This window comes from Dendropsophus ebraccatus, chromosome 14 (genome assembly GCF_027789765.1).
Source record: "Dendropsophus ebraccatus isolate aDenEbr1 chromosome 14, aDenEbr1.pat, whole genome shotgun sequence".
Lineage (NCBI taxonomy): Eukaryota > Metazoa > Chordata > Amphibia > Anura > Hylidae > Dendropsophus > Dendropsophus ebraccatus.
In genome coordinates this window covers 38,966,379-39,515,860 of record NC_091467.1, presented here as the reverse complement: position 1 = coordinate 39,515,860, position 549,482 = coordinate 38,966,379, and the positions used below count along the sequence as shown (strand labels likewise).

The 549,482-nt window shown below is 45.5% G+C and overlaps 4 protein-coding genes across 11 annotated transcripts; 3 read left to right on the top strand and 1 right to left on the bottom strand.

Annotated features, from left to right (window-relative positions):
- Positions 1 to 3,145: 3,145 nt before the first annotated feature.
- On the bottom strand, positions 3,146 to 107,954 carry ENGASE (endo-beta-N-acetylglucosaminidase). The gene is made up of 14 exons (XM_069951560.1): positions 107,808 to 107,954; positions 88,937 to 89,004; positions 88,622 to 88,823; positions 87,961 to 88,109; positions 78,301 to 78,458; positions 78,055 to 78,203; positions 71,514 to 71,673; positions 60,658 to 60,761; positions 57,381 to 57,489; positions 43,240 to 43,427; positions 39,939 to 40,087; positions 36,142 to 36,241; positions 25,163 to 25,277; positions 3,146 to 3,599 (listed from the first exon to the last, which is right to left on the bottom strand). The coding sequence occupies exons 2-14, from the start codon at positions 88,983 to 88,985 to the stop codon at positions 3,204 to 3,206; spliced, it is 2,028 nt and encodes a 675-aa protein (XP_069807661.1). The 5' UTR covers positions 88,986 to 89,004; positions 107,808 to 107,954; the 3' UTR covers positions 3,146 to 3,203.
- On the top strand, positions 64,861 to 113,207 carry LOC138771684 (uncharacterized). Of its 5 annotated transcripts, XM_069951565.1 has the most exons (5): positions 64,861 to 65,080; positions 102,240 to 102,547; positions 108,844 to 108,967; positions 112,015 to 112,153; positions 112,608 to 113,207. In XM_069951565.1, the coding sequence occupies exons 3-5, from the start codon at positions 108,930 to 108,932 to the stop codon at positions 113,112 to 113,114; spliced, it is 684 nt and encodes a 227-aa protein (XP_069807666.1). In that variant the 5' UTR covers positions 64,861 to 65,080; positions 102,240 to 102,547; positions 108,844 to 108,929; the 3' UTR covers positions 113,115 to 113,207. The 5 variants fall into 5 exon arrangements, with proteins under 5 accessions (XP_069807666.1, XP_069807665.1, XP_069807667.1 ...); XM_069951564.1 differs by lacking the exons at positions 64,861 to 65,080; positions 102,240 to 102,547 and adding an exon at positions 107,870 to 107,933 and having other exon boundaries at positions 108,888 to 108,967; XM_069951566.1 differs by lacking the exons at positions 64,861 to 65,080; positions 102,240 to 102,547 and adding an exon at positions 107,960 to 108,091 and having other exon boundaries at positions 108,888 to 108,967.
- Positions 113,208 to 132,387: 19,180 nt separating this feature from the next.
- Positions 132,388 to 145,909, top strand: CANT1 (calcium activated nucleotidase 1). The gene is made up of 4 exons (XM_069952331.1): positions 132,388 to 132,520; positions 139,656 to 140,314; positions 141,782 to 141,985; positions 144,705 to 145,909. The coding sequence occupies exons 2-4, from the start codon at positions 139,684 to 139,686 to the stop codon at positions 145,073 to 145,075; spliced, it is 1,206 nt and encodes a 401-aa protein (XP_069808432.1). The 5' UTR covers positions 132,388 to 132,520; positions 139,656 to 139,683; the 3' UTR covers positions 145,076 to 145,909.
- Positions 145,910 to 157,061: 11,152 nt separating this feature from the next.
- USP36 (ubiquitin specific peptidase 36) lies at positions 157,062 to 381,943 on the top strand. 4 transcript variants are annotated; one of them, XM_069951540.1, is made up of 19 exons: positions 157,062 to 157,182; positions 207,900 to 208,150; positions 232,184 to 232,402; positions 233,889 to 233,999; positions 248,273 to 248,375; positions 263,634 to 263,701; positions 263,806 to 263,876; positions 290,489 to 290,571; positions 293,920 to 294,031; positions 294,131 to 294,271; positions 301,815 to 301,915; positions 302,291 to 302,429; positions 303,287 to 303,868; positions 321,764 to 321,894; positions 337,550 to 338,134; positions 340,140 to 340,279; positions 362,976 to 363,140; positions 363,963 to 364,078; positions 381,717 to 381,943. In XM_069951540.1, exons 2-19 carry the CDS (start codon positions 207,907 to 207,909, stop codon positions 381,843 to 381,845), a joined length of 3,240 nt encoding a protein of 1,079 aa, XP_069807641.1. In that variant the 5' UTR covers positions 157,062 to 157,182; positions 207,900 to 207,906; the 3' UTR covers positions 381,846 to 381,943. The 4 variants fall into 4 exon arrangements, with proteins under 4 accessions (XP_069807641.1, XP_069807642.1, XP_069807639.1 ...); XM_069951538.1 differs by lacking the exon at positions 157,062 to 157,182 and adding an exon at positions 170,757 to 170,836; XM_069951539.1 differs by lacking the exon at positions 157,062 to 157,182 and adding an exon at positions 201,963 to 202,118.
- The last annotated feature ends 167,539 nt before the right edge of the window (positions 381,944 to 549,482 follow it).

The following is a 549,482-nucleotide window of genomic DNA, read 5'->3' as shown; positions in this document are numbered from 1 at the left end:
GTCCGTTAAAAAAAAGGATCCGTTTCCATCCGTTTTTCTTTTTTATAATGAAAGTCAATGGAAAAACGGATCAAATCGGATGCACACAAATGCATCCGTTTTTTAACCGTTAAAAAAACTGATTGCAAAAACGCAGTGTGAACCTAGCCTAAGGTATCAGGGTAAATGGAACCCATCAATGCTTGCAGATTACTGTTGGACAGTTATCAGAGACAATCCCATGTATGAATACAAAGGACATGTGTATATGCACCGAGAAGCCATTGAATAAGGACCTACATTCAAGAGTTCGATAAACATAATTAATTTGTAAAAATTCTTGGATCTGCCTGTAAATTGGAGTTGATTTCAGATGGAACTAAGCTTCCTATGAATATATTTCAAAAGTTTATGAACAGTAAACTTGCTTCCTTATGATTGCAGAAGTAATAAATATGTTGGCTATTATACTGTATTCTATACAATTCACAAAACAGTAACATGAGAACTCTGCGATATCATAGAAACTAGAGCCAATTAACATTTTTCCTTGTGATATTTGAATTCAGCACATAAAAATCATTAAGAAATGGATAATTTTATTTCTAAACCAAACAACTTTTGAAAATTTGTTGACCTAATTGGCCTGTGTACAAGTGACAGTGATCAGTCTAATGGTGTGTTTACACAGAGATTTTTCTGACAGATTTTTGAAGCCAAAGCCAGGAACAGACTATAAACAAGGAATAAGTCATAAAGGAAAGACTGAGATTTCTCATCTTTTTAAATCCATTCCTGGCTTTGGCTTTCAAAATCTGATAAATCTCTCTGTGTAAACACACCATAAGACCAGGCCCAATTATTGACTGACCTCATCTTTTGAGCCAGTTTAAAACATTTTTTTCATCAGCTGCACATCATCCTGTGTTAACAGGGACTTTTGCAGCCTTGAAAGATAAAGGGAAACTGACAGCATGAATATGTATATATTTGTTCTGTCAATTTCCAGATCACAGGCATCAGTCTATACCTACCAGTAGGGATGGTCCGAACCGAGTTCGGTTCGGGTTCGTACGAACCCTCGGTAATGATTCCCGCTGTCTGCCCGCTCCGTGGAGCGGGCGGATCAAGCGGGAGGACCGCCTGGAAAACTGGGATACAGCCATAGCCATAGGCTGTATCCCAGTTTTCAGGGCGTTACTCCCACTGGATCCACCCGCTCCACGGAGCGGGCAGACAGCGGGAATCTGCTGCCGAGCGTTCGGGTTCATACGAACCCGAACCTCGGCAGGTTCAGACCATCCCTACCTACCAGCCAGGCTGCTTGTGATCTGGCATCTGGTTCACTCCTGCTATAAATTCAGGCCCCGTCTCCCCCATAACCATTGACAACTGGAGGAGACAAGGCCTAAATATACAGCCCCCATAAGGACCCTAAAACCAGATACCGGATCACAAGCAGTGTGGCTGGTAGGTATAGACTGATGAAAACTGACAGCAAGGGTATATACATATCTGTGCTGTCAGTTTCAAGGGCTGCATGAGGGATACAAGGATCGTTCATGCAGCCTAAGCTGATGATCTTGCTGATTGGCGCTCGTTTGTGGCCCCCATGGCCAAGAAATCTGTGTGTGTAGAAGGACCCTAGGGGGATTCAAATATTATGAACCGACTTGTTGCAACAGTGGCACCCAATTAAAATGTCTCTATAATGCTGCCATAGTGAATGTGTGGTAAATACACAAAATAGGCATTTATTCCAAGATATGTACAAGACATGTTTTTGTGTCAAGGGAGCAGGTTAAAGGGGAACTCCACATGAGGAAAACATATAGATGTGTCTATATAATGTATTACCATATCTATGCGGTTCTGCCACACTGGTAGCTGTTTGAAATCCAGAAAGTGAAGAAAAATGGCCTCTGTGGCAATTCACATTGGCTGGATCCCCCAATCCCCTGAGTGATTCACCATCTCTGAACAGCCAGAAGCAGCTGCTTCAACTTCACTGATTGTGCTGCAGAAGTGTGCAGTGAAATTAGGGCTGTTTTCACACGTTAGAGTTTCATTGCAGTACTGCAGCATATTCACAAAAATGATGCAGTAACAAAAGTAAATTATGCTAAACGGCAGAGAGGATCAGAGCCGACACTGCCAATCCCACCTGGAGAAAAAACACGGCACAAACAGTATATCCCATGTAAGATAATATGAGATAAAGTCCTTATTGTGGGGCTCAACTTCAAAGATAAAAGATGCTTGATCATAATATATGAAAAAAAGAAAAAAAAGTAATTTAAAAAGTTTTTTACTTTATTCCAATATCGGTGTTACAGGTAGAGATATAGATATAGGTACAGATATAACGTGCTGTGTGGTGTTACAGGTAGAGAATACAGTGGGCTGTGTGGGTGGGAACACAGTGATAAATTACTGCAAATAATTCAGTAACACAATCAAACTGCAATGTGTGAACACAGCCTAGATGTTCTGCAACGGGGAATAGGCAGGGTGGGGGACTATGATGAACAGCTGAGGGAAAGCATTGCATTCTGGAACCAGTACTGCATTCTGGGAACTGATCAACCAGGATGTACAGAAACACGATATAGAACAAAACTCCCCAAAACAAATGTATTTTTGGTAGTTTCAAAACTGGGATAGATAGGTAAGTAATGCTATATGCTTCTGCAGACGTTTCCTTTTTTTAACCTCTACCTGGAGTTCCCCTTTAAGTCATCAATAAAACATGTAGGGTTCTTTTCAGTTAGAGCATGGGTCTCCAAACTGCGGCCCTTCAGCTGTTGCAAAACAACATTTCCCATCATGCCTGGACAGCCAAATCCAAAGCTTTAGCTGTCCAGGCATGATGGGAGTTGTAGTTTCGCAACAGCTGGAGGGCCGCAGTTTGGAGACCCATGAGTTAGAGCTATCAAATTATGGACTGCCCAACCCTGAGAGATAGTAATTGCAGATACTATAACAGCATTTAAAATGGGCAGGGGTCTATGTAATGATAAATTACCATAATGAATCAATAATCAATGTACAAAGTTAATTATTGATAACTGAGAAAGGTTTAACAACAATGAATATTTGCAAATTATAACAAGACAAATTTCTTGTCATTTCCTTGCAAAGCTAAATGTACTGGTACTACTGAGACTGTGACCAAAATTATCCCAGTTTATTTGTTAATGTATTGAAAAAACATACAATATTTGTTACACCTCAGTGTGTGTCTGCTCCACAAACTCCAAGACTAGTTGTCCCCATACAGGAGGTAAGAGTTCAACAGTATACTTGCTAACAGGCTGAACTGCAAACTCTAGCCTTCCAGGAGTTGGTGGACATGGATCTGGTACAGCTAGATCAACCACACGGTAAATGCAAGCATGCGCCAATGCAAGGAGATGAGGCTTGGATTCTGGAGCTTGATGACATGTAACACCACGGCAATACAGTCGAAAGTGACGAATGTTGTCCATAGGATGGCTCCAGTGAAGGGTGACGCTGACATACAACTGATTGCTTTGCTGGTCTCTTCGCCAATGTATATGAGATAATGTGAGGTCAGAAGGCTGGGCAGAATATTGCAGAGGTAGAGAAGCATCTAAAACCTACAATAGAATTGAGGAATAACAGTTAAATAGGTGGCACCACTGGCACCAATTAGCCCCCCCCCTTCCCTAAACCAATGCAGCGGCATCACATACTCAACTGACAGAGGTCAAGTAGGCGCAGTACTCCTTTGTTCAGATAGAAGCTCAAGAACCCCATTCTCACAATTGTGTGGAATCCTAGTGGTCAGACCCTTCCCCCTCCCAATACTTAAAGTGACTCTGTACCCACAATCTGACCCCCCCAAACCGCTTGTACCTTCGGATAGCTGCTTTTAATCCAAGATCTGTCCTGCAGTCCGTTTGGCAGATGATGCGGTTATTGTTCTAAAAAACAACTTTTAAACTGGCAGCCCATGCCCTACGGGAGTGGCCTAGATTGTGTATGCATTAGGCTGGCACAACCTCTCTGTCCCTCCTCCCCACCCTCCTCTTTATTAGGAATGCTTCAGGCAGATTGCCTACTATGCGTCAGCTGTTTCAGCCCGGCACATGGGCTGGATCGTTAAGACACCTGTGCAAATGTTCAGCACGGAGAAAATGTTCCAGTGGCATTCCTAAAGATGAAGAGGGTGGGGAGGAGGGACAGAGGAGTGGTGCAAAGTAAGGGCACAGATATTCTAAGCCACGCCCATAGGGCACGGGGCTGTACGTTTAAAAGTTGTTTTTGTAACACAATAACTGAATCACCTGCCGAACGGACCACAGGACAGATCTTGGATTAAAAGCAGCTATAACAAGGTACAAGTGGTTCGGGGGGGTCAGATTGTGGTTATAGAGTTGCTTTGACACCCATCATCTGGCAAAACAGCTTTAATGTCTTGTATTTCATTGTATTACTAATGTTTTACACCACAGCAGAATGTGCTTTTACTAAGGGTGCATTGATTCTGGTTCTTACACATAAAATCACATACTGTCAGTGCATACCATGGGAAACACTAATACAAAGAAAAGCATATTCTTCAGCAGTTTACTGCAAAGATGAGGCAGATGCATATACAGTGGTTTGCAATAAATTAGAATATCAGTCAAAAAATTTTTTTTCAGCTATTCAACTCAAAAAGTGACCTCATAAATTCTATAGAGTCCTTACATACAAAGTGAACTTTTTCAAGCATTTATTTCTGTTAAAGTTAATAATTATGGATTACAGCCAAGAAAAAAACAATCAGTACTTCAGAAAATTAGAATAATTAACACAAAACACCTTCAGTGGCTTCCTAAGTGTTATAAAAGGTCTGGTTCAGTATGCAACACAATCATGGGGAAGACTGCTGACTTGACAGATGTCCAGAAGGCAGTCATTCACACACTCCACAAGGAGGGTAAGCCACAAAACTTCATTGCTAAAGAAGCTGGCTGTTCTTAGAGTGCTGTATCAAAGCATATTAATGGAAAGTTGAGTGGAAGGAAAACGTTTGGTAGAAAAAGGTGCACAAGCAACCGGGAGAACCGCAGTCTTAACAGGATTGTAATGAAAATGGCATTCAAAAATTTGGGAGAGATTCACAAAGAGTGGACTGCTGCTGGAGTCAGTGCTTCAAAAGCCACCACATCCAGACGTCTGCAGGACATGGGCAAGTGTTGCATCCCATGTGTCAAGCCACTCCTGACCAATAAACAACGTCAGAAGCGTCTTATCTGGGCAAGGAAAAGAAGAACTGGACTGTTGATTAGTGGTCCAAGGTGCTGATTTCAGATGAAAGTAAATTTTGCATTTAATTTGGAAATCAAGGTCGCAGAGTCTGGAGGAAGAGTTGTTTGAGGTCTAGTGTGAAGTTTCCACAATCAGTGATTGTTTGGAGAGCCATGTCATCTGCTGGTGTAGGTTTACTGTGTTTCATCAACACCCAAAGTCAATGCTGCCGTCTAACAGGAAATAATAGAGCACTTCATGCTTCTCTGTGTTGAAAATTTTTTGGGAGATAGAATTTTCACCTTTCAGCAGGATTTGGCACCTGTCCACACTGCCAAAAGTACCAATACTTGGTTTACTAACCACAGCATCACTGTGCTTGATTGGCCAGCAAATTGGCCAGACCTTAACCCCATAGAGAATTTATGGGGTATTGTCAAGAGGAAGATGAAAGACACCAGAACCAACAATGTAGACAAGCTTAAGGCTGCTATCAAAGCAACCTGGGCTTCAATAACACCTCTGCAATGCCATCAGCTGATCGCCTCCATGCCATGCCGCATTGATACCATCATTCATGCAAAAGGTTCCCCGACCAAGTATTGAGGGCATTTACTGTACAGTCTTTTCATTTGATCGACATTTCTGTGTTAAAAACATTTTTTTTTAAAGTTGGTTTTATATAATATTCTAATTTTCTGAAATACTGACTTTATGGATTACAGCCAAAACAGAAAAACCCAAATCATTAACTTTAACAGAAATAAAAGCTTGAAAAAGTTCACTCTGTATATAATGACTCTATAGAATATATGAGGTCACTTTTTGAATTGAATTACTGGGGAAAAAAAATAAATATTGTTGATATTCTAATTTATTGCAAACCACTGGACATGCAAATAATCCTAAATGGCCCTGCACTCTGCAGTGACACAAGCAGCATAAGGTAAGGCTGGCCGAAATACTGTGGAAATACCGATAGCGCCCCTAGCGTCGGTTAACCGACCTCAACTTCGCCGGGATGGTATCTGCGGTATTTTCACCTGCCCCCTGCCCGAGGACACTGACAGGTCACGCTCCTCTCCCAGCCGCTCTCACACAGAATGGTGTCTATGGCAAGGGTGGAAAGGAAATGCGCGCGGCCGCCAGAGTCCGCGAGCGGGTGCGAGCTGCAGAATCCGTAACTGGTTTTCCATTGGGATTCCGTAGTGTGCACATACCCTACGCAGGATCTGGAGCTTTGTTTACATGGGATTGGAACAGAAGCCCTTGTGAACTGAATACTATATTGTACTTTTTTGATCATCTGACTCACTAAGGCTCTGATCCCACCTGTGTCCATGTTTTGAACACCACCTGTTGGGTTCCAAATTTTATTTCTGTAAGTGATAATGGAATGTGACACCAATGTGAACCTCAGTGTGTGTATATATGTGTGTATACCTGATCAAAGGATTTTAATGCAGTACATACGCTTCAATATAGTGCAGTTTGTGAGATACACCGACCTGTGACTTTCCAGTATAAAAACAGATGACACCTACAGGGGTTGTCCCAGCTTTTCTACTCTGCACTGCTCCTACAGCTGAAGTATGTACATGGCTGTATACCTGTTAATACACATCCTGTTGTGTGTGCATACTATGTACACACTACAGGACGTGTATATATAGGAATACAGCTATGTACACACTACAGGACTTGTATACACAGGTATACAGGCAATAAAGAACGTATGTATGCAGGCACTACAGAACGTGTTTATAGAGGTATACAGACACTACAGGATGTGCATATAGAGGCATACAGCTCTGTACACAATACAGGATGTGCATATAGAGGTATACAGCTATGTACTACATAGCTGTATACTTCTATATACACGTCCTGTATTGTGTATATAGCTGTATACCTGTATATGCACATCCTGTAGTGTGTACTTAGCTGTATACCTGGTTGTACACGTCCTTTAGTGTCTCTATAAACATGTTCTGTAGTGCCTGCATACATCCGTTCTGTAGTACCTGTATACCTGTATATACACGTCCTGTAGTGTGAACCAGGGCTGTGGAGTTGGAGTCGAAGTTGTGGAGTCGGAACTAGTTTTGGCTGGAGTCGGAAAAAATGTACCGTCCCCGACTCCAGCTTAAAAAAAATTCTGAGAACTATTTAAAATTGAGTTTTGATATCAAGTTTTGTTCATCAATATATATTATAAGCAACATTCTAATAGGACACAGGTCCTAGTAGATAAGGGTGGTCAAGGAAAAGTTGTGAGTCACTATTTGGCAGTTTGTTTCTGAGCTGGAAGAGTCTATTGTGTGGGGGGAGATCTGTGCTGTTCACTTCCTGGATGCTGGATGACTGTATATGAGCAGCAGTGTAACATGAAGATATCTTGTGCAATATAGAGAAGGAAAAGGAAAAGACATAAGTAGTTTAGCAGTAACCGCTGACCTCAATGTGGTGTTTTTCTTTAGTGTTCTATGGCTGCAGCTGTATGTGTGTGTGTATGCTGTAGCTGCAGCAGGCTGTGTGTGTGTGTGTGTGTGTGTGTGTGTGTATGCGCGCTATGACTGCAGCAGGCTGTTTGTGTGTGTGTTATGGCTGCAGCTGTGTGTGTGTGTGTGTAAGCTATGGCTGCAGCAGGCTGTGTGTGTTTGTGCTATGACTGCAGCAGGCTGTGTGTGTGCTATGGCGTGCCCCCACACCCACAGTGCCCCCTATATATCACTGTGTGACTTCTCTTTGTCACTATGTGTGACCCCCTCTATATCACTATGGCTGGCATCTATATTACAGGTATCGGGAATTGTTAGCAGTGTTTGTGTGTATGGTAAATATTAAGTTAGAAACATAGAAGATTGTCAGCAGGAAAAAAAACACCTGCTCCATCTAGTCTAGTTGTGAGTAGTTCAGGACATGAAGGCTGGAGACTGGCTGCATCCACTGCACACACAGGCGAATCCGCTTTATATATTTGCCTTATTCCCTCAAAGGTCGCCTCAGGATCATGTAGGACATTAGAGAGAAGCTGCTGAGCCAGTGTGATAAATAACTCCCCTGGTACATGACTGGCCATTTATGAAGGAGCAGGAGTCGGAGTCGGACCTGATAAAATTCAGGAGTCGGAGTTGGGGCTGCGGCTAACCGACTCCACAGCCCGGGTGTGAACATAGCTGTATACCTGTATATACACATCCTGTAGTGTGACCATAGCTGTATACCTGGTTATACACATCCAAGTCTCTGCTGAGACCTCCTAATAATGACAAATAATTATAATGACCTAAATGGCCCAGCCTTGTGTTGCTGCTCAGCGAGTTCCCTTAAAAAAAAACAAAAAAACTTTATAGAAAAAAAAATTGCCAGTTTGACACGGTGTGGCTTGCAATAAAGGAGATGTGACTGTGTGGATGTTGTCAGTCATTGAGTGAAGAACCTGTGAGTTTCTATTGGCTGCTACATTTTAGCTATTTGCATATGAGCTGTGATTGGCTGGTTGTCCCTGCTGAGGGCCTTGAAACACAGTTTCACGGAGTCTGTGTGTAAAGCGGTTTGCTGTATTAATTGCAGAAAATTAGCTGGAAAAAGAAGAACTAGATGTTAATTTCCAGGAGAAAATACACAGTGCTTGAAAAGAGTGCCCCTTTAACAGTGACTTCCCTTGAAGATAATGTTTAACCCTTGAAACCCTTCCTTTAAGAGTAACCTTGGTATCCTCCCTTTGGGTATGTGCACACTAAAGAATTTAGACGGAAAGTCCGTTGCGTAATCCGTCCCTCCCGTGTCATAGACTCCATTCTATGCACGGGCGGATTCCTTCCTCCGTCCAAAGAATGATCACGGATTTTCCGTCTAAATTCCTCAGTGTGCGCATACCCTTTATGAGCAACTGTGGTGCAGTCCCTTTAAACACAACTTTGGTGCAGTCTCTTTAGAGCAACTTGGGTGCGGTCGCTTTAAAAGTGACTTATGTACCGTCCTTTTGAGAGCAACTTATGTATCACTCTTTAAAAAGCGACTTTCGTGACGTCTCTTTAAGATTTACTTTGGTGCCCTTTTAGAGTGGGTTTGGTGCTGGCTCTATGAGAGCGACTATGATGCCATCCCATTAAGTGCAACTTTGGTAACGTTCTTTTAAAGGGAACCCATCACCAAGACAATGCTATCTGTATAAATTATGTTATAGAGCAGAAAGAACTGAGCAAATTAATATTTATCTTTGTGGGAAAAGATTCGGTATAACTTGTAACTTGTTGATTTGAAATCCTTGCTCAGTCTGTGTTAAAGAGTCCAGTGGACTGAACTCTTTAGCAAGAAAACAACAGAGGTTTTATATAGGGGTGGTCCGAACCTGCTGAGGTTCGGGTTCGTACAAACGAATGATCCCAGTTTTTCAGGCAGTCCTCCCGCTGTACCCACCCTCTCCACGGAGCGGGCAGACAGCGGGAATCATTGCCGATAGTTCAGGTTTGTACGAACCCGAACCCTGGCAGGTTCGGACCATCCCTAGTTTTAATCAATAAAATATGCTTAAATTTTTCCCACAAAACAATCTGTTCAGCTCCTTCTGCTTTATAACATGATGCCAATAGTTTAGGAAGCATTTTCATGGTGACAGGTTCCCTTTAAGAGCAACTTTGGTACTGTCATTTTAAGAGCGACTTTGGTGCCAGCCCTTTAAGCACATATTCAGTACCGGCCCTTTAAGAGTGATTTCGATAACGACTACTTAACAGTGACATCCACAGAAGCCTTATAATGGTAAAGAAAATTGCTTGGTTACCATGACAATCTTGTGGAAATCTCTATGTAGAACTTGCTTAAATAGAGCACCCCTTTAACAGTAACTTTAAGCCTTGATACCCTCCCATTAAGAGCGACTTTGGTACCCTCCCTTTAGGAGTAACTGTGGTGCCATCCCATTAAGAGTTATTAATGTACTGTCCCTTTAAAAGTGACTTAGCTGTTAAAGGGCCAGTAGCAAATTAGGTACTTGCCCTTTAAAAGCGAATTTGGTACTGGCCACTTGACCGTGAGAGGAGAAAGAAGAAGACGCCTTTAAGAGAATCTTTAACCCTTGATACCTTCCTTTTGAGAGCGACTTTGGTACCGGCCCTTTAAAAGCAACTTTTGCACTGGCCCTTTGAGAGCGAATTTGGTACTGGCAACTTGAAAGTGACATCTACAACAGCCTTATAAAGAAAATTGCTTGAATTTTGGCAATCTGTATTTTTGTCAGTGAGGCTAAAAGATAAGCACCTGACATCTTCTATTGGCCAGTAGAGACATGTGACTTCAAGGATGTTGTCAAGCATTAAACAAATTTCTATTGGCTGCTACATTTCAGCTATTTGCATATGTGCTGTGATTGGCTGTTTCTGCTGGGCCACTATTTCCTATGGGAAATTATGGGTCTTTAAATGTAAATTTATTCAAAACCTCTAAAATACTTAGCACACCTCTCACCACTAAGGGCTTTGAAACGCAGTTTGAATAGAGTCTGTGCAAAGCTGTATTAATCACAGAAGAAAGATGGAAAAAGAAGAAAAGAAAGAAGAAGTAGAAAAGGAATTACGATGTAGTGCTTTTTCAAGCACTGTAACTAGCTTTCTAGGAGAAAACACATAGGGGGAGATTTATGAAAGGGTGTAATTATACACCTGGTGTAAACTGCTCACAGCAGCCAATCACAGCTCAGCTTTCAGCTCTGGTAGAATAAAAGAGGAGCTGTGGTTGGTTGCTGTGGACAATTTACAACAGGTGTATATTTACACCCTTTCATAAATATCCCCCATAGTGCTTGAAAAGAGCACCCCTTTAACAGTGACTTCCCTTTAAGAGAAAGTTTAACCCGTGATACTTACGGCTACTTATGGCAGTACAGGGAAGAAGTTTGTGGAATTTGTTTGGCGCAAACACCCCTTCTAAAACACCAGCCACGTTCCCCTGTGCTTGATCTATAGTGCTGGACATAGATCATTAACAATATCAACTACTTGAGTTCCCATGTCTAAATGGTCTAGTGGTAAGTATCTGGCCTACGACCAATGTGGATCCCCCAATATCATGGGTTCAGAGGATTTTTTTTTAATACTAATTATATGTTGAAATTCTGTTCGTTCTATACTATCAATTCTTTAGTGAGAATGAAGAAAAATTTCATATCAATATGGTAAATTTCTTTTTACATATATCCCTATATTGATACTATGGAATACAAGGTAGATCCACCCTACAACGAGTGGTTATGAATTTATACTGTATAATTAATTATGATCTTAAAACCTACATCAAATCTCTGCTAATCAGAAATCAATATAAGACAATAAAAAGGCAGCATTTGTTAAATAACACAATGACGTGTACTATATGTGATCACAGAAGCTTAAGGCCCTATTCCACGGAACTATTATCGTCCGTGAATAGCGGCGGCAGCGAGCGGGGAACGAGGAGCAAACGAGCACTGAGAGCGCTCGTTTGCTCCTCTTAACAACCAGTGTAATAGGCCCTTTACCCATAGGTATAAATATATGTGAATCTTCACCTCAGACATCATAGAGGCTGTGACTCCCCTCCCATCGCAACACAGTCACAATGCTACACTCCTAGGCTCGAATCCCCCATAGATCCATTAACTGCGAATGAATTAAACTTTTAACTTTTTTTTTATGAGGATGTGTTTTTTTTTATTTATTTTACTTAACCTACTGTATATAGAGTAGTTTAAAAGATGTACTTTGCATCTGTGTAATGTGGGATGATGATGTCAGAGGTCATCTGAGTGCAGGAAGCACTTCCGGGTCATCCATTACTCTTTTAATATAAAAGATTGTTGTTTGTTACCTATACCATGCATGATGAAGAGGGGATTGTGCCCTTGAAACGCGTCACATTGAATAAAAGCCTTAATTTGATTCTACACCAGTCTTGAGAGTTCTTTCCATTAAGATCAAGCACAGGGGAATGTGGCCGGTGTTCCAGAGGGGGTGTTTGTGCCAACTTCTTTCCAGTACTGCCTTTGTGATTGACACCGAGGATCCATCCTGGAGAATCAGAATGTGGTAGCCAGCATCCCCCTTTGATCCAGAGCACATATTAGAGTTGTGCCTAATTGGGTACGACCAACGTGCATTTGCACACACATTCATGTTCTTCCAGAGTGTGTTTTGACCTGCACATGCAGCGCCGTTTGTGATTTTTTTTTTTTCTCTTTGCATATACACTCTTAAGGAGTAGGTATTGGAGTCACTTTATTGAAGGGCAGGTACCGAATTTGCTCTTAAAGGGCCATCACAGAATTCACTCTGAAAGGGCCGGCACCCAAGGTGCTCTTAAAGGGGTTAAAAAGTAGTCTTATATGCAGGAAAATACAGTAAGTAAAAACATACTATACTTCCAGAAAACCACCCCCTCCTTGTTCTGGGATAGCACAAATAATGCACCGTTCTGGGAGATGCTGTAGCTGTGGATATGGCATAAGTATGGTAAGCAATAATCCTCTACTTTAAGGCTGGGTTCACACTACGTATATTTCAGTCAGTATTGTGGTCCTCAAATTGCAACCAAAACCAGGAGTGGATTGAAAACACAGAAAGGCTCTGTTCACACAATGTTGAAATTGAGTGGATGGCCGCCATTTAATGGCAAATATTTGCTGTTATTTTAAAACAATGGCGGTTGTATTGAAATAATGGCAGTTATTTACTGTTATATGGCGGCCATCCACTCAATTTCAACATTGTGTGGACAGAGCCTTTCTGTGTTTTTATTCCACTCCTGGTTTTGGTTGCAATATGAGGACCACAATACTGACTGAAATATACGTAGTGTGAACCCAGCCTTACTCTAGCATAGAAACATACTGCTGGAAAAAAAAGAAAAAAAAAGCTTACTGTCCTCCATAGTATTTTTTTTTTAATTGTCAATGTAGTCAATGTAGTAATTTTAGACAGATAGAAAATAACCATAAGGAAAGAATAATGTATTTTATAGTATTGGTTGTTACAAATGCAGTGATACCTATTAAAGGGGTTGGTCACCAAAATATTTTTTCTGTCAAATAAACTGGTGCCAGAAAGTGTCAGAGACTTGTAAATTACTTCAATTAAAAAATCCCAACACTTCCAGTACTTATCACTTGCTGTATGTAATGCAGGAAGTGGTGTTTTCTGAAACAGTACTCTCTGCTGCAATCTCTGTCTGTCAGGAGCTGTCCAGAGCAGTAACAAATCGCCAAAGACTCTTCTAATTTCTCTTTACTGAAAAGAATAACACTTCTTGCTGGACATACAGCAAGTACTGCAAAAGTTGAGATTTTATAGATGTAAGTTACAAATTTCTGGCACTTTCTGCTACCAGTTGATGTGAAAGATTTTTTTTTTTAAACTACCCCATTAAGTGTATTTTTCTTTTCAAATATATTTACACATTGCTGGGGGAGGTATAAAACAAAAACCAATAGGTGATACTTACATACCCTGGTCCCCTGTATCTTCCGATACAGCTGCTTCAGATCCCCTGCTGCTCATCACTGCCATCTGCTCCACAGCCTCCGATGGAAGTTGGAGTTGCCGCAGAAACACCTTAAAGTGACACTGTCACCCCCTTTTTGCATTTTGACTGCTCTCCACAGGTATAAAGGGTAAATGTTACAGCTTTCATTACTTATTTTATATCACACATCATGGTGCTTGTTCTGGTAAAAAGTCGTTTTTATCTGGATTGGTATATGTGGGCGGTCTTTGTGCCACATCGCTCCGCCCCTAGCGACACTTAGCCCCGCCCCATCCGTGACGTCATCACCGCATAGGCCCCGCCCCTTAGCAACCATTGGATGGGTCAGTCTAAAGCTCTAGGCCCCACCCGGACGGGGTGGGGCTAAGTGGTGCTAGGGGCGGAGCAATGAGGCACAAAGGCCGCAAGTCCCCGCCCACATATACCAATCTACAGGTGATAAAAACAACTTTTTACCAGAACAAGCACCATGAGGTGTGATATAAAATAAGTAATGAAACCTGTAACATTTACCCTTCACAACAAATGCAAATAGGGGGTGACAGTGTCACTTTAAGCATCTGTGACTTTCATACACAAGCCCTATTAAGAACAATAGGGCTGATGTACAGAAGTTACAGGACTCGGCTGCTGCATCTGCACATGGAAGTTTTAAGCATACGTGTCATGCTTCAGGCTCTCAATCACTTTGCAAGAGAATGTTATCAGTGGAAGAAAGGAAAGGGAAGGGAGAGAAGCTACAGGAACTGTAGCACAATTGCATGTGGATGAGACAGAAGATGACACGCAAGGGGGTGGGGCGGGGGTGTAGGTGTAAAAGGGTGAGGAGTCACTATACTGTATTTAAACTCTTGACAGCCTGAGCTGACATGAGGAGTTACAGAGAGATACAACCAATACTAATTAGCTGCTCTCTCAGCGACTCTGTACCCACAATCTGCCCTCCCCAAACTGCTTGGACATTCGGATAGCTGCTTTAATCCAAGATCTGACCTGGGGTCCATTCGGCAGGTGATGCAGTTATTGTCCTAAAAAACAACTTTTAAACTTGCAGCCCAGTGTCAAATTGGCGTGGCCTAGAGTGTTTGTGCATTAGGCTTGCACCGCCTCTACGTCCCTCTTCCCCGCTCTCCTCATCACTAGGAATGCTCCAGACATGCTCCTATTCATCGCCTGTTTGAGCAGTGCACAAGTGTTGGATTGTTAAAGGCACCTGTGCAGTTTTCAGACAAGTAAGGTATAGGAGAAATTCTACCAGGGCCATTCCTAATGATGAAGAGGGCGGGGAGGAGGGATGGGGAGGAGGGATGGAGAGGCGGTGAAAGCCTAGGGCATAGACACTCTAGGCCACGCTAATTTGACACAGGGGTGCAAGTTTAAAAGTAGTTTTTTTAGGACAATCTTGGATTAAGAGATCTTGGGTTAAAAGCAGCTATCTGAAGCGGTTTGGGGAGAGCAGACTGTGGGTACAGAGTTGCTTTAATCTGTCAGCTATAATTCATGTTTTAAACTGCTGAAGTACTGTACAAAGTACTGTGTGTAGAAAAAAGATTTCACCAAGCTCCTAAAGTGCAGCAAGCTGTAGCCTATTTACATGTCAGGAGAATTCTGTCCGTGCACATGCAGAATTCTGTCCCAACGACATAATCATGATGCTGGAAGCTCCGAGGTCCAGGTCTGCAGAACACTGTCTGTGCACGGACAGAATTATGTCAGTATAGTCTGGAGGAAAGAAGAGAAAGGGGCGACATGATTAACAAACTGAAAAGTTTCAAAAGAACTAAATAAGGTTGAGCAGGTAAGAGTTTTTAGAAAAAGAAATTAATTCAACAAGAGAACACAGCGAGGTTAGTTGTTGGAAAGATCAGAAGCAACATGAGAAAATATTACTTTACTGAAAGAGTAGTAGATGCTTGGAACAAACTTCCAGCAGATGTGGTCGCTAAATCTACAGTAACTGAAAGTAAACATTCCTGGGATAAAGATATATCTATCTTAAGATAATAAGAAGGGAAATACTAAAGGGGCAGACTAGATGAACCAAGCGGTCTTCTTCTGCCGCCAATCTTCTATGTTTCTAGAATTCTGCTGATGTGTGAATAACCCTAACACCTCCTTATCTGAACCTGCGTAGGACTCCAGCTTCCAGGTGTCAATAAAGCAGGGAGGAGAGAGAGCATTCCAGCTTTCAGCTTCTTCTTTGTACCAGAGAATAAAAACATTTTTCAAACTTCTGGAAGCAGAGACAGATACAGTAAGGTACCATCTGTCTCCTTGGCCTAATAGCTATAGCAGTGTCAGTTTGGTACGTGAATTGTAGCTGACGGATTCCTTTAGGGTACCTTCACACGTACCGAATCCGCAGCAGATATGCGACCCTGCCCATTAACCCCTGGGCGCCCACAGCCCCGGCCCATACATTACCTTCTCGGCGCCACAGCTGTGTGAAGCTCCCGGCTTCCCTCGCTCCTCATCAGCCAATCAGGGGAGCCGGGAGCTTCACACAGGAAATGTATGCTTCGGGCCAAGGCTGCGAGAGGCCGGGTCGCATATCTGCAGCGGAATGTATTTTCCTTCATTATACCAGGATCCGCAGCGGATTTTGCTGCAAACTCGCAGCGTGAAATCCGCCGCGGATCCGGTACGTGTGAAGGTACCCTTAAAGTGTAACTGTAATTTTTTTTTTCAGAAATCAGTAGTATAAGCGATTTTGATGAACTCTATAATAGGTTTTATAAGGCAAAAAAGCCTCTTTCTGTACTCGAAAAGCAATTTACCAGCCTCCCCCCTGACTTCTTTACCGGCTTCTCTGCAATGAAGACTGATTTGCCTGATAATGAACAGATAAGAAGGGTTCTGCTGTGTCCATTATATCCTATAGAGGGGGGGAGGGGCCGAGGAAGATGAGTGAGCAGGAAGAGGAGACATGAAGGTCAACTGTTTAAATCCTGCGTTTTAGGTGGCCAGACAGTCTACATAGGTCAGAAGGGTCAGTGTTTATCTAGGAACTTGCTGAGAAAAGATTGCAGGGTGTTGTGCTGTGCAGGACTGCTATTTCTCTCCTCCGTGTTTACTCACTCCTCTCAACCCCTCCTCTCTCTATAGAGCATAATTGACACAGAAATCCATCTTCTTCTCAAGTGAGGGGGGAGCTAGGAAAACAGCTTTTTCAGTACAGAAGGAAAGTCTTTTGCTAAATAAAACCAATTATGGTAGCTTCACACGTACAGTATCGCAGCTGATTTTCTGCTGCGCATCCGCAGCAGATTTGAATTAAGGAATGGGTAGGGGGGAGGAGTATGAGGCGGAGCTAAGACACGCCTCCCCGTAGCGTACCTCTCTGATCTGGAGCCATGCTGGGTCTCGTGGCTGACTGTGTTTGGCCGCTGGCTGAGGAGATGCCTGGCCGGGATTGAAGCTGAGCCCGGGCAGGTGCGATTTGGAGCAGCGCCAAGGGGCTCCACAGTGACAGTGTGGAGGGAAGACCGTTACCTCCTATAGCCAGGAATGGTGAGCGGACGAGGAGTGGCGGATGCGGAGATACAGTGACACGAGGAGGGTGAACGCCGCGAAAAAAACGGAGAAGATAGTCCACGCAAGCTGACGGTAGTGGGGCCGGGTGAGAGCAGGCTTCAAGCCGCGGCGGTGCGTGGATGGGTGTGGAGCTCGGTGACGGAGAGCGTATGGGCTTGTCCGCTAGGACAGTGGCATAGAAGTGAGAAGCCCTTGAGAATCCGGGCTGGAATAAGTGTCAGACCTGAGTACGGGGGCTGTGCGGAGGCTGGAGAGGGGCACGGTGGCAGTGTGTTCTGCGGGTCTCCAGAAGCCGGTGATACAGGTGGGGAAGAGGAAATTAACGCTGGGGCATGGTGGCAGCATGTCTCAGATAAGTGGCTGTGTAGCTGAACGCCGGGCTGCAGTGAGAGAGCAGTGTATCGGCGGATGGTAAAACTTCCCCAATGAAACTGGTTCTTTGCTTGCTGTGCTGGAGGAGAGCTGTCCTGTAAGCTAAAGGTTGACACTGTAAAGAGCTGCTCTTTGAAATCGGCATTAACACTGGCCACTGTGTGTGACTGTTGGATGGTGAACTAACACACTAATCAAAGAGAGGCTATTGCTGGCTCCTGCAAGTGGATCTCGATATTATCAAATAGAGAGTACTAAATGTGGAGGTGCTCGCTGGTGTATGTCGAGAGAATTACCTTAAAGCCGGCATATGCAGTAGTCATTGTGGCTGGTGTACAGATAGTGAACCTTTGGGCTGCTGAATAAGTGGATGAACTATTCCTGGCAAGACTAACATCCCTATTATTGAACTAACTTTCTTCCTCTTCAGGTGGATTCCCCAGTGCAGGATTTGGTTCGGTGGACTGATTTGATACAGGTGGGGAAGAGGAAAGTAACGCTGGGGCATGGTGGCAGCATGTCTCAGATAAGCGGCTGTGTAGCTGAACGCCGGGCTGCAGTGAGAGAGCAGTGTATCGGCGGATGGTAAAACTTCCCCAATGAAATTGGTTCTTTGCTTGCTGTGCTGAAGGAGAGCTGCCCTGTAAGATAAAGGTTGACATTGTAAAGGGCTGCTCCTTGAAGTCGGCATTAACACTGGCCACTGTGTGTGACTGTTGGATGTTGAACTAACACACTAATCAAAGAGAGGCTATTGCTGGCTCCTGCAAGTGGATCTCGATATTAACAAATAGAGGGTACTAAATGTGGAGGTGCTCGCTGGTGTATGTAGAGAGAAATACCTTAAAGCCGGCATATGCAGTAGTCATTGTGGCTGGTGTACAGATAGTGAACCTCTGGGCTGCCGAATAAGTGGATGAACTATTCCTGGCAAGACTAACATCCCTATTGATGAACTAACTTTTTTCCTTTTTAGGTGGATTCCCCAGTGCAGGATTTGGCTTAGTGGACTGATTTATTGATGCGGTACGGCTAAATTAATAGCTTGATGTCAGATCTCTAGTTGCGCACCCTGAGGTTTAATAATATTAATAACTTTGAACTGTTGGCTGGACAGGGTGTACAATAGCCCGGTAAACTGAGTGCCCTGGGGCTCTGTTCTAAGCTGTGGAGGAAATATCTAACATCTATCCCTGTTGATGAAACCATATTTGCGGACTTATTGCAGTAGTGAAGATATTTATGTGCAATTTAGACCTCACAGTTGAATGAATTGAATTTTTTTTTTTTTTTTTTTTTTTAGGTTGGTGGTGTTTTTTTTTTTTTTTTTTTTTGGCAAGTTAATCCTCCTGGTTTTACACTCCTGTAAGGGGTATAGTTTTGTGGGCTGCAGCCCGGGGTGAGGAGTGTACAACTGCTCTTTGAGCCCCTAATATTTACAACCTTTTCCATCCCCATCTGGTGCTAGTTAGCACAGAGGGGGAGGGGAAATGGCGACAAAGAAAAGTTTGAAAGGAGGGAGCCCCAAGCAGGATGCAAGGAAAAGTTCTGGGAAAATTGATAAATTGTTTAACTCCCCCACAATGGGTAAAGTGAAAGGGATGGAGAGAGGGGGGATAGATCCCCTGTTTGACAAAGAGGGAGAGGGTAATGTTGGGGGAGAAAAGGCACCTGCTTGGTTGGCGGAAGTACTGTCAGCAATTGGTAAATGTGACGTTTCTATTTCTACCCTGGCGCAGCAAGTGGGAGCAATTGGTACGGATATTGGTCTGCTTAGAGAGGATTTAAACAAAGTTAGGGAGAGGTTTGTAGAAGCAGAGGGGAGGATAAGTGTTCTAGAGGATGATATGGTAAAAGTTCAGGGGGTTGTTAAAAAACTGGTAGAGGAGAATGATCGCTTGAAAAGAAGGATGGTGGATCTGGAGGATTACTCCAGACGGAATAACTTGAGGATAATAGGGTTACCAGAGGGAGCTGAAGGAAAGGGAACTGTGGACTTTATGCAGAAATGGTTGGGGTCGGTGGTAGGGAATGAAGATGATACTGTTCAGATAAGATTGGAAAGGGCACATAGGATCCCTGCTAAACCCCCCCCACCAGGGGGACTACCGCGGCCCATGCTAGTGAAGTTTCTCTCCTATCAGGATAGAGAGTTAGTCCTGAGGAAAGCTAGGGATAGAGGAGAGATTAAATTGAATAACAACAAGGTGTTTTTATTCCCAGATTATGCGCATGAAACACAAAAAAAAAAGAGCAGAGTTTATAAATATTAAGAAGAGACTGCGGCTAAAGAAGATCCAATACTCTCTGATATTTCCGGCAAAGCTTAGGGTAGTATATCAGGAGAAGGTGTGGTTTTTTAGTTCAGCTGCTGAGGCCACTGCATGGCTTGATGAAAAAGGTGTATGAATATATAGTGTAAAGATCGGGAGGTACTTACGGGTTATACTCATGTTAAGGGACTCGGGTTATGTACGCGAGTCAACTTGAAAGGGGGGTGGGTTGCCATGGAGTGGGTTTTTTTTTTTTATTTTGTTTTTTTTGTTTTTTTTTTTTTTGGTTTTTTTTTTTGTTTTTTTTTTTTTTTTTTTTTTTTTGGTGTGTTTTTTTTTTTTTTTTTTTTTTTTTTCTTTTCTCTTTTTCTTTTCTCTCTTTTATCTTCTCTCTCTTCTATATCTCTCTCTCCCTGTCTTACTGAATGGGAACTAAGATTATAGCCTGGAATACCAGGGGATTGGGAGATAGAAGAAAGCGTGTAGCTGTAATGAGCTATTTGAGGAATGTCCTACCGGCTATAGTTTGTCTTAATGAGACACATTTGACTAAGGAAACAGAGTATAAATTGAGTAGGTTGTGGTGGTCGGAAAAATACTATTCTCACTTCTCGGGGTACTCCAGAGGGGTTGCTATCCTGGTGCATAAAAAGATAGGTTGGAGGTTGTTGAATCAAAAGAGGGATAGGGAAGGGCGTTACGTCTTCTTACATTGTGTGATAAATCAATTAGAATGCATTTTGGCTGCGGTGTATATTCCTCCTCCTTTTGGCATTCAGGTATTGGTAGATCTTTTTTTATTCACTAAGAATTATGTGGGTTGTCCGGTCATTGTGATCGGAGATTTTAATGGAGTGATGGATGAGGATTTAGATAGGATTAGGGTTCACAAAGGAGGTCTTCCCCCCATGAGATCCAAGTTGGCCGATGCTGTGAGAGAGCATGGGCTGCGGGATGTCTGGAGGGAAAGGAATCCTTATAAAAAAGAGTTCACTTGCTGGAATAAAACGAATAATGTTATGTCAAGGATAGATATGGGGTTAGTGAGTGGGGATTTGGTACAAAGAATTATGAGTATTAAACACTTAGTGAGAAGCTTGTCAGATCACGCACCTATTATGATTGAAATAGACACAGGGAAAAGTATGGTTACACGAAGTATAAGAATAAACGCACATTGGTTAAATTTACTTGAGAGGTTAGATCAAATGGAGGGTGAGATAAGAGATATTTGGGACATTAATGTAAGCACGGCGTCACATCAAGTAGTATGGGATACACTGAAGGCAGTTATAAGGGGGAAATATTACGGGGCAATTTGTAATTTAAAGAAAAAATTTAGGGAGAGAGAGGGGGTGTTGAGGGGTAGTGTGCGCGAAAAGGAGGAGGAATATGTAATAGACAGCTCTGGTAGTAATAGAGAGAAGTTGGATGTGGCTCAGCAAGAACTTAACCAATTTTTGTTGGAAAAGGCCGAAAATCAGATAGCATTCGTGGATAAAAAGAAATATTTGGGGTCTGGGTCACCAAATAAAGGGTTAATGGCTATAGTTAAAACGCAGAAAGATAAGAGGGATATACAGGCGATAAGATCTCCGCAAGGAACTATAATTAATCAAAAGAGTGAGATATTGAATCAGTTTATGGGTTACTATGAGGGAATTTATACGTCTGAATATGAACAATCTTCATGGGATCTAGCAAGTTTCTTGAATAGTTTGGATCTTCCCAGATTGACAGATGACCAGAGAGAGGAGCTAGAAGCAGATGTTACGCTGGATGAGCTCTCAAGGGCGTTGGATCAGTCCCCGAAGAGTTCAGCACCTGGTTTGGATGGCCTCCCATATGAGCTCTACATAAAACATCGTGAGTGTCTTCTCCCTATTCTTTTGGAGGTTATAAAGGTTTCAATGGCAGAGGGGTCTTTGCCTAGATCCATGGAAGAAGCACTCATCACTCTGATATTGAAACCAGGCAAAGAGGAATTAGATATAGAGGCGTACAGGCCTATTTCACTGATGAATGTGGATGCCAAAATATTGGCGAAAGTCCTGGCAAGTAGGCTGCAAAGAGTGGTGGGTGACCTGGTTCATGGAGATCAATGTGGATTTATACCGGGCCGTATGGCCAAGTTCAATATTAGAAGGTTGTTTGAAAATGTTCAGTTGGTGGGAGAGCCTGGGTCCCACTCCATCCTGTCGTTAGACGCCACTAAGGCGTTTGACAGGGTGGAGTGGGACTATATGTGGGGAGTACTGGATAGTTATGGGTTCGGTCCACGTTTTGTTTCATGGGTTAAGTTATTGTATAGAAATCCCAGGGCGGCGGTGGTAGTTAATGAGATGGTATCGGGTTTTTTTTCTTTGTCACGTGGTACTAGACAGGGGTGCCCCCTCTCCCCTCTCCTTTTCGCCCTTAGTATTGAACCCTTAGCTCATCTAGTGAGAGTGGATAGTGATATTGAGGGGTTTGGGGCGGGCGGGGGAGGGGACAGGGTGTCCCTTTATGCAGATGATGTTTTATTTTTCTTGAAGGACCCAATTATTGCTGTTCCAAAAATTATAGAGTTGGTTGGGAAGATAGGGAAATTCTCAGGCCTAAAAATAAACTGGGCAAAGACTATACTTATGCCCTTGGGAGTTAATCAGCACTTCTCTTTTCCCCAGTTGAAGGTGTTAGAGGAAGGGGCAAAATTCAACTATTTGGGAATAGCAATTTCTAGGAATATTAGAGAATATAATCGATTAAACTTAGAGGTGGTAATGGAGGAGGTGGAGAGGAAATGTAAGATATGGCAGAGGTTGTGTATCTCTAGAATGGATCGTATGACATTGTTTAGAACAATATGTCTTCCCAAATTCCTGTATGTGTTTGGCTCGGCACCGATTTGGATCCCAGAAAAGCACCTTAGAAGGATTAGAATTATGATCAATTCTTTGATATGGGGTAGAAAGAGGGCCCGATTAAAATTAGAGGTATTATGTCAACCCAAAAATATGGGGGGTCTTGCTTTCCCAGATCTAAAGTTATATTTTTTAGCCTCACAGTTGTATTGGTTGGTAAATAGAACACAAACTAATTTTTATAAGATAGTTGGGGAAGAGATGGGACAGAGGTCGGATATGGTGTTTGAGTTCCTAGAGGGGGGATATTGGAAAGTAGGGGGAAAAAAGGATTGGCCTATGATTCAAGCCCTAGGGAAAACATGGGAGACCATGAAAAAGGTGCTGGGATTGAAGTCGGTGTTTGAGTTCACTCCAATTTGGGGGAATACTAGGTTTGAGGAACTGAGGAAGTTGGGAGTGATAAGAAGTTTAGATAACAGAGGCATTAGAAAAATGGGGGAGGTCTTCTATAGAGGAAAGGTAAAAGAATGGGAGGTTATAAAAGGTGAATGTGATCTGCCTGAGAGTTTGTGGTTTGATTATTTCCGTTTAGGGACGGCGTTAAAAAAGCTAAATATATTGAAGAACGGGCTCTTTGATTGTGATTTTTTAGTTGATCGCATTATGAGACAAAATATTGAGAAAAAGGTGGTAGCATATATATATGGTCAACTGAAGGGTAGAGAGAGGATAGAAATAAGAAGCAGGGGGAAATGGGAGGAAGAGGTTGGGAAGCTAACAGATAATCAATGGCTCAGAATATTCTCTGGAGTCAATTTAGTATCTAAATCCGGTAATCACAGACTGGTACAATTTAACATAATACATAGGATTTATTTTACACCAGTATTATTAAAGAAAATAAAGAAATGGTCGGATAGTAATTGTCCTAGATGTGAGTTTCCGGAGGCAGATTTTATTCACATGATATGGTCGTGTAGGGAAATTCAGAAGTTCTGGAGGGAGGTATATGAAGAGATTAAGAAAATAGTAAAGATAGATATTCCCTATAGTCCTGCTTTGGCTATATTAGGGGATGATACAGGATTGAAAACAGGTAAAAAGGTACGTAGAAAGATCTTGAGATTACTATTCCTCGCCCGGTTGGTTATTTCTCGTAACTGGATTTGTTCTGTTCCCCTTAGTAAAGAGATGTGGGAGAGGTGTATTAAACGGTTTGAGCCCTTTTATTAGTGAGGGAATAATATGAGTAGGGCATATGTGATGTATACTCATGATGGCTAATCATTTAATAATTATTTTTTTTTTTTTTTTTTTTCTCACTCCATGGCAGGGGGGGAGGGAATGGGTGGGGGGGGGGGGGGTTGAAGTCTAATATTTATATACATGATGTTACTGAGATGTATATTGTTGTTCTATTTTTTATGGAAGCAAAAGAAAAATAAAAATTCTATAATTAAAAAAAAAAAAAAAAAAGATTTGAATTAAGGAATGAACACAGCATTAAATCCACACTGTAAAATCCGCTGTGGATCTGCTGCGGATCCGCAGCAGATCTTACAGTGCTGATTTAATGCAGTGTTCATTCATTTAGTCAAATCAGCAGAAAATCAGCTGCGATACGGTACGTCTGAAGCTACCCTTACAGAGTTTCTTAAAAATCGCTTGTACTATAGATATTTATTTTCAGAATTATCACTCCATGTAATAAATACAACGATCAGCCAATGACAACAATCATCAGCTGATCGTTGATATAGGTTTGGACCTATTTTCGTTGGCGCCGACCGCGCACCGCTACGTGTAATAGCGGTGCACGGCCGGCGGCTGACGATATACATTACCTATCCACGTTCCAGGGCTGCTGCTGCAGTCTTCTTCTCCCCGGGTCCTGCACGCTCTAGCTTCAGAGCGGCCTGTCAGCTGACAGGCCGCCCGGCCAATCACAGGCTGCGGCGGTACCGGCCTGTGATTGGCTGAGCGGCCTGTCAGCTGACAGGCCACTCTGAAGTTAGAGCGCGCGGGACCCGTGGAGAAGAAGACCGCAGCAGCAGCCCTGGAACGTGGATAGGTAATGTATATAGTTAAGCAAGGGCTGCAAGGACATTGGTAACGATGTCCCTGCAGCCCTTGTTTAACGATTATCGGGCCGCGTAATAGGTCCAGTAAACGAGCGATGATCTAGCAGATCGCTGCTCATTTACAGGTATTATACCGTGTAATACCACCTTAGGCATTAAACTCTGTGCTGTGCTCTTCTGTTACTATTCAATCCTTTTCTGGACCCTAGGCACAGCTGGGACTAAACTGATTTCTGAAAATCCATCCAAGGAAAACAAAGGAAAAGGCATAATGGTTTGAGGAAATAAGACTACATACCCTTATTTCTCCAAGGCGGCACACAAAGCTCTCATCTTCTTCACTGTGCTTTGTTTTTGAAAAATGTACCGATAAACTGGTCAGCAAACATCCACTAAGCTGCACCTCATAATGCCTAGAATTAAACAATGGCATCAGTGAACAAGCTGTCTTATTGGCTGCCTAAAATAATTCAGAGACAGCCGTAACATTGGTTGAATCACAGTAATTTCTTTTCATAGTACATTCTTCCTAGAGGATATGTGTTAAAAAAATATCATTTAATCCCTTAACACTGCAGCCACTTTTTAAAGTGTAATTACCATTTAAAAAAAAAAACATTTGACGTGTCATAGCAACATGTCAGGAGTTTGCATCGAACAGGGTCTCGGTGTTGAGACCCCTGCTCATCGCAAGAACGCAAAGGCAGACGTGCGCAAAAAGCAGCACACGCTCTGGCCCTTATCTCTGCAGTAACTGCTAATTCAAGCGGTCTATGGAATTATAAAGGGAGCCTATGGAACTTCCGGCAATTCCATAAATTGCTCGTTTTACAAGTTTATAGCAGAGAAGAAGGGGCAGAGTGCACGCTGCTTCGTTCTAGCGATTGGCAGCGGTCTCAGCACCCGGACCCCTGCCAATGACATATGTCAGAAGTTTAAAAAAAAAAAAAAAAAAAACACTTTAGTGATTAAAAAAAAAAAAAATAGTTACACTTTAAGCTGTCAGCTGTAACACACATTCCAAACTACTGACATTGGTAACATAGCAGTTAGGTCAAGGAGACACGTGGTACCTATATTTCCTTCCATTATATATGAAAATATGCTATTCCATGGTATAATAAGTCAGAGAGATTTTCCTGAAAAACAGCAAGCTGTAACATCTCATAACTGAACCTGCTAGGGACTCCTAAGGGTCCATTTACACAAAAAGATTATCTGACAAATTATCTGCCAAAGATTTGTAGCCAAAGCCAGGAATGGATTTGAAAAGAGGAAAAATCTCAGGCTTTCCTTTATGACCTGTTCCCTGTTTATAGTCTGTTTCTGGCTTTGGCTTCAAATCTTTGGCAGATAATCTGTCAGATAATCTTTCTGTGTAAATGGACCCTAATGCTGGGTTTACACGGAACGATATTTCGCCCGATCGTACGATTAACGATGTCGGAGTAACGTTTTTTTTTCATAACGATCAGCGTTTAGACGGTACGACATATCGTACGGAAAATTCGTTTTGCGATTGCTTACACATTGGTCAAATTGATGAACGACTGTTTACACGGAACGATCTGCAAATTTTTTGCGAAAGGTCAACGACAATTTGAGAACTTGTTCAAAGATGAAAATGAACGATTTATCAACCGTTCGCAGCGTTTAAACGCACGATTATCGTTCAAATTCGACAGTTATCGCGCAAATTCGCACGATAATCGTTCCGTGTAAACGCAGCTTAAGGCTAGGTTCACACTATGTAACTGTGCGGCTGTATTTTTTATGCGGCTGTAAATGTGCGGATGAAACTCCGGCCGTGGGAAAAAATAGACATGCGGCTCAAAACATACGGTCATTTACTTTGAAATCTGGTTGAACTAAAAATAACAAATAAAATCTTAAGAAAGTGATGCAAACATCTCTGGATGCATCTGGGAAAGCAGGGAACACAGTTTACATGAATTGCTATTACCGGGGTTTGCGATCCTCTGCAATTTTCCGATGTCTCTCATGGTTAATCTATTAAAATAATCAAACACATTTTCGTTGTAATAAAGTGCCTTTCGTTGGTCAATAATTTAATTCTAACGAATCCATTATTTTGCAATTAAATATACTGTTAAAATAAATAGATATATAAATAAATGTATATTTATATATATATTTATTTTTTGACAGTATATTTAATTGCACAATGATGGATTCGTTAGAATTAAATTATTGACCAACGCAACTGAATTTATTTCAACGAAATTGTGTTTTATTAATTAAATATTTAGTACAGGAAGCTCCATAAGGCGTTAATTCATATGCCGGCAATAGAGCTTTCTGTACTAATTATCACTTTACTTTAATGAAAACATCAAATGTTTCTTCTAATTATATTATCACAATAGCATTATTAGAAGAAACATTTAGAATTATATGTGCGCTCAGCTGATTGGCTGATCGGCTCAGCGCACATATAATGAGCCGGTCCGCAGCACAGTGACTTCATTGTGCTGCGGACCAGCAAAGAGGCAACATCGGGGTGAGTATACAGCTCTCCCCACCCCCTCCCCAGCACTGCACCCCTCCCAGCAAGGAAGGGGGGGTCAGTTAACCCCTTCCTTGCTGGGATGGGTGCAGTCTGACATCAGTCTGGCCCCCAAGGGGTTAAGGGGGATGCAATACATCCTCCCTTAACCCCTTGGGGGCCAGACTGTAAGCAGCGATCTGTAAAGATGCTGCATACTGTAAGGAGCACAACACCGCTCACAATGATGGGTGTTGTGCTCCTGTTTGTGTGTTTTTTGTGTGTTTCTCCCTTTTTGTTTTTCAGATATCGGTATCCTGGGGATTACGTCGGATTCCGTGGACTACGTCGATGACCAGCATTTTTTTAATGTTTTTTTTTAATAAAATGGTCAATGAGGGGTGTGGGGGTGTTTTTATTTGAATAAATTTTTTTTTTACTTGTGTCTTGTCTTTATTTCTTTACTTTATAGACTTAGTAGTGGAAGCCGTCTAATAGACGGAATCCATTACTAAGTCGGGGCCTAGTGTTAGCCGGTATAAAATGCCTAACACTAACCCCCCATTATTACCCCAGTACCCAATGCCACCAGGGGTACTGGGAAGAGCCGGGTGCCAGTGGTCCCGGAGCGTCAAAATTGGCGCTCCTGGACCGGGCGGCAGCAGGCTGGTAAGATTTAGGCTGGGGAGGGCCTAAAACAATGGCTCTTCCCACCCTGGTGTTACCAGGCTGCTGTTGTTTGGTTTTTAACCCGGCTGGTTATAAAAATAGGGGGAACCCTATGCATTTTTTTTAAATTATTTATTTATTTAAAAAAAAAAACCGCATAGGGTTCCCCCTATTTTTATAACCAGCCGGGTTAAAAACCAAACGACAGCAGCCTGGTAACACCAGGGTGGGAAGAGCCATTGTTTTAGGCCCTCCCCAGCCTAAATCTTACCAGCCTGCTGCCGCCCGGTCCAGGAGCGCCAATTTTGACGCTCCGGGACCACTGGCACCCGGCTCTTCCCAGTACCCCTGGTGGCATTGGGTACTGGGGTAATAATAGGGGGTTAGTGTTAGCCATTTTATACCGGCTAACACTAGGCCCCAACTTAGTAATGGATTCCGTCTATTAGACGGCTTCCACTACTAAGTCTATAAAGTAAAGAAATAAAGACAAGACAAGTAAAAAAAAAATTTTATTCAAATAAAAACACCCCCACACCCCTCATTGACCATTTTATTTAAAAAAAAAAACATTAAAAAAACGCTGGTCATCGACGTAGTCCACGGAATCCGATGTAATCCCCAGGATACCGATATCTGAAAAACAAAAAGGGAGAAACACACAAAAAAACACACAAACAGGAGCACAACACCCATCATTGTGAGCGGTGTTGTGCACCTTACAGTATGCAGCATCTTTACAGATCGCTGCTTACAGTCTGGCCCCCAAGGGGTTAAGGGAGGATGTATTGCATCCCCCTTAACCCCTTGGGGGCCAGACTGATGTCAGACTGCACCCATCCCAGCAAGGAAGGGGTTAACTGACCCCCCCTTCCTTGCTGGGAGGGGTGCAGTGCTGGGGAGGGGGTGGGGAGAGCTCTATACTCACCCCGATGTGTCCTCTTTGCTGGTCCGCAGCACAATGAAGTCACTGTGCTGCGGACCGGCTCATTATATGTGCGCTGAGCCGATCAGCCAATCAGCTGAGCGCACATATAATTCTAAATGTTTCTTCTAATAATGCTATTGTGATAAACATAATTAGAAGAAACATTTGATGTTTTCATTAAAGTAAAGTGATAATTAGTACAGAAAGCTCTATTGCCGGCATATGAATTAACGGCTTATGGAGCTTCCTGTACGAATTAATATTTAATTAATAAAACACAATTTCGTTGAAATAAATTCAGTTTCGTTGGTCAATAATTTAATTCTAACGAATCCATCATTGTGCAATTAAATATACTGTCAAAATATATATATATATATAAATATACATTTATTTATATATCTATTTATTTTAACAGTATATTTAATTGCAAAATGATGGATTCGTTGGAATTAAATTATTGATTAACGAAAGGGACTTTATTACAAAGAGAATGTGTATTATTAATTTAATATATTAACTATTAAAGGCATCGGCATTCGGCATCATTGCCGGCTATTTTTGAAGTACTCCGTACGGACCGCCTGTCAATCCTCGGCCGCATCTCCAGCCGCAAACAATGGTCTTGTTCATTTTTTACGGGTCCGTTTACGATAGGGCCGTAGATTCATACATAGTGTGCACTGTGCAGCCGTATATCCTATACTTTCCAGCGTACGCATGAACCACCAAAAATACCGCCGCACAATTACAGCCGTAAATACAGCCGCACAGTTACATAGTCTGAACCTGGCCTAAGGGTGCGTTTCCACAGAAAGATTTATCTGACAGATTTTGAAAGTCAAAGCCAGGAATGGATTTGAAAAGAGGATAGATCCCAGTCTTTCCTTTATGACCTGATCCCTGTTTATAGTCTGTTCCTGGCTTTAAAGATCTGTCAGATAAATCTGTCTGTGTAAACGCACCATAACAGATTCTAATCTAATCAGCAGATTGAAACATAAATTGCAGCTGACATATTTAATATAAAAACCAAGCCCAATTTTTAAAATCTGTCTGGTCTCGTCTTAGTTGCCAATCATCGGTAATTTTCCTTTTACACGGAGCGATTATCGTTCGAATTTTCGTGATAACGATCGCATTTAACCCCTTAACGACATCGGGCGTAAATTTACGCCCTGATGCCGGTAAGGGAGTTCAGAGCGGGGCCGCGCGGCGGCCCCGCTCTGAACCGCGCCGGTCCCGGGTGCCGCGTGTAGCCCGGGACCGTAGGTATTAGCGGGCACGGTCCGATCGCCGTGCCCGCTAATACAGTAATCGGATGCAGCTGTCAAAGTTGACAGCTGCATCCGATTACCGGACGCAGCGTCATCCCTGGTGTCTAGTGGGGAGATCGCTCCTCCGGGATGTTATCCCGGAGGAGCGATCTCCGCAAATGAAGCCGGCCGGGGACCGCTCCAAGATGGCGCCGTCCCCGGCTCGGCACTCGTTTACTTCCGGCTGCAGCAGCCGGAAGTAAACGAGTGCCTATCTCATGGATCTCTGCAGCATATCTATGCTGCAGAGATCTCAATGAGAGATCAAAGCACTTATACTAGAAGTCCCCCATGGGGGCTTCTAGTATAAGTGTAAAAGTAAAAAAAAAAGTGTTGTTAATAGTAAAAATCCCCCTCCCCTAATAAAGTCTGAATCACCCCCCTTTTCCCAGGTTATAAATAAAAGTAAATAAATAAATACATAAACAAACATGTTTGCTATCGCCGCGTGCGTAATCGCCCAAACTATTAATTAATCACATTCCTGATCTCGCACGGTAAATGGCGTCAGCGCAAAAAAATCCCAAAGTGCAAAATTGCGCATTTTTGGTCGCATCAAATCCAGAAAAATTGTAATAAAAAGCGATCAAAAAGTCGAATATGCGCAATCAAGGTACCGATAGAAAGAACACATCATGGCGCAAAAAATGACACCTCGCACAGCCCCATAGACCAAAGGATAAAAGCGCTATAAGCCTGGGAATGGAGCGATTTTAAGTGTTGTATATTTGTTGACAATGGTTTAAATTTTTTACAGGCCATCAGATACAATATAAGTTATACATGTTACATATCGTTTTAATCGTAACGACTTGAGGAACATATATAACAAGTCAGTTTTACCCCAGGGCGAATGGCGTAAAAACACATTTCCCCCAAATAAACAAAATGCGTTTTTTTTTTCAATTTCACCACACTTTAAATTTTTTTCTGGTTTCGCAGTGTACTTTATGGAAAAATTCAGCCTGTCATTGCAAAGTACAATTAGTGACGCAAAAAATAAGGGCTCATGTGGGTCTCTAGGTGGAAAAATGCAAGTGCTATGGCCTTTTATGCACAAGGAGGAAAAACCGAAAACGCAAAAATCGAAATTTGCTCTGTCCTTAAAGGGTTAAGCGATAATTGGCCTGTGTAAACACAGCGAAAGATTAAGCGATGAGTGAGAAATCGTTCATCTTAGTCTTTCAACATGTTCTCAAATCATCGTAGGTCGTTCGCTTAAAAATTTCCGGATTGCTTTGTGTAAACAGTCTTTCACAGATTCACAATATGTGTGAGCTGGGCTTAAAGGAGAATTTCAGGCAAAATGTATTTTTTAATATGTTATTACATAAAGAAAGTTGGACAAATTTGTAATATACACTAATATACACATAAAGTGCCATTTCCCTCAATTTAGTAGATAAGGCAGGCTTCAATTTTCCTACAAAACAGTGACGTCACAAATCAGAGCAGGGCTGGGTGTAATTCCTATGAATCATCCAGCAGGGGGCGCAATGTATGGAGAAATTACATAGGAAGAATATATCAGAAGTGCTAGCAGCCCCATCCACGACCCATAGGATTGGGCTGCTGGCACTTGCGGTGCAGCTGCCCCCATGCCAGCAGCCCCCCAGTGAACACCCCCACCCCCTAAAGACCCCCAAACTACCCCCATCACAAGTGCCAGCAGCCCTGTCCACGGCGTATAGGATGGGGCTGCTGGCACTTGTAGTGCGGCTGCCCCTCCACGACAGTAGACCCCAGACCAGCCACCCACCCCCCTTAAAAACCTCAAACTTCCCCCAGCAGAAGTGCCAGCAGCCCCGTCCACGGTGCATAGGACAGGGCTGCTGGCAGTTGTAGTGCCGCTGCTCCCGTCGTCCCACTGCGCCGAGAGAGAGAGAGCGGGGACACGCCACATCACAGGAGGATATGCACCTTCTCTCTGTGTGGAGCGGGGGGCACTGGTCTGTGGTCTGCTGATGCGGGGGGAGGGGCAGCCGAATTACAAGTGCCAGCAGCCCCCCCGCACGCGCGCGCGACAGCAGACCAGCGCCCCCCAACCCTGGACCAGAGAGCTTACTCCAGCACACCCCCTCCCCGCGATCCGCACCGAGAGGAGGTGCATATTTTCCTGTAATGTGGCATGTCCCCGCTCTCTCTCTCCTCTCCTGTAAAGCAGCGGGAGAAAAGAGAGAGCAGGGAGACGCCGCATCACAGGAGGTGATGCACCTCCTCGCAGAACGGATCGGGGGGCACCCGGGGGAAAGGAATGTGCTGGGGTAAACTATGGGGTCCTTGGGGGGGGAAGGGGGGGGGCACTGGTCTGGGGTCTCCTGTTTGGCGCAGGGGGCGGCTGAAGCAGCGGCAGTACTTCCCCCATCAGAAGTGCCAGCAGCCACGAAGCATAAGACAGGGCTGCTGGCACTTCTGATGAGGAAGTTTTTTTTTTTTTTTTTTGTTTTTTTTTGGGGGGGGGGGGGTGTTGGCTGGTCTGGGGTCTACTGTCACACGCGGCGTGGACGGAGCTGCTGGCACTTGTGATGGGGGTAGTTTGGGGGTCTTTAGGGCGTGAGGGTGTTCACTGGGGGGGGGGGGGAGGGGAGGGTCTGCTGGCATGGGGGCAGCTGCACCTATGTGCCGTAGATGGGGCTGCTAGCACTTGTGATATAGTTATTCTTCCTATGTATTTTCTCTATACACTGCGCCCCCTGCTGGACGCTTCATAGGAATTACACCCAACCCTGCTCTGATTCGTGACGTCACGGTTCTGTAGGAAAATTGAAGCCTGCCTGATCTACTAAATTAAGTAAAATAGCACTTTATTTGCATTTCCCATAATTAGTGTATATTAGAAATTTGTCTAACTTTCCTTATGTAATAACATATTAAAAAAAAATACATTTTGCCCGGAGCTGTCCTTTAAGAGATCTTAAAACGATCGCAATAACGATTTTTTCATACATCTAAGTGATTTTTTCTCTTTGTCTAAACGCCGATAGTTATAAAAACAAAATCATTGCTTTAAAATCGTTAAACGATTGATTGGGCGAATTACTGCTCCGTGTAAAAGGACCATAGGGCAGGTGGCTGGCTGGTTGGTTGCCAGGACCTGATACCCCTCTCTACTGTATCTCAGAGTAAGGGTATGTTTACACTAAGTAAAATCGGCGTAATTACCGCCTGCCCCAGTGTCCCACAGTATCTCTATAGGAATTGAGATTTTGAGCAGCAGGAACGGAGGCACACAAGCCCTCCCAAATACAGATGGAATTCCACGACAGAGCTCTGCTGTGAAATTCTGCCGATTTTACTCACTGTGAACAAACCCTTAAACTGTTGCCACATTCTACGCATACATGTACTTGGGGTTGTGCCAACGAGCAGCAACCCTGGTGTACATGCATGAACACAGCATATGGCCATTCACAAAAATCAGCTGAATATTTTATTTTTTTAAAGGAAAATGCTAAAAGGACAACAACCGTAGCCAAATGGTAGTTATTAAAGGGGTTGTCCGGCTTAAGCAAATTTGTCCTATATAGCTGCATTATATGGAAAATATTAACCCTTTTGTACGGTTCAGGGAAGAAAAAGAGTGCTGCACCTCACACCTATGGCTGATACCTCTCGGCTGCATAAAAAACATCAGAATTCTGTATGTGAATTGATCAAGCCACACTGCCCCATGTACCGCGTGCAGGTATCTGATACACATGGGTCCCTACACTAAGTCCACACTGTGCCAGTCAGCGACAACCACCCCCGCAGGCGTGCACAGTCAGGGAAGGGAGGCCATGGAACGGCCCTGCAACCTCCATGCCACAGGGCCAGACCCAAAAATGCCACACCAAAACCCAGCCAGCACCACCGGCGGAGGAAGCTGCCCCCAAACAGCACAAGTCTGGATAAGGTATTGCACTCACCATAGCTATCTAAGATAGAATGGGACAGACAGGAGGTATTAAAACCATGAGCACTCAGGTGTCTTCCCCATTCTGTGAGAGAAGCAATGGTAAGTGTAATACCATATCCATACTTGTGTCGTTTGGGGGCAGCCTTCCCGCCGGTGGTGCTGGCCGGGTTCTGGTGGGGCTTTTTGGGTCTGGTCCTGTTGCAGGGCCGTTCCATGGCCTCCCTTCCCTGCATGTGCACGCTTTGCGGGGTTGGCGGTCGCTGACCGACACGGTGTGGAGTTAGCGTAGGGACCCGTGTGGACCAGAGGACCTGCACGGTGGTACACGGGGCAATATGGCTTGCTCAATTCATATACAGACACTCTGGTGTTGATTTTTAATATAGGCCAAGCGGCATTAGTATCAGCCATAGATGGGATGTGCAGCCGTTCCATTCTCTCCAGTTCGTACTAACCCTTTTGTGCTGCAGCTAGTTTGGGCCTTATTGACCTGTCTCACTTTATACGGTTATAGTTTCCTGATGCTTTAACATATGCTAGCGATTCTGTGACTAAAATTTGTTCAATATTGTGTGTTTTTGTGAAAAACAAAATATAATAAAAAATTGGAAAAATTTATTTTGGAAAAAAACATGCTTTTCAACGTGCAGTAAAAATAACATAACATAATAAATGTATTCTATGGGTACAAACCCACTTGACGTATTTACTGCGTGAATCAGTCTTAAAAATAAGCAGGCAAAACGCAGGTTGGCTTTATACAATTGTTCTGCGTTAAAATACGCAATTGCGTATTTTTGAATGCGTTAAAATACGCAATTGCGTATTTTTGAAGCGTGAAGCTACATGCGTTTTTCGCACAGGTTGTTAACAACTGATGCTTTGCTAACAACAAGCTTCACGCATTCAAAAATACGCAATTGCGTATTTTAACGCATTCAAAAATACGCAATTGCGTATTTTAACGCAGAACAATTGTATAAAGCCAACCTGCGTTTTGCCTGCTTATTTTTAAGACTGATTCACGCAGCAAATACGTCAAGTGGGTTTGTACCCTATAAGTATATTCACTATGGTTACAGCGATACCAAATACTACCACTTTGGTACAATAGAAACCATCTTTTTGAAGAAAAAAAAAAAGTTTCACCACATTGCAAGATCTATAGCATTCTTATCTTTCGAGTGTGGGAGCTGGTTTTGGGCTAATGTTATGCGAGAAGATGTATAGTTCTTATTAATACCAAGTTTTAAATTGTGATATTTCTCAGTGTGCACATACCCATACAATAACCTGTACTGCAATGCATTGTATATGTCAGCATTATGCTGGCAGACAATCTGTATACAGCCATCCCTCGCGCATGGCTGTGTAGAGGCACATGATTGGCAAAAAAAGTGATAAGGGGTTAAACATCCTATGCATACCTGTCCACGCTTTCCCGTTGTACTGCTGGTGGGGTCTCTAATGCCCCCTGCAGGTGCTTCATTTCAAAGACTGCTCAGTCAATCACTGACTGAGGCGGGACAGCATCATGGCCTAGGATTGGCTGAGGGGGCTGTCACTCCTGAACAAGTCCGTCTCCAAAGTAAAGCAACTGCAGTCATCGGGGGACACCAGAAACACCGCTAGTAGGAGACCAGGGGAGTGCTGACAGGTAAGCATAGGATGTCTATTATTTTCTATATGACTGCAGATATATAGGAAATATTTACCAAAGCCGGATAACCCCTCACAGCTTTGACATTTGTGACAACCCACGCAGCATTTGTGGGAGCAGTCTGCAGTTACTTTATTTACATTGACTGCAAGCTGGTTCCCTACTTTCAAATGCTGTACTATTTATACAGAGTTCATAGGAACATGAATTACAAATTTACAAAATATTGCACAAGATCACAGAATTACAGAAAATTTCAAGTTTTGCCTTTCCAAAGAGGCATACCATATTCAACTTTACCTTTTTAACCATCCTGATGTTTTGTCCTGTTCAGGATTTGTAAGACGCAAGGGAGTTTCTGAAAAAGGTTCCAGATCATGTGTCTGACCTGTTGCCCCTGCTAGGCACAGGGGGAAAAAAAATGACAGTAACAATAACAGTGGTATATATCATACTAGAGGTTTACAATCTCATGCATCACACAAGAAAATGTAAGCATATGTATCTTGAAACATTACCAATGGAAACTGCAAGTTGTCCAAATTGAAGCGCAGCTTCATCATAAAACAAAAATGTTATGAATCTTTCAAATGCATAATCATGGCCCCCACATCCTGCCGCACATCCCACCGAATGCCTGAGGTCAACCCAGCGAAATGACACCTATGTGGTGCGCCCTGTGAGGGGAAGAGGCAGGCCGCCAGCATGACAACGTCTATGTGCCACTCTGTGAAGAGGACAGGCGTCGTCCCGGGAATGCACAGTGTGGGTGTTGGTAGCTACAGCCGTACCACTGTCTCCACCTAGAGGTCTGGCAGTCGCCGGCTTGTGCGACCACCGTTGTCTCACACTTGTCTCTGCACAACAATGCTGTTACTGGGACCTGACAGAGGTACATGGACCAGTTCTGAGGGGGACCAGACAGTGAGGGGAGAGTCAGGAGTGATGGGACAGTGAGAGGAGAGTCAGGACTGATGGGACAATAAAGGGACTATTGGGACAGACAGGACTGATGGGACAGTAAGAGGAGAGTAAGGACTGATGTGACAGTGAAGGGACTGATGGGACAGTAAGAGGAGAGTCAGGCGTGATGGGATAGTGAGGGGAGTGTCAGGACTGATGGGACAATAAAGGGACTATTGGGACAGACAGGACTGATGTGCCAGTGAGAGGAGAGTCAGGACTGATGTGCCAGTGAACTGACTGATGCGACAGTAAGGGGAGAGTCAGGAGTGATGGGACAGTGAGGGGAGTGTCAGGACTCATGGGACAATAAAGGGACTATTGGGACAGACAGGACTGATGTGCCAGTGAGAGGAGAGTCAGGACTGATGTGCCAGTGAACTGACTGATGCAACAGTAAGGGGAGAGTCAGGAGTGATGGGACAGTGAGGGGAGTGTCAGGAATGATGGGACAGTGAGGGGAGTGTCAGGACTGATGGGACAATAAAGGGACTATTGGGACAGACAGGACTGATGTGCCAGTGAGAGGAGAGTCAGGACTGATGTGCCAGTGAACTGACTGATGCGACAGTGAGGGGAGAGTCAGGAGTGATGAGACAGTGAGGGGAGAGTCAGGAGTGATGGGACAGTGAGGGGACTGATGGGACAGTGAGGGGAGAGTCAGGACTGATGTGACAGTGAATTAAGGAAGCAACATCACAAGGTAAATTAGCCAATTAGCGGATGAGGCGGAACATCGCTGTGGAACAGCGCTGGGACCAGATGTATGTCGTTAATTTTATTCTTCTTTTACCACCTCCTTATCGTAAAAAAATGTAAATAAATAAAGTGTTGCTGTCTAGATAACTCATTTAAGTATCAATCTAAAAACCGACAAAAAAGAACAAAATAAGGGGCTGACGCACTCTCACAATGCCTTAGAAATTTACAAATAGGAACAAAATGGGCCCCATAGGTGTTCATCGCAGAATATGAATCCTTTTATTGCTACTCATTTCAATACTGATCTGGCTTTTTCTTCAGGCACTAAATAGCTGAGATGAAATGCCTAATAATAAAGAAAGGATTCATAAGAAATGCTCTGTGCACCTGCACTTTTTTCTGATTCTGCACTACTAGGGGTTCCTGTTTGTATATTTAAAGTGAATGTACGGTCAGGTTCATTCACTTTAAGTATTACCTATTCATATAACGGCTCTGGCACAGGGGAAATGTTGCCGCAGTCCTTTTTTTGAACCGCGGCCCGCTTCCTGTGTAGGGTGCCCTTCTATTCACAGGTACCGATCCGGGGATGAAGCACTGGAGGCGGGCCGGCCCGCCCCTAGTGGAAAGAAACCCCTGCCCCTCTATGACACGCATCATAGAGGGGAGGGGTTTTCTCAAATTGGGGGCAGGCCCGGCCGGGCTGTCCCCAGTGCTTCGCCCCCAGCCTGGTACCCGTGAATAGACCGATGCAGTACACAGGAACCGAGCCAAGGTTCAAAAAAAAAGGACCACGGCACTGACTTCCCAGTGCCGTCGCCGTTCTATACATGGGTAAAACCTAAAGCGAATATACTATCAGGTTCATCTGCTTTAAAGGAGAAGTCTGGCCAAAATTATTTTTTGATATGTTATTACTTATGGAAAGTTAGACAAATTTTTAATGTACATTAATTATGGGAAATGCACATATACTGCTATTTCCCTTAATTTAGTAGATCATGGAGTGTTAGAATTCTCTCAGAAACAGTGACGTCACGACGAAGGGTGTAATTCCTATGGAGTGTCCAGCAGGGGGCGCTCTATATGTAGAAGTCTATGGGACTTCATTGTTTCTATGGATGTCTACGTAAACTAATGTAATGTACAGTGTGCTTTATTAAATGAATACATCTATGGAATACTATGGGGAACAAGTGTCCTTGCTCCCCAAAGTATTCCATATATGTATTCAATCAGTACATTTGGATATCCATTACAGTAAGCCTGCCGAACCGCCGCCGCTGCACTTGACTATATACACTGAACTACTACTCCCATCACCTGCTCATAGTATGAGCAGGTGATGGGAGTAGTAGCTGGCTCATGCCTGCCGCTGATGCCGCCGGGAGGAGGGGGAGCCGCTCTTCACACAGGGGCTTCTGTGCAGCCATCATGCCCCCTCCGCTCCCCCCTCCTTCTTCCACGATCCGGGAAAACTTCCCCCTATCCCGGCTGACTCCCTGCCTGGCCGCCACTCTCCCCCCACACATATCGGCTCCCGGTGTCCCCGGCTGGCACGTGTGGGAGAGGACGGTCAGTGCGGACACCGAGGAGAGCGGCGGCTAGGCGGGAAGTCAGGCTAGGCGGGCGGTGGTTCGGCGGGCTTACTGTGATGGATATCCAAATGTACTGATTGAATAAATATATGGAATACTTTGGGGAGCAAGGACACTTGTTCCCCATAGTATTCCATAGATGTATTCATTCAATAAAGCACACTGCACATTATATTACATTAGTTTACGTAGACATCAATAGAAACAATGAAGTCCCATAGACTTCTCCATATAGAGCGCCCCTGCTGGACACTCCATAGAAATTACACCCTTCGTCGTGAAGTCACTGTTTCTAAGAGAATTCTAACACTCCATGATCTACTAAATTAAGGGAAATAACAGTATATATGCATTTCCCATAATTAATGTACATTAGAAATTTGTCTACCTATCCATAAGTAATAACATATCAAAAAATAATTTTGGGCGGACTTCTCCTTTAAGTATCAAACTATAGTCTGGTTCTTAATGTGATCCTGTCACCCCCCCTAAGGGTATGTTCACACTGAGTAAAAGCGGCAGAATTCCACGACGGAGCTCCCGCTGCGGAATCCCGCCTGCCTCAATGTGCCAATGGGATGCTGCACGCGCCTCCACTCTCCTCGGCTCTATGATTAAAGAACTGATGTCAAGTGTAGTTTAATAGCAGTTCAAAGGAAAAGAAAAAGCAAGAGAGATGAAGCAGAGATGAAGCAGGTTTTTTAAGGATGCCCAGAGTTCCCCTTTAAGTTTTCCAGGTCCCCACAGAGCCACCACTAGCCCCAGGAGTATGTTACAAAGTTGTACAGTGCATTATCAAATAGATCTAAGATTCATATAAAGCTAACCTCTTACCAGGTATTTCGGTGACACTCTCCACACCACAAAGAGGAGCATCTTGTGTGGTGAGCTCTAGTGATACCGAAACATTGGGTGAATCCTCTAACTTGTATACAATAGACAGCATTAGTTTTTCTGGAGCTGAAACATGTAGACAGAACAACCTAACCAAAAAAAAAAAAAAAAATCAAAACCTTACAAATGTTTACATATGGCTCCACTAAATAAGTGACATAATCAGAAGTGAATGCAGATAGAAAACCTTAAACTATTTTTGGAAAACTGGAATTCATTTCATACATTACATGATTAGGCTGGGTTCACACTACGTATATTTCAGGCAGTATTGTGGTCCTCATATTGCAACCAAAACCAGGAGTGGATTAAAAACACAGAAAGGCTCTGTCCACACAATGTTGAAATTGAGTGAATGGCCGCCATATAACAGTAAATGACTTCCATTATTTCAATACAACAGCCGTTGTTCTAAAATTACAGCAAATATTTGCCATTAAATGGCGGCCATCCACTCAATTTCAACATTGTGTGAACAGATCCTTTCTGTGTTTTTAATCCACTCCTGGTTTTGGTTGCAATATGAGCACCACAATACTGACTGAAATATACGTAGTGTGAACCCAGTCTTAAAGTGTACTACAGTAGTCAATGCATAAAAACATGAACTTTAAAAATACACTTGGACTGTATAACATACAAACTTTTTGGGAGGGTTGTGATGCATGTAATGTACACACAAACCTTTAAAAATCAGTATGCCTCATGTGCATTTGAATAAAATTAATAAGGGCCTGTTCACCATATATTTGTCCATCCTAGAAAAATGTCCATTTATTTTTTTTTCTAACAGATCAGTTAAAGTGTAACTACTATTTTAAAAACTTCTGATATGTTATAGGGACATATCAGAAGTGCGTATCGGTTGGGGTCCGGAAGCTGTGAAAGCCGTTGATAGCTAGGACGCCCCTTCATCTCTGCTTCAGGGAGGTAATTTCCACAGACTGTTCGTATTAGCAGTGTACGGAATTCATCTCCCTGTTGACGAGATGAAGGGGCAGAGCGGGTGCTCCCGCACATGCCTGCCCTTTCATTCAAGCCATAGGTGAGGCGAGACTTAAAGAGGCTGTTTAGGCAAAATTAACTTGTCCCCTATCCACAGGATAAGGAACAAGTAAGAGATTTCAGAGGATCCAACCTACGTACCCCCTGACGACCTCATGATTGGTGCCCCGGCTTCTTTGTTATGAATGTAGTGTCCCACCACAGGTGGTTCTCCAAGTTTTATTACCACCGAGGTAAAGTATCTCTGTAGCTGTGTATTCCACTCCAGCCACTATGTGTCTCACACATCCTGTGCACAGCTGCAGTACAAACCAGGTTTAGCTATGTTTTATATGTAATGTATCTATATTTCGGTCTATTGGAGCAGACACTTTGTACCTCTTTATTCTCACCTACTTTTTGTCACACCACTCTATATATAAGGTAGGGGTGTCCTATCAGAAGTGAGTTTAGTTCAGTTCTTTCCAGTTAGTTTACAGTTCAGTGAAAAGCAACTAGCCAATATGCAGGGCTAAACCCAAGAGGTGGGGTCCCCGGACAATAGGATCACCCTGTCTACAATGTGAATTTCTAAAGTTAGATCACCCCCTAAGAAAAGGCAGAGGGACTGATCCTCACTAAGGCAAAGAAGCTAAAGAGCTGAAGCACCTTACTGACACACACTAGTACATTCTGGGGATAGTCTTTAGTGGGAGCTCAACCTAGAGACAAAGGCCTAAGACTCGTACTACCTCACAAGGCGGTGGTCGCCAATACTGTGTAGGCAGAAGGCAGTCAGATATAAGCTATATATCTAAACTTGAGTATGTTAAGTTTTTCTTCTGTTGTCTGCTGAAGTCTACCCTTTGAGTTCTCTTAAAAGGAGAACTCCAAGCAAAATCAATTTTTAATATGTTATTACATAAGCAAAGATAAATTCCTAATGGACACCAACTATGGGAAATTCACATATAGTGCTTTTTCCCTCAATTTAGTAGATCAAACTGGCTGCAATTTCTCTTAAAAAAATGTGACATAGATACCCTCCCCTTATGTCCCTAGTTTAAACACTCCTCCAGCTTCTTACTTATTTTCTCCCCCAGCACAGCTGCACCATCCCTTTTAAGGTACAGCCTGTCCCCACGATAGAGTCAGACCAGTTCTCCATGAACCCAAACCCCTCCTACCTACACTAGCTGGGGGAAACTGGGGCAGGATATATCCTCCTCCCACCCCGCTCAGCCCGGGCAGGAGCTGTAGGAGGGACTCGCTGGAGGAGGCCACAGGATTGGGTGATGACATCGCTGTGGGTGCTGGAGCTGTACAGCGGGATCTGAGGGCGCAGTGTAGACCCCCGATCCCACTATACAAATCCAGCGATGCCATCACCTGATCCCACGGTCTCTGTGGCCTCCTCCTCTAGAGGTGGGGGACCTCCTCCAGCCAGTAGTGAAGCATGTGTGCTCACAGTGCTCTCCTATCCAGGCATGTGGAGTGGGTGCAGGTGAGCTGCTCTCCAGGGTGGGGGGAGGTGATGCACTGCTGCGAGTTGTCATACTATTGAGGCAGGATATCTCCCATCCCCTGCCCTGTGCCAGTCTATGGGCTACCTGGCTGGGATCTGGAGGTGAACAGGAGGATCAAACTCTCCCGCCCCCCACCACACCCACCGGCAGCAGAATAGTTTAACACAGGCCAGGCAGGATAGGAGTGGCAACGCAAGGGAAATGTGATGAGGGGGAGGAGGATGCGGCCACGGGGTGAGGGGAGAAGAAATACTGCAAATACCATCCTGGCAAAGTTGAGGTCGGTTAACCGATGCCAGAGACGGTATCGGTATTTTCACGGTATATCATCCCGCCCTACCTAGCATTAACTTTGTCATTAATAATGGGTCTTCACCAGTTTCGATCAGTTTTTTTTTTTTTTTTTTTTGTAAAATGCCATATAATACAATACAATACTATTGCAACAGGATGCTGCAAAATGGGCACTATTCTATTTGGCAACAACATTTTTCTTAATATATTCTGCAACTGATTTGAAAAAGATAAAGAAAAATTATTTAAAAAAATGACAGCCTCTTATTCATTAATAAAATATATAAAACCTTGTTGTTTAATAGTGATTTAAAAATCACATAACAGAAGAGCATGAAGCAAAAATCCTGCTCTACTGCTGCTCCCCAAAGTCAGCTGTTGTCAATATAATTATAATATATTTTAACTTCTCAGTAAATCTACCTAAAGACACGTACTTCAAAGAAACCCCTTTAGTGTCTGATGACAGTGTTCCTTCAATGAGGATGGAATTGCCTCCAAGCCAGGCATCTTTTGGGCAAATCCGTGACCTGACATAACTGGCACTTTCATTAACAGCTACCTCAGAGAAGATGGGCTGTAACTCCTGAGCACTCAGGTTAAACCAAGGACCAATGTCTTCTGCCTAAAATGATTAAGAAAGTATTATTAAGGTTACATTCACATCACATTTGATGCTTCTCCTGAGGATACTGACAGAAGACCCAAACTATCCAATCATATAAGCATTCTGAGTGATACACTATAATGTTATTGTTAAAGAATACAAACAATTTTTTTTTTTTTTACTGTATACCTATGTATGGAATAGCATAGTGTATCACACTACTCCATACTGGGGAAAATTTTGGATTTTGTGAGTATTCATCATAAAATATTTTTCTCGTCGAAGTTCACTGTGGGACACAGAGACTGTGAGTATAGGCTGGTGCCACTAGTCGGCAACACTAAGCAAAGAAAAAAGTCTTAGCTCCTCCCAGCCAGGATATACCCCTCCTGCAGGCATGGAGCTTATCAGTTTGTACACAAGCAGTAGGAGCAACCAGAAGAAGCCAACAAGGTGTACACAGTAAATCTAGAAACAGAACTGCTGATGGATTGTAAAAGGGAAGGAAGTAAAACATCCAGTAGAACCAATAAACTCTCAAATACCAGAAAAAAAAAGGATAACAGGGTGGGATCTGTGTCCCCCAAGGAACATTGCTGAGAAAAGGATTTTACGCTGAGTACTCACAAAATCCAATTTTCTTGCTCATGTCATTGGGGGACACAGAGACTGTGGGATGTCCCACAGCAGTCCCCAGGGGTGGAAACAAAAACGTTGTATAACCAACCGTCTAAGAGCTTATTATTATTTTTTCCATATTACACAAAACCCACCGACAGGTAAGCAATGTACTGGAGTTTATCGCTGCCTGGTACCATGTATCAATATAATGCTAGGAGCAGGGAAAGTGTTTAACTCTTCGTGGCACTGTAATGAAACAGCTGCGCGACTGAATCTTCGCAGCACTGTAAGATGCCAGGGAACAACCAAGGGCTTAAGAAACGGCCACTGGACAAGCCAGAGGGCGTCCAGGACCAAAGAACCCTACTAGGGAGGCTGTTTATCCTAGAGATCCATACCCATCCTCAGTCCAGAGTGGACTTGCACTCAGTCCTGACTGGGTGTGGCAACACCAATGAGTTGGGAGCCTCGGTAACTGAGGTGGTGTAGTCAGGGTAAAGCGAACACCTGCATGACCTGGGAAGTTCAGGTAAAATTAAACAAAGTGCCCTGATAGAACATGTGAACTGTAGTAACTACCCTGAAATGCTAGCGGGGGCAGGAGTATTACATATTTACTGCAAAAAGGGAGGCCGATATGTGCTACGGCTGGTAAGGGGCGCATATGCTACTCCCAGCGTGTGCAGAAAATTTGACAGGGAGGTGCTGTGCCAACAGCGTGGAGCCAAAAGTATGAATTATGACTTACCGATAATTTGTTTTTCATGGAGTCCATCATGATAGCGCCTGGAGATTGACCTTTAATGCTTATAGGAACAGGAAGCACAAAGAGGTTAAAAAGGCCTCTCCCCAGTAATCCCTCAGTGTTTACAAATTACCAACAGTATAGCATTCATCAACACTATAAACCATGGGTCTCAAACTCGCGGCCCTCCAGCTGTTGCCAAACTACAATTCCCATCATGCCTGGACAGCCAAAGCTTTAGCTTTGGCTGTCCAGGCATGATGGGAATTGTAGTTTGGCAACAGCTGGAGGGCCGCGAGTTTGAGACCTCTGCTATAAACAATAATAAATTTAGGGAGGGACCAAAGAGTCCAATTACAAGGTCCTGGGATGATGCTACATCCAACTTGTAGTGTAAGGTATGGGGCATAGACGACGATGCCACTCTACATATCTGCTCCAGAGAAGCCGCAGCCTTTTCAGCTCAGAAGATCGACATAGCTTTGGTAGAGCAAACTTTAATAGTAGGAATTTCTTTCCCAGATAATTTGTATGATTCTTCAATGGTTAATCTCATCCTTCTGGCTAGAGAACTCTTTGAGGCTTTGAGTCCTCCTTACTTTTTAACAAGGAGTCTATGACCTTCTTGGACAGGCCCTTCGGGTTTGAGAAGGACCTCTCAACAGCCAGGCAGCTAGATGGAGCTTTTCCACCTCCTGATGTTTGAGAGGACCCTGTGTAAGAAGGTTGTCCCTCCAATGCAGGAGGACTTGTTCCTCTAGAGCCAAATGTTTTACCAGGCAAAACCAGCCTCTTATTGGCCACACAGAGGCAATAAAGATAACCCATGCATATTCTGAGTGGATTTTCTGCAACAACCTTTGAATCAGTGGAAGAGGGGGAAATGCATAGGCCAGACCAGTGCTTCTCAATTCCAGTCCTCATGGCCCACCAAGAGGTCATGTTTTGAGGATTTTCTTAGTATTTCACAGGTTATATAAATTATACTCTGAGCATCAGGTATTATCACAGTAGTACTTTTTTATGGGATATCCTCCAAACATGACCTGTTGGTGGGCCATGAGAACTGGAATTGAGAAGTACTGAACTAGACAGAAGTCCCACGGTTGTTGTAGTGTGACCAAGCCTTCCAGTTTGTCCCCTGGACTTAGAGAGAAAAAACAAGCCTTGGAGGACCCCTTGGTATAGACACCACCCTCCTGGATGAATCCCCTGCCACCGTGTTGTCCGTTCTCTTTACATGTACTGCTGAGAGGGATGGCTAAATTTTCTTCTGCCCAACAGAAAATCCTTATCAAAGGAGATTGTGTTTATCGTCGCCCTGGTGGTTTATATAGGAAACTGTTGTCTCATTGTCTGAAAATACCTTAAAATTTTCTTTTCAGTATCCATTTTGTTGCTTTTAAAGCTTTGAATATTGCCTTTAATTCCCTCAAACTGGAGGAGAACCGGTGGGATTTTTCTGACCACTGGCCCTGGAAGTAGTGAGTCTTAAGGTGAGCCCCATAAGCTGGCATCTGCGGTGTGGAAGATTAGTTGTGATGGGTAACACAGTACTCCTTCAAAGAATTTTTCCACACCCAGAATAGAGACATCTTGATGTGCAACGATAATTGGGAGCGGTTCCACACCTTTAGGATTCGTACCTGTAATAAGTGGGAGTGACTTTGACACCACGTAATTGCTGGTATGCAGGAGGTTATAGACCCCAACACAGACAATGCCTCCCTCATCATGGACAACTTTTTCTGGTAGAACATCCTGAATTTTTCTTGAAGAGCAGAAATCTTCTCCTGAGGGAGAAATGTCATCTTCTGATCCATGTCAAACAGCATGCCCAAGAATTTCTTATAAGATGGGGCCAAATCCAATTTTTTAACGTTGACTATCTAACCTAGACTCTAGAGAAAAGATATAGAATGGTTGATATGCCATTCTATCAGGTCTTTGGATTGTGACATGATGTGAAGACTGTCCCAGTATAACAGAGACTCTGTTTAGTTTTACATGAGCCACTAACTCTACCACCACATTGTTGAATATGCGTGAAGCTGATGCAATGCCGAATCGTAGAAATGTGAACTGGTAATGAACCCGATGGTTGTGGAAAATGGCAAACCTTAGGTATTTCTGATGTTCTTTGAGGACAGCAATACGGAAAAAGGAATCTTTGAGATAGAATGTAGCTAACCAGGCCCCTTTTGGTATCAGAGGGGTAGCAGATTTTATGGTTTCCATCTTGAATCTTTTGTATACTGTGGCTCGATTCAGTGGTTAAGTTTATGATGGTTCTGAACATGCCATCTGGTTTCTGAGCCAGGAATAGTCTGGAATATTGACCAAGTTCTTGTTCTTTTATAGGGACCTGGGTTATAGCTCTTGACAAAAGGAGTTATGAGATGCCTGCCTATAATTACTTGCTTGGAGTGTCTGAGCTGAGATTGGTGGTACAGAATTTCAAAGGAGGGAGAGTTGAAAATTTCCAAACATCCCATTGCCAGCAAAAAAAATGGGGTATTATTGCCCCTACGAGTGCGCGGGACGAAGGAATATTTGAATCAACAAAAATTTGCATAATCTCTGCAGGAATATATAGCTAGGCAAACTAGTTATAGAATTCTAGCCCATGGAGGATATACACCCTCCTCCTTATCTTTTGTGCATTTGTATTACTTTCTTTACAGATTTTCTGGATTGCGGAGTTTGCTGAAGCTATTTGCCGCTATATATACCTGTGCATGCTCTCCAGTAAATAATTAGCTTGTGGCCAGTGTGTTCTGAGTTCCTTGCAGCTCTCTGTGTGGTTCCTCAGTTCTGGCCTGTCCCAGTCTATAGGCGCCCCCTTTTTGTTGTAGTCTGGTACCCCTTGAGTACTGGAAGTTTGTGCTTGGCCTACTTTCAGTGTCCGTACTGTACTTGTAGATCATTTCACTGCACTCTTCTTAAACTGTAAATGTTTTGTTCAGCATAGCGATTTAAGACTGCTGACACCTCTGCCCACATCAGGAACTGTCCAAAGCAGTAGCAAATCCGCATAGAAAACCTCTCCTGCTCAGGACAGTTCCTGTCTCGGCCAGAGATGTCAGCAGAGAGCACTGTCTCAATGTAAATAAAACAACACTTCCTGCAGGACATATAGTAGCTTATAAGTATAGGAAGACTTGAGATTTTTAAATAGAAGTAAATTACAAATCTATATAACTTTCTGACACCAGTTGATTTTAAAGTAAATTGTTTCGCTGAACAATCCCTTTAAGAATGAGATTTTTAATGTTTGTGTGTACAGGGAAAACACGTTTCTTCTTAAGCTTAAGGCTGGGTTCACACTACGTATATTTCAGGCTGTATTTGGTCCTCAAGTCAGGTCCTCATAGCAACCAAAACCAGGAGTGGATTGAAAACACAGAAAGGCTCTGTTCACACAATGTTGAAATTGAGTGGATGGCCGTCATATAACGGTAAATAACTGCCATTATTTCAATATAACAGCCGTTGTTTTAAAATAACAGCAAAAATTTGCCATTAAATGGCGGCCATCCACTCAATTACAACATTATGTGAACAGAGCCTTTCTGTGTTTTCAATCCACTCCTGGTTTTGGTTGCTATACAGCCTCACAAATACAGCCTCAAATATACATAGTGTGAACCCAGCCTAAGCCCTACAAACATCCCATCTTGCTAATTTGTGGGTTCCTGAATGACCTGTACCAGGTTCAAAGCTGCAGACACAGGCAGATAGTGGGTAGGAAGATAAAAGTAATGCTTCTGTCTTTGCTGATTGGCCATTTGCAAAGTTATAAAATTGCATTTTTCCTCAGAAGCTGAAGAGCCAAATCTGTGTCTGCAGCTCTACCTGGTAGGGACCTGACAGACTTTAGCTGTAGAGGTTTTGGAATATTTCTCAGGCAGTTTGTCCGAACAGATGCTGCAGCTGTTAGACTTAAAGCGTACCTGTCATTTAAATGTCTGTTTTCAGAAATCAATAGGTATCATTTGTAGCGACTTTCTGTACTCAAAAAGTTGTTTCAGAAGAAGCTTTTCTGTGTCTATAATGCTCTATTGAGGGGGGGGGAGGGGCAGAGAAGAATAAGTCAGTATGGAGAGCAGAAAAGGCAGCCCTGCACAGCAAAACATCCTGAAACATTCTCTCATCAATTTTCCAGACCTTTCTGACCTGTGAATCCAGGGTTTTATGTGCGCAGACAGTCTCAAAACTACACAGCTGCTTGTTTCCTCTTCCTGCACACCCCCTCCCCCCTCCATAAGTTATAATAGGTACAGCAGAACCAATCTTCATATTGCTTCTCTGTAATGAAGATGATGTTGCCTAATAATGCACAGATAAGAAGTGTGTTTGGACTTTTTTTCTATAACTTTTTTTTTCTGGGATTCCTTGTCTCTCTGAAAGGAAAGGAGAACCCCTATCAGAACAAAGGAAAGTAAAACCCCTATCAGAACAAAGTAACAAACATTGCATGCTGCTGACATCCTGAACCTGAAGAGGCCAGGGGAAGCACACTTGTGGCGGCAGTGGTCTAATGGGATTTGGAGGCACAGCAAAGTCTCCATGAGATAGCGTTTACCACTTGTCTTCACCGTGCTAGGGGGGGGGGGGGGGGGGGGGTGGGGGGTTGGCAGCACACCTGCTAAGTTGGGAAAACAGGGAGATATGTCTGTCTATATTTCCCACTGGGAAGCTTACACTTTTTTCTTTGCTTAGTGTCACCTCCTAGTGGAACCAGCCTATACCCACAGTCTGTGTCCCCAATGACACAAGCAAGGGAAAAAAAAGTCTAAGGAAACTAGAGCCATTTAGTCAGTATGGTGAAGAGAAAGACAGCGCTCCATAACATGAATCAGACAACTAACAGGTTGAAGAAGGGAATATATTAACTCTCACCTGAACGTGTTGTACAAACAGAAAGCTCAACTCTCAGAATGATGTGTAAGTAGGGATTACAGCCACTTCCATGGATCCACTACGGAATCAAAAGCTACAGACAAAACTACTTCACTCCAACATTGGTGACAGGCGCTGATCCAGACATAGACAGTGTATGTTAAAATGAGCAAATTTATTGAAAACACTATGGAAGAGATTTATCAAACTGGTGTAAAGTAAAACTGGCTCAGTTGCCCCTAGCAACCAATCAGATTCCACCTTTCATTTCTCAAATAATCTGTGAGGAATGAAAAGTTCAATCTGATTGGTTGCTATGGGGAACTAAGACAGTTCTACTTTATGCCAGTTTTATAAATCTCCCTCAATGTGTTTCGAAGCTGTACTGGCTTCTATTTCAAGTGTCGTATAATAGTAACAAAACAGTACATATATAGGCCAACAAGTCTATGAACGTTAGCATGTCTACATCACCACGCAGTAACCAAATTACCCAATCAATGATAAAAGGGATATTCCCTCCAAAAGCTAAAAAAAAAAAAGAAATGCTCACAAAATACATCAAAAACAGGTGTGGTGAAATGTAACCATCCGAGATGTCTGTGTTGCAGTTCAATCTGGGCTAGATCTACCACCATTACAAGCTGGGCAACAGGGCAGAACTATACTATCAAGCAAAGTCTAAACTGCAGATTTTGCTATGTAATCTACATGTTGGAGTGGCCGTGGGGACTCCAATACGTGGGTCGCACCACACAACCTTTACATTACAGTCTCAACAGACAAAGACTCCATGTAAAAAAGGGCTTCCTAAAACATGGGGTCTCAGGCATTTCTACGACATGCATGACTCTGACCCCACAAATTTGACAGTTTTCCCTAAAGATCAGAATAATTCCAGCGCCAGCAATTAGTTTGACCAGCTGGTCACAAGAAAGGTATTACAGCCCTTAAAGAAGAAGTTACTACGGCATCAAAGCTTCACTTCCTGGATAAAATGGTGATGTCACGACTCGACTTCCAGAGCTGTGTGGGCTGTCTTTGCTGGAGAGGATGATGGCAGGGGGACACAGAGGGACACAGGGCACTGGAGGGACACTGAGCATCCCTTCTGCCAATATCCTTTTGTAGTATTTATTTTGTGTTTCAAGTTTTTTGTATGTATGTCATTTGTCCTACACTAGGAGAAGAGTAGGGATTCTCATCGTGGTTGGGGCCACCCTATTAACGAGGTGGGTGACCCCAAAGGCCGAGAAAGTATTGTATTATTAGGAGTGGACAGAATGCACAGTGTCCCTCTTGGTCCTGTGTTTACATTCTCACTCTCAAACTATTATATGGTCTCTAGTGCAGAAATCGTGGTTCATAATGGTGTTTTTTTTGTAATTGTTATTTTGTATCATTTTCCTTAATAAAAGTTACGTTTTAAGCCTCTAAGTGCTTCTTTCTTTATAAACTGATAAGTTGTTGTCCATAGTAGCACGGGACTGTGTGTATCTTAGTAGAGGACGTAACCACCTCTCTCATAGTATGAGCAGGTGATGGGAGCTGTAGCTGGGTATTGGATATCACTTGCCTGCGATGCCACTGCTTATTCCGCCGGGCGCAGGGGGGGGGGGGGTTTAGGCGCTCAGTACACAGGAGCGCTCCCCCCCTCATTCTCCTTCTTCCGGGATACCTTCTCCCTATCCCACTGCTGACTCCCCGCCTGGCCGCCGCTCTCCGCTCTCATATACCGGCTCCCGATGCATCAGCGCGGACACCAGAAAGCATCGGGAGCCGGTATATGAGAGCGGAGAGTGGCGGCCAGGCAGGGAGTCAGCAGTGCTATAGGGAGAAGGTATCCCAGAAGAAGGAGGAGGAGGGGGGAGCGCTCCTGTGTACTGAGCGGCTCCCCTCTGCGCCCGGCGGCATAAGCAGTGGCATCGCAGGCAAGTCATATCCATTACCCAGCTACAGCTCACATCACCTGTTCATACTAGAAGCAGATGATGGGAGCTGTAGTTCAGTGTATATGCGGCGGATCGGCGGGAATGCGGCGGATCAATACATTCATGCAATACTTTTGGGAGCAGGGACACTTGCTCCCCAAAGCATTCCATAGATGTATTCATTCAATAAAGCACTGTACACTACACTACATTACATAGAAATCCATAGAAACAATAAAGTCCCATAGACTTCTATATAGAGAGCGCCCCCTGCTGGACACTCCATAGGAATTACACCTTTTGTCTTGACGTCACTGGATCTGAGAGAATTCTAAAACTTCCTGATCTACTAAATTAAGGGAAATAGCCCTATATGTGCATTTCCCATAATTAATGTACATTAGAAATTTGTATAACTTTTCAAGTAACAACATATCAAAAATTAATTTTGGCCGGACTTCTCCTTCAAGTCTGCCATTGCAAACTGCAATTAGTGATGCAAAAAGTAAGGGCTCATGTGGGTTTCTAGGTAAAAAAAATACAAGTGCTATGGCCTTTTAAACACAAGGAGGAAAAAACTAAAACGCAAAAACGAAAATTGGCTCAGTCCTTAAGAGGTTAAATGACCCCCTTCTTAAATCTATCACTTCTTATTCCTAACATCATTTTCTACAAAACAAAGAACTTACGTGGCAAGCAAGTAAGCACTTCGGAAGTGTATTAAGTGTTTGCAGGGCAGTCTTGGATAAACAAACACAGGTCAAATATAAAGAAGGCATTTTGATCCCACAGTTTATTGCATCATTGTGATCTCACTTGCCATATACTTTTTTGGAACACATTCTGGTGGAAAGACAGAATAGATAAGGGTAGCTTATTAATCCAGAGCCATATTGGATTTTTTAGACTCTCAACTTTAACTCCACATAGATTGAATTGGACAACTGAGAATACTAGATATGTATTATATATTTTTAATCTGTATTCATTGTTTTTATATTGTAAATATTTTTTCACATTGTATAAACCTCTCTATATTTATCTACCGTATTTTCCGGCATATAAGACGACTTTTTAACCACGAAAAATCTTGTCAGAAGTCGGGGGTCGTCTTATACGCCGGGTATGGTCGCCCCATACGGTGGGGGGGGGCTCAAAAATGGCCCGCATTCCCCACCGTATGGGGCGGCCATTTAAAAAAAACTGTTAACTACCTGGGCCCTTTCCCGGCCTCCACGCATATTCTCCTCAGCTCCCGTGGCCGACGCAGCCAGTGTGACGTACACTGACTGCGCCCGGGGATGCCCGAAGCTCTCCCAAGCAGCCGAGCATCGGAGACGCTCGGCTGCTCGGGAGAGCTTCAGAAGAATGACAGAGGCTTCGGGAGGCTCCGGAAGTCCTCGAAGCCTCTGTCATTCTTCCGAAGCTCTCCCGAGGGGAGCGGTCAGGCAGGGGTTAACATTTTCCGGGGTTAACATAAGACGAATCCCTGACAATCTGATTAAAAGTCAGTGGTCGTCTTATACGCTTAGTCGCCTTATACGCCAGAAAATACGGTATATCTTTTTAATATTTTTTTTACATGTACTGCAAAGAGGCATTTTTTAATCTAATATTTTTCATGTTTGTCTGTGTTATAAGGGCCAGCCATTTTAGGGTTAATTATTGTTTGGGTTAATTAGTTACTGCATGGTGACATCAGGTGGCATAGGCACGCTAACATTCACAAGCTTGTTGGTCTATATATGTACAGCTTCGAAACATGTGTCTGGAATAAAATTGTTCATTTCAATATAAGCTGCCTATGTCTGAAACAGCGCCCACTACCTATGTTGGAGTGGAAGAGTTTTGTTTGTAGTTAGTGATATCATCAAAAGCTTTTCCAACTGCATACACTAAATGTAAGTTCCAAATGTTAAAGAGGTTATTCAGAGCTAAAAAAAAAAAAAACATGGCCACTTTTGCCCCACTCTTGTCTCCAGTTCAGAAGTGGTTTGCAATTAAGCCCCATTTACTTCAATGGAACTGAATTTTTAAACCCAACCCAATCTGGAGAAAATACTGGTGCAAAAGTGGCCATGTTTTTGTAGCACTGGATTATCAAGCGCTACAAAAACATGGCCACTTCCCCCGAACGGTTGTCTCCAGGTTGGGTGGGGTTTTGAAACTCAGTTCCATTGAAGTAAATGGAGCTTACTTGCACCTGAACTGGAGACAACAGTAGGGGGAAAAGTGGCCATGTTTTTGTAGCGCTGGAAAACCCCTTTAAGTGGATGTAACCTATATATGAGTAGACTGGAAACTAACAACAGGTTAGAAGACTCTAACCCTTTTTTTACTAGGATGGTTTATAATACTTATATAAGTACTTGTTGAGTAAAAAGCTACTGGCTCCAAGCCATACCAATTTCCATGGCTCACTAGGTAGATACACATTTGCTGCCTGTTAACATAAACAAATTTTTTTTTATATTGATATTACTATGCAATTGTATTAGCATTACCTATAAAAATCTTAATTTGCTGTAATAAGCCAAACGTTTTTAAGGACAACTCCGGTGGGACCCCTCCCCCCCAAAAAAAAAAAACACAGACACACACAGACACCATACTCACCATCCCTCCAGTGACGATCGCCACTCCATTCGCCCGCCGTCCGCCGTCCAGTGATGTCTCTGACTTCCGGGTCCTGGGGATGGAAAAGGCTGCCAGTGCGCCTGCGCACCGGCAGCCTTTTCATTGGCTGGAGCGCATCACATGGCTTCCAGCAACCTCAGCCAATCAGGGCTGAGCAAGCTGGAAGCCATGTGATGCGCTCCTACCAATGAAAAGGCTGCTAGTGCGCATGTGCACCAGCAGCCTTTTCCGTCCCATTCACTCTCTATGAAGACGCCGAGGAGGAAGAAGACCCGGACCACCCTCTGACGTCGTCACCAGATGCTGCCCGGGAGAAGAGGACCGTGACGATCATAATAGGTAATGTGTACATTACTGTCTTTAACTCCCGGGCGGGGGGTTCGGGGCTCCGAAAGTAGGGGAAGGGGGCCAGACCGGGTATTTAACCACATTACAAAGTTATATAACTTTGTAATGTGTGTTAAATAAGCTAAAAAAAAAATTTGTCGTAGTTGTCCTTTAATGCATGTAACGCCTGGAGTAGTGAATCCACTGGACCGTCACCAGCGATGGCACTAACCTTACCAGGGAGCGGAGTCTAAGGGGCCGCTGGTTTTCACCAGAGCCCGCCGCAAGGCGGGATGGACTTGCTGCGGCAGGCGACCCCCAGGTCGCTACCCCTGGCTTGGTTGCTAGCGACGGCAGGCGAGGCGTGGCAGGAGCAGTAGGCAGGAGATGGTGCTGGCAGAGGTCTGTAGGCGAAACCGCAGGTGACAGGCTGAACACAGGAGCAATGGAGTTAACAGGGGAGCAGGAACCAGGAACAAGGACTAGGGACCAGGTAGCGGATAGGAATCAGGAACAGGGACTAGGGACCAGGTAGCGGATAGGAATCAGGAACAACAGGGAGCTGGGCCAAACGCTATGGGAAGCATGTAGAGGCTCCCAACACCTGTAATGGGGAAGGGCTGGAACTTATAGGGGAGTGATTGACATGTGGACCAATTAGGAGCGCACTGCCCCTTTAAATCTGAGACAGCCGGCGCACGCGCGCCCTAGGAGGCGGGGACGCGCGCGCGCCGGCCGGCACAGTGGGAGACAGGAGCGGAGGAGAGGTGAGGCGCCCCCAGGGGCCGAACTAGCTGCAGCGCCGGGTCCCTGCACAAGGACCCCGGCGGCTGCATGGGGCAGATGGGGGTCGCGGCGGCGGCCCGGAACACGGGACGCCGCCGCGGCCGTGACAGTACCCCCCCCCCCTTTGGCCTCCCCCTCTTTCTTGCCTGCAGATGGAGGCATCAGGCAAGTCTTGGAATTCCGCCGGTAGGCCGGATAAAGGCTTGGCGGGCTCGGGTGACAACATAGAGTACTTGGGCTGAGGTGACCTCAGAGACTGGTTGGAACAGTCCTGACCCCAACTAAGAATCTTCTCGGTTCTCCAGTCCAGCTTAGGGGCATGTAATTGCAGCCAAGGGAGTCCCAGGAGGATGGTGGAAGAAGAATGGGGCAGGACGTAGAAGGAGATCTTTTCCAGATGTGAAGTGCCCACCTGGAGGACTAGAGGTGCGGTCTGGTAGTGCACATGGTCGGTAAGAATCTCGCCCGTGACCGAGGAGATAGTCAGGGGTCTGGCTAGTGGGGTCACGGGTAGGTAGGTCTCGGGCGGAAAGCACGTCTCTCACCCGACTGGACAGGCCCTTCTTGAAGGTGGCTATTAGAGCGGCCTCATTCCAGTCTAATTCTGCCGCCAGGGTGCGGAACTGGATGGCGTAGTCACCAACAGAGGAAGTTCCTTGGGATAGGTTGAGGAGAGCAGTCTCAGCCGAAGACGCACGGGCAGGTTCCTCAAAGACAGAGCGGAACTCGGCCAGGAAAATTCGGAGATTAGCAGCCACAGGATCATCACGGTCCCACAGTGGTGTGGCCCAGGCCAGAGCTCTACCTTCCAATAGGCTGATGATGAAAGCCACTTTAGAGCGCTCGGTGGCAAACTGACTGCTTAGAAGTTCGATATGCATGGTGCATTAGGTCAGGAATCCTCTGCACAACTTGGAGTCACCAGAGTATTTACTTGGGAGAGCCAGTCTAAGTGTAGAAAAAGCAGCAGGAGGTGGTGAGCGCTGGGCTGTAGTATGCTGCTGTAAGGCGGCAGTGAGTTGCTGGATCTGCTGCGACTGTTGCTGGATTTGTTGCGCCTGTTGGGCGACCACTCGGGCTATGTCACGGATATCAGGCACCTCGCCGGGATCCATGGTTGGAGCCTACTGTAACGCCTGGAGTAGTGAATCCACTGGACCGTCACCAGCGATGGCACTAACCTTACCAGGGAGCGGAGTCTAAGGGGCCGCTGGTTTTCACCAGAGCCCGCCGCAAGGCGGGATGGACTTGCTGCGGCAGGCGACCCCCAGGTCGCTACCCCTGGCTTGGTTGCTAGCGACGGCAGGCGAGGCGTGGCAGGAGCAGTAGGCAGGAGATGGTGCTGGCAGAGGTCTGTAGGTGAAACCGCAGGTGACAGGCTGAACACAGGAGCAATGGAGTAACAGGGGAGCAGGAACCAGGAACAAGGACTAGGGACCAGGTAGCGGATAGGAATCAGGAACAGGGACTAGGGACCAGGTAGCGGATAGGAATCAGGAACAACAGGGAGCTGGGCCAAACGCTATGGGAAGCATGTAGAGGCTCCAACACCTGTAGTGGGGCAGGGCTGGAACTTATAGGGGAGTGATTGACATGTGGACCAATTAGGAGCGCACTGCCCCTTTAAATCCGAGACAGCCGGCGCACGCGCCCTAGGAGGCGGGGACGCGCGCGCCGGCCGGCACAGTGAGAGACAGGAGCGGAGGAGAGGTGAGGCGCCCCCAGGGGCCGAACTAGCAGCAGCGCCGGGTCCCTGCACAAGGACCCCGGCGGCTGCATGGGGCAGGAGGAGGTCGCGGCGGCGGCCCGGAACACGGGACGCCGCCACGGCCGTGACAATGCAATTTCCAATAAACCAGGTTAAAAAATATATACAGTTTTCATTCACTGAAAGCAAACAAGCATACTAATGACAAAAAGGGATTAAATAAAGTAGCAGCTCATTTACAAATTTGGAAAAAAGCTGCTAATTACATAAGAATGTACATAATAAAATAATATCAATAAAAGGACATGTCTAACCTGCCCATACGAAAACCTATTTTTTCCACGGCCAAGACAGAAGGAGGAACATATAGGGAGGGTGCTGTGGCTGTGACTGTAGAGGTGACCTTCCAAAAGAGACCAAAACCTGCATCCAAAAAGGAAACAGGTATTTCAAAAAACATAATATTGAAAATAAAATCCATCTAGTTCAACCTATTATCTTACAATGTTTATCCAGGGGATGGCAAAACACACATTTCCATTAGGAAAGGTCTAAATAAGAGAATAATACAAAATGCAGACAATAATGACCCATTGACATATTCTGGGACTCCAAACATTGATTGTCTAAACCATGGGTCTCCAAACTGCGGCCCTCCAACTCCCATCATGCCGGGATAGCTAAAGCTTTGGATTTGGCTGTCCAGACAAGACAGTGATCGGAGCGGCAGCACGGGGGGGGGGGGGGGGGGGGGGGGGGGGGTAATCGGAGCGGCAGCGGGGGTGGCGATCGGAGCGACGGCGATTGGAGCGGCAGCGGGGGGCCATCGGAGTGGCAGTGGGGGGGGGGGGCATTGGAGCGGCAGCGGGGGGCCGGGCTGCGGGCACGTGATCGCAAAACGATTTTTCCGTACGATATATCGTACAGTCTAAACGATGATCGTTGTAAAAAAAAAAATTGTTACTTCAAAATCGTTAATTGTACGATCGGGCCAATAATCGCCTCGTGTAAACTTAGCATAAGGGTCCATTTACACAGAAAGATTATCTGACAGATTATCTGCCAAAGCCAGGAATGGACTATAAACAGAGATCTGGTCATAAAGAAAAGCCTGAAATTTCTCCTCTTTTCAAATCCATTTCTGGCTTTGGCTTCAAATCTTTGGCAGATAATCTGTCAGATAATCTTTTTGTGTAAGTGGACCCTTATACTAAGTTTACACAGAGAGATTTATCTGACAGATTTTGAAAGCCAAAGCCAGGAATGGAGTTAAAAAGAGGATAGATCCCAGTCTTTCCTTTACAACCAGATCCCTGTTTACAGTCTGTTCCTGGCTTTGGCTTCTAAGATCTGTCAGATAAATCTGTCTGTCTAAACGCACCATTAGTTTAGGCCATCTGACAGATTATCTCTAAAAGATTTGAAGCCAAAGTCAGGAATGGATTTGTAAAGAGGAGAAAACTCAAGCTTTCCTTTAAGACCTGATCTCTGTTTATAGTCTGTTTCTGGCTTTGGCAGATAGATTATCTGACAGATTATCTGCCAAAGATTTTCTGTGTAAATGGACCCTAATGCTACGTTTACACGAAACAATAATTCGCCCGATTGTACTATTAACGATGTCGGAGTAACGTTTTTTTTCTCATAACGATCAGCGTTTAGACGGTACGATATATCGTACGGAAAATTTGTTTTGCGATCGCTTAAGCCTATCTCACACATAGGGTAAATCGGTGAACGACTATTTACACGGAACGATCTGCAAATTTTTTTGCGAACGATCAACGACGATTTGACAACTTGTTCAAAGATCAAAATGAACGATTTATCAATTGTTTGCAGCGTTTACACAAACGATTATCGTTCGAATTCGAACGCTATCGTGCAAATTTGCACGATAATCGTTCCGTGTAAACGCAGTATAAGGCTATGTTCACACTGCGTATCTTTCCGTCCGTAGTGCGAACCGCGAATATACGCACGTAATTTTGAGGTTGCTGCGTTCGCTTGAAAGTATACGATATACGCCCGCACAATGCACACTACGTATGAGCTTACGGCCGGATCGTATACGGCGCCGTGAAAAAAGACCATTGTTTGAGGACGGAAATGTTCCAACTCACAGCCGTGGATTTACTTGCGGTTCCGTACAGAGTACTTATTTCAGCCAAATTGAACTTGCGGTTTGCAATTAAGCTCCATTCACTTCAACGGAACTGAGCCGCAAAACCCCGCCCAAGCTGGAGACAAGAGTGGGGCTGTCTCTGGAAGAAAGTGGCCATGTTTTTGTAGTTCTGGATAACACCTTTAACAAAGCATCAACTCTGCAGCTTCAAATTTGCTGTTGATCCTATACCTATGAAAGTATCCTTCAGGGTATAATTACATGTGTTTTTTTTTTACTTGGGTGGGTGGGTGGTTGGGGGGCAGGCTTTCCCAATGTAAAACCATATAGAAGGTTAAGTGTCAAAACTTTAGAAAAATGTGTTTTTCATGAGAAAACATCCCTCATTTTCCACACAGTTTCCGTAATTGTTAGGGAGCTTCTTTTAGGTCATTTCTTTTTCAAAAGTTTCAAAAATGTCCCAAATCTCCCACTTACAGGAGATAAATTATTAAATTCACACCACCTTTAAAGGAAAAATCTGCGTTTTCTAAAAGCAGACAGCCTGGAGGGGGAGGGGCTACATTAATTTCAAGTACGTGCCCACAGGCCCATGGTGAGTGGCAAGAGCGGCCGTTGGACCACCACGGGCTCCAGGATCTCCAAGATGTCCACATCACGACCTGGCTGATGGACTGGCTGCTCAGCCAGTCAGTGACTGGGGCGGGTCGACTCTCCAGTCACTGATTGACTTAGCGGCCAGTCCATCAGCCTGGTCGGCATCCCCCCCCCCAATTGTGACGTCATCACAACTCAGTGAAAAATAACTCAGCCGGTCCAGCCACTCACTGCTAGCACGGGGTAGAGGTAACTGCATACTTGAAATAAATTACCCCCTGCAGGCTGCCGGCTTTTAGAAAATACCAGACTTCCCCATTAAAGATAATCTGTGAGCTTAAATTGATGTTCCACACTGCAGACACTGCTAGATAGCCATTGGGTCAGGAAGACTCATGGTACCAGCTGTGCTTCCAGGATGTAGCGACATACTGTACTTTTATTCTTTGATTCAAAGAGGCGTTTCCAAGCTCCTGAATAGCTGCAAGCTAAATGTTTTGTCTCCCCTTTTGTCTCCCCTTCCTTCCTACTCGATTGACACCTGGAAGCCAAGCCCAATGCAGGTTCAGGTTTGGGAGAGGGAGGAGCTTTTACAGCTTGCTGCACTTCATGAGCTCGGGAAAGCATCTTTGACTCTTCTTACTATACAAAAAAACATTTTTCTACATCCAGGAATCACCAGGAATTTGGAACGTGAACTGCAGCTGACAGATTGCCCTTAAGTGTCAGACCCCTTTTTGCCCATTTAAGCTATTTATGTTCCGATTGGACAGCACAGCACTTTTTAAAGAAAAAAATAATACAACTCAAAAAACTTTGTGCATATAACATCCTACCAGATACGGCATACAGGCAGCCTATGTTTTCACCTTTGTTGGTTCTCTAGGAACTGTTCTTTGTTGAAGCACTCATATACCCATCCTGGAGCAAAAAGAGCAGCAGAGAAGCCATACTGCCGTATCATCTCTAATGACTGAAACAGAACACAGTTCAATCTATGTGAGAAATTAAGGTAGATTGACATAAACCAAATTTACAAAAGTGACATGCCATTATAGGAATTGTGTATGTTATATTACAAAGTTTAAACTGAACTTTTATTAGCAACTATATGATGTGTAAGTTAAAGGGGTACTCCAGCGGGGGGTCTTTTTTTCAATCTGGCCGGGAAGGAGGTGGCTGAGGGCAGTGACGTCCACTCACCTCCCCGGTTCCATCGGCAGGTCCCGTATCCCGCGCTCTGGTGTCAGCTGCCCGGCCGTTTCCTGGTCTCTGAGACGTGAAGTTTCTAGTCCACCCAGCCAGTCAGTTGACGGAGGTGGGATCCCGCCTTCGTCACTGACTGGCTGAGCGGACTTAAAACGTCACGTCTCAAGCCCGCGTCAGAGACCAGGAAGCGGGGACCAGAGCGCCGTGATACGGGACCCGCTGCTGGAACCGGGGAGGTGAACGGATGTCGCTGCCCTCAGCCACCTCCTCCCCAGCCAGTTCGAAAAAAAGCCCCCCCCCCCCCACCGGAGTACCCCTTTGATGTGTCTCAACGCATTAAGGCTGGGTTCACACTACGTATATTTCAGTCAGTATTGTGGTCCTCATATTTCAACCAAAACCAGGAGTGGATTAAAAACAAAGAAAGGCACAATGTTGAAATTGAGTGGATGGCCGCCATTTAATGGCAAATATTTGCCATTATTTCAATATAACAGCCGTTGTTTTAAAATAACAGCAGTTATTTACTGTTATATGGCGGCCATCCACTCAATTTCAACATTGTGTGGACAGAGCCTTTCTGTGTTTTTAATCCACTCCTAGTTTTGGTTGCAATATGAAGACCACAATACTGACTGAAATATACGTAGTGTGAACCCAGCCTAAAAAATAAAAAACATATACAGTAGATCAATCGAAAACATCAATGAAAATTGTATTAAATATGTAGCTCTAAAACTAATATTAGGGTTTTCCAGGACATCTCTTAAACGGACCAAGCTGTGGTACCAGACACAGCCACACATGCATTTAGAACATTTCTTTTGCTTTGTTGTTTCACTATTTATTTCATTACAAGTTTACAAGTGGACCAAATTATTATCTTGTCCTTTTTTCCTTAGGGTTCTTTTATCTAAGCCACATAACTGGTGACAAACACATTTGCACTAAGAAAAACAAAATAATGGTGCACCCACCAAAGTATTACAATAGAAAATCACTTATTTTATTTGAATCACTTACACAGAAAATGACATAGCAACTAGAACAAACATTTAAAAACACTAAAAACCCAAAGCAGGTAAACCATCACACAGGGGTTGGCATCAATACACCCAACCCCCCACAGGGGACCTGCTCCTCTCCTGAGATCTTTGTCGGAGCCCTAGGTCTAATATAGGAATAAAATTATATTATTGCTAACTGCTGAAATCAACCCCTATATATAAAGTGCTGGTGCTAAATAAATAAATAAATAAATAAATAAATAAATAAATAAATAGCAATTCATGTAATACAAAAAATATATATAACAATTGATGTATGTAACAAAAGTGCAAACATGCAATATAAATATCTTAGAACACCACTACCCAAAAACAGCCTGCAAAAGAATATATATATCTATATCATAAAAATGAAAGTCTGTCTGTCTGTCTGTCTGTCTGTCCCATATAGACTTCCAAACGTCTGAACCGTTTGACCCCAAATTTGGCCCACAGATACATTGGGTGCCCGGGAAGGTTTTAGCGAAGGTCCTGTCCCCGCCAGATGTACAGGAGAGGAGGGGGGGGGGGGGAAGAGCGGCGCCCCATAAAGATGAATGGGAAAATCTCTACACTGCACACACAGGTGATATAATTAGCTGCAGCTCTGCACAGAGGAAACGGCAGTTGGGAGCCTTAGCAACCAATAGGATTACTGCTTTCATTTTCACAGTGAGTTGTGGTTGCTAGGACAGCTGCCTCACAACATCCACAGTAATAACTGGTAGACCCCCTACTCCATCTGTACAGTACATGTATACAGGACCTCCTACTCCATCTATACAGGTATACAGGGCAGTATTACCAGCTGGTGCTGCCCTAAGCACTAAACCTGAAGATGCCCGATCCTCACTCACCAATTAGCATCAGGACTGGTAGGTAATAGCTCCACACGTCACATTTAACACTGCCACACCAGACTTGACCAAAACCACCACACCAGACCTGACCAATACCGCCATACTGTGACTGGATAACACTGCCATACCAGACCTGATACCACCATACTGTGATCGGATAACACTGTCATACCAGACCTGACCAATACCGCCATACTGTGACTGGTTAACAACTCCATACCAGACCTGACCAATACCGCCACACTGTGACTGGATAACACTGCCACACCAGACCTGACCAATACCGCCACACTGTGACTGGATAACATCTCCATACCAGACCTGACCAATACCGCCATATTGTGACTGGATAACACTGCCACACCAGACCTGACCAATACTGCCATACTGTGACTGGATAACACTGTCATATCAGACCTAACCAATACCACCATACTGTGACTGGATAACACCGCCACACCAGACCTGACCAATACCACCATACTGTGACTGAATAACACTGTCATACCATATCAAATAAGACCACCACACCAGACCTGACCAATACCGCCACATTGTGACTGGATAACACTGCCATACCAGACCTGACCAATACCGCCATACTGTGAATGGATAACACCGCCATACCAGACCTTACCAATACCGCCACACTGTGACTGGATGACACTGCCAAACCACACCTGACCAATACGGCCATACTGTGACTGGATAACACTACTATACCAGACCTGACCAATACCGCCATACTGTGACTTGATAACACCGCCATACCAGACCTGAACAATACTGCCATACTGTAACTGGATAACTCTGCCATACCAGACCTGACCAATACCGCCACACTGTGACTGGATGACACTGCCGTACCACACCTGACCAATACGGCCACACTGTGACTGGATAACACTGCCATACCAGACCTGACCAATACCGCCATACTGTGACTGAATAACACTGCTATACCAGACCTGACCAATACCGCCATACTGTGACTGGATAACACTGCTATACCAGACCTGACCAATACCGCCATACTGTGACTGGATAACACCACCACACCAGACCTGACCAATACAAAACTCACAAACAAAAGCATGCCAAATGTATCGGTGGCACATCCAAAATCAAATACCAACCAAGTAGGGCTGGGCGATATTGGCTTAAATCAATATCGCGGTTTATCGCACATGTAGCTGCGATAACGATAATTGAACGATAACTATGACACGCCACTTTGTAAGCCACACCCTCTTTTTGCAAGCCACACCCACTTGTATGTGCCAAATTGGGGATATTTTCTTTCTAAGGATACAAACACACACGGCATATATGCTGCGTATTTACTGCTGCGATACACCGCAAATACGCAGCAGATTAGATCTAAATAACTGAACACAGCATCAAATCTGCTGCATATCGTAGCAGTAAATACGCTGCGTATACGGTGTGGGTGTTTGTACCCTAAAAAGTATTTAAAAAAAACCAGTAACTTACTCAGCAGCAACTCAAGGCTGTGTATTTAGTCTATTGTGACTATTATTTGTCATTATTAGGGGTCTTAGCAGAGTTATACAGCTACATACACACAGGAAGGGACAAGTCTCTATATATACACACAGGAGGAAGGGAGACTGCCCCCCTTCCTCATGTGTGTGTATATACAGAGACTTGTCTCCCTTCCTTCCAGCCAGTTACATGTGGTGACTAGGAACTGAAGGGATAGCTAGAGCTAGATGAACTGAGACAACTCTGCTATTCCAGGGACATCCAGTGTTACATGTGTCCATGAACTGAGACAACTCGGCTATTCCAGGGACATCCAGTGTTACATGTGTCCATGAACTGAGACAACTTGGCTATTCCAGGGACATCCAGTGTTACATGTGTCCATGAACTGAGACAACTCGGCTATTCCAGGGAAAGCCAGAGCCTGAGTGTAGATGAAGAAACCGCTCTCTCCTTTCGCCTCTGGTGTCAGGTGTCAGTGATAAGAGACAGAGCACGTCAGGGAAACTAAACAAGAAAGCGGCTCCTCCGTGCACTAACATGCTGCTACACAGACACTGTCCCTTTCCCTGGACACAATGGGAGGATCTACAACCCGGCAGAGTGTGCCTCCTGAAGACCGGTGCCGGCTAGGAGTGACGGGGGAGGGCTGTGTGGACGGCAGCACACTAGTAAGTTTACCTCCTGAAGGCTGCTGCTCCTCAGTCACACGGATGGGGGATAGAAGGGGGGCCCCAAGCAATTTCCCTGTTTGATAGGACGGGTCCGGCAGTGACAGGAGGGGGATGGGGCAGCGCTGTCACCCGAGCAGCAGTCCGGTCCTCAGCCTGCAGACGTCTGCTCTGTGCCTCGTTCACTGCCCGGGGAGTGCAGGACACTAGACACTCCGAGGCTGCACTCGGCCGCGGGCTCCACCGGCTCAGTGTCCGCATCTTGGGGCCCGGGAGGGAGATAAGCCAGATCCCTGGGCTATAGTGTCAGTGCTCAGTGATCCCCCTCCTGTCTCGGGCCTCGGATAAGACTCCTCTCATTCGATCAGCTGTAGCCACATCCTGCCTGGCTCTGACACGCCGACATCCCTGCATCTGCACATACAGCGCACAAAACTGTGAAATACCGCAGATACCGTCCTGGCAGAGTTGAGGTCGGTTAACCGACGCCATGGACGGTATCGGTATTTTCACGGTATACCGCCCAGCCCTACAACCAAGTAAGTAAGTTAAAGTATGACAAAAATAAATTTTATTGGTACAAAACAACAAATGGGACACACAGGTTAAAAACACTTAAAATACCAAACCAATCGAACATTGTGCCGTGTATGATAAGCATGGCACAAGGACAAGCTGACAAACAAAGGTAAATAGGATCCTCACTGGTGCAAGTAATGTGTAATGCAATAGACACAAGTGCAAAAAAGATGCAAGGCAAATAGAAAAAGGGCCGAAGCCCAACGGATGTATATCACCAGACAAGAGGATCTGTATCAGCGTCCACAGAACCCCACGCGTTCCGTCCCCGCTTGGGACTTTCTCAAGGGTAATAGTACTGATAACAAACATCATATATATACCCACTTGTAATCAAATAGATAATAAACACAAGATGTGTATAGTAAACAGAATTAGCCAAACCTCGTACATGATGCCGGTAATTAATAATAAAAAATAATAAAAAATAAAAATAAAAGTTAGTAAACTATAAATAGAATATAAATAATAAAATAATAAATAACAACAAAAGTAACAAATAATAATAATAATAGATCAATAAATAATAACAATAAAAAATAAAAAATAAAAAAATAATAAAAAAATAAAAAAATATAAAAAAATAAAATAAACAAAATTTAAAAATAATTATCTTTTAACACCTAAGTATAACTTTCAAACACATAATGCACTAGGTTTATATCCTTTTATGGTTAAATTATTTAATATTATTTTGTAGGTTTATTTGGGGTTTTCATTCTCTCATGTTCTTTTTTTATCTGTTTATTTACATCTTTTTGTCTATTGTCTTTTGTTGATTAAGTTGCTTCATACAGTCTATTGAGCCAGTGTGATCATAGGGTTGTTATATTTGCGTGTTCACACGCGTCATCCGGCCTCAACCTGGATTCAATAAAGTTGTTGAAACGGACATTGCAGGTCACGTGGACGGAGGGCCCGGACATGTATTGTTTGCGCATGCGCAGTCTGTATACATGGACGCCGCGGCCATGACTGGGAGCGCGGACCGGCATCATGTACGAGGTTTGGCTAATTCTGTTTACTATACACATCTTGTGTTTATTATCTATTTGATTACAAGTGGGTATATATATGATGTTTGTTATCAGTACTATTACCCTTGAGAAAGTCCCAAGCGGGGACGGAACGCGTGGGATTCTGTGGACGCTGATACAGATCCTCTTGTCTGGTGATATACATCCGTTGGGCTTCGGCCCTTTTTCTATTTGCCTTGCATCTTTTTTGCACTTGTGTCTATTGCATTACACATTACTTGCACCAGTGAGGATCCTATTTACCTTTGTTTGTCAGCTTGTCCTTGTGCCGTGCTTATCATACACGGCACAATGTTCGATTGGTTTGGTATTTTAAGTGTTTTTAACCTGTGTGTCCCATTTGTTGTTTTGTACCAATAAAATTTATTTTTGTCATACTTTAACTTACTTACTTGGTTGGTATTTGATTTTGGATGTGCCACCGATACATTTGGCATGCTTTTGTTTGTGAGTTTTGAATTTAGTTGATTCATGCCAATTCGGTTCGAGCACCCTAGATAGCTTACAGTGTGCTTATTTATTGAATACATCACATTGTGTGGGGTAGTGCCTTGTCCGCTCTTGTAGTTATAAGACCTGACCAATACCACCATACTGTGACTGGATAACACCTCCATACCAGACCTGACCAATACCGCCATACAGTGACTGGATAACACCGCTATACCAGACCTGACCAATACCGCCAAACTGTGACTGTATAAATCTGCCATACCAGACCTGACCAATACCACCATACTGTGACTGGATAACACCGTCATACCAGACCTGACCAATACCGCCATACTGTGACTGGATAACACTGCCATACCAGACCTGACCAATACCGCCATGCTGTGACTGGATAACACTGTCACAGCACCTCCACCAACTCTGTACTACAGGTATAGAGAACCCCAAACTATACACTACAGGTATACAGGACCCCCAAATTATATACTTCAGGTATACAAGACCTCCACCAACTCTATACTACAGGTATACAGCACCTCCACCAACTCTATACTACAGGTATACAGGACCCTCTATACACACTGACACTTTATACCCGGGCAGCGCCGGGTACATTTTCTAGTATATATATATATTTATACACACATATACATACATACACACACACACACACACACACACACACACTGTATATATATACAAAAAATTATAACCACAATGAAATGTCACCCAGGGCTCTGTGAGTATACTCCAGACTGGAACCTAGGTGTGTCGTCACTGGCGGCACGAGCGAGCCCTCCCATTCAAACTGATAGAAGGCAGGATTTGGCGCTGATTCTTTAGGGTGAATGGGGCCTAGCCACACAAAAAGGGCTCTAGCTACACTAGTGGCAGCAATATTGGAGTAATAAAAAGCAGATGTGGTGACCCAAGCTTTTCTTAAAGGGGTACTCCAACATAAGATAGAGTGAACTTTCAATACCTATTTCTTTCACTCCTTGTCTGCTCAAATATAGGCTGGAGTGGCTGGTCAGAGAAAGAGAATCACTCAGGGGGTGGGAGACAAAATCCAGCCAAGTGACATCAGGAGGAGGATGATGCATTGTCACGGAAAAGAGGGAGAAGTTGGGACCAATACAAATTTTGTAGTCCTTCTATTTTGAATTGTCTGTCAGTGCTGAAGCACGGAAAAGCCACTGAAGAAAGTACTATTGGTAATAATATTATATTATAAAGTTATATACCTTGGGGTGATAGTTTAATTTAAATTCAATTTTCTGGAGTACTCCTTTAATAACTCATCCATTTTTCTATCCATGGGATCCCTTAACTGGGAGGCATCCTGAAAAGGGAGGTTTTCTTTACAACCTTGACGTCTATCTTAAGAGCTTCCGTTCAGAGCTTAGTGTCACACTCTTAAATGGAGTCTCGCTCCAATTTCCTAAACTCCTGCACATTTTCAATATCCATCGTGCTACTAACTGCACCAAACAAAATATCAACATTCTCAGAGGAACACTTCTTATTTTCCCTCGAAGGAGAGAACTTGTGACAGTTTCCTCCTCCACCTCAGAATCATTGTCCGATAATAATACATTTTACATCAGAATCTGAGTCAGAAATAACAGCCGATTTATAGACGCGTGAATGCAGCCTTATTCTTTAAAGCGACTCTGTACCCACAATTTGACCCCCCAAACCACTTGTACCTTTGGATAGCTGCTTTTAATCCAAGATCTGTCCTGCGGTCCGTTTGACAGGTGATGCAGTTATTGTCTTAAAAAACAACTTTTAAACCTACAGACCTGTGCCCTACGGGCGTGGCTTAGAATATCTGTGCCAACTTTGTACCACCCCTCCGTCCCTCCTCTGCACCCTCTTCATCATTAGGAATGCCACTGGAACATTTTCTCCATGCTGAACATTTGCACAGGTTTGCACGATCCAGTTCATGTGCGGGGCTGACATAGCTGACGAATAGTAGGCAATCTGCCTGGAGCATTCCTAATGAACAGTAGGGCAGGGAGGAGGGACAGAGAGGTTGTGCCAGCCTAATGCATACACAATCTAGGCCACTCCCGAAAGGCGTGGGCTGCCAGTTTAAAATTGTTTTTTATAACAATAACTGCATCACCTGCCAAACGGACCGCAGGACAGATCTTGGATTAAAAGCAGATATCCGAAGGTACAAGCGGGTTGGGGGGGGGGGGGGGGGGTGAGATTGTGGGTACAGAGTCACTTCAAGGAGGGGGTGTGAGACCTTTCCTTGGACAATACTGCAGACACTGAGGCTTGCACCTCTGGATTTGATTCCATTTGAGTAAAAACCAAAGGGTATCCCTTATTTAGGAATATCCTATTTTCTTTCCAGAGTTCACTATGCAAACACAACTATGACAAACTACTGCGGGGTATTTCATTAGAGGCCAAATCCCTTTCCAAACAGGATATCTCCTGAATTGTAAGGAATGCCACCCTCAAATATGTTCCTACTCTACCTGTTTAGGACCCTTCCAATCTCCCTTCCTACCTCTTTTTTTATTAAACTTCGCCACATTCTTCAAAAATTAATCTGGATGGATCAAAAACCTTGTATCACTTTTAACAATATATGCAAGCATAAAGCTACAGGAAGCTTGAGGTCCCAAATCTGAAAAACTATCACATTGTAGCTCTGACCTCCATGCTAAGAAAATGGTGGAAGAACTCAACCGAATTTCCGTTGGTGCAGATTAAAACACATAATGCACGCCCTCTCTCGCTCCAACATCTCCTTATTCTCCCATTTTGAGTTAAACCGCATAAAGGCAATGAACAAAACTGATCTTCCATTAGAGTTCCTACACACCATGTTGCCAGGAGTGAACTTTAGGGAGTGGAGGGAGAGAGGTGTAGCTACAGTGTCCGATATTTGTAGTAAAGGAGATTTGTTACCTTTTAATACACTCAGACATACATAAAAATGACTTCTCCAAACACTTACAAATTAGGAATGCTTTGTTGCGCCTAGCTGCTAAATCTCTGTATCTGGACCCCCACAGTTATCCCATTTCTTAGATGCGGTGGTTTGTGCAAATTGTACACTGAGATGGATGCGCACAACCAATTTGTCATAACTTACCCATTGAGAACATGGGAGCAAGATCTCGGAGGGAACTACTCTGGGGTGGCATGAACTACCAGACATAAGTATATATATATAAGTATCTGAGGTGCAGTTCTCATGTAAAATCCGCCCTTAAGACTATCTTAAGGTGGTATTAACCCCATCTTGCTTTGTAATACTTCACCCTTACTTCACGGACCATTGCTGAAGGCACTGTACCACCAAAGGTACTTTGTTCCACATCCTATGGTTGTGTATGCTTGTCCGCAGTAATTAAGACTCACACTAAAACATTTTTTTTTAAGCCTTGAACATGTCCCACTAGCGTGGTCCTCACAACTGGTCCTACTCTCTTTAGGGATGGACAAGATCCCTCTTAAATTCAGACCCTTCTGCTGTAAATTTTTTTTATAATATCCAAAATTGTTCTGACCAGACATTGGAAATCTCAGATCATTCCTGACCGACATGAAGTCTCTTCGCTGAATACCACTTATATGTATGAAAAAATTATAGCGCTTGGTTCACCTAATTTCTCCAAATTTTTGGCAGATTGGATGAGATCTAGCCAATGTTATCCTGCTTCCTTTTTAGAAAGCCCCCTTTCAGCCCTGATTTTTCTGGGCATCCCTTTCTAAAGCTGTTATCCAGAACCTTCTTAATACCCCCCTAACTTTTCTTTCATGACTCGGACATGTGTATAAAGCTGTTGGACACACAAGCCTTGGTAAATATGCTATTTATGTTTTTTCCCTGGTTCCACATTAATATTATGGACTGTAAAACAATGTGATCCAGCAGCCCTTAGTAATGGAGCACTCATACATATATACTGCATTAATCTCTATAAGCAATCATGGCAGTGCTCATGGCAGTCCTCTAGGGGGACTACAAATTATTAAAAGAAAAAAAAAAAGTTTTTTTAATAAGAAATCCTATCCCATAATAAAAGTTTAAATCACCCCCCTTCCCCATTATATAATTAAAAAAAAAAAGCAAAAAAACATTTGCCATCCCAACATGCGGACTCCCCGAACTATTAAACAATCACATTCCTGAAGAAATGCAAGTGCTATGGCTGCATATTATGTATGCGGTCTTACATCAGCAGTAAGCTGCAGCTCTCTTTTGCTATTACAGAAAAATAAACAGCTTTGAGTTTTTACTATAAATGCAAAATACTTCAAAAGCAAAACACTAGGTAAAATATTGCTGACTTTATAGTAAAAGTAGCTGAACTGTTAAATTTTTTAGTTACCTTGAAAGTTTCAAATTTCCCCCCTACAACATCTCCCCGAGCAAAGACATCCACACCAATGTAGATATCTTTCTTGCGTGGCTCTGCTGTCATGTGCTGTAAATGTTCTTCCTTCCAGTTGTAGTTTGTAAAAATTCCATCACATGCACTGAAAAACTGCCTGTTGTGACAGGAAAGAGATGACAACTGAAGTAATGTGACAAAAGCCATCTAAATCAACATTTCAATAAAGCAAGTCAATAGGGCAATAGCGTTACACACTAAACAAAGCACTTTTCAGGCAGTGGGCCAGTCAACATTCTTCACTGTCCAAAGCACTGCATACCCTAAAATCTGCTGGAGTCTTTACTGATGGCATCCGCATGGAGAAATTTATATGTATAGACCATGGATAATGCAGTCATGTCATTACATCAAGTGAATATTAAAGGGGTTGGCCAATTTATACTACTCATTGTATATACAGACAGCAGCTCCCTGTGCACCCTTATAGAACTAAAATCAGACTCCCCTCCTCCAGTGGGACTGTGGGAACTCTCTACCTAAGTTTAATCATTAGGTTCCCCGACCCAACTGCTAAGTCCCCTCCTCCAGGCTGTACTGTCCTGCTCTGTGGAGTTTCTGTCCATTAGATGGCCGACATGGAGGAGCATGTAATGATGCCTCGCCAGTGGCGGATTATAATGTGGGCGGTTTGGGCGGCCGCCCGGGGCCCAAGGCTCCGGGGGGGCCCGCGCCGCCCACATTAAGATCTTGCATAGCAGCGCCAGCAGCACATCACTTTCGGGGCCCAATGGGCCCCCGAGTGATGTTCTGCTGTGGCGCGCTGTCGTCGGAGTCCGCCGCGGCACCGCCCCCTCTCTCCTTGCCGTCTTTGCGGTGCCCGTACTTCTCTCCTGGCGGCGTGATGACGTCACATCCTGCGCGCCGCCAAGCAGAGAAGTTCGGGCACCGCGGGGCTGCACTGTGAGCTTCCGGCCTGCTCTCTCTGCCGGAAGCTCACCCTGGCTCCCTGCCGCCCGAATATACCCCCTGCCACCCGGCTGTACCCCTTGCCCCTTAGCTGCTCTCCATGCCGCCCCATCTTCTCCCCCTGCTGCTACCCCCATCATCTTCTCCCCCTGCTGCTACCCCCATCATCTTCTCCCCCTGCTGCTACCCCCATCATCTTCTCCCCCTGCTGATACCCCCATCATCTTCCCCCCCTGCTGCTACCCCATCATCTTCTCTCCCTGCTGATACCCCCATCATCTTCTCCCCCTGCTGCCACCCCCATCATCTTCTCCCCCTGCTGCTACCCCCATCATCTTCTCCCCCTGCTGCCACCCCCATCATCTTCTCCCCCTGCTGCTACCCCCATCATCTTCTCCCCCTTCTGCTACCCCCATCATCTTCTCCCCCTGCTGATACCCCCATCATCTTCTCCCCCTGCTGATACCCCCATCATCTTCTCCCCCTGCTGCTACCCCATCATCTTCTCCCCCTGCTGCTACCCCATCATCTTCTCCCCCTGCTGATACCCCCATCATCTTCTCCCCCTGCTGCCACCCCCATCATCTTCTCCCCCTGCTGATACCCCCATCATCTTCTCCCCCTGCTGCTACCCCCATCATCTTCTCCCCCTGCTGCTACCCCCATCATCTTCTCCCCCTGCTGATACCCCCATTATCTCCCCCTGCTGCCACCCCCATCATCTTCTCCCCCTGCTGCTACCCCCATCATCTCCCCCTGCTGCCACCCCCATCATCTTCTCCCCCTGCTGCTACCCCCATCATCTTCTCCCCCTGCTGCCACCCCCATCATATTCTCCCCCTGCTGCCACCCCCATCATCTTCTCCCCCTGCTGATACCCCCATCATCTTCTCCCCCTGCTGATACCCCCATCATCTTCTCCCCCTGCTGCTACCCCCATCATCTTCTCCCCCTGCTGCCACCCCCATCATCTTCTCCCCCTGCTGCTACCCCCATCATCTTCTCCCCCTGCTGCTACCCCCATCATCTTCTCCCCCTGCTGCTACCCCCATCATCTTCTCCCCCTGCTGCTACCCCCATCATCTTCTCCCCCTGCTGCTACCCCCATCATCTTTTCCCCCTGCTGCCACCCCCATCATCTTCTCTCCCTGCTGCTACCCCCATCATCTTCTCCCCCTGCTGCTACCCCCATCATCTTCTCCCCCTGCTGCTACCCCCATCATCTTCTCCCCCTGCTGCTACCCCCATCATCTTCTCCCCCTGCTGCCACCCCATCATCTTCTCCCCCTGCTGCCACCCACATCATCTTCTCCCCCTGCTGATACCCCCATTATCTCCCCCTGCTGCCACCCCCATCATCTTCTCCCCCTGCTGATACCCCCATCATCTTCTCCCCCTGCTGCTACCCCCATCATCTTCTCCCCCTGCTGCCACCCACATCATCTTCTCCCCCTGCTGATACCCCCATTATCACCCCCTGCTGCCACCCCCATCATCTTCTCCCCCTGCTGCTACCCCCATCATCTCCCCCTGCTGCCACCCCCATCATCTTCTCCCCCTGCTGCCACCCCCATCATCTTCTACTCCTGCTGCTACCCCCATCATCTCCCCCTGCTGCCACCCCCATCATCTTCTCCCCCTGCTGATACCCCCATCATCTTCTCCCCCTGCTGCCACCCCCATCATCTTCTCCCCCTGCTGCTACCCCCATCATCTTCTCCCCCTGCTGCTACCCCCATCATCTTCTCCCCCTGCTGCTACCCCCATCATCTTCTCCCCCTGCTGCTAACCCCATCATCTTCTCCCCCTGCTGCCACCCCCATCATCTTCTCCCCCTGCTGCCACCCCCATCATCTTCTCCCCCTGCTGCCACCCCCATCATCTTCTACTCCTGCTGCTACCCCCATCATCTTCTCCCCCTGCTGCCACCCCATCATCTTCTCCCCCTGCTGCCACCCCCATCATCTTCTCCCCCTGCTGCCACCCCCATCATCTTCTCCCCCTGCTGCTACCCTTCATCATCTGCTGCCACCCCCATCATCTTCTCCCCCTGCTGCTACCCTTCATCATCTTCTCCCCCTGCTGCTACCCTTCATCATCTTCTCCTCCTGCTGCTACCCTTCATCATCTTCTCCTCCCGCTGCCACCCCCATCATCTTTTCCCCCTGCTGCTACCCCCATCATCTTCTCCCCCTGCTGCTACCCCCATCATGTTCACCCCCTGCTGCTTCCCTGCCTTCCCAGCTTCCCCCCCCCCCCTCCCCGGCCTCATTTGCCCCAGCTTCTCCCCCTGTCGCCCCAGCTGCCTCCCTTCCCCAGTCACCCCCAGCTCCCCGCCTGCAGTTGAGTTGGGGCCGGAGAAGTCTTCATGATGCTGCGCCAAATAGAGAGGAAAGGAAAAAGTGAGCGACGGCAATCGGAGAAGACGTCACCTGTGAGTCATTAGTAACTGCACTGTAATCACTTATAGGCTGGGTTCACACACAGTATATTTCAGTCAGTATTGTGGTCCTCATAGCAACCAAAACCAGGAGTGGATAGAAAACACAGAAAGGCTCTGTTCACATAATGTTGTAATTGAGTGGATGGCCGCCATTTAATGGCAAATATTTGCTGTTATTTTAAAACAATGGCTGTTATATTGAAATAATGGCCGTTATTTACTGTTATATGACGGCCATCCACTCAATTACAACATTGTGTCAACAGATCCTTTCTGTGTTTTCCATCCACTCCTGGTTTTGGTTGCTATGAGGACCTGACATGAGGACCAAATACTGCCTGAAATATACATAGTGTGAACCCAGCCTTATAGTGTGCAGAGCCTGTGTACCATTGGGGTCTAAATGGGTCAGTGTTTTGTTTGCGGTAGTGTACTGACACAGCCCCGGGGTCACTACAGTACACTAGCGAAAACTTTTAAACTAGAACCCAACTACAACTGCAGGCACTACAACTCCCAGCATATTATGAGGGCTGCAGACTGTCAGTACATGCTGGGAGTTGTAGTGCATGTAGCTGTTTGGTCCTAGGTGCATTATACACTGGATTCTTTGTGGCATATAAGAATACAGAGGTCTGTGGGGGCTCAGTGCAGGGAAGTGACCCCAGAACATCACTAATAGGGGATAGAACAAAAACATCCCCCCTATCCCCTATTAGTGATGTTCTGGGGTCACTTCTATATACTGATCCCCCTCAGACCTCTGTATTCTTATATACCCCACACAGCCTGCTGGGGTGGCTGGGGGGGGGGGGGGCCCAGGTTGGGTGGACAGCCCGGGGCCCAGGGTACATTTAATCCGCCACTGTGCCTCGCCCACAGTGTCCTCCATAGACATATACAGGCTCAGTTGTGGACACAGGGGGCAGGGCATGGTCACATGCTCCTCCATGTCAGCCATCTTATGGACAGAAACACCCCAGAGCAGGACAGTACAGCTTGGAGGAGGGGAGTCTGATTTTAATTCTATGAGGTACACAGGGAGCTGCTGTCAGTTTATATAGTGAGTACACTTACTAATACTGTACACTGAAAAATTTTACTATAAAGTTGCCAACCCCTTTAATGAAATTCAATATCTAAGCAAACTCCCTCTTTTCATTTATTTCTGTGTATACTATTCTACCTCACTGAAAGTTAAAAATTCTAGTATAGAAATGCCATAACTTTCCAGTTCTTTATTCTGATCTCAGACTTTAAAATTGTAAATTCGTTTAAAAAAAAATTACACTCTGACCTGCAGGGGAGCAGTGGCGCTTTGGGCAAGCTTCTTCTCCAAAAGGTCAGAGCACACCCTGCTGGGCCGCCTGCCCACACCCAAGAGATCGCAACCACCACCCGACCCCATACACCCACCCACAAGATCGCCGCCTGGCTGCCAGCTTCCAGGAGATTGCTGTTGACCTCCCACCTGCACCTGCAGGGGGAGTAGTGGCACATCCGGCAAGCTGCTTTTCCTGCAGGTCAGAGCACCCAGTGCTAGGCCACACACATCCAGGAGATTGCAACCGCCGTGCACTTGCAGGAGGACAGACCCAGAGCAGAAGAGACCCACTACTATTGCTACTACTACTCTCACTCCTGATACTACTACTCCCACTATTATGCTACTACTACACCAACTCCTGATACTACTACTCCTAAAACTGCTACTATAACTCCCACTACTATTGCTGGTGCTACTACTCCCACTCCTGATACTACTACTCCCATTACTATTGCTAATATTACTCCTGATACTAGAACTACTCCTACTACTACTTCCACTCTTGATACTACTACTCCTAAAACTGCTACTATTACTGCTGCTACTACTACTGCCACTCCTAATACTACTACTCCCACTACTGTTGCTATTCCTACTTCTACTCCCATTCTTATGGCTACTACTGCTACTCCCCTTATCTACTCCTCATCTTCTATACCTCTAATATTACTACACCCCTCATCCACGATGCCTCTACTACTACGACACCCCTCATCAACTATGCCTCTACTACTACACCCATCATAATTAGCAAAAAAAAAGTGCTTTATTACTGATATATGGAGGAAACTAATGTGGAGATTTATCAACAGACAGAGGAATTTTCTGTGTGTAGTCTATATCTGCTATGGCAAGAAAAGACTGGTCTATTGAAAGTGGAATTTACCATCAGGGATAAGCCTAGTCTATTTTATGTGGTGCTGATTTGTTTGTCTCAGAATTGTCTCAATGACATCCATTATCAAATCGAGACTTAGGGCCCTATTCCACCAAACGATTATCGTTTGCATATCATTAACGATTAACGATCTCAAACGACCACTATTGCGAAAGACCTGAAAACGTTCACTCATTTCCATTGAACGATAATCGTTACTTATGATCGTAATTGCGATCGTTTTTTCTTCGCTATTTATTCGCTATTGCATTCGTATCTATTGCGAACGACCGAACGATGTCTTATTCAACGCGAACGATTTGCGAACGAGCAACGATAAAAATAGGTCCAGGTCTTTTAAAGCGATCAACGATTTCTCGTTCGGTCGTTAATCGTTAACTGCATTTCAACCGAACGATTATCGTTTAGATTCGAACGATTTAACGATAATCTGAACGATAATCGTCCAGTGGAATAGGGCCCTTAGTGTTGGCCTATAAAATGGCTAAAACAAACCCCCACATTTTTTCCCCAGTACCCGCCACCATAGGGGTACTTGGAAAAGCCAGGTACCAGTAGTTCCAGAGCATCAAAGAATGGCGCTCCTGCAATGGGCAGCAGCAGGCTGGTATTATTAGGATGGGGACAGCTAAAATAAATGGTCCTTTGCACACAGGTATTACTAGGCTGCTGCTGTTTGGTTTTTACCTAGCTGGTTATGGAAAAGGGGGGATCCTCCACGCTTTTTTTCCTTTTTCAACTTATTAGTGATTACCTGATAACACCTTTAAGGTTCTACCTCAGAGTCCAGGAACTTCAAGTTATGGCATATATACAACAGTTGCCATTGGCTAAACAGTAAGTGAAATGAAATCTTAATAAAATGCAGAAAAGACAAAAATAAATAAATAAAAAGATTTACCTGTTTTGATCATTCAGTTCATTCTGCCACTTCAGTTGTCCGCTGTGGATCACACTGTCATACCAAAGAACCAGACCACCTGGAATTTGTGAGTGCAGCTTTTCTGTTAAATAGGAGAGGAACGAGGGCAGCTGGGACACTGCAAGTGGCTACACAGAATAAAAATACAATACTTTATGTCCATGCAATATTTTCTCTTGTTATAGGAGGAAATAACTGTGGTTCATGGAAATATGCATTACTTACACTCAGAACATTCTCGATATTTATCAACCATCCATCAAACCTGTAGAAACGTGCAAGAGAAACCATCTGGTCTGCAACTGCTTTATATGTAGACTCGGCACCAGCCAGAAACGATTCACACACTTTGGCACCATCTTCCCATTCTGTGATAAATGTACCTGAGTAAATGTGTAAAGCAAACAAAAATTAATCTGTCAAATAAAAGCTAACAGAGCAAGCATCAACAGTGTCAGTCCACTGTTGACAAAAGGTACAAGCTACACGGTTCCCAGGGCCGATTCTGGGGTTTCTGCCGCCTGAGGCAAACCTCAGGCGGCCGCCCCCTGACAACCCCCCCCCCCCGCCGTAACCGAATCACCCGCGCCTGCACCCCCCGCACCCCCCCCCCCCCCCGGGCCGGCCCTGCAGCCACTCACCTGTCCTGCAGCAGCCGTCCCGTCCCGCTCACCGCTGTCTCCCGACCCTGCAGCCGCTCACCTGTCCTGCCGCAGCCGTCCCGTCCCACCGCTGTTCCTTTCCGCCCTCCAGTGCCGTCAGTCAGCAGCTGTCATCGCCCTCCAGAGAGTCGTGAGTGCCTGGGGTCAGCGGGGGCATCGCGGCCCCCGCTGACCACGGGCACTCACGACTCGCTGGAGGGCGATGACAGCTGCTGACTGACGGCGCGGGACAGCGGTAAGCGTTGGCGGCGGGACCGGACGGCTGCGGCAGGACAGGTGAGCGGCTGCAGGCGCAGGGCTGCTGTCTGCCGCCCCCTGCAGGGGCGCAGAATCTGCCGCCTGAGGCGGAATACTCATTCCGCCTCATGGCAGAAACGGCCCTGACGGTTCCACAAAATGTTTTTGGCGACCAACTACTTTATAATGGCCCTGTTACTATAATATGCTACTGTGTAAATCAAAAGGATACAATGACAAATAGCCCTAACATATATTTTACTATTTGTCTAAATACCCCAGCACCCTTATTTTCATAAGACTGATATATTCAAAGGATAAGTGCTGCCTCAGTCCTCCTCAGTCCTGTGGAGTGATGGCAGTCACAGCGTCAGGAGACATACATACATTTTTCACCAGGCACTCAAAACAAAATGAGGGAGCTAGAGGCCTTGGTTCTTCAGGAACGCATTGAAGGAAAACTCCGGCAAAAAATACTTTTTAATATGTTATTACTTGAGGAAAGTTAGACAAATTCCTAATGTACATTAATTATGGGAAATGCATGTATTTTGCTATTTCCTTTAATTTAGTAGATCAGGGAGGCTTCAAATTCCCTAAAAAACAGTGACGTCACGAATCAGTTGTAATTCCTACGGAGTGTCCAGCAGGGGGTGCACTATATGTAGAAGTCTGGCACTGTATTGCCTGTGGAAGTCTATGTCATGTAATGTAGTGTAATGTAAACTACCCATTATTGATGGACTATGTTTATGGAATAATTTAGGGAGCAAGGACACCAAGCAGGGAGGGAGAGAGGTGCCTGTGCATGTAACTACCTCCCCCCTCTCCCTGCTCGGTGCAGTAGGACAGATACACACTACTCCTCCTCCCATCACCTGCTCATAATGATGGGGGAGTATTATCAGGGAGATCCCCATCACCAAGCCCCCCCCCATCAGACATCACCCCCTGCCCCCGCTGCCATTACCCTCCCCGCATAGTGACATGTCAGGGCCCCACCCTCACCTCAGCAAGGCCATTCACTTCCCTGCCGTCCCGGACTGCCTCACTTCCGCTTCCGCGTCCTGCCGACTTGGTTCGGATGATGAGGGCTGTTGGGGGTGACAACAGGGACGGAGTCAGCAGGACGCAGGGGCGGCACTGAGCTGGAAGTCCGGGACAGCAGGGAAGTGAATGGGTGTGCAGTGGTGGTGGTGGTGGGGGCTGGGGTGTTGGTAATGGGGACCGGACCTCTTACTATACGGGAAGGTGAATGGCAGTGCGGCAGCGGAGGAGGGGGATGTCGGCATCTGACTCCCGCTGTCTGCCGGCTCCGTGCAGCGGGTGGATACAGCCTAAGGAACGCCTGGAAAACTGTGCCATGGCCGTAGGCTATATCCCAGTTTTCTAGGCGTTCCTTATGCTGTATCCACCCGCTGCACGGAGTCAGCAGACAGCGAACCAGAAATCCGGCAGGTTCGCTCATCTCTAACTATGAGATGCAATAGAATCTAACAGTCTCAACTTGTGATTATCAACACTATCCAGATACTGATACAATGGCTGCAGCCATCACCTGTCAACCAGTGCCATTATCACTGACACAGCTCTGCTGCACTAGTCATTATCATTAATGCAATTCTGCTCTTCCAAATAGCCTGATCACTAATGGTGCACGGAACGATTTATCGTTCGAATTTGCACGATAACGATCGAATTCGAACGATAATCGTACATGTAAACGCAGCGAACGATCAAGTGACGAGCGAGAAATCGTTCATTTTGATCTTTCAACATGTTCTCAAATCGTCGTTGATCGTTCCCAAAAAATTCGCAGATATTTCCGTGTAAACATTCTTTCAACTATTTCACCTATGTGTGAGATAGGCTTAAGCGATCGCAAAACGATTTTTCCGTACGTTGTATCGTTCCGTCTAAACGCTGATTGTTATAAAAAAAACATTGTTCATTCAAAATTGTTAATCGTGCGAATTATCGCTCCGTGTAAAACCACCATAAAACAGCTCTGCCATACCAAGTAAAGTGATCACTTAGACAGCTCTGTTATAGCAAGTGATCACTTTGCTCTGCTATAGCAAGTGATCACTTAGCTCTGATATAGCAAGTGATCACTTAGCTCTGCTATAGGAAGAGATCAGACAGCTCTGCTACAGCAAGTGATCAGACAGCTCTGCTACAGCAAGTGATTAGACAGCTCTGCTAGAGCAAATGATCTGACAGCTCTGCTATAGCAAGTAAACAGACAGCTCTGCTGCACCAGATATCACTAACACAGCTCTGCTGCACCAGATATCACTAACACAGCTCTGCTGCACCAGTTACCATGATTGCGGAGGAAGAGAAGAGGAGATTACACAGGATCCCACACACACTATAGCCAGAGCAAGGCCGATCTCCCCCCCCCCCCCCCTGTTCACCGCCGCATCATTGATGTCTGCTCCTCACGGCCCCGGCCCACCTCCCCCACCTGCCAGCCGGCTGGATTCTCACGTGTGCTGCACATCCACTCTGACCTCTCTCTCTGGGACTTCCCGCTCTCAGTCTTCTCTCACAAGCCGCCCATACCTCTGTGCACCTCCAGCTCCATTGCATAAATCATTTCTCTGATAACAGAGTCTGGCCGAGCCATACTTTGTTATCAGAGAGACACCAGCAGCAGGGGTCTGGTACACTTAGTAGCTGACTCCCGCTGCATATGGAGCGGTTCGGAGGGGTTAGATGCCGTTGTCAGTTGTGAACGGCATCTACACAGTTAAACAGCTGGCACAAGCGATAGCTAAGTGCTGGCTATTTGAAATTGGCGCCGATGGGAGTGGAGCAGAGGAGGTGATCGCAGGGGCACAAAGAGAACACAGCCGGCACTCAGCTAGCCACCGGCCGTGTTCTCTGCACTGTACTTTATGTTAAGCTGCGCTATTATGCAGTGTAACAAAGTATAGATACCAGGAAATTCTGGTACCAAACCATTTTTTTTTGCCCGAAATATCGATAGTAGTATCGATATTTCGTTGCAACGTGCATTCCTATAAGGCACTATAAACAGGAATATATAGGGTAATATTATACATGATAACCAGCATGCTTTTACAAAGTCAAAAAGGTGACTAAAAGCCTGGATAGCGGGGAGGCTGTGGATATAGTGTACCTGGATTTTGCAAAAGCATTTGAGACAGTCCCTCATGGTGGTCTGAAGGGTAAATTAAGGTCTATGGGTTTAGAAAGTTTAGTTTGTTACTGGACTAAGAGCTGACTTAATAATTGTACCCAGAGAGTGGTGGTCAATGATTCCTACTCTGAGTGGTCCTCGGTTATAAGTGGTGTACCCCAAGGGTCAGTACTGGTCCCTCTTCTGTTTTAACTTGTTTGTTAATCTTATTGAGGATGAAATTAACAGCAATGTTTCTATCTTTGCAGATGAAAAAAAAACAACAACTCATGGGAGCCAACAATGACATCTTTGGCTGGTCACCCTGAGATCAGTGATTGGTTTCCCGTATGGCCCTACTAGGCAATGTCTAGTAGAGCCATGCAGGAAACCAATGACTGATCTCAGGGCAACCAGCCAAAGATAACACTGTTGGCTGCCGGCTAAAGCGCTCAATACAGTGAAATCCTAGAGGCATTGCTCCCTCCTAGCCAAAATCCTACTCCACACTGATAAGGGGTAACACCCCGAAACAGCTGTCTATTGATGGATACCTGGCCTTGTTTTTTCCCTTGTCATTACATTGACTTAATATAGTGGCTTTTCTACAGGTGCCACCCCTTGGCTGGGCCCTTCCCGAAAGGATATATGGCTCGTCCTGTGTTTTCAAACTCCTAAATGAGGCTCCACTGTTTCTTTTGTGCATATTTCTATATTCCAGGGAGCAATGCACCTAGGATTGGAGCGCTTTAGCCGGCAGCTGATCAGTGATCAGTGTTCTGTTTCCTGTATGTCTTTGCAGATGACACCAAGCTTTGTAGTACAAGCTTTGAGTATAAATGTAAAGTTATGCACCTGTGTACTAATAACCCACATGCATATGTCATATGGGGAGTTACTCTGGGAGAGTCGCTGGTAGAGAAGGATCTGGGTTTACGTGTAACGAATAGACTACAGAACAGCACACAATGCTTCTAAGGCCAGCAGGATATTGTCATGTGTTAAAACAGGTATGGACTCTCAGGACAGGGATATACTACCGCTTTATAAAGCTTTGGTGCGGTCACATCTGGAGTATGCTGTTCAGATTTGGAACCAGATTCATAGAAAGAATGTCGTAGAGCTGGAAAAGGTACAAAGACGGGCAACTAAACTAATAAGGGGAATGGAGCATCTTAGTTATGAGGATAGATTAAAAGAATTAAATTTGTTTAGTCTTGAAAAGAGATGTTTAAGGGGAGATATGATTGACTTTTGTGAGTATATAAATGACCCTTACAAATTATATGGGAAAGAGATGTTCCAGGTAAAACCCCCTCAAAAGTCAATGGGGCACTGTCTCTGCCTGGAGAAAAAAAAAGGTTCAATCTCTGGAGGTGACAAGCCTCTACCCATCACCGACCCCCAACCCCTACTTGGTTGAACTTGATAGAGGTGTCTTTTTTCAACTTTACTAACTATGTAAAGACCAGTCTAATAGCAAAGATCAATTTGTTGTAAAGTAGTGTATGAAGAGTATGTACTAATATAGACAATTTATTAAAAGCCTGCTGATCAGAGAGGCTGTTGATGTGTATGCCTGAAAATGTTCAATGCTTTAAAGATCAGGTAACTAATTTTAGTTAAGGCACCATACACATTAAACAAAAGTCGGTCAAACCAGACATCTTTAGTGGGACCAGCTGACTGTAACATTTAGGTTTGCTTCCTGACAGATGATGTTGGGGGAAAGAGGGGTCAGGTAGGTTTGATTTCAACTATCTGACGCTTTTGTTCTCAGGGGAATAAGCCACCATCAGAGGAGTCTGGCAGCCACTTGCACCTTCATGTCTATGTGGGGAATGGGAGAGATAGCTGAAGTGCATGACCATCTTAATTTCTCGTTTTATAGACAGCCAGTGCAGCCTGCCTGAAGGATTAGTGTCACTGTTGTAATTGCTTTGTCTGTCAGGCCTATAGTATGTTTAGGGCATTACAGTAGTTCAGTTCTGAGGTTATGTTCTGGTAAAAGAATGTGTTTAACCCTTTAAAGTGACTCTGTACCCACAATCTGCCCTCCCCAATCCGCTTGTACCTTAAGATAGCTGCTTTTAATCCAAGATCTGTCCTGGGGTCCTTTTGGCAGGTGATGCAGTTATTGTCCTAAAACAAATCTTTTAAACTTGCAGCCCTGTGTCAATTTGCTGAAGCCTAGAGTGTCTGTGCCCTAACATTGCACCGCCTCTCCGTCCCTCCTCCCCGCCCTCTTCACCAGGAGTGGCCCTGGCAGAATTTCTTCTATTCCTCACCTGTCTGAACAGTGCACGATCCTTAACGATCCAACTCATGTGAAGTGTTCACAGGTGATGAATAGTAGAATACCTGAATGGAGCATTCCTAATGATGAAGAGGGTGGGGAGGAGGGATGAAGAGGTGGTGGCAACCTAATGCATAGGCACTCTAGGCCACGCCAATTTGACACAGGACTGCAAGTTTAAAAGTTGTTTTTTTAGGACAATAACTGCATCACCTGCCGAACGGACCCCAGGACAGATTTTGGATTAATAGCAGCTATCCAAAAGGTACAAAAGGTTCGGGAGGGGGTAAGATTGTGGGTACAGAGTCGCTTTAAGGCACAATCTCTAGTTTTTATTAGTATCATACTTTTATTAATTTGTTTATGATAAATAATGAGACAAGACTCTTAATTCAGTCGAATGGACCCACATCAATCCAGGAGGTGCTTTGCTATATATGCAGGCAACGAGGAGAGAACTTTAAAAAATGCACCTTGTTTCCCTGGTGGTTATATACAGGATAAAACTTAAAGTGTAACTCTAATTTAAGCAGCCAAAAATTAAATTGCTTAAATAAAAAGCCCACATGTTACTCTTTAAAAAGAGCCCTAAACTGTGCTCATATCTTGTGCGCTTGCTGAGATATCTCCAGTTTTTTGGCTCAGAGTAATAAAAGAATTTTGTGTCTCCTGCTTACCACACAGCCTGGTAACAGTGACCGAGGTCCAGCAGGGGCAGCCGTGATCACACAGGAGAGGAATGATGCCACTGGAGTTTGGAGGGGGGGTCCAGTCAGGTTCTGTCTGGTCCAATCCTATCTAGTCAGGCATTCACCACAGAATGGCTTCCTGCTATGTGCCCCAGTGTCTGACTCATCACCGGAGCATATAGCAGGCACCTTCTGCCTACTGCCTGACACCTCCTCACTGTCTGTCATCTCTGCCTTGCTGACAATCCGTACCTAACTGCTACTTAGGCAGTGTACGGATTTTCAGGAGGGCGGGACAGTTTTGCACAAGTAGTAGAGAGGCAAACACACAGCTAAGGGGACATTCAGCTGCATATATTTAAAGTGTCACTGTCATGAAATTTTTTTTTTGCAGAAATCAATAGTACAGGCGATTTTAAGAAACTTTGTAATTGGGTTTATTAGCCAAAAAATGAATTTTTATCATGAAAAAGCAGTTTGAAGCTCTCCCCCCTGTTTTCATTGTTCTCCTATGGAAAGAGGGAAATGAGACACCAAAACAGGACAACAAAGAGTTAATTTACAACTACATGACCCGGCTATCTCCTCTGACAGTCAGCACTGACCTCTTTGACCTCTGAATACAGCTGTCACCCAGCTCTGTGCCTGTAATCCTTTGTTCTCCGCTCTCATGTCCCTCCCCCCTTCTCTATAGAACAGACAGGATTGTGTCTGATGCAACAAGTCACAATTTCCTGATATTTTGCAGTAAACAATTATTCACAGAATAACACACATTACAAAGTTGTGCAACTTTGTAATGTATGTTATGTCTGTGAATCGCCCCCTTCCCGTGTCCCACCACCCCTGCACGTGTACTCGGAAGTGTGGTGCATTATACATACCTGATCCGTGTCGCGCATGTCCGCCATCTTGTGCCGAATCACTGCCGCCGTCCCTGATGCCGGCCCCCCTCTGCCGTGTCATAACTGTGCTCAGCCGCGATTGGCTGAGCACAGTTATGCTCAGCCAATCGCAGCTGAGCAGCTAATGATGCTGCAGAAGGCGGCCGGCACTAGGGACGGTCGGAGCGGTTCGGCCGTCCGTCCGAAGATGACGTCTTGGCACAAGATGGCGGACATGCGCGACACGGATCAGGTATATATAATGCACCACACTTCCGGGTACACGTGCGGGAGTGGTGGGACACGGAAGGGGGCAATTCACAGACATAACATACATTACAAAGTTGCACAACTTTGTAATGTGTGTTATTCTGTGAATAATTTCTTAGCCCCGCACTACCCCTTTAATCTAAATTGCAAAAATTCTTATAATGGCCTAAACTAAATTGTAAAAATATTTTGTAGTTGCGCTTTAACATTTGTTAATAATGCTTACAAAAGAGGATGAAGTGCACGTTAGAACTTTAAAATCAATTCCACCTTATTCAATGTGTAGAGGGGCGGACTTAGGGCCCTATTACACGGGATGATTATTGTGCAAAAAAAAAAAAAAAAAAAAAAAAAATCGCTATATCGTTTGAATTTAAATGATAATCATTCTGTGTAATTGCAGGCAACGATCGAAACATCGTCCGTTTGTCGTTGATTTAGATCTGAGCCTAAAATTATCGTTAATTGTTCACTGTAATTCCACATTTTTTCACTAATCGTTCAGTGTAATTGCACATTGTTCATTGTTTTTCTGGGATCAGAAGGAATAAACGATTATAGTAATGATTACAATAACGATTTTTAGTAACGATCGAATCTAACGATTATCACTCTGTGTAATACGGTGAACGATTTCAGGTTAACGATAAACAATCTCATTTGCGATCGTTTATAGTTAGTGGTTAAAAATCGCTCCATGTAATAGGACCCTTAGTTCAGATAAGCTCACTTGCTAAGATAAAAGCACCATCTATAGGTGATTGTGTTTACTGAAGGGAGATCAGGCTTCCCTGGTAATTGCTTTCTTTCGAAAGTGATCTGTTAGTAGTTATATCAGCACTTCCTAGGGAAAAATGTAAAAGCCCTATTACAACCAGCTATGATCGGCCGTATGTGGCTGATTATTGGCCATTAGGGCCGATAAGCTCTTGGTGTAATAGCACCTGTTAAAAGGCAACAATCAGCTGACATGCAGGATGTTGGCTGATCCTTGTCTTTCAACATGTTCAAAAAGCTAGTACAATAGCTCTGTGTAAAAGGCCTGCACACCGCCACTACCATCTATGGGCTCCCCTCCCACATCTCCCAGTAGCCCCCTCCCCACTCTTACACACTCGCTGCCGGTGTGTGTAATAGTGCAGGCAGCGAGCGGGGAACGAGGAGCAAGCGAGCGCTGATCTAACAGGTCAGCGTTTGCTTGCTTCTCCAGATCGGCCTGTGTAACAGGACCTTAAAGGTGCTATGTGTTAATTTATCAGCCTGTACAGTTAGATAAACGCTTCCCTAGTAATTGCTTATTTTAGTGATTCCTTAGGCTAGGTTCACACTACGTTTTTGCAATCAGTTTTTTTTCACACTATTTTCAAATAATTTGTAGGTCCCCCTAAGTAACCATTACATACAATTATTAGATTGCATACATTGTTCAACGAAATGCCATTGCAAAGCATTGATCAGTGAGTGTTAATGGCGATCTGCACCGAGTCTGCCTGAGGGAGATTCTATGACCAGACTGCATGGCGTTAAGCATTAGACCTCAGGCAGTCGGGGAAAACAAGTGTGTGGGGACCCAATTGGACAGTGACAGGAGCTCAGCTCAAATAAAATAAAAATATATATATAAATGTTATAGTTGTAAATCTGAACCTGAATCAAGACATTGTTTTCTTTGGCATGCCAACTACCCTTCAAACCTTACCCAAGACAGAAACACCATGTTTGTGAGCAGCATTTGTCCAGCAAACAGGAGGTAAAGTAAACATCCGATGACTGAAGTACACAAAAATATCTATGTACTGCCAATGGTAGAATACATAAGCATCCTCGGACTCAGCACCTTGGATAAACCTGCAAATAAACCAAGATTAAAATCAGGTTACATGTATTCTTACTTCCTAATAACCTATCACATACCATTATGATTGAATTCACATGAAAACTGATATTCATTTAAAGGGAACCTGTCACCCCCCGTGCCGGGGTGACAGGCTCCCGACCCCCCGTTAGAGACCCCTATACTTACCTCATCCCGCCGGGTCCCGCTTCTGGATTCGGTCGGGTCCCGGAGATCTCAGCCGCTGCAGCCCGGCGCGCGCGCTGACAGATGAGTCCAACGCTCATAGAGAATGACGGAGCGCTGGACTCTCCCGTCATTCTCTATGGGTGTTGGACTCATCTCTCAGCGCGCGCGCCGGGCTGCAGCGGCTGAGATCTCCGGGACCCGACCGAATCCAGAAGCGGGACCCGGCGGGATGAGGTAAGTATAGGGGTCTCTAACGGGGGGTCGGGAACCTGTCACCCCGGTACAGGGGGTGACAGGTTCCCTTTAAGACAAGGTGGGGCAAACACCCCCATTATACCTGTCTTCCAGATATCCTCCCATCATATCATGGCAAACAAGTGTCTTTGGTCTCTGGCCATCAATAGGTGGATATCGTTTTGCAAGAGATGTCACAGCAATATTAAACATGTCCTGGCTGGTTGGTTTCCATGAAAGCACTTCTTCCATATTTGAGAAGAAAAAGCTGATTGGTTCGGTTGTTCTTCTGTCATGATGCCTAGCTAAAATGATAAGAAATAATTATGAGTGGAGTTAAACCTGCCTGAAGTACAGAAGGTATGGAATCTGCATCAGTTAATGTCACTATGGAAATTAGATAAGATTTTGTTCTTACCAGACAATGGAGCAGACTCATATCTAATGATTTCTTTATAAACTTTCATGTTTGGATTAAGAGGTTTCCTAAATAAAAAGAAAGAGAACTAAAGTTATGTATGAACACTCAGACAATATGCTAACAAATAAAAAAAAAAAAATGACTGGCGTATATAAAATACACAGAACTTCCTGTTTTCTGGCTGTTTCCTGTTTTTTGAGAAAAAAAAAAAAGTCAGAAAACAGGAAGTGCCATGTTTTCCATGATAACTAAAAAATAAATAATGAATGTAATTTGCAAATTTGTTTTATATCAGATCTACTGTTGATTTAGATTTTGAAAGTTATAACCACAGTGACACTTTAAATGACCACTGTCTTTATAACTTTCAAAATTGAAATCATTGGGGGATTTAAAACAAAGCTATACTTACTTGAAACCCAAGTCCAGTCTCCTAAAGGCAGCTTTTTAGTTTTGTGGTTATTAAGAAAACGAGACTAAAACACATGCAGAGAAGGTATTTATCCCAGGCCATCTGAGCGCTCACTCTCTGTACTGTCTGGAATTCCTGTGTTTGTTTGTTTGTTTTCTTTAACCAGTGCAAGTCAGAAAATCTGCCTTCAGGAGACTGGAACTGGATTTCTGGTAAGTTTAGCTTTGTTTTACAGCATGATAACAACAAAAAAAATAACGAATGTATATTGCAAACGTGCTTCATTTCACATCTACTGTTGATTTAAATTTCGAAAGTTATAACGACAGTGACACTTCAACTCCTCAAGAGCACAGCCAATTTTAGCCTTTTTAGGACAAAACCCTCAATTATCAAATCTGACCTATCCTAACGGTGCGTTTACACGGAATGATTATCGTTTGAATTTTCACAATTAAAGGGAACCAATCACCCAGAAAATCAATGTAAAGACAAGGATATGTGCTGATAGATCACCCAGCACACTTCCCAAATATGCCCCTGTAACCTCTGTGCCCCCCTCAATTAGACAGTAATCTTACTTTGTTCAGGTCACGCGCTGTATGTAAATTTTTGCTAACTAGTCCTGGTGGGCGTATGTAGTCCTGGTGGGCGTATGTAGTCACGGTCCGGGGGCGTATCTAGTCACGGTCCGGGGGCGTATGTAGTCACGGTCTGGGGCTGTAATCACGCCCAGAGGGGCGTGATTCGGAGGCTTGCGGTCCAGTGACGTCATCCGGCGGCTTGCGTTCCGCGTCGCGGCCGCGCTGACGTGTTCGGGAACCCTCGCATGCGCAGTACGTCAGCGTCGTCTCCCGCCGTACTGCGCATGCGCGGGTTCCCGAACACGTCAGCGCGGCCGCGACGCGGAACGCAAGCCGCCGGATGACGTCACTGGACCGCAAGCCTCTGAATCACGCCCCTCTGGGCGTGATTACAGCCCCGGACCGTGACTAGATACGCCCCCGGACCGTGACTAGATACGCCCCCGGACCGTGACTACATACGCCCACCAGGACTACTTAGCAAAAATTTACATACAGCGCGTGACCTGAACAAAGTAAGATTACTGTCTAATTGAGGGGGGCACAGAGGTTACAGGGGCATATTTGGGAAGTGTGCTGGGTGATCTATCAGCACATATCCTTGTCTTTACATTGATTTTCTGGGTGATTGGTTCCCTTTAACAATCGCATTTAATCGATATTTGGCTCGTTACCACAGCGATCGATCAAGCAACGAGCAAGAAATTGTCCATTGTGATCTTTCAACATGTTCTCAAATCGTTGCTGGTCAGTCGCTAAAAATTCACAGATCGCTTCGTATAAACAGTCTTTTAAAGATTCACCCTGTGTGTGAGATGGGCTTAAGCGATCTTAAAAACGATCGCAATATCGATTTTTCTAACAATTTATTCGTCTAAACACTGATCGTTCTAAAAACCAAATTGTTGCTTCAAAATCGGTAAAAGATCAATTGGGCGAATTATTGCTTCGTGAAAACTGACCATTACTGTATGTAATTATAACCTGCTTTATTGATGTGATAGAAAGGCATTTATTGTTTCAATGTCTTATAAAGTCAATAAAAGTAAAAATACATACATAAGTCCTTTCCCAGTAAATATACATTAGGTATCACCACATTCGTAATGACCCATACTATAGAATTATAATGTTCTTTACCCCACACTGTGAATACTATAAAATAATTTTTTTAAAAGCCAACCTAAGCTGTTTTTAGTCACCTTGTGTCCAAAGCAGAATAAAAATAATCAAAATTTTGCATGGACCAATAAAAAGAACTCATCTTGCAACAAACAGGTTTCATGATTGCAAAAAAAAAAACACAACACCACTATATAAATCATGTGCAGCTGTTATTGCTTAATAAAAAAAATATAAAACATGCCATTTTACCCTCCCTCCCCCACCCCTTACTGAACGGACAGAAGAGATGCAAAGAGGGGAATTAAAATAAATAAAGTCCTCCCTAATTCTATATAACCTTCATATAATTTGATCACGTTTCCATTCAAATATCGTTGAAGATACTGCCAACATCCATTTCTTAATCATTTGTAATCTTGACGCAAAAAAACATTTCTGTCCTCTTTTTTCCCCTATATAGTGCATATCTTCTGCTAACAAACATGACACAGACAAAAAGGGTGCTTTTATCTGCTCCTTTACCTCCTTCATTACGTTCCCCTAAAATTTCTGTAACTGGGAACATGACCACATCAGGTGTAACCATCCAGGCAGCTCCCTTCCACACTCCGACGCATCCTTTTTCTTTATCTTAAACTGAAATTTTGGGGTGTAATATACTCTAACAATGTTAAATTGTACTATACGGTGATTGATATTCATTGAGATCTTTCTGATATTTCCTAATATTCTATTGCATTTACCTTCTTCTAGTTTCCATACAGCATCTTCCCATTTTTTTTCCTTCTACTTATATCCTCTTTTTTGTGTACATATTCTCTTAGGGTACAAACCCACTTGACGTATTTGCTGCGTGAATCAGTCTTAAAAATAAGCAGGCAAAACGCAGGTTGGCTTTATACAATTGTTCTGCATTAAAATACGCAATTGCGTATTTTTGAAGCGTAAAGCTTGTTGTTAGCAAAGCATCAGTTGTTAACAACCTGTGCGAAAAACGCATGTAGCTTCACGCTTCAAAAATACGCAATTGCGTATTTTAATGCAGAACAATCGTATAAACCCAACCTGCGTTTTGCCTGCTTATTTTTAAGACTGATTCACGCAGCAAATACGTCAAGTGGGTTTGTACCCTTAAAGGGGTTATCCAGTGCTACAAAAACATGGCCACTTTCTTCCAGAGACAGCCCCAATTTTGTCTCTAGCTTGGGCAGGGTTTTGCTGCTCAGTTCCATTGAAGTGAATGGAGCTTAATTGCAAACCGCACCTGAACTGGAGACAAGAGTCGTGTTGTCCCTGAAAAAAAGTGGCCATGTTTTTGTAGCACTGGATAACCCCTTTAATTCACTGTTTATTCTTGCTAAACCTTTCTTCTGCTGTGTGGCAACTCTTAACTCTCAAGCGATCCCAAGATTTCAGCCAACCCTGCTGACGTATATCTTTTACTTTTTGTATTCCTGCTTTAACACACCTAAAGGCCCTATTCCACCAACAGATCTGACGACAGATTATCTGCCAAAGATTTGAAGCCAAAACCAAAAGCCTCCTTTGAGAAAGCCAGAGGTTTCTGGCGAAACTAGTTAGGTCTGTAAAGGCAGCATATTTTAGACAGTGGTTCGTTGAATAGGTAGCCGATCTCCAATAGTACAGCAAATTAACTGACTTAGGAAAACACGCAGGTTAGCCGCGATAAGGAGAGCGTTCTGCCACAGCGGCCGCGGGGCATGGTGCCCGCGAGCACATAGCAAGACGCCTCTCCTACTGACTGAGGCTTGTTTCTACGCAACTTTAGCAGGCTATAATCGCCGCTAGCGTTCAGCCACTAACCCTCACAGTCAGAAAGGAACACGTAATATGATTGAGCGATCAGGTCTGCTGCTAGTAAAAGTAACCCACAGTGAGGCAACGTATCATCAGTAACTTATACATTAATCACACATGCAAACATTGATACAAGTGTGCCACTACGCAATACCTAATCACAAATGAGTAGTGCTTGATTAGCCGGCAATCAAGCATAACCGTATTATGACTAAGTATACTGATGAATGAATACAAGTGCATTGTAAATTGATCGCAAGTTTTTCAACACGGCATACCTGCAAGCTATATACCGAGCAAAACCATTCAATGAACTACTTTTTACTATAGCACTGTACAGGGCCGCCGTCAGGAATTTTTGGGCCCCATACAGCCAAAATGTCTGGGCCCCCCTACCAAAATGGGGGACACATTATTGTTTTTTTACAGCCCAAAATATTTGCTGATTTACAAGCCAAAATATAGTGTACAGTACCTTTTCTGCAATCTCTGATATGTCATAGTAACAGTTATCAGTATTGCAGCGTGTAGTTGTACAGGTAGTCAGTACATGCTGGGAGTTGTAGTGTAGTCGCAGGTTAGCTGCCAGTACATGCTGGGAGTTGTAGTGTTGTCACAGGCTGACAGCTAACGTGTGACAACACTACAACTCCCAGCATGCACTGACAGCCTATGACAACATTACAACTCCCAGCATGCACTGACTGCCTATGACTACACTACAACTCCCAGCATGTACTGACAACCTGTGACAACACTACAAATCCTAGCATGTACTGACAACCTGTGACAACACTACAAATCCCAGCATGTACTGACTGCCTGTGACGACACTACAACTCCCAGCATGTACTAACTGCCTGTGACAACACTACAACTCCCAGAATGTACTGACTGCCTGTGACAACACTACAAATCCCAGCATGTACTGACAACCTGTGACAACACTACAAATCCTAGCATGTAGTGACTGCCTGTGAGGCTGTGACAACACTTCAACTCCCAGCATGCACTGTCAGTACATGCTGGGAGTTGTAGTGTTGTCACAGGCAGTCAGTACATGCTGGGAGTTGTAGTGTTGTCACAGGCTAGCTGTCAGTACATGCTGGGAGTTGTAGTGTTGTCACAGGCTAGCTGTCAGTGCATGCTGTAAGTTGTAGTGTTGCACCAGCTGGATACACACAGAATGGGAGAACCCTCTCTGACACCACATGACAGTCCTCCAGCTCCCAGCATGTCTACTAACTCAGCTCTGCTACACCGGCCCAGCACATGTTCCTCTCAGGTGTCTCTAACTTCTGACCTCTTCAGTGTACAGGAGTCGGGGAGGAGACATCACCATTGGGGGAGCATGATCCCAGCATGTGCGATGGCACGGGATACACTGCCTGCTGGACTCACAGGACACGCTCACCTGGCCACCATGTTTGAATTAGGCAGCACCAACAGCTGCAGCAGCATCTCTGTCAGCGAACAAGCGTCCTGTCATGAACTCTTCATCACATGACACTGAGGATCCTACCCATAAATAACTCTGTGGGATGAGGTGATGGGGGCGCGCAGCGGTTCTGGTCTCCTGGGGGCGGGCAGGCGAGCGGCCCAGCAGTGGGTGCCCTGACCTGCAGGAAGAGCAGTTTGCCCGGAGTGCTACAGCTCCCTCTCCAGGTCAGAGCGCACTTTTCATATACACACACTCTCTCACACACACATTCACTCTCACACATACATACATACATACACTCTCACACATACATACATACATTCACTCTCACACATACATACATACATTCACTCTCACACATACATACACACATACATACATATATACATACACTCTCACACATACATACATTCACTCTCACACACACATACATACATACATATATTCACTCTCATACATACATACACTCTCATACATACATATATACATACACTCTCACACATACATACATATATACATACACTCTCACACATACATACATATATACATACACTCTCACACATACATACATATATACATACACTCTCACACATACATACATATATACATACACTCTCACACATACATACATATATACATACACTCTCACACATACATACATATATACATACACTCTCACACATACATACATATATACATACACTCTCACACATACATACATACATACATACATACACTCTCACATACATACATACATACATACACTCTCACACATACATACATACACTCTCATACATACATACATACATACACTCTCACACATACATACATACACTCTCATACATACATACACTCTCATACATACATACATACACTCACACATACATACATACACTCACACATACATACATACACTCACACATACATACTCTCACACATACATACATTCACTCTCACACATACATACATACACTCTCACACATACATACATACACTCTCATACATACATACATACATACACTCTCACACATACATACACTCTCACACATACATACATACACTCACACATACATACATACACTCTCACACATACATACACTCTCATACATACATACATACACTCTGATACATACATATATACATACACTCTCACACATACATACATACATACATACATTCACTCTCACACATACATACATTCACTCATACATTCACTCTCACACATACATACATTCACTCACACAAACACACACACACACACACACACTCACTCCCAAACATACAAACAGACACTTACATTTCATTAGGAAGCTCCTTACATCTTCCCAGCACCTGCAGATCCTCTGTCCTCCTCCTTCTCACCGGCACCAGCTCTCCCGCCCCTCCCCCTCCTCATCTGCACGGGGCAGGAAGGTCTGTGAAAGCCAGGAGGGTGAGGGCCCCGGTAACATCTCCACACAGCACAGGGGAGGGAGCAGGATCCCCAGACTGTAGCTTAGTGAGAAGAACAGGTCTGTAAAGGTCCGTTCTTGTCACTAAGCATTGCAGTGTCCTGACAGCAGCACCGGGCCCCTCTCTGTGAGTCACCTGGCCCGGGCCCCTTACAGCACTACCGGCAATACTGCCCTGATGACGGCCCTGGCCCTGTAAATACACAAGCACACCTTTACTGTTTAATTAAATCTAATAAAAGTTTAGTTTTAAATCCCTATGGGGAAAGAAGGTAACAGTCTGCCACGGCAGATTTAATTTCTCGGACCAAGTCATTACCTCCCATAAGGTGACGGATCAACTACCCTCAAAGATTTGAAGCCAAACCCAGGAACAGACTATAAACAGAGAACAGGTCATAAAGGAAAGACTGGATTTCTCCTCTTTTCAAATCCACTCCTGGGTTTGGCTTCAAATCTTTCACAGATAATCTGTCGTCAGATCTGTTGGTGGAATAGGGCCTTTAGTCCCTTGAGCTTGTCAATTTTCGGCAAATTCCTATTATACTACAAGGATGACCTTAGTCCTCTATTATGGCTTTTAGTTCGTTCCATACTCAATAGTCAATTGTAACAGTGTGTGTGTGTGGGGGGGGGGGGAATCTCCCGATCCTCGGCTGTTTACATAACTATCCAAAGCCCAGAGAAGGGAATAATAAGGGTCGGAGGGTCTCCACCCCCCGGAAAGGGTGCACAGAAAAGAAAAGGTAAAGGACTATTAATAAGGAATCCTATCTAAAGTAAATAATGGATCAATTTTCGTGGTAGACTGATCAGGATCTAAGGAGAAGAGTTTTAATGGTCTTAAAGGGAACCAATCACCTAAGATACTGCTTTATGGTGCGTTCACACCTACAGGTTCTGCAGCTGATTTTCTGCAGCAGATTTCATTTAAAGGACAATTCCGGCGAAAAAATTTTTTGGCTTATTTAACACACATTACAAAGTTATATAGCTTTGTAATGTGGTTAAATACCCGGTCTGGCCCCCTTCCCCCACTTTCCGACCCCCCACCCCGGAAGTTAAAGAATGTATACATTACCTATTACGGTCGTCACGGTCCTCTTCTCCCGGGCGGCATCTGGCGACGGGTGACGTCAGAGCTGGGGGGCGGTCCGGGTCTTCTTCCTCTTCGGCGTCTTCATTGAGAGTGAATGGGAGAGAAAAGGCTGCTGGTGCACATGCGCACCAGCAGCCTTTTCATTGGCTGGAGCGCATCACATGGCTTCCAGCTTGCTCAGCCCTGATTGGCTGAGCTTGCTGGAAGCCATGTGATGCGCTCCAGCCAATGAAAAGGCTGCCGGTGCGCAAGAGACATCGCTGGACGGCGGACGCAGGTGACTGTGAGGCAGACGGCGGGCGAATGGAGTGGCAATGGTCACCGGAGGGATGGTGAGTATGGTGTCTGTGTGTGTCTGTGTTTTTTTTTTTTTTTTTGGGGGGGGGGGGGGGCCCGCCGGAGTTTTCCTTTAAATAACTGAACACAGCACTGCAGATCCTGTAGATGTGAACACACCCTTAATGCTATTGAAATGTGCTGCAGCAGCGCCCAGCACACTTCCCAGACATGCTTTTTTAAACTTTCCTCCCTGCAATGTATATTTCCCTAGTCGGCATCTAGTCACAGTCCCCTCTGCCTTCCTCCACGCCCAGGGGTGTGATTCAAACATAATAATTAGCCTGACGTCATTCAAGGGCGTGCCGTGCATCACGTAGAAGCGCCCACGTTCTTAGTACGCCGCGCATGCGCAGTACAGCGGTCCCGATGCGCTCTGTACTGCGCAGGTGCAGAATAGCCTTGAACATACTGCTGGATCTCCGGCAATGAGTTAGAGGCTTTACAGCGCATGCGCGGCGTAGTAGGAATGTGGGTGCGCAGACGTGATGCACAGCGCCCCCCTAAATGAGGTCCGGCTAATTATTCCATTTGAATCACACCCCTAAGCGTGATGGACGTGGAGAAAGGCCCAGGGGATCGTGACTAGATGCCAGTGGCTCACCGCCCAGATGACTAATTGCGGCGGATTTGCATACAGGGCACCAAGAATATAAAGTAAGTTTGGGGAATATACTTTGCAGGGATAAAAATTTAAAAATCATGTCTGGGAAGTGTGCTGGGCGCTGCTGCAACACCTTTTTAATAGCGTTATAGCGGTGTTTTAGGTGATTGGTTCCCTTTATGGTGCGTTCACACCTACAGGATCTGCAGCTGATTTCCTGCAGCAGATTTCATTTAAATAACTGAACACAGCATCAAATCTGCTGCAGATCCTGTAGGTGTGAACGCACCCTTAAAGTAGGATAAATAGTACTGTAGTTGTATTACTCCCCCGGGAAACATCAAATTACTGTATGTGAAAAAAAAATATTTTTTTACTAATAAAAAAATCCCCTTCCCTAATAAACATTTAGATCCCCCCCATTTTCCCATTTTATAAATTTAAAAAAACCTATTTGGAATCGCTGCATGCGTAATCGCTCAAACTGTTAACAGCGTAAGCGCCAAAACCCACCAAAATGCAAAATTGCACATTTTTGTTTACATCAAATCCAGAAAAATCAAAGAGCCACTTATATGCCAGCAAGGTAGCGGTAAAAAGAATAGATCAAGACGCAAAAATGATACCTCCCACAGCCCCATAAACTAAAAAATAAAAGCGTAAAATTTTTTAAAAGCCATCAAATAAAATAAAAGTTATACATATTATTGTAATCGTACCGCCTTAAGGAACATGGATAACTTGCCAGTTTTACCACAGGGTGAACGGTATAAACACGAAACCTCTGAAAATAAAAAGAATTGCACTTTTTTTTCAATTTCACTGCACAAATAATTTTTCTTCAGTTTTGCAGCATATTTTACGGAAAAATTAAGTGTGTAGTTGCAAAGTATGATTGGCGTTTCAAAAAAATAAGGGCTCATGTTGCTCTATAGGTGAAAATAAGAAAGAGATATGGCCTTTAACCCCTTAACGACCGCAGGCGTATATTTACGCCCTGCGGCCGCCACATGTAGCCCGGGGCCGCGGCAATTAGCGGGCACTGTCAGACGTTGTCCTGGAGAAGCAATCCACACATCCTGCTCGGGCCAGGGTCTGCGCCGTAATGGCCCTGATCCTGGATCGGCACTTGATTGCTTCCGGCTGCAGCTCATCTCATTGATCTATGCTGTATAACTAAACAGCATAGATCTCAATGAGGGATCAGTGTGCTTATACTAGAAGTCCCCTAGGGGGCGCTTCTAGTATATGTGTAAAATAAATAAATAAAGTTTTGTTACTAAAGGGGTAGCAGGGCTCCAGATGGCGACCAAAATGGTCGCCAATGCGACTAACATCTTGCAAATGGCGCCCAGATTTATTAATCTGGGCGCCATTTGCGACTGGCCCCGGCGGCGGCTGTCTCTTTAAGGACTTCCGCCTTCCGCATGCTGCACAGAAGCACGTGGCGCCTCTGCGGCCGTCCGTCCAATGAATGACGGACGTGCTGGATGACGTGTGCGGGGACACGCTTCTCCAGTGACGTCATCCAGCACGTCCGTCATTCACTGGACGGACGGCCGCAGAGGCGCCACACTCCAGCGCCTCTCACCAGCACCGTCTCCTGAATCCTGCCTGCCCAGCCGACCAGATAACCTGAACGTATGTGTTGCCGTCACCAACTTGTGGGTTTACATAACTACAGCTCCCATTAAGCCCTAGCAGTCTTCAAGAGCCTTGCGGGAGCTGTAATGGAGGACCGATGACCCTGCTTTCCGGTAGCTCAGTGAAGCATAACCCATGTAGATTGTATCCATATGCCACTCATGACCCTGGAAAAGCTGGGTGAAGTCAGCAAGGAGCCTGTGTAGGTTATCTGTCGTTCAGGGCTCTAGGAAAGCTGGATGACAGCCCTTGTGGGAGCTGTAATGGAGGACGTAGGGCCCTATTAAACGGGACAATTATCGTGCAAATTATCGTTATATTGTTCGAATTTAAGCGATCATCATTTTGTGTAAATGCAGCAACAATCAGACGACCAATAAGAAATCATTCATCGTTCTTTTGGTGCTGACGGCAAAATCATTGTTAAACTTCACTGTAAGAGTCATATGCGATGAAGCGATTTTTAACGATTGCAAATGAGACGGTGAACGATTTCAGGTTAACGATAAATGATCTTGTTTGCCATTGTTTAAAAAAAAATCACTTTGTCTAATATGTCCCTTACTGGTGTTCATCCAGCTTTCCAAGCGTTCAGAGCAGCTTATCCCAATGCGATGTGTCTACCTGCATGTAGAGCTGCCATTCAGGACTCCCGGAAAGCTGTGGGGACATGTAGAGCAGTGAACCCACTATCATCAGTGTCTGTATATATAGACTGCACAGTACCACTTCCCTCAGTGTCTGTATATATAGCGGTTCAGGGAAGAAACAGAGTGCTGCACCTCACACCTATGGCTGATACTAGTGCCCCTAGGCTAAATAAAAAACACATCAGAATTTTGTGTATGAATTGATCAGGCCATACTGCCCCATGTACCTCGTGCCGGTATCTGATACACATGGGTCCCTACACTAAGTCTACACCGTGCCAGTCAGTGGCCACCAACCCCGCAGGCGTGCACAGCCAGGGAACGGGGGCCATGGGACGGCCCTGCGACCCCCATGCCACAGGACCAGACCCAAAAACACCACACCAGAACCCGGCCAGCACCGCCGGCGGAGAAGGTCGCCCCCAAGCAGCACAAGTCTGGATAAGGTCTGTATATATAGACTGCACAGTACCACTTTCCTCAGTGTCTGTATATATAGACTGCACAGTACCACTTCCCTCAGTGTCTGTATATATAGGACTGCACAGTACCACTTCCTTCAGTGTCTGTATATATAGACTGCACAGTACCACTTCCCTCAGTGTCTGTATATATAGACTGCACAGTACCACTTCCCTCAGTGTCTGTATGTATATACACTGCACAGTACCACTTCCCTCAGTGTGTGTGTATATGTATACACTGCAAGTTGTAAGTTTCCATGTTGAACGTTTTCAAACTAAGAAAAGAAAGGATTTAAAGGAGGAGGATGCTGCCGTGGCCTCTGCACACAGTAAGTCCCATTTAACATAACATTAATTTTACATGTTTTAAAATGTTGGCGACCAAATATTCTATTTGGCGCCTAAATTTTTCAGGTTAGGAGCCAATGGCTCCTAGGTAAATTTTTTAGTCTGGAGCCCTGGGTAGTGCGGTGTTTCAAACTTATTCAGTAAATAACACACATTACAAAGTTATACAACTTTGTAATGTATGTTATGTTAGTGAATGGCCCCCTTCCCCGTCGCGGCTGAGCAGCCAATGACGCGACAAAGGGGGGCCGGCATGAGGGACAGATGGAGCGGTTCGGCCGGCCTCCCGAAGATGACATCATTGTCCCAAGACGGCGGACGGGGGTCGACACGAATCAGGTTTGAATAAAAGTTTGAATCACCCCCCCTTTTCCCATGTTATTAATAAAAATAAATAAACATGTTTGTTATCGTCGCGTGCGTAATCGGCCGAATTATTAAATTTATTTCATTCATGATCTCGCACAGTAAACAGCGTAAGCGTAAAAAAATCCCAAAGTGGAAAATTGTGCATTTTTGGTCGCATCAATCCAAGAAAAATTGTAATAAAAAGCGATCAAAAAGTTGCATATGCTCAAACAAGGTATCGATAGAAAGAACACATGGCGCAAAAAATTATATCCCCATAGACCAAAGGATAAAATCGCTATAAGCCTGGGAATGGAGCGATTTTAAGGAACATATATATGTTAACAATGGTTTGAATTTTTTACAAGCCATCTCATAATATAAAAGTTACACAAGTTAAATATCATTGTAATCGTAACGACTTGAGGAACATATATAACAAGTCAGTTTTACTGCAGGGCGAACGGTGTAAAAACAAATAACCCCCAAATAAACAGAATGGTGTTTTTTTTTCAATTTCACTACACATTTATTTTTTTTCTGGTTTTGCAGTGTACTTTATGAAAAAAATTTAGCCAATCATTGCAAAGTACAATTAGTGGCGCAAAAAAATAAGGGCTCATGTGGGTTTCTAGGTGAAAAAAATGCAACTGCTATGGCCTTTTAAGCACAAGGAGGAAAAAAACAGAAGTGCAAAAATCGAAATTGGCCCTGTCTTTAAGGGGTTAACCCCTTCAAATCCGGGACCATATTATTTTGTCTAACGATATGTAGAACAATTCTAAAACGTTAATTTACACCTCGAGAAAATAAATGTTTTTAGCTTCATTCATGCACTTTTAACACCTTTAGGACAGGGACAATTATTTTTTTTTTGCCTTTTACTTATAAAATTACTAACTCTTTCATCTTCTGGTCACTATAGCGATAGGAGAGCTCTTTATTTACCTGATTAGTTGCGCTTTCTTGTAACCAGGGCTGTGGAGTGGGAGCTAGTTTTGGCTGGAGTCGGAGCTAGTTTTGGCTGGATGTGACGTCACACTGAACTTCTGAGACTTTCAGTTTCTGAGAGACTTACCTGCTCTACAAAAGTACCGGATAACAGAGCCAACACCGGTCGGGACGTGCTCCTCCGGACGCAAAAAACAGAGGATCAAGAACTGCTAGCCATCACAGAAGATTAGAGCAGCAAACCAAGTATCGTTTTAAATATTGGAACAACAGACAAAAACTGCTGTACTACTGGAGCACATGAGGACTCTGCTATGCAATCACAGTGAGAGGGTGAGTGCGTTTATCTTAGTATACAAACTGACCTTGGAGAGTATACTGCTGTGATTAGGGGAACGCTACTATCTATACTAAACTTAATATCATTTAATACAGTGCTTCTCAAACTTTTTCTACTCGAGCCTCACCCAACAGACCAAGGCAATGCCTGGGCCTCACCAGACTGACCAGGAGGGTTCCTGGGCCTCACCAAAGTCCAAATAAAAGCTGAAAATAATGCTAGGGCTACCTGTCACCCATCTCCCAAGCTCTAGATACTAATAAAGCAAATACAAAATAAATTAATAATGTTGCTAAAATGGAGATTTTTGCAAACAGCAAAAGGACTGAGCAGATCATAGTCACTTTTGTGAAAACTGGCTCCCCAGCTGGGCCTCACCAACAACTAGGGGGCGCCTCACTGAGAAGCACTGATTTAATATATACTATTAGTGTCTCTATATATATTTATCTTCCACACTCCATTGTAGTGAGAGGATTAACCAAAGTGTGCATATAGCCAGAGAATAAATAGGCACTACTTCAAGCCAACGCCCTGAGGACTTAGCAATTAAGAGGAGCGCAATCAGATAACTTGTTTTATATTGTTACCATTGTGAGCTACATGCAGGTAGTACCTCTACACTGATACGCAGACCCCAAACATAGAGTGGACAGCGCTATATAGTGCACCATATTGCACTCTAGTTTTGGCTGGAGTACCAACTCTGACTCCAGCTTTAAAAAAATCTTTAAAAAATGAATTGAATTTTGATATGAATTTTAAAAGTTTTGCTCATGAATATATATTATGAGCAACATTCTAATAGGACACTGGCCCTATTACATAAGGGTGGTCATGGAAAAGTTGTCGGTCACTATTTGGCAGTTTGTTTCTGAGCTGGAAGAGTCCATTGTGTGTGGGGAGATCTGTGCTGTTCTCTTCCTGGATGCTGGCTGACTGTATATGAGCAGCAGTGTAATATGAAGATATCCTGTGTAATATGAAGGAGGAGGAGGAGAAGACATAAGTAGTAGCAGTAACCTCTGTCCTCAGTGTGGTGTTTTCTCTCTGGGAGAAGATTGTGTGTTTTTCTTCAGTGTTCTATGGCTGCAGCTGTGTGTGTGTGCGCGTGCTATGGCTGCAGTAGGTTGTGCGCGTGCTATGACTGCAGCAAGCTGTGTGTGTATGCTATGGCTGCAGGAGGTTGTGTGTATGTGCGCTATGGCTGCAGCAGGCTATGTGTATGTGTGCTATGGCTGCAGCAAGCTGTGTGTGTGCACTATGACTGCAGCAGGCTGTGTGTATGTGTGCTATGGAGGCAGCAAGCCGAGTGTGTGTGTGGTGTGCGCTATGGCTGCAGCACGCCATGTGTGTGTGTGCTATAGCTGCAGCAGACTGTGTGGGTGTGTGTGTGTGTGTGCGTGCTATTGCGTGCCCCCACAGTGGCCTTCTATATCACTGTGTGACCTCTATATCACTATGTGTGACCCCTCTCTCTATCACTATGTGTGACCTCTCTCTCTATCACTATGTGTGATCCCTCTCTCTATCACTATGGCTGACCTCTAGATTACAGGTATCTGGTATTGTTAGCAGTGTTTCTTTAAGTATGGTGAATATTTAGTTAGAAACATGGAAGACTGTCAGCAGGAAAATACCACCTGCTTCATCTAGTCTAGTTGTGAATAGTTCAGGACATGGAGGCTGGAGACTGGCTGCATCCACACAAAGGAGAAGCTGCTTTATATCTTTCCTTATTCCCTCAGAAATCGCCCCAGGATCATGTAGGACATTAGGGAGAAGATGCTGAGCTAGTGTGATAAATGACTCCCCTGGTATATGACTGGCCATTTATGAAGGAGCAGGAGTCTGAGTTGGAGTCGGAGCTGCGGCTTACCGACTCCACAGCCCTGCTTGTAACATAATAAATTTCAACACATAATTTGTAACGCCTGAAAACCCGGCTCATTTTATTTTTTTTTTCTAGAAGATCTAAAAAAAGACTGGATATTAATACCTCAAAGGAAACAGGACAAGCCTGAAAAAATTGATCCTCTCAGAGGGAGTCAGGGGAGATAAGAACAATGTTATTAGCACCTTTGGCTCCCGGATTTAGCCGCAGCACGAGGAAATCCCGGCAGAGGCACGACAGCCAATCACTGACTGGGGCACTTTCCAGCACCGGCACCCTGTCAATGATTGGCTGTCATGCATGGTGACTTGAATGACATTTTAGCACGGCGCCTAAAATGAAAGAGCCTTGGATGGGATTTCTCCATGCCACGGTTAAATCCGGGAGCCAAAGGTAAGAATCACATTGTTCTTACCTCCTCACTGAAAGTATTAATTATTTTAAGGCATGTGCTTTAATTCATGCACTGTCAATCTAAAAAATCTAAATGTTATCCAATCACGCTACCATATTCTAGAAGAGCGCTTACTCTTGTACGGATTCTATAATTTTCAGACATTTTTACTGTACGGATTTGGAGCAATGTGATGGTAAAATGTCCATCCCAAACAGATCGTTTGGCATTTGATTAGCGGTGGCTGCTAAAGTTGGATAAAGCCCCAAGGCTATGTGGAAAACATGGATATAGTCATTGGCTGTATCCATGTTTTCCAGACAACCTTGGAGCTTTATCCAACTTCAGCAGCCACCGCTAATCAAATGCTGAACAATCGTGTTGGGATGAACTCAAGCATGCTCGAGGTTCGCTCATCTCTAGTTATCATCCATCAGCCATGAAACTGGTCTCTCCTGTGATTGTAAGTATCCCAGAATTTTATTGGGCTTCAAATTGTGAAGAGTATAGCCCCAAATAGACATTTTACCAACCCACTACTCCAAATGCCTACAGTATCTCTGTATCTCTGATTGGCTAACAATTTGATTTTGTGATTTTATCAGACTTCAAATTGTGCGACATATAGCCCCAATTGATATTTTACCATCCCATTACTCCAAATCCGTACAGTAGAAATGCCTGAAAATCATGGAATTCGTACAAGAGTAAGCGTTCTTCAAGGATATGGTAATGTGATTGGATAACAATTTGATTTCATGATTTTATTGGGCTTTAAATTGTGCAACATATAGCCCCAGACATTTTCCCATCACATTACTCCAAATCCCTACAGTAAAATTGTCTGAAAATCACAGAATTCATACAAAAGTAAGCGCTCTTCGAGAATATAATAGCAAGATTGGATAACAATTTGATTTTCTGATTTCATAAGGTTTCAAATTGTGCGACATATAGCCCCAAACAGACATTTTCCCAAAAGATTACTCCAAATCCATACAGTAAAAATGTCTGAAAATCACAGAATCCATACAACAGTAATCGCTCTTCTAGGATATGGTAGCGAGATTGGATAACAATTTGATTTTGTGATTTTATTGAACTTCAAATTGTGCGACATATAGTCCCAAATAGACATTTTACCATCAAATTACTCCAAATGTCTACAGTAAAAATGTCTGAAAATCATAGAATCTGTACAAGAGTAAGCGCTCTTCTAGAATATGGTAGCGTGACTGGATAACATTTAGATTTTTTAGATTGACAGTGCATGAATTAAAGCACATGCCTTAAAGGACAACTCCGGCGGGACCCCCCCCCAAAAAAAAAAAAAAACACAGACACACACAGACACCATACTCACCATCCCTCCGGTGACGATCGCCACTCCATTCGCCCACCGTCCGCCTCACCGTCACCTGCGTCCGCCGTCCAGCGATGTCTCTTGCTTCCGGGTCCATGAGAGAGAAAAGGCTGCCAGTGCGCTTGCGCACCGGCAGCCTTTTCATTGGCTGGAGCGCATCACATGGCTTCCAGCAAGCTCAGCCAATCAGGGCTGAGCAAGCTGGAAGCCATGTGATGCGCTCCAGCCAATGAAAAGGCTGCTGGTGCGCATGTGCACCAGCAGCCTTTTCTCTCCCATTCACTCTCAATGAAGACGCCGAAGAGGAAGAAGACCCGGACCGCCCCCCAGCTCTGACGTCACCCGACACCAGAGAAGAGGACCGTGACTACCGTAATAGGTAATGTATACATTCTTTAACTTCCGGGGTGGGGGGTCGGGGGTCGGAAAGTGGGGGAAGGGGGCCAGACCGGGTATTTAACCACATTACAAAGTTATATAACTTTGTAATGTGTGTTAAATAAGCCAAAAAATTTTTTAGCCGGAGTTGTCCTTTAAAATAATTAATACTTTCAGTAAGGAGGTAAGAACATAAGAACAATGTGATTCTTACCTCTGGCTCCCGGATTTAGCCGCGGCACGAAGGGAATCCCACCCAAGGCTTTTTCATTTTAGGCGCCGTGCTAAAACGTCATTCGAGTCACCATACATGCCAGCCAATCACTGACAGGGTGCCGATGCTGGAAAGCGCCCTGGTCAGTGATTGGCTGTCGGGCGTGATGACGCATTTGACGAATGACATCAATTTATTATGTCACAAGAAAGAGCAACTAATCAGGTAAATAAAGAGCCCTCCCATCGCCATAGTGACCAGAACATGAAAGAGCTAGGAAGATTAGAAGTAAAAGGCGATAAAAAACAAAACAAAGATACAAAAATAAAAAAATTGTTCCTGTCCTAAAGGGGTTAAAAGTGCATGAATGAAGCTAAAAACATAAATTTTCTTATAGGTGTAAATTTAAATTTTTGAATTGTTCTACATGAAGTTAGAAAAAATAATATGGTCCCAGATCTGAAGGGGTTAACAGTGTATTAAACTGTGGTGGGTGTTAAGAGGTTAAAAGTGCATGAATTAAAGAGCTGTGGATCTGAAGGTGTTAAAAGTTGACATTTTTAGTTAATTTTACGTGTAGGTGTCACCCTATGGTCTTCCTGGCACATTCTGAAGCCTGGAACTAACTAGTCCTGGTTATTACCGTAGTACATGGTATATACTGTAAGAGCAATGCAATTCTAGTGCTGAGGGGCATCCAAGCCTCAATCAGGCAGATCTGCCCCGCTGGCATAAATGAGAACCTACACAATACTAGCTATACATATACATACATACATCAGCACACAGGTCGTTATTGCACACAGATGCAGAATATGCACATATGCAGTAATATGTGAATACGGCTGGGTGATCCCACAGATGTTGCCAATATGAACACTGTACATATTCTGCATGGATTTTGCTGCAGCCCTCATGGCACTGGCACACACGACACTCTTCTTTTCTGATGTATTGCACACATCGTGCGCCCTAGTGCCATATTAATACAAGGACAATGCATGACATACCGACCGGTCAGGGGAGGCGACTGCTCAGAACCTGCACAATACGGCAGCCTCCTTGCTGGCTTGATATAAGCTGGAATGTAGGTGGATGGTAAAATGTAGGTGGAAGCTGGAATGTAGATGCCAGAGGTAGGTGTAAAGGACCTTTGATGAAGTCATGCCCATGTGACCAGACTCGTGTGGGAGGAGCTATCTTCCGTCAGCTGAGCTTTCTATGAGGCAGCTGGTTCCCACAGCTTTTTATAAGGCAGCAGTATTGCGAGTGCAGTGTATACAATCAGCAGGAGGTAAGCCGCATTGAGGGTGCTGTTCTGCAGGGTGTATGGGTGCAATGGTTTGCAGGGTGAAGGTTCTGTGGGTGCATTGTTATGAAATATTCTGCAAGGTGAGAGTTTGCGGTTGCATTGTTCTGCAGGATCAGGGGGCTGTGGGAGCACTTATATGTTGTAGGTTTGGGGACCTGTGGGTGCACTGTAATGCAATGTTCTGCAGGGTCAAGGGTGTGTGGGTGCACTCATATGAGATGTTCTGCGGGGTTAGGGTGTGTTGCACTCTTATGTGATGTTCTGCGGGGTTAGGGTGTGTTGCACTCTTATGCGATGTTCTGCAGGGTCAGGGGTCTGTGGGTGCACTGTTGTGATGTTCTGCAGGGTCAGGGGTCTGTGGGTGCACTGTTGTGATGTTCTGCAGGGTCAGGGGTCTGTGGGTGCACTGTTGTGATGTTCTGCAGGGTCAGGGGTCTGTGGGTGCACTGTTGTGATGTTCTGCAGGGTCAGGGGTCTGTGGGTGCACTGTTGTGATGTTCTGCAGGGTCAGGGGTCTGTGGGTGTTGTGGAGTATGCCAGACATTGGTCTGACGTCACATGTGGCTACACAATATTTTTAGTAACTATTGGGGGTCTCTGCACCAGAGCCCACAACTGTGAGAGGAGGGAAGGGTTGATGCTAGGTGAATGTTGATGCTATATGTTTGTCGGCCATCAGTGGTCGGTGGTGCCTTGTACAACATGGACTTAAAATGTAACTGACATGTAAACAGTTTTCCTAGTGGATCGGTTTGTCAACAATTTTCCTTGGTGGCAGTTTAAGAGAAGCAGCGAGGAGAAGTATGCAGCCAGGAGAAGTATGCAGCTCAGTTTCCTCATCGATGTGGCACCCCCCAGGTAAGTAGGTTACCATCATGGCTAAGGCTGTAGAGTCGGTAAGCTGCAGCTACGAGTCCTGAATTTTATCAGGGACTGACTCCGACTCCGAGTTCCAACTCTAGCCCCTTCGAAAATGGCCAATCAAGCACCTCTGTAGTTGTTTTCACACTGGCTCAACAGCTTCTTCCTAATGTCCTACCTACAGTACATGATCCTGGGGTGACTCCTGTGTGTATGTGCGTGCAGTGGATGCAGCTAGTCTCCAGTCACCATGTTCTGAAGAACTTGTAACTAGACTAGATGAACCAGGTGGTCTTTTCTGCTGACAGTCTTCTTCTGACCCAGCCTGCTGCATCCATAGCGTGCACACACACAGCCTGCTTTAACTGTAGCCCACACACAGCCTGCTGCAGCCATAGCGTGCACACGCGTAGCCTGCTTAGGGTGCCTTCACACCTACCGGAACCGCTGCGGATCCAGTCCCATTCATTTCTATAGAAAACATACTCGCAGTGGGATTGACATCCCGCTGTTAGTATGTGCTTTAATCCCCTGCCGCCTGTAGCCCCGCCGCCTTCAGCCCCGCCGCTGAGAGCATACATTACCTGCTCTGGCGACGCGGCTGCATGTCAAGCTCCCGGCTCCGGCTGCACACTGTGCACTGATTGGCTGAGTGTGACCGGACCTGGGAGCCTGACATGCAGCTGCGTTGCCAGAGCAGGTAATGTATGCGGTCGGCGGCGGGGCTGTGGGTGACGGGGTTAAAGCACATACAGCAGGATGTCAATCCCGCTGCGAGTATGTGCTCTATATAAATGAATGGGATCCGTAGCGGATCTCGCTGCGAATGCGCAGCAGGAAATCCGCTGTGGATCCGTTAGGTGTGAAGGCGCCCTAAGGGTGGGTACATACTACGGAATTCTCGCGGACAATGTCCATGGAATTCCGCAGTATGTCCGTATGCACGGCCGCATGCCTTTCTGTCTGCTCCATAGACCCCATTCGATGGGCCGGTGTATTCCACCATCCGCCGAAAGAAGTGACATGTCATTTCTTTCGGCGAATAGCGGAATACGCCGGCCCATAGAATGGTGTCTTTGGAGCCGGCGGAAAGGCGCGTGGCCGTGCACGCGTACATACTGCGGAATGTTTATCCGCAAGAATTCCTTAGTATGAACCCACCCTTAAGCTGTAGCCCACACACACACAGCCTGCTGCAGCCATAGCTCACACACTGAGCCTGCTGCAGCCATAGTGCACACATACACACACAAACTGCTGCAGCCATAGCGCGCACACACAAACTGCTGTAGACTTAGGGGGAGATTTATGAAAGGGTGTAAATATACACCTGGTGTAAACTGCCCACAGCAACCAATCACAGCTCAACTTTCAGCTCTGGGAAAATATAAAAGGAGCTGTGATTGGTTGCTGTGGGCAGTTTACACCAGGTGTATATTTACACTGTTTCATAAATCTCCCCCATAGTGTACACACACACACGGCCTGCTGCAGCCATAGTGCACTCACACACACACAGCCTGCTGCAGCCATAGGCTATGTTCACACTGCGTAAAAGTACGGCCGCTGTTGCCATCGGCAACAACGGACGTACTTTGTACGGGTGAACAATACCTATTGTTCTATGGGATCCCGGCCAGAGCGTATACACATTGTATGCGCTCCGGCCGGGATCCTGCACTGGCCGCAAACCCAGTCAGTTCACACAGTGAAGCGAGCGGATCCGACTGCTCGCTTCACTGTGTGCTATGGGAGGTTCTGGTGCGGGCGCGCGCTAATGTGCCCGCATCAGAACCCTGCGGCCGAAAGATCATCCGGCCGATACTTAAATACCGTCCGGGATGATCCGGGCAGAGATCGGGTCACGGAACGGCCGGTCTCTATACGTTGTGTGAACATAGCCATAGTGCACATACACACACAAAGCCTGCTGTAGCCATAGTGCACACACAGCCTGCTGCATCCATAGCGCACACAGCCTGCTGCAGCCATAGCGCGCACACACAGCCTGCTTCAGCCGTAGCCCACACACACACAGCCTGCTGCAGCCATAGTGTACTCACACGCCGCCTGCCGCAGCCATAGCGCACACACACAGCCTGCTGCAGCCTCAGTGCACACACAGCCTCCTGCAGCCATAGCCTGCTTTAGCCGTAGCCCACACACAAACACAGCCTGCTGCAGCCGTAGTGCACACACACAGCCTGATGGAATCATAGAAAACACACACAGCCTGCTGTAGCCATAGCGCACACAAACACACAGCCTGCTGTAGCCATAGCGCACACAAACACACAGCCTGCTGTAGCCATAGCGCACACATACACATAGCCTGCTGTAGCCATAGCGCACACATACACATAGCCTGCTGTAGCCATAGTGCGCGCACACACATCCTGCTGCATCCATAGCACACACAGCCTGCTGCAGCCATAGTGTACTCACACGCAGCCTACTGCAGCCATAGCGCACTCACACAGCCTGCTTTAGCCGTAGCCCACACACATATCCTGCTGCAGCCATAGTGTACTCACACGCAGCCTGCTGTAGCCATAGTTCACACACACGGAGCTTGCTGCAGCCATATTGCTCACACACACACACAGCCTGCTGTTGCGCGCGTACACACACACTGCCTGCTGTAGCCATAGCGCGCGCGCGCACACACACACACAGCCTGCTGTAGCCATAGCGCGCGCGCACACACACACACACACACACACAGCCGATTCCTGGATCCTGAAGTGGAAACACCAAGGTATGCGGGGAGGGGGGGCGTGACAGGCAGGAGAGGCGGGGAAGGCCGTAAGCATCAGGGACACAGGGCGGGTACGGTGCTACGTCATTGCATCAGCGCCAGGGGGTCAGGAGGTGGCGCAGGTGCAATTACAAAAAGAATTGTGCGGCGGACAGAGGGCAGTACGGGAGGCAGAGGGAGACTGAAAACACCACCACCAAGGCGGCGCTGGCCTTGGGCACGAGCGCTCTAGGCCACGCCCTAGGGCACCGCTGCACCTCAACTAAAGTCTTATTTTTGCCCTCAGGAAAGAACAACAAGCGTGGTTAAAGATACCATCTGAAAGAACTGCTCTGCAGCTGCAAGAAGGTATACTGACTAAAAGATACTGGGGAAGTCATACTAACTTCAAGATGCTGGATGACTTCCATCATACTGAATACAAGGTACTAAGAAAGCTGGGTGACCCTTATCATATTGAGAACAAGAAACTTGGAAAGCTGGGTTACCCCATCATACTGAGAACAAGATGCTGGGAAAGCTGGGTGACCCCCATCATACTTAGTATAAAATGCTTGGAAAGCTGGATGACCTCCGTCAAACTGAGTACAAGATACTGGGAAAGCTGGATAACCACATCATACTAAGATTAAGATCCAGGAGAAGTCTTATGTGGTGGTTAGAACCGGACAACATACGGTGCGGTAGAGATCTCTCCAGTACTCCCCAGTTCATTCTAACCACCGATGCATCCAGGTCAGGCTGGTGTGCGCATGTGGAGAACCAGTGGGTTCAGGGCACATGGTCAGTGCAGGAGGGTCAGAGTTCGTCAAATCTGCGGGAGATGAGGGCGGTTCATTTAGCCCTATGGCACTTTGGTCATCTAGTTCTTTATTGCAGAGTACTGGGCAATCTGACAACCTGGCCACCATCTACTATGTGAACAAGCAGGGAGGCACGAGCTCATCTGATGAAATAGTGCGAACTGCTGATGACCTGGGCAGAATCCCATCTTATGGATTTGAAGGCGGTACACATTCTGGGCAAACTGAATTCCAAAGCAGACTGGTTGAGCAGACACCATCTTGCTTCAGAAGAGTAGAGTCTTCATCCAGAATCCTTCGCTTGGATTGTGAGCCAATTCGGTCAGCCAGACATCGACATCATGGCAACCAGACAGAACAAGAATTTGCCCAGATTTTGCTCCATATGCAGATGGAACAACCCAGAAGCGATAGATGGCCTATCTCTACCTTGGACCTTCTTCCATACATTTTTCCCCCGTTGCCTCTAATTCCAAGGGTTCTCGGGAAGATACAGGAGGAGCAAACCACAGCGATTGTAGTGGTGCCATATTGGCCACGAAGGGCTTGGTTCCCTCTCATATTAAAGGGGAACTCCGGATAAGAAATTCTATTAAAAGTACACTAAAAGTTAAATATATGTGTCTATACAATGTATAACCGTACAAAGATAACAGATGCTTGATCATAATATGTGTGTGGAAATAAAAAGAAAAAAAAATTCTAAAAGTTCTTTACTTTATTCCAATATCAGCATTACAGGTAGAGAATACAGTGTGCTTTGTGGTGTTACAGGTAGAGAATACAGTGCTGTGTGGTGTTACAGGTAGAGAATATAGCGTGCTGTGTGGTGTTACAGGTAGAGAATACAGCGTGCTGTGTGTGTGGGTGGGACCACAATGAAATCATAAATTACTGCAAATAATTCAGTAACACAATGAAACTGCAACAGCCTAGATGTTCTGCAACAGCTTTGGGTGGGGAATATGCATGGTGGAGGACTGTGATGAACAGCTGAGGGAAAGCATTGCATTCTGGAACCTGTAGTACTGTGTACAACTGATAAACCAGGAAGTGCAGAAACACAAAACCCCCCCAAAACAAATGGATTTTAGGTAGTTTCAAAAATGAAATAGATAGGTAAGTAATGCTTTATGCTTCTGCAGAAGTTTTATTTTTTTTTAACTTCTACCTGGAGTTCCCTTTTAAGACTTTCGATAAGCTGTTACAAGCAAATTCCAGTCTGTCCAGACTTGCTGAGCCAGAAGGGCCTGTACCAACCCTGCCCAGAAATATTTCATCTTACAGCCTGGAAGCTAACAGGCAGGGGCTAAGAGAAGCCGGTCTGTCTGAAGAAGTGGTGGACATTCTGAAGGGTTCCAGAAGACCAGCTACTACTAAAGTTTACAATAGAGTAGACCAAGGGCCACATGTATCATCCGGCGGACGGATGATTTTTGGCGGAAAGTGCCGATTTGCGTATTATTTTATACGCAAATGGCCGATTTGCGAATAAAATAATCGCAAATCGGCACTTTCCGCCGAGTACGCCAGGGGGCGGAAAGGGGGCGGAAAGTAGGCGGGAAGTGGGCGGAACGGAGGGCGCGGACTCAGAGTCCGCGCGATTTATCATCCGTTCCGCCCAATTCTACGCCGAAAACCTACTCCAGTACTCAGCTGGCGTAGGTTTTCGGCGGTGCGCACCGGCGCGCACAGGATTTATGTACAGGCAGTCCGCCTCTACATAAATCTCCGTACCGCCGGAGCTGCGGGGGCATTTTTAAGTCCGGCGTAAAAAACGCCGGACTTAATAAATGCCTCCCCAAGTGTTCAGCTCCTGGTGCTCTAGTCATGAAGTTTCTTTACCATCACTTTCTGATGTATTGAAATTTTTACAGGAGGGATTTGCAAAGGATCTGAAACTGAATACGCTTAAAGTTAAAGGAGAAGTCCGGCCAAAATTAATTTTTGATATGTTGTTACTTATGAAAAGTTATACAAATTTCTAATGTACATTAATTATGGGAAATGCACATATACTGCTATTTCCCTTAATTTAGTAGATCAGGAATTGTTAGAAATATCTCTGAAGAAGTGACGTCACGACCCAGGGTGTAATTCCTATGGAGTGTCCAGCAGGGGGCGCTCTCTATATAGAAGTCTATGGGACTTTATTGTTTCTATGGGTTTCTATGTAATGTAATGTAATGTAATGTAGTGTACAGTGCTTTATTGAATGAATACATCTATGGAATACTTTGGGGAGCAAGTGTCCTTGCTCCCCAAAGTATTGCATAAATGTATTCATTCAATACATTCAATACACAGTAAGCCCGCCGATCCGCCGCATTTCCGCCGATCCGCCACACGCTGATCCGCCGCATTCCCGCCGATCCGGACCATATACATTGAACTACAGCTCCCATCATCTGCTTCTAGTATGAACAGGTGATGGGAGCTGTAGTTGGGTAATGGATATGACATGCCGCCGGGCGCAGGGGGGAGCCGCTCAGTACACAGGAGCGCTCCCCCCTCCTCCTCCTCCTTCCGTGATAACTTCCGCCTATACCAATGCTGACTCCCTGCCTGGCCGCTGCTCTCCGCTCACATATACCGGCTCCCGGCATCAGCGCGGACACCAGGATGCATCGGGAGCCGGTATGTATGGGGGGGAGAGTGGAGAGCGGCGGCCAGGCAGGGACTCAGCATTGGTATAGGCGGAAGTTATCACGGAAGGAGGAGGAGGGGGGAGAGCTGCTGTGTACTGAGCGGCTCCCCCCTGCGCCCGGCGGCATGTGATATCCATTACCCAGCTACAGCTCCCATCACCTGTTCATACTAGAAGCAGATGATGGGAGCTGTAGTTCAATGTATATGGTCCGGATCGGCGGGAATGTGGCGGATCAGCGTGTGGCGGATCGGCGGGAATGCGGCGGAAATGCGGCGGATCAGCGGGCTTACTGTGTATTGAATGTATTGAATGAATACATTTATGCAATACTTTGGGGAGCAAGGACACTTGCTCCCCAAAGTATTCCATAGATGTATTCATTCAATAAAGCACTGTACACTACATTACATTACATTACATAGAAACCCATAGAAACAATAAAGTCCCATAGACTTCTATATAGAGAGCGCCCCCTGCTGGACACTCCATAGGAATTACACCCTGGGTCGTGACGTCACTTCTTCAGAGATATTTCTAACACTTCCTGATCTACTAAATTAAGGGAAATAGCTCTATATGTGCATTTCCCATAATTAATGTACATTAGAAATTTGTATAACTTTTCATAAGTAACAACATATCAAAAATTAATTTTGGCCGGACTTCTCCTTTAACTTCTTAGCCATAAACTGTTTTTGAGGGCAAATTTTCTAACCAGCCTCTGATTAAAAGATTTTTTTAAGGCTATAAAGAGTCTTTGTCCTCCTGTGAAGACGCCAGTAGCCTCTTGGGACTTACCTTTGGTTCTTGAAGCATTATCTTCCTCTCCCTTTGAACCACTAAAAGAATCCTCTATCAAGTTTGTCAACTGGAAAATGTTGTTCCTAGTGGCCATTGTATCGGAAAAGAGAGTGGGGGAATTATAAGCCCTTTCTTGTAAGGAGCCCTACTTGTCCTACAATCAAGAGGGACTTGTGTTGAGAATGGTCCCGTGTTTTTTACCAAAGGTTGCTTCTTCAGATAATATTAATCAAGAGATTGTATTACCCACTCTATGTGAGCATCCCCAAGGGGGAGGAGGAAAAGGAGCTACATTCACTGGATGTTAATTGAACAGTTCTGGCCTATATTAATCAAACCAAATTCTTCACTGTTTATCCAGTTTATCCACATTGAGGTAGAGCGGCTTTGAAAGCCTCATTATCCAGATGGCTGTAGGAGATATTGAAGTTAACTCTATTATTCACTATGCTGCCTACGGACTCGTGAAAAGAACACATTTTAAATGTCTTGATAAGTGAAATTATTAAATAATTCATAATTCTTTTTCTTAGTCTCACAGCCACAAGACTTAGGGGGAGATTTATCAAACATGGTGTAAAGTGAAACTGGCTCAGTTGCCCCTAGCAACCAATCAGATTCCACCTTTCATTTTCCAAAGAGTCTGTGAGGAATGAAAGGTGGAATCTGATTGGTTGCTAGGAGCAACTGAGCCAGTTTCACTTTACACCATGTTTGATAAATCTCCCCCTAAGTCTGTGACTATGCAGGTCAGATCAAGTTCTGGGAACACATACTGTTATTGATGTGTTTATTTGCAGTGCATATTAGTGATATTGATTCTAATATTGATTCAAAATATTGGTGCGGCACCAGGATTTCCTCGTAGTCAATACTTTATGTTAATAGCATGGCTTAACATGGAGAGAATACTGCAGAGAACATGGAAGCCTACTAGCTGAGTGCCTGCCATGTTCTCTGTGTTGTCCCCCCCCCCCCTCACATTGTTAACACAATGGGGGAGATTTATGAAACTGATGAAAAGTAGAATTGTACCAATCAGATTCCACCTTAATTTTTCAAAAAATCTGTAAGGAATGAAAGGTGGCTAGGAGCAACTAAGATTCTACATTACACCAGTTGGACAAATCTCCCCCAATGTGTTAACAATATCTGGTGCATCAGAGCTGTCTAATTGATCAAGTTACTTGGTATAGCAGAGCTGTCTAAGTGATCATGTGATATACAGAGCTGTTTGTGATCACTTGGTATAGCTGAGCTTTCTAAGTGATCCCTTTACTTGGTATAGCAGGGCTGTCTAAGTGATCACTTTGTATGCCATAGCATTTTTTGTGACCACTTTACTTGGTATAGTAGAGCTGTCTTAGTGATCCCTTGGTATAGCTTTACTTGGTATAGCAGAGCTGTCTAATTGATCACTTTACTTGATATAGCCGAGCTGTGTAAGCAGGGGCGGTCTTGGCATTTCTGGGGCCCCAAGCAAAGTTATGTCTGGGCCCCCCCCTCGACACGCGTTCCAAAACAATAGACCGCTGTGTGTTGCCCCCAGTAGTATATACCCCCTGTGCGCTACCGCCAGTAATATATACTCCTTGTGTGCTGCCCCCAATAATTTATACCCCTTGTGTCCTGCCCTCAGTAGTGTATACCCCTTGTTTGCTTCCCCCAGTAGTATATAGACCCCTGTGTGTTCCCCCAGTTATATATAGCCCCCCGTGTGCTCCCCCAATAGTATATAGACCTCCTGTGTGCTGCCCCAGTTGTATATAGACCCCCTGTGTGCTGCCCCAGTTGTATATACCCCGTGTGCTCCCCCACAAGTATATTGGCCCCCTGTGTGCTCCCTCAGGGGTATTTAGCCCCCCTGTGTGCTCCCCCACTTGGATATAGACCTCCTATGTGCTCCCCCACTTGGATATAGACCCCTGTGTGCTCCTCCAGTAGTATATAAACCCCCTGTGTGGTTCCCCCAGTAGTATATAGAACCCGTGTGCCCCACCAGTATTATATAGACCCTTTGTGTGCTGCCCCAGTAGTATACAGACCCGTGTGCTCCCCCAGTTATATATAGACCACCTGTGTGCCTCACAAGTAGTATATAGACCCCCTGTATGTTCCCCCAGTAGTAAATAGACCCCCTGTGTGCCCCACCAGTAGTATATAGACCCCTGTGGGCTCCCCCAGTAGTATATAGCCCCCCTGTGTGCTCCCCCACTTGGATATAGACCTCCTGTGTGCTCTCCAAGTTGTATATAGACCCCATTCTGCTGCCCCAAGTAGTATATAGACCCCCTGTGTGCTGCCCCCAGTAGTATATAGATCCCTCTGTGAAGCCCCAGTAGTCTATAGCCCCCTGTGTGCTCCCCCTGTTATATAGCCCCCCTGTGTTCCCTCCATTTATATAGACCACCGATGTGCGCTCCCCCAGTTAAACAGACCCCTGTGTGCTCCCCCTCCCATATAGTATATAACACAATAAAACAAACACTTATACTCACCTGGGTCCGGGCGTCTCCTCTTAATTTCATTCTTGTGGCCGCAGGAAGGGTTTTCCTGCGATCACAACAGGCCGCGCTCCCCTTGTCCTGGCGCCGATGCTCCAGTGATGTCACTGGAGCGCCAGCACCACAAGGACAAAGCTGCCACTTGTAACCGCAGGGAAAACCCTTCCTGTGGCCACAAGAGTGATTGACAGGAAGGGGGCCAATGTCTCCCGCCCTGTCAGTGCTGCTGCTGCATGTAACTATGAGCGCTCATTACGAGTGCTCATAGTTACAGTTCAGATGGCAGCAGCGAGCGGGGCAGCGGCCCTGTCTAGCGGTCTTGAGCACAAGAGCGGGGCGTGGGGGCCCCCCTGGATGTTGGGGGCCCCAAGCGATCGCTTGGGGTGCTTGGTGCCAAAGACCGCCACTGTGTGTAAGTGATCACTTGGTATAGCAGAGCTGTCTGATCACTTTACTTAGTATAGCAGAGCTGTTTTAATGATCACTTGGTATAGCAGAATTGTCTAAGTGATAATTTTACCTGGTATAGCAGAGCTGTTTTAGTAATCTGGCTATTTGGAAGAGCAGAATTGGATTAATGATAATGACAACTAGACAACTACTGCAGCAGAGCTGTATTAGTGATCATGGCACCTGGTTTAGCAAAGCTGTGCTAGTGGAAACAATAGAATCTGTCCCTGGTGATGGTGACAGGTGATGGATGCAGCCATTGTATCAGACTCTGTGGGTAGTCGTGATAATCACAAGTACAGACTGTTAGATTCTATTGTATCTTGAAGCATTGACAACCTGTGGCTGCCAGTGAACTAAAAGCCCCAGCATACCCTGATAGCGGAAATATTACAAGACTGCAACCCCCAACATAGTATGATAGCTGAAATATTACAAGACTGACAACCCCAGCATACTATGATAGCTGAAATATTACAAGACTGCAACACCCAGCACACCCTGATAGCTGAAATAGAATAGGGCAATTTTAACAACAATTATTTAAAAGATATAAACTTTATTTTCAACGTAATAAAATAAAAAAAAAAGTCCATACATTGGTATCACTGTAATAGTGCGGGCCTGTACAGATAACATTTCTGATTTACTATATTTGCTGTCTAGGGGGAACAAAATCACAGGGGCGTATCACACTTCTAAAAGATCACATTTAAATTCAACATTCAAATTCACTATTAACTGATATTCAAAATAATTTTAGTTAACGTGACAGTCACAAATCATAAAGTTAACTGATGTTACAAAACATAAATAACCCGACCCGTTTCCACGTGGTGATTTATGTTTTGTAACGTCAGTTAACTTTATGATTTGTGACTGTCACGTTAATTTAAAATTATTTTGAATATCAGTTAATAGTGAATTTGGGTGTTGTTGCCCTACAATCAGGATCGGATGATCTGGACGACCTATATCTTAGCCTGCACCTCATATTTATGGTTGCAAAAGGTGTAGATTTGGAGAATCTGTTTTTGTGGCGTTTTTAACATTTTAGCCTAACGAATAAATGTGATGTTTTAGAAGTGTGATACGCCCCTGTGATTTTGTTTTTGATTTGTACATATCTAAGGCTTTTGGTTGGTAACAACTTACTGACGTTTTCTGTGATAGTCTTGCTGTCTAGGAGGTATTCTATTTTTACCGTTGTTTTAAGAATCCCTATAGAAAACCTTTCCTGCTCTGGATAGTTCTTGTCTCTGCCAGACATGTTAGCAGAGAGCACTGTGTCTGAATGAAAATAAAACAACATTTCCTGCAGGACATACAGCAGCTAATAATTATGGGAAGACTTGAGATTTTTAATAGAAATAAATTACAAATCTATATAACTTTTTGACAGCAGTTGATCTGAAAGAAAAAGATTTTTTGCTGGACAACTCCTTTAATGGAAAAGAAAAATCCAAAATGGTGGGTGCAGCTCACAACTTACTCTGATCTTACTTGAAAATAGGCAACGATTACCCTAAATCACTAGTATCACAAAAGGAAATAGTACAAAAATAGGGCAATAAGCAATTGGTGTGTGTGTGAATACAGTGGTGCCTTAGATTACGAGCATAATTTGTTCCAGGGCCATGCTTGTAATCCAAATCCACTCTTAAGCCAAAGCAAGACTTCCCATAAGAAATCCCTGAAATGCAGACAATTGGTTCCACACCCCAAAATAATAACTTATTATTCTGAATAGCATGTAAAACAAATGAAACAAAGATTTAGAAACGGCTGAATATGTCATATTATCAGTTACAGTACAGTATAGCAATCAGCATGTGGTGTATAATGCATAGTAAGTGCATAAACCTGAAAAACAGCTGCTGTTTGTGGATACAGGATGGAACTGCAGATCCCCATAATGGAGAGGATGGTAAACACAAGGGCTGACAGAGACTGCAGGGAGTATGAAGGAATGAGGAGGGTGTAGAGTGAGCACAGTTTAGCAGCACTCTGTCTAGGGGGCTATGAAGAGATTACCTCCACAGTCCTGTCCCCTGATGTAAGCCCCAGTCTGAAGTGGATCTGCTATGATTTGGAAGATGAGGGAGACTTCCTGGGTCAGAGGACAGTGCTGTAGACCCCGCTATGCAGACCCTGCTCCTCCCCCACTCCCCCTCCCACCCAGTACAGGGAGCTCCTTAACCAAAGCAATGCTCTTAAGCCAAGTCACAATTTTGAAAAACTGTGAGCTCTTAAACCAAAACGCTCTTAATCCAAGTTACTCTTAAACCAAGGTACCACTTTATATTAGTGAGAATGATATTGTTAATGTAAAAGTTTATTTTAGTGTTAAATAAAATAATTAATGAATAAAACTGCAAAATTCACAGTTGCACATAAAACTTAAAACATACACTATTTATAGACAATTGTTTGTTGTTATAAGATAAAAGTTATAAAATGATAGTTGTCATAAAGTCAGTTTCATATCATCTTGTAATAGTTCTAAACCGTCATATGAAAGTTCTGTGAGAGATGCTCTATGTGCTATGCTCTCTGTAAGAAGGAGCCGTGAAATAATATGACTGGTGCTGAGCGCAATCTAGCACTTATTATAATGTCCCGGTGTTGCCTCAGTCCTGCTGCAGCAGCGGTCTGGGATAGAGTATGCCGCCTCTGGTGGACTAGAAGTCAAGGCGGGTCTTTAGAGATAGGTATTGTGATGTACGTATATATGCTCGTTATGCTAGGGGAGATGCAGAGGTCATGAGCACATAGACCAATTTAGACCAATATAACACCAATATAACATAGCAATAGACCAATACAACAATTAGACAAGTTCGAGTTATGAACAGCAAAATATTGATTTTGAGAAATTAAAGTTCATAAAACAAAACATTGATTTGGATGACGTTGAGGTGAGCCCCACATTATATTTTTAGGCCCTGGGAGTGTGCCAACCAAAAATAAAAATTTTAGGCCCTGGGAGTGTGCCCCACAAAAATAAAATTTTTAGTCCTTGGGAGTGTGCGCCCCCAAATAAATTTATAGGCCCTGGTAGTGAGACCCACAAAAATTCAATTTTTTTGGCCCTTGCAGTGAGCCCCATAAAAATTACATTTTTAGGCCCTGGAAGTGAGCCCCACAAAAATTAGCAGGGGTTGTCCGAGCTGTCAAAGTTGTGGCAACCCTGACAGATCCAGAAACCGCAATTTTGGGCGGAGGGGGAAGGTAGGTCGTCCCAGGGTGTAACCCAGTCCCTCTCTTCACAACGTCAACCCAGTGTGCCATCTGGGAGGTGTAGCATCCCTGTCCACAAGCACTTTTCCACATGTCAATGGTCGAGCTGTATTTTGCGCTAACCGCATGACCCAGAACCCGCCTGATGTTATGTGACACGTGAGGGTGCAAAGCAGGGACGGCACACTGGGAAAAGTTACAACTAGGGACAGAATAGCGCGATGTGGCAGCCGCTATTAGGTCGCGGAAGGCATACTTCCGGCGGTGATCGAATGCCTGTGGACAACTGCTAGGACAAGGCGGATGATGGTGCAGGCGAAGGGGAAACTGAAGGCGAAGACACAGAGAAACACAAAGGGGGTGCTGCAGAGGCAGATGTGCAGGTCTCCTGGACTGCAGTGGCAGCACACAAAAGGGAAGAAGAGGCAGTGGTTTCACCAACTCGCGCAATTTGTGGCTATTGACTCCCAGTCCAATGCTTGGCTTCCAAGTGCCACCACATGCTGCTGGTGGTCAAGTTGCTCTTTCCAGAACCTAGAATGGCCTAGAACGACGCAGTGCGCAGACAGTGCTCAATTTATCGTCCGCGCACACGTTAAAATATTTCCACACCAAGGAGGAACCAGCCCTCGATGGGGGAGCTTGGCAAGAGGGTGTGCTACAGGGAAGAGCTGCGGCCCTGCTGGCTTTGGCTACATGGACTGTCCTCTGCCTCTGGCCACCCTACTGTCTTCTTCCTGCCTTTTGCTGAGTTGCACATGCCTCCACCTCTGCATTTCTTTCCTCGCTAGACATGACACCTGGCCAGGTTGTGCCACTCACTTTGTCATCTGCCACCTCCTCTTCCACTTCCTTACTCTGCACCTCCTCCTGCCCACTGAATATACCAACAGCTTTACTTGCTGTCAACTGTATCTCGTCATAATCACAAATAATTTCAGACGAAAGTTGCCAGGCCACGGCACCAACATCACCAAGAGATGGAGGATGCTCCAGTGTTTGGGCATCAGTAAACACAAACTCCTCTGATAACTCCTGCAATTCTAGCAGTATATGAGAAGTACTCAATGTCAGGAAATGGATCTGAGAATATCTCCTGGGAGTGGGCAAGGGTGGGATAACTCTGTTGGTAACATTGGGCAGGTTGGGAATAATTTCCCCGGTCACGTCCTCGTCCCTTTGCGCTAGCCTTCTGCATTAGAAAAGTTTGTATTTTTAAGAACAGAGATATATGTAAAGCGCAAAACAAGCAGTAGCGTATACAGTATAGGTAGAAAAGTGGACATATGCAGATATGTCACTGAATCCTTTGCTCTCTTTTTCTAATCTGCGCAGAGCGCTATTAACTGCACTGTGACAATTTTTAGCTAACAGCAGTTAAAGGGGTACTCCAGCGGGGGAGCACTTTTTTGCTGGGACCGGGGAGGAGGTGGCCGAGGGAAAAGACGTCCACTCACCTCGCCGGTTCAAGCGGCGGGTCCCGCATTGCAGCACTCGGTTCCAGGCCGCTTCCGGGTGTCTGACGCGGGCCCGAGACGTGGCGGGATCCGTTTCAAGTCCGCTCAGATCCCGCCTCTGTCACTGAGTGACTGAGCGGACCTGAGACGTATCGTCTCAGGCCCGCGTCAGACACCTGGAAGCGGTCGGAAACCGGGCACCGGAGTGATGCGGAACCCGCCACTGGAACCATGGAGGTGAGTGGATGTCTTTTCCCTCGGCCACCCAGCAAAAAAGTGCCCCCCCCCCCCCGCTGGAGTAACCCTTTAAACAAGCAGTGGCATATAGGTAGAAAAGTGATGTATAACAGATGCTGATGTCACTGAGTCACTTTACTCAGCGCAGAGCACTATGAATTGCACTGCGACAATTTTTAGCTAACAGCAGCTAAACAAGCAATAGCATATACAGTATTGGTAGAAAAGTGGACGTGTAACGAATGCCGATAAGTCCTTTGTTCTCTTTTTTTAATCTGCGCAGAACACTATGAACTGCGACAATTTTTAGCTAACAGTAGCTAAGCAGACACTGGCGTATACAGTATAGATAGAAAAAGGACGTATGGCGCCAGCAAATACGTAGCCTTTTTTGTCATTCTTAAATATGCGCAAAGCGCAATGAACTGAACTTTCACAATTTGGATGATACACATGATAGGCCAACACAGGTGTATACAGGAAAATTATTTGCTACTTGCCTGTCTAAGTAGTTGATGCCTAGTAGTCTGTTCACTGCATGAATTTAGATACAGTGGTGCCTTGGATTACGGAGCATAATTCGTTCTGGGACCATGCTTGTAATCCAAATCCACTCTTAAACCAAAGCAAATGTTCCCATGAGAAATCATTGAAATGCAGACAGTTGGTTCCAAATCCCAAAAATATTAATTTTTTATTCTGAATAACATGTAAAACAAATGAAAAAAACATTTAGAAAGAGCTGAATGTCATATTATAAGTTACTGTACAGTATAACAATCAGCATGTAGAGTATAATGTATATTAAGTGCATAAACCTGAAAAAACAGCAGTAGTTTGTAGATACCAGGAAGAAAGAATCACAGAGCTGTGCAGGAGGACAGTGACAGAAACTTTTCTATACAGCAGTGTGAGTGTAAGTGCAGGCACATTATAGCAGGAATGGAAAGGATGGAAAACACAAGGGCTGACAGACAGCAGGTAGTATGAAGGAATGAGTAGGGTATATGTGGGAACATAAATGCAGCACTCTGTCCGGGGAGAGAGGGGTTACAGCTATGAATAGATTACATCCACAGGTCTGGCCTCTGATGAAAGCCCCAGCCTGAAGTGGATCTTAAACCAAGGTACCACTTGTATATGCTTTAGCCCTAACAAAGAGTTTTCGGGTCTTGCCTGTCTAAAATGTCTGACAATCCTCACTGTCCCAATTAGACAGTGCAACAGTTAGACTGTAGGAGCAACTAAACCCAGTGTAGCACACTCAGAATACACACCAGCTGCCTGTTTGTCTGAATGAAGCAGCTGCTGTGCAGGTAGCTGGCCAATTCTATGTATATAGGAATGGAATGTAGTGCCCTGTGTCTTCTAGTAGCCCTAGCTAGGGCTTTTGTGGTCTTTCCTGCCTAAAATCCTCGAAAGCCTAGATCTCCGTTACACACTCTTCCTCTCTAGGTCCAAGATGGCATATGATGACAAGCAGGAAGTCACACGTTTTTTTTATACTCTGGAGGTCACATGAGTAAGCCAGCCAATGAATGTAGATGCTGTTCTCGCGATGCTACCGTGCTCCTAGGGCCTCTCACATTCCCCTTGCATAGTTATTGGTCCAAAAAAAGGAGCCAGGGAAGGTGGGAGGAACATCAAATTTTTACTGAGTATTTGTTCGGATGCTCTTTCGAAAAGGAGTATTTTGAATAGTGTAGCATCAATCGAATACCTATTTCATAGAGTACTACTCGTTCAACTCTAATCATTACATAAGTGAATCTGTCACAACAAACCAACATGTGAACGTGTCCATATATACAATACATATAGTAGGTGAATGTGCATATTCATATTGCGCATCATGCACCTAATCGTGCAAATAGTGTCCATAATATAAAAAGTTAGTTCATTAATCACAAATAGGAATCCCTGGGGCTCCACACCAAAATGACTGACGGACTGGCAAGGTAAGTAATGAACGTGTACGATGGTGGCTTCTTGTATACAAACTTAGCATGATAAGAAGTGATACTGCGCATGCTTCTAGAGTAGACCAACGATCGCCGGGCCATAAGGTGTCACAGACCGTGCTTCTACTAGGCTAGAGAGCACTCAAGCCCACGTGGTCTCCTCAACTTCACAAATCGCAACTAAGTATGAACAACGTTTAAGTCCAGGAAAGGTCCCGTAACACTGCAGAATCTGAAACCTGCATGGTGCATATGCTCTGGCATCAGTATGTATCACTTATGTTTTATTCAACATGTTGTTCTTTGTCATTCTGTTGCTCCTATAGCAAGAGGTGCAGGTTGACCTCTCGCATCTGCATCCCCACTGATACGCACTCCGTTACGTTCATTATGGGATTTGCGTTCCATCTGAGATTTACATCCAAGTATCTGTTCCATCGTGTCTACCTCCTGGTATCCATTGATTGGTGAGCTGTTTTCATCATGTGTTCATAATGTTTATAATTATCCAATTATATTTTCTTTTCACTTGTGTACGATTTACGCTATATTTCACATTCACCATTTATGATATATGGTGATTCGCTCCTCATATTACTATTCACATTGTTTTATTGATTTTCACTATGTATATACACAATTTTATTGTATAATGATTCAATTATTCACATGTGTGCTGTGCTGTGTATAAGGGTCCATTTACACAGATTATCTAACAGATTATCTGCCAAAGATTTGAAGCCAAAGCCACGAACAGACTATAAACAGAGATCAGTTAATAAAGGAAAGCCTGAGATTTCTACTCTTTTCAAATCCATTCCTGGCTTTGGCTTTAAATCTTTGGCAGATAATCTGTCAGATAACACAGGTCAACAGCATTTTTGGGGCCAAAGATATTTCAACGAATTTAGGGTAACTTTGGGGTGCTGATTCTGAATATGTCATCAGTTTTGCCAGATTGGCTCAAGTTTTTGAGAATTTTCGTGAAATGTGTAAAAAAAAAAAAAAGACGTAATTTGCTACACGTGCATTAACTTTATTGCTATTGTCATGAATACAATAAATTTTACAAAGTAAATGTTGATTTTAGTTTATTTTAACTAGTTTTAGAAAGTTATCTTCAAAAATGAACAAGACATGAAAAAAAACTTGAGCCAATCTGGCAAAACTGATAGCATATTCAGAATCAGCACCCCAAAAATACCCCAAAATCATTAAAATATTTTGGACACCAGTTAATTTTTTTTTTTTTTGTTGACCTGTGTAATCTTTCTGTGTAAATGGACCCTAATGCTAAGTTTACACGAGGCGACTATTGGGCCGATCGTACGATTAATGATTTTGAAGTTACCATTTTTTTTTTTTTTATAACGATCAGCGTTTAGACAGTATGATATATCGTATGGAAAAATCGTTTTGCATTCGCGCGCCCGCAGCCCGCCCCCCCCCCCGCTCAACCGCAGCCCCCGGCGCCGCTCCGATCGCCACCCCCGCCGCTCCGATCCGATCGCCCCCCCCGCTCCGATCGCCACCTACCGCCGCAGCCAAGAGCATACGTTACCTGCTCCGCGCAGCAGGTCTTCGAGATCCCCGTCTCCCCTCTTCAGCGCATTGATTGGCTGAAGAGATGAGCCGGGAATATCAAACGGCTCCTCTTCAGCCAATCAGTGCTCCTCTTCAGCACTGATTGGCTGAAGGGGAGCCGTTTAAAATTCCTGGCTCCCCTCTTCAGCCAATCAATGCAAGGCAGCACTGATTGGCTGAAGAGGGGAGTCGGGAGTTTCAAACGGCTCCCCTTCAGCCAATCAGTGCTGCCTTGCATTTATTGGCTTAAGAGGGGAGCCGGGAATTTCAAACGGCTCCCCTTTAGCCAATCAGTGCTGCCTTGCATTGGTTGGCTTAAGAGGGGAGCCGGGAATTTCAAATGGCTCCCCTTCAGCCAATCAGTGCTGAAGAGGAGCACTGATTGGCTGAAAAGGGACCGTTTGAAATTCCCGTTTCATCTCTTCAGCCAATCAATGCGCTGAAGAGGGGAGCCGGGGATCTTGAAGACCTGCTGCGCGGAGCAGGTAACGTATGCTCTTGGCCACGGCGGTGGGGGCGATCGGAGTGACGACGGCGGCAGGTGGGGGGGAGCGGCGGGGGTGGGGCGATCGGAGCGGCGGTGCGATCGGAGCGGGGGCAGCGGCGGGTGGGGGTGGCGATTGGTGCGGCGGGGGTGGCGATTGGAGCGGCGGCAGTGGTGGGGGTGGCGATCAGAGCGGCGGCGGGGGTGGCGATCGAGCCGGCGCAGGGGGCTGCGAGCGTGGGGGGGCGGGCGGCCGGCCGGACTGACTATCGCGCGACAACTGTTTACACGGAACTATCGGCAAATTTTTGGCGAACTACGAACGACGATTTATGAATATGTTAAAAGATCATAATGAACGATTTTTCAATCGTTCGCCGCATTTACACGTACGATTATCATTCCAATTTGATCGTTATCGCGAAAATTCGCCGGATAATCGCTCCGTGTAAACTTACCATAAGAAACAAAGTTCTCTGAGTAGTGTTCACTGGCTTGAAAAAAGTTCACATTGACTGAACAGAAACGTCGCTGCTGTATCCTATGAGCTAAAATAAATCACGTTTGACTTCACTTTGGAAGTGCTACCATCTTATTTAGACACTATCTCTCTCTCTATCATCTCTCTATCTATCTCCTATGTACCCTGTTTCCCCGAAAATAAATAAGACATCCTCCGAAAATAAGGCATAGTGGAGGATTTACAGGATAGCTTAAAATAAGGCATACCCCTGAAAATAAGGCATCCCCCAAAAATAAGACCCCCGCCGGAGGGGGTGGGGGTGGGGGGCTGTAGGGGTGAATGAGGTGGTGGGTTGTCTGGTTATTCTGGTTTGGGATGACAACTACTGTACAGTATATAATATATGTTAATTTTTTTTGTTCAACAAGAAGTGTGAATTCTCCTTCATGGAAAAATAGGACATCCCCTGAAAATAAGACATAGAGCTTCTTTGGAAGCACAAATTAAAGAGGATGTCCCACCAAATAGCTTATAATGAAATATACATACCACCCTGTAGGAGCTGTAATGTAGAACCCAGTGATGATGCAGAGCTTTTCTAAATCCGTTGCCCGGTTGCCGTTAAAACCGCTGATAAAGTAATATGCTAATGACCTGCGCTCAAGCACTGGAGGTCGGCCCTGCTCCGGATTTTGAAATTTCTTTCCTCCCCTCTCCGCGACGTGCCAGCACACCTCCTATTCTAACGTGGATAAGCCTCTTATGCTAATCTTAGAACATCGCAGCATAGAGCGGGGTACTCATTACTCAGTAGTACTCATACCCCGCTCTGCTGACAGCACTCGTGATCCCAGAGTGATGACGGCGCAGCGGCCGGGCAGAAGAGAGGGGGTGGGGCTGTGGAGCTGGTGGTCCGGAAATAGCATAAGAGGCTTGTCCACATTAGAATAGGAGGCGTGCTGGCACAAGCAGAAGCTGGCACGTCACAGAGGGGGGAGGAGAGGAATTTCAATAACCGGAGCACAGGTCAATAGCATATTACTTTATCGGCGGTTTTAATGGCAACCGGGCAACAGATTAAAAAAAGCTCTGCATTACAACGCCTACAGGGTGGTATGTATATTTCATTTTAAACAGGTGGTTTTGTTGAGGAATTTATATTTTATTGGTGAAAACGTTTCATTTTATATAAATTGTGGTCATTTTGCAGAGTTTTTTTTATTTCTTCCCCCCACTGTTTTTGTGAGGTATGTGTTGGAGAAGTAAAGAGATGCTACTGAGTGGTATTATATAACAACCAAAGAAAAAGGAAAGTACTGAGCCAGCACACCCAAAATAATGTATCAAAAAATATAATTTTATTTGAGCACAAACATAAGACATAAAAACATTTAAAAACATACAAACATAGTGCTAGCCACAATAAGCTGCACTAAAATCTCTGTCCACAAGATGGCAGTAGTATACTGCCCATATCTCACAATAAGGAAAAATAATGTAAAGATTCCTGCATATAGAGGTGAAGTGCAGGTAATACCCTACCTTGTATCAATAATGCATAATATCCTGCCACTTCCCTCTACATGCAGAAAGAAAGCCTCAGTGCAAACAATACAAATGCCATAAGGCTATCCTATACAACCTGCACCGCGGCCAATATTAAGGGGACAGATGGAGAAGAACCGCCCAACGCGTTGTGTCGCACAGTGCGACTTCGTCAGGGGCAACCTTTGCCCCTGACGAAGTCGCACTGTGCGACGCAACGCGTTGGGCGGTTCTTCTCCATCTGTCCCCTTAATATTGGCCCGCGGTGCAGGTTGTATAGGATAGCCTTATGGCATTTGTATTGTTTGCACTGAGGCTTTCTTTCTGCATGTAGAGGGAAGTGGCAGGATATTATGCATTATTGATACCCTACCTTATATTACCTGCACTTCTCCTCTATATGCAGGAATCTTTACATTGTTTTTCCTTATTGTGGGATATGGGCAGTATACTACTGCAATCTTGTGGACAGGTTTTAGTGCAGCTTATTGTGGCTAGCACTATGTTTGTATGTTTTTACATGTTTTTATGTCTTATGTTTGTGCTCAAATAAAATTATATTTTTTTATACCTTATTTTGGGTGTGCTGGCTCAGTACTTTCCTTTTTCTTTGGTTGTTATATTGTTCAATGTTATAGTACTGTAGCACCCTGCTATTCTTATTTTGTGGTGCCCTCCCCCCCATTATATTATAACTGAGTGGTATTTGTCCAATAGGCTCCTATTGTATTGTACTGTTTACTGTGTTGTGTACTGCATGACTGTATGCACGCTGCCACTTCTTATCTTCCGGGAACAATGGGGGTCTTATAGCCCTATTTCACGGAACGATTATCGTTCATAGACTCGCTCCAACGACCGCTCGTTAACAAGCACTTAACGATTTTTTTAAGCGAACGATAACACATAATACATGTGGGAACGTGAACGATATCTGTAGTGTAACGATTTTTTGGCGGTCGTTACATGGTCGTTTAAAACGTTCGCCGGGCTGAGCATGTAGGTGGGGAAATGTAGGTAGACATTTCAAGAAAGACTGAAAGATTTTTTTATTCAACGAAAAGATTAGCGAATTATTGTTGAAAGACCAACGATTTTTTTTCGACATGTTGAAAAAAAATTGTGAACGACTCAACGACGATTTCGTAGTTGTCGTTCGCTCGTTTACAGCTATACCACAGAACGAATATCGTTAATGAGTGGTTGTTTGAGCGATTTTATGAACTATAATCGTTCAAAAACATTCCGTGGAATAGGGCCTTTAGCAAGCTGAACCCCGCCATTCAGCTATCTATCCCGAGATATTTAGTCCACGAATCTGCACCTGTTTTTCTCAGTGTGCACGGACCTTTAGGGTGCCTTCACACTAGGGATGGTACGAACCCGAACCCTCGGTAATGTTTCCCGCTCCGTGCGGTGGGCGAATCCAGCGGGAGGACCGCCTGGAAAACTGGGATACAGCCATAGCCATAGGCTGTATCCCAGTTTTCCAGGCGTTCCTCCCGCTTTATCCACCCGCTCCACGGAGCGGGCAGACAGTGGGAATCTGATGCCGAGCTTTCGGGTTCATACAAACCCGAACCTCGGCAGGATCGGACCATCCCTACTTCACACCTACCAGATCCGCAGCTAAATCCGCTGCGGAGCCAGTGCCACTCATCCCTATGATAGCACATACTCACAGCGGGATTGACATCCCGCTGTGAGTATGTGAGTTAACCCCCTGCCGCCAAGAGCATACATTACCTGCTCGGGGACTCCATGTGAGGCTCCCGGCTCCAGTCACGCTCAACCAATCAGTGTGCGGCAGCCGCCTCGCCGAGCTGGTAATGTATGCTCTCGGCTGTGGGCGGTTAACTCACATACAGCGGGATGTCAATTCCGCTGCGAGTATATGCTATCATAGGGATAAGGGGCACTGGATCCGCAGCGGATTTGGTAGCTGTGAGGCTATTTTCTCACACAGACTTTTGGGCATTGTTTAAAAATAACAATCATTATTTGCCATTAAATGACGGACATCGACTAAATTTTAACAGTGTGTGAACACAGCCCTTGTGTTTTCAATCCGCTCCTGGATTTGGTAGCAAAATACTGTGTGGGAACATAGCCTAACACTGTATGCGCAAATATCCATACTTTGTCACTATATGTCTGCACAACCTTCACAAATGTCTGCCTCCCAGTTGTCATTTCCTATACAGCCTGCAATTATTACTTAAAGGGGAACTTCCCAACCTCTAACACTTACATGCTAAAGCGGTATCTTCGGATGGCACCTTGTGTTAGGCGACGACATCCATTAGGTCATTTGTGGTTCTCAAGTTGTTCATAATTTATCTGTGGGCCGAACCTAGCGCTTACACGGCGCCGGCTCATCTGTACAATGTTAACTTAGTAACGCTGCGAACAAGCTCGGTCACTTCCTGCGACGGAACTCATTTAACAGCGTTGGACCGCGATGCATGCTGGGGAGGGTGGAGACTGTCTGCGAGGCGTGCCGGGTATTGTAGTTTGCAAGAGGAAGACGGAAGTGCAGTGCATTCGCTGGATTCTACCAACAGTGATCTACAGTTGACTTGGTTACACCGGCAACCCAGGACCAGAACATCGGTGAGTTGTGACGACCATTCGGTCCCTGCGGCAGACAACCCATTGTAATACGTGTTCTTATTATGATCAGATCAGAGGAGAGTAGAGTTGGCAGCCTGGGCTCTGGGCTGAGCGATGTATGAGTTCTCCTTTCATCCAGCATTGCTCCCCATACATGTTTATGGTGTCTGAGGTAATGTAATCGCTCCAGAGAGAGCTAAGTTTTGTTGCGTTGTATTTTTGGAATCCATTACACATATTCAGGACAAAATTGTGTTTCACTGATGACTGTCCACCTACTGGTACCACCAATTGGGAAGATTTCATCTACTTTTAAGAGGCACCAAGGGCACTGTCACGATTTAAAAAAATAATAATAATAATTAAATAGGGGTTGTGCCTGCAAGTAACTTTGTAATATGCATTTAAATTTTTTTTTATTTTTTGCATTTTGTATGTTTAACCATTTGATGACGAGGCCCATTTTTCCTTATTGTGCTTAAAAGGTCATAGTGCTTGCAATTTCTCACCTACAGACCCACATGAACCCATATATATAATATATATATATATATATATATATATATATATATATATATATATATATATATATGTTATGCAACACCAATCCAATTGTACTTTGACCTAATTTTTCCATAAAATATGCTGTGAAGCCAGTCAAAGATTTTTATGCCATTGAAAATAAAAAAGCTATTTTTCTTTTTCATTTGCATGTTCCCCTAGCTAGTATCATTACAATGATAGACAACTTATATAACTTTTACTTTATTTGACTCCTTTTTAAAAAATTAAAACCTTTTTAAGGGTGCGTTCACACCTACAGGATCTGCAGCAGATCTGCAGCAGATTTTATGCTGTGTTCAGTTATTTAAATGAAATCTGCTGCAGAAAATCTGCTGCAGATCCTGTAGGTGTGAACGCACCATAAAAAGACTTAAATTGCTCTATCCTTATAACGCTTTTTTTTTTGGTCTATGGGGGCTGTGTGAGGTGTCATTTTTTGCACCATAATCTGTATTTTCTGTCAGTACTTTTCTTGAATTGCAGTCCATGCAGGTCTTGGGTTCACATCCCAGGTACTCTAGTTTTGACAGAGACAAGTTACAAAATTTCTATTTTATTACAGTGATGACTGGACATGTTACTTCTATGCAAGCATATATTTTTTTCCCATAATGCCACAACAGCTGTAGAGTAGTACCGTGTATCTCTAAAAATAAGACCTAGCTTTGTTTTGCAGGCTTTTCGAAGATAGCTTTAATTATATGCTTATAAAAAGTGTGGAGATCCCAGTGGCACGATCCATTTTTCAAAACACCCGAATCCTGCAATTGGCGCCATTTCCTTCATGTGCACTTTTGCCCACTCTCTTCACTGGAGGTGGGCCCAGCACCCCCAGGGTAATGATATCCCTCACCTCGATGACGTAGCCAGACTTGATTCTAATAGAGGCGCATCACTTAGGGGAGGGGATATTGTTACACTTGGGGTGGTTCGGCCCACATCCACTACATAGAACAGACCGAATGATGTTCTGATCATAGGAACTGGGTGGCACAACAGGGATCTCTGTGACGGCGCTGGCCTGGTATTTAAAAATAAATAAATAAATCAGTAAGCAAATTGGTACATTCGTTTTTAATAAAAATAAAAAGCATTTAGGAAGGATCACAGACACTGCCCAAGCAAGTCTGCGTGTATTTTTTACACACTTGATGACAGGTACGCTTTAAAGCCACCTTCAATAGGTGGTACTAGAAAGCTAGCAGCTTGCCCCCTTTGTGTATCATTTTTGCTTATATCTTTTCTGTGGGGCTCAACCTATGCCAAGAAACGTCTGCAATGTATGCCCCATTGCTTTTAAAGAGAATATGTCCCGTCCCCCCCCCCGCAGCTCCCCCCGGGCCTCCCCAGACTCACCTGCTGCTGCTGCGTGGAATAGTGGCGGCAGTGAGCGGGATACGAGGAGCAAACGAGCGCTGAGAGCGCTCGTTTGCTCCTCAAGTCGGCCCATAGAATAGGTCCTTTAGTGAAATTGTGTCACAAATCCAGAATGCACAGTCTAAAACTATTTATTTACTTTCCCATTTTCCCCTGTAGGCAGTGGCGGATTATAATGTGGGCGGTTTGGGCGGCCGCCCGGGGCCCAAGGCTCCGGGGGGGCCCGCGCCGCCCACATTAAGATCTTGCATAGCAGCGCCAGCAGCACATCACTTTCGGGGCCCAATGGGCCCCCGAGTGATGTTCTGCTGTGGCGCGCTGTCGTCGGAGTCCGCCGCGGCACCGCCCCCTCTCTCCTTGCCGTCTTTGCGGTGCCCGTACTTCTCTCCTGGCGGCGTGATGACGTCACATCCTGCGCGCCGCCAAGCAGAGAAGTTCGGGCACCGCGGGGCTGCACTGTGAGCTTCCGGCCTGCTCTCTCTGCCGGAAGCTCACCCTGGCTCCCTGCCGCCCGAATATACCCCCTGCCACCCGGCTGTACCCCTTGCCCCTTAGCTGCTCTCCATGCCGCCCCATCTTCTCCCCCTGCTGCTACCCCCATCATCTTCTCCCCCTGCTGCTACCCCCATCATCTTCTCCCCCTGCTGCTACCCCCATCATCTTCTCCCCCTGCTGATACCCCCATCATCTTCTCCCCCTGCTGCTACCCCATCATCTTCTCTCCCTGCTGATACCCCCATCATCTTCTCCCCCTGCTGCCACCCCCATCATCTTCTCCCCCTGCTGCTACCCCCATCATCTTCTCCCCCTGCTGCCACCCCCATCATATTCTCCCCCTGCTGCCACCCCCATCATCTTCTCCCCCTGCTGATACCCCCATCATCTTCTCCCCCTGCTGATACCCCCATCATCTTCTCCCCCTGCTGATACCCCCATCATCTTCTCCCCCTGCTGCTACCCCCATCATCTTCTCCCCCTGCTGCCACCCCCATCATCTTCTCCCCCTGCTGCTACCCCCATCATCTTCTCCCCCTGCTGCTACCCCCATCATCTTCTCCCCCTGCTGCTACCCCCATCATCTTCTCCCCCTGCTGCTACCCCCATCATCTTCTCCCCCTGCTGCTACCCCCATCATCTTTTCCCCCTGCTGCCACCCCCATCATCTTCTCTCCCTGCTGCTACCCCCATCATCTTCTCCCCCTGCTGCTACCCCCATCATCTTCTCCCCCTGCTGCCACCCCATCATCTTCTCCCCCTGCTGCCACCCACATCATCTTCTCCCCCTGCTGATACCCCCATTATCTCCCCCTGCTGCCACCCCCATCATCTTCTCCCCCTGCTGATACCCCCATCATCTTCTCCCCCTGCTGCTACCCCCATCATCTTCTCCCCCTGCTGCCACCCACATCATCTTCTCCCCCTGCTGATACCCCCATTATCACCCCCTGCTGCCACCCCCATCATCTTCTCCCCCTGCTGCTACCCCCATCATCTCCCCCTGCTGCCACCCCCATCATCTTCTCCCCCTGCTGCCACCCCCATCATCTTCTACTCCTGCTGCTACCCCCATCATCTCCCCCTGCTGCCACCCCCATCATCTTCTCCCCCTGCTGATACCCCCATCATCTTCTCCCCCTGCTGCCACCCCCATCATCTTCTCCCCCTGCTGCTACCCCCATCATCTTCTCCCCCTGCTGCTACCCCCATCATCTTCTCCCCCTGCTGCTACCCCCATCATCTTCTCCCCCTGCTGCTAACCCCATCATCTTCTCCCCCTGCTGCCACCCCCATCATCTTCTCCCCCTGCTGCCACCCCCATCATCTTCTCCCCCTGCTGCCACCCCCATCATCTTCTCCCCCTGCTGCCACCCCCATCATCTTCTACTCCTGCTGCTACCCCCATCATCTTCTCCCCCTGCTGCCACCCCATCATCTTCTCCCCCTGCTGCCACCCCCATCATCTTCTCCCCCTGCTGCCACCCCCATCATCTTCTCCCCCTGCTGCTACCCTTCATCATCTGCTGCCACCCCCATCATCTTCTCCCCCTGCTGCTACCCTTCATCATCTTCTCCCCCTGCTGCTACCCTTCATCATCTTCTCCTCCTGCTGCTACCCTTCATCATCTTCTCCTCCCGCTGCCACCCCCATCATCTTTTCCCCCTGCTGCTACCCCCATCATCTTCTCCCCCTGCTGCTACCCCCATCATGTTCACCCCCTGCTGCTTCCCTGCCTTCCCAGCTTCCCCCCCCCCCCCTCCCCGGCCTCATTTGCCCCAGCTTCTCCCCCTGTCGCCCCAGCTGCCTCCCTTCCCCAGTCACCCCCAGCTCCCCGCCTGCAGTTGAGTTGGGGCCGGAGAAGTCTTCATGATGCTGCGCCAAATAGAGAGGAAAGGAAAAAGTGAGCGACGGCAATCGGAGAAGACGTCACCTGTGAGTCATTAGTAACTGCACTGTAATCACTTATAGGCTGGGTTCACACACAGTATATTTCAGTCAGTATTGTGGTCCTCATAGCAACCAAAACCAGGAGTGGATAGAAAACACAGAAAGGCTCTGTTCACATAATGTTGTAATTGAGTGGATGGCCGCCATTTAATGGCAAATATTTGCTGTTATTTTAAAACAATGGCTGTTATATTGAAATAATGGCCGTTATTTACTGTTATATGACGGCCATCCACTCAATTACAACATTGTGTCAACAGATCCTTTCTGTGTTTTCCATCCACTCCTGGTTTTGGTTGCTATGAGGACCTGACATGAGGACCAAATACTGCCTGAAATATACATAGTGTGAACCCAGCCTTATAGTGTGCAGAGCCTGTGTACCATTGGGGTCTAAATGGGTCAGTGTTTTGTTTGCGGTAGTGTACTGACACAGCCCCGGGGTCACTACAGTACACTAGCGAAAACTTTTAAACTAGAACCCAACTACAACTGCAGGCACTACAACTCCCAGCATATTATGAGGGCTGCAGACTGTCAGTACATGCTGGGAGTTGTAGTGCATGTAGCTGTTTGGTCCTAGGTGCATTATACACTGGATTCTTTGTGGCATATAAGAATACATAGATCTGTGGGGGCTCAGTGCAGGGAAGTGACCCCAGAACATCACTAATAGGGGATAGAACAAAAACATCCCCCCTATCCCCTATTAGTGATGTTCTGGGGTCACTTCTATATACTGATCCCCCTCAGACCTCTGTATTCTTATATACCCCACACAGCCTGCTGGGGTGGCTGGGGGGGGGGGGGCCCAGGTTGGGTGGACAGCCCGGGGCCCAGGGTACATTTAATCCGCCACTGCCTGTAGGGCTCGTCAACCTCTGTAGTAACACTCCTGTAGTAAACACTCCTGTAGTTCACCTCCTTTGTCCCCCTGCAGGTAAGCTCCCATCATTTGTAGCTAATCCCCCTGTACATAATTCCCCCTTTGGGCAACTCTTCTCTGATGTGATAAGCCCCCTCCCCTCTAGGCAGCCACTCCTGCACCTAGACCCTTTGTAAGTTTTTCCCCCAGGCAATTTCTCCTGCAGGTCTTCAATGCAGGATGATAAAGCATTTAGTTTTGAAGGCTGCTGGCAAGTAGGAAAAATGTGTGGGACTTCGGTGTCCGGTGTGGGAGTCGGCGGTCATCACAGCAGGAGCCAATGCGGTGAAGCATAGAGTTTTCTTCCGTTAACCCTCTTTGTGCTGCAGCAAGAGATATGCAGAGCTTATTTACTTTGCAACTTACAGGCTGCAGTAAAGAAAGGGTTAAAGAACAGGATTTTTTGCTTCTGCTCTGCATTGTCTGCACAGTCCTGTCCCTCACATTTTGTTTTCAAAAAATAGGTGGCAAAAATCTAACCCTGAGGGTGAATTGAGTATTAATTTGATAAAAGGGGTTATCCAGCGCTACAAAAACATGGCCACTTTTTCCCTACTGTTGTCTCCAGTTCAGGTGCAGTATGCAATTAAGCTCCATTTACTTCAGTGGAACTGAGTTTCAAAACCCCACCCAATCTGGAGACAACAGTAGGGGGAAAGTGGCCATGTTTTTGTAGCGCTGGATAACCCCTTTAATTGCCCTGCTCTACTACCCTGTAAGTGTCATTGAAGGGACAGGCGTAATGCAGCCACAGCTTTAATATATGCAGCAGTGTATTCTGAGATCATACATCGGCAGTGTTCAGAAACCCTGTAGGCAATAAATAGTGTGCTGTGTTCTTAGAAATATTTTATCTCCATTCTACAGATTGGTGGGGCCACATTGGTCAGACCCCATCGATTAACATATTATTATGTTGTAACATGCTAAGATGGAAATATTCCTTTATTGCAGAAATGGGGAACCATCGACCCATAGTTTTGCAACAACTGTAGGGCTGGAGGTTCCCTATCCCTGCTTTAATGGCATGCTAGTCTGAAGAATAGGTGCATAGTACAGTTTATGGACGATTTCAGGTTGTACCACCACCAGCTTAGAAAAATCAGTCGCCATAAACATTAGCTTGATGCCAACCAGACCTTTTGTCTCCAGCAAAGCTAAGTAAGGAGACAGTCTGGCAGCTACTTGGTGGCATATAATGGGGGAGAGAGAGCGAGCAGTTTGGAATTTCTGGGAAGTGTGTACCTAGTTGTTAGGCTCATAGTGATTCCTGCAGGAAATTTGCATTGTTTTCTATAGCATTGTCCTCTACTGTTTATGGCAGATATATTGTTATATAAACACCATTGTCCTGAATCCACTAAAACTATGGTAATTTGTTATGTTAATGTAAAAGAAGACTGGAATCAGTCACAGTATCCCCTTATCTCTGTATTTGTTCAGGTGACAGACGTAGGTAGGTGCAGCTAACTTCAAAGGGTGTCACACCCTGGACTACGTGGTATGTAGATTGCTGTTTACTTGATAATCAGGTTTTTCCTACTCTACAACTTGTCGCACACTTTTAAAAAAAAATTTAATTACAAATAATAATTTAAAAAAGCCTCTACCCTCTAGAGGTTTACCAGAGCTGTGCTGTTCACTACAAAAGGGAGCCCAATAAATTGAAGTGTAGTCTGCAAACATCATATTATATAAAGCAAGAGGAAAACAGATTGATGTAGAGTGTTGGGAGAAACCCTCCTTATAATGCCAGATTCACATGTTCTCTTTTTAGTGATTTTGATTGACCTTGGCTGTTTTTTTTTTTTTTTTCCTGTCAGGGTCCTGACTTGCAACCCTGATGCCTTTATGAATACCTACAAACAACTGGAATGTAAAGAGTCTATGAACCCCCTGCGGATCAGCGTGGGTGGCCTCCCTGTTCTAACGTCCATGACAAAGACTGCAGATCCCCGTTTCCAGCCACGCTGGCGTGCTATTGTTGTTTCCTTATTGGGCTTAGCATTATTGTTGTTGCTGCTCTGCTTTCATCGATCTTCAAGCCCAAAGACTGTATTACCTAATGTTCACAATTGGAAGATAGTTCAGCCCCTAGCTAGTGAACTGTATAATGACACCTACCCACTCTCTCCAGCCCAGAAAACACTGGATGGAATTCGCTACCAAATTGGAGTTATTGCAGACTTAGACACTGACTCTCGCAGCTCCAAAGACAACACTTGGTTCAGCTATCTAAAGAAAGGTCACCTAACGCTTTTCAATAGTGGCGACCGAGTTACCGTACAGTGGGAGAAAGAGGACATTGTCTTAGAAACACACTTGGCAGAAAAAGGGAGAGGAATGGAACTGTCTGAGCTAATAGTATTTAACGGAAAGTTGTATTCAGTGGATGATCGTACAGGTGTTATTTACAGGTTGGATGGAAACAAAGCTATACCATGGGTTATACTGACAGATGGAGATGGCTCAGTGGATAAAGGTGAGTGATGGCTTGGGGTGTAAATATTTAAAGCATCTAATTTAATTTATCAGCTTTGTTTTTATTGAGTCAAAGCAGTATGCATGATTCCTTTCCGTTTTGCTTAAAGGAACTAAAGTGTCAACATTACAAGAAAGGGAAGGATTTGACAAATGTGTAAACACTATCATAATTATATAAGCAGCTCATGCTCTTAAAATTAGTGTTTGACACTCCTAGATATTACAGACATATACATATACATACACACACACACGCAAAATTAGGGATGGTCCGAACCTGGTTCGTACAAACCCAAACTCTCGGAAATAGGCTGTATCCCAGTTTTCCAGTCGGTCCTCCCGCTGTATCCACCCGCTGCACGAAGCTGGCAGACAGCGGAAATCTGATGCCAAGAGTTCAGGTTCATACGAACCCGAACCTCGGCAGGTTCGGACCATCCCTACACAAAATGTAATATTAATATATAATACCAATTGATTAGATAGCATTTTCACAGTGACACAAAGTCAAAATGGATACATTTCTCACTGTATTATCTTTGCATCATCTTTTATTAAGAGTGCCTTGTTAAGAGGGTTGTCCAGAGAAAAATGTTTTTCTTCCAAATCAACTGGTGTCAGAAAGTTATATAGATTTGTAATTTTCTTCTATTTAAAAATCTCATGTCTTCCCATATTTATCATCTGCTGTATGTACTGCAGGAAGTGGTGTTTTATTTACATTCAGACACAGTGCTCTCCGCTGACATCTTTAGCCGAGTCAGGAACTGTCCTGAGCAGGAGAGGTTTTCTATGGGAATTTGCTACTGTTTTGGACAGTTCCTAACATAGAAAAAAGTGTCAGCAGAGAGCACTGTGTCTGATGTCTGAATGTTAATAAAACAACATTTCCTGCAGGACATATAGTAGCTTAAAGGTATGAGAAGACTTGAGATATTTAAATAGAAGTAAATTATAAATCTGTATTACTTTCTGACACCAGTTGATCTGAATTGAATTTTTTTTCGCTGGACAACCCCTTTAAGTTCTCAAAACAGGATTTTGCAAGAGATTTGCGGCGCTGACTCCAGTCTTGGCCATGTACCCATCTCAAAGAGTGGATCTGTGTACCATCCTGGATTTCCTATGGGATTTATGTATTTTTATACGTGTGCAGAACAAGTGGCATTCTAGGATTGTTCCTTAATAAATAAATAAATATATATATAATATATATATATTTTTTTCATCTAAACCTGGTACATTGGCAGCATTGTCCCCAATATGCAAGTTCCAGGTAAAAAGCTACTTCATGGTCTTAGGTCCTGTTCACACTATGGATTCGGCCGAATCTGTAGTGTGAACGGGCCCATACTAAGTGGTGTTGAGTAAGAATTACTTCATAATAAGTGCCCCAACTAATATTTTGTCATTCATTGTGAATAGAAAATAGACATTCATAGTCTGTGTCTTCTTATCTTTGTAGGATTTAAGGCTGAGTGGCTTGCGGTAAAGGATGAACTCTTGTACGTTGGTGGGCTTGGAAAGGAATGGACAACCACTACTGGCAGGGTGCTGAATGAAAACCCTGAATGGATTAAGTTAGTAGGGCCCAGTGGGGATGTACAGCACAGAAACTGGATTCCCAACTACAATTTGTTACGAGAAGCTGCTGGAATAAAATCCCCAGGTAAATGAATAAATGCACAACTAAGGCCACATTCACATGTTCCATGTTCGCTCTGTGAAACATGGACAGTGAACGTCTGTTTCCCCGCACAGCATGATGTATCAGTATGCTGTGAGCGGCATTCACCGTCCGTGTCATCCGTGTTTCATGTAGTGAACACAGAACGTGTGTATGCAGCGTAACTGTGTTACTAGCTTTAACCCCTTCAGGACCAGGCTAATTTTAGTTTTTTTGCACTTTCATATTTTCCTCTTCATGTTAAAAAGACCATAGCGCTTGCATTTTTTTTACCTACAGACCCACATGTTAAAATAAAAGTCATATAAACTACATATTGTTGTAATCGTACCGAACTGAGGAACATACATAACATGTCAGTTTTTTTATAGGACGAATGGCATAAACACAAAACCCCCAAAATGAAAACAAATTCCTTTTTTCTTTTTTTTTCAATTTCACTGCAAAAATAATTTTTTTTCTGGTTTCACTGTCATTGCAAAGTACAATTGGTGTCACAAAAAAATAAGGACTTATGTGGGTCTGTAGGTGAAAAAATGCATGCACTATGGTCTTTTAAACACAAAGAGAGAAATTGAAAATGCACAAAGGAAAATTAGCCAGGTCCTGAAGGGGTTAAGGACCAGGCCAATTTTTGTTCTTGCACCTTTGTTTTTAATTCCTAGTGTTAAAAAGGCCAAATCGCTTGCATTGTTATACCTACAGACCCATATGAGCTTTTATTTTTTGCAACACTTAGCAATGACAGTCAATCTTTTTTAGAAAATATGCTGTGAAACTGAATTGTGCTAATTGGTTCCCTTTAATAGTTCGGCAATTCCACATGCGGCAATGGCAAATATGTATTATTATTAGTAGTAGTAGTAGTAGTAGTAGTAGTAGTAGTAGTAGTAGTAGTAGTAGTAGTAGTATTTAGAAAATAAGAAAAGGGTGATTAAAACATTTAATATAGAAAGATTTATTTTACAATAATTTTTAGTTCACCCAGGGGACTCCTATAAGCAGTTCACTGATTGCTTATAGGCATCATTGCACTACATATGTACTGCATTGATCTATGTAATCCACGCTCAATTACTAGGCAGCCTCTACTGATTGCCAAGCCTGGATCAGTGCCAAAACGTCACTAAGGCGCATGCCAAATAGATATGACAGATCAGCTTCTCACAATCACATTGTGGAAAGCTAATCTCACCACTATACCACAAACTAAACCTTTTTACCAGCATTTAAATACCATTGTCAGTTTTGACACCTGCAATGGTTAATAGCCACGGTCCCGGTCTGAAGAAGGTTTGCATCATGAGAGATATCCTGCTTTTAAGTGATATAAGCAAATTAGCCTATAAAGCCCACAGGGTGTTCCCCTGGGTTGCAAAAGCCCAGCAAAGGTCATCTCTTTTAATCGATAATTGGTAAAAGTGTCTCAGTGATCAGCTGAGGAGCAGGAAACCGCCTACTCATCTTTTGATCACATCTTTTGTGCAGCCCTAAAAATCATCATTTATCGGCCGCACATCTCCCTATATGAACAGGGTGTGTGCGGCCTATAGCAATGTATCTAAATGGCTGCACAAATGATACAGTGATTCTTATTGCCTTGTAGAAAAGTCCTATTGATCAGCTGAGGGACAAGCACTTATTTGTTAGCCGATAGATGGGATAGTGTGGCCCAGCAATAGTCTACTGCACATCCCCCTGTGAAATATGATCATATACAAGAAGGGCTTCACAAAAAATCCTCACAAGCAATCAAGTACTGACAATAATTGAGCAGTGTAAAGGATCTTATATTGGTCAGCATTCCACCCATCTAAAAGGACCCTTACACTTCCAACTTCAATGGCTGAAAACATAGGGTGTAATGGTAGGCAACACACACCACCAAGGCTAGGTTCACATTTGCATCAGAGGCTCCGTTCAGGACCTCCATCACAGATTCAGTTTAAATAAAAGGACAAAAAAAGTCTAGTTGTGGAATATTTTGTCCATTTAAAATCCAGCAGAATTACGGACACCAGCTGGAAACCTGATAGGACTCCCATTGAAGTGAATGGGTTCTGTAGGGCCCTGTTGTCTGTTGTGCAGCAGATCGGCCAGCTTAGTCTGCTACTTCTAAACACAATCTGGCATATAATGCATCTCATCCCTAACCAATAACTGTTCTGTACCAAATTGCACAGTAGGCACTATAATATACATTTTGGTAAGTATTGTTCTCTGCTCATGTGCTAAACTAATGGTGCGTTTACACAGGCAGATTTATCTGACAGATCTTTGAAGCCAAAACCCAGAACAGACTATAAACTGGGAACAGGTCATAAAGGAAAGACTGAGATTTCTTCTCTTTTAAATCCATTCCTGGCTTTGGCTTCCAAAATCTGTCAGATAAATCTGCCTGTGTAAACGCACCATCAGAATGGTCAATCAGACTGCGAGAGGTGATTAATCACTCAAGCTGTTTACATTGCTTCCAATACCAGTGACAGTGTGCTTTACACCACTTGAGCCAATGCTTGACCTCACGAGCAGTGATCTTAGAAACATAGAAGATTGTCAGCAGTAATAGTGGGGTTTACCATTTTGTGTTTGACTTGCAGTTTGCGTTTTAGAAAAGGCGATATTTTTTCACAGGTTATATGTTGCTTTGCTGTAATTTTTAGGATGTCTCACATATTTCTACTCTTTCCCCACAATCCAGGTTACTTGATTCATGAATCTGCTGCATGGAGTGAATCTCTACATAGCTGGTTTTTCTTGCCACGTCGTGCCAGTAAGGATAGGTACAGTGAAAAGGAGGATGAACGGCGTGGTGCAAACATCCTTCTGCGTGCTTCTGCTGATTTCTCCAAAATAACACTATCTCATGTGGGAACACAGATTCCCACCCATGGATTCTCCTCATTTAAATTCATCCCAAACACAGACGATCAAATCATTGTTGCTCTTAAATCAGAAGAGAACAATGGCAAAGTGGCTACATACATCACAGTCTTTACAGTGGATGGTCAAGTCCTATTACCCGAGACCAAGATTGGAGACGTTAAATATGAAGGAATTGAGTTTATCTGATCATTTGTTTCTTTGGTATTAAATAAAGTCAGCCGGGACCACCTACCAAGCTGGCAGTATCACTGGATAGATATCAATAGTTACATTCAGAATTAGGGATGGTCCGAACCTGCCGAGGTTCGGGTTTGTATGAACCCGAACGCTCGGCAGCAGATTCCCGCTGTCTGCCCGCTCCGTGGAGCGGGCGGATCCAGCGGGAGTAACGCCCTGAAAACTGGGATACAGCCTATGGCTATGGCTGTATCCCAGTTTTCCAGGCGGTCCTCCCGCTGGATCCACCCGCTCCGGGAATGATTACCGAGGGTTCGGGTTCGTACAAACCCGAACCGAACTCTGTTCGGACCATCGCTATTCAGAATCTTACCGTTGTTTGTGTTTTCAATTTCATGAAAGAAAATGCCTTTATTTGTGCCATCAATAGTGCCAAGGAGGCAAGGCTGATCATACCGAGGGCCCTAGCATCACTGTGCCTCACTGTGCTGTATGCTGTTCGTTTGCATGATCAATAACCTGCAATGTGCATACAGTCCTGCCTTTTTGACACTCTTTATGGCCTGATGAAGGCATATTTTATGAAGACACAGGCAGCTTAAGTATTTTCTATCTAGGTATCTATGCATCACTGCCACCAGCTCAGTATGCAGTCAGGCGGTGACAGATTCAGTTTAATAAAAATAAAATCTGTCAAAAACCATTTTGCAATTACTAATAATAATCTTGAATAAGAGGACTGAATTGCTGGAGGTGAAAGATTAATATTATTGTGTAGAATGTCTCTGAAATCCCAACTGGTGTCTCTTTTCTGGTCTTTTTAATAAATAATATTTTTAACAATTTTTTTTTTCTTTTTTTGCTTAGAAATTTTGCATTGCATTTTTGCCATCTAATACCTTAACCCTTTAAGGACAGAGCAAATTTCGATTTTTGCGTTTTCGGTTTTTCCTCCTTGTGCATAAAAGGCCATAGCACTTGCATTTTTCCACCTAGAGACCCACATGAGCCCATATTTTTTGCGTCACTTATTGTACTTTGTAATGACAGGCTGAATTTTTGCATAAAGTACACTGCGAAACCAGAAAAAAATTCAAAGTGTGGTGAAATTGAAAAAAAAAAAAACGCATTTTGTTTATCTGGGGGAAATGTGTTTTTACGCCATTCGCCCTGGGGTAAAACTGACTTGTTATATATGTTCCTCAAGTCGTTACGATTAAAACGATATGTAACATGTATAACTTATATTGTATCTGATGGCCTGTAAAAAATTTAAACCATTGTCAACAAATATACGACACTTAAAACCGCTCCATTCCCAGGCTTATAGCGCTTTTATCCTTTGGTCTATGGGGCTGTGTCAGGTGTCATTTTTTGCGCCATGATGTGTTCTTTCTATCGGTACCTTGATTGCGCATATACGACTTTTTGATCGCTTTTTATTACAATTTTTCTGGATTTGATCCGACCAAAAATGCGCAATTTTGCACTTTGGGATTTTTTTGCGCTGACGCCATTTACCGTGCGAGACCAAGAATGTGATTAATTAATAGTTCGGGCGATTACGCACGCGGCGATAGCAAACATGTTTATTTATTTATTTATTTACTTTTATTTATAACCTGGGAAAAGGGGGGTGATTCAGACTTTTATTAGGGGAGGGGGCTTTTTACTAATAATGACATTTTTTTTTTAACTTTTACACTTATACTAGAAGCCCCCCTGGGGGACTTCTAGTATAAGTGCTTTGATCTCTCATAGAGATCTCTGCAGCATAGATATGCTGCAGAGATCCATGAGATAGGCACTCGTTTACTTCCGGCTGCCGCAGCCGGAAGTAAACGAGTGCCGAGCCGGGGACGGCGCCATCTTGGAGCGGTCCCTGGCCGGCTTCATTTACGGAGATCGCTCCTCCGGGATAACATCCCGGAGGAGCGATCTCCCCACTAGACACCAGGGATGACGCTGCGTCCGGTAATCGGATGCAGCTGTCATGTTTGACAGCTGCATCTGATTACTGTATTAGCGGGCACGGCGATCGGACCGTGCCCGCTAATACCTACGGTCCCGGGCTACACGCGGCACCCGGGACCGGCGCGGTTCAGAGCGGGGCCGCCGGGCGGCCCCGCTCTGAACTCCCTTACCGGCATCAGGGCGTAAATTTATGCCCGATGTCGTTAAGGGGTTAAAGGGACACACTCACCTTCAAAACACTTTCTAAACTTTACTCAAGTTAAGCTATCAGTCAATAGAATAAACAAAGTTCTGAATCTGCAATTTTTATCTTTCTACATACTTGCATTCCTTTGCTATAAGCCCACAAACAAAGGAGTCAAAAGCCACTATTACACGGGGTGAGTGAGAGGAGCTGTCAGCTCGAGACAGCAGCAAGCGGGTGAGAGCTGGGGGGGGTGCGCGGAGAGGTGTGAGGGGGCTGCCCGGGTGATCGCTGATCAGGCAGCCCATAGCATATAGCAGCGATCTGCCGCTGCTCCCATTACATGGGGCGATGGCAGCAGATTACTGCTATATGAGTCGTTTGTCTTTCAACATGTTGTGTTCTATTACACAGGACTTTATCGTCCGTAACGGCCGATAATCATTCCGTGTAATAGGGCCTTAAGTTGTCGTCTCCACTATACTCTTGAGCTAAGTAGCCCTCTCTATACATTAACATGCCCAGTTTGCAGGCTTAGGCCATGTTCACATGGCATATGACACCGGCCGTTCTGTGACCTGGCCGGGTCACAGAACAGCTGGTATCAGTGAAGATCATCCCGGCCGGAGCCACACTCTCCATTGTGAGACCTGTCAGCAATGTGCGGCTGCACAAAACTGACATGTCAGGTTTTTGTACGGCCGCTAGCGATCCCGGCTAGAGTGATTACTATGTGTATACACTCCAGCCGGGATTCCCTGTAACTGCAGTGCATGTAAGTTGTCTATTTATCATGGTCGTTGTTGCAGATCGGCAGCAACGGCCGTGATTAATACACAACTTACATTGTGTGAACATGGCCTTACAGCGGCGAAATAGGAAAGAGTAGAAAGATAGAAATTACAGATTTGAAATCAGCATTCTTTATCCTTTTTACAAATTATTTTAGTTTAGGGGATGAGGCAATACAGCCCCTCACGATGAGCAAGGCACTTAGTAAGACTTATACTCCGGGGTTTCCATAAAGGTCACCCAAGGCAGCCACAAAATAGTTGTAGGTTTCACCCTGTTGTGCAGTTCTGCACGCATTTCCTTCATCCTATGCAAATAAAGTACCTCTGCAAACCAATTAGAAACTGAAGGGAAGGCATCTGTTTTCCATCTACGAGGTATAACTGAACGGGCTGCTAGGAGTAGGAACTTAATAAGGCTTTTCCTCAGTTTTGAGAGTGGGCCAGATAACATAGAAAGTAGCAGGGAGGAGGGATCGTTAGGTACTGCTACTCCCGGGATTTTACATGTTACATGGACCACAGCTAACCAAAAACCTTGTAAGTGAGTACAACTCCACCAAATATGGGTCATGGAGCCTCATGCCAGCCCACATCTCCAGCAGGTATCAGGGACGTTAGAATAAAGTGTGTGGAGTAGAGCAGGAACCCTATACCATTTAGACATTATTTTATAGTTTGTTTCCTGAGCTCTGCTGGAGACGGAGGACTTGTGACAAAGCAAAAATGCCTTATCCCAGTCCTCTTCTGTAAAAGTGCGGTTGAGTTCCCTCTCCCATCCCAACTAGAAGGGTACTCTGTGTGATCTCTTCGGGGAGTTTAACAGCATATAAAGTAAAAATTTACTTACCGAAATTTCTTAGCACAAAGACATAAGGGTTAACTTAGTTTCCTCATCCTGCCAGGCAGAAGGAACAACATGATTAATTAAATTAAACATAATTAACTAATTGACTGCACCTCATAAAAGAGACCCAGAGTGTACAAGCCGTGTACGTTTGCAGCAATAACACACAATTTATTAGGGCGGGATGTTGTGCTGCCTATGGACTTATAAAAAGAATAAATTTTGACTTTTTTTATATCATCCTACGGCAGCACAAGGAGAAAAGGGAAAGCAAAGCAGTAAACTCAAAGGGGGGGGGGGTATTTAACTTGAAGATGCCATTTGCAGCACTTTTCTGCCAAAGGACACTCTGCTATTGGAGATGACATCCAAGTGATAATGCTTCACAAAGGTAGATGAAGAAGCCCATGTTGCAGCATGACAGATTTGATCCAATGAGACCTGGGGCAGTTCGGCCCAGGATGCTGAAGTAGATTGTGTAAAGTGCCCCTTAATGCCCACTGGCAGAGGAAGACCTTGTTTGGTGTAACACTACGCGATGGCATCTTTGGTCCAACAGGACAAGGAGGCCTTGGATGCAGCTTTTTCTTTATTGGGCCCTTGAAACTGAAGAAACAAGGAATCTAAAGAACAGAAGCTGCTTGAACGATTAATGTAGGTAAGTACCGCTTGCTTTGACATCTAGGAGTTGGAGCTTTTCCTGCTCTGCTCCTTTTGGGTTTTCAAACAGGGAAGGAAGGAAGATTTACTGGTTCACATTAGCTGATGAAGAGATCTTGGAAGAAACCCTGGTCTGGTTCTTAGCAGCAGACCCTCCTGGTTGACAACAAGGGAAGGTTCCTTATAAAAGAGCGCCTGGATCTCGCCAACCCTTTCAGCTGAGACAATGGTTACAAGAAATAAAGTCTTTAATTAAAGGAATTTCAGGGATGCTTCCTGCAATAGTTCAAAGGGACTGGTGGATATGGCACCCGAGCTAGATCCCAAGACGCTATCGGACTCTTTACTGGAGGTCTGAGGTTCTTGACAGCTTTGAAGAATCTACAGGTAAGCGTCTGGTTCGAGAATTTACCCTCGAAGAGGAAATTGACTGCAGAGAAATGCACCTTGAGATTGTTGAACTTTAATTAATCCTCTCGCATAACCTTTCTGCAGGAATTTAAGCACGTCTGTAAGTAACAGCTTGGCAAACACACCATGACTTGAAAACTTTAAGGATTTTGTCATAGACCTTGATCATAGCTGGTTTTCTGGATGATTCCCGCAGATCGATAACATCTTCGGCAAAGCCTCTTTGACTTAAGGCAAGACGGTCAAACTCCAAGCTGTGAGATGTAGGTGTTATAGAGCCGGATGGAATAGGCCTCTCTGTGAAAGAAGGTCCGGGCGGAGAGGGATCTCTGCATAGGTCCCCCTCGATAGCTCTAATACGAGCGGAAACCAAGCCCTCCTGGGCCAAAAGGGGATTACCGAAATGGCTCTGACATCCTCCTCCTGAATGTTCTTGAGCACCCTGGGTATATGAGGCAAAGGATGAAAGACATAAATCAGCTGATTGCTCCAGTCGCAGGACAGGCCATCTAAAACATCAGGGGCATCTGCCCGATAGATGGAACAGAACTTGACAACTTTCCTGTTGTCTCGTCGCCATGACATCTACATCTGGCATCCCACACCTTCAGGTGACCCAGTCGAAAGGATTCTGTATGAAGGCTCCATTCCACCTGTTGTACTTGGTGTCGGCTGTGACATTGAGGTCTCCCTTGATGTGAATGACCTTAAGATCCATTAAGTGTTCTTCCGCCCAAGACATGAGTTGGTGACATTATTCCGTCAGAGGGACTGATCTGGTCCCCTCCTGCTTGTTTAAGTAGAACACAGTTGTCAGATAGTTGGATTGGATCAGGACTAGTGATGAGCGAGTACTAAACTGCTCGGGTGCTCATTACTTGAGACGAATATCTCCCGATACTCGAGTAATCGTTTCGAGTAACGAACCCCATTGAAGTCAATGGGACACTCAAGCATTTTTGCAGGGGACCCAAGTTCGGTAGAGGGAAGGTCGTGTGAAAACCTGTCAACCTCAGAAATTGATGGAAACACAACGGAAATGGACAGTAAACAGCAGGGGCAGCATGTTTGCATGCCTTTGAGGCTGCCTAATGGCACATTATGCCTAATTCTGTGCAACAGCCTGGTTAAAACAGAGGTAGGCATATGGACCACCCAAAAACTCAGCCTGATACAGCATGGCAGTGAGAACACAGGAAACCATTAAAACAGAGGTAGCATATCATGAAACAGCCAAAAATTTAGCCTGACACAGCATGGCGGTGAGGACAGAGTGAACAAGGTAGAAGCGGTAGCCAGTCAGCCTTCCAAAAATTATACCAGACCTAGCATGGCAGTGAGCACACAGAGAACCATTGAAAGTGAGTGAGGAAGCAAGTGAGCCTCCCAGAAATTAGGCCAGACACTGCATGGCATTGAGCACACAGAGAACCATTAAGAGTGAGTGAGGAAGCAAGTGAGCCCACCCAATAATTGGAGTGAGTCCAGGGGCTGGGATATTTAGTGGACATGAACCCGGGTGCTGACAGCTAACTGGCTAGGCCAGCTGGTCAGGCCCCGGCCACGGCCAAACCAAAAGAAATAATATAAAACAGCTGGCGGGGGCGCGATCGGCGGGCCCCCGGCAACCAGTCCCGCTCCTCCGCAGACGTAGTGAGACGTCAGAGCATGGCAATGAGGACACAGAGAACCATTAGAAGTGAGTGAGGAAGCAATTGAGCCTCCCAATAATTAGGCCAGACCCTGCATGGCGGAAGAAGACTTGGCAGTTGGCTGAGAATTGAAGGAAGAGGAGGAGGAGAGGAGATACCAAGAATCTTCATGTTGAGCTGCTTTCCCCATGGTGGGTTGAATTCAGGAGAAATCCAGGCTTTGTTCATTTTTATAAACGTCAACCTGTCAGCGCTGTCAGTTGACAGGTGGGTGCGCTTATCGGTGATGATGGCACCAGCTGCACTGAAGACCCGCTCTAACAACACACTAACGGCAGGGCAAGCCAGCACCTCCAAGGCGTAAAGTGCCAGTTCGGGCCACGTATCCAGCTTTGAAACGCAGTAGTTGTAGGAAGCAGAGTGATGGGTAAGGACGTTGGTATGGTCATCAAGGTACTCTCACAACATCTTCCTGAAGGCTTCCCCCCTACTCTGTCTAGACTGGGGACGGTTGACATAGTCTTGCTGGGGTGCCATGAAACTATCAAAGGCCTTGGAGAGTGTTCCCCAGCCCCTTGACAAGCTGCGTGCTCTACTGCTCCTCGGCCCACAGAACTACGTCCTCTGGCGCTAGTGGTGTCAGATGGGAAATACATTTTCAGCTTTTGCACCAGGGCCTGGTCAATCCTGCCTTCGAAAAGGCTACAACATTCAAGGAAGGTAGACGGTACCGGTGAAAGGCCTGGTCAATCCTGCCTTCAAAAAGGCTACAACAACATCCAAGGAAGGATAGAAACTACTGTTGAAAGGCTCGGTCAATCCTGTCTTCAAAAAGGCTACTACAACATCCAAGGAAGGATAGAAGCTACTGGTGAAAGGCCTGGTCAATCCCGCCTTCCAAACGGCTACAACATTGAAAAAAGGTAGAAGGTACTGGTGAAAGGATGGCAGAGGACACCTCTAAGATAAGATGTCATCCACAGATAATATGGTTCAAAATGGAAAAGACAAGGAAGGTAAATTGAATTTGACTATGAATTTGACTCTAGCAGTTGGGGTTACATTCCCTGCATCATGTGACTCCCCACTTCTCCCCCCACCATTGTTTTGAGTTTGAATTTGACTTTGAATTTGACTGTAGCAGTTGGGGTTAGTTTAACTGGTTGACTTGTGGAAATGCACACAGATGCGGTGCACCTTGGCAGGGCTGGCTCCAGGTTTTTGTGGGCCCTTGGGCGACAGAGCCTCAGTGGGCCCCTTTGAGGAACAAATCATGGAGATACAGGCGAGGAAAGATTTGCGGCTGCTGCATATCTTTCTCCTCCTGTATCTCCTGATCTCTGCGGGTGTCACATTACAGAAGCTATATACTGGAGAAAACTAGAAGCCCCAGCATGTCCATGTTGTATATATCACAGACAGGAGTTGTATACAGGAGAACTAGAAGATCCAGCATGTCCATGTTAAATACACATAGCATTAGCTGTATACAGGAGAACTAGAAGCTTTAGTTCTCCTGTATACAGCTCCTGCAGTGATATATACAATACATGGACATGCTGAGACCTATAGTTCTCCTATATACAGCTCCTGTCTGTGATATATATAACACATAGACATACTAAGATCTATAGTTCTCCTATATACAGCTCTTGCAGTGATAGATAGAAATATCTATCGATCTATCAATCAATCAATCACTGCAGGAGCTGTATATAGGAGAACTAGAAGCACCAGCATGTCTATGTGTTATATATATATCACTGCAGGAGCTGTATACAGAGCTGTATATAGAGCCTCTAGTTCTCCTATATACAGCTCATGCAGTGATATAAATAACACAGGGACATGCTGGTGCTTCTATTTCTTCTATATACAACTCCTGCAGTGATGTATATAACACATGGTCATGCTGAGCCCTCTAGTCTAGACCTCTGTGCAAAGCTTTAACACTCTCTTCTCTGTCAGGAATAGTCTCATTGCTGACGAGTCAATCCAGAAACCGACAAGTCTTCGAGGAAACCAGATACGACTTCTGAAGATTCAGGATGAAACCGTGGAATTCCAACATCCGTATGGTCATCTGGATGTATTGAAGCAGCTTTTCTCATGATGACGCCTTGATGAACCAGTCGTGGAGGTAGGGGACTATAAAGACTCCCTGGAGTCTGAAGGCTGCTGATAATACTACAATCATCTTGGTGAATACCCTTGGGGAGGTGTAAAGGCCGAAGGGAAGGCATGTGAACTGCAGATATAGTATTTTCTTCCCCTGAGAAATTGCCACTTTCAGAAACCTGCGGTGAGAATGCAGGATTGGTATATGCAAGTACGCGTCCTTTAGGTCCAGCGTGGCACCGAAGTCGTCTTGCTGAAGAAAAGTTGTCACAGATTTAATGTTCTCCATTTTGAAGTGAATTTGTTGAGGAAAGATGAATTTGTTGAGGAAAAACAGATCTTTGACCAGTCTCCAGGACCCCTCTTTTTTGGGCACCGTGGTGGTGGCAAACCATGCAGCAGCAAAATGGGAAAGCCTGCCTCCTACCGGAGGGTTAGAAAGCCTGGCAATCATGCCTTTTGGTCTTTATTGTCGGAAAATTGCTTCTTTCTGAAGGAAAAGGTATTGGACTCTCCCTTAACCTTAAAATTACCCTGGTTTCTCTGTGGCCAGGTTCTCCAGCTTGCTGGCGACCTATGGGTCTGTCTACGAAAGGGCCTAAACCTCTTTGGTTTAGAAGATTGCGGAAAAGCTGAACCCTTAATTTTGCTTATAGAGTCCCAAATTTTATCCAGCTGGGGTCCAAACACACTCTCTGTCTGGAAGGGTAGGGAGCAAAAGTAATTTTTGGAAGAGAGATCACCTGCCCATTTTTAATCCATACCGCTCTTCTTGCTGTAGCTGACATCGCCATTGTTTTGGAACTCAGCTTGAGAGTATCTAAAGGAAATTACGCCAGGAAATCAGAGGCCTTTTTGATCTCAGGAATATCTTTCAAGAGGTCTTCCCTTGGCACCCTAGAGGAGATATCCCTGGCCAGCTGGCTAATCCATACTCTTAAAGCAACAGGGACTGTAGCCATAGCCGCTTTAGTTCTTCCATGGGGATGGCAGATTTTTTAGATAGGCGGGTTACCGCCAAGTCCACCACACTTAGGGAGAAATTTATCAAAGGGTGTAAATATATATCTGGTGTAAACTGCCCAGAGCAACCAATCACAGATCCTCTTATATTCTGCCAGAGCTGAAAGCTGAGCTGTGATTTGTTGCTGTGGGCATTTTACACCAGGTGTATATTTTCACCCTTTCATAAACAGGGCCGGCCTTTGGAGTGTGCGACCTGTGCAATTGCACAAGGCGCATCACTCCTGGCCATCTGGAGGGCGCTCTGGCAGACAGAGAGCTGCACATATAACTTAGACAAAGGAATCTCTAAGTTACATGTGCTTTGTGTCTTCCGGAGCGCCCCCCAGCTGGCCGCCTCCCCTCCTCCCAGGCTGGGTGCTTTGGGGCGCTCCTGCAGAAACACAGCACATCTAGCTTAGAGATTTCTATTTCTAAGCTTGATGTGCAGCCAGTAGGAAGGCGCTCCCCAGGCCAGTGACTCGGCAAATGAATGTTCCGGGTATATGCCGGTAAGCTCCGCCCCCTGTCGACAAGCCCCCAGTATAATGGAGGTCACCCAGCTTTCCAGCATCTTGTATATTAGTCAGTACAATGGAGGTCACCCAGATAGATAGATAGATAGATAGATAGATAGATAGATAGATAGATAGGTAGATACATAGAAGATAGATAGATAGATAGATAGATAGATAGATAGATATTGTAACCTGCTTATGTTCCCTATGGGTAACATAATCATTTAGGGGCCCACACAGACTCGCTCACCCCTCCCCTAGGCTGAACCCCTAGCTAAGCCCCTGTGTACAATTGTCTGCAGGAGCGCTAATCAGGAAGGTCACGGCCAGCCGCGGAGACACCTGTCCCCCTGTGTGCTGGTAAGCACCTTTATCGGGAGTCGGGTGGTTTAGGGTGTTTAGGGGTTAGGGGTAGTGCTCGTTGTAGTAGGATTTACAGTAGTCTATCATATCTAAATCCTTCAACCTCAGCCTGGTTTGATTGTGGGGGTTGTCTGGAGGGGTGGGAGGCTGTGGGATTTAGTCTATGTCACTATTAGGAGGCATCAAGGGGGGGGGGGGGCACCGAAAGAAAGTTTCGCACAGGGCGCCATCTACCCTAAGGCCGGCCCTGTTCATAAATCTCCCCCTTAGGGTCTAATTTGTAGACCGCTTATAACCTGGGACTGGCTTCAGGCTTTTTCTCTGGTTTGGACCAGTCCATCTCCATGAGTTCTTTAAGGAGATCATGAGAAGGCAAAACTTGGTGTGGAGTGACTGAAAAATAAAAAAGGCATAGGCGTTTTTCATGCCATGGAGAGGCCATAGTACAGTGTAGGACTGCCCCGTGTATGAGGCCACCGTAATGTGGTGAGGTAGTTTACACCATTTTCAAATGGTAACCAGGAGCCTCATTATTTTTGTGGAAGGTTTTTTTGGCAGTTGTGGGGGGCTGCTTTTAACTATTTTCATGTCTGTAGTGGGTCTGTATCTTGCCGTTGCGGTGAGCTGTTGCATTTTTTTTTTTTTTGGGGGTGTTTTCTTTTTTATGCAACCCACTAGAAGAGGGTTCCACTTCCAAGGTTCACTTGACAGATTTTATTAAAGTGCTAGCTGCTTCTTTCTTAAAAAGAAAAATTTTTTCTGGAGCACCAGTATCTGATTCGTCTGAGGATGACACCACCTCTCCTTCAGATAAGACGACATGCTCAGCTTCAGATGAAGAGGCATGAACTTTCTCCCCTTTATGCTTTTGTACAGATTTGCGTGCAGAGGCTTCATTAAAGACATCAGAAATTTTGGATCTGAATCATCCAAAGAGGTCCTGACCTTCAGACTGGAAACTGCAGCCCTCTTTAGGCAGAGCACAGTCATCACAAATATTAGCTGAAGTCTCATCAGGTAAGGGCTGGTTGCATCTGGCACAAAGCCTGTGTTTAGATGTGCATCTTCGTTTCCCTGAGCCATTAGGAGAAGCCATCTGCAAGTATATAAATAAGGGAGAACAGATGCAGCAACAGTAACAACAAGGGCAACATACATAAGCTGTACAATGCAGCAGACTGTATCTTGTTACCCAATACAGAGCATTCCTGGCAGAGTGCTGGGTAGGTCTGACCGCTAGCATGCCAGGAGATATACTGCAAAAAACCCGGGAATGCTCTGACGCAGGTGCAGACCGGAATACCGACTGTGCCTGCGCGGTACCTGATGACAACTTCTGCCCAATGACACACTCCGCCAGGACGTGCAGGTCCTGGGAATCGGTGCTCCTAACTTCCGTCCCAACCAACATAGCGGCCGCGCATGCAGAAGAGCGCTTGATTCCTGAAGTAGACAGGTCGCACGGGAGCTGCCTTGCATAAAAAACTCCCACCAGCGGACAGCCCAACGGAAGTCATACGGAAGCCATAGATAGAGCCAATGAGCCAATGACCTTCCCGGTCACCAGGCCGTGGCCAGGACAACTCAACTAATCAGGTAATCTGACAGGAGATCGGGGAAATAACAGGCCGTACAGAAACACTGCCAGCACTGCCACTGCTTTAGATGATAGGACGAGGGACGAGCTTGATTCCTCCTGCCTACAGAAGAAACAAAACACAGCTTGTGTGGTCTCTGGGTCTCTTTTTTAGATGCAGTCAATTAGTTAATTATGTTTAATTGATTAATCATGTTGTTCCTTCTGCCTGGCAGGATGAGGAAAATACCATTGTGTCTTTGTGCTGCCGTAGGACGATAAGAGATACCGTGTGCCTCGGGGGGATTGCACACATAGCTCCTCAAAGGGAAAGAGATCCTTGTGCAAGAGCAGGCTAGTTATAGTAGAGAGGTAGAAATGTCTCAGTTGTAGGTAATGTTAGTTAGCTCTTAGCTAGAGTCAAGGTGGATCTATCCAAGCGCGGGCGCAATCTCATCCAGATGTATTTAGAGAATAGTCTCTGCACTGTCTGGAAGAAAGAGCATGGCAGGATGACAGGAATCGCTTGAAAAAGGTAAAGCAGCCTAGGCAGGAAGTTCATTTTAAGCACGGTGGCTCAGTGGTTTAGCACTGTAGTCTTGCAGAGCTGGGGTCCTGGGTTCAAATCCCACCAAAGGCAACCAAAGAGTTTGTATGTTCTCTCCATGTTTGTGTGGGTTGCCTCGGGTACTTCAGTTTCCTCCCGCACCCAAAAAACATACAGATAGGTAAAATGCTGCGGAAACTGTGTGCGCTATATAAATAAAGCATTATTAAAATGTCGATCCTGCCAATCCACGAAAAGTCTTTACGGTCCCACTTGGCCAGATCCACCCCAAAAGCAGCCAGTAACGGAGTAAAGTTCAGGTCAATTGTTTTGGACAAATCAGAAGGAATATTCACCCCCAGGTATTTGAAAGAGAACAAGGGAAGCGCGCCTTAAGGGAGGCGAGTGTGCTCTGAGGTAAGGTGACATTCATAGCAACACTCTTAGACAAATTTATTTTGTGATTGCTGACATTGCTAAAGTCCGCCAACACCTCCAGGAGTGCAGTAATATACAAATGTAAATCGTCCGCTGGGAACACTTCAGGTGCAAATCTCCAGCCAATCAGTGCACGGCCCTGCTGCAGTCATTGATTGGCTGCACGGGATCTCTGGGAGCCTCAGATGTGGCCAGATCATGGGACAGGTAATGTATCATCCCGGGGACAGGGGGTTAATGGGGCCGGGACTTACATGTAATCACATTGGAAGTGACAGGGGAGGTATCCGCTGCGGATACGTCCAGTGTGAATTTGGCCTCACACTGCTCAGTGCACAGAAAAATACAACATTTACAGGACTCAGAGAATTGGGATGCAAGGTGATTTCTTCTTCCAGAAAAAGTTGTGCCTTTGTTTTAGGCTGCTGCCACACACTGTTCTGTCAGACTCTGCAGTTTTGAAGGGGGGGGGGGGGGGCAAAAAGTTTAATTTGCCCCACAGTAAAGTAGCCCCCATATAACAAAAAATTGTGATGAAAGACAGAAATTACTCTGATGGGAAGGGATTACTGTAATGGTACTGGTGAGGGTCCTCAGCCCTACAGACTGAGGCTGGAGCAACCTGGCAGAGTATCAGACATACCGGGGGCGGGAACCTCAGATCCCCACCTGGCTCCAGCGCTTTCTGTGTAGCAGCAGTATGTATCCATAGGTCTGTGTGGCAAGAGGCAAGCTGCTACACAAAGTTAGTAAGGTAAGGAAGTGGCAGGGGGCCAGCCAGGCCCCTCTGATTGGCGGGCCGGGTTGCAACTGCTACCCCTGCGACCACTGTAGCTACGCCACTGCCATTATGTGTAGTGAGGGGGTCACTGAGAGATCAATTAATTCTACTATATGCTTGTGGGGCCTGATACAACGCCCTTATGCGGTCACACATATAATTAGCCAATCCTATGCCTCTCAGCACTTCCTCCAAGAAACCCCAGTCCACCCAATCAAATGCTTTCTCAGCATCCAGGGAAAGCAACATACAAGGTATGTGGGAAGACCGAGCATAATGTATCCCTTCACTGAGCCCCCACAGAACTCTGTATAGTGATCTTCCATAAAACATCCAGTGTATGATACACCTAGGACTCAACTACAACAGCTGCAGGCACTACAACTCCCAGCATTTACTGACAGTCTGCAGCCCTCAAGATATGCTGAGAGTTGTAGTACAGTGTAGACAGATGTATTGCTGGAACCTCAAGGCTGATGGTTGTCACCCACAGATTGCAGCCACCAGGAGCCTCTGTACACAGGGTTGTGCTCTCAGAAACTGCAACTCCCAGCATACCCTGAGAGCTGTGTAAATGTAGGGTGTTCTGAGAGATTTAGTTTGACTGAAAAGGCATTTGTCACAGATACAGATGATTCCAGGAAAGGACCGGGTCATCATTTCGTGTCTCACTTGTTCTATATTGGTAGATCAGTAAGACGATAGATAGATAGATAGATAGATAGATAGATAGATAGATAGATAGATAGGAGAGTGATAATTCGCTGCAGCTGACATTTACATTATCCCTTGTCATGTCGTCTGTTAAGGGATTTTCCTCACTGAATACAGTAGAGAAGAATGTATTTAGTAGATTGGCCTTTTCCTCATCCTCCTCCACCATTACACCCAGATTATTTTTGAGGGGATCAATATTTTCAGCTTTAAAGGGGTTGTCCAGCGGAAAAAAAATTTCTTTCAAATCAGCTGGTATCAGAAAGTTAAATAGATTTGTAATTTACTTCTATTTAAAAATCTCAAGTCTTCCCATACTTATAAGCTACTATATATCCTGCAGGAAGTGTTGTTTGTTTACATTCAGAAACAGTGCTCTCTACTGACATCTCTGGCGGAGTCAGGAACTGTCCTGAGCAGGAGAGGTTTTCTATTGGGACTTGCTGCTGCGCTGGACAGTTCCTGACTCCGCCAGAGATGTCAGTAGAGAGCACTGTTTCTGAATGTAAACAAACAACACTTCCTGCAGGATATATAGTAGCTTATAAGTATGGAAAGACTTGAGATTTTTAAATAGAAGTAAATTACAAATCTATTTAACTTTCTGAAACCAGTTGATTTGAAAGAAAAAAAAATTTCACTGGACAACCCCTTTAAGTCTTTTATTATTTATATTGGTGAAGAACATTTTGGGATTTGTTTTAATTTCTGTTGCAATCCTTCTTTCTGTTGAAATTTTTGCTTCTTTTATTTGTTTTTTTTACACATTTTATTCTTCTGTCTATAGTTGCTCAATGCTTCCCTACTACCTTCTTGTTTTAGAAGTCTGAATGCTTGTTTCGTATCATTTATTGCACTCTTAACAGATGTAGTTAGCCACATTGGTTTTCTCGTATTTCTACTACTTTTATTCCCATATGGTATGTGTCGTTCACACGATCTACCCAGGATGCTCTTAAATATGTCCCATTTCTCTTGTGTGCTTTTATTTCTGATGGCAATATCTGAGTCTATGTCCCCAAGGTTCTCTCTTAGTTTTTTTAAATTAGCCTTCCTGAAATTTAATGTTTTTGTAGCCCCTCTACTGTGCATTTTATTGAAGGATAATTGAAAACTTATTATGTTGTAGTCACTATTACCTAGGTGACCACTCACTTCTATTTTTGATATTCTGTCTGGCCTATTGGTTAAAATCAGGTCCAGAAGTGCCCCCCCCCCCTTGTTGGTTCCTGTATTAGTTGGGAAAGGTAATTATCTTTTACTATTTCCAAAAACCCACAGTCTTTGCTGGAGCTGCAGGTTACTGCTTTCCAGTTTATATTTGGGTAATTAAAGTCCCCGAAAAAAATTACTTCACTTTGCTTCGATGCCGCATCTATTTGTCTTATAAGGAGATTTTCTATTCTTCCACTATACTTGGAGATTTATAATTTACTTCTTTATAAATTTTATTATTCTTTGTCCCTCCCCTTATTTCTATCCAAAGAAACACATTATCATCACTTATATCCTCCCGCAGAATCGGCTTAAGGCAGGATTTAACATATAAACAGACCTCTTTCTTATTTTTATGGTCATTTCTGAATAGACTATAACCCTGGATATTAACGGCCCAGTCATAGCTCTCATCCAGCCATGTCTCGCTTATCCCCACTATATCATATTTCTCTTCCACCATTATGAGTTCTAATTCCTCAGCTTTATTAGTGAGGCTTCTAGCATTTGTATACATACATTTAATATGTTTGTCCATATTTCCTTTCCTCTTATCAATAGTGACTGTTATATCCCTTCCTGCCGCTCCATTCCCAGTTCCATAATCTAGCCCCAGCTCTCCATCTACTCTGTTCCTTTAAGATCGGCTTTGGTACAGTCCCTTAAGGAGCAACTTTGGTGCCAACTCTTTAAGAGTGACCTATGTACTTTCCCTTTAAGACCACTCATGTACTGTCCCTTTCAAAGCGACTTAGGTACCACCCTTTGAAGAGCAACTTTAGTGCTGTGCCTTTAAGAGTGACTTTGGCCCTGGCCGTTTAAAAACAACTTTAATACTGTCCCTTTAAAAAAGAGACTTTAGTACTGTCTCTTTAAGAGTGTACCGTCCCTTAAAGAGTTACTTTGGTACTGTCTCTTTATAAGAGAATGTGGCCTAGGCCCTTTAAGACAGAGTTTGATACTGGCACTTTAAGAACGACTTTGGTACCGCCCCTTTAAAAGCGAGTTTAGTACCATAACTTTAAGAGCTAATTTGACTCACCTCTGGTTCATCACTTACTCACCTCTGCTACATCACTAACTCAGCTCTGCTCTATTATTTGGGTATCAGCTCTGCTGTATCATGCGGGTGTCAGCTCTGCTACATCACTGCCTGACCTCTGCTACATCACTGACTGACCTCTGCTACTTCATTGACTTACTGCCATATAATGGTAAAGAACATTGTTTGGTTACCATGACAATCTTGCTTACGTCAGTGAGAAATAATTGTTAAGGACCTTCCATCTTCTACATTTTCTATACGCCAATATTGGACATTTGACTGTGTGGATGTTGTCAGGCATTGACTGACAAGATCTTAGAATATTATAATATATTTCAGCTATTTCCATATGTGCTGTGATTGACTGTTAAAGCAACTCTGTACCCACAATCTGACTCCCCCCAAACCGCTTGTATTTTCGGATAGCTGTTTTTAATCCAAGATCTGTCCTGTGGTCCGTTCGGCAAGTGATGCAGTTATTGTCCTAAAAAAATACTTTTAAATTTGAAGCCCGTGCAACACGGGAGTGTCTGTGCCCTAACTTTGCACCACTCCTCTGTCCCTCCTCCCCACCCTCTTCATCATTAGGAATGCCACTGGAACATTTTCTACATGCTGAACATTGCACAGTTCCTTAACGATCCAGACCATGTGCCAGCTAAGCAGGTGGGGAATAAGAGGTAATCTGCCTGGAGCATTCCTAATGATGAAGAGGGTAGGGAGGAGGGACTAAGAGGTTGTGCAAAGTTAGGGCACAGATATTCCCGTATGGCACGGGGCTTCAAGTTTAGGGCTGCGTTCACACTGCGTATATTTCAGTCAGTATATTTCAGTCAATATTGCAACCAAAACCAGGAGTGGATTAAAAACACAGAAAGGCTCTGTCCACACAATGTTGAAATTGAGTGGATGGCCGCCATTTAACAGTAAATAACTGCCATTATTTCAATACAACAGCCATTGTTTTAAAATAACAGCAAATATTTGCCATTAAATGGCGGCCATCCACTCAATTTCAACATTGTGTGAACAGAGCCTTTCTGTGTTTTCAATCCACTCCTGGTTTTGGTTGCAATATGAGGACCACAATACTGACTGAAATATACGTAGTGTGAACGCAGCCTTACTGTGTGGCCATTATTTCCTATGGGCCTATATTTCTTTAGGGAAATTAGGGGTCTTTAAACGTAAATTTCTTAAAAACGACAAATATGATTGAAACCAAAAATACTTAGCAAATCTGTCACCGCAGAGGGCTTTGAAACGCATTTTGAAAGTAGTCTGTGCGCAAAGCGCTTCGGGCTGTATTAATCGCAGAAGAATAGCTGGAAGAAGAAGTGGAAAAAGAAGAAAACGGATTACAATATAGTGCTTTTTCAACCACTATAAATATTGGTACGGCGAACTACAAGTGCACTTACATGAAGTGCAATAATATAATAGGCTATGTTCACACTACGTATGAGCCCGGCCGTAGTTCGTACGCAGCCATACATGTGCGGCTGAAAGTACGGCTGTGGGAAAAATAGACATGCGGCCGGATTGCGAACATGCGGGCGAACCGCGAACATACGCCTCTAGTAGAGTTATGCTTCCCTAGCTTGTTTCGAAGTGATCTGAAACAGGTCATTTACTTGGAAATCTACGCCCAGCCCAATAAAACACACAGAACCTTTTGGATCTAAAAATCAAGTTCAATTTGGCTGAAATAAGTACTCCGTACGGGACCGCATGGATATCCACGGCCGTGAGTTGGAACATTTCCGTCCTCAAACAATGGTCTTGTTCATTTTTCACGGCACCGTATGCGATCCGGCCGTAAGCTCATACGTAGTGTGCATTGTGCATATATCGTATACTTTCCAGCGAACGCATCAACCTCAAAACTATGTGTGTATATTCGCGATTCGCACTACGGCCGGAAAGATACGTAGTGTAAACATAGCCATAAAGCGTGAGTGCTAAAGCAAAAACAACAATACAGAAGTAGGAACCCTAATTAATAAAGCCACCACTCAGATAATCTAAGACCTAGATCATATACTAAAACAGAAAAGCAATTGCCTATGAGCTGGAGCAACAAAAATATAGGTCATTATTATATCATGGCTGATATTATATTATATGCAATAAGCCGCCACATAGTGCCTGATGGAAATGGTGTACTGAACTGTCATGTGGATAAACTGTAACTGTAGCAATCTGCAAGTGCACCCAAATTACGTTCAATTGCATGTTTGTCAATAAGCTTCTAGTTCCAGACAGGTAATGTGTATAAAAATACCAAAATATACAGCTGAAATACAATCACCTAATGACAAACCAATCTTAAAGCCCGGTCGTGCACTTATATAGAGGTCTATTATCAATAAAATAAAAAAGGTATAATAAAAGTCATCATCACACCATGTCTGAAAATGTGCCCATGTTATAGAATTTTACTTTATTTTATTTGATTCTGTTGTTGGTTTCTTTGAGATCAGGCGAGAGATCTGACATATTATCGTCATCAGGATTACTCTCAGGGATATGACATCATTTGCACATTGATACCGATTGAATCCTTTATTGCAATGGGTGGATAATTTACATCCTTTAGATCAGCGGCATTAAATATAGGCTACGTTTGTAATAAGCTGAAGGGATGTATAGATACAAGTATATAATATTTATAGCTGATTTATTCTATGTCGTAACTCATATTTCTTGCTTTGGACGCTATTATTACCTATTAATGATGAATATTTATTTTATGTGCTCTTATAATATCGACCACTAGATGGCAGCAGCACCCTACTATTAGGACTATGGGTTAGACCATAGTGATATTATACATACATCTCCCACTAGATGGTAGCAGTGTATAACTATTGATACTGTGTGCGTGATGGAATGAGAGTCATCTTATCTCTTATTCTATTACATGGGCACATTGTCAGACATGGTCTGATGAAGACTTTTGTTTTATTTTATTCCTAAGATTAGTTTGTCATTAGGTGGCTGTATTTCAGGTCTATTATTTTGGTATTTTTATACACATTACCTGCCTGGTACTAGCAGCTCATTGACAAACATGCAATTGCACGTTATTTGGGTGCACTTGCAGATTGCTACAGCTACTTATCATCCATACGACATTTCAGTACACCATTAATTGGCTTATTGCCAATAATTTTTTTTTTATGCATATATGTTCCACTAGATATCACTACCATTCATATGGTTACTTATGAGTTCATGATTTATATTGTCATAATTGTTTAAACCTCTTGGGTAGGCTGCTGAGCAATAATGTGCAAAGGACGTGAAATACATCTTGTTTCCATCAGATGGCAGTAGCACTCCACTTCTGGGTTTTTGTGCTGTACTATCATGATGTTATTCACCTAGTTTCCACTAGATGGCAACAGTGCTCCATTATTGCGATGTAGCATATACTTCTGATGTGAGCTGGTACGTCATCCACCAATCACTATGATTTGGTGTCAGCCATGATATAATTATGGTCTATTTGTTATTGACAAATTCTTTATTTATGTTTATGTTGCCCTAGCTCATGGGCAATAGCTTTTATCAGTTTGGTGGTTTTAATTAGGGTTTATACTTATGTATTGTTATGTTTTAGCACTCGCACTTTATTATATGATACACTGCACTTTATGTAAGTTCACTTGTAGTTTGCTGTACCAATATTTATATATTGTTGTGTATATCTTGTCATTTAAGAAACATTAGCACATTAATTTGTATTATTGTAGCATGTGCACTTTATTACCAAATTTGATATGTGTACTACTTTAAGGCTTATTCAATAAGCATACTGATTTATTTAGTTCATTTGTTTGGGGCAGCATTCATTGATTCCAACTAGGTACAACAAATAGGTAAAATGCAAATATTGGCCAAGCAGTATGTACCAGTTTTCACTAGATGGCAGCAGCGTTTCACCATTGGGTCTATGATCGTATTGGCTTATGATTTTAGCCTCTATATTTACCTATTTCACTCTATGTCAGACTATGGGTCACCTGACCTGACATGTCACAGGTCCGCAAGCGCATGCGCATTTGAACATGTGTATTATTAGGAGCACATGTGCTTTTTCTTCCACGTGTAAGTTATTTCAATATAAATACTGGCTTATTGTGTATATCATTTTACTCCTTGATGAAGCTACTGTGTGTACAGTAACGTGTGGGGTCAGGCACTCAATGTACTTTGTACATTTCAGCATTAATGCTGTCTTTATGTCTGTAATCCATATGCACGTGATTTGGGCATTACTGAGATCTATGCTTTTATTTATGTATATCTTTTCTGTGTATATGTTGCAGGGAAATTATAGAACCGTTACATCATCTCCCTGAAGAAAGTCAGGGATTTGATCAAATCCCTGACCCCTTTCAGGGAAATGATGAAATGAATGAGTCTGGAGTCACCCGGCTCTATGTTTATTTATTAAATAATATGACAATAGTCATTGAATCGCGAATTATTTATTTGAAACTAATTAAAACAAAGGAAATAAGTAGTTAAGCTGGTATTTTTACCGAATGTAATTAATAAATCATCATTTTTATTATTATTATATTTATTATTTTTTAATTAAAACACGTTGATTTGTGGCATCTGATTTGTGGCATCTCAAGTTGCAGAGTACCTCACTTTTTTTTTTTTTTTTACTGACTTTTTTTTTTTTTTCGTTTTACATTGCATTTTGGACTGTTCACAGGAACACTTTTTTAAATCTTTGACCTCCAAATATGGATAATTTTCCTGCAATCTCAAGCAGACTGGGGAACTGTTTTGGTAAATGTTGTAGTAGCAACTTGAAGAGCGTTTCTAGGTAGCCAATCTTTTATAATTCCGACCAAGGTACCGATCTGGTGTGTGTGTGTATATTTACATATACACTACCGTTCAAAAGTTTGGGGTCACCCAAACAATTTTGTGTTTTCCATGAAAAGTTACACTTCTTCACCACCATACTTTGTGAAATGAATAGAAAATAGAGTCAAGACATTGACAAGGTTAGAAATAATGATTTGTATTTGAAATAACATTGTTTTTACATCAAACTTTGCTTTCGTCAAAGAATCCTCCTTTTGCAGCAATTACAGCATTGCACACCTTTGGCATTCTAGCTGTTAATCTGTTGAGGTAAGCTGGAGAAATTGCACCCCACACTTCTAGAAGCAGCTCCCACAAGTTTGATTGGTTGGATGGGCACTTCTGGCGTACCATACGGTAAAGCTGCTCCCACAACAGCTCAATGGGGTTCAGATCTGGTGACTGCGCTGGCCACTCCATTACCGATAGAATACCAGCTGCCTGCTTCTGCTGTAAATAGTTCTTGCACAATTTGGAGGTGTGTTTAGGGTCATTGTCCTGTTGTAGGATGAAATTGGCTCCAATCAAGCGCTGTCCACTGGGTATGGCATGGCGTTGCAAAATTGAGTGATAGCCTTCCTTATTCAGAATCCCTTTTACCCTGTACAAATCTCCCACCTTACCAGCACCAAAGCAACCCCAGACCATCACATTACCTCCACCATGCTTAACAGATGGCGTCAGGCATTCTTCCAGCATCTTTTAATTTGTTCTGTGTCTCACAAACGTTCTTCTTTGTAATCCAAACACCTCAAACTTGGATTCATCCGTCCACAACACTTTTTCCAGTCTTCCTCTGTCCAATACCACATATGTAAAGTCTGTAGAACTCCACCATACAAGACACTACCAGTAGTCTTCTAATGTATGGGGGATAGGTATTAAGTTACGAATTGCGGGTTCTAGTAGCAAGCTAAATACCAATAAAAGAACAACTGAACCTCTAATATATTACAACATACAAATTTTATTGTTTAAAAATACACTATGATGACAAAATAATCAATAAATACACAATGAACCATGGCTGACAATATGTTAAAAAACGACAAACATACAATGAGGGGGCTGCTGCAGATGGACATTAGTGAATAAATAAATAAATCAATAAATCAAATAGTGGACTAAAGTGCTGAGTATGATACAGAGAGAATAATAAGATAATAGTAAATAAACTGAAAAGTCCTATAAAGAATTCATAAATCTCAAACTGGTATAGAGTCATAGAAGTATCATACCACAAATAATGGAGTCAAAGTGTCCACCGGCGGCCCCCACCCCAACGCACGTTTCGGCATAGCCTTTTTCAAGGGGTACCTATCTGCTGGAGGGTCACGCTATAAATACCCAAAGTGCTGCTATGTAGCCCAATCAACCACCCGCTCCGCACATGTTTACAATTACCTGCTGGATCAGAGCAATACTTCCGGTAGCGACTCACGTCAGCGCAAATGGCGCGACGTGATGACGTTCATCTGACTAGTCACATGGTACACCACGTATCATGTGATACCTGTATGACGCGGACGCGCGCCGGTCACGTGGTGCGCACGAATACGCGCCGGTCACGTGGTGCGCACGAACAACGCAACCGCGCGCATGCGCGTCACCCAGGTAAAGAGATGAAAGAAAAAACAAAGTCTGCTGCCATCTACTGGCAAAGCGGACACAAAGCCAGTTTAAAAGAACGTAATGTGATACCATATGACCAGTATAGTATCCCTGAGGGCCATGTACGAATACCAACAATGTATAATTGTCCATTGTCCATTATACATTGTTGGTATTCGTACATGGCCCTCAGGGATACTATACTGGTCATATGGTATCACATTACGTTCTTTTAAACTGGCTTTGTGTCCGCTTTGCCAGTAGATGGCAGCAGACTTTGTTTTTTCTTTCATCTCTTTACCTGGGTGACGCGCATGCGCGCGGTTGCGTTGTTCGTGCGCACCACGTGACCGGCGCGCGTCCGCGTCATACAGGTATCACATGATACTTGGTGTACCATGTGACTAGTCAGATGAACGTCATCACGTCGCGCCATTTGCGCTGACGTGAGTCGCTACCGGAAGTATTGCTCTGATCCAGCAGGTAATTGTAAACATGTGCGGAGCGGGTGGATGATTGGGCTACATAGCAGCACTTTGGGTATTTATAGCGTGACCCTCCAGCAGATAGGTACCCCTTGAAAAAGGCTACGCCGAAACGTGCGTTGGGGTGGGGGCCGCCGGTGGACACTTTGACTCCATTATTTGTGGTATGATACTTCTATGACTCTATACCAGTTTGAGATTTATGAATTCTTTATAGGACTTTTCAGTTTATTTACTATTATCTTATTATTCTCTCTGTATCATACTCAGCACTTTAGTCCACTATTTGATTTATTGATTTATTTATTTATTCACTTATGTCCATCTGCAGCAGCCCCCTCATTGTATGTTTGTCGTTTTTTAACATATTGTCAGCCATGGTTCATTGTGTATTTATTGATCATTTTGTCATCATAGTGTATTTTTAAACAATAAAATTTGTATGTTGTAATATATTAGAGGTTTAGTTGTTCTTTTATTGGTATTTTCCTCTGTCCAATGTCTGTGTTCTTTTGCCCATCTTAATCTTTTTCTTTTATTGGCCAGTCTCAGATATGGCTTTTTCTTTGCCACTCTGCCCTGAAGCCCAAAATCCCGCAGTCGCCTCTTCACTGTAGATGTTGACACTGGGGTTTTGCGGGTACTATTTAATGGAGATGCCAGTTGGGGACCTGTGAGGCGTCTGTTTCTCAAACTAGAGACTTTAATGTGCTTATCTTCTTGCTTCTTGCGGCCTCCCACTTCTTTTTCTACTCTGGTTAGAGCCTGAAATCTTCAATTTCTTAGCAATTTCTCGCATGGAATAGCCTTAATTTCTAAGAACAAGAATAGACTGTCGAGTTTCAGATGAAAGTTCTCTTTTTCTGGCCATTTTGAGCGTTTAATTGACCCCACAAATGTGATACTACAGAAACTCAATCTGCTCAAAGGAAGGTCAGTTTTGTAGCTTCTGTAACGAGCTAGACTGTTTTCAGATGTGTGAACATGATTGCACAAGGGTTTTCTAATCATCAATTAGCCTTCTGAGCCAATGAGCAAACACATTGTATCATTAGAACACTGGTGTGATAGTTGCTGGAAATGGGCCTCTATACACCTATGTAGATATTGCACCAAAAACCAGACATTTGCAGCTAGAATAGTCATTTACCACATTAGCAATGTATAGAGTGTATTTCTTTAAAGTTAGGACTAGTTTAAAGTTATCTTCATTGAAAAGTACAGTGCTTTTCCTTCAAAAATAAGGACATTTCAATGTGACCCCAAAATTTGGAACGGTAGTGTATATGTGTGAAGTGGTAGGCTCTCTAGTAATCACCCTTTGTGTAAAAGAACTACATTAAGTATGATTAATTCAACATTTATATCTTTTACTAGTGTAGAAAAAATGAATAAAACAAAGTTAAAAATAGATTATATGCCCATTGCACATCCACAAGGAGTATATAGCAATAAACTTAATGTTATAAATTGTTAAAAACATGAAAATTAAGAAAATTATGAAAAATATATTATATTAACATGAAAAGTCTTGTGGTGAATACTTTATATATAAATATATATAGCTATGATTATTGTCCGTTGGCGGCTTTGCAGGGCCCTTGCAAGCCGCCAATTGTTTAAATACTGTGCTGGCAGCAGGGTATTTAGCATCTACTGCGTATTAGATGGGATGTTGGATAGTTGATCATTTACTGAAAATTCATTAAAAATTCATTAAATAATTCTCCGTTATTTGTGCTGCTTGTAATACATTAAGAGGAGAAAAAGTATGTTGGCGGAAGTCCACCTCTCACCAGTCCTTTGTTGTTCTTAAAATCTACGGCCGTAGATGCAGAGGATACGTGGGATAGGCTGTGGATTCCCCGCTTGTGTGTGAACACTGATGGATGCTTCTTCCTGCAGTTTGTACAGCGAAGCTTGAGCAGTGGAGGCTCACTGCAGCCAGGTAATTCCCATAGATGAGATGTTGGGAGTGTTGGTAAATGCTTCAAAAGCCAGGGATTGAGGCTAGGATATATGCTGAGAGTTTAGCATAGTATAGTAGTGTACAGTAATGTATTGACCACTAGTTGCAACTGTAATAGACGCGTTTCTGAATAATCCTCTATTCTTTCCTCAGTATTAGGTTGCAAAACCTAATATATAAATGTTGAATTAATCATACTTAGTAGTGTAGTTCTTTTACACAAAGGGTGATTACTAGAGAGCCTACCACTTCACACGAATTTATCCGCTACACAGGTGCTAACCAAGTAGTGCACTCGTAATATACCCTCAATCCCATCTGCATTATCAGGTTGAGTTCTTACCACACCAAAACCATTCATATATATATATATATATATATATATATATATATATATATATATATATATATTGTGATATAAGTCACTGGGATCGCCTTTGCTGGGGTCAAAGGACACGTATCTGGTTCATCCAAATCAGGCCAACAGCATACATAGGTGCAATCTGACACGTAGTCAGGTTTATTTAAAAGGTTGCAAGCAGAAAATAAAACAAAACAGCAACGAAAGGAAATCCTTGCCTGTCCGGCACTTACTATACATTCAGGTATCCTGACTATCAGCTGGAGAGCTGCTCCCTGCCAGCTTACCAAACACTTAAGCAACCTTTACTACTCACATCAATCTCTCACACAGACAGGCTTTCTGTGTCCCTAGCCAGAGAGAGCTATCTGCCCTCCTGGCTTCTCTTATATACCCGCCCTCTGAGCAGCTTCATTAATTACCCTGCAGGTGAGAGGCCTGGGCTGTTAGCTGACATAGGAGAGGAACCTAGGAGAAATATACCTCCGTTCCACAACCATTCCTGCATAGGTGTCACAATATATACACACACACACACACACACACACACACATATATATGTGATATGTGCCTGAATGTATAAGTGTGTGTGTCTGTGTGTCTGTGTGTATATATATATGTATATATATATATATATATATGCCTCTGTTAATACGTGTCTGTAATGAGACATATATATATATATATATATATATATATATATATATATATACACACACACATGCACATATTGTATAAACACCCAGGCACATATAGTCACATACTACATATGGTCAGCCACATAAATACCCATTCAGAGACAAATATGCTGTACACTCAAGCACATACAGTCACACAGATGCACATGCATACATAGAGACACATACAGTCACATATACACACAGAGTCAGGCACATATACAGAGACACACACATGCTCTGCACACAAGCACATACAGTCATGGCCAAAAGTTTTGAGAATGATACAAATATTAAATTTCTACAAAGTCTACTGCTTCAGTTTTTAAAATGGCAATTTGCATGTACTCCAGAATGTTATAAAGAGTGATCAGCTTAACAGCAATTACTTGCAAAGTCAATATTTGCCTAACATTGTTTCAGTGATTGCTCCATTAACACAGGTGTGGGTGTTGATGAAGACAGGGCTGGAGATCAATCTGTCATGATTAAGTAAGAATGACACCACTGGACACTTTGAAAGGAGGCTGGTGCTTTGCATCATTGTTTCTCTTCTGTAAACCATTGTTATCTCTAAAGAAACACGTGCAGTCAGCATTGCACTGCACAAAAATGGCCTAACAGGGAAGAGTATCGCAGCTATCAGTCAACAATCTATCACATCAAGAACTTAAAGGAGAGAGGTTTCATTGTTGCCAAAAAAGGCTCCAGGGTGCCCAAGAAAGAAAAGCAAGTGCCAGGACCGCCTCTTAAAAGTGTTTCAGCTGCGGGATCGGGCTACCAGCAGGGCAGAGCTTGCTCAGGAATGGCAGCAGGCAGGTGTGAGTGCATCTGCACGCACTGTGAGGCGGAGACTCACACATATAGACAGATATATATACCCATACAGAGAGACACACACCCACACACGCTGTACACAGAGGCACATATCATGTACAGTACATATACAGTCAGGCACATATCCCATACAGAAAAAACACACATACACATACACAGAAGCACTAACATAGTCCTCTTCTCCTCTATTCTCCTGCCGGGCAGTCTGTGGGTGTAGCTTCCTCATGCAGGGGGACATGTTGTCCCCTCTCACTGATCAGCATCCTGGGACCAGTGCAGCAGACTTCATGTTCCTCCTCTTCCTAGAGCCATGTAAGGGCGTCCGGCTCTCAGCAGATGCTTAGATAGCTCCGGGAGGAGGAGAGGGGGCCTTGGGAAGGAAGTAAGGGCTGTCCCCTGCACTGCCTGTTACTGTTTCTTTTTTTGTATGCAGCATTTAATTTTACATCAGGCGGCCTCACAGGAACTGGCAATCTGGTTAGCACACTGGTCTGCCAGATTGTCAGTCCGGGCAGGGAGGGCTTAGTGCACTTCTCCCGAACTGGCTGTCATTTTCACAGCCAGTTCGGGAGAACTGCAGAGTGACAGGAAGTGGTGAGGGTGGACAGCAGGCCCCCCTAGAGTAGGGACCCGGTCGCCATGGTGACCGCTGTGACCCCTATAGCTACGCCACTGCATTCTAGCATGTTTAGTTCTGAAAGGTCTGGAGTGTATACTCTCCATCAGGTGTATCCTCTCCTCTGAAAGGGCATACATTCTAGCAAGTGCAGTTTTGAAAGGTCTAGAGCAGTGCTTCTCAATTCCAGTCCTCAGGCCTCACCAACAGGTCATGTTTTTAGGATTTCCTTAGTACTTAACAGGTGATATAATTATACTCAGGTACATCAGGTATTCTCACAGGTGTCCTTTGTATGGGAAATTCTTAAAACATGACATGTTGGTGAGGCCTGAGGACTGGAATTGAGAAGCACTGGTCTAGAGCACAGGTAGACTTCAGCCCTCAGCTGATATAAACTACATTTCCTTTTATGCCTTACCTGTCCAGGCATGATGGGAATTGTAGTTTTGCAACTGCTGGAGGTCCTAAGTCTAACATCTTTGGTGTAAAATGTTCTCTTTTCTAACTGCAGGGTACACAGTTTAGCATGTTCACTATTGAAATGTCTACTATGTATCCTCTCCTCTTAGGGTATCCTCTCCTGAGCTTCTCACTGAGCGGGCTGTATTACACGGCATAATTAGGAGGTGAAAGAGAGCAGTAACGTGTTAGGTCAGTGCTCGCTTCCCCCTTGTTCCCCGCTAGCTGTCTGTGTTATTACACGCACAGACAGTGAGCAGGGGAACCACGGAGAGCTGGGGGAGGGGAAGCCCGGACAATCGTTAGATCGTTCAGGCTGCCCATTGTAGACAGCAGCACTATTGGGATCTGGATTTCTCAACCGGTTTGAAGACTACAATCAGCCGATAACATGGATTATTACACCAAATGATTATCAGTCAGAAAGTCCAGGAATTATCAGAATACGGCCAATAATCCTTTGGTGTAATAGGACCCTTAGCTGTACAAGGAACAGGACTGGCGTGTGTGTGGTTTGTATACAGGGGGAGAGGACTGCTGTGTGGGGTCTGTGTACAGGCGGAGAGGACTGGTGTGTGTGGGGTCTGTATACAGGGGGAGAGGACTGGTGTGTGAGGTATGTGTACAGGGGGAGAAGACTGGTGTGTGTGGGATCTGTATACAGGGGTAGAGGACTGCTGTGTGGGGTCTGTGTACAGGGGGAGAGGACTGGTAGGTGGGGGGTCTGTATACAGGGGAAGAGGACTGCTGTGTGGGGTATGTATACAGGGGGAGAGGACTGGTGTGTGTGGGTCTGTATACAGAGGGAGAGGACTGGAGTGTACGGGGGTCTGTATACAGGGGAAGAGGACTGGTGTGTGTGGGGTCTGCATACAGGGGGAGAAGACTGGTGTGTGTGGCGTCTGTATAAAGGGGGAGAAGACTGGTGTGTGGGGTCTGAATACAGGGGGAGAGGACTGGTGTGTGTGGGGTCTGTATACAGGGGGAAAGGACTGGTGTTTGTGGTCTGTATACAGGGGGAAAGGACTGGTGTGTGGGGTCTGTATACAGGGGGAGAGGACTGGTGTGTGTGTGGTCTGTATACAGGGGGAGAAGACTGGTGTGTGTGGGATCTGTATACAGGGGGAGAGGACTGGTGTTGGGGGGGGGTCTGTATTCAGGGGGAAAGGACTGGTGTTGGGGGTGGTCTGTATTTAGGAGGAGAGGACTGGTGTGTGGGGTCTGTATACAGGAAAAATGATTAGGGATGAGCGAACTTTTGAAAAGTTCGGTTCGGTTCGATCCGGCAAACTTTCGTGAAGATTATTGTTTTATCACAATGTATTGACACGAACAATATATACTACATGTAGACTTATCCAGACCACACCAATATGGCCGCCAGCTATATTCTGCGCATGCGCTGAAAGTTAGATAGTCTTGCTATGTGTTTTATACTTATATTATATATATTATTATATTATATATATTATATACTATACTTTTATTTTTATGCTATACGTCACTTCCGAGTCATAGGGCACTTCCGGTCAGCGCGGCCGTGGCGGGATGCTGGTACCAGTTGGCATGTGTTGTAAGTAATCCTGAACATATAAAAGACCGTATAGAGCACAGATCCTTTGTCCCTGACAAAGTCACATTGAGCGACGCAATGCGTTGGGCGTGTCTTTGCCATCTGTCCGGTTACAGACCTCGGTGCAGGTTGTATATCTTTAGCGCTTAGGCGCTCTACATTTTCATGCACTGGGGCACTTTGTGCATATAGGATGAGGGAGCAGTTTATCATGCATACCTAATACTATACCTTGTATTTACCTATACCTATATGTACTAGTTTCTCATCTGTTTCCCCTACCTAGGGATATAGGCAGTATACCACTGCTACCCTCTGGACAGAGGCTTTAGTCCAGCTTATTTTGGCTTGTACTATGATTGTATGTTTTTAAATGTTTTTATGTTTTTCTGGTCTTCAATAAAATGAATTATTTTTGTGACAATATATAGGTGTGCTGTTATAGTGCTTTCTTTTTCTGTATATCTTGATTGTTTAGCACTATAGCACGCCCTCTATTTGGTGGTGCCCTCCTCACAATTATTACTAACGATGTTACCTGCCACACTAAACACTCTGAACTCCTGACGCCACACTACTGGCTGGGCAGGACAGCAGAGCCAAAGAAAACTCTGCCAGTTGAGGCCAAATCTTCAGTTTCTCTGCCCAGTACTGCACGGGGTCGGTGACACTTTGGGGCAGGGTACTCTCCAGGTAGGCAGTGACCTGGTGGGTGAGCTAATGCTGGTCCACGCCATGAGTCTGGTGTTGTGTCCTCTCTTCAGCAGCTGGCTGCATGAAATCGCTCATCAGGGATTGTAAGCTGTAGCGACTTCTCACACCTCCACTAGTGGTGGTGGGAGTGGAGCGTGCTGATTCCCCCCAAGAGGATGTTGTCGGGGAACCTAGCTGGTCTCGCAGGTAAGTTGAGACCAACTGACTGGTGAGTATGTCCCGGAAGTACACCAGTTTAGCCTCCCTCTGTGATGGCGGGAAAAATTCAGCCATTTTGCGGCGGAAGCCAGGGTCCACCAGGGTGGAAAGCCAGTATTGGTCCCTCTGGTGGATGTCCACAATTCGGCTGTCATTCCGGAGACACTCCCACAGACACCTTGCCATCTCCACCAAGGACAATGAGCGTCTCTCCTCTCCACTGTCCTCGGTATAGTTCCAGGGTCTTCTGGGGTCTTCCTCCTCTTCCTCCACCACCTCATCCTCCATCTCCTCCTGTGATGGAAAGGCAGAGAAGCCAGGTGGCGGTGTGTGGAATGGCTGGGCGTAGATATCTCCCTCCTCCTCAACCTCCATCTGCACTTCATCCAGCTCTGGGCTCAAGGCGATGTTTAACCTTGGAGTTGTGGCCTGGGAATCCTCGCTGATGATGTTGGTCAGCGCACTTTCCAGAACATGGAGGAGTGGGATGATGTCATTGATCCCATAGTCCTGCCTGTTCACAAAGAGAGTCACGTCCTCAAAAGGGATCAACAATTGGCAGACTTCCTGCATTAACTGCCAGTGTGTGACTTGGAAGTCGCAGTGTGGTGTGAAGCTGCCTGATTGCCCCATGAAGTAGTCTGTAACGGCTGACCTTTGTTCGTACAGGCGGTCGAGCATATGGAGGGTATAATTCCAGCGTGTTGGCACGTCGCCGAATAGCCGATGTTGGGGCACACTGCCCTGTCTTTGGGTTTTGAGCAGGGTGTTCCTTGCAGCGTAGGAGTGGCTGAAATGTTTGCACACTCTGTGTTAAAAATAGAAAAGAAAGAAAAAAAAAAAAACTTTGGGAGCGGTAAAGTCTTCTGTGTGAACTAGTCCTTAGAAATGGTGAACTTACACTTGGTGAGTGGTGAGGATTTCACCACTCCTAAAAGTAACACGCCCAAAGATAATTATGCAAGGCTCGCTGCGATCCTCCTGGTGTGAACTCCCAGTTCCCCGGTCTCCGAAATACCAAACAAAAAATATAAAAAATAGGAGAGCGAACTTTACATCTGATAAAATCATAAATATGTATCGTTAAAAAGGGAGCACAGATGTTACTCACGCTGAGGAGGGGAGTTTTGGAACGCTCCCCTCCACCTCCAGGTTCTCCTTCAGAAAGATCTCAGCAGGCATCCAGATCAGTCTTTGTTTCTTGTAGCTACCTTTCAGCATCTGGAGAGAAACACTGGGATTCCTGTATCGATTTCTCAAGTAAATTAGGGTTCTGTATACACTTTACTAGGTTTTATTCATAGCCCAACGCGTATCGAGATTTCAAATCTCTTTCTCAGGATTGTCCTGGAGAAAGAGATTTGATATCTTGATACGCGTTGGGCTATGAATAAAACCTAGTAAAGTGTATACAGAACCCTAATTTACTTGATAAATCGATACAGGAATCCCAGTGTTTCTCTCCAGATGCTGAAAGGTAGCTACAAGAAATAAAGACTGATCTGGATGCCTGCTGAGATCTTTCTGAAGGAGAACCTGGAGGTGGAGGGGAGCGTTCCAAAACTCCCCTCCTCAGCGTGAGTAACATCTGTGCTCCCTTTTTAACGATACATATTTATGATTTTATCAGATGTAAAGTTCGCTCTCCTATTTTTTTTATTTTTTTGTTTGGTATTGCACACTCTGTGTGACATCCTCATAAGGTCTTGTAGTGAAGGAAATGATCAGAGAAACCAGTGCACTATGAGGTTTATAACATGTGCCATACAAGGTGTATGAGTCAGCCCTCCCCGCTGCACTGCAGAGACAATGTTCCTCCCATTGTCTGCTACGACACTTCCCACCGTTAGTCATCGTGGGTTCAGCCATTCAGGTATCTCCTCCCTGATGGTCCGGAGGAGCTCCTGCCCACTGTGGCTCCGTTCACCTAGGCTGACTAAATGGAGGACAGCCTGAGAGTGCCGGGCCTGACATCGGTGGTAAGAGACCGGGGCAGGTTGGACTGCAGTGGTGGTAGAGGCAGAATTTGTGCTTCCCGTTTCTGGACCCTTAAAGCACCGTGGAGGTGACAGTGGCAAGAATGGGTCAACTTCCTGATGGTCTCCTGGGAGGTTGTTGACCCAATGGGCAGTAAGGGACATGTACTGGCCTTGCCCATAAGAGGACCAGACATCAGCACTCAGGTGCACAGTCTTGGACACCGAGAGTCCCAATGAGTCGCCAACCTTTCTCTTCACATAACTGTGCAGTGATGGGACAGCTTTGCCAGAGATATAGTAGCGGCTGGGGACTCGCCATCTGGGGTGTGCACACGCCATGAAATGCCTGAAAGGCTGGGAGTCCACAAGGTTGAACAGCAGGGACTGAAGCACTGAAGCACCAGCAGCTTAACCAGGTGTCCAGTCAGTTTCTGGGCCATGGGATAGCTGCTGGAGTACACCTGACGTTTAGCCATGGATTCGGTCAGGGATTGCTGCCTCAATAGGTGTGTAGATGGCAGTGACACTGTGCTGCTGCTGGCACCTGAGGTTGACAAGGCCTGAGTTCCACTGAGAGGATGCTGCATGATGGAATCTGCATGTGTATGGTGCATCCTGACAGGAGGTGGTATTGGGGTTACGGTTCTTTCAGGCCTGTTGGTGTTGCCTTTCCATATGCTTTTGCATTAACGTTGTGCCAAGATTATCACCCCTACCACGACTAACCCTCTCATTGCACAGCAGGCACAGAGCGATGTGCTTATCTGTCCCCAGGCGGAAAAACTGCTTGACAACAGAGGACCGTGGTTTGCTGACAGCCACGGGGGGTCTTGCGGCCTATTCACTGTCACTGCCCCCTCAGGACCAAGGCTTACAGGTAAGGAACTCTGCCTGGTAGGTTGTCTCCTACCCCTCACTCTTGTGTCTCGGTTCCTTGCAACAGTCAGATGTTGCTGCGTCGGTTGCACCTCTAAGGGCAGCTCAAGGTTTGCCAAGAGTTCCCCAAAGGTGTGTGGGATAGTAATAAGAGGGGAGGGGGCAGAGGACTCTCGCTGACCGTCTCATGTTAGGGTGGTGTCGGATGTTCCAGCCAATGGTTGACTCCTCGTTTGGGAGCTTTGGGCGGTGGAAGTTGAGGATTGGGTAAGCCAATCTAGAAACGCTGGCTGTGTGGTTCTTACATGACCAGTGGGCGTCTGGGGTAGCTGCACCCTGCTGCCACGCCTGTTACCACGGCTGCTACAGGGCCTGGTGCTGCCACTTCTCCTACCGTCACCACCTGCTGCGGCAGTCCTTGCCTGTGAAGTGCTGGAAGTAGCATGCTTGGACATAATGATTTGGTTGGTGGAAAATGAAATGAGAATTATAAAAAAATATATATTAACAAGTGAGTTATTGGACCGAAGGCACAAAGTTTCAATCAGTGATGCTTTGTGGCTTGACGGCACCCAGCAAAGCAGAAACGGACAGGTTTTGTGGCCCACTGACTTCGCCTTACACCCTATGGAGGGCTTCAATGACTTTTGCTGCTATACGTTAGTTCACCTAAAAAACAGCTTATGAGAAACAATTTTTTTTTTTTTCCGTTTTTTTTTTTAAATAAATATTTTTTATTACTTTTTTAACCGCTTAAGGACAGAGCCTGAAATGGCCTTAATGACAGAGACAAATTTTATGAATATGACCAGTGTCACTTTATTCATTAATAACTTCGGGATGCTTTAACCTATCCGGCTGATTCTGAGATTGTTTTCTCGTGACATATTGTACTTTACATTTCTGGTAAATTGGAGTCGATACTCATAACAAATCTTTATGAAAAAAACCCAAATAATGTGAAAAAATTTGAAAAAATGCATTTTTCCAACTTTGAAACTTTTTTGCGTATACAGAAAGTGGTTATACCACATAAATTATATATTAAATAGCATTAGCAACATGTCTACTTTATGTTGGCGGCATTTATAAAACTATCTTTCATTTTTTTAGATGATAGGAAGCTTAAAACATTAGCAGCAAATTTCCAAATTTTCAGTAAAATTTCAAAATCAGATATTTTTAGGGACCTGTTCAGGTTTAAAGTGTATTTGAGGGGCCTGTATGTTAGAAAGCCCCACAAAGCACCCCATTTCAGAAACTGCACCCCCCAAACTTTGCAAAAGCATATCCAGAAAGTGTTTTAACCCTTTAGGGGAGTCACAGAAATAAAAGCTAAGTGTGTAAGGAATTTGAAAATTTTAATTTTCTGTGCAGAGATTTTATTGTAATCCAATATTTTTCATAATTATAAACCTATTACCAGAGAAATGCACCCCAATAATTATTGTCCCGTTTCTGCAGTTTATAGAAATACCCCATATGTGACCCTATTGTGCTATTTGACGCAACCACAAGCCTCAGATATAAAGGAGCGCCTAGTGAATTTCAACGCCTCCGTTATATTTGGTCATTTTTGACTGTACCACTTCAGGTTGGCAGAGGCTCTGGGGTGCCCTAAAAAACACCCCTAAAGGGACACCATTTAGAAAACTACACCCCTCAAGGAATGTAACAAGGGGAGCGGTGAGCATCTGGACCCCACAGGTGCTTCACAGATTTTCCGAACAATATGGCGTGAAAAAATAAATTTTTTTTTTTTACACTAAAACGTTGTTCTAGCCTTCAATTTTTCATTTTCTTAAAGGGATAAGAGGCAAAAAAAGACACAAAATGTGTAGCGCAGTTTCTCCCGAGTACGGAAATACCCCACATGTGGCGATAAAGTGCCAAGGGGGCGCAGGACGAGCCTCCAAAGGGAAGGAGCGCCAATTGGCTTTTGGAAGCTGAATTTCACTGAAAAGGATTTCAAGGGCCATGTCGTATTTACAGAGCCCTCGTGCTGCCAAGACACTGGAAACCCCCCACAAGTGACCCCATTCTGGAAACTACACCCCTCAAGGAATCTAACAAGGGGTTCAGTGAGCATATGGACCCCACTGGTGACGGGCACAAATGTGGAACAATGTGACGTGAAAGGGAAAAATTTCATTTGTTCACTTTCATGGCACAAATGTGCCCGTCATCAAGGGGTCCATATCCTCACTGCACCCCTTGTTAGATTCCCTGAGGGGTTCAGTTTCCAGAATGGGGTCACTGTGGGGGGTTTCCAGTGTTTTGGCAGCACGAGGGCTCTGTAAATGCGACATGGCGTTCATCATCCATTCTAGCCAAATCCAACCTCCAAAATCCAAATGGCGCTCCTTCCCTTCGGAGGCTTACCCTGCGCCCACATGGCGCTTTATGTCCACATGTGGGGTATTTACGGACTCGGGGGAAATTGCTATACACATTTTGTTTTTTTTTCCTCTTTTAACCCCTTGTGAAAATGATAAATTCAAGGCTAAACCAACATTATAGTGTAAAAAATGTAATATTTCATTTTCACGCCACATTGTTCCACATTTGTGCCCGTCACCAGTGGGGTCCATATGCTCACTACACCCCTTGTTACATTCCTTGAGGGGTGCAGTTTCCATAATGGGGTCACTTGTGGGGGGTTTCAACTGTCTTGGCAACACAGGGGCCTTTTGAATGCAACATGGCCCCTCGAAATCCATTCCATCCAAATCCAGCCTTCAAAAACCAAATGGCGCTCCGTCCCTTCGGAGGCTTACCCTGCACCCGCATGGCGCTTTATGTACACATGTGGGGTATTTCCGTACTCAGGGGAAATTGCGCTACACATTAAATGTTTTTTTTTATCTTTTAACCCCTTGTGAAAATGAAAAAATCATGACAAGATTAATGATTTAGAGTAAAAATTTTACAAAAATTACACTAAATGTTGGTCTAGCATTGATTTTTTTCCATTTCCACAAGGGGTTAAAAAAGAAAATGAACACAAAACGTGTAGGGTAGTTTCCCCTGAGTACGAAAATAGCCCACATGTGGGCATAATGTGCCATATGGGCACAGGGCAAGTCACCAAAGGGACAGAGCACCATTTAGACGCTGAAATGGAGGATGGAGGCCATGTGGCAATTACAAAGCTCCTGTGCTGCCAGGACAGTAGAAACCCCCGACAAGTGACCCCATTCTGGAAACTACACCCCATAAGGAATCTAACAAGGGGTGCAGTGAGCATATGGACCCCACTGGTGACGGGCACTTACGTAGAACATGTGCCGAGAAAATAAAAAATACAATTTTTTTCATTTTCACGTCCCAAATGTGGCCGTCACCAGGGGGCCATATCCCCACTGCCCCCCTTGTTAGATTCCTTATCGGGTGTAGTTTCCAGAATGGGGTCACTTGTGGGGGGTTTCTACTGTCCTGGCAGCACAGAGGCTTTGTAATTGCATCATGGCCTCCTCTAATGGGAATGGCGGCCATACCTACTTAGCTGGGGAAAAGGGACAATTCTAATTTATTTGGGGGTATTAGGCCAATTATTAGTTTATAAGGTTAAAAATGACAGATGTCCATCAAACTCAACCTGTGTTGATCCAGAGGAAGGCAAAAACCCCTCGTAAGGCAGACGACAGTAGCCTCATCACTGGGAAAAATTTCTTCCCGACTCCATATTGGCAATCAGAATAATCCCTGGATCAACGTGACCCCTGAAATAGGAACAAGGGACAGAATTTAGATAATGTAGAACCCCAATGACGTGTGGTGCGCCTTGGAGCGATCCAGTATGCAGAGGCCGGGGGGATCAGGACAGGCGTCACACTGGAAAATGGTGTCCTTCCTGATCCCCCCGTTACACCACACTCTGCACTTCTTCTGGGGTCTCCCGTTCTCCTGTGTGCGGGACGTCACCTGGAAAATGTTGTCCTGGTGCGATACGGGGTCCTTCATATCCAGAAGCGCTGGGTCCGCTCCATGGCTGCTAAATATTAGGGCTTTATTACTGCTTCTGATATGTTCGGATCGTGCCGCAAGCTACGGTAGCTCGGGCAGCGAGGGACCAGAAGAGGGGTGCTGGTATAAAAGTTATCCCCGTACAGGTGGTAACCTTTATCCAGCAGTGGGAAGATCAGTTTCCGAACGATCTTCCCACTTGTTCCGAGGATGGGGGGGGAGGGGGCATCTGGGGGCTGCATTCGGGTGTCCCTTCCTACATACACTCTAAGGGTACGTGCACACTGCGGAATCGCGACAGATAACCCTTCGTGCATTCCGCAGTTGGCACCCGCCGGCGGAGTGATGCAGGCGCACGTCTCCACACGTGTCATAGACTTCATTCTATGCACGGGCAGATTCCGCTCTCCGTCCAACGTATTCATTCTTTGGACGGACGATGGAATCCGCCCATGCATAGGATGGAGTCTATGACACGGGTAGAGACATGCGCCCGCATCAGTCCGCCGGTGGGTGCCAGCTGCGGAATGCACGAAGGGTTATCCTTCTCCATTCCGCAGTGTGCACGTACCCTAAATCTGTAAGAGTACCCAGAGGTACGCTCACACAGTTTGTAGAATTTCACACCATACCGTCATCTCTTATTGGGACAGTACTGGCGGAAAAGACGTGTCTGGGGGGCATCGTACGCTACGCTACCCCCAGACACATCACTGGATGATGAGGATGATGAGGATGAATGGAGGAAAGAAGGATCCCTCCCATTCATCCTTACTGGCTGTTTCGGTGTCGGAGGCAATAATAACGTATCCCTCTGACACCGAAAACACCCTGGGGGTCATCTTTATACGGGGATTGGTTTATGGGGTATGTAGTGGTGTAGTGTCAAACTTTATTCAATGTAGTGTGGTGTAATGTAGTGTTTTTTACGTGTTGTTTTACAGTAAGTATGAAAAAAAAACCTACGCCAACAAAGGAGTTGCTGATAAATGCCGCACTTATGTGCGGCACTTATAAGCAGACCGTGGCAGTAGAATATAGAAAAAAAACACCCTACGCCAAAAAGGAGGAGTTGCTGATTAGCAGCGCACTTTCGTGCGATGCTGATCAACACTCAGCGGCGATAGGGTGTGGAAAATAGAAAAAAAAAAATTAAAAATTTTCTACATTCTGAACATCCCTGTAGCTGCTGATAAGTGTATTACACATATCAGCCGCTAGAGGGCAGCAGAGCGCAAAATACGGAAAAAGCCGACGCTGGAGCCGAAAATAGCCGAGAGAAGCCGAACGTGACGTCACGGAGGAAGCCGAAGACCCGAACGAACACGAGGACGCCGTGAACCCGGAAGACGCCGATCAGGAGCCCGGGACAGGTGAGTAATGTACAAATACCTGCTCTGGACCCCTCGGCTACCTAGCCGAGGGGTAGCCGAGGCAAGGGCACTCCGTTCTCAGCGATCTAAGACATATGTCCCCCATATCATGACGCCCGCTCAGACCAGGGAGCATCTCCCAGCGGGCATTGCAAGGACGTTCAGGGACTTCTATGCCACCCTCTATAATGCGGACATCTCCAACCCCCTCACCCAATCCCCCACTTTCCGTACCCGGGTCCGAAACTATATTGCGGATTCAGGCCTTCCCAGTTTTACGGAGGAAATCATAGCCTCCCTAGAAGCCCCGATATCTGAACAAGAATTCAGAGCTGCCGTCAAGGACTCTAAGACGGGCAAAGCCCCGGGCCCTGATGGCCTCACTCTGCCATACTACAAACAGTTGGAACAGATCCTCACTCCTCACTTCCTCTTGGCCTACAACTCCTTGGCACAGGGATTGTCTCCTCCTAGAGATAGTACTCGGGCCACGGTAGTTGTCATACCCAAGGAAGGTAAAGACCAATCCCAATGCGCCAGCTACCGCCCGATCTCGCTCCTGAATGTGGATCTGAAGCTCTTTGCGAAAATTTTGGCGACCCGACTGGTGGTGCACTTAGACACTATCATTCACCCGGACCAATCAGGCTTCATGCCCGGCCGCGAGGCCCGCGATAACACCCTGCGCACAGTTGACCTGGTCCATAGAGCTCTAGTCTCCCGCACTCCGCTGATGTTGCTATCCACCGACACGGAAAAGGCTTTTGACCGGGTCAACTGGGCGTTCATGGAGGAAACATTAAGAGCTCTGGGCCTAGGCTCAAATTTCCTATCCTGGGTCTTGTCATTGTACTCCAACCCTTCAGCCAGGGTCCGGGTGAATGGTATCCTTTCCGAGAGCTTCACGATCCACAACGGGACCAGACAGGGCTGTCCCCTATCCCCATTAATTTTTGTACTCACCCTTGAGCCCCTCATGCGTAACATCCGGGCCAATGGGGATATTGAGGGGATCCGCGTGGGGGGCACCACTCATAAGGTGGCCGCCTACGCGGATGACCTACTCTTTTTTATCTCCTCCCTGAGAATTACATTACCAGTCTTGATGAGAGAATTGGAGGTTTACTCCTCCTTGTCTAACTTCAAGATAAACTATTCCAAATCGGAGGCACTTAACATCTCCCTCCCAACGGAGGTGGTGTCCTCCATCCAACCTTCCTTTGGCTTTCGCTGGGCCACAAGGTCCATCAAATACCTGGGTATTGTACTATCTGCCTCTTTCCAGGACCTATACACTCTCAACTACCCACCTCTCTTAGCCCAGATTCAATCCTGCTGTTCCGAATGGAGCAAGGGGACGTTCACATGGTTCGGTAGATGCGCCATATTTAAGATGACGCTCCTGCCAAAGTTGCTGTATGTTTTCCAATGCCTGCCAATCGGGGTCCCTAAATCCTTCTTTAAAGCAATAACATCCATTCAGCTGAAATTCATCTGGGGCGCAAAACCAGCCCGCATAAAAAGGACAATCTTGTGTAGACGGAAGGAGTGTGGAGGAGTGTCCTTGCCAGACATCTACATGTACTACCTGGCTTCCCTCCTGACCAGAGTGATTGATTGGACTAGGCACGCCAAGACAAAACCCTGGGTCGCCATAGAACAGGCCTCGACGGACATTCCCCTAAGTTGTGTACCATGGCTCCCTAGAGAGGCATGTAGCGCTCTCTACCCGCACCCCACGATTGGCCCGACGGTTAAGGCATGTGGACACCCCACGGTCCAAGACAGGTTCATACCAAGGAGCTCCTTGATGACGCCAGTCCTTGGTAACCCGGATTTTGTGCCGAGCCTTTCAGACCCAGTCTTTCGGAGGTGGATATCCCTAAGGGTCTTTAGGGTGAAACATCTCTCCTCGGGTGCCTCTTGGCTTACCGCGGAGGCTCTGAGGTCCAACCCAGACATCCCGCCCCTGGGAATGTGGAGGACTTTACAGCTTACCCACTATTTTAGGTCCCTCCCGCCGCCGTCCCAATTCTCTACCACAATGACCTACTTCGAGACCCTCTGTGATGGCTCTGACACATTACGACACTCTCTCTCCCTGATTTACTCCGATTTGGTGTCCCCACCTGACCAGGACCCCCCCCCATATCTGGTAAAATGGGAGGTGGATTTGAATCTGAACCTGACCTCGACCCAAAGGACCAATATCCTGACGCTCGCACATAAGAGCTCGGTGAGCTCGCGTCTCCAAGAGGCGGGGTACAAGATCCTGACGCGATGGTACCAGGTTCCGGTGAAATTACACGCGATCTGGCCTGAGTCTGACCCGCTCTGTTGGAGGTGCCGAGACTCTCAGGGTACGTTCCTGCACATCTTCTGGTCCTGCCCCTTACTATCCAATTTCTGGAACCGGGTGATTGAGACCTCGAGACGTGTAACGGGAGCCTCCGTGGAATTCATCCCTGCTCTCTTCCTCCTACATCACAGCGGGATGGCAATACAGACATACAGGCGGTCTCTGCTGCGCTTTCTGGTCATGGCTGCCAGGGCGTGTGTGCCTCTGTTCTGGAAACGCTCGATTTCTCCCCCTGTGTCGCTGTGGGTAACCAAAGTTAATGAATTGATGAGGATGGAGGATCTGACGTCCTCCCTGCACAACTCCAACTCCCGCTTCACGAAGACATGGTTCGCCTGGATGGAGTTTCAGACCACTCCCGAATATGCTACCCTCCTGGCTGGGGACACTGTCCCTTCGCCAATGTAGAGGTAGCCGTGGGTTGCTCTGGAAGTTGCCATCTGGGTCCTGACCCCCTCCCCCCCCCCCCTCCCCCTCCTCTAATACCCCTTGCCCCTCTCACCTGGTCCTCTTTTCCCTCCCTCCTGCATTCTCTCCTACCTAACCCCTTTCTCTGTACTCGATGTCTCGTGGGCACCTTACCCATGGGACCCCTTTTTCTTCTTTCTCTGGGAAAGCAGCGGAGCCGGGTGTGGGCCCACCCTTGGGATGGCCTTCCCGCCTGCCCTCTCATGTGTACCACCGACTATGGCCATAGTTTTGTGCAGCATCCCGATACACTCCCCGTTGCACCGTGAGTACACGATATACAGCGCTCACACTGGTACGTACGCCACGTTTGTGGGGTTATCCCTATGCCATCCCTGGGGGATGCGGCCCCACTTCTGGCTCTTATCTGCAAGAAAATTGTGTTTTGCTTTCTTTATTGTTGTGTATTTTATTTTATTGTCTTGGTTTGTATCTCTATGGTGTTTGTTTTCTTTTTTTTCTTCCTTTGTATTAAATAAAGAATTTATAAAAAAAAAGAAAATAGGGCCTGGCTGCTTTGGAGTAGGGGAGAGATGGGTTGGCTCCTACTCCACTTGGCCACTCCAGGTATTGGGAGTGACTCTGGTTACTCAGGTGCAAGCCTGTGTGTGCTATAACAGGGCAGACAGCTCACAAGATGATGGCTCTCTCTGCTCCTGGGTAAAACTTCATTGTGAGTACACTGTGCTGCATGTTTTGTTTGAGAGCTGTGCAGTAGGCTCAGCTCTGGTTAGTGAGTTGATAACTGTTTAGTTAGTCGCCAGACGGCGTAGGTTTCCTTTTGTATTATTGTTTCTTTTATCTGCTGCAAAGAAAAATAAAACTGGTTGCGGCCAGTTGCACCTTACTTGCTGGTGTGGACTGTGTTTTGTGCCACAAAGCGCCCATCTAACCCAGGAGATGGTGATCCCATGAGCTAATCCCCTCACAAATGGTGGAGGCTGCGCTGGCACAAAAATTCAGCAAGTTGCATGTCGTGGGTTAAGTCTGCTGCTGTAGCAAAACCAAAGACTGCAGATATGGATGAAGTGGTGAAGCAGCTGATCCAGGCTAACATTCAGCTGCAGAAAGCCAATGCTAACCAGCAAGAAACCAATCGCTTGCTAATAGAGTCTACGCAAACTGCCTTCAGAGAGCAAAAAGCGATTAATGCTAATCTGGTGGAGCAAATAAAACTGCTGGCGGAAAGGCCTCATGTTAAGGCCGAGTCTGTATCTGCTGCAAGGAGAGTGCAAGCCTCTCTGCAGAAAATGACTACAGAAGACGATGTGGAGGCGTTCCTGGTCATCTTTGAAAGAGCTGCTGAAAGAGAGAAACTTCCAGTGGACCAATGGGCGGACGCAGTGGCTCCTTTTCTGAGTGGAGAACCTCAGAAAGCCTACTTTGATTTGGGTGAGCCAGATGCAAGACTTTATCATAAACTGAAAGCAGAAATTCTTTCTCGCTTAGGTGTTACACCTGCTGTCAGAGCCCAGCGTGTACATACCTGGACTTTCCAGCTGGATAAACCCGTGAGGTCACAAATGTATGACCTAATCCACCTGGCTAAAAAGTGGCTGCAACCCGAGGTCTCCACGGCAGCCCAGGTGCTTGAAAGAGTGGTCCTGGATCGATTTGTCCGAGCCCTGCCGGTCCGTATACAGCGCTGTGTGGGACAAGCAGAGTCCAGTGATGCGGATCACCTGGTCGCACTTGTGGAGCGGTACCTGAACACAGAGGAACATCTCCAGAGCCCCTCACCTACACGGCCGACCCCAAGGAACCAGAAGACCTCTGAACCTGGTAAGACTGTTCCTAATTATAAGGGGGTAAAGGAGGCCCATAAAGGAGGGGTGGGGACAGACTTTGTGGCCAGACATCTTAGGCCAGTTAACCCTAAACATCCTCAGACTGTCAAGAACATTGTTTGCTGGCGTTGTCAAGGGCTGGGACATGTAGCTGCCAATTGTCCTCTTGTGGATGAGCCTATGGAGTGTGATAGTGGGCGGAGAAAGTCACTGTTTGCAAGACCTGCCTACTCTGCCTTGCTCTCACAAAATACAGAGCGACAATCTTGTAGCCTGGTCGTGGAAGGACATTCCGTGGAAGCTCTATTGGACTCCGGCAGCCTGGTGACCCTTGTCCACGCCAGTTTGGTTGACACCAGAAAGTGGCAAAGCAAACATATGGGGGTCATCTGCATACATGGGGACACAAAAGACTATCCCACTGCTGTTGTTTCCTTTGAAACTCCATGTGGAAACATCACCCATGAGGTTGGGGTTGTAAAGACTTTAATGCACAAGGTCATTGTGGGATGTGATTTTCCATTATTTTGGCAGTTGTGGGAAATGCTTGATAAATGTTTATCTGTGTCTGCTATAGACCCTGTCCCACTAGCTGATGCTAACAATGTGCAAACAGTAGGGGTGACCCTGAGTGAGACCAATAATTTCCCTTTAGAGGTTTTTGCAGGAGATGTCGAAGTAGATGCTCCTGAAATTGGTCTCCCTGACTTGCCGGTCTCCAGTGATAATTTCGGGACCGCTCAACTCAGGGGCCCTACGTTATCCCATGCATGGGAAAGTGCAAAAGTTATTAATGGGGTGCCCCAAGAACCTGGGGCTGAGAAAAGGTTCCCACATTTTGCTGTAGAAAATGATCTCCTCTACAGAGTAAATGAGGTGTCTGGACAAGCTCTGGAACAACTAGTAGTCCCTAAATCGCATCGCCAGAAAGTGATGGATTTAGCCCACACACATGTACTAGGGGGACACTTGGCCTATGATAAAACAAAAGACAGGGTGTTGCAAAGGTTTTATTGGCCAGGGGTACATAAAGAGGTAAAAGAATACTGTGAGTCGTGCCCAAAGTGCCAGTTACATAACCCTGTACCATCCTTTAGAAGTCCCTTGGTGCCTCTCCCCATTATTGAGACCCCCTTTGAGAGAATTGCAATGGATCTGGTGGGACCTCTTGTTAAGTCCGCTAGAGGTCACCAGCATATCTTGGTTATCCTCGATTACGCCACCCGCTATCCAGAAGCAATCCCTCTAAGGAAACCCACAGCTAAAGCCATCGCAAGGGAGTTATTCCATATGTTTACCAGGGTCGGGATACCAAAGGAGATACTTACTGATCAGGGGACGCCATTCATGTCCAAAGTCACAAAGGAGTTGTGCAAACTGTTGAAAATAACTCACTTGCGTACTTCAGTTTACCATCCACAGACAGATGGCTTAGTGGAGAGGTTCAATAAAACTCTCAAGGGGATGCTTAGAAAAGTGGTGGCACAGGATGGGAGGGACTGGGATTGCCTCTTGCCTTATCTCATGTTTGCGGTACGGGAGGTACCCCAAGCATCCACAGGTTTCTCCCCTTTTGAGTTAGTGTATGGTCGACACCCCCGAGGTCTCCTGGATATAGCGAGAGAAACCTGGGAACAAGAGGCTACACCATACACAAGTGTTATTGAGCACATCACACAAATGAAGGATAGAATTGAGAAAGTTATGCCCATTGTTAAAGATCACTTACAGCAGGCCCAAGAGAGTCAGTCCAGGGTTTACAATAGGTCTGCAAAGCCAAGAAACTTCAACCCAGGTGACAGAGTACTGGTCCTTGTCCCTACCGTGGAAAGTAAGTTCTTGGCTAAATGGCAGGGCCCATATGAAGTAGTGGAAAAGGTTGGAGCGGTCAACTACCGAGTTCATCAGCCAGGTAAACGTAAACCGTTCCAGATTTACCACGTAAATTTAATTAAACCATGGAAAGATCGGGAGGTATTGTTAGCAGACAGTACATGTAAAATAGATTGTGTGGCGGGGATACCAGAGGTAAATATTGCAGAAACGTTGTCAGTCTCCCAAATTCAGGAAGTAAAGGAATTTGTACAGGAAAATAGGGATGTGTTCTGTGATCTACCAGGGCGGACCAATGTGATCAAACATGATGTCATTACAGAACCAGGGGTCAGAGTAAACCAAAAGCCATACAGAGTACCTGAGGCCAAGCGTGAGGCAATTGCAAAGGAGGTGCAGATGATGCTAAAGTTGGGGGTCATAGAGGAGTCTCATAGTGACTGGTCTAGTCCTATAGTCCTAATCCCAAAACCTGATGGCACGTTGAGATTTTGTAACGACTTTAGAAAGTTGAATGCCGTGTCAAAGTTTGATGCTTATCCAATGCCTCGAGTGGATGAGCTAATTGATAGACTTGGTAACTCTAGGTACTTCACTACATTAGACCTTACAAAGGGTTACTGGCAGGTGCCACTGACAGAGGAGGCAAAAGAAAAGACAGCCTTTAGTGTTCCTGATGGCCATTATCAGTATGTGGTCCTTCCATTTGGTTTACATGGAGCCCCAGCCACATTCCAAAGGTTGATGGACAGAATTTTAAGATCACATCGCAAATATGCAGCAGCCTATCTGGATGATGTGATCATACATAGTCCTGACTGGGAGAGTCATTTAGCCAAGGTTCAAGTGGTTCTGAACTCCATTAGGGAAGCAGGTTTGACAGCAAACCCAAAAAAGTGTGCCATAGGACAGGAAGAGGCCAAATACCTTGGGTACACAATTGGGCGAGGTACTATCAAGCCTCAAATAAATAAAATTGAGGCTATTCAGAATTGGCCCAAGCCTTTAAACAAAAAACAAGTCAGGGCATTCCTTGGTTTAACTGGGTACTACAGGCGTTTTATTGAAAATTTTGCCAGCATTGCAGCCCCTTTAACTGACCTCACGAAGGGTAAGGATTCAGTTATGGTTAAATGGTCCCCAGAGGCTGAGCAGGCCTTCCAGAGACTAAAACAGGCTCTATGTGCTCAGCCAGTGTTAATAACCCCTGATTTCAGGGCAGAGTTCATTGTGCAAACAGACGCCTCTGATGTTGGTGTAGGAGCGGTGTTGTCCCAAATGAGGGGTGGAGAAGAGCATCCTGTGGTTTACCTGAGTAAAAAGTTGAACGACCATGAGAAAAGGTACTCCATTGTCGAAAAAGAGTGCCTGGCAATAAAGTGGGCATTAGAAGCCCTCAGGTATTATCTGCTTGGGAGAACATTTAAACTTGTCACTGACCACGCCCCTCTGAAATGGATGTGTGTAAACCGGGAGAAAAACAGGCGAGTAACCCGCTGGTTTATGTCATTGCAGGACTACAGCTTTACAGTGGAGCATAGACCCGGGCGCCAGTTGGGTAATGCCGATGCCCTATCTAGGGTGTACTGTTTAAGGGCACAGAGTGTTCCGTCCCCAAGGTCGAAACAGGGGGGGAGGATATGTGACAGGACCAGGGGCAAAGTAGTGTATGTTTCACCTAGGTTCCTGTCATATGTGTGTTAAATAGGCAGGCAGGGAGTTAGGATAGCAAGGAGAATATGTTTCCTTGCTATAGGTTTTGGCAAAGACTAGAAAATAGGGCCTGGCTGCTTTGGAGTAGGGGTGAGATGGGTTGGCTCCTACTCCACTTGGCCACTCCAGGTATTGGGAGTGACTCTGGTTACTCAGGTGCAAGCCTGTGTGTGCTATAACAGGGCAGACAGCTCACAAGATGATGGCTCTCTCTGCTCCTGGGTAAAACTTCATTGTGAGTACACTGTGCTGCATGTTTTGTTTGAGAGTTGTGCAGTAGGCTCAGCTCTGGTTAGTGAGTTGATAACTGTTTAGTTAGTCGCCAGACGGCGTAGGTTTTCTTTTGTATTATTGTTTCTTTTATCTGCTGCAAAGAAAAATAAAACTGGTTGCGGCCAGTTGCACCTTACTTGCTGGTGTGGACTGTGTTTTGTGCCAAAAAGCGCCCATCTAACCCAGGAGATGGTGATCCCATGAGCTAATCCCCTCACATGGTGTATTCTGTGAAAAAAGTACAATTTTGCGTCGCCGTTGTTTTTTTAACAGATTCGTAAGGAACTTTCTCAAAGTTCGGTTCAGTACAGAACCAAACGTTTGGTAAAGTTCTTAACCAATCTGGTTTGTTACGGTTCAGTTCGCTCATCCCTAAAAATGACTGGTGTGTGGGGTCTGTATACAGGGTGACAGGACTGGTGTGTGTATGGGGGGGTCTGTATACAGGGGGAGATGACTGGTATGTGGGGTCGGTATACAGATGGAGAGGACTGCTGTGTGTGGGGTCTGTATACAGTCATGGCCAAAAGTTTTGAGAATAACACAAATTTTATATTTTCGCATGATCTGCTGTCCTTTGGTTTTTATGTGTGTTTGTCAGATGTTTTTATCACATACAGAAATATAATTGCAATCATATCATGAGTAACAAAAGCTTATATTGACAGTTAGAATGAGTTAATGCAGCAAGTCAATATTTGCAGTGTTGACCCTTCTTCTTCAGGACCTCTGCAATCCTCTCTGGCATGCTCTCAATAAACTTCTGGACCACATCCTGACTGAGAGCAGTCCATTCTTGCACAATCAATGCTTGCATTTTGTCAAAATTTGTTGTTTTTTTGTTTGTCCACCCGTCTCTTGATGATTGAACACAAGTTCTCAATGGGATTAAGATCTGGGGAGTTTACAGGCCATGGACCCAAAATCTCTATGTTTTGTTCCCTGAGCCATTTAGTTATCACCTTTGCTTTATGGCAAGGTGCTCCATCATGCTAGAAAAGGCATTGTTGATCGCCAAACTGCTCTTGGATGGTTGGGAGAAGTTGCCCTTGGAGAACATTCTGGTACCATTCTTTATTCATGGCTGTTTTTTTTAGGTAAGACTGTGAGAGAGCTGATTCCCTTGGCTGAGAAACAACCCCACACATGAATGGTTTCAGGATGCTTTACAGTTGGCATGAGACAAGACTGGTGGTAGCGCTCACCTCGTCTTCTCCGAATAAGCTGTTTTCCAGATGTCCCAAACAATCGGAAAGGGGATTCATCAGAGAAAATGACTTTACCCCAGTCCTCAGCAGTCCACTACCTTTTGTAGATTATCATATACTGAAAAAACACTGAGGCTAGTTCCCATAAAAACCATATACTTTATTCATAAAATTATACACAAACACTAAAAAACAACAAAGAAACAGACCAGGATGAAAAGTGGCAGTGGGCAGAAATGGCATGTATTACAAAAGATGACAAAAAAGTAATTTATGGGGAGATAAATTCATAAATCTCACAGTATTGTGTATGGTTAGCTACCTATCTCACTGTAACCCCTACAAGGAGTATTCGTACCGGTCTCCCAATACACATACAAGATCTCAAGTGAACATCATTAAAACTCACCCATTGTGATGTAAACTAATGCCACCGCCACCAGATCCCCCTAACGCACGTTTTCGCGTCTATCGCTTCCTCAGGAGGGCGTGGCTTAACTAATGTCTCGGCCTGCTATTTTTATGGTGCCCATGGATGACGTCGGCGCCGGTCACTGGGTCATGTGGGTATTGCGTCACTTCAGCTTCTGGCTACTCAATGCTGGAACGCATATCCGCCGTGTGACCCGCACACGGACATGCGCACAGCGTACCTGAGGCCGTTTTGGAAGGACGCCCACACTCCAATCCCAGAGGCCGGCGCACCATCCTAGGTATATATAAAAATGAAATAATCTAACTATTGAATACCTGTATTCGGCCGTGAAGGGAGCAAGAAGGGAAACTTTCAACTAAAAAATGTCATTATAAGAATATAAACGGGATGGCTATTTGCATATCTGTTTACCTACATATACTACCACCTAGTGGTAAACAAGTGAAATATATGTATATGTGCAATAATATCAGATATAAAGTGCAATGGGCATAAGTGTATATGTAAACAATCAAGTAAAGTGTCATTTAGTGCAGTATAAAGGTGCTTCAATATATGACTATAGACTATGTACTAATGTGCAAAATATACTCATATTCTATACAATCCAAATTCATCGTGAAATAAAAAGCAATAAAAAATTCATACAGTTATCATGTGAATGTGTAATTTTCAATCACAAATACAATACGTGAAAAAATAAAAAATACTTAATAATAAATAACATTTACCCTGACATTAAAGACAAAGACAACACAACACACACAACCCCTACCACATATATCCAACACCTTCGCCCCTACCTACACACATGCAACACTGTGTCACCCCACATAAACCACATACATACATACACACATTCATACTAACAACACTATTAGGTTACAGAAAATGCAAATTACAGATATCAAGGGTATTATTCGTAGTCCATCTCTCATATTATACCATCCATTCATCCAATGACATTTTCTTCGTCTTTATCTTCTCTCTACTTCTTATTCTCTTCTCTCTACTTCTTATTCTCTTTTTACTTTTTCTTCCCCTCCCCCGGCGTATCATGTCAATCATCGATATGCAGAGAATCCCCTCACAACTGACACGGAATCCCCACAGATAACTATGGCACCATATACCACTAAAATAAACATACAAAAGACAATAGTTAAAACACAAAATAATAAAAACTGACATTTAGGACTTAAAGGTAAGATACAAAGCTTCTTTGTTCATTTAAGCCTATAGGATACAGCGTACCCAGAGTTGTTATCCACCTGCATTCTTTTTGAGCCAAAATCCTTCTCATATTCCCCCCTCTGATGCCACCGTTGATCTTCTCAATACCCTTTACTTTGAATGTCCTTGGGTCACTATTGTGAAAGGTTTTAAAGTGTCTTGGTAGTCTTTTGTAGAATATCAGTCTGTCCCTGATGCTTCTTTTCTGCCCTCCTTGAGACCAGGCCTTTCTCCAAGAGACTCTGCCTGCAGATGCACTCACACCTGCCTGTTGCCATTCCTGAGCAAGCTCTGCACTCCTGGTAGCCCGATCCCACAGCTGAAACACTTAAGAGACGGTCTTGGCACTTGCTCGTCTTTCATGGGCGCCCTGGAGCCTTTTTTGGCAACAATGGAAACTCTCTCCTTGAAGTTCTTGATGATGGGATAGATTGTTGACTGAGGTGCAATCTTTCTAGCTGCGATACTCTTCCCTGTTAGGCCATTTTTGTGCAGTGCAATAATGACTACACGTATTTCTTTAGAGATAACCATGGTAAACAGAAGAGAAACAATGATGCCAAGAACCAGCCTCCTTTTAAAGTGTCCAGTGGTGTCATTCATAGGGTGGGTTCATACTGAGGAATTCTCGCGGATAATGTGCGCGGAATTCCGCTGTCTGTCCACACGCACTGCTGCATGCCTTTACGCCGGCTCCATAGACCCCATTCTATGGGACGGCGTATTCCGCTATCCGGCGAAAGAAGTGACATACGCTGGCCCATAAAATGTGTCTATGGAGCCAGCGGAAAGGCGCGCGGCCAGCCGACAAAATTCCGCGGAGTTTATCCGTAGTGTGAACCCACCCATACTTAATCATGACATAATGATCTCCAGCCCTGTCCTCATCAACACCAACACCTGTGTTAATGGAGCAATCACTGAAACAATGTTAGCTGGTCCTTTTAAGGCAGGGCTGCAATGATGATGAAATGTATTTTGCGGGATAAAGTTCATTTTCTAGGCAAATATTGACTTTGCAAGTAATTGCTGTTAAGCTGATAACTCTTTATAACATTCTGGAGTATATGCAAATTGCCATTTTAAAAACTGAAGCAGTAGACTTTGTACAAATTAATATTTGTATCATTCTCAAAACTTTTGGCCATGACTGTACAGGGGGAGAGGACTGGTGTGTGTGGCGTCTGTATACAGGAAAAAGGACTGGTGTGTGGGGTCTGTATACAGGGGGAGAGGACTGGTGTGTGTGGCGTCTGTATAAAGGAAAAAGGACTGGTGTGTGGGGTATGTATTCAGGGGGAGAAGACTGGTGTGTGGGGTCTGTATACAGGGGGAGAGGACTGGTGTGTGGGGTCTGTATAAAGGGGAAGAGGACTGGTGTGTGGGGTCTGTATCCAGGGGAAGAGGACTGGTGTGTGTGGGGTCTGTATAGAGGGGAAGAAGACTGGTGTGTGGTGTCTGTATACAGGGGGAGAAGACTGGTGTGTGGGGTCTGTATACAGGGGGAGAGGACTGGTGTGTGTGGCGTCTGTATAAAGGAAAAAGGACTGGTGTGTGGGGTCTGTATAAAGGGGGAGATGACTGGTGTGTGGGGTCCGTATACAGGGGGAGAGGACTGGTGTGTGTGTGTGGGCTCTGTATACAGGAGGAGAGGACTGATGTGTGGGGTCTGTATACAAGGGGAAAGGACTGGTGTGTGTGTGTGGGGGGGCTTTGTATACAGGGGGAGAGGACTGATGTGTGGGGTCTGTATACAGGGGGAGAGGACTGGTGTGTGTGTGGGGGGGCTTTGTATACAGGGGGAGAGGACTGATGTGTGGGGTCTGTATACAGGGGGAGAGGACTGATGTGTGGGGTCTGTATACAGGGGGAGAGGACTGGTGTGTGTGGGGTCTGTATACAGGGGAAGAGGACTGGTGTGTGTGGGGTCTGTATACAGGGGGAGAGGAATTTTGTGTGTGTGTGAGATCTGTATACAGGGGGAGAGGACTGGTGTGTGGGGTCTGTATACAGGGGGAGAGGACTGGTGTGTGTGTGTGGGGGGGCTTTGTATACAGGGGGAGAGGACTGATGTGTGGGGTCTGTATACAGGGGGAGAGGACTGATGTGTGGGGTCTGTATACAGGGGGAGAGGACTGGTGTGTGGGGTCTGTATACAGGGGAAGAGGACTGGTGTGTGTGGGGTCTGTATACAGGGGGAGAAAACTGGTGTGCGGTGTCTGTATACAGAGGAAGAAGACTGGTGTGTGGTGTCTGTATACAGGGGGAGAAGACTGGTGTGTGGGGTCTGTATACAGGGGGAGAGGACTGGTGTGTGGGGTCTGTATACAGGGGAAGAGGACTGGTGTGTGTGGGGTCTGTATACAGGGGGAGAAAACTGGTGTGCGGTGTCTGTATACAGGGGAAGAAGACTGGTGTGTGTGGTGTCTGTATACAGGGGGAGAAGACTGGTGTGTGGGGTCTGTATACAGGGGGAAAGGACTGGTGTGTGGGGTCTGTATACAGGGGGAGAGGACTGGTGTGTGTGTGGGGTCTGTATACAGGGGAAGAGGACTGGTGTGTGTGTGTGGGGTCTGTATACAGGGGAAGAGGACTGGTGTGTGTGTGGGGTCTGTATACAGGGGAAGAGGACTGGTGTGTGGGGTCTGTATACAGGGGGAGAGGACTGGTGTGTGTAGGGGCTCTGTATACAGGGGGAGAGGACTGATGTGTGGGGTCTGTATACAAGGGGAAAGGACTGATGTGTGGGTTCTGTATACAGGGAGAGAGGAATTTTGTGTGTGTGAGATCTGTATACAGGGGGAGAGGACTGATGTGTGGGGTCTGTATACAGGGGGAGAGGACTGGTGTGTGGGGTCTGTATACAGGGGAAGAGGACTGGTGTGTGTGGGGTCTGTATACAGGGGGAGAAAACTGGTGTGCGGTGTCTGTATACAGGGGAAGAAGACTGGTGTGTGGTGTCTGTATACAGGGGGAGAAGACTGGTGTGTGGGGTCTGTATACAAGGGGAAAGGACTGGTGTGTGGGGTCTGTATACAGGGGGAGAGGACTGGTGTGTGTGTGGGGTCTGTATACAGGGGAAGAGGACTGGTGTGTGTGTGGGGTCTGTATACAGGGGAAGAGGACTGGTGTGTGGGGTCTGTATACAGGGGGAGAGGACTGGTGTGTGTAGGGGCTCTGTATACAGGGGGAGAGGACTGATGTGTGGGGTCTGTATACAAGGGGAAAGGACTGATGTGTGGGTTCTGTATACAGGGAGAGAGGAATTTTGTGTGTGTGAGATCTGTATACAGGGGGAGAGGACTGATGTGTGGGGTCTGTATACAGGGGGAGAGGACTGGTGTGTGGGGTCTGTATACAGGGGAAGAGGACTGGTGTGTGTGGGGTCTGTATACAGGGGGAGAAAACTGGTGTGCGGTGTCTGTATACAGGGGAAGAAGACTGGTGTGTGGTGTCTGTATACAGGGGGAGAAGACTGGTGTGTGGGGTCTGTATACAAGGGGAAAGGACTGGTGTGTGGGGTCTGTATACAGGGGGAGAGGACTGGTGTGTGTGTGGGGTCTGTATACAGGGGAAGAGGACTGGTGTGTGTGTGGGGTCTGTATACAGGGGAAGAGGACTGGTGTGTGGGGTCTGTATACAGGGGGAAAGGACTGGTGTGTGTAGGGGCTCTGTATACAGGGGGAGAGGACTGATGTGTGGGGTCTGTATACAGGGGGAAAGGACTGGTGTGTGGGCTTTGTATACAAGGGGAGAGAACTGATGTGTGGGGTCTGTATAAAGGGGGTGAGGACTGATGTGTGGGGTCTGTATACAGGCGGGGAGGACTGGTGTGTGTGGGGTCTGTATACAGGGGGAGAAGACTTATGTGGGGTCTGTATACAGGGGGAAAGGACTGGTGTGTGTGTGGGGTCTGTATACAGGGGGAGAGGACTGATGTGTGGGGTCTGTATACAGGGTGAGAGGACTGGAGTGTGGCGTCTGTATACTGGAGAGAGGACTGACGTGTGGGGTCTGTATTCAGTGGGAGAGGACTGATGTGTGTGTTTAAGGGCTGTATACAGGGGGAGAGGACTGATGTGTGGGGTCTGTATACAGGGGGAGAGGACTGGTGTGTGTGGTCTGTACAGAGGGGGAGAGGACTGGTGTGTGTGCGTGGAGTCTATATACAGGGGGAGAGGACTGGTGTGTTGGGTCTGTATACAGGGGAGCGGACTGGTGTGTGGGGTCCGTATACAGGGAGAGCAGACGGGTGTGTGGGGTCTGTATACAGGGAGAGCGGACTGGTGTGTGGGTTCTGTATACAGGGAAGAGGACTGGTGTGTGGGGTCTGTATACCGGGGGAGAACGATTGGAGTCTTTTGGGGTCTGTATACAGGGGGAGAGGACTGGGGTGTGTGGGGTCTGTATACAGGGGGAGAGGACTGGGGTGTGTGGGGTCTGTATACAGGGGGGGAGGACTGATGTGTGGGGTCTGTATACAGGGGGAGAGGACTGGTGTGTGTGGTCTGTACAGAGGGGGGGAGGACTGGTGTGTGTGTGCGTGGAGTCTGTATACAGGGGGAGAGGACTGGTGTGTGGGGTCTGTATACAGGGGAGCGGACTGGTGTGTGGGGTCTGTAAACAGGGGGAGAGGACTGGGGTCTGTATACAGGGAGAGCAGACGGTGTGTGGAGTCTGTATACAGGGAGAGCGGACTGGTGTGTGGGTTCTGTATACAGGGAAGAGGACTGGTGTGTGGGGTCTGTATACCGGGGGAGAAGGATTGGAGTGTTTTGGGGTCTGTATACCGGGGGAGAAGGACTGGAGTGTGTGTGTGTGTGGGGGGGTCTGTATACAGGGGGAGAGGACTGGGGTGTGTGGGGTCTGTATACAGGGAGAGAGGACTGGGGTGTGTGGGGTCTGTATACAGGGGGAGAGGACTGGGGTGTGTGGGGTCTGTATACAGGGGGAGAGGACTGGGGTGTGTGGGGTCTGTATACAGGGGGAGTGGACTGGGGTGTGTGGGGTCTGTATACAGGAGGAGAGGACTGGGGTATGTGGGGTCTGTATATAGGGGAAGAGGACTGGGGTGTGTGGGGTCTGTATACAGGGGGAGAGGACTGGGGTGTGTGGGGTCTGTATCCACGGGGAGAGGACTGAAGTGTGTGGGGGTCTGTATCCACGGGGAGAGGACTGGGGTGTGTGGGGGTCTGTATCCACGGGGAGAGGACTGGGGTGTGTGGGGGTCTGTATCCACGGGGAGAGGACTGGGGCGTGTGGGGGTCTGTATCCACGGGGAGAGGACTGGGGCGTGTGGGGGTCTGTATCCACGGGGAGAGGACTGGGGTGTGTGAGGGTCTGTATCCACGGGGAGAGGACTGGGGTGTGTGGGGGTCTGCATCCACGGGGAGAGGACTGGGGTGTGTGGGGGTCTGAATCCACGGGGAGAGGACTAGGGTGTGTGGGGGTCTATATCCACGGGGAGAGGACTGGGGTGTGTGGGGGTCTGTATACATGGGGAGAGGACTGGGCTGTGTGGGGTCTGTATACACCAGTCCTCTCCCCCTGTATACAGACCCCCCCCACACAAACTAGTCCTCCCCCTGTATACAAACCCCCACACATCAAGCCTCTCCCTCTGTATACATACCTACTGCATCTACGGGGAGAGGACTGGGGTGTGTGGGGGTCTGTATCCACGGGGAGAGGACTGGGGTGTGTGGGGGTCTGTATCCACGGGGAGAGGACTGGGGTGTGTGGGGGTCTGTATCCACGGGGAGAGGACTGGGGTGTGTGGGGGTCTGTATCCACGGGGAGAGGACTGGGGTGTGTGGGGGTCTGTATCCACGGGGAGAGGACTGGGGTGTGTGGGGGTCTGTATCCACGGGGAGAGGACGGGTGTGTGGGGCTCTGTATACACGGGGAGAGGACTGAGTTGTGTGGGGTCTGTATACACCAGTCCTCTCCCCCTGTATACAGCCCCCCCCCCCCCCACACACAAACTAGTCCTTTCCCCTGTATACAAACCCCCTCCCCTGTATCCCCCCCATATTACTGTGGACACTGGCGCTTCCTTCCCTCTGTTTATGCAGGAATGAATGGTGCAGCAGCTTCCTGCTTCCTGCTTGTAAGGTCATTACAACTCCGCCCCTTCTGGTCGAGGCCCCGCCCCTCCTGTTGACATCACACTCTAGGATACACTCTAGCATCTACCTTCCGATTTGCTGCGTTCTATACACAGGCCCTCTGGCCATGCGATAGTCACCGGTTCTAGAAACGGATATTACTGGGGCGGAACAGGAAGTGAGAAAGTCTTGAGAGGAGACAGTGTGGCCGGGTAAGTGCTAGATCCAGAGATGTAATGTATCGCTGTGTTTTCTGTGTATAGCGCTCAACTGCTCGCGAGGTCAGCACCTTTTTGCCAGGCTTGTGTAGGCACCGAGGGTGGTACACGACGTGTACTGGTACATGTGCATACAGGCGCTCACCTGGCGCATATCTGCCGTCTAGATTTGCTTCATGTAAGAGCTTGGCCAACTGAGATCAGATCGATAAGTGTGATGTGTCGTCCATTAGTGATTGCCTGCTGTAAGCTGTGTACATACCCAACACTGTTCAATCGCATGCAGTGAGGATTGTGCGTGTATGCCCCATCACCCCATACATTCTGTGGAACATCGAGCTCAGTGTGCATGCCATTCGTTGTGGGGACAATTTAGTGCGGCAGCCATAACGCACTGAAGAAAAACACACGAGGAGATTTATGAAAGAGTGTAGATATACACCTGGTGTAAACTGCCCACAGCAACCAATCACAGCTCAGCTTTCAACTCTGGTAAAATAAAAGCTGAGCTGTGATTGGTAGCTGTGGGCAGTTTACACCAGGTGTATATTTACACCCTTTTATAAATATCCCTGACAGAAAACGCCACATTGAGGACAGAGGTTATTGCTGCATTACTTATGGCCTATCCAACTCCTCTATATTAGGCTGGGTTCACACTGCGTTTTTGCAATCTGTTTTTTGAAGAAAAAAAAAACGGATGAAAAACGTTTGCATTTGTGTGCATCCGTTTTGATCCGGTTTTCCATTGACTTCCATTATAAAAAAACGGATCAAAACGGATCCGTTTTTTTTTTTGACGGACGCAAAAACGTTGTTGACACTATTTTTTTTTCTTTGTCCATTTCTTTGTCACCTATAATAGCGCACAGTGCCCGGAGACACGTGGCACTCTGACAGTGAGTAGGGGGGTGGCTTATGGAGACATGAGTGCTGCAGTGTGGTGTTAGGTTGCTGCAGGTGAAGCAGTATCTTGTTTGGTTAAAGGAGAAGTCCGGCCAAAATTAATTTTTGATATGTTGTTACTTATGAAAAGTTATACAAATTTCTAATGTACATTAATTATGGGAAATGCACATATAGAGCTATTTCCCTTAATTTAGTAGATCAGGAAGTGTTAGAAATATCTCTGAAGAAGTGACGTCACGACCCAGGGTGTAATTCCTATGGAGTGTCCAGCAGGGGGCGCTCTCTATATAGAAGTCTATGGGACTTTATTGTTTCTATGGGTTTCTATGTAATGTAATGTAATGTAGTGTACAGTGCTTTATTGAATGAATACATCTATGGAAGTGTCCTTGCTCCCCAAAGTATTGCATAAATGTATTCATTCAATACACAGTAAGCCCGCCGATCCGCCGCATTCCCGCCGATCCACCACACGCTGATCCGCCGCATTCCCGCCGATCCGGACCATATACATTGAACTACAGCTCCCATCATCTGCTTCTAGTATGAACAGGTGATGGGAGCTGTAGTTGGGTAAGGGATATGACATGCCGCCGGGCGCAGGGGGGAGCCGCTCAGTACACAGGAGCGCTCCCCCCTCCTCCTCCTCCTTCCGTGATAACTTCCGCCTATACCAATGCTGAGTCCCTGCCTGGCCGCCGCTCTCCGCTCTCCCCCCCATACATACCGGCTCCCGATGCATCCTGGTGTCCGCGCTGATGCCGGGAGCCGGTATATGTGAGCGGAGAGCGGCGGCCAGGCAGGGACTCAGCATTGGTATAGGCGGAAGTTATCCCGGAAGGAGGAGGAGGAGGGGGGAACGCTCCTGTGTACTGAGCGGCTCCCCCCTGCGCCCGGCGGCATGTCATATCCCTTACCCAGCTACAGCTCCCATCACCTGTTCATACTAGAAGCAGATGATGGGAGCTGTAGTTCAATGTATATGGTCCGGATCGGCGGGAATGCGGCGGATCAGCGTGTGGCGGATCGGCGGGAATGCGGCGGATCGGCGGGCTTACTGTGTATTGAATGAATACATTTATGCAATACTTTGGGGAGCAAGGACACTTGCTCCCCAAAGTATTCCATAGATGTATTCATTCAATAAAGCACTGTACACTACATTACATTACATTACATAGAAACCCATAGAAACAATAAAGTCCCATAGACTTCTATATAGAGAGCGCCCCCTGCTGGACACTCCATAGGAATTACACCCTGGGTCGTGACGTCACTTCTTCAGAGATATTTCTAACACTTCCTGATCTACTAAATTAAGGGAAATAGCAGTATATGTGCATTTCCCATAATTAATGTACATTAGAAATTTGTATAACTTTTCATAAGTAACAACATATCAAAAATTAATTTTGGCCGGACTTCTCCTTTAATGCAGGTGGAGCAGTACATGTGTTAGCTTATTAAAGGTGGAACAACATTTATTTCTGCAATGTGGTATTGGGTAACTACAGGGGACAGTATTTATTACTTCAGTATGGTTTTGGGTTACTACAGGTGAAGTAGTTCTGCACTTTGGTGCTGATTTGGCACTGCTCTGGAATATTATGTGCACAGCATGGCACTTCTTGGCGCTGCGCAGTAGTATGTCTTTGTTGGTGAGGCCCCAGCATCAACAGAGATTGCGAGGTGAGGCCCGACAACAAAAAGTTTGAGAAGCACTGCTCTAATGTATATTTTTTTTATGAAATCCTTTTTTTGTTTACAATTATTAATAAAATGGTCCTATTGTGACTCTTATAACTGTTTTAGTTTTTCACCTACGGGGCTGTATGGGGCGTCATTCTTTGCGCCATTATCTCTAGTTTTTATTAATACCATATTTGAGTAGATCGGACGTTTTGATCACTTTTTATTATTTTTTTTTTTATATAAATAATGCAACAAAAAAAATCTGCAATCCTGGCACTTTTTCCACTCTTTCCATTTATGCCGTTTGCAGTGACGATTGTTAAATTATATAAGATCGGACAATTACGCACGCTACGGTATATAATTATGTTAATTTTTATATGTTTTACTTTTATAATTGGAAAGGGGGTTGATTTTACCTTTTTATTGGGGGAGCAGCTTTGGAGTATTTTTAAAAACCTTTTCACTTTTTTTTTTTTTTTTTAACACACACTTTAAAGGGGTACTCCCCCCAAGAGCTAAAAAAATGAAATGCTCCCAAACCTAGCTGGCCTTACTCACCATGTCCCCCTGAGTATTTTAAGCCGTCTCCCATCTTTCTAGCTGCTGCAGTTCCTGAGTTACAAGTTTTTCTAAAAGCCAATCTATATCCAAGATAGGAAACTACATTTCCCATCATGCAATGCTTATGCCTGATGATGGTGAAGTAGCAGAGCTGAGACAATGAAGGAGATGATGACGGTGTAGCAGAGCTGAGATGGCGGTGTCGGTGTAGCAAAGCTGAGTTGGAAGAGACGTTGTAGCAGAGCTGAGTTGGGGGGACGGCGCGGCAGAGCTGAGTTGGGGGGACGGCGCGGCAGAGCTGAGTTGGCGGCGACGGCGCGGCAGAGCTGAGTTGGCGGCGACGGCGCGGCAGAGCTGAGTTGGCGGCGACGGCGCGGCAGAGCTGAGTTGGCGGCGACGGCGCGGCAGAGCTGAGTTGGCGGCGACGGCGCGGCAGAGCTGAGTTGGCGGCGACGGCGCGGCAGAGCTGAGTTGGCGGCGACGGCGCGGCAGAGCTGAGTTGGCGGCGACGGCGCGGCAGAGCTGAGTTGGCGGCGACGGCGCGGCAGAGCTGAGTTGGCGGCGACGGCGCGGCAGAGCTGAGTTGGCGGCGACGGCGCGGCAGAGCTGAGTTGGCGGCGACGGCGCGGCAGAGCTGAGTTGGCGGCGACGGCGCGGCAGAGCTGAGTTGGCGGCGACGGCGCGGCAGAGCTGAGTTGGCGGCGACGGCGCGGCTGAGTTGAGTTGGCGGCGACGGCGCGGCTGAGTTGGCGGCGACGGCGCGGCTGAGTTGGCGGCGACGGCGCGGCTGAGTTGGCGGCGACGGCGCGGCAGAGCTGAGTTGACGGCGCGGCTTGCGTGGGGGGGTGCCGCGGCTGAGTGCAGCGGCTATGCCTCGGGTAAGTGAGGGATGCCACGGGTGATGGTGGGGCGGGGGGCTGTGTGCTGCGGGTGAGTGCTGCCGGGAGGCTCTGGACACGGGGTGAGCGCTGGGCTGGGGGTGACCGGGTGGCTGCTGTTCGAGAGGGATGCAGTCACAGCTGCGCTGATCACTGTCTCCCTCTGTAACAGCAGCCACCCCATCAGTGTTCTCAGTCACTTCACTGTGCTGGGACTGAGGACACGTGATGCCGACACGGAGGGTGGGGGCCAGGAGCAGGGAGCGTGTCGGTGTGGACTGAGGTCTGATGATTCTCTGCAATCCGTGGGGGTGAATGCAGCTGGATAACAGCAAAACTGTGCAGAATTCATAATAACTTTATATTGGAAAGATGGAAAGCTACGGGTGGGCAACGTATTAATGCAAAAATAATTTTGGGGGGAATACCCCTTTAAGTCTTTTACATGCAGTCATTAGATTTCACACACTGTACAATGCTATGCCATAGGCATAGCATTGATCAGTATAATAGGCGCTCTGCTCATTGAGCGTGCCTGTGGCAGACTCAATGAGCAGATCGCACTGATCACACTGCACGGAGGAAAATAAGAGACCTCCCACGGTCCGTTAAAACGATTGGGTCCCCTGAAGTTACACTGCGGGGGTCCCGATCGGTAAGTGACAGAAGCTGCTTCTGTCACTTACACTTAAACGGCGCAATTGCGACGTTTAAGGGGTTAATGACAGGCTGCAGCATAATCGCTGGAGTCTGTCATTAATGGTGAGGGCCTGGCTGTACGTCATGGGTTGTCTAGGGGTTAAAGTGTCACTGTCATGGTGTGTGTGTGTGTCGTGTCCCCCCCCCCCCCCCCCCCCCCCCCCCAGAAATCAATAGTAAAGGCGATTTTAAGAAACTTTGTAATTGGGTTTATTAGGCAAATATGCCATTATCTGCATTCAAAAAGACGTTCCCAAGGCCCCCCCCTCCTCCCTCCTATCTCTCCTTCACTGCTCATTATCAGGAAATCACGTCTTGTTTACATCAGACGTGCCCTGTCTAATCTATGGAGAGGGGAGGAGGGAGATTAGTCACCAGCGGAGAGCAGAGAACAAATGATTACACAGTGGGAGCTGTGTGAAAGCTGGTATTCATAGGTCAGTGCTGACTTCAGAGGAGAGAGCCCGGTGATGTAGCTGTAAATTAACGCTTTCTTGGGGTATGTGCACACTGCTTAAAACAGACGGAAACTCTGTTGCATAATCCACAGCTTTTTCGTGATAAAAATTAATTTTTCGGCAAATAAACCCAATTACAAACTTTCTTAAAATCGCCTGTGCACAAAGATAAAATAGAACAAATGGCGCTGCATGTGCAGATCAATATGACAGAGCATTCAGGTCTTTACAAACACAAGTGCACGCCCACCTGTTGTGGTCATACGTGCTCGGGTACGACTCTAATGTGCGCACATTGTATTAAATCAGGGTTTGCTGCCGTCCACCTCCTGAGGGTCCTTTCTGGTTCCAGTAGATGTAGAAATCAGAGTTTTGTAGAATAATGGTTGATCACACGTAGGCGCCAAAACCCCTTTTTGAAAGCCAGATCTCACAATTGAGAAAAAGACGCTTTCAGGCTCTTTGCCTATGAGTAATTCTTCTGTGTCTCTGTCTCTGTGTGATATTTTCTAAATGTGTTCATAAGGTGTTGTAAAATGTAAGTTTTGTGTTAGTTTCTCTTTCTTTCATTGTAGAGCAAAGATGCCAATTGTGGAGAAACTAAAAGATGCCTTGAAGCCAGGCCGCAAGTACTCTGATGATGTAGAACTTGTGAAGTTGCTGACTTCCTCTGCTAAAAAGATTCTTTTACAAAAAATAGAGTTTAAACCTGCAAGCAAAAGTTTCTACTACCAGTTGGAGACATTGAAGAGCAAGTATATCCTGTTGAGTCCCACTCTTCAACCTACCATTTCACAGATGTTCTTGGAAGGGGCCCAGAAGCAGAGTATGTTACGAATGTTTGGCTTTTTTATTTTTATTTATAAAATGCATGGGTTTTTTGTTTGAACCATAGGACCTTGGCCGATACAATAGCTATCTGAAGTGTATAGCCACCTTAAAAGGGATATTTCCATTTCAAGAGGTTATCACCTGCCCACAGAATAGGGCATAACACACCGTAAGTGTGTGGCCTTCACCCATTTCTCATTCTGGTTCATTTTTTGTGGGGCTTCCAAACATTGCCTAGTGCTGTCCCGGTTGTTGAACACACACCAATCCGCTTGTTATCCCTTTGAGCTGTTGAGTATTTTTAAAGCGTTACTGTCATTTGAAGGAATTTCTGATGTGATAAATGTAAAAAATTATTTGATCTTACTCCTGGCAAGCTGGCTGCCCCCATCAAAAAGAAGAAAAAGTTCCTTTTCATTACGTCCAGTCATGACCGCATCACCTGGATATTGACCCCATTAGTCCTAATAGGAACAGAAGCACAGAGATTTTAAAATAGCGCCCCCCCCCCCCCCCCCCAGGACTGGCCTCAGTGGTTTTTTCCTGTTCCTATCAGGGCTAGCACGAAGTTGTTACTCTCCTGGTACAGGGGGCTGGCAGGCTGGATCAGCGCACTTGGCAGGCCGGATAGGTCCGTCCGCTCCCACTCCTGCACCGGATCGCAGGGTTCGCCTCTGCCTTCTGGTCCCTCTTGTCTCTCGCTGCCATGCTCCAGGAGTTCACGCTGCGGCGAGGTGGCGTTCCCATGCCGCTAGCCAGGTTTCAGGTGCATGTGTGTGTTCCCCCTGGTCTCTTCCAGTTCGGATTTCGATGGCTCCCCCCCCCAAGATTTCCTGTCTTTCCTGTTCATGGAAGTATTAAAAACATGATGTTAGATGACTGGAAGGAACCTGAGAAACGCTTACACATTTCTAAAGAGTTCAGAGCTAGATTCTCCTTTGAGTCCCCAAAAATAGATGTTCAAGTTGCCAAAGTTGTTAAAAAAAAGTCTTTACCTTTTGAGGATACTTCTCAACTTAAAGTCACAACTCTAGCTGTGCGGGCTGTAACTGCTGGAGAGGATAATGGCTGGGGGACACTGAGGGACACAGGGCACTGAAGGGACACTGACCATCCCTCTAGTCCAACAATAAACCACCATGCTGAATAACCAATTTCCTTATGCAAACTTTTTTACTTTTTCTTTTTAGCAGTTTTTCACAAAGATGTAAAATCCATACAAAAATACATATCACCTGGTGCTCAGTTGGAGGACTTCCTATAGCTGGGGATAGCTGTGCAAATGGAGGATCATGATCTTCTGGAGGAGTAAATAGTGATCCTCATCTATAGGGTGTCTGCCAACTGAGCACCTCGGGTGATATGTATTTTTTGTATGGATTTTACATCTATGAAATACTTTTTGTGAAAAACTGCTAAAGGAAAAAGTGAAGTTTGCATAAGAAAATTTGTTATTCAGCATGGGGGTTTATTGTTGAACAGCAGTGTTGGAGAGTGGAGCTTCCATTTACACCCACTAATCTACCCAGGTGCACTCAGCTAATGTTGTGTTTAAAAGTGGACTGAGCATCCCTCTGCCATCATCCTCTCCTGCAGCCAGAGCCTGCACAGCTTTCGGAGTCAGGTCGTGACATCACCATTTTATCCAGGAAGTGAAGCCTTGATGCAGTAGTAAGTGCAGAAAAAAAAGCACTTCATAAGCATTTCCTGTAATAAGTGTATACTGGTGATTATTATAACTTTTGGGGGGCAAAAATAATACTTTAATAAAAATTTTCGCCAGACTTCTCCTTAAACCTTTGAGGACCAGGCCCAAAATCACCCAGTGGACTGCGCAAATTTTCATTTTTGTGTTTTGGTTTTTTCCTCCTCCCCTTCTAAAATCTCTAGCTTTTTCAGTTTACTATCTATAGGGCCATGTAAGGGCTTGTTTTTTTACAGGAGTAGTTGTACTTTGTAATGGCATTTTTCATTCTAGCATAACATGTTTGATGGAACCCCAGAATTATTATTTATGAAGATATAAATTGGTGAAATCGTAAAAAAGAATGCAATATGGTAACTTTTGGGGGGTTCCTGTGTCTACGTAATGCACTATACGGTAAAAGTGACATGATACCATTACTGTATAGGTCAGTCCGAACACAACCTTATGCAGGTTTACACATTGTGACGCTTATAACGGTTTTATTTTTTCACCTACGGGGCTGTATCGGGGGTAATTTTTTTTCCACCATGATCTCTAGTTTTTATTAATACTATATTTGTGGAGATCAGACATTTTGATCACTATTTATTTATTTTTATATACTGTAACAAAAAAATCTGTAATCCTGACACACTTTTCCCTCTTTTGGTCAACGGCGTTCGCCGTTAGTGATGACGCTTGTTATATTTTAATAGATCGGACAATTGCGCAAGCTACGGCATATTATATTATAGTTTATTTATTTGTTTTATTTATATAATGGGAAAGGGGGGGGTGATTTAAATTTTTATTGGGGGAGGGGCTTTGGGGTATTTATAAAGTAATTTTTTTTTTTCTTTTTACACATTTTAAGTCCCCTTGGGGGACTTTTACATACAATTGTTAGATTATGCACACTGATCATTGCTATACCATAGGCATAGCATTGATAAGTGTGATAGACGTTATGCTGATTAAGCCTGCCTGTGGCAGACTTAACCAGCAGAGCGTCGATCGGACCGCAGAGAGGAAGGTGAGACACCTCAGACGGTCTGTTAAAACGATCGGGACCCCCGCAGTCACACTGCGGGGGTCCCGATTAGTAAGTGACAAGGGACTGACCCTGTCACTTACACTTGAACGCCGCGGCTGTGCCACGATTGCAGCGTTTAAGGGGTTAATGACACGCTGCAGCCTGTCATTAACGGTGAGGGCCGGACTGCTCGCTACAACCGACCCCCACCTCCTATGAAGCGCGCTCCGCTCCGTGCTTCATAGGAAAGGATGTACTGATATGCCCAGGGTCGTCTGGGGACAGACTTCCAGGGCGTACCGGTACGTCCTTGGTCGTCTAGGGCTAAATGTTTCCCTCCATGAAGAGTTAACAGCTGGGAGCCTGGGATGGCCCGACATAGGTTTTGTTGAGAATCTGTCACTAGGTTTATGCTGCCTTAAATTAGGGTAGTATAAACCAATGCCAAAAATGCTGAACAGAACAATGTACAACACCTGGCAAGAATTATGGAATCACTGGCCTCAAAGGTTGTTCATTCAGTTGTTTTAATGTTGTAGAAAAAAAGCAGATCACAGATATGACACCTAACTAAAGTCATGTCAAATGGCAGCTTTCTGGCTTTAAGAAACACTAACAGTAATTAAAAATGTGGTAGTCAGTAACGTTTAATTTTTTAGACCAAGCAGAGGGTAAAAATGATATCACGAAAAACAAACAAACAAAAGAACACTCTAAAACATCACTAGTGTTTTGTTGCACCACCTCTAGCTTTTATAACAGCTTGCAGTCTCTGAGGCATGGACTTAATGAGATGCTGACTAACAAGCAGATCTAATTTGATGCAGGTTTTAGTTGTGGGAATGAAAAATTACAGGGTGATTCCATAATATTATTATTACTTTTCTCTGCACCCCTCAGCTAGGTAGCTGAGAGGTGCAGAGAAGGTGTGTGTGGTATGTGAGAACCTTACTCACCGGAACCCGGCGTCCGGACGGAAGATCTGTGGTCACGCGGCGTCCTCTTGGTTCTCGGTCGTGGTTCTCGGCTCCGCTCGGCTCCCGTCGGCTTTTTCGTCGATCTTCGGCCAGGTATCTTGGCTGATTAGTGTATATAATACACTATTCCGTGGCTTTGGGGTGAAAAGGTTTTTTTTTTGTTTTTTTTTTAGCGCCCTTCCACCGCTAAGTGCTGATCAGCATCGCACGTAAGTGCGCCGCTGATCAGCAACTCCTCTTTTTTGGCGTAGTTTTTTTTTTGCCCCTTTCCCCCCCTTTTTTTTCTATATCCTACACTGTCTGCTGATAAGTACCGCACATCAGTGCGGCATTTATCAGCAACTCTTTTTTTGGCGTAGGTTTTTTTTCCTCCCTTACTGTGAAAAACACGTATAAAACACTACATTACACTACACTACCCCACATTACACTACTTGAAATAAAGTTTTACACTACACCACTACACTACATCACATTTACATACCCCCCATACACCAATTCCCGTATAATAATGTCCCAGAGTGTTTTCGGTGGAGGCATACGCGCTTATTGCCTCCGACACCGAAACGGCCAGTGAGGATGAATGGGGGGATCCTTCTTTCCTCCATCCTCATCCTCATCATCATTATTATCATCATCATCATCATCCAGTGATGATGACTATCGACCTAAGCGTCCATGGAGGACGCCTTGGGCTGCCCGCCAGACACGTCGTCCCATCCCACCCCCCAGACAGGTGACCCCATCCTGCCCCCCACCCCCCAGACAGGGAAAATCATCAGCCCCGGATTCCTGGCTTTATGGCAACGGCGGGAATCCAAATTAACCCCACAGGTCTCAGAGAAATAGACTTTTTCAAGCTCTATTTCTCTGATGAACTTGTAAATTTGATGGTGGCGCAAACAAACTTGTACGCGCACCAATTTATCTCCCAGAACCCCTCCTCTTCTTAAAAAAAAAAAAACACAATTTGGCTGGAGTGGGGATATTATATATAATACCCCACTTTACAGTATGGCCATGGCACAATGACAATGCAAGGTGCCCCCCGCGAGATGATCCCTCATATGACCGACTGTACAAAGTACGGCCGGTCATAGAGCACTTCTCAGCCAAATTTACTGAGATGTATATACCAGAGAAATACTCAGTAGATGAGTCCCTCCTGAGCTTCAAAGGAAGACACCATTTCCGCCAGTACCTTCCCAATAAAAGATCACGGTATGGCGTGAAACTATACAAACTCTGTGAGAGTACCTCAGGGTACACTTACAGATTTGGAGTATATGAGGGTAGGGACACCCAAATCCAGCCCCCAGAATGCCCCCCCATCCTCAAAGTTAGTGGGAAGATCGTTTGGGAACTGATCTTCCCACTGCTGGATAAAAGGTTATCACCTGTACGATGATAACTTTTATACCAGCAATCCCCCTGTTTCGGTCCCTCGCTGCCCGAGCTACTGTAGCTTGCGGCACGATCCGAAAAAATCAAAGGGGCCTCCCAAGTCACCCTGTTAGACAACTGATGCAAAGGGGGGAGAGCAAGGCCTATGCCTGTGAAAATATGTTGTTGGTCAAATATAAGGACAAGCGCGATGTCCTTATTTTGACCACAATTCACAGGAATAGCACCACCCCTGTCACTGTACGTGGTACCACAAACGTGGTGAACAAACCTGATTGTGGCCACCATTCCCATTAGAGACTTGCCATGTTGCATTTTCAAAGCTTCTGTGCTTCCAGGACAGTAGAAACCCCCCACAAGTGACCCCATTCTGTAAACTACACCCCATAAGGAATCTAACAAGGGGGGGCAGCGGGGATATGGCCCCCTGGTGATGGGCACATTAGTGCTGTGAAAGTGATTTTTTTTTTTTTTTTTTTTCATCTTCACAGCACATGTTCAACATATGTGCGGGGTCCATATGCTCACTACACCCCTTGTTAGATTCCTTATGGGGTGTAGTTTCCAGAATGGGGTCACCTATGGGGGGTTTCTACTGTCCTGGCAGCACAGGAGCTTTGTTAATGTGACATGGCCTCCATCCTCCATTCCAGCCTCCAAATGGCGCTCTGTCCCTTTGGTGGCTTGCCCTGTGCCCATATGGCACATTATATCCACATGTGGGGTATTTTCGTACTCGGGGGGGGGGGGGGGGGGGGGGGAAGTACCCTACACGGTTTGTGTTTGTTTTCTCTTTTAACCCCTTGTGGAAATGAAAAAAAATCAAGACTAGACCAACATTAAGTGTAAAAAAATTTAAAATTTTTACACTAAATCATTGATCTAGTCTTTATTTTTTCATTTTCACAAGGGGTTAAAAGATAAAAAAAGACACGAATTGTGTATCGCAATTTCCCGCAAGCACGGAAATAACCTACATGTGGACATAAAGCGCCATGCGGGTGCAGGGTAAGCCTCCGAAGGGAAGGAGCGCCATTTGGCTAGAATGGATGGTGAATGCCATGTCACATTTACAAAGGCCCTGTGTTGCCAAAACACTGTAAATCCCCCACAAGTGACCCCATTCTGGAAACTGCACCTCTCAAGAAATCTAACAAGGGGTGCAGTGAGGATATGGACCCCTTAATGACGGGCACATTTGTGCTGTGAAAATGAAAAAACGAAATTTTCCACTTTCACGTCACATTGTTCCACATTTGTGCCCATCACCAGTGGGGTCCATATGCTCACTGCACCCCTTGTTAGATTCCTTGAGGGGTGTAGTTTCCAGAATGGGGTCACTTGTGGGGTTTTTCCACTGTACTGGCAGCATAGGGTCCTTGTAAATACAACATGGCCCTCAAAATCCATTCCAGCCAAATCCAGCCTCCAAAAGCCAAATACCAGCACCTTTCCTTCAGAGGCCCGTCTTGCGGCCGCATAGCGCTTTATGTCCACGTGTGGGGTATTTCAGTACTCGGGACAAACTGCTCTACACGTTTTGTGTTTTTGTTTGTCTTTTAAATCCTTGTGAAAATGAAAAATTCACGGCTAGGCCAATGTTTAAGTGTCAAAAATGTAATTTTTACACAACATAATTGATCTAGTCTTGACATTTCTCATTTGCAAAAGGGGTTAAAAGAGAAGAAACAAAACAAAACATGTAGAGAAATTTCCCCTGAGTACGGAAATACCCCACATGTGGACTTAAGGCGCTATACGGCCGCAAGACGAGCCTCCAATGGGAAGGAGCGCCATTTAGCTTTTTGGGGATGGATTTTGGTAGAATGGATTTCGAGGGCCATGTTGCATTTACAAACTCCCTGTGCTGCCAAGCCAGTGAAAACCCCCCACAAGTGACCCCATTATGGAAACTACACCCCTCAAGGAATGTAACAAGGGGTGTAGTGAGCATATGGACCCCACTGGTGACAAGCACAAATGTGGAACAATGTGGCGTGAAAATGAAATATTACATTTTTAACACTATAATGTTGGTCTAGCCTTGATTTTTTTTCATTTTCACAAGGGGTTAAAAGAGAAAACACACAATGTGTAGAGTAATTTCCCCTGAGTCCGTAAATACCCCACATGTGGACATAAAGCGCCATGTGGGTGCAGGGCAAGCCTCCGAAGGTAAGGAGCGCCATTTGGATTTTGGAGGCTGGATTTGGCCAGAATGGATGATGAACGCCATGTCGCATTTACAGAGCCCTCGTGCTGCCAACACACTGGAAACCCCCCACAAGTGACCCCATTCTGGAAACTACACCCCTCAAGGAACCTAACAAGGGGTGCAGTGAGCATATGGACCCCTTGATGGCGGGCACATTTGTGCCTTGAAAGTGAAAAAATGGAAATTTTCCCTTTTACGTCACATTGTTCCATATTTGTGCCCGTCACCAGTGGGGTCCATATGCTCACTGCACCCCTTGTTAGATTCCTTGAGGGGTTTAGTTTCCAGAATGGGGTCTCTTGTGGGGGGTTTCCAGTGTTTTGGCAGCACGAGGGCTCTGTAAATGCGACGTGGCCCTTGAAATCCATTCCAGTGAAATCCAGCTTCCAAAAGCCAATTGGCGCTCCTTCCCTTTGGAGGCTTGTCCTGCGCCCGCTTGGCACTTAATGTCCACATGTTGGGTATTTCCGTACACGGGAGAAACTGCGCTACACGTTTTACGGTTGTTATTCCTTTTATCCCTTTGTGAAAATGAAAAATTGAAGGCTAGAACAACATTTTAGTGTAAAAAACATTTTTTTCTTTTTTCACGCCATATTGCTCTGAAAATCTGTGAAGCACCTGTGGGGTCCAGATCCTCACCGCACCCCTTGTTACATTCCTCAAGGGGTGTAGTTTTGTAAATGGTGTCCCTTTAGAGCCTCTGCCAACCTGAAGTGCTACAGTCAAAAATGACCAAATACAATGGAGGCATTGAAATTCACTAGGCGCTCCTTTATATCTGAGGCTTGTGGTTGCGTCAAATAGCGCAATAGGGCCACATATGGGGTATTTCTATAAACTGCAGAAATGGGGAAATCAATATTGGGGTGCATTTCTCTGGTAATAGGTTTACAATTATGAAAAATATTGGATTACAATAAAATCTGCACAGAAAATTTAAATTTTTAAATTTCTTACGTACTTGGCTTTTATTTCTGTGACTCCCCTAAAGGGTTAAAAAACTTTCTGGATGTGCTTTTGCAGAGTTTGGGGGGTGCAGTTTCAGAAATGGGGCGCTTTGTGGGGCTTTCTAACATACAGTCCCCTCAAATACACTTCAAACCTGAACAGGTTCTTAAAAATATCTGATTTTGAAATTTTACTGAAAATTTGGAAATTTGCTGCTAATGTATTAAGCTTTCTATTGTCTAAAAAAAAAAAAAAGAAAGATAGTTTAATAAATGCTGCCAACATAAAGAAGACATGTTGCTAATGCTATTTAACATATAATTTATGTGGCATAACCATTTTCTGTATAAGCAGAATAGTTTTAAAGTTGGAAAAATGCATTTTTCACAATTTTTCATGTTGTTTTTTTTTTTTTTTCATAAAGATTCATTATAAGTATCGACTCCAATTTACCAGAAATGTGAAGTACAATATGTCATGAGAAAACAATCTCAGAATCAGCGGGATAAGTAAAAGCATCCCGAAGTTATTAATGAATAAAGTGACACAGTTCATATTCATAAAATTTGGCTCGGTCCTTAAGGCCATTTTAGGCCCGGTCCTTAAGGGGTTAAACAACTGAACGAACATCTTCCGAGGCCACTGATTCAATAATTTTTGCCAGGAGTTGTTAACATTCTGTTCAGCCGTTGTCCTAATATACAGGAGAATGAGCTTTTTACTGTGCCACTCTCCCTGCTCTCCAGCTGCTTATTGACAGTTAGCTGCCTATACACGGCATGGATAGATAACTGCCAATCAGAAGCGGGTGGGAGAATTTTGCTGCTACTTATTAAGGTCTACTGAGCTAACCCATGGAGAGCACTTATTATAGTGCTTGAAAAGCACTATACTGTAATCTGTATTCTCCGTCTTCCAGCTATATTTCTGTGATTAATACAGCCCGAACCGCTTTGCGCACAGACTTCGTTCAAACTGCGTTTCGAAGCCCTCGGCGCTGTGAGGTGTGCAATCTATTTTTCGTTTCGATCGTATTAGTCGTTTTTAAAGGGAACCTGTCACCCCCGTGCCAGGGTGACAGGCTACCGGACCCCCCACCCCCCCCCCCCCCCCACGGCCCCCTATACTCACCTGATCCCGCCGGGTCCCGCTTCTGGATCCGGTCGCGTCACGGAGATATCAGCCGCTGCAGCCCGGCGTGCGCGCTGAGAGATGAGTCCAACGCTCATAGAGAATGACGGAGCGCTGGACTCGCCTGTCATTCTCTATGAGCATTGGACTCATCTCTCAGCGCGCACGCCGGGCTGCAGCGGCTGATATCTCCGTGACGCGACCGGATCCAGAAGCGGGACCCGGCGGGATCAGGTGAGTATAGGGGACTGTAGGGGGGAGGTCGGGAGCCTGTCACCCCGGCACGGAGGGTGACAGGTTCCCTTTAAAAAATTTACGTTTAAAGACCCCTAATTTCCCATAAAAAATAATGGCCACACTCTGAGCGCTAACAGCCAATCACAGCACATATGCAAATAGATGAAATGTAGCAGCCAATAGGAACTCTAAGGTCTTGTCAGGCAATGTATCACAACATTCACACAGTCACATGTCCACTATTGGCCAATAGAAGATGGAAGGTCCTTATAGAGATGAGCAAACCTCGAGCATGCTCGAGTCGATCCGAACCCGAACTTTCGGCATTTGATTAGCGGTAGCTGCTGAACTTAGATAAAGCCCTAAGGCTATGTGGAAAATATGGATATAGTCATTGATTGTATCCATGTTTTCCAGACAACCTTAGAGCTTTATCCAAGTTCAGCAGCCCCCGCTAATCAAATGCCGATCGTTCGGGTTCGGATCGACTCTAACCCGAACCTGGTTCGCTCATCTCTAGTCCTTAAAGGACAACTCCCGCGGGACCCCCCCCAAAAAAAAAAACACAGACACACACAGACACCATACTCACCATCCCTCCGGTGACTATCGCCACTCCATTCGTCCGCCTCACCGTCACCGCCGTCCAGCGATGTCTCTGTCTTCCGGGTCCTGGGGATGGAAAAGGCTGCCAGTGCGCTTGCGCATCGGCAGCCTTTTCATTGGCTGGAGCGCATCACATGGCTTCCAGCAACCTCAGCCAATCAGGGCTGAGCAAGCTGGAAGCCATGTGATGCGCTCCAGCCAATGAAAAGGCTGCTGGTGCGCATGTGCACCAGCAGCCTTTTCCGTCCCATTCACTCTCTATGAAGACGCCGAGGAGGAAGAAGACCCGGACCGCCCCCCGGCTCTGACGTCGTCGTCACCAGATGCCGCCCGGGAGAAGAGGACCGTGACGATTGTAATAGGTAATGTATATATTCTTTAACTTCTGGGCGGGGGGGTCGGGGGTCCGAAAGTGGGGGAAGGGGGCCAGACCGGGTATTTAACCACATTACAAAGTTATATAACTTTGTAATGTGTGTTAAATAAGCTAAAAAATTTTTGGGTGGGAGTTGTCCTTTAACGATTTGTCTCCTTGACATGAGTAAGATTGTCATGGTAACCGAGCAATGATTTTTACCATTTTATAAGTAGCAGAGCCGCTCTTAAAGGGGCGGGACCCAGGTCGCTCTTAAAGGAGCGGGCTGAATCAAAAGATCACAGATAACACTGATCCCTGCAATGCTATGGCATAGCAGGGATCAGTGAATGTAATGTAATACATGCATGTGAACGTTCCCTAAGGGAACTATAAAAGTGTAAAAAATAAATCAATAAAAGTTTTACAAAGTGCCCCAAAGCCCCTCCCCCAATAAAAGTGAAAATCACCCCCCCTTCCTATTTCATACATAAAACACATAAAAAGTAATAAAGTTAATTAACATAGAAAACCTAGTAAACATGCATATCGCCGTGTTCAGACAGACCTATAGAATCATTCATATTATGGCAGATTAAAAGTTGCCATTACGAAGTACAGCTGTTCCTGAAAAAAACAAGCCCTCACATGGCCCTGTAGGTGGAAATATGAAAGAGTTATGGGTCTTAGAAGGCGAGGAGGAAAAAACGAAAACACAAGTGACAATTGGCCCTGTCCTTAAAGGAGACCTGTCACCCCCCCCCCCCCCGTGCCGGGGTGACAGGCTCCTGACCCCCAGTTAGATCCCCTTATATGTAGCTCATCCTGCCGAGTCCCGGAGCCGGTCCTGGGACGGAGATATCCCGGTCAGAAGCCGGCGCACGCGCTCTAGAGAGAGGTCCGGCGTCCATAGAGAATAAATGGAGCCTTGAGCCTGACCGGGATATCTTCGCCCCGGGACCGACTCCGGCAGCGGGACTCTGCTAAATGAGGTACGTATAAGGGAATCTAACTGGGGGTCAAGAGCCTATCACCCCGGCACGGGGGGGTGACAGGTCCTCTTTAAGGCCATTTCAGGCTCTGTCCTTAAGGGGTTAAAGGGACAGGACCCAAGTCGCTCTTAAAGGTATGTGACCCATGTCGCTTATAAAGGATGCAAATAGTCAGATCCTCCACTCCAAACCCTGGGTATAATCGGGTGCAGGTCCAAGATAGGCAATATAGATATAAGTAAGATATATCTTGGACCTGCGCCCGATTATACCCAGGGTTTGGAGTGGAGGATCTGACTATTTGCATACCGGTTTGGTCTGGGAGTGGCTGCGGTTCACATACATACGTATACTGAGTGTTGTGCCTTGTATTTGCACAACCACAACAGGTGAGAGTCTCCATTCACTCTCCTGTCTTTTCTACCTGCTATCAGACTTTACACTATGGAACGCTGTCCACATTTTTCTTTTCGCTTATAAAGGGATGGCACCCAGGGTTAAAGTTTCTCTTAAAGGGAAGTCACTGGTAAAGGGGCGTTCTTTTCAAGCACTATGTATTTCCCTGGAAATGCAAATCTAGTCATCAATGTTGTTCAGAAAGATATCTCCCAGTAAGGCTGGGTTCACACTGTGTTTTTGCAATCCATTTAATGTATACGTTTTATGGAAAAAACGGTTGCAATTGTGTCATCTGTTTTTCCATTAATTCCATTATAAAACAAAAGGAATCGAAACAGATGCGTTTTTTTTTTAACGGACACAAAAGTATTGGTAACTAAGTTTTTCTGTCCATAAAAGTAACCAATTTAAAAAACGCATACGTTGAACTGATTGCAAAAATGCGTGAACCCAGCCAGAGCTGCACATACCAATGTCAGTGATCATTCTGTTCAGCTTCTGTCACTAGTTTGTTACCCTTACATAGGGCAGCTTCAACCTACTGACAGTCTCTTTAATGATCAGAATGCGCTTAATATATTTCTGTAGTAAACCTAAGGCAAGAGGACTGTATATCACTAGCTGAACTAGGGCTGGGCGATTAATCGAATTAATTCGATTAATCGTCCAGAACGTTGAAATCGATTTGATTTTTTGTGAAAATCGTAAATTCGATTTTCACAAAAAATCATTTCGGGCTGCGGTGCCGGGGAGGAGCTGAGAGAAGGGGGGTTGCGGTGCAGGCCGGCGGGAGAGCCGTAGAGGGGCGGTGTGGGTGAGCGGGGAGAAGATGCTGGGTGGCCAGGCTGGAGAGGGGCGGTGCAGTGTCGGCGGCCTCCAGCCATTGACAGCGCCGCCGCTGATCTGCCCCCGCCCCCTCCACTGAGCGTCCCACTCCCCTCCCGGCCAGATATGGAGGTCCCGGGTCTGTGGAGGAGGAGGCCGCAGGGACTACAGTAGGTGGTGATCGCGGCGCTGCTCGTCCTGGAGCTATACAGCGGGATCGGGGGGCTCGCTGCAGACCCCCGTTCCCGCTGTATAGCACCGTGACCCGCAGCTATGCGATCACCACCTACTGTAGTCCCTGCGGCCTCCTCCTCCACAGACCCGGGACCTCCATATCTGGCCGGGAGGGGAGCGTGTGTGTGGAGGTGAGAGGAGGAGGAGATGTATGTGCCCTCCTGCTCCAATCACCTCCAGCTGCACCAGTCACCCCCCAGTCCCCTCAGTGTCCCGCCAATCCCCTCATTGTTCCCTCAGTGTCCCCCCCCCAGTCCCCTTCAGTGTCCCCCCCCCCCAGTCCCCTTCAGTGTCCCCCCCGTCCCCTCATTGTTCCCTCAGTGCCCCCCCCCCCCAGTCCCCTTCAGTGTCCCCCCCCCCCAGTCCCCTTCAGTGTCCCCCCCCCCCCCCAGTCCCCTTCAGTGTCCCCCCCCCCCCAGTCCCCTTCAGTGTCCCCCCCCCCCAGTCCCCTTCAGTGTCCCCCCCCCCGTCCCCTTCAGTGTGTCAACCCCCAGTCCCCTTCAGTGTCCCCCCCCAGTCCCCTTCAGTGTGTCCCCCTCAGTCCCCTCATTGTTCCCTCAGTGTCCCCCCCCAATCCGCTCAGTGTTCCCTCAGTGTCCCCCCCAGTCCCCTCAGTGTCCCCCCAGTCCCCTTTAGTGTCCCCCATTGTCCCTCCAGTCCCCCATTGTCCCTCCAGTCCCCCATTGTCCCTCCAGTCCCCCATTGTCCCTCCAGTCCCCCAGTGTCACCCCAGTCCCCTTTAGTGTCACCCCAGTCCCCTTTAGTGTCCCCTTTAGTGTCACCCCAGTCCCCTTTAGTGTCACCCCAGTCCCCTTTAGTGTCACCCCAGTCCCCTTTAGTGTCACCCCAGTCCCCTTTAGTGTCACCCCAGTCCCCTTTAGTGTCACCCCAGTCCCCTTTAGTGTCACCCCAGTCCCCTTTAGTGTCACCCCAGTCCCCTTTAGTGTCACCCCAGTCCCCTTTAGTGTCCCCCAGTGTCACCCCAGTCCCCTTTAGTGTCCCCCATTGTCCCTCCAGTCCCCCAGGGTCACCCCAGTCCCCTTTAGTGTCCCCCATTGTCCCTCCAGTCCCCCAGGGTCACCCCAGTCCCCTTTAGTGTCCCCCAGTCCCCTTTAGTGTCCCCCAGTGTCACCCCAGTCCCCTTTAGTGTCCCCCATTGTCCCTCCAGTCCCCCAGGGTCACCCCAGTCCCCTTTAGTGTCCCCCATTGTCCCTCCAGTCCCCCAGGGTCACCCCAGTCCCCTTTAGTGTCCCCCAGTCCCCTTTAGTGTCCCCCAGTGTCACCCCAGTCCCCTTTAGTGTCCCCCAGTCCCCTTTAGTGTCACCCCAGTCCCCTTTAGTGTCACCCCAGTCACCCCTCATCTATACCTGTACTACTACACCCCTTATCCACTATACCTCCACTCCTACACCCCCTATCCACTATACCTCCACTACTACACCCTACGTAGATGGAGGCACAAACATGATTTCCTATACTATATGGGGCCTCTGTTACACTGGAAATCAATACAGTTGTTGTCTAAAATATTAAAATAGTATCTGATGCTGCAGGGAGAAAATGTTCTGTTTATTTAGCAAAAAAGGAAAAAAATCGAGATTTAAATCGAGAATCGTCAAAGAATTTTAAAAAATCGAGATTTTATTTTTTGCCCATATCGCCCAGCCCTAAGCTGAACTATTGACATTTTTTGAAACTCTCAGCATTGTGATTAATTACAATGCAGAGAGCTCCAAAACAGCTTAACAACTTTGCTGCTGAACTGACACTGCTGCATCAACTAGGGATGCACGATGCACCGAAATATCGATACTACTATCGATATTTTGGGCAAAAATATGGTTCGGTACCAGGATTTCCTGGTATCGGTACTTTATATTAAGCTGTGTTATTAGGCAGCTTAATATAAAGTATAGAGCAGAGAACACGGCGGGCGGCTAGCTGAGCGCCGGCCGTGTTCTCTGTGTGCCGCCCCCTGCTCCCTGCAGTCACCTTCTCTGCTCTCCCGGCGGCGGCAAATTCAAATAGCCGGCACACAGCGATCGCTAGTGCCGGCTATTTTACAGTGTACGTGCCGCTGTCACACCTGACAGCGGCATTTAACCCCTTCCCGAGCCGCTTCATAGGCAGCACGAGTCTCCTGCATATGGAGCGGCCCCGCTGAGGAGGAGGAGATGCGGCCACTATATATGTAGCTGAGCTGTGAGGTGGGGGAGGCCGGGGCTGTCAGGATCAGTGTGGACATCAGTGGAGGTGATCGGCTCTGGCTATAGGGGGATGTAACCTACAGATTACCCTGTCACACGGTGCCGGCTGTGCAGCCTTTATTTTATTAAGAACGGCATTGCAGTGCAGACAGCGTCCAGGGGAAATCACATGTCATCACACTGACCGGGATGCAGGGGGCCTGAAGAGAACGCTGCAGCCGCCCGATAGCCCGGACAGGTCGTCAGGACATCAATCACTGCTCTGTATGTAAGGCAGCTGCACAGCGGTCTCCATAGCACAGGCCGTGCTTCCTGGGCAGTGTGGTGACCTCTGCCCGGCCTGTGTGTCTACTCCCTCCTCCACAGCCTCCCCGTGCAGTGTCCAGGACCCTCTCCCTGTGCTGTAAGCCGGTGGAGGCTTATCTCCACTCTTCTTGTGTCCATCAGTCAGTGTGAGTGCCCTGTATCTCCTATCTATCTATCTCATATCAATCAAGCTATCTACAGTATCTATCTATTTCCTCTTTCTCTCTGTCTCCTATCTCTCTCTTTTCTCTCTCTGCGCCCTCTATCTATCTATCTATCTCATATCAATCAATCAATCTATCTATAGTATCTATCTATTTCCGCTTTCTCTCTGTCTCCTATCTATCTCTCTCTTTTCTCTCTCTGCCCTCTCTATCTATGGCATTGTAGTGTCTGAATATTCTGTGGCGGTCTCCCCCCATGTACATTGTGCCAACCCTGGTGCTGTGCATAGACCCGCTGCAATGCCACAATATATACAGACACTTACAATATATATAACAATCCTATAAATATCCAGATCATTTGCTATAATTCTTATGACACAAGTTACTGGCCAATTGCGGCTGTGTTCACATGCTGCGGTATGGTTACTTGTTGCAGGTTTTTACATATTTAAAGAGTCACTGTCGTATTTTTTTTTTTTTTTTGCAGAAATCAATAGTCCAGGCGATTTTAAGAAACTTTGTAATTGGGTTTATTAGCCAAATCTGCCATTATCTGCATGTAAAAAGCCTTTTCCCAGGTCCCCCCCCTCCTTCCTCTTTTTCATCCACTCTGAAAAATCTGAAAATTGTGACTTGTTGCAGGAGACGTACCTTGTCTGCTCTAGGGAGAGGGGAGGGGGGAGGAGGAAGGAGGGAGTTAGCCGGCAGCAGAAAGCAGATAACAGCTGTAATCCGAGCTCAGACAGGTCACTGGTGACTGTCACAAGAGATATCCCTGAGGGATTTGTAGATTAACTCTTTGTTGTCCTGTTTTGGTCTTTTCTTTAGCTCTCCATAGGAGAACAATGAAGACAGGGGGGAGAGCTTCAAACTGCTTTTTCATGATAAAAATGCATTTTTCGGATAATAAACCCAATTACAAAGTTTCTTAAAATCGCCTGGACTATTGATTTCTGCAAAAAAAAAAATTCTTGACAGTGACACTTTAAATACTTTGTGGGCAATAACTGCATTGCAGCCTCCACAAACTCAGTGGTCTCCCAAAATATAGGAAACGGAATAACTAGCTGATTGGTGGGAGTTGTAGTGCACAAAGAGATATGTTGGGAGCTGCAGTTGTACAGCAGCAGCCTCCTGACACAACTCCCAGCATACCTCCTTGTACACAACAACTCCCAGCATACCTCCTTGTACACAACAACTCCCAGCATACCTCCTTGTACACAACAACTCCCAGCATACCTCCTTGTACACAACAACTCCCAGCATACCTCCTTGTACACAACAACCCCCAGCATACCTCCTTGTACACAACAACTCCCAGCGTACCTCCTTCTGCAAAACAACAACTCCCAGCATACCTCCTGCAAAACAACAACTCCCAGCATACCTCCTTCTGCAAAACAACAACTCCCAGCATACCTCCTTGTACACAACAACTCCCAGCATACCTCCTTGTACACAACAACTCCCAGCATACCTCCTTGTACACAACAACTCCCAGCATACCTCCTTGTACACAACAACTCCCAGCATACCTCCTTGTACACAACAACTCCCAGCATACCTCCTTGTACACAACAACTCCCAGCATACCTCCTTGTACACAACAACTCCCAGCATACCTCCTTGTACACAACAACTCCCAGCATACCTCCTTGTACACAACAACTCCCAGCATACCTCCTTGTACACAACAACTCCCAGCATACCTCCTTGTACACAACAACTCCCAGCATACCTCCTTGTACACAACAACTCCCAGCATACCTCCTTGTACACAACAACTCCCAGCATACCTCCTTGTACACAACAACTCCCAGCATACCTCCTTCTGCACAACTCCCAGCTAGGGATGTCACAATACCAAAATTTTGAGTTCGATACCGATACCAGCTTTCGGATTTCGATACTCAATACCAATTCGATACTAAATAAAAAGTTTGAGAAAAAAAACAAGTAAAAATACAAATATAATTTCCCTCCTCCCTGACTACAGATATGTTCCCCCCATGCACAACATTTTTATTTATGTGACTTCTTGATCACTTTGTTACATTTTATAGTTCGGACAATTCCCATGTAATGGATGCCAAATACATGTATGTGTTTTTTTTTTTTTTTTTTTAAAGGGAAAAGGGGGGATTATTAGAACCTTTATTATTTTATTTTTTTTTGTTTTATTTTAAAAACTTTTTTTTACATTTTTTAATTCCCCTCTAACCTCAAACATACCTCCCTGTGCACAACAACTCATGCTAGGAGTTGTAGTGCATAAGAAGGTATGCTGGGATGTTTTGAAAGGCTGCTGCCGCGCAACTGCAACTCCCAGCATACCTCCTTGTGCACTACACCTCCCAGCATACCTCCTGGTGCACTACACCTTCCACAACAACAACTTCCAGCATAATTCCTTGTGCTTTGCAACTCCCCACAAGAAGGTATGCTGGGAGTTGTAGTGCACAAGGAGGTATGCAGGGAATTGCAGTTGTGCAGCTCCTGACACAACCACTCCGTGCAGCATACATTCTTGTGCACTACAACTCCCAGCATGCCTCCTCGTGCACAAAGAGATATGCTGGGGGATGTAGTGCACAAGGAGGTATGCTGCTGGGAGTTGTAATGCATTAGCAGCCTCCTGGCACAACAACTCTCAGCATGCCTCCTTGTGAACAACAACTCCCCACAAGAAGGTATTCTGGAAGTTGTTGTGCCACTGTATCGGTGGGCCCCGCGGAAAGGGGGGGGGGGGCGACAGGATTGTGGACCCGGAGGTTGGGGAACTGGCTGGTGTAAGGGACCGCTGCCGCAGCACCGGCGGGTCCCGTATTTGGAATGGTTGAATGACTGCCGCCCGCGGGATTGCGGGCCGCAGTCATTAGCAGTGAGGGTCCGATCCATATGCAGCAGACTCGTGCTGCATATGGATTGGCTCTGCGGGGGTTAAATGCCGCTGTCGGTTATGACAGCGGCATCTACCCTTAAGGGTATATTCACACGAACGGGCTCGCAGCGAGATTCTCGCTGCGAGCCCGGCAGGTCCTGGCAGTTCCCATACACTACATACTTGCTGCGGTCTAAACGACCACAGCGAGTATGTAATTCTGCCGCCCTTAACCCCTTCTGCTCCCGGCCGGCTCCCCCGCTGTAAGCATACTTTACCTGTCCTTGCTGCACGGGGTCCCGGCGTCCTGCTCTCCCGTCCGGCCAATTAGTGTGTTGCCCAGCTACAGCCACTGATTGGCCGGACGGGAGAGCAGGACGCCGGGACCCCGTGCAGCAAGGACAGGTAAAGTATGCTTACAGCGGGGGAGCCGGCCGGGAGCAGAAGGGGTTAAGGGCGGCAGAATTACATACTCGCTGCGGTCGTTTAGACCGCAGCAAGTATGTAGTGTATGGGAACTGCCAGGACCTGCCGGGCTCGCAGCGAGACCGTTCGTGTGAATATACCCTTAAAATAGCCGGTACTAGCGATCGCTATGTGCCGGCTATTTAAATTTGGCGCCGCGGAGAGCGTGCGGGCGGAGGAGGGGACGACAGGGGGCGGCACACAGAGCACACGGCCGGCGCTCAGGTAGCTGCCGGCCGTGTTCTCTGCACCATACTTCATGTTAATCTGCACTATTATGCAGATTAACATGAAGTATCGATACCAGGAAATCCTGGTATCGAACCGTTTTTCTGCCCGAAATATCGATAGTAGTATCGATATTTCGGTGCATCGTGCATCACTACTCCCAGCATACCTCCTTGTACAAACAACTCCCAGCATACCTCCTTGTACACAACAACTCCCAGCATACCTCCTTGTACACAACAACTCCCAGCATACCTCCTTGTACACAACAACTCCCAGCATACCTCCTTGTACACAACAACTCCCAGCATACCTCCTTCTGCACAACAACTCCCAGCATACCTCCTTCTGCACAACAACTCCCAGCATACCTCTTTGTACACAACAACTCCCAGCATACCTCCTTCTGCACATAGAGGCATGCTGGGAGGTGTTGTGCACATATCTGCAGTCTGGGGGGGGCATTATATTTGTATTTTTACAGTTTTTTTTTTTTAAACTTTAGTGTTGAAATGGTATCGAGTATCAAAATAAAACAGCTGGTATCGGTATCGAACTCAAAATTCTGGTATCGTGACATCACTAGCGTCAACACAGTAGCACGAAGTCTTAACTGTTTTGGAGCTCCTGGCATCATAATAAATCATGATGCCAGAGTTCCAAAAGTGGTCAATAGTTCAGTCTGTGATACACAGTCCACTTGCGGACCGTACATCAGAAATGTTTGCATGCAGCCTTACCTTTTTAGCCATTCATTCATAAATGCCTGTAGATGTCTGGCACCAGTGAACTAATTGTTACACCATTCACAAGTGGATATGACAATTAGGTGAGGTCAGCTAACAAAGTTCATGGTAAGGTGCTTAGAACCAAAGAACCAATATGAAGAGAAAGAGAGTAAAATTTGGCACTTACCACCAGTTCGATTAACCCCTCCCGCAAAATGACGTTTGGGAAATATCATGTAATGCAGGTAGTTTCTGCAACATGACGTTTCCCAAACGTCATGCTGTCCCTAACTACGATCGGGCAGCGGGAGGAGGCTGTGTCACACAGCCTCCTCCCTCTGCCACTGCCCGGAGGGGAGCTGCGCCCCCCTCTCGGGCAGTTAACCCCATAGGCGCCACGGTCCATATGGAATCTGGAGGGAGATCTTCTCCCTCCGACCACCCCCCCTTCACGGCTCCAGGGGGTTACCATGGCAACCCAGATGATGCTGAATGCGTCTGGGCTGCTATGGTATATACTGATCAGGCCCTTGTACTGAGGCAGGGGTCTGATCGTTTATTCATATCACCTCATAAAAAATTATTAGAGTGTCACATGTTCCCCAGAATGGTACACATGGAAACGGCAACTTGTCTTACACAAATATTACGTTGCAATATTATATTACACTGCAAGGCCTCTGTGACATAGTATAATGGCTAAAAAAAAATGAAATTAAAAAAGGGCCCCCAAAATTCACCAGGTCTCTGTCATGTCTGTTGCCTGTGGTTGAGTCACGTGACGCACTGTGGTCATGTATAGGGGGATTTCTAGACACCTTGGAATAAGGGGAATCAATAGTGAGTGGAATTTCTCTGTATTTGCTGTGTTAGAGGAAAAAATTAATTAAAATAGAATATCTGCCAAAAAAAATTGTTAAATTTCCCCAACTTGCTTAAATTTCTGCGAACCGCTCAAAGGGTTAATAAAGTTATGAAATGTTCTTTATATTTCAAAATTTTTGCCCAAATTGTTTTTTTTTTTTTTTTTTACAAAATTTTACAAAAAGCAACTGAGTGTATCACCCAACGTATACCACAAACATGAAGAGGAATATGTCACGAAAAAACAGTCTCAGAATAACTGCAATAGTTGAAAGCACCGCAGAGTTATAACTTCTTAACCCCTTAGTGACCGCCGCAGGTATTTTAACGGCGGCCACTAATGGGCTTTATTCCGATGCGTACGTCTTTTAATGGCGGGCACATCGGAATAAATTACTGCTGAATACTGTCTCCCTGTCTTGTATTGTTTCTTATGAATTGAATAAACAATGTTATGGACTGTGGCACCGGCTTCCCCGTGACGGCCCCGTTCAGTCCGTCGGTTCAGATTAAAGAGGATGTACCTGGTGGTACATCCTCTTTAAAGGGGTATTGCGGCACTAAACAATTATTCACTAAATAACACACATTACAAAGTTATACAACTTTGTAATGTATGTTATGTTAGTGAATGGCCCCCTTCCCCGTGTTTCCCCCAACCCACGCCACCCCCGGAAGTGTAGTGCTCTATACTCACCTGATGCGTGTCGACCCCCGTCTGCCATCTTGCGACAATGATGTAATCTTCGGGCGGCTGGCCGTCCAAACCGCTCAGACGTCCCTCGTGCCAGCCGCTCTCTGCCGCGTCATCCGCTGCTCAGCCGCGATTGGCTGAGCATAACTGTGCGGCAGAGGGCGGCCGGCACGAGGGACGGTCGGAGCGGTTCGGCCGCCTACCCGAAGATTACATCATTGTCGCAAGATGACGGACGGGGGTTGACATACGTCAGGTGAGTATGGAGCACTACACTTCCGGGGGTGGCGTGGATGAAGGGAAACGTGGGGAAGGGGGCCATTCACTAACATAACATACATTATAAAGTTGTTTAACATTGTAATGTGTGTTATTTAGTGAATAATTGTTTAGTGCCGCACTACCCCTTTAGGCTGCGTTCACACAATGTAGATTTCAGTCAGTATATTTCAGTCAGTATTGCAACCAAAACCAGGAGTGGATTAAAAACACAAAGGATCTGTTCACACAATGTTGAAATTGAGTGGATGGCTGCCATTTAATGGCAAATATTTGCTGTTATTTTAGAACAACGGCTGTTATATTGAAATAATGGCAGTTATCTACTGTTATATGGCGGCCATCCACTCAATTTCAACATTGTGTGAACAGATCCTTTCTGTGTTTTTAATCCACACCTGGTTTTGGTTGCAATACTGACTGAAATATACTGACTGAAATATATGTAGTGTGAACGCAGCCTTAAAGAGGATGTACCACCAGGTACATCCTCTTTAATCTGAACCGACGGACTGAACGGGGCCGTCACGGGGAAGCCGGTGCCACAGTCCGTTTTTCGGACCGCGGTCCGGTTCCCGTGCACTGCGCCGTTCTATGCACCGGAACCGTCCAGTGCTCAAGCACTGGAGGTAGGCCGGCCCGTCCCCAGTGGGAGGGAATTCCCTCCCCTGTATGACGCGGCTCCATTAGAATGATTGTAGCTGCGTCATAGAGGGGAGGGAATTCCCTCCCACTGGGGACGGGCCAGCTTTCCTCCAGTGCTTGAGCACCGGCCCGAAAAAACGGACCGCAGCACCGCCTTCCCCATGACGGCGCCGTTCGATCCGCCGGTTCAGATTAAAGAGGATGTACCTGGTGGTACATCCTAGTTAAGTGTCAGGATCACATTCAAATTACTAATAGGTTTCAGCTGGTGTCATGATGTTTCATAACTTTTTGTACCTTTTTTCTTTCACGCAACTTTCTTTATGGACATCTAGGGTTTAGAGATGAGCGAACCGGGTTCGAGTTAAGGTGCGTTTACACGGAACAATAATTCGGCCGATCGTACGATTAACGATGTAGGAGTAACTATTTTTTTTCATTACTATCAGCGTTTAGACAGTACGATATATAGTACGGAAAAATCGTTTTGCGATTGTTTTAAGATTGCGCGCCCGCAGCCCGGCCCCGCGGTCAACCGCAGCCCCCTTCACCGGCTTGATCGCCACCGCCGCCGACCCGATCGCCCCCGATCGCATACCTTACCTGCTCGGCGTAGCGGGTGTTCGAAATTCCCGGCTCCCCTCTTCAGAGCACTGATTGGCTGGCTGAAGAGGAGCTGTTTGAAATTCCTGACTCCCCTCTTCAGCCAATCAATGCACTGAAGAGGGGAGCCGGGAATTTCGAACACCCGCTACGCCGAGCAGGTAAGGTATGCTCGTGGTGGGGGTGATTGGGGTTTTGGGGATGGCGATCTGGGCAGCGGGGGTGGCGATCGAGTCGGCGCGGGGGGCCGGGCTGCGAGCTGGGGGGCCGGACTTTCGCAACGACTGTTTACACGGAACGATCTGCAAATTTTTTGCGAATGACGAACGACTATTTTAGAACATGTTGTAAGATCAAAATGAACGATTTCTTGTTCGTCGTTTGATCGTTTGCTGCGTTTATACGGAACGATTATCGTTTGAATTCGGTCGTTATTGTGCGAATTCGCACGATAATCGTTCCGTGTAAACGCAGCATTAGAGTCCATCCAAACCTGATCGTTCGGCATTTGATTAGCGGTGGCTGCTGAACTTGGATAAAGCTCTAAGGTTGTCTGGAAAACATGGATACAGCCAATGACTATATCCATGTTTTCCACATAGCCCTAGGGCTTTATCCAATTTCAGCAGCCACCGTTAATCAAATGCCAAAAGTTCGGGTTCGGATGGACTCGAGCATGCTCGAGGTTCGCTCATCTCTACTAGGGTTTGATTACTTTTCCTGTGTGGATTGGATGGGTTGTTACTTATCTACTGAGCATTTCACATCAATAGCTTGTTTAGAAAATTGGTGATGTGTTCAATACTTATTTCACCTGCTGTATAAGTAGAGGCACATTAAGGTTTTTTTTTATATTAGTTTCTTTAGTGTTAGATTGTGACTAATGTTTTGTTTTTGTTTGTTTTGTTCCAGGTAGTGAGCTCCCATCTAGTAGCTCAGATGGCATTCCACATCCTCAGAAGGTTCTCTTTCCAGTGGAGAAGCTATCTATGAAATGGGAGCGCATTTCCAGGGTGGGAGCCGGCCTTCAAAATCTGGGGAACACTTGCTTTCTGAATTCTACTGTGCAGTGTCTGACATACACTCCTCCTCTAGCTAACTACCTATTGTCTAAGGAGCATAGCCGCAACTGTAAGTATATTTGCAATAGGGTTGATATTCCTGGAGGTGTCAGTGATATGGTAAAGGATTTAGCTTACTAGATAAGAGTTCACCAGTATCGGCCACCAGCATCCCCTCCCCCCGCTTCTCACTAGGATTATTTGCCAGCCTCCATCTCCCATGCACCTCACCAGTACCATCTGCCAGTATCCAGCCTCCCCCCTCACCAGTACCAACCGCCAACATCCAGCCTCGCCCACCACCACATCTGCAGCCACTGGCCACCGGCATCGGCTCTGCTATATCATCGGTTCATCAGGGAGAAGCAATGCATGATGGGAAATAGTTTCCCAGTAGGGGCAGACACTGCAGTCTACCGGTCAGCAAGAGCGGCAGACAAGGCTCAGCGTGTCGCGGGGCTCCAGAGCTGTTAGCGCTGCTCACAGGCCACCTCCGGACACTGCATATTCCTGATTGCAGCGCCACAGCTTGGCATCCCCCCTAGACGGATAAGCTAGGTGTGATGCTCTGCTCCTCCTGGGAGCTGGAGAAGGGAGCGGTGTGGAGGGGTGGTCGCTGCTGGGCTCTGTGGGTCAGCTCCGGGGACTGTGCTCCCCCCATACACTGTCAGTCCAGTGTATGACCTTCTTTACCCTGCTGCGCTATCTACAGCAATGTCACTACTATTAGAACTGCCAGTCCCAGCGCACCCGATGGCCATACACATGTCAGTCCAGTGTATGGCCATCAGGTGCGCTGGGACTTGCAGTTCTAATAGTAGTGGAATTACTGTAGATAGAGGCTAACCAATAGCAGAGCTTAAAAGGCGTGCCAAGGCAGGGAGGCAGTGCCCGGAAGCCCCAGGAACGCCCCGGATCATGACGTATGGGCCCTATGCCCCGACCCAAGATGGCCCCCGTGGCTGCAAGATGGTGTGTGTATATATATATATATATATATATATATATATATATATATATATAGATATATAGATATAGATATAGATATAGATATAGATATAGATATAGATATAGATAGATAGATAGATAGATAGATAGATAGATAGATATATATATATAGATATATATATATAGATATATATATATAGATATATATAGATATATATATATAGATATATATATATATATATATATATATATATATATATATATATATCTATCTAATATATATTAATATATATATAGATATAGATATAGATATAGATATAGATATAGATATAGATATATAGATATATATAGATATAGATATAGAGATATATATATATATATATATATATATATATATATATATATATATAGATATATATATATATAGATATATATAGATATATATATATAGATATATATATATATATATATATATATAGATATATATAGATATAGTTTTAATGTGGGGAGGGAATGGGGGAAAACCTTTTTGGTTGCACTACCCCTTTAACCATAATGATTGGCTATTTGTGAATAGAATAGTCATTATGCTTTCCTCTCATTTTCAGGTCCACAGTGTGGATTTTGTATGCTGTGCATTATGCAGAACCATCTGATTCAAGCCTTTGCAAACAGTGGAAATTCTATCAAGCCAGTTTCTTTTATTCGTGACCTGAAGAGTAAGAGCTTATAAAATGTTATGATTTTAAAACCAATAATAGTGAATGGATTGTGTGGTGGTTGGGATCACCATTCTGTGTGTGGCATGTTGCTAAGAGGAAGGGGGAAAATCAGTGAGGGTCAGTGTCCAACATTGTGGCCATTTTAAAAATATTGGTATGGTATTTTTAAATAGAAAGTGGAGCATGTGACATGTACCTGAGAATTTGATGAGGATTTCAAATTATAATAAGAGACAACACAGCCCATCTGCTACCTCCAATGTGTGTGGCGTGAACTGCAGGCCTTCTCAAGCCCTGGTCCTGGCACAACTACATATCACTAATGCCACTGCATGCAGTGTTAGTAATACTAAGACTACCTTAAAGTTGTGGCACAGTGAAGCAAAACAAGCTGAGATTGATAGTCATCCCTGCTTACTCTGCTTGACTGCATGCTGCGATATATAGCTTTTTTTAGGATCATGGCTTATGCAGCCCTGCAGACCCCAACACAGTCACTGAGGGAAGCAGAGGGGCTATGTTAACCCCAGTTAATGTACAAATAAAAAAAGTTTTACATTTTCCTTAAAGTTATATAACTTTACATAAAATGTAAAATAAAGGATAATACCTCTTTAATTTTTATTGTATGACATTAACACAGAACGATCCACTACAGAATAAGCTTGAAGTACTCCTCAGTTTGTATCCAGGGCTGTCAGAGTTATCTAGAGTAGATCTAGTTTTGGCTGGAGTTGGAAAAAATGGGGGTGCTTTACTTTCGGTTGGTGCCCCACTGTACAGTCATGGCCAAAAGTTTTGAGAATGATACAAATATTAATTTTTACAAAGTCTACTGCTTCAGTTTTTAAAATGGCAATTTGCATATACTCCAGAATGTTATAAAGGGTGATCAACTTAACAGCAATTACTTGCAAAGTCAATATTTGCATAGAAAATGAACTTTATTCCCCAAAACACATTTCAACGTCATTTCAGCCCTGCCTTAAAAGGACCAGCTAACATTGTTTCAGTGATTACTCCATTAACACAGGTGTGGGTGTTGATAAGGACAGGGCTGGAGATCAATCTGTCATGATTAAAAGAATGACACCACTGGACACTTTAAAAGGAGGCTGGTGCTTGGCATCATTGTTTCTCTTCTGTTAACCACGGTTATCTCTAAAGAAACACGTGCAGTCATCATTGCACTGCACAAAAATGGCCTAACAGGGAAGAGTATTGCATCTAGAAAAATTGCACCTCAGTCAACAATCTATCGCATCATCAAGAACTTCAAGAAGAGAGGTTCCATTGTTGCCAAAAAGGCTCCAGGGCGCCTAAGAAAGACCAACAAGTGCCAGGACGTCTCTTAAAAGTGTTTCAGCTGCGGGATCGGGCTACCTGCAGTGCAGAGCTTGCTCAGGAAGGGCAGTAGTCAGGTGTGAGTGCATCTGCACGCACTGTGAGGCGGAGACTCTTGGAGCAAGGCCTGGTCTCAAGGAGGGCAGCAAAAAAGCCACTTCTCTCCCGGAAAAACATCAGTGACAGACTGATATTCTGCAAAAGGTACAGGGAGTGGACTGCTGAGGACTGGGGTAAAGTCATTTTCTGTGATGAATCCCCTTTCCGATAGTTTGGGACAGCTGGAAAACAGCTTATTCGGAGAAGACTAGGTGAGCGCTACCACCAGTCTTGTCTCATGCCAACTGTAAAGCATTCTGAAACAATTCATGTGTGGGGTTGCTTCTCAGCCAAGGGAATCGGCTCTCACAGTCTTGACTAAAAACACAGCCATGAATAAAGAATGTTACCAGAATGTCCTTCAAGAGCAACTTCTCCCAACCGTCCAAGAGCAGTTTGGCATCAACAATGCCTTTTCCAGCATGATGGAGCACCTTGCCATAAAGCAAAGGAGATAACTAAATGGCTCAGGGAACAAACTGGAAACTCCCCAGATCTTAATCCCATTGAGAATTTGTCGTCAATCATCGAGACGGGTGGATAAACAAAAACCATCAAATTCTTACAAAATGCAAGAATTGATTGTGCAGGAATGGACTGCTATCAGTCAGGATGTGGTCCAGAAGTTGATTGAGAGCATGCCAGGGAGAATTGCAGAGGTCCTGAAGAAGGGTCAACACTGCAAATATTGACTTGCTGCATTAACTCATTCTAACTGTCAATATAAGCTTTTGTTTCTCATAATATAATATGATTGCAATTATATTTCTGTATGTGATAAAAACATCTTACAAACACATAAAAACCAGAGGGCAGCATATAATGTTAAAACATTATATTTGTCATTCTCAAAACTTTCGGCCATGACTGTAGAGTAGGAAAAGTTGTCAATTTACTATATGGCAGTTTGTTTCTGAGCTGGAATTGTCCATTGTTTGGGGGGAGATCTGTGCTGTTCTCTTCCTGGATTCTGAATGATTGTTTATGAACAGCAGTGTAATATGTAGATATCCTATGTATTATAGAGAAGGAGAAGCCATAAGTAGTGGAGCAGTAACATCTGTCCTCAGTGTGATAGTTCCAATAGGGCTCCTATGATTCAGGGGCGCAGACGCTGACAGAGAGCTGATAAATCTGGGCCCATATTTGACCTCTATATCGCTATGGTTGACCCCTCTACCACAGTTATCTGGCATTGTTGGCAGTTTTTTTTTTAATATGCTGAATATGGTTCCATCTAGTCTAGTTTTGAGTTGTTCAGGATGTGGTGGCTGGAGACTAGCTGCATCCACTGCACACTCAGGAGAATCTGCTTCTTATCTTTCCAAATTCAGTCAAGTCACCCCTGAGCCAGTTATAATTAAGATCAGTGTGATAAATAACTCCTCTGGTGTCTGACTGGACATTTATAAAGGAGCTTGAGTCTAAGGGTACTATTACACAGGCCGATGGGGGCCTGATAATAACTGTAAACTAGTGCCGATCTGCTAAATCGGCGCTCGTTTACTGGGCCTATTACACGGCTCGATAATTATTTAACAAGGGCTGCATGGTCCTCATGCAGTCTGCTTCTCATCGGGTCCCGTGCACGGGACCCGGGGAGAAATGGAGCACAAGAGGAGCCCTGCAGCCCTGGATAGGTAATATATATAGAGTTTTGAAATCGCCGGCTGCGCATGGCTATTACACGTAGCGATGCGAGGTCGGCGCTCGACAATTATAGGTGCAATCCTATATCAACAATCCATTGACTAATCATTGGGTTTATTACACATTTCGTGTAATAGGGCCCTTAGTCGAGAGTTGGAGTCAGTCCCTGATAAAATCAGGAGTCTGAGTTGGAGGCGTGGCTTACAGACTCCACAGCCCTGCGTGTCTCCCATTTACAAGGTGCTGATATTAACAACCCAGCATAAATGCTTGCATTGGTGGCCAGAATCCACTATTGCTTGTATTCCACACTGTGGATTTTCACTCGGTAAGCTCTGGGCTTCACAGGTGGATGTCCAAGGGGGTGAGATTTAGCGATCACTGTGGCCATTCCACTATGACACCCACTCGACCTCCCAAAAAAATTTGCTGACTCATTTTTACGATGTTCACCATGTCGTAAAACTGACATGATATATGTTGTTCAGTTTACAACTACAATTACAACAGATTACAACGTTACCCAGTTTATGTACCTATTTATTTATTTTTTACCACTTTCCATTTTTACCATTTCCCGTTGGTGGATTGTCCGCTCAGTGACTACAGCTGGGTTCAGCGCCAGTCACTGATGGCAAATGGCCAATCCAAATGCTGCTAGAGGCCGTGGCTTAAAGATATTGTGAAGGATGCATGGGGATAGCACTGTTAAGAGCTTGTCGTGTGTGTGTGTGTGTGTGTGTGTATATATATATATATATATATATAATATATATATAATATAATTTTTTTTTTTTTTTTTTATTATATATTATTATATATTTATTATTTTTTTTATTATATATTTATTTATTTTTATTATTATATTTATTATTATATATTAATTATTATTATTTATTATATATTATTTATTATTTATTTTTATATATTATTATAATTATTATTTTTTTTTTTAAATTGAAGCCTGCCTGATCTAGTAAATTGACTGAAATAGCACTATATTGGCATTTTCCATAATTAGTGTATGTTAGGAATTTGTCTAACTTTGCTTATGAAAGAACAACATATTAATTAGTTTTTGGTGGGACTTTTCCTTTAACCAACACAATGGAAGTAGAAGAAAACAGTGCCCGGCGCACATAGTGTATTATTGTAGCATATTGTGTCCAATTAATGCAGATATGGTGTTGTTCTCCTCTGGTGGTCGCGCTACAAGCCCGACACCACCTGAAGCTTTAGCTGAACCAACTTAACGCCCGCTGTCCATCCGGGGGTCTGTAAATTCGGTAAGAAGATCCAAGAAAGTTTCACTCTTCTGAGGTACGATGGGTGGAGTCCCTGGAAGCCTGGCGCAGAGCGAATCAGCCACAGATAGTGGTCCAATAGATGATGGGAGTAGTGTTGTAGGATTTTTAAACACCTTTATTATGATGTAAAAACCATGTTTCGAGGATGGCCTTCTTCATCAGATTATTACAAACATAGATACTTCTCAGGGCTTTATAATCGGGACCCACAGATGCTTCAAAATTCAAATTTCCCGGCTCAAGCAGTCATTGGATACATTGTTAATACTGCCTATTACCGCTAAACCCCCTTAAACTAACTTAAACACATGCATTGATAAGCTAAAATAGAATTATATCAAAATTACAACAATATAATAAACTCCTAAACCCCTAGACGACCCTGGGTGTACAGGCACGTCCAGTGCCGCCTACGGGTTTTCAGAGCGTGGTCCCGGGTGCCACATGTAGCCTAGGACCACGGCTATTAGCGGGCACGGTCTGATCGCCGTGCCAGCTAATTAAGTATGCAACTTTGACAGCTGCATCCGATTACATTATGCAGCCCTTCCCTGGTGTCTAGTGGGGTGGATCGTCCCGGAGGAGTGATCCGCACGTCCGGCTCGGGGCGGGGCCTGCGCCGTAATGGAAGCCGGAAGCAATCGAGTGCCTATCTTATTGATCTATGCTGTATAACGCTACAGCATAGATCTCAATGAGAGATCAGTGTGCTTTATACTAGAAGTCCCCCAGGGGGGCTTCTAGTATAAGTGTAAAAGAAAAATAAAAGTGTTGTTAATAAAAGCCCCCTCCCTAATAAAAGTTTGAAATACCCTCCTTTTTCCATGTTCTAAATAAAAATAAATAAATAAACATGTTTTGCATTGCCGCGCGCGTAATCGGCCAAACTATTAATTTATCACATTCTTGATCTTGCACGGTAAATGGCGCAAGCGCAAAAAAAAAAAACAAAGTGCAAAATTGCACCTTAGACAAAAGGATAAAAGCGCTATAAGCCTGGGAATGGAGCGATTTTAAGGAACATATTTTTGTTAACAATGGTTTGAATTTTTTACAAGCCATCACATGATATAAAAGTTATACATCTTACATATCATTGTAATCGTAACAACTTGAGGAACATATACAATAAGTCAGTTTTACCCCAGGGCGAATGGCGTAAAAAAAATACCCTCCAAATAAAAGAAATGTGTTTTTTTTTTTTTTTTTTTTTCAATTTCACCACACATTGTTTATGAAAAAATTCAGCTTGTTATTACAAAGTACAATCAGTGGGGCAAAAAATAAGGGCTCATGTGGGTTTCTAGGTAAAAGAATGCAAGTGCTATGGCCTTTTAAGCACGGAGGAAGCAAGGAGGAAAAAACGAAAACGCAAAAATTTAAATTGGCCTGGTCCTCTAAGGGTTAAAAGTATCTTTTTTATTTTATTTCATTACTTACATTTTTGATCTATTTGATGAACTAATCCACCCCTGTTTGAACAGCATCTACCTGTAGTGCAATGGTAAGTGTTGGGTTTGCTATGCTCTCAGACCTGGGTTCAAGTCCCATCAGGGCCGGGACTACATACTGGCAGCATGTAGTCACATTGGAAGTCACGGAGACTGTATCCGCTGCAAATATGCGGCGTTAAATCTGCTGCAGATCCGCCCGTGTGAATTTACCCTCAAACAAAAAATAAAGATACTTTTAAAGAGTTTATTATATTTTTATAGTTGTAATTTTGATATTCTTTTTTTGCTTATCAATGCATGTGTTTTAGTTAGTTTGAGGTTTAGAGATAATAGGCACTGTTAACAATGTATCCAATGACTGATTGAGCTGGGAAATTTTAATTTTGAAGCACCTGTGGGTCCTGATTATAAAGCCCTAAGAATTATCTATGTTTGTAAAAATCTGATGAAGAGGGCCACCCTTGAAACCTATGGTTTTTACGTCATATTAATTAAGGTCTCTATCAATCCTACACCATGACTCCCATCAACTATCGGACTACTATCGTGGCTGATTCGCTCTGCACCAGGCTTCCAGGGACTCCACGCATCGTAACTCACATGAGTGAAATTTTCTTGGATCTTTTTAAACAACACAATGTAACTCCAAGTAATTAAAACTTCTGAGAAATCAAATTGTCCACTTAGGGTCCATTTACACAAAGATTATCTTCCAAAGATTTGAAGCCAAAGCCAGGAATGGATTTGAAAAGTGGAGACCTCTCAGGCTTTTCTTTGACCTGATCTCTGTTTATAGTCTGTTTCTGGCTTTAGCTTCAAATCTTTGGCAGATAATCTGTCAGATAATCTTTCTGTGTAAATGGACCCTTATGCTACGTTTACACGGAACGATTATGTGGCAAATTTTCGTGATAACGATCGAATTTGATTGATAATCGTACGTGTAAATGCGGCGAACGATCGATAAATCGTTCATTTTAATCTTTTAACATGTTCTTAAATCGTCGTTCGCAAAAAATTTGCCGATCGTTCCGTGTAAACAGTCGTCGCCCGCAGCAACGCCCGCTCATCCGCAGAACCCTGCGCCGTCTCTATCGCCACCCCCGCCGCCTCGTAGCAGGTCTTCGAAATCCCTGACTCCCATCTTCAGTGCATTGATTGGCTGAAGAGGGGAGCCAGGAATTTCAAACGCCTCTTCAGCCAATCAGTGCTTCTCTTTAGCACTGATTGGCTGGAGAGGAGCTGTTTGATATTCCCGACTCCCCTCTTCAGCCAATCAATGCATGGCAGCACTGATTGGCTGAAGAGGAGCCGTTTGAAATTCCCAGCTTCCCTCTTCAGCCAATCAATGCGCTGAAGAGGGGAGCCGGGGATTTCGAAGACCTGCTACGCGGAGCAGGTAACGTATGCTCGCGGCGGGGGCGATCGGAGCGGTGGCTGTCAGCGTAGTGTGCAGAGACTGGAGGCACTACCAGGAGACAGGCCAGTACACCATGGAGGAGGCCATAGGAGGGTAACAGCCCAGCAGCAGCACCTGCTACCTCTGCCTTTGTGCAAGGAGGAACTGGAGAAGCACTATGAGAGCCCTGCAAAATGACCTCCAGTTTGTCTGCACAAACGTTTAAAAACCGACTCCATAAGGATGGTATGAGGGCCTGATGTCCACAGATGAGGGTTGTGCTAACAGCCCATCTCCGTGCAGGACGCTTGTCATTTGCCAGAGAACGCAAGGATTGGCATATTTGCCACTGGCGCCCTGTGCTCTTCACAGATTAAAGCATGTTAACAATGAGTGCATGTGACAGATGTGACAGTCTGGAGACGCCTGGAGAGTGATCTGCTGCCTGCAACATCCTTCAGTATCACCGGTTTGGCAGTGGGTCATTAATGGTGTGGGGTGGCATTTGCTCACCAGAGGTAGCCTGACTTGACATTAGGTACCGAGTTGAGATCTTCAGACCCCTTGTGAGACCATATGCTGGTGTGGTTCGCCCTGGTTTCCTCCTAATGCAGGACAGTGCTAAACCTCATGTGGCTGGAGTGTGTCAGCAGTTCCTGCAAGATGAAGACATTGAGGCTATGGACTGGTCCGCCTTTTCCCCAGACCTTAATCCGATTGAGCACATTTGGGACTTAATGTCTCGCTCCATCCACCAACATCACATTGCACCACAGTCTGTCCCGGAGTTCCACGTCTAGAAGGAGATCCCTCAGGAGACCATCTGCCACCTCATCAGGAGCATGCCCAGGCGTTGTAGGGAGTTCATACAGGCACGTGGAGGCCACATACAATACGGAGCCTCATTTTGACATGTTTTAAGGACATTAAATCAAAGATTGATCAGCCTGTAGTATGTTTTTCCACTTTTAAAATTAATTTTGTGTGTGACTCCAAATCCAGGCCTCCATTGGTTAATAAATTTGATTTCCATTTGTGATTTTGTTAGAACAAAGTATTCAATAAGAATATTTTATTCATTCAAATCTAGTATGGTTGAGTGTTCTCTTCATTTTTTTGAGCAGTGTGCAGTATATTTGGTTTTGTGTATCCTGCCCATATATATGAACATGTATAATTTTTGGGCTTGAAAGTTGGTGACAATTTCTTCCAGTGGCAATATGAGAATATTTCTTATTTGGGGTGGTTTTGTGTTTACACCATGCGCCCTATGGTAAAACTGACTTGTTATCTATGTTCCTCAAGTTGATAATAATTATAACGCAATGTAGCTTGCATAACTTTTACTTTGGTAGCTTTTAAAAACTTAAAATCTTTAAAAAAAAAACAACCAAATTTTCCTTAAAATTGCTCTATTCCCATCCTTATAACGCTTTTATACTTTGGTCTATGGGGCTGTTTGAGGTGTAATTTTTTTTGCGCCATGATTTGTACTTTCTATCGGTACCTTACTTGCGTATATATGCAATTTTTTTAATCGCTTTTTATTACAATTTTTGGGGACTTGATGCAACCAAAAATGTGCAATTTTGCACTTTGGAATTTTTTTCGCACTTATACCATTTACCGTGCGAGATCAGAAATGTGAAAATTCAATAGTTCGGGCGATTTATGCATGCGATGATACCAAATATGTATGTTTATTTATAAAATGGGAAAAGGGGGGTATTTCTGACTTTTATTAGGGGAGGGGATTTTTTATTAATAAAAACACTTTCTTTTTTTTTTTTCCCTTCTTTTACATTAATTAGAAGCCCCCTGGGGGACTTCTATATACACAGCACTGATCTCCTATTGAGATCAATGCTGTCTATAAAATAGAGCACTGATCTATCAGATTGGTGCTCTTTTATTCTGGTCTGCAGCAGACCAGACGTATGGATTGCCGAGTCGGGATCAGCTCCATTCCGATCCTGAGCCCGGGCCCTGTCAGTATACTGGATCTCCCATCCGCAATTGCATCGCGGGGGGGGGGGGGGGGGGGGGGAGAACTGGCCACTAGACACCAGGGAAGGGGCTGCAAATGACTTTTAAATGTTTGACAGCTGTTTTTAACTGTCCTTATTAGCGGGTGTGGCGATCGGCCATACCTGCTAATAGCCACGGTCCTGGGCTGCAGAAAGCAGCCGGGATTGTGGCGGTTCAGACCAGGGTCACTCTCTGAACCTCCCAGCCTGCCGCAGGAAAATAATTCCTTCAGCAATCTTAAGTCCACACACCACATCAAGGTTCCTGATAACGTGTGGGTCACTTAATGTCTCAGACCCATGCGACTACCACCACCACAGCAAACAGCGCCACAAGAGGGAGAAGGTCAGTTGCTCAGCAGCCCCAATGCTGCCAGACATAGCCCTCTTGGGATCTGGGCCACACCACCAGCAGACAAAGTGCCGCCACAGCAATGGCCACCACAATAGAGACTGCACCACACAAGGAGAAGCAGATGGAAAGAAAAAAAACCCTCTTACCCTGTACTCTCAGCCAGTAAGACTGAGTAAAGCCAGGCTCTGCTCTGACCCTATATGTATACTTGGACGTGTATATACTGGTACCGGGATTTTTACATGAATAGACTGTCGTGGGTGTGCTGTTGCTGCAGCGACTGTCTATTCTAGGCACTGGCCTGAAACACTGGAGGCAGGCACGCCGGCCCTCAGTGTGACGAATGGAGTAGACTGGCACCGTGCACAGGCTTATTCATGTAAAAATCTTAAAGCGATGTACCTAATGGTACATTCTCTTTAAAGGTGCTGATTACAGTCTGCAGGTGCGCTTAAGAGATTTTATTCACAGCTTCCCTATCATATCTGCGGTATCTTCATTGGTAACCATGACTGTGGAGTCAGAAGGCTGCAACTCTGACTCCTACTCCTGAATTTTATCAGGGACTGACTCAGACTCCAGCTCCTTTATAAATGGACAGTCAGACAGCAGAGGAGTTCTCAAACTAGTGTAAAGTAGGACTGGCTCAGAAGCACTTCCTCCTGATTGGCTGAATAGGCAGTTCTAAGTAGGGACATCACAGGATTGGGAGCCCAGCGATGCACACTGCACTGCAGGGGCACAGGGACGGTTAAATAGGAGCACTCAAATACAATCATCCAGCATCCAGGAAGAGAAAATCTCAAGGATGCATCCACACATACATGATCTGCTGCAGATTGATGCATGCATTTAGTTACATTGATATCTCCAAATCTGCAGCAGATCCTGTATGTGTGAATGCATCCTTAGGTCCCATTCACACATCAGTAACCCTATCTGTAACTAAGGACAGGATTACGAATATATTTCAGTAACTGTCCGCTTTTGCATGGACCAACTTTTAAATAGATGACATGGACCACACAGTGGAAAGGGGCCATAATGTCACATGACTGTTCTGTCCTCTCCTGGCGCTCATAACTTAGCTCCAGTTCCCATCTACCGTCTTCACCATCTATATCAGGGGTGGGGAACCTTTTCCTGCTCGAGGGCCATTTGAGCATTTATAAAATCATTTGAGGGCCATACACTACATGGCCATCGCACTTAATGTTATACTGTGCTAGGCAAGATGATGCCCAGTTAGCTGTAGTTAACCCTCTAGTGGTGCCCTTAGTAGTTGTAGTTAACCCCCAAGTGGTACCTTTGGTAGCTGTAGTGATCCCCGAACCCCTCCTCTCCCCCCCCCCCTCCTAAAGTGGCCAAAGTGGTGCCCTGATTACTGTAGTTAACCCCCCTTCCCATGTGATGCCCTGATAGCTGTAGTAACCTCTTCCTGTGATGCCCTGTTAGCTATAGTTGCCAACAGTCCCGCTTTCGCCGGGACTGTCCTGGATTTGACAGCCAAGTCCCGGCTAAGTAATGTTTTGGGTTTGTCCCTTTAAGCCCCACCCCCTGTGACGTCATGCCCCACCCCCGTGACGGCCCCCAATGCATTGAAGCCTAAGCATGGGCTTTTTGGCTGGAGGCTGTATATTCTGCCTCTAGCCACCAGAGGCCGCTCTCTCCTCCCAGCTACAGGACCTGACAGTGAGGTCACTCACTCCTGCCTCTGGGATAGAAGAGCAAGATGGCCATATGCAGCAGGGAGCCAGGTAATAAGGTGACCACATGAGGGGGATTATGCTGATAGACTGGTATACAATGTAAACCAGTGACTGGTATACACCGTATACCAGTCACAGCTCTGACTACCAGTCTTCCAGTATACTAGCCTCTCACACCAATGTATAGTTTATAATCCCCCTTATGAGGGCTCCTCATTATACCACCAGTATTATAAGTGCTGTGAGACTGGTGGTATACTGAGGTGCCCACATGAGTGGGATAATGCTGAAGGAGATAAAGCTATATACACTAGTTTGAGAGGTTAATATACTGGTAATCAGCGCTTTGACTGATATACAGTGTCCTAGCCTCTCACATGATTGTATATAGCTTTACCTCCTTCAGCATCATCCCCTCATGTGGGCACCTCAGTATACCACCAGTCTCGCAGTACTCACTGAATTATACTGGTGGTATAATGAGGGACCCACATGAGTGGATGATGCTGAAGTCTTCCCCAGTCCGCCTCAGCTACCCCAAGTAGCCCCCAGTCTGCCCCAGTCTTCTCCACCCACCCCCAGTCTGCCCCTAGTCTCCCTTCAATCTTCTCCAGTCACCCCCCAGTCTGCTCCAGCCACCCCCCAGTCTGCCTCAGTCTCCCCCAGTCACCCACAGCCACCCTGTCTGCCCCAGCTACACCCAGTCTGCTCCAGTCACCCCCATCTACCAAGGTTTCATGGGGCCCCATGACTCCTAGCTGCACCCCTGCCCCTCATCTGTTCCTGTACTACTACTACTACACCCCTCATCCTTTTGTATTGTTCTGACTGTAAAGTTCTAACTGAAAAATTCTGGAAACACCCCCCCCCCCCCAAAAAAAAAAAAAAAAAAAAAAAACTCTGGTGACAAGCCACACCCTGTAAACCACACCTACTATAAGCTACACCCCTTGTTGACAACGCTAAAGTGTCCCTGGAAAGAAATGTCAAATGTTGGCAACTATGCTGTATTTACCCCCTCCTGTGATGCCCTGATAGCTGTAGTTACCTCCTCCTGTCATGCCCTGGTAGCTGCAGTTACCTCCTCCTGTCATGCCCTGGTAGCTGTAGTTACCCACTCCTGTCATGCCCTGGTAGCTGTAGTTACCCACTCCTGTCATGCCCTGGTAGCTGTAGTTACCCACTCCTGTCATGCCCTTGTATTCAGTGCCAAATAAAAACAATAAACATTCCACTCAGTTATAATGTGCATGACTCTGACACAGAAGGATGCTGATCTATATTATAGTTGCCCACCACCATTCTCTTGTTTAAACACTTTTTCAGCCTCTCAATCTCTTAACCATCAGTACAGATGTGATGTGGTTTCTCCTCCCCCCATGCATCTGATTATTTTCTAGCACACCAGAAAGCTGCCAGGAAGTTTTGCAGCCCTCCACTGTTTTTGCTGGGATTAGATCCTGGGGTAGACTAGGCTTGTGGCCAACGAAGATTGAACTTTTTTCTTTCTCCAGGCAGAGGCATTGTCTCAGAGGAGTTTCACCTGGAACATTTTTTTTCCCTTGTAGGGGCCATTTATATATTTAAATTAATCATTTATCACCTTTTTAAAGCACGTATGTCACCTAAATTTTCTTTGCATTATTAGTGTCCAGTATTAAAAGTATTTTTATTCTAATCGGTTTCTATTTTCTGAGTTAACATTTTTTAGTTTCACTTTTTGTAAACTGTTATGGGGGCTGCTATATTGCCTGGGCTGCTGTTAATTGCATTTAGGGACATTCTTTCACAGGGAGCTGCTATTGACTTGTATCAATGCTATTTATCTACTGGTTTCACATGTTGCTGTAATACTGTATAGATCACTTTACAGCAGCCTCCTTTTTATCACTACAAACACAACATGAATTATTATAAATTATTTTATAATTTATTTATAGATTGAAAATGGAAAATTGGAAAAAAGTCACGAATTCTTAAATATGTTTAACATAAAAACATTATTTAAACAAGAAGTAATTTTCTGATTGCACATTCCCTTTAAATGTCTCTTCCCAAAAATAAACAAATTGAATTTGTTTAATCTGTTCTCATAACTAAGATGGTCCATTCCCCTCATGAGTTTAGGTGCCTGCCTTTGTACCTTTTTAATGTATATCTGGTGAAGAAGAGGTGAACCAGAATTGTGATCCAAGAAGGAAGCAGCGTACCTAGGCTTACAAGGCACACTGTGTGAACATAGCCCAATGCGTAAAGAGTGTAATTTATCTGCTTTTAGTTGTTATTGCCTCCATATTAAAGGATTGGAGTTTTCTAGGCTTCATACGAGCTGAAATAGGGGAAAGGAATGGGAGCACAAAAAAAAGCAAGAATCCTCCTTTGACTTCAAAATCTTTGACAGAAGTAGTGTAATGACAACCTTGTTGGTTGAGCACAGGATGCAGCAGCCCATCGCAGGCTTCAATAGTTATAAGCACTTGCATTGCTTTGTGTACAGGGATCTCATTGTAGCACTTGCAACGTACTGCTCTACAGCAACCTTTGTCTTTCTAGTTATTGCAAAACCACAGCTCCCGTCATGTCATGACAACTGAAGGCTGTGATGCTAATTAGGGATGGTCTAAACCTGCCGAGGTTTGGGTTTGTTTCTCGGCAGGTTCGGACCATCCCTAATGTTAATGTTTTCAACAACTAGAAACCCACAGGTTGGGAAATAGTGCTGTATAGAATTGGAAGCGTCTTCAGCGTCTTGAGCATATAAACAATCCAGTGGTTCTCACGCTGTATGTGGTCTCCCTACTCCTTCCATGTACAGTATATAGGATATCTATTGCACAGAAAAGGCATGTTATTTCTACATTGCTTAAATATGTATCATGTAGTTCTGTGCTAATCTTTGCTTCTATTTTCATTATGTCCAATTTAGAAATTGCCCGTCATTTCCGCTTTGGGAGCCAAGAAGATGCGCATGAGTTTCTGCGGTACACAATTGATGCCATGCAAAAAGCTTGTTTAAATGGATATGCCAAGTAAGGATCCAAATAACTTTATCTTTTAAACCTATTTTCCTGTCTTATACGATTGTTGGCCTGTTCTCAGGATCCCTAATTAGCAAAGCGCTAGTACTAGGCACCCACACAGATCAGCTGTTTGAACCACACTGCACAGGAAATAGGGCCAGAAGCAGTTTGCTGTTTGTTTTGTAATGGTGGCACACAGTTACTGTAGCTCAAATTTTGGAAGCTTCAGTGGGTGTCTGAATCTTGTCCATTCTGAGAATAGAGTATAAGCTATCAATCATATTAGCATAAAAAACTCCTTAACTCCACAGCCACTTTTGGGGTTAAGGGCCGAACACTAGTCTCATTTTTTGTGCTAATAACATTGGGAAACTTATCCAAGCGATTCTGAGGCTGTTTTCATGTGACAGTGTCCTTCATGTTAGTAGTAAATTTTGGTTAGTACATTAACCCACAGTTCGTGAAAAAACGGAAATGTCAAGTTGAATAATTTGCATTTTTTTAGGTTTGAAATTCTCTTCCGGTAACAGTCACTCAACACAAATGTGATAATTTACATTTACAATGTGTCTACGGTCAGCATTTTTGGTAAAGGTCCATTTACCTAACGTACCTAATTGTCGCTCCTGTTAGTGTACGTGATCATTGCTACTGTAACTATATATGAAATTAGAAAAATTTGCCCTCAAACTTCTAAGCCCTATAACATCCTTAACCTATGTTCACATGCTGTACAAACAATTGCTGTTCTGCGTGAACGGCCATTGTTTAACGCTACCTACGCCCGAAATTAATGATCATTAATTCCGGCCATAGGTAGTGTTAACCCCTAGACGACCCTGGATGTACCTGTACCCCCTGGTCGCCTGTCAACTCATGACCCTGGGCGTACAGGTACGTCCCGGGTGTGTATCCTGCTATGAAGCGCGCTTCATAGGAGGTCGGGACCCTCACTGCTTATAGCTGTTTATAACTGGATATACACCCTGGACGTACCTGTACGCCCAGGGTCATCTGTTAAATAAGTGACTGGAGCAGCTCCTGCCGCTTACCAATTGGTCCCGATCACTGTGCCGGACCGCCACTGGTCTCTTAACTACCTTCGTGTGGTCTGATCGGCGCTCTGCTCATTGAATCTGCCACAGGCATGGCATTGAACAGTGTATGCAATTTAGTGATTGCATGTAAAAGTCCTCCAAGGGGATTTTAAATGTGTAAAAAAGTGTTTTTAAAAATACCCTAAAGCCCCTCCCCCAACAAAAATTAAAATCCCCCCCATCCTATTATACAAATAAAACCTATAAAAATAAATAGTCGCGTAATTGTCCGATCTATTAAAATATAACAATGGTCATCCCGAATGGCGTAAACGAGAAGAGGGGGGGAAAAGCAAAATATGGTATTAATAAAAACTAGAGATCATGGTGCATAAAATGACGCCCCATAGGTGAAAAATTTACAGTTATAAGAGTCACATTAGGGAATTTTATCCAGTATTTGCAAAAAAGAAAGGATTTCATTAAAAAATAAATAAATAAAAAAGAAAATCTGTGTAAACCTGCATATGGTTGATAAAAGTGAAAATTTACATTTTCTTTTTCTTAATGTTTACCTTTCCCCTTTCATAAGGAACAAGAAGAAAAACACACACAACAATGTTTTCAGCAATTTCTTCTGAATAAAAAAACCAACCCACATGGGGTCCTAATGTACTGTTTGGGCAGTCAACAAGGCTCAGAAGGGAAGGAGTGCCATTGAGCATTTTTAGCACAGATTTTGTTGGAACTGGGTTTAGGCACCATGTCACATTTACAACACACCTGTGGTATCAGTACAGTTAAAACCCCTTCAGAAGTGGAAACTAGACCCCTCAAGAAATTCATCTAGATAAATAGCGAACATTTAGACCCCAGAAGTGTTGGAGGAAACCTTTTAGAATCAGGCAAAGAAAGTGAAAATTGACATTTTTTCTTAATGGGGAACTCCAGGTAGAGGTAGAAAAATTAAAATAAACCTGCTGCAGAAGCATATAGCATTGCTTACCTTTATAACACAGTTTTAAAACTACCAAAAATCCATTTGCTATGGGGGGTTTTGTTCTTTATTTTGTGGCTGTACTGGGTGAGCATTTGTACACAGTACTACAGAATGCATTGCTTTCCCTCAGCTGTTTATCACAGTCCTCCACCCTGCCCATTCCCTGCTCTAAACTGTTGCAGAAAATCTATTGCAGTATCATTGTGTTACTGAATTAATTGCAGCAGGGGCGTAACTAGAAATGGCTGGGCCCCATAGCAAACTTTTGATTGGGCCCCCCCCCCCCCCCCCGACTGACCACTAAACGGTCAAGTGAAGTTATAACTACATAACTGCTAGCTCTGGTCAGGAGTGCTTGCAGTTAAAGGGACATTTGCAAAACCCAGGAGACCAGCAGGGCCACCCGATGCTGCAAATGATGACGGCTCAGGGGGCCCAGTGTATTGCAGGATCAGGCCATGGGGCCCCCTGATGCGGCGGGCCCCATAGCAGCCGCTATGGCTGCTATAGTGGTAGTTACGCCCCTGAATTGCAGTACTTTCTCATTTCATTATGGTGCCACCCACACAGCACACAGTTACTACCTGTAACACCACACAGCACGCTGTATTCTCTACATAACGCAGATATTGGAATAAAGTAAAGAACTTATTGAATTGAATTAAAAAAAATTTTTCATCTCCTTGCACGTATTATGATCGAGCATTTATTTTTTTTGTCATTTTAGTGGGATGATCTTTTCAGAGACCAGCCGGTCCAATACGCTGTGGGAACATAGAGTATACATTATACATCTAATGAAATATACAGTAGATGTGTATCTAATACAACAACTGTTTTAGAAACAGACCTAAAGCAATATATATGTAACACTATCAGCGATCATACCTTACTGACCTATGGTTATAGATGTATATCTAATACAACAAAAGATTTAAAAACAGACCTAAAGAAATATGTATGTAACACTATAATATAGTGTGTGTGTGTGTGTGTGTATATATATATATATATATATATATATATATATATATATATATAATAAAACTAGCTGTATTTCTTTATTAGATATAAAACAAGTTATCAGTGTATGAATGTAGTATATTTGTAACTTTTCTGAGCCTTTTTTCTCTACCTATCATATTACTAAGACAGACATGAATCTATCTATCTATCTATCTATCTATCTATCTATCTATCTATCTATCTGCTTTTCTGATTCTTCTTTTGTTCTGTCTTCTGCCCTACCTGCCTAACTGTGTAAGTACACAGGAAGGAGAGTGAGTGTGTGTTTGTATACAGTGGTGTCTTGGATTATGAGCATAATTCGTTCCGGGACCATGCTTGTAATCCAAATCCACTCAAACCAAAGCAAATTTTCCCATAAGAAATTATTGAAATGCAGACAATTGGTTCAACACCCCAAAAATATATATTTTTTTATTCTGAACAAAGTGTAAAACAAATGAAACAAACATTTAGAAAGTTACTGTACAGTATAGCAAGCAGCATGTGGAGTATAATGTATAGTGAGTGCATAAACCTGATAAAACAGCAGCAGTATGTAGATACATGATGGAACTGCAGATCCCTATAATGCAGTAACATAGTACAACAGGCTAGAACAGAGAAGCAGGGCTGCTGTCAGAGGTCAGTGTGGTCACATGACTGCAGTGGGGAAGGGGTATGTGTTCAGCCTGGACCAATCAGGAAGAGAGAATCAGAGCTGTGCAGGAGGACAGTGAAAGAAACTCCTATAAAGCAGTGTGAATGGAGGAGTGCAAGTGGAGGCACATTATAGCAGGAATGGAGAGGATGGGAAACACAAGGGCTGACAGACTGCAGGGAGCATGAAGCAATGAGCAGGGCAAATGTGGGCACATACATACAGCACTTTGTCTGGGGAGAGAGGGGTTACAGCTATGAAGAGGTTACCTCCACAGTCCTGTCCCCTGATGCAAGCCCCAGCCTGAAGTGTGTGTGTGTGTGTAACTTTTCTGATTGTTTTCTTCTGCCCTACCTGCCTATCCATATCACTAAAACAGAGTGTATATATAACTTTTATGATTCTTCTTTTGTTCGTTCTTCTACCCTACCTAACTATATCACTAAGATGGGCAAGACATAATATATATAGTGTGTGTAACTTTTTTTTATTCTTTTTCCCTACCTGCCTAACAGTATCACTAAGATGGACAGAAGATACAATATAGATATAACTTTTCTAATTCTTCCTGTCTTTTTACACCTATACATATATATTATTCACTATGGCAGCTCTGTAACAATTTTCCTCTCTATCACTCTCAGCCAGACTGAAACTTACAGCTGTTCAGAGCAGAGGGGAAGTTTGTTTTGCAAATGATTGAAGAATCATGGAAATCATCTCCCTAGAGATTAAGTTTATTGGTCCATGATATCTGGGCAGAAACCTGTGTGTGTGTGTGTGTGTGTGTGTGTGTGTAAGTGTGTAAAGAATTCTGGAGTTCAGTATGGGAGTTCTGGGCTGTACTACTGATTTGATGGCTCTCTTTACCCTTCACTAGATTATTCCTTTCCAGCAGCTTTCCTGTGGGATTTCATTCACCCCCCTGCGGTAATCACTGTCAGCACTACGCATAATAGAAGCAACGATGTCTTCTTCTATGCTACAGCTTTCAGCAGTGCTTCAGTGACTGCTAGGCTGTAGTTTACTGAATAATACACTTCTTTAGAAGTTTCAAGATCTTTCCCATTGGATTTCATTCACCCCCTGCTGTATGATCACTGTTGGGGCTTAGAGTTACAATGCTGAAAGCTGACAAGTGTAGAAGTGCAGCACTACACATAATAGAAGCAGCCGATGTGTTCTGTGCTACAGCTTTCAGAAGTGCTTTAGTTACTGCTAGGCTGTAGTTTACTGAATACCTTTCTTTAGAAGTTTCAGGATCTATCCCATGGGATTTCTTTTACCCCCTGTTGAATGATCACTGTCAGAGCTTAGATTTACTGTGCTGACAGCTGTAGCATAGTAGTAGACATCCTTTTTCTATTACATGTAGCACTGTAAATCTAAGCTCTGTCTGCAACCATACAGCAGGGCAGGTCAATGAAATCCCATGGGATAGATCCTGAAACTTCTAAAGAAGGGTATCATTCAGTAAACTACAGCCTAGCAGTCACTGAAGAGCTGTAGCATAGAACAAGACATCGTCTACTTCTATTATGTGTACTGCTGCACTTTCTCATTTCTGACAATGATTGTACAGGAGGGGGGGGTGAATGAAATCCCATGAGAGACCTGCTAGAATATGTTAAGAAAGGCATCATGCAGTAAAACACTCACTAAAGCAGTCTGCACACTTCAAATTCCCCTCCATGCCAGGAACATATATATACATTCCAACTCCGCAAGGCATCTGTATTTAGAATGTATATAGCCATATGGCTGATGTGAAAGGGTAAATTAAAAGCTTATGAACCAAGTTTAAGAATAATATCTGCCTTTAGGCACCACAATCCAAAGGATCCTAGTCTGTCTTTAGAATGAAGACAGAGTCAGGGGGAAAACCCTTGCTAAGTGAAATGTTAAGATTTATGCCCAATATACCTTATTGGAAAAGAGTCAGGACCAGAGGCCTTACCCCTTGCAGTGGCACCAGGGCGCCGCGTGATTATCAAATTGTGCACTTGATTACTCAGTCAAAGCTGGAAGACTTGTAGTAACAATGAAAGCGGCTTTTTCTGTAGATTAAACATTTAATTAGTAATTTACTGATTACAAGTATGCTCTGAAGTGCTGACTACATGACTGAAGGTTAAATTTAGGATAGCTTCACGCATAACTTATCCGCAGCGAATTTCACGCTGCAAAATCCCCTGCGGATACCTCTCCTGTCAGTGTGAATGTGATTACGATCTCGCAGTGGGATTGTGCCGCCCCTCTGCCACCGGGAAAGATTATTTACCTTGCCCGTGCTTCGGCCGCTTTGTGCGTCCGTGCACTGATTAGCTGCACAGGACCGCAAAGAGCCTCAAATGCGACCGGAGTGTGGACGAGGTAAAGTATCTTCCCGGTGGCAGGAGGTTGATGGGGGCGGTACTTAATCACATTGACACTGACATGAGACGTATGCTCAGAGGAACTCGCAGCGGAAAATCTACTGCGGATAAGTTACGTGTGAAGCTACCCTTGATATTGAAGGAAAACTATCAGCATGTAAGAGCAAACAAACTTGCTGACTGCTCCCTGCTGCTGCATCCCTAATCTTTCCGGCGTCTGTCTTTTTTTAGTCGGCCCCACTGTTTTCAATCATTTAAACCAAACAAAAATATGTAAATTAGGATGTTAGGAATTCTGGGGGTTTTCCTCAGTCCCCAGAACACCATTCGGCCCACTGCCTCCTCCTTTGGTTAGGCCTACCTATGCATAAGCTGGCCAGCCTTTAGGTATGTGTGACTGAAGGAGCCAGCAGGCAGGCTTAATGGTGCTTTTGGGGGCTGAAGGACACCCCCAGTGCTCCTAATGTGCTAATTTACATATTTCTGTTTCATTAATCCCTTCCCCCAAAATGACGTCCAGGGATGTCATGAAAAGCAGTACCATTCTGCATCATGACGTCCATTCTGCATCATGACGTCCCTCATGCTTTCCCTGCCTGCCCCCACTGCTCCTGAGATCTGGCAGCGGGAGGAGGCTGCCACTGCCCGGAGGCGCCCCCCCCCCCCCCGGACAGTTAACCCCATAGACGGCGTGGTTGCGTCCACAGCATCTATGGGGAGATTCTCTGCCTCCCGTTGATCGGGTGGCTGGAGGAGGCTGCGGCACGTTGCTTCCTCCCGCCGTCAGTGCTGTAATCCTCCCCCAAAACCCCCTTCCTTCTCCCTCCCCCGTCCCGATTCAGTAGTTCCCCCCGTCCTCCGATCCAGTCCCTCTCCATCGCCTTGTGCATCGACCCCACCCCGAATACTGCTCCCTCCCCGTGCTGTACAATCAGGCCCCTGCACTGATCGTTTGAATGAGCTGCAGGGACCTGATCGTTTCAATGAGTGTCAGCAGGGGCGGGCTGGGCCGGGGGGCAGGGTGGCATCTGCCCCCCCGGGCCAGTCTTTCTCAAGACAGTATGGGGCCGCACAGCTGCCACTCACTGACAGCTCTTTGAAGGTCTCAGGGCCGCCCTGCAGCTTCTAACCACCCCAGCGCTTTTTTCTCTGACACCTAAGAGTGCTGGAGGGCCGGTCTGTGCTGCGGGCTGCCGCTGAAGCTCCGCCCCACCACGCCGTCAAGCCCCGCCCCCTCAGCAGACCCCTATGCTTTTAACTAAAGCCTATGAGGCTTATAGTTAAAAGCAAACTGCTGCTCTTTCTCCCTCCGGCCACTAGAGGCCGCTCTGTCCCCCCAGCTGTCACTCCTACAGCCTGGATAGAGGAGCCGGAAGACAGAGAAGATGGTGGTCTGCACTCTGCAGGGAGCCAGGTAACATCTGTACAGGGGAGACCTACACAGCATCCCCTGCAGCCCCCCATACACAGCATCATCTGCAGCCCCCCCATACACAGTATCCCCTGCAGCCCCCCCATACACAGTATCCCCTGCAGCCCCCCCATACACAGTATCCCCTGCAGCCCCCCCATACACAGTATCCCCTGCAGCCCCCCCATACACAGTATCCCCTGCAGCCCCCGCATACACAGTATCCCCTGCAGCCCCCGCATACACAGTATCCCCTGCAGCCCCCGCATACACAGTATCCCCTGCAGCCCCCATACACAGTATCCCCTGCAGCCCCCATACACAGTATCCCCTGCAGCCCCCCCCATACACAGTATCCCCTGAAATCCCCCCCATACACAGCATCCCCTGCAGCCCCCCATCCCCTCACACACAGCCTCCCCCCATTCCCCCCCACAGACAGCCTCTCCTGCATCCCCCCTATCCCCACACACACAGCATCCCCTACAGTATCCCCTGAAGCTCCCCCATTCCCCCCCCCACAGCATCCCCTGCAGCCCCCCCCATCCCCAAACACAGCATCCCCTGCAGCCCCCCATCCCCACACACAGCATCCCCCCATCCCCCCCCACAGCATCCCCTGCAGCCCCCATCCCCCCCACACACAGTATGCCCTGAAGCTCCCCCATTCCCCCCCCCACAGCATCCCCTGCAGCCCCCCATCCCCAAACACAGCATCCCCTGCAGCCCCCCCATCCCCAAACACAGCATCCCCTGCAACCCCCCATCCCCACACACAGCATCCCCTGCAGCCTCCCCATCCCCCCCACACACAGCATCCCCTGCTGATCCCCATCCCCCCCACACACAGCAGCCCCCCATCCCCCACAGCATCCCCTGCAGCCCCCCATTCCCACACACACAAATAGCAGCCCCCATATCCCTCACACACACAGAGCATCCCCTGCAGCTCCCCCATTCCCCCCACACACAGCATCCCCTGCAGCCTCCCCCCCCACACACACAGCATCCCCTGCTGACCCCCATCCCCACACACACAGCATCCCCTGCACCCCCCATCCCCCCACAGCATCCCCTGCAGCCCCCCATTCCCACACACACAAATAGCAGCCCACATATCCTCCCCCACACACACAGAGCATCCCCTGCAGCTCCCCCATTCCCCCCACAGCATCCCCTGCAGCCCCCCCCCATCCCCACTCCACAGTATCCCAGGGCCATCCACTCCCTTCCCCCCACCAACCAAGGGAAGCAGCCACACAGGATCAGAGGAGGACAAAGCAGGAACCAGGACAGATGAGAACTACAACCCCCACCATGTCCTCCTAACAGTTCATGGTGGGAGTTGTAGTTTTGCAGTCTGTGGACATTGAGGTGCAGGACTACAACCCCCATCAAGCCCTATTGGCAAATCATAAAGGGAGTTGAAGTTGTGCAACAGATTAGAGGTTGACACAGTATAGGAGGGGGGAGCAGTGGCACAGTAGTACTACATCCCCCAGCATGGTGTATAGCAGTGCTTCTCAATTCCAGTCTTCAGGCCTCACCAACAGGTCATGTTTTGAGGATATCCCGAACAAAGGACACCTGTGATAATACCTGATGCGCCGAGTATGATTATATCACCTGTGATATACTAAGGAAATCCTCAAAACATGACCTGTTGGTGAGGCCTGAGGACTGGAATTGAGAAGCACTGGTATATAGGGTAGGCTGTACAACTACATCTCCCAGCATGATCCTCTGATGCTTTGGTAGAACTACAGTATGTGTGCATGTTGCTTTGTTTACTATGATTTTTACTAATAGGGGGTGTGCACATGAGGGGAAGGAGAATTGAACTATGGCTGGCCCAGTAGAAATTGCCCATACCCACAGGGGTATTGCTTGGGGGGGAGGCATTGACAGAAAAGGTGATCATGTGGAGGGAAAAGTGAACTATGGTGAAAATACAGAAACCCCAGTTTCTCAGCATCTTGTATTGTAATCAGTATGAGGGAGGTCACCCAGCTTTCTCACCATCTTATACTCAGTATGATGGAGGTCACCCAGCTTTCCCAGCATCTAGTACATAGTATAATGAAGGTCACCCAGCTTTCCCACCACCTTATACTCAGTATGATGTGGTCACCCAGCTTTCTACCCTTCTTATACTAAGTATTATGTGGTCACCCAGCTTTCCCAGCATCTTATACTTAATATGATGTGGTCACCCAGCTTTCCCACCATCTTATACTCAGTATGATGTGGTCACCCAGCTTTCCCAGCATCTTATACTCAGTATGATGGAGGTCACCCAGCTTTCCCTGGATCCTATACTCAGTATGATGAAGGTCACTCAGCTTTCTGCCCATCTTATACTCCGTATGATGTGGTCACCCAGCTTTCCCACCATCCCACCATGCCTTAGGGAGCTGCACAGTAAATCTATACTGTGCAGCTGAAAACCATATTAGCACAATTGTGCTAATTGGTTCCCTTTAAAGAAGCACTCCGGCCATTACCTATTATTGCGCTTCCCATATCAGTGCACGGATGGTAGATGGTACCCCCGGCCTGTACTTCTGCCAGCGGCGATGTTCCGACAGTTCGAATAATGTCTCCAGCCCTTCTGGTCATTTGTGACCAGGGAATTCCTACTGCTCTGTGTGAAGGGGCCAGAAGTCACTTTCTCAATGTAAGTCTATGGGACTATGGTTCCGTGTCAGTGCTGAGCCGTCCCATATACTTATACAGGAAAGTGACTTCACAGTGAGTAGTAGGAATTCCCTGGTCACAAATGACTGGAAGGGCCGAATGTGTTATCCGAACTGTCAGAACAATTCCGCTGGAGGAAGTACAGGTCCGAGTGGCATCTACCTTCCTCGCACTGATGTAGGGAGCGTAATAATAGGTAAGGGCCAGAGTGGTACTTTAAGGATGGGCCGCTAGCCGGCTACTCATGGGCCACTGCTGTGTGCTTGCCCCCCAGGCTAAAATTTGCCAGCCAGCCCCTGATTCACTATATAATGCATTACGGCATGGATTATGTGATGTAATGCATTATACATGTACCTGCAAAAGTAAAACAAACAAAAAAAACACAAATAATTTATTTAAATAAATAAATTAAATAAATAAATTAAAATAAATATACACATTCCCCATCCCCCTTTCTTGAAGATCCCCTATAAATAAGATACACATATTTGGTTTCACCACGTCCGTAATGAAACAGTCTATTAATCCGTTACATTAATTATACCGCTTGATTAACGCTTTAAAAATTTTTTAAAATCTAAACAAAATGACAATTTTTTGTTAATCCCGCCCCCTAAAAAATATACCTGTACCCAAAAGGTGTACCACTAAAAACGTCAGCTTATGCTGCAAAAAAAAATAAAAAATCCCTCTCATAACTCCATTGGCAAAATAATTTAAATGTTACTGCCCTTACAATATGCAAGACACAAACAGTTTTTATAGTATAAATGCCATAAACTATAACACAAGTTATATAAAATGGATATCACTGTAATCGTACCGACCTGACGAGTACCAATAACATGTCATGTGACGTATAGTAAATGGCATACAAAAAAAGATGTAAAACAGCTGCTAAATTGTTTTTTTTTTCGTACCACCTCATAAAAAATTTAATAATGATCAGGGTGTCACATGTCCCCCAGAATGGTACAAATGAAAACTTCAACTTGTCTTACACAAATAATTTGGCACCGCAAGGCCACTGCGACCTGGTATAATGGCTAAAAAAAAAAAAACTGAAGTAAATAAATGACCCCAAAATTCCCAAGGTCTCTGTCATGTCTGAGGTCTATGGTCATGTGACCACAGTCAGGTATGCACTGTGGCCACATATGGGGGATTGCTAGAAACATTGGAATAAGGGGAATCAAAAGTGAGTTCCATTTTTCAGTTAGTATTTGTTGTGTTTTGAGGGAAAAAATTTATTAAATGGAATATCTTCCAAAAAAAGGAGAATTTTAAATTTCCCCTCCAACTTAAATTTCTGCAAAACACCTAAAGGGTTAATACACAATTCCACTTTAGAGCTAAACTGGTCGCTAAAAAAAATCAGAATTTGAAATTTTCCTGAAAATTTGAAAAATCGCTGCAAAATTTTGAAGCCCTCTAACATCCTAAAAAGTAAATGGATGGTGACCAAATGACGTCACCATGACACGTTGTAAATGATGCAGTAATAATTAGTTCATGTGGCATAACTATTTTTCTCAGAAAGAGAATTTTGAATATAAAGGATTTGTAAATTTTGCAAATTTTTGCGCAAATGCTGTGTTTTTTTTTTTTTTTTTTACAAAAAACTATAGAGTGTATCAACCAAAGTATACCACTATCATAAAGAGGAATATGTCACGAAAAAACAATCTCTGCATAACCACGATAGTTAAAAGCATTGCAAAGTTATCACTACATAAAGAGAACAGGTCAGATTTGCAAAATAGGCCCTGGGCATTGAGGCCAAAGCAGGCTGCGGAGGTAAAATTTGTTGGCCTCAATGTGATACCTCTCCTTTCCAAAATTAAAAAGAAAATCCAAATATGGAACAAACTCCTGATTGGTATGGCGGCTCGAATGAGTATTATTAAAATGGTCCTATTGCCTCAAGTCCTTTTTGTGTTAGCAAATAGCCCAGTGTGGATAACAAAAAACATTTTTTCGTCATATAATTGCTCTATGTAATATGCTCATATGGAAGAACAAGAGTGTAAGAATTTGATATGACACATTAATCCAAGATAGAACCAAGGGTGGCTTTAAACTACCAGATTATGATCTTTACTTTCTTGCTGTTCAAATGATGTATATTGTTAGATGGAAGTTGTACAATTTTACGGGGACTTAGGAGCCACAGGTGAATCAATTTCATTCAGACCTCCCGACCTTGCTAGAGGCTGAGAAGATTGGTAATAAAAATAATCCAATAGATTATATGGTAAAAAAAAGTATGGTATAGGGTATAAAGGAAGCTGGAGCTTAAAGGGATAAACCATATTACACCGTTAAGGAAAAATTATAAAATTAAAGAACTAGGACAAATTTGATCAGCTCTTCTAGAACATTATTCACACTAGGCAGGAGCACGTTGCTATGGCTGAAATTGCAAACACACAAAAACCCACAAAAACCCAAAAAAATGCAACAGCTCACCGCAATGGCAAGATACAGACCCACTACAGACCTGAAAATAGTTAAAAGCAGCCCCCCCAACTGCCAAAAAAAAACTTCCACAAAATTAAAGAACTAAACAAAATAGATGATCCTATATTTTGGGTAAGGAAGGGAAAACACAAATTGATCATTTAGTAGATAAGGGGAGAAGTAATAAGAAGTTTGAGTTATTGCAAAAAGAATTTGGAATTAGTTATAGAGAGCACTTTAGGTATATGCATATTCGGCATGGATTAATGGCAACACAAGATAGAGAAATATTTAGTGTACTAGATCATATTTTTTAACCACTAATAATTCATGCTAAAAAAGGGTTTATAGGGAAAATATATAAACTTATTGTACAGAGAACTAAATATAGAATAAATGCACATTATAAAATAAAATGGGAAGAGGATCTTGAGACACAGGATATAGATTGGTCTGCAGTGTTAGAAGCAGCAAAGGATTGTAGTCCCCGTTTTAGGGCCCTATTTCACCAGACGATTATTGTTCAGATTATCATTAAATCGTTCAAATCTAAACGATAATCGTTCGGTTGAAATGCAGTTAACGATTAACGACCGAACGAGAAATCGTTGATTGCTTTAGAAGACCTGGACCTATTTTTATCGTTGCTTGTTCGCAAATCGTTCGCATTGAATAAGACATTGATCGGTCGTTCGCAATAGATACGAACGCAATAGCGAATAAATAGCCAAGAAAATTACAATCATAAGTAACGATTATCGTTCCATGGAAATGAGTAAACGTTTTCAGGTCTTTTGCAATAGCTGTCGTTTGAGATTGTTAATCGTTAACGATAATGCAAACGATAACCGTCCGGTGGAATAGGGCCCTTAGCCGTACGGTTTTGCAGCTGTCTATAATCTATAGGACACATTATACCCCTTTGAAACTAGCAAAAATGAAAATTAGAAGTTCAGATGTATGCATTAGATGCTTAGGGGCAAGGGGAGATCTGGTACATATGTTGTGGAGGTGCCCCATGCTATTTAGATATTGGAGAGATGTAGTAATAGACTTACTAAGATTAAAATTCATCTTAAACCTTTGTGTTGTATATTGGGGATTTTCACAAATATGAGATGCCCTGTACATATACTCTATTCGTGGCTAGAAATTGTATTTTAAGCCAGTGGACACAACCTCGGTCACCAGAGATCTCTAGTTGGAAAAAAGCAGTAAATAATATAATAGTGATAATATAATAGCCAAGATAAGCAACAAGATTCAGTTGTTTTGGAAAACATGGAAAATGTGGCCACTGGAACTTAAGTTGGGAATAACTGATGGAGGTGGGTGGTGGTGGGGGGTTAGATAAGGTTTTTTTTTTTTAAATTCTCCATATTCTTGCTATGACTATTGTTATGGGTGGGTAAGAGAACATGTATAGTTATGAAAATTTGTTTGTTTTTTAACCCAAAGAGGAGGTACAATATGGACTATTAAGGTAATACCTTTTATAAAGGATTGTGACCGGTGGAGTACGCGCGGGACACCTGTGTTTTTTAGATAAGATATTGGGGTTAGCTCTGGGGTTGACCGTGCGGGGGGTCATCTGTGCCCGGTTGGGCGGGGGGGGGGGGGGGGGGGACGCGCCCTGGGTCTGGGCTGAGATGATTAGGTATGACATTTTTTTTTTTGTTTTGTTTGTTTTTTCTGTTGTCTGTTTTTTTTTTTGTGTAGGATTATATATATATGAAGGTGATAAGGTAAAAAGGAAGAGACCTCTTTTTTGCAGCCTCGGCTGGACCTCGCTTAGGTGCAGCCCCAGTTTGGTGTGTGTGTATATGGAACCTGGTCTTCCCAGGTGTCAGTCTAGATCATATGTGGTTGGCTGGTCATCAGGGGAGAGCAGAGTAAGCGCGATAACCTCCACAGTGATACTGGGGAGGGCTAGAGCCAGTGTGACAAAATCTGGGGTGGACTCGCTGTGTGTTGGGTACCCATCTGAAGAAGGTGGGTGGCCGACGCAGGCGAGTATATCGTTTGTGAGGAGGGGGCTCCCATGGCTGGGTCTGCTGAAGAGAGGTCAAGTATATGAATAGCTATAGCAGTTAACTTCTGAAAGGTTTTTTTTTTTTTTTGTGGAGTGGTCTGTTCGGCGTGGCCTGGGGAGCGGTTCTCGCGCGTGCGGGAACTCTGGGCGGATAGAATAAAATTAATTTCTTGAACAAGTTAGTGGGAGGTGGAAGTGAGAGACAGAGTTGAGACACCTCATAATTTGAGGATTACTATATGATGTCCTGCGGGATTGACTCCATAGGAAAAAGAGGGTTTGTATTGGCTCATGGGTTTAACTGGAAAGATGTTCTCTGTGGGGATGGGCGGGTGTGTGTGTGGGGGGGTGTTAAGTTATATGTTTAGATATTCTGCTGTTATTGTTTTTATTGAGAATACTTTAAGCATTAAGGCCAAAACAGGCTGCGGAGGCAAGGGGTTAATGTTACTGGAGAGATAAAATACGTGGCTGCAAGTAGCTTTCAGCAGGCCCATTTGCACAAACCTGCTGACAATTTTCCTTTTAAATGTTTAAAGCCTTTATGAAAAAAAAGATTTGTATGAAAATGTAATTTTCTTCCTAGGCTGGATCGACAAAGTCAAGCAACAACTTTAGTTCATCAGATATTTGGGGGCTACCTGCGGTCTCGAGGTGAGTGAAGAATAAAGATTTTTCACAACAAAACTGCATAAAAGATAGTTGCAACATTTTTAAAAACTGTTTTTTCTTTTTTTCCCCTCTTTTTTCTTCTTTAGTAAAATGTTCAGTTTGTAAGAGCGTCTCTGACACATTTGACCCATATCTGGATATTGCTTTGGAGATACGGGTAATTTTTAACTTTCTGTCATCATGAGTTGTATGTAGATTTTTATTATTGTATCCTGTCTTTGAATGCCTATGCTTGAACCCGAAGGCTTAAAGCACACATCCTTGTGCAGCATGTGATATTTAGCCAGTGTGCTGACCAAATATCACACCCTGTACAGCCACAGTACTACACTCACACAACTTGTAGTGTCTGTAGTGTGGTGCTCTATTATGATGATGTAGAGCAGGGGTCTCAAACTCCTGGGCCAACTGCGGCCCTCGGGACACTAATTTGCGGCCCCCACCTCAATGGTAGCTTTCCTGTAAGTGCGGCCCTAATCAGCTGCTCAGCCGCGATTGGCTGAGCTCAACTTTATGCTCAGCCAATCGCGGCTGAGCAGCGGATGACGCGGCAGAGGGGGGCCGGCATCAGGGAGGGCTGCAGCTGTTCAGCCGACCTCCCGAAGATGACGGAGAGGTGGGCGGCGGCGGTGGTGGGAGGGGAGGTGTGCGGCGGCGGTCCCTGGCGTCCCTGCCGCACATGCAGCTTCCCGGTCTCTGGAGGAGGAGGCCGCGGGGACTGCAAGGTGATCGCATCGCTGCAAGTCCTGGGGCTGTTCAGCAGGATCGGGGGATGCAGCGCAGACCCCCAATCCTGCTTTACAGCCCCAGGACTTGCAGCGATGCGATCACCTCACCCTGCAGTCCCCGCGGCTTCCTCCAGAGATCGAGGAGCTGCATGTGCGGCTGAGAGGAGAGGGTCGGTGCCGGGGGTGAGAGGAGGAGGAGGGGTGTGTGCCCAGCTCCCCCCAGTCCCCTGTGTCACCCCCCCAGTCCCCTCTCAGTGACCCACAGCTCCCCCCAGTCCCCTGTTTCACCCCCAGTCCCCTGTGTCACCCCCCCAGTCCCCTGTTTCACCCCCAGTCCCCTGTGTCACCCCCCAGTCCTCTGTCACCCCCTGAACCCCCGAGTCCCCTCTCAGAGACCCCCAGTCGCCTTTGTCACCCCCAGTCCCCTGTGTCACCCCCCAGCTCCCCCCAGTCCCGTGTCACCCCTCCAGTCCCCTTCTTGTGGAAAACCTGATGCGGACCAGTCTCACCCAGACTCTACCTCCAGCGGCCCCCGGGTAAATTGAGTTTGAGACCCATGACGTAGAGAGTCCAACTACAGATAAGTGTTTAGTTTGTTATACGTAAAAAGCACACAAGCCATCCGTCAGACTGCACACGGATGTGTTTTTAAAGCGACTCTGATGGTACAAGCGGTTTGGAGGGGGTCAGATTGTGGGTACAGATACCTGCTTTTAATCCAAGATCTGTCCTGGGGTCCATTCGGCAGGTGATGCAGTTATTCTCCTAAAAAAAACAACTTGTAAACTGGCAGCCCTGTGCCAAACGGCCTTTGCCTGGATTGTGTATGCATTAGGCTGGAACAACATCTCCATCCCTCCTTCCCGCTCTCCTCATCATTAGGAATGCTCCAGGCAGATTATCTCCTATTCATTAGCTGTGTGAATACTGAACATGGGCTGGATCGTTAAGGCACCTGTGCAATGTTCAGACAGGAGAAATTGTTCCAGTGCCATTCCAAATGATGAAGAGGTTGGGGAGGAGGGACAGAGAGGGGTGGTGAAAAGTTAGGGCACAGATACTTTAAGCCAGTTTAAGTTTTAAAAGTTTTTTTTTGTTGGGGGGGGGGGGGTCAGATTGTCGCTTTAAGCCCAACGCTTCTCATTTAAATGTTTTCATAGTTGATGATCCTCCATAAGCCCGAATTGCTTTGAAGTTTTGGATTAAGATGTATATTTACACCCTGATGCCGTTAGGGACGTTCAGAGCGGGGCCGCTCGGCGGTTCCGGGAGCCGATTGTAGCCCAGGACCGCAGGTATTAGCGGGCACAGTCCGATCGCCGTGCCCGCTAATACAGTAATCAGATGCAGCTGTCAAAGTTGACAGCTGCATCCGATTACAGGATGCAGCGTCATCCCTGGTGTCTAGTGGGGAGATCGCTCCTCCGGGATGTTATCCCGGAGGAGCGATCTCCGTTTCTGAAACCGGCCGGGGACCGCTCCAAGATGCCGCCGTCCCCGGCTCGGCACTTGTTTACTTCCGGCTGCAGCAGCCAGAAGTAAACGAGTGCCTATCTCATGGATCTCTGCAGCATATCTATGCTGCAGAGATCTCTATGAGAGATCAAAGCACTTATACTAGAAGTCCCCTAGGGGGGCTTCTAGTATAAGTGTAAAAGTAAAAAAAAAAAAAAGTGGTGTTAATAGTAAAAAGCCCCCTCCCCTAATAAAAGTCAGAATCACCCCCCCTTTTCCCAGGTTATTAATAAAAGTAAACAAATAAATAAATAAACATGTTTGCTATCGCCGCGTGCGTAATCGCCTGAACTATTAATTAATCACATTCCTGATCTCGCACGGTAAACTGCGTCAGCGCAAAAAAATCCCAAAGTGCAAAGTTGCGCATTTTTGTTTGAATCAAATCCAGAAAAATTGTAATAAAAAGCGATCAAAAAGTCGTATATGCGCAATCAAGGTACTGATAGAAAGAACACATCATGGCGCATCTCACACAGCCCCATAGACCAAAGGATAAAAGCGCTATAAGCATGGGAATGGAGCAATTTTAAGTGACGTATATTTGTTGACAATGGTTTGAATTTTTTACAGGCCATCAGATACAATATAAGTTATACATGTTACATATCGTTTTAATCGTAACGACTTGAGGAACATGCATAACAAGTCAGTTTTACCCCAGGGCGAATGGCGTAAAAACACATTTCCCCCAAATAAACAAAATGCGTTGGTTTTTTTTTCAATTTCACCACACTTTGAATTTTTTCTGGTTTCGCAGCATACTTTATGCAAAAATTCAGCCTGTCATTGCAAAGTACAATTAGTGATGCAAAAAATAAGGGCTCATGTGGGTTTCTAGGTGGAAAAATGCAAGTGCTATGGCCTTTTAAGCACAAGGAGGAAAAAACGAAAACGCAAAAATCAAAATTGGCTCTGTCCTTAAGGGGTTAAGTATACACAGCAAGCACACAGGTGTAATGTGCAGATCCAAAGAAGCACAATCACGCATTAACCCCTTAATGACAATGAACGTAAATTTATGCCGTGAAAATCATGGCCTAAATGACACGTGGCATACTTTCACATCATGGTCTGCAGGGGCTCTATGAAGCAAACTCAGAAGCTGAACTCTCTTCATAGAGACTGCGGACCAGCTGTATCTTCACGGTTAATAACGAGCCGCCGTGATCCGCAGCCGCCCACATTTACCCTTTCAATGCCGCTATGGTGGCATTTAAATGTCAGTAACAGGAGCTGTGCTCCTGTCACTGTCCTATCGGGACCCCCGCTGTGTAATGTGGGGGTTCTGATCACTTTTTTTCTGGCTGCCGGAGGTCTTTTACCTTCCTTTCGGGAGTTAGATGGGTGATCAGTGCATAGAGTTTGCCACAGGCCAGGCCGTGACTCCGCTCTTAACCGTGCGGCTCCTGGGCACTATCTGCTCATTGCCGATTGCCGTGCCAGGCTACTCAGCCATTTAAATGCAGCTGTGAAAACTGATAAAATGAAAGTTGTACAAGTGCATATTGTTGTAATTGTTCTGTCTTGGGGAACATAGGTAACATGTTATATAGTTATATAGTTAATATAATTGAAAACAGACACAAGTTCAACCAAGTAGGGGGTGGGGGAAGGGAAGGGAAGGGGATGGATGGTTCTATAAGTATGAATTAATGTTATTTAGTTTAAGAACTTGTCTAGGCCTTTTTGGAAGCACTCCATTGTTTTCGCTCTGACCAGATCCTGGGGTAGACTGTTACACATATTCACTGTTCTCATGGTAAAGAAGTCTTGTCGCCTCTGGAGATTGAACCTTTTTTTTCTCCAGGCGGAGGCAGTGCCTTCTTGTCTTTTGAGGGGGTTTTACCTGGAACATCTTTTCCCCATATTTCTTGCAGGGGCCATGTATATATTTAAATGAATTAGTCATATCTTCCCTTAAACGTCTCTTCTCAAGACTAAACTACTTTAATTCTTTTAATCTATCTTCATAACTAAGGGTCCATTTACATACACAGATTACACTGGTCAACGGCCAAAAAGGTTCTGACATGAAAACAGTTGATCTTAACTAATTTTGGGGTGCTGAAATCGAAAATGATGATCAAATTTTGAAATTGGCTCTAATTTTCAAGATATAGACATACTTTCTATATTTCTCACAGCCTGTGATACAATACTGGGAAAAGTTTGCATCATCAACTGGTATATTGCATCATCTTAGAATGACCAATATGGAAAAAAGGTATCAGGGTAAGGCTAGGTTCACACTGCGATTTTGAAATCCGTTTTTTTGCAAAAAACGTATACATTTGTGTGCATCCGTTCTTCCATTGACTTCCATTATAAAAAATAAAACGGATCAAAACGGATCTGTTTTTTTGACGGACACAAAAGTAGTGTCAGCTACGTTTTTGTGTCCATTAAAAAAAAAAAGGATCCGTTTTTTATTTTTACAATGGAAGTCAATGGAAAAATGGATCAAAACAGATGCACACAAATGCATCCGTTTTTTCATCCGTTTTTTGCAAAAAATAAAAAAAAAAATGGATTGCAAAAACACAGTATGAACCTAGCCTCAATGGAAGCCATCAATGCTTGCAGATTACTGTTGGACAGTTATCAGAGACAATCCCTTGTATGAATACAAAGGACATGTGTATATGCACCGAGAAGCCATTGAATAAGGACCTACATTCCAGAGTTCAATAAACATTATTAATTTGTAAAAATTCTAGGATCTGCCTGTAAATTGGAGTTGATTTCAGATAGAGCTAAGTTTCCTATGAATATATTTCAAAAGCTTATGAACAGTAAACTTGCTTCCTTATGATTGAAGAAGTAATAAATATGTCGGCTATTATACTGTATTCTATACAATTCACAAAACAGTAACATGAGAACTCTGCGATATCATAGAAACTAGAGCCAATTAACATTTTTCCTTGTGATATTTGAATTCAGCACATAAAAATCATTAAGAAATGGCTAATTTTATTTCGGAACCAAAGAACTTTTGAAAGTTTGTTGGCCAGTGTTATCTGACAGATATCTGACAGATTTTTGCAGCCAAAGCCAGGAATGGACTATAAACAGGAAACAGGTCATAAAGGAAAGACTGAGATTTCTCTTTTTTTCAAATCCATTTCTGGTTTTGGCTGCTAAAATCTGGCAGATATCTGTCAGATAATTTGTGTGTGTAAACAGACCCAAAGATGCTCCATTCCCCCTATTAGTTTAGTTGCCTGCCTTTGTACCTTTTTCCAGCTCTAGGACATCCTTTCCATGAATCGGGTTCCAAAACTCCAGATGAGGCCGCATCTAAGCTTTTATAAACGGGTAATAATATGCCTGTGTCCTGAGAGTCCATGCCTGTTTTTATGCATGACAATATCCTGATGGCCTTAGAAGCAGCTGAATGACATTGTGTGGGGTTCTGTAGTCTATTATCTACGAGTACACCCAGATCCTTCTCTACCAGTGACTCTCCCAGTGTAACTCCCCCTAGAACCCCGGGAGCACAGCATCTAAATGCAGCTGTCAGGTTTGACAGTTGCATTTAGATGCTTAATTAACCGGCGCGGCAACGGGACCCACGCCGGCTAATAGAGGAGCTGCCAGGCTGTACATAACAGCCGGGACCCCGCTCTGAACGGCGCTGCTCCTGGCTGTTATGTACAGCCTGGCAGCTCCTCTATTAGCCGGCGCGGGTCCCGTTGCCGCGCCGGTTAATTAAGCATCTAAATGCAGCTGTCAAACCTGACAGCTGCAGTTAAGTTAAAAAAAAAATTTTATTAATAAAAAATCCCCTCACCTATTAAAAGTTCAAATCACCCCCCTTTTCCCATTTTATAAATAAACAATAAACATATTTGATATCGCAGCGCGCGTAATCCCCCGAACTATTAATTTACTACATTCCTGGTCTCCCAAGGTAAGCGTAAGCGGGAAAAAAATTCCAAAGTGCAAAGTTGCGCATTTTTGGTCGCATCAAATCTAGAAAGAATGTAATAAAAAGCGATTAAAAAGTCGCATATGCGCAGTCAAGGTACTGATAGAACACATAATGGCGCAAAAAATGACACCTCAAACAGCCCCATAGACCAAAGGATAAAAGCGCTAGAAGCCTGGGAATAGAGCAATTTTAAGCAACATATATTTGTTAACAATGGTTTTTAATTTTTTAAAAGCCATCAGATAAAAGAAAAATTAAACATGTTACATATCGTTGCAATCGTAACGACTTGAGGAACATGCATAACAAGTCAGTTTTACCCCAGGGTGAACGGCGTTTTTTTGTGGTTTTGCAGCATATTTTATGGGAAAATAAAGTCTGTCATTGCAAAGTACAATTGGTGTCGCAAAAATACGGGCTCATATGGGTTTCTAGGTGAAAAAATGCAAGTGCTATGGCCTTTTAAACATAAAGCGGAAAAAGCAAAAGCGCAAAAACGAAAACTTGCTTTGACCTTAAAGGATGAAACAGAAGGGGGCCCAGTACTTAACCAGTACTAACCCTTGGGGTACACCACTTATAACCAGATAAGGAATCATTGACCACCATTCTCTGGGTACGGTCATTTAAAGGGGTTATCCCGTGCTACAAAAACATGGCCACTTTTGCTCCATTCTTGTCTCCAGTTCAGGTGTGGTTTGCAATTGAGCTCCATTTACTTCAATGGAACTGAGTTACAAACCCCACTCAATCAGGAGACAAAAGTGGTGCAAAAGTGGCTATGTTTTTGTAGTGCAAAAGTGGCTATGTTTTTGTAGTACTGGCAGGCCAGCATCTGCCATGAGGCGAAGTGAAGTCTTCGCCTCAGGTGGCAGCTCTTAGGACCCTGCAGGGGGCGGCACTGGCCGCCCCTGCACAGTGAGCATCCATGCATATATTACATGCATGACCGCTCACTGACTACTGGAGCAGAGAGATCAGCCATAGACTGATGTGTCTGCTCCAGTATGTGTATTCCGGGGCGTGCTACGCTAATAGCGTACCGCCCACGGAATTTACATGCAGAAGCAGGGACTCCAGTGTGATGCTGGACTCCCTGCTTCTGCACTATAGGTGCGCCCCTGCTGTCAGCTGTGTCTGTGTCCTTATTAGGAGGCTCAGAGCAGGGAACTATCAGTTCTCTGCTCTGCCATTCACTTCTAGATCGCAGGCTGTGTTAGTGCTGCAATCTAGAAGTGATCTGGAGCAGCCAGTGATATCTAACTGGTCAGGCTGCTCCATGAGATCTGTGATCAGCCTGACCAGGAAGCGACCAGGAAGCATCCAGGAGGCCACAGGGACAGCGTGGGAACGAGTGGTGAGGTGAGTAGCTGCTGGCCTGTTTTTTGTTTTACTTTGCGGAGATGGGGGGACACAGGAGATGGATGATACAGGGGGTGATTGTGGGGAGATGGGGGGACACAGGAGATGGATGATACAGGGGGTAATTGTGCGGAGATGGGGAGACACAGGAGATGGATGATACAGGGAGTAATTGTGGGGAGATGGGGGGACACAGGAGATGGATGATACAGGGGGTGATTGTGGGGAGACACGGGAGGAATATGAGGAGATGGATGATACAGGGGGTAATTGTGGGGAGATGGGGAGACACAGGACATGGATGATACAGGGGGTAATTGTGGGGAGATGGGGGGACACAGGAGATGGATGATACAGGGGGTGATTGTGGGGAGCAGGGCTGGACTGGGACTTAAAATCAGCTCTGGCACTCAAACCTCAGCAGCCCACATAATATATGCTCCCCAATATATTATAGACAGCAGTGTGCTATACAGGCTGTAGCGAATTCTGCTCATTACTCACTACTTCATTAAATACATGAACCCTACCATCAACACATAAAAAACAACATAATCTGCTGTGGATTTGATGTTGCATATTTATGTATTTCAGATGCACCAAATCCACAATGGATTAGGTATGTCTGTGCTCTTAAAGGGAATAAGAGTGGTCCATACCACGTACAGTGTTGTAGATCCCGGCATACAGGTGCGAGGGAGATATAAGTGACAGGACCTAAACTTTTATAATCATTACCAGCTGAAGTGTGAGAGGTAGAGCAGAGCCCCAGCTGCACCTCCTGCCCCGGCCTGCTCTGACTGATTTACACTTTAGCTGGTAATAAAAAGGAGTAATTATAGTGCAGTTACATCCAGTGACTCACAGGAGGTGTCTTCTGTGCATGAATAGCAAGTGACGTTTTTGCTGAAGTTGTTCTCTTTTTCTTGGTTGGCTATCATGAAGACTTCTCCAGCCATGACACCTCCCTGCAAGATCTACCAGACAAACAATTTAGGATCCTTGCTCCAGCATCATCTTCAAGTGTATTGCTTAACACAGTAACCTTTCTCCCTCTGTGCCCCCTTATAAGCAGTCTGTGCTACTAAATAGTAGTCCAGCCCTTCTGCACCTCTATATAGTATTATAGTATCAGGTCCCCTCTGTATTTCTTACCCGCATCCACACACCACATATGCTATACATACATCACAAACACTCAACACACACTGTGCACACATACATACATACTGTGCCTACATACATACATAAAGATAAACACACACACTGTGCATGCATACATACATTCATACATACACACACACTGTGCACACATACATACTGTGCATGCACACAAATATACATACAGACACACTGTGCACACATACATACGTACACATCGTGCATACATATATGCATACATACATACATACACACACACACACACTGTACATACATACATATACACATACATACACACTGTGCATATACATACATATATATATATATATATATATATATATATATACATACATACACACTGTGCATACATACATGTATACATACAGACACACATTGTGCATACATACATACAACATAAACACACACTGTGCATGCATACATATGTACACATGTAGCCGGCATTAAACAGATTGTGCTGATGCTACAGTTTGTGTATGGTCACATGTCGGCACAATTTGTCTACCACAGGCAGTATACACTTTGTGTCGCGCTGTGTACTGCAGATTCCCTTGGGCTGGGCGCACTACAACCAACCCCTGGCATCCCTCTCACAAAGTAGACTATAAACTAGGACTGCATCTCCTCCATGCAAAACATGTGTTTTCATGTTCTACCACATTGTATATACAAAATATATATAATACTGTAAGAATAAAAAGACACAATTTTTGCATGAAGTAGATGTGGTCCTTTGTATTTTGTTTAATACATGCACATATGAACACAATCTGTACAAATATACATTATAAAGCCATGTTCCCACTGCGTAGGTTATGTAACAATCATGGCTGTTGTAACAACGGCCATGATTACTATGGAACTTATGTAATGGTACTTTCTAAGGAATCTTGACTGGAGTGTATACACATAGTATACACTCCGGCCGGGATCCCTAGCGGCGCAGCATGAAACTGACATGTCAGTTTTCTGGGGCCACAGAAAACCGAGTCTGTTCACACATTGGCGCGTGCGAATTCGGCTGCAGACACACACTGATGCGCCTGCATCCGAATTCAGCGGCAGTGAAGATTATCCGTCTGGTACTGCAGTACCGACTGGAATGATCTTCTCTAACACCGTCCACAGAACGGCCGTTATGTTACGCCATGTGAACATGGCCTCTATATGCATGCCTACTGCACATTCATACATGCATTTATCATAAGCATACTACAGAGGAATGCATACACTATATACACACACACACACACACACACACACATATATATATATATTGTAAATGCATATATCATATATAAATACACACTATACATACATATAGAAATCCTTTACACACACAATACACATACTGTACACACTACTATATAGATACACACTTTCACTTTGCACTCACAGTATAAGACAAGAAACAATCACTTACTGTTCATAGACAAGCTCCTTCCATCTCAGATGCTGACAGGTCCTCCTCCCTCACAGCCAGCATGGTGCTCCCCTGCCCCTCTGACAGCAGAGCAGGAAGGAGATGATGACGTCACTGAGTGGGGGGAGGGAAAGTTGGTTGCGTCCTTACACAGGGTGGGAGATCAGGCTTTGGCTGTAGCTTGGTGAGAAGAACAGGTCTTTAACAGTCCTTCTTTCTTATCACCAAGCAGTGCTGTTTGTTCATAGCAGCAAGGGCCCCCTCTGTGTGACTCCTCAGTTGGCAGCAGCCACTCTATGCTGCAGGGGGCAGCAGCTCCTTCTCCCCTGTCCTCCATTAATCAGCTCCCCTGCGGCAGGAAATGACGTCAGCCGATGGTATGTGCGGCACCTCTGCTACACATAGAGAAATAACTAAGGGGCAGAGCGGCCCTTGAGTGTTCTGGAGGGGAGGGGGAGGAAGGGAGAATATGCCGGCTCAGCCCCATTAGCAGAGGCCGAGGGAACAGTGCGGTGGCCGGCAGCGCTGTTCTCTCAACCACTGCAGGGGCCGATATTAGTTTGCAGGGGGACCAGCAGCCCCTCTGATTGGTAATCCTGGCGGCCCAGCGGGCATTCGCCCGCTCCGCCAGATTACCAATCCGGGCCTGGTGGGGAGACGCAGGAGATGGATGATACAGGGGGTGATTGTGGGGAGATGGGGGGACACAGGAGATGGATGATACAGGGGGTGATTGTGGGGAGATGGGGGGACACAGAAGATGGATGATACAGGGGGTAATTGTGGGGAGACACAGGAGATGGATGATACAGGGGGTAATTGTGGGAGATGGGGGGACACAGGAGATGGATGATACAGGGGGTAATTGTGGGGAGATGGGGAGACACAGGAGATGGATGATACAGATGGATGATACTGGAGAGGGATGATACAGGGGGTGATTGTGGGGAGATGAGGGGACACAGGAGATGGATGATACAGGGGGAAATTGTGGGGAGACACAGGAGATGGATGATACAGGAGGTGATTGTGGGGAGATGGGGGGACACAGGAGATGGATGATACAGGGGGTGATTGTGGAGAGATGGGGGGACACAGGAGATGGATGATACGGGGGTGATTGTGGGGAGACACAGGAGATGGATGATACTGGGGGTGATTGTGGGGAGATGGGGGACACAGGAGATGGATGATACAGGGGGTAATTGTGGGAAGATGGGGGGACACAGGAGATGGATGATACAGGAGGTGATTGTGGGGAGATGGGGGGACACAGGAGATGGATGATACAGGGGGTGATTGTGGGGAGATGGGGGGACACAGGAAATGGATGATACGGGGGTGATTGTGGGGAGATGGGGGGACACAGGAGATGGATGATACGGGGGTGATTGTGGGGAGACACAGGAGATGGATGATACGGGGGTGATTGTGGGGAGATGGGGGGACACAGGAGATGGATGATACAGGGGGTGATTGTGGAGAGATGGGGGGACACAGGAGATGGATGATACGGGGGTGATTGTGGGGAGACACAGGAGATGGATGATACTGGGGGTGATTGTGGGGAGATGGGGGACACAGGAGATGGATGATACAGGGGGTAATTGTGGGAAGATGGGGGGACACAGGAGATGGATGATACAGGAGGTGATTGTGGGGAGATGGGGGGACAAAGGAGATGGATGATACAGGGGGTGATTGTGGGGAGATGGGGGGACACAGGAAATGGATGATACGGGGGTGATTGTGGGGAGACACAGGAGATGGATGATACGGGGGTGATTGTGGGGAGATGGGGGACACAGGAGATGGATGATACAGGGGGTGATTGTGGGGAGATGGGGGGGACACAGAAGATGGATGATGCAGGGGGTGATTGTGGGGAGATCGGGGGACACAGAAGATGGATGATACAGGGGGTGATTGTGGGGAGACACAGGAGATGGATGATACAGGGGGTGATTGTGGGGAGATAAGGGGGACACAGGAGATGGATGATACAGGGGGTGATTGTGAGGAGATGGGGGGGACACAGGAGATGGATGATATAGGGGGTGATTGTGGGGACACAGAAGATGGATGATGCAGGGGGTGATTGTGGGGAGATGGGGGACACAGGAGATGGATGATACAGGGGGTGATTGTGGGGAGATGGGGGGACACAGGAGATGGATGATACAGGGGGAGATGGGGGGACACAGGAGATGGATGATACAGAAGGTGATTGTGGGGGGACACCGGAGATGGATGATACAGGGGGTGATTGTGGGGAGATAGGGGAGACACAGGAGATGGATGATACAGGGGGTGATTGTGGGGAGATAGGGGGACACAGGAGATGGATGGTACAGGGGGTACTTGTGGGGAGACACAGGAGATTGATGATACAGGGGGAGATTGTGTGGAGATGGGGGGGACACAGGAGATGGATGATACAGGGAGTTATTATAGGGATATGCGGGGGAACACAGGAGATGGATGATACAGGGGGTAATTGTGGGGAGATGGGGGGACACAGGAGATGGATGATACAGGGGGTGATTGTGGGGCGATGGGGGGGACACAGGAGATTGATGATACAGGGGGGTGATTATGGGGAGACACAGGATGAATATGAGGAGATGGGAGGATTATGGGGGGCACAGGAGGAATATGAGAAGATGGTGAGACACAGGTGGGGGGGGGATTATGATGAGTTGGGAGGATTATTAGGAGATGGGGGACACTGGGGATTATGACTACATATGGAGAATAGGGATTATAATAGTGTGGAGATGCAGAAGGGATCTTCTAAATTGTGGAGCCTAAAATGTCTGTCAAATAGATGCTGCGGGGACAAGTCATGGCTAACAGAAGCCTTCATGATGGAGTCGGATCCGAATGGTGAAGAAAAGAGAAAGTGAACAACTCTGATGAGAGAAGACGTCACCTGTGAGTCACTGGATGTAACTGTACCCTGATCACTATACTGTCACTGTGTGGGGGTAATGCTGGACTCTATACAGTGTTTTTTATTCAGTAGCAGTACTGGTGGTATTGATCAGTCATTAAGCAGGGGTAGTGAGTTCAGGATGTGGCAGAATTTTTCCCTTGTAGTGGTAATATTGGTGATAGTATTTAGTCACTATGGAGTGGTGATATGCAGTCATTATGTGGCGCAATTTCAGTTCTCGCCTCAGGCAGCAGAGGAGCTAGAATCGGCCCTGAGTACTGGATAACCCCTTTTAAGCCAATTTTCAATCCAGTTGCAAACTAAACTTTCTAAACTCGTGGACCTCAACTAACCCATGAGGGACAGTGTCAAACGCTTTTGTAAAATCCAGATACACTATATCCACAGCGACCCCACTATCCGGGCTTCTACTCATCTTTTCTTAAAAACATATTAAGTGGGTTTGACAACTTCTGTAATTAGTAAAACTATGCTTGTTATCACTTATAATACTATTACCCCCTACACATTCCTGGTTGTAGTTACTTTTAAACCCTTTAAATAGTTTCCACACAATGGACGTTAAGCCTCTACGGGTCTGTCGTTATCTGGGGAAGACCTAGAGCTCTTTTTGAAGATTGGCATTACATTATTCAAAGGCAAATTGAGTTCCCTAAGAACTTAGGGAACTCAATTTAGCGAGTAATCCATCAAGTCTTGGGGCTTTGCTTACATTAAGTTTATTTCCTTTATCTTGGACCGGAACTGAAGTAAGCCAGTTCAGTACATTACACGTGTTAGCAGTACTGACCCCAGCCAACTTCAGCAGTGTCCCCGCCCTCCTCAGCTCCACCCTCCTCTTTTAGATATACAGAGCTGAAGAACCCATTCAGTAACTCAGCTTTCTCAGTAAATAACTCCCCATCACCATTATTTAGAGGACCTACATGCTCTGACCTTGTTGTTTTTGTTTTTTTTATTAATATTATTGAATAAATTTTTTCTTTTTTCTTCAAGTTTCATTTGCTATCTTTGGCTACCTGCTTTTAGTTTTGAATTTTTTCAGCTTTTATTGCATTTTTACAGGTTTTTTTGACCTCATAATGTTTAACCCCTTCCCGCACAAGGGTGTAACTGTACTTCATCGGGTGGGGAAGTTCAGAGCGGGGCCACGCGGCGACCCTGCTCTGAACTGCCGTGGTCCCGGGTGCGACATGTAGCCCGGGACCGCTGCTATAAGCGGGCACGGTCCGATCGCTGTACCTGCTAATTAAGTCTTCAGATGCAGCTGTCAAAGTTGCCGGCCGGGGTCTGTGCCGTAATGGCGCTAATCCCGGCTCGGCATTCTATTGCTTTTGGCTGCAGCAGCCAAAAGCAATAGAACACTGATCCCATCGATCTATGCTGTATAACTATACAGCATGGATCTCAATGAGAGATCCGTGTTTATATACTAGAAGTCCCCCTGGTCCCCTAGTAAAGTGTAAAAAAAAAAAAAAAAGATGTATAATAAATAAATAAACCCCTCCCCTAACAAAAGTTTGAATCACCCCCTTTTCCCATGTTGTAAATAAAAATAAACAAACATGTTTAGTATCGCTGCGTGCATAATCCCCCAAAATATTTAACACATTCCTAATCTCGTACGGTAAACGGCGTAAGGAAGTTCCCATTTATCTTATGTATCTGGCTGGCTGCAGAGGGACATGTATCGGACTATAGAGATATCTAGCTTCAAGGGGACATGGCTGCAAGGAGATGTGTCTGGCTGCATGTATATAGATTTATATGTATGTGGCTACAGGGCGAGGTATATGACTCAAAGAGGATTTGTATCTGGCAGCAAGAGAGAGGTAATTGGCTGTAGAAAGACATGTATCTGGCTGGGGGGATATACAGGGGATTTTCTGGCTGCAAGAGGACATGTATGTGGCTACAGAGGGGGAGGTATCTGGCTGCAAGGGGGGAGGTATATAGCAGCAAAAGGACATGTATATCGCTGCAAGAGGGGGGTATATAGCAGCAAGTGAACATATATATCTGGCAACAAGGTGGGAGCTATATGGCTACAAGAGAGGAAATATCTGACTATGGGGGAACGTATCTAGCTGCAAGGAAACATGTATCTATCTGCAAGTGGGAGGTACCTGGCTACATGAGGAAATATGAGGCTGCATGGATACATATCTGTCTGCAAGGGGGCATATCCAGCTCCATGGTGCATACCTGTCTGCAAGAGGCATATTCAGCTGCAGGGGGGTATACCTGGCTACGTGCACATTTGGCTGCAGGAAGCATACCTTGCTAGAGGCATATGCAGGTGCAGGGGACATATCCTGCTGCAAAGCCATATCTGTCTCCATGGGACATATCTGGCTGCAGGGGACATACTTTGATAGGGACATATCTGCTCAATTGGACACATTTCACTGCAAGGAGCATATGTGACTGCAGGGGCATACCTAGCTAAAAGGCACATATCTAGTTACAGGCAGCATATCTGGCTGCAGTGGGCATACCTGGCAACAAGGGGCATAGCTGGCTGCAGTGGGCATACTTGGTTGTATGTGTGATACTTAGCGGAAAGGTGCATATCCTGGCTGCAAGAGGCATACCTGGGTTCAGGAGCCATACCTAGCTACTGGGGGCATTCCTGGCTACATGGGGCTTTTCTGTCTAAAGGGGGCATATTTAGCTACAGGGTGGACATTATTGCAGGCCACAGGGGCTGTTGTTATTGGGAAGAGGGCATTAAAAATTGCTACAGGGGTCATTACTAGTAGGGAAGGGAGATTTATTATAGGAGGAGGCATTAACATTTTATACTAAAGTATTATTACTGGGTCCTACAGATCAGTCACATTGTTATGGGGAGGGGGATCTGGTCTGGGAATCAACTGCCGACAAAGACTTTATACAGAGTCTATGGTGGCAGTGTGATCTCGCCTAATTAAAGGGGTTTTCCCCCCAAAATTATTTTTGCATTAATACGCTGCCCACCCGTAGTTTTCCATCTTTCCAATATAAAGTTATTATGGATTCTGCACAGTTTTGCTGTTATCCAGCTGCATTCACCCCCACGGATTGCATAGAATCATCAGACCTCAGTCCAACCCGACATGCTCCCTGCTCCTGGCCCCGACCCTCCGAGACGGCATCACGTGTCCTCAGTCCCAGCACAGTGAAGTGACTGAGAATACTGATGGGATGGCTGCTGTTACAGAGGGAGACGGTGATCATCGCAGCTAACTAACAGCAGCCACCCGGTCACCCCCAGCCCAGAGCTCACCCCCTGTGGCCAGAGCCTCCCCGCCCCACAACCAACCGCCCCCTCATCACCTGTGGCATCCCTCACTCACCTGCGGCACCCCCCCCCCCCGCGGCAAGCTCCGCCCCCGCAATCGCCCGTGGCAAGCTCCGCCCCCGCAATCCCCCGTGGCAAGCTCCAACTCAGCTTTGCTACGCCGTCACCGCAGCTCTGCTACACAGACACCGCCATCTCAGCTCTGCTACACTGTCATCATCTCCTTCATTGTCTCAGCTCTGCTACATCGCCATCATCAGGCACAAGCATTGCATGATGGGAAATGTAGTTTCCTATCTTGGATATAGATCGGCCTTTAGAAAAACTTGTAACTCAGGAACGGCAGCAGCTAGAAAGATGGAAGACGTCTCAAAATACTCAGGGGGACTTGGTGAGTAAGGTTTTGGAGCATTTCATTTTTTTTAGCTCTTGGGGGGAATACCCCTTTAAGGTAACACTTCTAATTGGGTTACTCGGCTGAAGCATCTCATCACAATGGGGTACTTGAAAAAGTTGAAAAGGTTTAGGATTGAACACACTTTAAGGCTTTATCCCTATAGAATTCTGTATACTGGACTTGGGGACCTGCACCACAACCCAGAAGCGTGGAGGATTACAACTGTAAGGGATTAGGTAGCAGGAAAGGGTCTCCTGGGGTAGAAAGGCACTCTGGCAGGCCCACATGCAGGAGTCAGTCAACCCCAAGGTTTGGTTTAACTGACCGCAGCCAGTTTTATTTCTCAGGTTGTAGCAAAACAAAATAAAACAGTCTGGCTCTAACAAAACATAAATGCTCCTGGCTAACTCCGTGCAGGCCTAGTACCTGGCACCAACAAAACACAAAATAGCACAGTCCATACAACCTGATGCAGTTTTAGAGCAGGGCTCTCTCAGACACTTCGCCTTAGCTCTTTTCCCCAGGAAGAGAGAGAGACATCTGAGCTCCTAGCAGACTGTTATACGGCCATCACACCATGAGTCCTGATTACTCTGCCTCAGAACTCTAAAACCCAGACTGTCTAGCTGTGGCCTGGACATCAGCACCCATTACTAGGCTTTACATCAGACCTATTGCATACATTCTGATTAGGGATGGTCCGAAACTGCCGAGGTTCGGGTTCGTATGAACTCGAACGCTTGGCATCAGATTCTCGCTGTCTGCCCACTCCGTGGAGCGGGTGGATACAGCGGGAGGACCGCCTGGAAAACTGGGATACAGCCTATGGCTATGGCTGTATCCCAGTTTTCCAGGCGGTCCTCCCGCTGTATCCACCCTCTCCACGGAGAGGGCAGACAGCAGGAATCATTACCAAGAGTTTGGGTTCGTACGAACCCGAACTGAACTCTGTTCTGACCATCCCTAATTCTGATAAAACTTGGGGAAATATAGACTCCATCCACAACTTCTCCACATTGTCTGTTACACAACATCGTAAGATGCAGTGAATTAAGTTCTCTGGTTCATATAATCTGTAGGATCCATAGGGATTTTGGTTTCTTTTTATCTTTTCTAGTGCTGCAGCTTCTTTCATTATCTTTTAGAGCAGTGCTTCTCAATTCAAGCCCAAATTTTTGGAATCCGATGCTCTTGCATACAATATTGAGTTAGTCTTTTTATTTTTTATATATTTTTACACCATAAACTTTGCAGAAAATATTAAAACATGATTAGTCTAAAATGCATTAACAGTCAAAAATACAAATACCATAGCACACCTAATAGGTCTCTTAACAGACTCAAAACATTGTTGAAAAAGTCTCTATATGAAAAAGGATGAAACAAAGTTACCAGTCCTGCAGGACAAAGTCCATAGAAAAGTGCAAAAGGTAACAGCATCCAGGCGTTGTAATTCCGGATCTCGTGGTAAGCCTCATCTGTTTTATTCCAATGTGAACAAGTGTCCATTGTATAAACCCCGATACAGCCTCCGAATTCAGTAGCGATTTCATGTATCCTCTCAAGTTCACAAAAAGGACACTGGCAATACACACCATGTAGATGTCTTCTTAATTGAGCCTTATTTCTCCTACGGATAACAACATAAGTATCCAACCTTAGGACGTGATAGTGCACCATAGTGCAAGTAGAGTACGATCCCTTATCATAACAATATGTGTGTTCACAGTAACTTGCGGTTGTCCCAATGAAAAAAAAGCTGAAAAATAAATGCAGAAAAGTACCAAATATTGCAAAAAAAAAAATAAATAAATAAATGCAAAAAAGTATATTTATACTCATCATGCCGACTCCCATACAGCAAAAAGAAAAAGAAGACCCCAACAAAAACTAAATCCAACCACTGGAGAGTCGGGTGCAAGTTTCTCAGGTAACTGCAAAAAAACAAACATATAAAAACCAATTCATTATACATTCTAAAAACATGCAATCAATTAAAAACAATATAACATATGTATATCATAAAAATACAGACACGGGCTGTCACATACCTGGAAGTACCTTGTACTCGAGATTGAGTCCCTTGGGGCTCAAAGTATCGAGTACAAAGATCCACCTTAGCTCAAGTTTCTTAAAGTGTCACTGTCGTTAAAATTTTTTTGCTGAAATCAATAGTCCACGCTATTTTGAGAAACTTTGTAATTGGGTTTATTAGCCAAATATGCCATTATCTGCATGTAAAAAGCCTTTTCCAAGGTCCCCCCCTCCTCTCCTTTCTGCTGTCCACTCCTCAGAATCAGGAAATATCGACTGTTTTTTCATCTTTCATCAGTCGGATCCTGTCTGGTCTATGAAGAGGGGAGGGGGAAGATTAGCCAGCAGCTGAGAGCCAAGAACAAAAGGCCCTATTCCACGGAACGATTATCGTTCGTATTCGGCCGATATCGGCCGCTACGGACGATAATCGTCCGGTGGAATAGAGTGCAACGATCAGCCGACATCGTTCATGTCGGCTGATCGTTGCAGTCGCTTGTTTTTCAACATGTTGAAAAACAAGCGACTGATATAGCAGCGATCTGCTGCCGTCGCTCCGTTGAATAGGAGCATCGGCAGCAGACGCTGCTATATCCTATGGGCTGCCCGGACGATCAGCGATCCCCCGGGCAGCCCCCCCGCAGCTCCCCGCCGCCCCCTCCCGCACTCACCCGCTCGCTGCAGCCGCGTTGAATAGCGGCGGCAGCGAGCGGGGAACGAGGAGCAAACGAGCGCTGAGAGCGCTCGTTTGCTCCTCTAAACGACCTGTGGAATAGGGGCAAAAGGATTGTTCAGTGGGGGAGCTATTCAGAGCCCTAATTAGAGGTCAGATAGTTCAGTGGTGATGTCAGAGGAGAGAGCCCTGGATGTGAGTGTAAATTAACTCTGTTGTTCTGTTTTGCTGCTTGTACTTTCTCTCGCCATAGGAAAACCATGAAGACAGGGGGGAGAGCTTCAAACTGCTTTTTCATGATAAAAATTCATTTTTCGGCTAATAAACCCAATTACAAAGTTTCTTAAAATCGCCTGGACTATTGATTTCTGCAATAAAAATTTTAACGACAGTGACACTTTAAGTCTTCTGTTTCCACCCCTAACCAGTGGTGGTACATGGTCTATCACCCTGAATCTCAGCTGATTTACTGTATGTCCTGCTTCATTAAAATGTTTAGGAATAGGCAACTCTGTTTTTTGTGTCCTAATTGTGCTCTTATGTTGTTTTATTCTGTATCTGACTTCCTGCGTGGTCTCCCCGATATAACATAGACCACATGGGCATACAATCATATACACAACAAAATTCGATCTGCAAGTAAATCTCTTTTTTTAACACACTGTTCTGTGGTGTGTGGATGAACAAATGTTTCACCTTTTAGTAGATTGCTACAACATGAGCAGCCAAGGCAGGGAAAACAACCCGTCTTGGCTACACTAAGGGTCCTATTCCACGGGCTGAGGAGGGCCCGATCAACGTTGTAAACGAGCGGGGATCCGCTAGATCGCAACTCGTTTACTGGGCCTATTCCACGGCCCGATCGTTGAGCGAGGGCTGCAAGGACATCGTTACCGATGTCCTTGCAGTCCTTGCAGCATCATACATTACCTGTCCAGGCTTCTTCTCCGCGCTGTCTTCATCCCTGGGTCCCGCTCGCTCTATCTTCAGAATGGTCGGTCAGCTGATGGAGCGCTCGGCCAATCACAGGCCGCGGCGGTCCCGGCCTATGATTGGCTGAGCGCTTCGTCAGCTGACCAGCCATTCTGAAGATGAAGCGCACGGGACCCCGGGAGGAGAAGCGTGGAGAAGAAGCCTGGACAGGTAATTTATTACTGCTGCTGCTGTTTGTCAAATCGTCGGTTGCCCGCCACGCACCGCTATTCAACCGTAGCGATGCGCGGTGGGGGAACGATGATTTTAGGCCTGACCCTAAATGAACGATCAGCCGATGACACGATCATCGGCTGATCGTTCTCTCTATTTCACCGAACGATAATCGGACGAATTGTGCCAAATGGGGCCGATCCGGCCGATTATCGTTACTGTGGAACAGGGCCCTAAGTGTAGTCTGTCTGGGACCCTTGGACACCCCAATGTCTGATTTCACAATCAGATCCTTTATATTCTTTGTCCGTTTATATGACATTACAGGTGGATTAATGAACTCTAACACCTTGGGGCACCCCTTACTTAAGATACCCCAATTCCTCCTCAGTATATTACCAATACGTCCACTCAAGGGCCCATATGTGGAAACGAAGGGTATAGGCTGTGTGCATGAGTGTGTGTCTCTCTTAAAAAGAGTAGCTCTGTTCACATTTTTCACTTTTTCATGATGTCTCTCAACTAGTTCTGTTGGATAACCACGTGCAACAAATTTATCACCCATTTCATCTTATCTATGATCAACCACAGACTCATCGGCTACTACACGCCGTACCCTTAACAACTGACTCCAAGGCAACGAGTCAACCATTTTCCTGGGATGATTACTCTGATAATGCAAAATATTATTCTGATCCGTCGGCTTTACATGTCAGACTCAAAACCACCATTTTTGATACTAATAGTCGTGTCTAAAAACTGCTCACTGAACCAGACCAAAGTAAATTTCAAATCTTCTTGTGCCTCATTCAATACACCCAAAAATGACTCCAATTCAGGGACGGTCCCGTCCCACACCAGAAAAATATCGTCTATATACCTGAGCCAGCTCAAGACGTGTCTCCAGTGCGCAGATGTTAACACGACCTTCTCCTCCTTGGCATAAGTGGGGACCACATTGGACCCCATGGCGGCCCCCTGTTGCTGCAAGAATAATTCGTCACCGAACGCAAAATAATTCTTACGCAAGATGAACTCCAGCAGCGTCAGGAGGAGGTCGGCTCGTTCCGGGACACGTCTGAGCTGGCTAGTTTTCTCTTGACCGCATCAAGACCCCTGTCATGGGAGATAGAAGTGTACAGTGAAACTACGTCGAAAGACTTGCACTTTAATATTAAGTGTTAGAGTTTTAGATTGGTAATAAACTTCCATAAGGCTATTTTCAAATGTTCGGGTTTTTAATTGTTGTTGAGAGGAAAGGTGAAAATCTATAAAGTAGGATAGTATACAAAGTTGCTGAACGGCACTGTGTGGCTCAATGGCTCAGGTAGGGTGCTCTGCCTCACGGTCCCAGACCCAGATCCCGGCAGTATTGCAGAATAAAGGAAAAAGACGGCACTCCAGAAATAAGTAAATTAAAGTGATTTCGTTTATTCACCCAACATGCAACGTTTCAATCTTCTCAACGAGATCTTTGTCAAGCAATAAAGTAAACCATAAGGGGCTGTTATCAATTAAGGCTATGTTCACACTGCGTATGATTCCGGCCGTAGTGCGAACCGCATATATACGCACGTAGTTTTGAGGTTGATGCGTTCGCTTGAAAGTATACGATATACGCCCGCACAATGCACACTACGTATGAGCTTACGGCCGGATCGTATACGGCGCCATGAAAAATGAACAAGACCATTGTTTGAGGACGGAAATGTTGAAACTCGTGGCCGTGGATTTCCATGCGGTCCCGTACGAAGTACTTATTTCAGCCAAATTGAACTTGATTTTTCGATCCAAAAGGTTCTGTGTGGTTTACTGGGCTGGGCAAAGATTTCCAAGTAAATGACCTGCTTCAGATCGCTTCAAAATAAGCTAGGGAAGCATAACTGTACTACGGGCGTATGTTCGCGGTTCGTACGCATCCGGCCGCATGTCTATTTTTTCCACGCCCGTAGTTTCAGCCGCACATGTACGGCGGTGTACGAAATGCGTCCGGAATCATACACAGTGTGAACTTAGCCTGTCAATGTAACATACATAATATATTTATTACAGTGTAATATTAAAGTGAACACAACATAACTGTGTATAGTGCAAATAATGTAAGGGATGAGGCCGATTACTGTATTGAAGTCCTAATCTGTTTCAAAATAATAATAATTTTTATTTTATTTCGCTGCACTTTACAATTCTGGAGTTACATACATAGACAAAAATAGACGTTACAGTGATATACAATTATCCATACATGAGGAGTGAGGTCCCTGCTCGCCTGCATGAGCTTACAGACTATTAGGAGGGGATTTGAGACAAAATGGCAGAGAGGCAAAGTGCTTCATTGTTCTTATGGTCCGGCCATCTTTATAAATAAGGCAGTGCAGGTAAGGGTGGGCGAACCTGTCGCCAACCAATGCCTGCCTGCTATAGGTCTAAGTGCTTAAATGCTTGGCGTGTGTGCATGCATGTATGTGTCTGTGTGTGTGTGTGTGTGTGTGGTGGTGGTAGTGGGGGGGGGGGTGAGGGTAACAGTCAAATTAGGGAACCTGATAATCCTGCTTGAACAGATGAGTTTTGATAGCACATTTGAAGTTTTGGGTATTTGAGGTGAGTCTAACAGTCTTGGGTAATGCATTCCATAGAACTGGTGCAGCTCGGATAAAGTCCTGGAGACTGGAATGAGAGGTGCGGATCAAGGTGGATGTTAGTCGTAAGTCGTTAGAGGAGCGTAAGGCACGGCTTGGGTGGTAGACAGAGATGAGGGACGAGATATAGAAAGGTGCAGCACTGTGGAGCGCTTTGTGGGTGAGCAGAAGGTTTATATTGTATTCTGTGCTTAATAATGAGCCAGTGTAGTGACTGGCACAGGGGGGAGGCATCTGTATAGCGGCTGGACAAGGAGATGAGCCTGGCCGCTGCATTGAGAATGGACTGGAGAGAGGAGTGTTTAGAGGAAAGAAGGCAGATTAGTAGGGAATTGTAGTAGTCTAGACTGGAATAAATCAGAGCGAGTTTTAGCTAAATCGACAGTAAGGGAGGGACGAATTTTAGAGAGGTTTTTTAGATGCAGATTACAGGAGCGTCAAAGAGATTCAATATGAGGAGTGAAGGACAGATCTGAGTCAAACATAACCCCAAGGCAGCGGGCTTGTTGTCCAGGGGTTATGGTTGCACCACAGACAGAGATGGAGATGTCAGGTGGAGGGTGGTTAGCAGAGGGAGGGAATACAACGTAAGAGATGGCAGACAGACAGTTACCCCCGCTCTTCTACAGAACACCAGTGATATCACGGGAGGAGGTATATAGCTGGGTATCATCAGCATGGAGATGGTACTGAAAACCAAACTTGCTAATGATTTGTCCAATTGGTATATAAGTGTAAAGTCAGAAAAGGAGAGGACCCATGATCCTGGATCCATGAGGAACCCTAACTGTAAGGGGAAGAGAAGATTAGGTGGAACCAGAAAGTGATACACTAAAGGAGCGGTCAGAGAGATAGGAGGAAAACCAGGAAAGAGCAGAGTCCTTGAAGCCGATAGAGAGGAGCATGGAGAGGAGGAGCTGGTGGTCTACAGTGTCAGATTGATCTAGGAGAATGAGAAGAGAGTGGCCACCTTTAGATTTGGCGGTGAGGAAATCATTAGAGACTTTAGTAAGGGTAGTTTTTGGTGGTGAGGATGAAAACCAGACTGAAGGGGGTCAAGAAGAGAGTTTTCAGAGAGGTAGCAGGTTAGGCAGGAAAAGACCAGACGTTCCAAGAGTTTAGAGATAAAAGGGAGATTAGAGACAGGTCGATAGTTGGCAGCACAGAATGGGTCTAGAGAGGGTTTTTTTCAGTGGAGTGATGATGGAGTGTTTGAAAGTCGAGGGGAAGATGCCAGAGGAGAGGGAGAAGTTGAAGATTTTAGTAAGCTAAGTAGTGAAAACAGGAGAGAGAGACTGGACAAGGTGTAAGAGAATAGGGTCACTAGGGCAGGTGGTGGGGCGAGAGGAATCTGGAGACTTCCTCCTTTGTCACTGGCTCAAAGGATGAGAGGCATGAGGAGGAACAGTAAGAGGGAATAGGATTACTATTACATGGGGACTGGGAGATGATCTCCTGACGGATTGTGTCTATTTTGTCCTTGAAGTAGTAGGCTAGGTTTTCAGCGCAGAGGTTAGTTATGGGTGTCTGAAGTTTGGGTTTAAGGAGAGAGTTGAGGGTATCAAAGAGGCGTTTTGGGTTATGGGATACAGAAGAGATCAGAGTGGTGAAGTAGGATTGCATAGCAGAGTGAAGAGCAGAGTAGTAGCTTCTAAGCACAAACTTAAAATGTAGAAGGTTGGCTGTTGTCTTGGATTTCCTCCATGGACGTTCAGCACACCTAGAACACTGTCTAAGAAAACGAGTTCTGGATGTGTGCCAGGGTTATGGCTGTCTGTGTCGGGCTGTTTGGGGTATAGGAGGTGCAAGTTTGTCCAGGGTGGTTTTGAGGGTGTCATGGTATTGTTTGGCAGCCAGATTAGGACAGGAGAGGGAAGAGATGGGGGGTAATGATGACTGTAGCGTGACTAGGAATTGTTGGGTGTATATAGCACTTAAGTTCCTGCATGTGATTGAGGTCGGGGTGTCAAGAGGAGGATGAGAATTTGTTATCATAAAGGAGAGGAAGTTGTGGTCTGAGAGGTCAGTGGTAAAGTTAGTAAAGTTGGAAAATGGACAAAGTCTAGAGAAGACCTGGTCCAAGGTATTCCCACCCTTGTGGGTTGGAGAATCAGAATGCTGGGAGAGGCCAAGAGAGGAGGTTAGAGAAAGAAACTGAGCGGCTGATAGGGAGATTGGGTTCTTAATTAGGGTGTTAAAATCACCCATGATTAGAGCAGGAATATCAGAAGATAGAAAGTAAGTAAGCCAGGTAGAGAAGTGGTCAAGAAACTTGGTGAACCAAGAGGGCGGTAGATGACTGCGACTCTTAGGGAAAATGGACAGAAAAGTCATACGGCATGAACTTCAAAAGAGGAGAATGAGAGGGAGGGCACAGGGGGAATAACCTGGTAAGTGCAGTCTGAAGAGAAAGGCATCCCACTCCTCCACCATGCCTGTTATCAGGTCTAGGGGCATGGGAAAGGTGTAAGCCACCATGGGTCAGAGCGGCGGGTGAGACTGTGTCTGACTCTTGTAGCCATGTTTCCGTGAGAGCCAGCAGGTCGAGCGATTTAGTGATGAACAGATCATGAACTTCTGTAAGTTTGTTACAGACAGACCGGGCATTTCACAGAGCACAATTAATGCGGATAGGATCCGGCAAGCAGCGAATGCTGACCAGGTTATGAGGGTTTCTGTAGGTGGTAGGTGAAGAGAAGCTGTTAGTGAAAGAGGGAGGACCAGGGTTAGAAGAAATGTCTCCCTCTGCAAGAAGGAGGAGAATAGTAGGAGATAGTAGATGATTTAGTGACTTATGAGGACGGTTTCTGTGCTGCACCTTGGAGAAACTAAGGTGATGGGGGTTCAAATAAGTAAAAAGTATGAACAGTACGTGGGTGACAGAAGGAGAGAGGAGCTGATGTGGACAGAGTCCACAAAGGGAATGGGTGGGGGCCCACTAATATAGTTCTATGGCTATGATTAACTCTAATCCAGCAACTTCATAGTTAATGGAGAGGTCCGGGTATCGCCAATATTCATATCAAGCAGCTGCTCCACCATGCTGTATACCGGAATCGTTGACTGTTTGTACACAGTTGTCCTGCGCATGCGCGAGGAGTTCACCAATAGGAGGAGTCTGAGTGTCATAGCTTCCGATTAGAAGAGAGTGGCGCATGTGGTCTAGCATAAGGGTATCAATCGTCGCCGTCTTGGCTGATGGCAAACTGCGCGGACATCACAGAAGTCACTATTCCAGCTGGGTGAGATCTGAGATCTTGGCACATGCGCATCATGATGTAAGGCTGCGCCATCTTGGAAATGGTAAAACTTGCCCATATTTGTCGTTTTATATTGAGGACACATAAAGGAAAGACTGAGATTTAGGCTTTGTATTCAGTAATTTCTGTAAAAAAAACTAAACATATGACCATACCATCAAAGCGTGATTGTTCTTTTCAAAGGCTTGAAAAAACCCTTTAATGTTGCAATGTTCTTTTCCCTTCCTTTCTTGACAGCACTCTGCAAATATAATTCGTGCTCTGGAGCTGTTTGTAAGATCGGATGTTTTGAGTGGAGAAAATGCCTACATGTGTGCAAAGTAAGACTACTCCTATAAGCAGTAGCTTTAATGTTATTTTCCAATAACCATATCAGTATAACCATATCATTATAACTGAATATTTTCTTCAGCACTAAATAAGCTTTACAAAAACAGTGGGGGAATATATTAAAAATTTAAATTTAAATGACCAAAAATAAGTTTCTCCTGCCTCATGTCCATTTTGTATTGATATCTCTGTAAACTCATGTCTGCCTTAGGCTATGTTCACACTCAGTATTTTTGCTCAGTTTTTTTGGTCAGTATTTTTGTACCCGAAACCAGGAGTGGATTGAAAACACCAAAAGGCTATGTTCACACATTGTTGAAATTTAGTGGATGGCCGTCATTTAACGGCAAATAACGACAATTATTTTTCACTGTGTGTGAACATAGCCTTATCTGTAATCATAGAATCCTAAATGAAATGTTACACACAACGTAAATTTTTAAACAGATGTGCAACATTTTCTATGTATGTCCTCCAATCCCTCACAAGTAGATTTTAGGTGCAACATGCGCCTAAAGTGGCATTAAACAGTGGTGAGCTTTGTCTTTTTCTGCCTTGGATAAAGGTTTTATGCTCAGAGCTGCATCCCTACTTACTTCTAAACATGCAATTAGCCATGTGCACAGATTACTTGAAGCAAAGTGTCCGACATCCAGAAAGCATATATCTAGCACTGATGGGGAATAAAAAGTTGTCTTTATTATACAATTCGGAACAGACACCGTTTGTGTTTCAGCCCACTGCTGTCATTTCTAGTGCTCAGTAAACACAGGTGCTGTGTCCCAAGGGGTGTGGGGTGGAGATTTCTGGTGAGCGGGAGGGAATGATCATATGCTAAGTGGAACCTGAGGAAGATGCGAAGTGGTGCAGCAGGGAGATGACAGGTCCCTGGAGTGGTCATCTCTTTGTATCTTTTGTATTGGGGGGAGGGAACTTGGAGGCTGAGCTGGAGGGGACATTGTTGGTGCAGAGCTGACAGGCGCCAGGGTGAGGTTGTGTCTGGTGAGTTAAGGGCCTATTACACGGGTCGTCAAAGGAGCAAACGAGCGCTCTCAGCGCTCGTTTGCTCCTCGTTCCCCGCTCGAAGCTGCCGCTATTAAACGCGGCTGCAGCGAGTGGGTGAGTGCGGGGGGGCTGCCCGGGTGATCGCTAGATCGTCCGGGCAGCCCATAGGATATAGCAGCGTCTGCTGCCGACGCTCCTATTCAACGGAGCAACGGCAGCAGATCGTTGCTGTATCAGTCGCTTGTTTTTCAACATGTTGAAAAACAAGCGACTGCAACGATCAGCCGACATGAACGATGCCGGCTGATCGTTGCACTCTATTCCACGGGACGATTATCGTCCGTAGCGGCCGAAATCGTCCGAATACGGACAATAATCGTTCCGTGGAATAGGGCCTTTAGAGGGAGACAGGGCAGGCACTGTCATTAGTAGAGTGAATAGACAGGACACATGATTTTCTCTCTGAGGGCCAGATTAGCTGTGTCTACAAAGGTAAGGGGGGACATGGAGCAGCGCATTGTCAGGGAGGACACCCAAATAAAGGTTAGGGTGGTACTACACGGGCCGAGCAGGGCCCGATAATACCTATAAACAAGCGCTGATCTGCTAGATCATCACCGTTTACTGGGCCTATTGCAAAGCTCGATAATCGTTTAACAAGAGCTGCAAGGACATCATTACCGATGTCCTTGCAGCCCTTGCTAAACTGGCATACATTACCCATCCACGTTCCAGGGCTGCTCCTGCCGTCCGCTTCTCCCGTGGTCCCGCGCGCGCTTTAGCTTCACATCGGCCTGTCAGCTGATCACGCTGCGGCCTATCAGCTGACAGGCCGCTGTGAAGCTAGAGCGCGCGCAGGACCCCGGGAGAAGCGGACGGCAGGAACAGCCCTGGAACGTGGATGGGTAATGTATATGGTTAATCGCTGCCCGTGCACCGCTATTACACGCAGCGGTGCACAGTCGGCGCCCGACAAAAATAGGTTCTAACCTATATCAACGATCAGCCGATAATCGTTGTCATCGGCTGATCGTTGCATTTATTACACGAAGCGATAATCGGCCGAATCGGGCCAATTCGTCCGATTATCGTTCCGTGTAATAGTACCCTTACACATTGGATTGAGGGTGGTATAGGACCTTTTTTTTTTTTTTTTGCCGCTTTAATGATGCAATAATCACTGGCATTCCCCATAATAATTCAGTGGGTTTCTAAGGATTCTTCAGTATCTATTTATGAACATATCTAGCTTAGCTGTGATGGCTCTGTTATAAATACAAATAAATATAAAAATAAATATACGCTATCCATAAATACAAGCCATGGTGCTATTGTGAATAGCGCCTAATCACTGAAAATCTGTGTTTACTTATAAAAGTGAGCTTACACTTTTCAAACCTTCATATAAGAGATTTTAGCAATTATTTTATATACATTTAATACCACCCCATGAAGTGAATCTGTGGCGTATGTATTGCGGATCCATAAAACTACAGATAGCCCAGTAGAAATCAATGTGCCCTAAATTTGTCCTTAATTTCAAAATGCTTAATTACAGATAAATTTACGGAACGTGTGAATTAGGCCTAAGGTGCTTATAGATGGTTAGAAGACTCTACACACTATTAAACCTACATTTATGTTTCCGTAGCACACTGGAAGCTGAAAATAAAGGTCATTTTCTAACCTTCATCGTCAGCACCTTTTCACTTCAGTTTAATTAATATGTAAATGAGGTGATACAGCCATCCGCCCCTCGTCATCAATATTGGGGAGGTGCTCTGCCGTGATGTCACTCCAGCACATCACTGCAGAGCGCCTTATGGTTATGTTCATGAGGCCTTAACGATGTTCATGAGGCCTAAAAGATTTTGTGAAAACTCCACTGGGGATAAATGTATGAAAATGACCTACATTCTCATTGTCCCTAGCCCTACCCGAAGGTAACAGCATGTCTTCAAGCGTGCTGTGAACTTCTCTTTTAGTTACTCTAACTTTTGTGTAGTGAAATCTGTCCTCTCCTAAACAAACTTCTTAGCTGATTTATGACCAGATCAAAGGTCAAGTGGGTGCTGCAGTTTTTCATCCACAACTAACTGGATTAAAAAATGGGAAATATAAAGGAGGGATGTATACTTTTCCTTTTTGCTTGATCTACTTCTGGCTGTGTGTGGTAGCAGCTATTAAAGTTTCTTCAAGAGAGGCGAGGTTAGTATTAGAGACTTGAGTCTATCAGGTATCTTCTGAAAAGGGACTGTAATTGAAAGCTTAGAATCGGCTATTGTTAGTTTTCTTTTTTTTTTTAATCTATTTTTCTCTTAATCTTTTGTAAGATGTAAGAAGAAAGTTCCTGCTACCAAGAGATTCAGTGTTCACAGAGCTTCAAATGTCCTCACTTTGTCACTCAAAAGATTTGCCAACTTTAGTGGTGGCAAAATAACCAAGGTAAGAAGCTGAAATGTATTGTACTTTCAATTAAAAAAAAAAAATGGGTTGATGTCATAATGGGGATCTTCTGACTTTACAATCATTTCCATTTTATAGGATGTTGGATACCCTGAATTTTTAAATATCCGTCCATACATGTCGCATAATAATGGAGACCCTGTTATATATGCACTCTATGCCGTTCTTGTACATTCCGGATACAGTTGCCATGCCGGACACTATTATTGTTATGTAAAGGTGAGCATATCTACTAAACTGTGTATGTGTTTGGAAAGCATAAACGCACTGCAAGTCACAGCTACTGAGCCTTACATGTTATAGGTGCTTTTTTTAATCCTAGCACTGTGACAGTATATATCTTAGGATTCCTACAAAAACAATTGAATGGAAAAAAATTAACAGCTGAGGAAACACAATATGAACTTGAAAATTTTAAATAGGAAAAAAATTGCTTTAATCCATTGGACACTTTTATCCCTTCATCTTAAATTTGTGGGGCAATATTTAAAGGGTTATTCCACCCAAGAGGTTAAAAAAAAGGAAATGCTTCTAAACCTAGCTGTTCCTACTTACCAAGTTTCGCTGAGTATTTTGAGCCATCTCCTCTCTATTTAGCTGCCCCTGTTCTTGAGTTACAATTTTTTCTGAAAGCTAGTCTATATTCAATATGGCACCGGCCAGGAAACTACATTTTCCATCATGCAGTGCTTCTCTCTGACTGGTCTCTGATGTAAGCATCAGTAGGAAAGGGTAAAGAGCTGGCGCTATGTATGTGGGGTCTAGAATTAGGAAAGGGTTTTAGTTTTCCTGAGCACGGTGATAGTCTATGCCTGGCTGGCGCACTGGACGCGGGCCCACCATCCCCCAGTTTGACGTAACCCCCTCCCCTCTGTGACTCAGCTCCATTGATTCTAATAGAGCCCCGTCACAGAGGGGAGGGCAGAACGTCACAATAGGGGTGGGCCCACCTCTAGTGCTTCAGGCTGGGCCTGATGGTACGTTCGTGTTAAAGGATTTTTTTTCAAATTAACAAATATTCTCACCTAATAATGGGATAGGCAATGTCTGCATCAGATAAGTTGTATTGATAAGAAAACTATTTTATTAAAACTTAACCAAAAAACGACCAAAGTGGGTATTCCAGGGGTGTGGGACGCCAGTACGTCATGACGTAGGACGTGCGGTCCGGATCTCCGCCCTCCCTCCTCCCTCTCCCCTGGAGTCGCTCTGAGGCCGGCTGCGGCTGTAGCCAAGGCAACGCCGAAGGCCCGGCTGAGCCGCCCAAGATATGCCCGTGATACGCCTGTAAGCTCCACGTCCTCGGCCCCTCTGGAGGAGCAAGTCATGAGCGGTGGATGGCGGGGGAATGGAGAAGGTGACCGGAGCTATTTCTGTCTGTGCCGCTAATGAAAGCGTGCGGCGGGATTGTGAGCGGAGACGGACGCAGCTGGCAGGGGCAGGACACCCCTGCCTGATCAGGTGACGTAGCCGCCTTATAAGGAAACGCCGCAGGGGGGCCTGTTTGATGAGGTCCTGGCAGCACGCTTAAGGAATGGTGTCTACCGTGGCTTGGACGGTCCCCGCCTGATTGGTGAGAGATGATGGAAGGCTCCCTGCCCCTGGAGCTCTTGGCAAGGGGTCAATGTGTGGTGAGAGCCATGTGTTAAGTGTTTGTATGGCTGCAATCATCCACCCTCTATGTCTTTCACAGTGACTTTTACCCTGGGCCATCACGCTGAGGAGCTTTATTTGATTGTGAAAGGGGTGCCAGAATTTCCGTAAAGTGTATTGACTGTCAGCAATGCCGCCTAAGCCATCGCAGAAGAGGGGCGGACATACTGGTTCACCTAGAGATAAGCCTGCTAAAACAGACAAAATTGATAAATATCTAAAGTCCCCTAATTGCACAATAACCCCTGCCTCATCGCGTTCTCCGTCTCCAGCTGGAGCCGAGAGAAAGATACCTGGCTCCAGATTTACTGTCCTGCATGAAGAAAGGGGAGAGGAAGTAGAGGTGGGAGAACCTGCGGTGACAGCCAGTAAATTAGATGCTATTTTGGCTGAGGTGTGCAGCTGTAGTAGATCTTTGGCAGAGCTCACTCTAAATGTAAATACGTTGGCGGTGGATGTCTCACTAATCAAAGATGATTTGAATAAGATCCGTGGGAAAGTAGACATACTGGAAAAATCAGTGCCCACATTAGAATCTGAATTATCCGAGATGAAAGTGAAAATGAAGGACTTTGAGAAGCAGCTTAAAGTTAATATGGAGAAAGTTACTGATCTTGAAGACCGGTCTAGGCGGGCTAACGTCAGGATCCTGGGGCTGCCAGAGGGGGCGGAGTTCAATGAGGCAGTGGATTTTTGTCAGAAGTGGCTGGTGGAAGTATTTGGCAGAGACTCTTTTTCCACTCTATATGGCCTGGAGAGAGCACATAGAGTGCCGTTGAAACCCCTCCCCCCGGGTAGTGCTCCTAGAACAATGATTGTAAAGTTTGTTTGCTCAGGGGATCGAGATAAAGCGCTAAAATTACCAAGAAATAGAGAAGATATCACATATAATGGGGTGCGTGTTGCCCTCTTTCCGGATTTTTCGAGAGCCACGCAGGCCAAAAGGCTGCAGTTCAGAGAAATAAAAAAAAGACTGCATAAGGCTGACATCTCTTTTTCATTAATATTCCCGGCCAAATTGCGAATTGTTTACAAGGACATGGTGCGGTTTTTTCTGTCTCCTAAAGAGGCAACAGAATGGATGGACAAAGAAGGCCTTTAAGGATATGAAATGTGTCATTGGGGGGAGAAGTCGGAGGAGGGGAGGGTTGGGGAGAGGGCTGTTGACTGGCTATGGATAGAGGCCGTTCTTGGGATGTGTATAATGTCCTAGGGGGGTCAGTTGGGGTAGGGGGGGGGGCAAAGCACGGAAGGGTCCCTCTTTTTTTTTTTTTTTTTTTTCTTCTTCTTTCTGAGTTATAATGAGTTTTGACATTTTTTGTTGGAACCTGAGGGGATTGGGGGAGAGGACCAAGAGAGTGGCGGCATTTGACGTAGTGAATAGGCATCTGCCTGCGGTAGTATGCCTTTTGGAAACCCATGGGACAGAGGAAACAATTGGTAGGTTGAGGCGAAAATGGGCAGGTGTAGAACTGCATTCGGTTTTCAATTCATATTCATCTGGGGTATCGGTATACGTTCATCATAAAATCCCGTTTGAGACAATGTCTAAAAAGATAGACGGGCGAGGCAGATACGTGTTTGTGCAATGTAAAATTTATGGGAAAGTAATGGTGCTTGCCTTTCTTTATGTTCCTCCACCTTTCTCCCCTCAGTTTTTTTTTGATTTATTGTCCTGGTTGCATGGTAAAGAAGAGCTGCCTCTGATTATTTGTGGTGATATAAACTGTGTCTTTGACATAGGCTTAGACAGGAAGGGCCCTAAGCTTAAAACTACTAGAGGTATATCCCCCATTGCTAAAATAGCTGGGGAGGTAGGGTGGTATGATGTCTGGCGCTTCCTGTATGGTAATAAATGTGAATATTCGTGCTTTTGCCCAGCTAAGGGTTCTGCTTCAAGGATTGATGTAGTTATTGTTAATGAGGGGGCCCTTCGCTGGGTAAAAAAGATGAGGTATGAGACGCGTTCACTATCAGACCACTCTCCCATGACAGTGAAAATAGATGTGGCGGATCAAACACCACACCACACCAAATCCTTTAAATTCAACACTCATTGGTTAACACTGTTTGATGATAAAAGCAAAATTGGTAAGGAATTGAATGAATTCTGGGATATTAATATAGGTTCAGCAAGTCTTCATTATGTGTGGGATGCTTCTAAGGCGTTTCTTAGGGGTCTCCTTAGCCGAGAGATATTTCGTAAGAAAAAGCAGTTTAAGGAACAGGAGAGGAACTTGCAGGAGGCAGTTGAGGTGGCAGGGGCAGCATTCGCACAAGATAACAGTGAGGTCAATGTGGAAGGTCTAAAAGGGGCACAAAAAGCCTACTCAGACTATCTGAGAGATAAAGCGCAACAAAAATTTTTTTTTTCAGGGCAGAAATATTTTTCAGAAGTAGGTAAGCCGGGGAAGCTTTTGGCTAACGTACTGAAAGCACAAAGGGAGAGTGGTCACATTGCAGCTATACAAGGGGCGCAGGGGATGGTTACACGAGATCAGGGACAGATTCGGGAGGTAGTTAAAGACTTCTTCTCTCAGCTGTATGGGGAAGAACCTGCCCACTTGGAGGGAGAATATAGTTCTTTTTTTGAGAAGATCCATTTGCCCCAAGTCTCAGAAGAACAAAGAGTTAAATTAAATAGCCCAATTACTCTGGGGGAGCTGGGGGATGCATTGAAGAGCATGTCAGGGGATACAGCACCTGGTTCTGATGGCCTACCTTTTAAGATCTATGTGGAATATGGGGAGGTACTGATGCCACGTTTATTGTCTATAATTAATGAATCCTTTAGCAGAGGCATCTTACCTGACTCTATGAGACAGGCCAATATTGTTTTGATCCCCAAAAAAAATAAGGATCCCTTGCTGGTGGAGTCGTATCGGCCGATCTCCTTGCTCAATACAGATTGCAAGATTTTTGCGAAGGTTTTGGCAAGGAGATTGGCCGAGGTGATCCCGGATCTGGTAACACGAGACCAGGTGGGCTTCATTCGCGGGAGGTCAATTTTTGACAATATATCCAGAGCCTTTGCCAATATTCAGCTGGGGGGGACGGGGCCCCACTCCATTCTGTCATTAGATGCGCTTAAAGCGTTCGACAGGGTGGAGTGGGGCTTTCTGTGGAGGACATTGGAACAGTATGGGTTGGGCGCAGAATTTATAGGGTGGATAAAATTGTTATATAAGGCTCCTATGGCCAGGGTGTTAGTTAATGGGGATCCCACTGAAGGCTTTGAGTTAAAAAGAGGGACCAGACAAGGGTGTCCGCTGTCCCCCCTCCTCTTTGACCTATACATGGAACCTTTGGCAGAAAGAATACGGGGGGCAGGAGATATAGTGGGTTTTGGTCTGAGAGGAGGGGCGGATAGGATTTTATTATATGCGGATGATGTTATCCTTTTTATCGATGACCCCAGAAATAATCTGGACAGAGTGATGGGTTTGGTAGAGGAATTCGGTAGTATCTCTGGATTTAGCGTGAATTGGGGGAAATCTTCATTACTTCCAATTGTGGTTGGGGAAGATATAGAGTATAAAGATCTGAAGGTTAAAGAGTCTATAGAATATCTGGGTGTGGTGATCAGTCCCTCTGTTAAGGATTATGTTGCGTTGAACATTAAACCTCTGTGGGATAAGATAGGTAGGAAAGTTGAGACCTGGCTTAAGCTACCCTTAGCGATGGTAGAAAGAATAGCAGTCATCAAAATGGTGGTCTTACCCCAGGTCTTATACTTTCTAAATGCGGCTCCAGTTTGGATTCCAGATGCGTGGTTTAAGAGGCTTAGGGTCATGATGGATCGGCTGATCTGGGGTCGGAAACAGGTCAGGATTAAATATGAGGTGTTGTGTCAGGAGGTTGGTAAAGGGGGTCTCGCCTTGCCTGACTTTCGGCTCTATTCCATTTCTGGTGGAGCCCAGGGTCTGGTGAAGTGGAAGACCTCCTTGATAGTAGAGCACATCTTAGTTAAAACAGGGAACGCTGGGAAAAGTTTTTTTGAAGTACTTGAAGCTGGACATTGCGCGAGTGGGCCCCTAGATAAATTTTCGTTTTGTACACTGTATAATAGAGTGTGGAAGACTTTGAAAAGAGTAAGTGGAATCAAGGGGTCTTTGGAATTCACACCACTATGGGATAATGGTAATTTAAAGGAATTTTTGAGCCAGGATCTGGCAGGATTTTGGAAGAGTAGGGGGGTAAAATTTGTGTCTGACTTATTTGAAAATGGAGAAGTGATCACATTTGTAACTGCTCAAAGTAGATATGGGGTTATTAGATTCTCACAGATTTCAGTATGCTCAAATTAAGCATGCAGTACGTTGTTCACAAGGGATAGATTGGAGATGTGTGGAATCACATGAAGTAATTGATTTATTATGTAATTGGAAAGGGATGGGTAAGTGTTTGCCGAAAATATATAGAATATTAATTAGAGAGAAAAGAGTGCCACACTTAGAGAGGATAAAGTCTAAATGGGAAAGGGCATTTGGCGTGATACATGACACAGTGTGGGAAATTATAGTTAAGAATCTAGGAGTAGCATCATGCAGTCCGGCACATAGGTTAATACACTTTAAAATTTTGTTTTGGCTTTATAGAACCCCTGAGTCTCTATCTCGCTTTGGTAGACAAACTGTGAGCTGCAATAAATGTCACACCGAGAGAGCGGACATGATACATATGATATGGGCTTGCCCAACAATCTGTACCTATTGGGAGAATATAAGGGATCATATTGAGAGAGTAATGGGAGTGCCTCCACAAGGGTCTTGTTCCATACCAGAGCTGTTACTGGGGGGTTTGGTGGAGGATGGGGAAATTAATTCGTTACTGAACAGGATAATGGGATGTGCAAAGGTTCTGATAGCAAGGAGATGGGTGAATTGCCTACCCCCTGTGTTGGAAGAATGGAAGCAGATGGTTAGAAAGGTGAAGAATTATGAGGAGATAGTGGCAAGAAGGTCTATTAAAGCAACCCTAAGGTTTCAGAAGCTCTGGAGACGTTGGAAAGATTGACTTATTAAATTTTTTTTTTTTTTTTTGGTGTGTGGGCCCCGTGCTGTGGGTGGGTGGGTGGGTGGGGGGATATATATATATTGAGAGCTGTGATATGCTTGTTTGCCTTTTATATTGTAATAACAATAAAATATTTGATATAAAAAAAAAAAAAAAAAAAAACTTAACCAAAAAACGTATCAATGCCATACAATGAAAACAAATTGGCTGTTTAAAAATCTGTTTGTGGAGGTGTGTTCTGTGCAAAATAGACTAAGGGCCCTATTCCACGGAACGATTACCGTTCATAAACTCACTCCAACGAACGAGCGAACAACAAAGGCGAAATCGTTATACTGTCGTTCAAAATTGTTTTTCAGCATGTCGAAAAAAATTTGTTTGTCTTTGAAAGATAATTTGCTAATCGGTTTGTAAAATTTGAAATCTTTCAGTCGTTCGTAAAAAGGTTTAAAAAAAGTATTTGTGTCGTATGGTCATGATCACGCCGGCGAACGTTTTAAACGATCATGTAACGACCGCAAAATAATCGTTACAATACATATATCGTTCACGTTATGTGTTATCGTTCGCTAAAAAAAATCGTTAAGTGCTCGTTAACGAGCGGTCGTTGGAGCGAGTTTATGAATGATGATTGTTCCGTGGAATAGGGGTATAATCAACACCCAGCTTCCCCACTAATCAGCTGTTCAGTGCTTAAACAATGCAGTTGGGTCCATTCACTTTGTAATGGCTGGGATTCATTCATGTGTTGCCACTGCTATAATGTGAACAGAGCTAACTGCTGCTTTCCCCATTGACCATGTAATGCAGACACTAAACAGCTGATCAGCAGAGGTGCGCTGGGTGTCAGCACACCATGAATTAGTGAGTGAATAACTGTTTTGTGGATAGCTCATCAGTCTGTTTTGCCTGGAAATCCCCTTTAGGATGCTTTCACACGTTCGGGATCTGCAGCAGATTTGATGTTTTGAAGTTGCAGATTCAATGCATGCAAATCTGCTGTGGATCCTGTACGTGTGAACGCCCCCTTTAAAATCTATTTACCTGGATTCACATTCACGTATTGTCATTTTTGTGACTCTTTCCTCTGCAGGCTAGTAATGGACAGTGGTATCAGATGAATGATTCACTTGTTCATGCCAGTAACATCAAGGTGGTGCTGAATCAGCAGGCTTACGTTCTCTTTTACTTGAGGTAGGCTTTGTATAAAAATATTTAAATCTTTCTGCATTTTTACATTCTATTTGCTGGTACTTATTGTATTATTGTCAGTAACACACACCATAAATTGAAGTTTTCAGTATACCTACTATTATCTGTCTATACTAACCTGTTAATTATCTTCCTGATAAAGTAATTTTATTTATATATATATATATATATATATATATATATATATATATATATATATATATATATATATATATATAAAATATATATATATAAATATATATATATTATTGTAACAAGAAGGATAATAACATTGTAACAAGCAGATATATTATAGAAGCTACTCTGTTTCTTCTCACTGTTACAATTGCTCAATTAATATTGTCCTCCGTTGAACAGGGTTCCTGAGTCCAAGAAGAGTTTTGATGCCTCTCTCTGCAAAGTGCCACAAACCCAACTGTCTCGCCCTAGCTCTGTCCCTCCTACTTTAAAGAAGACCCAATCCAGTGGAAGCCTTTCATCTCCTCTTAATGGGAAGGTGATTCATTCTCTCCATATTGAATAACATTTCACTTGGGACCTGTCTATAAATCTTCTTCTTTTTTTTTTTTTTTTAGTTAATATTTTGTCAATGATTTTAAAGTGAAACTAACAGGTTAGAAGAATCTAACTGCTGTTATGTTTGTATAGGGCTGAAGATATGATTAAAACAAAGCTGAAGATGAAGGCAGGCAAACTACCTTCTCTATCAGCAGCTTTTCCATGTTCTATGAAAATATAACTGGTTGAATTTTTCTAACCAGCTATTGGTTTCCTTTTAAGCCATGTTGTTGATGCTGAGCACTCTAGTTCATTCTAATGCACGTAGTCTGGAAAAGGGTGACTCGAGAAATCTGGTAATGTTGCATTGTCGTCAGGAGGATAACATGCATTCTATATTCTTTTTATTTATTTTTTTGTACATTACTACTAGATTACTACTAGAGGTTGTCCGGGCAAAATTGTCTTGTTCCCCATCCACAGTATAGGGGACAAGTAAGAGATTGAGAAGGGGTCCAACCTCCATATCAGGCCCACGGTTCCTCTGTTATGAATACAGCCACGGGCACGGCACGAACCCGCAGCTTTATTCATTCCTATGGAGCTGGCAGAAAGACCCAAGTAAGCTGGGAAATGCTTATTCAGCTCTTTCCAGCAGCTACGTAGGAATAAATAACAAAGAAGCTGGGGGCCTGATACGGAAATTGGCGGAGGGTACAGAGGTCTGATCCCCCGCAATCTCTTACTTGTCCCCTATCCTGTGGATAGGAAGCGAGGTAATTTTGACTGGACAAACTCTTTAATTGATTTTCCCGTCCCATTTAACATGTTATGAACAAAAATCTTTATTTCTAGAAGTCTGAAGTGTTACATGAAAAGAAGCCACAAAAAGTGGAAGACATTGGGATCCCAGTCAACCACACTCATATTTTGCCTTACACCAAGGACCATAATGGAGTTAACCGTACACGGCCTCTTAGTGCAGGCCCTTCTCCTAAGCTCAGCAGTAAAATGGTATATGCCCCTTGTATTTTTGACGACCAGTTGAGTAGAATGAAAAAACCTCTCCATGCCAAGCTTAAGGCATCTCATGGCAATGAAGCAGTAATGCAGGAAGAATCTAAGCCAAACTTGGATCTTGAGGATTTATCTTCCACTGCTAAAACTGAAAATCCTGAAACCCAGGAAAGTGACAAGACAAATCCAGAAGAAATAATGGAAAATGTAAAACAAGAATGTCATGTAAATGGTCAATCTTTAACTCAAAGCACCCCCACAAATGGAAGCACATCTTCCCTACGCTGTTCCTCAACAATGGAATCTGAACAACCTGGGACAAGCAGTACTATGAAATCACCTACTCTGGCAAGCGTATGTGAGGCTTTAACTACCATGTCACCACCACCTGCTAAAAAATTAGCCCTATCAGCAAAAAAGGTGAGTAGACAATACAGAGTATACAGTAAGTAAATGGAATAATACCTAATGATTACCCTGCTAATTATTGAGAGCAGGAATTAAGCCAAAAGCTAGACCCTAAGCAATAACATAAAGCATTTTTGTTGACCCACAAAATGTCTATTTCCTCCAGATTGTAGAGAATTATAGAATTCTTTTTCAATGGTAAAGGATTCTGTTCAGGATTTAGCCTTCAGTTTCCTCTAGCTGTTGGAGGTATTAGGCTGTCATTGTGTCTCAGACTTCTGCAACTTATTTGTGTCACTTAAACATGAAGCCCTGGGTCCTACCTGTCTCCATTTCTAAAATCAAAAAGGTCCTCCTTAGTTTTAAGGATTTCCGAAACGTTGGGAGGGGGTGGGGCTCAATCGAGTCACGATCATTGCACGTGCTTGAAACATGCCCGCAAGCGATTTCTAATTGCTGCACAGTGTGTCTGTAATATTGGAGATATTGTGCAACTATTTGACATCGCATGCGAGTGTAGTTTCACCTGCACACCATGATTGTGACTTAACCCAGCCCCACAGCTTATTTTCAAGACATTAGATCTAAGAAAGTGAGCAACCGACAAGCATAAGGCTTCAGCAATCTTCTGCTCGCTGGACAAACTTTTTGTCCTACTGCAGACACTGCTGAGGGGTGAGAGAAGGCTGAGAAGTAGAATGAGGCTTATGTCTTTGGAAACACTGAAGATTTCTCTATAGATATCTAATTTATAGTTGTAATATGAGACCAAATAGAATGAAAGGAGAGAAAGAGAGAGATGTTTACAAGGTTAGAAAACATGTCTGCTTTCTTCTTGACACAGTGCCATACTTTTTTATAGGTTTTACATGGTATTGTAGTTTAACTCCATTGAGGTGAATTGTGGCTAAGATGCAATACCAAAACCTTTTGACATAATACCAATGTCCACAATTTTCTTTTTTTTTTTCTTTTTAAACCTAGAACACTGGTTAGGTGGATAAACATCTTTTCATTTATTAGTTCAGTTCTTTCTTAAAGTTGTTGTCTATTGATGTACTTTTCTTTTTAAATTGGACAGGCTGGGCTTAAAAAAAAATAAATTTGTAACCCCTGCTCTTCTCTTTTTGCTAACTCAGCGCAGTTTAACCCCTTAATGACCATGGACATACATTAACGCCCCCCACTGCCTGTGCCTTAAAGCAGGACAGCGTAAATGTATGCCCTGACAGGGTCCCGGGCTATGGAGCGGGCTCACGAGCTGAGATCGCTCTATAACCAGTGAGGACTGGCTGCTATCTGCAGCCAGGCCCTCGCCCTCAATGGCGGGCGACCGCTGCATTTAAAGGGGTAGTGCAGTGCTAATCATTTATTCACAAAATAACACACATCACAAAGTTATGCAACTTTGTAATGTGTGTTATGTATGTGAACGGCCCCCTTCCCCGTGTGTCGTCGCCCCCCCCCGATAGAGCCGGAAGTGTTGGTGCATTATACTTACCGCTATACTTACCGCCAATCGCGGCTGAGCAGCTGATGACACGGCATAGGGGGGCTGGCATGAGGGACGAATGGAGCAGCTCGGCCGGCCGTCCGAAGACTATGTTATGGTCCCAAGATGGCAGACGGGGGTCGACACGAATGTGGTAAGTATAATGCACCAACACTTCCGGGTCTAGCGTGGCTGGGGGGGAATACGGGGAAGGGGGCCATTTACATACATAACACACATTAGAAAGTTGTATAACTTTGTAATGTGTGTTATTTAGTGAATAAATGATTAGCGCCGCACTACCCCTTTAAGTATAAGTGACCAGAGCATCTCTGGTCACTTAGCGATCGGGACCCCCATAGCGTGTTTGCGGGGGTCCCGATCGCACTGCCTGACTACTGGAGGTCTAATCCATACCTCCATGTAGTCTGATCTTCTGATAGAGCCTGCCTGTGGCAGACTCTATCAAAAGATCGCCGATAACACTGATCCCTGCTATGCTATGGCATAGCAGGGATCGGTGTTAGCAATCTAATGTAGCAATGTAAAAGTCCCCTAAGGAGACTTAAAAAGTGTAAAAATAAAAATAATAATAAAAGTTTTAAAAAATGCCCCAAAGCCTCTCCCCCAATAAAAATGAATAATAAAGTTAATTAATATATAATATTCCGAAGTGTGTGTAATCGTCCGATCTATTAAAATAAAACAACACTATTCCCGCATGGTGAACGGCGTGAACAAAAAGCGGTAAAAACGCAGAGATTGCTTTTTTGTAATGACATTTTATGTATAAAAAAAATTAATATAAAGCAATTAATATGTTTGATCTAGAAAAAATGTAACTAATAAAAACTAGATATCATGGCGCAAAAAATGACACCCCATACGACCCCGTAGGTGAAAAAATAAATGCGCTATAGGAGTTACAATAGGAACATTTTGAATATGCCTATTTGCAAAAAAAAAAAAGTCTTACAGCTAATAAAAATGGTAAAACATTAGAAAACATTCATATCGCTGTGTTCAGACTGACCTATAGAATGAAGAAAAAAAATGCCAGTTTTACTGTAATGTGCATTACATAAATATGGAAGCCCCCCAAAATTTGCGGAATCATATTTTTTGACCCAAGTTCACCCCATAAATGATATTTTCGGGGTTCCATCATTCATTTTATGGCATATTGAAAGATGCCATTACAAAGTGCACCTGTTTCTGAAAGAAAACAAGCCTCACATGGCCCTGTAGGTAGAAAAATGAAAAAGTTATGGGTCTTAGTATGTGAGGAGGAAAAAACGAAAATGCAAAAGTGAGAATTGGCCTGGTCCTTAACCCCTTAACGTCATCGGGCGTAAACTTACGCCCTCGCGCCCTGGTACTTAGCGCATCAGGGCGTAAATTTACGCCCGATGTTTCCCCGATCGCTGCGTGTTCGCACACAGCGATCGGGGAAGATGGCCTGCTATAAATCATAGCAGGCCATCTTAGCTTCTCGGCACGGGGGGTGGTTAACACCCCCCGTGCTTACGATCGCCGCTATAGGCTGATCAATTCAGATCAGCCAATAGCGGCGATCGGAACCTTTCCATGTCATCGGTGACCCGATGACCCGGAAAAAAATGGCGGTCGGTGCTGTCCGAGGACGGCACCGACCGCCATTACTGTAAAAAGTAATGGTGGTCACCGTGCCACCGGCCCGATCGCCGTGAACGGCCGGCCGTTCACGGCGATCGGGCCGGTGGCACGGCGATCAGAGTCCCACAAAATAATAAATACCTGCCCTGGACCCCTCAGCTAGGTAGCGGAGGGGTCCAGAGCAGGTATTTGTACATTACTCACCTGTCCCGGGGTCCTGATCGGCGTCTTCCGGGTTCGCGGCGTCCTCCGTCTTTCCGGCGCGTCTTCGGATCTTTCCGGCGGTCCCCGTCTTCTTTCGGCTATTTTCGGCTCCAGCCTCGTCATTTTCCGGATTTTGCGCTCTACTGCCCCCTAGCGGCTGATATGTGTAATACACTTATCAGCAGCTACAGGGATATTCAGAATGTAGAAAAAGGTTTTTTTTTTTTCCAAATTTTTTTTTTTCTATTTTCCGCACCCTATCGCCGCTGAGTGTTGATCAGCATCGCACGAAAGTGCGCTGCTAATCAGCAACTCCTCCTTTTTGGCGTAGGGTGTTTTTTTTCTATATTCTACTGCCACAGTCTGCTGATAAGTGCCGCGCATAAGTGCGGCATTTATCAGCAACTCCTTTGTTGGCGTAGTTTTTTTTTTTATACTTACCGTAAAAAAAACACGTAAAAAACACTACATTACACCACACTACATTGAATAAAGTTTGACACTACACCACTACATACCCCATATACCAATCCCCATATAAAGATGGCCCCCAGGGTGTTTTCGGCGTCAGAGGGATACGTTATTATTGCCTCCGACACCGAAACAGCCAGTGAGGATGAATGGGGGGATCCTTCTTTCCTCCATTCATCCTCATCATCCAGTGACGTGTCTGGGGGTAGCGTAGCGTACGCTGCCTCCCAGACACGTCTTTTCCGCCAGTACCGTCCCAATAAGAGATGACGGTATGGTGTGAAATTCTCCAAACTCTGTGAGCGTACCTCAGGGTACACTTACAGACTTAGGGTACGTGCACACTGCGGAATGGCGAAGGATAACCCTTCGTGCATTCCGCAGCTGGCACCCGCCGGCGGACTGATGCGGGCGCATGTCTCTACCCGTGTCATAGACTCCATTCTATGCACGGGCGGATTCCGTCGCCCATCCAAAGAATGAATATGTTGGACGGAGAGCGGAATCCGCCCGTGCATAGAATGGAGTCTATGACACGTGTGGAGACGTGCGCCTGCATCACTCCACCGGCGGGTGCCAACTGCGGAATGCACGAAGGGTTATCTGTCGCGATTCCGCAGTGTGCACGTACCCTTAAGAGTGTATGTAGGAAGGGACACCCGAATCCAGCCCCCAAATGCCCCCAGATGCCCCCTCCCCCCCATCCTCGGAACAAGTGGAAAGATCGTCCGGGAACTGATCTTCCCACTGCTGGATAAAGGTCACCACCTGTACGGGGATAACTTTTATACCAGCACCCCCTCCTCTGGTCTCTCGCTGCCCGAGCTACTGTAGCTTGCGGCACGATCCGAACATATCAGAAGCAGTAACAGAGCCCTAATATTTAGCAGCCATGGAGCGGACCCAGCGCTTCTGGATATGAAGGACCCCGTATCGCACCAGGGCAACATTTTCCAGGTGCAGAGTGTGGCTTAACAGGGGGATCACGAAGGACACCATTTTCCAGTGTGACACCTGTCCTGATCCCACCGGCCTCTGCATACTGGATCGCTTCAAGGCGCACCACACGTCATTGGGGTTCTACATTATCTAGATTCTGTCCCTTATTCCTATTTCAGGGGTCACGTTGATCCGGGGATTATTCTGATTGCCATTATGGAGTCGGGAAGGAATTTTTCCCAGTGATGAGGCTACTGTCGTCTGCCTCACGAGGGTTTTTTGCCTTCCTCTGGATCAACACAGGTTGAATTTGATGGACACCTGTCATTTTCAACCTTATAAACTAATAATTGGCCTAATACCCCCAAATAAATTAGAATTGTCCCTTTTCCCCAGCTAAGTAGGTATGGCCGCCATTCCCATTAGAGGATGCCATGATGCAATTACAAAGCCTCTGTGCGGCCAGGACAGTAGAAACCCCCAACAAGTGACCCCATTCTGGAAACTACACCCCATAAGGAATCTAACAAGGGGGGCAGCGGGGATATGGCCCCCTGGTGAAGGCCACATTTGGGACGTGAAAATGAAAAATTGTGAAAATTTATTTTCTCGGCACATGTTCTACGTAAGTGCCTGTCACCAGTGGGGTCCATATCCTCACTGCACCCCTTGTTAGATTCCTTATGGGGTGTAGTTTCCAGAATGGGGTCACTTGTCGGGGGTTTCTACTGACCTGGCAGCACAGGAGCTTTGTAATTGCGACATGGCCTCCATCCTCCATTCCAGCCTCTAAATGGCGCTCTGTCCCTTTGGTGGCTTGCCCTGTGCCCATATGGCACATTATGCCCACATATGGGGTATTTTCGTAATCAGGGGAAACTACCCTACACGTTTTGTGTTCATTTTCTTTTTTAACCCCTTGTGGAAATGGAAAAAATCAAGGCTAGACCAACATTTAGTGTAATTTTTGAAAAATTTTTACTCTAAATCATTAATCTTGTCATGATTTTTTCATTTTCACAAGGGGCTAAAAGATAAAAAAAAAACAAATGTGTAGAGCAATTTCCCCTGAGTACGGAAATACCCCACATGTGGGCATAAAGCGCCATGCGGGTGCAGGGTAAGCCTCCGAAGGGAAGGAGCGCCATTTCGTTTTTGAAGGCTGGATTTGGATGGAATGGATTTTGAGGGGCCATGTTGCATTCAAAAGGCCTCTGTGTTGCCAAGACAGTTGAAACCCCCCACAAGTGACCCCATTATGGAAACTACACCCCTCAAGGAATGTAACAAGGGGTGTAGTGAGCATATGGACCCCACTGGTGACGGGCACAAATGTGGAACAATGTGGCGTGAAAATGAAATATTACATTTTTTACACTATAATGTTGGTTTAGCCTTGAATTTATCATTTTCACAAGGGGTTAAAAGAGAAAAAAAACACACTATGTGTAGAGCTATTTCCCCCGAGTCCGTAAATACCCCACATGTGGACATAAAGCGCCATGTGGGTGCAGGGCAAGCCTCCGAAGGGAAGGAGCGCCATTTGGATTTTGGAGGTTGGATTTGGCTAGAATGGATGATGAACGCCATGTCGCATTTACAGAGCCCTCGTGCTGCCAAAACACTGGAAACCCCCAACAAGTGACCCCATTCTGGAAACTGCACCCCTCAAGGAATCTAACAAGGGGTGCAGTGAGGATATGGACCCCTTGATGACGGGCACATTTGTGCTATGAAAGTGAAAAAATGAAATTTTTTACTTTTACGTCACATTGTTCCACATTTGTGCCCGTCACCAGTGGGGTCCATATGCTCACTGTGCCCCTTGTTAGATTCCTTGAGGGGTGTAGTTTCCAGAATGGGGTCACTTGTGGGGGGTTTCCAGTGTCTTGGCAGCACGAGGGCTCTGTAAATGCGACATGGCCCTTGAAATCCTTTCCAGTGAAATTCAGCTTCCAAAAGCCAATTGGCGCTCCTTCCCTTTGGAGGCTCGTCCTGCGCCCCCTTGGCACTTTATCGCCACATGTGGGGTATTTCCGTACTCGGGAGAAACTGCGCTACACATTTTGTGTCTTTTTTTTCCTCTTATCCCTTTAAGAAAATGAAAAATTGAAGGCTAGAACAACGTTTTAGTGTAAAAAATAAATTTTTCTTTTTTCACGCCATATTGTTCGGAAAATCTGTGAAGCACCTGTGGAGTCCAGATGCTCACCGCACCCCTTGTTACATTCCTTGAGGGGTGTAGTTTTCTAAATGGTATCACTTTAGGGGTGTTTTTTATGTTTTGGCACCCCAGAGCCTCTGCCAACCTGAAGTGGTACAGTCAGAAATGACCAAATATAACGGAGGCGTTGAAATTCACTAGGCGCTCCCTTATATCTGAGGCTTGTGGTTGTGTCAAATAGCGCAATAGGGTCACATATGGAGTATTTCTATAAACTGCAGAAATGGGGCAATAATTATTGGGGTGCATTTCTCTGGTAATAGGTTTATAATTGTGAAAAATATTGGATTACAATAAAATCTCTGCACAGAAAATAAAAATTTTCAAATTCCTTACACACTTAGCTTTTATTTCTGTGACTCCCCTAAAGGGTTAAAACGCTTTCTGGATATGCTTTTGCAGAGTGTGGGGGGTGCAGTTTCTGAAATGGGGTGCTTTGTGGGGCTTTCTAACATACAGGCCCCTCAAATACACTTTAAACCTGAACAGGTCCCTAAAAATATCTGATTTTGAAATTTTACTGAAAATTTGGAAATTTGCTGCTAATGTTTTAAGCTTCCTATTGTCTAAAAAAAATGAAAGATCGTTTAATAAATGCCGCCAACATAAAGTAGACATGTTGCTAATGCTATTTAATATATAATTTATGTGGTATAACCACTTTCTGTATACGCAAAAAAGTTTCAAAGTTGGAAAAATGCAGTTTTTCACATTTTTTCACATTATTTGGGTTTTTTTCATAAAGATTTGTTATGATTATCGACTCCAATTTACCAGAAATGTAAAGTACAATATGTCACGAGAAAACAATCTCAGAATCAGCAGGATAGGTAAAAGCATCCCGAAGTTATTAATGAATAAAGTGACACTGGTCATATTCATAAAATTTGTCTCTGTCATTAAGGCCATTTCAGGCTCTGTCCTTAAGGGGTTAAAGGGAATGTGTCGCTAAGTAAAAAAAAATTTTGAAAGTGTTAAAACTGAATTTGTTATTTTTTTTATTAATTTATATGTGTTTTTAATTTTTTTTACATGTCAGTAAATATGAAAAATTAACAATCTAATTTTTCATATTTCCCAGTGATGGCCACCAGGGTGAGCTCCAGCAGGAAACTGCTGGTAAAAGCAGCCTGAAAAAGGGATGCTGAAAAAAAAGAGGCTGTCCCTGCTCAGCTGCTGTGACATCATCACCTCCCCCCTCTTTTCACAAAAGAACAAAGAGGGGAAAGGTGATATTATGTGTACTGTTGGGCATCGCCATTTTGTTGTTGTCTGCACAGCAGTACAGCTATAAGAAGCATGTGACACTGCGGACACCAGAGAACAATAGCCTGTACTCTCCTATCTATCTATCTATCTATCTATCTATCTTTCTATCTATCTAGCCTACCTGTGAAATGTGTGACACAGCGGACACTAGCCTGTAAATATAAATAAATATATATATATATATATATATATATATATATATATATATATATATATATTTATTTATATTTACAGGCTAGTGTCCGCTGTGTCACACATTTCACAGGTAGGCGGGATATAGAGACAGGGGGTAGAGGCTGGGGTGATGGGAGGGAGAGGCTGGGGTGACAGGGGGCAGAGAGGCTGGGGAGACAGGGGGCAGAGAGGCTGGGGTGACAGGGGGCAGAGAGAGGGGGCGGGGAAAAGTGGGGGGCACAGGGAGAAGGTACGGTAGAGGCAGGCTGGTTCCCCCCTAGAACAGGGCAGCACGGTGGCTCAAGTGGTTAGCACTGTAGCCTTGCAGCGCTGGAGTCCTGGGTTTAAATCCCACCAAGGGCAACATCTGCAAAGAGTTTGTATGTTTTCTCCATGTTTGCGTGGGTTTTCTCCCACACCCAAAACATACAGATAGGTGAATTGTGAGCCCTAAAGGGGACAGGGAGCAATAATTGGCAAAAAAACCCACAAAAAAACGATGTAAAGTGCTGCGGAATCTGTGTGCGCTATACAAATAAAAGCATTATTATTATTATAACAGTTACAGGAGGTGGAGGAGGTGAAGGGGAGAGAGGAGAAGATGATGGGGGTGAGAGGAGAAGATGATGGGGGTGACAGAGGAGGTGAGGGGGTGATGGGGGTGACAGAGGAGGGGATGATGGGGGTGACAGAGGAGGGGATGATGGGGGTGACAGAGGAGGTGAGGGGATGATGGGGGTGACAGGAGGGGATGATGGGAGTGACAGAGGAGGTGAGGGGATGATGGGGGTGACAGAGGAGGGGATGATGGGGGTGACAGAGGAGGTGATGATGGGAGTGACAGAGGAGGTGAGGGGATGATGGGGGTGACAGAGGAGGTGATGATGGGAGTGACAGAGGAGGGGATGATGGGGGTGACATTGGAGGTGAGGAGATGAGGGGTGGATTTAACATCGGGGGTCTAATCGGCGCAGAATAATCCTATTCAGACCTGAGAGGGATCCGGGCAGCTGTCAGAGAACCGGGCCGGCGAGGAGTCGGGGTGCGCGCTCCGGGCTGTGACAGGAGTGGAATGCTAACCGGAAGATGGGGCAGCCCCGGCATCCATCGGCTGCCGCCGCCGCTGTTTCCACCTAGTGGCCCTGGATGCCGGGGCTGCCCCATCTTCCGGTTTGCATTCCACTCCTGTCACAGCCCGGAGCGCGCACCCCGACTCGTCGCCGGCCCGGTTCTCTGACAGCTGCCCGGATCCCTCTCAGGTCTGAATAGGATTATTCTGCGCCGATTAAACCCCCAATGTTAAATCCACCTCCTCACCTCCAATGTCACCCCCATCACCATCGTGATGCTGCCGCACCCGGGTCCGGCAGCCGCAGGGGGGACAGCATGCAGCAGGGGGAACGCTACTGTGCCCTGCTCCTCCAGCGATCAGCCTGACTCTCTCCATCCCCCCGCAGCATGCTGCTGGGGGAAAGGAGAGAGCTGCGGTGACTGGTGCCGGGACATTGCTGCGTGATAGCAGTGTCCCGGCACCCAAAGCAAAAGTTTATTTACTTTCTCCCACTCCGGCGGGGGGTGGGGGGTGGTGCAGAGAGAGCGCTGCACACACAGATCTCCTGTCTCTCTCTCTCCTCCCTGGCTCCCGTGCCGGGACTTCAAGAAAATGGCGCCGCCACCCACCCCATGTACTTCAGCTGTGTACTGCGCATGTCTATACGCATGCGCAGTACACAGCGACGGAACCTCAATGTAAGTGAACCAGACGGACTCCGTCGGTTCACTCTAATGATCTGGAGGTGCCGTATAGCATCTGTGTGTGTGCCGTGAAATGACGTCACACACACACTATAAACATGGCAGCCCCCTGTGCAGGAGTAAATTTTATTAAAAATAATCAAACACTAAGTTAAAAAAAAGAAAAAAATCCAACACACTTATTTGATCTTATTACTTTTCATTAAAAAATTTCCAAAAATGTGACACTGTCCCTTTAAGGGGTAATATGTCCCGACCATCCATTCACTTGTTACAGTGAGGCAATGTAACACCTCAGGCAGTCATTAAAGTGGATCCAACGTAGAAAAGGTTTTCCACAGCTCCTTTAGATAGTGCAAAATTCTTTATTGGTACATATAAGGTGAAATTAAAAACTGGTTAAAATCGCGCCGACGCGTTGCGGAGGCAGCCCTCCTTAATCATGGCCATCTAAAGGAGCTGTGGAAAACCTTTTCTACGTTGGATCTGCATACACGGGACACGGCCCGCATCTATATCCACGTGCTCCTCTTCATTCCTGGAGACTCGTGTATCTGCATGCACCTCTATTCAGCTGGGGTGAGCTGATCTCTATGTGTGTGTTTCTATAGTCATTAAAGTGGATTTGTCACCATCTGACATGAATATTGCAGACCAGAGTTCTCCAGACCATAGCACCACTACATCTTTGTGCTGTATGCACAGATCACATGGCTGATTATGCAAAGGGAAGGGCTTAAAGCACAGTGAGGTGTAGAGGGCCCAGTCCCCACATTGACACTATTCATAGCCCGAATAAGGACTCCTTTTTTATAAAGGGGATATATATATATATATATATATATATATATATATATATATATATATATATAATATAATTAGGGATGCACGATGCACCGAAATATCGATACTACTATCGATATTTTGGGCAAAAAAACGGTTCGGTACCAGGATTTCCTGGTATCGAATTGTTTATGTTAACCGGCGCATGGAATATACCGCGGAAAACATTGCGGGCGGCAAGATGAAGTCTTGCTGTGTGTTCATTCAGTGACCGGCTTCCCCCCCTGCTGCGGTTTGCTATTGTCTGCCGCCCCGGCTGCTAAAAATCACCTGATTCGCCGAACTTGTACTCCTACTACCGCCTCTCCTACTCCATTGGATGCTCCACTTGCCTAGTCCTAGTTACTTCCGTGGTCACAACCTTCATCATTTTAGGCTGCTGCCCCAGCTTCTCCCTGTTCCGGAACGTGCATACAGGATCTGGAGAACTGAATACAGCACAACTTTCCGGCAGCTCTATTCATCCTCTCTGCACGCTCTGGAAGTTGTGCTGTATTCGGCTCTCCAGATCCTGTATACACGTTCTGATCTATGATCTCTTACAAGTAAAGTTCAATAGGAAAACCCCTGTAACCATTTAGATGCCGATTTCCAAAACTAACAGTGGTGTCAGAATCCTGCCAGTGCGGACATCAGGGGGATCGGCTCTGGCTATAGGGGGGATGTAACCTGCAGATTACCCACTCACACAGGAGCGGGCTGTGCTGCTTCATTGTATTAGAAGAAACTGCATTCCAGTGTAGACAGCGTCTGGGGAGAAATCACACTTCGTCACACTGACCGGGAAGCTGGGTGTCTGAAGAGAACGCTGCAACCGCCCGACAGCTGCTGCTGGACGCTCTGCCAGACTGGTCATCATGACATAAATTATTGGCCTGTATGTGTGTATGTCAGCTGTGGCAGCGTTCTCCGTAGCACAGGCCGTGCTTCCCGGGCAGTGTGGTGACCTGTGACCTCTGCCCGCCTGTGTGCGTCCTCCCTCCTCCTCAGTCTCTGGTGCAGCGTCCAGGATCCCGTGCTGTAAGCCTGAGGATTATTTTCTCCTATCTATCTATCTATCTATCTATCTATCTATCTATCTCTCTATCTCTCTATCTCTAATCTCAATATTCTGTGGAAGTCTACCCCATGTACATTGTGCCATCCCTAGTGCTGTGCCACAGTATATACAGACACTGGGGGATTGGGGGTGGTGGTGATAGGAACATGGAAAATTTAGCTAAAACACTAGTGTGGCTTACAAAAAAAGCCGTGTCAATTAGCATTACCGCAACTACATGTGTCTGAATAACCGTGATATTGATTTCGGCCAATATCGCCCAGCCCTATGTACATGATATATATATATATATATATATATATATATATATATATATATATTATAATTTGTTACACTTGCAGTGCAGTACAGATCAATCCATTTAATAATCTGGGTCCCTTCCCCCTTTCCCACCTTAGGATATCGCAGCAGAGTTTATGGTTCCCATTCTAGCAGTCAAATCCACAGCGATACTGATGTAACTGATGATCCAAATCAGTTAAATTACTCAGTATTGCAGTGGATTTTACTGTGAGACTCAGTATGAACTCTGCTGCAATACGCTATGTCTGAAGGTGCCCAAATGGTCCCTACCATTCACACATACTGGATCTGCTGCACATTTAATGCTGCAGATATTAATGTAATTAAACAAAGGAATCACATCATGTATGTGTGAATGGATCCTAAGGGAAAAAGAAACCCCCTCACTGGCCAAGGCCTTAAAATGGAATCTAACCTGCTGATAACCCCCTAGTGGGCGTAGGGGGTATGTCCCCAGTTGTGCCCAGTAAGCAGATAGGAGCACTGTGGTGTGGCTACCACAACTCCAAGCACCGATCATTGATAATCACTAGAAGGGGCTGGTTGGCCAGGTGGTGCATCCCTGCTCCCCAAGTGGCAATCTGCCTCCGGCGGCCTGTCCCCCTGATTATCATCAATGGAGTGGGCCATCCCAGAACGGTGCTTGGAGGTGCAGTAGGCACAACCCCAGTGCTTACAGGGCACAATTAACAGCACAGGAACATAGAGACATCCTCATCCTCAGTCCCTTGTGCCCACTAGGGAGCTATCAGCAGGTTAGATTTGTCTAACCCGCTGATAGTTCCCCTTTAGAATATCATAAAGGATTAGAAAAGTAAAAGAAATATTTTGTGTAAAACTCCAGATTAGTGTTGCACGATGCACCAAAATATCGATACTACTATCGATATTTCGGTCAGAAAAACGGTTCGATACCAGGATTTCCTGGTATCGATACTTCATGTTAATCTGCATAATAGTGCAGATTAACATGAAGTATGGTGCAGAGAACACGGCCGGCAGCTACCTGAGCGCCGGCCGTGTGCTCTGTGTGCCGCCCCCTGCCCCCTGGTGTCCCCTCCTCCTCCCGCGAGCTCTCCGCTCCCGGCGGCGCCAAATTTAAATAGCCGGCACATAGCGATCGCTAGTGCCGGCTATTTGCAGAGGTCCTCAACTGGCGGACCGCGTGTCCGGACCCCTGGTCAGACCTCCTAACCGCCCCGGATCCGGTCTGTCCCGGGGCGGTTAGGAGGTCCCGCTCCCCACCGCACTGCCTCCCGCCCCATAGGCGTACTGTCCTTAGATGTCAGTACGCCTGTGGGGCTGGGGGCAGTGTCGGTCCGTCCCCCGGCTGATACGCGCTCTCTGGGGATGTTCCGGGGATTCCCCAGCAGAGCGCGCACCACAGACCTCAGTGTACGCTGCCGGCCTGTCCTTCCCGGAAGTGCAGGCCGGCGGCGTACGCTGAGGTCACTGATGCGCGCTCTGCTGGGGAATCCCCGGGACATCCCTACAGAGCGCGTATCAGCCGGGGGCCGGACCGACAGGAAGAGACGAAGACAGCCGCAGCGGGGAACGAGGTGCTAGGTGAGTTCTTTTTGTTATTTTTTTTTTTCTGTCTGGGGGGCATCTACAAGGGGAGAGCGCACAGGTGGACTATATACTACAGGGGGGACCTCACAGGGGGCTATATACTACTGAGGGGGCTATATACTACTGGGGGGAGCGCACAGGGGGCTATATACTACAGGGGGGACCTCACAGGGGGCTATATACTACTGAGGGGGCTATATACTACTGGGGGGAGCGCACAGGGGGCTATATACTACAGGGGGGACCTCACAGGGGGCTATATACTACTGAGGGGGCTATATACTACTGGGGGGAGCGCACAGGGGGCTATATACTACGGGGGGGCCTCACAGGGGGCTATATACTACAGGGGGAAAGCACAAGGGGGGCTATATACTACTGGGGGGAGAGCACAGGGGCGCTATATACTACTGGGGGGAGCTCACAGGGGGCTATATACTACAGGGGGGAGCTCACAGGGGGGCTATATACTACTTGGGGGGAGCTCACGGGGGCTATATACTACTGGGGGGAGCTCACAGGGGGCTATATACTACAGGGGGAGAGCACAGGGGGGCTATATACTACTGGGGGGAGCTCACAGGAGGCTATATACTACTGGGGGACAGCGCACAGGGGGCTATATACTACAGGGGAGAGCGCACAGGGGGGCTATATACTACTGGGGGAAGCTCACAGGGGGCTATATTCTACAGGGGGAGAGCGCACGGGGAGGCTATATACTACTGGGGGGAGCTCACAGGGGGCTATATACTACAGGGGGAGAGCGCACAGGGGGGCTATATACTACTGAAGGAGAGCGCACAGGGGGGGCTATACACTACTGGGGGAGCAACAGGGGGGCTATATACTACCAGGGCAGTCACCCCCTTTGTACCTAATATCAAAGGCCTGGTGAGAGAGAAAAAAAATGCACGTTTTCCCGCTAATAAGCAGCAATTCTGTATATAAATAGTTGAACGTTTGTGACAAAGTAACAAAACACGTTTCCTACTGATGTTCAGCTCGGACCTTCACCTGACAATAGACCCCGGTAAGTGGACCTTCACTAAAAGTTGTTGAGTACCCCTGCCCTAAAGGGTAGATGCCGCTGTCATAACCGACAGCGGCATTTAACCCCTGCAGAGCAGCTCCATATGCAGCACGAGTCTGCTGCATATGGATCGGCCCCTCACTGCTAATGACTGCGGCCCGCAATCCCGCGGGCGGCAGTCTTTCAACCATTCCAAATACGGGACCCGCCGGTGCTGCGGCAGCGGTCCCTTACACCAGCCAGTTCCCCAACCTCCGGGTCCACAATCTTGTCGCCCCCCCCCCCCCTTCCCGCGGGGCCCACCGATACAGTGGCACAACAACTCCCAGAATACCTTCTTGTGGGGAGTTGTTGTTCACAAGGAGGCATGCTGGGAGTTGTTGTGCCAGGAGGCTGCTAATGCATTACAACTCCCAGCAGCATACCTCCTTGTGCACTACATCCCCCAGCATACCTCTTTGTGCACAAGGAGGCATGCTGGGAGTTGTAGTGCACAAGAATGTATGCTGCACAGAGTTGTGTCAGGAGCTGCACAACTGCAATTCCCAGCATACCTCCTTGTGCACTACAACTCCCAGCATACCTTCTTGTGGGGAGTTGCAAAGCACAATTATGCTGGAAATTGTTGTTCACCAGGAGTTATGCTGGGAGGTGTAGTGCACAAGGAGGTATGCTGGGAGTTGCAGTTGCGCAGCAGCAGCCTTTCAAAACATCCCAGCATACCTTCTTATGCGCTACAACTCCTAGCATACCTCCCTGTGCACTACAACTCCCCACAAGAAGGTATTCTGGGAGTTGTGCACAGGGAGGTATGCTTGAGGTTAGAGGGGAATAAAAAATGTAAAAAAAGTGTTTTAAAATAAAACAAAAAATAAAGGTTCTAATAATCCCCCCTTTTCCTTTTTTTTCAAAAAAAAGTAAAAAAAAAAAAGAACATACATGTATCCATTACATGTGAATTGTCCGAACTATAAAATGTAACAAAGTGATCAAGAAGTCACATAAATAAAAATGTTGTGCATGGGGGGAACATATCTGTAGTCAGGGAAAAGGGAAATTATATTTGTATTTTTACGTGTTTTTTTCTCAAACTTTTTATTTAGTATCGAATTGGTATTGAGTATCGAAATCCGAAAGCTGGTATCGGTATCGAACTCAAAATTTTGGTATCGTGACATCCCTACTCCAGATCAACCATTGCCAATGCAAGACTGTGGTGTTCAAGTCAATAAAAATTTGGTGTTGAAAAATTTGCCAATTTTTAATTGTGTTTTTTAAAAAAAAATACTTTTAAAAGTATCGAATTAGTATCGGGTATTGAAATTTGATAGTTGGTATCGGTATCGAAATTAAAATTCTGGTATCGGGACATCATTAAAATATATATATATATATATATATATATATATATATATATATATATATATATATATATATTATAAACAGACAAAGGCAACCAGCTCAGTAGAAGTTCATGGGATGACAGATTCTCTTTGAATTTGAAGCACTGCCTTGTGTGAGACTGGAACTAGGAGGTGGTGAGCAGCAGGTACCAGCGGCTGATGAGTACAGGTTTTTCTAATTATTATTTTTTGCCCAGCCATGAAAGTTCATGGCAAATCCATGAAGATCCTTATGTAATGTGAATTGTTTTTTCTTTAACTTTTTATTACATCAACTGTATCTTATTGCTGTGCCTGTGGTCTACTATATTCTAAAATAAAGTGAGCACATATATACCTAGATACATATGTGCTGCATCCAGCACTTGGAGTGATATTTGCGATATAAGGCTATGTTCACACTACGTTGCCGATGGCAACAACGGCCGTAGTTTTTGCGGGGTCGAACAATACCTTTAACCTAAACCCATTGATCGAACGGCGCCGGCACGGGAAAGTCGGTGCCGCGGTCCGTTTTTTGGACCGAGGCCCCATTCCCGTGCACGGCGCCGTACTATGCACCGGAACGGGCCGATGCTCAAGCACTGGAGGCGGGCCGGGCCGCCCCCAGTGGGAGGGAATTCCCTCCCCTCTATGACGCGGCTCCCTTAGAATGAATGAAGCCGCGTCATACAGGGGAGGGTATTCCCTCCCACTGGGGGCGGCCTGGCCCGCCTCCAGTGCTTGAGCATCGGCCCGTTCCGGTGCATAGAACGGCGCCGTGCACGGGACCGGAGCCTCGGTCCGAAAAACGGACCGCGGCATCGGCTTCCCCTTGCCTGCGCCGTTCAATCAGTGGGTTTAGGTTAAAGAGGATGTACCAGGTGGTACATCCTCTTTAATTTCAATGGGATCCCATATGGGGCCACAAATAACTGACATGTCAACTGTCATTCATTAAATTCCGGCCGCAGAAAGAACTGTCAGTTCACACAGTGATGCCAGCGGCTCCGGCCGGGGTCACGGAACGGCCGGTCTGATACGTAGTGTGAACATAGCCTAAATGTGCCTATTGGTAAATATTGTGCATACAAATATATTAAAGCTTGTTGTCACACAGCGATGCCTGGTCTCATACACATCAGTAGTAAGTCTGCAATAAATTGCCACTACAATGCAGATATTGGAAAAAGTCTACCTGTTATAATATGTAGGCTTTTTCCAGTCTGGGGAGACAAATAGGGTTCTTCCAACATCTAGCTGCTATATTGAAGCATTATATAGCACAAGTGTTGATTCTCTTGAAACTACAAGGGATCTTATCTTTTATATGTCTACTATATTCTCCTGTTGCTGTTTTTTTTTTTTTTTTTTTCTTCATATATCCTTCCTATGCATTCCTATACACATATATTTCATATTTAATTTATGTGGCTTATAGAAGAATATATAAAGTCTCTATTTTTCCCTTCTTTTTCATTTGATTTAATTTGCTTCAAACCTCCCTTTTTCTTTACACCACCAAGATTTTATTTATGTCGATAACTACAGGGCAGCATGCCGCAGAAGGGAAGCAGAAATGACGCCCACTCCCTTCCTCCCCTCTCCATTACTGCTGGTTCCACTCATCTCATCTCTGTTTCCCCTGGTCGCACCACAGTCAAGTTGCATCATATGCATTGGTAAGTGACATAGTCATACATAGATAGACAGATTGATTTTATATATCATTCTTTTCACATTTCCCATTATTATAAACATCATGTGGTATGCTAGCTGTAAAGTCATTCAGTAATCTTACATAATAATGTTTGTTTATTTAATAGGATTCCTATTTATTACCAAATTTCAACAAAACTGCTGTCATGGTTCTGGCTCAAAAATATGCAGTTTCTTCACTTCTATTGGCCACATAAGGCCAAGTTCACATGGCGTGAGAGACACGACCCGGTCAGGTCACGGAGCGGCCGGTCTCTGAAATGATCATCCCAGCTGGTACTGCAGTACCGGACAGATGATCTTTCGGCCCGCAGAGTTCTAGTGCGGGCTTATCCGTGCGCGCCCCCATCAGAATTCCCCACAGCACACAATGAAACAAGCGGCTGGAGCCGCTCACTTCATTGTGTAAGCTGACAGCTTTCTGCGCCCGCTATTTAGTGAATAGCAGCCGCAAAAACTGTGAGTTTGGTGGGCGGCTCCCCGCTCGTATCTAGTCACTGCGCTCTGCCTGGCAGCGCACTCAGAGGGGATGATTGACAGGCAGAGAGGTCAGTAACTGGCCTCTCTGCCTGTCAATCATCCCACCGAGCGCGCTGACAGGCAGAGCGCAGTGACTAGATACGAGCGGGTAGCCGCCCACCATGACTACTTCCCAGCTCGTATCTAGTCACGAGCCGGGGAATAAAAGTCATTTTTTCCGTTATAAAGCACCTGCTGCGGCCGCGGCCGGTACGTGCTGGGGCCGCTCCAGGTGCTTTATACAATGCTCAAGGGAACCATATCAGCTCAAACGGGCTGATTGGTTCCCTTTAATGCTACATCGGGCAATTCCACCCCGGATTGGGATGGATTGCCTTATGATGCATTGTATCAGGTTATACGTTAAGCTATAATGAGGAAAAAGCTTTCCAGTTCTATACGTTAAGCTATGATGAGGAAAAAGCTTTCCAGTTCTATGGAAGAAGCATAATGCTGTTGCCCAAGCCAGGGAAAGTACAAAGTAGAGGGATATAGACCAATATTGTTAATAAATGTTGATGCCAAGTTATTTGCTAAAGTTTTGGCCACCCGATTATGGAAAAATATGAGAAGTTGTGCATGAAGATCAAGGAGGTATATTTAGCAGGATTGGCTATATAATATTAAGAGACTGTTTGGAAACATACAAACAGTAGTAGAGGGGGATTCCCACTCCATCCTGTCTCTCAACGCTGTTAAAGCATTTGATAGGATAGAGTGGGAATATCTATGTAATGTATTGAGACGGTTTGGGATTGGTGAAAAATTTATTGACATGGTTAGGCTGTTATACACAGATGCAAAAGCTTCGATGGTGGTTAATGGTAGAGAATATGAGCTTTTTTTCCCTAGGTCGTGGGACTAGACGGGGTTGTCCCCTCTCCCCTCTACTCTTTGCCCTTGGAATAGAACCATTAGCTATATTGAACAGATCAGATGAAGAATTGGAAGGGTTTGGGGCAAAGGGTAGAGGGTGGAGGGAACAGGACATTCCTCAATGCAGATAACTTGTTGTTTTATCTGAGACATCCAAAAGTTGCAATTCTTAGGGTATTGACTGTAATTCAAGAAGTTGGTGTATTTGCAGGGTTGAAAATAAATTGGTCAAATGTCATTAAGAATTATTTAAAGGTTTTCCCACCTTTAAGAACTCAGGAAAAACTCCCCCCAGCTTCCAATCTTGGAATTCTTGTCTCGAGAAAAATAAGCAAATACAATAAATGCACCAGTAAAGTGTAGAATTTAATGATAGTCATGATCTTAATTTCTTCATGCAGCCAAGTGTAAGTGAAAGTCCCAAGAATAAATAAATAGCTGAAAGAGTCCAACCTTTGGAACTCTCCACAAATCTCAAAAGCAGTTCAGTTGTCCCCAAAGTAAGTTCAGTGACAGCAGATATGTTTAGCTACCACTCTATTCACCGTCTATGGGACTTCTTGCAAAGCAGTTTTTTAGGCAGTGTTTGGAAATCCCATATAGAATTATAGAAACTGTCGCTTCTTTCACTCGGGACAATTCATCTGTTCTTGTGATCGTTAGAGGTCCTAGTAGTTAGTAGTAGTTAGTAAGAGATATCCTTTTAAGGGAAACTCCAAATAGGGAAAATTTTCTATAAAAGAATTTGCAAATGAATTTGCAAGAGAAGAGCCTGCGGAGCCTCATTTAAGAGTCTCAAAACACAGGATTAGCCAGATATCCCTCTGGGAAGGACCTTTGGTCTTTCCCTTGTCATTACATTGACAGGGCCACTTAATATGGTGGTTTATGTGGTTTCCCTACAGGATCCACCCCTTGACTGGGTCCTACCCAGAGGGATACCTGGCTAGTCCTGTGTTTTGAGACTGTTAAATGAGGCTCCACAGGCTCTTCTTTAGCATATTTGTTTCCCAGGGACCTAGGATTTTACTGCATTGAGCGTTTTAGCTGGCAGTGTTATTGTTTGGCTTGTCTCCCTGAGATCAGCGATCTGTTTCTCTTAAAAAATAAAGCTAAATTGAAAGTTATATAGATGTCTTTATATAATGTATTACTGTGTCTGCGTGGTTCTGCTGCACTGGAAGTGAAGGAAACTGGCTCCTGTGCAATCCACTCCTTCTCAGGAGACTGGGATTATGTCACAACTGTCTCACATTCAGTTTTTCTGAGCACGGACTGGAGATGCAGACATGATGGGTGGAGATTGGGTAGGTGGCTATATCAGTACATTTCTGGGAAGAGTTAAAGGGGTACTCCGGCCAGGCTGTATTTTTCAAATATGGCCGGGGAGGGAGTGGTTATGGATGCCAGAGGTCACTTACCTTCCCAGTTCCAGCATCGGGTCCCAGATTGCGGCGCCCCATACCCCCATCCCGCGGCCGCTTCCTGGTCTGAGCTGCAACATGAGACGTCTCCAGGCAGCTCAGCCAATTGGCGGCCGTAGCGGAGTCCCTGAGATGATTTTTAGCTTTGACATGGTGCATTATCCTGCTGAAAGTAGCCATCAGATGTTGGGTACATTGTGGTCATAAAGGGATAGACATGGTTAGCAACAATACTCAGGTAGGCTGTGGCGTTGCAACGATGCTCAATTGGTACCAAGGGGCCCAAAGAGTGCCAAGAAAATATTCCCCCACACCATGACACCACCACCACCAGCCTGAACCGTTGATACAAGGCAGGATGGATCCATGCTTTCATGTTGTCAACGCCAAGTTCTGACCCTACCATCCAAATGTCGCAGCAGAAATAGAGACTCATCAGACCAGGCAATCTTCTACTGTCTAATTTCGATGAGCTTGTGCAAATTGTAGCCTCAGTTTCCTGTCCTTAGCTGAAAGGAGTGGCACCCGGTGTGGTCTTCTGCTGCTGTAGCCCATCTGCCTCAAGTTCGAGGTACTGTCCGTTCAGAGATGCTCTTCTGCCTACCTTGGTTGTAACAGTTGGCTATTTGAGTCACTGTTGCCTTTCTATCAGCTCGAACTAGTCTGCCCATTCTCCTCTGGCATCAACAAGGCATTTCTCTCCTCACCTTCACGACGGCACCATAGGAGGATGGGTTGTACCCTAGGGACAGGAAAAAGCACGAGAGGTTAAAAGCCCCTCCCTTTCCTCCCAGCACCAGTGCTTTTTCCTGTCCCATTAGGGCAGGCACGAGAGGGAGGGGATCCACGTGAAGGCGAGGAGAGATCCCCTCTAAGAAGAAAAAGATTTACCAGTAAGGCTGTGGGATCGATCGAGGCCTCGGCTTCCTTCCTTCCAAGCAGACAGCCGGCCGCAGGGCAGGAGCAGTCCCGTCGTTTCCCCTGTGGAGCCTCGCACTGTCTCCAGGTACTCGGCAGTGAGGGGGACCCGAATTAATCACCCCCCGCCGGTGGATAACGGGCAGACGGTATCCTGGCTATGGGAAGGCCGCGACGCCTCACCCGTGACGTAGACGCCGCGGTGCTCTGCGTATGACGCGGAAGCCGCGGCGTTCTACGTGTGACGTAGGACGCCGCTGGTGACGTCGGACGCCGTGTCACCCGCGTGTGACGTGGAAGACCGGCGCTCCGGAGATGACGTCAGATGCCGTGCGCTCCACTTCCGGGACCGCACGGTTAAATCTTCAGCGCGAACTGGTCGGATCGTCTCGCTGTTGGTGATGGATCCCTCCACGTCCGACAAGACTGCTACGGCGGTAACTGTGAGTAGTGTATCGGCTTCGGCCGCTTCCGCATGCGCAGCTCTGCATTCAGCACGCTTCCTATGCAAACTCTGCAGTTTTTTTCCCTCTCTGAAATCAGTGCATGTCTTCCACTATGGGTGATATTTTACATTGATAGTACAATTGTCATATCATGAGGGTCTTCTCCACTCAAAATCTGTGTATGAATATATATATATAGATATGTGTATATATATATATATATATATATATATATATATATATATATATATATATATATATATAGATATATATACTCTCTATGGCTATACAGCCAGTGTGGGGGTACTTACATTGGATTATCATCTTTTTTTTTTAAATCTGATGTATATATTGCTTATCCTCCTTAGGAGACTAAAGAATCTAATCCTAAGAAAGATAAACCTAGAACACCAGAGAGGAGATGTGTGACCTGCAATGCAAAACTGTCATCCAGTTGCAAGAAAAACATCTGCCCATCTTGCATTGGGGAAATCATAAAGGAAGAAAGATCATCATTCCTGGAAGATATCAGGAAAATGATGAAGGAGGAGATAGCTACATCTATAACTAGACTCCCTCCTCCTCCCCTGCCGCTACCTCTACCTACCCCTCCTCCTCCTCCTGCTCCACTAGACCTAAATCCTCCTCAGGTCTCCCCGGTCCATCAGGTAGTGTTTAATGATGCACCGGTGGATATCATGTCGAGTTATTCTGCTTCTGTAGCAGCTTCAGAAGAAACTACATTATCCAGGAAACGTAGGAGACACTCATCCGCGTCTTCTGATGAATCAGGTCAGATTCAGGAAACAATAGAACTGAGCGATAATGAGACTGAACAGAAAGAAGAAATAAGGAAATACTTCTTTCCCTCAGAACACACCTCTGCCCTACTCAAAGCGGTCAGAGATGCTCTGAGTGTGGAACAAGTTCAGGAGCAGGTAGCCCCTAAAGATAAGATGTTTCAGGGATTGAAAGCCAAGCAGAAATTGGTTTTTCCAGTCCATGAGACATTACAACAGTTGATCACTGATGAGTGGGCAGAACCAGAAAAGAGGTTACAGGTGCCCAGCGAGATTAGGAGACGGTTACCCTTCGGGGAAGAAGATACGTCTAAGTGGGGAGATATTCCTAAAATAGACGCTCAAGTAGCTAAAACCACAAAAAAATCCTTACTACCCTTTGAGAATTCCTCTCAGCTCAAGGAACCCATGGACCGTAAGGCGGAAAGCCTCTTAAAAAAATCCTGGGAAACAGTATCATACTCATTAAAAAATAACGTTGCTGCCACCTGCGTAGCCAGGGCCCTCCACGTTTGGGTAGAACAGCTAGAAGGCCATTTAAATGATAAATGTCCAAGACAACAAATAGTGGACTCCCTACCCCTACTAAAGGACGCCACTGCATTTCTAGCCGACGCCACAGCCGAATCTATCCGATTCGCAGCTAAAGATGGCGCACTAACCAATGCCGCCCGCCGGGCGCTCTGGTTAAAAAATTGGACCGGAGATAATACCGCCAAATCGAATCTTTGTGGTATACCGTTTGAAGGTCAATATGTGTTCGGAACACACCTGGATAAAATTATAGAAAAATCGGCAGATAAAAAGAAAGCCTTACCAGAAGAAAAAACCCCACAAAAGAAACAGTACAAAAGACCGAAGTTTCAGGACAACTACCGCGGTAAAGGGAAAGGAGGCCGCTGGAGTTACTCCAAGGGAGGGAAAGGGAGAAATATTTTTTTCAACCCCAAGTCCTCCCAAGATAAACATTGACACCGGTCCGGTAGGGGGAAGACTGAAGGACTTTTCAGATGCGTGGACATATATTACCAACAACAACTGGGTAACAAATATCATCAGGGAGGGCTACCGAATAGAACTAACTCAGCCTCCCCCACACAGATTTACAATCTCACGTCAGTCTTCAGATCCCCTACAAAAAGAATTGGTGAAAAGCGTGAGGAAATTACAGAGTATGGAAGTAATCTCCCTAGTTCCACCAAAGGAGAAAGGAGCAGGTCACTACTCGAACTTGTTTCTAGTAAAAAAAAACAACGGCTCCTTCCGTCTAATTATAAACCTAAAACCATTGAACCAATACGTCAGGTATCAGAGGTTCAAGATGGAATCAATACAGACGACAACACTTCTAATAGCGTCCAGGGCATTGATGGCCTCCATAGATCTCCAGGACGCTTACTATCATGTTCCAATACATCAGGATTCCCAAAAATATCTAAGGTCTGCGATTCTCATAGGGAAAGAAGTACGCCACTATCAGTTCAGAGCTCTCCCGTTCGGGATCTCCTCGGCTCCAAGAATCTTCACCAATGTGATGTCAGAGGTGATATCTTTTCTTCATCTCCAGGGAATAAATATAGTGGCCTACCTGGACGATCTCCTCATCATAGCAGACACACAAAAGAAGCTGATACAAGATCTGGAGACAACTCGCAACCTTCTAACATCTTTAGGATGGATCATCAACGTCGACAAATCCGACCTGGTGCCATCTCACAGAAAAGTGTTTCTAGGAATCCTCCTAGATTCAATTCTTCAAACGTCATTTCTTCCGGAGGAAAAAATACAAAAGATCCTCACAAAAATCAGGAGACTAAAGAACAGCTCACTGACGTCTGTGAGAGAGGCAATGTCAGTTCTAGGCTCAATGACTTCATCCATCCCAGCAGTACCTTGGAGTCAAGCCCATTCCCGATCACTTCAAGCCCAGATTCTAAAAACCTGGAACAAAAGGCCTTCGGGATTAGACAAAAAGTTTTCCCTCACCCCCCAGACGAAAAGATCTCTATGCTGGTGGCAAGAAAGAGAGAACCTACAAAAAGGGGTACAGTGGAACCCTCAACCCAAGATAATAGTAAAAACAGACGCAAGCCAGACAGGTTGGGGAGCCCAACTCGGAACCCAATTCTTTCAGGGGATTTGGGACACAAACGATTTAACAGACTCCTCAAACCTCAAAGAACTCAAGGCAGTCAAAAATTCATTACGGGCGGCTCAAAACACCTTAAAAGACACCCATGTACATGTTCTATCGGACAATGTCACCACGGTAGCCCACTTAAGACACCAGGGCAGTGCGAAACACAATCCCCTATGGTCAGTATCAAAACAGATATTCACTTGGGCAGAGTCTCACCTTCTATCTCTTTCAGCAACTCACCTGAAAGGAACAGAAAATACTCAGGCAGACTTTCTCAGTCGCCACCAGGTTCATCCAGGGGAGTGGTGTCTCAAAGATCAAGTCTTCTGTCAACTAGTAGAACGCTGGGGGAAACCCGAGATAGATTTGTTTGCCACAAGAAAGTGACAAACTTCTACTCCCTGAATCCGTCAGACCACCCTACTGCAGTAGATGCCCTGACACAAAATTGGAAGGTAAAAATAGCTTACGCCTTTCCACCCATCCCACTGATACCAAAGGTACTCCAGAAGATCAGGGACCAAGGAATAAAGGTTATCCTGGTAGCTCCATATTGGCCAAAGAGGAGCTGGTTTGGCCTCCTCAAGACATTAGCATTGGAGGAGCCAGTCCTACTTCCACAAATAACAGACCTTCTTTTTCAGGGTCCGATTCTCCATCCAGAGCCAGAAAAACTACAGTTGTCTGCATGGGTCCTGAAGAGACAATATTAAGAAGCCGAGGCTTATCAGAGGAGGTAATATCCACTCTCATGAAAAGCAGAAAGAAGGTAACTACTTCCATCTACCTAAAAGTTTGGAAGGTGTTCTCCTCTTGGTGTAGATCTCCTCCACCAATTCCGGCAGAACCAAACATAGCCCAAATCCTGGACTTCTTACAGGCGGGACTTTCTAAAGGCCTTAGGCCAGCCACCCTTAAAGTACAGGTTTCCGCCTTATCGGCAATCTATGACACAAATTTAGCTGACCATAGATGGATCAAAAGATTTATAAGAGCTGCGTCTAGAATTAATCCTAAAGCTCAGACTATTCATCCGTCATGGGACCTGAATATAGTCTTAGAAGGCTTAACAAAACCTACCTTTGAACCTATAACAGACATCAATATAAGACTTCTCTCATACAAAACAGTCTTTTTGGTCGCGATATGTTCAGCCAGGAGGGTGAGTGAAATCCAGGCCTTAACTATTCGTAAACCATACTGTACTATCTCAGAAGACTGTATTACCTTAAAAACAGATCCTTCTTTTCTACCTAAGGTAGTTACAGAGTTTCATAAGAATCAGGACATTATCCTTCCATCATTCTGTCCAAATCCAAAAAATTCATTAGAAGAAAAATTCCATACTTTAGATGTTAGAAGAGCAGTCCTACAGTATATGGAAACTACGGCTCCCTGGCGAACTGACCAAAATCTATTCATCCAGTTCCAGGGGAAAAACAAAGGGAAAAAAGTCTCAAAAAGTACCATCGCCCGATGGATAAAAAACTCAATAACAGAAGCCTATAAAGCTCAGGACCTACCTTCTCCCATTAATATAAGAGCTCATTCTACTAGAGCGATGTCTACATCATGGGCCGAAAGGGCTTCGGCCTCTCTGGAACAGATCTGCAGGGCCGCGACATGGTCGTCCTCCCACACATTCACAAGACACTATAGACTACTTCTGCAGTCAAAAGAAGATCTGTCCTTCGGCAGGAAGGTGCTGCAGGCTGTGGTCCCCCCCTAAGAGTAATGGTTGGTATTGATCCTATGGTGCCGTCGTGAAGGTGAGGAGAGAAAATAGGATTAGTCTTACCGGTAAGACTGTTTCTTCGAACCTTCACGACGGCACCAGTATCCCTCCCTAGTATTGTATGTTTAATATGATACTCACGTGGTGCTATTGGTTGTTATAAAGGCACTGGTGCTGGGAGGAAAGGGAGGGGCTTTTAATCTCTCGTGCTTTTTCCTGTCCCTAGGGTACAACCCATCCTCCTATGGTGCCGTCGTGAAGGTTCGAAGAAACAGTCTTACCGGTAAGACTAATCCTATTTTCCGCCCACAGAACTGCCGCTCACTGGATGTTTTTTCTTTTTCGGACCATTCTCTGTAAACCCTAGAGATGGTTGTGCGTGAAAATCCCAGTAGATCAGCAGTTTCTGAAATACTCAGACCAGCCCTTCTGGCACCAACAACCATGCCACGTTCAAAGGCACTCAAATCACCTTTCTTCCCTATACTGATGATCGGTTTGAACTGCAGGAGATTGTCTTGACCGCCATGTGATTGGCTGATTAGAAATTAAGTGGTAACGTGCAGTTGGACAGGTGTACCTAATAAAGTGGCCGGTGAGTGTGTGTGTGTGTGTGTGTGTGTATATATATATATATATATATATTATATTATATAATCCTTACAGCAAGGGTACAACAGGAAACATCCAAGAGCATTGATACTTTGTCAAATTCACTAGTATGACTCTGCTATTCACTTTGCATAATAGAGTACTTCAGTGGGAAAAAAGGAAATGCCAGATATGATCTTGCAAATGGAGGCCAGCTACTACTGTGCAGCTTAAAAGAAGACTTAATACCCCTAGGTTACAGTTTAAGATGGCAGCAACAACACTTGGGAGTTTGTCACCTCTGACTGCTTATGGAAGGCCTCTGAGCTTAAAATTATTGCAGTATATGTAGTTACAGTGGTGCCTTGGATTACGAGCATAATTCGTTCCAGCACCGTGCTTGTAGTCCAAATGCACTCTTAAACCAAGGCAAATTTTCCCATAAGAAATCATAGAAATGTAGTCAATTGGTTCCACGCCCCAAAAATAAATATTTATTCTTCTGAATAACGTGTAAAACTAATGAAACAAACATTCAGAAACAGCAGAATATGTGATATTATAAATTACTGTACAGTAATGTTGAGGATGGGAAACAAGGGCTGACAGAGACTGCAGGGAGCATGAAGGAATGAGCAGGCAGATGTGGGCACAGCATAGCAGCACTATCTGTCCGGGGAGAGAGGGGTTACAGCTATGGAGAGATTACCTCCACAGTCCTGTCCTCTGATGCAAGCCCCAGCCTGAAGTGGATCTGCCATGATTTGGAAGGTGGGGGGGGGGGGGGACTTCCTGGGTCAGAGTACAGAGCTGTAGACCACACTATGCAGACTATGCCCCTCCCCCACTCCCCCTTCTACCCAGTACAGGGAGCTCTTAAACCAAAGCAATGCTCTTAAAGTCACAATTTTGAAAAACTGTGAGCTTTTAAACCAAAACGCTCTTAAACCAAGTTACTCTTAAACCAAGGTACCACTGTATTTAGAGCTAAATGCAAAGTAAGGTCACTCTGTACAGTGGCATGCAATGAAACCTCAGGAGGAACGAGGTGCACACTGGCAAAACAACCATTTTTCCAGCTCACAGAAACCAGCACCTGACAGCAACAGATCACATGGCCAAGGAAGGAGGCAGAGATGCATTTGTAGCACTCAGGACCCCTTGATCGCTCAGGGGACCAATCACGGGCAGAAGAACGGATTTTTAAGGGAGGCACTGATCATGGGACACAAGTGCCAGAGATGCAGCTTCAATTCTTTTGGGTTCCTTTTCTGTGTTTTGGGGGCTATTCCACAGTAATCTCTGTCTTGAGCACACAAAGAAAAGAAATAACAGTAAACTGTGCAAACCTATACATATCCCCTGTGATTGTCAAGTCACTTTTGACTGACCATCCACGGTGATCACAGACAAAGGACCAATCCGATTGGTCCTGTGCAGGTTAGCAATGACTGTTAGCTGTTAGGAACAGGTATAGTCAAAGAGATATCACCTTGTCAAAGGACACAGTGATGAATCATACCAGCTGTAACTGTATGTCCATGAGAATTAAAGGAGAAGTCAGTCCGTATTTAAAATCTGGCAGCCAGCAGGGGAGAATTTGTTAGCGGCGGGCCCGGCCTCAGGACCCCCTTCTGAAGGCATTCTCTCTTTTAAGAAACTTTGTAATTGGGTTTATTAGCCAAATATGCCATTATCTGCATTTCAAAAGCCTTTTCCCAGGTCCCCCCCTCCTTCCTCTTTTCCATCCACTGCAAAAAATCAGGAAATTGTGACTTGTTGCATCAGACATACCCAGTCTGGTCTATAGAGAGGGGAGGGGGGGGGGGGGAGGAAGGAGGGAGTTAGCCGACAGCAGAAAGCAGATAATTGAGGATTACAGGCACAGAGCTGGGTGACAGCTGTAATCAGAGCTCAGAGAGGTCAGTGGTGACTGTCAGAGGAGATAAAGGGTGAGGTATTTGTAGATTAACTATTTGTTGTCCTGTTTTGGTCTTTTATTTAGCTCTCTCCATAGGAGAACAATGAAGACAGGGGGGAGAGCTTCAAATTGCTTTTTCATGATAAAAATGCTTTTTTTCGGCTAATAAACCTAATTACAAAGTTTCTTAAAATCGCCTGGACTATTGATTTCTGCAAAAAAAAAAATTCACGACAGTGACACTTTAACCCTAGATGACCTAGGACGTACCGGTACGTCCTGGAAGTCTGTCCCCAGACGACCCTGGACGTACCGGTACGTCCTGAGCTATGAAGCTTATGGCATAGCAATGATCAGTGTATAAAGTGAAACTAATCAATGTACAAGTTCCCCAATGGGACTTAAAATGTAAAAAAAAAAGTTAAATTCACTAACACACTACCCCAAAACCCCTCCCCCAATAAAAGTCTAAATCACTCCCCTTTCCCATTATATAACTAAAACATATAAAAATAAATAAACATAATATACCGTAGCGTGCGTAACTGTCCAATCTATTAAAATATAACAAGCGTCATTGCGACCGACATACACAAAAAGAGGGGAAAAAATGCGGATTACCGATTTTATGTTACATTATATATAAAAAAATTTTTAAAAGTGATCAAAACGTCCGATCTTAACAAAAATTGTATTTTTAAAAACAAGAGATCATGGCGGAAAAAATGACATCCCATACATCCCTGTAGGTGAAAAAATAAAACTGTTATAAGCATCACAATAGGCCCATTTTTTTAATATTTAATTGCCAAAAAAAAGGATTTCATTAAATAAAATATATATAACATTAGAGAATCTGTGTAAACCTGCATATGGTTGTGTTCGGACTGACCTATAGAATAATGGTATTATGTCGCTTTTACCGTATAGTGCATTATGTAGACACACAGTAGCCACAAAAATCAAGAAAACCAACCGGGAAGACCCATCATTTCAGGTGTTACATCTATTGGTTATAATTTATCCCACTATGTCGATCTTTTCCTACAAAAATATGTTATTACCTTGAAATCATACCTAAAAGACTCCACCACTCTCATCAACTTGCTTTATGATATACCATGGCATAGCAACTACATCTGGGTAACCTTAGATGTATTGGCCCTCTATTCCAACATTCCTCACCAAAAAGGAGTTGAATGCATTGCCAAGATTTTGGATACGGACCTAGACATCCCAAAGAGACAAAAGGAATTTATCTTGAATAGCATCTCATACAATTTAACACACAATAGTTTCACCTTCGAAGGGTTAATCTATAGGCAAACTGGGGGCACAGCCATTGGCACACGGTTTGCCCCTAGTTATGCTAATATATATATGGGCTGTTTTGAAGAACTGTTTATTTATTCCAACCCAGTATGGCTTCCGAAAATACACCCATTCAAACGTTATTTTCGACCTCATTCTTATATGGAATGGGACTTTAGATGAAGCCAAGAATTTTGTATTTTGTATTGTGGAATACCTGGACCTAGAATTTGGCACAGAAAAAGAGAAGATTATTACAAAAACACACTTTAAGAAAGTAGATAGCAATAGCTATTTAGATTACCATAGCTCACATCTCAAAAAATGGAAAGATAATATCCCTTATAGTCAATTTAAGAGAATCAGAAAAAACTGCACTAAAGATACAGATTATGAATCACAATGTAGTATTCTGAGCAATAGAATCATAGCGAAAGGATATCCGAAAAAGGTAATCGATTTAGCCATAAAGAGAACTAACAACCTCACACAGGAAGAGTGTCTTAAACCGCTAAAAGAAAAAACACCTTTGGAAAAAGAAAAGGCGAAGCAACATAACCTTGCTTTCATTACCACTTTCAATTCTGACCACAAGAGATTGGAGAACATAATCAGGAAACATTAGAGTGTCCTTCTCTGTGACCCCTTTCTTAAAAACGAAATCCCAAAAATCCCAAGGTTTATCTACCGTAGAGCCAAAACTCTGAAGAATCGCCTGGCTCCTAGCAAATTGCGTCCATCCATAACATCATCCATGAATAAAAATAGGGATACCATAGGAGGAACAAATAAATGCGAGAAGCCGACATGTAAATTTTGCGAGAATATAATATCAACTAATTATTTCTCCAGTAGGTCCACTAGAGAGAAGTTCCCAATCAAACATCATTTAACTTGTAGTATAGACTTTGTAATATACATCTTTACATGCCCATAAGGTTTACAGTATGTGGGGAGAACAACGATGCCCCTAAGAACAAGGATTAATAAACATCGCCATAATGTGAATACGAGTTTCACCAAACATAGTGTATCCCGCCATGCCTCTATACATCATGATAATAATTTTTTTAAATCTGCCCAATAGATCATATACCTGTTGATGTTCCTGATAGATTCCAAAGGCTGAAACGACGCGAGATGTTTTGGATTTTTAAGCTAGACACCCTTTCTCCGAACGGTCTCAATGAAGCTTTTGAGATCAATTTGTAATTCTACTTTTTTCTATAAAGATCACATTACATTTTTTCATGCAGATTATTCGGCAAACATCAGCATGCATGCATTTCATCATCACTACCTCACACTCCTCACATTTTCCATCGTGCAGTAATCATGTCCCTTTGTACCATAAGAAAATTCATTGTACAATTTTTTACTCCAATCATCATGTTTCAAATATATCATACAATCATGTTTCATTTGCATCCTTTTATTGTAACAATTTCATTTATCCCCATATTCACACTATTGCAGCTTTGCCACCAAACTATACCTTTTTGCCGGGATGTCAGCACCGCCTCCTCCCCGGCGCCACCACTCCTACTGGCATTGAAATCCCAATACTGAATAGCCCATATACAGAACCTAGTCCTATCAGGTGCGCTAGTAGCGCAACCGATCTCTTTATTATCATTATCTTTACCCGCGCACGTCATCTGAAGTGTGATGTTTACATATTCCTTAATTTTATTTTTATTGCATCACCTTTCTTCTTACCTTTGTATTTATCTTTTTACTATCCATAACTTCATTTATCTCAAAACCTTTCTTCATATGTCATTCTTGCTATTTATTACACATTGTTAGCCATAGACTCAATAAAGCTTGTTTTAAATCCCTAAAAAAACACACACAAAAAACAAAAACAAAAAAAGCTGATCATGTGACACGGCTTGGGATTACATCACACTATGTGACTCAATAAAGCTTGCCCTAAAAAAAAAACAAAAAAAGCTGATCATGTGACACGGCTTTGGATAACATTTCACTACGATATTTAAATATTTTTATGATGATTTTACATATTTAATGTTGTACCTTACTCTTTTGTAATAGAAAACACTTTTAATGTTAATATTTCATTATTTGTATGTGTCTGTTTTAACCAACCCCTGATGTCAGGGGGCGGTGCCTAAGTTCATAGCTCCTACTTAAGAGACCATTGTATGTGTCATTTTTATGTCTCTCCTGCTTGATAAAGGGGGACATGGTACCTCGAAACGCGTTGCCTCTATGAGACTATTAAAATCCATCTTTTGATACCACGTATTCTGAAGCCGGTGTGCGCCTTTTTTCCTGGCTCTTCTGGTCCTCTGAGAGATCTGTGGACCGAACACTGTATTTGCCCTTATGTAGACACAGGAACCCCCCAAATGTTACCATATTGCATTCTTTTTTATGATTTCACCTATTTATATCTTCATAAATAATATATTTGGGATTCCGTCAAACATGTTATGGTAAAATGAAAGACGCCATTACAAATGTACAACTATTCCTGTAACAAATAAGCCATTACATGGCCTTGTAGATAGAAAACTGAAAGTGCTAGAGTTCTTAGAAGGGGAGGAGGGAAAAACGGAAGCACAAAGATCAAAACTTGCGCGGTCCACTGGGTAATTTTGGGCCTGGTCCTCAAAGGGTTAAATGTCTTAAAGCGAATGTACCATCACATCAGATATTTGCCTTAAATATTACACATGTATAGAAGCTTGTATATATGTGTGTGTGTGTGTATGTATGTGTGTGTGTGTGTGTGTGTGTATATATATATATATATATATATATATATATATATATATATATATATATATATATATATATATATATATATATATATATAAATAATTTTTAGTTCAATCTTCAGTAAGCCTTGCAGGGTTAAAGGCATTATTTAAAGTCTTTTTTTGTTTGTTTTGTTTTTTTGTTTTCCAGGGGATCTCCTCGAGCTGAAGACTTTAGTGGAATTTGTAGCATTGCTTCCAGACAGAAATATTTTAACTTTAATAGAAAGCATAAAAATGACAGTAGAGAATCATACCAACACTTCCCTTCATTTAGCCACCCTACAAGCCTTTCTTCAAATAGTACAACCTCATCAACCATGTCTCTCCAAGGTACTTCAGAAGACAGACCTGTTCAAATGCAGCATTCCAAGTCTTCAAATGAAAAAGAGAAATGTCACTTAGAAACACATACCTTAAGCTGCAGTGGAGACTTTGGAGTCAATGTGGGAAGTGATATTGTAAAGAAAAGCAAGAAGAAAGCTTTAAAAAAGAAAAGGGGGAAAAAAAGTCTTAGATCTCACTTGGAGTCACAGACTATAACCAGTCGCGAATTAAAGGAATGCAAAATAAAACATAAGAGATGTAGACCTCCACAACACAGTAGAAATATAGAACCTGTATCCGAAATGCCTGACGAATGGCAAACTTCAGGACAGTCAATGGGCAAAAAGAAGAAGGAAAGTTTGCAGTCTGGTCAGCAGGTTGAGGATAATCCAGTACTACAGTTAAATGGGTAAGCTGCCCTAACCAGTTTTTGCTCTAATTGTGATGGCGACTCACCACGTACAGTACAATTCAAGTCAATTCATAAATTGGTTGTTTTTTAATTAAGTTCTATTAAATTTAATGGAAAGTGTTATTTCTATTGTTAAAATTTACAACCCAAATTTAGCAACCTTGCTATTGAATACAAAATGCCACATTGGGGACAAAATGCAATTGAATACAAAATGCCGCATTGGGGACAGGGGCCACACTACTTAGGGCTTCTTCTCCTCCTTTTTCTCTTAGAGGATATCTTCATATTACACTGCTGTTCATATACAATCATCCAGCATCCTGGAAGAGAACAGCAGAACCCCTCCCATTCACACACACACACACACACACACACACACACACACACACACACACAATGCAGTCATCTAGAAGTAAACTGACAAATAGTGACCACCAACTTTTCCCCGACCATCCCTATCTAATAGTTCCAATGCTTTATTACTGATATATGGAAGGAATGCTTCACCCTTTCTTTCTAACTTAATGAATGTGAAAAACTTTTTCTGATTTTAACAAGTAAGATCCTTAGCCTGATAACATTTATGAAATTAATATGAAAACTCAAATTTTGAAAGATTTTCTTTAAAGCTGGAGTCTAAGCCGGTACATTCTTTACGACTCCAGCCAAAACTAGCTCAGACTCCACAGCCCTAGTTATATTTGCATTGCGCATTTCCTGATGCTCTGCTCTGTTTTGGAAAACCATGACTTTTATTCACACTGCAAATAAGGCAGTTTGGTGCATTTGGGAGTGGGACCACCATTCTCAGTGCACTGTTCCGCCCTTCCACCCAACTCCCCTTAATTAATTAATATTTAACCAGTGCTTTGCAGAGATCAGCATTGGAGTGACGTCACTACTGAGTGCCTCTCCAATATTCATTTGGAATGACGTACCAGTGGGACAGATCAGTGCAGTGGCAGAAAGTTCTTTCGCAACTGTAGAAGGTTCAAATTAAAGTGAAAATTTTTATGCTTTGGGAGATCCTGTCACCACTTGTGGCCAGTCTGTTTTAGCAAATACTGCAATGGCCAGGAAATAACAATCCTGGGACATCTATTCCTATAGCCCTAGGATGTGCCATTCCTCTGCCCTTCTTACTAGAAATTTGTGACTGAATAACCAGCTGGATGTTCCCAGTGGGTGTCCCTTACTGTCTGACAATAGCCAATCAGAGCTGACAGTGCCAGGCTTGTAGGGACATGCCCTCAACTAATAACATCCAGTTTGGTATTAAGTTATACATATTCTAGTATAGAACAGAGAAACTGCACATAGCTATAAGATTCTATTTTACCTAAACAGACAACACAAGTGGTGGCAGTTTCCCTTAACCCCTTAATGACCACCAATGTGCCTTTTTATGTCTGTTACTAATGGGCCTTCCTTTGACCAATATGCTGTATTCTCACCAATATACCTTTTACAGTGGGGTCTAAATGACTCCCTTTGTGAATCTGCTGCTCCGGGTAATTTAACCGATTGCATGCCACTGTCAAATCATGTAATGTGTCTGATGCAGTATACTTACCAATCAGAAGTTCAGCGGTGTGGTCTTGCTTATGATCGGTCTCCATGGCAATCCCAGGGGCTTTCTCAAAGAAACTGTTTTAAAAACATTTTTTTTTAAAATACGGTTCAGGGATGAACCGTATTTTTTTTAAAATGTTTATTTAGTATTGCAATAATCTTAATGACCCAGAGAATACATTTATTATGTTTTACTGCATGCTGAATAGTGAGTTTAACCCCTTAAGGACCGATGACTTAGTTACACAACAGATTATCTGAAATTTTTTTGAGCCAAAGCCAGAAATGGACTGTAAACAGAGAACAGTTTATAAAGAAAAGATCAAGATTTCTCCTTTTTTCAAATCCATTTCTGGCTTTGGCTTAAAAAAAAAAGTCAGATATCAGTAGAGCTCTTTTAGTAATCTATATACTGACCTTATTTTAGTACCACTGCCCTTTTATGTGATGACAAGAAAGTGGATCATATGGCTAGAAAAGCAAGGAAAAGGAAGCTGATACAGCCAGAACAGGAGAACGCTAAATTTGGTGGTAACCAGAAGCAGAAGGTTCAGGAAGAAAAATCTGGTAAGATAGTTTCTTTTAATCCCTTAACCCCTTCAAGACAAAGCCCTTTGCATTAATCCGACCCAGACTTTTGTGCATCAGTGTTCCTCGCCGCCTTCTAACAGCCATAGCCCTTTTATTTTTCCACCTACAGGGCTGGTTGAGGTGTAATTTTTTGCGCCATGATCTCAAGTTTTTACTAATATCATATCGGTGTAACAGAAAAATTTTGATTGCTTTTTTTTTTTTTTTTGTTATATATAATTTAATAAAATCAGCAATCCTGATGCGGTTTTTTTTTCTTTTTTACGTCGTTCAACGTGCGGGAACAATAATGTTATATTTTAATAGATCGGACAATTCCGTACGCTGCAATATGTTTATGTATATATATATTTTTTTTGGGGCAAGGGGGTCTTATTTATAATGGGCAAGGGGGTCTTTTAAACTTTTTTTGGGAGGGGGTTTATAAGAAGTTTTTAAATACTTTTATAATATTTTTTTTACTCTTATCACTGTAAAATATGCAACCATTAGATTGCAGGACCTCCACCAACTATATACTACAGGTATACAGGACACCAAACTATACACTACAGGTATACAAGACCCCAAAACTATATACTACAGGTATACAGGACCTCCACCAACTATATACTTCAGGTATACAGGACCTCCACCAACTATATACTACAGGTATACAGGACACCAAACTATACACTACAGGTATACAGGACCCCAAAACTATACAGGTATACAGGAACTCCACCAACTATATACTACAGGTATATAGGACCCCAAACTATACACTACAGGTATACAGGACCTCAAAACCATACACTACAGGTATACAGGACCTACACCAACTCTATAATACAGGTATACAGCACCTTCACCAACTCTATACTGCAAGTATACAGGACCCCAAATATACTACAGGTATACAGGAACTCCACCAGCTATATACTACAGGTATATAGGACCCCAAACTATACACTACAGGTATACAGGACCTCCACCAACTCTATACTATAGTTATACAAGACCCTCAAACTATTTACTACAGGTATACAGGACCCCCAAACTATATACTACAGGTATACAAGACCTCCACCAACTATACAAGAGGACACAGTGAGAGGTTAGTTGGGGGAAAGATCAGAAGCAATGTAAGAAAATATTATTTTACTGAAAGAGTAGTAGATACCTGGAACAAACTTCCAGCAGAGGTGGTTGGTAAATCTACAATAACAGAATTTAAACACGCCTGGGATAGACATATATCTATCCTAAGATAATAAGGAAGAAAATACTAAAAGGGCGGACTAGATGGACCCAGTGGTCTTTTTCTGCCGACAATCTTCTATGTTTCTATGTTTCTACATTACAGGTATACAGCACCAACTATATACTACAGGTATACAGGACCCCCGAACTATACAGTACAGGTATACAGGACCTTCACCAACTGTACACTGCAGGTATACAGGACCTCCCTCAGCTATACACTATAGGTATACAGCCCCCCCAACTATGCACTACAGATATGCGAGACCCCTAAAAACTATACATTGTGGGTATACAGAACCCCTCCAACTATGCACTACAGGTATACACTAATTCCACTGAATAACTCAGATGAAACAATACCTTTAGCTTGGCCTCCTGGGCACCTTAGAACAAATCTAATTAACACACTGACACTTTATACCCGGGCAGCGCCGGGTACATTTTCTAGTATATATATATATATAATATTGTGTGTATGTATATATATGTATGTATATGTGTGTGTATGTATATATACACTACCGTTCAAAAGTTTTGGGTCACATTGAAATGTCCTTATTTTTGAAGGAAAAGCACTGTACTTTTCAATGAAGATAACTTTAAACTAGTCCTAACTTTAAACAAATACACTCTATACATTGCTAATGTGGTAAATGACTATTCTAGCTGCAAATGTCTGGTTTTTGGTGCAATATCTACATAGGTGTATAGAGGAAAATTTCCAGCAACTATCACTCCAGTGTTCTAATAGAACAATGTGTTTGCTAATTGGCTCAGAAGGCTAATTGATGATTAGAAAACCCTTGTGCAATCATGTTCACACATCTGAAAACAGTCTAGCTCGTTACAGAAGCTACAAAATTGACCTTCCTTTGAGCAGATTGTGTTTCTGGAGCATCACATTTGTCGGATCAATTAAACGCTCAAAATGGCCAGAAAAAGAGAACTTTCATCTGAAACTCGACAGTCTATTCTTGTTCTTAGAAATGAAGGCTATTCAATGCGAGAAATTGAAGATTTTCTACAACGGTGTGTACTACTCCCTTCAGAGGACAGCACAAACAGGCTCTAACCAGAGTAGAAAAAGAAGTGGGAGGCCGCGTTGCAAAACTAAGCAAGAAGATAAGCACATTAGAGTCTCTAGTTTGAGAAACAGACGCCTCACAGGTCCCCAACTGGCATCTTCATTAAATAGTACCCGCAAAACACCAGTGTCAACATCTTTTAGCTAATAAAGGTTGGGTTCATTTTCCTCCACCCATCTACCCACCCCATTTCTTGACAAAACCTATAAAGAGGGGATAACCCCCCTCTAGCAGCTCTAACACTGGATCTTCTATCCCTATTCTCCATTGTGCAATTAAAGTCCCCAATAACATAAAGGGTGGCATAATTCTGGTCCTTACCAAACTGCAACAGGTCTATCAATACCTCTAGAGAAAAAGGTGGTGGAATATAAACTGCCGCAATGACGGACTCTATACCCTCAAGAACCCCATAAATAAAAATAACCCTACCTTTTTCATCTATCTGGACCCTCCTAATCACCAGGTCCACCTTATTGTGGATCAGAATTGAGACCCCGGAAGAGTAAGAGGACCCAAAAGAATGAAAAGCACGAGTAGCCCCATTTTTTAGTCAGTACATTTACAGTATCTTTTGTTAGATGGGTTTCCAAAACAATAAAAATAGCAGGTAGCATTTTCTTTATTACCTCAAATATAGCAAAACGTTTTACGCGATCCGCCAAGCCTCTTATATTTCAACTAATAATCTTAGTAATTTTCTATAACTATATAGGATCGGCAAGGACCGTCAGCAAAGTAAATGACACAACCAAAAATAATTAAATAAATAGATAAAAAAAGAACCCTCGCAGTCTGGACCCCCCCCCCCCCCCCCCCCCCCCAACCTTATTGATCTCCTTCATCTGAAAAAGACCCCTAACATTGGCCCACATCCTGCTCCAGTAACAGTATTACTAATTGACATTGGAGAGTGTGAACCCCGAGTGCGCCGGGGCCCACCCAACCAGAAGGGGCAACCAGAGCCGGACAGAGCCCCAAAGCCGCCCAGGGAGCACGGACCCCGCAAACGCCCACGTCCATGCCCCCAAGACCGCCCTCGGGCCCCACCCCGCTCCCGCACCCCCCACCAGCCGAGCACCAGATGCCCGGAACGGACGGGCCCAGGCCCGCCCAGAATCCACCCATCCCCATACAACATCCTGAAACCCCACATGAAAGAGGAAGAGGATTAAAAAAAAAAAAAAAAAAAAAAAAGGAACAAGCAAAAAAGAAAATAAATAAATATCAAAACATTATAACCCCTCAGTCTATCCATTTTGAAGTTTCCCCCGCATTCATAAAAAAAAGCACTGTATTCCTATAAACAATTCTCATTTTTGCTGGGAAGAGGACTGAGTATGAGATTCCAGCTGCAACCAATCGTTTCTTAACTTTCCGATAGGAGGCTCTCCTTATTTGTGTCTCCCTGGAAAAGTCAGGATAAAGCGAGATCCTATTTCCATTATACTGGAGATGCCCCTTTAGCCTGGCCTTTCTTAACAGAGTATCCCTATCACTGGAACACAGAATCTTAACAAGAATTGTTCTAGGTTGGCTCCCCACTGGTGTTTTTTTTTTTTTTTGAGGGGATACGGTGTGCTCTTTCAATACCGAATAGGGGAGTAAAACTATCTGAGCCAAAGGACTCAAAGAACCAGTCTTTACAAAAATCTACTGGGCCCTCCCCCTCTGATCCTTCTGGAAAACCAACCAAACTGATATTGCACCTCCTGGACCTATCTTCCAAATCGGCCAGTTTATTTTTAACCATTTCATTATCACTTTTTATCCTCCCGATTTCTTCTGCAAACCCATCTATCTTCTTCTCCATGGGAGCTAGCTGCTTTTCCATTCCATCCATTTTATCCTTTAAGTTATATAAATCCTGTCTCACCAAAGAGATATCTGAAGCCACCCTCCCAACCTGAGTTGTTAGATTTAAGATAGAATGATTACATTTTGAGATTTCAGCAAAGATCTCAGCCAGCCCTAGAGTATCAGTATGTTCTAGTTCCTCCTGGCCAGGAGTCCCTCCCGTAGCACCAACACCGGATGCCTCAGCATCAGTCCCTGCGGCATCTAACTCCAATCCAGCCTCCCCCTTTTTGTTCCCACTGGGAGATTTTAGATATTTATCCAATTTCTGAGCTGTCCCCCTAGTCCCTGCTCCCCCAGGAGTCTTCCGATTCTGTGATTTGCCAGACATTCTAGATGATTTAAAGTGCCATATAACTAATAAGGGATAAAGAAATGGAGAGAGATAGCCGCAGGGCCCCACCCAATGTACCCGCCACAGATAAATTAAAAATACCAGACTTATTAATCTGCAACAAATACTCAATAACAAGGACCATAAGTTGTTGAATAAGTTAATCTCACAGCCTCTTCTTCAGGTCTATCACCCCGTTCTTCAGAATATCACATAGGCTCATTGTCCACCGTTCACATTAACTTATTGGCGCAGGTCTTGGTGTATTTCACACTTCACAAAGTCCCATTCCTCAGGAAACCTCGCATGTGGAAAGGTAACAGCCTCCTTTTCACTGGAAACAAGAATAATAAAACCTCTTTACTTTCCTCTTTACGTCGGCTAAACAATAGTCAACAGTCATTCTCCTCCCGGCATTTTTACCGAGCCTGACAAAGTGGTTCAGACAAACCCAAAACATTTTCCACATTCCGAACCAGCAAGAGTCAGGCAACCGAGTATTAATGCTTGTACTCTCCATATTTCCAAAAAGGACTCAGAGGGTCTTACACGTTTATCAGGGCACCTCAGGCTTACCCCTGTGTATACGAAGCAGGATTCCGTTCTTCTGTCTCCTGTTGGTCTTTTATAGTCCACACTGTATAAACAAAAATTACATTCAGGAGAAAAACAATTTTATCAAGGGAACTTAAAACAATTCCCACCTTCTGAGCAGAGAGGGGAAACATGCAGTTCTATTTGGGGGGCAGTACTTTCGAGGGCCTCAGGATTACCTTGCAATAAGACAGGTTTATTACTTAAAAAGCCGTATTCAGCCCCCTTTCCTCCTGTCAATAATTCCTCACTGAAAGCAAAAGGGACAGGAGTAGGTGATGTTCTCCTAAAATAAGCAAAGTCCTAGACCTCTTCCTTCCCGTTTGAGAGCTCTAACCATCACCCTCCTGGCAGTTCAGGGAGAGTCCCTTGTTACCTCAGGCCTTTAGTCTGATGGGAGCCATTAGCGTCCTCCGCCTTGTGGCACGCTCCGGGAGATGGCCGAAAGCCAGGGCCGCCCTCAGCTGTAAGGGCCGAGTTACGGCCTTTTCTATTGGCTGGGAGACACCACCTGATGCCGCATGTTCTCCAATAGCGGAGGGGCTGTCTCCCAGGAGCTCTAAGGTCCCCTCTAGCCTGGGCTGTCCAGCGGTCTGCCCGCCCGTACCCTGCGGCTCATCTACTCCGTCACCAAAGCCCACGATCAGCATGGCATGGCTTCCCGGGCACAGGCTCCTCCAAGTCGGGACCCCTTCCATGCAGGGCAGCGGTGAGGATTCATCCTGGAGCTCGAGAGCGGGACCTGCGCGCGGCTAACACGTCATGCCGCTGGCCACTCCCCCAGTGTCAACATCTACAGTGAAGAGGCGGCTGTGGGATTTTGGGCTTCAGGGCAGAGTGGCAAAGAGAAAGCCATATCTGAGACTGGCAAATAAAAGAAAAGATTAAGATGGGCAAAAGAACACAGACATTGGACAGAGGAAGACTGGAAAAAAGTGTTGTGGATGGATGAATCCAAGTTTGAGGTGTTTGGATCACAAAGAAGAACGTTTGTGAGATCAGAACAAATGAAAAGATGCTGGAAGAATGCCTGACGCCATCTGTTTAGCATGGTGGAGGTAATGTGATGGTCTGGGGTTGCTTTGGTGCTGGTAAGGTGGGAGATTTGTACAGGGTAAAAGGGATTCTGAATAAGGAAGGCTATCACTCAATTTTGCAATGCCATGCCATACCCAGTGGACAGCGCTTGATTGGAGCCAATTTTATCCTACAACAGGACAATGACCCTAAACTCACCTCCAAATTGTGCAAGAACTATTTACAGCAGAAGCAGGCAGCTGGTATTCTATCGTAATGGAGTGGCCAGCGCAGTCACCAGATCTGAACCCTATGGAGCTGTTGTGGGAGCAGCTTGATCGTATGGTACGCCAGAAGTGCCCGTCCAACCAATCCAACTTGTGGGAGCTGCTTCTAGAAGCGTGGGGTGCAATTTCTCCAGCTTACCTCAACAGATTAACAGCTAGAATGCCAAAGGTGTGCAATGCTGTAATTGCTGCAAAAGGTGGATTCTTTGACGAAAGCAGAGTTTGATGTAAAAACAATGTTATTTCAAATACAAATCGTTACTTCTAACCTTGTCAATGTCTTGACTCTATTTTCTATTCATTTCACAACGTATGGTGGTGAAGAAGTGTGACTTTTCATGGAAAACACAAAATTGTTTGGGTGACCCCAAACTTTTGAACGGTAGTGTATGTATATGTGTATATATATTATACACACAGTATTGATAGATATAGCATCGCTGGTAGGGTCTTCTGTCTGCTTTTCATTGCACATGTTACACAGTAAATACGGTTGAAAAAAAGACTGTTAAGTTCAACCAAGGAGAGGATGGATGCAAGGAAGGGAGATATATATCCAAAATAAAAGAAAACGCCCAAAAAATAACTAGTCCCAAAATGCACCAAAAGCATCACATACAACAAGAAAAAGATCCCATTACGGATCAAAGAAATGCAGGGACAAACATAGATCAATATATCAAACAGAATTTTTTATTTAGACAATTCATATGAATAAAATACAATATATCACATTATCATGAAAAGAAAAAACACACAAAGGAATAAAACACGACCAAACAGATGAAAAAACATACAGGTGGTGAGGGGAGATATACACATATTTTATAGGATCATATATTGCACATGCTATTCAGGATATATGTAATTGAGGGAATGCAGGCAGCCTCCACTAGATGGCGCACTGAATGTAATTATATACAACACTAGATAATGTATAACCTGGCAGAAGCCCTGGAAAGTACGGGAGATACACAAATAAGTGTCTCCCACACAGAAAATAAACTAATGTCTAAAATTTATAAGTAATGGAGGATGGCTGCATTCAATATAGTCCCACTTACCCACTCACCCTACGTGCGTTTCGCGTGGCTTTATCAAGGCTTTATCCCTTGATAAAGCCACGCGAAACGCGCGTAGGGTGAGTGGGTGAGTGGGACTATATTGAATGCAGCCATCCTCCATTACTTATAAATTTTAGACATTAGTTTATTTTCTGTGTGGGAGACACTTATTTGTGTATCTCCCGTACTTTCCAGGGCTTCTGCCAGGTTATACATTATCTAGTGTTGTATATAATTACATTCAGTGCGCCATCTAGTGGAGGCTGCCTGCATTCCCTCAATTACATATATCCTGAATAGCATGTGCAATATATGATCCTATAAAATATGTGTATATCTCCCCTCACCACCTGTATGTTTTTTCATCTGTTTGGTCGTGTTTTATTCCTTTGTGTGTTTTTTCTTTTCATGATAATGTGATATATTGTATTTTATTCATATGAATTGTCTAAATAAAAAATTCTGTTTGATATATTGATCTATGTTTGTCCCTGCATTTCTTTGATCCGTAATGGGATCTTTTTCTTGTTGAAGGGAGATATATATACATATGCATTAATGTTGTTTTGTTCTAAGAACTTGTCTAAGCCTATTTTGAAGCCCTTCACTGGTTTTGCTGTGTTCATAAATGTGACCTTTTGGCACACAGAAGCTGTGCCTGTTTGATCTTCTCTCCGTGTAGTAAGAGATGTATGGCCTATGATTTAAAGGGACACTAACTCCAGATAAGGCTTTTTTTTTTTACTTATTTATGGGAAACAATACTTTTTCAATCTTTTTGACAGTATTTTTTCAGCAGTTGTATGCAATTAAAAATTAAACACAAACATTTGTATTTCTACAAGCAGCCAGCAGTGAAGGTGTAATCTACTGAATAGCAGGGAAAAATGTCACTTTACTACGTCTGTAATCTGAAGATGTTAGTCTAGAGTATAGAAAAAGCAAACCTGCACTAGTAATTGCCTATATAAAACTACCAATGCCTTCAATAGAGGTTTATCAAATGGTCTTTTCAGGGGGCTCACTCTTTGGAACAACATTAAATTCAAGAGACAGTATATGTTGAAAACAAAGGCCAGTCATCAAATAATATGACTACAGATTAGCAAATCACTTGGAAATTCGTTGCATGAAGTTTCGCAAAACTGCATACAAACAAATTTTATTAACCCCTTAAGGACAGAGCCTGAAATGGCCTTAAGGACAGAGACAAATTTTATGAATATGATCTGTGTCACTTTATTCATTAATAACTTCGGGATGCTTTTACCTATCCGGCCGATTCTGAGAATGTTTTCTCATGACATATTGTACTTTACATTTCTGGTAAAATTGAGTCGATACTTATAACGAATCTTTATGAAAAACACCAAAATAATGTGAAAAAATGTGAAAAAAAGCATTTTTCCAACTTTGAAACCTTTCTGCTTAAACAGAAAATGATTATGCCACATAAGTTATATATTAAATAGCATTAGCAACATGTCTACTTTATGTTGGCAGCTTTTATTAAACTATGTTTCATTTTTTTTAGACGATAGAAAGCTTAAAACAAAGATTTTATTGTAATCCAATATTTTTCATAATTATAAACCTATTACCAGAGAAATGCACCCCAATATTGATTGCCCCATTTCTGCAGTTTATAGAAATACCCAATATGTGGCCCTATTGCGCTATTTGACGCAACCACAAGCCTCAGATATAAGGGAGCGCCGTTTTATTTGGTCATTTTTGACCGTACCACTTCAGGTTGGCAGAGGCTCTGGGGTGCCAAAACCTAAAAAACACCCCTAAAGGGACACCATTTAAAAAACTACACCCCTCAAGGAATGTAACAAGGCGAGCGGTGAGCATCTGGACCCCACAGGTGCTTCACAGATTTTCAGAACAATGTGGTGTAAAAAAGGAAAAATTCTATTTTTTACACTAAAATGTTGTTCTAGCCTTCATTTTTCATTTTTACAAGGGGATAAAAAAGAAAAAACACCAAACGTGTAGTGCAGTTTCTCCCGAGTACGGAAATACCCCACATGTGGACATAAAGTGCCAAGCGGGCGCAGGACGAGCCTCCGAAGGGAAGGAGCGCCAATTGGCCTTTGGAAACTAAATTTCACTGGAATGGATTTTAAGGGTCATGTCGCATTTACAGAGCCCTCGTGCTACCAAAACACTGGAAACCCCCCACAAGTGACCGCATTCTGGAAACTACACCCCTAAAGGAATCTATCAAGGGGTGAGCATATGGACCCCACTGGTGTCGGGTACAAATGTGGAACAATGTGACATGAAAGGGAAAAATTTTAATTTTTTCACTTTTACGGCACAAATGTGCCTGTCATCAAGGGGTCCATATCCTCATTGCACCCCTTAATAGATTCCTTGAGGGGTGTAGTTTCCAGAATAAGGTCACTTGTGGGAGGTTACCAGTGTTTTGGCAGAACGAGGGCTCTGTAAATGCGACATGGTGTTCATCATCCATTCTGGCCAAATCCAGCCTCCAAAATCCAAATGGCGCTCCTTCCCTTCAGAGGCTTGCCCTGTGCCCACATGGCGCTTTATGTCCACATGTGGGGTATTTACGGACTCGGGGAGAATTGCTCTACTTATTTTCTGTGTTTTTTTCTCTTTTAACCTCTTGTGAAAATGAAAAATGTAAGGCTAAACCAACATTATAGTGTAAAAAATGTAATATTTCATTTTCACGCCACATTGTTCCACATTTGTGCCCGTCACCAGTGGGGTCCATATGCTCACTACACCCCTTGTTACATTCCCTGAGGGGTGTAGTTTCCATAATCACTTATGATTATGGAAACTTGTGGGGGGGGGGGGGGGTTCAACTGTCCTGGCAACACAGAGGCCTTTTAAATGCAACAAGGCCCTCGAAATCCATTCCAAATGGCGCTCCTTCCCTTTGGAGGCTTACCCCGCACTTCCATGGCGCTTTATGTCAACCTGTGGGGTATTTTTGTACTCAGGGGAAATTGCTCTACACACTTTTTTTTTCATCTTTTAACCCCTTGTGAAAATTAAAAAATCAAGACAAGATCATTGATTTAGTGTAAAAATTAAAAATTTTTTACACTAAATGTTGGTCTAGCCTTGGTTTTTTTCCATTTCCACAAGGGGTTAAAAAAGAAAATGAACACAACGTGTAGGGTAATTTCCCCCCGAGTACGAAAATACCCCACATGTGGACATAATGTGCCATATGGGCATAGGGCAAGCCACCAAAGGGACATAGCGCCATTTAGAGGCTGGAATGGAGGATGGAGGCCATGTCGCAATTACAAAGCTCCTGTGCTGACAGGACAGTAGAACCCCCCCCCCCCACAAGTGACCCCATACTGGAAACTACACCCCTCAAGGAATCTAACAAGGGGTGCAGTGAGCATATGGAACCCACTGGTAACGGGCACATATGTGGAACATGTGCCATGAAAATAAAAAGTAAATTTTTTTTCATTTTCACGCCACAAATGTGCCCGTCACCAGGGGGCCATATTCCCGCTGCCCCCTTGTTAGATTCCTTATGGGGTGTAGTTTCCAGAATGGGGTCACTTGGGGGGTTTTTCTACTGTCCTGGCAGAACAGGAGCTTTGTAATTGCATCATGGCATCCTCTAATGGGAATGGCGGCCATACCTATTTAGCTGGGGAAAAGGGACCATTCAAATTTATTTGGGGGTATTAGGCCAATTTATTAGTTTATAAGGTTGAAAATGACAGGTGTCCATCAAATTCAACCTGTGTTGAACCAGAGGAAGGCAAAAAACCCTCGTAAGGCAGACGACAGTAGCCTCATCACAGGGAAAAAATTCCTTCCCGACTCAATAATGGCAATCAGAATAATCCCTGGATCAATGTGACCCCTGAAATAGAATAAGGGACAGAGTTTAGAAAATGTAGAACCCCAATGATGTGTGGTACCCCTTAAAGTGATCCAGTATGCAGAGGCTGCGGTGATCAGGACAGGTGGCACACTGGAAAATGGTGTCCTTCCTGATCCCCCTGTTAAGCCACACTCTGTACTTCTTCTGGGGTCTCCTGTTTTCCAGTGTGGGGGACGTCACATGGAAAATGTTGTCCTGGTGAGATACAGGGTCCTTCATATCCAGAAGCGCTGGATCCATTCCATGGCTGCTAAATATTAGGGCTTTATTACTGCTTCTGATATTTTCGGATCGTGCCGCAAGCTACAGTAGCTCGGGCAGCGAGGGACCAGAAGAGGGGGTGCTGGTATAAAAGTTATCTCCGTACAGGTGGTAACCTTTACCCAGCAGTGGGAAGATCAGTTCCCGAATGATCTCCCCACTAACTCTGAGGATCGGGGGGGCCGCATCTGGGGGCTGGATTCGGGTGTCCCTTCCTTCATACACTGTAATGGTACATGTACACTGCGGAATGGCGACGGATAACCCTTTGTGCATTCCGCAGCTGCCACCCGCCGGCGGACTGATGCGGCCGTGCGTCTCTGCTCGTGTCACACTCCATTCTATGCATGGGCGGATTCTGCCCTCTGTCCAAAGAATGAACTTGTTCATTCTTTGGACAGACGACGGAATTCGCCTGTACATAGGATGGAGTCTATGACACGGGGGGAGACGCGCCTGCATCAGTCCGCCGGCGGGTGCCAGCTGCGGAATGCACAAAGGGTTATCCTTCGCCATTCCGCAGTGTGCACGTACCCTAAATCTGTAAGTGTACCCTGAGGTACCCTGAGGTACTCTCACAGAGTTTGTAGAACTTCACGCCATACCGTGATCTCTTATTGGGACGGTACTGGTGGAAAAGACGTGTCTGGAGGGCAGCGTACGCTACGCTGCTCCCAGACACGTCACTGGATGATGAAGATGAATGGAGGAAAGAAGGATCCCCCCATTCATCCTCACTGGCTGTTTCTATGTCGGAGGCAATAATAACGTATGCGTCCGATGCCGAAAACACCCTTGGGGCCATCTTTATACGGGGACTAGTATATGGGGTTTGTAAATGTGTAGTGGTGTAGTGCAAAACGTTATTTCATGTAGTGTGGTGTAATGTAGTGGTTTTTACGTTTTTTGTTTTTTTTTACAGTAAGAAAAAAATGTACCTACGCCAAGAAAGGATCTGATAAATGCTGCACTTTTGTGGGCACTTATCAGCAGACAGTGGCGGTAGGATATAGGGGGAAAAAATGCCCCTACGCCAAAAAGGAGTTCATCGGCATTAGGGCGCAAAAAAAGAAAAAAAAAATTCGGGGACCAAAAAAAAAAAAAGCTTTTTCACTCAAAGCAACTGATCAGTGAATGATATTCACTGATCAGCCGCTAGGGGGCAGTAGGGCGAAGCTGCCGGAGATTGCCGAGGCCTGCCGAACCCGAAGACCCGAGTGTTTCCGAAGATTTCCAACGCTGGACGACAAAACCCGGAAGTGACCCGACGAAGAGAAGAGGATGTCGCGGACCGTAGATCGTCGCTCCGGACGCCGGGATCAGGTGAGTATGGTGCACCTACACCACACACACCTGTTCTGCACCCCTCAGCTACCTAGCTGAGGGGTGCAGAACCCGGCAACATTTTTTTTTTACAGTATGATCGCCGTGATGGGCCGGCCGGTTCTGGCCGGCCCATCACGGCGATCGTGGGTGGACATGGGTGAATCAGCGGCGTAAACTAATTTTGTCCCTGGACAGCAGTGGACATTGCTAAATTAGAGGCGTCAAATGACCCTTTCTCCCTGGAGAACAGTGAACATTGGTGGATCAGGGGTGTCAAATCAAATGTTCTCCATGGGCATCATTTGACGCCGGTGGATTAGCAGCGTATGAGTCTTGTTAGTAGGACAGCATTAGATATTTTAAAGCAGAAGCCCCATAAAGGGCATTGTCTTAGCTCTAGAAGGCTCTAGAACAGACACCTGTTGTTTTTTTTGTTTTTTTTCCATCAACCTTAAATTATGTCGTCTTAAACCTTACTGAATCTAGGCCTTTTGGCTTTTACCAAGATGGTACATAATTAATCGACACCAAGTTAATGCAACCCATGCATTCATCTCTCTGGTTTTTAAGCTGTCTCCAGCTTAAATGAACAGGGAAACCCCGGGTATAGGAGTTTCCCTCTCACTCCCAAAACACTCCCAAAACACCTCACCCTAATGGTGCACTCACATGTTGCTTAAGGGCTGCTGCATAAACCTGTCTTTTGTCAAAGTATTAAGCTGGTGTGGATAATGTATTCCATTGTTGGCAATATTTGGTCATGGGATTATATTAAGACATTTTTGTCGTAAGGAGTTAGATTACAAAAAAAAATGTGTTTGGGTGGGTGCATATTATGTTGGGAGTTAAATTGTACAGAACCTGGCACCTGAGTGCTGACTTTCGGCTGATGTTTCAATTGTCAGGTACGGGGGGTGGTAAAATCCGCTACTATCCAGGCTTGGTTCATTTTAAGGAATGTAATCCTTTCTACACTGAGACAAGACAAGCCTGGTCCTCCTGGGGTTCACAATGGCCCCTACTGCACTAAACACCCTCTCTGATGCAATGCTGCTGGCTTGGTGTGACAGAAGAGTGAGAGTGAACTCTCCCAGCTGTGGCCAGATGTCCAGCTTTTCTGCTCAGAATTGCATCGGGGCTGAAATATGCAGTAGAATTTTACTTGAAATTTCAGCTGCTGCCTAATGTAAACTTCAGTGTGGGTCTGCTGGGTTTCTTCCTCTGGTGGCTTCAGGAAGTTGCTCATCATTGTTTGGAGGCTGAAACGACTACCATGGCTACTGCTGGCCCTCACACTTGCGCTACTAGTTGTTATTGTAGACTGGCCAAGTTCCTTATGACTGTTGGGCATGCAGGATGTTGTTGTTTCTGATCGGCCTCAGGACTTAGCAACACTTGATGGTACTGTTTGACTTTTGCAAACCAGTCTGACCGTGCAAAATAATCTGTCATTTTCTGCTGGAAGCGATGGTCAACCAGGGTGGCCAGCCAGAACTCATCTGAGTGCAAACATTCCAAGAGGCACATGAAGGCTAAATGAACAAGCTTCACCGACTGCTGTTCCTCACCCGTGTCCTCGCTGTAAATCCAGGGTGTGCTATACTTACCAGACAGATTTCTCCATCTCCTCTGTTGTGTCCAGGCCAGAGATGGTAACAAGTGGTGTTTAGAATACTTGGCCGTACCTCCTCCTCCTTCACTCAGGCTTAGACTGACATCATAGGCAGTCGCACTGCCCCGAGTCCCCTCTGTGATGATATTATTTAGTGCTCAGTGATGAGAAGCAGAGGGATGACGTCATTCACACCGTACTGGTTGTGGCTGACTAACAGAGTGGCTTTCTCAAACGGTACCAGCAGTTGGCAGACATCACACATAATCTGCTAATCGGTGACCTGGAAACTGCAGTTCTGCAAGAAGGTGCCAGAATGCGTGACGAGGAAGTCAGACAACACCGATCTCTGTTGGTAGAGGCGGTCCAACAGACTTGCAGAGGGTGTGTGTGAGCCCTCCCCACTGCAGTGCCGACACGATGTTACGGCCGTTGTCTGCCGCTACATTGCTAACCTGCATATGCCGACTGGTCAGCCACCTTGCGATGTCATTCCCTCCATGGCATAAAGTAGTTTGCTGCCAGTGTGGCTCCTTTCACCCAGGCAGCGCAGGTGAAGGACCGCCTTGGACTGGGTGTGCAGTGTTGTGATGACTGGATGAGGTTGTGGACGCAGAGATTGATCTTTAGATGATGACAAACAATTCTGGGAGGACACAGCGGTCTGTGCTCTGTTGCCGCTGCACCTCTCCCATTACTACATTAATCCAGTGTGCAGATATGGACATATACTGCCCCTGGCCATAGCTCGAACTCCACACGTCCCCGATTAGACACAGAGATATCCAAAGAGTCACCAACTTTTTTATTTTTATTTTTTTGCAGGTATAAGTGCATTGATGAAAACGCCAGCTACTGGTCACTCTCAATCTCAGGTGTGCACAAGCCATCAGGTCTTTAAAGAGGTTGGCCACTTTATAGTAAAATAGGTCAGTACAAAGTATTAGTAAGTGTGCTCACTGTATATACTGACAGCAGCTCCCTGTGTACCTCATAGAGCTAATATCAGACTCCCCTTCACCAGGCTGGGCCGCCCTGCTCTGTTTTATTACATTCCATAAAATGGCCGACATGGAGGAGCATGTCACCATGCCCTGTCCCCTGTGTACTCCATAGACATATACAGGCTCAGTGGTGGACACTGGGGGTGGGGCATGGTCACATGCTCCTCCATGTAAGCAATCATGTTAGCTCTATGAGGCACACAGGGAGCTGCTGTCAGTAAGTGCAGTGAGTACAGTTACTAATACTGTACACTGAGCAATTTTACTATAAAGTGGCCAACCCCTTTAAATGGCTTTGATTCCACCAAGTGGAATGGGAGGTACTGGAGGGCAATAAGCCTAGCCAGGCGGGTGTTAAGTGTTTGTGCCGTCAGGTGGTTGTTTAAGTAATGCTGTCTCCTGGTCATTACTTCCGACAGCGACTGCTGTCTTAACAGTGGCAATGTTTTCTGACTGTGGCTGATGGAAATGTAAATGTCAAGGACCTACTGCTTGCAACTGAGGCAGCAGAATTTTGGCCTTCTGCTATGGGCTGCATGGTGGTAGTCGCACCTCTTTGGTGTTCCCAGCATGTTTATCATGGGTGTCCCAGTTCTTCCAGGCAGTGGGGTGGTGTCGCTCCCTGTGCTGTTGCATCAAAGTTCGAACCCAAACCACAGCCCACTTTATGCTCACAAATGGGGCAAATGATTGCATGGTCTTTGCCGCCATCGACAACGAAAAACTGCCAGACTGGTGATCTGAGTGGGTGTTTCTACGGAGCAGGTGTACTGGCAGCCTATTGTTGAGTGCTGCCACTGCCTTTGGGTACTCATTCAGTGTCTGGGCCTTGCCGATGCAGACTGGCTAATGTCCATTGCCTCACTCTTTTTCATCTGGACCCACGAGCTGTAGATTGGGGCTGACACTTGGTCGGTGGCACAAATACAGCGTCATCCCCTGATTGGGATGCCCAGGATGTTATCTGTTGACCCAGATTCCATGTTCTTTCTGCAACATCATCGTCATCGTAGTCCGGGATGAAAGTCTCTCCTTTTCCAGGTGCTCCATCTCCGTGGCCATATTGGAGGAACTAAGACTTTGAGCTAAAGCTGCCTCTGCCTGGCTCTCCTGACTTCTTTTGGAGTCTGTCCGCTTAGGGAGTCTCAAGGCTTTTTTCACGGTCTTGCCTGTCAGGCAATTCCTGTTTGGGATCCTCAGAATAGTCATGGAATTGTCGTGCCGCTACTCCAGGATGACCCTTCTGTTCACTGTGGTCTCTGTGTTTGGGTACTGCCTGGCATGGAGCTTGAACTTTGCAGTAGTCAGTCCATGATCCCAGGGTGGCTAGTGTTCGCCTGTCCAGTCTTTCTCACCTTTCCCACCTTTGTCGCTGATGCTTGACATACCCTTGGAAGGCACAGTTTTCTTGGGTTGCTTGGACATATTGCTGAGTTTATGTGAACTGATGGGGGCTTACCTAGAATGGAAGTGGTTGAAGACTTTTTATTAGATGGGTTGGAAGGGGTTTGATGGCGACTTTAAAGTGTTTCCCAAGATTTTTATTTAATACAGCAGGAAATCCACTGAACAGGAACACTGGGTTTATTTTACTCACAGCACTGACACACTGGATTCACTGTATACTAGCTCGACAGCACAGACACACTGGTTTAGCAGTGGGTTAACTTCACCTACAGACTCTTTTACAGTTCAATGGAGACTAGTTACACCAGCAACAGAATAGAACTGGCCTCTCCTATCCTTACTTATCTCTTGTCAGAGCTTAAACCTGCTTCTCACTTCTCTCTACCTAAAGACTGAGTGCTGTCTGCTTAAACAGGCGTGCACTGTATAGAGGGGGACCGGCAGGGGAAAAAACACAGCGACCTTTACATTATTCTGTTGGAGAAAGGGATTATTGAAAATCCCTTTCTTCCATAGACTAACCAAATAACTTAAAGGACAACCCCCGCGCTAAGGAAAAAAAAAAAAAAAAAAAACAATCAGAAACATAGCTTTTATACTTATCATCCCTCCTGAGCTGTCACTGTTTGAATTTCCCACCGTCTGTGTACCTTGTGATTTCTAGTCTTGTTCTTCATTTCTTCCTTGCTTCCTGGTTTCAGCTTCCCATGATGCACTTTGGCTGCTGTGACAAGCCAGCCCCCTGCTGTGACACTGAAAGTGCCTGCCCCTCCATTCACTACAACTCCCATCATACACTTAACATGGCCCCCTCTCTCTCTCTCTTCAGTCAGGCTGCTATATACACACACTGAAGCTGTACACACATACTTTCACTTCACTGTAGTGACATTCTGCAGGATCGCCGTCCCTAATTAGGTCAGGGCAGCAGGGGAGAGATAAGAGTCTGTGTAGCTGACATGCCGGGAGTGAGGAGAAAGATAAGCAAGTGACATGACTCACTCACTCACTCGGCAGCAGGAGGGAGTATGGGGGAGGGGGTCCTGTAGCTGGTTATGTGCCGGGAGTCAGTCACGAGTCATTATTGAGTTGCAGAATGTCACATGGCTTACAGTTGCTTAGCCAATGGGAGCTGAGCAAGCTGAGTCACCTGACCAGGCAGGGGAGGGGGAGGCTGGTGTAACAGGACCTAGACCAGCCCTTCTGCTGATGACACATCGTCACTAGAAGGAGCTGATAGAGGAGCCTGTTGACAACAGTAATTGGGTATGAAAGAGTTTCTTACACTTCCTGGTGGGGGGTTGAGGGGGGGAAAATAGGGAAGGAGGACAGACAGGTGATTGAAGTATATTACAGTGTTATATAACTTCGTAATGTGCTTCAATTACTGGAAAAAAGTTTTTCATGGGAGTTGTCCTTTAATGCTAATATGGATGGCCGCTATGGCTTTGCTACATCATGGACCATGAGACCATTTTTTAGAAAAACTTGTAAGTCAGGCAGCTAGAAAGACAAAAGATGGCTCAAACTACTCGTGTGGACTTGGTGAGTAAGATCAGCTAGGTTTGGGAGCTTTTAAATTTTTTTTAGCTCTTCTGGGAAATACCCCTTTTATGTACATTTAAATGATCACTATGCAGTGGTGTCATTAGCTGTGGATTTTGGTAATTGTGATCATCAGGACTAAAGTTGCCAAAACACTTAACACACTTGTTCGGCCTGAGAGCTATGTATCCCAAAGTGCCTTTATTGGGAAGATGGGAATAAATCTTAACTAGATTTGCATTTCCAGGAAAATACATAGTGCTTGAAAAGAGCGCCCCTTTAACAGTGACTTCCCTTTAAGAGAAACTTTAACCCTTGATACCCTCCCTTTAAGAGCAACTTTGGTACAGTCCCTTAAGGTGCGACATTGGTGACGACGATTTGAGTAACCTACATACTGTCCCTTTAACACCAGCTTAAGTACTGTCCCTTTAAAAAAGACTTAGGTACCATCCTTTGTAAACCAGCTTTAGTACTGACCCTTTAAGGGTGACTTGGGTACCGTCCCTTTAAGGGCGAATTGGGTACCCTCCCTTTTAAGAGCTACTTGGGTACCCTCCCTTTTAAGGGCAACTTGGGTACCCTCCCTTTTTAAGGGCAACTTGGGTACCCTCCCTTTTTAAGGGCGACTTGGGTACCCTCCCTTTAAGGGCGACTTGGGTACCCTCCCTTTAAGAGCGACTTATGTAATGCCCCTTTAAGAGCGGCTTGGGTGCCGTCCCTGCTACATGGCTGCCTCAGCTCTGCTATTTTACTGACTGAACTCTGGTACTTTTGATGGTAAAGATCATTGCTCGGTTACCATTACAATCTTACTCATGTCACTGAGACAAAATCGTTAAGGACCTTCCATCTTCTACATCTTCAATTGGCCAATAGTGGACATGTGACTGTGTGAATGTTGTGATGCATTGCCTGACAAGACCTTAGAATTTCTATTGGCTGCTATATTTCAGCTATTTGCATATGTGTTGTGATTGGCTGTTAGCGTTTAGAGTGTGGCCATTATTTCCCATGGGCCATTATTTTCTATGCGAAATTAAGGGTCTTTTAAGCATAAATTTCTTAAAAACGACAAATCCAATAAAAAAAATAGATAGCACACCTCACACCCCCAAGGGCTTCGAAACGCAGTTCGTACAGAGTCTGTGCGCAAAGCGGTTCAGGCTATATTAAACGCAGAAAAATAGCTGGAAGAAGAAGAAGAATACGGATTACAAAATAGTGCTTTTTCAAGCAATAATTCTCCCATAAACCAAATAATTGTAATGTTAAAGGGGTTGGCCACTTTTATAGTAAAATAGTTCAGTGTACAGTGTTAGTGTACTCACAGCAGATACTGACAGTAGCTCCCTGTGTACATCAAAGAGCTAATATCAGACTGTGCCGCCTTGCTCTGTGGTGAGTCTGTCCATAAGAATGCAGACATGGAGGAGGGGAGTTTGAATTTAGCTCTGTGAGGTACACAGGGAGCTGCTGTCATTAAAGGGAACCAATCACACTAAAATTGGACATAAAGCTAAGGAAACGTGCTGGTACATCAGCCAGCACGCTTCGTAAACATCCCCCTGTACCCTCCATCCCATGTACATACAGCCCGCAAAGTTAGTTTAATAGTCTCCCGTGCTCTATGTAAATTACCATGCAAGTAGTCACGGTGGGCGGGGGCTTCTTCAAAGGGGCACTTCCTCTGCCTGGAGTAAAAAAGCTTTATTCTCCTCAGGTGGCAAGCCTCCTTTACCATGAGAACTGTGAACCTGTGGAACAGTCTCCCTTAGGAGCTGGCCGCAGCAAAAACAGTGGAGGGCTTCAAAATAGGCTTAGACAAGTTCCTAGAACAAAATATTAAAACCTACGTCGAAATATAGAATTTATCCATGCCCCTCCCTTGGTTGAACTTAATGGACATGTCTTTTTTCAACCAAAATATCTAATAAATATAGGCACCTTAACCCCTTGCCTCCGCAGCCTCTTTTGGCCTTAATAACCAGGGCCTATTTTTCACTCTGACCTGTCTCTCTTTATGTAGTGGTAACTCTGTGATGCTTTTAATTATCTCGGTTATTCTGAGATTGTTTTTTCGTGACATATTCCTCTTTATGTTTGTGGTATACTTTGGTTTATACACTCAGTAGTTTTTTGTAAACAAAACATTTGCGCAAAAACTAAAAAAAATTTACTTTTCTTTACATTGAAAATTCTCTTCTCCTAAGACAAATAGTTATATCACATAAACTAATTATTACTGCAATTACAGTGATTTTTCACATTTTCAGGAAAATTTCAAATTCCGATTTCATTAGGGACCAGTTGAGTTCTGTAGTGAGTTTGTGGGGCCTGTATGTTAGTTACACCCATAAATTCCTACACCGTAAAAACTGCACCCCTCAAAGTATTCAAAGTAACATTTCATAAGTGTATTAACCCTTTAGATATTTCACAGAAATTTAAGCAAGTTGGAGGGGGAATTTAAAAAAATTTTTTGGCTGATATTCCACTTTAATCCATTTTTCCCTCTAACACAGCAAATACTAACTGAAAAATGGAACTCACTATTTATTCCCCTTACTCCAATGTTTCTATAAATCCCCCATATGTGGCTGCTGTGCGTCACCTGACTCAACCACAGGCCTCAGACATGACAGAGACCTGGTGAATTTTGGGGTCATGCGGTGCCAAAATATTTGTATAAGACAAGTTGACGTTTCTACCGGTACCATACTGAGGGACATGTGACACCCTGATCAATATTTAATTAATTTTTTTTATAAGGTGGTACGAATAATTTAGCAGCAGTTTTTCACCATTTTTTTTCTATGCTGTTTACTATATGTTATATATGACATTTTATCGTTATTCGTCAGGTCGATACGATTACAGTGATATCCATTTTATATAGCTTTTGTTATATTTTATGGCATTTATGCTATAAAAACTGTTAGTGTCTTGCATATTATAAGAGCAGCAATATTTTTATTTTTTCAGCAATGGAGTTATGTCAGGGATTTTTTTTGCGGCATAAGCTGACGCTTTTAGTGGTACACCTTTTTGGTAGATGTGACGTTTTGATAGCTTTTATCTGTATTTTTTAGGGGGCGGGATTAACAAAAAATTGTCATTTTGGTTAGATTTTTATTTATTTTTTTAATGGTGTTCATTGGGTGGTATAATTAATGTAACAGGTTAATAGACTGGGTCATTACGGACACGGCGGTACCAAATATGTGTATATTATTTATAGAGGATCATTTATAAAGGGGGGATGGTAAATGTGTATATTTATTTATTTTAATTTTTTTCTTTATGTATTTAATTAATTATGTATTTGTGTGTGTGGTTTTTCTTGTTTCAACCTTTGCAGATATATATATATATATATATATATATATATATATATATATATATATCTAATCATGTATATATATATCATGCATTACAGCACATGATCTGTGCTGTAATGCATGATACAGTGAATGAGCTGTCAGCTTTACAGCTGACAGCTCATTCAAACGATCAGGTCTCTTCAGTGCAGGGACCTGATCGTTGAGCACCGGGAGGCAGGAGCGAGGGGGGAACGGTGGAGTGCATGCAAAGCCGGATCGGGGGAGGGAGGGGGCCAATGCATGGGAGAGAAGCCGATCGGGGGGGGGGGGGGGGGGGGGGCGTAGTGCATGGGGGAGAAGCTGGATGAGGGGGAGGAAGCAGGATCGAGGGAGGGGCACATTGGGAGAGGGAGCTGCACGGGGTCGGAGAGATAGGGAGAGAGGCGGGGGGAGGCAGGCAATGTGCTGCAGCCGCCTCCTGCCACCCGATCAGCGGGATGCATCAGATCTCCCCATAGACGCTGCGGTCGCAACGACCGCGGCGTCTATGGGGTTAACTGCTCTGCTGCACTGCACTGCTCCCCTCCGGGCATTGGCAGCGGGAGGAGGCTGTGTGACACAGCCTCCTCCCGCTGCCCGATCTCAGATACGGACAGCTGGGGAAGGCAGAGAAGGCATGACGTCCAGGGACGTCATGTTGCAGAATGGCACTGCTTTTCATGACGTCCCTGGACGTCATATTGGCGGAACGGGTGAAGATTATTATAATGTAATATAATAATGTAATATGGGAAAATATTGCTTTCCTCTCTTTAGATTCTGTCTTTGTATGGGACACCCACATCAAAGAAGGATATAGACGGTCTAATTCTGTTAACGATGCTGAGAAGAAAATTAGTCCTTCTTGGGATGGTACAAAGAATTCATCTGTCGTCAAAAAACTGCAGAAAAATTCCAGTAATAAAGCATATGGGACAGAAGGTAAAGTGTGCTAGAAATTAGAGGAGGGTTAAAGGAACAGCTTCTTTTGAAATATGTAGATGCCATATTAAACAGTACTGAAAAAATGCTATGTACCATATTTTCCGGCGTCAGGGGTTCGCCTTATACGCCTGAAAAAGTTAACCCCTGCCTGACCGCAGCGCTGCTACGATCAGGTAGGGGTTAACTGCAGCTAAATGAATAAAATAACAAACATTTAACTCACCCGGTGCCCGTTCCCGGCCTCCGCGCGTCGTCTTCTCTGCTCCCGTTGCTCCCGTCGCTGACTCCGCCAGGGTTGCCCGAAGCTCACCCGAGCTGCTCGGGAGAGCTTTGGAAGAATGACAGAGGCTTTGGGTACTTCCGGACCCTCCCGAAGCCACTGTCATTCTTCCGAAGCTCTCCGGAGCGTCTCTGATTAGACACTCAGCTGCTCGGGAGAGCTTTGGGCATCCCCGACGCAGTCAGTGTACGTCACACTGCCTGCGCCGGGGAATGGGAGCAGAGAAGACGACGCGCGGAGGCTGGGAACGTGCCCGATTGAGTTAAAAAAAATTTTTAAAATTAAATGGTCACCCCATACGGTGGGGATGCGGCCATTTTTTAGCCCCCCCACCGTATAGGGTGACCATACCCAGCGTATAAGGCGACCCCCGAATTCTGACAAGATTTTTCGGGGTTAAAAAGTCGTCTTATACGCCAGAAAATACGGTATTTTCTATTGCTGCAGTTTCATATCTATCCATCTCATATGCTGCAGAATACCAGTTTAGTGCCATTTGATGGCAACACATGTCAAATTTTTCTTGTGTTCTGTCACAGTGCCTACTTGGGATGGAGAAGAATCTGCTGTGAGTCATGATGCTACAAATCATGCAGAAGAGGCAAAGTTTAGCAAAGTTATAGATGAATGGGATGAAGAATTTGACAGAGGAAAGGTAATAAAGCTGACCTTAGGAAATAATCCTAAACAGATGTTGCACTACATTTTTTTTCCCTGCAAAGTAAAAATGCCAATTTTTTACAAAAATTTGTATGAAGTATTATATTTGCTGTAATGCAAAAAAAAAAATGTAGGCATTGGGGTCGCTTGCAGTTAAAAAAAAAAAAAAAAAAAAGGCAGGGAGTGTCTCTGCTAACCCGAACAGTGCTAAAATTGTCTTTTTTCATAAAGCACCCAAGGCACTTTTTTTAAAAACCTAAACTATTTTAGAAGATCTGGTTGGTAAACTATACAGTATAGTATACATCAGTCTGATCTTCAAAAATGATTATTATTCCACTGCGAAATTCCACCAGTTTTGCTCTGTGTAAATGGAGCCTTACTCTGTCCCCTTGCAGGCTCTAAGTATTCAGGGAATTTCTTCTTCCTTTGGCTTGTGTTGGCTTGATGAACACCTTTGTTTGTTTTCCTGTCTTGCAACTTAAGTCCTGCATGCACAGTAGGCTTGCAGGTTGTATATGTCCAGCCCCACCACTATGTTCTTAGCAGTGGGACCTACAAAGCCTGCTCATCGCATCTTTTGTGTGGCTTCAAAATCTATTATCGGTTTCCCTGTTTTACAATGATCGCCGAGTGACATGGCCGTACGATTGAGTGTGCCTTCTGAAGGCGCTGTGAACGAGCGCCAATCTCTCACAGAACAATGTCATTACCATGATTCTTGCTTCCTTGGAGGCTGATGCGGCATTCTAACCCTTAACGATCTCCATTTCTCCTTGTCAGGGGTCCAATCTAACCACTAAATCCTGTTCCACGGGCCAAAAGGCCCCGGGGTTTAGAGGCCCCTTACTTAAAGTGTCACTGTCATGAATTTTATTTTTTATTTTTTTTACAGAAATCAATAGTCCAGGTGATTTTAAGAAACTTTGTAATTAGGTTTATTAGCTGAAAAATGCATTTTTATCAAGAAAAAGCAGTTTTAAGCTCTCCCCCCTGTCATTGTTCTCCTATGGAGAGAGCTCAATAAAAACCAAAACAGGACAACAAAGAGTTAACCTCTTAAGGATGCATGACGTACCCTAAATTTCACCACACATTAAATTTTTGGCTGGTTTCGCAGTGTACTTTATGCAAAAATTCAGCCTGTCATTACAAAGTACAATTAGTGACGCAAAAAATAAGGGCTCATGTGGGTCTCTAGGTGGAAAAATGCAAGTGCTATGGCCTTTTAAACACAAGGAGGAAAAAACTAAAACGCAAAAATGAAAATTGGCTCTGTCCTTAAGAGGTTAAAGGAGAAATTTTTATTTAAGTATTGTAATGCCCCGAAAAGTTATAAAAATCCCCAATATAGATTTATTACGGGAAATGCTTATAAAGTGCTTTTTTTCCTGCACTTACTACTGCGTTAAAGCTTTACTTCCTGGATAAAATGGTGATGTCACGACACGACTTCCAGAGCTGTGGGAGTTGGGTCGTGACATCACCATTTTATCCAAGAAGTGAAGCCTTGATGCAGTAGTAAGTGCAGGGAAAAAAGCACGTTATGTGCATTTCCAGTAATAAGTGTATATTGGGGATTTGTATAACTTTTGGGGGACAATACAATACTTTAACTAGATTTGCATTTCCAGGGAAATACATAGTGCTTGAAAAGAGCACCCCTTTAACAGTGACTTCCTTTAAAGAAAAACTTTAACCTTGGGAATCGTCCCCTTAAGAGCCACTTGGGTCCCGCCCTTTAACCCTTAGGCAACCCTGGACGTACCTGTACGTCCAGGGCCGCCTACCTGCGTTCAGAGCGTGAACCGCCGCAGTCCTGGGTGCCGTATGTAGCATCGACGTTCCCGCTAATAAAGTAATCGGATGCAGCTGTCAAAGTTGACAGCTGCATCCGATTACTTGAATGCAGCCATCCCTGGTGCCTAGTGGGGTGGATCCCGGAGGAGCAATCCACACATCCTACTCCTGCCGGGCTCAACGCCGTAATGGCTCTGAACCCGGCTCGGCACTCGATTGCTTCCAGCTGCAGCAGCCGGAAGCAATCAAAGTGCCTATCTCATCTATCTATTTTGTATTAGTATACAGTATAGATCTCAATGAGAGATCAGAGTGCTTATACTAGATGTCCCCCAGGGGGGCTTCTAGTGTAAGTGTAAAAGTAAAAAAAAAAGTGTTGCTATTAATAAAAAAAAAAAACCTCCCCTAATAAAAGTTTGAATTACCCCCCTTTTTCCAAATTATAAATAATAAATAAATAATCATGTTTGGTATCGCCGCGTTCGTAATTGCCCGAACTATTAATTTATCACATTCTTGACCTCAAATCCCAAAGTGCAAAATTGCGCATTTTTGGTCGCATCAAATCCACAAAAATTGTAATAAAAAGCGATCAAAAAGTTGCATATGTGCAATTAAGGTACCGATAGAACACATCATGGCACAAAAAATGATACCTCACACAGCCCCATAGACCAAAGGATAAAAGCGCTATAAGCCTGGGAATAGAGCGATTTTAAGGAACATACGCTCACCGGCCACTTTATTAGGTACACCATGCTAGTAACGGGTTGGACCCCCTTTTGCCTTCCGAACTGCCTCAATTCTTCGTGGCATAGATTCAAAAAGGTGCTGGAAGCATTCCTCAGAGATTTTGGTCCATATTGACATGATGGCATCACACAGTTGCCGCAGATTTGTCTGCTGCACAAATCATGATGCGAATCTCCCTTTCCACCACATCCCAAAGATCCTCTATTGGATTGAGATCTGGTGACTGTTGAGGCCATTTGAGTACAGTGAACTCATTGTCATGTTCAAGAAACCAGTCTGAGATGATTCTAGCTTTATGACATGGCGCATTATCCTGCTGAAAGTAGCCATCAGATGTTGGGTACATTGTGGTCATAAAGGGATGGACATGGTCAGCAACAATACTCAGGTAGGCTGTGGCGTTGCAACGATGCTCAATTGGTACCAAGGGGCCCAAAGAGTGCCAAGAAAATATTCCCCACACCATGACACCACCACCACCAGCCTGAACTGTTGATACAAGGCAGGATGGATCCATGCTTTCATGTTGTTGACGCCAAATTCTGACCTTACCATCCGAATGTCGCAGCAGAAATTGAGACTCATCAGACCAGGCAACGTTTTTCCAATCTTCTACTGTCCAATTTCGATGAGCTTGTGCAAATTGTAGCCTCAGTTTCCTGTTCTTAGCTGAAAGGAGTGGCACCCGGTGTGGTCTTCTGCTGCTGTAGCCCATCTGCCTCAAAGTTGGACGTACTGTGCGTTCAGAGATGCTCTTCTGCCTACCTTGGTTGTAAAGGTTGGCTATTTGAGTCACTGTTGCCTTTCTATCAGCTCGAACCAGTCTGCCCATTCTCCTCTGACCTCTGGCATCAACAAGGCATTTCCGCCTACAGAACTGCCGCTCACTGGATGTTTTTTTCTTTTTCGGACCATTCTCTGTAAACCCTAGAGATGGTTGTGCGTGAAAACCCCAGTAGATCAGCAGTTTCTGAAATACTCAGACCAGCCCTTCTGGCACCAACAACCATGCCACGTTCAAAGGCACTCAAATCACCTTTCTTCCCCATACTGATGCTCGGTTTGAACTGCAGGAGATTGTCTTGACCATGTCTACATACCTAAATGCACTTGCCACCATGTGATTGGCTGATTAGAAATTAAGTGGTAACGTGCAGTTGGAAAGGTGTACCTAATAAAGTGGCCGGTGAGTGTATATTTGTTAACAATGGTTTGAATTCTTTACAGGCCATCAGATACAATAAAAGTTATACATGTTACATATCGTAATCGTAACAACTTGGGTAACATATATAACAAGTCAGTTTTACCCCAGGGCAAGTGGCGTAAAAAAGAAAAAAAAAAAGAAAAATGCGTTTGTTTTGTTTTTTTAATTTCACCACACATTGAATTTGTTTTTGGTTTCGCAGTGTACTTTATGAAAAAATTCAGCCTGTCATTGCAAAGTACAATTAGTGGCGCAAAACATGAGGGCTCATGTGGGTTTCTAGGTGAAAAAATGCAAGTGCTATGGCCTTTTAAGCACAAGAGAAAAAAACAAAAATGCAAAAATTGAAATTGGCCCGATCTTCTAAGGGTTACGAGCGACTTGGGTCCCGTCCCTTTAAGATCGGCTCTGCTACTTATAGTGGTAAAGATCATTGCTCGGTTACCATGACAATCTTACTGATGTCAGTGAGACAAAATCGTTAAGGGCCTTCCATCTTCTACATCTTCTATTGGCTAATAGTGGACATGTGACTGTGTGGATTTTATGAGGCATTGATTGACAAGACCTTAGAATTTCTATTGGCTGCTATATTTTAGCTATTTGCATATGTGCTGTGATTGGCTGTTAGCGTTTAGTGTGGCCATTATTTCCAATGGGCCATTATTTTCTATTTGAAATTAGGGGTCTTCAAAGGGGTATTCCCCCCAAGAGCTAAAAAAATGAAATGCCTCCAAACCTAGCTAGTCTTACTCACGAAGTCCCCCTGAGAATTTTGAGCCGTCTCCCGTCTTTCTAGCTGCTTCCGTTCCTGAGTTACAAGTTTTTCTAAAAGATGGTCTATATCCAAGATAGGAAACTACATTTCCCATCATGCAATGCTTATGCCTGATGATGATAATGATGATGATGTACTAGAGTTGAGAAGGTGATGGCCATATAGCAGGGCTGAGATGTAATGGGGATGTAGCAGAGCTGAGATAGTGAGCACGATGTAGCAGAGCTGAGATAGGGAAAACGATGTAGCAGAGCTGACTGCTGAGGATGTAGCAGAACTGAGATAGTGAGAACGATGTAGCAGAGCTGAGATGTGATGGGGATGTAGCAGAACTGAGATAGTGAGAACGATGTAGAAGAGCTGAGATAGTGAGAACGATGTAGCAGAGCTGAGATGTCCAGGGGTGAGAAGGCTGCAGGCGGCCGCAGGTGAGAGGGCTGCGGGCGGCCGCAGGTGAGAGGGCTGCGGGCGGCCCCGGGAGAGGGCTGCGGGTGGCCGCAGGTGAGAGGGCTGTGGGCGGGCGCGGATGAGACGGCTGCGGGCGGCGGCGGGTGAGAGGGCTACGGGCGGTGGCGGGTGAGAGGGCTGCGGGCGGCGGCGGGTGAGAGGGCTGCGAGCGGCGGGTGAGAGAGCGGCGGCGGATGAGAGGGCCGCGGATGAGGCGGCCGCGGGTGAGAGGGCCGCGGGCGTCCAGGGGTGAGCAGGCTGCGGGTGGCCGTGGATGAGGGAGCTGGGGGCGGCCGCAGGTGAGAGGGCTGCGAGCGTCCAGGGGTGAGCAGGCTGCGGGCGGCCGTGGATGAGGGGGCGTCACACAGTTGGGGCTGCAGGCACAGGAGCGCTGCGGGCAGCCACCGGGTGAGCGGGGGTAAATGCACAGCCTAATGGAGAGGGGAGGAGTGAAGGGGTTGTGCACAAAGTGTGGGGGGAGGGAGATGCATGATATGGGTGATCTCTGTGGGGGGCGCCGCTACACAGTTGCACTTATCGGAGGCTGCCAGCGGCCACCGGGAGACAGGGGTCACAGACTATGGGTACGCTCAGGGTGGGGAGGTTACATAGAGCTGGTGAGCTCCAGGGCGAGGGGCACACAGTGGGCGGTGCTGCTGTCAGAGAGGCAGACAGCTGCAGCGTCTCACTGTCCTCCCTCACTTCAGTGGACTGGGTTAAAAGCGCTAACCCAGCCCATTGAAGAGATGGAGGACACGTGATGCCGTCTCGGAGGGTGCGGGCCAGGAGCAGGGAGCGCTGTCGGAGTGGACTGAGAGCTGATGATTCTATGCAATCCGTGGGGGTTGGGGCACCTAGATAACAGCAGAACTGTGCAGAATCTGTAATAAATTTTTGTATTGGAAGGATGGAAAGCTACGGGTGGGCGATGTATTAATGCAAAAATAATTTTGGGAGGAATACCCCTTTAAACATTTTTTAAAAACTAAAAATCCGATCAAAACCAAAAATAGATAACACACCTGTCATAGCCGATGGCTTTGAAACGCAGTTTGAACGGCGTCTGTGCGCAAAGCGGTTCATGCTAGGAAAATTTTACACGCATTTCTTTTAAATTTAAGGATGCATTTACACATCCAGGATCTGCTGCTGATTGATGCATTTAGTTACATCGATATCTGCAGCAAATCCTGCATGTGTGACTGCATCCTTAGGTCCCATTTACACATCAGAAACCCCGTCTGTAATTGCGGACCCAAATGTGTTTCAGTTCCTGTCCGCATTTGCAGGTACCCACTGTCATATAGGTGACACAGACATACAATGGCTTCATTGTTTTGTTGCAGCATGGATCATGTCCCCAAATGGATCAGAAACACCTACAGATGTGTGTATGGGTGACAGGGGCCATAATGTCACATGATTCATGTGAATGTAACAATTTTTAGGATCCAGCTTGCACCGTATGATAGAATAATATGCAAGTTTGGGTCTATTATACAGTAAGAAACCAGACACTTTCTAGAGCAACATTGAAGGTTTATTAATGCAAATCTAATCCCTAGGTCAAAAAGAGGGACATGTAATAGGCAAAGACGGACAGAGGGACGTGGGTCAAAAGTAGGGATTGTCCCTCCAAAAGAGGGACACTTGGGAAGTATAGGTATACAGGACACTACAGGTGTACAGGACCCCAAAACTATACACTACAGGTATACAGGACCTCCACCAACTATATACTACAGGTATAAAGGACCTCCAAACTATACACGACAGGTATACAGGACTTCCACCACGCATACAGTACAGGTATACAGGACCATAAATCTATACACTACAGGTATACAGGACCTCCACCAACTATATACTACATAAATACAGGACCTCAAACTATACACTACAGGTGTACTGGACCCCAAAACTTTACACTACAGGTATACAGGACCCCCAAAACTCTATACTACAGGTATACATCACCTCCACCAACTCTATACTACAGGTATACAGGACCCCCAAACTATACACTTCAGGTATACAGGACCCCAAAACTATACACTTCAGGTATACAGGACCATAAAACTAGACACTACAGGTATACAGGACCATAAAACTAGACACTACAGGTGTACAGGACCCCAAAACTATACACTACAGGTATACAGGACCTCCACCAACTATATACTACAGGTATACAGCACCTCCACCAACTCTATACTACAGGTATACAGGACCCCCAAACTATACACTACAGGTATACAGGACTCCAAAACTATACACCACAGGTATACAAGACCTCCACCAACTATACACTACAGGTTTAGAGATCCTCCACCAACTATATACTACAGTTATACAGGACCCCCAAACAATACAGTACAGGGATACAGCACCTTCACCAACTATGTAGTACAGGTATACAATATCCCCAAACTATACACTACAGGTATACATGACCCCCAAACTATTCACTACAGGTATACAGGACCCCCAAACTGTAAACTACAGATATCCACGACCCTCAAACTATAAACTACAGATATAAAGCACCTTCACCAACTATATAGTACAGGTATAAAGGACCTCCACCAACTATACACTGCAGGTATACAGCCCCCCCCCCAACTATACACTACAGGTGTACACTAATTCCACTGATTAACTCAGATGAAACAATACCTTTTTAGACGATTGCAGTTTCCTGTTAAGCATTGTTTGCAATGGCAATAAACAAGGCCCAAGCCTGATCACTGCAGGTGGCGGCATAAATCTGGATTCTGCATGTTTTCCACATGGACAATTGTATGTTGCTGCTCCAGAGTTGTATCAGGTAAAAATCTTTGTCTATGTACCTGCCAATAACACTGCAAATGTTTTACATAACCAGGCTGTATATAACGAGGCTCTGTATATAACACTGCCAATGTTGTATATAACCATGCTGTATATAACACTGCCAATGTTGTATATAATCAGGCTGTATATAACACTGCCAATGATGTATGTAACCAGGCTCAGTATAACACTACCAATGTTGTATATAACCAGGCTCTGTATATAACACTGACAATGTTGTATATTACCATGCTCTGTATACAGTCTGATCACATGACACCTCAGTTTGGCTATTAGGTATTTAGGATGTTTAAAGTTTTTAGTTTATTTTTAATGTGCATAAGCTGCAAAAGAGGGGTCTGTGGAGCCTCAGTTACGAGTCTCAAAACACAGGAATAGCCAGATATCCCTCCAGTGGAGAAAAGCCTATTGCCAAGGGGGTGACTCCCAGTGGGGAGATCACCAAACTACCCTGATACGTAGCCCCTTAAGTCCCACTCGGTTGCGAGTATTGGAATATAAAAAGGAAAATAACAGGGTGGCCCCTTTTACGTCAAAGTCTAACTTTGCGGTGAGTATTGCGACATGACAAGGGTTTACCAAGGCAGGCATCCATCCACAGACGATCGTTTCAGGGTAGTTGCCCCTCGTCAGTGTGGAGTAGGATTCTGGCTAACAGGGGCAATGAAAAATAGACCAACAAAACACAGCAGTCACTGAACACTGAGACTCTTCAGTGAGTACTCCATTTGATTTTTTGTCGCTGGTCTCCCTGAGTTTAGTGATTGCTGTGTTTTGTTGGCCTCTGCACCTCCCTATACTGGAAGATGCGCTTTGCGACTCAGTATCCAGCAATTTTGCAGATCTTCCATGAGAGTGGCTCTGTGGACACTTACACCTCCCCCATTGACGTGGAAGAAGTAGTGCAAACATTGGAGCAATGTAACTCCTCACCCCGGCGGCAAGATGCTTCCTCACCTGGGAGGGCTTTTACTCCAGCCTGGGGGGGGGGGGCGCCGTTACCACCTTGGTTTCCCCCTGATGACATAAGAGAGATGTGGCACACCGCAGTCCATCGGAGGAAGGCAGATCACGCTGGGCGTAAATATGGCTGTTTGTGAGTCTATTCCTCGTCGCCTCTATCTGTTTTCTGGGGCCCTACATTTTTAGTCACATATGTTCTCTTCAAGTGAATGGACATTGGGACTAGAGTTCTAATCAAGAGGGCAGTAGCATTTGGTTTTAGCCCCCCTACATTGCTGTTGACCACGGTTTGTATCAGGGCTGTGGAGTCGGAGTCGTGGAGTCGGAGTTTGAGCTAGTTTTGGATGTAGTCTGAGCTAGCTTTGGCTGGAGTTGGAGTGGGAAAAAAATGTAATGTTGCCATGGCTGAAGTAGGCTGTGTGTGTATGCTATGGCTGCAGTAGGCTGTGTGTGTATGCTATGGCTGCAGTAGGCTGTGTGTGTATGCTACAGCAGCAGCAGGCTGTGTGTATGCTATGGCGGCAGCAGGCTGTGTGTGTGTGTGTGTGTGCGCACTATGGCTGCAGCAGGCTGTGTGTGTGTGCGGTGTGCGCTATGGCTGCAGCAGGCTGTGTGTGTGTGCTATGGCTTAAGCAGGCTGTGTGTGTGCACTATAGCTGCAGTAGGCTGTGTGGGTGTGCTATGGCTGAAGCAGGCTGTGTGTGCTACAGCTGCAGCAGGCTGTGTGGGTGTATGCTATGGCTGCAGCAGGCTGTGTGTGTGTGCGTGCTATTGCGTGTCCCCAAAGTGACCTCCTATATCACTATGTGTGACCTCTATATCACTATGTGTGACCCCTCTCTATATCACTATGTGTGACCCCTCTCTATATTACTATGACTGACCTCTATATTACAGGTATCTGGCATTGTTAGCAGTGTTTCTTTAAGTATGGTGAATATTTAGTTAGAAACATAAAAGACTGTCAGCAGAAAAAGATCACCTGCTGCATCTAGTCTAGTTCTGAGTTGTTAAGGACATGGAGGCTGGAGACTGGCTGCAACCACTGCACACACAGGAGAAGATTCCTTTGTATGTTTCAGAAGTCGCCCCAGGATCATGTAATACATTAGGGAGAAGCTGCTGAGCCAGTGTGATAAAAAAACTCCCTTGGTATATGACTGGCCATTTATGAAGGAGCGGGAGTCTGAGTCGATCCTAATAAATTTCAGGAGTTTGAGTCTGAGCTGCAACTTACCGACTCTACAGCCCTGGTTTGTATTTTGTCTCTTTTTTGTGGGCAGGTGTTAAATACTTTAGAGATAGCGGGTCTCCATGCTGGGCTCTCATAGTAGAAAAAAGTGAAGTTCAGAGCTCTGTATCACCACCCATACTAGATAGGGTATTAGTGATGGAGCATTTTGGTGCAAGTTATTACAGTTATAGTTGGTGCTGGCAATATTATACTGATGCCCCAGCCTAATTAGGTTCTTGGCCTAGTTGGGCTTTCTACTATCTTCTCTATCCCTGTTTTTCCCTTCTTCTCTTCTTCCTCTTTTTTTCTTTATTGTCCTGTATTGTCTTGTGTGTGCTTTTGTAGTGTCTGTACTGTGTACATGTGTTTCTCTAGTTTGTCTAAGTCCTCCTCATTGCTGATCTTATTTTACAGGACATCATCCTACAGAACTATTGTATGCGGATAGTAAACACAATGAGGATTATTTCCTGGAACATAAAGGGGTTACGCTCCCCTAACAAATGATCAGCCATGCTCAGACATCTTAAACATTTTTGCCCAGACCTTGTATTGTTACAAGAAACACATCTTACTGAAAGTGATTTTATATGCCTACAAAAGTTCTGGGTGGGTAAATTGGTGGGCTCCCCTGCAAAGGAGGGGAAAGCTAGAGTGATCATTTTATTTAACAAAAACTTCTCGAGATCACTAATAAATACACAGAGTGACAACGAAGGCAGATGGATCCATGTTTTACTAGAGGTGTAAGGGCCCCAGTATAGTGTATACAACCTTTATGCCCCCAATGGGGAAAATAGATATTTTTTTCACGACATAGGAATGTTGATTCAGGCTGACACAGTACCCCAAAAGATAGTGTGGGGGGTGAATACTGTTCTCTCGGTATCGGAAGATAGGAAAAGTGCAGATCTTCAAGGGCACACGCCACGTTCTAGAGATAAATTTTTAGGTCTTTTTTTGGAAACCCAACATCTGCATGACCTTTGGCGCCTTGTGCATCCGGAGTAGTGAATTTACCCACTATTCGAATGCTCATAACTCCTGGTCACGTAAAGACTATTTATTGGTTAGTGATATGTTATTAAGTAAACTGGCTCACTCAGACATATTGGACATGGTAATCTCTGATCATGCACTTGTACAAATTGACATCCATGATTTGTTCCCGAAAGGGACCAATTTTTTTTATTTTTATTTTTGGAGGTTTGCCTCCTATCTCACTAATGACGATGGTTTCCTTAAAACCATGAAGGGATGGTGGATAGAGTTTGCCATGAATAATGCAGAACACACGGATAATTTACCACTGTACTGGAGTACAGCGAAAGCAGTCATTAGAGGGGATCTTATCAGTTATATTTCTTCGTTGCGCAAAAAAGTCTCTCACCATTATGCGGAGGCAAGCAAAAAGTTATGTGCGGCATATACAGCATTTTTACTTGACCCATCTAGCCCCTTCATGGACGCATGGAGACAAGCCAAACAGGATTTTGAACTATGGCTTGATAGGAGGGAAAGAATGCATTGGTCTCATTATCAGAACGAGCTGTTCAGATTTGGCAATAAATTAGGTTGTTAACTCGCTAGATTGGCGAAAGGGAAAATTCCCACATTGGCATTTCGCTCGGATCTAGTCTCTGACCCGAAGTTGGTGAATATGGTACTGAAAATTTTCTATGACAATCTGTACAGCTGGACCCCTCAGCCACAGGAAGAAAGGGTTTTCTTTAGGGATGGTCCAAAACTGCCGAGGTTTGGGTTCGTATGAACCCGAACACTTGGCATCAGATCCCCGCTGTCTGCCCGCTCCGTGGAGTGGGTGGATACAGCGGGAGGACCGCCTGGAAAACTGGGATATAGCCTATGGATATGGCTGTATTCCAGTTTTCCAGGCGGTCCTCTCGTTGTATCCACCCTTTCCACGGAGCGGGCAGACAGCGGGAACCGAACCGAACTCTTTTCGGACCATCCCTAGTTTTCTTAACAAAATTAAGTCACCCTCTCTCAGGCAAGAACCACTGGAATGTTTAAACACTGATGTGACTGAACAGGAAGTTAGGGCAACTATTAAAATACTACATAATGGCAAAGCACCGGGCCCGGATGGGTACTCTATAAGGATGGGGAGTTCTATAAGGTTCTTCTAGATCCCATAGCACTGGTACTCACTGAACTGTTCAATCACATCTGGCATACAGGAAAGATGCCTACTCACACCAGCGTAGCACACATTAAGTTGTTCCTGAAACCTGGGAAGGACCACCTGCATCCTAACTCATATAGACCAATATAACTGAAGATGTGAAGATCCTGCCCAAGTTGTTGGCGGAGAGTCTTGGCGCTTACATGGACGATCTGGTGGGTCCTTCTCAGGTTGGATTCATTAAAAATAGATCAGCAGAGGCCAATATAAGAAAGGTCCTAACAGTCCTGGATTGGACACATCACCACCCCCAGCCGAACCAGTCCCCTTTCCTCCTAGCACTTGATGCCGAAAAGGCTTTTGATAGCGTGGACTGGGGCTGGCAGGGGAAGGTATTAGACAGATTTGGGGTGAATGGAAAATTTCGTACCTTCTTGAGTAGTATATACTCTAACCCTACAGCACGAATACATACTACAGGCTTTTTGTCCGACCTATTCCGATTGTTCAAGGGTACTCGCCAGGGGTGTCCTTTATTAGAGCCCCTGGCGAGATCATTGGAGGACTCTAGCATTTCAAAAAGGGATCATGGTAGGGCAAACTGAAATAAAGCTCACCCTTTTTGCGGATGATGCATTACGGTTTTTGTCTGATCCAAAGGCTCATCTTGGGCCACTGATGACTTTCATAACTCACTATGGATCAATTTCGGGATACCGCATCAATTCCACAAAGAGTGAGGTTTTGAAATTAGGGAAAAAATTACCCTCACAAATATAGGTCTCACATGGCCTTGGTCCTCATTCAGTGAAATCGCACCTGACATATTTAGGCATAAAGATTGGAAAGGAACCTAGTTCTTTGTATTTTTTAAATTATTCACCACTCTTTGAAAAAATATTTAGGGAATTGCAAAAATGGGTCCACCTGCCTCTGTCCTTCATGAGGTGTTGTCAACTCATAAAAATTTCACCAAACTCTTGTACCCCATGCAGAATATGCCTATCTTATTAAAACACTCTGAGCTACAACGCCTAAATACCGAATTCACGAAATTTATATGGCAAGGGGAAAAGCCACGAATTGCACTGCAAAAACTAAGGCTTCACCGAATAGTTGCAGGGGTGGGATTCCCTAACATTAGAGGCTACAATTTAACTTGTTTATTTAGGCACGTATTTGATTGGATGCATGCCGCCAGTCAGTTTTCAAACACACACAACTGGAATCAGAATTTGTAACTCCCTGGAGCCTGATGGCATGTCTCCATTCAAAGGTAGCCTCTCTCCCTTTCCCTGTGAAGGGATCAATCGTTATTAGAGACACCATCATTAGAGACACATGGTGGGAAATTAGAAAAATATTTAAACTCCCCTATTTGGTAACTAAAAAACTCCCATTGTGGGATCACCCCAATTTCCAACAAGTTAAAGAGGATCGCCAATACGAATTATGGAGGGAATCGGGCATCACTACAGCCATGCATCTTATGAACAGCCACACACTTCCTCCAGATTCTGAAGGTATCCTCCTTTTGTAAAAGCAGGTTAAGGAATGTGGCAAAGGAAGCAGTAAATACATCCTTTGATGACATAATAGGCTCACGGCCTAGGTAGATTTCCCTATCAGACCTTTACAGGATACTATGTACAGACTTCCTAAAAGTGTCTGCCTCCACTCTTTTTTTCAAACGGCTGATGTTGTAAACGACCCCGACATTGGTGACAAAGTCAGAACGGCTGATGAAAGTCAGACCGTGCGTTGGTTAACAAGAGATGGAGGGAAACCTACTTCAGAATAATCCACCGAGCAATTTATGACTTCAATTTCCCAGTATTTCCACATTTTCCGGACTGCATTACTGTGTGCCCAAAATGCCATGAGCGCGCCACTGACCTTTGGCACGGCCTATGATCCTGCCCAAAATCACAAGAGTATTGGCAGCAAATTATATTGTATATTAAAACACACTGGAAAATTGAACTAAAGGCTGAGCTGCAGATTTCTCATTCTATTGACCCCACAGAAGGGGTATGTGTCCTGGTGACCAATATTCCCATCATAATACATGTGGTTTTGTTGGCGGCCAAGAGGAGGCTCCTGCTTAACCACTGGTTGCAGTAAGATATCCCATCCACAACTGAACTAGTTAACCAGCTCAAAACCTTACTGGGTATTGACAGAGTGGAGATGGAGACACGTAAGGAAAAGGGCACATCAGTTTTTTTCAGGAAATGGAGGACATTTATTCAAAGTCACTACTCTGCCTCAGAAATTCACCATATAGTAAGGCCATTTAGTTATACCACATGGTACTTGAAGGCAGATCTAGCTGGCTCTTTGGGTCTGCTACGTTTACCTCCCCGCCAACCCACAGGGGATGCAAGCAACATCCATGTGCTGATACATCCAGATCCTGACTGAACTATGATAGTGCAGGAGGACTCAGTTGCGCCCTCATAGGGGAAGCATATGACAATACATGTAAACTGTGACTTTTTTTTATAACTTTCTCATACATCCCCCCCCCCCTTTTTTTTTCTTTTCTTTCTTCTTCTCCCCTCCCCTTATGTGTCCTTGTCCCCTTTATGTTGTATGTGACTTATATGCGGAGCTTTTCTTATAATGGCGCTTCTTGCCTAGGGTTTTTGATCCTGAATTACCCATGTTGGGAAGTTAAACATGGAATGGTTATTTGAAAAGAGTATTTCATATTGATTTACTATACTTATGTATAATTTTACATACAATGCATGTACATTTTTTGTACTGTTTGTCTGTTAATAACAAAAAATGCTTAAAAAAAAACTAATGAAAAGAATTATTTAAAAAAATAAATAAGTTCCCATATACAGTAGATGAAAAAATGTGTTATGGCTTTTTAACCCCTTAAGGTCAAAGCCAATTTTCGTTTTTGCACTTTTGCTTTTTCCACTTTATGTTTAAAAGGCCATAGCGCTTGCATTTTTTCACCTAGAGACGTATATGAGCGCTTATTTTTTGCAAAACCAATTGTACTTTGCAATGACAGGCATTATTTTTCCATAACATATGCTGCGAAACCAGGAAAAAATCATTGGCGCTGTCAAATTGAAAAAAAAAAGGAATTTGTTTTGATTTCGGGGAGTTTTGCATTTACGCTGTTTGTCCTATGGTAAAACTGACTTGTTATGCATGTTCCTCAAGTCGTTACGATTAAAACGATATGTAACATGTATAACTTTTATATTATCTGATGGCTTGTAAAAAATTCAAACCATTGTTAACAGATATATGTTCCTTAAAATCGCTCTATTCCCAGGCTTATAGCGCTTTTATCCTTTGGTCTATGGGGCTGTTTGAGGTGTCAATTTTTGCACCATGATGCGTTCTTTCTATCGGTACCTTGATTGCGCATATACGACTTTTTGATCACTTTTTATTACATTTTTTCTGGATTTGATGCGACCAAAAATGTGCAATTTTGCACTTTGGAATTTTTTTGCGCTTACGCCGTTTATCTTGTGAGATCAGTAATGTGATTAATTAATAGTTCGTGTGATTACGCGCACGGTGATACCAAACATCTTTGTTTATTTATATTTATAAAATGGGAAAAGGGGGGTGATTTGGACTTTTAATAGGGGAGGGAATTTTTTATTAATAAAAAAACATTTTTACTTTAATTTTTACTGTAACTAGAAGCCCCCCTGGGGGACTTGTATATAAACAGCACTGATCTCTCATAGAGATCAATGCTGTGTATATACACAGCAAAGATCCATCAGATCGGTCATAGATTGCTATGGCCTGCTGCAGGCCATAGCAATCTACTGCTGAGTCGGGATCAGCGTCATTCCGACGCTGAGGCCTGGCACGGGCAGAAGAACGGATCTCCCCCCCCCCCGCGATCGCATCCGTCCCACTAGACACCAGGGACGTGAGGTCTGAAGCCTCTAAGTGCAGCTGTCAGGTTTGACAGCTGCACTTAGAGGCTTAATTAGCCGGCGTGACAACGGGACCCGCGCCGGCTAATAGAGGCACTGCCCGGCTGCACATGTCAGCCGGGATCAGCGCCGTTCGGAGCGGGGTCCCGGCGGCACCCCGCTCTGAACACCCCCCGCGGCACCATGACGTATCAGATATGTCATGGGTCGCTAAGGGGTTAAACACTAAGTAAATAGCAAACATTGGCTTGGCCCCTAAGGGGTTAAGCATTTTCCATAATGTAATCATCCCTTCCTGGCATTTAAATAGTCCTCTGGGGGCTGATATCGAAATCCTTTAAACCCCTAAGTGAAATGAGTACCCTTTTTGGTCACCATTACATTCCAGGGTGAGGGTAGATTCAAATACTGTTAGTTTCCACAAGAATCAGATCATTCTTCTCTTCTTTAATCAAACCCCAGCCATGAAAGAGAGAGTTTCATAGTTTGGATGTTAGAATTGTTATTCAGTATGTTAAATAATAATGTTAGAATAATTCAGTATTTAGTAGCCCCAACTCTTGGCTTATAGATGACCATTTGTTCATTAAATATTAAGGGGACAAATAGGAGCAGATAGGTCTTTAAAGCCCATTGGCCAGAGACATGCAGAACAACCTCCAATTGTGGTGCTTTCATAAAGGATTAGTGGAAAGTAATTTAACAATAAGAATAATTTTTCATTTTTGTCTAAACGCCTGATGTTTAAAAGAAACAATCATCGCTTGTTGTTTGCTAAACAAGCATTTAAAGAGGTAGTGCGGCGCTCAGAAATTATTCACATAATAACACACAAGTTATACAACTTTGTAATGTATGTTATGTCTGCGAATCGCCCCGTTCCCTGTGTCCCACCACCCCCACCCGTGTACCCGGAAGTGTTGGTGCATTATACATTACCTCATTCGTGTCGAGGGCCGTCCGCCATCTTGTGCCAAACGTCATCAGCGGACGGACGGCCGAGTCGCTGCCGCCCGTCCCCCCTCCGCCGCGTCATAACTGTGCTCAGCCACGGTTGGCTGAGCACAGTTATGCTCAGCCAATCGCGGCTGAGCATCGGATGCCGCCCGAAGAAGATGTCACTCGCTGAAGATCGGAGACTGGTGTCGGCACGTGACAGGTGAGTATAGCGCACCAAACATCTGGGTACATGGGTGGGGGTGGTGGGACACGGGGAAGGGGGCTTTTCACAGACATAACATACGTTACTAAGTTGTATAACTTTGTAATGTGTGTTAGTCTGTGAATAAGTCTTTACCGCCGCACTACCCCTTTAAGCAGTTTATCTGTATGTGTAAGAAGGACCCTTACAGCGCTAGAGACCCTCCCTGCGAACCCCACCCTATTATGACCGTTTATTTTAGTAAAGCATTTAGGATACTTTTCATAACCTGAGCTATGTTGCAATACTGTCTATGTGCAAACACAAGTTATGGGTGATGTTATAGTTTATAATTCTTGATAATTTTATTATTATTTTTTTTAAGGTGAAAAAGATAAAGTTTCGACACGACAGATGGCGAATCAAAAATTGTTTTCAGTCTCTGCAGAACCGGCGTAACTTCTGGTCGGTCACTCATTTCCAACAGTTCTCCAGGATATCATACAAGTACTGATGACATTATGAAAGACAAGAATGTAATGATTTCAAGCTATATTTTTCACACCAAATAACAGTAACACACTATGGATTAATAAAATAATGATCTTTTGAGAGCTGTGTAATAGCTTTGTTTATGATGAAAATGTAACATGAGTCTGTGCTTCACAACATATACTGCCAAAAAAACAATGAAAGCATAAAGATGGCTTATCACTATTGATTTGCCATCAGCCTATGATCAGTGGAGGTACTGTAGTGCTGATCTAGCTTCACAGCTTCCTTCATGTGTGCTTCCTTTTATTCTCTGCACCAGGAGTGCTGCTGTGCAGTGAAAGACAATTCGGCGCTATAGCAATAAATTAGCGATACATAGCCTATTTGCATAATAAAGTTGGGGGTCCTACTGGTCTGACCTCCAGGATTCTTAAAGTGATGGCATACCTTGATGATATTGTATTTGTTTATAGCAGGGGTGGGGAACCTTTTTCCTGTCGGGGGCCATTTGAAAATTTACAAAATAGTTCAAGGGCCGTACAAAATAACGTTATAAAAAATGAAAATAAACTCACCGTTAATGTGATGGCTGGAAATGCTTTTCCTTGGCGATGCGTTTTACGTGGGCTGGTACTGATGATGTTGCTACTCGCAACTGATTTTCTAAGTTTGTGTCAGTCAGCCTGGTACGCAGTTGACATTTTGCTATTGTTAGTTTTGAAAAGAACTGCTCACAACATTAAGTTGTTCCGAACACAGATGCATATTTCAATGCATGTTTTCGTAAAGTGGGAAATTCATCGTTGCTCAGGTAACGTTTATAGAACTCAAGCAGTGGGACATTGTTGTACCTTGCTTTCAGCTCATCATTACTTTGTAACTGAATAATTTCGTGTTGTAGGTTATCAGGCACATCAGCTTGTTCCACATTAAATGGCGTAGAAAAAATGTTTAATTCAATTTGTTTACTTTTCACTTCCTGGAATCTCTCGCTAAATGCCTCAATAAGTTGTGCACATTCACCAGCATATTCAAGTGTTGTAGAAGGCTTTTGTCCTTCCAGAGTAGGGAAATGCACAGTGTTACTCCTTTCAAGTTGCACTTTCCACAGCTTTAACTTAGCTTCAAATGACTTAACATGCGACAGCAAGGAGCTAAGAAACTGGTTGGGGCCCTGAAGCTTGACATTCAGCTCTGACAGGTACTTAGTAATGTCCACCATAAACGCTAGATCACACAGCCACTTGCTATCACTGAGTTCTCTGACAGGTTTTCCCTTCATCTCCATAAATTGCTTGACTTCATCCCGCAGTTCATAAAACCTGATAAGCATGTTCCCACGACTCAGCCACCGTACTTCACAGTAATATACAAGATCACCATATTCAGAGTCCAGATCATTCAGTAGCTCTTTAAACTGGCGACTATTCAACCTTTGCTTTTGACAAAATTTATGCATGACACAACTATTGACATCACACTGTTTAACCGCAAAGACTTGGCACAGAGACTTTCTTGGTGTATGATGCAGTGGCATAGAACTAAACCACTTGGATCAAGACTGAGACGATTCATCTCTTTCTTCACAAAGGCTGTTAGCCCTTTCTGTGAGCCAATCATGGAAGGCGCTCCATCTGTGGTAAGGCCACTTAATTTCTCAAATGATCAAATTTTTTTCAATGCTGAAACAAGTCTCTCAAACAAGTCTTCACCTCTTGTAGTGCCATGCATGGCTTCCAGAGACAGCAGCTCCTCTCTAGTTTCAAATTCTGCTGTTATGCCACGAACAAAAATAGACAATTGGGCTGTATTTGTTAAGTCCGGTGTTTCATCAAGAGCCAAAGAGAAGAATTGAAAATCTCCTGCAGAATCTTTAAGGGTTTTTTCAATATCTTGGGCTAGGTCTGTGATCCGATCAGACACTGTTCTTCGAGACAAACTAACACTCTTAAATAATTTTAGTTTGTCTGGTGCCAAGAGCTCTGCAGCAGCCACCATACACTCCTTTACAAACTCTCCTTCTATATGAGGCCTCAGCCTCTTTGCAATTAGCTCACTGACAACATCACTGGTATGAATTACATTGTCTCTGTCACACCTAGGCCTAGTAAAAGCAGCTTGTTGGGATTGCAGAGTGCGCTGAAGAGCACTGATTTTATCCAGACGCATCTGACCTTTCAAGTCACTAAGTTTAGCATGTCTGGAGCTGTAATGACGTTCCAGATTGGCTTTTTTCATTACTGCCAATGCCTCACCACAAACCAGACACACAGGCTTGCCTTTGACTTCAAGAAAAAAATAATCATGTGTCCATTTCTCTTGGAAAGCTCGACATTCTGCATCAACTTTCCTTTTTTTGGAAGTCGCCATTTGTACTATCAATGTCGCACCTAAAGGAAAGGAGTATAACCCATAAGAAAAATTGTCACCTTACTAACCTACAGAATTAATGTATCTTTTAGATAGCTTCAAATGGATTGCAACCCTTGCTGCAGTAAAATGTATTGCAATATGGTGGGGGATATCCATATGACACTGTCAAAAAGCTACCTGCATTGATGATTCATGTAATTTTGGACAACCTCAATTGGATTTTAACCCTCACCATGTTGCATTAAAATTTTGCATAGTGGGGGTGGTAGTCCATGTGAGGCTTAATATACCTTTTATTTGGGGGACAGAGTGAGGTGGCCGTATTGTGAATAAGTCTTACTTACACACTACTAAGAGGAGAGCAGGACAATCTTCAAAAGTGGTCTGCAGGCTGATAGGACAGCGGTGGAAGCAGGGCTGGCGATTGATGGTGTGAACTGGCAGCAGCAGGGAACGCAGTGACAAGCTGGGCAGTCTGGGCCGATTCTGCCTTCTCTGCTGCTCAAGGCAAAAATTGAAATACACTTAAAATCATTAGTAGTCATTTGCACATGGGCTACTATGGGCATTATATTCAAGGGCACAGCATGTGGCAGCATTATATACAAGGGCACGGCATGTGGCAGCATTATATACAGGGGCACGGCATGTGGCAGCATTATATACAGGGGGCACAGCATGTGGCAGCATTATATACAAGGGCACGGCATGTGGCAGCATTATATACAGGGGGCACGGCATGTGGCAGCATTATATACAGGGGCACGGCATGTGGCAGCATTATATACAGGGGCACGGCATGTGGCAGCATTATATACAGGGGGCAAGGCACCTGGCAGCATTATATACAAGGGCACGGCATGTGGCAGCATTATATACAAAGGCACAGCATGTGGCAGCATTATATACAAGGGCATGGTATGTGGCAGCATTATATACAGGGGGCACGGCATGTGGCAGCATTATATACAGGGGCACGGCATGTGGCAGCATTATATACAGGGGCACGGCATGTGGCAGCATTATATACAGGGGGCAAGGCACCTGGCAGCATTATATACAAGGGCACGGCATGTGGCAGCATTATATACAAAGGCACAGCATGTGGCAGCATTATATACAAGGGCATGGTATGTGGCAGCATTATATACAGGGGGCACGGCATGTGGCAGCATTATATACAGGGGGCACGGCATGTGGCAGCATTATATACAGGGGCACGGCATGTGGCAGCATTATATACAGGGGGCAAGGCACCTGGCAGCATTATATACAAGGGCACGGCATGTGGCAGCATTATATACAAGGGCATGGTATGTGGCAGCATTATATACAGGGGGCACGGCATGTGGCAGCATTATATACAGGGGCACGGCATGTGGCAGCATTATATACAGGGGGCAAGGCACCTGGCAGCATTATATACAAGGGCACGTTATGTGGCAGCATTATATACAAGGGCACGTTATGTGGCAGCATTATATACAAGGGCACGTTATGTGGCAGCATTATATACAGGGGGCACGGCATGTGGCAGCATTATATACAGGGGGCACGGCATGTGGCAGCATTATATACAGGGGGCACGGCATGGGGGCACATGTGGCAGCATTAGTCAGGGGCACAGCATGATGTTCAGGGGGCACATGTGGCAGCATTAGTCAGGGGCACAGCATGATGTTCAGGGGGCACATGTGGCAGCATTAGTCAGGGGCACAGCATGATGTTCAGGGGGCACATGTGGCAGCATTAGTCAGGGGCACAGCATGTGGCAGCATGATGTACAGGGGGCACAGAGTAATGCTGCCACATTTGCCCCCTGTATATCATGCTGCCACAGCTGTGCCTCCCATGATTCCCCCGCACTCCCGCTACTGATTCCCCTGCCGGTGATTCCCCCGCACTCCCGCTCCTTATTCCCCCCTAGCTCTACCCCGGAACCTGCACCTGTTGGACACAGCATGTGGGAGAAGATGGCGCGGAGGACAGTTGCTGGTGTGGGTGTAAGCACGTGCGTAGCGCCGCAGCGGCCGTACGCAATCAATAAGCTGGAGTGACAGGGGATGCGGCCTATCGCACGGTGGCCTTGTGCCCGCCCACCTCCACACCGCGCTCCCTGACTGCTTAGGAGCGCTGTGAAGAAGTCAGCAGAGATATTTTACTGTTAGCCGGGGGGCCGGGGGCCGGATCGAAGGACTTTGCGGGCCGGACGTTCCCCACCCCTGGTTTATAGGAATACCAATTTAATGACTCACTGGTATGTGGTGAAAGCACAGGGATTTGGGAAAGTATAAAGATATATAGAAGCAATATTTCCAATTCCCTGTATACCATGAGATAAACACATACTCCTATCCTCAAGCAATGCAGGCAGTGTATATTACATTCTCTGTGCACACCCAGGTTTTTGTTATTACTACACCTTTAACAGCAATGCAGCTAAAAATTAATGGTTTATGGGATTTTTATACTAATGGCCTATACTTCAATATTCGATGCATTGGATCTGACTCCCAGTGAGCAGTAAGAAAGGACAAACAGCTCTTTTACAGGTGCTGTGACCTCTTTGCAATCTACCAGACACCAAATTTATGGACTAGAGGCAGACAAATTAAAGGGGTACTCCGGCCCGCGGGTATTTTTCAGATATTGCCGGGGAGGGGGTGGTTATGGATGCTGGAGGTCACTTACCTTCCCCGGTTCCAGCGCCAGTGCCCGGATCGCGCTGCCCCGTACACCTGTCCCGCGGTGTGAGCTGCTGCATGAGACGTGACGTCTCAAGGCAGCTCAGCCATTCAGCGGTTGTAGCGGAACCGGGGAGGTATGTGACCTCCGGCATCCATAACCACTCACTTCCCGGCAGTATCTGGAAAATACCCCCGGCCGGAGTACCCCATTAATTGTAACTTCTTACAGTTACCCACTGGGTCTCCAAAGAAGTATTTGGTATTTCTCAGCATTTTTCACCGGAAAACTGAAATATCAAACTCCTGCCATTTAGCTAAATATATAGGAACAGAGTCAAACTGCTCCCTGCTGCTTTAATTCATTCATTTAAATCATCTAAAAAAGGTCACTGTCATCACAAAAAGGGTGTCGGGAGGAGACAGCCTCATAATTTAAGTGTCTCTGTCGCTTAATTTTTGTTTTTCAGAAATCAATAGTACAGGAGATTTTAAGAAACTTATTAAATTGGTTTATTAGCCGAAAAAATGCAGTGGTGGAGGGAGATGAGGCACCAAAACAGGACAACAAAGAGTTAATTTATAGCTACATCACCGGGCTATTTCCTCTAAAGTCAGCTCTGACCTCTGAAAACCAGCTTCACACAGCTCCCCTCTATGTAATCCTTTGTTCTCTGCTCTCTGCTGCCAACTCATCTCCCTCCTACCCCCCCCCCCCCTCCCCTCTCTACAGAACTGACAGGGGCATGTCTGATGCAACAAGACACAATTTCCTGATATTTTTCAGTGAATGGAAAGAGGAGAGAGAGGGGGGGGGGACCTGGGGAAAGTCTTTTTGAATGCAGATAATGGCATATTGACAAAAAAAAACAATTACGAAGTATCTTAAAATTACGTGTAGTATTGATTTCTGCAAAAAAAACAAAACAAAAAAAAAAACAGACAGTGACTCTTTAAAGTGACTGTACCACCAGGCCCAGGCAGGAGCACTGGAGGCGGGCCGACCCACTCTTAGTGGGAGGAAACCTTAGCCCCTCTATAATAGGGTTCCATTGATTCTAGTGGAGTCACGTCATGGAAGGGCTGGGGTTTCCTCCCACTGGGGGTGGGTCGGCCAGCCTTTAGTGCTTTAGCCTGGGCCTGGTGGTACAGTCACTTTAACCCTTAAGCGACCCTGGACGTACGGGTACGTCCAGGGCTGCCTCACCGCGTTCAGAGCGGGGCTGCGTTCTAAACCGCTGTGGTTCCAGGTGCCGCTCGTAGCCCGGGTCCGCGTGTATTAGCGGGCATGGTCCGATCGCCATGCCCGCTAATACAGTAATCGGATGCAGCTGTCAAAGTTGATAGCTGCATCCGATTACTGAATGCAGCTGTTCCCTGGTGTTTAGTGGGGAGGATCGCTCCTTCCGGGGTCAGCGCCGTAATGGCGCTGATTCTGGCTCGGCACTCGATTGCTTCCGGTATACAGTACATACAGTATGCGCAATCAAGGTACTGATAGAGAACATTATGGCGCAAAAAAATGACACCTGACACAGCCCCATAGACCAGAGGATAAAAGCGCTATAAGCATGGGAATGGAGCCATTTTTAGGAACATATATTTGTTAACAATGGTTTGAATTTTTTACAGGCCATCAGATACAGTTATGAAAGTTATACATGTTACATATCGTTGTAATCATAACAACTTGAGGAACATATATAACAAGTCAGTTTTACCCCAGGGCAAATGGCGTAAAAAAGATTGAGGGTTTTTTTTTTTTTTCAATTTCACCACACCCCAAATAAAAGAAATTCGTTTTTGTTTTTTTAATTTCACCACACTTTGAATTTTTTACTGGTTTCCAGTGTACTTTATGAAAAAATTCTGCATGTAATTGCAAAGCTACAATTAGTGGCACAAAAAATAAGGGCTCATGTGGGTTTCTAGGTGAAAAAATGCAAGTGCTATGGCCTTTTAAGCACAAGAAGGGAAAAATGAATACGCAAAAATTGAAATTGTCAGGGTCCTCTAAGGGTTAGTGTCACTGTCGTGAAATGTTTTTGCAGAAATCAATAGTACAGGCAATTTTAAGAAACTTTGTAATTCGGTTTATTAACCGAAAAATGAATTTTTATCATGAAAAAGCAGTTTGAAGCTCTCCCCCCTGTCTTCATTGTTCTCCTATGGAGAGAGCTAAATAATACACCAAAACAGGACAACAAAGAGATAATCTACAAATCCATCACCCTCTATCTCCTCTGACAGTCACCACTAGTGATGAGCGAGTACTAAAATGCTCGGGTGCTCGTTACTCGAGACGAGTATTTCCCGATACTCGAGTGCTCTATTTAAGTAACGAACCCCATTGAAGTCAATGGGAGACTCAAGGTTTTTTTTTGCAGGAGACTGAAGTTCGGTAGAGGGAAGGTCACGTGAACACCTGTCAACTTCAGAAATTGATGGAAACACAACGGAAATGGACAGGAAACAGCAGGGGCAGCATGTATATATGTTATGTGGCAGCATTATATACAAGGGCACGTTATGTGGCAGCATTATATACAAGGGCACGTTATGTGGCAGCATTATATACAGGGGGCACGGCATGTGGCAGCATTATATACAGGGGGCACGGCATGTGGCAGCATTATATACAGGGGGCACGGCATGGGGGCACATGTGGCAGCATTAGTCAGGGGCACAGCATGATGTTCAGGGGGCACATGTGGCAGCATTAGTCAGGGGCACAGCATGATGTTCAGGGGGCACATGTGGCAGCATTAGTCAGGGGCACAGCATGATGTTCAGGGGGCACATGTGGCAGCATTAGTCAGGGGCACAGCATGTGGCAGCATGATGTACAGGGGGCACAGAGTAATGCTGCCACATTTGCCCCCTGTATATCATGCTGCCACAGCTGTGCCTCCCATGATTCCCCCGCACTCCCGCTACTGATTCCCCTGCCGGTGATTCCCCCGCACTCCCGCTCCTTATTCCCCCCTAGCTCTACCCCGGAACCTGCACCTGTTGGACACAGCATGTGGGAGAAGATGGCGCGGAGGACAGTTGCTGGTGTGGGTGTAAGCACGTGCGTAGCGCCGCAGCGGCCGTACGCAATCAATAAGCTGGAGTGACAGGGGATGCGGCCTATCGCACGGTGGCCTTGTGCCCGCCCACCTCCACACCGCGCTCCCTGACTGCTTAGGAGCGCTGTGAAGAAGTCAGCAGAGATATTTTACTGTTAGCCGGGGGGCCGGGGGCCGGATCGAAGGACTTTGCGGGCCGGACGTTCCCCACCCCTGGTTTATAGGAATACCAATTTAATGACTCACTGGTATGTGGTGAAAGCACAGGGATTTGGGAAAGTATAAAGATATATAGAAGCAATATTTCCAATTCCCTGTATACCATGAGATAAACACATACTCCTATCCTCAAGCAATGCAGGCAGTGTATATTACATTCTCTGTGCACACCCAGGTTTTTGTTATTACTACACCTTTAACAGCAATGCAGCTAAAAATTAATGGTTTATGGGATTTTTATACTAATGGCCTATACTTCAATATTCGATGCATTGGATCTGACTCCCAGTGAGCAGTAAGAAAGGACAAACAGCTCTTTTACAGGTGCTGTGACCTCTTTGCAATCTACCAGACACCAAATTTATGGACTAGAGGCAGACAAATTAAAGGGGTACTCCGGCCCGCGGGTATTTTTCAGATATTGCCGGGGAGGGGGTGGTTATGGATGCTGGAGGTCACTTACCTTCCCCGGTTCCAGCGCCAGTGCCCGGATCGCGCTGCCCCGTACACCTGTCCCGCGGTGTGAGCTGCTGCATGAGACGTGACGTCTCAAGGCAGCTCAGCCATTCAGCGGTTGTAGCGGAACCGGGGAGGTATGTGACCTCCGGCATCCATAACCACTCACTTCCCGGCAGTATCTGGAAAATACCCCCGGCCGGAGTACCCCATTAATTGTAACTTCTTACAGTTACCCACTGGGTCTCCAAAGAAGTATTTGGTATTTCTCAGCATTTTTCACCGGAAAACTGAAATATCAAACTCCTGCCATTTAGCTAAATATATAGGAACAGAGTCAAACTGCTCCCTGCTGCTTTAATTCATTCATTTAAATCATCTAAAAAAGGTCACTGTCATCACAAAAAGGGTGTCGGGAGGAGACAGCCTCATAATTTAAGTGTCTCTGTCGCTTAATTTTTGTTTTTCAGAAATCAATAGTACAGGAGATTTTAAGAAACTTATTAAATTGGTTTATTAGCCGAAAAATGCAGTGGTGGAGGGAGATGAGGCACCAAAACAGGACAACAAAGAGTTAATTTATAGCTACATCACCGGGCTATTTCCTCTAAAGTCAGCTCTGACCTCTGAAAACCAGCTTCACACAGCTCCCCTCTATGTAATCCTTTGTTCTCTGCTCTCTGCTGCCAACTCATCTCCCTCCTACCCCCCCCCCCCCGCCCCGCTCTACAGAACGGACCGGGGCATGTCTGATGCAACAAGACACAATTTCCTGATATTTTTCAGTGAATGGAAAGAGGAGAGAGAGGGGGGGGGGACCTGGGGAAAGTCTTTTTGAATGCAGATAATGGCATATTGACAAAAAAAAAACAATTACGAAGTATCTTAAAATTACGTGTAGTATTGATTTCTGCAAAAAAAAACAAAACAAAAAAAAAAACAGACAGTGACTCTTTAAAGTGACTGTACCACCAGGCCCAGGCAGGAGCACTGGAGGCGGGCCGACCCACTCTTAGTGGGAGGAAACCTTAGCCCCTCTATAATAGGGTTCCATTGATTCTAGTGGAGTCACGTCATGGAAGGGCTGGGGTTTCCTCCCACTGGGGGTGGGTCGGCCAGCCTTTAGTGCTTTAGCCTGGGCCTGGTGGTACAGTCACTTTAACCCTTAAGCGACCCTGGACGTACCCGTACGTCCAGGGCTGCCTCACCGCGTTCAGAGCGGGGCTGCGTTCTAAACCGCTGTGGTTCCAGGTGCCGCTCGTAGCCCGGGTCCGCGTGTATTAGCGGGCATGGTCCGATCGCCATGCCCGCTAATACAGTAATCGGATGCAGCTGTCAAAGTTGATAGCTGCATCCGATTACTGAATGCAGCTGTTCCCTGGTGTTTAGTGGGGAGGATCGCTCCTTCCGGGGTCAGCGCCGTAATGGCGCTGATTCTGGCTCGGCACTCGATTGCTTCCGGTATACAGTACATACAGTATGCGCAATCAAGGTACTGATAGAGAACATTATGGCGCAAAAAAATGACACCTGACACAGCCCCATAGACCAGAGGATAAAAGCGCTATAAGCATGGGAATGGAGCCATTTTTAGGAACATATATTTGTTAACAATGGTTTGAATTTTTTACAGGCCATCAGATACAGTTATGAAAGTTATACATGTTACATATCGTTGTAATCATAACAACTTGAGGAACATATATAACAAGTCAGTTTTACCCCAGGGCAAATGGCGTAAAAAAGATTGAGGGTTTTTTTTTTTTTCAATTTCACCACACCCCAAATAAAAGAAATTCGTTTTTGTTTTTTTAATTTCACCACACTTTGAATTTTTTACTGGTTTCCCAGTGTACTTTATGAAAAAATTCTGCATGTAATTGCAAAGTACAATTAGTGGCACAAAAAATAAGGGCTCATGTGGGTTTCTAGGTGAAAAAATGCAAGTGCTATGGCCTTTTAAGCACAAGAAGGGAAAAATGAATACGCAAAAATTGAAATTGTCAGGGTCCTCTAAGGGTTAGTGTCACTGTCGTGAAATGTTTTTGCAGAAATCAATAGTACAGGCAATTTTAAGAAACTTTGTAATTCGGTTTATTAGCCGAAAAATGAATTTTTATCATGAAAAAGCAGTTTGAAGCTCTCCCCCCTGTCTTCATTGTTCTCCTATGGAGAGAGCTAAATAATACACCAAAACAGGACAACAAAGAGATAATCTACAAATCCATCACCCTCTATCTCCTCTGACAGTCACCACTAGTGATGAGCGAGTACTAAAATGCTCGGGTGCTCGTTACTCGAGACGAGTATTTCCCGATACTCGAGTGCTCTATTTAAGTAACGAACCCCATTGAAGTCAATGGGAGACTCAAGGTTTTTTTTTGCAGGAGACTGAAGTTCGGTAGAGGGAAGGTCACGTGAACACCTGTCAACTTCAGAAATTGATGGAAACACAACGGAAATGGACAGGAAACAGCAGGGGCAGCATGTATATATGTTATGTGGCAGCATTATATACAAGGGCACGTTATGTGGCAGCATTATATACAAGGGCACGTTATGTGGCAGCATTATATACAGGGGGCACGGCATGTGGCAGCATTATATACAGGGGGCACGGCATGTGGCAGCATTATATACAGGGGGCACGGCATGGGGGCACATGTGGCAGCATTAGTCAGGGGCACAGCATGATGTTCAGGGGGCACATGTGGCAGCATTAGTCAGGGGCACAGCATGATGTTCAGGGGGCACATGTGGCAGCATTAGTCAGGGGCACAGCATGATGTTCAGGGGGCACATGTGGCAGCATTAGTCAGGGGCACAGCATGTGGCAGCATGATGTACAGGGGGCACAGAGTAATGCTGCCACATTTGCCCCCTGTATATCATGCTGCCACAGCTGTGCCTCCCATGATTCCCCCGCACTCCCGCTACTGATTCCCCTGCCGGTGATTCCCCCGCACTCCCGCTCCTTATTCCCCCCTAGCTCTACCCCGGAACCTGCACCTGTTGGACACAGCATGTGGGAGAAGATGGCGCGGAGGACAGTTGCTGGTGTGGGTGTAAGCACGTGCGTAGCGCTGCAGCGGCCGTACGCAATCAATAAGCTGGAGTGACAGGGGATGCGGCCTATCGCACGGTGGCCTTGTGCCCGCCCACCTCCACACCGCGCTCCCTGACTGCTTAGGAGCGCTGTGAAGAAGTCAGCAGAGATATTTTACTGTTAGCCGGGGGGGCCGGGGGCCGGATCGAAGGACTTTGCGGGCCGGACGTTCCCCACCCCTGGTTTATAGGAATACCAATTTAATGACTCACTGGTATGTGGTGAAAGCACAGGGATTTGGGAAAGTATAAAGATATATAGAAGCAATATTTCCAATTCCCTGTATACCATGAGATAAACACATACTCCTATCCTCAAGCAATGCAGGCAGTGTATATTACATTCTCTGTGCACACCCAGGTTTTTGTTATTACTACACCTTTAACAGCAATGCAGCTAAAAATTAATGGTTTATGGGATTTTTATACTAATGGCCTATACTTCAATATTCGATGCATTGGATCTGACTCCCAGTGAGCAGTAAGAAAGGACAAACAGCTCTTTTACAGGTGCTGTGACCTCTTTGCAATCTACCAGACACCAAATTTATGGACTAGAGGCAGACAAATTAAAGGGGTACTCCGGCCCGCGGGTATTTTTCAGATATTGCCGGGGAGGGGGTGGTTATGGATGCTGGAGGTCACTTACCTTCCCCGGTTCCAGCGCCAGTGCCCGGATCGCGCTGCCCCGTACACCTGTCCCGCGGTGTGAGCTGCTGCATGAGACGTGACGTCTCAAGGCAGCTCAGCCATTCAGCGGTTGTAGCGGAACCGGGGAGGTATGTGACCTCCGGCATCCATAACCACTCACTTCCCGGCAGTATCTGGAAAATACCCCCGGCCGGAGTACCCCATTAATTGTAACTTCTTACAGTTACCCACTGGGTCTCCAAAGAAGTATTTGGTATTTCTCAGCATTTTTCACCGGAAAACTGAAATATCAAACTCCTGCCATTTAGCTAAATATATAGGAACAGAGTCAAACTGCTCCCTGCTGCTTTAATTCATTCATTTAAATCATCTAAAAAAGGTCACTGTCATCACAAAAAGGGTGTCGGGAGGAGACAGCCTCATAATTTAAGTGTCTCTGTCGCTTAATTTTTGTTTTTCAGAAATCAATAGTAAAGGAGATTTTAAGAAACTTATTAAATTGGTTTATTAGCCGAAAAATGCAGTGGTGGAGGGAGATGAGGCACCAAAACAGGACAACAAAGAGTTAATTTATAGCTACATCACCGGGCTATTTCCTCTAAAGTCAGCTCTGACCTCTGAAAACCAGCTTCACACAGCTCCCCTCTATGTAATCCTTTGTTCTCTGCTCTCTGCTGCCAACTCATCTCCCTCCTACCCCCCCCCCCCCCTCCCCTCTCTACAGAACTGACAGGGGCATGTCTGATGCAACAAGACACAATTTCCTGATATTTTTCAGTGAATGGAAAGAGGAGAGAGAGGGGGGGGGACCTGGGGAAAGTCTTTTTGAATGCAGATAATGGCATATTGACAAAAAAAAACAATTACGAAGTATCTTAAAATTACGTGTAGTATTGATTTCTGCAAAAAAAACAAAACAAAAAAAAAACAGACAGTGACTCTTTAAAGTGACTGTACCACCAGGCCCAGGCAGGAGCACTGGAGGCGGGCCGACCCACTCTTAGTGGGAGGAAACCTTAGCCCCTCTATAATAGGGTTCCATTGATTCTAGTGGAGTCACGTCATGGAAGGGCTGGGGTTTCCTCCCACTGGGGGTGGGTCGGCCAGCCTTTAGTGCTTTAGCCTGGGCCTGGTGGTACAGTCACTTTAACCCTTAAGCGACCCTGGACGTACCCGTACGTCCAGGGCTGCCTCACCGCGTTCAGAGCGGGGCTGCGTTCTAAACCGCTGTGGTTCCAGGTGCCGCTCGTAGCCCGGGTCCGCGTGTATTAGCGGGCATGGTCCGATCGCCATGCCCGCTAATACAGTAATCGGATGCAGCTGTCAAAGTTGATAGCTGCATCCGATTACTGAATGCAGCTGTTCCCTGGTGTTTAGTGGGGAGGATCGCTCCTTCCGGGGTCAGCGCCGTAATGGCGCTGATTCTGGCTCGGCACTCGATTGCTTCCGGTATACAGTACATACAGTATGCGCAATCAAGGTACTGATAGAGAACATTATGGCGCAAAAAAATGACACCTGACACAGCCCCATAGACCAGAGGATAAAAGCGCTATAAGCATGGGAATGGAGCCATTTTTAGGAACATATATTTGTTAACAATGGTTTGAATTTTTTACAGGCCATCAGATACAGTTATGAAAGTTATACATGTTACATATCGTTGTAATCATAACAACTTGAGGAACATATATAACAAGTCAGTTTTTACCCCAGGGCAAATGGCGTAAAAAAGATTGAGGGTTTTTTTTTTTTTCAATTTCACCACACCCCAAATAAAAGAAATTCGTTTTTGTTTTTTTAATTTCACCACACTTTGAATTTTTTACTGGTTTCGCAGTGTACTTTATGAAAAAATTCTGCATGTAATTGCAAAGCACAATTAGTGGCACAAAAAATAAGGGCTCATGTGGGTTTCTAGGTGAAAAAATGCAAGTGCTATGGCCTTTTAAGCACAAGAAGGGAAAAATGAATACGCAAAAATTGAAATTGTCAGGGTCCTCTAAGGGTTAGTGTCACTGTCGTGAAATGTTTTTGCAGAAATCAATAGTACAGGCAATTTTAAGAAACTTTGTAATTCGGTTTATTAGCCGAAAAATGAATTTTTATCATGAAAAAGCAGTTTGAAGCTCTCCCCCCTGTCTTCATTGTTCTCCTATGGAGAGAGCTAAATAATACACCAAAACAGGACAACAAAGAGATAATCTACAAATCCATCACCCTCTATCTCCTCTGACAGTCACCACTAGTGATGAGCGAGTACTAAAATGCTCGGGTGCTCGTTACTCGAGACGAGTATTTCCCGATACTCGAGTGCTCTATTTAAGTAACGAACCCCATTGAAGTCAATGGGAGACTCAAGGTTTTTTTTTGCAGGAGACTGAAGTTCGGTAGAGGGAAGGTCACGTGAACACCTGTCAACTTCAGAAATTGATGGAAACACAACGGAAATGGACAGGAAACAGCAGGGGCAGCATGTATATATGTTATGTGGCAGCATTATATACAAGGGCACGTTATGTGGCAGCATTATATACAAGGGCACGTTATGTGGCAGCATTATATACAGGGGGCACGGCATGTGGCAGCATTATATACAGGGGGCACGGCATGGGGGCACATGTGGCAGCATTAGTCAGGGGCACAGCATGATGTTCAGGGGGCACATGTGGCAGCATTAGTCAGGGGCACAGCATGATGTTCAGGGGGCACATGTGGAAGCATTAGTCAGGGGCACAGCATGATGTTCAGGGGGCACATGTGGCAGCATTAGTCAGGGGCACAGCATGTGGCAGCATGATGTACAGGGGGCACAGAGTAATGCTGCCACATTTGCCCCCTGTATATCATGCTGCCACAGCTGTGCCTCCCATGATTCCCCCGCACTCCCGCTACTGATTCCCCTGCCGGTGATTCCCCCGCACTCCCGCTCCTTATTCCCCCCTAGCTCTACCCCGGAACCTGCACCTGTTGGACACAGCATGTGGGAGAAGATGGCGCGGAGGACAGTTGCTGGTGTGGGTGTAAGCACGTGCGTAGCGCTGCAGCGGCCGTACGCAATCAATAAGCTGGAGTGACAGGGGATGCGGCCTATCGCACGGTGGCCTTGTGCCCGCCCACCTCCACACCGCGCTCCCTGACTGCTTAGGAGCGCTGTGAAGAAGTCAGCAGAGATATTTTACTGTTAGCCGGGGGGCCGGGGGCCGGATCGAAGGACTTTGCGGGCCGGACGTTCCCCACCCCTGGTTTATAGGAATACCAATTTAATGACTCACTGGTATGTGGTGAAAGCACAGGGATTTGGGAAAGTATAAAGATATATAGAAGCAATATTTCCAATTCCCTGTATACCATGAGATAAACACATACTCCTATCCTCAAGCAATGCAGGCAGTGTATATTACATTCTCTGTGCACACCCAGGTTTTTGTTATTACTACACCTTTAACAGCAATGCAGCTAAAAATTAATGGTTTATGGGATTTTTATACTAATGGCCTATACTTCAATATTCGATGCATTGGATCTGACTCCCAGTGAGCAGTAAGAAAGGACAAACAGCTCTTTTACAGGTGCTGTGACCTCTTTGCAATCTACCAGACACCAAATTTATGGACTAGAGGCAGACAAATTAAAGGGGTACTCCGGCCCGCGGGTATTTTTCAGATATTGCCGGGGAGGGGGTGGTTATGGATGCTGGAGGTCACTTACCTTCCCCGGTTCCAGCGCCAGTGCCCGGATCGCGCTGCCCCGTACACCTGTCCCGCGGTGTGAGCTGCTGCATGAGACGTGACGTCTCAAGGCAGCTCAGCCATTCAGCGGTTGTAGCGGAACCGGGGAGGTATGTGACCTCCGGCATCCATAACCACTCACTTCCCGGCAGTATCTGGAAAATACCCCCGGCCGGAGTACCCCATTAATTGTAACTTCTTACAGTTACCCACTGGGTCTCCAAAGAAGTATTTGGTATTTCTCAGCATTTTTCACCGGAAAACTGAAATATCAAACTCCTGCCATTTAGCTAAATATATAGGAACAGAGTCAAACTGCTCCCTGCTGCTTTAATTCATTCATTTAAATCATCTAAAAAAGGTCACTGTCATCACAAAAAGGGTGTCGGGAGAAGACAGCCTCATAATTTAAGTGTCTCTGTCGCTTAATTTTTGTTTTTCAGAAATCAATAGTACAGGAGATTTTAAGAAACTTATTAAATTGGTTTATTAGCCGAAAAATGCAGTGGTGGAGGGAGATGAGGCACCAAAACAGGACAACAAAGAGTTAATTTATAGCTACATCACCGGGCTATTTCCTCTAAAGTCAGCTCTGACCTCTGAAAACCAGCTTCACACAGCTCCCCTCTATGTAATCCTTTGTTCTCTGCTCTCTGCTGCCAACTCATCTCCCTCCTACCCCCCCCCCCCTCCCCTCTCTACAGAACTGACAGGGGCATGTCTGATGCAACAAGACACAATTTCCTGATATTTTTCAGTGAATGGAAAGAGGAGAGAGAGGGGGGGGGGACCTGGGGAAAGTCTTTTTGAATGCAGATAATGGCATATTGACAAAAAAAAACAATTACGAAGTATCTTAAAATTACGTGTAGTATTGATTTCTGCAAAAAAACAAAACAAAAAAAAAAACAGACAGTGACTCTTTAAAGTGACTGTACCACCAGGCCCAGGCAGGAGCACTGGAGGCAGGCCGACCCACTCTTAGTGGGAGGAAACCTTAGCCCCTCTATAATAGGGTTCCATTGATTCTAGTGGAGTCACGTCATGGAAGGGCTGGGGTTTCCTCCCACTGGGGGTGGGTCGGCCAGCCTTTAGTGCTTTAGCCTGGGCCTGGTGGTACAGTCACTTTAACCCTTAAGCGACCCTGGACGTACCCGTACGTCCAGGGCTGCCTCACCGCGTTCAGAGCGGGGCTGCGTTCTAAACCGCTGTGGTTCCAGGTGCCGCTCGTAGCCCGGGTCCGCGTGTATTAGCGGGCATGGTCCGATCGCCATGCCCGCTAATACAGTAATCGGATGCAGCTGTCAAAGTTGATAGCTGCATCCGATTACTGAATGCAGCTGTTCCCTGGTGTTTAGTGGGGAGGATCGCTCCTTCCGGGGTCAGCGCCGTAATGGCGCTGATTCTGGCTCGGCACTCGATTGCTTCCGGTATACAGTACATACAGTATGCGCAATCAAGGTACTGATAGAGAACATTATGGCGCAAAAAAATGACACCTGACACAGCCCCATAGACCAGAGGATAAAAGCGCTATAAGCATGGGAATGGAGCCATTTTTAGGAACATATATTTGTTAACAATGGTTTGAATTTTTTACAGGCCATCAGATACAGTTATGAAAGTTATACATGTTACATATCGTTGTAATCATAACAACTTGAGGAACATATATAACAAGTCAGTTTTACCCCAGGGCAAATGGCGTAAAAAAGATTGAGGGTTTTTTTTTTTTTTCAATTTCACCACACCCCAAATAAAAGAAATTCGTTTTTGTTTTTTTAATTTCACCACACTTTGAATTTTTTACTGGTTTCGCAGTGTACTTTATGAAAAAATTCTGCATGTAATTGCAAAGCACAATTAGTGGCACAAAAAATAAGGGCTCATGTGGGTTTCTAGGTGAAAAAATGCAAGTGCTATGGCCTTTTAAGCACAAGAAGGGAAAAATGAATACGCAAAAATTGAAATTGTCAGGGTCCTCTAAGGGTTAGTGTCACTGTCGTGAAATTTTTTTGCAGAAATCAATAGTACAGGCAATTTTAAGAAACTTTGTAATTCGGTTTATTAGCCGAAAAATGAATTTTTATCATGAAAAAGCAGTTTGAAGCTCTCCCCCCTGTCTTCATTGTTCTCCTATGGAGAGAGCTAAATAATACACCAAAACAGGACAACAAAGAGATAATCTACAAATCCATCACCCTCTATCTCCTCTGACAGTCACCACTAGTGATGAGCGAGTACTAAAATGCTCGGGTGCTCGTTACTCGAGACGAGTATTTCCCGATACTCGAGTGCTCTATTTAAGTAACGAACCCCATTGAAGTCAATGGGAGACTCAAGGTTTTTTTTGCAGGAGACTGAAGTTCGGTAGAGGGAAGGTCACGTGAACACCTGTCAACTTCAGAAATTGATGGAAACACAACGGAAATGGACAGGAAACAGCAGGGGCAGCATGTATGCTTGCCTCTGAGACTGCCTAATGGCACCATTATGCCTAATTCTGTGCGACAGCCTGGTTAAAACAGAGGTAGGCATATGGACCACCCAAAAACTCAGCCGGACACAGCATAGCAGTGAGAACACAGGGAACCATTAAAACAGAGGTAGCATATCATGAACCAGCCAAAAATTCAGCCTGACACAGCATGGCGGTGAGGACAGAGTGAACAAGGTAGAAGTGGTAGCCAATCAGCCTTCCAAAAATTATACCAGACCTAGCATGGCAGTGAGCACACAGAGAACCATTAAAAGTGAGTGAGGAAGCAAGTGAGCCCACCCAAAAGTTGGAGTGAGTCAAGGGGCTGGGATATTTAGTGGACATGAACCCGTGTGCTGACAGCTATCTGGCTAGGCCAGCTGTCAGTCACCATCAGGGGTACACCTGATGCCTCTCGACCGGGGGTGGTGAGGCCACGGCTAGACAAAAATAAAACAGCTGGCTGGTTGGTGGGGGAGCAATCGGCGGGCCCCCGGCAACCTGTCCCGCTCCTCTGCAGACGTAATGTGACACGAGAGCATGGCAGTGAGGACACAGAGAACCATTAGAAGTGAGTGAGGAAGCAATTGAGCCTCCCAATAATTAGGCCAGACCCTGCATGGGGGAAAAAGATTTGGCAGTTGGCTGAGAATTGAAGGAAGAGGAGGAGAGGAGATAACAAGAATCTTCATGTGGAGCTGCTTTCCCCGGGTGGACAGTTGAATTCAGGTGAAATCCAGACTTTGTTTATTTTTATAAACGTCAACCTGTCAGCGCTGTCAGTTGACAAGCGGGTGCGCTTATCAGTGATGATGGCACCAGCTGCACTGAAGACCCACTCTGACAACACACTAGCGTCAGGGAAGGCAAGCACCTACAAGGTGTAAAGCGCCAGTTCGGGCCACGTATCCAGCTTTGAAACCCATTAGTTGTAGGAAGCAGAGTGATCGGTAAGGACGTTGGTATGGTCAGCAAGGTACTCCCTCACCATCTTCCTGAAGGCTTCCCCCCTACTCTGTCTAGACTGGGGACGGTTAACATAGTCTTGCTGGGGTGCCATGAAACTGTTAAAGGCCTTGGAGAGTGTTCCCCTGCCCCTTGACAAGCTGCCTCTCCCCCGCTCTTTGGCCCACAGAACTACGTCCTCTGGCGCTAGTGGTGTCAGATGAGAAGTACATTTTTAGCTTCTGCACCAGGGCCTGGTCAATCCTGCCTTCGAAAAGGCAACAACATCCAAGGAAGGTAGACTGTACCGGTGAAAGGCCCGGTCAATCCTGCTTTCAAAAAGGCTACTACAACATCCAAGGAAGGATAGAAGCTACTGGTGAATGGCCTTGTCAATCCTGCCTTCAAAACGAAAGGATGGAAAAGGACACACCTAAGATAAGATGACTTCCACAGATAATATGGTTCGAAATGGACAAGACAAGGAAGGTAAATTGAATTTAACTATGAATTTGACTCTAGCAGTTGGGGTACCAGTGGGGTGACTCCCCACTTCTCCCCCCCCCCACTGTTGTTTTGAGTTTTAATTTGACTGTAGCAGTTGGGGTTAGATGCGGTGCACCTTAGTGAGCAAGTCAGCCACATTGGGGTAAGTTTTAAGGAACCGCAGCAACACTAGGTTGAAGACATGGGCCAGGCATGGTACATGTGTACCACCAGGCCACCAGGTTCTGCCCCTTGTCACATGCAACCAAGCTCACTGCTAATTACACACGAACCCGGGATGCCAGTTAAGGCCCAGTAGTAGCCAAAAAGGAGGCAAGGGCAGGCACACCAGTAGTCAACATGGATGCCAGTTAAGGCCCAGCAACAAGGAGGCAAGAGCAGGCACACCAGTAGTCAATATGGATGCCAGTTAACGCCCAGCAATAAGGAGGCAAGGGCAGCCACACCAGTAGTCAACATGGATGCCAGTTAAGGCCCAGCAACATGGAGGCAAGGACAGGCACACCCCTAGTCAATATGGATGGCAGTTAAGGCCCAGCAACAAGGAGGCAAGGGCAGGCACACCAGTAGTCAACATGGATGCCAGTTAAGGCCCAGCAGTAGCCAACATGGAGGTAAGGGCAGCCACACCAGTAGTCAACATGGATGCCAGTTAAGGCCCAGCAACAAGAAGGCAAGGGCAGGCACACTAGTAGTTAACATGGGTGCCAGTAAAGGCCCAGCAGTAGTTAACATGGATGCCAGAAAAGGCCCAGCAGTAGTTAACATGGATGCCAGAAAAGGCCCAGCAGTAGTCAACATGGATGCCAGAAAAGGCCCAGCAGTAGTCAACATGGATGCCAGTAAAGGCCCAGCAGTAGTCAACATGTGTGCCAGTTAAGGCTCAGCAACAAGGAGGAGAGGGCAGGCACACCAGTAGTCAACAGGGATGCCAGTTAAGGCCCAGCAGTAGCCAACATGGAGGTAAGAGCAGCCACACCAGTAGTCAACATGAATGCCAGTTAAGGTCCAGCAACAAGGCAAGGGTAGGCACACTAGTAGTCAACATGGATGCCAGTAAAGGCCCAGCAGTAGTCAACATGGATGCCAGTAAAGGCCCAGCAGTAGTCAACGTGGGTGCCAGTTAAGGCCCAGCAACAAGGAGGCAAGGGCAGGCACACCAGTAGTCAACATGGATGCCAGTAAAGGCCCAGCAGTAGTCCCCGGTAATAAGTGGTGTACCCCAAGGGTCAGTACTGGGCCCTCTTCTGTTTAACTTGTTTATTAATGATATTGAGAATGGAATTAACAGCAATGTTTCTATCTTTGCAGATGACACCAAGCTTTGTAGTACAGTACAGTCTATGGAGGAAGTGCAGATGTTACAGGATGACTTAGACACACTGAGTCTTTTGGCAAATGAGGTTCAATGTGGATAAATGTAAAGTTATGCACCTGGGTACTAATAACCCGCATGCATCATATGTCCTGGGGGGAGTTACTCTGGGAGAGTCGCTGATAGAGAAGGATCTGGGTGTACTTGTAGATAATAGACTACAGAACAGTACACAATGTCAGTCAGCTGCTTCTAAGGCCAGCAGGATATTGTCATGCATTAAAACAGGCATGGACTCACGGGAAGGGGTAATAATATTACCGCTTTATAAAGCTTTGGTGCGGCCTCATCTGGAGTATGCTGTCCAGTTTTGGAACCCGATTCATAAAAAGGATCTTCTAGAGCTGGAGAGGGTACAAAGACGGGCAACTAAACTAATAAGGGGAATGGAGCATCTTAGCTATGAGGAGAGATTAAAAGAATTAAATTAGTTTAGTCTGGAGAAGAGACGTTTAAGGGGAGATATGATTAACTTATTTCTTGTACGGGCCATTTATATATTTAAATATGGGGAAAAGATGTTCCAGGTAAAACCCCCTCAAAGGACAAGAGGGCATTGCCTCCGCCTGGAGAAAAAAAGGTTCAATCTCCGGAGGCGACAAGCCTTCTTTACCATGAGAACTGTGAATCTGTGGAACAGTCTACCACAGGATCTGGTCACAGCAAAAACAGTAGAGGGCTTCAAAACAGGGCTAGACAAGTTCTTAGACCAAAATAATATAAATGCATATGTATAGAACCTATCACCCCTCCCCCTTCCCTGTATCCATCCCCCTCCTTGTTTGAACTTGATGGACATGTGTCTTTTTTCAACTGTATTAACTATGTAACTATGTAACATGGATGCCAGTAAAGGCCCAGCAGTAGTGAACATGAATGCCAGTTAAGGCCCAGCAGTAGCCAACATGGAGGCAAGGGCAGGCACAGCAGTAGTCAACAGTAGTCAACATGGATGCCAGTTAAAGCCCAGCAGTAGCCATCATGGAGGCAAGGGACAGTTGAACGCTGCGCTTGGACACCGTATTGGAGGGTGTGGAGCATAGTGGAGGTGAAGGGGTGCGTGTAGGGCAGGAGGCTCTGGGGCCTGGGCGGGGGGACTGACAGAGCCAGCAAGTGACACAGGGGAAGGAGCAGGTGTGCGACTTGCAGTCACTGAATGGCCTTGGTTCCACTGAGTGGGGTGTTTAGCACTCATATGCCTGTGCATGCTGGTAGTGGTTAGGCTGGTAGTGGTGGCTCCCCTGCTGATCCTGGCGTTGCACACTACAGTCCGTCGGTAATCCACACTTTCTTTAAAAAAACCTCCAGACTTGGGAACATCTAGTGCTGGCCACAGGAGTTTGACTCTTCTTCCCACCCCTCTTCCTCTTCCAACCGGTCCTACGGGTGAACTTGCCTCCCCCTCAGAAGCACGGTCTTAACTAGGCTTATCCACCCAGCTTGGGTCAGTCACCTCGTCCTCATCCACCAGCTCTTCCTCCATTTCCTCACTGTCCTCCTCACTTTGAGTTACATCCATGACAACAACCTAACTGTCTGACAACCGGGTCTCATCGTCATCATCAGACACCTCTTCCAACCCCGCTTTCAAGTCCCCACTCTCATCACCCACCCACAGGCTGTGGGGAAGGAGGCTGAGCTAATGGAGCAAGGGTTCCAGTCCCTTGGGTAGTGTGGCTGGACTGCGTGGAAGACTGGGTGGTGGATAAGTTACTGGACACATTGTCAGATATCCACGTGATCACCTGTTCACACTGCTGCGGTTTCAATATCAGTCTACCATGAAACCCTAAGTTGGTCAAAGATGCTAGGGAGTGGACATCTGCGGTGTGCCACTGCTACCTCCTCAACAGGTGCTGCTGTGTCACCCTGCCCTGAACCACGGCCTCCGGCAACGGCATCACTTAGAACCCCATTTTATGGACACTGCACATTATCGAACATAGATAGGCCTTGCATATGAAATACAGAAATCAGGAAAAATACTTGTGCTCCCACTAGTTTAGGGGGGGCTGTACGGTTCAATATGGTACTGGCTGGACCTAGATACACGCTGTGATACCCCCATCCAATGAGCAGTGAAGTTATATAAGGCTATGTTCACACTGCGTATGATTCCCGCCGTATTTCGTATGCCGCCGTACATGTGCGGCTGAAACTACGGGCATGGGAAAAATAGACATGTGGCCGGATGCATACGAACCGCGAACATACACTGGTAGTACAGTTATGCTTCCCTAGCTTGTTTCGAAGCGATCTGAAACAGGTCATTTACTTGGAAATCTTTGCCCAGCCCCGTAAACCACACAGAACCTTTTGGATCGAAAAATCAAGTACAATTTGGCTGAATTATGTACTCCGTACGGGACCGCATGGGAATCCACTGCCGTGAGTTTCAACATTTCCGTCCTCAAACAATGGTCTTGTTCATTTTTCACGGCGCCGTGTACAATCCGGCCTTAAGCTCATACGTAGTGTGCATTGTGCTGGCGTATATCGTATACGTTCAAGCGAACGCATCAACCTCAAAACTACGTGCGTATATTCGCGGTTCGCACTACGGCCGGAATCATACGCAGTGTGAACCTAGCCTAAAGGTGTACTACAAATCCCAGCAATACAGTGTAGTACCCACTAGTTAAGTGGGGGCTGTACGGTACAATCTGGTACTGGCTGGACCTAGATACACGCTGTGATACCCCCTTACAATGAGCAGTGAAGTTTTATAAAGGTGTACTACAAATCCCAGCAATCCAATGTAGTAGAGCAGGACCACCAGCCCCAAAATCAAAAAAGAGTACACTGAGCACTTCTTAGGGGTCTGTATGCAACACCTAATGTCCCCTTTCTGCCAGTAGCCGATAACCACAGTGTGCTGCTGAAATCGTGGTAGCAGCACTGCAAGTCCCAGCCAGCAGTCTGTACTACTACTATTAAAAAACGATTTGAAGCCTTGAAAAGGGCTGTTTGTTTGTATTGCTAGTATTCCCTGCCTACTGGAACGCTAAATCCTACACTGACACTCTCCCTGAGAAGCAGCAGCCCTGTCCCTAATCTCTCACAGCATGTGTCTGAAGCGAGTACTGCCGGCTGTGCGTTTTACAGTATATGGCAGGGTCATTTGATCTGGCCAACCAATCACTGCTATCAACATGTATGGGTCCCACGTGATCGCAGGATGTACCAAAGAGTCTCCTGCATGTTTATTGGCTGAGAAATAGCGCCTAAACTTACAGGAAGCAGATGATGAATTTTTCTCGAGTATCGCAAGAAGCTCGTCATAGTAACGAGTACCATCGAGTACCCTAATACATGATCGAGTACCAAGCTTGGACGAGCATGCTCACTCATCACTAGTCACCACTGACCTGTCAAAACTCTGATTACAGAGTTCACCCAGCTCTGTGCCTGCAATTCTTTGTTCTCGGCCTTCTGCTGTCGGCTAATGCCTTCTTTTCTCCTCCCCTTTTCCTAGAACAGACTGGGTATGTCTGATGCAACAAGTCACAATTTCCTGATTTTTTGCAGTGAATGGAAAAGAGGAGGGGGGGGGGGGACCTGGGAAAAGGCTTAAGGGGGGAACCTGCTAACACCACTCTCATAGACCCATACCCCCCAAAAAACACAATAAACACATGTTTGGCGGAAATTGCAGCATACGCTCAACTTTATTTAACATTGTAAATATAAACGGGGAGGCCCGATGCAAATCACGCCCTTTCAGTCAGGAAAATAAAAGCGACCATTTACTGAGGATAGCCCGGACCAGACCTGCCCTCCCCCATTGGCAGCAGCGCTTCCGTATAGGAGAACTGTCCCTGTCAATGAGGCCCCTAACTTAAAGTGCAAACCTGGGCTGAAAGGATCGTGATTTCCGCCTCACAATAGCACAGTCAATACAACCAAACATACAGATAAATACAATACATCCAATATATAACAACGGTGGGATCTTGAAAAGTGCTGTGTCCCCCTGGTCTGGTTACCTGTCCTTTTATACTCTAAAACCCCACCCCCTGTGTTGAATATGGACAGCCCTGTCCCTATTGATGAGTGTGTAGTTATATTATATGTGGTTATGAAAGTGAAACACTACAGACTGTTATGTGTATTCCACTCACTATACTATAGCTTGTCCAAACATCATAAACTCTGGGCAGTTTATTGAGGGTCTCTGGTGAGAAAACACCAGGCCTGGTTTATTGAGGGTCTCAGGAAACCTGGAGTTCTTATCTACTTCAAAGAATGGAGACCCACTCAAAAACAACACCCCCCAACCATAGGACAATGTTTCAATTACAGGACATATGCAATGAGGTGTCCCTGGTCCTTCCCCATTATCACCTAATGAGCCAATTAGAACAACTCATTATCCTAATCACCTGTTGGGCGGCTCGGAAATCTGAGCTGAGTTTTGACTGTATAAAACATGGTGCCAACAGTAAAACTGGGTGGCAGTGGAGGGGGTCAGTCTGACTGAGCTGCGATCCATGATTTCCCCTACCCCCTGGGAAGGCAACAACTATTGTAAGTGTTAGTTTCTGCTTATTTCTCCCTTTTTTATACTGTTATTGCATGTATGTATGTATGTCATTTTATTTACCTTATTTTTGTAAGCACTGTACCTTTTTGTCTATTAAAGCTTAAAACTTTAATAAGTTTGGTCCTTGTATGCTCTAAGAATCCATAGCCTTTGTATGTTGTGTTTTAACCCTGTGAGTGGTGTTGTGGGTTGACAGTGTCCTTTCACACTTAATTTGAAAGGTGGTGGCAGCGTGTGTGTTGGGGTGCTGGGACTGTGTTGGGGTGTGATTTATGCTCAATTTGCCACCTGAGTGGAAGGTGAGTGCAAGACTGAGTGAGTGGAAATAGATTAACCCCTTGCAGTGGCATCCCCGTCACTTGCTAGTAAGTGTGTACATGCCCCCCCCTTTACCGCCTAGCTCAGCTCACTACCTCCCCCAGGTATTCCCTCCGCATACCCCTTTGTCTCTACACAAAGGCCATACCTGTTCCCCCCTCCCCCACCCTCTATCAGGGGCCATCTTAGTTTCTTAGCTTACCTGTAACCAAACTACTGCCACTATTCTGCTCAGACTTACAACTAACAAAACCCCACTAACCCTGTCATGGTCGCAGAGACCCCCTTATGGCTCCTCGCTGGGAGGCCCCTTTATCCCCAACTCGTCACACTTTTTGAATATAGATAATGGCATATTTGGTTAATAAACCGAATTACAAAGTTTCTTAAAATCACCTGTACTATTTCTGCAAAATAAAAATACAAATACGACAGTGACTCTTTAACCCCTTAAGGACAGAGCCTGAAATGGCCTTAATGACAGAGACAAATTTTATGAATATGACCAGTGTCACTTTAGTCATTAATAACTTCGGGATGCTTTTACCTATCCGGCTGATTCTGAGATTGTTTTCTCGTGACATATTGTACTTTACATTTCTGGTAAATTGGAGTCGATACTCATAACAAATCTTTATGAAAAAAAACCAAATAATGTGAAAAAATTTGAAAAAATGCATTTTTCCAACTTTGAAACTTTTTTGCGTATACAGAAAGTGGTTATACCACATAAATTATATATTAAATAGCATTAGCAACATGTCTACTTTATGTTGGCGGCATTTATTAAACTATCTTTCATTTTTTTTAGACGATAGGAAGCTTAAAACATTAGCAGCAAATTTCCAAATTTTCAGTAAAATTTCAAAATCAGATATTTTTAGGGACCTGTTCAGGTTTAAAGTGTATTTGAGGGGCCTGTATGTTAGAAAGCCCCACAAAGCACCCCATTTCAGAAACTGCACCACCCAAACTCTGCAAAAGCATATCCAGAAAGTGTTTTAACCCTTTAGGGGAGTCACAGAAATAAAAGCTAAGTGTGTAAGGAATTTGAAAATTTTAATTTTCTGTGCAGAGATTTTATTGTAATCCAATATTTTTCATAATTATAAACCTATTACCAGAGAAATGCACCCCAATAATTATTGCCCCGTTTCTGCAGTTTATAGAAATACCCCATATGTGGCCCTATTGCGCTATTTGACGCAACCACAAGCCTCAGATATAAGGGAGCGCCTAGTGAATTTCAACGCCTCCGTTATATTTGGTCATTTTTGACTGTACCACTTCAGGTTGGCAGAGGCTCTGGGGTGCCAAAACCTAAAAAACACCCCTAAAGGGACACCATTTAGAAAACTACACCCCTCAAGGAATGTAACAAGGGGTGCGGTGAGCATCTGGACCCCACAGGTGCTTCACAGATTTTCCGAACAATATGGCGTGAAAAAAGAAAAATTTATTTTTTACACTAAAACGTTGTTCTAGCCTTCAATTTTTCATTTTCTTAAAGGGATAAGAGGCAAAAAAAGACAAAAAATATGTAGCGCAGTTTCTCCCGAGTACAGAAATACCCCACATGTGGCGATAGAGTGCCAAGGGGGCGCAGGACGAGCCTCCAAAGGGAAGGAGCGCCAATTGGCTTTTGGAAGCTGAATTTCACTGAAAAGGATTTCAAGGGCCATGTCGCATTTACAGAGCCCTCGTGCTGCCAAGACACTGGAAACCCCCCACAAGTGATTCCATTCTGGAAACTACACCCCTCAAGGAATCTAACAAGGGGTGCAGTGAGCATATGGACCCCACTGGTGACGGGCACAAATGTGGAACAATGTGACGTGAAAGGGAAAAATTTCATTTTTTCACTTTCATGGCACAAATGTGCCCGTCATCAAGGGGTCCATATCCTCACTGCACCCCTTGTTAGATTCCTTGAGGGGTGTAGTTTCCAGAATGGGGTCACTTGTGGGGGGTCTCCAGTGTTTTGGCAGCACGAGGGCTCTGTAAATGCGACATGGCGTTCATCATCCATTCTAGCCAAATCCAACCTCCAAAATCCAAATGGCGCTCCTTCCCTTTGGAGGCTTGCCCTGCGCCCACATGGCGCTTTATGTCCACATGTGGGGTATTTACGGACTCGGGGGAAATTGCTCTACACATATTGTGTGTTTTTTTCTCTTTTAACCCCTTGTGAAAATGATAAATTCAAGGCTAAACCAACATTATAGTGTAAAAAATGTAATATTTCATTTTCACGCCACATTGTTCCACATTTGTGCCCGTCACCAGTGGGGTCCATATGCTCACTACACCCCTTGTTACATTCCTTGAGGGGTGTAGTTTCCATAATGGGGTCACTTGTGGGGGGTTTCAACTGTCTTGGCAACACAGGGGCCTTTTGAATGCAACATGGCCCCTCGAAATCCATTCCATCCAAATCCAGCCTTCAAAAACCAAATGGCGCTCCTTCCCTTCGGAGGCCTACCCTACACCCGCATGGTGCTTTATGTCCACATGTGGGGTATTTACGGACTCGGGGGAAATTGCGCTACACATTCTGTTTTTTTTCTCCTCTTTTAACCCCTTGTGAAAATGATATATTCAAGGCTAAACCAACATTATAGTGTAAAAAATGTAATATTTCATTTTCACGCCACATTGTTCCACATTTGTGTCCGTCACCAGTGGGGTCCATATGCTCACTACACCCCTTGTTACATTCCTTGAGGGGTGTAGTTTCCATAATGGGGTCACTTGTGGGGGGTTTCAACTGTCTTGGCAACACAGGGGCCTTTTGAATGCAACATGGCCCCTCGAAATCCATTCCATCCAAATCCAGCCTTCAAAAACCAAATGGCGCTTCTTCCCTTCGGAGGCTTACCCTGCACCCGCATGGCGCTTTATGTCCACATGTGGGGTATTTCCGTACTCAGGGGAAATTGCTCTACACATTAAATGTTTTTTTTTTATCTTTTAACCCCTTGTGAAAATGAAAAAACATGACAAGATTAATGATTTAGAGTAAAAATTTTACAAAAATTACACTAAATGTTGGTCTAGCCTTGATTTTTTTCCATTTCCACAAGGGGTTAAAAAAGAAAATGAACACAAAACGTGTAGGGTAGTGTCCCCTGAGTACGAAAATACCCCACATGTGGGCATAATGTGCCATATGGGCACAGGGCAAGTCACCAAAGGGACAGAGCGCCATTTAGAGGCTGGAATGGAGGATGGAGGCCATGTCGCAATTACAAAGCTCCTGTGCTGCCAGGACAGTAGAAACCCCCCATAAGTGACCCCATTCTGGAAACTACACCCCATAAGGAATCTAACAAGGGGTGCAGTGAGCATATGGACCCCACTGGTGACGGGCACTTACGTAGAACATGTGCCGAGAAAATAAAAAATAAAAATTTTTTCATTTTCACGTCCCAAATGTGGCCGTCACCAGGGGGCCATATCCCCGCTGCCCCCCTTCTTAGATTCCTTATGGGGTGTAGTTTCCAGAATGGGGGCACTTGTGGGGGGTTTCTACTGTCCTGGCCGCACAGAGGCTTTGTAATTGCATCATGGCATCCTCTAATGGGAATGGCGGCCATACCTATTTAGCTGGGGAAAAGGGACAATTCTAATTTATTTGGGGGTATTAGGCCAATTATTAGTTTATAAGGTTGGAAATGACAGGTGTCCATCAAATTCAACCTGTGTTGATCCAGAGGAAGGCAAAAAAAAAACCCTCGTAAGGCAGACGACAGTAGCCTCATCACAGGGGAAAAATTCCTTCCTGACTCCATAATGGCGATTAGAATAATCCCCGGACCAACGTGACCCCTGAAATAGGAATAAGGGACAGAATTTAGATAATGTAGAACCCCAATGACGTGTGGTGCGCCTTGGAGCGATCCAGTATGCAGAGGACCGGGGGATCAGGACAGGTGTCACACTGGAAAATGGTGTCCTTCCTGATCCCCCTGTTACGCCAAATTCTGCACTTCTTCTGGGGTCTCCCGTTCTCCAGTGTGGGGGACGTCACCTGGAAAATGTTGCCCTGATGCGATACAGGGTCCTTCATATCCAGAAGCGCTGGGTCCGCTCCATGGCTGCTAAATATTAGGGCTCTATAACTACTTCTGATATGTTCGGATCGTGCCGCAAGCTACAGTAGCTCGGGCAGCGAGGGACCGGAAGAGGGGGTGCTGGTATAAAAGTTATTCCCGTACAGGTGGGGACCGTTATCCAGCAGTGGGAAGATCAGTTCCCGGACGATCTTCCCACTAACTCCGAGGATGGGGGGGAGGGGGCATCTGGGGGCTGGATTCGAGTGTCCCTTCCTACATACACTCTAAGGGTACGTGCACACTACGGAATCGCGACAGATAACCCTTCGTGCATTCCGCAGTTGGCACCCACCGGCGGACTGATGCAGGCGCACGTCTCCACACGTGTCATAGACTCCATTCTATGCCCGGGCGGATTCCGCTCTCCGTCCAACGTGTTCATTCTTTGGATGGATGACGGATTCCGCCCGTGCATAGAATGGAGTCTATGACACGGGTGGAGACGCGCGCCTCCATCAGTCCGCCGGCGGGTGCCAGCTGCGGAATGCACAAAGGGTTATCCTTCGCCATTCCGCAGTGTGCACGTACCCTAAATCTGTAAGTGTACCCTGAGGTACTCTCACAGAGTGTGTAGAATTTCACACCATACCGTCATCTCTTATTGGGACGGTACTGGCGGAAAAGACGTGTCTGGGGGGCAGCGTGCGCTACGCTACCCCCAGACACGCCACTGGATGATGAGGATGATGAGGATGAATGGAGGAAAGAAGGATCCCCCATTCATCCTCACAGGCTGTTTCGGTGTCGGAGGTAATAATAACGTATCCCTCTGACGCCGAAAACACCCTGGGGGCCGTCTTTATACGGGGATTGGTATATGGGGTATGTAGTGGTGTAGTGTCAAACTTTATTCAATGTAGTGTGGTGTAATGTAGTGTTTTTTACGTGTTTTTTTACAGTAAGTATAAAAAAAAAACCTACGCCAACAAAGGAGTTGCTGATAAATGCCCCACTTATGTGCGGCACTTATAAGCAGACTGTGGCAGTAGGATATAGAAAAAAAACACCCTATGCCAAAAAGGAGGAGTTGCTGATTAGCAGCGCACTTTCGTGCGATGCTGATCAACACTCAGCGGCGATAGGGTGCGGAAAATAGAAAAAAAAAATTTGAAAAAAAAAATAAAATAAAAAATTTTACATTCTGAACATCCCTGTAGCTGCTGATAAGTGTATTACACATATCAGCCGCTAGAGGGCAGCAGAGCGCAAAATACGGAAAGAGCCGACGCTGGAGCCGAAAATAGCCGAGAGAAGCCGAACGTGACGTCACGGAAGAAGCCGAAGACCCGAAGGAAGACGAGAACGCCACGAACCCGGAAGACGCCGATCAGGAGCCCGGGACAGGTGAGTAATGTACAAATACCTGCTCTGGACCCCTCGGCTACCTAGCTGAGGGGTCCAGGGCAGGTATTTACTATTTTGTGGGACTGTGATCGCCGTGCCACCGGCCCGATCGCCGTGAACGGCCGGCCGGCCGTTCACGGCGATCGGGCCGGTGGCACGGCGATCACCATTACTTTTTACAGTAATGGCGGTCGGTGCCGTCCTCGGACAGCACCGACCGCCATTTTTTTTCCGGGTCATCGGGTCGCCGATGACCCGGAAAGGTTCCGATCGCCGCTATTGGCTGATCTGAATTGATCAGCCTATAGCGGCGATCGTAAGCACGGGGGGTGTTAACCACCCCCCGTGCCGTGAAGCTAAGATGGCCTGCTATGATTTATAGCAGGCCATCTTCCCCGACCGCTGTGTGTGTGAACACGCAGCGATCGGGGAAACATCGGGCGTAAATTTACGCCCTGATGCGCCAAGTACCAGGGCGCGAGGGCGTAAGTTTACGCCCGATGTCGTTAAGGGGTTAAAGTCTATGAGGCATGTCTATTCTCACTGACCCAGATCAGTGAGAGCATGCCTGATAAAAACTTTTGACATGTCTCTGACATGTCAAAAGTTTTTTCTGATGACAGTGCCACTTTTAGTGTATACATTTTATTTTTTCAGGACTACACTAGAAAAACAAAAAATAGCACCATTGGATGCATATAGTGTTATTTTTCAGGGTATACCATGATGAATTTCACAAGTAACAGGTCCGGGGATCCTGGAAGCAGAGGGCTGGAGATTTGTGTGGGCACTGATCTGCAAACTGACAAGATTCTTCGATCCAGTACTGATGGGGCTTTTAATATACACATACATTTCGAGATTAACTCTTTGTCGGGTTCAGACAAAGAGTTAATCACAGAAGGTGTAGTTTATTAAAAGCCTCTGCTTTTATTTATAGGGGAAAAGAATTTTGCAAGCATATTATCATTAACTCCTTAAAGATAGAGCCAATTTAGATTTTTGCGTTTTCGTTTTTTCCTCCTTGTGCTTAAAAGGCCACAGCATTTTTCCACCTAGAAACCCACATGAGCCCTTATTTTTTGCGTCACGAATTGTACTTTGCAATGACAGGCGGAATTTTTGCATAAAGTACACTGCAAAACCAGAAAAAAAATAAATGTGTGGTGAAATTGAAAAAAAAACAAACACATTTTGTTTATTTGGGGGAAATGTGTTTTTACGCCATTCGCCCTGGGGTAAAACTGACTTATTTCCTCCGCATCCTCCCTCATGGCGGCACCAAAATAGAGGATGCCCCTTCCATCACTGTAGGGACAGGAAACAGAGAGAGTTTAAAGGGCAGCCCCACCCCCGACACCTCGGTGGTTTTTTTCTGTCCCTTCAGGGATGGGAAAAGAGAGACTGCTCTCCGGAGCATCCAGGTACCTGGATCGATCGGGGCCATCACCTGCTTCCTTCCAGGGCCACGGAGGTCAGTACTCCTCTGGGCAGGAGTCCCCTGACAACTCGGGAGGAATCGGGCCTTCTGGAGGCTTCCCTTTCTCTCCCCCCTGTAGTCCGGTGTATCGCGCGACCGGAAGCGCCTTATTCAAAAGGACACAGGCTACTCTCAGGTTTGCAGCAGCAAGCGCAGACCAGGAGAAGATGGACTCCGACTCGCCTCGTTCTGTCTCTGCAGAACCTGCTGCTACTCTGGTGTCCGTGACTATAGGCTGGGGGCCTTCTCCTCTACCCTTGTCCCTCTTCTCCTCTGGGCTGATCGGTGTTCTCTTACACTTGTGTTATAGAAAAAACAAAGGGCGACAGCGCTCCATGGCGAGGATCAGAAGGGCAAGGTGAAAAAGGGATAGGGGTGCACGGCAACCCTCACCTGATGTGGTTGTGCAAAGGGAGGCACAACACTCTGCAGCGTATATATCAAGGACCGCAGCCACTCCCGATATCCAACAGGAAACAATGATGCAAACAACCTCCAACTCCAGACTACACGGATTATGGGGCGCAGGTCCAACTTGAGATCGAGGCACAGTGAGTAATAAAAATATATTTTATTGTGGAGACACCGGTTCCTTTCTCAAGAGTCATCTTGAGAAAGGAACCGGTGTCTCCACAATAAAATATATTTTTATTACTCACTGTGCCTCGATCTCAAGTTGGACCTGCGCCCCATAATCCGTGTAGTCTGGAGTTGGAGGTTGTTTGAACTTGTGTTATAGGGGAGAATCACACTTCAGGGATCCAGAGGAGGACAAAGAGAATGTGCTGTTTGTGCTTCTTGTCTTGATGATTCTTATACCAAGCTTCTATGTACTAACTGTATTAGCAAGGTTATCCAGGAGGAAAAGTCGGATGTTCTAAGTGATATTAGATCCATTATTAAGGATTAAGTCAGTTCTTCTTTGGCCAAAAGGCTTCCGGCAGAGAGGGCATCTTCCCCTCCCCCCTGCAAGCGGTCAAAATTACCAGGGATTTCCTCCTCTTCAGGCGCTGATGTGGAGGAAGTAAAAAACGCAGAGTCTGATAATGAATTAGAGGAGGGTGAAAGACCAGATTCTCCTCCTGAACAATCTCGTAAAAAATACTTTTTTGACTCTGGGGACACGGATACTCTCTTAAAAGCCATCTATAACATACTAGATATAGAAGAGGTGAAGGAAACAAAAACCATACAAGATGACCTGTTTGGTGGCTTGCGTGCACAAAAATGTAAGGGGTTTCCAATCAACCCAAATCTGAAGGAAATGATCCTTGATGAATGGAGGGAAGCAGAAAAGAGAATATTCGGGTCCAGAGAATTCAAAAAGAGACTCCTTTTTGATGAGGAAGAGTCTAAGTTATGGTGTGAAGTTCCCCTTGTGGACATTCAGGTCGCCAAGGTAGTAAAATGCACATCAATACCATTTGAGGACGCTACTCAATTACAAGATCCCATCGAAAGGAAAGCAGAAGGACTCCTTAAGAAAGTATGGGAGACTTCCGCTAATACTATCTCTGCAAATATTGCAGCTACTTCCGTAGCTAGAGCCCAGTTCAGATGGCTTCAACAGGTGGAGGACCATCTGAAATCAGGCTCTAAAAAGGGAAAAAATACTAGAAGCCTTTCCCCTTCTCAAAATGGCGGCAGGCTTTCTAGCAGACGCTTCAGCTGAATCGATTAGATTTGCGGCTAAAGCAGGAGCCTTATCTAATTCAGTGAGACGATCCATTTGGATGAGATCTTGGTCTGGAGATATTCTTTCCAAGAACAAGCTCTGTTCTGTTAAATTTCAGGGGGATCATGTCTTTGGTCCGGAGCTAGACAAGATTCTAGAGTATGCTGCGGTCAAAAAGAAAGATTTCCCGTTTGATAAAACCTCTAAAAAATCCCAGCCCTTTCGAAAAACCTCGGGGAAAAACGAATATAAAGGGAAAGGGAAATCAGGCAGGTGGAGCTACCCTAAAGGTGGAAAGGGAAAAATTTTTATCCTTAACTCCAAATATAGCTCCAACTCCAATACCAACACTGATAAGAAATGACGTTCTCCCTGTCGGGGGAAGGCTCCTGAAATTCTCGGGGATCTGGGATTCAATAACTTCGAATCCTTGGGTACTTCGGGAGCCTTCCACCAGACAGATTCCAGGTCACCAGACCCTCATCCCACTCGGACCTCTTGTTAATCCAACAGGGAGTCCGAGATGTAATCGCCCTGGGTGCAGTAGTCCCAGTACCTCTATCTCAGTTGGGAACCGGACATTACTCCAGGTTATTTCTAGTAAAAAAAAACAAATGGAACCCACCGGACGATAATAAATCTGAAATATCTAAACCGCTGGGTTCTCTACAAAAGATTCAAAATGGATTCCATCAGGAGTATTAATTAAATTAATTAATTCCTCAGGGGTCAGTAATGTGTTCGATAGACCTCAAGGACGCATACTACCACGTTCCCATTCAAGAGTGGAGTCAGAGGTTCCCTTAGATTTGCTATAGAGATGGACGGGTCAGTAAAACATTTTCAATTTCTTTGTTTACCGTTCGGGATCTCTTCGGCCCCAAGGGTGTTCTTGAAAATAGTGATAGAGATGGTAGCATACCTCAGGAGGAGGGGAATAGTAATATTCCCCTATCTCGACGATTTCCTGCTAGTAGCCAGATCCGTCCCAGCCTGCCAGGACCACCTCAACCTGGTACTGGACTTATTCCAGGAACTGGGTTGGATTATCAATTACCAAAAGTCAGACCTCTTTCCCTCCACTCAAAAAATCTTCCTAGGGGTCATGTTAGACTCGGAGAATCAGATATCTCTTCTACCACAACAAAAGAATGTAAATCTGATCCAAAAATTCAAGTCTTTCAAAAAGAAAAATTCAGTATCCATCCGAGAATGCATGAAAATTCTAGCACTAATGACATCATGCATCCAGTCAGTAGCATGGAGCCAGGCACATTCAAGGAAACTTCAAAAATTGACACTGTCGTCATGGAACAGGTCGCTTTTGTCACTAGACAAGATGATAAAGTTACCAGTCCAGGTCAAATCATCAGTAACATGGTGGTTAAACCCCGAGAATCTTTTGCACGGGGTAAACTGGATATTGGAACCAATTCTACCTCTAACGACAGATGCGAGCCTAGAAGGTTGGGGGGCCCACATTCCGGGCAAGATGTGCCAAGGGATATGGACCCAAGAAACACGGGCAAGATCATCCAATTTTCGGGAGCTCCGGGCTGTCTGGGAAGCCCTAAAAAATATGGACAGCAACCTACAGGGACAACATGTAAAAATATTCTCAGACAACATGACAACGGTAGCCCTAATAAAACATCAAGGGGGCACCAGACATCCTCACCTTCAGTCCTTAATCCACAAGATCATGACCTGGGCAGAGGGGTCGGTCCTCTCCCTTACGGCAATACACTTGAAGGGGACCGAGTATCGAATAGCAGACTACCTAAGCTGTTCCCGGGTAGATCCGGGAGAATGGGAACTGAACCCAGAAGTTTTCCAACAGATTGTGGAAAGATGGGGAGTCCCATCAATAGATCTTTTTGCAAGCGCAAAAAATACAAAAGTTCCCAGATTCTACTCGCTGAATCCAAGGGAAAATCCAGTAGCTGTAGACGCTCTATCCCACAGTTGGAAACAAGGCCTGTGTTACGCGTTTCCTCCATTTCCTCTGATTCCAGCAGTAATAAGGAAGACACGTCTGGATCAAGCGACTATGATTCTTCTGGTCCCCAAATGTCCCAAAAAAACCTGGTACCCGGCTCTAGAAAGCATGGCAATACAAACTCCTTTTCCCCTACCTCACAGGCCAGACCTTCTACGTCAGGGTCCTCTTCTTTTTCCAGAAGTTCAAAAATTGAACTTGACCGCGTGGATCCTGAGAGGGTAATTCTGAAGAAACAAGGATTCTTGGATGCAGTTATTTCAACGATCCAAGAGGGAAGGAAATCCTCAACGAATAGTTGCTACTTAAGAATCTGGAAAAAAATTCTGCTCATGGTCAGGTAACTCAACACCTAATCTAAATTCCCCTGACATTCCGTTAATCCTTAGTTTTCTACAGGATGGCCTGGATCTGGGGTTAAGCTGCAGTTCCATCAAGGTCCAAGTCTCAGCTTTATCTAGCTTCTTTCAGACATCTCTCATGGACTCTCCAGAAGTCAAGAGATTCATTCGAGGTGTGGAGAGAATAAGACCGAGAGTAAAATCCCAGTATCCCCCTTGGGATCTGAATATAGTTTTATCAGGGTTAATGATGGATCCAATTGAACCCTTGTCAGCATCAGAAATTAAAATCTTAACCTAGAAAACAGCCTTCCTGGTGGCGATAACATCTGCCCGCAGGGTTGGGGAAATCCAGGCCCTTTCTATTAAAGAACCGTTCATGAAAATCCTCGATGACAAGATCATCTTAAAGCACAATCCTGAATTCTATCCCAAGGTGGTCTCTGAATTCCATTGTGAGCAAGAAATCATTCTTCCCTCTTTCTGTCCTCATCCCTCTTCGGAGAAAGAGAGGAAATTTCATACGCTAGACGTAAGAAGATCTGTACTTCACTATTTAGAGTCAACCAAAACATGGAGAACAGATAACAACTTGTTTGTACAATACGGAGGTAAAGACCGAGGGAAAAAGGCGTCAAAGCATACCATAGCTAGATGGATCAAAGCAGCCATAACGGGATCCTACATAAATCAAAAATTGAAACCGCCAGTACAGGTAAAAGCTCATTCGACCAGAGCCATTTCTTCATCCTGGGCCGAGAGAGCTGACTCTTTGCCAGACCAAATCTGCAGGGCAACAACGTGGTCCTCTATCCACACGTTCACCAAGCACTATCGTCTGGATGTCCTAGCTACCAGAGATGGTGCCTTTGGGCGGAAGGTTCTGCAGGCAGCAGTCCCACCCTAATCTACTAATCTGGTATGTCTCCATTTTGGTGCCGCCATGAGGGAGGATGCGGAGGAAAGTTCGAATTATGCTCACCGTTAATTCAGTTTCCGCGAATCCCTCATGGCAGCACCACCGTATATCCCCCCCTAACTACTGGTGGCGGTTTATATAATCATATCCTTGGTTATTTAGAAAACACTGAGGTGTCGGGGGTGGGGCTGCCCTTTAAACTCTCTCTGTTTCCTTTCCCTACAGTGATGGGAGGGGCATCCTCCATTTTGGTGCCGCCATGAGGAATTCGCGGAAACCGAATTAATGGTGAGCATAATTCGAACTATATGTTTCTTAAGTCGTTATGATTAAAACGATATGTAACATGTATAACTTATATTGTATCTGATGGCCTGAAAAAAATTCAAACCATTGTCAACAAATATATGTCACTTAAGATCGCTCTATTTCCAGGCTTATAGCGCTTTTATCCTTTGGTCTATGGGGCTGTGTGAGGTGTCATTTTTTGCGCCATGATGTGTTCTTTCTATCGGTACCTTGACTGCGCATATATGACTTTTTGATCGCTTTATATTACAATTTTTCTGGATTTGATGCGACCAAAAATGCGCATTTTTGCACTTTGGGATTTTTTTGCACTGACGCCGTTTACCGTGCGAGATCAGGAATGTGATTAACTAATAGTTCGGGCGATTATGCACGCGGCGATAGCAAACATGTTTGTTTATTTATTTACTTTTATTTATAACCTGGGAAAAGGGGGGTGATTCAGACTTTTATTAGGGGAGGGGGCTTTTTATTGACAACAACACTTTTTTTTTTTTACTTTTACACTTATACTAGAAGCCCCCCTAGGGGACTTCTAGTATAAGTGCACTGATCTCTCATAGGATCTCTGCAGCATAGATATGCTGCGAAGATCCATGAGATCGGCACTCGTTTGCTTTCAGCTGCTGCAGCCGGAAGTAAACGAGTGCCGAGCCAGGGACGCCGCCATCTTGGAGCGGTCCCCGGCCGGCTTCAGAAACGGAGATCGCTCCTCCGGGATAACGTCCCGGGGGAGCCATCTCCGCCACTAGACACCAGGGATAAGCTGAATCCGGTAATCGGATGCAGCTGTCATGTTTGACAGCTGCATCTGATTACTGTATTAGCGGGCACGGCGATCGGACCGTGCCCGCTAATATCTGCGGTCCCGGGCTACAAGCGGCACCCAGGATCGTCGCGGTTAAGAGCGGGGTCGCCGCGCGGTCCCGCTCTGAACTCCCTTACCGGCAATAGGGCGTAAATATACGCCCTATGTCATTAAGGGGTTAATTATTGAACAGGGGCCATCTTCGTTTCTTAGCTTACCTTTAACCAAACTACTGCCACCATTACGCTCGGACTTCCAACTTACAAAACCCACTAACCCTGTCGTGGTCGCAGAGACCCACCTTATGGCTCCTTGCTGGGAGGCCCCTTTATTCCCAACTCATCACACTTAAGGGGGGAACCTGCTAACCCCACTCCCATAGACCCATACCCCCCAAAAAACACAATAAACACATGTTTGGAGGAAATGGCAGCATACACTGCACTTTATTTAACATTGTAAACAAACGGGGAGGCCCGACACAAATCACGCCCTTTCAGCCACGAAACTAAAAGCGACCATTTATAAAAGCGACCATTTACTGAGGGTAGCCCGGACCAGACCTGCCTCCCCCCATTGGCAGCAGCGCTCCCGTGTAGGAGAACTGTCCCTGTCAATGAAGCCCCTACCCTAAAGTGCAAACCTGGGCTGAAAGAATCTTGATTTCCGCCACAAAAAGTAGGGACCCCCCGCACCAGCCCTACTTTTCCTCCACCAAACCTTACTTACCTTTAACCGCTGCTCCAGGGATTCCTGAAACAAATTGTTAAAATTGCCCAAGACAATGTCCAAGAAAATGTTAACCTGCATGGTCCAGTAAATCATCATACCCGATGGTGGTACCTCCTAGACCACCAACCAATGCTTCATCTTCTTGTTTACCTTTTTATGGGCTCTCAACTGCCCTCCAAGACAGTGTGGAGAACCACAATGGAGGACCACACCACCGTAACCACTGGCCCCCTTGCCAGCCCCATGCTTCCAGGAGACTTCACTTATGACCTGGTGCAGGTCACTCGCACAGGCCTTTCCTGCCAAACCGATTGACCGCAACTTTCTCTGCCGGCAGACCAAGCTGTAGACCGTATAGACTCATTCCAGCCCGTCTTGCCGCACGAGTGCCCAACGATCCACACCACCTTTTTTCCCAGGAAAATGAAACAGAAACAGTGACCGCACACCATAACACAGGACAACATTACTGTGAAACCTTACTTACATAAGTTTTGAATGCTTTAGACTGCCATCTGCCTATCTTTTTTATCCGACCATCCTCCAAACCTTTTGCAGCCGCGTCCGAAGCTGCCCCAATCCGAAAAGAATGAGACCGGTAACTTGCAGGATTGAGGCCGCCACACTTAAGCATTTCTTCAATACTGCACAAAACTGGAACCGGGACAGTGCACTCCTGTTTTTATGCACTAAAAGGGGGCCCCAAACCCTTTTAACCCTTATCTCCATATATCTGCCCACCGCCCGTAAGTGACATAACTGATCCCCAGTCTTCTGTAGTGACACCCACGCGCCCCTACCCTTCTGATTGGTTTTAGAATGGGCAATGACACACACCACACTATCCCCTGACACCTTAACTTCGCCCCATCTAAGGCCGGACCTCCCCAATTCTTCCACCCTGAATGCTCCGGATAAAAACGCTGCTTCCCATAAGACCTCTTCATAACCATCCCTGCACACTTCCCCTAATACTGCCAAGATCCTTGAAAGTCGACCAAAGTCAATGAGCTCCCTCCTGTCTTTTCTAGCCCTTTCTACCCTAGCCCACCCCTTAAGCACCCTTCTTATTGCAAAAGATCTGCCAGGGTCCTCCATCCCATACAGTTTTCCAAAGAACGATACCGCTGCAAAAACCTCAGAACCAGATGTCTCAATAATCGTATAACAGGCTCTGAACTACTTGACAGGCTATTGATGCCATTAACACTCATATTATCTGACCAAACGATTGCCCCTTTATCTCTCAGCTCCTGCCCCCATAGCTCCACTGCCACAACTATAGGGAACAACTCCAACCACATCAAAATCTTTAACAATCCCCTGGTGTCCCAACTAACCGGCCATTTACCCGCACAAAACTTACCCCCAAAATACCCCCCAAAACCATAAGACCCCGCTGCATCAGTGAACAAACTCAATTTCTGATTGGATGCTGGTTCCCTACCCAAACCGCAACTCCATTAAACCCCATAAAAATGTGTCCCACACAGCAAGATCCTCTCTCATCTCCCTTATAATTCTGATCTTGTGGTACGATTTTCTGACCCCCACAGTGCTCTTCTCCAGACATCTAATAAATATCCTTCCCATAGAAATCACCAGGCAAGCAAAATTTAGGGAACCAGCCAAACACTGCATTTCCCTAAGTGTCACTTTTTCACTCCCGTGCACCTTCAGTACCAATGCCCTAAGGGTCACCACTTTCTCCTCCGTAAGTTTACAAACCCCTGCCTCCGAATATATCTTGATCCCCAGGTACCACAGTCTCATTGTAGGCTCAACCGTTTTCTCATGTGCCACTGGAATTCCACACCCTTCTAGGAACCCAGAAAAGTCCCTCATAACCCCTCTACCAATCTCTGACCCCTGTGGCCCAATGAAGAGAAAGTCATCTTAATAGTGAGCCACTAGACTCCCTTCCGTCAACTCCACCAAGCTCCAATGTTGAAACAAACTGAAAGTCTCAAATAGTGCACAAGATATTGCACAACCCATTGGTTAACACTTGTCAACATAATACCGCCCCATGAAACCAGTGTAGTTAAAACTACTAAGATGTAGGGGAAGCAATCTCAACACTAACTATGTCCACCTCTGCCATCAGTGCACCCCTCCCCGCGCCCCTTACTAACTGGACGGCCTCCTCAAATGACTGATAGTGTACCTCACACAGGTCCTTGTCAATGGCCCCATTTACCTGACCCCCCCCCCCCCCCGGGTACGACAGATGCTGGATCATTCTAAATTTCCCTTCCTCCTTCTTGGGGACTACCCCTAATGGAGACAAGACTAAATCCTCAAATGGGGGTTGCACAAAAAGGACCACCATCCTGCCCAACCCCACCTCCTTCTCCAATTTCTCAAGCAATATCTCTGGGTGCTCTCTAGCTGATTTTAGTTTCCTAATTGTCCAAGATCCCAACACAACCCCAGACACTGGCAACGTAAACCCCTCTAAAAACTTTCCAGCAACTTCACCTTTTCTCTATCTGGGAACACCCGGAGCTAGTCCCTGTGAGGGTGATCTTGAAAAGTGCTGTGTCCCCCTGGTCTGGTTACCTGTCCTTTTATACTCTAAAACCCCGCCCCCTTTACCACCTAGCTCAGCTCACTACCTCCCCCAGGTATTCCCTCCGCATACTAATGACCCCTTTGTCTCTACACAAAGGCCTTACCTGTTCCCCCCTCCCCCACCCTCTATCAGGGGCCATCTTAGTTTCTTAGCTTACCTGTAACCAAACTACTGCCACCATTATGCTTGGACTTACAACTAACAAAACCCTACTAACCCTGTCATGGTCGCGGAGACCCCCTCTATGGCTCCTCGCTGGGAGGCCCCTTTATCCCCAACTCGTCACACTTTTTGAATACAGATAGTGGCATATTTGGTTAATAAACCCAATTACAAAGGTTCTTAAAATCACCTGTACTATTTCTGCAAAATAAAAATTAAAAATACGACAGTGACTCTTTAACCCCTAGACGACCCAGGGCGTATAGTTACGCCATGGAAGTCTGTCCCCAGACGACCTAGGGCGTAACTGTACGCCCTGGGTGTTTCTCCCGCTATGAAGCGTGCTCCGGAGCGGAGCGTGCTTCATAGCAGGTGGGGGCCGGCTGCCGGCGTTTAAGTGTAAGTGACAGGGGGAGTCCCTTGTCACTTACCGATCGGGACCCCCGCAGTGTGACTGTGGGGGTCCCGATCGGTAAAACGGGCCGCCGGAGGTCTCTCACCTGCCTCCGTGCGGTCCGATCGGCGATCTGCTGCACTGAGCCTGCACAGGCAGGCTCAATGAGCAGATCGCCGATAACACTGATCAATGCTATGTCTATGGCATAGCATTCATCAGTGTAGAAATCAAACTAATCTATGTAAAAGTCCCCCAAAGGGACTTCAAATGTGTAAAAAAAAAAAGTTAAAAACACTAACACACTACCCCCAAAACCCCTCCCCCAATAAAAGTTGAAATCACCCCCCTTTCCCATTATATAAATAAAACATATAAAAATAAAAAAAATAAACATATAATATACCGTAGCGTGCGTAATTGTCCGATCTATTAAAATATAACAAGCGTCATTGCGAACGGTGAACGGCGTACACAAAAAGAGGGGAAAAAGTGCGCAGATTACCGATTTTATGTTACATTATATATAAAAAAAATTAATAAAAAGTGATCAAAACGTCCCATCTTCACAAATATGGTATTAATAAAAACTAGAGATCATGGCGGAAAAAATGACACCCCATACAGCCGCGTAGGTGAAAAAATAAAACCATTATAAGTGTCACAATAGTCTAATTTTATTTATAATTAATTGCCAAAAAAAAAGGATTTCATTTAAAAAAAATATATAACATTTGAGAATCTGCGTAAACCTGCATATGGTTGTGTTCGGACTGACCTATAGAATAATAGTATCATGTTGCTGTTACCATATAGTGCATTACGTAGACACAGGAACCCCCCAAACGTTACCATATTGCATTCTTTTTTGCGATTTCACCAATTTATATCTTTATAAATAATATATTTGGAATTCCGTCATACATGTTATGGTAAAATGAATGACGCCGTTACACAGTACAACTATTCCTGTAACAAATAAGCCATTACATGGCCTTGTAGATAAAAAACTGAAAGTGCTAGAGCTCTTAGAAGGGGAGGAGGGAAAAACGGAAACACTAAGATCAAAATTTGCGCGGTCCACTGGGTCATTTTGGGCCTGGTCCTCAAAGGGTTAAAGTCTATGAGGCATGTCTATTCTCACTGACGCAGATCAGTGAGAGCATGTCTGATAAAAACTTTTGACATGTCAAAAGTTTTTTCTGATGACAGTGCCACTTTTAGTGTATGCGAGCTACATTTTATTTTTTCAGGACTACACTAGAACAACAAAAAATAGCACCATTGGATGCATATAGTGTTATTCTGCAGGGTATACCATGATGAATTTCACAAGTAACAGGTCCGGGGATCATGGAAGCAGAGGGGCTTGAGATTTGTGTGGGCACTGATCGGCAAACTGACAAGATTCTTCGATCCAGTACTGATGGGGCTTTTAATACACACACATACATTTCGAGATTAACTCTTTGTTGGTTGTGAGTTAATCACAGAAGGTGTAGTTTATTAAAATCCTTTTGTATCTGGTATCTGCTTTTATTTATAGGGGAAAAGAATTTTGCAAGCATATTATTATTAATTCACAATAAGACAAAGAGTGAGGCGGTCGGCACTATTAGCATAGGTGAAGCTATTTGCGGCACAAGGAAGGTAACTCTAGAGAGACTTGCATAAGTGGTGCTACCATGCATGAGCGAAAACAAGTTCATTGCAATAGTGACATGTAAAAAAGAAGGCAGCAAGGTGCACTCACCATTATGCGATTGTGTAGCTTTTATTTAGGATTCAGATTCAATCCATGCGGGTAATGTGGACGGCAACACCCTCCACTGGGATGACAGCCGTTTCATGCCCTAATTCGGCGCTTCGTCAGACGAAGCGCCGAATTAGGGCGTGAAACGGCTGTCATCCCAGTAGAGGTTGTTGGCGTCCACATTACCCGCATGGATTGAATCTGAATCCTAAATAAAAGCTACACAATCGCATAATGGTGAGTGCACCTTGCTGCCTTCTTTTTTACATGTCAATATTATTATTAATTATTGAACTGTATATATTTTTTATTCCACTTTAAAATGGTACTTTTAACATGACATTTTATCCCTCTGTATCAGTCAAAGCAGGGAGCTAATAAGTAAAAGCTGCTCCAACCAAATATTAAATGAACATTTGAGTGTCATAAAATGCTACATTTCTCCTGCACAAAACGTGTGTCTGGCCAAAACTATCCCTTGATCATGTGGCAGTGTTTAGAGCAGCTGTCTTCATGCAACAACCTTTCTTTTATTTTTTTACCTTATGAGGCTGCGTTCACACTACGTGTATTTCAGTCAGTATATGTATATTCCAGTCAGTATATTTGTCAGTATTGCAACCAAAACCAGGAGTGGATTAAAAACACAGAAAGGATCTGTTCACACAATGTTGAAATTGAGTGGATGGCTGCCATTTAATGGCAAATATTTGCTGTTATTTTAGAACAACGGCTGTTATATTGAAATAATGGCAGTTATTTACTGTTATATGGCGGCCATCCACTCAATTTCAACATTGTGTGAACAGATCCTTTCTGTGTTTTTAATCCACTGCTGGTTTTGGTTGCAATACTGACTGAAATATACGTAGTGTGAACGCAGCCTACAGATGTTTACAGTATTTAAGAGTGCACATGCACATTGTAGACATTCTTAATGAACATGAAGAATCCTATACCTCTGTATTCTTTTTTTCATGAGAATATTGATATAAAGTTTTCAAAGTGAGATAAATGCAGAAGTCCACTCTTTCAGCACCTAAAGAATATTATGTATACTTACCAGATACTGAGTCAGTATAATATGTGTGCAGATCAAGATTTTGTTTTTGAATGTACAGTTTATCAGTTGCTTCTTGATCACCTCTTCAAGTTGTGTCTTCAGCTATTCAGAGTGCTATTCAGAGGTCAGAGAGGCCAGTGGAGACTGCAGAGGAGAGAGCCTGTGATGAGAATGTAAATTAACTCTTTGTTGTCCTGTTTTGGTGCCTCTACTTTATCTTTCCATAGGAAAACCATAAAGACAGGGGGAGAGCTTCAAACTGCTTTTTCATGATAAAAATGCATTTTTCGGCTAATAAACCCAATTACAAAGTTTCTTAAAATCGCCTGTACTATTGATTTCTGCAAAAAAAAAAAAAAAAAATAATAATAATATATATATTTTTTTTTTAACCCCTTAAGGACCGGGCCTGAAATGGCCTTAAGGACCGGAGCAAATTTTATGAATATGACCAGTGTCACTTTATTCATTAATAACTTCGGGATGCTTTTACCTATCTGGCTGATTCTGAGATTGTTTTCTCGTGACATATTGTACTTTACATTTCTGGTAAATTGAAGTTGATACTTTTAACGAATCTTTATGAAAAAACCAAAATAACGTGAAAAATTTAGAGAAAATGCATTTTTCCAACTTTAAAACTTTTCTGCTTATACAGAAAATGGTTATACCACATAAATTATATATTAAATAGCATTAGCAACATGTCTACTTTATGTTGGCGGCATTTATTAAACTATATTTCATTTTTTTTAGACAATAGAAAGCGTAAAACATAAGCAGCAAATTTCTAAATTTTCAGTAAAATTTCAAAATCAGATATTTTTAGGGACCTGTTCAGGTTCAAAGTGTATTTGAGGGGCCTGTATGTTAGAAAGCCCCACAAAGCACCCCATTTCAGAAACTGCACCCCCCAAACTCTGCAAAAGCACATCCAGAAAGTTTTTTAACCCTTTAGGGGAGTCACAGAAATAAAATCTAAGTGTGTAAGAAATTTGAAAATTTTAATTTTCTGTGCAGAGATTTTCTTGTAATCCAATATTTTTCATAATTGTAAACCTATTACCAGAGAAATTCACCCCAATATTGATTGCCCCGTTTCTGCAGTTTATAGAAATACCCCATATGTGGCCCTATTGTGCTATTTGACGCAACCACAAGCCTCAGATATAAGGGAGCGCCTAGTGAATTTGAACACCTCGGTTATATTTGGTCATTTCTGACTGTACCACTTCAGGTTGGCAGAGGCTCTGGGGTACCAAAACCTAAAAAACACCCCTAAAGGGACACCATTTAGAAAACTACACCCCTCAAGGAATGTAACAAGGGGTGCGGTGAGCATCTGGACCCCACAGGTGCTTCACAGATTTTCTGAACAATATGGCGTAAAAAAATAAAAATAATTTCTTTATACTAAAACGTTGTTCTAGCCTTCAATTTTTCATTTCCACAAAGGGATAAAAGGAAAAAAAATGCATAAAACATGTAGCGCAGTTTCTCCCGAGTACAGAAATACCCCACATGTGGCGATAAAGTGCCAAGGGGGCGCAGGACGAGCCTCCAAAGGGAAGGAGCGCCAATTGGCCTTTGAAGCTGAATTTCACTGGAATGGATTTCAAGGGTCATGTCGCATTTACAGACCCCTCGTGCTGCCAAGACACTGGAAACCCCCCACAAGTGACCCCATTCTGGAAACTACACCCCTCAAGGAATCTAATAAGGGGTGCAGTGAGCATATGGACCCCACTGGTGACGGGCACAAATGTGGAACAATGTGACGTGAAAGTGAAAAATTTCATTTTTTCACTTTCAAGACACAAATGTGGCCGTCATCAAGGGGTCCATATCCTCACTGCACCCCTTGTTAGATTCCTTGAGGGGTGTAGTTTCCAGAATGGGGTCACTTGTGGGGGGTTTCCACTGTTTTGGCAGCACGAGGGCTCTGTAAGTGCAACATGGTGTTCATCATCCATTCTGGCCAAATCCAGCCTCCAAAATCCAAATGGCGCTCCTTCCCTTCAGAGGCTTGCCCTGCGCCCATATGGCGCTTTATGTCCACATGTGGGGTATTTACGGACTCGGGGGAAATTGCTCTACACATTTTGTGTGTTTTTTTCTCTTTTAACCCCTTGTGAAAATGAAAAATTCAAGGCTAGACCAACATTATAGTGTAAAAAAAGTAATATTTCATTTTCACGCCACATTGTTCCACATTTGTGCCCATCACCAGTGGGGTCCATATGCTCACTACACCCCTTGTTACACTCCCTGAGGGGTGTAGTTTCCAGAATGGGGTCACTTGTGGGGGCTTTTACTGCCTTGGCAGCACAGGGAGTTTTTAAATGCAACATGGCCCTCGAAATCCATTCTACCCAAATCCAGCCCCAAAAAGCTAAATGGCGCTCCTTCCCATTGGAGGCTTGTCTTGCGGCTACATAGCGCCTTAAGTCCACATGTGGGGTATTTCCATACTCGGGGGAAATTTCTCTACATGTTTTGTTTTGTTTCTTCTCTTTTAACCCCTTGTGCAAATGAGAAACCTGAAAACTAGATCAATGATGTTGTGTAAAAATTAAATTTTTTACACTTAAACATTGGCCTAGCCGTGAATTTTTCATTTTCACAAGGGTTTAAAAGAGAAAAAGAACACAAAATGTGTAGAGCAGTTTGTCCCGAGTACGGAAATACCACAGATGTGCACATAAAGCGCCATGCGGCCGCAAGACGGGCCTCCGAAGGGAAGGAGCGCTATTTGGCTTTTGGAGGCTGGATTTGGCTGGAATAGATTTCAAGGGCAATGTCGCATTTACAAAGACCCTATGCTGCCAAGACAGTGGTAAACCCCCCACAAATGACCCCATTCTGGAAACTACACCCCTCAAGGAATCTAACAAGGGGTGCAGTGAGCATATGGACCCCACTGGTGACGGGCACAAATGTGGAACAATGTGACGTGAAAGTGAAAAATTTCGTTTTTTCATTTTCACAGCACAAATGTGCCAGTCATTGAGGGGTCCATATTCTCACTGCACCCCTTATTAGATTCCTTGAGGGGTGTAGTTTCCATAATGGGGTCCCTTCTGGGGGGTTTTCAATGTCTTGGCAACACAGGGCCTTTGTAAATGCGACATGGCATTCACCATCCATTCTAGCCAAATGGCGCTCCTTCCCTTTGGAGGCTTACCCTGCACCCACATGGCGCTTTATGTCCACATGTGGGGTATTTCCGTACTCGGGGAAAATTGTTCTACACATTTCGTGTTTTTTTATCTTTTAACCCCTTGTGAAAATGAAAAAATAAAGACTAGATCAATGATTTAGTGTAAAAATTTAATTTTTTTTTACACTAAATGTTGGTCTAGCCTTGATTTTTTCATTTCCACAAGGGGTTAAAAGAGAAAATTAACACAAAACGTGTAGGGTAATTTCCCCTGAGTAAGAAAATACCCCACATGTGGATATAATGTGCCATATGGGCACAGGGCAAGCCACCAAAGGGACAGAGAGCCATTTAGAGGCTGGAATGGAGGACGAAGGCCATGTCGGGTTCGCAGAGTGCCCGTGCTGCCAAAACATTGAAAACCCCCCACAAGTGACCACATTATGGAAACTACACCCCTCAAGGAATGTAACAAGGGGTATAGTGAGCATATGGACCCGACTGGTGACGGGCACAAATGTGGAATAATGTGCTGTGAAAATGAAAAATTTAATTTTTTTACACTAAAACGTTGGTGTAACTTTGAATTTTTATGTTCACAAGGGGTTAAAAGAAAAAATAAACCACTACTCATGTAGAGCAATTTCCCCCGATTACAAGAGTACCCCACATGTGGACACAAAGTGCAAAGTCACCGCATGCAAAGCCTCCAAAGGGAAGGAGCGTAATTTGGATTTTGGAAGCTGGATTTGGCCAGAATGGAGGACGAAGGGCTCTCAGAGCCCCGATGCTGCCAAAACAGAGGAAACCCCCCACAAGTGACCCCAACGAACTCAGGAATCTGTGGTTCGTACGGGGTGGGGTCACTTGAGGGGGCTTGTGGGGCTTCCTGGGGCAGCTCCTTGGGGGCTTGTCATCACTAAATGGTGATAACAATGAGGACGAAGAGGAAGGAAGAAGGAACGAGGGATCTTCCTCTTCTCCCTCAATGGTTGTCTCAGTATCGGAGGCAATCCAGGCGAATGCCTCCTCAGCCGAGAACAACCTGTGGCCATTTTTTTTGTTATTTTTTCTTTAGGATGCCTTCACACACACACCGGATCCACACACTGCGGATCCAGCGCCAGTGCATCCGTATGAGAATACATACACGCAGCAGGAATGACATCCCACTGCCTATATGTAAGTTAACCCCTTGCCGGCCGGAGCATACTTTACCTCCTCCCCGCTCCGGCTTGCTTCGGGGCTCCCGGTTTCTGCTCATCCCACGCAGCCAATCAGTGAGCTGCCCCGCCGCAGCTACTGATTGGCTGAGCGAGACGTCCTGCTGAGAACCCCCGAAGCAAACCAGATCGGGGAGGAGGTGATGTATGCTCCGGCCGGCAAGGGGTTAACTTACATACACGCAGCGGGATGTCATTCCTGCTGCGTGTATGTATTCTCATAGAGATGCCCCGGTCGCTGGATCCGCAGCGGATTTCGCTGCAAATCCGCAGCGTGAAATCCCCTGCAGATCCGGTGTGTGTGAAGGCATCCTTAGAGGGGTGTGTAAGTGTTATGCTTTTACACGTGTAAGTGTTAGTGTTTTATGTACTGTTTTTACATTTTATTTGTGTGTTTTTTAGGAGGGGAGGGTGGCAGCGGAGAGGGTAAGAGGAGAGGGTGGCAGGGGAGGGGAGAGGGGCGGCAGGACGGAGGGGAGAGGAGAGAGGTTAAGAGGAGAGGGTGGCAGGGGAGGGGAGAGGGGCGGCAGGACGGAGGGGAGAGGAGAGAGGTTAAGAGGAGAGGGTGGCAGGGGAGGGGAGAGGAGAGAGGTTAAGAGGAGAGGGTGGCAGGGGAGGGGAGAGGGGCGGCAGGACAGAGGAGAGAGGGTGAGAGGAGAGGGGCGGCAGGACAGAGGGGAGAGGGTGAGAGGAGAGGGGCGGCAGGACAGAGGGGAGAGGGTGAGAGGAGAGGGGCGGCAGGACAGAGGGGAGAGAGTGAGAGGAGAGGAGTGGCAGGACAGAGGGGAGAGGGTGAGAGGAGAGGAGTGGCAGGACAGAGGGGAGAGGGTGAGAGGAGTGGGGTGGAAGGACAGAAGAGAGAGGGTGAGAGGAGAGGGGCGGCAGGACAGAGGGGAGAGGGTGAGAGGAGTGGGGTGGAAGGACAGAAGAGAGAGGGTGAGAGGAGAGGGGCGGCAGGACAGAGGGGAGAGGGTGAGAGGAGTGGGGTGGCAGGACAGAAGAGAGAGGGTGAGAGGAGAGGGGCGGCAGGACAGAGGGGAGAGGGTGAGAGGAGTGGGGTGGCAGGACAGAGGAGAGAGGGTGAGAGGAGTGGGGCGGCAGGACAGAGGAGAGAGGGTGAGAGGAGTGGGGCGGCAGGACAGAGGAGAGAGGGTGAGAGGAGAGGGGCGGCAGGACAGAGGGGAGAGGGTGAGAGGAGAGGGGCGGCAGGACAGAGGGGAGAGGGTGAGAGGAGAGGGGCGGCAGGACAGAGGGGAGAGGGTGAGAGGAGTGGGGTGGCAGGACAGAGGAGAGAGGGTGAGAGGAGAGGGGCGGCAGGACAGAGGGGAGAGGGTGAGAGGAGAGGGGCGGCAGGACAGAGGGGAGAGGGTGAGAGGAGAGGGGCGGCAGGACAGAGGGGAGAGGGTGAGAGGAGTGGGGTGGCAGGACAGAGGAGAGAGGGTGAGAGGAGAGGGGCGGCAGGACAGAGGGGAGAGGGTGAGAGGAGTGGGGTGGCAGGACAGAGGGGAGAGGGTGAGAGGAGAGGGGCGGCAGGACAGAGGGGAGAGGGTGAGAGGAGAGGGGCGGCAGGACAGAGGGGAGAGGGTGAGAGGAGAGGGGCGGCAGGACAGAGGGGAGATGGTGAGAGGAGAGGGGCGGCATGACAGAGGGGAGAGGGTGAGAGGAGAGGGTGGCATGACAGAGGGGAGAGGGTGAGAGGAGAGGGGCGGCAGGACAGAGGGGAGAGGGTGAAAGGAGAGGGTGGCATGACAGAGGGGAGAGGGTGAGAGGAGAGGGTGGCAGGACAGAGGGGAGAGGGTGAAGGGAGAGGGTGGCATGACAGAGGGTGGAAGGAAAGGGGAGAGGGTGGAAGGGGAGAGGGTAAGAGGAGGGTGGCGGCAGGACGCAGGGGAGGGAGGCAGCAGGACGCAGGGGAGGGTGGCGGCAGGACGCGGGAAGGGCTGGCAGGACGCGGGAAGGGCTGGCAGGATGCAGGGGGGGCTTGCAGGATGCAGGGGGGGCTGGCAGGACAGAGCACACAGGAGAGGGCTGGCAGGACACGGGGGGGGGCTGCAGGACGGATGGGGGTCTGGCAGGACACGGGAGGGCTGGCGGAACACAGGGGGACTGGCAGAACACAGGGGGGGGGGCTGGCAGAACACAGGGGGGGGCTGGCAGAACACAGGGGGGGGGCTGGCAGAACACAGGGGGGGCTGGCAGAACACAGGGGGGGGCTGGCAGAACACAGGGGGGGGCTGGCAGAACACAGGGGGGGGGCTGGCAGAACACAGGGGGGGCTGGCAGAACACTGGGGGGGCTGGCAGATCGCTGGGGGGGCTGGCAGATCACTGGGGGGGCTGGCAGATCGCTGGGGGGGCTGGCAGATCACTGGGGGGGCTGGCAGAACACTGGGGGGGCTGGCAGATCGCTGGGGGGGCTGGCAGAACACTGGGGGGGCTGGCAGGACAGAGGACACAGGGGGGGGGGCTTGCAGGACACAGGGGGGCTGTCAGCTCGGAGGGGGGGGGCTGAAAACAGGAAGGGGGGCTGGCCGGACTGAGGGGTGGAGGAGAAAACACCGGGGAGGCACGGGGGGGGGGGGGGGGGGGGGGGCGGGCGGAGGAAGATGAGGACGACGGAGGGTAGGAAGAACAGGGAGATCAGCTGTCCTGATCTCCCTGTTACCGGAGACGGGGCGGCGGCGGCGGCAGCTTGGGGGGAGGAGGCACCCGGCGCCCGGCACCCTCCAGGACCGCGCCGGGTGCATGCTGCTCCCATCATCTCCTTCTCTGCTGCTGATTATCAGCAAGCAGAGAAGGTGATGATGGTGGTAGTAGTGTGGATCGCAGGTGATTGGCCGGCTGGCGGCAGCCGGCCAATCACGGGCGATCGGGGGGCCGGATCAACGGGCAGGTGATGCCTGGTCACAGCTGTGATTGGTGCTGTCTCTGACAGCACCAATCACAGCTCTTTGCCGGGGTCCGGTCCCGGAAATCCAGCAAATTGCTGTGATTGGCCGATGCGAAGTCATCGGCCAATCACAGCGATCGTCGTCACGGGGGGCAGGGAAACTGCCCCCTACGTGACACAGGAACATGGCTGCTGATAGAATCAGCAGCCATCTTCACCGGAGCGCCGCGCGATTTCGCGCGGCGCCCGTTTAAAGGGCTGACGTACCGGTACGTCATGGGTCCTTAAGTGACAGTGATCCATGACGTGCCGGTACGTCATGGGTCCTTAAGAGGTTAAACACATTTTTATTGTTTTTTCAAGACCACATCCGCAGAACAAATACAGAAATGGTATCGGGTAAACCCAATACACCAAACTAAATGCGTACATGTGTTCACAAGCAATTACAAACAGGTGTAATCAAAAAGGAGAAAACAGAAACTGCGAGAGAACACTTCCACATGCAAAGACACCATCAAACTGATCAGCATAAGAAGAGATGGTATTTCCCTAATCCGCTATATTCTCTCTCATCAGCACTGCTAGATTGTAATCTACGATATTTGCAAGGCTCCTAGGGTACCCTTAAGCAATTCTGTGCAGTACCATTTAGTCATTTGAAATGGGCGGACAATATCACAGATTCCATCAGTGTCATAGTGCGAAAGTATAAATGGTCTCCATTTCTTAAAGAAAAGTTTAGTGCCCGAATCTTTGTGTCTCTCAGTATCCACCCTATCTACCCCTAGAAAGAATTTCAGTTGTGATATCACCATATCTATATCTGGTACATTAGGTTGCAGCCAGTTAGTGAATAAACATCTCAACGCCACCAATAATGTAATATGCACTAACTGGGGTATGGTCTTAGGTCTGTCAGCGCTTTCAGGGGGCCTTAGTTGGTGGAACAACAGTTCTTTTGGATTGAGAGTCAGCTTCACCTTATAGTGGTTCTGAATGTATGAGACAATCATATTCCAGTAGGACACAGGTGATGCGCATGTCCACATGCCATGCCATAAGTTAGTCAGTGGCATGTGGCATTTTGGGCAGTCTGTGATTCTGTCGGGGAAGGATGGAGAGGGGAGGATGTTAAATCCGTATAAAGCAGAGTGTGCAAGCTTAAAATAAGTCTCTCCATCTTTCATTCACCACACACTTTCTAATAGTTGCCCAACCCTCCAATGTCACCCCCGTAATATCGTCATCCCCTGTCAGCGGGGCCCACTTGTGGAAGATGGTTTTAGGGTTAATTTTTAGGAAATTATTTCGTAGGGCGTTGTAGAGCATGGAAATGGAGGCTTTATTGGACGAGTTCCCTATTATGCCATCCAATGTGTGTTGTTGTGATTCCTTCTTCACATCCCTTAGCCTAGTTATACAAAATTTATGGACCTGGTTTATGTACAGATTATGTGTCTGCGGCAATTGGAACTTAAGTTGAATTTCGCTGGGAGTGAGCCACCTCTGTTGATCAGGGTCCATCAGGTCCCCGACTGTCTTAAAACCCTTATCCCGCCATACTTTTAACCAGCTCCTCTGCTGACCCTTAAGGAACTCTGGGTGGCGTTCTAGCGGCATATGTTGGAGAGCAAAAAGGGAAGCTTGAAGATCTTGCGAATTTCCTTCCATGTTACTACTGTATCCCTTAATAACAAAGACTTTAATCTCTTGCGGTAATTTGGCATATGCTGTATGTAGAAGGCAAGATAGATCCCACGGGTAAGCCAAGGCTTGCTCTAGCTGCAGGTTAGAGAAATGTGAAAAATTATGCAGCCAATCCATTATGTGTCTGAAAATACTGACTAGATTATACCCCCGTATATTGGGAAAGTTAACTCCCCCTTCCGCTTTACATAACATCAGTTTAGCTAACTAAATCTTAGGGCGTTTGCCACACCAAATGAATTTAGAGAAGGCAGCCTGCAGCGCTTTTATATCCACGTGTTTAATTAACAATGGTAAAGTCTGCAGAGGATAAAGCAACTGTGCAAAGCTCACCATTTTAATCAAGTGGCAGCGACCCATGAGGGAAAGGGGGAGATTCTGCCAGGTACGCAATTCAGAGACTATCTTGTGAATTAGGGGTGTGTAGTTAAGTGTATATAGTGAACCCGAGGTTTTCCCTATTTTGATACCTAAGGTTATGAAGGAGGAGGCCACGACTACACCCAGAAAAGCTGCTACTGAACGCAATGGTTGGGTCGCCTTCACCAGGGGCAATAGCTCGCTCTTGGAAGCGTTAACTTTATAACCTGAAAATGAGCCATACCATTCGAGAAAGGCAAACAGACGGGGCATGTCCTCCATGGGATTGCTTAGAAAGAGAAAGACATAGTCAGCAAACATTGTCAGTTTAACCTGGCGGCCATGGACTCGGATGCCTGTAAAGGTGGCAGATGTTAACAGATGACGTGCTAAAGGCTCAATGGCTAGATCAAAAAGTAAGGGAGAAAGAGGGCAGCCCTGACGGGTACCCTTTTCCATCCGGAATGGCTCGGACAGCAGACCCGGGGTATATATACGTGCAGTAAGGTCATGGTATAGCCCGGCGAAAAATACTCTAAAGTTTCCTTGCACTCCAAATCTGTCGAGCACAGATTCCAACCAGTCCCAGCGCACGCTATCAAAAGCCTTTTCGGCATCTAAAGTTAGTATGACAGGCAGGCTACCTGGCTGAGATCTTTGCCGAGTAGAGTCCAAAACCGCCAGCACCTTTCTGATGTTTACTACTGACGACCTACCCTTTACAAAACCCACTTGATGTGCCCCCACCAAATCCGGCAGTAGGGATGTCAATCTGTTTGCCAGAAGTTTAGAAAGTATTTTTATATCTTGATTAATCAAGGAAATGGGCCTGTATGAACCTGGATCTAACAGGCTTTTGCCTTGCTTGGGTAGAACCTTTATAAAAGCTTGCTTATCCATGGGGGAAATGCGACCCGTCTGCAATATTTTGTTGAAATAATCCTTTAGCAACGGGGCCACTTGATCTGCTAGGGATTTGTAGAATTTGCCAGGGTACCCATCAGGACCCGACGCCTTCCCATTATTTAAAGACTTGATAGTGGCCGTAACCTCCTCCTTGGTGACATTTGCACTCAAAAAGGCACTGTCCTCCTCTGATAGGGAAGGTAACTGTAAATCACGTAAAAAGGCTACACTATCTTTGGTATGTACTGGGGAAGAGGTATACAAATTAGTATAGAATTTCATCAGAATATGGTTTATGTCATGAGGGTGTTTGGTAAGGAGTCCCCTCTCGTCCCTCAGGGCCAGAAGATGAGTTGGAGTATGTCTGCCCTTGGCCAACCTAGCTAATAAACGACCTGCTTTGTTGCCCTGTCTAAACAAATCAGTCTCTAAATTAGACCTGTACATTCGTTCACGTCTATCCAACCTCAGGTCATAAGACGCTCGTGCTTCTTGCCATTTCGCTTTAGTCTGAGCAGTAGAATGTTGTAGGAACCGGGCATACGCTTCTCGCAAAGTATTACTGGCTTTCTGATAATGAATAAGTGTTTTCTTTTTCATAGACCCATGATATGCCATTATCTTGCCCCGTATCACTGCCTTCGCAGTTTCCCAAAACAAGGTCTCGTCATGCCTATGCGTCGCGTTGTCAGTTGCATATTCTAACCACCAGCCCTGTAAGAGTTCCACAAATGATTCATCCTTTGCCAAGTACGACGGGAATCTCCAGATATACTCCTGCGTTTTGGGATATGCAGATTGTAATGTTATGGAGATCGGGGAGTGATCCGAAATAACCATGTCCCTAATATCCACCGCCACGAGCCTAGATGCCACAGATAAACTGGTTAAAAAATAATCAATGCGCGACCAAGACTGATGAGCATGAGAGAAATGAGTATAGTTGCAACTATCCGGATGTTGTTGTCGCCAGATGTCACATAGACCCGTGGCGGTGAGAAGCGGTGGGATCATCCTGTCACCAGTCCGAGCTGTCAGGCCTCTACCCCCATATCCCTTTCTATCTAAAGCAACGTCCGCAACAGAGTTCAGGTCACCCCCAACCACCTTCCATGACTCATTATCGTTTTGCAGTTTTAGCGTCAAGGTATCAAAGAAACATCTGTTGTCCCCATTTGGCCCGTATACGTTGTATAAGCTCAAAGTCTGTCCCCTGTGCTCTAAGGCTGTGTGTAAGTATCGACCCGTATCATCAGCTTCCTGAGAAAGGAGCTGAAAGGGGAATCTTTTGTGGATTAATGTGAGCACCCCAGCCTTACCCCCGACAGCTGAGGAACCAAAAACACTGCCAACCCACAGTTTCCTCATCCGGTCAAAGTCCCCGGATTCCAAGTGGGTTTCCTGTAAAAGAACTATGTCCGGGTTAAAACGTTTTAAGTGGCGCAATAATTTCATACGTTTGTAAGGTGATTTAAGACCTTTAACATTCCATGTGAGGATGGTGATAGTATCAGCCATGAGGGAGAAGTCTTGTGAGGTCAACTAACTGCAAAGCATAAGTACCAAGGGAGAGGAAGGAAAAGGAAATTGTAAGCAGAATAACATGTGCAGAGTAAGGAAACAGCCTAGCACAGAGAGTAAAAATGAACAGCATTCCTATGCATGGAGGAACTAATTCTAAGGTCATGTGGAACATATGAAAAAATAAACAAAACCAAAACAAAAAAACGACCCAGAAGAGGGTATCTGATCTCACCATCCTCCTCGATGCTGGTGAAGGACTTCCTTTTTTCAGACATGTGTTGCCGGGGTTCCCCCACCCTGCGCTGCAGTAAGGTAAACCCTCCCTATAAGAAATGGTAAATTGGAGGCAAGGAGCAATAAAGAACAGAAAAACATGTGCAACATTAGGTAAGCGGTTGGAGGGTGGATTGGGACCATCAAATGGAGAATAAACAACATTAAACATAACAGTCCCATCGGTCCAAGTCCCGTCTAGACGAAAGTCTGTCACCGCCCTGGAGGGCGCAAAGGGACCACATGGCAGATCGGCAATATAACAGATTAATGTACCTGAATCCCCAGTGTCCACTCATCCACAGAACATAAGGAGAGTGCATAGGTAGAGAAGGTAGGTTCAGTCCGGAGAAGGTGACCGATCCCCATCATGACGCCTGCCCGAGTTTCTGCGCCTCCTCTTTCTTTCAGCTTGGTCCCCTGTGCCATCCCGACGTCCGGTAGAGGGCCTGGAGGGTCTGGCTTCCATCGGTGATGTTGATCGCGATTTATTAGGACCTCTGTGAGCCTGTGAAGGCGAGAGCAGAGTAGCCAGGGCCTCCTCCGCTTCTGTCACTGTTGCAAAGGATTAGGAGGACCCATCTGAATTGTAGACTCTTAATGTGGCTGGGTACTGTAGCTGAAATCTGTAGTTTGATTTATAGAGACTGGAGCAGATAGTACTGAAAGCCTTACGCTTTTTTGCCATCTCCGCCGAGAAATCTTCAAAGAGCAGTAATTTGGTGCGTTGAAATTCCAGAGGCTTAGTACGTTTGCGAAAGGCTCTGAGTAGGTCCAACTTGTCGTTATAATCCAGCAACTTAAAAATAACCTGCCGTGGTCTTTTGTGGGCTGAGTTCCTGTCTTGCAGGGATGATGATGATGGAGTAGGGCCACCCGGTGAGCTCTTTCCACGCGACAAGTATGCTGGAGGCCTAAGGCCTTTGGGAGGTCATGTTCACAAAAGCGACGTAGTTCTGTAGGTTGAATCGATTCGCTCACTCCCACTATGCGGAGGTTGTTCCTCCGTGATCGGTTCTCAAGATCATCAAGTTTTTCGGCTAGCTTAATGGATCGTTCCTCGGATTGGCTAACTTTAGTGTATAAGTCCTCATTTTCCTCTTCCAAACAGGCAATATGTTGCTCCAGCGTGCCGATGCGGGTGGCCTGAGCCGTTACCTCAGATTTAAGTTGCTGCATAGTAGCACGAAGTGCATCCTCAACTGTTTTTTGCATTTCCGGAGCAAGTAACTTGGCTACATTTGCTGCCAGCTGCATTTGATCAATGCCAGAAGAGAGAAGTGTCATATCCCCATCACGAGGCAGGGAAACTTGAGGCTGGGTACCGACCGGGTCCTCAGAGGACTGCAGTCACGCTATCAGCACTTCACAAAAATGGAGTCACGCTATCAGCACTAGAAATTACAGTGCTCTTATATACCATGTATTACGGTAATAGCCAGGACTAGTTAGTTCCAGGCTTCAGAATGTGCCAGGAAGATCAGAGGGGAACATCTACATGTAAGACTAAAGAATGGCAACTCTTAACCCCTTCAGATCCATTCACCCACTGTTAACCCCTTCACATCCACTACAATCTAATTCATATACTGTTAACCCCTTCAGCTCCGGGAATATTTTATTTTTTTCTAACTATACGTAAAACAATCCTAAAATTTTAAAGTGCTGCGGAATCTCTTGGTGCTATATAAATAAAAAATTATTATTATTATTATTATTATTATTATTTTAATTAACACCTATAAGAAAATAAATGTATTTTGCTTCATTCCTGCCCGTATAACCGCTTAAGGGTAACTTTACATTACCGGATTCGCAGCGGATTTCACGCTGCCAGTTTGCAGTGAGATTTGCTGTGAATCCTTGTACTGAGAAGGTGAATCGGGTTCCGCTTCTTGTGATGCATTAAATTTCGCCACATAATATTTAACACCTGAAAACCCGGCTCATTTTAATTTATTTCTCTCATTTGTCTTATAGAAGAATCATTGTTACTGTAGGAATTTGGAGTAATGTGATAGGAAAGTGTCTATTTGGGGCTATATGTTGCATTTTTTGAAGTCCAATAAAATAAAAAAATCTAATTGTTATCCAATCACACTACCATATCCTAGAAGAGGGGTTACTGTTCTACAGATTCTGTGATTTTCAGACATTTTTACTGTAGGGATTTGGAGTAATGTGATGGTGAAATGTCTTTATGAGGCTATATGTCGCACTATTTGTATCCCAATAAAATCACGAAATCAAATTGTTATCCAATCACACTACCATATCCCTGAATAGCGCTTACTCTCGTACAGATTCTGTGATTTTCAGACATTTTTACTGTAGGAATTTGGAGTAATGTGATGGGAAAGTGTCTATTTGGGGCTATATGTCGCACTATTTGTATCCCAATAAAATCACGAAATCAAATTGTTATCCAATCACACTACCATATCCTAAAAGAGCGCTTACTCTCGTACAGATTGTGTGATTTGTAGACATTTTTACTGTAGGAATTTGGAGTAATGTGATGGTAAAATGTCTATATGGGGCTATATGTCGCACACTTTGAAGTCCAATAAAATCACAAAATCAAATTGTTATCCAATCTCGTTATCATATCCTAGAAGAGCGCTTACTCTTGTACAGATTCTGTGATTTTCAGACATTTTTACTGTAGGAATTTGGAGTAATGTGATGGGAAAGTGTCTATATGGGGCTATATGTTGCATTATTTATATCCCAATAAAATCACGAAATCAAATTGTTATCCAATCACACTACCATATCCTAGAAGAACGCTTACTCTCGTACAGATTCTGTGATTTTCAGACATTTTTACTGTAGGAATTTGGAATAATGTGATGGGAAAGTGTCTATTTGGGGCTATATGTCGCACACTTTGAAGTCCAATAAAATCACAAAATCAAATTGTTATCCAATCTCGTTACCATATCCTAGTAGAACGCTTACTCTTGTACAGATTCTGTGATTTTCTTTTTTTTAAAAGAATTTATTTAAACATTTTCTCTCTCTTTTTTTTTCCATGGAGAAAAGACATACAAAACAAAACCAGGCACAATCCGCCCGTCACATGTTATATAACAACATAACTGCAGGGAACTCAACATGCTACTGCAGATCGCAGCAACAGCAATACAGCAATCAAGGGTAACAGCAAAAGCGTATCCCAAATACCTAAGCTGCCAGGTAACCGTAATCCTGATCAATTAGGAAAGGACGGAACAAAAAAGACTCCACATACACTCGAGCACACACATACCTGGGCTGCGCCGCATTCCCCCTCCCCCCAGCCAGAGAACCAACAGAAAGGATCAAACGTCGGCCGTCTCATCTAGCATGAGCCAGTGAATCCATATTTTCTTAAATTTCTGGGGGCATTTGCGATGTTCATATAGGGCTTCATATAACGGGACATATTTGTTAACTAGCTGCTTCCAGTGAGCCAGGGAAGGGGTATCCATACACTTCCACTCTATGGCTATAATTTTTTTAGCACAAAATAAAAGGAATCTAATGAATACCCTATAATATTTGTTGCGTGTGATTCCGTTAATTAGTCCTAAGAGACATACAGAGGGGGTACAGACAAAGGGGAAGTCAAAGTGATCAGACAGAAATTGCAAGACTGAACGCCAGAAGATCTGTATTTTAGGGCATGACCATACAGCGTGCATGAAAGTGCCGACATCCGACATACATTTAAAACAGGTATCCGATGGGGATACCCCCATCTTCCTGAGTCTCTCCGGGGTATAGTATGTTCGCATCAGGAAGCGAAACTGAATCAATCGGTCTCTAGCACTTACCACCGTAGGATAATATGTTTGCACCACCTCCTTCCACTGCTGTTCCCCCAATGAGGGGACATCTATCACCCATTTCTCGTATGCCTTTTGGAAAGGGGATGAGTCGTCCGGGCTCAATAGTAAATAACTATGCGTCAGGGGTTTATCAAGGTCAGGGGAGCCCAAGAGCTTCTCAGCCAGCGTGAACTCCAGGGGAACCGTGAGGCTGCCGAACTGAGAATGAACAGCGTGACGCAGCTGCAGGTAATGAAAGAACGCTGTGCGAGGTATCCCATAGAGCTCACACATGGCCGAGAAGGAGCGGAACACATTGTCGGGTGCAAATATATGTGATAGATAACGGACACCATGTTTACCCCAAAGAGAAGCGCCCTGCAGGCCCAGGAGTTCTGGGAGATGAGGATTAAGCCACAGGGGAGTACGGGGGGAGAAGGGGGGTGAGGACATCTGCCTTTGTACAACTCTCCACACCCTCTGCACCGTAGCCAGAGGAGGGGCCCAAGAAGAAGACGGGGTGTATCTATAAAGGGTATTCGTCAGACCCTCATAGGAGCCCACCAACGCCCCGGCCAACGCCACCGCTGCATTGCTAAGGTCCAGGTCTAACCACCAGTTAGCATATACCAACTGTGAGGCTAGAAAATAGTGATACATATCAGGAGCTGCTAGGCCCCCCTGATGCTTGGGCGCAAGGAGGTGAGAGTAACCAATCCTAGGTGACCCGCCCTGCCAGTAGAAGGATCTCAGAATCTTAGCCAAATCTGTAAAGAACTGTTTAGGAGGAAAGACTGGGGAAGCGTGAAACAGATAGAGGAATTTAGGAAGAAAGATCATTTTAAAGATGTTAATCCTACCTAATAGGGAGAGCGGAAGAGGCCCCCATTTCTGCAAACGGAGGTTGGTAGTTGACAGGAGAGGCACTAGGTTCAGGGACATGTAGCTGTTTATGGAGGCCGTGATCTCCACGCCCAAGTAACGGAATTGACGAGTCACCAACAATCTATCCGGCAGGGTAGTAGGAAGGGGGAGAGAAGGTGACAGGGGCATAAGGACCGACTTAGGCCAGTTCACCATCAAACCGGAAATGGCACTGAAGTCGTGGATAAGCGACATTAGAGCCACCAGGGAGGGACCCACGTCTGCCAGATACACCAGAGTATCGTCCGCATATAGCGACACTTTCTCAACGATGGACCCCCTCTGGAGGCCCCCGATCGAGGGCGAGGCACGGACCGCCGCCGCCAGCGGCTCGATGGCAATGGCGAAAAGTAAGGGCGACAGAGGGCAGCCCTGCCTCATTCCCCGACCGAGAGAGAAAGAGGGGGAGATATCAAGGTTGGTACGTATTTTGGCAGTGGGCTCCGCATATAACAACCGAACCCAGGCTCGGAACCGCGGGCCAAACCGCATCTCGCCGAGCAGAGACCACAGATACGGCCACTCTACAGAGTCAAAGGCCTTATGAATGTCAAGACTGAGTACGTACCCTGGAACAGCGTCCGACTCACTAGCAGAGATGTTCATAAATAAGCGCGAGATATTGATATCTGTGGCTCTACCCGGCATGAACCCGGTCTGGTCAGGGTGTATCACCGAGTGTATGACCCCGTTTAGCCGTATCGCAAGCACCTTAGCCAAGATTTTCACATCAATTGTAAGGAGAGAGATAGGTCTGTAGGAGGAGGGGGATAGTGGGTCCTTGCCTGGCTTCAGGAGCAGCACAATCAGGGCCTCACGGAGTGATTGCGGGAGGCGTCCCACTTCAAGGGATTCTCCGTACATAGTAAGGAGGCGGGGGGCTATAACCTCAGCATTATTTTTGTACCAGTCTATGACTAACCCATCCATACCCGGCGTTTTCCCCAGAGGCATGGATTTAATGGCCTCCACTATCTCCTCCACCGTAAGAGGGGAGTCAAGAGCTTCGGACTGTGAAGGGGACAGGGACTGTAAGGGAGACTGGTCCAAGAAGGTCGTAGAGGCCAAGGGATCAGAGGAGCAGTGGGGGGAGTAGAGGTCTTGGTAGAAGGCCCGAAAGATCGAGTTAATCTGGGCCGCTTCAGTCACCAGAACCCCTTGGTCATCAACGACCCCGGGGATGGAAACCGTGGGGCGCTCTGCCCTCGCCAGATAAGCCAGCAGCCTGCCATTTTTGTCCCCAAACTCGAAGAGAGCCGCCTCAGTGGCAAAGAGCTTTTTCCTTGTGCGCTCCTTTTGTAAGATTAGCAAGTCCCTCTGGGCCCTAGACCATTTTTTCCTCTTGTCCTCCTCCCCAGTACGCGCCACCTCCACCTCCAGAGAGTCAATAAGGGCCATTAAAGAAGTCTCCTGTCGCCTATGCATATTCTTTTGCGTGGTAACCCCTGTGACGTACGCTCCCCGGATGGTTGCCTTATACGCGTCCCACTTAATCAGCGGATCCGGGAAATCGGAGTTGTGCTCCCAATAGGAGGCGTGAGCAGTTGACAGAGCCTCCTGCACCACCTCGGAGGTCAACCATCCGGGTTGCATACGCCACAGCTTAGAGGAAGAAGGGCCAGATATTTTGAGGGAGATTAGTAGGGCGGAGTGATCTGAGATCCCTCTACTGGTATAGGATATCTCCCCAATACGGGGCAATAAGTCAGGAGAAGCAAGGGCCAGGTCTATCCTAGAAAAAGTACCATGTACCTGCGAGAAGTAAGAGTACTTCACCGTTTGCGGGAACCTCCAGCGCCAAACATCTTGTAAATGTAGAGCAGCACACCAGGCGTTGAACCGGGCGGAGGCCGGATCCACACCACTCGTCCGGTCCAGAGAGGGGTCGGGAACTACATTGAAGTCACCTACCACCAAGACAGGGTCTACAGGGAAAGAGGATAAATGCACAGAGATTACGTCCAGGAGAGACTCAGAGAAGGGGGGGGGGGGGACATAGAGGGAGACCAGGGTAAATGACAATGACTGACATGCACAGTGCAGGATCACAAATCGACCAAACTGGTCACATGCCACCTGGGAGACCACTACCGGCAGAGCTTTAGAGATGAGCACAGAGACACCTCTAGAAGATGTAGAGTAGGTAGCATGGTATCCCTTGGCTATCCAGGCCCTCTTCAGAGCCAGGGTTTTCTGTCCGGTCACATGAGTCTCCTGTAAACATATAATGTGGGGAGAGTGGCGTTTCACAAAGTCCAACACCAAGGACCTCTTGAATTTGGAATTAAGGCCCCTCACATTCCAGCTAAGAACTTTAAGGGATGCCATCATACTGACCAGAAGATAGGAATAGATCCATCAGGACCAGCAGCCAAGGGGGGGGAAATGCGCAGCCACACACACCACCAAACACACCACACAACGAACTGGACAAACACGGAACAAACTTCAAACATATGACGAACAAAAAGCAAGAACATCCTAGTCAACTGGACTGGGTACCCAACTCCCTGTCTAACACTACCTAACTACGAGTGCAGACCTTAGACCCTAACTGAACACTAATCGACAGAGCTAGTCACTGCCGAGGCTATTACTCTAAGTTGAGCTAACTAATCTCCAACTCACCCCCGCCCTCCTTGATCTATGAAGTATAGACCCCCCCCCCCAAACCCCCCCTCCCCAAACCCCAACCAGGTGAACCCAGGATCCCTGACCCCCAGCTAAAGACTTAGGAAATGTCCATTGTAGACAAACGGTCCCAGGTTGTACAGCAGCTGGAACACCGCAAGTAGGGACACCGTCCTGTGTCTCTTCAATCAGCCGGTGGAGCACGTGACGCCGCCTCCACCCACTCCAGGGCAGCCGAGGGGGACGTGAAGAATTTCGTGGTATTCCCAACTACCACTCGCAGGCGAGCAGGGTACAGCATGGAGTATTGGTATCCTTTGGCCCGAAGTTTATTGCGGACTTCTGTAAATTGTGTGCGCTGCTTCCGTACTTCCACGGAAAAATCAGGGTAAAAGGACACTCTGTTGTTGTCAATCATAACTTCCCCCAGGACCCGAACCGCTCTCAGGATGGCATCTCGATCACGAAAATGCAATAACCGAAACAGGAAAGGCCTGGGGGGGGCCCCCGGCGGCGGGGGTTTAGCAGGAACACGGTGGGCTCGCTCAATGGTGAAGTAAGCAGAGAAGGTCTCAGCAGGCAGAATTTGGCGTAGCCAGCGTTCGGTGAATCCCACCGGGTCGTCACCCTCCGTTTTTTCCGGCAGCCCCACAATGCGGACATTATTCCGTCTCAGCCTGTTTTCAAAATCGTCCGCGCGGGCCACGACTGCCTTCATCTGCCGCTGCAAATCCACAATCTGAGCAGGAATAGGATGGACAGTATCCTCCATCTCCGAAACCCTCCTCTCCACTTCCGTGGTGCGCTCCCGGATCTTTTGGGTTTCATGCCCCAGAATGACAAAGTCCTGGCGGAGTTCGTCCACCTTAGTGACGAGCATTGATTGACAGGTATTTATTGCAGCCAGGATTTCTGAGAATTTCCCATCAATAGCAGAGGCGGAATATTGGGACCGTTCAGGTGAACTCAGTCTGGGTGGGCTAGGAGAGCCCTCAAAGCAGGATACATGACTGTCTCTGGAAGCGTCCCGGCGGCGTGCCATGGATCTGGAAAAGCGTTCTAGTTGTTTGGCCGCTTTAGCCTGCACTTTCGTGGGAAGAGGGCTGCGCTCTACAGGGGTCTCCTCAACGCCTTCAGGCCCAGAGTCTAGGTCCGATGGGGGACGAGAGGGAGCCGCTGGGGTCCCCTTGTTCCTCTTGGTCTTATTAGGATTGTGCCCTCCTTTGGACCCTCCCATAACACCTGGGAGGGGAGCGAACAGCACAGGTAACCCAGCCGCCTATGAGGGTACAGTAGGATACAGTCTCCAGGGGGCAAGGCAGGCGGGCGGATAGATGGCAGCAGGGAACAGCAGCAGAGGCCCCGGCAGGTCTGTGGCAGAAGGGTGCACGGTGAGAGACACAATCGTCTATAGCCCCAACCTCATTAACTGAATGAAGGTCCACTCCTTACCCCACACTGCAGGACCGAGGAGCTGTATATGCAGCTCGTATCTGTGAGGGGGGAACCAGGGCCGTCCTCCACGTCGGGTCTGCGCCCGCAGGGTAGTGGACGGAGGGCTGCCCTCAGCTAAGATGGCGGCCGCAGGCAGATGAATCCGGCGGGAAGCCGCAGCGCAGGGGCCTCCACCCAGGCAGCACCGGTGTTCACCCGGGGCCGCAGCCAGCCGTTCGCCCGGGGAGGACAAGAGGACGGGCACAGATGATCACCGCCGACTGTCTTCAGGCCAGAGAGAGGAGAGGAGGGGGAGCGCCGAAGTGTAATGGCGGCCGCCAGAAGCGGAGGCAGGGCCGGGCGCACTCACCACCTGTCGCACCACCGGAGCTCGGAGGGGACCACCGGAGGATGTGCTGTTCCCGGGAGACGGCAGGGAGGACCGGAGGACTATGCAGATGTCGCTGCCACCCGCGGTGAGTTTCCTGTGCGGCGCGCGCACGCTGCTGCTGCCGCCCCGTCCGTCACACTAGGCCGCAGGGTCAGAGGATCCACTACAGGGCACCGCCAGTCTCCGGGGTTGTCGGGTGGAGTACGGGGGTCTCCGGACACCACAGGGGGGTGAGCTGGGGCCGGGGAGGGGAGCCCTTTCAGGATATTTGCAGGAGAATAAGTCAGGGATAGCAGGAGCTCTCAGGAAGCACGTCTGCCTCAGGCAACCATCAGACCACGCCCCCAGATTCTGTGATTTTCAGACATTTTTACTGTAGGAATTTGGAGTAATGTCATGGGAAAATGTCTATTTGGGGCTATATGTCGCATTTTTAAAGTCCAATAAAATCACAAAATCAAATTGTTATCCAATCACACTACCATATCCTAGTAGAACGCTTACTCTGTACAGATACCAATCTCGTTACCATATCCTAGAAGAACGCTTACTCTCGTACAGATTCTGTGATTTTCAGACATTTTTACTGTAGGAATTTGGAGTAATGTGATGGGAAAGTGTCTATATGGGGCTATATGTCTCACACTTTGAAGTCCAATAAAATCACGAAATCAAATTGTTATCCAATCACACTACCATATCCTAGTAGAACGCTTACTCTCGTACAGATTCTGTGATTTTCAGACATTTTTACTGTAGGAATTTGGAGTAATGTGATGGGAAAGTGTCTATATGGGGCTATATGTCGCACTATTTGTATCCCAATAAAATCACGAAATCAAATTGTTATCCAATCACACTACCATATCCTAGAAGAGCGCTTACTCTCGTACAGATTCTGTGATTTTTCAAACATTTTTACTGTAGGAATTTGGAGTAATGTGATGGGAAAGTGTCTATTTGGGGCTATATGTCGCATAATTTGAAGTCCAATAAAATCACGAAATCAAATTGTTATCCAATCTCGTTACCATATCCTAGAAGAGCGCTTACTCTCGTACAGATTCTGTGATTTTCAGACATTTTTACTGTAGGAATTTGAAGTAAAGTGATGAGAAAGTGTCTATATGGGGCTATATGTCGCACTATTGGAAGTCCAATAAAATCACGAAATCAAATTGTTATCCAATCTCGTTACCATATCCTAGAAGAACGCTTACTCTCGTACAGATTCTGTGATTTTCAGACATTTTTACTGTAGGAATTTGGAGTAAAGTGATGAGAAAGTGTCTATATGGGGCCATATGTCGCACTATTGGAAGTCCAATAAAATCACGAAATCAAATTTTTATCCAATCTCGTTACCATATCCTAGAAGAACGCTTACTCTCGTACAGATTCTGTGATTTTCAGACATTTTTACTGTAGGAATTTGGAGTAAAGTGATGAGAAAGTGTCTATATGGGGCTATATGTCGCACTATTGGAAGTCCAATAAAATCACAAAATCAAATTGTTATCCAATCACACTACCATATCCTAGAAGAGCGCTTACTTTCGTACAGATTCTGTGATTTTCAGACATTTTTACTGCAGGAATTTGGAGTAATGTGATGGGAAAGTGTCTATATGGGGCTATATGTCGCACACTTTGAAGTCCAATAAAATCACGAAATCAAATTGTTATCCAATCACACTACCATATCCTAGAAGAACGCTTACTCTCGTACAGATTCTGTGATTTTCAGACATTTTTACTGTAGGAATTTGGAGTAATGTGATGGGAAAGTGTCTATATGGGGCTATATGTCTCACACTTTGAAGTCCAATAAAATCACGAAATCAAATTGTTTTCCAATCTCGTTACTATATCCTTGAAGAGGGTTTACTGTTCTACAGATTCTGTGATTTTCAGACATTTTTACTGTAGGAATTTGGAGTAATGTGATGGTAAAGTGTCTATTTGGGGCTATATGTCGCACACTTTGAAGTCCAATAAAATCACGAAATCAAATTGTTATCCAATCACACTACCATATCCTAGAAGAGCGCTTACTCTCGTACAGATTCTGTGATTTTCAGATATTTTTACTGTAGGAATTTGGAGTAATGTGATGGGAAAGTGTCTATATGGGGCTATATGTCGCACTATTTGTATCCCAATAAAAACACAAAATCAAATTGTTATCCAATCACACTACCATATCCTAGTAGAACGCTTACTCTCGTACAGATTCTGTGATTTTCAGACATTTTTACTGTAGGAATTTGGAGTAATGTCATGGGAAAGTGTCTATATGGGGCTATATGTCGCATTATTTATATCCCAATAAAATCACGAAATCAAATTGTTATCCAATCACACTACCATATCCTAGTAGAACGCTTATTCTCGTACAGATTCTGTGATTTTCAGACATTTTTACTGTAGGAATTTGGAGTAATGTCATGGGAAAATGTCTATTTGGGGCTATATGTCGCATTTTTGAAGTACAATAAAATCACGAAATCAAATTGTTATCCAATCACACTACCATATCCTAGAAGAACGCTTACTCTCGTACAGATTCTGTGATTTTCAGACATTTTTACTGTAGGAATTTGGAGTAATGTGATGGTGAAATGTCTATTTGGGGCTATATGTCGCACTATTTGTATCCCAATAAAATCACGAAATCAAATTGTTATCCATATAGTTATTGTTGTTGGAGTGCTCTTGGTAGACTACTTCCAATTACAGGAGGGACCAGTTTCATGGCTTATGAAGGATAACCATTGAAGGGGTTATCCAGCGCTACAAAAACATGGCCACTTTCCCCTACTGTTGTCCCCAGATTGGGTGGGGTGTTGAAACTCAGTTCCATTGAAGTAAATGGAGCTTAATTGCAAACCGCACCTGAACTGGAGACAACAGTAGGGGGAAAAGTGGCCATGTTTTTGTAGCGCTGGATAACCCCTTTAAGAGACTTTTTCAGGACTGTTCCTCTATTCTAGTTTAATAAGTCTATGTTCCTTTTAAGTTTAGGTTAGGGACTCGCAAGAGAATGAGGACTCTTGACGTGGGTTGCGAGCTTACGATATTGCTTGCCTATTTTTTTCTTCTATTTTTCAATGGTAAAAAATATCTACTAATACCTCATTGAAGATTGGACATCGAGCCATCAAGGAGCCCCACTAGACTAAAGATGCTTTCACATGCTGCATATTTTATGCAGCACATTGTCTGTTGCCAATTCAAAGTCAACCTGAAGTTTCAAATATGCTGTAGAAAATCTGCATCAAATCCGCAGTGTGTGAAAGCACCCGTACTATACTATACCCGTACTATACAATTTGATTTCGTGATTTTATTGGACTTCCAATAGTGCGACATGTAGCGCCAAATAGACATTTCACCATCACATTACTCCAAATCCCTACAGTAAAAATGTCTGAAAATCACAGAATCTGTACAAGAGTAAGCGCTTTTCTAGGATATGGTAGTGTGATTGGATAACAATTTGATTTCGTGATTTTATTGGGGTATAAATAGTGCGTCATATAGCCCCAAATAGACACTTTCCCATCACATTACTCCAAATCCCTACAGTAAAAATATCTGAAAATCACAGAACCTGTATGAGAGTAAGCGCTCTTCTAGGATATGGTAACGAGATTGGATTACAACTTGATTTCGTAATTTTATTGGGATACAAATAGTGCGACATATAGCCCCAAATAGACATTTTACCATCACATTACTCCAATTTCCTACAGTAAAAATGTTTACAAATCACAGAATCTGTACGAGACTGAGCGTTCTTCTAGGATATGGTAGTGTGATTGGATAACAATTTGATTTCGTGATTTTATTGGACTTTAAAGTGTGCGACATATAGCCCCAAATAGACACTTTACCATCACATTACTCCAAATCCCTACAGTAAAAATGTCTGAAAATCACAGAATCTGTACAAGAGTAAGCGTTCTACTAGGATATGGTAACGAGATTGGATTACAACTTGATTTCGTAATTTTATTGGGATACAAATAGTGCGACATATAGCCCCAAATAGACATTTTACCATCACATTACTCCAATTTCCTACAGTAAAAATGTCTACAAATCACAGAATCTGTACGAGACTAAGCGTTCTTCTAGGATATGGTAGTGTGATTGGATAACAATTTGATTTCGTGATTTTATTGGACTTCAAAGTGTGCGACATATAGCCCCAAATAGACACTTTACCATCACATTACTCCAAATCCCTACAGTAAAAATGTCTGAAAATCACAGAATCTGTACGAGAGTAAGCGCTCTTCTAGGATATGGTAGTGTGATTGGATAACAATTTGATTTTGTGATTTTATTGGGATATAAATAGTGCGACATATAGCCCCAAATAGACACTTTACCATCACATTACTCCAAATTCCTACAGTAAAAATGTCTGAAAATCACAGAATCTGTACGAGAGTAAGCGTTCTTCTAGGATATGGTAGTGTGATTGGATAACAATTTGATTTCGTGATTTTATTGGACTTCCAATAGTGCGACATGTAGCCCCAAATAGACATTTTACCATCACATTACTTCAAATTCCTACAGTAAAAATGTCTGAAAATCACAGAATCTGTACGAGAGTAAGCGTTCTACTAAAATATGGTAACGAGATTGGATAACAATTTGATTTCGTGATTTCAAAGTGTGCGACATATAGCCCCAAATAGACATTTCCCCATGACATTACTCCAAATTCCTACAGTAAAAATGTCTAAAAATCACAGAATCTGTACGAGAGTAAGCGCTCTTCTAGGATATGGTAACGAGATTGGATAACAATTTGATTTCGTGATTTTATTGGGATATAAATAGTGCGACATATAGCCCCAAATAGACACTTTACCATCACATTACTCCAAATCCCTACAGTAAAAATGTCTGAAAATCACAGAATCTCTACGAAAGTAAGCGCTATTCTAGGATATGGTAGTGTGATTGGATAACAATTTGATTTCGTGATTTTATTGGGCTTCAAAGTGTGCGACATATAGCCCCAAATAGACATTTTCCCATCACATTACTTCAAATTCCTACAGTAAAAATGTCTAAAAATCACAGAATCTGTACGAGAGTAAGCACTCTTCTAGGATAGAGTAGTGTGATTGGATAACAATTTGATTTCGTGATTTTATTGGACTTCCAATAGTGCGACATGTAGCGCCAAATAGACATTTCACCATCACATTACTCCAAATCCCTACAGTAAAAATGTCTGAAAATCACAGAATCTGTACAAGAGTAAGCGCTCTTCTAGGATATGGTAGTGTGATTGGATAACAATTTGATTTCGTGATTTTATTGGGATATAAATAGTGCGTCATATAGCCCCAAATAGACACTTTCCCATCACATTACTCCAAATCCCTACAGTAAAAATGTCTGAAAATCACAGAACCTGTATGAGAGTAAGCGCTCTTCTAGGATATGGTAGTGTGATTGGATAACAATTTGAATTTGTGATTTTATTGGGATACAAACAGTGCAACATATAGCCCCAAATAGACACTTTACCATCACATTACTCCAAATTCCTACAGTAAAAATGTCTGAAAATCACAGAATCTGTACAAGAGTAAGCGCTCTTCTAGGATATGGTAACGAGATTGGTATCTGTACAGAGTAATCGCTCTTCTAGGATATGGTAACGAGATTGGTATCTGTACGAGAGTAAGCGCTCTTCTAGGATATGGTAGTGTGATTGGATAACAATTTGATTTTTATATTGACAGTGCAAGAATTAAAGGACAAGCTTAAAATTAATGAATACTCTCGGCAAGGAGATAAGAACGAAAGAACAATGTTTTTATTACCTTCCATTGCTCCCAGCACGCCACAGCATGGGGGAATCCCACCAAAGGCTTTTTCATTGTTGGCACTGTGTTAAAACGTCATTCGTGTCACCATGCATGACAGCCAATCACTGACAGGGTGTTGGACAGTGCCCTTTCGTCAGTGATTGTCTGCTGTGCGCGATGACGCATTTGAGTCTGCAGTAAAATTTGCTGTGAGTCCTGGTACTGTGAAGTTCAATGGGGTTACATACTTGCAGCAGAATTTTCATTCCGCTGTGAGTATATGACCCTGCCCTTTTAACCCCCGCAGCCGGCCCCCCGAGCATACATCACCTGCTCGGCACTGCGCGTGCATGAGAGGCGTCTGGCTCCTGTTGGTCCTGCTCAGCCAATCACTGCTGCTGTGTACTGACCGGCTAAGCGGGACCGACGGGAGCCTCACATGCAGCCGCAGTGTCGAGCAGGTAATGTATGCTCCGGGTGGCGGGCTGCGGGGGTGTTAAATTAATGAAAATTCAGCTGCGGGTATGTAACCCCATTGAACTTCACAGTACAAGGATTCACAGTGAATTTCACTGCAAACTCTCAGCGTGAAATCCGCTGTGAATCCGGTACATGTGAAGCGTCCCTAAGGTGGATATAAGTGCACGAATGAAGCAAAACACATTTATTTTCTTATGGATGTAAATAAAAATTTTAGGATTGTTCAACATATAGATAGAAAAAATAAAATAATCCCAGAGCTGAAGGGGTTAACAGTATATGAATTAAACTGTGGTGGATGTGAAGGGGTTAAAAGTGGATGAATTAAAGTGTTGTGGATCTAAAGGGGCTAACAGTGGATGAATTAGATTGTAGTAGATGCGAAGGGGTTAACAGTGGGGGAATTAAACAGTTGTGGATCTGAAGGGGTTAACAGTGGGTGAATGGACCTGAAGGGGTTTAGAGTTTACATTCTTTACATGTAGATGTTCCCCTCTGATCTTCCTGGCACATTCTGAAGCCTGGAACTAACTAGTCCTGGCTATTACCGTAATACATGGTATATAAGAGCACTGCAATTCCTAGTGCTGAGTACTACACACAGCATATGGAGATTGATACTGAAACCCACTTCTAACAACTGACTGCTGCCTAATCACTGACTACAGTTTGCAGCATTGTATCTGATAGTGACTGACTGATACTGTTAGCAACATATGGACACTATTAGTTTGCAGGGGCGGTCTTGGCATTTCTGGGGCCCCAAGCAAAGTCATGTCTGGGGCCCCCCCATGCCCCCCCCTCGACATGCGCTGCCCCCCCCCCCAGTAATCCTCTTATAACCCTCCTACCACCATACAGAGATTACATATCACCTCAAAACTGCTCTGAACAAAACAGGAAGATATTACCAATGATGCCATAACATAATACTGCCACACCATGACCCCTATCACTACAGACCCTATAACAGAGTGAAGTTACATCCAGTGACTTACAGGAGGCGTCTTCTCTGATCAGCGTCTTTTACTTTTTTTTTTTCTCTCTCCATCCAGCCTGAGCCACCTTGAAGTCTTCTCCCGGCTGGTAATCTTCCCTCCAGAATCTGTCAGAGAAATATTTTAGGCTCCAACACATACAGTAGTTAGGTCCCCTGTACCCCTATATAGTAGTTACGCCCCTCTGTGCCCCCACAGATTAAAGGTGTCCCTGTGCCCCCACTTAATAATTAGGTATGTTCTGTGCCCCAGTATAGTAGTGAGGCATATAGGCACTTCTGTGCAGTCCCAATGTAATTAAGACCGCTGTGTGCTGCCCCCAGTTATATAGACCCCTTGTGCGCTGCCGACAGTAGTAAATACCACTTGTGTGCTGCCCACTGTAGTATATACCTCTTGTGTGCTGTCCCCAGTGGTATATAGACCCCCCTGTGTGCTCCCGCAGTTATATATAGACCTGTGTGATCCCCCAGTTATACATAGCCCCCCTGTGTGCTCCCCCAGTATACTATATAGACCCCCTGTGTGCTTCTCCCAGTCGTATATACCCGTGTGCTCCCCCCAGTTGTATATAACCCCCGTGTGCTGCCCCCAGTTGTATATACCCCGTGTGCTGCCCCCAGTTTTATATACCCCCTGTGTGCTCCCCCACTTGTATATAGCCTCCCTGTGAGCTCCCCCACTTGTATATAGCCCCCCTGTGTGCTCCCCCTTATATAGCCCCCCTGTGAGCTCCCCCACTTGTATATAGCCCCCTGTGAGCTCCCCCACTTGTATATAGCGCCCTGTGAGCTGCCCCACTTGTATATAGCCCCCTGTGTGCTCCGGTTAATATAGCTACCCTGTGCGCTCCCCCCGTTTATATAGCCCCCGTGCACTCCCCCACTTATATAGAGCCCCCCTGTGTGCTCTCCTGTTTATATAGCCCCCCTGTGCGCTCCCCCGTTTATATAGCCCCCCTGTGCGCTCCCCTATTTATATAGCCCCCCTGTGCGCTCCCCCCGTTTATATAGCCCCCCTGTGCGCTCCCCCCGTTTATATAGCCCCCCTGTGCGCTCCCCCCGTTTATATAGCCACCCTGTGCGCTCCCCCCGTTTATATAGCCCCCTGTGCGCTCCCCCTGTTTATATAGGCCCCCTGTGCGCTCCCCCCGTTTATATAGCCCCCCTGTGCGCTCCTCCCGTTTTATATAGGCCCCCTATATATAACACACACAAGAAAACAAAAAAAACATTTTTACTCACCTGGGTCCGGCGTCTCCTCTTCTCTTCTCGTCTCTTCCCTCTTGTGGCCATGGGAAGTGTTTCCCCTGCGGTCACAAGAGGCCGCTCTCCCGTTGTCATGGCACCGGCGCTCCAGTGACGCCTCGAGCGCCGGCACCAGAGACACAGAGCAGCCTCTTGTGACTGACAGGGAGGGAACCAATGGCTCCTGCCCTGTCAGCGCCGCTGCTGCCTGTAACTATGTGCGCTCGTTACGAGCGCACATAGTTAGCCGCAGCGGTCTTGGGCACCAGAGCGGGGCCCCCCTGGATCTCGGGGGCCCCACGCAATTGCGTGGTATGCGTGGTGCCCAAGACCGCTACTGTTAGTTTGTATAACATATCTGTACTGTGTGGCACTGATAGTCACTTATTGAACCACAGTATGTATGTGTGTGTATGTATATATAATATATATATATATATATATATATATATATATATACACACACACATACATACAATCTCCTCACTTGTACAGTATAATACTATCAACAGGAACATATTTTCTAGACTCCCCCATGTTAGACAGTGATAACCAATACCCCCAGGACCCTTCCCAAACTGGCTGGCACTTGTGCTTCTGAACTGGTGGCCCCACTAAACTGCTCTGCCAGCTGCTCCTGCTGCTCTCCACCCATCTGCGGGGTGATAGAGAGTCGGGAGATGTGGTGGAGAACAGCAGGAGCAGCCGGCAGAGCAGGTGAGTGGGGCCGCAGGTGCAGAAGCACAAGTGCCAGCCAGCTTGGGAAGGGTCCTGGGGAGCAGCAGAGGTGAGCAGGGGGTCCGCAGGGCAGGGGGTTAAAGAAGGGGCATTATTCCCATCATTATGAGGGTAATCCCCTGTGGCTGCCAGTCCCTGCACTGCTCACCTATCATGATGGGTATAATAATGAATAAATCTACCCAGTGACTCCAATTGGAGCTGTGGCGTGAGGGCTTAAAGGGAACCATTCACCCCGTGGCCCCCGTTAGAAACAGACAAACAGTTACATAAAGGTCAATATACTTACCATATCGCTCCCGGTCCCGTCCCAGATCTCGTTGTTGACACGGAGAAATCGCCGATTCTTCTTCTCCCGCCCATTATGGTAATGAGCTGAGATGAGTCCAACGTCCATAGGAAACGACGGACGAGTCCAACTTATTCATGAGGTCCTCTTCTCGTCGCCGCCCATCCACGCCTCCTGGAACTTGATTGACGTCTTCAGTCTTCAGTCTCCTCACGAATTCCCGCGCAGGCGCCGTTGCGAAGGCCTCGTCATCTCTTCTGCGCCTGCGCGGTAAACAGGATACGTGCTCGTGACGTTCCTGTGTACCGCGCATGCGCGAAGTCCAACACGTCACTTCATCTGCGACGAAAATTCCAGACGGCACGGAGCGGACTACGGCGGACTGCGGTGAAGAGATCCTTCGTCTGAGGCGGCGGTAATGTATAAATCTTTTTGTCCAGCAGCAGCAGCCGCCGGAGCACTGCTACCACTGTACCACCAACGATTTATTTATTTATGTGCTATAGTTTTGCCTCTAATGCACACCCGGGGCCACCAATGAACCCCCCTGGGCCACCAATGAACCCCCCTGGGCCACCAATGAACCCCCCTGGGCCACCAATGATTCCCCCCCACTGGGCCACCAATGATTCCCCCCCACTGGGCCACCAATGATTCCCCCCCACTGGGCCACCAATGATTTCCCCCCGGGCCACCAATGAACCCCCCCTGGGCCACCAATGATTCCCCGGGCCACCAATGAACCCCCCCTGGGCCACCAATGATTCCCCGGGCCACCAATGAACCCCCCCTGGGCCACCAATGATTCCCCCCCACTGGGCCACCAATGATTCCCCCCCACTGGGCCACCAATGATTTCCCCCCACTGGGCCACCAATGATTTCCCCCTCCCCCCCCCGGGCCACCAATGAACCCCCCCCTGGGCCACAGCTGAGCCACCAATCCCACCCCTCATCCTTGCCTGTACTACTACACCCCTCATCCTTGCCAGTACTACTACTACACCCCTCATCCTTGCCAGTACTACTACTACACCCCTCATCCTTGCCTGTACTACTACTACTACACCCCTCATCCTTGCCTGTACTACTACTACTACACCCCTCATCCTTGCCTGTACTACTACTACACCCCTCATCCTTGCCTGTACTACTACTACTACACCCCTCATCCTTGCCTGTACTACTACTACACCCCTCATCCTTGCCAGTACTACTACTACACCCCTCATCCTTGCCTGTACTACTACTACTACACCCCTCATCCTTGCCTGTACTACTACTACTACACCCCTCATCCTTGCCTGTACTACTACTACTACACCCCTCATCCTTGCCTGTACTACTACTACACCCCTCATCCTTGCCTGTACTATTACTACACCCCTCATCCTTGCCTGTACTACTTCTACACCCCTCATCCTTGCCTGTACTACTACTACTACTACACCCCTCATTCCTGCCTGTACTACTACTACTACTACTACTACACCCCTCATCCTTGCCTGTACTACTACTACTACACCCCTCATCCTTGCCTGTACTACTACTACACCCCTCATCCTTGCCTGTACTATTACTACACCCCTCATCCTTGCCTGTACTATTACTACACCCCTCATCCTTGCCTGTACTATTACTACACCCCTCATCCTTGCCTGTACTACTACTACACCCCTCATCCTTGCCAGTACTACTACTTCACCCCTCATCCTTACCTGTACTACTACTACTACACCCCTCATCCTTGCCTGTACTACTACACCCCTCATCCTTGCCAGTACTACTACTACACCCCTCATCCTTGCCAGTACTACTACTACACCCCTCATCCTTGCCAGTACTACTACTACACCCCTCATCCTTGCCTGTACTACTACTACACCCCTCATCCTTGCCAGTACTACTACTACACCCCTCATCCTTGCCTGTACTACTACTACTACTACTACTACACCCCTCATCCTTGCCTGTACTACTACACCCCTCATCCTTGCCAGTACTACTACTACACCCCTCATCCTTGCCAGTACTACTACTACACCCCTCATCCTTGCCAGTACTACTACTACACCCCTCATCCTTGTCTGCTCTACTACTACACCCCTCATCATTGCCTGTACTACTACTACACCTCTCATCATTGCCTGTACTACTACTACACCTCTTATCCTTACCTGCTCTACTACTACACCCCTCATCCCCTGTTCCACCACTGTGCCACCAATGAACCCTCTGGGACACCAATGCTATGATGGGCCACCACTGAGCCACCAATGCCTGTGCCACTACACCCCTCCTCTTTGCCTGTACTACTACACTACACAGTTAAATGATGCCTAAAATTGTATGTGGTTGCGGATCCGCAACCATGGACAATTTTACAGGATGTGTGAATGCACCCTAACACACACCTCATGTGAAATAAATCAGTCAACCCCCTCCCCCCCCTTAAAAAAAAATAAATAAATAAAAAAACAAACAAAACTAAAACCTGTGTGGTGGTGTGTTTATTTCAATAAAAATGGTTTAAAAAAAATGTTGTCTCTTTATTTTGTTTATATGCTTCGGAGTGGTAGCTGTCTATCAGACGACACCATTCCCAAGCTTTTGCTTAGGGTTAGCCTGCGGGCTAATGCTAACCTATATATAATTACCTCAGTACCCACAGCCACAGGGGTGCTGGGAAGAGCCAGGTACCATCAGGCGGGAGTGTTAAAGTAGCGCTCCTAGCCTGGGGCGGTTGCAGGCTGGTATTATTTAGGCTGGGAGTGGCCGGAAAAAAAGGCTTTTCCCACCCTGGTAATATTAGGCTGCTGCTGCTTGGTTTTCACCTGGCTGGTTGTGAAAAAGGGGGGAACCCTATGCGTTTTTTTTTAATTATTTATTTAACGCATAGGGTCCCCTTCTAGTTCATAACCAGCCATTTTTACCTGGCTGGTTATGAAATAGAGGGGAACCCTATGCGTTTTTTTTTTAATTATTTATTTATTTAACGCATAGGGTCCCCTTCTAGTTCATAACCAGCCATTTTTACCTGGCTGGTTATGAAATAGAGGGGAACCCTATGCGGTTTTTTTTTTTATTATTTATTTATTTAACGCATAGGGTCCCCTTCTAGTTCATAACCAGCCATTTTTACCTGGATGCATGGAATAGTTGTACTTTGTAATGGCGTCATTCATTTTACCATAACATGTATGATGGAATTCCAAATATATTATTTATGAAGATATAAATTGGTGAAATCGCCAAAAAAGAATGCAATATGGTAACGTTTGGGGGGTTCCTGTGTCTACGTTATGCACTATATGGTAACAGCGACATGATACAATTATTCTATAGGTCAGTCTGAACACAACCATATGCAGGTTACACAGATTCTCTAATGTTACATATTTTTTTTAAATGAAATCCTTTTTTTGGCAATTAATTATAAATAAAATGGGACTATTGTGACGCTTATAACGGTTTTATTTTTTCACCTACGGGGCTGTATGGGGTGTCATTTTTTCCGCCATGATCTCTACTTTTTATTAATACCATATTTGTGAAGATCGGACGTTTTGATCACTTTTTATAAATTTTTTTATATATATAATGTAACATAAAATCGGTAATCCGCGCACTTTTTCCCCTCTTTTCGTGTACGCTGTTTACCGTTCGCAATGACACTTGTTATATTTTAATAGATCGGACAATTACGCACGCTACGGTATATTATATGTTTATCTATTTATTTATTTTTATATGTTTTATTTATATAATGGGAAAGGGGGGTGATTTCAACTTTTATTGGGGGAGGGGTTTTGGGGTAGTGTATTAGTGTTTTTAACTTTTTTTTTTTTTACACATTTGAAGTCCCTTTGGGGGACTTTTACATAGATTAGTTTGATTTCTACACTGATGAATGCTATGCCATAGGCAGAGCATTGATCAGTGTTATCGGCGATCTGCTCATTGAGCCTGCCTGTGCAGGCTTAGAGTAGCAGATCGCCGATCGGACCGCATGGAGGCAGGTAAGAGACCTCCAGCAGTCCGTTTTACCGATCGGGACCCCTTGAAGAAGGATAAAAAGAAAAGGAAGCTGCCATGTGAAGCCGTCCAGTCCAGTACCCCTACCAGTGATGAAGGTTCAGGGGCAAGTTGTTCTAGCTCGCTCGTTGCAGACTCTGGTAAATGTACTGTGTCTACTCAGACAGATTTTACAATGAGTAATTGTATTATAAAATATATACACAATGTGTCTGTTGACCCGACGGCTCACCATTTATCACCTGTATCTATTAATTTGGCTTTTTTACCCCCAAAAAATAGCACTCCAAAATCCGTGACTGATGACTTTTCTTCCCCTCTGAAAAAAAAGCCCCATTACGTCCAGCCAGAAAGTGTGGAAAACTTAGATGACGACCTAGATGGCATTCGTCCACTGTCGCCCATCGAACAGTGTTGCGAAGCCATTGAAAGTCAGATGGATCTAAGTGGCCCACACGAAGATCTTGACAGGAGTGATGAGGATTATTTGCCCACTGCAGACAGTTTTAATGATTCAAACTCGGTAGGATTTGATTCGTTAATACTTACAAGCCCACCATCCCCTCCAGAATTGGCGACTTTGTTGGAAGAACAACAAGTCAAAGACAAGAAATATATAATACTTGAATCTTGTCTGGAAAATTTATTATATAAAGTAAAATGTCAATATTCAAAAGATTGCAATTATTTAGTAAAATCATTTAATAAAAAATTTGATGGTTCAAGTTGCAAAATTACTGGTAGGTGCTACCAAGGGCATAACTTTGTGATTTGCCATACACAGCCCAGAATTGGCAATTACAGTTCTGGTAATATACTCTTGGCAGCCTCTATCCTGTTTAGTGGTTTGAATTTTCAAAAAGTTAATGAATTCTTTAACTTATTTGGGCTTGTAGGTATTTCTGAAAGTTCTTATTACCGGTATCAGAGTAAATTTCTCTTTCCAGCTATTTATGATGCATGGGAGGCTGAAAAGAGAAGTTTACGGGACAAGATGGAGAAGACCGCACTTTGTGTTGCTGGCGATGGGCAGTGCGATAGCCCAGGCCACAGTGCAAAGTACTGTATCTACTCAATGATGGACAGTGAAACAGAGAAAATTATCGATTTAGAAGTGGTACAAAAAACCCAATGTTCCTCATCGGTCGCCATGGAAAAATTTGCATTTGGAAATGTAATGGACCGAATCCTATCAGAAGGTCTTAATGTCTGCATTTTTGCTTCCATTTGTAAAAAAATGCATTTAGATTACCCCCAAATTTGCCAGCAATTTGACATTTGGCATTTTGTTAAATCACTTAGAAAAAAACTCACACAAGCTAGCCGCCAAAAATTTTGCAAGGAGCTTACTCCTTGGATAGATAGAATTACGTTACATTTATGGTGGTGCATCCAGACTTGTGATGATAACGTACTGAATTTGAAAGAAAGATGGCTTTCGGTACTCCATCATATTACAAATGTCCATGAATTTGATGGAGAAATTTACAAACAATGTAGTCATGGACCGCTGCCATCCACCGATGACGACTCAATTCTTTGGTTAAATAAGGAGACTGCACCTTATCTTAATCTTGTAAAAATAGTCACTGATCCAAAATTGTTAGCAGACCTTCCCCACCTTGTCCATAATTGTCACACTGGTGCCTTGGAGAACTTCCATAGCCTTGCCCTAAAATATCGCACCAAAAGAATTCATTTTGGATTTGATGCTATGGAAGCTCGTACCAAGCTTGCGGCACTGACTCATAATAATAATGTTGGTCGTTGTATAGCCACTGTAAAATTTCAACGAAGCAACACAGAGGCCGTAGGAACAAAACGTTCAAAACTAATTGTTCCTAAAGGGAAGGAGCGTTGGATTGTTAAAAATGTTTATGAAAAAGTGAATGTCCAATATTTGGAGGATGTGTCCGTTTCAGTTTTAAAAATTGCAAAGGGAGACATAACTTCAAATTGGTCTTCACGCGCTCCTTCTCTTCCCCCTAACATTTCTAATTTAGAACGGCCAAATAAAGCTGATGTTAAAAAGCACAAAATGAGTCGGTTCCGTATCCCTGAAATTTTAAATTGTTAGTTATATTTCCTGTTTTTGATTTTCGACATATATATTTATTGCTCTGCTGTGATATTTTCTTTAGTGAAATGGGGAGGGAGTGGCGCCACACATTATAACAAAAAACCCCTGGCACAGCAGGCCGGACGGAAGGCCTTGCAGCCGGTTTTGGATTGTTATACCTGTGGTCATCACTCCTGCCTCCAGTAAACCCTGCTGTAAGTTTGGTGCATTATACTTACGCGTTCGCTGTGGACCGTGGCCGCCATCTTGGGAAGACAACGTCCTCTTTGAAAGGCTGGCAGGATCGCTCTGGCCCCCCTCTGCTGCGTCATCAGATGCTCAGACGCGATTGGCTGAGCATAACTGTCCTCAGTTAATCGAGGCTGAGCATCTGATGACGCGGCAGAGGGGTGCTGGCATTAGCGAGAGCTGGAGCAGTCCGGCCGGCCTCCAGAAGAGAACGTCGTCGTCCCAAGATGGAGTCAACGGCGAACATGTTAGTATAATGCACCACACTTCCGGGTGGGGGGAACAAGGGGAAGGGGGCCATTCACTTAAATAACACACATTACAAAGTGTTATAACTTTGTAATATGTGTTATTTAGTGAAGAAATGTTAAACGTCGCACTACCCCTTTAATAATTTACTTTATTTCACTAATGTATTCCTCAGGGTAATGAAAGTTTAACAATACATTTTACCTTCTGTTTCACTGTATGTGTTTCTGTATTTTTAATTATAAGGGATCATCTCACATGACTGTCAGTGAGTGAGGGCCAGTTCACAATGAGAAAAATCGTTTTAATAGCAACGTCCTCACTGTGACACTGTGTCTCTATGAGAGGGTTTGGGCGCCTCCACTTCGGCTGTTCAACGTTTAAAGAATTGACATCTCAGTTCTTTAAGTGGAGAGCGGCATGATTGGAGGCGACCAAACCCTCATATAGAGATACAGTGTCACAGTGAGGCCGTTGGAATTCTAACAATTTTTCTCATTGTGAACTGGGGATTAGTTATTTTTATTAAAAGTTATACATAATCTTTTTCAATCGGCTCAGTTCGTTCAGCTGTATAAGGGCACATGCACACTACGGAATAACGGATGAAGATCTGCCTCGTATTCCGCAGCACGCCTCCGCTCACCGTCATGTCTTTGCCTGGGCCATAGACTCTATTCTCTGCACCGGTGGATTCAACTCTCCGCCTAAAAAATAAAACGGTTCATTTATTTGGGCAGAGGCCGGAATCCGCCTGTGCAGAGAATAGAGTCTATGGCTCAGGCGAAGACTGCCATGACTGTGAGCGGGGGCGTGCTGTGGAATACGTGGTGTGCATGTGCCCTAACAGGAGGTCGATAGATTACATAGCATTTTCTTGTTGACCGTTTTCATCCAAATTTCACGTTATTTGAGTTTGTTTTTCAGAAATTTGATCAACCCTAAATCATTATTCAAGACTATGTTTCAGGTAATTTTTTTTAATAGAGGCAAATATATATTCTAAGTTGTTATATATAATGTATGAGGGGCCTGGTCAGGGGGGGTGGGGTGGGTTTTGGTTGGCTGTCGAGCTTTCCAGGTACCCTTTTATAGCACAGGTCACCATTGTATCTGACCTTTTTTTCTTTTGCTGTAAGTATGCCGGCTTTTTGTTTCTACATAAAATATTTTATAAATAAAAAATAAACCAAATATTTTCATTACAGTTATTTGAGTAAGAAAAGGAGATATGAAGAATTCTTGATGTTTACAGTTTTTTAAAGGGAACCTGTCACCCCCCGTACCGGGGTGACAGGCTCCCAACCCCCCGTTAGAGCCCCCTATACTCACCTAATCCCGCCGGGTCCCGCTTCTGGATGCGGTTGGGTGACGGAGATCGCAGCCGCTGCAGCCCGACGTGCGCGCTGAGAGATGAGTCCAACGCTCATAGAGAATGACGGAGCGCTGGACTCTCCTGTCATTCTCTATGAGCGTTGGACTCATCTCTCAGCGTGCGCGCCGGGCTGCAGCGGCTGAGATCTTCATCACCCGACCACCTCCAGAAGCGGGACCCGGCGGGATTAGTTGAGTATAGGGGGCTCTAACGGGGGGTCGGGAGCCTGTCACCCCGGCACGGGGGGTGACAGGTTCCCTTTAAAAGTTAATTATAACAATGACATACATTGTTAGCTGAAGTCTTGAAATTATAAAAATTATAATTAATTATTTTTTGTTTTTCAGGTTAAACTTCGTTTGAAAACCAGTCTATTATATTTTAGAATTATATGCTCCACTTCATATGTCCCTCTAAACCAAGGGTGGTGAACCTTGTCCATGTCGAGGGCCGGTTGGGTATTAATTAAATGATTCATTGTAGTTAACCTTCTTTGATGCCACTTGTACCTGATGTGAATCCTTAGTGATGCCCAGTAGCCAGAGTTAACCTCCAGTGATGCCACTGGTAGCTGTAGTTAACTCCTTACTGATGTCCCTGGTAGTCTACTTTAAACATCCCCAGTCATGTCCCTGGTAGCCTACTTTACCCCAGTGCCTTTCCCAAAAAAATAAAATAAAATAAACATCCCAGTCACCTTTACTCCACTCCCACGCTGCCCAGGTTCTCTTCTCTCTCCTGTAGTTTGCGCCCATCTTCTCCTGCAGGCGGCGCACCATGAAATGATGTCATCTTGCGGCCCGCAGCAGAAGGAAGACGTGCGGCGCTCTGGTGGGGAAGGAGTCGGCACTCACAGCATCCTCCTGTGTCTGGCAGATGTCACAGATACAGGAAGATGCTGTGTATGCCGGCTCCTGTCCCACCAGAGCGCCGCACGTCACAGGGGAGCCGCTGACCGCGGGATGCATCGGGAGGTCTCAGGGGCCACATGCGGCCTGCGGGCCGGAAGTTCCCCACCCCTGCTTTAAACAATACACCATTTTTTATCCTTATAAAAATCAGAATTAATTTTTATAATCACTTACATTTTGAAAATCGATTGCCCCTGTAAACATAATTAAATCATATTATTATGTTCCTCTTCTAAAGGATTGTACATCATAATTATGATAGACTTATGTATACAAAAGGTGACATGTTTTAACTTGTTTTGAAAATGAAAGTGATTCAAAGAGTAATACCATTGCAAATTTTCAAGATCAGGTGAGATAACCAGTTGCCACTCTATCTCTTGAAAGACAATTGTACCCATAATGCTATTTTTTTTAAAGGAGACCAGTCACCCCCGACCGCCACCCCCCCCCCCCCCCGTGCCGGGACAGAGCGCGGCAGACACCCGGTGCAGACACATATACTTACCTCTTCCGAGAAGTCCCGGTCCCACCGCCGAGATTTCCCCGTCCAAAGCCGTGCGCGCGCTCACCAGAGATGAGTCCGACGCCCATAGAGAATGATCGGTCCATTAATCTGGTGAGCGCGCGCACGGCTTCTGACGGGGAAATCTCAGCGGCAGGACCGTGAATTCTCGGAAGCGGTAAGCATATCTGTCTGCACCAGGTGTCGGCCGTGCTCTGTCCCAGCACGGGGGGTGACAGGTCTCCTTTAATGGTATTATATGAACAACTGTTTTTCAAGAGCCAGAGCAGTGTGTGGTTTGCCTTCCCCGGTATAAAGGGACATTTTTTTTTTTTGACTGAAAAATAAAATAAAAATTTAACAGTCAACGCTGTTTGTGTTTTCTTTCATTTATTATAGACAGTATATAACATATAAACTTTCACACTACAGAAATAAATTAAAATGTACAATTTAAATATACTTAATTACAACTGGTTTCAATAAATAACATTAGATTTGCACTTATTTGAAAAAGCAAAACATTATCTTCAATAATAACACCATAGTTTTAAGTTAACCTGGGAACAGGGAGAAGAGGCGCCCTGCCCCCAGGTGGAGCCCCTTATCCTTACCCCTTACTTAAAGTCCTTTTCTCTGTCCTGCCACTAAGTGATCTCCCTCGGAAGCCTTGTATGCACTCACCAGAGATGTGTCGGATGCCTATAGAGATTAACTGCTCAAGTCATTCTCTATGGCCGTTGTACTGTCGGCGGCGGGACAGGTATCGGGACTAAAAGAGGGGATAAGTATAAGTGGCTCCACCTGGGGGTCGGGCAGGCTTCACTTCATCAGCCGTCGTGACATGTACCCTGCAAGGCTATGTTCCCACACAGTAATGCAAGGACGGGTCACACAACGGTCAGTGTATTTGAAAATCACCCTGGTCAGTATAGCATTACTCGTCGGATGATCGTCTTTTCTGGAGAATTGTGATGTAGGCGCATCCCAATTCTCCATAGCACACAATACTAAACAATACTAAAAAATAATGTGTGGGAACATAGCCTAATAGACCATAACAGTACCAGGTATTGCAGCAAGATGAAACACAGTCTGAACATGTGAAAACATACGTATTTTACATAAAAGCCATAAATTCGGCTGGTGGATCATTTGCAGGTTTGAAGCCAATATAGTCTCCCTCTGGATCAGGAAAGCTTTCTCTAACCATTTTTACGACACAAGATGGAATAGGCCTTCTGTTTCCCTTCCCTAAAAAGCCATGCACCCAAGCAGTAAATGCTCGATATGATATGCAGTTTTCCTTAGAGTCCTAAAGAAAAGTGAAATACAAACAAATATAAATTAAAATTATTATTAATATTTTTTTTAAGGCATTAAAATTTATGAGCTCTGTCTGTACAATATTTTAACAAACAATGGTATATTATATGAGGGCTCTAATTATCAGATAAATATGCTATTAGGGTGCCTTCACTTGTACCGGATCAGCAGCATATTTCACCTAAAAATCCGCTGAAGATACTGGCACTGTAATTTTTCAAATAAGAGCAAATAGAATAACATAGTCACACTAAGCACGGCGGTATTCCACAAGTTTTGCTCAGTGTGAAATGGCACTTAAGGGGTCTAAGACTTAAATATTTGCATCAAGATAGACATCCCGCTTAGGGTATGTAAGTCTCAAACTCTGTACCCACAATCTGTCCACCCAAAACCACTTGTACCTTCGGATAGCTGCTTTTAATCCAAGATCTGTCCTGTAGTCCGTTCGGCAGGTGATGCAGTTATTGTCCTAAAAAGAAATTTTAAACTTGGAGCCCTGTGTCAAACTGGCGTGGCCTAGATTGTGTATGCATTAGGCTGGTAAAACATCTCTGTCCTTTATACCCACCCTTCACATCATTAGTAATGTCACTGGCAGGATTTTTCCTTTTCCTCTGCTGTGAACACTACTTACACAGGTGATGAATACTAGAAAATCTGCCTGGAGCATTCCTAATGATGAAAAGGCGGGGAGGGGGGACAGAGAGGTTGTGACAGCCTAATGTACACACACTCTAGGCCACGCCAGTTTGACACAGGGCTGCAAGTTTCTACGTTGTTTTCTAGAACAATAACTGCATCACCTGCTGAACAGACCCCAGTACAGATCTTCGATTAAAAGCAGCTATCTGACGGTACAAGTGGTTTGGGGGGGCAGATTGCGGGTACAAAGTTGCTTTAAGGGCCAGTTCACACTGGTCAAAAACGTCGTAATCCCGCTCTGCTCAGTGTGACAAGGTTCTTATATGGAAGGGCGAGCGTGCTCTCATCTCACGCAGCTCTCCGTTCAAAGAATAAACATGTAGATCTTTGGAGAGTGGTGTGAGCGAAGAGCACGCAAGCACTACCATAGAATAACAGTGTCAAATTGAGCACTGTGCGATTCTGCTGCGGCGAGCCATTTGGTCTTCCCGGTGCCTTTGTGGGGTCACACTTTCTACAGTGTCAACTGATAAGCTGTCACACTTGCGCAAGGGACAGAAGACACCCCTCATCAATCCACAGGTGAATAAATTACAGCTCGCTGTTCTGCGCACTCAATAGACAAATTAGAAGAGATGAGTACTGCTCCTGTAATTTCCGATGTACACCAGACTCAACTTTTCTAATTTGCCTTTTGAGCAGGCTACGATTTTTACTCAACATGAGTGGGAAGGACAAGAGGGTGAAAAATATCAGGGTGTTGGGTGATTTCTGGCTAGTGCTCCCTGTTGAAACGTTCGCTTTAACAAGAGTGGAGTATGCAGTAACATGCTACAGCAAGTATATGCAAAAACCACAGCAACAAATTACTTTGTCAATGTAGTGTATGTAACAGAGATATGCACAACTCAATCATGGGTATGGCACTATGATGGTTTTACATGACTCCATAGAAATGCATTTGAGTTTAGTGGGGTCCTCATGTATATTAGAACAGAGGAGTAAGGTGTCCCTTTACTGCCAATCAGCAATTTAGAGGCTACATAAAGGAAACCGCAAAAGTTATAATAAATGTAGAACACAATTATACAGTTTGTGAACCTCCTTACAATTTCATTTTATATTTTCTTCTCTAAACTATACCTATTAACTAACCTGTTTATTGTTTTTCTGGATGGCTGACGCTGCACCTCACCAACTAGTCTCATATTTATTTCCACTGTCTCTGGTTGATGGCAATAAAAATTAAAAAACTCATGTTGAGTGATGCAGCGTAAATTTGAAACATATGGCTGCACGTTTTCAATTTCACTGCAACAAATTGACTCTATATTAGTTGACATAACAACACAATGTGAGCACATGCACCAGTCCACTGTACCAACCCTGGTCAAAATAATAGGCTCACTAAATTCTAAGTAATGTGAATTGGAATCTCTCAAAGGATTTTCTGGAAAACAGGGTGCATGGCGTGCTTCTCCAGAATATTTTGACCTCAACCTTGCTGTAAGTTCTCTAAACTGTAGACACAACATAAAAGGGGAAAATGTATTAACAAAATTAAATTCACATTTTTTTTTAGCTCAAGACCACTACCTACATTGTTTCCATAAGAAACAAAAACATTGCTATTGGATTCAGCTATGTTGAAATGGCCAGACGATGTATCATAGATGTGACCTTATCTAGGCGGGTTTTGTGTAGTATGTACTTCAGTGTACAACAATTCTGCATTGAGTAGACACCCCAGCTCAAACTATACCACCAACACTGTACCAAACTTCCCATGACATTGTTACACCAACACTCAAAACACCTGTCCTGTACAAAGTAAAACAAACACCACTAGACATAAAGGTCATGTAAAGCATAACACCACTAAACACTACCTGGCCTGTACACTAGCACCACCACTAGATACAACTGCCTTGTACACTGTAACACCACCAACACTAGACAAACCTGTCCAATACACTGTAACACCACCACCACTAGACAAACCTGTCGAATACACTGTTACAGAACCAGGACTGAACACACCTGCACTGTACACACCTGCAACACCGACGCCATAAGACAAAACTGTCCTGTACAATGAAACACCACTATCAATAGCTATGCCTGCCAGGGCCGTCTCTAGGGGCGGGCGAGCCGGGCCACCGCACGATGCGCCCACAGCTAGGGGGCACCAGGCGACGCACGACAGTCCCCGGCCCACAGCCCCCGCATCATCAGGACTGGCCCGAGGATCTGGAATCTAAGTTCCAGTCCAGATCCCCTGGCCAGAGAGACCTTTAGCTGTGCGTACAGCACACATAGCTAAAGGAAACAGCAGCCGGGGCAGAGACACAGGGGCTTCCTGTGCAGGCGGCCTCTGTTTGACAGGTGGCTGCCTGCACCTAAAGACAGAAGAGGACGGAGGGACCAGAGGAGGACGGAGGGACCAAAAGAGGAGCTGGAGGCAGCAGGGACAGAGGTGAGTAGCTGGTGGGGGAATTCTGCACAGAGGGAGCTGATATGTCCCGATAAGACCGCCGTCCCGCCCCACCCCCCGCGATAAGCCCCACCCCCGGCGCCAGAGCTGACAGGTCACCCAGCTGTCTCCTAATCCTGAATGTCAGTATAATGGAGGTCACCCAGCTCTCCCAGCATACAGTTTTGGACCTTATAGATGGGAAAGGGGAAGGAAGTTTCTGGAAGTGCGGATCCTGAGATGTCTGTCTGGCAGGTTCAGAAGAGATGAATTGTAGCTGGAAGAAATCGTCATGGAGGTCTGAGCCGGATGGAGAGAAAAAGTGAAAGTGACGCATCAGATCAAAGAAGACGTCACCTGTGAGTCACTGTATGATGAATTTGTATTGAGTAGAACATTATGGGTTAGGAGCGCTGCACTGCTCTATGCTGCAATACACACACTGCTTCTCCCTAGTATCCTGAATCTTGATAAAAGCCCCCCTTTCTTCCCCAGAGCGCTTTTATCTAAATTCGCCCTGTTGCCAAAATGACCTAGAAACTGCCATGATGGCTGCCATGTGAAACGTAAAACAACACTAGACACACCGGCCATATACACTGTAACTCCACCAGACACATCTGCCCTGTACGCTGTAACACCACCACTTTATACAACTGCCCTGTACACTGTAACACCTACAACACTAGACAAACCTATCAGTCACACTGTAACACCAACACAACAAAACACATGCGCCCTGTACGCTGTAACACCACCACAAGATAAAACTGCCCTGTACACTGTAACACCACAATAAATGGACATACCTGTCATGTAAACTGTAAAACACCACTAGACACAATGGCCACGTACACTGTTACAACTAAACACTTCTCTCCTGTATAGAAGCACACAGAGAAGGAAATATGCTCAAACTCTATTGGAATGAAAATAGAGGTCCAGTGCATTTCTGTCTCTGTATGTTTGAAATACAAAAAATAAGAGAACATTGAGATACTCGTGAATAATACAACTACACTATGTCTACAAATTACTTATTGATTTACCTCATCCGTACTGTTTTGGAGCTGTGATTGTCCCTCAAGATTTTCTGATGCCTGAAAAGATAAATTGGACGCATTGGAAATAACTCACAATATATATTTTCATTATACATGAAATATCACTCTATAACATGATGGTTTAAATTGATTACCCCTTCCTCAGTATTCTGATTGTCCTCACACAGAAGTACAGCTGAAAGATCTTGAAATGCTGCTTCGATCTATTTAAATGAAATATAATTTGGATAATAAGGATAAGAACATACACACATATACAGTTTTTACAATGGACACTATTATAAATTACTCACATCAGAATCTTCAGTTGTAACAGTTGCTATGGCTTGGTCCATGTTGTTGATTTCTCTGGACTAAAAAAAAATATATCAAATGAAAAGCATTAATATAGTTAATATGCTAAAATTATAGGTAATAGCATTGGCATTTGATTGGTGGTAGTGTACAGGGGCCATTGGTAGTTCGTGAATGGTAGTGGTGGGGGCGGGGGCTTGATAACCGAATGATTATTAGCACGTCCGGGATGGGAAAAGATCTCAAATCGATCACTCACAGTGCTTCAGCATCGGCCCTGTACCCGTGGATAGAACAGTGCCGTACACGGGAACCGGGCCGCGGCTCAAAGAAAGGACCGCGGCACCGGCTTCCCTGTGACGGGGCCGTTCTATCCCTGTGTCAGATTAAAGAGAATGTACCTAATGGTACATCCTCTTTAAGGGTGACGGCCTACTCAGCCAATCATTGGCTGAGGTGCTGTTCCGTCTCAGTCAGTCACTAATTTGCTATACAGCTCAGCAAATCAGTTACTGAATAAGAATCGACAGCACCACATAAAAGCTGACAGGAACAGCATTAAGAGGATGACCATCAAGAGATGTCAAATATTGGTAGGGTGGGTTCGGCCACACTCTCCCAAGTGACAGGTTCCCTTTAAAGGGAACCAGTCAGCTGAGAAGAGAGGGAAGAGACCGTCCGACCCCCCCAGAGGAGCCCCAGATACTTACCTCGTCCTTCAAGTTCCGCTCCAGAAGCCAGTGCCATCATGGATAAATCGCCGCCCGATGGTCTGGGCGCGCGGTATGTAAGTGAGAAGTCTGACGTCCATAGGAAATAAATGCTCCAGTGATTTCCCATGGACGTCGGACTCATCTCTTCTCATTTATATAACACGCGCGCAGACCATGAGGCGGGCTCTTCCCTCTGTTCTCAGGTGACAGGTTCCCTTAAAAAAATAGATCAAAATTAGATTACCTCATGTTCTGTATTCTGATCTTCATCAAAAAGAACTACAGCTGACAGCTCTTGAAATACTGCTTGAATCTATGAAAATAAGACATTTATTAATACACTTTGAACAGACTGGATAAGATACACAGATATACAGATATATGATATACAATAGTGTAAAATACTCACACCAGATTCTTCAACAGTACTTGTTGGCGTTCCTTGGTCCATTTTTTTTTATACTAAAAAAAAAAAATCTATAAATCATGAATAAACAGTTGCATTGGTGGTTCTGTGGTAGTGATACTAGCATTGGTGGTTCTGTGGTAGTGATACTAGCATTGGTGGTTCTGTGGTAGTGATACTAGCATTGGTGGTTCTGTGGTAGTGATACTAGCATTGGTGGTTCTGTGGTAGTGATACTAGCATTGGTGGTTCTGTGGTAGTGATAATAGCATTGGTGGTTCTGTGGTAGTGATAATAGCATTGGTGGTTCTTTGGTAGTGATAATAGCATTGGTGGTTCTGTGGTAGTGATACTAGCATTGGTGGTTCAGTGGTATTTTAATAATCATTGGTGGTTCAGTGGTATAGCAATAATCATTGGTGGTTCTGTGGTATTTTAATAATCATTGGTGGTTCAGTGGTATAGCAATAATCATTGGTGGTTCAGTGGTATAGCAATAATCATTGGTGGTTCTGTGGTATTTTAATAATCATTGGTGGTTCAGTGGTATAGCAATAATCATTGGTGGTTCTGTGGTATTTTAATAATCATTGGTGGTTCAGTGGTATAGCAATAATCATTGGTGGTTCAGTGGTATAGCAATAATCATTGGTGGTTCTGTGGTATTTTAATAATCATTGGTGGTTCAGTGGTATAGCAATAATCATTGGGGGTTCTGTGGTATTTTAATAATCATTGGTGGTTCAGTGGTATAGCAATAATCATTGGTGGTTCAGTGGTATAGCAATAATCATTGGTGGTTCAGTGGTATTTTAATAATCATTGGTGGTTCAGTGGTATAGCAATAATCATTGGTGGTTCAGTGGTATAGCAATAATCATTGGTGGTTCTGTGGTATTTTAATAATCATTGGTGGTTCAGTGGTATAGCAATAATCATTGGTGGTTCAGTGGTATAGCAATAATCATTGGTGGTTCAGTGGTAGAGCATAAATCGTTGGTGGTTCAGTGGTATAGCAATAATCATTGGTGGTTCAGTGGTATAGCAACAATCATTGGTGGTTCAGTGGTATTTTATAATTATTGGTGGTTCAGTGGTATAGCAACAATCATTGGTGGTTCAGTGGTATAGCAACAATCATTGGTGGTTCAGTGGTATAGCAACAATCATTGGTGGTTCAGTGGTATAGCAACAATCATTGGTGGTTCAGTGGTATAGCAATAATCATTGGTGGTTCAGTGGTAGAGCATAAATCGTTGGTGGTTCAGTGGTAGAGCATAAATCGTTGGTGGTTCAGTGGTAGAGCATAAATCGTTGGTGGTTCAGTGGTGTCCGGAAGGCAGACAATGAATCATTACCTGCCTGCCGGCTCAGAAGCTCTTCTCTGTGCTGTGAGCGTCGCTGAAATACGACGTCATCAGCTCTGACAATCGGCGCACGCGCAGTAAACATTGAAGCTGTGGAGCGGCTTCAATTGGGAACTGTGCATGCGCCGAAAACGACCGTCACGGCGCCTGCGCGGGATCCGGCGAGAAGAAAGAAGACGAGGAGGAAGAAGACCCGGCGTCAATCAAGTGTCGGAGGCGGGGAGAAGGCTGGACTTCGGGCCGGCGGCGCTCATTACCATAATGGGCGCGAGAAGAAGAATCGGCGATTTCTCCGTGTCAACAACGAGATCCGGGACGGGACCGGGAGCGATATGGTAAGTATATTGACCTTTATGTAACTGTTTGTCTGTTTCTAACGGGGGCCACGGGGTGAATGGTTCCCTTTAAGACACAGTGTCTGCTAAGCATGGGGTTGTGAGTTCGAATCCTGGGTAAATTTATTAATGAAAGTAGCTCCTACCCATCAATCACAATAAAAATTTAAGTGATGACAATTAAATAGGAAGTCATGAATGAAAACACTTTGCAAGTAATAATTGGTTGTTTACAATAATTTAATTTTCATTCATGACTTCCTATTTAATTGTCATCACTTAAATTTTTATTGTGTTTGATGGGTAGGAGCTACTTTCATTAATAAATTTACCCGGGATTCGAACTCACAACCCCATGCTTAGCAGACACTGTGTCTTAAAGGGAACCAATCACGCCGAAATTGCCCCCATGGATAAGGAAGCGTGCTGGTACATCAGCCAGCACGCTTCCCAAACATCCCCCTGTCCCCTCCGTCCCCTCTTTTGTTAGCCCGTAATCTTACTTTTGTGATGTCCCGCGCCGTATGCTAATCAGCCCCAAGTAGTCAAGGTGGGCTGTACTAGTCACGGTCCTGGGCGCTGTAATCACGCCCAGAGGGGCGTGATTCAAAGACCTTCGCTCCGCCGACGTCATCTCTGGCCCGCGTTCACGTCTGCGGCGCGCCGCGTCTTTCGCATGCCGCGCATGCGCAGTACGGCGGGAGAAGACGCTGACGTACTGCGCGTGCGCGGCGTGCGAAAGACGTCGGCGGCGCTTGCGTTCCAATGCCGACGTCTTCCGCACGCCGCGCACGCGCAGTACGTCAGCGTCTTCTCCCGCCGTACTGCGCATGCGAAAGACGCGGCGCGCCGCAGACGTGAACGCGGGCCAGAGATGACGTCGGCGGAGCGAAGGTCTTTGAATCACGCCCCTCTGGGCGTGATTACAGCGCCCAGGACCGTGACTAGTACAGCCCACCTTGACTAGTTCAGCCCACCTTGACTACTTGGGGCTGATTAGCATACGGCACGGGACATCACAAAAGTAAGATTACGGGCTAACAAAAGAGGGGACGGAGGGGACAGGGGGATGTTTGGGAAGCGTGCTGGCTGATGTACCAGCACGCTTCCTTATCCATGGGGGCAATTTCGGCGTGATTGGTTCCCTTTAAGCCCTCACACCACAGCTCCAATTGGAGTCAATGGGGAGATGTACTTAGTTTTATACCCATCGCCATGCATGCCTATGTTAAAAAAAAAAGCCCTTTGCCCCTAAGAATGAATGGAAAAGCAGCACTATAGGAATAAATGGGACTGTACAGGACTGAAAATGACATCAAACTGCGATCTTTTAGAAAGGAAATGTGAAACTTTCAGGGCGAGCAGAGAAGGGTCTGGGCTACTTAAACCAGGAACTGAGTTACTAGCTTGTATGGTGCCTTAAAACTAGCACTGCAAAGTGGATCAAGTTTCCCATTTCATTTCCCATTCATTTCTATGGGGAAACTTGATCCAGTTTGCAGTGCTAGCTTTAGGGCACCATACAAGCTAGTAACTCAGTTCCACCTGGTTTGGGTAGCCCAGACCCTCCTCTACTCGCCCTGAAAGTTTCACATTTATGACCTAAAAGATCGCTGTTTGATGTCACTTTCAGCCCTGTACAGTCCCGTTTATTCCTGTAGCGCTGCTTTCCCATTTATTCTTAGGGGCAAAAGTTGCCCCAACTCTAAGCAGCACTGAATGGTGATCTTTTAGGTCATAAATGTGAAACTTTCAGGGTGAGTAGAGGAGGGTCTGGGCTACCCAAACCAGGTGGAACTGAGTTACTAGCTTGTATGGTGCCCTAAAACTAGCACTGCAAAATGGATCAAGTTTCCCCATAGAAATGAATGGGAAATGAAACAGGAAACTTGATCCACTTTGCAGTGCTAGTTTTAGGGCACCATACAAGCTAGTAACTCAGTTCTACCTGCTTTGAATAGCCCAAACCATCCTTTACTCACCCTGAAAGGCATTGGCTGTAACAACTTCTACTGTGCAGTACTTTTTAGCGTGGTTCTGGCTGTAATCTTTCAGTAATTCATTGTAATTATTATACTGCCACCTACTGGCCAAATCTGGAATTACACATAGCCACACTTCGTTAAAAACACCCTGACACATTAAATCAGAAAACTGACGCGTCAGGGATCATGTTGAAGGTGGCTACATCTGTATATACAGGAACAATCTCGCTTGGTGCTTCCTCATAGTTTTAGGAGGAACATTCAGAATATAGGAAAGTGGGGTAAGAGGAACTATGTGCCCCAAAACTGCAACAATCAGACCCTGAACTCCATTCCAAAATGGCCTCAGTAACAGACAATCCCAAAAAATATGTGGGAGGGTACCTCGGTGCGCAAGGCATCTCCAGCATTCCGGTGGAGTGTCCGGGTACAGACGGTGTAATAAATCTGGGGTGTGATACCAAAAATAGAGAATCTTATATTGGTCCTCTTTGTAAGAGATGCAGGAAGAAGATTTGACCGCTTGAGACCAGACAAGCTGCCATAAACCCTGTGACAATGGCCGCTGCAGGTAGTCCTCCCATTTCTCCATATATTTATGTTTCAGGGTAGAGCCACTAGGGGAAGAGTTAATAATGGAATATATCATTGATATCAGCCCCTTCGTAGATGGGGTACCTTTACACAGCTGCTCGAACATAGTGGGTTTTTGAAAGGGTTTACAATCTGTAATCTGGGCTGCATAATAGGAGATCTTTTCATGATAGGCAGCCGCCCGCAGGGGCTGGTCAAACCGTTCTCAGAGTATCTGGAATGGCAAAACCTGTCGGGTGAATGGGCACACTATATCCGCATAATGAAGTAACCTAGCTATTTGCCAGGGCGAGATCTCATCATAGTTATAGGCCTCGGGAATCTGGTCTGTGTATAGGAATGGTGTTAGCAGAGATGGGTGCGATCGTAAGGGAAAGAGAGTCGTGCTCCGCTTCCACACTTCCCAGGTATGTTTCATAGGGCCCAGTAAGGAGAGTGTATCAGGGGGAGGAGCAGGGGACCAAATTAGGTTACTGGGATGCAATGGCGCCATCCATAGTTTTTCAATCTCAGCCCATTTAGTGTAGGCCAGTAGGCTGATCCAAAATGGGATGTTCCGCAGATGTACTGCCAGGTAATATTTATAAAAGTCCGGCATGACAAGACCCCTGCTACCACGTCCCGCACAGAGTACTGATTGGGCTACTCTATGTCGCCCCCCATTCCAAACAAACTTTAGCAAGGACCCCTGTAGTTTTCGGATTGCCAGTCTAGGGATAGGGACAGGCAGTGTTTCCAACAGGTAGAGGAACCGGGGGAGTACGTTCATTTTGACGGCATTTATCCTACCTATAAGGGATAGGGGTAGCTTGGCCCATTTAATCAGTTGCAGTGAAATGTCTTGGAATAGAGGAGGAAAATTGTGTCTATACAGTGTGTGATAGGCCAGAGTAATGTTAGTACCTAGGTATCGGAGGGAATGTTCACCCCTCTTATAAGGATAGGACGCCCACAAGAGGGAAATTACAGGACTGGGGAGGTTAATCGCCAACGCTTCAGTTTTATTGGAGTTAATCTTATATCCTGACAAGGTGCCAAACTCCTCCAGAAGGGAGTGCAGGTTAGGGAGGGTGACCAGGGGATTCCTGAAAGTCAGTAGGACGTCATCCGCAAAAAGAGATAACTTAAATTCCCGGTCCCTGATCTGGACTCCTGAATATCTGGAGAGAGACCTATTTTCGCTGCAAGGGGTTCCATGCTTAGGACAAAAAGTAACAGGGACAGGGGGCAGCCTTGACGCGTCCCATTGTTAATGGGGATCGGTGTCGACATCGCATGTGCCAACCTAACTCTTGCCAATGGGGCTGCATTGAGTGCTCGAGTCGCCTGCAGGAATGCACCAGAGGTGCCAAAGGCCTCCATAGCTGAGAACAAGAAAGGCCAACCTAGCCTATCAAAGGCCTTTTCAGCATCTAAACGCAATAATAGGCCTTGCGATTCAGTCTTGTTCAAAATCTCAATGAGATCTATGATGCGCCTGGTGTTATCCCCCGCTTGTCTGTTCATAACGAATCCCACCTGGTCTGCATGTACAAGTGTCGGTAGATACATTCCCAGTCTGACAGCTAAGATTTTGGTAAAAATGTTTAGATCGGCATTCAGAAGGGATATATGGCGGTAGCTCGCTGGGTCAGAGGGGTCTTTACCCGCCTAAAGAACCACGGTAATGAATGAGTCCAACATCCTCTGAGGAACAGGGTTACTGTTACAGGATTATGAATATCAAAATATCAATATTCCTATTAAATATTAATAATTAATATTCATAAATGAATATTAATATCCTAAGGCGAATATTAATATTTCCTATTAATAAATACAGCACTGATAATCATTCTTGTGATTATGCATGTGGTATTATTAATATAACTCCTGTTTATATTTCCATTAAGGTGCAATATTGACCCTAAACATCTAATCAGACCGTTAACAATCAATATTACAATACAGTACAGTCTCAGCAATGCTAGACTGTATTGTATTGAGACACACCTTAATCGTACCTAACGTTTCCCTTATTCCTAAACAGCTACTACACTACTATACCTGTGCTTGTATAACAGATTGAGACAATACCGTGTTAATAATAATAATATTTACTATACACACTCAATCTACTCTATACAAATCACATACAGTATAATTAAAACAATAACAATAATAATAATCTACAACACCTAACTATATTACCACCCACGTATCTAATACACACACAATACTGTACCAACCCACCCAGACCTATCACCAGACTATCCCTAAAAAGGGGGGGAAGCAAGGGGTTAACAAAGGGATAAGGAATGAAGGGGTTCTGTGGTAACAGAGGGGGCTGTTAGGGGAGAGAGAGAGAGAGAGAGGCTGGGAAGCAGGGAGGATACTTAGACCACTTCTTGTGTAGGGATGATCCTGTGGAGCAGATGGTCTGTTGGTTTCAGTGGGGAAGATGGAACTCCCACTTGTTGGTCTTGATGGGCAAGATGGATCTGACCAGGGCTACCTCTGGTGGTCTATTTAAACTTCCTGGGGGGGCGTACCCAAAGCTACGTGCCCGAGCATTGACGCAGAGAGATTTTGTGCTGGAACCTTCCACATATGTACACAGTCCAAGATTTCAGGAATTCAACTGTGCTGGGTCCTGAATCTTCGGCGATTTGCCTCATGGAACTCTGTCTGGTTCTCCTGTATCTGGTCGGCAGAGAGATTTTGTGCTGGAACCTTCCACATATGTACACAGTCCAAGATTTCAGGAATTCAACTGTGCTGGGTCCTGAATCTTCGGCGATTTGCCTCATGGAACTCTGTCTGGTTCTCCTGTATCTGGTCGGCAAGTCTTTTTACCCTCCGGTAAACCAAATACAGTCCAATATACATGATAACAACCAGAACCAGAAGAACTATCACCGGATGAATAAGCAAATTAAAAAAGGATGTGGCTTTCGAGCTGTAGCCAAACAGACTTTCCCACCAGGAAACCTTTGCATCATTGTTCAGAATATTAGTAATTCTTATAATTTTGGCTCTGTCGTGCTCGAGCCGAATGGTAGCTTGGTTCTCCGTCTCTTGAAGATTTCTGAGTATCTCTTCTTCTTTGGTGAAATCTAACAAGAGACGCTTAAGCTCACTGCCAAAACCAAGGGGAATCTTCTGAAGTCTCACAGGAGTGTCAGGGCGAATGTCAAACCTCTTCTCTGGTGTGATTGGAGTTCTTCCCTGCTGCTTTGCGACATCTACACCTAAAACGGGATTAAGGGTACAATATGCTCCTGGGAGGAGTTCTCCTCTTTCGGTGCAGTTAATTCCGTAAACAGAAAAAGACATGTTGTGCCCTTGGTACCAACACCAATACCCCTGACCCATATATCTCAGACGGGAGGACGGTATGGGATTGGCCTTCATCTCGCAGGACCCCTCGGAGTCCCAACAGTGGTGTCTAAGCACCCGATCCTGACTACCTTGGCAGAGGATGGCATCCTCTTTCCTCCAACATCCCTCTGTGTCAAACAGATAAGGATGGCCTTTATAATAAGTTAAGATGTCCGAGGGGAGCTGTGGGTGAAGTACTGTCCAGATATTCAATACAATCCCTAGGTTAATGGCACTGTACCCCTGTCTGAGATTACCTGATACAGGTGCCAAAGATGACGCAGTGCAACTGAGATTTTGGCATCCATGCCACTGAACCACCCACCAGTTAGTGTGGTTGGCTGCAAAGGGGGAGATCAGGGAACTTACCCTTTGTCGGAGGTTGAATGGGAAGTGGCCCCTGTATAGAGAGGACACAATATGTTTAAGGTTGTCTGAGAGTTCACTTTGGACCTGCGTACATGCCAGGGCGAGCTGAGCACTGTTTTGCTCTTCCATAATACCCACAACTAGCCGTCTAAACTTCTCTCGTAGAGACGAAGATAGAGAGGTAGTGGCATCAATGTGCGAATGCTGCAAACCCTCTAGGACGTGGTTTACATCAAGCTGGGTCCTAAATCCTTCCCCGGCATGTCGTGCAATGTCTCCAAGTTTACTTCTCAGGACTTCCATATCCATAGTGTTCAGGGCACCCACTCCCAATGCACTTCCTCCCAATCCCATGGCGATTAGATCTCTCCTCCCCCTGACCTTCCTGTGTCGAGGATCATCTTTCCTCACTTCTTGCCCCGTCTCTATCCAACCTTTCATCAAGTCAATTTGGTTCCTCACAAACTCCTCACATCTGTGATCCCAGTGATCAACTCTGAAGTCATCTACGGAAATTCGCCAGGTATACAGGACGAATTTAGTGCCCGTGATGATCTTCCATGGGGATGACAGTTGAGGAGCTATGGGATCTGCCAATTGATGGGTAGAAACTTTGCAAGAATCCGAGTGCGGTTTGACTGGTTGGAGACCTTCGGCTTCATATGGGACTCTTACCACTGTCACACATACTTGACCTCTCCCACTGAACTGGTACCATTGGTCGCTATCTCCAGCCTCTAACGCTAGGTTCCCCACAGGTTTAGATTTGGACAGATAGACCCACTGTGTAAAGGACCAGCACCCTTCATCTACCGCCTCACAAAAAGGCCACCTAAACGGACCATCTATATTGATGTCAAAGTTAATGTCCCTGCCTCTGGGGTCTTTCCAATCAGTAGACACATATCTGTTCCGGAATTCCTCAGTCATAGGGGTACCATCCATCCATACATCCACAGTTGGGGTATCCACCCCGTTGCATACTAAATCCCACCTCCAGGGATTAGCATCTACCGTCACCATCTGTGTATCCGGTTCCCTGTGGGCATAAGCGATGAAATAGTATCCTGTCACCTCCGGTACACAGTCATCTCTCATGATCGTAATCATGAAAGACCGGATGGATGGAGATCCCTTTAACTGAGTATACCTCAGATCCTTGGCATCAGTCCGCACTTTTAAAACTGTTGCTCGATACAAGCCCTCCAGTTTTACCGGACCCCTCTGATCCTTCCACAAGGCCTGACCAGAGCTGCTGCAGTTTAACTTTAACATCAATACACTGGTACGTAAATAGTCCGTAGACACATGTCCCTGGACATACCTGGATTCCCTGGTGATTATCATCTGGGAATCCCTCAACATACAATAAGCTTTTAGGGTGCCTTTTACAGGTATGGGTCTATCAAAATATGTCCTTACTCTTAATCCATATTGGCCACCCTTACTGGTGAAGGTAGCCTTGAGGATATACCAGCCGCTGTACTCAGCCCCAGTGACATCTTCAGGACTCAGCTCCCCTTGTTTTGTACACAACACAAAGGTGGTGTTGGCTTCCACTTGCTTGTAGGGATGGAAGTGTGGGTCCTTAGACACCCATCTTAAAGACTTGATGGGTGTTGGATCTGAGTCTTGAAAATGTCTGAATTCTTTGAGGCAAAGGGCATGTAAGTCATGTTGTATGGCAGACACATTCTCCACGGGTGTGTAATGTTGTGCGACTCCATCGGCAAAACCCTCTCTCTGGAACCCATATAAATACCACTGACCAGGGGTAAAGGTAAAGTTGCTGTAAGGCTCCAGGATTTTGCCCTCTAAGCATTCTACCATTAAGAGCCCTAATCCCTTAAGTGATGATCTGTCCATCCCATTGATAGGTTCCAGACCCTCTCCCGAGGAGGCTGAGCCTGCCATAATCATGCTTACCACTAGCGTGACAAACTGGAGATGTACCCTGTTCAGGGGGTCCCTATGTCTCTGGCGACTTGGTTTCCTTGTGTCCCTCCATCGAGTGATCTGTTGAAAAGTGTGTTTGTTATTGAAAAGTGTGTATGATAATCAGGTGTAATACTTAGGGATCCACCTTCGACCTACCAACCCCCCCTTCACCCAACTCTATGTGTACATTATTGAGTTGGGGAAGCTCGGGTGGCCTTTGCTTGGTCGATGTGGATCCAGAATGTTTCCTGACATCGGCGGGATCTTTTCTTGGTTGTCATCGGCCGTTGTACCTTTAGCATTGTGTCACCCAAGACCTCAAGGACCTGATAAGGTCCTTCCCAGTTTGCATCCCAGGGTCCAGATTGGCGGAAGACTTTCACCATCACCATTCCTCCTACAGGGGGCATTGGTGTCTCCCCCTGTAGATACGGTTTGTGTAACCGTATAGCTGCATGAGGTAGTAACTCCTTCAGGTTCTGTTGAACCTGTTGGAGAAACATATCTCTTGAGATGGCATTCTTCAAGGGCTCAGATACTTTAGGTTCATTAGGTAAACACAGGGGCATTTTCCGTCCAGTCATCAGCTCAAACGGAGTGATACCAGTACTGGTTGCCTCTGTTGCGCGGATACCCATCAGCACCGCCTGAAGGGAAGTTACCCATGAGGAACCTCTTTCCAACAGTGCTTTAGAAAGCCGGGTTTTGAGGGTTCGATTCATGCGCTCCACTATGCCCGCAGACTGAAGATGGTAAGGTACATGAAACCTCTGCTTTATGTCCAGAAGTCCACAAAGCGCCTTCATGACCTTACCCGTAAAATGGGTCCCTCTGTCTGATTCTATCACTCTGGGGATACCCCATTGCGACAGAACCTGTTCCCAGAGAACCCGGGCAGTAGTGATGGCTGAATCATTCACTGTGGGGATGGCTTCTACCCATTTGGAGAAGACATCCACCACCACCAGCGTGTAATGGCAGTTACGACTTCCAACTGGTAATGGTCCGATATAATCAATCTGGATTGCAGACCACGGACCCTCTGCAGGAGGAACTCTCTGCAACACCGGCTTCAGGGCAGCTGCCCTTGGGTTAATTTGCGCACAGACCAGGCATTGCTGGGTGACTTCCTCTACAGTGTTAGACATCCCTGACCAGTATAATTTGTCCCTAAGCAGGGACAGGAGCTTATCCCGACCAAGGTGTCCAAACAGCTGGTGGTTAAGTCTCGTCAGCTCTACCTGCAGATGCTGAGGGACTACTGGTAGAGGAAGTGCCTGTGTACCGGTATCAAAACACAGTATCCCCTGTTTGAGTGACCAGGGATGCTGTGGAGCTGTGATGTGTGTCATTAGAAGAGGATCTTTGGCTTGTTCCTCCTCAAATGACACCGGGCCTTTCTTGAGTTTGGTCTGTCTCACTGCAATCCTGTATGCTGAAATCTGTTCAGCGCACGGCTCCCAAAAGTCCCCAGAAACTGTGGCTAACTTAGCCAATTCGTCGGCCTTGTTGTTTCCCACAGTCAAGGGCTGGTTATCTCTCTGGTGTGCTGAGACTTTGATAATTGCTGCCTCTGCAGGATGTGCCATGCCCCACTCCCACAATTCTGTCAGGACCGATATGTGAGCCAGAGGTTTGTTCTGACTGTCCACAAATCCTCTTCTCTTCCATGTTTCCAGGTGCAGGGTGAGGGATCGGACTACATATGAACTGTCGCTATATATAGTCCGATTTCCTGGAGGTTGAAGGAGGAGAGCTTCCTTAACCGCCTCCAGTTCAGCCTGTTGTGCAGACAGGTGACCTGGCAATCTAACAAGACTCTGGGTGCCAGTGGTCTCATCTAGCACAGCAAATCCTGTTACATAGGTGCCATCCAGACAGAATCGAGAGCCATCAACAAAGATGACCCTGTCTTCTGGATGGCTTAGGGTCCTGAAAATCTGTGGAGCCGAGATCTTTGATGGCATTCCACAGTCATGTTCGGTCCCTGTCATGTTCAACAACTGGGACAGAACATACTTCGCCTTGTGGTCCACTTTCAGATTCCGCCCACTGAGGTCCATGATCCACCTACCGAACCTCTGTTGCGAGACTCCAGGTAGTGTATCACGAAGCAACAGAACCAAAGGTGAATGCGAAATCTGCAAAGTGAGAGGGCGGAAGCCAACAATATGCTCGGTCGCTTTGACCGCATAGTGTATGGCAGCCAGTTGCTTAGCACATTCGTCGAACCCTCGTTCGACAGGTGAGAGGAGTCTGGAAAAGTATCCCAGTGGTCTGCTCTCGTGTCCCATCTGCTGTAGAAGGACAGCCGAGATAGACTCAGTCCCAGCATGCGCCTGAATGGCAATTTCCCCATCGGAGTTGGGGGTTGCCAATACAGGGGCACGGGAAAGGTCCCTTTTCAGAGTTGAAAAGGCTTCTTCCTGTGCATCTGACCAGCTCTTGATTGAGGGTTCATCTCCTCTGAGGAGTTCATAGAGGGGTTTCGCTTTGGCAGCAAAATCCTCTATAAACTCTCTCATGAAATTGCCCACTCCCAGAAACTTCCTCAAGTCCTGTAGAGTGCCTGGCCGAGGTAACTTCACCATGGCTTCCACCCGGGCTGCCAATATTCCCTTAAATCCAAAAGAAATTTGGACCCCAAGAAACGTCACCTCTGTCCTGGCCAAATTTGCCTTGTGGGGGCTCAGCTTAAGTCCGGCCTTGGCCAGGAGTCCCAACAATTCCCGCAACAGAACCAAGTGCTCTTCCATGGTTTCTGTATGCAGGAGCAAGTCGTTAACATATTGCGGAAGACACTCTGGCCGGGAGAATACACTCAGCACGGCTGCCAATGCCTGGTGAAAATATGTTGGACTGCTGTGGAACCCCTGGGGAAGTACACAGAACATGAACTGTTCACTCCCCACTGTGAAGGCAAACTTGTACCTACAACTTTCCGTGAGTTCTATGGAAAAGAACCCATTTGCAACATCAATGGTGGAGAATATGCGGCTTTTGCCGCTTATTCTAGCCATTATGTTGGGAGTCTGTGCAACTATCGGGGCAGACATCGGGGTGTACTTATTAAGGACGCGTAGGTCTATAGTGAGACGCCACGCATCGGTGTCCTTCTTCTTCACTGGCCAGAGGGGATTGTTACACTTTGAATTCCCCTCTATGACCACACCCTTTGTCCTCAACTCTTTGACAGTGCTGAGTATTGACTGGGTCGCTTCAGGTGGAAAGCGGTATTGACGTTGAGGTGGTGGGTCTGGCCCTTGTATGTCCACCTGGACGCCAATCAACTTGCCACAGTCGTTCTTACTCTGGGCCCACAGATCAGGATGTTCGTACACAATGGGCTCGAGGTCTATATTGTGTGAGACCTCTGGCCATTTATGTTCAAGTACATCTACTGAACTCTCCATTGCTGGCAAGGGTGGTCCCAGACACTGGCGTTGTATGACACACACCTTGGATTGTCTGGGTCCCTTCCATACAATGCAGTTTGCCAAATCTATGATCCATCCATTTTGTGTCATTACGTCGGTCCCGATGATGTTGTCGGAACCGGGGTAATACCACATTGGGATCCTGAGTGTCACATATTTGGCAATCTGGACAATCACTTCATTAATTCTGTGGGCCCTCACCCCCCCTTGTTGGTGATCAAATCCGATCACCACACACTGAGGGCTGTTGGGTTGTAAATCATGTTCCACATTGGTGATGGAAATTTCTGCACCAGTGTCAAGCATGATTTGGGTGTCTTGACCTTTGATTTTGGCCTTTATGTGGGGTCTCCCTGAAGAATCCAGTATGACATGACATACTGGTGCCAGATCTTCAGAGATCTCTACTCCTCAGTCAAGATCTACCAGGCTCCCAGTAGGTACCTGTGAGGTACATACTGCCACTTGAGGGTACTCAATTCTCCTTGTGGAATCATTAGATTCCACACCTACTGTTTCAAGAACTGGGGCATTTACAACGGCCACACTTTTCAGTGTCTGCCCTTGCAAATGTCCCTGATTCTTCTCTGCTTGTTCCCCCATTGCCTTCACATGATTAGGTTTCATCTTGAAACCATTATTATTGCCAGATTTGTCCATGCTGTTACGGTTCCGTAGCCATTGCGGACAATTCCTCTTCATGTGGCCATATTGTAAACACAAGAAACATCTATTGCTTCCTGTCTTTTCAAATGGCGGAGCTGTGGGGCGAACATTTGTACCAGTTTTAGCATGTTGTACACGTTGATCTTGCGATATAATGTATACAGGTACATGCTCCCTCACCTTTACCGATTTCTTATTGTGCAGTATATCCTGTCTACACTGCTCAATAATCATCGCTGCATCAGTGAGTGAAGGCTCTCTGGCTGCACTCAGCCGGATTGCAGTATCAAGGTATGGGAACTTTTCCACAAACATGCGAACCATGCCCTGTGGAATTCCCATACCGTGATCCATCGTGACTTTCCTGTACATAGCTTCAAACCGACTACACAGAGACAAAGGCTCATCATGTATAGTAGGCTTGAACTTAGTCAGGATTTCCGGAGTAACGTCCCAGTGACCTGTTGACAGTCTCATGAGTAAGGAAAGACGTTCTTCCTTATCATGATATTGTCCATTCCTGGGTTCCATTCTCCCCGTTGCCTCATACATCTGATTTAGATGTGTTGGCAACCATAACTTAAACAACTTCATGCGATATTCAGGAGCCACAGAATATTTATTACAGTGACCCTCAAATATGTCGCATGAAGTAAACGGATCTACCTTGGGATCATACTTTGGGATCTCCTTGCAGATCCGTAACAGGAAATTTATCCTTTCCATACTGTTATGGTTAGGATAAAATCCCTCTGGCCTTACTGGACAATGTGGCGGATTGGAAGGGGTGTATTCGGAATCCCACCCACTCTCACATCCCCAATTGTTGTCCTGCCCCTGGAAGCGCCCGCTACGCCTGTTCTCCCCTGGAGTAGAGGAGAACCGTAGTGACCGTTCCACCTGTCCTGCGGTATCTAAAGCCCTGGATACATGATCCATAGGAGACACAGGCGCTGTTGCCGCATTCTCCTCCTGTGCCGTACAAACCTGTTTTGTGGGCAAGGGTAACATGCTATTAGTACCAGACCGTGACAGATTAGAGATGACCTGCTGCAAATCCGCAATAGTTTGCGACTTTGCAGCCAGTTCATCCCTAAGTGAAGAAACCAACGCATCAGTAGATGCTGCTCTATTCTTATACTGATTGATCTCAGTATACAGTCGGAGGAGCTCCCTGTCCATGTCAGAATAATAGGTCTCTTTCTCCGAAATCCTAGATTCTAACATACAGATTTCCCTGCCCCTCTCAGCTGTACACTGGGTCTTCTCTTCAAGCTGTGCTTCCAGTGTATTTACCACCTTTATGTTATCTACACAACAAAGGCAATGGAAATTAGCCGCAGTGGCAACTTCCTCTGTCTTTCTTGCGTGAGCAAGTGTTTCTACATGTTCTGGCTTCCAAATGCTTTCCTCAAAGGTCTGCACCAATTTGGCCAGCATTTGGAGGCGTTTGTTGGTCTTATTGAAAACACTTTTACTGATACAAATCCTATCGTGTGCATATGCCTGGTCCAGCAAAGCCGACCATAGCATCTCTGTGGATTTGTAAGTAGTGGGAAGTATGGGATTAAATGTGCTGTGTTTGGATAGGTGCTGTAGTGTAGAGAAGCTCATGCTTACTTTTTCGGTGGTCATTGTGTTCTGTTCTGTCTGATCTTGCGTTCCTTGCTGCTTGGGAAAAGGTCCTTTTCTCCGGAACGCCTCTTCCCTGACCAGCCAAACTTTTACAGACGAACTTGGAACATAACGTGACGACTCTACCAGAACGATGCTTGTTACCGCTCGCCGGTTACCAATAACGTTGCAAGAAGCGTGTAAAGGAAAATCAGGAAAACGTTAAAACAAAATTAAAACAAACAAAAGATTAGGTTCTCTGCTGTGGATTCTGTTATGTGATAAGCTCAGTCTGAAGAACTGTGCCACCTGTATGGACTATCAAGACCTGAACGCACAGAATAGCACCACACTGACCCGTGTACCAATGCTACCTGTCCGCGTTCCTCTGGCTTAATCAGTTCCCACAGGATGACCACAGCTTACAATAGAGCAAAAACACGTACAAAATCACAACAGTTGGTTGGCTCGCCAAAATGTTACAGGATTATGAATATCAAAATATCAATATTCCTATTAAATATTAATAATTAATATTCATAAATGAATATTAATATCCTAAGGCGAATATTAATATTTCCTATTAATAAATACAGCACTGATAATCATTCTTGTGATGTGATAATGTGATTCTTGTGATGTGATAATCATTCTTATGCATGTGGTATTATTAATATAACTCCTGTTTATGATTCCATTAAGGTGCAATATTGACCCTAAACATCTAATCAGACCGTTAACAATCAATATTACAATACAGTACAGTCTCAGCAATGCTAGACTGTATTGTATTGAGACACACCTTAATCGTACCTAACGTTTCCCTTATTCCTATACAGCTACTACACTACTATACCTGTGCTTGTATAACAGATTGAGACAATACCGTGTTAATAATAATAATATTTATTATACACACTCAATCTACTCTATACAAATCACATACAGTATAATTAAAACAATAACAATAATAATAATCTACAACACCTAACTATACTACCACCCACGTATCTAATACACACACACAATACTGTACCAACCCACCCAGACCTATCACCAGACTATCCCTAAAAAGGGGGGGGGAAGCAAGGGGTTAACAAAGGGATAAGGAATGAAGGGGTTCTGTGGTAACAGAGGGGGCTGTTAGGGGAGAGAGAGAGAGAGAGGCTGGGAAGCAGGGAGGATACTTAGACCATTTCTTGTGTAGGGATGATCCTGTGGAGCAGATGGTCTGTTGGTTTCAGTGGGGAAGATGGAACTCCCACTTGTTGGTCTTGATGGGCAAGATGGATCTGACCAGGGCTACCTCTGGTGGTCTATTTAAACTTCCTGGGGTGGCGTACCCAAAGCTACGTGCCCGAGCATTGACGCAGAGAGATGATGTCACCATGCTCATGCACGTACAGGTATTCGTGCCCGTGCACCGTTGTGCCCAAGGTTGTGGTGGGATACAGATGTCATACAGGAATACAGCTATCTAGGAGACAAAGGATCAAAGACCCCTGTCTTCCTGTATTACAGGGTGTAGTAACAAAGATCAATGATCCCAGAGAGAGATATGGTCCTATAGATAACTCTACAACAAAAGGGTCTGTGTGATTACAGTAAACATACCTGTGTTATTCAGGAGACGCCACTGTAATCAACAGTTGGCCTTATTGTCCCCCTCCCTAGCCCAGCAGACATATACATTCCTCTGGGAGGGGGCTTTTGAGTATCATTCTGGGCCCTCTCTCTCTTCAGGATTAAAAGATTATATATATATATATATATATATATATATATATATATATATATGCGCACCACCTTATAAATATCTGGGGGATACCCTTCCCCTGCTACAGTTACCATCTAAGAAAGAGTTATACATCTCAAGAAGGTGAGGAGTAAGCATAAGGAAGTCCGTCCGGCCCTGGTGATTTCCCATTTGGGAGATTTTTAATCACATCGGACAGTTCCTCCAGGGTGATGGACCCATTCAGAGGTGCTAGATCAGAGGCCGAGAGCTTCGGCAGTTGGCAGGAAGTTAACTACTGTTGAAGGAGGTGAGTACGTTGTAATGGGTCTGGCTGGGGGGGAGTCAGGAAGGGAGTATAGGGAGGTGTAGTATCCTGCAAGTATGGCTGCTATTTTATTTGGGTCGTGGTGCAGGTGGCCTTGCTTATCTTTCATGGCAAAAGGGGAAGTCAGGAGAGTGCTATCCCTCAGTTGGGAGGCCAACAGTGTATGAGTCTTATTGGCCTTATCATAATATTTGTGTTTAGTAAAATATAATAATCGGCTAGCCCTAGACGTGGCTAAATCTTTCAATTGATTACGGATGGCTACTACTTCCCTGAGGAGTGGCAGGGAGGGGCGTCCGGACAAGAGCATTTCCTTGGATTTTAGCAGCTGTGTAAGCAAGGAGACCTGGAGTTCCCGGTCCTTTTTAAGATGAGAAGACAGGGAAATACAGCTCCCTCGGAAGACGGCTTTATGGGACTCCCACAAAATGGACGGGTTAGACACACTGCCCACATTAAGCTGGAAGTAATCACGCAACCCCGCTGCCAAAGACTCCCTATGCGGAGGGTGTTTCAACAGTGCTTCATTTAGTCGCCAGTGACACACCCTACGGGGGCGGGACGGCAGTTCAACATCCAAGGAGACAGGGGCGTGATCCGACCAGGTAATGGGATGAATGTCTGCTTGTGTCATGGATCTAAGCCCTAGAACGTTCCCTAAAAAGAGGTCAATCCTAGTATGAGTATGGTGAGGGTGGGAGTAAAAGGTGTATGCTTTAGCTTTGGGTTGTCCTATTCTCCACAAGTCATAGAGAAGGTGTCGCCTAAGTGTCCTGCGGAAGGCTGCCGAGAGCTGTTTTACATGTTTGGAGGGGGATACTGGTGTGACTGTGTGCCTATCCCAGAACTCTGAGGGTGGCATATTAAAGTCCCCTCCTGCTAACAAAAGGGCGGGTGGAAGACCCTGGCCAGGACTTTATCTAGAAACCCCACTTGGCCGGAGTTAGGAGCATAAAGGTTACAGAGCGTAACCGGGGTCCCTTGTAAGGATCCCTGCAGGAGAATATAGCGACCTTGAGAGTCAATGTCCGAGGTATCTACCTGCAGCAGGCAGTTTCTGACAATCAGTATAGCCACTCCCGCTCTCTTTTTATCTTTAGGGGCCATGTACACCTGAGGGAACCTATGGAGAGCAAACTTAAAAAGAGCATGTCTCATCATGGTGAGTCTCCTGAATGAAAGCTATGTCCGCTTTCAAATGGATCAATTCTCTCAACAATAAGCGTCTCTTCAAATCGGAATTAAGTCCCTTCACATTTATCGTCACAAGACGCACCATGATGAGACAACTGTGAAAGCAGCAAAACAAGATACCTGTACCCTATACATATTAAGCCTGCGGCCTCTGTTATCGAGATCTTCTAGATGGCGTTGATATTCACATAGGGCCACATGTTGGGAGGCAACTGTAGTTTGCAGATCCGCAATGTAGGAACGTGTGTTATCATGGTCATCCTCTAAAGACTCTATCCTCTGTGACATGGCCTGTAAATCCTGTCTCACAGTGGCTATTTCTGCCTTACATGCCTCCCGCACTTCAGTAATCAGAGAGCGAAAGTCCTCTTTAGTGCGCATATTCTGTAAAAAACGTGACCAATTGTCATCTGCGAGGGTAGGGAATTCTTCTCTGTCTGAGGCCGTGGACTGAGAGGACCACCATTCATTTCTAGCCTCAGGTGTATGGCTGATCTCCCTTGCTTTTCCCCTCAAGTCTGTGGGATTCACAGCATCCCTATCTGCAGCTGAGGTATGGGGCAGGGTTTGTGAGGGGAGACGCTGTGGTTTAGGAGGCAGTTCCCCGCCCGACATAGTGGAACATGGGGGTCCCAACAGGGGGGATGGGGGATGGGGTGCGGTGCAGGGCAGTGCAGGACTCACAGATTTCTGTAATGGCGGCCAGGCCGGATCGCTGTGGCGCACTTCCGGTTGCGGCTCCGGTGCTTGATCCGGCTGTCTAGAGTGCCGGGCTGACCGGTCTGAGGTGCCCTCTGTACCGGGAGTTCCCCTTGGAAGAGTCAGAGTGGTGGTCGGAAGCGGGGAGCCCAGATCTGAGGCTCGCCGAGCGCGGCGTGCGGGTGCGGACGCCATCTTGGGATCTACAGCCGAGCGGGATGAGCTTAAGTAAGTGTCTAAAGTGCCGGCTCTGGAGCTAAGTTTCAGTGTGGCACGGGTGGCAGGCTTTTGGGAGGCCCTTTTCCCCCTCATGGGTCAAGTTGGTCCAGGTTGGCAGGCTATAAACCGCTATACAGGGCAGTGTGGAGCGGGAGCTCTCGCTTATGCGTCCTCACCAATCGGCTTCCGGTCACGCCCCCCCGACCCAGGTCGCTCTTAAAGGGACATATTTCGCTCTTAAAGGGACCGATTTTGCTCTTAAAGGGACATTTTTTTGCTCTTAAAGTGACCCAGGTCACTCTTAAAGGGACCCAGGTCGCTCTTTAACCTCTTAAGGACATATGACGTACCGGTACGTCACATTTCCTTATTAGCACTTCACAGCGGGGCCGCGCGCTATTAGCTAATCAGCTAATCGGAGGCAGCTGTCAAAGTTGACAGCTGCCTCCGATTACCGGAGGCAACCTTTCCCTGGTGTCTAGTGGGGGAGATCGCTCCTCCGGGACATTGTCCCGGAGGAGCGATCTCCGTTACTGATGCCGGCCGGGGACTCGTCCAAGATGGCACCGTCCCCGGCTCAGCACTCGTTTACTTCCGGCATATCTATGCTGCAGAGATCTCAATGAGAGATCAAAGTATATATACTAGAAGTCCCCCATGGGGGCTTCTAGTATAAGTGTAAAAAAAAAAAAAAAAAAAAAAAAAAAAAAAGTGTTGTTTATAGTAAAAAGCCCCCTCCCCCAATAAAAGTCTGAATCACCCCCCTTTTCCCAGGTTTTAAATAAAAGTAAACAAATAAATAAATAAATAAACATGTTTGGTATCGCCGCGTGTGTAATCGCCCAAACTATTAATTAATCACATTCCTGATCTCGCACGGTAAACGGCGTCAGCGCAAAAAAATCCCAAAGTGCAAAATTGCGCATTTTTGGTCGCTTCAAATCCAGAAAATTTTTTATAAAAAGCGATCAAAAAGTCGTATATGCGCATTCAAGGTACCGATAGAAAGAACACATCATAGCGCAAAAAATGACACCTGACTCAGCCCCATAGACCAGAGGATAAAAGCGTTATAAGCATGGGAATGGAGCGATTTTAAGGAACGTATATTTGTTAACAATGGTTTGAATTTTTTATGGGCCATCAGATACTATATAAGTTATACATGTTATATATCGTTTTAATCGTAACGACTTGAGGAACATGCATAACAAGTCAGTTTTACCCCAGGGCGAATGGCGTAAAAACACAGTTCCCCCAAATAAAAGAAATGCGTTTTTTTTCAATTTCACCACACTTTGAATTTTTTTCTGGTTTCGTAGTGTACTTAATGCAAAAATTCAGTCTGCCATTGCAAAGTACAATTAGTGACGCAAAAAATAAGGGCTCATATGGGTTTCTAGGTGGAAATATGCAAGTGCTATGGCCTTTTAAACACAAGGAGGAAAAACCGAAAAAGCAAAAACTAAAATGGGCCCCATCCTTAAGGGGTTAAGGGACCCATTTTGCTCTTAAAGGGACATATTTCGCTTTTAAAGGGACCCAGGTCTCTCTTAAAGGGACCGATTTTGCTCTTAAAGGGACATATTTTTCTATTTTGCTCTTAAAGGAACCAAGGTCGCTCTTAAAGGGAACCATTTTGCTCTTAAAGGGACCCAGGTGGCTCTTAAAGGGACCCAGGTGGCTCTTAAAGGGACCCATGTCACTCTTATAGGGACCCAGGTCGCTCTTAAAGGGAACCATTTTGCTCTTAAAGGGACCTATTTCACTCTTAATGGGACCCAGGTCGCTCTTAAAGGGACCCATTTAGAGCGACTTGAGTCCCTTTAAGAGTGACTTATGTAATTCCCCTTACACAGCGACTTGGGTACCGTCCCTTTAAAAGTGGCTTGGGTACCGTCCATTTAAGAGCTGCTAGGGTACTGCTCCATTAAGAGCGGCTTGTGTACCGTCTCATTAAGAGCTGCTTGGGTACCGTCCCTTTAAGAGCGGCTTGGGTACCGTCCCTTTAGGGGGCGGCTTGGGTACCGTCCCTTTAAGAGCGGCTTGGGTACCGTCCATTTAAGAGCTGCTAGGGTACTGCTCCATTAAGAGCGGCTTGGGTACCGTCTCATTAAGAGCTGCTTGGGTACCGTCCCTTTAAGAGCGGCTTGGGTACCGTCCCTTTAGGGGGCGGCTTGGGTACCGTCCCTTTAAGAGCGGCTTGTGTACCGTCCCTGCTACTTGGCTGCCTCAGATTTGCTATTTTACTGACTGACCTCTGCTACTTATAATGGTAAAGATCATTGCTCGGTTAACATGACAATCTTACACATGTCAACAAAATCGTTAAGGACCTTCCATATATTACATCTTTTATTGGCCAATAGTGGACATGTGACAGTGGATGGTGTGATACATTGCCTGACAAGACCTTAGAGTTCCTATTGGCTGCTATATTTCAGCTATTTGCATATGTGCTGTGATTGGCTGTTAGCAGTTAGAGTGTGGCCATTATTTCCAATGTGCCATTATTTTATATGGGAAATTACGGGTCTTTAAATGTAAATTTATTAAAAACGACAAATCCGATCCAAACGGAAAAAAGTTAGCACACCTCACACCACCGAGTGCTTCGAAACGCAGTTTGAACGAAGTCTGTGCGCAAAGTGGTTCGGGCTGTATTACGTAACCGTACGTCCTGGGTGTTTCTCCCGGTATGAAGCGCGCTCCGGAGCAGGAGGGGGCCGGCTGCAATCAGCAGCCGACACCTCACCGTTCATGACACGCTGCAGCGATCGCGCTGCAGCAATCGCGCTGTAGCGTGTCATTAACTCCTTAAACGCCGCGACCACAGCGTTTAAGTGTAAGTGACAGGGGGAGTCCCCTGTCACTTACCGACCGGGACCCCCGCACTGTGACTGCGGGGGTCCCGATCATTGAAACGGAGCGCTGGAAGTCTCTCACCTGTCTCTGTGCGGTCCGATCGGCGATCTGCTTCATTAAGCCTGCACAGGCAGGCTCAATGAGCAGATCGCCGATAACACTGATCAAAGCTATGCCTATGGCATAGCAATGGTCAGTGTAGAAATCACACTAGTGTATGTAAAAGTCCCCCAAAGGGACTTCAAATGTGTAAAAAAAAAAAAAGTTAAAAACACTATTACACTACCCCAAAGCCCCTAACCCAATAAAAGCTTAAATTACCCCCGCATCCCATTATCTAAATAAAACATATAAAAATAGATAAATAAACATATAATGTACCGTAGCCTGCGTAATTGTCCGATCTATTAAAATATAACAAGCCTCATTGTGAACGGCGAACGACGTACACGAAAAGAGAAAAAAAAGTGCGCGGATTACCGATTTAATGTTACATTATATAGAAAAAATAATTTATAAAAAGTGATCAAAACCGATCTTCACAAATATGGTACTTATAAAAACTAGAGATCATGGCGGAAAAAATGACACCCCATACAGCCCCATAGGTGGAAAAATAAAACCGTTATAAGCGTCACAATAGGCCCATTTTATTAATAATTAATTGCCAAAAAAAAGGATTTCATTAAAAAATATATATATAACAGAGAATCTGTGTAAACCTGCATATGGTTGTGTTCGCACTGACTTATAGAATAATGGTATCATGACGCTTTTACCGTATAGTGCATTACGTAGACACAGGAACCCCCCAAACGTTACCATATTGCATTCTTTTTTACGATTTCACCTATTTATATCTTCATAAATAATATATTTGGGATTCCATCATACATGTTATGGTAAAATGAAAGACACCATTACAAAGTACAACTATTCCTGTAAAAAACAAGCCATTACATGGCCCTGTAGATAAAAAAGTGAAAGTGCTAGAGCTCTTAGAAGGGGAGGAGGGAAAAACGAAAACACTAGGATCAAAATTTGCGCGGCCCACTGGGTCATTTTGGGCCTGGTCCTCAAAGGGTTAAAGGAACCCAGAGACCCATTTCGCTCTTAATGGAACGTATTTCGCTCTTAATGGAACCCATTTCGCTCTTAAAGGGACCCAGGTCGCTCTTAAAGGGACCCATTTTGCTCTTAAAGGGACCCATTTTGCTCTTAAAGGGACCAAGGTTGCTATTAAAGGGACATATTTTGCTCTTAAAGGGACCCAGGTCGCTCTTTAAGGGACCCATCTTCATCTTAAAGGGACATATTTCACTTTTAAAGGGACCCATGTCTCTCTTAAAGGGACCAATTTTGCTCTTAAAAGGGACATATTTCGCTCTTGAAGGGACCCAAGTCGCTCTTAAAGGGAACCATTTTTCTCTTAAAGGGACATATTTTGCTCTTAAAGGGACCCAGGTCGCTCTTAAAGGGAACCATTTTGCTCTTAAAGGGACCCAGGTGGCTCTTAAAGGGACCCAGGTTGCTCTTAAAGGGACCAAGGTCGCTCTTAATGGGACCCAGGTGGCTCATAAAGGGACATATTTCGCTCTTAAAGGGACCCCGGTCGCTCTTAAAGGGACCTAGGTCGCTCTTAAAGAGACATATTTCGCTCTTAAAGGGACCCAGTTCGCTCTTAAAGGAACCCATTTTGCTTTTAACGACGCATGACGGGTATACCCGTCATGCGGCCGTTAAGAGTAAACAGAGAGGGCTCCCGGCGTGAACCCTCTCTGCAGCGCGCAGTCCCCGGTTGCTAAGTGCAGCCAGGGACCGCGTGTATTAGCCGCTGCGGCCGATCGCCGCGGCCGGCTAATTAACTATTCAAATGCCGCTGTCAAAGCTGACAGCTGCATTTGAATAGCAGCTGTGCCCCCTCTCCCTGGTGTCCAGTGGGGGATCTCCCCCCCTCGATGAGATCGCGGAGGGGAGATCCGTTCTAATGAGCTGGCCAGGGCTCAGCATCGGAATGACGCTGATCCCGGCTCGGCAATCTATTCAGATGGTCTGCAGCAGACCATTATAATAGAGCACCGATTATATACACAGGATTGATCTCAATGGGAGATCAGTTCTGTGTATATAGAAGTCCCCCAGGGGGCTTTATATTACTGTAAGGGAAAGTTAAAAAAAGTGTTTTTATTAATAAAAAATCCCCTCCACTAATAAAAGTCTGAATCACCCCCCTTTTCCCATTTTACAAATAAAAATAAATAAATAAAATAAATAAACATGTTTGCTATTGCCGCGTGCGTAATCGCCCGAACTATTAATTGATCACATTCCTGATCTCGCACGGTAAACGGTGTAAGCGCAAAAAAATCCAGAAAAAATGTAATATAAAGCGATCAAAAAGTCGCATATGCGCAATCAAGGTACCAATAGAAAGAACACATCATGGCGCAAAAAATGACACCTGACACAGCCCCATAGACCAAAGGATAAAAGCGCTATAAGCCTGGGAATAGAACGATTTTAAGGAACGTATATTTGTTAACAATGGTTTTAATTTTTTACAGGCCATCAGATACAATAAAAGTTATACATGTTACATATCGTTTTAATTGTAATGACTTGAGGAACATATATAACAACTAAGTTTTAACATAGGACACACGGCGTAAAAATGAAGCCCCCCTAAAGAAAAATAATTGCTTTTTTTTTTTTTCAATTTAACTGCGCATATAATTTTTTTCTGGTTTCGCAGCATATTTTATGGAAAAATTCAGCCTGTCATTGCGAAGTACAATTAGTGACGCAAAAAATAAGGGCTCATGTGGGTCTGTAGGTGTAAAATGCAAGAGCTATGGCCTTTTAAGCACATAGAGGAAAAAACTAAAACGCAAAAACGAAAGTTAGCACGGTCCTTAAAGGGTTAAAGGGACATATTTTGCTCTTAAAGGGACCAAGGCCACTCTTAAAGGGACCGATTTTGCTCTTAAAGGGACATATTTTGCTCTTAAGGTGACCCAGGTCGCTCTTAAAGGGACACATTTCGCTCTTTAAGGGACCCAGGTCTCTCTTAAAGGGACCGATTTTGTTCTTAAAGGGACATATTTTGCTATTTTGCTCTTATAGGGACCCAGGTCGCTCTTAAAGGGAACCATTTTGCTCTTAAAGGGACCCAGGTCGCTCTTAAAGGGACCCAGGTGGCTCTTAAAGGGGCCCAGGTCGCTCTTAAAGGGACCCAGGTGGCTCTTAAAGGGGCCCAGGTCGCTCTTAAAGGGACCCAGGTGGCTCTTAAAGGGGCCCAGGTCGCTCTTAAAGGGACCCAGGTGGCTCTTAAAGCGGCCCAGGTCGCTCTTAAAGGGACCCAGGTTGCTCTTAAAGGGACCCAGGTCGCTCTTAGAGGGACCCAGGTCGCACTTAAAGGAACCAAGGTCGCTCTTAAAGGGACCCAGGTCGCTCTTAAAGGGACATATTTAGCTCTTAAAGGGACATATTTAGCTCTTAAAGGGACCCAGGTCGCTCTTAAAAAGTGACCCAGGTCAGTCTTTAAGGGACACCGGTCGCTCTTAAAGGGACCCATTACGCTTTTAAAGGGACCCATTACGCTCTTAAAGGGACCCAGGTCGCTCTTATAGGGACCCAGGTAGCTCTTAAAAGGACTCATTTTGCTCTTAAAAGGACATATTTATCTCTTAAAGGTACCCAGGTCGCTCTTAAAAGGACACATTTCGCTCTTAACCCTTTAAGGACCGTGCTAACTTTCGTTTTTGCGTTTTGTTTTTTCCTCCATGTGCTTAAAAGGCCATAGCACTTGCATTTTACACCTACAGACCCACATGAGCCCATATTTTTTGCATCACTAATTGTACTTCGCAATGACAGACTGAATTTTTCCATAAAATATGCTGCGAAACCAGAAAAAAATTATATGCGCAGTGAAATAAAAAAAAAAAATACAATTATTTTTCTTTGGGGGGGCTTCATTTTTACGCCGTGTGTCCTATGGAAAAACTTAGTTGTTATATATGTTCCTCAAGTCATTACGATTAAAACGATATGTAACATGTATAACTTTTATTGTATCTGATGGCCTGTAAAAAATTAAAACCATTGTTAACAAATATACGTTCCTCAAAATCGCTCTATTCCCAGGCTTATAGCGCTTTTATCCTTTGGTCTATGGGGCTGTGTCAGGTGTCATTTTTTGCGCCATGATGTGTTCTTTCTATCGGTACCTTGATTGCGCATATGCGACTTTTTGATTGCTTTATATTACATTTTTTCTGGATTTCATGCGACCAAAAATGCGCAATTTTGCACTTTGGGATTTTTTTGCGCTTACACCGTTTACCGTGCGAGATCAGGAATGGGATTAATTAATAGTTCGGGCAATTACGCACGCGGTGATAAAAAGCATGTTTATTTATTTATTAATTTTTATTTGTAAAATGGGAAAAGGGGGGTGATTCAGACTTTTTTTATTTTATTGAAGCGCCGCGGTCCCGGGTGCCGCATGTAGCCCGGGACCGCCGCTATTAGCGGGCACGGTCTGATCGCCGTGCCCGCTAATTAGCTAATCGGAGTCAGCTGTCAAAGTTGACAGCTGCCTCCGATTACCAGAGGCAACCGTTCCCTGGTGTCTAGTGGGGGAGATCGCTCCTCCGGGACGGTGTCCCGGAGGAGCGATCTCCGTTACTGATGCCGGCCGGGGACTCGTCCAAGATGGCGCCGTCACCGACTCGGCTCTCGTTTACTTCCGGCTGCAGCAGCTGGAAGTAAACGAGTGCCTATCTCATTGATCTCTGCAGCATATGTATGCTGCAGAGATCTCAATGAGAGATCAAAGTATATAAACTAGAATTCCCCTAGGGGGGCTTCTAGTATAAGTGTAAAAAAAAAAAAAAAAGTGTTGTTTATAGTAAAAAGCCCCCTCACCACGATAAGGTGGACTCATATCGAGGCAGACCCTACACTGTATGTACACTATGGCCTCTCCATGGCGTATAATACGCCTATGCTCTGGGCATGCAAGATCCGTCTAATACCGGCAAAAATAATTGCACCACCTGGGTGAGACAGGTGGAGTGCACGACCAAATAGAGGCAGCCACTCCCCCAACTGGAACACAGAAAAAAAAGGAAAAAAATTGGTCAGCTCTCCTAGAACACTGTTCACACTAGGCAGGAGCACGTTGCCATGGCTGAAATTGCAAACACACAAAAACACAGAAAAATGCAACAGCTCACCGCAACAGCAAGATACAGACCCACCATAGACATGAAAATAATTAAAAGCAGCTGCTATCAGAACACAGACAGAAGCAATCAGTGAGTTAGCCACAGCAAGGAAGGTGCAGGGAAACCAAAAAACATGGACCGGATAACAGAAGACACAAACAAAGAACACAACAAGACCAGGAACGGACTTAGGTAAAAAAAACGTTGCAGCGCACAAACAGCAGGCCGGCTGCTAAGGACGCCGTCGGCGCGCCCTCAGCAACCGGCCCTGCCCGTAACCAGGGATGCCATTGCCAGAGGCTGATTGTGCGGCTCGGTTCCTGACAGACATATTTTGCTCTTAAAGGGACATATATAGCTCTTAAAGGGACCCAGGTCGCTCTTAAAAGGACCCAGGTCGCTTTTAAAGGGACCCAGGTCGCTTTTAAAGGGACCCAGGTCGCTCTTAAAGTGACCAAGGTTGCTCTTAAAGGGACCCGTGTCGCTCTGAAAGGGACCCATTTTGCTCTTAAAAGGTCCTATTTTGCTCTTAAAAGGACCCAGGTCGCTCTTAACCCCTTGCCTTTAAAGCCTGTTTTGGCCTTATCGACCAGGCTCATTTTTCAAAATCTGACCTGTCTCACTTTATACGCTTATAGCTCAGTGATGCTTTAATGTATGCTAGCGATTCTGAGATTGTTTTTTCGTCACATATGGCACTTTATATTAGTGGCAAAATTTGGTCACTACTTTGTGTGTTTTTTGTGAAAAACATCAAAATATCATGAAAAATTAGAAAATTTTGCATTTTATGAACTTCTGAAATTCTCTGATTTTAAAAGAGGAAGTCATAGCACATAAATTAGTTACTAAATCACATTACCAATATGTCTTCTTTATTCTGGCATAATTTGGTAAACTTATTTTACTTTTTTAGGGTGTTATGGGGCTTAGAAATGTATCAGCAAATTATCAAATTTTCATGAAATTTCCAAAACTGATTTTTTTTAGGGACCAGTTCTTTTTTTAAATGGATTTAGAAGGCTTGTATCCTGGAAACCCCCATAAGTGACCCCATTTTGGAACCTACACACCTTAAAGAATTAATCTAGGGGTTTAATCAGCATTTTAACCCTACAGGGGCTGGAGGAAAGTATTCACAATTAGGCTGTAAAAAAAAATGAAAATTAAAATTTTTCAATAATATATACGTTTAGATTAAGTTTCTCATTTTCAAAAGGAACATGAGAAAAAAAAGTATGCCAAAATGTAACGCAGGTTCTCCTGAGTACAACGGTACCCCATATGTGGGCGTAAACCACTGTATGGGCATACAGCCGGGCTCAGAAGGAAGGGAGCGCCAATTAGCTTTTTTAATGCAGATTTTGCTGAAGAAGTTTCTTAGCACCAGGTGCGTTTGCAGAGCCCCTGTAGTCTGAGCAGAGAGAAAACCCCCCATAAGTCACCCCATTTTGGAAAGTGCACCCCTCAGAGAATTCATCTTGGGGTGTGGTGATCATTTTGACCCCACATGCATTAGAGGAAAGTATTCAAAAGAAGACAGTAAAAATTAAAAACCTGAATTTTTCCAATAACATGTTTGTTTAGTTTGAAATTTCTCAATTTCACGAGGAACAAGAGAAAAAATGTACGGCAAAATTTTTAACGCAGGTTCTCCAGAATACAACTGTACCCCATATGTGGGCATTAACCACTATATGGGCACACAGCCGGGCTCAGAAGGGAAGGAGCGCCCATTAGCTTTTTTAATGCAGATTTTGCTGAAGAAGTTTCTGAGCGCCAGGTGCGTTTGCAGAGCCCCTGTAGTGTCCGCAGAAGAGAACCCCCCTAAAAGTCACCCCATTTTGGAAATTACACCCCTCAAAGAATTCATCTTGGGGTGCGGTGACCATTTTGACCCCACAGGTATTAGAGGAAAGTATTCAAAATAAGACAGTAAAATTGAAAAATTAGAATTTTTCAAATAATATGTTCGTTTAGTTTGAAAAATCTCAATTTCACTAGGAATAGGGGAGAAGCTGCATGCCAAATTCTGTAAGGCAGGTTCTCCTGAGTAGAACGGTACCGCATATGTGGGCATAAACCACTGTATGGGCACACAGCAGGGCTCAGAAGGGAAGGAGCGCCAATTAGCATTTTCAGTGCAGATTTTTCCGAAGAAGTTTCTGAGAGCCAGGTGCAGTTGCAGTGCCCCTGTAGTGTCCGCAGAAGACAACCCCCCCAAAAGTCACCCCATTTAGGAAAGTTAGCCCCTCAAAGAATTCATCTTGCGGTGTGGTAAGCATTTTGACCCCACAGGAATTGGAGGAAGTATTCAAAAGAAGACAGTAAAAATGAAAAACTCAAATTTTTCCAATAATATGTTCGTTTAGTTTAAAATTTCTAAATTTCACAAGGAACAGGAGAAAAAATGTACCCTAAAATCTGTAACGCAGGTTCTCCTGAGTAGAACGGTACCCCATATGTGGGCATAAACCACTGTATGGGCACACAGCAGAGCTCAGAAGGGAAGGAGCGCCAATTTGCTTGAGCAAAACCGCAGCTAGTAATAGTTATTAGAATAGCGCAGTTACTAAAATACAATAAAAAAATGAGTTACAGGTAATGTCAGAGGCGACGTGCGGTGGTCAGAGGCGACGTGCGGTGGTTACAGGCGACGTGCGGTTGTCAGAGGCAGCGTGCGGTAGTTACGGACAATCTGGAGGGGGTCATTGGCAATTTGGGGTGGTTACGGTCAAGGTGCGGTGGTTATAGGCAACGTGCGGTGGTTACATGTAATCTGGCGTGATTACGGGCAACCTGCGGCTCTTACGGGCAAACTGGGGTGATTACGGACAATCTGCAGGGGGTCACTGGTCAATGGGAGTAAACCGCAATTATTACTATAATAAAAAGTGTGTTTTATTTTATTTGTATGTTTTTCACTTTTTCACATTTGCACTTTTTCACTTGTGCTTTTTACACATTCATTTTCACTGTATTTCTATGATTACTGTGATATTTTCTATCACAGTAATCATAGTTTAGTGACAGAGACCAAATTGATCTCTGTCACTTTAAATTTTCAGAGCTAACTGCTTCTGACGCGCATGTGTGTGACACAGCCTCCTCCTGCTGCCCGATCTCACTTAGGGACAGTGGGGGGAGACAGGGAAGACATGACGTTTGGGAAACGTCATGTTGCGGGAACTACTTGCTTTACATGACGTTTACCAAACGTGATTTTGCGGCAAGGGGTTAAAGGGACCCATTTCGCTCTTAAAGGGACCCATTTCGCTCTTAAAGGGACCCAGGTTGCTCTTAAAGGGACCCAGGTCGCTCTTAAAGGGACCCAGGCCTTTCTTTAAGGGACCCAGGTCGCTCTTTAAGGGACCCAGGTCGCTCTTTAAGGGACAAAGGTCGCTCTTAAAGGGACCCATGTCGCTCTTAAAGGGACCCAGTTCGCTCTTAAAGGGACCCAAGTCGCTCATAAAGGGACACCGGTCGCTCTTAAAGGGACCCATTTTGCTCTTAAAGGGACCCAGGTCGCTCTTAAAGGGACCCAGGTAGCTCTTAAAAAAGACTCATTTGGCTCCTAAATGACATATTTCTCTCTTAAAGGGACCCAGGTCGCTCTTAGAAGGACACATTTTGCTCTTAAAGGGACCCAGGTCGCTCTTAAAGGGATCCATGTCGCTCTTAAAGGGACCCATTTCGCTCTTAAAAGGACCCAGGTCGCTCTTAAAGGGACCTTTTTCCCTCTTAAAGGGACCCAGGTCGCTCTTAAAGGGACCCAGGTCCCTCTTAAAGCGACCAAGGTCGCTCCCAAAGGGACCTGTTTCGCTCTTAAAGGGACCCATTTCGCTCTTAAAGGGACCCAGGTCGCTCTTTAAGGGACCCATTTTGATCTTAAAGGGACATATTTCACTTTTAAAGGGACCCAGGTCTCTCTTAAAGGGACCGATTTTGCTCTTAAAAGGGACATATTTCGCTGTTAAAGGGACCCAGGTTGGTCTTAAAGGGACCCAGGTCGCTCTTAAAGAGACATATTTCGCTCTTAAAGGGACCCATTTTGCTCTTAAAGGGACATATTTAGCTCTTAAAGGGATCCTGGTCGCTCTAAAAGGGACATATTTCGCTCTTAAAGGGACCCAGTTTGCTCTTGAAGGGACCCAGGTCGCTCTTTAAGGGACCCATTTTACTCTTGAAGGGACATATTTCGCTTTTAAAGGGACCCAGGTCTCTCTTAAAGGGATCGATTTTGCTCTTAGAGGGATAAATTTTGCTATTTTGCTCTTAAAGGGATCAAGGTCGCTCTTAAAGGGACCCAGGTGGCTCTTAAAGGGACCCATTTCGTTTTTGAAGGGACCCATGTCGCTCATAAAGGGACGGAGGTCGCTCTTAAAGGGACGGAGGTCGCTCTTAAAGGGACGGAGGTCGCTCTTAAAGGGACCCAGGTCGCTCTTAAAGGGACCCAGGTCGCTCTTAAAGGGACCCAGGTCTCTCTAAAAGGAACCAATGTTGCTCTTAAAGGGACCCACGTCGCTCTTAAAGGGACATAGTTAGCTCTTAAAGGGACCCAGGTCGCTCTTAAAAGGACACATTTCACTCTTAAAGGGACCCAGGTCAGTCTTAAAGGGACCCAGGTCGCTCTTAAAGGGACCCAGGTCGCTCTTAAAGGGACCCAGGTCGCTCTCAAAGAGAACCAGGTCAGTCCTAAAGGGACCATTTTTGCTCTTAAAGGAACCCATTTCGCTCTTAAAGGGACCCAGGTCGCTCTCAAAGGGACCCAAGTCGCTCTTAAAGGGACCCATTTCGCTCTTAAAGGAACCATTTTAGCTCTCAAAGGGACCCAGGTCGCTCTTAAAGCGACCCAGGTCGCTCTCAAAGGGACCCAGGTCCCTCTTAAAGGCACCATTTTTGCTCTTAAAGGGACCATTTTTGCTCTTAAAAGGACCCAGATACCTCTTAAAGGGACCATTTTTGCCCTTAAAGGGACCCAGGTCCCTCTTAAAGGGACCATTTTTGCTCTTAAAAGGACCCAGATACCTCTTAAAGGGACCGTTTTTGCTCTTAAAGGGACCCAGGTCGCTCTTAAAGGGACCCAGGTTGCCCTTAAAGGGACCCAGGTCGCCCTTAAAGGGACCTAGGTCTCTCCTAAAGGGACCCAGGTTGCTCTTAAAGGGACCTAGGTCACTCTTAAAGGGACCCAGGTCGCTCTTAAAGGGACCTAGGTCGCTCTTAAAGGGACCCAGGTCTCTCTTAAAGGGACATATTTTGCTCTTAAAGGGACATATTTCGCTCTTAAAGGGACCCAGGTCGCTCTTAAAGGGACCCAGGCACTCTTAAAGTGACCAAGGTTGCTCTTAAAGGGACCCATTTCTCTCTTAAACGGACCCAGGTTGCTCTTAACGGGACCCATTTCACTCTTAAAGGGACCCAGGTCGCTGTTAAAGGGACCTATGTCGCTCTTAAAGGGACCCAGGTTGCTCTTAAAGGAACCCATTTCGCTCTTAGAGGGACCAAGGTCGCACTTAAAGGGACCCAGGTGGCTCTTAAAGGGACCCAGGTCGCTCTTAAAGGAACCAAGGTCGCTCTTAACCCCTTAACGACATCGGGCGTAAATTTACGCCCTGATGCCGGTAAGGGAGTTCAGAGCGGGGCCGCGCGGCGGCCCCGCTCTGAACCGCGCCGGTCCCGGGTGCCGCGTGTAGCCCGGGACCGTAGGTATTAGCGGGCACGGTCCGATCGCCGTGCCCGCTAATACAGTAATCGGATGCAGCTGTCAAAGTTGACAGCTGCATCCGATTACCGGACGCAGCGTCATCCCTGGTGTCTAGTGGGGAGATCGCTCCTCCGGGATGTTGTCCCGGAGGAGCGATCTCCGCAAATGAAGCCGGCCGGGGACCGCTCCAAGATGGCGCCGTCCCCGGCTCGGCACTCGTTTACTTCCGGCTGCAGCAGCCGGAAGTAAACGAGTGCCTATCTCATGGATCTCTGCAGCATATCTATGCTGCAGAGATCTCAATGAGAGATCAAAGCATTTATACTAGAAGTCCCCCAGGGGGGCTTCTAGTATAAGTGTAAAAGTAAAAAAAAAAGTGTTGTTAATAGTAAAAATCCCCCTCCCCTAATAAAAGTCTGAATCACCCCCCTTTTCCCAGGTTATAAATAAAAGTAAATAAATAAATAAATAAACAAACATGTCTGCTATCGCCGCGTGCGTAATCGCCCGAACTATTAATTAATCACATTCCTGATCTCGCACGGTAAATGGCGTCAGCGCAAAAAAATCCCAAAGTGCAAAATTGCGCATTTTTGGTCGCATCAAATCCAGAAAAATTGTAATAAAAAGCGATCAAAAAGTCGTATATGCGCAATCAAGGTACCGATAGAAAGAACACATCATGGCGCAAAAAATGACACCTCGCACAGCCCCATAGACCAAAGGATAAAAGCGCTATAAGCCTGGGAATGGAGCGATTTTAAGTGTTGTATATTTGTTGACAATGGTTTAAATTTTTTACAGGCCATCAGATACAATATAAGTTATACATGTTACATATCGTTTTAATCGTAACGACTTGAGGAACATATATAACAAGTCAGTTTTACCCCAGGGCGAATGGCGTAAAAACACATTTCCCCCAAATAAACAAAATGCGTTTTTTTTTTCAATTTCACCACACTTTAAATTTTTTTCTGGTTTCGCAGGGTACTTTATGGAAAAATTCAGCCTGTCATTGCAAAGTACAATTAGTGACGCAAAAAATAAGGGCTCATGTGGGTTTCTAGGTGGAAAAATGCAAGTGCTATGGCCTTTTATGCACAAGGAGGAAAAACCGAAAACGCAAAAATCGAAATTTGCTCTGTCCTTAAAGGGTTAAAGGGACCCAGGCCGCTCTTAAAGGGACCCAGGTCGCCTTTAAAGGGACCAATTTCACTCTTAAAGGAACCTATGTCGCTCTTAAAGGGACCCGGGTCGTTCTTAAAGGGACCCGGGTCGCTCTTAAAGGGAACCAGATCGCTCTTGAAGGAACCAAGGCCGCTCTTAAAGGGACCCAGGCCGCTCTTAAAGGGACCAAGGTCGCTCGCAAAGGGGCCCATTTCTCTCTTAAAGGGACTTAGGTTGTTTTTAATGGAACCCATTTCGCTCTTAGAGGGACCCATTTCGCTCTTAAAGGGACCCAGGTCGCTCTCAAAGGGACCCAGGTCCCTCTTTAAGGGACCATTTTTGCTCTTAAAGGGACCCAGGTCCCTCTTAAAGGGACCATTTTTGCTCTTAAAAGGACCCAGATCCCTCTTAAAGGGACCATTTTTGCTCTTAAAAGGACCCAGGTCGCTCTTAAAGGGACCCATTTCGCTCTTAAAGGGACCCATTTCGCTCTTAAAGGGACCCAGGTCGCTCTTAAAGGGACCCAGGTCGCCCTTAAAGGGACATATTTTGCTCTTAAAGGGACATATTTTGCTCTTAAAGGAACCCAGGTCGTTCTTAAAGGGACAAAGGTCGCTCTTAAAGGGACCCACGTCGCTCTTAAAGGGACCCACGTCGCTCTTAAAGGGACCCATTTCACTCTTAAAGGGACCCAGGTCACTCTTAATGGGACCCACGTCGCTCTTAAAGGGACCCATTTCTCTCTTAAAGGGACCCAGGTTGCTCTTAAAGGGACCCAGATCGCTATTAAAGGAACCAAGGTCGCTCTTAAAGGGACCCAGGCCGCTCTTAAAGGGACCCAGGTCGCTCTTAAAGGGACCAATTTCACTCTTAAAGGAACCCATGTCGTTCTTAAAGGGACCCGGGTCGTTCTTAAAGGGACCCGGGTCATTCTTAAAGGGACCCGGGTCGCTATTAAAGGGACCCATTTCGCTCTTAAAGGGAACCAGATCGCTCTTGAAGGAACCAAGGTCGCTCTTAAAGGGACCCAGGCCGCTCTTAAAGGGACCCAGGTAGCTCGTAAAGGGACCCAGGTCTCTCTTAAAGGGACATATTTTGCTCTCAAAGGGACATATTTCGCTCTTAAAGGGACCCACGTCGCTCTTAAAGGGACCCATTTCTCTATTAAAGGGACCCAGGTTGTTCTTAATGGAACCCATTTCGCTCTTAGAGGGACCCATTTCGCACTTAGAGGGACCCAGGTCTCTCGTAAAGGGACCCAGGTCTCTCTTAAAGGGACATATTTTGCTCTTAAAGGGACATATTTCGCTCTTAAAGGGACCCACGTCGCTCTTAAAGGGACCCATTTCTCTATTAAAGGGACCCAGGTTGTTCTTAATGGAACCCATTTCGCTCTTAGAGGGACCCATTTCGCTCTTAGAGGGACCCAGGTCGCTCTTAAAGGAACCAAGGTCGCTCTTAAAGGGACCCAGGTCGCTCTCAAGGGGACCCAGGTCCCTCTTAAAGGGACCAATTTCATTCTTAAAAGGACCCATTTCGCTCTTAAAGGGACCCAGGTCGCTCATAAAGGTACACCGGTCGCTCTTAAAGGAACCCATTTTGCTCTTAAAGGGACCCAGGTCGCTCTTAAAGGGACCAATTTCATTCTTAAAAGGACCCATTTCGCTCTTAAAGGGACCCAGGTCGCTCATAAAGGTACACCGGTCGCTCTTAAAGGAACCCATTTTGCTCTTAAAGGGACCCAGGTCGCTCTTAAAGGGACCCAGGTAGCTCTTAAAAAGACTCATTTGGCTCCTAAATGACATATTTCTCTCTTAAAGGGACCCAGGTCGCTCTTCGAAGGACACATTTTGCTCTTAAAGGGTCCCAGGTCGTTCTTAAAGGGATCCATGTCGCTCTTAAAGGGACCCATTTCGCTCTTAAAAGGACCCAGGACGCTCTTAAAGGGACCTTTTTCGTTCTTTAAAGGGACCCAGGTTGCTCTCAAAGGGACCTGTTTCGCTCTTAAAGGGACCCAGGTCGCTCTTTAAGGGACCCATTTTGATCTTAAAGGGACATATTTCACTTTTAAAGGGACCTAGGTCTCTCTTAAAGGGACCGATTTTGCTCTTAAAAGGGACATATTTCGCTGTTAAAGGGACCCAGGTCACTCTTAAAGGGACCCAGGTTGCTCTTAAAGGGACCCAGGTTGCTCTTAAAGGGACCCAGGTTGCTCTTAAAGGGACCCAGGTTGCTCTTAAAGGGACCAAGGTTGCTCTTAAAGGGACCCAGGTTGCTCTTAAAGGGACCCAGGTCGCTCTTAAAGGGACCCAGGTTGCTCTTAAAGGGACCAATTTCACTCTTAAAGGGACCCATGTCGCTCTTAAAGGGACCCGGATCATTCTTAAAGGGACCCGGGTCGTTCTTAAAGGGACCCGGGTCGTTCTTAAAGGGACCCAGGTTGCTCTTAAAGGGACCCAGGTTGCTCTTAAAGGGACCCAGGTTGCTCTTAAAGGGACCCAGGTTGCTCTTAAAGGGACCCAGGTTGCTCTTAAAGGGACCCAGGTCGCTCTTAAAGGGACCCAGGTTGCTCTTAAAGGGACCAATTTCACTCTTAAAGGGACCCATGTCGCTCTTAAAGGGACCCGGATCATTCTTAAAGGGACCTGGGTCGTTCTTAAAGGGACCCGGGTCGTTCTTAAAGGGACCTGGGTAGTTCTTAAAGGGACCCGGGTTGTTCTTAAAGGGACCTGGGTCGTTCTTAAAGGGACCCGGGTTGTTCTTAAAGGGACCCAGATCGCTCTTAAAGGAACCAAGGTCGCTCTTAAAGGGACCCAGGGCGCTCTTAATGGGACCCAGGTCGCTCATAAAGGGACCCATGTCGCTCTTACAGGGACCCGGGTCGTTCTTAAAGTGACCTGGGTCGCTCTTAAGGGGACCCGCGTCGCTCTTAAAGGGACCCATTTCGCTCTTAGAGGGACCCAGGTCGCTCTTAAAGGAACCAAGGTCGCTCTTAAAGGGACCCAGGTCGCTCTCAAGGGGACCCAGGTCCCTCTTAAAGGGACCAATTTCATTCTTAAAAGGACCCATTTCGCTCTTAAAGGGACCCAGGTCGCTCATAAAGGTACACCGGTCGCTCTTAAAGGAACCCATTTGGCTCTTAAAGGGACCCAGGTCGCTCTTAAAGGGACCAATTTCATTCTTAAAAGGACCCATTTCGCTCTTAAAGGGACCCAGGTCGCTCATAAAGGTACACCGGTCGCTCTTAAAGGAACCCATTTTGCTCTTAAAGGGACCCAGGTCGCTCTTAAAGGGACCCAGGTAGCTCTTAAAAAGACTCATTTGGCTCCTAAATGACATATTTCTCTCTTAAAGGGACCCAGGTCGCTCTTCGAAGGACACATTTTGCTCTTAAAGGGTCCCAGGTCGTTCTTAAAGGGATCCATGTCGCTCTTAAAGGGACCCATTTCGCTCTTAAAAGGACCCAGGACGCTCTTAAAGGGACCTTTTTCGTTCTTTAAAGGGACCCAGGTTGCTCTCAAAGGGACCTGTTTCGCTCTTAAAGGGACCCAGGTCGCTCTTTAAGGGACCCATTTTGATCTTAAAGGGACATATTTCACTTTTAAAGGGACCTAGGTCTCTCTTAAAGGGACCGATTTTGCTCTTAAAAGGGACATATTTCGCTGTTAAAGAGACCCAGGTCACTCTTAAAGGGACCCAGGTTTCTCTTAAAGGGACCCAGGTTGCTCTTAAAGGGACCCAGGTTGCTCTTAAAGGGACCCAGGTTGCTCTTAAAGGGACCAAGGTTGCTCTTAAAGGGACCCAGGTTGCTCTTAAAGGGACCCAGGTCGCTCTTAAAGGGACCCAGGTTGCTCTTAAAGGGACCAATTTCACTCTTAAAGGGACCCATGTCGCTCTTAAAGGGACCCGGATCATTCTTAAAGGGACCCGGGTCGTTCTTAAAGGGACCCGGGTCGTTCTTAAAGGGACCCAGGTTGCTCTTAAAGGGACCCAGGTTGCTCTTAAAGGGACCCAGGTTGCTCTTAAAGGGACCCAGGTTGCTCTTAAAGGGACCCAGGTCGCTCTTAAAGGGACCCAGGTCGCTCTTAAAGGGACCCAGGTTGCTCTTAAAGGGACCAATTTCACTCTTAAAGGGACCCATGTCGCTCTTAAAGGGACCCGGATCATTCTTAAAGGGACCTGGGTCGTTCTTAAAGGGACCTGGGTCGTTCTTAAAGGGACCTGGGTAGTTCTTAAAGGGACCCGGGTTGTTCTTAAAGGGACCTGGGTCGTTCTTAAAGGGACCCGGGTTGTTCTTAAAGGGACCCAGATCGCTCTTAAAGGAACCAAGGTCGCTCTTAAAGGGACCCAGGGCGCTCTTAATGGGACCCAGGTCGCTCATAAAGGGACCCATGTCGCTCTTACAGGGACCCGGGTCGTTCTTAAAGTGACCTGGGTCGCTCTTAAGGGGACCCGCGTCGCTCTTAAAGGGACCCATTTCGCTCTTAGAGGGACCCAGGTCGCTCTTAAAGGAACCAAGGTCGCTCTTAAAGGGACCCAGGTCGCTCTCAAGGGGACCCAGGTCCCTCTTAAAGGTACATATTTTGCTCTTAAAGGGACATATTTCGACCATTTTTGCTCTTAAACGGACCCAGGTCCCTCTTAAAGGGATCATTTTTGCTCTGAAAAGGACCCAGATCCCTCTTAAAAGAACCATTTTTGCTCTTAAAGGGGCCCAGGTCGCTCTTAAACGGACCCAGGTTGCTCTTAAAGGGACCCAGGTCGCCCTTAAAGGGACCCAGGTCACCCTTAAAGGGACCCAGGTCGCCCTTAAAGAGACCTAGGTTGCTCCTAAAGGGACCCAGGTTGCTCTTAAAGGGACCTAGGTCGCTCTTAAAGGGACCCAAGTCGCTCTTAAAGGGACCCAGGTCGCTCTTAAAAGGACCCAGGTCTCTCTTAAAGGGACCCAGGTCTCTCTTAAAGGGACATATTTCGCTCTTAAAGGGACCCAGGTCGCTCTTAAAGGGACCCATTTCTCCCTAAAGGGACCCAAGTCGCTCTTAAAGGGACCCACGTCGCTCTTAAAGGTACCCATTTCTCTCTTAAAGGGACCCAAGTTGCTCTTAAAGGAACCCATTTCGCTCTTAGAGGACCCAGATCGCTCTTAAAGGGACCCAGGTCAGTCTTTAAGGGACCCAGGTCAGTCTTTAAGGGACCCAGGTCAGTCTTTAAGGGACCCAGGTCGCTCTTAAAGGGACCCAGGTCGCCCTTAAAAGGACCAATTTAATTATTAAAAGGACCAATTTCGCTCTTAAAGGGACCCAGTTCGCTCATAAAGGTACACCTGTCACTCTTAAAGGGACCCATTTCGCTCTTAAAGGGACCCATTTCGCTCTTAACGGGACCCAGGTCGGTCTTAAAGGGACCCAGGTCGATCTTTAAGGGACCCAGGTCAGTCTTTAAGGGAGCCAGGTCAGTCTTTAAGGGACCCAGGTCGCTCTTAAAGGGACCCAGGTCGCCCTTAAAAGGACCAATTTAATTTTTAAAAGGACCCATTTCGCTCTTAAAGGGACCCAGTTCGCTCATAAAGGTACACCGGTCACTCTTAAAGGGACCCATTTCGCTCCTAAAGGGACCCAGGTCGCTCTTAGAAGGACCCATTTTGCTCTTAAAGTGACATATTTCACTTTTAAAGGGACCCAGATCCCTCTTAAAGGGACCATTTTTGCTCTTAAAGGGGCCCAGGTCGCTCTTAAAGGGACCCAGGTTGCTCTTAAAGGGACCCAGGTCGCTCATAAAGGTACACCTGTCACTCTTAAAGGGACCCATTTCGCTCTTAAAGGGACCCATTTCGCTCTTAAAGGGACCCAGGTCGGTCTTAAAGGGACCCAGGTCAGTCTTTAAGGGACCCAGGTCAGTCTTTAAGGGAGCCAGGTCAGTCTTTAAGGGACCCAGGTCGCTCTTAAAGGGACCCAGGTCGCCCTTAAAAGGACCAATTTAATTTTTAAAAGGACCCAGTTCGCTCATAAAGGTACACCGGTCACTCTTAAAGGGACCCATTTCGCTCTTAAAGGGACCCAGGTCGCTCTTAGAAGGACCCATTTTGCTCTTAAAGTGACATATTTCACTTTTAAAGGGACCCAGATCCCTCTTAAAGGGACCATTTTTGCTCTTAAAGGGGCCCAGGTCGCTCTTAAAGGGACCCAGGTTGCTCTTAAAGGGAACCAGGTCGCCCTTAAAGGGACCCAGGTCGCCCTTAAAGGGACCCAGGTCGCCCTTAAAGGGACCTAGGTTGCTCCTAAAGGGACCCAGGTTGCTTTTAAAGGGACCTAGGTCGCTCTTAAAGGGACCCAGGTCGCTCTTAAAGGGACCCAGGTCTCTCTTAAAGGGACCCGTGTCTCTCAAAGGGACATATTTCGCTCTTAAAGGGACCCAGGTCGCTCTTAATGGGACTCAGGCACTCTTAAAGTGACCAAGGTTGCTCTTAAATGGACCCAGGTCGCTCTTAAAGGGACCCATTTGTCCCTAAAGGGACCCAGGTTGCTCTTAAAGGAACCCATTTCGCTCTTAGAGGACCCAGATCGCTCTTATAGGGACCCAGGTCAGTCTTTAAGGGACCCAGGTCGCTCTTAAAGGGACCCAGGTCGCCCTTAAAAGGACCAATTTAATTTTTAAAAGGACCAATTTCGCTGTTAAAGGGACCCAGTTCGCTCATAAAGGTACACCTGTCACTCTTAAAGGGACCCATTTCGCTCTTAAAGGGACCCAGGTCGCTCTTAAAGGGACCCAGGTCAGTCTTTAGGGGACCCAGGTCAGTCTTAAAGGGAGCCAGGTCAGTCTTTAAGGGACCCATTTCGCTCTTAAAGGGACCCAGGTCACTCTTAGAAGGACACATTTTGCTCTTAAAGGGACCCAGCTCGCTCTAAAAGGGATCCATGTCGCTCTTAAAGGGACCCATTTCACTCTTAAAAGGACCCAGGTCGCTCTTAAAGGGAAACAGGTCAGTCTTTAAGGGACCCAGGTCGCTCTTAAAGGGACCAATTTCATTCTTAAAAGGACCCATTTCGCTCTTAAAGGGACCCAGGTCGCTCATAAAGGGACACCGGTCGCTCTTAAAGGGACCCATTTTGCTCTTAAAGGGACCCAGGTTGCTCTTAAAGGGACCCAGGTAGCTCTTAAAAGGACTCATTTGGCTCCTAAATGACATATTTCTCTCTTAAAGGGACCCAGGTCGCTCTTAGAAGGACACATTTTGCTCTTAAAGGGACCCAGGTCCCTCTTAAAGGGATCATTTTTGGTCTGAAAAGGACCCAGATCCCTCTTAAAGGGACCATTTTTGCTCTTAAAGGGGCCCAGGTCGCTCTGAAAGGGACCCAGGTTGCTCTTAAAGGGACCCAGGTCGCCCTTAAAGGGACCCAGGTCGCCCTTAAAGGGACCTAGGTTGCTCCTAAAGGGATCCAGGTTGCTCTTAAAGGGACCGAGGTCGCTCTTAAAGGGACTCAGGTCGCTCTTAAAGGGACCCAGGTCTCTCTTAAAGGGACCCAGGTCTCTCTTAAAGGGACATATTTTGCTCTTTAAGGGACCCAGGTCGCTCTTAATGGGACCCAGGTCGCTCTTAAAGGGACCCAGGTTGCTCATAAAGGGACCAATTTCACTCTTAAAGGGACCCATGTCGCTCTTAAAGGGACCCGGATCATTCTTAAAGGGACCTGGGTCGTTCTTAAAGGGACCTGGGTCGTTCTTAAAGGGACCCGGGTTGTTCTTAAAGGGACCTGGGTCGTTCTTAAAGGGTTCCGGGTTGTTCTTAAAGGGACCCAGATCGCTCTTAATGGGACCCAGGTCGCTCTTAAAGGGACCCATGTCGCTCTTACAGGGACCCGGGTCGTTCTTAAAGTGACCCGGGTCGCTCTTAAGGGGACCCGCGTCGCTCTTAAAGGGACCCATTTCGCTCTTAGAGGGACCCAGGTCACTCTTAAAGGAACCAAGGTCGCTCTTAAAGGGACCCATTTCGCTCTCAAGGGGACCCAGGTCCCTCTTAAAGGTACATATTTTGCTCTTAAAGAGACATATTTCGACCATTTTTGCTCTTAAACGCACCCAGGTCCCTCTTAAAGGGATCATTTTTGCTCTGAAAAGGACCCAGATCCCTCTTAAAGGGACCATTTTTGCTCTTAAAGGGGCCCAGGTCGCTCTCAAAGGGACCCAGGTTGCTCTTAAAGGGACCCAGGTCGCCCTTAAAGGGACCCAGGTCGCCCTTAAAGGGACCTAGGTTGCTCCTAAAGGGATCCAGGTTGCTCTTAAAGGGACCGAGGTCGCTCTTAAAGGGACCCAGGTCGCTCTTAAAGGGACCCAGGTCTCTCTTAAAGGGACCCAGGTCTCTCTTAAAGGGACATATTTCGCTCTTTAAGGGACCCAGGTCGCTCTTATGGGAATCAGGCACTCTTAAAGTGACCAAGGTTGCTCTTAAATGGACCGAGGTCGCTCTTAAAGAGACCCATTTCCCCCTAAAGGGACCCAAGTCGCTCTTAAAGGGACCCATGTCGCTCTTAAAGGTACCCATTTCTCTCTTAAAGGGACCCAGGTTGCTATTAAAGGAACCCATTTTGCTCTTAGAGGGACCCAGATCGCTCTTAAAGGGACCCAGGTCAGTCTTTAAGGGACACAGGTCAGTCTTTAAGGGACCCAAGTCAGTCTTTAAGGGACCCAGGTCAGTCTTTAAGGGACCCAGGTCGCTCTTAAAGGGACCCAGGTTGCTCTTAAAGGGACCCAGGTTGCTCTTAAAGGGACCCAGGTTGCTCTTAAAGGGACCCAGGTCCCTCTTAAAGGGATCATTTTTGCTCTGAAAAGGACCCAGATCCCTCTTAAAGGGACCATTTTTGCTCTTAAAGGGGCCCAGGTCGCTCTGAAAGGGACCCAGGTTGCTCTTAAAGGGACCCAGGTCGCCCTTAAAGGGACCCAGGTCGCTCTTAAAGGGACCCAGGTCTCTCTTAAAGGGACCCAGGTCTCTCTTAAAGGGACATATTTCGCTCTTAAAGGGACCCAGGTCGCTCTTAAAGGGACCCATTTCTCCCTAAAGGGACCCAAGTGGCTCTTAAAGGGACCCACGTCGCTCTTAAAGGTACCCATTTCTCTCTTAAAGGGACCCAGGTTGCTCTTAAAGGAACCCATTTCGCTGTTAGAGGACCCAGATCGCTCTTAAAGGGACCCAGGTCAGTCTTTAAGGGACCCAGGTCAGTCTTTAAGGGACCCAGGTCAGTCTTTAAGGGACCCAGGTCGCTCTTAAAGGGACCCAGGTCGCCCTTAAAAGGACCAATTTAATTTTTAAAAGGACCAATTTCGCTCTTAAAGGGACCCAGTTCGCTCATAAAGGTACACCTGTCACTCTTAAAGGGACCCATTTCGCTCTTAAAGGGACCCATTTCGCTCTTAAAGGGACCCAGGTCGGTCTTAAAGGGACCCAGGTCGATCTTTAAGGGACCCAGGTCAGTCTTTAAGGGAGCCAGGTCAGTCTTTAAGGGACCCAGGTCGCTCTTAAAGGGACCCAGGTCGCCCTTAAAAGGACCAATTTAATTTTTAAAAGGACCAATTTCGCTGTTAAAGGGACCCAGTTCGCTCATAAAGGTACACCTGTCACTCTTAAAGGGACCCATTTCGCTCTTAAAGGGACCCAGGTCGCTCTTAAAGGGACCCAGGTCAGTCTTTAGGGGACCCAGGTCAGTCTTAAAGGGAGCCAGGTCAGTCTTTAAGGGACCCATTTCGCTCTTAAAGGGACCCAGGTCACTCTTAGAAGGACACATTTTGCTCTTAAAGGGACCCAGCTCGCTCTAAAAGGGATCCATGTCGCTCTTAAAGGGACCCATTTCACTCTTAAAAGGACCCAGGTCGCTCTTAAAGGGAAACAGGTCAATCTTTAAGGGACCCAGGTCGCTCTTAAAGGGACCAATTTCATTCTTAAAAGGACCCATTTCGCTCTTAAAGGGACCCAGGTCGCTCATAAAGGGACACCGGTCGCTCTTAAAGGGACCCATTTTGCTCTTAAAGGGACCCAGGTTGCTCTTAAAGGGACCCAGGTAGCTCTTAACAGGACACATTTGGCTCCTAACGGACATATTTCTCTCTTAAAGGGACCCAGGTCGCTCTTAGAAGGACACATTTTGCTCTTAAAGGGACCCAGGTCCCTCTTAAAGGGATCATTTTTGGTCTGAAAAGGACCCAGATCCCTCTTAAAGGGACCATTTTTGCTCTTAAAGGGGCCCAGGTCGCTCTGAAAGGGACCCAGGTTGCTCTTAAAGGGACCCAGGTCGCCCTTAAAGGGACCCAGGTCGCCCTTAAAGGGACCTAGGTTGCTCCTAAAGGGATCCAGGTTGCTCTTAAAGGGACCGAGGTCGCTCTTAAAGGGACTCAGGTCGCTCTTAAAGGGACCCAGGTCTCTCTTAAAGGGACCCAGGTCTCTCTTAAAGGGACATATTTTGCTCTTTAAGGGACCCAGGTCGCTCTTAATGGGACCCAGGTCGCTCTTAAAGGGACCCAGGTTGCTCATAAAGGGACCAATTTCACTCTTAAAGGGACCCATGTCGCTCTTAAAGGGACCCGGATCATTCTTAAAGGGACCTGGGTCGTTCTTAAAGGGACCTGGGTCGTTCTTAAAGGGTTCCGGGTTGTTCTTAAAGGGACCCAGATCGCTCTTAATGGGACCCAGGTCGCTCTTAAAGGGACCCATGTCGCTCTTACAGGGACCCGGGTCGTTCTTAAAGTGACCCGGGTCGCTCTTAAGGGGACCCGCGTCACTCTTAAAGGGACCCATTTCGCTCTTAGAGGGACCCAGGTCACTCTTAAAGGAACCAAGGTCGCTCTTAAAGGGACCCATTTCGCTCTCAAGGGGACCCAGGTCCCTCTTAAAGGTACATATTTTGCTCTTAAAGAGACATATTTCGACCATTTTTGCTCTTAAACGGACCCAGGTCCCTCTTAAAGGGATCATTTTTGCTCTGAAAAGGACCCAGATCCCTCTTAAAGGGACCATTTTGCTCTTAAAGGGGCCCAGGTCGCTCTCAAAGGGACCCAGGTTGCTCTTAAAGGGACCCAGGTCGCCCTTAAAGGGACCCAGGTCGCCCTTAAAGGGACCAAGGTTGCTCCTAAAGGGATCCAGGTTGCTCTTAAAGGGACCGAGGTCGCTCTTAAAGGGACCCAGGTCGCTCTTAAAGGGACCCAGGTCTCTCTTAAAGGGACCCAGGTCTCTCTTAAGGGACATATTTCGCTCTTTAAAGGGACCCAGGTCGCTCTTAATGGGACTCAGGCACTCTTAAAGTGACCAAGGTTGCTCTTAAATGGACCGAGGTCGCTCTTAAAGAGACCCATTTCCCCCTAAAGGGACCCAAGTCGCTCTTAAAGGGACCCATGTCGCTCTTAAAGGTACCCATTTCTCTCTTAAAGGGACCCAGGTTGCTATTAAAGGAACCCATTTTGCTCTTAGAGGGACCCAGATCGCTCTTAAAGGGACCCATTTCGCTCTTAAAGGGACCCATTTCGCTCTTAGAGGGACCCAGGTCGCTCTTAAAGGAACCAAGGTCGCTCTTAAAGGGACCCAGGTCGCTCTCAAGGGGACCCAGGTCCCTCTTAAAGGTACATATTTTGCTCTTAAAGGGACATATTTCGACCATTTTTGCTCTTAAACCGACCCAGGTCCCTTTTAAAGGGATAATTTTTGCTATGAAAAGGACCCAGATCCCTCTTAAAGGGACCATTTTTGCTCTTAAAGGGGCCCAGGTCGCTCTTAAAGGGACCCAGGTTGCTCTTAAAGGGACCCAGGTCGCCCTTAAAGGGACCCAGGTCGCCCTTAAAGGGACCTAGGTTGCTCCTAAAGGGATCCAGGTTGCTCTTAAAGGGACCGAGGTCGCTCTTAAAGGGACCCAGGTCGCTCTTAAAGGGACCCAGGTCTCTCTTAAAGGGACCCAGGTCTCTCTTAAAGGGACATATTTCGCTCTTTAAGGGACCCAGGTCGCTCTTAATGGGACTCAGGCACTCTTAAAGTGACCAAGGTTGCTCTTAAATGGACCGAGGTCGCTCTTAAAGAGACCCATTTCCCCCTAAAGGGACCCAAGTCGCTCTTAAAGGGACCCATTTCGCTCTTAAAGGTACCCATTTCTCTCTTAAAGGGACCCAGGTTGCTCTTAAAGGAACCCATTTCGCTGTTAGAGGACCCAGATCGCTCTTAAAGGGACCCAGGTCAGTCTTTAAGGGACCCAGGTCAGTCTTTAAGGGACCCAGGTCAGTCTTTAAGGGACCCAGGTCGTTCTTAAAGGGACCCAGGTCGCCCTTAAAAGGACCAATTTAATTTTTAAAAGGACCAATTTCGCTCTTAAAGGGACCCAGTTCGCTCATAAAGGTACACCTGTCACTCTTAAAGGGACCCATTTCGCTCTTAAAGGGACCCATTTCGCTCTTAAAGGGACCCAGGTCGGTCTTAAAGGGACCCAGGTCGATCTTAAGGGACCCAGGTCAGTCTTTAAGGGAGCCAGGTCAGTCTTTAAGGGACCCAGGTCGCTCTTAAAGGGACCCAGGTCGCCCTTAAAAGGACCAATTTAATTTTAAAAGGACCCATTTCGCTCTTAAAGGGACCCAGTTCGCTCATAAAGGTACACCGGTCACTCTTAAAGGGACCCATTTCGCTCTTAAAGGGACCCAGGTCGCTCTTAGAAGGACCCATTTTGCTCTTAAAGTGACATATTTCACTTTTAAAGGGACCCAGATCCCTCTTAAAGGGACCATTTTTGCTCTTAAAGGGGCCCAGGTCGCTCTTAAAGGGACCCAGGTTGCTCTTAAAGGGACCCAGGTCGCTCATAAGGTACACCTGTCACTCTTAAAGGGACCCATTTCGCTCTTAAAGGGACCCATTTCGCTCTTAAAGGGACCCAGGTCGGTCTTAAAGGGACCCAGGTCAGTCTTTAAGGGACCCAGGTCAGTCTTTAAGGGAGCCAGGTCAGTCTTTAAGGGACCCAGGTCGCTCTTAAAGGGACCCAGGTCGCCCTTAAAAGGACCAATTTAATTTTTAAAAGGACCCAGTTCGCTCATAAAGGTACACCGGTCACTCTTAAAGGGACCCATTTCGCTCTTAAAGGGACCCAGGTCGCTCTTAGAAGGACCCATTTTGCTCTTAAAGTGACATATTTCACTTTTAAAGGGACCCAGATCCCTCTTAAAGGGACCATTTTTGCTCTTAAAGGGGCCCAGGTCGCTCTTAAAGGGACCCAGGTTGCTCTTAAAGGGACCCAGGTCGCCCTTAAAGGGACCCAGGTCGCCCTTAAAGGGACCCAGGTCGCCCTTAAAGGGACCTAGGTTGCTCCTAAAGGGACCCAGGTTGCTTTTAAAGCGACCGAGGTCGCTCTTAAAGGGACCCAGGTCGCTCTTAAAGGGACCCAGGTCTCTCTTAAAGGGACCCGTGTCTCTCAAAGGGACATATTTCGCTCTTAAAGGGACCCAGGTCGCTCTTAATGGGACTCAGGCACTCTTAAAGTGACCAAGGTTGCTCTTAAATGGACCCAGGTCGCTCTTAAAGGGACCCATTTGTCCCTAAAGGGACCCAGGTTGCTCTTAAAGGAACCCATTTCGCTCTTAGAGGACCCAGATCGCTCTTATAGGGACCCAGGTCAGTCTTTAAGGGACCCAGGTCGCTCTTAAAGGGACCCAGGTCGCCCTTAAAAGGACCAATTTAATTTTTAAAAGGACCAATTTCGCTGTTAAAGGGACCCAGTTCGCTCATAAAGGTACACCTGTCACTCTTAAAGGGACCCATTTCGCTCTTAAAGGGACCCAGGTCGCTCTTAAAGGGACCCAGGTCAGTCTTTAGGGGACCCAGGTCAGTCTTAAAGGGAGCCAGGTCAGTCTTTAAGGGACCCATTTCGCTCTTAAAGGGACCCAGGTCACTCTTAGAAGGACACATTTTGCTCTTAAAGGGACCCAGCTCGCTCTAAAAGGGATCCATGTCGCTCTTAAAGGGACCCATTTCACTCTTAAAAGGACCCAGGTCGCTCTTAAAGGGAAACAGGTCAGTCTTTAAGGGACCCAGGTCGCTCTTAAAGGGACCAATTTCATTCTTAAAAGGACCCATTTCGCTCTTAAAGGGACCCAGGTCGCTCATAAAGGGACACCGGTCGCTCTTAAAGGGACCCATTTTGCTCTTAAAGGGACCCAGGTTGCTCTTAAAGGGACCCAGGTAGCTCTTAAAAGGACTCATTTGGCTCCTAAATGACATATTTCTCTCTTAAAGGGACCCAGGTCGCTCTTAGAAGGACACATTTTGCTCTTAAAGGGACCCAGGTCCCTCTTAAAGGGATCATTTTTGCTCTGAAAAGGACCCAGATCCCTCTTAAAGGGACCATTTTTGCTCTTAAAGGGGCCCAGGTCGCTCTGAAAGGGACCCAGGTTGCTCTTAAAGGGACCCAGGTCGCCCTTAAAGGGACCCAGGTCGCCCTTAAAGGGACCTAGGTTGCTCCTAAAGGGATCCAGGTTGCTCTTAAAGGGACCGAGGTCGCTCTTAAAGGGACTCAGGTCGCTCTTAAAGGGACCCAGGTCTCTCTTAAAGGGACCCAGGTCTCTCTTAAAGGGACATATTTTGCTCTTTAAGGGACCCAGGTCGCTCTTAATGGGACCCAGGTCGCTCTTAAAGGGACCCAGGTTGCTCATAAAGGGACCAATTTCACTCTTAAAGGGACCCATGTCGCTCTTAAAGGGACCCGGATCATTCTTAAAGGGACCTGGGTTGTTCTTAAAGGGACCTGGGTCGTTCTTAAAGGGACCCGGGTTGTTCTTAAAGGGACCTGGGTCGTTCTTAAAGGGTTCCGGGTTGTTCTTAAAGGGACCCAGATCGCTCTTAATGGGACCCAGGTTGCTCTTAAAGGGACCCATGTCGCTCTTACAGGGACCCGGGTCGTTCTTAAAGTGACCCGGGTCGCTCTTAAGGGGACCCGCGTCGCTCTTAAAGGGACCCATTTCGCTCTTAGAGGGATCCAGGTCACTCTTAAAGGAACCAAGGTCGCTCTTAAAGGGACCCATTTCGCTCTCAAGGGGACCCAGGTCCCTCTTAAAGGTACATATTTTGCTCTTAAAGAGACATATTTCGACCATTTTTGCTCTTAAACGGACCCAGGTCCCTCTTAAAGGGATCATTTTTTGCTCTGAAAAGGACCCAGATCCCTCTTAAAGGGACCATTTTTGCTCTTAAAGGGGCCCAGGTCGCTCTCAAAGGGACCCAGGTTGCTCTTAAAGGGACCCAGGTCGCCCTTAAAGGGACCCAGGTCGCCCTTAAAGGGACCTAGGTTGCTCCTAAAGGGATCCAGGTTGCTCTTAAAGGGACCGAGGTCGCTCTTAAAGGGACCCAGGTCGCTCTTAAAGGGACCCAGGTCTCTCTTAAAGGGACCCAGGTCTCTCTTAAAGGGACATATTTCGCTCTTTAAGGGACCCAGGTCGCTCTTAATGGGACTCAGGCACTCTTAAAGTGACCAAGGTTGCTCTTAAATGGACCGAGGTCGCTCTTAAAGAGACCCATTTCCCCCTAAAGGGACCCAAGTCGCTCTTAAAGGGACCCATGTCGCTCTTAAAGGTACCCATTTCTCTCTTAAAGGGACCCAGGTTGCTATTAAAGGAACCCATTTTGCTCTTAAAGGGACCCAAGTCAGTCTTTAAGGGACCCAGGTCAGTCTTTAAGGGACCCAGGTCGCTCTTAAAGGGACCCAGGTTGCTCTTAAAGGGACCCAGGTCAGTCTTTAAGGGACCCAGGTCGCTCTTAAAGGGACCCAGGTTGCTCTTAAAGGGACCCAGGTTGCTCTTAAAGGGACCCAGGTTGCTCTTAAAGGGACCCAGGTTGCTCTTAAAGGGACCCAGGTCGCTCTTAAAGGGACCCAGGTTGCTCTTAAAGGGACCAATTTCACTCTTAAAGGGACCCATGTCGCTCTTAAAGGGACCCGGATCATTCTTAAAGGTACCTGGGTCGTTCTTAAAGGGACCCGGGTCGTTCTTAAAGGGACCTGGGTCGTTCTTAAAGGGACCCAGGGCGCTCTTAATGGGACCCAGGTCGCTCTTAAAGGGACCCATGTCGCTCATACAGGGACCCGGATCATTCTTAAAGGGACCTGGGTTGTTCTTAAAGGGACCCAGATCGCTCTTAAAGGAACCAAGGTCGCTCTTAAAGGGACCCAGGGCGCTCTTAATGGGACCCAGGTCGCTCTTAAAGGGACCCATGTCGCTCATACAGGGACCCGGGTCGTTCTTAAAGTGACCCGGGTCGCTCTTAAGGGGACCCGCGTCGCTCTTAAAGGGACCCATTTCGCTCTTAAAGGGACCCATTTCGCTCTTAGAGGGACCCAGGTCGCTCTTAAAGGAACCAAGGTCGCTCTTAAAGGGACCCAAGTCGCTCTCAAGGGGACCCAGGTCCCTCTTAAAGGTACATATTTTGCTCTTAAAGGGACATATTTCGACCATTTTTGCTCTTAAACCGACCCAGGTCCCTTTTAAAGGGATAATTTTTGCTATGAAAAGGACCCAGATCCCTCTTAAAGGGACCATTTTTGCTCTTAAAGGGGCCCAGGTCGCTCTTAAAGGGACCCAGGTTGCTCTTAAAGGGACCCAGGTCGCCCTTAAAGGGACCCAGGTCGCCCTTAAAGGGACCCAGGTCGCCCTTAACCCATAGCCGCACCATGCAGTTATAGTACGTCCTGGCAGGAGGTTAGTTTCCGCACCAGGACGTACTATAACTTCCCGGCTCCCGGTGCTCACTGTTTATGTAAACAGTGACCGGGAGCTGAAACTAAACTGTCAGCTGATAGCTGACAGTTTAGTGAAGCCGTTCCTGGACCCCCAGCAGGGGTCCAGGAAAGGCAATCACCGGCATCAGGGGATCGGTAACGATCCACTGATGCTGGTGCACAGTGAGCAGTAACCCCCGGGTCCCGGTCTCTGCTGAGGTCCGGGACCGGGGGAAGCTGGGGCAGAGATCCCTCCCTCTCCTCCTCCCCTGCCTCTGATGACCCACCCCCCACGATCGGAGCCCCCCCTCCCCCCGCGATTCCCGCGCCCGCCCCCCCCGCGATTCCCGCGGCCCCCCCGCGATCTGCACCCCCGTCCGCGGTAGCCACGCCCCCACCCGCGATAGCCACGCCCCCTGGTCCCGGGACTCACCCTGAGCTCAGGGATCCAGGGACGGCCTCCTCCTGGGAAGCATGTGACCAGCGTTTGTCCAATGACGCTGGTCACATTGCTTCTCTGTACTGTGATTGACAGCTCTGTGATCAGAGCTGTCAATCACAGTGTCTGACAGTGAGGACAGAGGCTGGATGCAGGGTCTGATCCCCCACTAGCTGAATGCTATGTGAGGAGATCAGAGCCTGCATCCACATAGTGTATACACAAAACACACACACATAATAAATACCCCCTCCCCTGTGATCTCCCAGTGATAAGGGAGATCTTAGTCAGCGTCAGTTAGAAAGCGCCAGTCAGTGTCCGTTAGTAATCGTTAGTCAGTGTCCGTTAGTAAGCGTCAGTCAGTGTCCATTAGTAAGCGTCAGTCAGCGTCCGTTAGTGTCAGTCAGCGTGCATTAGTAAGCACCAGTCAGTGTCCGTTAGTAAGCGTCAGTGTCCGTTAGTAATCGTTAGTCAGTGTCCGTTAGTAAGTGTCAGTCAGTGTCCGTTAGTAATCATTAGTCAGTGTCCGTTAGTAAGCGACAGTCAGCATCCGTTAGTAAGTGTCAGTCAGCGTGCATTAGTAAGCGCCAGTCAGTGTCTGTTAGTAAGCATCAGTCAGCGTCCGTTAGTAACCGCCAGTGTCTGTTAGTAAGCATCAACGTCCGTTAGTGTCAGTGTCTGTTAGTGTAATTCAGCGTCCGTTAATAAACATCAGCCTTCGTTAGTGTCAGTAAACGTCGTTGCATTTACTGCTACAGTAGGAGTGCACACACAGACAGAGGTGCTCCTTCTCTTCTGAGCCGTGTTGTGCGTCCGTACAATTTTTTACGTTCACAAATTGGTTATTTTCTTACTCAGGAGAAATTGCTTTACAAATTTTGGGGGGCTTTTGCTTCTCCAAGCTTTTTGGAATTTGGAAAATTTGGGGTTTCACTAACGTTTAAGTGTGAAAATGTGATTTTTAATGTTCATGGGCCCCTTTTGCAAAAAACTGTGAAAAACTTGTGGGGTCAAAATGCCCACTGTACCCCTTGTTACGTTCCTTAAGGGGTGTAGTTTTCAAATTGGGGTCACTTGTGGGGGGTTCCCACTGTCTCAGCACTAGGGGGGCTCTGTAACTGTAACATGGTCTCCTACATTTATTCCAGCCAAATCCACGCTCCAAAATCCAAAGGGTGCTCCCTCTCTTCTGAGCCATGTTGTGCGCTTGTGCAACACTTTATGTCCACAAATGGGGTATTAATAAAAACTGCAGATTCAGAGGAATAAATGTTTTATTACATTTTACTTTTTATAGCTGGTTTGGTATGAAAAAAATAGGATTGAATTGGGATCTCTGCAAAGAAAGTGGAAATTTTTACTTTCCACACTTTCTTTGAAGTTATTCCTGTGAAATGCGTAAAGGGTTAAAAAACTGTATGAATGTCAATTTGAATACTTGAAAGGGTGAAGATTTCAAAATGGGGTGAATTATGGGCGTTTTCTAGTAAACAGGCCTCTAGAATATGCTTCAAAACTGATATGGTCCCTAAAAAAATCTGAGTTTAAATTTTCACAAAAATTTTGAAAGTTGCTACTAAACAATTACGTCTCTAAAATCCCCCCAAAAAGTTAAAGCATGTTCACCAAATGCTGCCAATATAAAGTAGACTTGTTATAGATATGAATTAATCAATAATTTATGTGGTATAACTATCTTCCTTATTGGCAGAAACTTTCAAATTTAGAGAAATGCAATAATTTTTACATTTTTCACAACATTTTGGAGTTTTTCACAAAAAAACGCTAAAGGTATCGGCCCAAATGTACCACTAACATAAAGTAGAATATGTCACGAAAAAACAATCTTGGAATCACTAGGATTGATAAAAGCATTCCAAAGTTACAGAGGCATAAAATGACACATGTCATATTTGAAAAATTTGGCTGTGTCATAAATGCCAAAACTGGCTGTGTCCCCTAAGGGTTAAAGGGACCCAGGTCGCCCTTAAAGGGACCTAGTTTGCTCCTAAAGGGACCCAGGTTGCTCTTAAAGGGACCTAGGTCGCTCTTAAAGGGACCCAGGTCGCTCTTAAAGGGACCCAGGTCTCTCTTAAAGGGACCCAGGTCTCTCTTAAAGGGACATATTTTGCTCTTAAAGGGACATATTTAGCTCTTAAAGGGACCCAGGTCGCTCTTAATGGGACTCAGGCACTCTTAAAGTGACCAAGGTTGCTCTTAAATGGACCCAGGTCGCTCTTAAAGGGACCCATTTCCCCCTAAAGGGACCCAAGTCGCTCTTAAAGGGACCCACGTCGCGCTTAAAGGTACCCATTTCTCTCTTAAAGGGACCCAGGTTGCTCTTAAAGGAACCCATTTCGCTCTTAGAGGGACCCAGATCGCTCTTAAAGGGACCCAGGTCAGTCTTTAAGGGACCCAGGTCAGTCTTTAAGGGACCCAGGTCAGTCTTTATGGGACCCAGGTCAGTCTTTAAGGGACCCAGGTCGCTCTTAAAGGGACCCAGGTCGCCCTTAAAAGGACCAATTTAATTTTTAAAAGGACCAATTTCGCTCTTAAAGGGACCCAGTTCGCTCATAAAGGTACACCTGTCACTCTTAAAGGGACCCAGGTCAGTCTTTAAGGGACCCAGGTCAGTCTTTAAGGGACCCAGTTCGCTCTTAGAAGGACCCATTTTGCTCTTAAAGTGACATATTTCACTTTTAAAGGGACCCAGGTCTCTCTTAAAGGGACCGATTTTGCTCTTAAAAGGGACATATTTCGCTGTTAAAGGGACCCAAGTCGCTCTTAAAGGGAACCATTTTGCTCTTAAAGGGACACAGGTCGCTCTTAAAGTGACCCAAGTGGCTCTTAAAGGGACCCAGGTGGCTTTTAAAGGGACCAAGGTCGCTCTTAAAGGGACCCAGGTCGCCCTTAAAGGGACCCAGGTCGCCCTTAAAGGGACCTAGGTTGCTCCTAAAGGGACCCAGGTTGCTTTTAAAGGGACCTAGGTCGCTCTTAAAGGGACCCAGGTCGCTCTTAAAGGGACCCAGGTCTCTCTTAAAGGGACCCGTGTCTCTCAAAGGGACATATTTCGCTCTTAAAGGGACCCAGGTCGCTCTTAATGGGACTCAGGCACTCTTAAAGTGACCAAGGTTGCTCTTAAATGGACCCAGGTCGCTCTTAAAGGGACCCATTTGTCCCTAAAGGGACCCAGGTTGCTCTTAAAGGAACCCATTTCGCTCTTAGAGGACCCAGATCGCTCTTATAGGGACCCAGGTCAGTCTTTAAGGGACCCAGGTCGCTCTTAAAGGGACCCAGGTCGCCCTTAAAAGGACCAATTTAATTTTAAAAGGACCAATTTCGCTCTTAAAGGGACCCAGTTCGCTCATAAAGGTACACCTGTCACTCTTAAAGGGACCCATTTCGCTCTTAAAGGGACCCAGGTCGCTCTTAAAGGGACCCAGGTCAGTCTTTAGGGGACCCAGGTCAGTCTTAAAGGGAGCCAGGTCAGTCTTTAAGGGACCCATTTCGCTCTTAAAGGGACCCAGGTCACTCTTAGAAGGACACATTTTGCTCTTAAAGGGACCCAGCTCGCTCTAAAAGGGATCCATGTCGCTCTTAAAGGGACCCATTTCACTCTTAAAAGGACCCAGGTCGCTCTTAAAGGGAAACAGGTCAGTCTTTAAGGGACCCAGGTCGCTCTTAAAGGGACCAATTTCATTCTTAAAAGGACCCATTTCGCTCTTAAAGGGACCCAGGTCGCTCATAAAGGGACACCGGTCGCTCTTAAAGGGACCCATTTTGCTCTTAAAGGGACCCAGGTTGCTCTTAAAGGGACCCAGGTAGCTCTTAAAAGGACTCATTTGGCTCCTAAATGACATATTTCTCTCTTAAAGGGACCCAGGTCGCTCTTAGAAGGACACATTTTGCTCTTAAAGGGACCCAGGTCCCTCTTAAAGGGATCATTTTTGCTCTGAAAAGGACCCAGATCCCTCTTAAAGGGACCATTTTTGCTCTTAAAGGGGCCCAGGTCGCTCTGAAAGGGACCCAGGTTGCTCTTAAAGGGACCCAGGTCGCCCTTAAAGGGACCCAGGTCGCCCTTAAAGGGACCTAGGTTGCTCCTAAAGGGATCCAGGTTGCTCTTAAAGGGACCGAGGTCGCTCTTAAAGGGACTCAGGTCGCTCTTAAAGGGACCCAGGTCTCTCTTAAAGGGACCCAGGTCTCTCTTAAAGGGACATATTTTGCTCTTTAAGGGACCCAGGTCGCTCTTAATGGGACCCAGGTCGCTCTTAAAGGGACCCAGGTTGCTCATAAAGGGACCAATTTCACTCTTAAAGGGACCCATGTCGCTCTTAAAGGGACCCGGATCATTCTTAAAGGGACCTGGGTTGTTCTTAAAGGGACCTGGGTCGTTCTTAAAGGGACCCGGGTTGTTCTTAAAGGGACCTGGGTCGTTCTTAAAGGGTTCCGGGTTGTTCTTAAAGGGACCCAGATCGCTCTTAATGGGACCCAGGTTGCTCTTAAAGGGACCCATGTCGCTCTTACAGGGACCCGGGTCGTTCTTAAAGTGACCCGGGTCGCTCTTAAGGGGACCCGCGTCGCTCTTAAAGGGACCCATTTCGCTCTTAGAGGGATCCAGGTCACTCTTAAAGGAACCAAGGTCGCTCTTAAAGGGACCCATTTCGCTCTCAAGGGGACCCAGGTCCCTCTTAAAGGTACATATTTTGCTCTTAAAGAGACATATTTCGACCATTTTTGCTCTTAAACGGACCCAGGTCCCTCTTAAAGGGATCATTTTTGCTCTGAAAAGGACCCAGATCCCTCTTAAAGGGACCATTTTTGCTCTTAAAGGGGCCCAGGTCGCTCTCAAAGGGACCCAGGTTGCTCTTAAAGGGACCCAGGTCGCCCTTAAAGGGACCCAGGTCGCCCTTAAAGGGACCTAGGTTGCTCCTAAAGGGATCCAGGTTGCTCTTAAAGGGACCGAGGTCGCTCTTAAAGGGACCCAGGTCGCTCTTAAAGGGACCCAGGTCTCTCTTAAAGGGACCCAGGTCTCTCTTAAAGGGACATATTTCGCTCTTTAAGGGACCCAGGTCGCTCTTAATGGGACTCAGGCACTCTTAAAGTGACCAAGGTTGCTCTTAAATGGACCGAGGTCGCTCTTAAAGAGACCCATTTCCCCCTAAAGGGACCCAAGTCGCTCTTAAAGGGACCCATGTCGCTCTTAAAGGTACCCATTTCTCTCTTAAAGGGACCCAGGTTGCTATTAAAGGAACCCATTTTGCTCTTAAAGGGACCCAAGTCAGTCTTTAAGGGACCCAGGTCAGTCTTTAAGGGACCCAGGTCGCTCTTAAAGGGACCCAGGTTGCTCTTAAAGGGACCCAGGTCAGTCTTTAAGGGACCCAGGTCGCTCTTAAAGGGACCCAGGTTGCTCTTAAAGGGACCCAGGTTGCTCTTAAAGGGACCCAGGTTGCTCTTAAAGGGACCCAGGTTGCTCTTAAAGGGACCCAGGTCGCTCTTAAAGGGACCCAGGTTGCTCTTAAAGGGACCAATTTCACTCTTAAAGGGACCCATGTCGCTCTTAAAGGGACCCGGATCATTCTTAAAGGTACCTGGGTCGTTCTTAAAGGGACCCGGGTCGTTCTTAAAGGGACCTGGGTCGTTCTTAAAGGGACCCAGGGCGCTCTTAATGGGACCCAGGTCGCTCTTAAAGGGACCCATGTCGCTCATAAAGGGACCCGGATCAGTCTTAAAGGGACCTGGGTTGGTCTTAAAGGGACCCAGATCGCTCTTAAAGGAACCAAGGTCGCTCTTAAAGGGACCCAGGGCGCTCTTAATGGGACCCAGGTCGCTCTTAAAGGGACCCATGTCGCTCATACAGGGACCCGGGTCGTTCTTAAAGTGACCCGGGTCGCTCTTAAGGGGACCCGCGTCGCTCTTAAAGGGACCCTTTTCGCTCTTAAAGGGACCCATGTCGCTCTTAGAGGGACCCAGGTCGCTCTTAAAGGAACCAAGGTCGCTCTTAAAGGGACCCAAGTCGCTCTCAAGGGGACCCAGGTCCCTCTTAAAGGTACATATTTTGCTCTTAAAGGGACATATTTCGACCATTTTTGCTCTTAAACCGACCCAGGTCCCTTTTAAAGGGATAATTTTTGCTATGAAAAGGACCCAGATCCCTCTTAAAGGGACCATTTTTGCTCTTAAAGGGGCCCAGGTCGCTCTTAAAGGGACCCAGGTTGCTCTTAAAGGGACCCAGGTCGCCCTTAAAGGGACCCAGGTCGCCCTTAAAGGGACCCAGGTCGCCCTTAACCCATAGCCGCACCATGCAGTTATAGTACGTCCTGGCAGGAGGTTAGTTTCCGCACCAGGACGTACTATAACTTCCCGGCTCCCGGTGCTCACTGTTTATGTAAACAGTGACCGGGAGCTGAAACTAAACTGTCAGCTGATAGCTGACAGTTTAGTGAAGCCGTTCCTGGACCCCCAGCAGGGGTCCAGGAAAGGCAATCACCGGCATCAGGGGATCGGTAACGATCCACTGATGCTGGTGCACAGTGAGCAGTAACCCCCGGGTCCCGGTCTCTGCTGAGGTCCGGGACCGGGGGAAGCTGGGGCAGAGATCCCTCCCTCTCCTCCTCCCCTGCCTCTGATGACCCACCCCCCACGATCGGAGCCCCCCCTCCCCCCGCGATTCCCGCGCCCGCCCCCCCCGCGATTCCCGCGGCCCCCCCCGCGATCTGCACCCCCGTCCGCGGTAGCCACGCCCCCACCCGCGATAGCCACGCCCCCTGGTCCCGGGACTCACCCTGAGCTCAGGGATCCAGGGACGGCCTCCTCCTGGGAAGCATGTGACCAGCGTTTGTCCAATGACGCTGGTCACATTGCTTCTCTGTACTGTGATTGACAGCTCTGTGATCAGAGCTGTCAATCACAGTGTCTGACAGTGAGGACAGAGGCTGGATGCAGGGTCTGATCCCCCACTAGCTGAATGCTATGTGAGGAGATCAGAGCCTGCATCCACATAGTGTATACACAAAACACACACACATAATAAATACCCCCTCCCCTGTGATCTCCCAGTGATAAGGGAGATCTTAGTCAGCGTCAGTTAGAAAGCGCCAGTCAGTGTCCGTTAGTAATCGTTAGTCAGTGTCCGTTAGTAAGCGTCAGTCAGTGTCCATTAGTAAGCGTCAGTCAGCGTCCGTTAGTGTCAGTCAGCGTGCATTAGTAAGCACCAGTCAGTGTCCGTTAGTAAGCGTCAGTGTCCGTTAGTAATCGTTAGTCAGTGTCCGTTAGTAAGTGTCAGTCAGTGTCCGTTAGTAATCATTAGTCAGTGTCCGTTAGTAAGCGACAGTCAGCATCCGTTAGTAAGTGTCAGTCAGCGTGCATTAGTAAGCGCCAGTCAGTGTCTGTTAGTAAGCATCAGTCAGCGTCCGTTAGTAACCGCCAGTGTCTGTTAGTAAGCATCAACGTCCGTTAGTGTCAGTGTCTGTTAGTGTAATTCAGCGTCCGTTAATAAACATCAGCCTTCGTTAGTGTCAGTAAACGTCGTTGCATTTACTGCTACAGTAGGAGTGCACACACAGACAGAGGTGCTCCTTCTCTTCTGAGCCGTGTTGTGCGTCCGTACAATTTTTTACGTTCACAAATTGGTTATTTTCTTACTCAGGAGAAATTGCTTTACAAATTTTGGGGGGCTTTTGCTTCTCCAAGCTTTTTGGAATTTGGAAAATTTGGGGTTTCACTAACGTTTAAGTGTGAAAAATGTGATTTTTAATGTTCATGGGCCCCTTTTGCAAAAAACTGTGAAAAACTTGTGGGGTCAAAATGCCCACTGTACCCCTTGTTACGTTCCTTAAGGGGTGTAGTTTTCAAATTGGGGTCACTTGTGGGGGGTTCCCACTGTCTCAGCACTAGGGGGGCTCTGTAACTGTAACATGGTCTCCTACATTTATTCCAGCCAAATCCACGCTCCAAAATCCAAAGGGTGCTCCCTCTCTTCTGAGCCATGTTGTGCGCTTGTGCAACACTTTATGTCCACAAATGGGGTATTAATAAAAACTGCAGATTCAGAGGAATAAATGTTTTATTACATTTTACTTTTTATAGCTGGTTTGGTATGAAAAAAATAGGATTGAATTGGGATCTCTGCAAAGAAAGTGGAAATTTTTACTTTCCACACTTTCTTTGAAGTTATTCCTGTGAAATGCGTAAAGGGTTAAAAAACTGTATGAATGTCAATTTGAATACTTGAAAGGGTGAAGATTTCAAAATGGGGTGAATTATGGGCGTTTTCTAGTAAACAGGCCTCTAGAATATGCTTCAAAACTGATATGGTCCCTAAAAAAATCTGAGTTTAAATTTTCACAAAAATTTTGAAAGTTGCTACTAAACAATTACGTCTCTAAAATCCCCCCAAAAAGTTAAAGCATGTTCACCAAATGCTGCCAATATAAAGTAGACTTGTTATAGATATGAATTAATCAATAATTTATGTGGTATAACTATCTTCCTTATTGGCAGAAACTTTCAAATTTAGAGAAATGCAATAATTTTTACATTTTTCACAACATTTTGGAGTTTTTCACAAAAAAACGCTAAAGGTATCGGCCCAAATGTACCACTAACATAAAGTAGAATATGTCACGAAAAAACAATCTTGGAATCACTAGGATTGATAAAAGCATTCCAAAGTTACAGAGGCATAAAATGACACATGTCATATTTGAAAAATTTGGCTGTGTCATAAATGCCAAAACTGGCTGTGTCCCCTAAGGGTTAAAGGGACCCAGGTCGCCCTTAAAGGGACCTAGTTTGCTCCTAAAGGGACCCAGGTTGCTCTTAAAGGGACCTAGGTCGCTCTTAAAGGGACCCAGGTCGCTCTTAAAGGGACCCAGGTCTCTCTTAAAGGGACCCAGGTCTCTCTTAAAGGGACATATTTTGCTCTTAAAGGGACATATTTAGCTCTTAAAGGGACCCAGGTCGCTCTTAATGGGACTCAGGCACTCTTAAAGTGACCAAGGTTGCTCTTAAATGGACCCAGGTCGCTCTTAAAGGGACCCATTTCCCCCTAAAGGGACCCAAGTCGCTCTTAAAGGGACCCACGTCGCGCTTAAAGGTACCCATTTCTCTCTTAAAGGGACCCAGGTTGCTCTTAAAGGAACCCATTTCGCTCTTAGAGGGACCCAGATCGCTCTTAAAGGGACCCAGGTCAGTCTTTAAGGGACCCAGGTCAGTCTTTAAGGGACCCAGGTCAGTCTTTATGGGACCCAGGTCAGTCTTTAAGGGACCCAGGTCGCTCTTAAAGGGACCCAGGTCGCCCTTAAAAGGACCAATTTAATTTTTAAAAGGACCAATTTCGCTCTTAAAGGGACCCAGTTCGCTCATAAAGGTACACCTGTCACTCTTAAAGGGACCCAGGTCAGTCTTTAAGGGACCCAGGTCAGTCTTTAAGGGACCCAGTTCGCTCTTAGAAGGACCCATTTTGCTCTTAAAGTGACATATTTCACTTTTAAAGGGACCCAGGTCTCTCTTAAAGGGACCGATTTTGCTCTTAAAAGGGACATATTTCGCTGTTAAAGGGACCCAAGTCGCTCTTAAAGGGAACCATTTTGCTCTTAAAGGGACACAGGTCGCTCTTAAAGTGACCCAAGTGGCTCTTAAAGGGACCCAGGTGGCTTTTAAAGGGACCAAGGTCGCTCTTAAAGGGACCCAGGTCGCCCTTAAAGGGACCCAGGTCGCCCTTAAAGGGACCTAGGTTGCTCCTAAAGGGACCCAGGTTGCTTTTAAAGGGACCTAGGTCGCTCTTAAAGGGACCCAGGTCGCTCTTAAAGGGACCCAGGTCTCTCTTAAAGGGACCCGTGTCTCTCAAAGGGACATATTTCGCTCTTAAAGGGACCCAGGTCGCTCTTAATGGGACTCAGGCACTCTTAAAGTGACCAAGGTTGCTCTTAAATGGACCCAGGTCGCTCTTAAAGGGACCCATTTGTCCCTAAAGGGACCCAGGTTGCTCTTAAAGGAACCCATTTCGCTCTTAGAGGACCCAGATCGCTCTTATAGGGACCCAGGTCAGTCTTTAAGGGACCCAGGTCGCTCTTAAAGGGACCCAGGTCGCCCTTAAAAGGACCAATTTAATTTTTAAAAGGACCAATTTCGCTCTTAAAGGGACCCAGTTCGCTCATAAAGGTACACCTGTCACTCTTAAAGGGACCCATTTCGCTCTTAAAGGGACCCAGGTCGCTCTTAAAGGGACCCAGGTCAGTCTTTAGGGGACCCAGGTCAGTCTTAAAGGGAGCCAGGTCAGTCTTTAAGGGACCCATTTCGCTCTTAAAGGGACCCAGGTCACTCTTAGAAGGACACATTTTGCTCTTAAAGGGACCCAGCTCGCTCTAAAAGGGATCCATGTCGCTCTTAAAGGGACCCATTTCACTCTTAAAAGGACCCAGGTCGCTCTTAAAGGGAAACAGGTCAGTCTTTAAGGGACCCAGGTCGCTCTTAAAGGGACCAATTTCATTCTTAAAAGGACCCATTTCGCTCTTAAAGGGACCCAGGTCGCTCATAAAGGGACACCGGTCGCTCTTAAAGGGACCCATTTTGCTCTTAAAGGGACCCAGGTTGCTCTTAAAGGGACCCAGGTAGCTCTTAAAAGGACTCATTTGGCTCCTAAATGACATATTTCTCTCTTAAAGGGACCCAGGTCGCTCTTAGAAGGACACATTTTGCTCTTAAAGGGACCCAGGTCCCTCTTAAAGGGATCATTTTTGGTCTGAAAAGGACCCAGATCCCTCTTAAAGGGACCATTTTTGCTCTTAAAGGGGCCCAGGTCGCTCTGAAAGGGACCCAGGTTGCTCTTAAAGGGACCCAGGTCGCCCTTAAAGGGACCCAGGTCGCCCTTAAAGGGACCTAGGTTGCTCCTAAAGGGATCCAGGTTGCTCTTAAAGGGACCGAGGTCGCTCTTAAAGGGACTCAGGTCGCTCTTAAAGGGACCCAGGTCTCTCTTAAAGGGACCCAGGTCTCTCTTAAAGGGACATATTTTGCTCTTTAAGGGACCCAGGTCGCTCTTAATGGGACCCAGGTCGCTCTTAAAGGGACCCAGGTTGCTCATAAAGGGACCAATTTCACTCTTAAAGGGACCCATGTCGCTCTTAAAGGGACCCGGATCATTCTTAAAGGGACCTGGGTTGTTCTTAAAGGGACCTGGGTCGTTCTTAAAGGGACCCGGGTTGTTCTTAAAGGGACCTGGGTCGTTCTTAAAGGGTTCCGGGTTGTTCTTAAAGGGACCCAGATCGCTCTTAATGGGACCCAGGTTGCTCTTAAAGGGACCCATGTCGCTCTTACAGGGACCCGGGTCGTTCTTAAAGTGACCCGGGTCGCTCTTAAGGGGACCCGCGTCGCTCTTAAAGGGACCCATTTCGCTCTTAGAGGGATCCAGGTCACTCTTAAAGGAACCAAGGTCGCTCTTAAAGGGACCCATTTCGCTCTCAAGGGGACCCAGGTCCCTCTTAAAGGTACATATTTTGCTCTTAAAGAGACATATTTCGACCATTTTTGCTCTTAAACGGACCCAGGTCCCTCTTAAAGGGATCATTTTTGCTCTGAAAAGGACCCAGATCCCTCTTAAAGGGACCATTTTTGCTCTTAAAGGGGCCCAGGTCGCTCTCAAAGGGACCCAGGTTGCTCTTAAAGGGACCCAGGTCGCCCTTAAAGGGACCCAGGTCGCCCTTAAAGGGACCTAGGTTGCTCCTAAAGGGATCCAGGTTGCTCTTAAAGGGACCGAGGTCGCTCTTAAAGGGACCCAGGTCGCTCTTAAAGGGACCCAGGTCTCTCTTAAAGGGACCCAGATCTCTCTTAAAGGGACATATTTCGCTCTTTAAGGGACCCAGGTCGCTCTTAATGGGACTCAGGCACTCTTAAAGTGACCAAGGTTGCTCTTAAATGGACCGAGGTCGCTCTTAAAGAGACCCATTTCCCCCTAAAGGGACCCAAGTCGCTCTTAAAGGGACCCATGTCGCTCTTAAAGGTACCCATTTCTCTCTTAAAGGGACCCAGGTTGCTATTAAAGGAACCCATTTTGCTCTTAAAGGGACCCAAGTCAGTCTTTAAGGGACCCAGGTCAGTCTTTAAGGGACCCAGGTCGCTCTTAAAGGGACCCAGGTTGCTCTTAAAGGGACCCAGGTCAGTCTTTAAGGGACCCAGGTCGCTCTTAAAGGGACCCAGGTTGCTCTTAAAGGGACCCAGGTTGCTCTTAAAGGGACCCAGGTTGCTCTTAAAGGGACCCAGGTCGCTCTTAAAGGGACCCAGGTTGCTCTTAAAGGGACCAATTTCACTCTTAAAGGGACCCATGTCGCTCTTAAAGGGACCCGGATCATTCTTAAAGGTACCTGGGTCGTTCTTAAAGGGACCCGGGTCGTTCTTAAAGGGACCTGGGTCGTTCTTAAAGGGACCCAGGGCGCTCTTAATGGGACCCAGGTCGCTCTTAAAGGGACCCATGTCGCTCATACAGGGACCCGGATCATTCTTAAAGGGACCTGGGTTGTTCTTAAAGGGACCCAGATCGCTCTTAAAGGAACCAAGGTCGCTCTTAAAGGGACCCAGGGCGCTCTTAATGGGACCCAGGTCGCTCTTAAAGGGACCCATGTCGCTCATACAGGGACCCGGGTCGTTCTTAAAGTGACCCGGGTCGCTCTTAAGGGGACCCGCGTCGCTCTTAAAGGGACCCATTTCGCTCTTAAAGGGACCCATTTCGCTCTTAGAGGGACCCAGGTCGCTCTTAAAGGAACCAAGGTCGCTCTTAAAGGGACCCAGGTCGCTCTCAAGGGGACCCAGGTCCCTCTTAAAGGTACATATTTTGCTCTTAAAGGGACATATTTCGACCATTTTTGCTCTTAAACCGACCCAGGTCCCTTTTAAAGGGATAATTTTTGCTATGAAAAGGACCCAGATCCCTCTTAAAGGGACCATTTTTGCTCTTAAAGGGGCCCAGGTCGCTCTTAAAGGGACCCAGGTTGCTCTTAAAGGGACCCAGGTCGCCCTTAAAGGGACCCAGGTCGCCCTTAAAGGGACCCAGGTCGCCCTTAACCCATAGCCGCACCATGCAGTTATAGTACGTCCTGGCAGGAGGTTAGTTTCCGCACCAGGACGTACTATAACTTCCCGGCTCCCGGTGCTCACTGTTTATGTAAACAGTGACCGGGAGCTGAAACTAAACTGTCAGCTGATAGCTGACAGTTTAGTGAAGCCGTTCCTGGACCCCCAGCAGGGGTCCAGGAAAGGCAATCACCGGCATCAGGGGATCGGTAACGATCCACTGATGCTGGTGCACAGTGAGCAGTAACCCCCGGGTCCCGGTCTCTGCTGAGGTCCGGGACCGGGGGAAGCTGGGGCAGAGATCCCTCCCTCTCCTCCTCCCCTGCCTCTGATGACCCACCCCCCACGATCGGAGCCCCCCCTCCCCCCGCGATTCCCGCGCCCGCCCCCCCGCGATTCCCGCGGCCCCCCCGCGATCTGCACCCCCGTCCGCGGTAGCCACGCCCCCACCCGCGATAGCCACGCCCCCTGGTCCCGGGACTCACCCTGAGCTCAGGGATCCAGGGACGGCCTCCTCCTGGGAAGCATGTGACCAGCGTTTGTCCAATGACGCTGGTCACATTGCTTCTCTGTACTGTGATTGACAGCTCTGTGATCAGAGCTGTCAATCACAGTGTCTGACAGTGAGGACAGAGGCTGGATGCAGGGTCTGATCCCCCACTAGCTGAATGCTATGTGAGGAGATCAGAGCCTGCATCCACATAGTGTATACACAAAACACACACACATAATAAATACCCCCTCCCCTGTGATCTCCCAGTGATAAGGGAGATCTTAGTCAGCGTCAGTTAGAAAGCGCCAGTCAGTGTCCGTTAGTAATCGTTAGTCAGTGTCCGTTAGTAAGCGTCAGTCAGTGTCCATTAGTAAGCGTCAGTCAGCGTCCGTTAGTGTCAGTCAGCGTGCATTAGTAAGCACCAGTCAGTGTCCGTTAGTAAGCGTCAGTGTCCGTTAGTAATCGTTAGTCAGTGTCCGTTAGTAAGTGTCAGTCAGTGTCCGTTAGTAATCATTAGTCAGTGTCCGTTAGTAAGCGACAGTCAGCATCCGTTAGTAAGTGTCAGTCAGCGTGCATTAGTAAGCGCCAGTCAGTGTCTGTTAGTAAGCATCAGTCAGCGTCCGTTAGTAACCGCCAGTGTCTGTTAGTAAGCATCAACGTCCGTTAGTGTCAGTGTCTGTTAGTGTAATTCAGCGTCCGTTAATAAACATCAGCCTTCGTTAGTGTCAGTAAACGTCGTTGCATTTACTGCTACAGTAGGAGTGCACACACAGACAGAGGTGCTCCTTCTCTTCTGAGCCGTGTTGTGCGTCCGTACAATTTTTTACGTTCACAAATTGGTTATTTTCTTACTCAGGAGAAATTGCTTTACAAATTTTGGGGGGCTTTTGCTTCTCCAAGCTTTTTGGAATTTGGAAAATTTGGGGTTTCACTAACGTTTAAGTGTGAAAAATGTGATTTTTAATGTTCATGGGCCCCTTTTGCAAAAAACTGTGAAAAACTTGTGGGGTCAAAATGCCCACTGTACCCCTTGTTACGTTCCTTAAGGGGTGTAGTTTTCAAATTGGGGTCACTTGTGGGGGGTTCCCACTGTCTCAGCACTAGGGGGGCTCTGTAACTGTAACATGGTCTCCTACATTTATTCCAGCCAAATCCACGCTCCAAAATCCAAAGGGTGCTCCCTCTCTTCTGAGCCATGTTGTGCGCTTGTGCAACACTTTATGTCCACAAATGGGGTATTAATAAAAACTGCAGATTCAGAGGAATAAATGTTTTATTACATTTTACTTTTTATAGCTGGTTTGGTATGAAAAAAATAGGATTGAATTGGGATCTCTGCAAAGAAAGTGGAAATTTTTACTTTCCACACTTTCTTTGAAGTTATTCCTGTGAAATGCGTAAAGGGTTAAAAAACTGTATGAATGTCAATTTGAATACTTGAAAGGGTGAAGATTTCAAAATGGGGTGAATTATGGGCGTTTTCTAGTAAACAGGCCTCTAGAATATGCTTCAAAACTGATATGGTCCCTAAAAAAATCTGAGTTTAAATTTTCACAAAAATTTTGAAAGTTGCTACTAAACAATTACGTCTCTAAAATCCCCCCAAAAAGTTAAAGCATGTTCACCAAATGCTGCCAATATAAAGTAGACTTGTTATAGATATGAATTAATCAATAATTTATGTGGTATAACTATCTTCCTTATTGGCAGAAACTTTCAAATTTAGAGAAATGCAATAATTTTTACATTTTTCACAACATTTTGGAGTTTTTCACAAAAAAACGCTAAAGGTATCGGCCCAAATGTACCACTAACATAAAGTAGAATATGTCACGAAAAAACAATCTTGGAATCACTAGGATTGATAAAAGCATTCCAAAGTTACAGAGGCATAAAATGACACATGTCATATTTGAAAAATTTGGCTGTGTCATAAATGCCAAAACTGGCTGTGTCCCCTAAGGGTTAAAGGGACCCAGGTCGCCCTTAAAGGGACCTAGTTTGCTCCTAAAGGGACCCAGGTTGCTCTTAAAGGGACCTAGGTCGCTCTTAAAGGGACCCAGGTCGCTCTTAAAGGGACCCAGGTCTCTCTTAAAGGGACCCAGGTCTCTCTTAAAGGGACATATTTTGCTCTTAAAGGGACATATTTAGCTCTTAAAGGGACCCAGGTCGCTCTTAATGGGACTCAGGCACTCTTAAAGTGACCAAGGTTGCTCTTAAATGGACCCAGGTCGCTCTTAAAGGGACCCATTTCCCCCTAAAGGGACCCAAGTCGCTCTTAAAGGGACCCACGTCGCGCTTAAAGGTACCCATTTCTCTCTTAAAGGGACCCAGGTTGCTCTTAAAGGAACCCATTTCGCTCTTAGAGGGACCCAGATCGCTCTTAAAGGGACCCAGGTCAGTCTTTAAGGGACCCAGGTCAGTCTTTAAGGGACCCAGGTCAGTCTTTATGGGACCCAGGTCAGTCTTTAAGGGACCCAGGTCGCTCTTAAAGGGACCCAGGTCGCCCTTAAAAGGACCAATTTAATTTTTAAAAGGACCAATTTCGCTCTTAAAGGGACCCAGTTCGCTCATAAAGGTACACCTGTCACTCTTAAAGGGACCCAGGTCAGTCTTTAAGGGACCCAGGTCAGTCTTTAAGGGACCCAGTTCGCTCTTAGAAGGACCCATTTTGCTCTTAAAGTGACATATTTCACTTTTAAAGGGACCCAGGTCTCTCTTAAAGGGACCGATTTTGCTCTTAAAAGGGACATATTTCGCTGTTAAAGGGACCCAAGTCGCTCTTAAAGGGAACCATTTTGCTCTTAAAGGGACACAGGTCGCTCTTAAAGTGACCCAAGTGGCTCTTAAAGGGACCCAGGTGGCTTTTAAAGGGACCAAGGTCGCTCTTAAAGGGACCCAGGTCGCCCTTAAAGGGACCCAGGTCGCCCTTAAAGGGACCTAGGTTGCTCCTAAAGGGACCCAGGTTGCTTTTAAAGGGACCTAGGTCGCTCTTAAAGGGACCCAGGTCGCTCTTAAAGGGACCCAGGTCTCTCTTAAAGGGACCCGTGTCTCTCAAAGGGACATATTTCGCTCTTAAAGGGACCCAGGTCGCTCTTAATGGGACTCAGGCACTCTTAAAGTGACCAAGGTTGCTCTTAAATGGACCCAGGTCGCTCTTAAAGGGACCCATTTGTCCCTAAAGGGACCCAGGTTGCTCTTAAAGGAACCCATTTCGCTCTTAGAGGACCCAGATCGCTCTTATAGGGACCCAGGTCAGTCTTTAAGGGACCCAGGTCGCTCTTAAAGGGACCCAGGTCGCCCTTAAAAGGACCAATTTAATTTTTAAAAGGACCAATTTCGCTCTTAAAGGGACCCAGTTCGCTCATAAAGGTACACCTGTCACTCTTAAAGGGACCCATTTCGCTCTTAAAGGGACCCAGGTCGCTCTTAAAGGGACCCAGGTCAGTCTTTAGGGGACCCAGGTCAGTCTTAAAGGGAGCCAGGTCAGTCTTTAAGGGACCCATTTCGCTCTTAAAGGGACCCAGGTCACTCTTAGAAGGACACATTTTGCTCTTAAAGGGACCCAGCTCGCTCTAAAAGGGATCCATGTCGCTCTTAAAGGGACCCATTTCACTCTTAAAAGGACCCAGGTCGCTCTTAAAGGGAAACAGGTCAGTCTTTAAGGGACCCAGGTCGCTCTTAAAGGGACCAATTTCATTCTTAAAAGGACCCATTTCGCTCTTAAAGGGACCCAGGTCGCTCATAAAGGGACACCGGTCGCTCTTAAAGGGACCCATTTTGCTCTTAAAGGGACCCAGGTTGCTCTTAAAGGGACCCAGGTAGCTCTTAAAAGGACTCATTTGGCTCCTAAATGACATATTTCTCTCTTAAAGGGACCCAGGTCGCTCTTAGAAGGACACATTTTGCTCTTAAAGGGACCCAGGTCCCTCTTAAAGGGATCATTTTTGGTCTGAAAAGGACCCAGATCCCTCTTAAAGGGACCATTTTTGCTCTTAAAGGGGCCCAGGTCGCTCTGAAAGGGACCCAGGTTGCTCTTAAAGGGACCCAGGTCGCCCTTAAAGGGACCCAGGTCGCCCTTAAAGGGACCTAGGTTGCTCCTAAAGGGATCCAGGTTGCTCTTAAAGGGACCGAGGTCGCTCTTAAAGGGACTCAGGTCGCTCTTAAAGGGACCCAGGTCTCTCTTAAAGGGACCCAGGTCTCTCTTAAAGGGACATATTTTGCTCTTTAAGGGACCCAGGTCGCTCTTAATGGGACCCAGGTCGCTCTTAAAGGGACCCAGGTTGCTCATAAAGGGACCAATTTCACTCTTAAAGGGACCCATGTCGCTCTTAAAGGGACCCGGATCATTCTTAAAGGGACCTGGGTTGTTCTAAAAGGGACCTGGGTCGTTCTTAAAGGGACCCGGGTTGTTCTTAAAGGGACCTGGGTCGTTCTTAAAGGGTTCCGGGTTGTTCTTAAAGGGACCCAGATCGCTCTTAATGGGACCCAGGTTGCTCTTAAAGGGACCCATGTCGCTCTTACAGGGACCCGGGTCGTTCTTAAAGTGACCCGGGTCGCTCTTAAGGGGACCCGCGTCGCTCTTAAAGGGACCCATTTCGCTCTTAGAGGGATCCAGGTCACTCTTAAAGGAACCAAGGTCGCTCTTAAAGGGACCCATTTCGCTCTCAAGGGGACCCAGGTCCCTCTTAAAGGTACATATTTTGCTCTTAAAGAGACATATTTCGACCATTTTTGCTCTTAAACGGACCCAGGTCCCTCTTAAAGGGATCATTTTTGCTCTGAAAAGGACCCAGATCCCTCTTAAAGGGACCATTTTTGCTCTTAAAGGGGCCCAGGTCGCTCTCAAAGGGACCCAGGTTGCTCTTAAAGGGACCCAGGTCGCCCTTAAAGGGACCCAGGTCGCCCTTAAAGGGACCTAGGTTGCTCCTAAAGGGATCCAGGTTGCTCTTAAAGGGACCGAGGTCGCTCTTAAAGGGACCCAGGTCGCTCTTAAAGGGACCCAGGTCTCTCTTAAAGGGACCCAGATCTCTCTTAAAGGGACATATTTCGCTCTTTAAGGGACCCAGGTCGCTCTTAATGGGACTCAGGCACTCTTAAAGTGACCAAGGTTGCTCTTAAATGGACCGAGGTCGCTCTTAAAGAGACCCATTTCCCCCTAAAGGGACCCAAGTCGCTCTTAAAGGGACCCATGTCGCTCTTAAAGGTACCCATTTCTCTCTTAAAGGGACCCAGGTTGCTATTAAAGGAACCCATTTTGCTCTTAAAGGGACCCAAGTCAGTCTTTAAGGGACCCAGGTCAGTCTTTAAGGGACCCAGGTCGCTCTTAAAGGGACCCAGGTTGCTCTTAAAGGGACCCAGGTCAGTCTTTAAGGGACCCAGGTCGCTCTTAAAGGGACCCAGGTTGCTCTTAAAGGGACCCAGGTTGCTCTTAAAGGGACCCAGGTTGCTCTTAAAGGGACCCAGGTCGCTCTTAAAGGGACCCAGGTTGCTCTTAAAGGGACCAATTTCACTCTTAAAGGGACCCATGTCGCTCTTAAAGGGACCCGGATCATTCTTAAAGGTACCTGGGTCGTTCTTAAAGGGACCCGGGTCGTTCTTAAAGGGACCTGGGTCGTTCTTAAAGGGACCCAGGGCGCTCTTAATGGGACCCAGGTCGCTCTTAAAGGGACCCATGTCGCTCATACAGGGACCCGGATCATTCTTAAAGGGACCTGGGTTGTTCTTAAAGGGACCCAGATCGCTCTTAAAGGAACCAAGGTCGCTCTTAAAGGGACCCAGGGCGCTCTTAATGGGACCCAGGTCGCTCTTAAAGGGACCCATGTCGCTCATACAGGGACCCGGGTCGTTCTTAAAGTGACCCGGGTCGCTCTTAAGGGGACCCGCGTCGCTCTTAAAGGGACCCATTTCGCTCTTAAAGGGACCCATTTCGCTCTTAGAGGGACCCAGGTCGCTCTTAAAGGAACCAAGGTCGCTCTTAAAGGGACCCAGGTCGCTCTCAAGGGGACCCAGGTCCCTCTTAAAGGTACATATTTTGCTCTTAAAGGGACATATTTCGACCATTTTTGCTCTTAAACCGACCCAGGTCCCTTTTAAAGGGATAATTTTTGCTATGAAAAGGACCCAGATCCCTCTTAAAGGGACCATTTTTGCTCTTAAAGGGGCCCAGGTCGCTCTTAAAGGGACCCAGGTTGCTCTTAAAGGGACCCAGGTCGCCCTTAAAGGGACCCAGGTCGCCCTTAAAGGGACCCAGGTCGCCCTTAACCCATAGCCGCACCATGCAGTTATAGTACGTCCTGGCAGGAGGTTAGTTTCCGCACCAGGACGTACTATAACTTCCCGGCTCCCGGTGCTCACTGTTTATGTAAACAGTGACCGGGAGCTGAAACTAAACTGTCAGCTGATAGCTGACAGTTTAGTGAAGCCGTTCCTGGACCCCCAGCAGGGGTCCAGGAAAGGCAATCACCGGCATCAGGGGATCGGTAACGATCCACTGATGCTGGTGCACAGTGAGCAGTAACCCCCGGGTCCCGGTCTCTGCTGAGGTCCGGGACCGGGGGAAGCTGGGGCAGAGATCCCTCCCTCTCCTCCTCCCCTGCCTCTGATGACCCACCCCCCACGATCGGAGCCCCCCCTCCCCCCCGCGATTCCCGCGCCCGCCCCCCCGCGATTCCCGCGGCCCCCCCGCGATCTGCACCCCCGTCCGCGGTAGCCACGCCCCCACCCGCGATAGCCACGCCCCCTGGTCCCGGGACTCACCCTGAGCTCAGGGATCCAGGGACGGCCTCCTCCTGGGAAGCATGTGACCAGCGTTTGTCCAATGACGCTGGTCACATTGCTTCTCTGTACTGTGATTGACAGCTCTGTGATCAGAGCTGTCAATCACAGTGTCTGACAGTGAGGACAGAGGCTGGATGCAGGGTCTGATCCCCCACTAGCTGAATGCTATGTGAGGAGATCAGAGCCTGCATCCACATAGTGTATACACAAAACACACACACATAATAAATACCCCCTCCCCTGTGATCTCCCAGTGATAAGGGAGATCTTAGTCAGCGTCAGTTAGAAAGCGCCAGTCAGTGTCCGTTAGTAATCGTTAGTCAGTGTCCGTTAGTAAGCGTCAGTCAGTGTCCATTAGTAAGCGTCAGTCAGCGTCCGTTAGTGTCAGTCAGCGTGCATTAGTAAGCACCAGTCAGTGTCCGTTAGTAAGCGTCAGTGTCCGTTAGTAATCGTTAGTCAGTGTCCGTTAGTAAGTGTCAGTCAGTGTCCGTTAGTAATCATTAGTCAGTGTCCGTTAGTAAGCGACAGTCAGCATCCGTTAGTAAGTGTCAGTCAGCGTGCATTAGTAAGCGCCAGTCAGTGTCTGTTAGTAAGCATCAGTCAGCGTCCGTTAGTAACCGCCAGTGTCTGTTAGTAAGCATCAACGTCCGTTAGTGTCAGTGTCTGTTAGTGTAATTCAGCGTCCGTTAATAAACATCAGCCTTCGTTAGTGTCAGTAAACGTCGTTGCATTTACTGCTACAGTAGGAGTGCACACACAGACAGAGGTGCTCCTTCTCTTCTGAGCCGTGTTGTGCGTCCGTACAATTTTTTACGTTCACAAATTGGTTATTTTCTTACTCAGGAGAAATTGCTTTACAAATTTTGGGGGGCTTTTGCTTCTCCAAGCTTTTTGGAATTTGGAAAATTTGGGGTTTCACTAACGTTTAAGTGTGAAAAATGTGATTTTTAATGTTCATGGGCCCCTTTTGCAAAAAACTGTGAAAAACTTGTGGGGTCAAAATGCCCACTGTACCCCTTGTTACGTTCCTTAAGGGGTGTAGTTTTCAAATTGGGGTCACTTGTGGGGGGTTCCCACTGTCTCAGCACTAGGGGGGCTCTGTAACTGTAACATGGTCTCCTACATTTATTCCAGCCAAATCCACGCTCCAAAATCCAAAGGGTGCTCCCTCTCTTCTGAGCCATGTTGTGCGCTTGTGCAACACTTTATGTCCACAAATGGGGTATTAATAAAAACTGCAGATTCAGAGGAATAAATGTTTTATTACATTTTACTTTTTATAGCTGGTTTGGTATGAAAAAAATAGGATTGAATTGGGATCTCTGCAAAGAAAGTGGAAATTTTTACTTTCCACACTTTCTTTGAAGTTATTCCTGTGAAATGCGTAAAGGGTTAAAAAACTGTATGAATGTCAATTTGAATACTTGAAAGGGTGAAGATTTCAAAATGGGGTGAATTATGGGCGTTTTCTAGTAAACAGGCCTCTAGAATATGCTTCAAAACTGATATGGTCCCTAAAAAAATCTGAGTTTAAATTTTCACAAAAATTTTGAAAGTTGCTACTAAACAATTACGTCTCTAAAATCCCCCCAAAAAGTTAAAGCATGTTCACCAAATGCTGCCAATATAAAGTAGACTTGTTATAGATATGAATTAATCAATAATTTATGTGGTATAACTATCTTCCTTATTGGCAGAAACTTTCAAATTTAGAGAAATGCAATAATTTTTACATTTTTCACAACATTTTGGAGTTTTTCACAAAAAAAACGCTAAAGGTATCGGCCCAAATGTACCACTAACATAAAGTAGAATATGTCACGAAAAAACAATCTTGGAATCACTAGGATTGATAAAAGCATTCCAAAGTTACAGAGGCATAAAATGACACATGTCATATTTGAAAAATTTGGCTGTGTCATAAATGCCAAAACTGGCTGTGTCCCCTAAGGGTTAAAGGGACCCAGGTCGCCCTTAAAGGGACCTAGTTTGATCCTAAAGGGACCCAGGTTGCTCTTAAAGGGACCTAGGTCGCTCTTAAAGGGACCCAGGTCGCTCTTAAAGGGACCCAGGTCTCTCTTAAAGGGACCCAGGTC

What these genes read in the sequence shown, in the direction of transcription:
- ENGASE (XM_069951560.1), bottom strand. Translation starts at nt 88,985, where the DNA reads ATGAAAGTTTATAAAGAAATCATTAGATATGAGTCTGCTCCATTGTCT. An exon ending in TGAGTCTGCTCCATTGTCTG is followed by an intron (nt 88,824 to 88,936) that starts GTAAGAACAAAA and finishes TTATCATTTTAG; the next exon opens with CTAGGCATCATGACAGAAGA. An exon ending in ATAGGTTTTCGTATGGGCAG is followed by an intron (nt 43,428 to 57,380) that starts GTTAGACATGTC and finishes TAATCATTTTAG; the next exon opens with GCAGAAGACATTGGTCCTTG.
- LOC138771684 (XM_069951562.1), top strand. Translation starts at nt 108,019, where the DNA reads ATGAGGCAGCTGGTTCCCACAGCTTTTTATAAGGCAGCAGTATTGCGA. An exon ending in GTGTATACAATCAGCAGGAG is followed by an intron (nt 108,092 to 108,843) that starts GTAAGCCGCATT and finishes ACATGTAAACAG; the next exon opens with TTTTCCTAGTGGATCGGTTT. An exon ending in ATCGATGTGGCACCCCCCAG is followed by an intron (nt 108,968 to 112,014) that starts GTAAGTAGGTTA and finishes TTTTGCCCTCAG; the next exon opens with GAAAGAACAACAAGCGTGGT.
- CANT1 (XM_069952331.1), top strand. Translation starts at nt 139,684, where the DNA reads ATGAATACCTACAAACAACTGGAATGTAAAGAGTCTATGAACCCCCTG. An exon ending in AGATGGCTCAGTGGATAAAG is followed by an intron (nt 140,315 to 141,781) that starts GTGAGTGATGGC and finishes TTATCTTTGTAG; the next exon opens with GATTTAAGGCTGAGTGGCTT. An exon ending in TGCTGGAATAAAATCCCCAG is followed by an intron (nt 141,986 to 144,704) that starts GTAAATGAATAA and finishes CCCACAATCCAG; the next exon opens with GTTACTTGATTCATGAATCT.
- USP36 (XM_069951538.1), top strand. Translation starts at nt 170,778, where the DNA reads ATGCTTCTTCCTGCAGTTTGTACAGCGAAGCTTGAGCAGTGGAGGCTC. An exon ending in GTGGTGGCAAAATAACCAAG is followed by an intron (nt 294,032 to 294,130) that starts GTAAGAAGCTGA and finishes TCCATTTTATAG; the next exon opens with GATGTTGGATACCCTGAATT. An exon ending in ACTATTATTGTTATGTAAAG is followed by an intron (nt 294,272 to 301,814) that starts GTGAGCATATCT and finishes TTTCCTCTGCAG; the next exon opens with GCTAGTAATGGACAGTGGTA.